The sequence below is a fragment of the Homo sapiens genome, chromosome 12 (genome assembly GCF_000001405.40).
Source record: "Homo sapiens chromosome 12, GRCh38.p14 Primary Assembly".
NCBI classification, from domain to species: domain Eukaryota; kingdom Metazoa; phylum Chordata; class Mammalia; order Primates; family Hominidae; genus Homo; species Homo sapiens.
The window spans coordinates 58,347,265-58,834,851 of NC_000012.12; the positions used below are offsets into that span (position 1 = coordinate 58,347,265).

At 37.8% G+C, this 487,587-nt stretch overlaps 5 long non-coding RNA genes and 1 pseudogene across 5 annotated transcripts, besides 9 other annotated features; 4 read left to right on the plus strand and 2 right to left on the minus strand.

The window, feature by feature from the left end:
* Nucleotides 1-47,350: 47,350 nt before the first annotated feature.
* Nucleotides 47,351-47,900, plus strand: LOC101060021 (ADP-ribosylation factor 1-like; annotated as a pseudogene).
* Nucleotides 77,818-78,765: an enhancer, noted in NCBI's record as "NANOG-H3K27ac hESC enhancer chr12:58818865-58819812 (GRCh37/hg19 assembly coordinates)". NCBI's record gives its function as "activates a minimal SCP1, AML or CMV promoter by ChIP-STARR-seq in naive and primed H9 embryonic stem cells {active_cell/tissue: H9 hESC(naive and primed)}" and the evidence as "EXISTENCE:reporter gene assay evidence [ECO:0000049][PMID:30033119]".
* Nucleotides 78,770-78,849: an enhancer, noted in NCBI's record as "active region_6568". NCBI's record gives its function as "activates an Ori minimal core promoter by ATAC-STARR-seq in GM12878 lymphoblastoid cells {active_cell/tissue: GM12878}" and the evidence as "EXISTENCE:reporter gene assay evidence [ECO:0000049][PMID:35858748]".
* Nucleotides 79,030-79,149: an enhancer, noted in NCBI's record as "active region_6569". NCBI's record gives its function as "activates an Ori minimal core promoter by ATAC-STARR-seq in GM12878 lymphoblastoid cells {active_cell/tissue: GM12878}" and the evidence as "EXISTENCE:reporter gene assay evidence [ECO:0000049][PMID:35858748]".
* Nucleotides 97,293-116,662, plus strand: LOC105369788 (uncharacterized). The gene is made up of 4 exons (XR_945006.2): nt 97,293-97,365; nt 114,663-114,801; nt 114,944-115,300; nt 115,924-116,662. It is a non-coding gene; the product is annotated as an uncharacterized LOC105369788 (long non-coding RNA).
* Nucleotides 114,738-115,937: an enhancer, noted in NCBI's record as "BRD4-independent group 4 enhancer chr12:58855785-58856984 (GRCh37/hg19 assembly coordinates)". NCBI's record gives its function as "activates an origin of replication core promoter dependent on BRD2, P300/CBP, MED14 and CDK7 cofactors, and independent of BRD4, by STARR-seq in HCT116 cells {active_cell/tissue: HCT116}" and the evidence as "EXISTENCE:reporter gene assay evidence [ECO:0000049][PMID:35650434]".
* Nucleotides 193,282-193,576: an enhancer, noted in NCBI's record as "tiled region #15392; HepG2 Activating DNase unmatched - State 12:CtcfO, and K562 Activating DNase unmatched - State 13:Ctcf". NCBI's record gives its function as "activates a minimal TATA promoter and a strong SV40 promoter by Sharpr-MPRA in HepG2 and K562 cells {active_cell/tissue: HepG2 | K562}" and the evidence as "EXISTENCE:reporter gene assay evidence [ECO:0000049][PMID:27701403]".
* Nucleotides 193,306-193,475: an enhancer, noted in NCBI's record as "experimental_30031 CRE fragment used in MPRA reporter constructs". NCBI's record gives its function as "activates a minimal promoter by MPRAs in K562 erythroleukemia cells, with activity observed for both the introgressed and non-introgressed 12:58934438 variant alleles {active_cell/tissue: K562}" and the evidence as "EXISTENCE:reporter gene assay evidence [ECO:0000049][PMID:34662402]".
* LOC105369789 (uncharacterized) lies at nt 203,825-210,063 on the minus strand. Its single transcript, XR_945007.3, has 3 exons — nt 209,471-210,063; nt 206,436-206,507; nt 203,825-203,898 (listed from the first exon to the last, which is right to left on the minus strand). It is a non-coding gene; the product is annotated as an uncharacterized LOC105369789 (long non-coding RNA).
* An 8,631-nt stretch (nt 210,064-218,694) lies between these two features.
* On the minus strand, nt 218,695-434,452 carry LINC02388 (long intergenic non-protein coding RNA 2388). Its single transcript, NR_120452.1, has 8 exons — nt 434,307-434,452; nt 269,671-269,864; nt 261,614-262,285; nt 224,064-224,168; nt 223,438-223,516; nt 222,011-222,104; nt 221,840-221,895; nt 218,695-219,324 (listed from the first exon to the last, which is right to left on the minus strand). It is a non-coding gene; the product is annotated as a long intergenic non-protein coding RNA 2388 (long non-coding RNA).
* Nucleotides 241,020-243,273, plus strand: LOC124902949 (uncharacterized). The gene is made up of 3 exons (XR_007063337.1): nt 241,020-241,224; nt 242,451-242,588; nt 242,756-243,273. It is a non-coding gene; the product is annotated as an uncharacterized LOC124902949 (long non-coding RNA).
* LOC100506869 (uncharacterized) lies at nt 244,438-465,405 on the plus strand. Its single transcript, NR_126341.1, has 2 exons — nt 244,438-244,604; nt 465,150-465,405. It is a non-coding gene; the product is annotated as an uncharacterized LOC100506869 (long non-coding RNA).
* Nucleotides 323,423-323,717: a silencer, noted in NCBI's record as "tiled region #8919; HepG2 Repressive non-DNase unmatched - State 24:Quies". NCBI's record gives its function as "represses a minimal TATA promoter and a strong SV40 promoter by Sharpr-MPRA in HepG2 cells {active_cell/tissue: HepG2}" and the evidence as "EXISTENCE:reporter gene assay evidence [ECO:0000049][PMID:27701403]".
* Nucleotides 371,453-371,622: an enhancer, noted in NCBI's record as "experimental_30091 CRE fragment used in MPRA reporter constructs". NCBI's record gives its function as "activates a minimal promoter by MPRAs in K562 erythroleukemia cells, with activity observed for both the introgressed and non-introgressed 12:59112584 variant alleles {active_cell/tissue: K562}" and the evidence as "EXISTENCE:reporter gene assay evidence [ECO:0000049][PMID:34662402]".
* Nucleotides 394,033-394,202: an enhancer, noted in NCBI's record as "experimental_30105 CRE fragment used in MPRA reporter constructs". NCBI's record gives its function as "activates a minimal promoter by MPRAs in K562 erythroleukemia cells, with activity observed for the introgressed 12:59135164 variant allele {active_cell/tissue: K562}" and the evidence as "EXISTENCE:reporter gene assay evidence [ECO:0000049][PMID:34662402]".
* Nucleotides 465,406-487,587: the final 22,182 nt, after the last annotated feature.

The window sequence follows — 487,587 nt, forward strand, 5'->3', positions numbered from 1 at the left end:
TGGCATTTTGGAAACCCACCGACCACTCCAGCAATCTACAATATGCTTTGAAAAATCTGCACAACTTTTGCTCCCGTCTTCTGACTAGAATGCACAGCTCCAGTTCCCTAAGTTTGCTGAACATGCTGAGGCCCAGGCTGTAAGCAGCAGATGAGGCTGACTGCAATGGGGCATCCTGCTGCAGTTTGAAGCCTTTCTTTTTCATTTCCTGCAAACCCAATCTCTGTTCTTGCTTTTGGAGGCAACTTTTACAACTGGGTATCTCTAAAGTGGAATAATTAATAATTGTCTTGATACAATTAACAAAAGATAACTGGCTGGCTATGACTTTTTTTTTGAAAAGCACTTTCTTTTTTTCCTTCAAAGGGTGTTTTCACCTTTCTGTCTTTAATCCAGAGTCCTCCAAGGCTATTTAGAAATATTATTTCCTTGGGGCTCTCTGCCGTTGTGGTTTCTATTACCTAGTCCAGTATTTCTCAAACTTGTAAATAATATACTTGGAAATGCATATTTTTGGCAGGGAAGGAAGTATGTCAGGGTGGTTTTGGAGTCAGAAAAACCTGCTTTTGAGCCTTACTTCTACAACTTACTAGCCATATGACTTTCAAGCTTTATAACCTCATTAAATTAATTTTGGGATCTTTTTTATTAAAATGAAGATACAAACAATGGTAAATAGGATAATGTGTATAAAATGAATAGTACCGTGTCTGACACATGATAAATACTCAACATGTGGTAGGGATTAATAGTAGTTCAGTTGAACCTTGAACAAAAGGGATTTGAACTGTCTTGAGTCCATTTATACATGGATATTTTTCAATAAATATATTGGAAAGTTTTTGGAGATTTGCAATGATTTGAAAAACCTTGCAGATGAGCTGTATAGCCTAGAAATATTGAAAAAAAATTAAGAAAAACTTAAGTATGTGATGAATGCATAGAATATATGTGGATACGAGAATATTTTATCATTTGCTACCATAAAGTACATACAATTTAGTCTATTATAAAAAGTTGAAATTTATCAAAACTTATGCATACAAACTTACAGACTGTACAAGGCACCATTCCAAGTCCAGAGAAATGTAAACAAACGTAAAGATGCAGCATTAAATCACAACTGCATAAAATTAACCATAGTACATACTTCAGAACTGTAATAATTTCGTAGCTCCCTCCTGTTGCTATTGCAGTGGGCTCAAGTGTTGCAAGTATCTGCTTAAAATACTGTGTGGCTAATCATCTCCAGTAAGTTGCATATCACAGTAAAGTGTGACCTGTTACAGTTCTTGTGTATTTTTCATCATGTTTAGTGCAACCTTGTAAACCTTAAGTCACATCGTGGGACCCACACAAAGTGCCACTAATGATGCTGGAGGTGCTCACAAGAAGCAGATAAAAGTTATGACGTTACAAGAAAAAGCTGGATTTCTTGATATGTACCACAGATTGAGGGCTGCAGCTGCAGTTGATGCTATTTCAAGATAAATGAATCTAGCATAACAATTATTGCAAAAAGTCAAAAAGAAAATTCCTGAAGCCATTACTGTGGCTATGCCAGCAGACACAAAAACCTTGTACATTTTTTGAAATACCTTATAATCTCCTATTAAAAATGGAGCTTTTATGTGGGTGTTAAGATTGCTATAAGAAAGACATACCTATAGAATCTAATGTGATTCGAGAAAAAGCAAAGTTATGTGACAAAGTAAAGGAAGGTGAAAGATCTAAAGATAGAGAATTTAATGCCAGCAAAGGATGGTTTGATAATTTTAGAAAGAGGCATGGCTTTAAAAATGTCAAGATAACAGGAGAAGCAGCTTCTGCCGACCAAGAGGCAACAGACAAGAGTTCCCAGACACGATTGAGAAAATCATTAAGGATAAAGGATAGCTGCCTGAACAGGCTTCTAATGCAGACAAAAGTGCCCTATTCTGGGGGGAAAAATGCCACAAAGAACACTTATTAGTAAGGAAGGGAAGTGAGTACCAAGGTTTAAGGCAGGAAGGAATAGGTTAACTTTATTGTTTGTGCAGATGCAGTTGGGTTTATGATAAGGACTACACTTATCTATAAAGCTGTTAACGTTTGAGCCTTGAAGGGAAAAATAAACACCAGCTGCTGGTCTTTTGGTTGCACAGCAAGAAGGCCTGGACAATGAGAAACCTTTTTCTGAATCGATTGCATCAATGCTTTGTCCCTGAAGTCAGGAAGTACCTTGCCAGTAAGGGCTGCCTTTTAAAGTTCTTTTGATATTGGATAATGCTCTTGGCCTCCCCAAATCCCATGAGTTCATCCCCAAAGGAGTCAAAGTGGTCTGATTGCCCCCAAACATAACGTCCTAATTCAGCCTCTAGATCAGGGGTCATAAGGACCTTTATGGCTCATTATATGGTACTCTATGGAAAGGAGTGTCAATGCAAGGAAGAGAACCCTGACAGAGAGAACATCATGCAAGTCTAGAAGGATTGTACATCATTGAAGATGCCATTGTCTTATAGAGAAAGCTGTGAAAATGATCAAGCCCCAAACAATAAATTCCTGCCAGAGAAAATTGTGTCCAGATGTTGTGCATGACTTCACAGGATTTGTGACAGAGGCAATCGAGGAACTAATGAACCAGATTGTGGGTATGGCAAAAAAAAGTAGTGGGTGGAAGCTTTCAAAATACGGATCTTGGAGAAATTCAAGAGCTAATAGACACCACACCAGAAGAGTGAACAGAAGATGACTTGATGAATATGAATGCTTCCAAATCAGCACCAAGAATATGCCTTTTATTTCCTTAAAAATTATTTTTCTTTGTTTTTTAATGGACACATAGGAATTGTACATATTCATGGGTTACAGTATGATATTTCAATACCTGTATACCTGTATACTGTGTGTAATAACCAAATCAGGGTAATTAGCATATCTATCACCTCAAACAATTATCTTTTCTTTCTGTTGAAAACTCTCAAAAATTCTCTTTGCCAGGTGCAGTGGGACACGCCTATAATCCCAGCTCTGTGGAAGACTGAGATGGGAGGATTGCTTGAGCTCAGGAGTTTGAGATCAGCCTGGGCAACATAGCAAGACCCTGTCTCAAAAAAATCCTCTCTTCTAGTCATTTGAAAATACAAATTAAATTGTTGTGAACTATAGTTACCCTACAGCGGTATCTAACACTATCTATCTAGCTGTAATTTTGTATCCATTAACCAATTTCTCTCTGTCCCCTACCTGCCACCCACTCCCCTTCTCAGCCTTTAGTTACCACTACTTTTCTCTCCACTTCTATGAAATCCACTTGTTTAGCTTCATGAGTGAGTTCATTGCAATATTTGTCTTTCTGTGCCTGGCTTATTTCACTTAATATGATGACTTCCAGGTTCACCTATATCATTGCAAATGACAGAATTTCATTATTTTTTATGGCCAAATAGAATTTCATTGTGCATATATACCACATTTTCTGTTTTCATTCATCTACTGACAGATACTTAGGTTGATTCCATATCCTGGCTATTGGGAATAGTATTGTAATAAACATGGGACTGCAGGTAGCTCTTCGACATACTGATTTCCTTTCCATTGGGAAAGGAATACTCAGTAGTGGGATAGTTCTATTTTTGGTTTTGTGAGACAACCCAACACTGTTTTCTAGTAGGTTGGTGCAAAAGTAATCGCAGTTTTTGCCATTACTTTAATGGCTGTATTACATACCCCCACCCCCTACTTTTTGTTTTTTAACCAGGATAAACTATATTCACATAAGAAGTAAAGAAACATATAATAAATGTCAGATGAGTATTATCAACAAAGGGAAGCAAGCACTTCTCACTGGGATGGTCAGTGGAGGTGGTTTCACAAAGGGGTGAAAGCAGAGGTGATTCTTGGAAAAAAGTTCCCTGGCCAGCCTGGGCTTAGAATGCAACAGAAGGAGTGAGCACAGGATTTTCATTATAGTGACTGGGGTGAGATTCCAGCTCTGTTATTTAGTAGTCTGATCTCAGTAATTTATTAATCAGGAGATTATCAGGGGGATTAAAGAAAATAGCATATGCAACTTAGTTAATATTAGCTAAAGTTGATTGCAGATTATGATGAGCTCACCTAATCCTCATAATGGCTCAGTGAGATAAGCATCCTCCTTAGCATCAGTGTGGTGGAGAGGAGAGGAGAGGATGGGTACGTGGCCTTTGGCATTGCGCCTCTCCTGTGAGAAGTGGTCAGCAAACGACGGCAATTATTTTCTTGCCAATATTTACTAAAAGTCAACCAGACATTAACATGCAAATGGTGTCTCAAGAAACTGACCAGCATTTTCCCTCCAGTGGTGCAGTGAAACTACAGCATAAATGTGAAATATCAACTTGTATGTGTGTAGGTAGGAATCAGTGGTGCAGGGGTTAAGTTTGAACTTCTGTTCCCTTAAATGTTTTGGTCACAGAATGCACAAGGAAATCCACCAAATCCACCTTTTCTGTGTTAGCCAATCTCATTTTTTTGACAACACAAAGAGTACATGATTGCAAAAGCTGATATTTATTACTTTTGTGTTATCAAGAAACTATTGGCTATTGGAAAATGGGTTACATCAAAATGAAGTGGATGTTCTGTTTTGGGAGAACATATAATAATTTTATTAGTCCCAAGGGCTAGTACACTGTTTTCAGACCTTAGACTCTACATTGGCCTTTGCAAACCCCACAGTTAGTCTTTGAAAAATGAGTTTTGTCACCTTATGAACAGGTGTTTGTTTAACTTCTAATTAATCAAAATAAAATAAAATAAAATAAAAACCTACTGGCTCCACGGGTCATAATTGCACTGGATCGAATATTCTGTTTATGCCTGGAGCAAAACAAAAATGGAGACGACCTATTTTGTTCTAGATGTAAATAATTTGACATATTAAACTTCCTTAAAAAGATGAAAATTGACCCAGTGATATTATAGACTAGAAAGTAGCATTCACATATTTAAGATTGAAAAATAAAACAAAACCTTAAATTAAACTTTGGATTTACCTCATTCCCTTTTAGGCTGTTCTCCTAGGATGTTAAGGGTTGGGTTTGATCTTTTCTTTCCTCTTAAGTGAACCATTTTAGAAATGACAGCTTTAGGTGTTAAGACATTATTGACCACTAACATCTGAACTTGTATATCAGCTTATCAGTTTTACAGTACAGAGAGCAGGAATAGAGGCACAGAACTAATGGGTTTGGATGGAGGAAACGTGGGAGCTGGTCAATGCTGAGAAGAGAGGGCCTTCCATGGAGATCTCTCAGCTGCTGGAGGCCAAGGACCAATTGCAGGTATTGAAGAAAGGGGCATGAACAAGGAGATAGCGAGTACTCAAGGCTTACCTTGCAGTTTGGCCACGTACTCATCATATCATCTTTTGCTCAGGGCAGGCCCCCCTCCATAACTGCAGAGTGAATGGGCTCATTTTCATCTCCCTCTGAGTTTTCTTTCCCCGTCCCCTCATGGTGCCCCCTTCCCACCATCATGATCTCATGAAGCTTGTTGCTCCATGATCAGGCACTCAATCTAGGTTCATGGCTTCAAAGATTCTTATGGGTTCTTACAAGCCACCTGGTCCAACCTCCTTATTTTCAGCATGTGATCAAAATAAGGCATCAGGGCCAGCGTCATGGGTGTGTGACCTGTGCAGAAGCACAGGGTCCTACATTTAGAAGTCCCCCACATTTGGTGTTGATGCTCTACTGTTGCTGTCTTTTAACAAAACCTTCACCAAAGTGGAAGAAGAGTAGGCATGGCAAAAAAAAAAAAAAAAAAAGTCTTTAGTTTTTGAACAATGGACTCCACATTTTCATTTTATACTGTACCCTACAAATTATGTTTCTGGTCCTATCTAAGTCATACTGATATGTTTGTGACTTAATGAACCACGTGAATATTTGATTTTAGAAAAATGTCTTCAGGACTGTTTTTCAGGAATATGGAAGTGATAATGGTAGAGGAGATTGAGGGCTGGCTAAAGGCAACAAGGGAATTTGGGGGAGGAGAGCAGGAGATTTCCAGGGACTCCAGGAAAACAGATGTACCATGAATTTGTCTCACTTGCAGTTATAGCAGCCCTGTCTTTAGGTAGTAATTTATTCCTTATCGCTGTTCTGAATTTCCACATTCCCTCTTAAAACTGATTCCCTTTTGTTCTTTTCTTCCTGCAGTTGCCGACAACTAGCCATTATCTCCTAGGTACTTAAAGACCATTATAGTTACCCCTCAACATTTTCCCAGGCTAAGAGATCCTAATTCTTTTATCCATCAGCTTGAATGCTTTTTTCTTTTAATTGATGCTTCCTCAAAGAAGAACAGCTAGCTAGTTCAGGTAGCATTGTTAAAATCAGGGCACAATTAATTTCACATCTAGCTACAATATTGCCAAGGAAAGAAACAGACAAAGACAGAGATGGCACCAATGAAAATCGCTTTTTGGAATTAAGCTAAAATTAGCTAAACATTTTGTAATTACAAAGTAATTTGAAAATCAAGCAGTTAGACTAAAACATTGATCAGGAAAAAGACGATGAGAAAGGAAAGGATGGAAAAATTCATTGAAAACAGCCTCCCCTGCAGACCAGAGGGAGTTTTTGAGAAAAAGTAGATTACTGCCTAGAGAAATACCGAAGCCCATTACTTTGGGCAAAGGTTTTGAGAACAGAAAATGTGTCCTTGCAAAGGTGAGAGGACTGAGTTCTACCCAGTAAAGGCTACGTCTCTGCCTGTGTGTGAACAATTTCCATACACATATCCACAAGGAGATGTAAAGAGACCTATTATAGTTTATGTTCCAATTATAGTGTTCAAATATTGAAACAAACAGGCAACATGATTGGATAAACAAAAGGTGTAAGAAAAAGAAAGCAGTCACAAAAGGAATGGGAGCTTGATTTTGTGTAATATCATGTATTCTTCCTGTAATTCACTTCAGAGAGGCAGTGACTTAATTTCCACAAAACAGCGGCCTGAATAGATTCAAGGCAGATGCTTCAGAAAGCTTTTATTTAGTGTTTTCTAAAAAAAAAGTTACATTTTTCTATGTCTCTGAGGTTGACAGTCCAGGGGGTGATTGAGCAGACTGAAGGTGCCTCACTTGAGGTGGACAGTGGGCCCCTGCCAGAGAGGCCAGGTGGGACACTTGTGTCAGTGGCGAGAGGGACTGTGACTGTGGTTTGGCTGAGCTGAGAGGTAGGAGGCCAAATCTTCATTGTCCACTCTTGGGCAGGTCATCTAACTTTTCTGTTTCTCAATTTTCTTGTGTACAAAAAGCACTAAAAACACTAACCTACCTGAATATTGTTATGAAAATAAAATGGAATAACAGATGGGAAAGTGCCTTGAAAAATTATAACAGATTGTTTTTATACATTGAAAATGGTCCGTTAATGTGAAAAGTTTTAAATATCAGCCACTTTATTGGGAGGATGGGCCTTCGCTGTGGCCGTGTGCACTCCTCTGTGGGAGATACAAACGTTTCCTCAGCACTGGCATTTGCCCCCAGAAAGCTTGCAGACTAGTTGAGGGAAACAAGTGCCTATATTTGCATAGCATTTTATATACCTGAAAATTGAACTGACAATACATATTCAAGGAGAGCATATCACAAGCTCTGAAGTTAGATGGCCTTGTTTGAATCCTAGTTTACAGATGAGAAAATTGAGGCTTATGGGTTGTTAAATAGTTCACTTCATGATAACGGTTAGGCTTTGTGTCCCCACCTAAACCTCATCTTGAATTATAATCCCCACGTGTCAAGGGAGAGACCAGGTGGAGGTAATTGGATCATGGGTGTGGTTTCCCCATGCTGTTCTCGTGATAGTGAGTGACTTCTCACGAAATCTGTTGGTTTTATAACTGTTTGGTAATTCCTCCTGCGTTCATTCTCCTTCCTGCAGCCTAGTGAAGAAGGTGCCTTGCTTCCCCTTTGCCTTCCACCGTGACTGTAAGTTTCCTGAGGCCTCCCTAGCCATGCGGAACTGTGAGTCAATTAAACCTCTTTCCTTTATAAATTACCTAGTCTTGGGTAGTTCTTTTAAGCAGTATGAAAACAGACTAGTCCACCTCAGTTTACTGTCTGTAGACTAGGATATGAAGAGTACCACAGGGGGTTGTTGTACAGATTAACTGGAACATCATACACAAAACTAGTGGTTGACCCATACCCTCAATGTGGTAACTATTATCGCTATATGTATGGATGCATATCTCCTAAATTTATTTGACCCCAGAAGATTTTTTGTTCTTTTTGTTTGTTTGTTTTGGTGAGGGGAAATCATAGAAGATGATTTTTCCCTGAAGCAGCCTTTGGGAATGAGTATATGGCTATAGGCAAGAGGTTCACTAGAAGATGGAGTTGGCACTTGGGACTGGGGTTATTAGGAATGTCTTCATAGGGGTGAGGGGTAAGGGGACTTGAACAGGTACCTAGCAAAGTGCAGGATTTGGCCAGACACTGTAATGGCAGAAGCCAGGGTCGGGGATATGAGGAGGAGAACATGCCAATGTGGGAAATAAAGCTGGAAAGACAGGATCTGATTTCCTCGACAGGGCACTTGAATTTTATTTTTTATTTAGTTTTTTTTTTTGAGACAGGGTCCCACACTGTGGCCCAGGCTGGAGTTCAGTGGTGCAGGCTGGAGTTCAGTGGCGCAATCCCAGGCTCAAGCAATCCTCCCACCTCAGCCTCTTGAGTAGCCAGGACTACCGGCACACATGGCTATGCCTGGCTAGTTTTTTAAATTTTTCACAGAAATGCTTTGTTGCCCAGGCTGGTCTTGAGCTCCTGGCCTCAAGCAGTCCTCCTCTCTCAGCCTCCCAAAGTGTTGGGATTATAGGCATGAGCCACCATGCCTGGCCTGGCACTTGGATTCTATCTCATGTGTAGAGGGAAGCCATTAGTGGAATTTTTCGAAAGAATACTCTGGTATTTTTATCCATAGTGAATTGACATTAAAATATGCTAAAAGTGTGTAGAGGGTGGAACACTGGCTGGGAATTTATCAAATGTGATTCAAGGCTCAGGGTGGATTGATGAGATGGTGATATAAACCAGGAGAGAGAAAGGGACAGGGGAGGAAGAAGCAAAATGAATTGGTGGCTGAATACGGGATTTGAGGGGAGGGGCAACGACTCAGGTTTTGCATTGTGGTGACTTGAGGATCACGTCCCTTAACATTGCTTTATTCTTTCAGTGATTTATTTACAAAATACTTTGAGTGCTTACAAGGGCAGGGCACTGTATAGGTGCTGAGATTGCTAAAAACAAAAATGCTGTTAAACTAGACTCATAAATTAAAGTAACAATGAGGAAAACTTTGAGTTAATGTAGAGTTAGAGTGTAGACAATGAATGCCCTAATGTAGACATGAAAAAAATGAATGAGGCTGGGCTGGGAAGGCCTGTTGGAGGAGGTAGCATTTGAGCAGCGTCTTGCCTATGGTTAGGGATTCCACAGGGAATGAGAAAGTGTCACTTTAGAAAGAAAGAAGGCAAGAAATTAAGTTGGTGGAGGTTGAGGAGGACATGAATTCTATTTTAGATGGACTAAGTACAAAGTGAGAATGGCACACCATGGTGGAAATGTCCAGCACATGGCTGGAAGATGGAACTGGGATTTTGCAGGACAGTCAGTGCTGGAGGTCAAGATTTGAGAATCATCGGCTTTGGGGAGAATTTCTGAACCTGGAAGAGCAGATGCGACTTTGAAGGGAGATGACTGAGTCACGTGGTCTTAAAGTTGGAAGGAACCCTCGAGGACCTCTGGTCTAACCTTCTCTCGTGAAAATCTTATTTACAACAGATCTTCCTGACCACTTCCTCTGCCAGAGCTCTCCTTACCTCACAACATATATAGTTCACTGTGTTGACAAACAGTTCCAATGTTCAAGTTTGAACCTTGTCCTTTAGTTGTTTGCAAGTTACTGGAAGTGTTCAAACAAGGGATAACTTGATTAAAAAGCTATTGATTAAAGAATTATTCTGTGACTCCTGTGCAGAATGATTCTGAGAAGAGAGAGCTGGCAGCTGGGAGGTCAGTACTAACAGTTTAATATTTTTTCTAATTCTACATTGACTCAAAGTTTTCCTCACTGTTACTTTTATTTATGAGTCTAGTCTAACCTAATGGGAGTAACACAGAGTATGTCTACTCTCTTTTCCATATGACAAGTTATACATTCTTTCCAGGTCTTTCCTTTTTAAAGAGAACCTTGCCCTGGTTCTTTATATGCACCAAGTGACACCATTCACAGACTTTTGTCATCCTGATCCATTCATTCAGGTATTATGTTTTGCATGCCTGGCTCTCCAGAAAGAAAAGCCAGAGCCAAAGCTTATGTATATGTTTTCTTTTTTATTGGAGAATATGATCTATGGAGCAGGAGTGAGGGATGTGGGGGCCAAGTGGAGAAAGAGGGAGAGGCAATAAAAGATGCATTTTCAGGTTGGCCACTGCTCAGGATGACAGAGTCCATTCATTGAATAGCAGGGCCAGAGGAGCTGTATGAAATGTATCTCAGAGCTGTCTTTCCAAGGGAAGAATTTATCCATTGGCTCCCATTTCCCATTGGTGAGAAGGTTGCATAGTGGGGTTGCACGTGCGTGAGCAGAAGAGTCCCCCACAACTTTACCACTTTCTCAGTGGAGAAGCCCTGGGGAGGAAGCAACAGGCAGAAGGCTGGGAGCTAAGAGAGGTGCTGACAGGTGTACCTGTAGGGAGCTGATCTGGTCCTATGGTAGTGGCTGAGATAAGAGACAGGTAGTCCTAAGAGAATCGGAAATGGGCACAGGAATTATCTGCGGCATCTGCTGTCCACAAGGCTCCCTGCTGGTCTCTGGATGTGTTGCGGTCTCTCCACATCCCTTTCAAGAGCTGGTACTCATAATTAAATAAGCTCTCCAAATAGCTTCTGTCCAGAGAAGATTTTAGGGCAGACAGGAAGGAAAGAGTGATGGCTGTGTTAAACAGATTTAAGATCAACCTATCACAAATATTGGCACATATGCTCTCCTGCATTCTTCAAACACACATTGCTACTAGTGAGGTTCAGCAGCAAGCACCCAGGATTTGGCAGATCCTGTGCTAGGTGCTGGAGGGCGGGGAGCATCCTGATGAATATGGGATAATCTTGACGTTAATGAGGGCTTAGTCTAGTTGGAGAGACTGAAAAAGTAGCCAAATAATTATAATAAAATGGTATGGGCTACAATAGAGATGGCTGGAGGATGAAGAAATGGTCCAGAGACGAATGTCAGGTGGAGAGGTCAGAGAAACCTTCAGAGAGGATGTGAAACTTACAGAGGATTCTGAGGTACCCTGACTCCTCCATATGTGTGCCTAGATGGAGAGGCAGAGCATATGAGGGATCCACTGTGCCCAGACTGAGGCACAACCTGAATTACCAGCAACATTTAACAGCCTGAGGATTCCTGACAAGTCAGCTATGAAACCACTAGATGCTCCTTATGTTGGAGGCTGCATTCAATGTGTTTTAGTTTAAACAAATATTCCTAGCTTAGAAATTGCAACCTTTTACATACATGTGTATTTGAGCAATTTAAGCCATTGTCACATCTCTTAGGAATCATATCTTTCCCATATGAATGACTGTTTTATATTTTACTCACATACTAAAAGATACCTTGATTGCAAAAGGTTAAATTGAAGATGAAGTATGGTATTTTATTCCTCTTCTTCCCTTGGCAAGAACACCGCAGAGCCTTTGTAAACAAAAGCCAGAATGCAGACAGTCTAGGAGAGGTTTCAGCTGAAAAAAGTATACTTTTTTTTTTTTTTTAACATGGTGAATTGAGGAATAGTTCAGGAAAATAAGGAGCAGGTAGCTGCCGCAGCCTGCAGGGCAGAAAGCCTGGTATAAAGGCAAAGAGTGCCTCCTAATCAGGCGCTCTCGGGCCGTCACGTGGTCCCGCCTATCACTTTAGCCCTTGGACAGGGGGAAGCTCTGAGCCTCTGTGTCCTCTGCACCCCCAGGCCTGGGCCTCCCGGACTAACATATGGGAAGAATTTAGAGACAAGGGAAAAGCCCAGAAATCAAATGTTGAGAGAAATTATGTGGCTAACAGCTGGAATTCATTAAGTTTTATATTAAGCGAAGAATTGATAACAAGAAATCCAAAACACCCTTTCCCAAAAGAAAGAAAAATTAATAGCTTGAGGACAAAAAAGGCTTCCCAAGCTTCTTGGCTTCTCTTTAAATATAACTGTAGTACTTATGTTTGTTTTTATAAGGGATAGCTATGGTTATATTTGTTATGAATCTGGAATTGTTGAATTTAAGGATGAATATATTGAGATGCCCTAAATGCCAAAAAATGAATCTAAAATTGGACTGCATGTCCATTTTAATTTCAAGTCATTATTGAGGTATGTTAATGCTACATAAAAATAATTTATGAAGATTTTTCACCTAAGTTCTCTGATTTCATCCTTTCCCTACACACTAATAAATAAGTATTTTATAACCTTCCTCTGCCTAGGAGAAAGTGGTTGCTCAAAGAGATTAATTTGCCCAAGATCACACTGTGGCAGATGAGAATTTAAACCCAAGTCTTCTGCTCCCAGCACCCATGGGCATATTCACTGCACTGGGGTTTGTAACCTGGATGAGCTTCCAAATTAGCCCTGGAGCTTTTAAATTGACCAATTCTTGGAGTGGGCTTTAGAATCTACATAATTAAGGAATATCTGAAGTGATTATGATGATCAACCTGGTTTAGGACCCACTGTGTTAAGGTAAACAGAATATCATTCTCTCACCAATCAGTACAAATTCTTCTTTACCCTGGGGATATAGGCAAGTGGGTATTTTGAAGGCCAGCAGAGCCACACCTGGGAAGCGTTAGAATCCACCTAACCACGCAGCCTGCCACAATGTGGGATTAGCTGGTTTGGCTTGATTACTAACTACTGTCTGGAACCGTGTTATGAGAAAAAGCTAGACCATAACAGCACAAAGCAAAGTTTCCCAACCTTTTCCTAGGCAATGATATACCTGTAAAAGTGTTGGGGCACATCAGGGGGCTGCCAGTGTCAAAGATGTAGAGGCACAGGTTAGGAGTCCCTGAACATACTTCCACCAGCAAATGGATCCAAACAAAATTGGAGGAACCAGGGAGACTACCACCAAAATATAATATGCTTCATCTTTCAGTTTCTGCATGGGTTGAGTGGTGTAGTAAAGAAGAAAAACAGCCACGTTCCTAACAGAGACCAGGTTAATTCTTCTTCGATATTTGTGAACACAGAAAGGTGATTTACATTCTTTGATATTTGATGGGCCTAATTTTGAATCCTGGCTGTATCACTTCGTGATCTTGGGTAAATCACTTACCTTCTTTGAGCATCAGTTTCCCTGTACCTGTGTGAAGGGTAGTGCTACTTTCATCATAGAGTATTAAAAGGCTTAAAATAAATAATATGTATAAAGTGGTTACTCCAGTGCCTGTAAATAGCAAGCACCATGTAAATTGCAGTGTTATTTCTGTCTCTTACATCCAAGTAATCTTGAAATTTAATCAGTAAAGGATATAAGAGCTTTAATGATATCTTAAACCAGATTTCAAATGCAGGAAAATTTATTTTAATAAAAAGCAAGGAAATTAGAGAATATATAAGATCCTGTTTTAATCGAGTCCTGCTCCAGCTTTTAGAAACTTGTGGGACAAGAAGCAGCTTGGGGCAGGGCAAGCATTTGAACATCAGAAACTGTTATCTCCACAGTGGGGTGAGAGGACAGCGAAGCCATGAATTTGAAAACAGGGAGAATAAAAGTTCCCTCTGCGCCTAGCAGGCTAGGACAAAGACATGAAAGTCACTTTTGAGAATAACTTTAAATGGAATCAGCAAAACTGGACTGTAACTTGATTAACTATATTAACATATCTAAAAGAAGAACTGATCGTTCAAAACTGCAGTTGGCCAGCAGTGGAAGAACAGAAAATGGAAAGTCAGAGGCAGATGTTGGCAAGTGTCCTCCTAGGACTATCCAGGGAGAAGGAGCCTTAGCTCAAGGACTTGGAATTTTCCTTACCCATTGGCAAGACCATCCATCGCTGTGAAATGTCTCTCTCAGGCCCTCTCAGCCCAATGTAATTATACATTCAAAGCTATAACAAATTCATTTTGTATGGATTCTATACATTTCATGAAATATTGTGATCATAATTTAGTTCCCCATATAATTTGCTTATAGAGAAAAAATATATACATCAGACTGAGAATCTTATATTAGATTCTCATCTTCCCTATCCCCTTAGAATTCTTAGGGGTTCCTTGAAGTCCCCTTAGAAGCCACTGGGGGAGTAGAGAAGGAGAAGAGGTAGGTATGAGGGGCTTAGCTCTCCTCCCTGAACTAACTCAACTGCTCCATTTTTACTCTGTGAGTAGAAGATTTTATCTAACTCAGTGATTCACATTGATTTGTATTTATATTAGAATATATTTGACCATAATTCTTCATAATTGGAATTTAGATTAATCTATTCTGAAGTTCAATAAAGAATTATCCATAGCCAATTATGAAAGCAGATGTGTACATGATCCCTGAAATATGTAATCCTAAAATAACAGGCATCTCACTGAATCCTTTTACATGCATATACACACACACACAGAGACATACACACACGCACAATTGACATGGGACAGAGAGGTGGATAAGGTTTTGCTCCATGTACATAAATTTAAGGTTGGGGTAAAAAAGCAACTTTCAGAGCCATTTCTTTAACAAAGAATTCATGGGCTGAAAAATGATTGAAAATATTCAGTCTAGATGATTTGTAAACCTCCTGGTTGGCTATAAAAGCTTATTTCTGGGATTCTACTTTTGAACCATTATTGAGCATCTTTTGAATATATGGAGACACAAACACATATTGGGTTACATCCATCCTTTGCTCTTTACCACAGTTGCCAGTTACCACTACGTTCATTCTTCACCCCAGTGATTCTTTTTTATTTATTTTTTGCTTTTATTTGAGATGGAGTCTTGCTCTGTGGCCAGGCTGAGTGTAGTAGTGCTATCTTGGCTCACTGCAACCTCTGTCTCCCGGGTTCAAGAGATTCTCCTCCCTCAGCCTCCTGAGTGGCTGGGACTACAGGTGTGCACTACCATGCCCAGCTAATTTTTGCATTTTTAGTAGAGACAGGGTTTCACCATGTTGGCCAGGATGATCTTAATCTCTTGACCTTGTGATCCACCTGCCTCGGCCTCCCAAAGTGCTGGGATTACAGGTGTGAGCCACTGTGCTTGGCTACCCCAGTGATTCTTAACCATTGGTGTGTCCTACAGTTATCTGTAGAGCTTATTGAAAACTCATAGGGTTGTCTATACCCCCGACCTCCTATCAGAGTCTTTGGAATTGGGACCCAGGCATGAGTATTTTGACAAAGTTCTACAGTTGATTTTGATGTTTACCAGCAGCTGAGAACCATAGTTCTATTCTTTTCTTTGCTTGTTAAGAATTGGAAAAAGGAAGAAAAGTATTCCTAATACTAAGAAAGTCTTGTGGACACACTGATTGAGCAGCAGTGCCCTAGACCCCACACAACAGGAGACAACAACAAAATGCTATTAGGTTACAGGTGAACACATTATACATTGTGCAATGGACTTTAGCTATGCTGACAGCTACAAGGAACAATTTGATAAACAGTAGACTTGTGTATTTGTGTTGCATGTCTAAGGTGTCATTATAATAAGGTGTCATTATCCTTAGGAATGAGAAAACCAAGATAATTCAAGCAAGTTCTCTACAGTCAAACAACTGGAAAATGGCAGAGGGAGAATTTGAATGCAGGACTGTCCGATACTAAAGCTCATGTCCTTTTCATATGGCATACGATGGGCCAAGATCAGGTAGATAAATGGCCTTTTAGTAGAGCACAAGCCCACAGACTAGTTATCCTAATCTTGTGGTAGTGTAATTGAGAAGCTGTGACTCCTAATTGGTATTTTATAACCTAGGGCGAGTGCAGTAATAAGACGCTGTGTGTTAGAGCAAGAAAGGTTACCTGGATCTCAGGTGTAGGTTGGGGAGATGTGGCTGGTGAGAAAGCAGTTTTGGTAGGCATATAAGGAGTTTCAAGGAGCAGCTGCAGGCATGGGCTTCCCAGGACATGTCAGGAGCTCCGTCACAAATAGGCTGACCAGTGCTGCAGTGTGGGGGAACTGCAAGAGACATGAGAAGCTGCCCACGGAGACTCCCTAACTGATGACCTTCTTGACATAGCTTTTCCAAAAATCATCTCAAACATGTGTCATTTCTTTGTGTTGGGAACATTCGACATCCTCCTTCTAGCTATTATTGTTAACTGTAGTCATCCTACAGTGATATAGAACATTATAGTCAAAGAAATTTACTTTCATTTAAAAAACAGTGTCATAAATACTTTGAGATTAACTTTTTGTTTAAGATTAATGATTTGACTATGTGTTGGTTTGGTACAAAGAGCATTAACCTGAAAATCAGGAGACCTGAATTCTAACCCTGATTCAATTACCAAGTGGCTGCATGAACTTGTGGAAAATACTTTACTTCCATGAATTGCTTTTGCTTCACTTGTAAAACAAGAGGGTAGAATTGCTGCTTAGAGAATCCCTAAATTTTCTTTTGGAGTCACAATTTTTAAATTCTTTTATCTGTTTTGTTTACTGCTATACCTCCAGCATCTAGAACCATGCCTGGAACCCTGGAACAGAGCAGGTGCATAATATATACTTGTAGAATGAAGGAATTAAAGCATATCTGAGACAGAATTGGAGTTGGAATCCAAGCCTCTCTGATTTCAAAATCCATGCTCTTTGCATGATTATCCTACTGGTTGTTTAATTAACTAAAGACATTTGGATCAGAATTCCCAAGACTCTGGAAACCACAATTCTGGCCAGTTAATCTAAAGTCATTATGCCTTTTCTAAACTTCATATGGCTTGCCCAATTCAATCCCTGACAAAGTGTGTTTGTCAGCCTTAAGTAATAATGAATCTCTGTTAATAGCATATGAAGAGGAACTGGGTAGTGGGCAGGAGGTTAGTACCACCTGGTAAACCACTAATACAAATGGATATGTGTAAAAAAGGAAATACTTGTAGGATGGAGAAGTGGTACAGAGAGGAGTATAATTTACTTTATGGCAAGTGGAAGGGTCAGACAAGCCTTCAGAGGTGTGGTAAGGCCTGGAAAGGATCCTGAGATGGTACACATTCCTCCCCATGTGTCTAAAATGGGGAGACAGAACACACAAGGGATCCACCTAGACTAAGTTAGAACCTGCATTTCAGGCAGAATTAGGCAGAGCTAAAATTCCTAGTTCCTAGTCACCCATGAAACCACTAGATATTCCCTTATGTTAGGAGCTTTATTTCAATGCATTCATTAAAAATACTTTAAGCTTAATTATTGCAGCCTTTTACTTATGTGTAAGTAAAGTATTATGTGTATTTGGGTATTAAAAGTCACTGTTCTCTTTCTTGGGAATTATATGTTTTCATAAATCATTTTTTGGTGTTGTCCTCCTAGTATGCTAAAGGAGACCTTGATTGTAAAAGGTTAAATTGAAGATGAAGTAGAATAAACCATCTAGGGTTTCTGCTGTGTAAACTTGGTGTAAGTGTTGAGTCAGCTGCCTTTACTGTTGAGTGGAATCTGCAGAGCCTGTTGCTCTGTAGCCTGAATTTGTTCCCAGTGTCTCTGGTTCCCTATTGGTTTATGGCCAATGACTAATGCTTTACCCACGAGTCATTAAACCCATTCTGCACTTTTCTGGTTCCCTAATCTTCTTGGAATTCATCCTTGTGTCCAGTGGTCCAATGCTCTAACTTGGTATTTGGATGACTGAGTGAACAGAAATGGCAATAAAAATGTATATGTGATATAACAGTTCAAAATGCAATTCCCTTTAGAGAAGTCTTATGAGCAAATAAAATTCCTCCCAAATCATTTCAAATCATTGGAAGTATTTGAAGCTTTTCAGTTTCCTTTGCACCTTCATGAGAGGTCAACACATACAGCAAGGGTATCTGCTAGCTCTGCACACACTTACTTTGCCAAAAAATTCAGACTTCCCGGGGCAACTCTACTTTTTAAGGCTCCTGATTAACTGCACTGATGTAAGAAGGCAGAAGCGTGGATAATCTAATATAGATAGCAGCTGATGAATATGCATGTATTTGATGTTCTAGAAAACTACTTTAAAAGAACAATGAAATACCACTGATGGCTAAACTTAGGATGAGACGAAAAGATGTCCACCTCCTGGACTACTACTCAATTCTCTGAAATCCATGTCACTCTAAGAGCTGCTATTTTCACAGAAAAGAGCTAGGAATGGTCCAGTAACTATGCCAGCAATGTGGCAGACTAAGTGGGAGAGAAATGGCGTAGAGTGGGGAAGAAAGTGGGTATAAATAAGGCATGGGAATGTTCAGCTCACAGGGGTGGGTGAGGAGTTGGGGAAGGGGGTATAGATTTAGCTGCTTGTGTTGACTGACATTTAGCTTTACCCATCCCAACACAAGATCCAAAGGCTAAAGCCTGGCAGGAAGGCCACCTCAAACTCAAGTAACTGATAAGTATCCCACAGGGAGGTGGAGCACAGAGAAGGAGGACCTGTCAGATGTGGTGTTTGGGAGTTGAGGCAGGCAATGTCCAATCATTCTCTTGTAGATGGACGATGTAGACAGGGGGCTAATCTGTATGGCTAGGGCTGACAATGACTAGGGTAGAGCGAGACAGTAGTAAGTCAGATAAGAGAGTCCAAATTGTCTACAAGTAAAAGTGCTTGATGCCGATATTGGGAACCTGAATGTGAAACCAGAGGAATCATAGCACCAAATATATGGAAGCAAGAAACCATGGGTCCAGACAGGAGGCTGACCCTGGTGTGTCCCTGAGACACAGAGTATGTGACCCAGCTGGATTCTTTGTTTTTTTTTTGTTTGTTTGTTTTTGTTTTGTTTTTTTTGAAATGGAGTCTTGCTCTGTTGCCAGGCTGGAGTGCAGTGGTATGATCTTGGCTCACGACAACCTCCGACTCCATGATTCAAGCGATTTTCCTGCCTCAGCCTCCCGAGTAGCTAGGATTACAGGCATGCACTACCATGCTCACCCAGCTGGATTTTATGTGCTCTCTTTGGAGTGACATCTGGGGTTTTCAGCCACACTTAAAGGGCAGGGGATATGGACAGGCAAGTGATTAATTGTCTCCAGCAAAATCTGTTTTCAGGTTCCAGGGCACTATCTAGAGCATCCAAATGCTGCTGCCTAAACTGAAGTCCCAGGTGCCCAGAAGGTACGTTCTCTGGGTGGATTTTTTCTGGTTGGCCTGGAGAGGTCATGGACTACTTCCTAAAATGGGCCACTAAAGAATTTAGCCTTCGTGAACCCGGGAGGCGGAGGTTGCAGTGAGCCGAGATAGTGCCACTGCACTCCGGCCTGGGCGAAAGAGCAAGACTCTGTCTCAAAAAAAAAAAAAAAAAAAAAAAAAAAAAGTAGCCTTCAATAGTTTTTGACACTTGAAACAATAATTACTGCATTTCTTGTATGGAATTTTATACCACCTTTATGTTTACTAAATGAAGCTCAGTCCTGAAATATTTTCTGCCCACTTTCTGAGGAGAAAATAATAGAGTTGTATCCTTTATAAGTCTATTTCAAAAAGGAGGCTGCAAGTTGCTCCTGGGGAGGCATGGCAAAGACAGGTTCTGTACCTTTGTGGCCACAGGGCCTAAATATTAGTGAGATCCATTTCCAGAGAATGCCAACATTAATACAAAAGAGTTTAAACACCATTTACTGATATCCACCATTGGGAGAAATTAGCCTCAGGGCTTAAATACAAAATGTGCTAGTGATGAAGGGGCACATAAACAAACAGAGTATATCTTTTGAGATTGGACTTGTCTGGATGACTGTAGTCCTGAGAATTTGAGGGTATGCTTAAGATCTTATGAGTTCAGGGGTGATGTGTTTCTTGCAGGACTTCAAAAAGTCAGGTCACTTCTGTTGAGTCGTGCTCAGTCATTTTGAGCTTCTACAACTAAATTGCAAAGGGAGCAGTGTTCACACATGGTGAAACCATCGATTCACTCTTTATCCAAAGTTCTCTTTATTTGTGATTTCTCACCAGCACGCTGATGGTCACTAATCTCCTGCTGTCAAGATCTAGTTTCACAAGTTCCCCAAGCGAATCAATTTCAGGTATTGATCATTTGGCAACTGCTAATTGCTGTAGCTAAGAATTTAATTCAATGGCGAAAAAAAGGTCTATTTGTTCTATCCTTGCTATATATATGTTTTTGTAAGAAGATGCTTGTTTTTGCTTTATTAGCTATCCATTCTTTAATGTAAAATCAGTAGGCAAAACCTTGTAAAAATGGTATGATTTGTTGGCATTAAAGCTGAGATTGCCTTCAGGCTGCATTAATTTATGTATCTTTAAACATAAGCAAACTTTTACTTAATTCTTCTGTTTCATTTTAATTTATCAGCTGTCTCTATATAAGACAGGAGGCCTATTCTTCAAATAAGATTACTTTCTTTGATATTAGGCAACCCATCTTATTCTCTCGAGCACATTTTCATAGAAATAGGAGGATATATTTTTCTTAAAAATCATCAGCTGTGTCTCCAATTTCATGATTACTAAGGAAGTATGCAAAGGTAAAGGACAGGAAACTGATTCGTTGATTCAAATTTTGATGAAAAAAAAATCCTTCCCTTGTTGGCTAATCTCTTACTAGCAGAAATCTGAAAATGTTTTCTTGGGTAGAAAAGAGTAATTTTTCTTGGAAACTTATGAGATCAGGCTTTGTTTGATGCCCAGTGAGACAAGGGACAACAGTTCAGTTCACTGGTTTGCTCCTGGGAGCAGAGGCAAATTTGTCATCAATTATTCACATGAACCCAGAGCTGTGGTAGGGAAGAGGGAGGTTTGCTCAGGAGAAGCCAATCTTGAATGTGTAAGAGCTGTGGATTTTAAAATACAGCTTTGTGGCCAGGTTTTTGACATCCTGAAATACAAGTTTTTTTTCTTTTTTTTTTTGGGCCTTAAGATGAAACCTACAATATGAGGGTAAACAGTGGCTATAGATTAAGACATCATCTCCTTTGCGAGATGAAATCATCCACAGTTTGGCTAAGTAGTAATGTCTTTAGAGTTCAAAGTTTATAACTCCTACAGCCATTAGGAAATATTTTCTTGTATACATACATATATGACATCTGGGTTTCACACTCTACTCAGCTTCTAAGGTATTGTTGAAGACTATGTTGTCCAGCGTCATGACCATTAGATACATGTGGCTACTGAGCACTTAAACTCTCTCTGGGCTAAATTCAGATATGCTGTAAGTATAAAATACACACTGTATTTCAAATGGAAATGAAATTTCAAAATGGAAATATATTAATATTTTTATAAAATGGAAATATATTAATATTTTAAACATTGAGTACATATTAAAATAGTGATATTTTTGCTGGCCAGGTGCAGTGGCTTACGCCTGTAATCCAGCACTTTGGGAGGCTGAGATGGGTGGATTACATGAGGTCAGGAGTTCGAGACCAGCCTGGTAAACATGGTGAAACCCTGTCTCACTAAAATACAAAAATTAGCCAGGCATGGTGGTGGGCACCTGTAATCCTAGCTACTTGGGAGGCTGAGGCAGGAGAATCTCTTGAACCCAGGAGGTGGAGGTTGCAGTGAGCCAAGATTGTGCCATTGCACTCTAGCTTGGGCAACAGAGTGAGACTCTGTCTTCAAATATATATATATATATATATATATATATATATATATATATATATATGTAGGATATATCAGGTTAAAGTTAATTTCATCTTTTTTTTTACTTATTTGATGTCTCTAGAAAATATATATGTATATATGTACATATTACACATATTTCTATTGGACAATGCTGGTTTAAGAATATTCATTGTGACAAATGATCCTTTGATATTCCATGGTGAGCTGTGAAAAGTTATTGGAACCCCAGTCACCAGGTCCTGACATTCAGGGATCCTATCCCAAGTGTCTCCTCTGAGCCATAACTCCTGGCAGTATCCACTCTCCTGTCTTTGCTCCATATTTGCTGTGCCCCTCTTAGCTATAGCTGCTGTTCCTGTCATTGCCTTGAGACAGGGCTTACTTTTGCTCCACTCCTATCGCTGGTAAATGGGAGAGGAAACAGGGTCCCTATCTGTTACAAGTGCCTTTATGTATTTATTTCTTTAAGGAACCAAATAATTTGACTCTGTTTGTTATAGTTTGCCTGATGCTAGACGTTGTTCATTAACCTTCCTCTTTAAGTTTGTTATTTTGATTAATTCTTGGGATAAATTCGCTTGGGGCAGGGTTGGAAAACAATACAAACATCCTCACACAGTGGACCATGCTTAGAGAGCTTCCTCTTTGCTTTGACTTGATTCACTGTTTGTGAATTTCTTACTCTACCACACGTTGCCAAGAAGATGAGACCCAACCACTGGGCTCCAAGGTTTAGTCATATCCTCTTCTCTAGGAGGGGACATGTCCTGACTTTCTGGAATATGCAGATGATATCCAGCTTGGGTTCTTATTTTGGGACTATTATTGCCTGTGATGTTTAAATAATTGATAATGGGTACCAGTTGTCAAATAGGGATTCAAGTACACTATCAGTTTTATACAAGGAAAGCTGACTTAGAGAATGGTGGCCTGGCCTCTTATATCCCAGCTGAAACTTGCCTGTAAGTCCTCAGCAGAGAAGCTAGAGAATGTTGGGTCTCCTGGTGGAGGCCCAGCTGTTTGCGGCAGGAGGCAGAGGTGGAGAGAGCACCCAGCATAAGAACAAATGAGTCAAGAGAGCAAGGAGCTTGGCTGTGTAAACTTTGATGTTGTGACCTTACTCTTGGTAAAGAAGGTCCCATGGATTTCAGGAGCTCCTTGCCTCACCCATTGGATAAGTTACTCCTTCTTCCCCTGGGAGGAGTGAGTAAGGGGATGGAGACAGGGAACCCAAATATTTGTTCCTGTACTCCCCTTCCTTGGAAGTAGAGAAGTTTCTTATGTTTCTGGAATGTGAGGGAGCAGAAGTAAGCAATCCTTATATCACACACTGTAGAAGTTAAATCATAGTATTATAGATGATCAGAGCTGGCAGGGACATGAAATGCTGTCTGGTCCAACACCATCATTATATATAAGAAAACAGCCCCACAAAAGTGCATTAACAGAGTCTGGGGGGAGCTCCCCTGTAAAGTCTGCTGCATATTAACACCTCTGAAAAAAAAACAGGAAGAAAAACAGGCTGCCAGTTTGATATAGCTTATGCCTCAGTAGAAAGTCTGTATGCATGTTTTTGTCTTTAAATATCTGCAAAATTTTTAAATACAATGAATAAGATTGCAAATCTGGCATATGAAAGAATTTACATTTTGGTTTGGCACGTTTGGTGTGGATTTACATGCAACAGCGGAACTAATCCAATTGAAATTAATATTTTCATTTCACTGCCATAAATTCACACAGACCTTGAGGAACAGATCCCCAAAAGTAGTGGTGTCTGGGACTCAGATTGTGCTGTTCATGGACAGAGAGAATTGGGTTTACAGAATATTTTCACCAAACTCTGTGTGTTGAGTAAGTGACCTGCTGTGAAAAATGTAAAAAGCACTAATACATAGGCCAGGTCTTGTTAGTGAAAAGTCTGACTTAAAGAATTAATAATAAATAAGTCTCTAAACATGAGTATTTCAACTTTAAAGATGGTATACACAGTGACTAGCAAGTAGAATGGTTAGAGGCATGCACCTCTGGACTTCTGCTTCCATTTATTTGTCTACTGTAACAGTTACCACACTGCATTGTAATTATTTGTTTACATGCTCTTCTACTCACTAAACACACATCAATCATCTGCCAGATGTCAGGCACCATGTTGGGCACTGGAGAAAATTAATGATCTGCATTTTGTCTATTGGCCTATATAAAGGATTTTAGTCAAGCTGATTGAAATATTTGCATCTTCTGCTTTGTCATCTGTAAAATACTGAGTGGGGATTAACATCCCATCAAGTCCTAAGATATGTATGAAATAGAGGTTTTTGAGGTTTTGAAGGATGCTTGAAAAGTTTATCCTGTCGTACAATCTGAGTCCTCCCTTTGCTTAAGACACTGTCCCAAATTGCAGTCAATGTATTTCTCTCCCATGCAAAGGAAGTGGGGAGGTAAGGAGATGAGGCTTAATGGCAGTTCCACAAGGTTATCAGGGTCCCTGGCTTGGTCATGCCCCCTCCCTAGCCATTTCTAACACAGAGCTGCTGCAGCAGAAATGCCCACCCCAAGGTGCAGGGAAGGCTGGAGCACCTAGTCTTTTAGCTGGGAGTATGGCTGCCCTCAGTAAAATTGGATTCTGAGAGTAAGAAAGAAGGAAATGATGAACAATGGGATAGCCAACTATTGTCTGTAAAAGAAAAATTGCACCAGGCCAGTTAAACAGACAAGGAAGACTTTATTCAAGACTACTGCAATAGGGGAGAAACTTGAGCTTATCTCTGCTATAAGAAAATGAGGGAAGATTCTTAAATGTAGCAGTGAGCTGGTGGAAAAGTACTGGAGGATGTTAGTGGGGATGTTGGTCAATGTGATTAAACCATCTGTGTTAGGCTCCTACTCTCCCACAGGTACTGGGATACAGAGGCTCCATCTTTCTTGGTGATTTCATTTCAGAAGGATGGCTCCCAGGTCTTTGAGAAAGATGTTCCATTCCTGGGTTACAGAATGCTTATATCTCAAGGGTAAGAGAAAGAATTTACAACTGCAAGTTTTCTAAAGTAAATGCTGTAAGAAAAGGGAGGTCAAGGTCTTATAGTCAGAAAGAAGCCTGTCTAAACTTTAGTCAACCTGGGGAGAATGCTAAGGCTTGGTTATGTCTCTGCCATGGAATTTGTTTATTTTTGCTGCAATTTTGTTTACAACACTAATATCTTATAAATCTTTTTTTCCCCATAGGTAAGATAAGCTTCAGCCCAAATTACTTTCTGAAGTGTCCAGAATTCTTTGCTCATGGAATCTGGGTAGAGGAAATTGTACACCATGTTGGATAGGGGAGGGTCAGGAATATAGCTCTTTGTAGGTTAACGACCACACGCTGCAATGTTATGAACAGTCTGTGGGACTTTATGACTGTCTAGAGTCAGGTGACAGAAAGTTTCAGGTTCTCAGAGCAATTATGCCACTCACATTATGCATGAAAAACCCCATCACTCTCCGAGCCTAAGAATAGGCTGCCAAGGGCTCCTCTTTCTGGTTATTCTCAATTGAAGATAAAGCAGTTCAGGTTGCTGCATGATTTGAGTCTGTTTTCTTCCCCCTAAAGGTGACAAGCTCTAATTTTATTTTATTCTTTGTAAACTTGAAAATGAAAGGTCCTGTGCGAGCTGTGTGGGAGATGCAGTGTGTGCCTTTGCATTCAAGGTGAGCAGCACATAAATGTTTTCTTAATGTGCTTCAGACACGTTCGGAGACATAAAGAAGGGAATAGACCTAGCAGGTTATTGAGTCTATGTCCCTTCTTTTGCATTGATTGAAACTGCCTCATTCGAGCATGCCTTTTGGAATTTTGAGCAAACTAATTTTCTATGTCCCCAGGAGCTGATACTTGTCACAATTCCATTTCAGAAAAATTTTTCTAACATGGGAGACCTCATTGTCGAGATATTTCTTTGCATCAGTTCTATCTTATATTTTCTTGGCTAGCAAGGCCAATCCATGAAGTCAGACCCCATCGTAGAGCTGAGGTAGGAGAAGAAAACCCAGAGGATAACTGGGTTACCTTAGGATTTTACTCTATCAAGTTATATTTCAAGAGATGTGATTTAACAGTTAATATGTCTCCAAATCCATGTAATAAGAAATTATATTTTTGACTGCATTTGCTACTAATATTTTTAATGTTTCATGTCTAGTATTTCCCCAATAGAATATCTTAAATATTTTGATTACTTTCTATTACACACTCTATTATTTGCTGCATTAAAAACCCAAACAATGTTAAGTCATTTCAATGTAATTTAATTAATATATATACATATATAAAGATACTTAGGTACCATGAGAATTCCTGCTTTCAAAGATTCAAAGAGTTGAGGATGGTAGAATATTCTAAGTTAACTTAATACAGCACAAAACAGGCAGAATAGATTACAGGATAAATTTTTACCAAAAGTTGAAAACACTCAAATGTCAGTACTGAAATTGTTATACAGTCAAACTTCTAGGAGGCTAAGTCATGGGGAGGGAATATTTTATGTGCTGTGGAAGAAATGATATGGTGGGTATATTTTCATCCAATAGGGGAATCTGTTTTCTGCTTAGAAAATTGATTTTCTGTCCAAAACACCTAAATATAAAACCCCATCTTTCTGCTATGCCATGGTACTGCACCATCATGAGAGAACGAGAAAGGAGTGAGGACAATACTATGACCATAGGCAGAGAAAAAAGCCATTCTCAGGGAAATAAAGAAAGGACATAGTTGCCATTTTCAATATTAATAGAATAATCTCTTTTTACAAGTGCCATCGACAAAGACTGCATTTATCGTACACATTGAGCAAGTGTGTAAGGAGGAACTGACATTTTTCTGTTATTGGTAACGTAGGCTCTGAAATACTATTTAATAAGAAGCAAGTATTTCTGACCAGAACAATGTGGGACATATTGAAAAGCGTCAGCAGAAACTGAGGAGAGAGAATAACTAAAAGGAAAACTGTATTTGCAGCGTCTTTGTTAGAAGACGCTACATATATAATATAAAAACTTATATTTTCCACCATTTCCATTGTAGGGTGCTAGAAATTAATTTAACACTACAGTAAACTATCCATTGTGTTCGGTTATAATTGTTTAACTGGAAGGTAAACTGTTTCTAAAGTTTTCATTGCGTGTTAATAAGTCATTCCCTTATTCACTTATTTCTTATTTTTATTGCTCATTCCTTCACTTGTTCATCCATCCATTCATTCATTTAATAGGTAAAAATTATAGTGTGCATCTAGTCATTATTTATTATTTCACTGTTTTCATAGAAACACAAGTATTTTTCTTTTTCTTATTTATCCATACTTGGCAGACCTTTCCTGATTGTTCTAGCAAAGACTCTGATTGTCAAAAGTTAGAAAACATGGAAGGCAACACCCCTTACAGAATTCTGGGTTAACAAATGGGTACTACAGGGGACACTGGCAAGGCTGCAAGTAAACGAACACTTCAAGTACTTTTATTTATTCATTTCCAATGATCATATCTACTGCTAATCAGAAACATGACAATAATGGCTGGATCTGAAAAGGAGTAAACAGACACTATAATTTTTAAAACTATCAGCCACCATAAACATAAGGCAAAGAAAGCTTGTGTTGTAAGGAATTAAATTCAATGTGCTATTATTTCTTCAATTCAAACAAGATAACGAGAAATTTACAACAGGCATAGGCCTGAAAAGTGTTTGCCTGAATGTAATAACAGTGTCACTCTTATCTATGGAGAGAGGATGCTCTCATTCACTCAGACAGATGTGAACACACTAGTCAACTTGGTAATTGTTTCAGTCACTCTATTTAAACAATTTTAACACAAAGTTCCTTAGTGAACCTTATTAGGCAGAACTCTAATAAATTAAGTAACCGTTCAATATGGAGTGAAAATCACATCCTCAGAATGTGCTAAAAATGAATCGACTCAGTCAATTCAGTAAATTACTTTTTATTTGATGTGGAGCAGATTATTTGATTAATAGAATCTTTCACTTTTCCACCATATTGTCATTTGGCGTTTTTGGCTGCTGGAGCAGAGATTGGCTAATGTTGCCTCTGGAAAAAGGAGAATTTGTTTTAAAGATACCTAAGGAGCTGTCAGCTGAGTAGCTCTGGCTGTCACTGCTGACTGACTTCTTCTCATCCTTCCCTTCCCACATATTCTAGAGAGGAAATCAAATTGCTCCAGCTCGTTTTTTCCCAGCAGACCATAAGCAAACCCATGGATCTGTTGACTTTGAGTATCCTGTCCAATCAACTCTGCCCGGGTGCTTGAGAGGGAGGGAAGACAGGACCACATTATGGGCAGAGCACTGGTTCTTTAGTAGAGATTGTAGATGGGCAGCTGGCCTTATAAGGGGCTTCTGATGTTTGTTCAGTGTAGCACCCAGCAGCATCTAGCTGACAGGGCAAGAATAGGCAAACTTACCATGTTTGTGTGTGTCAAAACAGTCCCCATTATCTAGTTAGTTTTTTTCTATATTTTATAACAATATTATTTTTATCATTATAAAATTGAAGTATCTTTATTGAAATACATTTGGAAACTAAAGAAAAGCACAAATAATAAACTCTTATTGGATTTTAAAATCACATCTTAAAGAAGTTTAATCCATTCATATTTATTGTCACAAATGATAGGCTTGTATCACTCTAATTTTATTTTACACTTTTTACATTTTATGCTTACTTTACATTTCTTTTTGCCATATGGAATATTTTTCTTTGCTCCCCTCAGTAATTTAAAAACTTTTAACCCTATTTTTATTCAGTATAGTTACTGCATATGTAGCCCAGTGTCTCTGGGTTTTGGGGTACGCACTGTGAAGAAGTACCCACCTGTAACTGTTGCTCCTTGAGTTCTCGTTTCAAAAAGTTCCAGGAAGGGTCTAGCGATGCCTGAGTTGGGGATGAACTTTGGCAAACTCTCTTCATTACCACACTAAAATCTCCATACAGAAGACTTTTTATAAATATATTCATCATTTTCTATACATGTGATGTATGTAGAAGCATAATCAATGCCTTCACTGCCTTTATGCCACCCCTACATACAACAACTCGGCTAATCAGCCCATTAAAAGGCCTGTTTCCACCTTTGTTCGAGGAGACACTGCTTTGAGAACCATTCCCATGTCCTCCTTACTTATTGCAAGAAATAAAATCCCTTTGTTAAATCCTCCTTGGTTGTGGGCATCAGACTGTCACCCAACAAGTGATGAAATCCATCCTCGTGTCTATAACATAGATGCCATTAATTATAATATATTGAAATCAGTTTTTCTCTCATTTAGTATTCTTTCATTTCCGTCTTCTTTCTACCATTATTTTCTAGGTTTTCTTGATATAATATGGTATATTAGATGCAGATTTTTATTTTACACTTTTATTTTGACATCATGGCTCTTTCATTTAAAGAAATATTTTTGAAAAATGTATTACATTTTATGATACTGTTATCTATTGTTATTTAGGTATAACTATATTAAATGGCCTGATTCAATTATATTTTTTTAAAATACCACAACACATCAATTTTTGAGATTTTTTTTTTTTCTTTGAGATGGAGCCTTGCTCTTGTCACCCAGGTTGGAGTGCAGTGGGACGACCTGAGCTCACTGCAACCTCTGCCTCCTGAGTTCAAGCGATTCTCCTGCCTCAGCCTCCTGAGTAGCTGGGATTATGGGCTCCCACCACCATGCCCAGCTAATTTTTGTATTTTTAATAGCGATGGGGTTTCACCATCTTGACCAGGCTGGTCTTGAACTCATGACCTCACCATCCACCCACCTCTGCCTCCCAAAGTGCTGGGATTACAGGCGTGAGCCACCATGCCTGGCACTTTTTGAGATTTTTCTTTTTCTTTTTGAAGCAATTATTTTTGGAAAGAGTACATGGATGTTATATAGTCTATGCTTTTTATTCTTATATTAATCAACTATTTGCATGTCTGCTGTCTATCACTCGATTGTAAGTTCCTTGGAGGGCGGGACTGTGTATTAGTCACTACTGTATCATTCCACTAGTGTTTAGCACAGTACTTTGCTAAATCTGAGTATTTAAATATTTGCCCAATAAATTAAAATAACTTGTTATATTGTTCCTGTTCTATTTTGCTTTCTTCTGTGTGTAGTGGACCTTTGCTTTTCCTCTTCTTGCCAGTACCCCTTTTTTATTTGGGTATCCACTTGGTATGGTTTGGATTTGTGTCCTCATGCAAATCTCATATCCGAACTGTAATCCTCAGTGTTGGAGGAGGGGCCTGGTGGGAGGTGATTGGATCATGGGGGCAGACTTTCCCCTTGCTGTTCTCATGATAGTGAGTGAATTCTCATGAGATCTGGTTGTTTAAAAGTGTGTAGCACCTCCCACTTTGCTCTCTTTTTCCTGCTCCTGCCATGTAAGACATGCCTGCTTCCCCTTCACCTTCTGCCATGGCTGTAAATTTCCTGAGGCCTCCCCAGCCATGTTTCCTGTACAGCCTGCTGAACTGTGAGTCAATTAAGCCTCTTTTCTTTGTAAATTAACCAAGTACTTCTTTATAGCAATACGAGAGCAAACTAACACACCAGCCTTCTGCTGGTGGCCTGCATGCATCTGGAGAAGGTGATCCTATCCTTGCTTCTGGATTAGGCCCTCACTGTTTTAGGCTAAGCATCACACTGTATAACCTGGCTACAATGTTTGGTTAAGGAACGAACAGGAGACCTAGCCTGGACCAACTGCAGTGAATCTCAGGATTATTCTTTGGAAATCTGAGACAGAGATGCCCTTTCTTTCAGGTAGGATATGGGCAACATGTGGAATTTGTTGGCAGTGATATTGCGACCACTGGGGGAGTAGCTTTCATCAGGGGGCAGATAGTCTGCACTTAGAAACATACCCTCTACATATTACAGAACAACCTAACAATTAATGTTGGTAATGATGACCCTAGATCAAGAATAAAATATTACACTATAACTTAATATTAACTGTGATTTCATATATTAATAAAATATTAAAACTGTGACTATGAGCATGAGGTAGACATTGCGAAAGGCAGCACAGAGACAGAGTTTGAATTTCCTCATGGACATTTTTGTGCTGCTGGCTCAAACCAAACCTCAAATCCGCTTTACCCTTAGATTATCCAGGGATGGGAACCAATACATTCCTTTATTGTTTTAGCTTGTTTGTGTTGGATTTCTTTCAACTGCACCCAAAATCCTTATAACTGATGCACTATATTTTCAGCCTATTTAATCATATAAGCATTTTGGCAGTCTGCTTCATTAATTTTTCTCCTTGCCTAATTCTTTACCCTGTTTCAGTTTAAATTGTTTCTTGGCTGGGTGTGGTGGCTCACGCCTGTAATCCCAGCACTTTGTGAGGCAGAGGTGGGTGGATCACGAGGTCAGGAGTTTGAGACCAGCCTGGCCAACACGGCAAAACCCTGTCTCTACTAAAAATACAAAAAAAAAAAAAATTAGCCTGGCATAATGGCAGGTGCCTGTAATCCCAGCTACTTGGGAGGCTGAGGCAGAAGAATTGCTTGAACCCAGGAGACGGACGTTGCAGTGAGGAGAGATTGTGCCATTGCACTCCAGCCTGGGTGACAAGAGCATGACTCCATCTCAAAAAAATTTTTTTTTCTCTTCAGCTTTCTAGTTTATATTTCAGCTTTCTAGTTTATATTTATATTATATTTATATTTATATTAGTGCTGATCAATTGTTTATAACTGCATAGGATCACGAAATGACCAGAGATCAGTTATTCCTGCTCCCTTATTTTTAGATAATAAAGGTAAACATAATGAGGCTAGATGATACAAGCTAGATTATGTAGTCATAGTTTTAATATTTTATTCATGACTTTGGGTCATCATTATCAACATTAAGTATTAGATTGTCCTGTAATGTGTATGGTAGATTATTAAATGCAGACTATTTGCCCCCACTAATGGAAGTGTTTTTCTAAATAGCTTTCCATCTGTCTTTTCCAGTTAGTTGTTGCTTTTTGCTGCTGCTTTTGGGAGTTCTTTGATCATTCTTGTTGCCTCTAATCTTCTGTCTACTGTATGATAGGAAAGGAATGAGAGTCACTAAGGTTAATCATGCTTTATAAGCTGATAACCTCAACTTTACACACAATACTAAATCCATTCACTAAGGGGTGAATTAATAGCTATAATGTGACATAGATGACCACTGAAGTTGTTTTCACCAATATTCTTTAGTCTTTTTTAATTTTCACTTGCCTCTGGTTTTTGGTCATATGGGTGTCTGCAGTTGTTGACGGTATAGAAAAGAGTAAGTTTTTTTAAAAAAAGAGAGGAAAGAGAAAGATTAGGAGTGTTAGTACTCTTATAATTTTTGAAGGGTAGTTGTATGTTAAATGTTACCAAACCTCATAAATAAAACAGGTAAACCTGAGTTAAATGATACATTTAGTACATTGTGGTTCTGGTTAATTGAATTTTACAGCTTACTGAAGTGGTATTCTGAAAATCCTTCATCTTCTTAAGATCTTTCCTTACTATAGCATCTGTTTAACTTTCATAATAGATATCACATATGAAAGAAAATATTTTTCCTCATAAATTTGCATCTTTCAAGGTCTTCTTCTGCATGGCACTAAGTGAAAACCTGGAGGGTGAGGGTTTTGAACTGTTTTGTAGTTTTGACACTGCTAGTTGGCACGTGTCAGACACTATTCCTGCCCACTGCTGTCTTATTCTACTCTCCTTTGGGGCACATAGAAAGATTCTACTTTCTGCCACCTTAAGATTAGGCATGGCTATGTGCAGTCTCTGAGGAAATAGAAACAGAAGTGATGTATGTTGCTCTAGATCAAAGCCTTTAATTGTCAGGCTTGAGTATTCCTTCTGTGGTAATCATAGAAGCATGTGTCAAGATGGAGACTCTGCAGCATGGGTGGATAAGGCATACACTTTTATTAAGCCACTGAGATTTTGAGATTTTTGATACCACAACATATCCCAGTCTTGGGAAGGCCCTGGGAGATCCATAGGGCAGAAGTGGCAGAGCTCTGGAATTAACTCCTTTCCCCTACCCTTCCCCTTAACTGGAATAGCTCCTCTTTGTTTTTTTTGTTTTTGTTTTTGTTTTTTTAATTTTATTTGACAAAACCCTTTTTATTGCTTAAAAAAAGATTAAAAACCACCCATGTAGGAGTTTGGCCTGAATGTTCTTTGGACCCTAGGATTTAATGGATTTTAAAACATTTGCTCCTTAAGTTTTCTTGTGATTGGCTTCTCTCATAAAAGTAGATTACAGCTGAAATTTAATTAATTGAGGGTTTCAATATATTGTGCTTTTCCCTAATGGTATACCCAAGCTGTGCTTATCAATTGACATGTCTGATGATTGTATGTGGTTTATGAAATGAGGTTCACTGGTTGATAATATATGTTATAAAGCACAGCAGTGAGACATATAAAATATATAATAGACAGTGGGAGTATTTTGTTAACAGTAGCTTATAATTTCATATTATTTTGTCATTTAAGACCTCAATCACTGTTCATACCGCCTTTCATTTAAGCCAAGCATTTAGTATACTTGTAGAATTTGGACTGAACAATATTATTAGAATTCATTATTGAAAAATACTTTTTGTGAGTCTTTTCTCTGTAGGACTTGAGCATAAAATTCCTGAAAATAGAACCCATTCATACGTTAATGTATATTTAAAAACACATAAGCTCATTGTCAGATGCAGACAATTTTGACTACTCAAATGAAGGGTAAAAGACACATGGATTATACCAAAAAATGGATAATTCTCAAATCATTTATAAAGTAACACAGTGATCGATAAGAAAGGAAAGTACTCTTGGTTAATTAAAATTTTTGCTTGACAAGAGGTTTAAAGAAACAGGTGTTTTTATTTTGAAAGTTTCAAAAATGCTTCTTGATTTAACAAGTAGAGTTTCATGACCAATATTGAATCTTTGAAGATTGAAAATCTTGCATCACTTTGGGTGTCATTAGTCTGTAGAGACAGGATCTTGCTATGTTGCCCAGGCTGGTCTTGAACTTCTGTACACAGGCAATCCTCCTACCTTGGCCTCTTAAAGAGCTGGGATTACAGGTGTGAGCCACCATGGCTGGCCTGGGTGTCAGTAATCTGAACATGAATAGTCAATGTAAAAACAGAGAATGTGGAGGAAATTGGGTTGACGTTACACAGTTTGAGAATGTACTCTCTAATGTATTATTTTAAAAAACTAAATTTCTCCTGTGAGTGTACTTACTGCTTTTGTGCTTAAAGCAATTGCTGGGGTAGACTGTGGGACTGGTAAGTGAAGGATCATCCAGTTGGGTTTTAGTTAAATGAAATTTTATATCATCTGCCTGTTATACAGATGCAAACATCCCTCCTTAGCTTTCCTCACTCCTAATCCTGAGCAGTGGTCAAGTTGCCCCTTATGTTGAGAGTTCGAGCTAGGCAGTGGTGGGGAGAGAAGTTAAGGGAGCAATTACTTGGAAATAAGCAATTTATGTTTTTAAATACACATGGTCTGCTTCCTAGTTGCAGCCCTCACAGGGTTAGGCAGTCTGACTGAGCTCCTCTAGCTGCAGCATAAGTGGTGATTTGGGAATCTTATTGGGAAGAGACTGCTTGTCTAGTGAATTTTCAGAGTAAGCATGTTGCCAGATCTCACGTTCCAGCTTCCCCAAGAGAAACTCGAAAGAAATGATGTAGCGAAGGATTCTAAAATAAACATTCAAATTAATGCTCATAGACTTGAGTTGTAATTCAGACTCGCTTCCATCATTATTATGTCTCCCAAGCATTTGGTTTTGAAGAACACCTGGCAAAGAGTTATCCTGAAGTCGTGTTGCCTTATTGAACCCAGCGTAGACTGAATCTGTACCCTTTCTGTCTGCTGGTTCTGTATCATCGTGACTATTGTCCAGCTTCTTGATCTTGTGTATTACTTGCACGTTTCTTTAGTGAATTCATTGGTTCTGACAGGATCCATATTTTTGATCTCTACATGTCCACATGGCATTAAATCTAACTGTGGGAAATGTTATCATCACACTACAGTTATTATATTGACAAGCACATTTCCCTGAGTAGTCAGTCATGGAAATGGAGAGATTACTCATTTTCTGAAATACATGATGGTTATGAAGAGGGCAGTATAGGCTAATGGAAAGAGCTCTAGATGGATGAACATGATTCTTTTTATGACAGAAAACCATTAATTAAATGCCTTTTTCCATGTATTACTGTGCTAATCTCCACACAGAGGGTCGTACTCAGAATTTATTTTTTCCTTTGTAAATTTGCAAACTACCATATAGTAATACAACACAAATATTTATAGATATCAAGAAAAATGTCATTACATTAACACATCGTACAAAAATATAATTGCATAAAGCTGAGGATTTATTTTGGGACTGGTGAGAAATGATGGGGTAGGAGTTGGGGGAGACAAGGTTGGAAAACATTTCAGAAGAGAACCCAGAAAAGTAGCCATCAGGACTCTGTCCCTACTAGGCTGGGGAAGCAGCCAGGCCTTTTCTGGAGAATGCAGAAGGCTTAGCTTTTTGAAATGAATGAAAATGGAGTAAGGGGTGTGTACAGAAACATGTACTTAGTACCTGTTTTATGACTTCGCTTTTGTTCTGTGTGCATTAGGTATTTATGTTGCTCTTCACTAGAAGACCCGATCTAAATTTATTGGAACAAATGAGGAAATGTATTCCAGTGATTCAGTGATTCAGGTCTTCATAGGTTGATGGGAGGTGAAGGGACCTGGAGTTAGAAGGAGGAACTCAAGCTCCCATTGAGAAGAGGTTGCTGTCTTTGGTTTGGAGCAGGCAGAAGGAGCAGAAGAGGAGAAAATGTGTTTTAAAATCGTCAATCAGCAAAGTGTCAATGCAGGAAGGGGTACCCTTCTAAGCAATGGCCAGCCACTTATTGTTAGATAATTAATGGAAGGTCTCCCCCTCCCCCACATGGCCTATGAGAAGGCATGGAGGAAGTCTGCATAGTTTTTCAGGAATAACCTCAGTGAACACAGAAGTGCCCCTACATTGAAGGGAGTCTGGAACCCGAGGACTTTGTTCTTCAGAAAAGAGAGAACCAAGATTGGATTAAGTTCCACAGTCATTAAAATCAATTTATATTTATATGCTAAGCATATGAGCTATACCTTTGTTATTTTGTTTCTTTAAACTTTAAGTGTTATGCTCTCATAATTGTACATAATTAGTTTTCTATCAATATAGATTTATCATTAGATAATGAATTATACCTAAATTAGTAATTACAGAAATGTCTTCTAGCTGATCCTGGTGCTCTGCAAATAGCTGTTTGGTCCTAGTTCTTACTAGTGGGGATGCAAGCTGGAGACTTGACCCAGGGTTTCCTAGAGGCACATGTCCCAGAGGGGAGAAGAGGAGAAGGAGACCTTCAGGCAGACAGTGCTGCTTGAGGCTCTTCTTTCTTAGAATGGTTGGAGAGAATGGAATGGTGGATACAGAGCCTCTTAGCTCAAATAAGAGAGTTAGACATAAATTTTGACACCTACCAGGGAAGGGGAAAAGCATTTCCTCCTTAGCTTTTAAAAAGTCTAGAATTTTTTTTTTAAAGTTCTTGTTTCCTGATCACCTTTCAAGCAAGTGTCATATGACGTTACGTCTGAAAAAATAGTTGTGTCCCTAGGAAAATGGAGTTTAAAAATATTGAAGAAAGATGACTCTTTTGGCCCATCTTTCTCAGGCATAGGAGACTTAAGATATGTCTCTGAATGAAATCTCATGCCATCTTTATGGCCATCCTGTCCTTTCCTATCCTTTGTGGCTGTCTTCACCATCCTCTGGGTCGTAGATGTCAGGGGTTTAATCTTACAGTCACTGCAAAGAAGAAATGTAGTTGGAAATCCTGCCAGGGTAGAATCTGCACAAGGCCAGTGCCTATTAGATGAATAAGGAGCTGAGGCTGCCACTGCCCACTTCCCATCTCCCCTGTGCCAGCCACACCCCCAGAGAGTCATTGGCCATTATTTCCCCAGACTAAATTCACAGTAAACTCTGGTGGGGGTTTGAGAAGGTTTCAAGTGTGTATTCCAGAGCAATATAGTGCCAGAAATTTGGGAATTGTTTTTCTTTAGCCAACATATTTCTTTGTCCAAGGAACAGGACAGAAACTCACATCTCCCTTGTGCCCTGGCTTTAGCAATTTTCTCCGTAATTGGTCCCATGTTTCCCAGCAAGCTTATCTTTCAGCCCACCCTTTCTTGGTATCTTTGTGCACCCTCCACTCCCACCCTATAAAATGCTTCCTTTCTCCAAATGATAACTGTCCTGCCCTTAGTTCCTTTTTCTGTCTTGTAAACTCTGTCTCCTTAGGCTTTGACTGAGTATAAATGGATTCATTTGATTATGCTTTTATTTTTGTTATAATTTTTGGGTTTTCTTGTTCCACAGAGGGACAGGGAGAAACTCTGGGCTTGTAGTTGAGCTGAATAAGAAGTAGTGCCTTAAGTCCAGTTAACTCCTTACCAGTGATATGGCAGGTCTTCATTCATCTACAGTTAAATACGTGATATGGTGAGAATTTATCTTCTTATGGACATTGCATAGTCTGGTCTATATAAGGGATGCATAGTTCCCCTGTGACTTTGAGCCTTCTCTCTAAATAATAAATCTGACTTTATTAAATTAAAGCACATTTTCACCTCCTGACCTGGCTTTCATTAGAAAGGCTTCCCATAGGTTTTACAGAAAATGTCCCAGCTAGAGCCATTTAGACAATAGTGCCCCATACTCCAGTGGTTTTTCTCTTACACCTTAGCTTCTCCTCTATTATCAGGGATGGGGATTTTTATTCCATCTCTCTATAAAGAAAAAGTCTGCAAGCCCTCAGTCTTGGGAGTGATCAGATCTTTCTGGCATACTGATATGTATCCCGATTGAGTGTTTAGGGTACATTTTTAGAACAGTTCTTCTTTTGTTGACAAAGAGAAATTGAGACTGAAGCAATGACATAAACTATCAGGACCAAAGGAGGAACATTGTATGAATTTTTTTGACTTGTCATTTCTTTGTGGCTGGATATATTTGATCTGGGAGGAAATATGCATGGTTGGATACTATATTAGGGTTATAAATTATGTAATTAATTTTACAGAGTGAGATTGATACTATGAATGTACATTCATCCAAAATATTAGGAAGTAAAAGACTAAAAAAAATGTGAACGTATTTTTAACTAGATCTTTAAACTAAAGGCCAGCTTTACAGCTTCCTTCCAGCTCTGTATCTCTCTCATGCATGTTTCTTTTCAAAGCTGGCATCTTGTTCAGATCAGCTCCACAGGATACAAGGAGCAAGAGCATGTACATGTGCAGGCGCACACACACACACACACACACACACACACACACACCCCACCATCACTGTAAAATAGTATAATAGTGAAATGTTTTTCTCTGTATCTGAACTGCTTTCTTCTCCTTGAATTTTTATTTTACACATTTCATCTTGCTTATATAATCCAAAGGGAAATAGTCTATAGCTTATTTCCTATGAACAAATGCTGAAATGATTAAAATCTGACTGACTTCACTAACATATGCAAAGTTATTTCTGATGACAACTGCAATAGAGGCCCTATTGATGGGACTAAATTGACTTTAATTTTTATGTGATGAATGAATACTATACTGGGCTATGTAGTCGATTTGGTTAAATTTTATTGCTTTAGTTAAATTTTCAAAAAGGAAAACTTAAGCATGCAGGTCAGTCAAGAGGCTTTGAATTGGTGTATACATTAGAGGGTAGGAATTTACTTCCCCCTGCTTCTATAAGGGGAAAGATAATCAATTACTCCTTGTGTATATTTATGAAATCAGAATGCTGGTTACCAGCCAAGGTTTTTCTTTTTCAAAAACTGCAGAGAAGGTTTGCGATGAAAGCCAAAACCTTTTGAAAAGAGGCATTGCATATGTCTCCTTCTATGAATAAGAATAAAAGAAGATTTCCCCCTAAGCCTGCATGACTAAAGATAACATATCTCATTCCAATAATAGTCTCTCCCTTTTTTTGGTACTATAAAAACAACAACAACAAATAATTTGGAGGAGCTTAACTTCAAATACAATTAACACCTTGAGCAAGTTGATTTTGGGAACAATGCTGAGCTCAAGGGTGGCTTCCTAGAGGAAATCTTGACCAGTTTCAGACCTGAGTGGTGAATGGGAGTCAACTAGTCCAAGGCAGGTGAAGCACAGTGCCTGGAGAGAAGCCAGTCAAGGCAGAAGGTAAGGGCTTAGCAGTGAGTACAGCTCCTCTTGCACAATGTCTTCCACGTATTAAGAATTCAGTAGACATTGAAATGACTGGGTCCTTTCAAAAAGTAAAACCAAGGCTGGTAGCTGTTGGGGATGGCGTTTGTTTCTTTGATATAAAGAGGTGATTGCTGAAAGGATGAAAGGAGGGTAGACAGGGAATAAAAGAAACTTACGATTTACTTCACTTACTTCACAGAATCTGGCAGAAACATAACCGAAGCTAATTCATAGCTTTGCATAAAGCTTACTCTAGAAGGAGTGATGAATAAGTGAATACGGTATTCATTTTTAAACATTATTTTGTGGCCCATTATCCACTAAACATAATTCCTATAAAAAAAGAGAGTAAAATTTATCTTTGGGATCTAGATTTGGATATACTAGGGCTATCTTTATGAAACTGTTGCCAAAAAGGAAGACAGGGAAGAAGATAGAAAATGCTAAAGCTAGAAGAGGAAAGAGTATAAGATATTTTAGGAAAGTAAAAAATGAGAAAGAAAAAAATTTAATGCCATACTGACAAACACAAACACCATACAAAAATTCTGCTTATTTAAAGAGTATATACTCTCAGAAGTGAAGAAGCACTAACTCTCAGATGACAAAGCTGTCTTGAATACACAATGCTAGCTATTTGGTATAATTGTTTTTAGTTAGCAGTTAAATGAATATTATAAAATGGATATTTAAAAAAATAATGCTATCTATTTTCTGAAGTTTCTGTATCTAAAAAAAGAAAAATATAGAAATAATGGATTTGGGAATACCTGTAAGGGAAGAGCAATTAAGAGAGTTTTTGTTACTACAGGACAAGGACAGTAACAAAGAACAGTCTCACACATTTGATGAAATATCTAGCCATGTGTTCCGCACTCAGGAACCATAAGCCATTAAACAATTCTATTATGCTCCCAAGAGCCACTTGCATTCTAGCCAATAAAATACCTTAAGCCAAAGCAAATTAGAACATCAAAGTAGCTTTTCTCACCAAATGACACAAAGACATTACTGTTTCTGAAATGAGAACAGAAAGGCTATGACATGACTTCTACTGAGTCACAAGGAAGAATTCTTGGAATCCCCACTTCCTTTGCCTTCTTTCCGCCAGGCATAGCAGGAATGACTGAATAATTGTTTGTAAGACTTAAAAATACAGTTGTATTTTTCTTACCTACTTAGGGAAGAAATCACCTTTATATGCATTATCCACCAGTGAGATAATTTTCACTTAAATTTGCATCCAGTACTTCACCAGCCACCTTTTCAATATTCTTCACAAAATGCACACACATATTGGTTATTTTTAATAATGAAAATATTTCTATACTCGTGAATTTTCAGTATCACCAATTTGCACAGTTGAATCATTTTTTCAATGAGTACAGCGTAAGAATGGAGAAGGAAATTTGTTGGATTTATTCCAGTTTGGGAATTTGGTAGATATTTGCTTTAGAACAGGTTGTTGGGGATATTGGCAAGAAAGTGGATGAGTGGGAGACCATGGAGTCTAAGTTGAATATGGAAGGTTGTACACACATTTATTACCTTACAATTTCTGTGGATCAGGAGTTGGACATGGCTTAGCTAAGCCTACTCCTTAGTGTCTCACGAAGTTGTAACAAATGTGTCAGTTGGACTGCCTTTTCATCTGGAGGCATAACTGGGGAAGTGATCACTTCCAAACTCACTCAGATTGTTGGCAGAATTCATTTCCTTGCAGTTTTAGGACTGAGGGCCCCAGCTTCTTGAAGGATGTCAGCTGGAGTCCATCTTTACTTCCTAAAGTTGGTGTATAGTTCCTAGAGGCTACTTATAGTTCCTAGAAGCTACCCGTCATCCCTAGTGGCAACTCATGGTTCCTGGATATCTTTCCCACCATGGGCTTTCCCAACGTGGTGAATTAGTTCATCAAGCCAGCAAGGAGTTTCTAGAGTGTGAGTCTGCTGGCAAGATGGAGTCTTATATAACTTAAAGTAACTAAGGAAGTAGCATCTCATAATCTTTACCATCTGTTGTTGGTTAGTAGAAAGGCACATAGTTCCTGCCCACACTCAAGGGGAGGTGACTACACAGAGGTATGAATACCAGGAGGTAGGGATCTTGGGTGGCCTTCTTAGAGACTGTTTGCCACAGTATGTAAATGCTAACGGATCAACTGATTTTTTTTTTTTGCCCTTGTTCAGAGGCAAAAACAATTGATCCTATGGGCTGGAGTATTGTGTTGATTGTTAATACATGGGGATTGGTAAGATTTGATATAGGAGGAGAATAGGGAGCTCTGGAGAGGAAGTGGGGACAGGAATGCTAGTGTTTTAGAAATCTGTTAGACATTGATGCTGCTGGAGTGGAGTTATTCTAACTAATTTCCTTTAAAAAAGAAGCATAAATTCATAAGTCCTTGACCCTATCTCTGACTTGCTATTTTAGCCAGGCTCCATTGTAAAACAAACAAAACCAGTGTGTGTGTGTCTGTGTGCACGCATGGGTGTGTGTGCAGTTTTCTCCTCTTTTACTGAGAGGATTAGTTAGAAAATTTGATGTGAAATAGAACATAAAATGTTTATTTTTATAATCTTGATTTTAACTGCATAATAAAATACATGAATAGTAATACGGCAGGCTTTTAGAATCTAACTCTATAAACTGTGAATTTTATGGTGGAAAAGAGTAATGCATATATGAAAAAACACAGAAGAAAGTTTCAAATGCAGGTCCTCTGTTCATCACATTCTTTTGTCCCTAAGGACTGACATACTCTCAGATCTATTTACAAGCTATAATATTTGCCCAAAACAGTGGTTGTCTCTAAGAAAAGTAGGCCACTTAGGCCGGGCACGGTGCCTCACGCCTGTAATCCCAGCACTTTGGGAGGCGGAGGTGGGTGGATCACGAGGTCAGGAGATCAAGACCATCCTGGCTAACACGGCGAAACCCCATCTCTACTAAAAATACAAAAAATTAGCCGGGCGTGGTGGTGGACGCCTGTAGTCCCAGCTACTCAGGAGGCTGAGGCAGTAAAATGGTGTGAACCCAGGAGGCGGAGCTTGCCGTGAGCCGAGATCGCACCACTGCACTCCAGCCTGGGCAACAGAGTGAGACTCTGTCTCAAAAAAAAAAAAAGAAAAGTAGGCCACTTAATTGTTAGCCGTCCCTTCTTTTTCATACTGTATTAACTCTCAACCTGGCATGGGTCTGCATGGCAGAATCTGAAAAACTGCTTTAATTCATATTAATATTTTTATTTAATATTTAAGGGAATTTGGTAATATTTCTCAAATTTAATTCCTCTGCTGGTTCCCTCTCTATTTCCAGAACATGATTTCCCCCACCTTGGGTGTAATTCTTGCTCCTTCTGGAATGAAAGAAGACACTGAATTATGGTTACAAGTGATGACTCTGGTCAGATCTACTGACTGGATGACTGACTCATGGGTTTGAGTCTTGACATCACTTACTATTAGCTAGATGACACTGAGCAAGCTACTTAGACTCTCTGGGTCTCAGGTTCCTCACCTGTAAAAAAGGTTGTTGTGAATATACAATGTGATTTAAACATTGATAAATTTGGGTATATAATAAATGTTCAATGATAGCTATTATAATCCTATCTTTGGGGTTAATTATTTTCTACCCTTTACTTGCCATCAGCTAATTTTCTGATCTTTCCCCTATATGAAGTAAAAACATTGGCACTTGGCTTATGTCTCTTGTTCATGTCTTGGAAGTATCTTTTATTATTTGTGTCCTATTTATAGCCAATTTAGTGGCATAGTCTCAGAAATTTTTACCCTTTCCAACTCTAGCAACCTCAAACATCGCCAAAGTTCAGGCACTGACACTGCGGCCATCTAGTAAACCTTGTTGGCACAAGAAATTTCTATCCTTCTAAAGTTCTTAAGTGTCAATATTCCATTTGCAGATTACAACCTCAACTTCTTCCAGCTTTCTTATATCCTCACTCCTAGTAAAACCACGATTTGACCTTAATCTTTGAATTCTTCTTTATCTTCACTTATTGATTTTTTTTCCAGTACTTAATCTGGATTCCATGCATCAGCCCAATAACTCTGTTACTAACATTCATCCTGTTACCTGCATTTTGAGTGTGGGGATTTGAGCTCAATGCCACAATTTACCTTCTCTGCTCCTTTAGCAGTGCTGCTCCATGCTGCTGAAGAAAATCTTACTGCCATGTGAACAGATATCTGGACACACACTTGTCTCCAGCCTCAGTAGGACCTTCATGCTTCATCATTTCCCTCTTCCATGTTTCTCCTCAGGCAATACAAATCATTTCTAAATGTTTCAAGTCATATATCTGCCCATATCTCCTAATTCTCTGCGGAGTATGCCTTTTGCTACTTTCACAAGAAAAGCAAGGTAATTAGTTGTGAAATAACTTGAACTCTCCACTCACCACTTACAGAATTACCCCATTTGTATCTATTTTTTCTTCTTTCTTTCAGTGTCATAGAGGATAGATGATGTGAGCCTCTCTCCATGTGTAGTCAGTACTCCCATCCCCTCCCACCCCAAGTGTAAGCTTGTGCATGCAGTGAGCCCCTGCATGCATGCACCGACTTGCTTTTAATTCTATCCCTTCCTTCTCCCCCAGAATGTTGCTGTATTATTTCCCTATTTCAAACTCTATATTTCTACTTTTTCCCATCTCATAATCCATCCCAAAAAATAGAATCTTCTAGGCATTTAAAAGCAGTGCAATGTAGTTAGAGTGACAGGCTGCATTGGAAGGCAAAAGGTCCAAGTCGGAAAAGCAATGCGAAGCTCAAGGGCAGAGGGTGAGGTGAATGGAATATAGGAGAACATGAGTTCTGAGGACAAAAGCCTGCAAGATAGGACAGATATGGGCCATAGCTGGGCTGACAGACCACCTCAAAAACTCATGCATGTGCAGACCATAAGAAGCTTATAGTTGCTATTGGCAACATGAAAAGTCACATCTTTCCTCCATCAGTGTTACAAGAATAGTGAAAAAAGCCACGGTATAACCAGGCTTTAGAGCTGTTTCTCCTGAGCACCCTTTGGCTCACGTAAGCCCAACCTCTAAGTTCAACCACGTGAGGGAAAACTGCTCAAATAGGTTTTATGCACAAAGTCATCCAAAGAATGATATCTAGGTGGCAATTAGTTGCAGAATATAAAATCTTAGCTCAACATTAGATAGCTACATAAGCTCTGTATTCTATATAGACACATGTAATAGTACAGTAGTGTATGGAGTCTAAATTGTGAACGGAGTGGGGGAGGCAAAATTATGGAGCGACTTGCTTATACACTTCAATATTCTGAACCTAATAATTTAACAAGTGTTTTCAAGAGCTTCAGGAATCATTTGTTATTTTCATACAAGCTTTCTTTAATCCCTAAGATCCTTATCCCCATGATAATTTGAAAGTGGAGTGCAAAGGAATAACAAGTAGATTGAGATTAAAGCTGTAAAAATGCCAGCTTATAAGAGGCCCTTTTTCTGTGATTGTAGGTGTGCTGTGAAGTGAAGCAGTGGTTCCTTAAGTGTGGTCCCTGGATGAGAAGTATCAGCATCACCTGGGAAAATTTTGGAACTGCAATTTGTTGTGTCTGACACCAGACCTATCAAATCAGGTTCTCTGGGAGTGCAGCCCTGCAAATCTGTATTTCAGCAAGTCCTCCAGGAGACTGATGCATCTCAAGTTTGAGAACCACTGGCTTTAGAAGATTGGAGCAGCACTGTACATGGATAAATTTGCAGCTACTTAAATGATTTATCAAAGGAATGCTAGAAAACGGTATTTGGTTTTATGAATAGGTACTTGGAAGAGAAATTTATCTAATCCTGATAAAATTTATAATATATTAATGGGGCTGAAATATATTCCAAATGATAGAATTGTGATATCTTAAAAGAAAATGGATCTTTATAGCCTGAAATTATAGATTAAATTTAACAAGCTGAGATTTGTTAAGGAATAGAGGCAAATTCCCATATTTAGCTACAAACCCCCAAATGAATATGTATCAGATGGGAGAAAAATGTCCTGAAACCTTTAGTTGACTACACATTCAATATGAATCAATGATATGATGTGGCTACAACAAATTATCATAGTATATTGTTCACTCATTTATTTGTTCATTTATTCATTAATTATTTATTGAGTGCCTACCATAAACCAGGTGCTGTACTGGTCACTAAGAACGCAAGGATGAGTAAAGCAGGCATGGTCTTCTCATTTAAAGGAACTTACATTCCCATGATTAGTAAAATAAAAACCAGCAAACAAATCTATAAAATACTTTTTAGTTACTCTTAAGTGTTAATAAGAACAGCAAGAGTGATGAAGACCATACTGTTCTTTGTTGTATCTATCACCCAACCCCATGCCTATAGAATTGTGCTCAGCTGAGGTGAGTCACACTTCTGGAGAATTAGACAGATGAGAGAAAGTTTAGCGCAATGGGTTTCAAACTTGAGCATGCATGAGGAACACCTGGAGGGCTTTTTAAAAGCCGGATTGCTGAATCCTAAGCCCCAGAGTTTCTCATTCAATTGGTTTGACTTGGGACCCCAAAACTTACATTTCTAACAAGTTCCCAAGGGTAATGTTGCTGTTGCTGGTTTGGGAGCCACTGGTTTAGACCAGGATAAGGCTAGGGAGGACCAGGACCTGGGCATGCTTTTCTCATAGAAGAGGAAACTTCAATAAGACATGATAGTTGTTTTGAAGTATTTGTAGGAATGATATGTATAAAAATAGATTAAGTTTATTCTATGTAGTCTGAGAAGTAGGATGTAGGTTATTTGGAAGAAGCAGGGAGACACAGTGTAGAAACATAAATAACTTTTCATCTTAGAGCCGATTTAAAATGAGATAGATACCTCAGAAGGGATGAATTCTACCAGAGGCAATGAAGTGTAGCACTGATGATGACTCACTGGGGATGCTATGTGAACAGAAGAGGCGGAGAAAGCCCATCTACAGAGTCTAGGGCAGTAGAGGGGAGTGGAGGCAGAGAGGAAAACCTGCCCAAATTGCCAGTAACTTTTCGCTTTTTGGTTCTAGCCTTTCTTGAAGCTCAGGCATTTTTGCCTTTGAGTCCTGTGGGGTCATTTCTATAATCCTAAAAAAAATTCTTTATTTCTGTTTAAGCTAATTTCTTGCTCTCATTTTCTAACAAGGAATCTAGTAATGAGAATATCTGTTGGAATTGGAAACATGGAGTTCCTTGGTCACATTTGCCAGTGTAATTTCAGGGCTGCTTTTGGAGTAGACATTAAATTACACTGAAGAGTGAATGAGAGGCGAAGAAGTAGAGGAATCAAGAGTGGTCTGGAAAGTGTGGCTCAAAGCAAGAGGGAATTTTGGAGTCCAAACACTTTTTGTTTTTTGTTTTTTTTTTGCAAAGATAGGAATGACTAGAGCAACTGTATACATTGAGGTAAAACAGACAATTGAATGGGAGAGAGAGAGCAGGTAATAATCGGAGTAAGTTGAGGTAGAAATAAAACAGAATGAGATTATAACCCAAAGAAAGAAGTTAGTTTTGAACTAGAGGAGGAACATCTCATCTTCTGAGGAGACAAAGCAAGAAAGGAAGCTTGGCCTTAAAGGGAGGTAGTGGTGAGACAGGGGGCAAGAAGTTGAAATTCACATGAAGTGTGAAGTGAGATAATTTCCTGAGGGAGGGCTGGGATTGCGGAGGGTAGAGTAGGAAGCCTAAGGAGACAATGAAGTTTGAAGCATCACTTCAGGAAGTGGAAAAGGGATTTGACCAAAGACAGAAGAAGGGGTTGTGGAGCAGGAAGGGGAGCCCAGATAAGACCCTTGATTTAGAGTGATAGCAATTGGAAAATTGTGTGATATTTGCCAATGTGATCAGAAGCTCAGGGAAAGTCTAGATGTGGAGACACATTCCAGGGAGTGTGAAGGGAAGATAGTGATGCAAGGAAGTTGAGAGAACTGTTTTTTTAAAAAGTTATTTGATGGAGGCCAGTCATGGTGGCCCATGCCTGTAATCCCAACACTTTGGGAGGCTGAGGTGGGTGGATCACTTGAGGCCAGGAGTTCGAGACCAGCCTGGCCAACATGGCAAAACCCCCATCTCTACTAAAAATATATACATTAGCCAGGCGTCATGGTGCTCATCTGTAGTACCAGCTACTTGGGAGGCTGAGGGTCCATGGGGATTATCTTTTACCAACTTCTTTAAGGTCGTTTTTGGCAAAAAAGAAACGCTTGTCCTCATGGTGGGCCTAGATGCTGCAGGCAAGATGATGATTCTGTATAAGCTGAAGCTGGTTGAGATTGTGACCACTGTTCCCATCACAGGCTTCAATGCAGATACATGGAGTCTAGGAACGTCAGCTTCACTGTGTGGGACATGGCAGGCCAGCACAAGATCTGGCCTCTGTGGTGCCACTACTTCCAGAACACATAAGGCCTGATCTTTATGGAGGACAGTAGTGACAGAGAGCACATGAACAAGGCCCATGAGGAGCTCATGAGGATGTTGGCTGAGGATGAGCTCTGGAATGCGGTCCCCCTGGTGTTCCCAACAAGTAGGCCCTTCTCAACACCATGAACACCACTGAGATCACAGACAAGCTGGGGCTGCATTCCCTGCTCCACAGGAACTGATACATTCAGGCCACCTGTGGCACCTGTGGTGACCAGCTCCATGAAGGACTGGACTGGCTGTCCAGTCAGCTCCAGAACTGGAAGTGAATGTGACACCCTTCTCCATCTCCCTCGTCCTCTTAAAACCTCTTCTTTACTCCCATGTGGCAAAAAGCTCTGTACTGTGAATGCCAGAAACTGCCTTTGTGGTTTGGCTTATTGTGTGCGTTGCACTGTGCTGTAAATGTGGCAGAAGCAGCCTGTGGCCAGGCTTTTCATTAAATGTAAATAGGTTTTGTTTCCAACAAGACAGTTTCTGGTAGTCACATGCAATATTACTCAGCTTTTTTTTTTAATTGTAAAAAATAAAATCAACTCACTGGTCAGTGCTGAGAGGGATTGTAGGCCCGTGGGCACCTGGCCTCTGGGATTGATCACTGTTTTGGGATTACTGGATGCACCCCTGGCTTTAGAGCTATGTTGAAATCCATTCTTGTGGTTGGTTTTAAGCCTGAACTCAGCCATTTTTAAAATGGTTAAAAATCCAAGTTGAGAACACTTGAACACACAGAAGGGAGACCCTGCCTAGTGTGGATTTGCAGTTATGGCCTGGATGCTAGTCATCAGCTTGGCTGTTCCCCTCAGGAATGTGAGGTGGTGGCCTGTCAGACCACATCAATTCTGCATGATTGCAATAGAGATCCCTGTGACTCACCTGTTCTTGGGTCACTTTGCATCCTATAGCCTTATGCTTGTCCCTGTGCTTCCATGGTTCCTAAGGGCTGGGCTAGGAACCCATTGCCAGCCCACTCTCCCCTAGGCTGGTCAGCTGCCCATCCACCTGCCCACAGCCAGCTCAGGGGACACAGGCCCCACCTGTCCCTTGGTAAGCATATGGCCAGAGTGGGCTCATTGCCTCCAGAACTGACACTCTCTCAGACATATTGGTGGGATGTCTTTGGCATCACCAGCAGGAGTGTGTGTGAGCCAGGCAGGCCATGCTTCTAAACCTACAGACCCTTGGAAGCACCCTATCTCCATGTATGACATAGCTTTCTCTCCCTTAGCTTGCAAGAGTCCAATTTGCTATCAAAAAAGATGACCTCTACTTTTTCTTTTGTATTTTGATGAATACTGCAGAAGCTGGAGCTGTTAAATTATCTTGGGTAAAACCTCAGAACCGGTCTGTTTGATGTCAGGGAATCTTACTTGTTTCAATACACAATTAATAAAAGAAAATGAAAATAATTGCTCTTCAAAATAGATTTCTCCTCTGTCATAGCAGATACACTGAAGCTGCAATTATGACACAGTTACCCTTTGCAAAATTGCGCATAAACTTACTTTCTCCTCATTGAAATATGGGAGTCTTCCTGGCTGACTATGCTGTCAGTGTAGTTTCTGAACAGCTGCTAGAAGCGGACTGGACATCTTGGACCCACTCAGGGCACCAGATGCCCTGCATTAGGGGACTGCTTAGGACTGTTTAAAGCATGGAATTGAGAGGAATTTTTAACTCAACAGCAGAGGAAGTTTTAGTGTGGGCAAAGAGGCCACTAAAAATACTTTGTAAGTACTAGTTTCCTGTGGCTTCTGTGACAAATTACTACAAGTGCAGGAGCTTAAAACAACACAGGATTTATTCTCTTAAAGTTTGGGAGGCCAGAAGTCGAAAACCAAGGTATTTTCAGGACGATGCTCCTTCTGCAGGCTTCAGGGCAGAATCTGTTTCCTTCCCTATTTCAGCTTCTAGAGGTCACCTGCATTGTTTGAGGATGGCCCCTTCCTTTCCTATTCCTTACCTCCAATCTTTCGCTTCTGTCCTCATATCTCCTTCTACTGAGTCTGATCTTTCTGCCTAGCTCTAATAAGGACCTTGTGATTCCATTAGTGATAACTGGATAATCTAGGATCATCTGTTTTCTTTCTTTTTTTTTTAATTTTAGGTCTAGGGGTACATGTGCAGGTTTGTTATATAGGTAAACTTGTGTCACAGGAGTTTGTTCTGTAAATGATTTCATCACCCAGGTACTATACCTAGTGCCCAACAGTTATTTTTTTCTGTTTCTCTCCCTTCTCCCAAACTCTACCCTCCAGTAGGCCCCTATGTTTGTTGTTCTCTTCTTCTCTTGGTGTCCATTTGATCTCATTATTTAGCTCCCACTTATAAGTCACAACATGTGGCATTTGGTTTTCTGTTTCTGCATTAGTTTGCTAAGGATTATGGCTTCCAGCTCTATCCATGTTCCTGCAAAGGACATGATCTTGATCTTTTTATGGCTGCATAGTATTCCATGGTATATATGTACCACATTTTCTTTAATATGTCATTAATGGGCATTTAGATTGATTCTATGTGTTTACTATTGTGAATAGTGCTGCAGTGAACATATGTGTGCATGTGTCTTTATGGTAGAACAATTTATACTCCTTTGGGTATACACCCAGTAATGGGATTGCTGGGCTGAATGGTAGTTCTGTTTTTAGCTCTTTGAGGAATCACCACACTGCTTTCCACAATGGCTGAACTAATTTACACTCTCACCAACAGTATATAAGTGTTCCCTTTTCTTCACAACCTCGCCAGCATCTGTTATGTTTTGACTTTTTAATAGTAGCCATTCTGACTGGTGTGAGATGGTATCTCATTGTGGTTTTGCTTTGCCTTTCTCTGATTATGAGCGATACTGAGCTTTTTTCCCCCCCATGTTTGTTGACTCTATTTATGTCTTCTTTTAAAAACTGTCTGTTCATGTCCTTTGCTCACTTTTTAATGGGGTTGTTGTTTTCTTGTAAATTTATTTAAATCCCTTATAGATGCTGGATATTAGATTTTTGCCAGATGCATAATTTGCAGATACTTTCTCCCAATCTGTAAGTTGTCTGTTTACTCTGTTAATAGTTTCTTTTGCTATGCAGAAGCTCTTAAATTTAATTAGATCCCATTTGTCAATTTTTGCTTTTGTTGCAATTGGTTTTGGGATCTTCCTCATGAAATCCTTGCCAGTTCCTATGGTATTGCCTAGGTTGTCTTCCAGGGTTTTTATAGTTTTGGGTTTTACATTTAAATCTTTAATCCATCTTGAGCTGATTTTTGTATATGGTGTAAGGAAGGGGTCCAGTTTCATCTTCTGAATATGGCTAGTCAATTATCCCAGCAACATTTATTGACTAGGCAGTCCTTTTCCCATTGGTTGTTTTTGTCAGCTTTGTCGAAGATTGGATGGTTGTAGGTGTGCAGCCTTATTTCTGGGCTCTCTATTCTGTTCCATTGGTCTATGTGTCTATTTTTGTACTAGTATTGTGCTGTTTGGATTACTGTAGCCCTGTAGTATGGAAATCAGGTAACATGATATCTCCAGCTCTGTTCTTTTGGCTTAGGATTGCCTTGGCTATTCAAGCTTTTTCTTTGGTTCCATATGAATTTTAAAATAGTTTTTTTCTAGTTTTGTGAAGAATGTCATTGGTAATTTGATTAGGAATAGGATCAAATCTGTAAACTGCTTTGGGTAGTACGGCTATTTTAACAATATCGATTATTTCCATCCATGAGCATGGAATGTTTTTCCATTTGTTTGTGTCATCTCTGATTTATTTGAGCAGCATTTTGTAATTCGCATTGTAGGGATCTTTCATCTCCCTGGTTAGCTGTATTCCTGGGTATTTTATTCTTTTTGTGGCAATTGTGAATGGGTTTGCATTCCTGATTTGGCTCTTGGTTTGGCTGTTGTTGGTGTATAGGAATGCTAGTGATTTTTGTACATGGGTTTTGTATCCTGAAACTTTACTGAGGTTGTTTAACAGTTGAAGGAGATTTTGGGCTATGACTCTGGGGTTTTCTAGATATAGACTCATGTTGTCCGCAAACAGGTATAGTTTGACTTCCTCTTTTCCTGTTTGGATGCCCTTTATTTCTTTCTCTTGCCTGATTTCTCTGGTCAGAACTTCCAATACTATGTTGAATGGAAGTGGTGAGAGAGGGCATCTTTGTTTTGTGCTGGTTTTCAAGGGGAATGCTTCTAGCTTTTGCTCATTCAGTGTTATGTTGGCGGTGGGTTTGTTATGGATGGCTCTTATTATTTTGGGGTATGTTCCTTCAATACCTAGTTTATTGAGAGTTTTTACATGAAGGGATGTGAATTTTATCAAAGGCCTTTTCTGCATCTATTGAGATCATGTGATTTTTCTCTTTCATTCTGTTTATATGATGAATCACATTCATTGATTTGCATATGTTGAACCAGCCTTGCATCCGAGGCATAAAGCCTACTTGACTGTGATGGATTAGTTTTTTGATGTGCTGCTGGATTTAGTTTGCAAGTATTTTGTTGAGGATCTTTATATCAATCTTTATCAAGGATATTGGCCTGAAGTTTTCATTTATTTTTGTGTCTCTGCCAGGTTTTGGTATCAGGGTGATGCTGGCCTCAAAGAATGAGTTGGGAAGGAGTCCTTCCTCTTCAATGTTTTGGAATAGTTTCAGTAGGAATGGTACCAGCTCTTCTTTTTACCTTTAGTAGAATTAAGCAATCCTAAGCAAAAAGAGCAAAGTTGGAGGCATCACATTACCTGATTTCAAATTTTACTACAAGGCTATTGTAATCCAAACAGCATAGTACTAGTGTAAAAATAGACACATAGATCAACAGAACAGAATAGAGAATAGAAATAAAGCCACATAGCTATAACCACCCGATCTTTGGCAAGTTGACAGAGATATACAATGGGGAAAGGACACCCTATTCAAAAAATGGTGCTGGGAAAATTGGATAGCTATATGCAGAAGAATAAAATTGGATTCCTATCTCTCAACATATATAAAAACTAACTCAAGATTGATTAAATACTTAAATATAAAACCTGAAACTATAAAAATTCTAGAAGAAAACTTAAGGAAACCTCTTCAGGACATTGGCCTATGCACAGAATAATTGACTAAGACCTTAAAAGCAAATGTGACAAACCCAAAAATAGACAAATGGGATTTAATTAAACTAAAAAGCTTCTGCACAGCAAAAGAAATGATCAATAAACATCCAACTTACACAATGGGAGAAAAAATTTGGAAACTGTGTTTCTGACAAAGGACTAAATATTCAGAATCTGCAACAAACTCAAACAACTCAACAAGAAAAAAAGAAATAACCTCATTAAAAAGTGGGCAAAGGACATGAACAGAAAATTCTCAACAGATAACAAACATGAAAAAATACTGAACATCATTTATTATCAGAGAAATGCAAACTAAAACCACAATAAGAGACCATCTCACACCAGTCACAATGGCTATTACTAAAAACTAAAGAAAAAAAACCCCAACAGATATTGAAAAGGATGCAGAGAAAAGAGAATGCTTATACACTGTTGATGGGAATGTAAATTAGCACAATCACCATGGAAAGCAGTATGGAAATTTCTCAAAGAACAAAAATAAAACTACCTTCTTATTCAGCAATCCCACTACAGGGCATCTATGAAAAGGGAAAGAAATTATTATATCAAAAAGATATTGGCACTTGTATGTTTATTGCAGCACAATTCACAATAGTAAAGATATGGAATCAACCTAAGTGTCCATCAATGGAGGACTGGATAAAGAAAATGTGGTATCTATATACCCTGGAATACTACTCAGCCATAAAAAAGAATAAAATCTTGTCTTTTCAGCAACATGGGTGGAGCTGGAGACTATTATCCTAAGTAAAATAACTCAGAAACAGAAAATCAAATACCACTTATAAGTGGGAACTAAACAATGGGTACACCTGGACATGGACATATAGATGGAAATAATAAATACTGGAGGCTCCAAAAAGGATGAGGGTCAGAAGAGGGTGAGAGTTGAAAAATTACATGTTGGATACAATGTTCTTTATTCATGTGATGAGTACACTAGAATCCCAAATTCCACCATACACAATATAACAATGTTCATTATTCATGTGATGAGTACATTAGAAGCCCAAACTCTGCCATACACAATATATCCATGTAACAAACCTGCACACATGTACCTTCTGAATCTATAAATTTTTAAAAATAAAACAATTTGCATAATTTCAGAGTATTCTGTTGTATGAATATGCATACTTTTATTTTATATTAATATTTTATTGAGTGATTGCTTGCTGGAGACAGGATCTCACTATTTTCACCAAGCTGGTCTCAAACTCCTGGCCTCAAGCAATGCTCCTGCCTCTGCCTATGAAAGTGCTGGGATTACCAGCATGAACCACCATGACCAACCCTAAAATTTTATCTATTAAAAAATATTCGTGGGCATCTTCAATACTGTTAAATGACTTTAAAAACTGGACAAAAATGTTTTAAAAAGGAGTGAATATTTTAAAGCACATATTAATAGTGTAAATAGTCATCTGGAAGCATTGAATGTGTTCATGCTTCTTCCATGGTTTATGAGAATGCCTGATTCCATATGTTCTCATGAGTATTGAATAATGTCATGCTTTTAAAAATCTTTTCCAATTAGATATTTAAAAATTGTCTTCTCGATGAAGCATATTTTGTCCCTGTTTTTTAGCCATCTGTATTTCTTCTCTGTTGCATTGTCTGCTTGGAGTGGCAAAACATTTGAAGTTTTGCTATATTAAAAGTATGCCCTTATGGTTTCTGTTTTTATCACTGCTTAAAAAAATGTATCCTAATATCAAATAAATCCTGATCTAGTTAATTCATGATTTTACTTTTTAAATTCAACTTATTTATTTATTTCAAGTTTATGTTTCTCTAATGTCCAAGGTGGGATCTAATTTCATTTTTCGTTTCTGAAAGGTAAACTAATTGTTCTAGAAAGAACTACTGACTTATCTATCTGTATCAGTTAGGAATTTCTTTAAATAGGATAATGAAGCTGACAATGATGAAGCTTTTCAGTTAAATGATAATCTCTAGCTTTTAATCAGAGTGGTGGACCATTTATATTTAATGTAATTATTAATATGGTTGAGTTTAAATCAACTTTCTCATATTTGTTTTCTATTTGTTACACTATTTATATTCCTCCTTAAAATCCTTGTTTTATATTAAGTAATTTTAAGTATTTTATTTCAACTATTGATTTATTTGCTATTCTTTTTGCTATTTTTCTTAGTGGTTGCTCTAGAGTTTAGAATACACATTTTAAAACTTATCAGAGCCTACTATGAAATACTATTACACTACTTCACATGAAATGCAGACTCTTACAGCAGCAAAATTTTAGTATCCCCTCCCTATTCTTTGGGCTTTCACTGTCATATATTTTATTTCTGCATATGTTCTAAACTTCACAATACATTATTGTTATTTTGCTTTAAGCATAAAACAAATGAACAAATGAGAAAAAATATTTTTATTTACTTACATATTTACCACCTCCAGCACACATTATTCCTTTCTGTAAATCTGAATTTTAATGTTATCATTTTCCTTCTACTTGTAGAACTTTCTTAACATTTATTGTAGTGCAAGTGTGGACTATATTTTATGAAATAAATACTGATTTAAATCAATCAATCAAATCAGTCAATATCTTCTATTTACAAAAGTCAATCATTTTAAGAGTCTACTCTTCTTTGTAGTCTTTAGAATATTTTTAATTTTTATTTCTCTGAAATTTCTTTCTATAGTTCCAAGTGTGAATTTTTCCTCTTTGTTTATTGTCAAAGTGAGATTTATTTAGTCTTGAGCTTCTCAAACGTACAGCGGCTGGATGTGGGTGGAAAGGCATAGTCTTTAATTGACCATTAACTTGGTAATATTCAAATCCCTTCATATCCATTTCCAAGTTCTTTCATGCGCACAGTTCCCATTTCAATTCTCATTATCCAGAAGGTATTCTTCTAGTAAAACTCTATTATACCAAGGAAGAAAAGAAATCTTTCTTATTTCCTAATATTCTTGTTACCTAATATTTTTAACTCCTTGATTTATGTAACACATGAAACATCACAATTCCCAATGTACACAGTCACCAAGGCTCCTCTCTGTTGGCTTCCACACACAAATCTTTACATGTGGAGGGTCTATACTTCCCAGAAACCATGTCTTATTGTAGGTTGTTTCTCTTACCTCTCAGCTACTTTTACAGGAATTATTGTCTCCAACTAAATGTTGGAAATTAGTTTTGGCTGAGAGTGAGGCAGTGATGTGTCTAACTCAATTGGACTGATGTAATGCTTCTGTAAGAAAAATGGGTACATTTTTATTAATATTGATGATTTGAAAACTATATTTCTAGATTTTACATATTCCCTCCTTGAAATGGGATACCATCATCCAAAACTAATCAATTGTTGGGGGGGGGGGTGGTCTTTAAATTGCTCTGTACTTCCATCCTGCTTATTATCTTGACTTCTATTTGTTTGAGAAATAAGCTCGAAATGTAATTATCTCAAATAAGGAGACTTCAAGTCTGGAATATAATGCTTAGAAAAGTAATTGGCTTTTAATGCTCTTACTCATGATCCCTAAGGCTCTATTTGGATGAAAATACCAGAGACACTTGGAAAACTGTCTCTAAAAAACTTTAATGATGATTGACTTGATTCAGAAAAATTATTCACTAACCCCCACCTCATTCTCTATGTTAAATATTGAAATATAAAGTTATTGACTCTTAGTCAAATAACGAACTTGGCCACGTATGCCTGTTTCAGCTGTGGTAGCTTACTTCTGCAGGGTCAAGTAGTTCCAAATGAAATTGAATAAACATGGGGGTATTCAGACACCATGGATTATATTTAAATCCTAGACATTAAAATTTACGTGGATTTGAGACAGCATTTGTTGAAAATAACATAGTAGGAAGGCTTTCTTCTTCAATATCCTCAAAGTTAATATTTTTGAATCTCATGATACAGGGCTGACTAGTTTCTGAAAAAAAAGAAAGAATAAACCTGTAGTAGTAATTTATCATTCTTGACATTTTTCTTTCAGTTTAATTACCGCTGAGCAGCAGAACTGACACTTAATAAAAGTAAGAAGCATTTAAAAATCCTCATAGAAAATCTCCACATTACAGGAGAATTGAAAAGCTATAAGATACACCTGACCACACCCATCATCTTATTTTATCGTTGAATTTCAAAGTACTCCATGTTAAAGCTTTAAAGACAATGGGACCCCAAAAGAGTAATGTGCTGATAGCCAGTAGGGCACCTGCTTCTGAGAGTCCATAATGTCTTTAATTTTTAAAGATTTTTAAAAAATCTTGCTCTCTTTTCTCCTCATTACAGTGGTATGGAACCCTGTGGCCAAAATTCAGAGGGAAGTTGCACTGTTTCCCAAGTGACTCATTTACTATCAAATATCCTGAAAAACCAATCTTTTTGTTCTCTTTTTGCTTGACTGTAAGAATGAGCCCAGAGGACAGGCCCTTAGATAAGGGCAGAAAGCATAGCCCAATACAATGTAGTTTGATGGGCCAGGAGGTACCTCTGGCCTCTGAATTCTCCCCTCTCACCTCTCCTGATGCCCAACATTCATATCTTTTGAACATTAATTTTTTTTCAGACTTTCAGAGTCTCCCATTAAAAGGACCCTATTAAAGTAGCATTAAGTAGTCTGACAATAAGACCTTTAGGATATAAAATAGAAATAGGAAGAAAGGAGCTACTTTAGGAAGATGATAAGAGAAGATAAACTCTTATTTAACCCCCTATTATGCAGTGGACATCTGTGACTTAGGTACAGATATGGAAACTAAAGCTCAGAGATATCCAGTGATTTGCCTAAGGTCACATGGCTAGTTAATAGCACGTAAGAGTTTTCAAAGACAAGCATAAGCAAGGTATCTTCCTTCCCACAGTGTAGTACTAAGGTCAGTTTTACATAGTGAATAGTTCCTAAATCATTGCAATAAATGGCAATGGCAACAATCACCTTTAGAGATCTGGAGCATTTAAATATTTGTTGAATGAGACAGTAATGATCTGACTTAGTTTTCTGCTGAAAAAAAAAACCGTGAAAATCCCATTGAAATGAACTGAGATATTATAGATTAATTACTCCTGGAAAGATAGCAAAGCAATATTCTTCAGGTATAAGAAATATAAGCATCATTTACAAACTTAACACCAGAAATGACTACATAACAAACCTATAAGCTTAGTAACATAGGATGTGGGTTAGATGTGGCAAGAAAATTACACTTAGAAGAAATAAATCAATTTCCATTAGCCAAATTTCATGGATTAAAAGAATAAGCACACTAGATAAAAGGTAAAAGTTAATGGGATTTTGAAGCAATTTCATAACTATTTAAAAATACTCAAGCTACACAGTGTCAAAACAGTCATAAGATATGGGGGGGAAATAATCAAAAGCATAATTACTAGAATTGAATGCTGTTGTTTTCATGGAATTAAACATCATTTAAAAAGTCAAAAATATTTAGTGAGCCCCAATTAAATGTTTAAAATTCCAATTCTCTTTGACATTCCCACCTCCAAAGAAGTATCAGGAGACCTACGCATACCATGTGCTGAATGGCTGGGTGTTATGTAGGACTCAAAGGTGGAAGGAAGTGGTCTCTCTTCCCCTCTAGGAGTTCACAACTGGTTGAAGCGACAGATACATATACTTATTATGTCTTCAAAGCCAAGTGGTGTGGTAACTGTTTTAAGAGAGTTTTAGATCTAGTGCTATGGAAGGCTTGTGAGTGCGACATTAACATTCACGGGTGCTGTTAGTGGTGTTATTTGAAGGAGAGAGAAAGATGTCCCCAAGTTACCTACAGCCTGATTCGGATAAGAAAACTAATACCCTGGAACATAGATTTTGATTCAGCCAGACTTGTTCTGCCTGTGGGGAGACAGCCTTGAATCGGAAGCAAAACAACTCATTTTATGCTTTTTCCCCATTCTTTTCTCCCGCTGGCTTGTTGAGATTCTCCCAACGTGATAGTATGTACTTCTATTTTAATGACAAAAGGCTGTCGTGATTTCTCTTGGACCACAGTGATTTTGGTATGCTTATCCGTTTTTAAAGTCATGTTGGTGGTTGAATTTATACAAAATGTTTAAAATTTCCTGGAACAAAACCAGCTGTAACTTATCAGAGGAAGAAAATAATACAGAAATACTTGCAAACAAAAGAAAAGACAAACAACCCTTCCCTCAAATCTACAAAGAAACTCACACAGACACATCAATTGCCAGCGTACAATATGATGCTTCTGACCTTTCACCTGTTGAGCTGTTAATGAGTTGTTTCCCTGGTTGTGGCGCTATACCATGAATTATCCACATTTTATTCCCTTCATTTGCATGTTCTTAGTATCAGGGTGAATCCAGGTATGTGACTGGGAGAAAATTCTGGCCAGCCAGCTCTGAGAGAGAACATGAGGCCACCTGTCTGTACCTGCACCTGCTTTTAGATACCCATTGATTCAGTAAACTTCTAATGAGTGCCTACTATGTAGCAGGCACAGTCACAGACATGGGGGATGCACCTGTGGACAAGGCTGACGCAGCTGCCGCCATCTTGGAATTTACTGTGGGGTCGAGAGGAAGGATGTTACCAACAGGCAAGTGTGAGTTGTATTATAGCTGTACATATGGCAAGTGCTTGCTAAGGGAAATGGCGGAAGCATAGAGGTGAGATCTTTAACCTGGAAGTGATGTCCACGTTGTGTCCTAAGGAACACATAGGAGTTAGCCAAGCGGAGGGCAGGAATGAGGTGGGGGAGTGTTCCAGGCAGGGGAGCAGCATGCATAAAAGCAGAGGCTAGAGGGAGCACGCTTGATGTGCACGCTGAATGCAGAGAAGGAGGAGGGGAGTTCAGGAGGGGAGGCCAGAGAGGTAAGTGGAACCAGGTCCCAAAAGGTCTGATTTTCTTCACTGAACTCATCTACTCTTCTTCTAGAACTCAGCCTGGTGAGATGGGCATTCAATGTTTGTTTTTCTGGTCTGTGATATTTTTCTCATTACCCCACTCCCCAACCTTCCCTTCCAGGGACACAGCTGGGAACAAGGCTCAAGGCCTCTAGGCTGTATTCACATTAGTATGTATAAAGTCACCATCTCCACTGCTCTTAAGAATCAGCTTGAGTTTTAGAAGGAGGGAGTGTGTGAACTGAGAGTGTGGTTTTGTGCCTGGTTCAATATATGAAAGGAGTAATTGTGCTTTTGGAGAGTAAAGGGCTCATAGGCTATGGGTTTGGAAATTTTCATTGAGTGTCTTCAGTGGAATTTCATTTAGTGGACTCATCGCCTAACTTTCCAGGAAGCTGAGATGCTTAGTGGGAGTTATATTTTGGTTTCCCACTGCAAGAGATGTATTGAGGCCTATGTTTTGGCTGTTTTGTTCTTGTGAGATTAGAGAGGCTGCTCTAGATACATTTCCAAACTCACCTGGGGATATTGGTGCTCTGTGAGCATTTAAATAATATATATAATTTAAATATATGTATATAATATATAATTTATATAACATGTATGTAATATATATTATATATAATTTAAATAGTTATATATATATATATAAGTTTAAGTTCAGGAGTACATGTGCAGGTTTGTTACATAAGTAAACGTGTGTCACGGCGATTTGTTGTACAGATTATTTCATCGCCCAGGTATTAAGCCTAGTACTTCTTAGTTATTTTTCCTGGTCCTCTCCCTCCTCCCACCCTCCACCCTGCTAAAGGCCCCAGTGTCTGTTGTTCCCCCTCTATGTGTAGGAGAATCTTTAACTGACTGGAAAGCAACGAGGATGTAGCGAAGCTTCCTTATACAGATTCCACTGTGCAGAAGGGCAAAGCTCTTTTGCCTTCTTGATATGTAAGGCAATGAAAAATATATTGATCCAGTTTATTCTATTGATTTGGAGATGCCTTTTTATGAGGGGAGAGAAGCAGCTTTTCTTGACCGGAGATGAGACTGACCCTACTGTTATATTAAAAGCATCTTTCTCCAAGGTGAATACCTGTCACTGACCTGGCAGCAGGGATAGCTCTCTAACTCAAGAGGATGACGGACAATTGAGCTTTAGGCAGTCATTGAAAGACTTGATATTTTTCAAATAGCTTGGTAGAGGGAGTAATTAAGAATGAAGATGTCCGTAAGAAACCCTGGCTGTCATTCATTCCAGTCTCAGGACATGTACAGTGCTAGGTCAGAGCGTGCTGTTTGATTACCCTGTATCCATTGCCCATCCTGCTTTACTCATTAATTTTTTTTAGGGCATCAATATGCCTAGCTGAAAACAACAACAACCTACATTCCCAAATCTCTCTTGACCTAGAGGAGGTCATGTGATAAAATTTTGGCCAATAATGCATAAACTACAGTGTTTGGTTTCTGAAAACAGTTGTTTTTCTGCTACAGATGCTGTGCTTTTTTGGCTTTTCCATTCTCTCCTTCATGCCTACAATGTGGACATGATATTTGGATGCTAGGGATAATGAGTAAAAGGCCACACAGAGACAGTGTCCCTGAAATCTTTGAGCTGCTGTGCTAGTGACAGCAGCTGCTATCCTCAGACTTTGTAATTTATAATAAACTTACATGTCTAAACCATGGAAAACAGATCTCTCTTACTTGCAGACAAACCCAATTCTTAACTGCCACAAATGCCTTCAGGGACGAAAGAGAAATCTGGCAGAAGATCCATCTTGGGCATGGGAGTCCCAGAGCATTCCTCCAGGACATGACTGTGCAGAGGTTTGTCTGCTGACCTTGGAAGCCTTTGCTCAGGAAGTACAGGAACAGTGAGAGTGCATTATGCAGGCCAACTGGCACAGTCTGTCCATGTGTTCACAATATGCCTTGAACATTGTCCCTTTCTCTATTTAAACCTAATTGTATGTCCCCCTGAGAACTAGTTTTGTTTAAATTATAGCTGACTGTTCTAGATCTATTAAATAGTGATATTATGTCTAATGGACCTTGACTTTACTCTTTTTCTTATTATATGCGAACAGGTGGGAGAGAAGGGATACTGAATACAATTATGCATTTCATTACTGTTTAATTGATTCATTCATCAAATAATTATTTAGTGCCCACTCTATACCAGGCACTGTGTTAAGTTTTGGGGATACAGTGATGAACATGATAGATGGTGTCTCTGTTGTATGGTCTAGACTTGGGATAATATTTTACCTTATTAATTGCTTGCTATGAGCTGGGTATTGTATTGGGTACGTTGTACACATTATCTGATACAATCTTCATGCCAAACCTATGAGATTAGTTATCATAGTCTTTTGAAGATTTAAAAATAAAAATGAATATCAGACTAATTTTATGAATATGTTACTATGGCTAGAAGGTGGGGGTGTTGGGATTCTACCCGACTTCAAGGTTATAATCTTAACTAATTTGGAAATCCCCAATGACTCTGTTTCTGTTAGGGAATATATGAACCCCACATGCCCTAACACTGGCTTAATGAGTGGTAGGAATAGAGGTGGAGATGGGCACTAAGGGGGAAGTGGGTGGAAAGAGGCTTCCTTTATAGAGAAGACATCATGAAGGAAGATATCAGGATATTCGAGTGGATGCTGTGTTCAAGTCATGGCAAAGTGAGAGACATGTTGTGAGCAATGTGATGTTTGCGTCTCTCTCTCTGTTGCCCAGGGCATAGCTTGGGTGTCTTTCTGCTATCCTGTTGGGTCAGTTGGAGCAAAGGGCCATTTTGTTCCTGTGATTTCTGCACATTTCTGCTGGAGATGTGAACCAACAGGCTACGGTTGATGGGGCACATGGTATCCTGGAGCCTAAGAGATAGGCGAAGATTGGGACAAAGTGTTGGGTAGTGCCAAAGCAAGAACAGGTCAGGAGGGCTAGTCATACGATGGATTGAGGCATTAGATACCAAGAAAAGATGTGTGTTCCAGACCAGCTCTGGCTTGGTAATCAGACAGAGGTCAGAAAAAGTCAGATGGCGGAATCTGGGTTAGTGTCCCATAGGGGCATAGAGCAGATTCTTACTGTCTTATATGGGACAGCACGAGTCATTCCCAGCCAGCCCCACTTCTGAGACATCTATTCTAGGCATTAAAGAATTAGACCTTTTAAGGCCTTGCTGCTCTTCTAGAATGGACCTTGCATTCTCTGTATTTTCTCAGAGACTCTCATTTTTCATTTCCTACAGCATATTTAAATCTTAGGGCAAATTGGAACTCAGCCATCTGGGTTGTCCTCTAGGCTGGGTAGAAACTCATTCACTGGAGTCCATGGATACATTTTTAAAAGAAATTTAGATATTCTCTCTCCCACCCTCAAGAATTGGGGATCTTGACCCAGATTCTGTAACCAATGACATTAATTTGTGAGCTGGATGACCACCACAGAGCAACCTCCTGTGGCTATAGCACAGTTTTTCTCTGAGCACAGCTCACTTCTCTGAATAGAGATGACACCTGTGGCTCTGATCCCAGGGGATACTACATTAATTGAGCTGATCTATTTAGCATGGGCACAACAGCTGAATCAAAGGTAAGGGTTAAAGAATGCTGCCAGCCATCTGGGCACAAATAGACTCTTTACCATCTTTATGATTGGCTCATCAGAGAGTGTTGATGTTTTTCCTTGACTTTTCTAGGAAAGAGCTCATCCACCATGATGTTTTGATGATTTGGGCCATCTGTAAGAAAAGCAGCTGTTTTACTCCAAAAAGGGTATTTGAAAGAGTGATTATATGTTCCCCGTGATCCTTTGAAAATGAGGAAGGGCATATTTTTTAATAGAGCTAAACTTTTAAAAACTCAAATTTGAAAAATCAACTGTAATATCTTTTCTCCCACAGAGAACATTCTCTTAGGAAATAGCCTGTTATGTCGTTATCAGTTTGTCATCTACCTTTTATTTTACAGATAATCTCTGTAGGTGACTGTGAAAAACCTCCCAGATTTTTCCTTTTATGTAGACTATCATTGAGATAATATTTCTTCTAGATTTTCATCCTATTTGGAAATGATTATCATTCATCTCCAGATGTTTTGAGATAATGTCTTCCCTTTTTCCATTTTCTATTATTTCAAGTATTTCCCCTTATTCTTGTATAATTTAACAAATTAAATCACATCTTTCCTATACTTCCTTTTTCTAGTTTAAGTCTTTGTTATCTCTTTTCAGAATCTCTTTTCAATGCTTTCTTAATGATATTGAAATTTTAGAGGTAATTCACAATTATGTTCTCTTACCACATTAAAGCATATGCATATATTTCAAGGACACAGGAAGTTCCTGTAGGCTATTTTTAAATATGCTTTAATTTTCCTGATTTCTATTAAAAACCTTTAAAATATAATCTTTCATTTCTCTAAAGTCTTAGAAAATATTGATTCAAAACGACTTAAATGTTTACTTTTCTTAGGAGTGAAACACTGAGTAATTTTTTTGAATTTTAAGGTATTGATCCACTCCTTATATTTTCAACCCAAATCTATTTGGTTGCTTATTGAAAAAAAAAGATTGCATTTCTAATCTGTGAATATAGTTTTTTCTGCAAGATGATAATAGTTTGGGTGGAAAATTTCTGAAGAAAGTCTTCTCAGGGAAAGTGTTATTAAATTCACCAAACATTTACTAAGCACGGACTGCTCTATGTTCCTAGCTTTTGGTAAGACAATCAAGATGAATAAGACTGTATTTTTTTCCTCAAGCTGCTTATAAGAGATACGTAAGCAGAGTCAGATACAAGCTATGGGAGAATATGGGATGAAGGTTAATTTTAACTGAAGAAATCACAGAAGGTGGCATTTGAAAGGCTGAGAGAACTACGATGGATAAGGAAGGAGAGAAAGGACATTCAGGCAGAGAGAGTAAGAGCATAAGGTGAGGGAATTATGCAAAAGACCAGGGAGTAAAACAGCCATATGTGCAGTAATGCTGGAGTGCAGGGCATGTTGGGAGATAAGTTCGGGAGAGCAGGTGGGCCAGATTCTGGGAGACCTTGAATCTCATGTTAAAGAGATTGCATTTCTTAAAATTAAACAAATTTAAAAATTTGTTTTAGAATAGAGATGGGGTCTTGCTGTGTTGCCTAGGCTGGTCTCAAACTCCTAGGTTCAAGCAATCCTCCCACCTCAGCCTCCCACAGTGCTGGGATTACAGGTGTGAGCTACCACACCCAGCCAAGAGACTGCATTTTAATCTGTATTCAGTAAGGAACTGCAGAAGGATTTGAGCAGAAAAATGATTTGGTCATTCTGATGTATTGTAGAAAATGGGTTAAATCATGCTGAGGTCAAAACCTGAGACATCAGATTTAAAAATGATTGCAAAGAGAAAGATGTAGAGAAGTAGCATTTATGACAGTCTCTACTGTGTTTCTAAAATGACAGTGAGTATGCCATAGTCTTCATTACAGGAGGGTACATACAAGGAGATAGTTTTTTTTTCCTCCATAAAGTGAAAGCAAGATTATTAAGAGAGTAAAGGAATAAAAGAATGGCTACTTCATAGCCAGAGCAGCAGCATGGGCTGCTTGACTAAGGATACTTTTTGTCACTTCTTGATTATATGCCAAACAAGGGGTGGATTTTTCATGAGTTTTCCAGGAAAGGGATGGGCAATTCCCCGAACTGAAGGTTTTCCTCCCTTTTTGACAGTATAGGGTAACTTCCTGATATTGCCATGGCATCTGTAAACTGTCACAGCACTGGTGGGAGTGTCTTTTAGCATGCTAATGCATTATAATTATTGCACAATGTGGAGTGAGGACAACCAGAGGTCACTCTGGTTTTGGTGGGTGTTGGCTGGCTTTTTTATTGCAACCTGTTTTTATCAGCAAGGTCTTTAAGACCTTTATCTTGTGCTGACCTCCTATCTCATCCTGTGACTTAGAGTATGTAAACTACTGGGAATGCAGCCCAGCAGGTCTCAGCCTTGTTTTACCCAGTCCCTATTCAAGATGGAGCTGCTCTGGTTCAAACACCTCTGACATATTCCCTCGCCTCCCTTTTATAAGAGAACCCTTAATCCTAAGGGTTGTAGGAGGATGAAGACCCACCTTCTATAAATTCTTCAGGCTGAATAGGAGTGATGATATTCCTGCCTAACTATTAGTGTCCTTTGTATTAAGGAGAGAGACAAGCTTAGTCAGAAAGCATCAGCATGGTAAGGACCATTCATAACTCTGACAAAAGGTAATATCTGGAGGATTAATAAGTGTTCAATTTAAGAAAACATTCAGTAAACTTATCCTGTATTCCTACACAAAGAGTACAACAGCAAATGTATTTCATAACAGTAAAGCAAAATAAGCAAAATTACCCCAAATAAACCAAATTAGAAGGCTTTCCATGAAGTGGGCAACTGTTGGAACCAAGCTGATATGGGGTTGCTAGCTGATTCCAATATGTGCCCAGAATTAGAATATTGATCCAGATTTTTTTACATTACCCATCCCTCTTGTTTCTTTTGAGCTATAGCCAGAGATCACTGGTTGGTTTACAGGAATAAGCAGGGTTAGTCTAAATTGCAGGAAACAAGCTTTAAAAAGCTTAAAAATGAGACTAGAATCTAACAATGAATGTACCATAGTTCTTGAAACATATTTTTTTTTTCTCCGTGCAGTTTCCCATTTTTACTAAAGACAAATCACGGTAAGATCAATTTGCTTTATTATACTTGGCCTGATTATTTGTATAAAGTGCAGCAAGAATAATAATTTTTTTACATAGGCTTTTAAAATTGGTTTTGATGGAACTTTGTTCCATAAGGAATCTCAGATAAGACTTTTTTTAAAGCCAAGCTCAGCCATGGGTTTGTACCCTTAAATACCTATGAACTGGGTAAATTCCTTTTCTCTTGAGGTCCCAAGGTTATGTGGGGCTCCTGGGACTGTAAGAAAGTGACATTCTGTACTTATCACAGGTCAGGAACCCTGTACAGGGACTGCGTAGGCAAAGTATGAAGCTAGTTTTCCCAAGGGGCTTTTATTGGCCCTATAAGTCAAGTTTGACTCCTTAAAGGAAAGCATGCCATTCCAGTCAAATCCTTGGTCAGATAAGCAGTTTCTAAGGGAGGTTGTTTGAACACAAACTTAGTCATGCTAAATGTGGCAGATATTACTAATGTTTACTAATTTCCTTTTCTTTCTGTGTTCAAAGAGCACTGGGCTTCCCAGGTCCTTGAAGTTAGGCATGGCTGTCATTTCCAGGTGGAAGCACATAAGAACTGGTGTATGTTTAACTGTTTTCTTCCCTGCCACTGCACTCATGGAAATATATGTGGATATAGAAGTGCCACAAAAACCAAATGGCCTATAATTCTGAGCTAGCACATGGAAGGTAGTACCTTAGAGTCATCCTGACCTGAAGTAAACTTTGGGTACACAGAAATAAACTTTTGCTGCATTAAACCTCTGAGATTTTGGTGGTGATTGTTCCTGAAGCAAAACTTAGTAGACCAGGCCTATCTAATAGAACTTTCTATAATGATTGGAGTGTTCTGTATCTGCACTGTCTGGTATGGTAGCCACTAGCCACATACAGCTATTGAGCACTTTAGGTGTGGCTGGTGTGACTCAGGAAAAGAATGTTTAATTTTATTTAGTCTCAATTCATTTAAATAAGCATTGTAAACCAAAAAGTGACTGAGTCAGGTCTCAATTGATTAGAGGTTTACTTAGCCAAAGTTGAGGACTCACCAGGGAAAAAACATGAATCACAGGAGCATCTGTCATCTATGCTTTTTCCAAAGGGGATTTTGTGAACTTTGGTATTTAAAGAAAAAAGAGCATGTAGAGTGGGTGGGGAGTGGGTGGGGGGGTGGGGAGGGAAGGAGGGTAGGCAGTGAGGCACGTGGTTACATTCTTGTGAGACTCTGATTAGCCTCAGTAAACCTACATTTTACATGTGAAAGTAGGGAGTAGGGGAAGCGAGGCTATGACATGGGTTGTGAAATTACAGCAATCTGGAAATAAAAGGAAAACAGTATGGGTGACAGTTTCCAAGCTTAACTTTCCTTTTGGCATACTGAGTTTGGGGTCCTGAGATTCTATTTATCTTTCACAGTATCCTGGCTGATACTTTAAAGGATTTCTTTAACACCTAGAGAAAATATTCCAAAACCCCTTGCAACTGAACAGAAAATACAGGAGATGAGGAAACCTTGAACCAAAGTGAACTAGTAGAAGGGAACTTTTAGTTATGAAGACGGTATGTCTTTCATCTAAATTCAGGATAATACTTCACTGAAAAAGCAATTGTGCAGTTTCAGAATCTGGTAGGTAAAAATGATACTAAAGAAAAAAATCTACTTAAAGAAAACTTGTATTGTGTTCCTACTATATAAAAGGCATAATGTTAGCTGCTTAAGTTTTATTGACTTATGTATTTGTTCACCAAATTTTTAATGAGTGCCTACTGTATACCAGGCATATGATAGAGTCCCCAGGCTCTGGCAGATACACTAGTGAACAAAACAGACAAAAATATCTGCCATTATGGAGCTTACTTTCTAAGCAGGTTGAAAGACTATAAGCAAACGTATTAAAATAATGCCAGAGTGTGATAAATGTCATGAATAACGACAGCTAGCACTTATTGATCACTTCCATATGCCAGGAACTAGTCTATTTTGCATATATTTATCCATTTAATCCTTCTAATAACCCTATGGGACAGGAATTATCATCATCACTATTTTTTGATAAGGAAACTGAGACCCAGGGAGATTAAGAACTATACAAAATGTTTGTCCCTTGGGAATTCCTATGTGAGGAGATAAACAATGATGCCATTCAGTTGGTAAATACTGTAGGCAAAATGTCCCAGATATGCTGGGGGACAAAATAAAGCAGGGTCAGCTCTGCTTGGGGGAAGTTGTAAAGAGGAGGTGGATGCAGCTAAACCCTAGAGGAAGAGTGGGTATTGTCAGGGAGACAAAGGAGGGGTGAGAGTAAGTGTTCCAATTAGAGGGCATGCCTGTGCAAACTGTGCTAAGACACAGTTCCATGTGGGAAGATGCTAGAGACCCAGGAAGCAGCCAGACTGTGGAGTGTGCTGTGCCTAAGACATCTGACTGTCAGGAAAACTCAGACTGTACAAAAGTGAGGAGAGACAGATCCAACCATTTTCCTACCAGATTAGTAGAGAGTTCTAACTGAAAGGTAGTCATTTCCTTCTAAGAAACAGCTTTTTCAAGTAAGGCTTCTGAAAATGAACTCTCTAACAAGGCTAGGAGAGATAGAAGGCAGACCCAGTGGGTTACTTGGGTCAGAAGACTCAGCAGGGTCAGATAGGCAGAAGCTGAGGTTGTCGGGGTAGAATTGCTACCTCTGAGGACATCAGATGCTGTCAGTGGGGAAACTGCTTGTTAGGTGAAGACTCAGCATGCATAAATATTTTGAATGTTACATCAGATGGTTATATTTTAAAAGTCTTTAAATGAATGTGGCTTACAAAGTTTTAACAGAAGGGGGCACTTTGGACATGGGAAAGATGCCCAGAAAGGAATCAAAGGCTGATGGTTCTGGGAGTCCCAGGGAAAAAGTCTGCCTAACCCGACTTGCTCACAGAGCAACTCTGCAGCTTTGGACAGGACCTCTCTGTGGTTTAAGACATAGATAAATCAGGCACTGTGGCTTATGACTGTGATCCCAGTAACTCCAGAGGATGAGGAGGGAGGATAGCTTGAGAGCAGGAGTTTGAAATCAGCCTGGGCAACATAGCAAGATCCTGTATCTACAACAAATTAAAAAACAATTAGTTGGGTGTGGTGGCATGCGTCTGTAATTCTAGCTACTTGGGAGGCTGAGGCAGGAGGATCACTTGAGCCCAGGAGTTCAAGGCTGCAGTAAGCTATGATCATGCCGAGGCAACAGAGCAACACCCTGTCTCTAAAAAAATATTAAACAACAAAAAAACATAGATAATAACAATACTGAACTCACTGAGCTGTCCTGATGGTTAAATATAAAAGCACTTTGTAAACTATTCAGAACCTTATTACATCATCCCATCTAGGGACAAAAGTAACTGACAGAACTAGTGAAGGCTGCTACATTAAATTTACCATGGTAGGCTAAATAATGGTTCCCAAAGATATCCATGTCCTAAACCCCAGAACTTAGGAATAATGGCAACAGGGTGAATATTACCTTACACGGCAAAATATGTGATTACATTAAGGATTTTGGAAGAGGGAAACTATCCTGGATTATCCATGTGGGCCCTAAAGTAATCACATGTCCTTTTAAGAGGGAGGCAGAGCTGGGTGTGGTGATGCACACCTGTAATCCCAGCACTTTGGGAGGCTGAGGTGGGTGGATCACCTGAGGTCAGAAGTTGGAGGTGAGCCTGGCTAACATGGTGAAACCCCATCTCTACTAAAAATACAAAAATTAGCTGGGTGTAGTGGTGTGTGCCTGTAATCCCAGCTACCCAGGAGGCTGAGGCAGGAGAATCTCTGGAACCCGGGAAGTGGAGGTTGCAGTGGGCCAGGATTACACCACTGCACTCCAGCCTGGGTGACAGAGCAATACTCTATTTCAAAAAAAAAATGGTAGGGAGGCAGTGGGAGATTTGAGGGAGATTTGATATGAAGGAGAAGGTGATGAGACAGGTGCAGAAAGCATTCTGAAGATGTTACTTGTTGATGGTGAAGTTGGAAGGAGTGGCCATGAGCTAAGGAATGCAACTCTAGACATTGAAAAAGGCAAGGAAATAGATTTTTCTCATAGAGTCTCCAGTGAGAGTGCAATCCTGTCAACACCTTGATTTTAGCTTAGTGAAAGTGATTTCAGACTTCTGGCCTCCTGAACTATAAGAGAATAAATTTGTGTTGTTTTAAGCTCTGAGTTTGTGGTATTATTATTATTATTATTTTTTGTTACAGCATCCCCAGGAAACTAATACACTCACTAAATACTTATTGAAGACCTACAGTGTTCAAGGGATTGTGTTGGTATGGCTGGGCCTATAATGATAAGTAAAAATGATTAGTATTTTCCTCTTTATTTATCCTTATATAGGAGGACATTAAAGCAAGAAATATCAATAAAGGCAAAATGTTAAAGCTGTAAGAGAAACAAGTATACATTATGCTTATTCAGTGGAAGGGGAGATTCTTGAGCTAGTTGGTAGTTGGTAGGATCAAGAGAGCCAAAGTGGAAGGAGGGACAATTAAAACAGAACTAAAAGGAAGTGAAAATAATGGAAGGTAGAAGTGGGACAGAAGAGGTTGTACCAGGTAGAAAAAAGTGAACAAAGATGAGAGAATGAAATGTATGTTTGAAGAATAAGGAATAGTCCATTTTTGCTGTAACGTAGGTACTTGGATTTGGTTAGAAGGGAGCATCAGGGCCCTACGGTGCGAAGTTGTAGCTGCCAGCCTAAAGGATTTATATTTTTCACTAAACAATGAAGCATCGTTAAAGGTATTTGCATTAAGGCATCTTTATTTTATATTTAAAATATCTGGTTAGTTAAAACGTTCTGGGGGAGATTGTAAATGTTGCATATTAAAACAATTGTGGCAACTAAAAGAATTTGTGGTCAATTTTTCTGCAGTGCAAAACTTGCTTATGCATTATGATGACTTTACTATATTTGACATTTTTAAAACATACTTCTGCAATAAGAAAACAAGACTGAAAACTAAATGAAGACAGCTTTTTATTGAATTAAAAAATGTTACTGTACTTCAAAGAGAGAGTCTGATGGAAAAGATGATGAGTGATAAACAACGTACTAGCTCATGGATTTGGTAGCTATTCTCAATATAAAAAATATAAAAAATATAAAAATTTCTAACGCCATAAAGATGTTAAAACTGATATAATAGAAGAAGGAGGAGACTAATAGATGTATAGATAAAATAGAAGGACTGATAGTGATAGAGGCAGGAGGCAGAGAAACTCTAGGCAGACAGGGGTGGGTCCCTGGCAAAACCCCACCTTCAAGCCAAAAAGCCTTAAACCCGCAGCTCAACGTGAGAACTTCCATCCCAGTGTGCTCGCTCTTTCCTGATTGGATCTTTCTGAATAGGGCCTTTTTACCAATCGAATGTTGCCTTTTGCAAAAGTGCCTATGGCCCACCTGCCAACCATCCTGTGCCTAAAAGACCCCAGACTCAGCCAGTAGAGAGGAGAAGCGGCTGGACGTTGGGAAGAGGCAACTTGACTTCAGGGGAAAGCGAACTGCCCTTCCTGTCCCCTTCCAGCTCCCCTCTCTGCTGAGAAATGCATTTACCACCCTTCAGTTCATCCACACGACCTCATTCTCGTTGAGCTCCAGGCAAGAATTCGGGATCTACCAAGTGCAGGTACCCAAAAAGGCTGTCACACTGGCCCTTTGCCCTCACTGGCAGAGGGCAGCCGCCCCATGTGACAATGGAAAGGGCCCACTGAGCTGATAACACACTGCTGTCCGTGGACGGTAGAGATAAGACAGCATTGTAACACACCCTCTGGGGCCTTGGGGTCGCAGGCACCCCGGTCTGTATGCTGCTATGGGGCCTGCATGAAGTTTGCTCCTGCTGGCACTAAAGCAGCCAACTGGTTCCTGCACTCACTTGCCTATGTGCTCCCTCCTGCAAGGGGTGGAGTGGGGCGCACCCAAGTGAATGGAGTTTTCTCCTGCCGGTGCCAAAGCAGCCGGCTGGTTCCTGCACTTGTTTACTCTCGCACACTCTCATGCGAGGGGTTGAGTGGGGTAGGCTGAGTAAATGGGGCACCCCTGTTGCAAATCCCATGAAGGAGTCAAGAAAATATCCTGCATCAATAGGAGGAAATAGAAGTAATTAAAGTGAAGAATGGGGAAGACTTTGCATAAATGATAGGATATTGAAGTATACTACTTAAGAAGATTTTACTTGTGTCTTCTTTAAGAAAATAAAAACCTCCACCATTTTTCTCATGTAATTTGTTGGCAATCAGCAACATTTAGCAAATATTTTAACATTTACCCAGTGTCAGGCACTAGACTATGTACAAGTGACTCCATAGTAAAGAGACATTCTTATACCTGGTGGAGGATGATCCTTTAAGCAGAAAAGGTGCTTTTATATGGCAACATTCTAGGTTATCTAAGTAATCTGGATATTTTTAAGGAAGCATTTCATTTACTGGCTCACTGAGTAAATGCTGGAGTTTCCCTAGTGAATCTTGCCAGCACATGTGGGGAAGAGCAGCTGAGATGTGCTGATCTATAGAGCATTAGACCAGGAGTGGACCTTTCCAACACTCAGTATTTTATTTCTCACATTATATAAAACAGGGCGTTTTGTAAGTTTGATTGTATAAAGAAGTAGGTTAAAATGGAAAAACACAAACAATCCACAATAAAATATGTTTGCTAGGCAAATAAGAGGATATTGTTCTGTAGATAGCTCTAATGGAAAATAGAAGAGGTGTTTTAAAAACATTCATTACAAAAATATGTATTGCCTTGGAAACCACATAAAAGAAATTAGTGACAAAAACCAAACTCAAATGTGGTAAAAAGAAGAAAATCATACAGTAAATCAAAATTTGAAAGATTCACCTTTAAGGCTGGAGTACAAGATAAAAGTAGAAGAAAAAAGCAGGTGAAAGAAAGAGCGATTAGTCCTTTTGCCCAGGGTAACCTCACATGTGAACATTTATCCAAAACAAACACTGAACATTCATTTGTGCTACTAAATGATTTTTAGAAAGAAAATCTTCCAGCAGGAGCCAAGTTCCTCCAACCTAGATTCATATCTGCCACGTATCATTCCCCGGGGCAGAATGTGGTCTAGTTCTCCCCTTTACTGTGGAAAACACCCTGTTGCTGATCCGTGCAACAGCTCTCAAAGATACTTTAATCATTTCCATCAAGGGCCAATGGTCCAGTTAAAAATTGGCTCAATATGTGCACAGTTGTAGCTGTCTTTTAACTGAGAGTTTCAGTTAGTATTCATAAATTTATGCATATACACATTAAAAATTCTTGGTTTCTGATTATCCAGTTATTCCCTTTCCTCTTCCCTAGGATGTTATTCAGAATGAGTTGTTACAGATACCGTTAGCCCAGGGAAGGACTGCAATTCTTTCAATGTCTAAATCCCCAAATCTAAGATTCATTTATGTATTATGAGCTTGCGGTTTAGCTTCATCTCTGCTGTAGGTGTACAGTACCTTCATTAACATAAATATTATAGCAGCATAAGCTCTATTGCCTTATTTAGTAGATGTTTTGTACGTTGTGTGTGCAGAATTGACATCATCCCAAATGCTATCAATGTCAAAATGACAGAAAAGGATGTAGAGCGTCCTAAAAATGGACACAATGAGTACCATTCGCTGTGTATTAGTTAGGTGTTGGTTGTAACAGAGACAAGATAGCAGTGGCTTAAATAAGACAGATATTTCTGTCCCATATAATCTTGGGGACAGGCTGGAGGCCGGGACTGACAGGTAGGACAATTAGCAGTCATTGCCACCATCTAAAATGGTCATTTATATTCCACTTAAAGGAGATGTTCATTCATTGTGCTGAATCAACACGAGTTAGTGTACAATGTATGGCCAGGTTTCCTGGTTCATGGTGGTGCAAGCTAAAATCACATAAAAAAATGAAAGCAAACAACAAATAAAACAACATATACCGGCATTAATAAGTTTGTTTGCTGCTGCTTATCTGTTTTCCTACCACACTAAATAAATTGTGAACTTATAAAATGCATGGTGATGAGTTAATTAATAAAGCTCAATAACACACAGGGCCAAATTAGCACTCTTAGGCTAAATGGGGCTCAAAGCAGTAATTACTAGAAATTTTTGAGTTGTGATAAAACCACTGACATATATAAACCTTTGAATTGTGTTATTAATCATATCATATGATAATTTTTAAAACCTACACATTCTATCATAAGTAGAATAAAACCTGTGAAAAGTTTTCAAGTGCAAAATTTAAATTTTGTTAATGATTTATTTAAAAAATACAAAATGTACATTTTAGGATTATTCTAGATGTAATTAAGGGTATAAACAGAATCTAAATATTTAAGATCAAATCTGTATAACAAATTAAACTAAGATTTTAAATCCCATCTATGACCAATGATTAGCAATGATCAGAATGATAGAGAATTTTAAAAAAGTGATTCACGGGCTCTACCCTTGGAGATTCTGATTTTGTGGATCTGGTGTAAGGCTTAGGAATGTAACTGCCCAGTGGGTTCACCTTGCCCGCTGCCCAGGCAGAGCCAATTTACCAAGACAGGGGAATTGCAATGGAGAAAGAGTAATTCATGCAAAGCCAGCTGTGTATGGGAGATCAGAGTTTTATCATTACTGCAGTCAGTCTCCCCAAGCATTGAGGATCAGAGTTTTTAAGGATAATTTGGCAGGTAGGGGCTCCGGAAGTGGGGAGTGCTGATTGGTTAGGTGGCAAATGGAATTATAGTGGGGTTGAAGTGAGTTTTTCTTGCTGTCTTCTGTTCCTGGGTGGGATCACAGAATTGGTTGAGCCAGATTATCAGTTTGGGTGGTGTCAGCTGATCCACTGAGCACAGGGTCTGCAAAATATCTCAAGCACTGATCTTAGGTTTTACAATAGTGATGTTATCCCCAGGAGCAATCTGGGGAGGTTCAGACCCTTGCTGCCTGGCCCCTAAACCGTAGTTTCCAATCTTGTAGCTAATTTGTTAGTCTTACAAAGGCAGACTGGTCCGCAGGCAAAACGGGGGTCTTTTTGGAAAAGGACTATTAACACTTTTGTTTCAGAGTCAAACTATAAACTAACTTCCTTCCCAAGGTTAATTTGGTGGACACCCAGGAATGAACAAGGACAGCTTAAAGCAAGATGGAGTTGGTTAGGTCTGACTTCTTTCACTGTCATAATATCCTCAGTTATAATTTTTGCAAAGTCAGTTTCAGGAGCTTGCATTTTTAAAAAGCTTTCCACATGATAGAAATCTCTGGTATAGGTAATTTATTCAGGAGCACAAATTTACATCAGAATAATGTCTGAGATATTTGAAATATTAGATGTTCTAGAAAGTGTTTTTAGATTCTTTCCATTAAAAAAACTCTGATATTGTTAGTATTTTGGCAAATAAAGTTCTTCTTGCTATTTAATGGCATTTATGAACCTGTGGCTAAAACAGATCACTTACAGATAGTAGATTCTTGTGTGGCTACTCCCACTATTTTTATTACATGGCTACAGAGCTATCTCATTATTCAATGCAATCAAACCTTATGTCAGTAAATGGAAATATGTGGATTTTAAAATAGAGGATTTTACTCCCCACACTCAGTCTAATGAAGCTAGCAGTTTAAAAATCCAAAAATTATAAAGTGAAATGCTCCTTCCTCTTCGGATGATATTCCTGAACTCCAATAGACAGTGTTGGGCCCAAGGTCGTTGTCCACCCAGTGGTTTGATGAAAAAATCACTGACATAAGGCAGATTGATTAGTTGGAGAAAAGACACACAAATTTATTTAATGTGTATGCATGGGAGCCTTCAGAATGAAGACCCAACCTCGCAATGAGGTACAGAAACTTGCAGAAAGAATGGGGGGTTGGATGGACAGAACAGGTTACAGGAAAGGGAGAAGAGGAATTCTACTAACCAGCAATAAATGATTACTAGGGAGAAGGACTGGATCCAGGGAAACAGAAATTAACTTGCAAATATTTCTGTTTGAAATTTAAATGATCCTTGGAGACAGTCATTATCTTATTGAAAAAAGGGGTTTGTTCAGGTGTAGTTTCATTCTTGGTCATCTTTTCTGTAATGGCCACAGAGGGGAACAAGAAAAATTGTTCTCCTTGGAGGTCTGGATCTTAGGCAGATAAAGGAACTTCAATGTCTAGGAGAGGTCATAGAGACCTTGAAGGTTTCTTCAGTGCAGCATGTCAAAAATGCCATATTTGGGGGTATTGTTTCTGAGCCCCAACAATAGCCTTTGTAGGAGAACAGAATATGCCACCCTAAAATATGCCTTTTTGGCATAAGGGTTATTTTGAACTAATTATTTTGAGAAATGGCAGACACATGAGAAACTCTGAAAACAGAGTTAAAGCTACCCTTTTTGCGAGGGAAATTAACATCTATACAAAAAATCTCAATTTGTAAAGCTATCTCTCTGTCTGTCTGTCTCTCTCTCTCTCTCTCTCTCTCTCTCCCTGCCCCCCAACCCCTAGCCAAGAAGAGATGTATGATTATAAATCATTTAAGACTCTTATCAATGGAGAAGGCACCCACTTAAATCTGCATAACAAACTTTTCTCTTATTTACTATGCTTTTCCCATACCATTCTTTCTTTCTTTCAGTGGTAGATTGTCTGTAAACCCAAGTCTAAACCATCTCTTTGAGATTTAGTGATTTCTCTAGATAGCTCCCATGTATACATGAGGTTACATGTTAATAAAATTGTGTGTTCTTTTCTTATCAATCTGTCTTTTGTTATAAGGGCCCATTCAACTAAAAACTATGAAAGTAAAGAGAAAATCCTTTTTCCTGTCCTACACCTTAAATAGGGAACATATGACTAAAAATATTCAGTCAAAAAGAATTTTTCTGAATTGATGCTGAGTTTCTGTCAAGAAAATTTGTGGATACCATACAAGGGAAAAAATGGGAACATAAAATTCTCACTTTCTGGTGCATAAAGCAGTGGGTTCATTTGTTAATATGGCTTTTAGTTTCATTATCAAAATTTGAACTTTTATGGTACATTAGCTGAGCTATTTCTAACATTCTTCTGAAAATGAGAAGATTCATGTCAAAAATTGGCTGTGACATATTTCTAATAAACAAATGGATAAGTGACTATCAGCTGCCTCTGCAATTCCTACTGACTTGAAAACTGCTTACTTTGAACCATTCAGGATAATTCTAGAAAGTTATAATGATTTTCTGGGAACATGCAAATAATGAAAGTCTGAGAAGTGATTACATTACCATAGTTTTACTCTGGAACTTGGCATAATGAAACTGAAACTTTTGTCAACAGTTAAAAATATTTGAGATTCGCTGAAGCAATCTAGTGCTAATGTCTGGAGTTGACTTTATAATTGAGACAATATGAGCCCTACTGAATGCAGTTATTGTGATAGAAAGCTAATCTAAAGAAAGTAGGAACACAATAGACTGCACACATTCTCAACCAGTTTCAATTTGGTATTTCAGTTTTAACAGTAAAGGTATCAGACTGCTGAATATTTTATTGTTGTGTAACCACCAAGGATACTGTGTAGACAGGTAAGATATTTTAATTTTCCCTCCTCTGGTGAATACAAGACCCATCAATGTCAGGAGTGGCACAGTGCAGCTATAAAGTAATATTTTCTTTTGCATTCCAACAGCAGAAAACATCTCTGGCTGCCAACAGTATCTGTATTTAAATTCTTCAGAATCACAGTTTCTTGTTCTTGCAAAGGACACACATTAGGGCCTGAATGGCCTTTGAAACTCATCTTATTTGTATTTGAGTGAGGGCTAAATTATATATCTTTTCCACACTAGGAAGAAAGAAAGTGGATTAAAGAAGAAAGATAGCTGTTTGAAATGCACAATGCCTTTACTAGGAACTAAAGGAATTGCATTCAATGGAAGCTGAATTTCAGACTAGTAAATGTGTTGGTAATCCTCTCTTTGTTTACTGAAAATGAATCACTTCTCAGTTTCTGAAAGGAAACAAAGAAATGTGCCCTGTGTTTGCAAAGGCTATAAATCCTCTAGTTGAGGCCATTTCAAGCTCACTGAGACTGCTGGTAAGGTTGAGTCATGCTTTCAAGAATGCATGGTGCAGTTTCAAAAAGAAAAAACAAAATGTGTTCCGAGTCAGCAGCGTTGCTGAGCAAACTGATGGTGAGTTTTCTGGAGAATCAGCCTTCAGCTCTGTGCCCACAGTCAGGTCACCCATTTATTCCTCAGAGTCAAATGGCAAATGTGTTCGTGCTGGTAAAGGTCAGTCAACACATTCAACTCTTACCCTTGGAGAGAAAGCTGGAAACCATCTTGGACACTTCTCATTGGCTTAGGAATGTCAGCTGAACTTGGAAACCTGCCCAGACTGTATTTTGCCATGACTGGCAGAGATAGGGTCTCCCACCAACTTCTCAGAACCACACTTGCAAAGATTAACTCTTTTGCACAGGAAACACCAACTTTCTATCTGGCCACATTGCTGCCTGAGACATGGCTTCTATTCTGAAGAGCTGCCAAGAGGGAGACTCTGTATGGCTGAATAGGAACAGCTCTGGTCTGCAGTTCCCAGTGAAATCAACACAGAAGGCCTGTGATTTCTGCATTTCCAACTGAGTGTAAACAAAGCTGCCAGGAAGTTCGAACTGGGCGGAGCCCACCGCAGCTCCACAAAGCCTCTGTAGCCACACTGCCTCTCTAGATTCCTCCTCTCTGGGCAGGGCATCTCTGAAAGAAAGGCAGCAGCCCCAGTCAGGGGCTTATAGATAAAACTCCCATCTCCCTGGGACAGAACACCTGGGGAAAGGGGCGGCTGTGGGCACAGCTTCAGCAGACTTAAACATTCCTGCCCATTGGCTCTAAAGAAAGCAGAGGATCTCTCAGCACAGCCCTTGAGCTCTGCTAAGGGACAGACTGCCTCCTCAAGTGGGTCCCTGACCCCCATGCCTCCTGACTGGGAGACATCTCCCAGCAGGGGTCGACAGACATCTCATACAGGAGAGCTCCAGCTGGCATCTTGTGGGTGCCCCTCTGGGGGACGAAGCTTCCAGAGGAAGGAACAGGCAGCAATCTTTGCTGTTTGGCAGCCTCTGCTAGTGATACCCAGGCAAACAGGGTCTGGAGTGGACCTCCAGCAAACTCCAGCAGACCTGTATCAGAGGGGCCTGTTAGAAGGAAAATTAACAAATAGAAAGGAATAGCATAAACATAAAGAAAAAGGACGTCCACACGGAAACCCCATCTGAAGGTCACTAACATGAAAAACCAAAGGTAGATAAAACCACGAAGATGAGGAAAAACCAGCACAAAAAGGGTGAAAATTCCAAAAAGCAGAACGCCTCTTCTCCTCCAAAGGATCACAACTCCTCACCAGCAAGGGGACAAAACTGGATGGAGAATGAGTCTGATGAATTGACAGAAGTAGGCTTCAGAAGGTGGGTAATAACAAATTCCTCCGAGCTAAAGGAGCATGTTCTAACCCAATGCAAAGAAGCTAAGAACCTTGAAAAAAGGTTAGAGGAATTGCTAACTAGAATAACCAGTTTAGAGAAAACATAAATGACCTGAAGGAGCTGAAAAACACAGCACAAGAACTTCGTGAAGCATACAAAGTATCAATAGCTGAATCAGTGAAGTGGGTGAAAGGATATCAGAGATTGAAGTTCAACTTAATGAAATAAAGTGTGAAGACAAGAATAGAGAAAAAAGAATAAAAAGGAATGAAGAAAGCCTCCAAGAAATATGGGACTTTGTGAAAAGACCAAACCTATGTTTGATTGGTGTACCTGAAAGTGACAAGGAGAATGGAACCAAGTTGGAAAGCACTCTTCAGGATATTATCCAGGAGAACTTCCCCAACCTAGGAAGACAGGCCAACATCCAAATTCAGGAAATACAGAGAACACCACAAGGATATTCCTTGAGAAGGGCAACCCAAAGACACATAATAGTCAGATTTGCCAAGTTTGAAATGAAGGAAAAAATATTAAGGGCAGCCAGAGAAAGGTCGGGTTACCACAAAAGGAAGCTCATCAGACTAACAGTGGATCTCTCTGCAGAAACCTAACAAGCTAGAAGAGAGTGGGGGCCAATATTCAACATTCTTATATAAAAGAATTTTTCAAGCCAGAATTTCATATCCAGCCAAACTAAGCTTCATAAGTGAAGGAGAAATGAAATCCTTTACAGACAGGCAAATGCTGAAAGATGTTGTCACCATCAGGCCTGCCTTACAAGAGCTCCTCTTGAAGGAAGCACTAAATATGCAAAGGAAAAACCCATACCAGCCACTGCAAAAACATACCAAATTGTAAAGATCATCAACACTATGAAGAAACTGCATCAACTAATGGGCAAAATAACCAGGTAGCATCATAATGACAGGATCAAATTCACACATAACAATATTACCCTTAAATGTGAATGGGCTAAATGCCCCAATTAAAAGACACAGACTGGCAAATTGGATAAAGAGTCAAGACCCATTGGTGTGCTGTATTCAGGAGACCCATCTCAAGTGCAAAGACACACATAGGATCAAAATAAAGGGATGGAGAAATATTTACCAAGCAAATGGAAAGCAAAAGAAAAAAAAACAGGAGTTTCAATCCTAGTCTCCGATAAGACAGACGTTAAATCAACAAAGATCAAAAAGACAAAGAAGGGCATTACATAATGGTAAAGGGATGAATTCAACAAGAAGAGCTAACTATCCTAAATATATATGTACCCAATACAGGAGCACCCAGATTTATAAAGCAAGTTCTTAGAGACCTACAAAGAGACTTAGACTCCCACACAATAATAGTGGGAGACTTTAACACCCCACTGTCAATAATAGAGCAACGAGACAGAAAATTAACAAGGATATTCAGGACTTGAACTCAGTTCTGGATCAAGCGGACCTGATAGACATCTATGGAACTCTCCACCCCAGATCAACAGAATATATATTCTTCTCAGTACAACATTGCACTTATTCTAAAATTGACCACATAAATGGAAATAAAACACTCCTCAGCAATGCAAAAGAATGTAAATAATAACAAACAGTCTCTCAGACCACAGTGCAATCAAATTAGAACTCAAGATTAAGAAACTCACTCAAAACCACACAACTACATGGAAACTGAATAACCTGCTCCTGAATGACTACTGGGTAAATAACAAAATTAAGGCAGAGATAAATAAGTTCTTTGAAACCAATGAGAACAAAGACACAACGTACCAGAATTTCTGGGACACATTTAAAGCAGTGTTTAGAAGGAAATTTATAGCACTAAATGCCCACAGGAGAAAGCAGGAAAGATCTAATTAAAAAAACTAGAGAAGCAAGAGCAAACAATTTCAAAATCTAGCAGAAGACAAGAAATAACTAAGATCAGAGCAGAACTGAAGGAGATAGAGATATGAAAAACCTTTCAAAAAATCAGTGAATCCAGGAGCTGATTTTTTGAAAAGATTAACAAAATAGATAGACCGCTAGCCAGACTAATAAAGAAGAAAAGAGAGAAGAATCAAATAGATGCAATAAAAAATGATACAGGGGAGATCATCTCTGATCCCACAGAAATACAAACTACCATCAGAGAATACTATAAACACCTATATGCAAATAAACTGAAAATCTAGAAGAAATGGATAAATTCCTGGACACAACACACCCTCCCAAGACTAAACCAGGAAGAAGTTAAATACCTGAATAGACCAATAACAAGTTCTGAAATAGAGGCAGTAATTAATAGCCTACCAACCAATAAAGCCTAGGACCAGACGGATTCACAGCCAACTTCTGCCAGAGGTACAAAGAGGAGCTGGTACCATTACTTCTGAAACTATTTCAAACAATAGAAAAAGAGGGACTCCTCCCTAACTCATTTTATGAGGCCAGCATCATCCTGATATCAAAACCTGGCAGAGACACAACAAAAAAAGAAAATTTCAGGCTGATATCCCTGATGAACATCAATGTGAAAATTCTCCATAAAATACTGGCAAACCAAATCCAGCAGCCTATCAAAAAGCTTATGCACCACGATCAAGTCGGCCTCATCCCTGGGATGCAAGGCTGGTACAGCATATGCAAATCAATAAACATAATCCATCACATAAACAGAACCAATAACGAAAACCACATGATTATCTCAATAGATGCAGAAGAGGCCTTCGATAAAATTCAACACCGCTTCATGCTAAAAACTCAATAAATTAGATATTGATGGAATGTATCTAAAAATAATAAGAGCCATTTATGACAAATCCACAGCCAATATAATAATGGGCAAAAGCTGGAAGCATTCCATTTGAAAACTGGCACAGGACAAGGATGCCCTCTCTCACCACTCCTATTCAACATGGTATTGGAAGTTCTGGCCAGGGCAATCAGGCAAGAGAAGAAATGAATGGTATTCAAATAGGAAGAGAGGAAGTCAAATTGTCTCTGTTTGCAGATGACATGATTGTATATTTAAAAAACCCCATTGTCTCAGCCCAAAATTTCCTTAAGCTGATAAGCAACTTCAGCAAAGTCTCAGGATACAAAATCAATGTACAAAAATCACAAGCAGTCCTATACACCAATAATAGACAAACAAAGGGCCAAATCATGAGTGAACTCCCATTCACAATTGCTACAATGAGAATAAAATACCTAGGAATCCAACTTACAAGGGATGTGAAGGACCTCTTCAAGGAGAACTGCAAACCACTACTCAAGGAAATAAGAGAGGACACAAATGGATAAACATTCCATGCTCATGGGTAGGAAGAATCAATATTGTGAAAATGGCCATACTTCCCAAAGTAATTTATAGATTCAGTGCTATCCTTATCAAGCTACCATTGATTTTCTCCACAGAATTAGAAAAAACTACGTTAAATTTCATATGGAACCAAAAAAGGGCCCGTATAGCCAAGACAATCCTAAGCAAAAAGAACAAAGCTGGAGGCATTACGCTACCTGACTTCGAACTATACTAAAAGGCTACAGTAACCAAAACACCATGGTACTGGTACCAAAACAGATATATAGACCAATGGAACAGAATAGAGGCCTCAAAAATAACACCACACATCTACAACCATCTGATCTTTGACAAACCTGACAAAAACAAACAATGGGGAAAGGATTCCCTATTTAATAAATGGTGTTAGGAATACTGGCTAGCCATATGCAGGAAACTGAAACTGGACCCCTTCCTTATGCCTTATACAAAAATTAACTCAAGATGGATTAAAGGCTTAAACCTAAGATCTAAAACTCTAAAAACCCTAGAAGAAACTCTGGGCAATACCATTCAGGACATAGGCACGGGCAAGGACTTCTTGACTAACACATCAAAAGCAATGGCAACAAAAGCCAAAATTGACAAATGGGATCAAATTAAGCTAAAGAGCTTCTGCACAGCAAAAGTAACTATCATCAGAGTGAACAGGCAACTTACAGAATGGGAGAAAATTTTGGCAATTTATCCATGTGACAAAAGGCTAATGTCCAGAATCTACAAGGAACTTAAACAAATTTACAGGAAAAAAACAACTCCATTAAAAAATCTGGAAACAACAGACGCTGGAGAGGATGTGGAGTAACAGGAACGCTTTTACCCTGTTGGTGGGAGTGTAAATTAGTTCAACTATTGTGGAAGTCAGTGTGGCAATTCCTCAAGGATCTAGAACCAGAAATACCATTTGACCCAGCAATCCCATTATTGGGTATATACCCAAAGGATTATAAATCATTCTACGATAAAGACACATGCACACGTATGTTTATTGTAGTACTGTTCACAATAGCAAAGACTTGGAACCAATGCAAATGGCCATCAATGATAGACTAGATAAAGAAAATGTGGCACGTATACACTATGCAGCCATTAAAAAGGGTGAGTTCATGTCCTTTGCAGGGACATGGATGAAGCTGGAAACCATCATTCTCAGCAAACTGTGAGTTTCCTGCACAGGAACAGAAAACCAAGCACCCCATATTCTCACTCATAAGTGGGAGTTGAACAATGAGAACACATGGACACAGGGAGGGGAACATCACACACAGGGACTTGTTGAGGGGTGGGGGAGCTACAGGAGGGATAGCATTAGGAGAAATACCTAATGTAGGTGACGGGTTGATGGGTGCAGCAAACCATCATGGCACGTGTATACCTATGTAACAAACCTGCACGTTCTTGCACATGTATCCCAGAACTTAAACTGTAATAAAAAAATAGTGTTAGACATACTTTTTTTTCCCCACCTAGCAAGGTCTCTTTGCTTTAAAAATAGGTACAAAATGAAGTGAGTTTAATTTCTCTATATTTAGTTAGAATTAGGTATCCTGACTTTCTTTTATCATGTTTAAAATTGCACACTTTGATGAATTTTTCCATCTCTCCTGCTTCCATATCTTAACCAGAGATGTGTTAGCATAAATATTTCAGTGTTGATGTTTTAACCATTAGCATTTCTTGAGTTTTTGTTAGCAAATTTAAAAATATTTTGAAGTTTTACTTGTTGTAGGGAAATGCTTTGATGATCTAGAGTTTGAGAGTCAAAATTGTTCTGATTTTTATAGTTCAAGTTTAACCCAATTTCCCAGACAACTTTTTCTATCATAGTTATTGTATTTCCCATGAAGTAAAATTACTACTCTAGTTCATTTAATAAATGTAAAAATTGAAAAACCTCAAAAAGAAACCTACTTACAGTTTTTTCTTTAATATAATTTAATACTAAAGTAGAGGCTATGTTTCCCAGTTTGTATAAAGACTAATTCAACTCAATTTTCATTGCATTTGGGAAAAGCCAGAAGTAGAACTGCATTTGGGGAAAGCAAGAATCTAAATGTTTTAACCCTGGTAATCATCTGTCATTTCTGCTAGTTAGAAAATATCATTTCATCTAGAACTCTCTAAAGGGAAACAGTTTGAATATATTCTTTGAACTATTTGGTCCCAAGTTCCTTCCCGGTTGTCAGCTCAGAAAAATGATGGCCCAAGTCTTAAAAGATAGCACAGTTCAATGAGTAGCAATGCCTAGTGTGGGTCATCCAGGACTCCAAGTAAATGGTGATAGGCTTGAAGTAGTGGGAGAAAGAAGTACAGTGTTTTTAATTTAAATGTAAAATAAATTTCAAAAATTATATTTTTGAATAATAGGAGAATTAATATAAGATACAAACATTAATATGATATAAGTTACAAACGTTAATACAATATGGTACAAGGGATTAATAATAAAATTATCACTGTCCTTTGATTTGCATATTATATTACAGTTTTCAATGCTTTATTACATATATAAGGATTCTCCAGTGTCTCCTAGACAATTTGGTGACATTTAGTATATTCACAATGTTGTGCAACTACCACCTATAGTAAGTTCTAAAACATTTTTGTCATTCCACAAGAAAACTCCATACCCATTAGTCAGTCACCCTCCACTTGCTCTTTCCCCCAGCCCCTGTCAACCATCAATCTGCTTTTTGTCTTGGTGGCCTGTTATACTTATTTCATATAATGGCATCATGCAATATGTGACTTTGTGTCTGGTTGATTTCACTTAGCATGTTTTTGAGGTTCATCCATGTTATAATGGGTAGCAGTACTTCATTCATTTTTAGGTCTGAATAATAGTCATATATGACTATATATATGAGACTATACTATATATATGAGACTATATATATGACTATATGTATGAGACTATGTATAGGACTGTATATATAGTCATATATATATAGGACTATATATATGAGACTATATATAGGACTATATATATATATAGTCCTATAGGACTATATATACATACAGTCATATAGGACTATATATACATACAGTCATATAGGACTATATATATGAGACTATATATAGGACTATATATATGTAGGACTATATATAGTCCTATATGACTATATATAAGACTATATATATAGTCATATATGACTATTATTCAGCCCTAAAAAAGAATGAAGTACTGCTACCCATTATAACATGGATGAACCTCAAAAACATGCTAAGTGAAATAAACCAGACCCAAAGTCACATATTGCATGATGCCATTATATGAAATAAGTATAACAGGCCACCAAGACAAAAAGCAGATTGATGGTTGACAGGGGCTGGGGGAAAGAGCAAGTGGAGGGTGACTGACTAATGGATATGGAGTTTTCTTGTGGAATGAAGAAGAATGTAGAATATATATATATATATATATATATATGAATGAAGAAGAATGTAGAATATATATATATATATATATATATATATATATATATATATATATGCTACATTTTGTTTATCTGTAACCACCCAGTGGGTTCACCTTGTCCACTTCCTAGACAGAGCCAATTTATCAATACAGGGAAACTGCAATAGAGAAGAAATAATTTATGTAGAGCCAGCTACACGGGAGACCAGAGTTTTATTATTACTGAAATCATTCACCTCAAGAATTCAGGATTTGGGGTTTTTAAGGACAATTTGGTGGATAGGGGCCAGTGAGTCAGTAGTGCTGATTGGCTGGGTCAGAGGTGAAATGATAGGGTGTTGAAGCTATCCTCTTGCACTGAGTCATTTCCTGGGTAGGGACTACAAGACCAGATGAGCCAGTTTATTGACCTGGGTGGTGCCAACTGATCCATCAATGCAAGGTCTGCAAAATATCTCTAGCACTGATGTTAGGTTTTACAATAGTGATGTTATACCCTCCAGGAGCAATCTGGGGAGGAGGATCAGAATTCTGTAGCCTCTAGCTGCATGACACCTAAACCGTAATTTCTAATCTTGTGGCTACTGTGTTAGTCCTACAAAGGAAGTCTAGTCCTCAGGCAGGACAGCTTGGAGAGTAGAAACAAGATGAAGTTGGTTAGGCCAGATCTCTCTCACTGTAATGATTTTCTCAGTTATAATTTTGTGATGGTGGTTTCATATTCATTCATCTGTTGGTGGACGTTTGGATTACTTCTAAATTTTGATTATTGTGAATAGTACTTCTATGAAATTACATGTACAAGTGTTTGTTTGCATACCTGTTTTCAATTCTTTGGGGTATATCCTTAGGAGTGGAATTGCTGGGTAATATGGTAATGCTATGTTCAACATTTGAGGAAATGTCAAGCTGTTTTCTACAGTAGCTGTACTATTTTACATTTCCAGTAACTATGTATAAGGATTACAATTTATTTTTTTTTCTGATTCTGTACTTCAATGGATGCAAAAGGAGTCCCAAAGACCACTTGTTATTTTTTATTTTTCAGTTATAGCCACCCTGGTAACTGTGAACTGGTATCTGCATTTTGCATTTCCCAAATGCAAATGATGTTGAACATCTGTTCCTGTGCTTGTTGGCCATTTGTATGTTTTCTCTGGAGACACATCCATTCAAAACCTTTGCCCATTTTTTATATTGAGCTGTTTGTCTTTTTGTTGTTGAATTGTAAGAGTTCTTTGTGTACTCTGGGTACTAGACCTTTATCAGAAACATGATATGCAAATATTTTCTCTCATTTTGTAGGTTGTTTTTTCACTTTCATGATAATATCTTTTGATGCACAAAACTTTTTAATGTTGATGAGGTCCAATTTATCTTTTTTTTTCCTCTGTTACTTATGCTTTTGGTGTCATACCTAAAAACCCATTGGTAAATTCAAGGTTATGAAGATTATGTTCTTTTCTATTTTCTTCTTTTTTAAAAAATGATTAAGTGTACTTTGTGCATTCAACTTTTTTCTCTCTTCTGGTTTGGAATTTTTAGTCTATTTCTATTCTTTTGTTAATTTAGCTTGAAATTTTAATGTGATATTTAACTCCAAGTTTAAGTCCTGCAAGTGGAAAATTTTCCAAAGAAAAGTAATCTTTAGGACAGTGTTGGATAATGGATTTTCCGTGGAAAAATAGCTCCAATAGGGGCAATCATTGTTTTTTCTCCATTCACAGGATCAGAATCTCCCTCTATATTGAAGAACCAGAAGAACTAGGCAGAGAAGAAAGAACACTGATATTCAGTATGTAGGACACAAGAAGGGACTGGAGAACTAAGAGTTGGTTACTTCTATAGACAGGGGTGAAGCTTCTCCTTTCATGGTCATCCATGGTCACAATTAGGACTTCTGATGTGAACTGCAGAGAAGTGAGGAGCAAATATCTGCAAACCATGATCAAAATAGAGAAAGTTTCTTGGGGTTCTGTTCCTCAGGGGAGCATCCTGTAAGACTGTAAAGACAGAAACCTACCACATGGTTTACATAAGTACAGTAGTGTACAGCCTCATGTGATGAGTATTGTGAGAGGAGAAATACAGAATGTGGTGGAAGTGACCAGAGACTCCCAGAAGGACTTGTTTAAGCTTAAGTCTTACGGTATAAAGAAGGGTTGTCTAGGTGAAGGTGATGGAGCTGCCGTAAGTGAAGAGAAAGTTCTAGGCACAGAGAAGAACACATTACAGCCTTAAAGGTGAAAGAGAATGTGGTATGTTTGACAGACTGAAAATTTAATGTAGACCATTGTGAACAGGGAAGGACGTGGCATGAGTTGAGTTTGAAAAGGCAGGAGGGAGCCAAATGTCCTCATAAACCATGTCGTAGATTTGGAATTTAATTCTATAGGCAATGAAAAGCCTTTAGAGTTTCTAATTTGCTTTGTTTTTACAAGTAATTGACATGATCTAGTCTGCATCTTTGAAAATGCATCCTGGCTGCTGTGTGAATTGGAAGGGGGTAGTGAGAGTGATTATGATGTCCATTGTAACATCCAAGAGAACAATGATGGTGACTTTGACAAGGATGTGGACAAAGGGAGATATGAACAGATTTGAGAGAAATTTAGAAGGTAGATAAACTAAGATTGGCAAGGACTAGATAATGGAAGAGAGAAAGAGGAGAGAGTCAAGAATCACTCTTAGATTGTTGGATTGATTAGCTTTGGTGCCATTTATTAAACCAGGGAACCTTGGAAGATGAACAAGTTTGTGGGATGGCATAGAGGAGAAACAATAAGACCAGTTTTATATTAGTTGAATTGACAACAGAGAGCCAAGTAGAAATTTCCAGGCATGCTCCCACCTCAGTACTTTTCCTGCTATTTTTACCTAGAGCACTCTACCCAGGGATATCTACATGGCTCACTTCGTCACCCTTGTTAGGCAACAGCTCAAATGTCCCTTTCTTAATGAGACTTTCCCTGACCACCTTATCTGAAAAAGTAGTAGCCCTCTCCCCCATTAACTCAACATTCTCTATCTTCTCTCTATGCTTTATTTTATTTCATAACATTTATTATTTTGGCTTTTCCTGTATCCCCTCTATCTGGAATATAGCCTCATCCTTCCAAAACAGCCATAAGGTTCAGTTCACATCTTAGCTCCTCTGGGAAGCCTTCCTTGAGATCTCCAGGCTGGGTTAGGAGTGCTCTTCCCAGGGGTTTCATTCCTTATCTTGAACATCTCCACCACATTACATTGTAATGTCTGCTGATTCAGGATGCTCTTTCACTGGCTTGTAAGCCCTGGTAGGTCAAGGACTATGTCTTTATATTAGATCCCTGACACTTAGCACAGTGCCTGGCACAGAGAACCTGCTCAGTAAGTATTTGTTGCATGAAAGAAATAATTCTGAGGAACTACCGTGGAGTGCATTAAAGAATGTCTTTCCTCTCATCTGCCATTGAATGGATGTTTAACCACTGGACTTTTGATCTATTTTTCTTCCCAGAATATGTTTCCCCTTCTAATAGTAGCACCTCCATTACCTTTGGATAATTAGTTTTTTCTATCGCATGCAATATAAGTTGGATTCTTAGTCAATATATCTGACCTTCTCATTCCAAGGGGTGAAAGAGTACATGCAATTTAAGACAAGCAATGTTTCTCACCTTAAAATTTGTATCTAGAATAGAGGAGACAAAATGGTTAGGACTGAATAATCATCTCAGTGTCTCCCTGACTATACCATTCTGTAGGTGTTTCTCTCCAGATCACTGAAAATTTCCTGGTTTCTGTCATTTCTAAAGCCTGGTTGTCAGGTTTTCTTTTGATTTGATGAGTAATCCATTTTCTTCTAATCAATTCATTTTTTGGACTTAAGTGGACAGAGTTGATCCCTGTTGCATATAACCAAAAAATATTAATGTAAACTGTGATTAGTACTGCTAGCTAGGAAGATGATCAAAAAGCCTGTCAATGTGGAGGATACCAGAAAATGACATGCATGTATCTTAATTTTATTTGATCACCATACACATGAATATTCACCTGCCATCTTTTGATGCAGGGTTAAGGCTATTTAGTATAGTTTTATTTTTTTGAAATAGCCATACCCAAAATATATGTCCTGCAATTTCCAGTTCCAATTTCTTTAAATTGGAGAACTTAAAGACATTCGTGAAACAGTTTGAGGGCAGAATTCTAGATTCTTACAAAATTTCCTTGATTATTTATAATTATCTCACTGGATTTAATTGAACAGAGATTTTTAAAAGATATTTATTGAGTGTCTTTAACTTTTTTATGTAAACAAAATTTTTTTTCTCATTCGTATTTTATAAATTTACCAAATGTTTAATTAAATTGTTCCATTATAATAATAACTGGCAAAAAAAGGATTTGGGAACAAATATATTATACTCTCGGTAAGCACACATCCCAATTGGAGGTGGGACTGCAAGGGGCCTATGACAGACAGCCTGCTAGATGAGAAAATTTAGCTTGCTTTTGTTATCTATGAGAGAATAAAGGACTTTAATTGATCCTGGATAAATGAATGCCATTAAAGACCGGTTTTATTAGACTCATATTTAACTTTAGAGCTTCTCAAGGAAAATACCATTTCTTTGCTTTCTTATTGTATAATACCTCTTCTTGATTTTCCCAATTAGAAGACAATGGATTATTTTGGAATGCAATAAGAATATTTCTTTCAGAAGCATTACTATCTACCATGCTGAGTGTTTCAGTCCATTTTGTGCTGCTATAACAGAATACCCGAGACTGGGTAATTTATAATGAAGAGAAATTTATTTTCTCAGTCCTGGAGGCTGAGAAGTCCAAGATCAAGGTGCTAGCATCTGTGAGGTCCTTCTTGCTGTGTCATCACCTGGCAGAAGTTTGAAGGGCAGTCCGGGTGCAGTGGCTAATGCCTGTAATCCCAGGAAGGGAGGCCAAAGCGGGCAGATTACCTGAGGTCAAGAGTTCGAGACCAGCCTGGCCAACATGGTGAAACCCCATCTCTACTAAAAATACAAAAATTAGCTGGGTGTAGTGGTGTGCACCTGTAGTCCCAGCTACTTGGGAGGCTGAGACAGAAGAATCACTTGAACCCGGGAGGCAGAGTTTGCAGTGAGCTGAGATTGTGCCACTGCACCCTAGCCTGGGCAACAGAGCAAGACTCTGTCAAAAAAAAAAAAAAAAAAAAAAAGAAGAAGAAGGTGGAAGTGGAAGGGCAAAGAGGCAAAGAAGGCCGGACTTGCCACTCATAACAGCATTAATCACACTGATGAGTGTGGAGCCCTCAATGGCCAGCTCACCTCTAAAAGACCCCACCTCTTAATACTGTTAAGATGGCAATTAGATTTCAACATACATTTTGGAGGGAACAGATATTTAAACCATACACTGAACAAGTGGTTAAAGGAATAGAACTGTGGTTCAACAGACATACAGTTAGCACTCTAACCTGATTGGCTCTATTGCTGGATGCAGGTGTACATAGTTGAATCAGAAGTGGTTTGAGGGTACATGAAATACAATATAGAAAGGGAAGTAGTTACTTCAGCACCCAAACATAATGTGACATTGGAAGACCAGACATAGCATGTGGTCCCGAGTTGCCCATGAGTTAGTTGTTTAAAGATAGGACAAGGACATATGAAAATAGGTAGGTCAGAATTCAAGATAGTCAGTGCTTCAGTGCCAGAGTGATGGCAGCAGCTAGCAGGTGCTCTAGCAAGAAGGGACCTGGGATACCTATTGCAGAAGGTCTCAGGATGTTGACCCTGAAGGACATACATTTATTCATTTATCATTTATCTAAGTTTTATTGTACACTACCCTGTGCCAGGCAGTGCTCCAGACATTAGGGTTATAAGAGTGAACAAGACAGATAAGTTTCCTCCTTCGGAGAGCTAAGTTGGGAGTGTGTGAATGTTTGCGGCAAGGTGAAGAGAACATGTGGTTCATGCATAGACATGTAAGTGAACAGACACATGTGCTACTAACAAGAAAAAAGAGGGTAATGAGTGGGAATAATGTTGGGAAAGGCTGCTCAATGGAGATAAAATCTGACCTGAATGGAGAAAGGGAGTCAGCCACATGAAGATTTGGGGGAAGATGTTTCAGGTAGATGAATCAGCTATTGCAAATGTCCCCAAACAGAACGAATCTTGTGATGTTTAGGGCAGAAATGGTGGGGTCACTTTCAAGACATGATTGGTTTCCATTTCTACAGAACTGACACAGAGAATTAACAGGCATCTCCTGCTGTGTGTAACTAGAGGACAACTGTGGCCTTTGGGAAACTCCAGATTCCTCGGTAGTCACATTACTTTGTGAAGCTGAACTTACCGCATTGGAGTTCAATTTAACAAGCTTCTGCGAGGCTGCACCGGGCAGGTATACTCTCTTGCATCCCCCATTCCTCAAGCTGCACTTTGATCCATGCCAGTCTTTAGAATAATATAGAGGAAACCGCAAACTCATATAGGAAACTTCAACTCTATCATTTTAGTTTTCTCTTTCATAGCTTTCCTTTTGCTCAGGCTCTGTTCTGACAAGCCAAGGCTTTTTGGCAATTTAGCTGAAAAGTAAATGTAAGCAAATACATATGATTCTAGGGATCCAGCCTACCAGAATAACTCTATTAGAGAACTTGTTTAGACAAAACCTATTTTCTCATTCCCGAAACTGACAAAACTGTAGGAAAATCACTCATGTTTGAAAGCAAAGTATAATAAAGTGCTATATTGTACCACTGTCTTCATCAAAGGGAAAACAAACAAACAAACAAATCATAAACCACAATGTATTGCCTGAAAATGAGAGGTCAGAGGCTTATTTTAAAAGGAGAAAATAAAAAAAAAACTAGACTGGTGGCTTGATTTCAAATGCATTAATAATTGTGAAATAACTTTATGAACAGTATGCCATGATTCTTGACTTTGTGATTGGGTTAATATATCAATAAACAATAGTTTGGGGGAAAAATAGCACATTGCTATCTCAGTGGAAGAAGTGAGAAGAATCTACCTGTTTTATTCATATGTTAATCTCTAACTAAAGGATTGATCGAGACATTAATGTTCTTCTTGTTAGCTTGGTTTGAAAACAAAGTAAGTTAAGAAAATAGTAATCAGAAGTTTTCTTTTAAGTCTGGAGCTAATGAACAGTGGATAGAGTTGACGATTTGGGGAGATTTATTTAATAGAAACTATATTCAGGGTGACCATATGTTGTGGAGTATTCAAGATAGTCCCACTTCACACCTGTTGTCCCAACATGATTTACAGCAGCTCCCTTTCTCTCTCAAAATTGTTCACTAGCTATAGTGGATCCTAAAAGTACCCTTTCTCCCCAGGATGAAATCAGTCTAGCAAATGTGTCTTCCACTCTCCAATTTCAGTATCTGCATCATTCATTCATTCACAGATATTTCTGAAAATTACAATACCGGATATTTTTCTCATCACTGAAATTATTTTTTTTTTAAATTATATCCCTTAAGGGGCTCATAAGGATCAGTGCAAGATGGACATAAATTGTTTTTCTTAATTCAATGCAATGTGCATTAATGAGAACGCACCATGTGTTTTAAGCACTGACTAGTTGTCAAGGGGATGGAGGAGTAAGCAAGAGAAAGTCTATACCTTTAAGGAGTCATTTTGGTTGATCTGCTTATCTCCATCTATTAATCTGATGATAAAAGTCTCCAATGGCTTCCCATTTCACTTGGAATAATCTGAGCTCCTTATTATGACCTCGAAAGCCAGATCTGGCCCCTGCCTACCCTGTGATCTTATTTCACACTACTTTTTTGGTTCACTAAGCTCCAGGCATACAGGCCTTCTTTCTGTTTCTGGGCTTGTGCCTGCCTCAGGGCCTTTGCACTTACCATTTCCTTTATACACAAACCTCTTCCCCCAGGGTGTCCTGTGGCTGTCTTCTTCTCTTCATTTGTGTCTAGGCTTAAAAGTGACTGCTTCTGGGACACTTTCCCAATCACATTATCCAAATTCGCCTTTCCTCTCTCTGTCTTGTTTTACTTGGGTTTATTTTCTTAGCTGTTATCAACCTCTAAAAGTAATAATTAAGTATGGGTTGCTTTTTTGGGCTATCTTCTCATGATGAAATGTAAGCAGACTCTTGCCTATCTTGGTCACCCCAACATCTCTGTATCTTGAGCAGCGGCTAGCACACAGTAGGTGATTAATATTTTTGAATAAATGATAAGTAAACTTTGTGACTGATTTATAGATTTACATTTATTTCTCACAATTTAATATGTATTCTTGAAAGCCTTTTCTTAGCCTTTTACCTTTCTCCTTTCGTATGATTCTTTTTACACTTTGAGTCCTTGAGTCTGTTATTGTCACTCCAATCTCTTGACAAAGGAGTTATCTTACATATCCTGCACCAATACGCTAATGTTGACTGTTGAAAATCACACAGGTACAGAATGAATCTGGTTGTTGTCTTCTGTGCCTCTCTCTCTAATAAACCCAAACTCGAGGATATTTTCAGTTATTTCTCTTGCCTCCTTTCATATCAAGGGTAACTCATACCAGTCCATTTCAGTCTGGAGGGGCCACTGAGAAATCTTTGGTTTGAGCCTGGTAGATTAAAAGATGGCATTATTAGTCAGTCCACTGTAGAAAGAAGATGAAATTTGAGTATTTATTTCTGTAATGGTGATGGTTTATCTGTTCCTTTTGGAAGTAGGCCTGTTGACACAGGTGAGACATGCCTTGTTTGTCCTCAGTTCAAAGTAAATTGGTCAATGAGGGGATCAAGTTTGCCACATTGGCTGCATTATCATCATATTCCAACTAAGGACAAGGGCCAGCCAGGATAACTTATTTGAAGTGTACGTAGGCTTTGTTATACCTCTACAGGGAATAACCTTAAATTTCCTATAAAATAAAAAATTCAGCTCCTCAATGAAATGATGTGGCTCTAACTAGGGATAAAAAGAGGTGCAACTATTCAAATGTGATAACAAACACAGGTGATGACGTGAATGCTAGTGATTTGCTTTTGATAATCCTGTGAGGCAGGCAATGTGGGATGAAGCCATTTCTGAGATGAGTTTAAAGAGTGAAGGCCATAGGGCTAGAAAAAGGCAAAGCAAGAGCTTGTCCCAGATCTTTTGAGGGCAGTCCTTTATAATTTCTATGACATTATACTCTCTCCCTCTTTCACACCTTATAATATATTTAACTTACGTATATCATTTTATTTTTAGTTACTTTTTTTTCTTGAATGGGACCAATGCAGCAATTTTTACTTTGTGTCTCATTTTATTCCTAACTTACACAGAATCTACTGGCAGCCAATCACATTTAAAATAAATACAAGGAGTGCCAGTTGCATCTTCAAAGTAGCAGATACCAACATGGAATGAAATATGCAAGAGATTTTATTGAGTGAAACACCTGTGAAGAATAAGAACTGGAAGGAGGAGGAGTAGGTAGAGAGCAGGAGTGGACAGGTCTGAAAGAAGTGAAAGGAGAGATGGAGGGAAAGACTGAGTAGGAAGAGCCTCAGATCATGCACAGTTCTGAGAAATGTTCTGCCAGGTCAAGGGGTAGTCCCTGAGCTCTTTCAAGCTAGGGTTGGCAAACTATTTGGCCCATGGGACAAATCTGGCCTGCTACCTGATTTTGTAATTAAAGTTTTATTGAGATGCAGTCATATCTATTCATATACATATTGCCTATGACTGATTTCATGCTTAACTGGCAGAGTTAAAGTGTTGCAACAGAGAACATGTGGATGGAAAAATATAAATATTAATTATCTGGATCTTTATAGAAAAGTTTCCACCCTTTGCTTTAGAGTAATCTCATGTTAGACAGAAATGGCCCACTGTAGTACCCCCAGCATATTCAGTTATGGGCTGAGAATAGCCCTAGGAGAATGTGGTTATGGGGCAAATGATGCCTCCTGGTGGACTGAAAAATGTGGCAGTTGGAGCCTCTTAATAAGCTATGTTCCTCACAGCAGGTTCTCCTAAAGGGAGATTTGAGTGAGACACACAGATAGTGTGTGGCTCTTTATTGAAAAAGTTTGCTAACCCTGCTCTAGATAGGAGTTAGTATTTATTCCACAAGGGACATGGTCATTTGTTATAAGTGAGCAAATTAATTGTCTGTTTTATAAAGCAATTTCCTATAATACTGCCTAGCAAGAATTATTTTCCTCGGACTCGACTTTGTCAGTTCTGCCTTAGATAAAGGTATGTTGTTGAGGGAGGCACAGGGTGGTGCTGGAAAGAACACTGAATGGCTGGAAGACCTGGGACCTTGTCCAGTACAGGCTGCTAAATATCTCCGTGGTCGCCATGTGTTACATCACCTCTCTGGACTTCAAGAGCCCTGTTTGTCAAACACGGGGTTTAGACTAGAGGACTGTTAATTCCTTTTAACCGCAACAAGAGTATCATACAGGACAGTACTAATCAACGGGTGGGCCTGAGCCAGCAGCTGGGGATTTGGTGGACTAAGTAGGAGAAAAATGACCCAGCGTAGATCAGAGATCTTCTCTAGCTGGTGTGCAAAAAACTGCGACAAGGAGAGACTTGTTCCAGTAACCCAAACTGTTCCCTTTTAATTACAGCATAAACATGAGTCTATTTATGTGGATGTTCAATGATACAATGACATGGCCTATCAAGTGGAAGCAACCAATAAAGCAGACAATGATGGTGCAGGCCAAGGAGCCTGTATGGTGCTCACAGGAGGGCCATTGTGCTGGGACATATAGAAGCAGCTTTTCTTCCTGCTTACAAGATCTACTCTGTCTTGTTGGAGGGGAAAATGAGGTGAACATTAGCTTATTACCTCTGTGTGTTATGTGTGTGTGTGTGTGTGTGTGTGTGTGTGTGTGTGTTTGTGTGTGTCTGTGTGGGTGAGTGGGAAGGGAGGAGTTAAACACCTAGACAGCTCCGGAAACATCCCTGTCTCTATGAAACCTGGACACTGAAGGTTTTATATGTGAGTAACATAGATTTTGTTTGTTTGAACTTCTAGTATAGCTCTGCGGTAACAAGATTAGTGTCAAAATCCTAGATATCCCCAGGAGGGAGGGGAAGGGTTCCTGGGAAAGGACAAGAGTCCTTCCAGTAATATTCCATGTACTTGCTGAACCTAGAAAACAAAACTACAGGATGCATATTTATGTAAGAATTTCAGATAAATAAAGAATAATTTTTTTAGTATAAGTATGTCCCATGCAATATTTGTGTTTTATTTGGTAACCCTATTGAATGAGAGCAATTTCCTCAAAAAGTTAATGAATAGAGTAGATTTTGGTGGAACATAAGAGTTACAAGAATCAGTGGACTCTAGAACAGGGGCACCAGGTCATTAAAATAATTGTTTTTAATTTTTGTGGTTATTGTATGGTCCTTTAAATACCTGTCTTTGCCATATTTTTCATCTTCCAGCAGCCAAATAGGGGATATATATTTTTTAAAAGTAAGAAATAAAGCTTTAACCTTACCCTTAGAATTATCAGTGTTTGTTTGCAGAACCTGCTAGAACTTTGAGTTTAGCTGTAATTACAGAACTGACCCAGACCATATCAGACATTGAGATAATTGAGTTTTTCAAGTCATAGTGAGAGGGAGATGGAAAGCTATATTGTGGCTGAGCTAAGAATCTATTCTATCATTTTATGGGGAAATAAGCTATGCTGGAAATATAAACACCTATTTTTGGACATTTTCTCAATCCTATTGAACTCACAAAATGTGAAACTTTTTAGTTGGTTCAAAGCAATGATGAAGAATTTTATCCCTAGACTGTCCTTTAGATAGCAAATAGACATAGAAAATATTGTCACTTAGAGGAGTTTGGGGTACTAGAATGTTCTTCTCTACTGTTAAAGAAGACCACTGTGAAAAAATTTTCAAAAAAACTTTCCCTCATGAGCAGTTTATAAACTTTCTTTTCCAACAGCTTTTTCTTTTATTGTTCATTGGAAGTGTGCTTATGCCAGCATAATTTTGACAAGTCTCAAAGTATTTGCTGCTATAATTGTAGAAGTCTTCCTTTAATAAAATGAAATTTGATTTTTATTTACCTGAAGTAGTAGAGAGTTGCTAGACTTAAAAAAAATCATTGTAAACACATTATCAAAAATAGACCAGTTTAACTGAATTTCATCACTTAATTTGCACAGATATTAACTAGGAAGTTAGTCTTCACAAGGTTAGAAGCTGCCAGCAGAGTTCCCAAACACTATGATATCTTTTGAGTCATTTAGCTCTTTTCCCTCATACTGTTTCTCCTTTTTATGCAATAATTCTTTTTTCAAGGCACACTTTTCATTTTCTAATTCCTCATCCCTTTATTGGCATGCCATTAAACTCATAATTGATCCATATTTTTCTTAACATGGGGAAATGTAATTTCTCATTTCTCATCATATGTTCCTTAAAAAATTTCATATTCTCAGCTCATCCTACCCTCTCCACAGCTTAAAATCTGCCTGGTATTCTTAGATTATGTTGAGGACATGTCCATTTTGTTGTGTTATTCTGCTGTGTTCCAGTCTGTTATGTGGTGTGTTTCAGTTATAGTTGCTGCATAGCAAACTACCCTAAAGCTGGTGGCATAAAACTGCACTATTTGTGTGTGCGTGTGTGTGTGTGTGTGTGTGTGTGCTGACTGATTCTGTGGATTACGAATTCATAGAGGAAGTAGTAGAGATGGGCTCGTCTCTTAGATGTCTGAGACTTAGCTTGGGAAAGCTCAAACAACTGAGTGTGGCTCTTTCCGGTAGCCCCATCAACTCCAAGCATGTGGCTCACATTTGTGTAATAGTACTGGTGCAACTGTATTGCCTATTGAATGCTAGTGTCAGTTGGCACCCACCGCATAATGGCTGTTAAATATTTTAATCTTCACCTCTAAGTATCAATTTGTCAAACTCTTGCCACATGTCCCTCTGCTGGGAACCCACTCTGCTTGCTCATTTGATGAAGCCCTTCTGTGTCCTTCAAGACTCAGCTCAAGCTCCTTCCTCAGGGTTCCTATACTACCCTTTGTTTCCTCTGTTACAGCACTGGCTGGACACATTGCATTGCAACAATTTTTTTATTTTTCTCCTTATGTTTTGAACTTCTTAAGTAGAGCTCCTTTTTTCTTGGTCGTCTCTGTACTGTGTGCCTGTCACATAGTAGTCTTCAAGGGATGATTGGGTTTTGAACATCAAGTAAGCTTCTCAATTAATTTTCTGCCCTTTGAAAATTGATTGTGCTTCTTGATAAATCAAACTGAGTTCAGTTTTTTCCTCTAATATCTGTGAACATTATAACATCTTTCTACATCAGAGAACAGATCATGAACTTATTTTTCTTTTTCTATTGCATATAATATTTAAAAATCCCTCCCCCATAAAAAATACAAACTATAAGCTCCATGAGGGCAAATATCCTTTTCCCAGAGTTCAGCATAGAGTGCAAAACTGTGCTCAATAAGTATTTATTAAATGTAATTATTCAGGCTAAATAACATTAAATATGCTATTGCTAATATTTATAGCAAGGCATATATGCAAAGTGTTTTATTTGCATTCTCTAATTTAATATTCTGAGTAAAATAATAGACACCTCCCATTATTTTCTTTAAAGAGGTTTTGTTATTTCAAACTGAGGCTTAGAGAGGTTAAGTAGGTTACCAACATCAGATGGCCAATGAGTAGTAGAGCCAGAATTTGGATCCAGATTACCCAGTGTCAGAAGCCGACATCTTAACCATCACATTTCAATACCACCTTAGGGAAAGGAATGTCAAAAAAATCTTGAAATCATTCTGGATTGTGGCCTTCTTAGTACCATTCATGGCATCTGTCTCTGCTTATTTACCCTGACTTCTAAATATTTTATCTGCAGGAATAAATTTGGTACGTTCAAGAAGTGACAAGAAGGCCAGTGTGGTTAGAGCATTGGGAAAAAGAAAAGAGACTAGTAGGAGATGGGGTTGGAGAGAAAAGTTGGGGCCAGAGCACACAGGGCTTTGAAGAAGTTTGGGTTTTATGTCAATGAAATTGAAGTCATTGGAGGGGTTTTGATTTGATCTAATTTAGTTTAAACACTTTGGCTGCTGTTGTAGATAATGCACTGAGAGGATGGGGTGGAGGCAATGGAGGCTTTTGTAGAAGTTGGAACTGAAAATTTCAACTACTGCAAAACAGGGAATTTAGACTTGTGTGGCCACAGCGGGCATGATGAAAAGTGGATGAATTTGGGATATTGTTGGAGGCAAGGGTCCTTAATAAATATTTATTGAATTAATGAGTATATAATAAGCATTAAACAATTAGCACAGTTATTGGTCCACAGCAAGTACCCACTAAGTGGTGGTTACTCTTACTGTCATCATCATTGTCTCTTCTACCTCCTGAGAGGTGAAATTACAGTATTAACACTCATAAATCATCAGCTTCCCACTCTGCACGTTATCCTCCATCCCTTCAGCTCTGTGTCTTACTCTACAGAGGCTACTCTCTTAAAGTGACCCCCAAGCTGTTGAATTCAGTGTAATTTTCTAATTTTTCATTCCCTGATGCCTGTCTGCCCCCTTTGACTTCCTACTCCTTGCAATGCCTTGACGCCTGAGATGATATACTCTCTTAACTCTTCCTGTACATCTCTTGGGGCTCCTTCGCTGTGGCTTCTTTTTCTCCTTTTGCCCTTTCAGTATAGAGGTTTCTGAAGAATCTGATCCTGAGACCCTCGTTCTAATAGGTCAGTTCCAGACGACCAAATCCTCATCTTATGACTATATTTTTAGCTTAGCCCTTCATTTCTGACATATCTTTTTCTTCCAAAGCCATGACTTAAAACTAGACGAGAGGTGAACTTTATCTGTGCCCCTAAGTCCTTCAGTTTCCTACCTAAGATTATAAAATATGTATCATTGGAAATCTTGGGCAGCACACAAAACATAATTTATCAGGAATGAGATTCTTATGGAGAACTAATTTTCTATTGAGGAAATTAAGAAGAGGTTTGAATTTGGGCTAAAATATCCATTTCTAAAATTAATCTTCATGTGCTCTTTTTTTTTTGCTAGCCTATATGATATTTATGTTTTACTTATTGAATAATTCATGTACCACTGACCAGCACAATAAAATATTTCACTTCAAGCATACATCTACATTTCTTAACTTAGCTCTCAATTGTAATTACTACACTCAATTTCTGTTTCTCGATGGAAAGAGGAATCCTACATAGAACTGAACACCAGCTAATGAACTCCATTAAACAGGGATGACTGAGTAGTGCTTACGGAGAAGATTTAAGTATAAATCGAATTTTCTTTCCTGAGTTTAAAGTTTCATAAACGATTAAATAGGCAAAAGTTTACTACAGAGTAGATAGCCTTTGGGGGTGGGATAATACCCTGCTGTCTTTTCTTCTTTCCTTTTTCTTAGTTCTTTAGGCTCAGGAGCGCTCTGGGATGCAGAAAGGAGAGAAAGACTCTTCCCTCCTGCTTGATTCTGACATATATCTGCTTTTTCAAACTATGTTTTTCTTCATCTAGGATGAGTTTAGGGAAGGGAGAAGAAAAAGGGCTGAAAAAGAAGTGGCTTCCTCATTCTCCAGTATCCTAGCACATGTTATTCCAGCACCATGGGAGAAAAAATTCTGCTGTGTTTAAGAAATCAGCAGATTCTCGGAGTATTTCTAAGAGCTTCATGGGAGACATATAATGCTGAACTGTGCTGAGAATAAGCAGGGATAAGGGAAGGTGTTTGCGGAGCGTACTCCTCAGATTTCTACTTTGGGCATAAGTTGCAGGGCCCAGGCTATGAGCCTTGCAGTGGGGGCCAGGCAGCTCTTGGATTTCTCTGTCAGTGTTGAGGCTTCACGAGGTAGCAGCCAAAAGAGGAGCATCCCACATAGACCTGAAGACATGTAAGGGACACTTAATAATGTTTGAGTAAATGAGAAAATGGCAAGAAAAGGCTCTTTTTACTTTGATTTTCAGAAACATCAAGGATGTCAAAGCTTACCAGTTCTGACTTGATTTGTATTACAGTCAATAACCTGAAAGTCGTTGAATTAAAAGAAACAAGACTGCTCTATTTCCTTCCATCTCACTGCCCTTTTTGACTAGATTTTCAGAATGTTCTCTTGTAAAAATTCCAAGCATACAGAGTTCTTTATAAAAACTAGCTCTTTTTATGAGAACAAGGAACTTTTTAATGTTGCTTGTTCGTTTTCATCCCGATTTCCTATTCCTATTTTACCCACTCTTCCATATGTGACCAAGTGCATGTTTGGTGTGATCCCTTTGCTTTTATATTTTGTAAAATGTGTGTCATATTTTGTGTGCATTATTTTTTAATTTACATTGTACTGCGACAGAGATCTTCTTCTTTCTACTAACATCATCTTTTTTTTCCTCTGTGCATAGTCTACTATGGGGTGCATCCATTTTATTTGATCTATCTACTCCTCAGTGTTGGACACTTGGATTGCCTTTGATATCCTGCTCCAAAAGTGGTGTTGTGGCAAACATCCTGGTACTTGTCCCTTTACAGAGGTGTACGATAATTTGGGGTAGCATATATATCCAGGATTAAAATTAATAGGTTAAAAGGGCAAAATTATACAGTTATTTTAATCAACTGCAGCCAATTCCTCACCAGAATGGCTTTCAAGTCTTCCTTCTCCCCAGCAGTGATGAGGGCTCCTCCATCCCTGTATTTCTGCCAGCACAGCATTATCCAGCTCTCTACTTTTTGCTTGTCCTATGGGTATAAAGTGATCTCCCATTATTGCTTTAATTTACATGTTTTTACTAATGCTTCTCTTTAGATATTGACTTTTCATGATGCATCTTCTGTAAATTAACTTTTCTTTGCCTATTCTCTATTGAGATTCCTGTCTTTTTCATGTTGATTGCTGGAGTCTCTTGTCAGTTTTAGATAATGCAAATATCTTTTCCAAATTTGTCATGACTCTGTTAACTTTGACCGTGACATCTTTTGTTGAGCAAAAATCTTTAATTTTTATAAAATCAAATTCATTTTTTGCCTTATATTTTATATCTCTGGGGTAAAGAGCTTTATTAAAGTAATATTTTTATGACAACATAATAGATGGAAAGATGTTTTTTGATAGTTTTATGTCAAACAACAAGCATCATTTCTACGGAGTTGAATATGAATCTCTTCTAATGGCTTTAGGCTTCTGCATTAGTATGAGTAGCTCTGCAGGTTTCTCTAGACCCAAGTGGAGAATGGGGTTTGTTTGTGGCATGCATACTAAAGAGCTTTTCACCTAAGGAAAGAAGGCCTTTTGAGGAAATAATCTTATTCCCAGGAAACTCTAGCTGTTTGGCTCACACTTTCCTGGCAAAGAAGCTTGGACCTGCCCAGGGCTGAAGGATTTAAATGTCATTGTGTCCTTCATTCAGCCTCCACTGAGTGACTTAATTTTTCTTATCAAGTACTGTTGAAGATAGATAATGAAAGAAATACTGTACTGTGAAAGCTCCCCTGGGGTTGTTCCAGGTCCATGGGACCCATGGGAGTGATTGCTAAGCATTTCTGAAGTTGCCTGTCCTCTCTGTGAGGAGCCTCCTTGTACAAAGTAATGTCCTGGGCTTTGGATGGCAGCCTGATGCTTCCTTTCTGTGACCCCGACTAAACATGTTTGTCTCTAATCTTTTGACTACTCTCTTTGCCTTCCTGGGGGGAGTGGCTAATCAATCAGTCTCTTAGGCATACAGTTTTCTTTTTTTTTTTTTGTCTTTTTATTTTTTAATTTTATTTCATATATATTTTTAATTTTAATTTAATTTTATTTTTCCATAAGTTATTGGGGTACAGGTGGTGTTTGGTTATGTAAGTTCTTTAGTGGTGATTTGTGAGATTTTGGTGCACCCATCACCCAAGCAGGATACATTCCATCATATTTGTAGTCTTTTATCCCTCATCTGCCTCCCACTCTTCCCTACAAGTCCCCAAAGCCCATTGTATCATTTTTATGCTTTTGTGTCCTCATAGCTTAGCTCCCACATATCAGTGAGAACATAACAATGTTTGGTTTTCCATTACTGAGTTACTTCACTTAGAACAGCAGTCTCCAATCTCATCCAGGTCTCTGCAAATGCTGTTAATTTATTCCTTTTTATGGCTGAGTAGTATTCCATCATATATATATCTAGAGATATATGATATATCTATCTAGAGATATATGATATATCTATCTAGATATATATGATATATCTATCTAGATATATATGATATATCTATCTAGATATATATGATATATCTATCTAGATATATATGATATATCTATCTAGATATATATGATATATCTAGATATATGATATCTATATCTATATCTATATATGATATATATATCTATCTCACAGTTTCTTTATCCACTCATTGATTAATGGGCATTTGGGTTGGTTCCATGATTTTGCAAATGTGAATTGTGCTGTTGTTTTTATTGCATTTGCTTTTGGGTTCTCAGTTACGAAATCCTTGCCTATTCCAATGTCTAGAAGGGTTTCTCCAGTGTTATCTTCTAGAATTTTTATAGTTTCAGGCCTTAGGTGTTTTTTTTTTTTAATTTCACTTTAAGTTCTGGGATACACGTGCAGATTGTACAGGTTTGTTACATAGGCATATATGTAGGCATACAGTTTCTATTGCTCATGTCACCTTCTTAGGTGCAGAGAGTGCACAGATTTCTAAGAGACAGCTGAGTCTTACAGATTTCCCGTCAAATCTTGAGGCCTGGTACTCTAGCATCTCTGATATCCTCTCTGTGATATTTGAATTTTCTCACTCTTAGAATCTGAACAGAATTTCTCAAGATTCTAAATTGTGACAAATGACTAGATACTTTAGGAATGTCTTCTTGGTTACCACTCGCAAGGGTATTCCTAACTCTCTGGCAAAGAGGCAAGTATCAGAAAAATATTGCTGTTACTGAGAGATGAGTGTGCCTAGAAGTAGAAACTACAGCATTCTGGCAGGGAAAGCAGATGTGACAATTTAATACATAGAAGGAGTGCAGAGAGATGGAGGTGTTATGTATGGTCTAGGAGAGGAAATTTAAAGAAGGGAGCAATGAACATTGAAGAAAATTATTTTATTACTGAAAGAAGAGTCTCAATTAAGAAAGTCTAGGTGGCACTGGCTGGTTTGGATTCCTCCAGGATTGAGTGAGCCCAAATCAATGGCTATTACAGGAATGCTCAGGCATGCAGCCTGTATCTCCTTCAAGGAGGCCATTCAGAGTCATGTTCCATCTCTGGAGAGTAGGGCTTAGGTCCAGCCATGGGTTGACCCACTGTTAGGTTCTTAAAGAAGCAGTGGGAGGAGGAGTTGATTGATTTGTGTTCTGAGGCATAGCAGAACTCACCCTCAGACCCCTCTGACCTATATGGTGGCAGTGGAGCTGAGGGGTAACCTTTGTCTAGTAACTGCATCTGTAGCAATCTATTATTTCAGAGTCAATTGACTCGATTGATTGAGATCACCAAACTCCTCAGCCTGGCATTTAAAGCGCTTTACAATTTGGCACTTCTTTTTCTTTTCATGCTTAATTCTCAGGATATGCCTCTATATACCCAACTTCAGTCACAATCATCCACTCACCATTTCCCAAATGTAGCCTTCAGTCAAGGGATGCTAAGCCATTGCTCAACCTGTTTTCTTTACTTAGAATGCCTTCTCATACTATGACTCCCAAAGTCCGACACATTCTTCATGTCTCAGCTGAAATCACCCTCCTTCCTCATAGATTCTCCCAGTAGAATTTAAGCTCCCCTTTCCATATTTGCAAAATCTTTTGAACATTTGTTATATAATGTATCATATTTTATCCTACAGTGAAATTATTTTATATATATAATATGTATGTTATATGTATATATTATATATACTTGTTTTCTTAAACAATTTGGAAGTCTCATTAAAAAAATGAAAACAATATAACCCTATTATACTTAGGTTAGTACTTTGGATATAGAGGTACTCAATAAAGCTTGTTGTATTCAACTCTGAAGTTGAGGCAAATCATAAATGTGATTGGATATTGAATATAGAAGATTGAATGGATTTTCAACATTTAAAATACCATCTGATCTTTTTTGGCATCTGGCACAACTTTCCATAAGTCTTCATTTCTTTTTGTTGGTTCTACTCTGCTTCCTCACCACAACTCTAGACCGTTAGCCCTTCCTCAGTCTCTGGGAAGGCCTGAAACATACCCTGCATGGATCCTGGTGGGGCTGTTGTGCTGGCAGCTGCCTGGCTCACCTCACCAGCCCTGGAGGGGCCCACACACCCTCCCCAGAGTGGCTCCTGGGAAGCCTGCACATTCTCCTGCCTTTTAGTGCTATTGGGCTTTTTCTTTTAAGATGATTCTTCTATGTCTATTCTCCTAATCAATGTACTCTAGAACACAGGAGTCAAGGTAGTATAACAGTTTAAAGTGTGGACTTTGGAGATCTGAGCTTGAATTCTAACTCTATTACCTACTAGGTATTATCTTGGGAAAGATGCTTAATATTATCAAAGCAACTCCCTCCCCTCCCCTCCCCTTCCCTCCCCTCCCCTTCCCTCCCCTTTCCTCCCCTTCCCTTCCATTCCCTCCCATTCCCTCCCCTTCCCTCCCCTTCCCTCCCCTTCCCTCCCCTTCCCTTCCCTTCCTTCCAGAAATGGGGTCTCTCTATGTTGCCTCGGCTGGTCTCTCAAACTTCTTGCCTCAAATGATCCTCTCACCTTGGCCTCCCAAAGTACTGGGATTATAGGCAGGAGTCACTGTCCCCAGCCAGTAAGTTTTTCAGTGGTGAAATAGAAATAATAACATATTAACTCATAGAGCTCTTGTGAAGATTAAATTATATAGATGCCAGCACTTAGCAGCTCCTAGCATGGGGTAATCAGATACTTTAACAAAATAGCGGTTGTGACTCTCATTCTTCATCTCTATTCCTACATATTTTGTTAAGAGTAATGTTTGGTACTCTTATTTGTATTATACTCTTTAAGTATAATTTACCTTATCCCTCTGCAATGTCCCCAGTCAGAGATACTTAGTATATATTTACAAGATAAAGGCAACACCATCTTCTGGGTGATCTCCATCTTTCTTCTTTCTTTTCTCAATATTGCTATTTTTTGAGGCCGCTTATTTATATTTTCATGTAGAAATGAATGTCCTTGCTGTGGAGCTATTTCTTCAATTTTACACTAACTTTTATGGAGATACATATATACTATTATTGTCTTCTCTAGTACAAAAGCAGAGATATAAACTAGACATCAAGAACATCCTGTTCCCAAAGCACACCAGAACAAACCAGAAAATCACAAACCTGTAGCAAACTTGGGTTAGTAAAAACAAGACTTCATACTTCAATTTTCTTTGTATTTAAAAACCTTCACAAATGTTAAGTTAGTAAGTCTCATAGCAGCTCTTTCAGATAAGCCCTTAGGTAAATGTTTTCTCTTGCAATTTTTGAATCTGAGTCAATACTGGAGACTAGCTGGCCAGCCTGTTGTCTGGCCACTGAATTATGCAACTCATCTCCAAATGAAGCCTGAAGTGATGCAGGAGGTAATCAATAGAAGGGCTTGATCGATGTTCAATAGAGGAAAGAAAGTCTAATGAACAAAATACAGGACTGGGAGCACAGCCAGGCCTGAATTCCAATCTTCTCCTGGCCTTGTAAGCAGAAGACTAACTTGGTAATTTCATTCCTGGAGTATATTCCTATAACTGCATCCTTCTCTCCATGGATCCTGCTCTGCTCTGAGCCTCTTGATCAAATGGGCAAATGGTTGAAGAGGTCACGAGAAAAAGACATGCAGCAGCAGCAGAAGCGACATGAGCCTGTGTTTTTCATCATTGTTTATCCCTGATGCCAGAGCATGTTTATGTGTGTGTGTGTGTGTGTGTGTGTGTGCATGTAGATACATACTCATGTGCATTCCTCTTCCTTGCTCTTTCTGCTTACTGACTCTGTCTCTGACCTCTATACTGTGACATTCATTCAGTCAGTGTCTATTTACTGAGCTCCACTCTCTGTGGGGAACTGTGGAGTTCCAGGGACTCAGTCATGGACAATACAAAAGAGGATCTTGCTCTCAATTCTTAAAGATCCATTAGACAAGAAAATTTGGCTTTGTTTTATTTTACTTTTTACTGTTTCATTATGAACACTTTCAAGCATGCAATAAATGGAGGAAATAGTAAGGCAAACCCCAATGTGCAAGTATCTACTACCCAACTTCAAAAATTATCAATGATCTTGTTTTATATTGGCCTTTATCTACTTGCCCATCCCTCACTACATGCACATACACTTGATGATTGTGAAGCAACTCCCAGCCTTCATGCCATTGCGGCAGGACAGTTTTGATTTCCTCAGATGGAGTCTGAAGAGAGAACTCCCATCTTGCCAATGCTCCTGTAAGACATGGCAAATGACTGCTGAGAGGACCTCAGTCACACCAGTCCCCTAGAAGAGCTCACTTACTCGTAACGCTTTTGTTTCCAGAGAGCTCCACGCTGTAAAAAATGATGGGAGCAGAAAGGCAATGGAGCTGGGTTTGGTGTGGAGTAGAACAGGGTGAATGAGTACCCTGGCCTATCATGCATCTGCCCGAGGAGACATCTTTGTATGGCCAGTTGTCTGTGGCTCTCAAACTCCTCCCAACACCGTCTAAGGCCCCTTGAGCCCAAACTTAACTAAAAGTCTTGAGTGCATCTTGATCTGAATTCTGGGCCATTGCCGGTTGTGAGCTTTTTTGTTTCTCTGTCACTGAAGGCTTGATGTTTGACCTGGGGGCCAGATTAGCAGGGAGGGATCTTGAGAAATGAGTAATAGATTAATAGTAGTAGTAATAATTATAATAATAATTAAAAAAACAAAAAGCTATTGAGTTTACTATGTGCAGTTGTATCAAATGAGTGTGCAGGTACCCATTTGATACAATTCTATGAGGTAGTAGTATTATTATCTCCATTTTATAGATGTAGAAACCATAGATAACTTGACCAAGGTCACAGGCAGTGAGAGGCGAGCTGGAATACAAACCCAGGCAGCCTAGTTGCAGAGCCCACCCTCTTAACCACTATGCTATATATCATATATTACATATTATATATTATAGTTTTTCTGGAGTCTCATGAGCCTTAGGGTCACTAGCCTTAGGGAGAAAAGACTCTGACAAGTATAAGGTAAGGCAAAGATGAATGAGAGAAAGTGATATAAAAAAATGAAAAATCTGGCAGAGTGTGGTGTCTCACGCCTGTAATCCTAGCACTTTGGGAGCCCAAGGCTGGAGGATCGCTTGAGCTTAGGAGTTTGAGACCAGCCTAGGCAACATGTGAGACCTCATTTCTATTTTTAAATACAAACAAAGAAAAAATAAAAATAGTAGGATCTACTTGTAACAAATGTACCATACTAATGTAAGATGTTAATAATGGAGACAAGTGTGTAGGGGAGTAGAGGACATACAGGAACTTCATTCTTTCTGTGCAATTTTCTTGCAAACCTTAAACTGCAAAATAAAAACTTTTAAAAAATAAAGACTTCCTAAGATGATACTGAGTGATAAGCTGGGACAATTTGACATAGCATGGCTGAAAACAGAGGCTAGAAAAACTGTCATGTTTAGTTATGATCGAGGAGGTTCCTAGGAAACCTGACTACTTATCACTTATAGTAAGTTGTGAAGATCAAATGAGATTCATAAATGGAAAAACAGTTCTGGAAAAGCATTTATGTTTCTGCTGATTTATATTGCCTTTCCTGTGAGCAGCTGGGACCACAGGTGCACACCACCATGCCCTGCTAATTTAATTTTTTTTTTGTAGGGACAGGGTCTCACTATGTTTCCCAGGCTAGTCTTGGCCTCAAGCAATCCTCCTGCCTTAGCCTTCCAAAGTTCTGGGATTACAGGTCTGAGCCACTGCACCTGGTCCCGTATTTTTGTTACCATCCTTATCCTGAGAGGATCAGGATACACCAGAACTTTGCCCAAAGTATCTCTGCCCCGGAGTGACTCTAAGAAAATATCTGTTCATTCTCATCATAGTCAATATTTGCATCTACTATTATCAGGGTTGGGGGGCACAGTGAGTGTGCATCTGGGTTAGTGTGTGAATAGTGCAGATTTCCAATCAGGTCCCCTCCACACACATTTTTGTGAGTGTGACTAGGTGAGTATGACTAGGTAGTCATGTGCTTCATAATTATTGACTTATACATTCCATGTTTCTTATAAAGAACATGGCTTATTGGGTAATAACTTCTGCTTCTGGTTTTTCCTTGGGGCTAATAGAATTAAGAACTGAGATATCTGAATTAGAGTGCTGTGAATAGTAACCCGGTTATTTTCCAAAGAAGCTATATGCTAATTTTGTTTATCTCCATGACCCAAGAGGAGGTCATGAATGACCTCAAGCAGTTACATCATGGTTTTCACTTTGTTAAATAGTTCACCTTTTATGAGTAGATTATAAAACCACAGGGCAGAGCTTTGACATCTTCATTCAGTTTTATAGCTCTGTGTAGTCAGTGCTTAATAAATAATAGGGGCAATACTGCTAAATTGATAAAAATAGATCTTACTGCACATAGAGCATTTGGGAACCATGAGGATTAAGCCACAGTCTATTCTGTGTATTGTAATTCAATCATACTTTAGAAGGTTTAGCTGTGGGAAATTGCTAGAACTACAAGATCAAGTCACCCCTTTTGCTTTTACCAGTTTTGAGGAATGTATAAAATAAGAATAAAAACAAGGGAAAATTAAGCTCACATGTTTGCTAAACAAACAAACAAACAAACAAGCAAACAAAAAAACCCAAGGGTGTAATTTAAAAAAAACTATGATGTTTGAGAGTATACAAATTTTGAGAATTGTTTCCAGGTGCTACAAGTGAGATTAAAAGCTATTTCTAGGCATTAACTCACATTCAAGATGTCTGGGTATGCACTCATCAGTGTGTGAATATGCAGTTGCTTCTTCATGAAAATCTGGAATATTCTGGAGTATATCTCGTCAGTGCTCTGTTTCTCACCAAGGGGCCAACGCTTCTTTAAAAATCTAAATATACGTCCTAGAAATGCAGATTATCCACCCATGGCTTCTCCCCAAATGATAGTTGAGATCACTTGGCCTCTGTCCTCTTCTATCCTCTTTGCTTTCAATCTGTGAATTTTACTTTGCTACCTACTCAAAACAGAACTCCATCTAGGTGCTCTGAGACATCTAGTCATGGCTGCAGTTCCTGGCTTTACCTCCACCTGCCTCCCCTTTCTTTCTTGTCATTGCTGCAGTTACAGATTTTACATTTTCTTAGACCCTTCATGTGTCTTTGTTCAGCATGTGTCTTTTAATGGAAAATCCAATTTTTATCAGTGGCTGTTACACTCTCTGGCCATTTCAAATATATAGGTTACATTTGCACATTTGCATGTGACTTTGATGTCATATAAATAAAAATAAGCAAAAAAAAAAAATTAAACTCACACACAGACACACAAAATTAGGCAATACCAGGAAGTCTCCAGAAGATGGGTGTGCAGCTGCTTCTCTTGCCCTATGACTCCTCAGCTGTATCTGGCTCAGTAATGTGAATACTTATTTATAAACTAATCAAGGCATAAGATCCCACTTTTGCTTTAGAAAGTATTATTTTTTCCAATATAAACATATATGGGACCTGAATGAGTGATTTTGGATGTTTGGCTATTTCAAAGAATAGAGGAAAGAAAAGAGGGACATTCATCTTTATTCTAAGTCAGGATACTCTAAATGAAGAAAGCTTTTTTACTGGAGGAATTTTGGCTTGAAAAGATGGGGAAATCTTATGTCTAAGCTCTTTATTCCTCCCAATTCTTTTCTAGCCTTTGCAAATGCTTGTGCAATTTTATTTATTAATGAACTTGGATTTAAGGCTATAAGCATCCTTTAATAACATGGAAATAAACTATCACATTCCATGCTGATATTATTTCCCCAATTTTTTCTTTCCTTTAATGAAACTTTCCAAGCTATCTATTTCATACACTAATATTTGCAGATAACTGCTTTACGTTGCAATGTATTGAGTCATTTTGTTCCATGCCTCTCATTCTATTATCTTGATTTTAGTCCCAGCATTCTCTTTCTGCAGAGATCCAGTTTATTGATCACAACTTCTGCCAAGGTCATTTACTCCTAGAAGTTCAAATGGGCACCAGCACCAGACTGAAGACTTTTATCTTGACTCCTGAACTAACACACCATATATTTTTTCCCATTACATCTACAGCAAGCATGTGCTGCCTTTTTAAAAAATATTTTGTTTTGCTCTTTATCTTATTGCTGGAGAAATTCCAACATGTTTCTTAAGTCTTCTGATCAATTTATGAGAATTATTTCCTTTTCCTCTCCTCTCCACATGATGCATGCACTCATCTCAATTCTTATAACCATATCCAGTCATTTATTTTCATTTTATGACTACACGTCCAGTAATGTCAGGTAGAAAAATTTTATAAGAGCTTGTTTTTCTAATTTCACATGAGCCCCTGAAGATTCAAGTTTATTTTTAACTCTTCAGAACATAAAATTTCCCTGTTTATGTTGAGAGCAAACAGGTTTTGAACAGTGGTTTAAATTTTTTTTTTCCAAATCAGAAATAGTTGAAATCCACTTCAAAATGAAAACAAGGTGGTTTTCCATTGTCCCAACTCTTTGTGCTTTTGTCCTTAACAATATTTTAGGCTACAAATGGTATCAAACATGTCTTTGAACACTCCCACTCCAATCTCAAATCAACTATGTTTAGTACCACATCATTACATTTTACAGTCAATACCACCATTACAGACTTGATTAAATGAACTCCACTGGGTTCTATAACATTAATTATAGCTGCACAACTCCTGCAGCCATCAGAGAACATTCATTATGTATGACTCCATCCACAGAAGGAGAAATTGCTGACTATTTGGGTGATGTCTTTTCAGAGGAGATCTGTAGTGACTGTTGATCTCCACAAATATAACTTATTTGAGGAAGACTCTAAAAATGTAAAACTTTGTAGGGTTATTTTATCCCTCAAAGATGAGACAGCAAAAGCAGCATGTTCTAATGCTAGTGAGCTCAATTTAGGTTTTGCATCCTACTTCAACTTGGCCCAATTCTACGATAAACAGGGTTCCCCCCAACAATTAACCATTATTCGATAAATGTTTATTAAACAGCAATTACATTCCTACTTTGCAACATAAAAGATGCAAAGATAATGTCTCGATCTCAGTTTATATAGGCAACAATATCAACTGTGTGTAAAAATTATAAGGTTTATATGTATCTGATGAAGCAAAAAAGTGTAGGCCCAGGAATAAGAAAGTTTACTTAAAGTCTAATGTTATCTTTTGCCTTCTGTTACTTCCCATATAGGAATAGTTCATGTTTACATCCACTTCTGGGTGGGTTCATGGAACAAGTGGCCTGGATGTCCAAGACCACCTGGACTCCACAATAGTCATCCCCACATGATTAGCTAATTCCTCCTCCCTGATTTGAGTTTTTCTGCTTGTAGAAATAGTCTCAAATAGAAGAGACACTAGAAGCAAATAAATTAGTTAAAAAGAATCAATACATTATGAAGAAAAGAAATACAGTTATCCCTCAGTATCCATGGGAGATGGGTTCCAGGACCTCTGTGGATACCAAAATCTGTGATGCTCAAATTCCTTACGTAAACTGGTATAGTGGTTGCATATAACCTGAACATCTTCCTGTATACTTTAAATCATCTATGGGTTATATGTAATGCCTAATACGATGTAAATGCTGTATAAATAGCTGTTGCACTATATTATTTAGGGAATAATGACAAGGAAAAAAGTCTGTACATGTTTGGTATAGATGAAACTATGCTGGGCCCAGCTCCATTACACTCTGTGGTTTGTTGAATCTGCAGATGTGGAACCTGCAGATATGGAACCTGCAGATATGGAGGGCTGACTGTATGTAGTTAGAAAACAGTTAATTTAAAACATATTTGTGTTCGCACAGTTATTTATACCTGGATTCTGTAGGTGTGTTTCTTGGTTTACTCAACAGTGCATCCTCACTGGGGGTTTATAATCTCCCTCCAACTAAGGACACCTGGAACCAGAGAGTTGCTCCTCCTTTTGATTCTTCACATCTTTGATGCCATCCTCTTCTCTCCTGAACAAGATGTCCTCTTCTTGAATCAAAGGTGGCCTCTCTTCACTGACTATGAGAGCTTAGACTCTGAATTTACTTAATGGATTCTTAACTGCAAAAATGCCGTTACTACTACAAACATTATTTATCTTTTACTATAGTAATTATTATTTTTCTTTTAATCTTCTTTCTAGATGTAATGCCAAAATTCTGACTCTATGCGGGAGATCATTTTGTTTTCATGAGAAGAAAGCAAAACATTTTCCTCTTCTTTCTGTAGGAGAAGCCATATTTATATAAGTCATGATTTTAAAAGACTTATGGTTTCCAAACCCAAGCAGGCACTATCTCTCTATTTTTTACCTGAACAATCTTCTGACATGCCAAGAAATTGACTGCACTGGGCTGCAGCTCTTGTCTTCAGGCCAGCAGAAAAACATTAACACTTTCCTGCTTGTCATACAAGGATCACACTAACTCATAGAACTGACTTCTAGTGCTGATGGCAACTTGAGCCACAACATTCAAGGAGTTCAAGGAAGAATTTATAGGTAAGATGAAAAGAGCTGTTTCCTCTTTTCAATATGCTGGCCAAAGGGCAAAGGCAGTGCCCTCTACTCATCTCAGGCTCAGTTGAACAAGTCACAAAGAAGAGTTTCAGACACACTCTACTTTTGCCCCTCATTTAGGCATACGACTTTTATATGACTTTTTCCCCAAAGATATTTCTCTCTTTCTTTCTTTCTTTTTTTTTTTTTTTTTTTTGAGACAGAGTCTTGCTCTGTCACCCCAGCTGGAGTGCAGTGGCGTGATCTCTACTCGCTGCAAGCTCCGCCTCCCGGGTTCATGCCATTCTCCTGCCTCAGCCTCCCCAGTAGCTGGGACTACAGGCGACTGCCACCACACCCGGCTAATTTTTTGTATATTTAGTAGAGACGGGGTTTCACCGTGTCAGACAGGATGGTCTCGATCTCCTGACCTCGTGATCCGCCCTCCTCGGCCTCCCAAAGTTCTGGGATTACAGGCGTGAGCCACCACACCTGGCCAGATATTTCTTACACATTAAACACAAAGCTATTTTAAACAAATGTGTCAGAAAAGTCAGTCTCTTCAAAGGAGAACATCTGCTTATTCTGCATTTTTCCCAACTGCAAAGTCTATCATCTCTCTGCAGCCTCACTGTGAAGAGCTCTTTAGAAGTGCCCTTTCTAGAACGAACTTCTGGTGAGTCATCATCAATACCTCATCCTTGTGTCAGACCTCATCAGGTGTACTTGTCAATGGAAAATGTTCCTAAGCCAGTACTTCAAGGAGAGTGTGCATCTACCTTCTGAGATTTACTGAATTACAGCGACCACAAATATCCCTCGAGTCAAGTGGGCTAGAGGGTCTGAAATACAGGCAGGTATACCTGCAGCAGGGCAGCACAATGGATCCAGATCCTACTGACAATCAGGGCTGCTTCCGTGGACTTTTGCAGAAGGTCTTTTTATTCAAGAATGTGCCTTCCTTTAGTGACGTCTAATTATATGTGAATTTAGTCAAGAAAAATGGCAACCGTATTATAATAAGCTAGAAAGTCTTTAGGCCTAGTGTTTTTCAAATTTTCCTGGTAAGAAGCTTATTAGGGGGAGCCCATTAAGAATACAGAATTCCAAGCCAAACCTGAGATCCACTGAATCAGAATCTACAAGAGTTAGATAATTGGTATTTTTTATTGAAAGTCTCAAGTAAGTCTTGAGTTCAAGCAAGAATAAGAAATACTGTTTAAGCCAATAAGGAGGAAGTCCAATAAGAATACATCAGTCCAAGGTCCCCTTAGCCCAGCATTCAAGGTCTGACAGTAGCCTACTATCTATCTGCACTTATCTGAAAGGGAAAGGCAGTTGTGGTATAATAGAATGAGCATTGGAGTCAGAGCCATACCTCAAAAATTCAGTCTCTGAGTTTATCTAGTTTGTGACTTGGAATAAATTACTTAAACCCACTGAATTTTCATTTTGTTGTCTATATTATGATAATAATAATTCTTACCTCAAACTATTGTTTTGAGAATTGAATTTTATAACATTAAAGCAATATTTATTAAGTACTTAGTATCCATCAAATTCTATGCTAGGTGCTCTTTCTTCTGGTATCTTATGTGCCAAATTCATCATAGTCATTCAATAATTATGGATGGAATAAATGAAATATAATAGTTGAATAAACAGTAGTCAGTATAAGCTGCATAAAAATAACATTAAGCTATCATATGACACTTTATGGTATTTAAAATAGTTCTGCTTCATTAAAACTATATTTTAAAGTGTTTATGGTAGAAAAGAAAGTTTGATGGAGGGGATGATTGTGAGGTCTGTTGGTGTAGAATGGTGCCTTCATTCTTGCACTGTGTCAATGCACACAAGAAATCATCATTTACGAATAGGCCAGTCAGTGCTGGCCTAGCTTCTGAGCACAGAGAACAAACCCTCACAAGGATACAGGGTAACCTGATCAGGGAACAACAGGAGAAAGAATTCCCCTGTGGGGTATTTTACAAGTGAAGTGTTTTATTTCATTCCAGGTACAACATATTAAGAGTTACTCTACAGACTAGAGGATGATGAGGATGTAATTCATTAACAAATGGTACTACTAAATGGTACTACTGGACTGGCTCTTTGAAAGTACAGAGTTTTTATTGCATTTTATTTATTTTCCCAAAATGCTTAATACTCAGTTACCTCAAGAAACTCAAGGTCAGTGAGGGAGAAAAGCAGGTAAGCAGACAATTACAATGCCGTGCCATTCTCTACATTGTCCTCTCAACAAAGGAACTCTGTCCCTCCCCGCAGGATGGAGAAGTCCTGCTTTGGTTGGTCAGGTCTGGGGGACAATGTTTCCTAAGCAACAGAGCTTTAAGATATAGGTAGAGCCCCATGAATTCTTTATCTTCTTCTTCTGCCCAAGCAAGCAGACACAACAGTAAACTAGGAAATTGACCAAGGGCAGATCAACCCATTATTTCTTTCTTTGGACACTGTCTTTTCCCCATGTGCTGCCAGGCTGCAGACATTAATCAGTCTTGGACTCAGCTCAGCATGGAACTTTGGAGGCAAATTTGCTATCTTTTTATGTGCCTTGTTCCTTGGCACTGGTGGGTGGGTGTTGAACAGACACTTCCTTTCCCACTAGTGTTCACATCCAAGGTAGAGAATCTAGTGGAGTAGACCTTATGGCCCACTTTAGTTTGAAGTTATTCAGGCATAATTAGCCTAGAAAAAGGAGTTTTGTATTTGGTCTAATCTATTTAAGTTATTCATTGGAGTTTAGAGCCAAAGTATTAAAGAGGTCTGTAGAAGGAGGAAAGCACAGGGAAGGGGTACCCAGTCCTAGCTCGTAGGCAAGGAAGAAGCCATAGGGGAAGACTTCAAGAAGAGAAGCAACCAGCCAAGCAAAGAAGCTCCTCAGGATGTTCATGAAAAGTGAGCACCATGTGCCAACCCTCGGAGGTGTCATAGAAAACTTAAAGAATTGTGTCTAAAGTGAGGAATTTAGAAAGAACACTCCAAATGAAATATTTGGATGAAATGAGAATGACTCATCTTTTTATGAGAAAGCTTTTATAGAAGCATTCTTATCTTTTAAGAGTATCCTGTGGATAATGTATTGAGCTTGCTCTCATTTTTCCAGAGGATCTAATTAGCAGCAAAAAGGAAATTGCCAGGCAGTGGACTCTGCTCAGTATAAAAAAGTCTCTCCTACAAGACCGAACAATGAGGGATTGGCTGTCCCTAGACTCATATAGGAGAAACCAGAGAAACACGTATGGATGTATTGAAAAGGACATTCATGTGTCAGGTAGAAGCCCAGCCTATGTGACCTCCCAACCCTTTCCAACTCCTGATTCTATCACCAGCCAATTCTTTCAGATTCCCATGCTGCAATGAGGACACCCACTTTCTCTCCCTCTCCCCCCATCTCATTTAAAGGGCAGAAAGACAAATACTGCATTCAAATACTGCAAACCTTTACTTATCCTGGTAAGAACATGGTTTAAGGGGAATTATCATAATTTCAAATAACAAAATACACTTGAGATAAATAAAACACTTTGTATTAGTCCATTCTCTCACTGCTATAAAGAACTACCTGACACTGGGTAATTTTAAAGAAAAGAGGTTTAATTGACTTACAGTTCCACAGACTGTGTAGGAGGCATGGCAGAGGAGGCTTCAGGGAACTTACAATCATGGTGGAAGGGTGAAAGGGAAGCAAGCATGTCTTCACTTGGTGGCAGAAAAGAGAGAGCAAAGGGGGAAGTGCTACATACTTTTAAACAACCAGATCTCATGAGAATCCACTCACTATCACGAGAACACTCACTATTGTGAGAACAGCAAGAGGGAAATCCACCCCTGTGATCCAATCACCTCTCACCAGGTTCCTCCTCCAACAATGAAGATCGTAATTCAACATGAGTCTTGGGTGGGGACACCGAGCCAAACCATATCATTCTGCCTCTGGCTCTGCCCATGTCTTATGTCCTTGTCACATTTGAAAACTAATCATACATTCCTAATAGTCCTCCAGAATCTTAATTCATTCCAGCGTTAACTCAAAAGTCCAAGTCTAAAGTCTCATCTGAGACAAGGCAAGTCTCTTCCAACTATGAGCCTGTAAAATAAAAAACAAGTTAGTTACTTCCAAGATACAATGGGGATACAGGAATTGGGTAAATTATCCAATTCCAAAAGACATAAATTGGCCAAAACATAGGGGCTACAGGCCCCATGCAAGTCCAAAACCCAGCAGAGCAGTCATTAAATCATAAAGCTCCAATATAATCTCCTTTGACTCCATGTCCCACATCCAAGCCACATTGATGCAAGATGTGGGCTCTCAAGGCCTTGGACAGCTCTTTCCTGTGGCTCTGCAGAGTACAGCCCCTGTGGATGCATTCACAGGCTGGTGTTGAGTGCCTGTGGCTTTTCCAGGTGCACAGTGCAAACTGCTTGTAGGGGTCTGGAGGATGGTGGCCCTTTTCTCACAGCTCCACCAGGCAGTACCCAAGGGAGACTCTGTGTGGGAGCTCCAACCCCACATTGCCCCTTTGCACTTCCCTAGTAGAGGTTCACCATGAGGGCTCTGCCCCTGCAGCAGACTTCTGCCTGGATACGCAGGTGTTTCCATACATCCTCTGAAATCTAGGCAGAGGCTCCCAAACTTCAACTCTTGCCTTCTGTACACCTGTAGGTCCAACACCACGTGAAAACTGCCAAGGCTTGTGGTTTATACCCTCTGAAGCAATGGCTCAAGCTGTACTTTTAGCCACAGCTGAAGCTGGAGTGGCTGGGTTGCAGAGTGCCACGTCCCAAGGCTGCGAAGAGCAGCAGAGCCCTGGGACTGGCCCACAAAACCATTTTTACCTCCTAGGTCTCCAGGTCTATGATGAGAAGGGCTGTCACAAAGGTGGCTGAAATGCTCTGGAGGCATTTTCCCCATTGTCTTGGCTATTAACATTCGTCTCTTTTTTACTTATGCAAGTTTCTGTATCCAGCTTGAATTCCTTCCCAGAAAATGGGTTTTTCTTTTCTACCACATGGTCAGACTGCAAGTTCTTCAAACTCTTATGCTCTGCTTCCTTTTTAAATATAAGTTCTAGTTTCAGGCCATTTCTTTGTTTATGCAAATGAGTGTAGGCTTTTAGAAGCAGCCAGGCCACATCTTGAACACTTTGCTGGTTTGAAATTTCTTCCACCAGAGGCTGAGTGTGGTGGCTCACGCATGTAATCCCAGCACTTTGGGAGGCTGAGGTGGGTGGATCACCTGAGGTCAGGAGTTTGAGACCAGCCTGGCCAACATGGCAAAACTCTGTCTCTACTAAAAATACAAAAATTAGCCAGGCATGGTGGCATGTGCCTGTAGTCTCAGCTACACGGGAGGCTGAGTCATGAGAATCGCTTGAACCCAAGAGGAAGAGGTTACAGTGAGCTGAGATCATGCCATTACACTCCAGCCTGGGTGACAGAGTGAGACTCCGTCTCAAAAAAAAAAAAAAAAGAAATTTCTTCCACCAGACACCCTAAATCATCTCTTTCAAGTTCAAAGTTCCACAGATCTCTAGAGCAGGGGCACAATACTGCCAGTCTCTTTGCTAAAGTGTAGCAAGAGTGACCTTTACTCCAGTTCCCACTAAGTTCCTCATCTCCATCTGAGACCACCTCAGCCTGGACTTCACTGCCCATATCACTATCACCATTTTTGTCATAAACATTCAACAAGTCTCTAGAAAGTTCCAAGCCTTTCCTCATTTTCCTGTCTTGTGATTCCTCCAAACTGTTCCAACCTCTGCCCATTACCCAGTTCCAAAGTTGCTTTCACATTTTCAGGTATCTTTATAGCAATGCCTCCACTTCTCTGGTATCAATTTTCTGTACAAGTCTGTTCTCACACTGCTATAAATAACTACCTGAGACTGGGTAATTTTAAAGAAAAGAGGTTTAATTTACTCACAGTTCCACAGGCTGTACAGAAGGCATGGCTGAGGCCTCAGGAAACTTACAGTCATGGCAGAAGTGCAACGGGGAAGCAAGCATGTCTTCACATGTTGGAAGGAGAGAGTGAGTAAAGAGTGAAGTGCTACATACTTTTAAACAACCAGATCTCATGAGGACTCACTCACTCTAATTAGAATAAATGGGGGAAATACAAGTCCATGATCCAATCACCTCTCACAAGGCCCTTCCTCCAAAACTGAAGATCATAATTCAACATGAGATTTGGATGGGGACAGAGAGCCAAACCATATCACACTTCTAAAAATAAATTTTATAGTTCATCAAAATTGAGAAGGCACTTCCAAACCTTGCAGGGCCTTGCATATGTATATAAATACAATATAGCACCATTCTCTACACTGTCCTCTCAACAAAGGAACCCTGTCCCTCCTCCCAGGATGGAGAAGTCCTGCTCCAGTTGGTCAGATTTTGGGGACAATGTTTCCTAAGGAATACAACTGTCAAAAATGAGTAGAGTCCCATGAATGCTTCATCTTCCTCTTCTACCTAAGCAGATATAGCAGTAAATTGGTAAATTTACCATATATATATATACACACACACACATACATATATGTTATATATATGTTACTATATATATATATATAAAAGCATCTGCAGCATTGTATTATAATTTATCTGTTCACTTTTCTTTCCAAATAAGCCACAAAATCCTTTAAAGCAAGGACTTCTATTTATCTCATTCAATTACATTGCCTGGCACACTGGAGGTTCACAGTGAATTAATGAATCAATCTCTTGATTATCACAAATCTTTTGAATTGCATTCTTAGTGCTTTTGCTACAAAACAAGATAACAGAGTTCAATGCAATAGTGTTGACACAAGTATTCATTTTTTAGATCTCTACAACCTAGTTTTTATTTTTCTTTCTATCATGAGTCAAAGAATGAGCCCTCCCACCCCACCATTGAAATCTCAAGTTTATGATCCAATCCTTGCCACTCTTGTGTTTTATTATTGTTGGTAGTTTCTAAAGTTGGCTTTTTTTTGTTTAGGTTTTCCTTGTTATCTGTCAGGTGGAGTGAAATTACTAGCTCAGTTAAGTGTGGGTACATGTAAGTGACTGTGCTGGGCCTGCATAAAAGCTTCAACAACCTTTCCCTGGCACTCTGATAAGTTCTCTGAGGGATGATCAGCTCTGTTCATTTGGTGATGCTATCTGATATTTGATTGGCTAGGTCATTTACACTCTTATCTGGTTTTGTTTGTTTGCATATTCTGCAAGCTTAGCCAGGATCAAACTCTGTGTCAAACCCCTTTAATAATTTAGAATGTTCAATTTACTTCCAGCTTACTATTTGTTTGGGAGTTTTGTGTTTTTCCCCCTAATGACATAATGTAGTTTTCACAGGGGCTGAATGGTCACAGGCTTCCTTCACATCTCTGCAGTCACATATCTTATTGATCCTCATTAGTCATAAACAGGAGGAGATATAGCACTGCAAATTTTCTAAATACATTTGCTTCTGTTTCCTTGTGGGTAGGTGCTGGGATTTGCCATATTACATTTGAGGTTTGGCTCTTTTTCTAGGGGAAACTTTGTTAGCACCTTATACATTGAAATATTATTAGTAATATTAGGTTATCTCTATGTGCTGAGCATGGTGCCCAGTGATGGAATGATAAATGGCAGCAACTATAAATTTTTATGCCCCAAAAGCACTAAACGAGACCCACAAAATTACTCACATAGAATAAAAAATTTAGAGGCAAACCAAGCCAGATTTAATAAGTTAAACAGCCCTCTCTGTGTGTCAGAAAACCTCCTGAGTTTACCAAAAAAGCTTTCTGATAGAAGCAGGCACAACCAGATGAAGGAAAGCACAGAACATCAGAAGATGTGAAACACAGTGACCACTAAGTGACAAAAGAGTAAAATCCCCAAGTCATCATTGCTAGAGAGATGGCTGGTGCTGGTAGGTGAACCACCTATGAAAGAGCTCATTATCAAACCACAGGAAGAGGCACTTTGTGATAGAAGATAAATTTTTACAACAGTGTGAGGAAAGATGGCTATAGACATAGTCAAAAGGGCAGGGTCCACCCTAGGAACACCCCTCCCTCTTTTAGCCATATGCTGAAGGCTTAATACATGGCAAGCCCTAAGCTAAGCAGTCATACATTATGTGATTTAACACATACAAAAACCCTTTGGGGAAGATATTGACGTTGCCATTTTATTGATGAAGAAAAAGAGAAGCTGAGAGGTGAGGTAACTCCCCACAAAGTCCCCATATTAGTAAGTGGTAATGCCAGCCTATAAATCTGAATTTCTCCTTGCAAAATCCACACTCTTCAGTACTATGCCATGCTTCTAGACAAGTAAAGCAAGGAGTTGGCATTCTACAGAGCATATTTGAGAAAACCCCCTAGAACCCAATTTATAGGTATTTTGGATGAACTTTGAGCCTTTAAGATGCAATGAAAAAGAACTTAGCAATTAGAGAATGGAAGTAAGATAGGGAAAGAGAGTCCTGAGCAGCATAAGGCTGAATTCTGTTGATTACTATCAAGGGTCTCATGCCCAGAATTGCAAAATCCAAGTAAGCAAAGGGGCACATTTTCTTAATGCCATCTTCAGAAAGTTTATTTCTGCCTGCAGGGCTAAGCATGATAGAAACACACTTTCTCCCAGCACACAATATTCACACTGCATTAAAAATGGACTGATTCTGAGGAAGCGGGGCTGAGCAGCCTCTGCTGTGCCTCATTCTGCCCCATACAGAGATCCTGCTTTATGACATGGGCTTTAATTTCCCTTTACTCTTATGATGTTTGCTATGACTTTTTTTTTTTTCCAGAGTGATTGCATCATTTATTTTATTTTATTGTATTATTATTATACTTTAAGTTTTAGGGTACATGTGTACAATGTGCAGATTAGTTACATATGTATACATGTGCCATGCTGGTGTGCTGCACCCATTAACTCGTCATTTAGCATTAGGTATATCTCCTAAAGCTATCCCTCCCGCCTCCCCCCACCCCACAACAGTCCCCAGAGTGTGATGTTCCCCTTCCGGTGTCCATGTGTTCTCATTGTTCAATTCCCACCTATAAGTGAGAATATGTGGTGTTTGGTTTTTTGTCCTTGTGATAGTTTACTGAGAATGATGATTTCCAATTTCATTCATGTCCCTACAAAGGACATAAACTCATCATTTTTTATGGCTGCTTAGTATTCTGTGGTGTATATGTGCCACATTTTCTTAATCCAGTCTATCATTGTTGGACATTTGGGTTGGTTCCAAATCTTTGCTATTGTGAATAGTGCCACAATAAACATACGTGTGCATGTGTCTTTATAGCAGCATGATTTATAGTCCTTCGGGTATATACCCAGTAAAGGGATGGCTGGGTCAAATGGTATTTCTAGTTCTGGATCCCTGAGGAATCGCCACACTGACTTCCACAATGGTTGAACTAGTTTACAGTCCCACCAACAGTGTAAAAATGTTCCTATTTCTCCACATCCTCTCCAGCACCTGTTGTTTCCTGACTTTTTAATGATTGCCATTCTAACTGGTGTGAGATGGTATCTCATTGTGGTTTTGATTTGCATTTCTCTGATGGCCAGTGATGATGAGCATTCTTTCATGTGTTTTTTGGCTGCATAAATGTCTTCTTTTGAGAATTGTCTGTTCATGTCCTTCACCCACTTTTTGATGGGGATGTTTGTTTTTTTCTTGTAAATTTGTTTGAGTTCATTGTAGATTCTGGATATATTATCCCTTTGTCAGATGAGAAGGTTGCGAAAATTTTCTCCCATTTTGTAGGTTGCCTGTTCACTCTGATGGTAGTTTCTTTTGCTGTGCAGAAGCTCTTTAGTTTAGTTAGATCCCATTTGTCAATTTTGTCTTTTGTTGCCATTGCTTTTGGTGTTTTAGACATGAAGTCCTTGCCCATGCCTATGTCCTGAATGGTAATGCCTAGGTTTTCTTCTAGGGTTTTTATGGTTTTAGGTCTAACGTTTAAGTCTTCAATCCATCTTGAATTAATTTTTGTATGAGTTGTAAGGAAGGGATCCAGTTTCAGCTTTCTACATATGGCTAGCCAGTTTTCCCAGCACCATTTATTACATGGGGAATCCTTTCCCCATTGCTTGTTTTTCTCAGGTTTGTCAAAGATCAGATAGTTGTAGATATGCGGCGTTATTTCTGAGGGCTCTGTTCTGTTCCATTGATCTATATCTCTGTTTTGGTACCAGTACCATGCTGTTTTGGTGACTGTAGCCTTGTAGTATAGTTTGAAGTCAGGTAGCATGATGCCTCCAGCTTTGTTCTTTTGGCTTAGGATTGACTTGGCGATGCGGGCTCTTTTTTGGTTCCATATGAACTTTAAAGTAGTTTTTTCCAATTCTGTGAAAAAGTCATTGGTAGCTTGATGGGGATGGCATTGAATCTATAAATTACCTTGGGCAGTATGGCCATTTTCATGATATTGATTCTTCCTACCCATGAGCATGGAATGTTCTTCCATTTGTTTGTATACTCTTTTATTTCATTGAGCAGTGGTTTGTAGTTCTCCTTGAAGAGGTCCTTCACTTCCCTTATAAGTTGGATACCTAGGTATTTTATTCTCTTTGAAGCAATTGTGAATGGGAGTTCACTCATGATTTGGCTCTCTCTTTGTCTGTTATTGGTGTATAAGAATGCTTGTGATTTTTGTACATTGATTTTTTATCCTGAGACTTTGCTGAAGTTGCCTATCAGCTTAAGGAGATTTTGGGCTGAGACAATGGGGTTTTCTAGATATACAATCATGTTATCTGCAAACAGGGACAATTTGACTTCCTCTTTTCCTAATTGAATACCCTTTATTTCCTTCTCCTGCCTAATTGCCCTGGACAGAACTTCCAACACTATGTTGAATAGGAGTGGTGAGAGAGGGCATCCCTGTCTTGTGCCAGTTTTCAAAGGGAATGCTTCCAGTTTTTGCCCATTCAGTATGATATTGGCTGTGGGTTTGTCATAGATAGCTCTTATTATTTTGAGATACGTCCCATCAGTACCTAATTTATTGAGAATTTTTAGCATGAAGTGTTGTTGAATTTTGTCAAAGGCCTTTTCTGCATTGATTGAGATAATCATGTGGTTTTTGTCTTTGGTTCTGTTTATATGCTGGACTACATTTGTTGATTTGCGTATATTGAACCAGCCTTGCATCCCAGGGATGAAGCCCACTTGATCATGGTCGATAAGCTTTTTGATGTGCTGCTGGATTCAGTTTGCCAGTATTTTATTGAGGATTTTTGCATCAATGTTCATCAAGGATATTGGTCTAAAATTATTTTTTAGTTGTGTCTCTGCCTGGCTTTGGTATCAGGATGATGCTGGCCTCATAAAATGAGTTAGGGAGGATTCCTTCTTTTTGTATTGATTGGAATAGTTTCAGAAGGAATGGTACCAGTTCCTCCTTGTACTTCTGGTAGAATTCGGCTGTGAATCCATCTGGTCCTGGACTCTTTTTGGTTGGTAAGCTATTGATTATTGCCACAATTTCAGATCCTGTTATTGGTCTATTCAGAGACTCCACTTCTTCCTGGTTTAGTCTTGGGAGGGTGTATGTGTTGGGGAATTTATCCATTTCTTGTAGATTTTCTAGTTTATTTGCGTACAGGTGTTTGTGGCATTCTCTGATGGTAGTTTGTATTTCTGTGGGATAGGTGGTGATATCCCCTTTATCATTTTTTATTGCGTCTATTTGATTCTTCTCTCTTTTCTTCTTTATTAGTCTTGCTAGCGGTCTATCAATTTTGTTGATCCTTTCAAAAAACCAGCTCCTGGATTCATTAATTTTTTCAAGGGTTTTTTGTGTCTCTATTTCCTTCAGTTCTGCTCTGATTTTAGTTATTTCTTGCCTTCTGCTAGCTTTTGAATGTGTTTGCTCTTGCTTTTCTAGTTCTTTTAATTGTGATGTTAGGGTGTCAGTTTTGGATCTTTCCTGCTTTCTCTTGTGGGCATTTAGTGCTATAAATTTCCCTCTACACACTGCTTTGAATGTGTCCCAGAGATTCTGGTATGTTGTGTCTTTGTTCTTGTCGGTTTCAAAGAACATCTTTATCTCTGCCTTCATTTCGTTATGTATCCAGTAGTCATTCAGGAGCAGATTGTTCAGTTTCCATATAGTTGAGCGGTTTTGAGTGAGTTTCTTAATTCTGAGTTCTAGTTTGATTGCACTGTGGTGTGAGAGACAGTTTGTTATAATTTCTGTTCTTTTACATTTGCTGAGGAGAGCTTTACTTCCATCTATGTGGTCAATTTTGGAATAGGTGTGGTGTGGCACTGAAAAAAATGTATATTGTGTTGATTTGGGGTGGAGAGTTCTGTAGATGTCTATTAGGTCTGCTTGGTGCAGAGCTGAGTTCAATTCCTGGGTATCCTTGTTAACTTTCTGTCTTGTTGATCTGTCTAATGTTGACAGTGGGGTGTTAAAGTCTCCCATTATTATTGTGTGGGAGTCTAAGTCTCTTTGTAGGTCACTCAGGACTTGCTTTATGAATCTGGGTGCTCCTGTATTGGGTGCATATATATTTAGGATAGTTAGCTCTTCTTGTTGAATTGATCCCTTTACCATTATGTAATGCCTTCTTTGTCTCTTTTGATCTTTGTTGGTGTAAAGTCTGTTTATCAGAGACTAGGATTGCAACCCCTGCCTTTTTTTGTTTTCCATTTGCGTGGTAGATCTTCCTCCATCCTTTTATTTTGAGCCTATGTGTGTCTCTGCACGTGAGACGAGTTTCCTGAATACAGCACACTGATGGGTCTTGACTCTTTATCCAATTTGCCAGTCTGTGTCTTTTAATTGAAGCATTTAGTCCATTTACATTTAAAGTTAATATTGTTATGTGTGAATTTGATCCTGTCATTATGATGTTAGCTGGTTATTTTGCTCGGTAGTTGATGCAGTTTCTTCCTAGCTTTGATGGTCTTTACAATTTGGCATTATTTTGCAGTGGCTGGTACCGGTTGTTCCTTTCCATGTTTACTGCTTCCTTCAGGAGCTCTTGTAGGGCAGGCCTGGTGGTGACAAAATCTCTCAGCATTTGCTTGTCTGTAAAGTATTTTATTTCTCCTTCACTTTTGAAGCTTAGTTTGGCTGGATATGAAATTCTGGGTTGAAAATTCTTTTCTTTAAGAATGTTGAATATTGGCCCCCACTCTCTTCTGGTTTGTAGAGTTTCTGCGGAGAGATCAGCTGTTAGTCTGATGGGCTTTCCTTTGAGGGTAACCCGACCTTTCTCTCTGGCTGCCCTTAACATTTTTTCCTCATTTCAACTTTGGTGAATCTGACAATTATGTTTCTTGGAGTTGCTCTTCTGGAGGAGTATCTTTGTGGCGTTCTCTGTATTTCCTGAATCTGAATGTTGGCCTGCCTTGCTAGATTGGGGAAGTTCTCCTGGATAATATCCTGCAGAGTGTTTTCCAACTCGGTTCCATTCTCCCCGTCACTTTCAGGTACACCAATCAGAAGTAGATTTGGTCTTTTCACATAGTCCCATATTTCTTGGAAGCTTTGTTTGTTTCTTTTTATTCTTTTTTCTCTAAACTTCCCTTCTCGCTTCATTTCATTCATTTCATCTTCCATCACTGATACCCTTTCTTCCAGTTGATAGCATCGGCTCCTGAGGCTTCTGCATTCTTCATGTAGTTCTCGAGCCTTGGCTTTCAGCTCCATCAGCTCCTTTAAGCACTTCTCTGTATTGGTTATTCTAGTTATACATTCGTCTAAATTTTTTTCAAAGTTTTCAACTTCTTTGCCTTTGGTTTGAATTTCCTCCTGTAGCTTGGAGTAGTTTGAACGTCTGAAGCCTTCTTCTCTCAACTCGTCAAAGTCATTCTCTGTCCAGCTTTGTTCCATTGCTGGTGAGGAGCTGCATTCCTTTGGAGGAGGAGAGGCACTCTGCTTTTTAGAGTTTCCAGTTTTTCTGCTCTGTTTTTTCCCCATCTTTGTGGTTTTATCTACTTTTGGTCTTTGATGATGGTGATGTACAGATGGGTTTTTGGTGTGGATGTCCTTTCTGTTTGTTAGTTTTCCTTCTAACAGACAGGACCCTCAGCTGCAGGTCTGTTGGAGTTTGCTACAGGTCCACTCCAGACCCCGTTTGCCTGGGTACCAGCAGCGGTGGCTGCAGAACAGTGGATTTTCGTGAACCGCAAATGCTGCTGCCTGATCGTTCCTCTGGAAGTTTTGTCTCAGAGGAGTACTCGGCCGTGTGAGGTGTCAGTCTGCCCCTACTGGGGGGTGCCTCCCAGTTAGGCTGCTTGGGGGTCAGGGGTCAGGGACCCACTTGAGGAGGCAGTCTGCCCGTTCTCAGATCTCCAGCTGCATGCTGGGAGAACCACTGCTCTCTTCAATGCTGTCAGAGAGGGACATTTAAGTCTGCAGAGGTTACTGCTGTCTTTTTGTTTGTCTGTGCCCTGCCCCCAGAGGTGGAGCCTACAGAGGCAGGCAGGCCTCCTTGAGCTGTGGTGGGCTCCACCCAGTTTGAGCTTCCCGGCTGCTTTGTTTACCTAAGCAAGCCTGGGCAATGGCAGGCGCCCCTCCCTCAGCCTCACTGCCGCCTTGCAGTTTGATCTCAGACTGCTGAGCTAGCAATCAGCAAGACTCCGTGGGTGTAGGACCCTCCGAGCCATGTGCAGGATATAATCTCCTAGTGCACCATTTTTTAAGCCGTGGGAAAAGCGCAGTATTGGGGTGGGAGTGACCCGATTTTCCAGATGCCCTCTGTCACCCCTTTCTTTGACTAGTAAAGGGAACTCCCTGACCCCTTGCGCTTCCCGTGTGAGGCAATGCCTCGCCCTGCTTCGGCTGGCGCATGGTGTGCTGCACCCACTGTCCTGCACCCACTGTCTGGCACTCCCTAGTGAGATGAACCTGGTACCTCAGATGGAAATGCAGAAATCACCCGTCTTCTGCGTCGCTCACGCTGGGAGCTGTAGACCGGAGCCATTCCTATTCAGCCATCTTGGCTCCAGCCTCATCTGCTATGACTTTTTTAATTTGAGATTTCTAATGATATCTTGACCACTTTTGCTCTAGAAGGATTTTATTTTTCATTTTAGCATCTTTCTCCTAAGAGGGGGTGATACCTCTGTGTAGAAATTTGATTCAAGTTACCAGGCATTTCCATAAGCACAGTTGATTATGAGAGCACACGTTTGACCCATTTTTGTAAAAATTAGTGCTTCTTCAAAATAGTTTTGAAATATTGTTTTAAAAGATACATAGTGTTTTTGAAGCCAAAGTCCTACCCAAACATAGAGGGATAATTTAGTCCTTCTTTCACAGAGCATAAACTATTATTGACTACTGACTTTCACTTTATTCATGTCTCAGACTTTATGCAGATCCTGTCTTACCTCCCCAGTGCCTGCCTTAGGCCATCACTCCTCATAAGGGATATGTGGGGTTCTAGAGCTCCAGGTCAACTCTGCGGCAAAGATCTTTGCAAGCACTTTGTGAAAGCTAAGATCAACCTGATGACTACCTTTTTCCAAAATATATCCGTGAAAATTTCCCAACAACTTTTGATTTTCTTCTCTTTGTGGCAGAAATCCCAAATGTGAACCCCTTACCTAAAACATAATGGGAGGAATGCTTCCTGTCCTGTTATTGATATTTCTGTTCTCCGACTCAACTACAGAATTGTGGCTATCCATTCATTCAAAAACATCCATTTATTCAGCTCCTGCCATGTGGGGACACTGTCCTTGGTTTTCAAAATACAACTGAGAACAAAACCAAGTCCCTGCCCTTGAAGAGCTTACACTCTAATAAAGGGATTTAGAAGCAAACATACTCTGTGTCAGATGATGATATGCACTATGAAGAAAAAATAAAAGAGGGTAAGGAAGCTAGGTGGGGTGCAGGGAGTGCTGTTTTAAAAGGCTGGTCAAGAAAGTCTTCACAGATAATGTGACCTTCGAGCAGAGGTCTGAAGGGAGGAGAGAGAACCTTCCACATAGAAGCTTTGGGGCAAAAGCATGCCCGGTGAGTTAGGGGAAAAGCAGGGAGACCAGTGAAGCCAAGGTAAATTGAACCAGGAATGATATGGCAGCAGGAGAGGTCTGAGAGGATGTGGGGCTCTTGTCAGTCCTCTAGGATCTTATAAATATTTAAAGGAGGGCAGTAGGAATTTTGCTGATTTTTAAATTTAATTTGAATTGTGAGTTTGATAATTAAATTTTGATGACCAAGCTATGAGGAAGAAAAGGCCTTAAACTGTCTCAGAGTAAAGTAGTGAAGAGCTAGATGGTACATGTAGAAATAAACAGGTAATAAAGAACTAGGTTAATAGCCATTAACTGAGTACTACTTGGTTATCAGGGTTTGTGCCAACTGCCAGAAATCCAGAACATACCATACTACCTTCTTATAGAGTTTAGAACTTCCTATCTAGAAAGCATAAACTTCCTCTTAATGAATTGCTGTGGGTGTGTAGGAGATGATGTTTATAATGGGCTGTATGGTGTAATGAATGATGTTTTTATTTTGAAATAATAAATTTGGTTTTAAACCCTAGCTCTGAGATAAGTAAATAAACTACCCAGTAACTGACAGTCAGACATATAATAGATTCTTAACACATTATAGTGTTTTTTATTACTGTTTTTAAAAAGAATAAAACATGCTTACAGTTCCAAATGGTTTTCAGCACCAGGTACATTAAACTTGAAATATGCACACAAAAACTTTTACTAACCATCTCTTGAAAATTTTCACAATTCGCAAATTAACTCAGAAGAAAACATTGTTTCAGGTGTCTATTACTGCAAAATTAAATACTCTAAAATTTAGTGTCTCAAAACAATAATTTTTTATCATCTCCCAACTTCTGCATGTTGACTGGGCTCAACTGGGACAATTCTTACTTGGAATCTCTCATGCAGTTGCAGTCAGATGGCAGCTGAGACTGGAGTCATCTGAAGACTTGACTGAGCTGGATGTCCAAGATGTCATTCACAAGCCTGGCAGCTGCTGCTGGCTATTGGGTTGGAGCTTAGCCAGAGCTGTCAACTGAAGCTCCTCTATGTGGCCTCTGCATGTGGGTTCTTAGAGAGAGTGCTCCAATAGTGAGTATTCTTAAAGGCCTGGGCAGAAATGAAAAGCCTTCTTATGAGTGAGTTTCAGCAATCCCAGTCACTTCTGCTACATTCTTCTGATCCAGAAGATCACTAAGGGCAGCTCACACTCAAAGGGAGGGGAACTGGACACCATGCCATGATGTGTGAAACACAATGCACATACAGAGAGGAAAGGAAGTAACAGCAGCCGTCTTGGAGGCTAGTCCCACAGCACAATACTCAGGAATTACAGTCAGAACTGCTGTCCATTATCACGGAACGTTCTTAACACCTTTAAATGAAACTTTTTTTTTTTAAATGACAGAGAACTTAGAATTTGTGTGTGATTTCTTTTGTCCAGAGTGCCCTATAGATGGTAAACACTTAATAATGTTACTAACTTATTAACCAAGTCCCCACTCCTCATTCCCTGCTATTGTGAATCTACAAGGAAATTTTGGATGGGTAGAGTCCTTGTGTTCTCACATTGAGTTGAGAACCTTGTCCAGCCACGTTGTACCTCTCAGTATGGAGGCAGCAGAAAAGAATAAAAACAATATTGGTCATTTGTCAATCGCCTTACTCTTCAGAAAGCAAATTTATATTCATCAATTCATTTGATTTTCACAGCTACTCACATGAAGTAAACAGGAAAAGCAATATTACCAATATGTTTGGCATAGAGATGAAATTCCAGACAACTTAATATCTTGCCTAACACATAGCCAGTAAACAGAAGGGCTAAAGCTTGAAAACTTCAGAAGCCAAATCCAACTTTCTTGCTACTAAATCACAGCATCTTTCCAGCAGATCTCTTGGGAGAGTTCTTGGTTATTTTCCATGGCATCAATAGGAGTACCAGGTAACATTTGTTGAACATTTGTGTGCCAGGCACAGCACTAAGCACTTTGTGTATCTGACTCATCTATCCCCACAACTGTTCCACGAGAGTGGGCATTGCTTTATTCCTGTCTTGCAATCTGAGTAAAGTTCACACCACTAGAAAATGACAGAGCCTTCATTTTAATGCGTGCAGTCTGGGTTAGTGCCTGCTTTTTGTTTAAGTATTGTTGCAATAACTCAAAACATGTCTAACATGTTCTATACTCACTATGAAGCTGATATTCAAGAATTATTTGAACCCTTCTTAAATCTTTATTTTCAATTTGTACCATCTCTTTTAATAAGGTTTACTGAAAGTTTGATCCTGCTTATGAAAACTTGGTTTTATTCCCTTGTGGGTGGAACATTTGTTTTGTTTCATGGCCATATGTGCTCTTGACTCTGAATAGCTATGTAATAATGTGGGTCTGCGTTCACAAGGAAAAGTTTTAAAGGACAACGGAGAGGTCAACAACACGGTTCTACCTCTGCCAGTCACTTAGCACCTCTGAGGCTCATTATATTCATAGAAAACTTTGAAGTTGGACAAGATGCCCTCAGAGGTCTCTTCCAACTTTAGGGTCTGTGATTATGCCCCATAGTGCCACAAAGCACATGTTTTCCTGATGGCAGATCATGAAGACACCTACAATCATGAAGTATATTAACATTTTTGCTAGCATTGTTTCATATCAGTCCTCTAACACTGATTACAAATATATTTGTGGTCAAAGAAAACTGAGAAAAATAGCTGTTTTGGATGATATTCTGGGGAAGTTTTCTCTTCCATGGTTTAGACTTAGAGGATGTGTGTTATAAAGAGAACATGGAGCTGACAGTCAAAAGCTCTCTGTCAGGGCTCTGTCACTAAAGCTTGTAACCTTGGGAGGGTCACTCTCAAGTTTCTTTCTTCATCTGTAAAATAAGAAGCCTGGGGTGAGGTGATCTTACAGTCCCATTCAGTTTCAAATTCCACATTTAAACTTGTGCTGATAGTCAGAATTTGAAGATAAGAATATAAATGAGAAAGCACACTATTTCCTTTGTAATTTGTATGCTATTTTGTGCTGCAGAGTTGTGAATACATTTGACATAAGGTGAAATGAATGGATATTAGTGTTACTACATAAAAAGTCTTTCATATTTCCTAGGAATTGGGAAGGTGGGGAAAAGCACAAATCAAAACATCTTCTAGCCTGTCACTTTAAAAGCCTCTGACCTTTTGTTTAAAAAAAAAGACATAAAAAGAGGCAGCAATATGTACTCTAAAAATGAGCTGGCTGTACCAATTCTTGGTTTAGAACATATTTTGGTTTTATCCTACTTGTTTGGTAGATGAGATACAGTCCAACAACGTTGTAATTCTAAGTAACTTATTAAAATATGGCATCTTGGATGAAGTTTTACAATCTGTCCCTGCAGTGATAAAGAGTCATTTCCTGACTGAAAATGATGAGTTCATTTTCATTGTCATTATTCATGACGGGTGCACCAGTGGTGTGCAGTGAAACGAGCAGGGCCAACAGATGCCTCCTATGGAGTCAATACCAGATTTCCCTTGAGGTCCCCTTGTATCTTGCTGACATATTTCAATCTTTCTTTAATTCTCCCTTAGGGTCAAAAAATTAAGTTATTGCTGAGATCCTTGACAATATTCTTCTACTTCTTAACTTTTGGAATTACAACGACATCATTTTCCTGACCAGGAAACCTCATGTTCTATAACATCCTTTGATTTTTGCTTCTTACTCAAAGCTCTTAACCCTAACCTCCTTGGGTCTCACCTGGAGGTTATCATACAGTCATAAGTGGTATCTCATATCTCCCTGTTATAAGTATGTAATAAAAGTTATGTAACAAGATGAGAATTATTAAAGCAACTCTGTAATATATATGGTTCTTGATCTTATATCTATGTGTTAGTTACTCTCATGCCTAAGACAATCATAAAAATCCCAAGTTTGAAAAGCAAATGAGTTAACTAACTCACTAGTTGAAATTCTAAAAATCAGCTGTAAGCACTTTATATACAGTTTAATCATTACCCTCCCAAAAGTCTAAAATAAAAATTGGTGGTTCAATTTTCTGACTACATGCAAGGGGATGAAAAAAGGTGTTAACTTGTCCTCATGAAAGAGAAATCCTGAGTAGCAGACATCCAAATTCTGTACTAGATATATGATTTAAATCTTATATTTCATTTTTAGTTTATCATTTACCTACCCTGTAACTTGTATTTCCAAATAAAATATAAGCTCTTTGAAGGTAGAAAACATGTCATAATTTTAAGAATTCTATCAAATTTAAAGCATCTAGAACAACTTTTTCCTACTAGGAACTTAGCAAATATCTATTAATTAGAGGACAAGAACTCTGCTTTAAATAAGCTATTATGAAGTGAGGACTTCCTTCATGGCTGGTTTATTTTTATTTTTATTTTGAGATGGAGTTTCACTCTTGTTGCCCAGGCTGGAGTGCAACGGCACGATCTTGGCTCACTGCAACCTCCGCCTCCCAGTTCAAGCGATTCTCCTGCTTCAGCCTCCCGAGTAGCTGGGATTACAGGTGCCCGCCATCATACCCGGCTAATTTTTGTATTTTTAGTAGAGACAGGGTTTCACCATGTTGGCCAGGCTGGTCTGGAACTCCTGACCTTAGGTGATCCACCCGCCTCAGCCTCCCAAAGTGCTAGGCTTACAGGCATAAGCCACCGTGCCCGGCCCATGGCTGGTTTTAATATGAATAAAAGTTTGGCACTGTTCCTTCTCTATGCCATATTATAGTTTATCAACTTGTACACAATATAAGTCAAGATAGCACTTGTCAAAGCACTTACATTAACAATTCTTAGAAGGTAATCTTACTTAGGGGAAAAATATAGTTTTGAGATCCTCGTTTAAGAATATGTCAGTAAAAAGGAATATTATATATTTTTCTTTGTGTTTTTAAAATATTGTAAAATATTTCCTTGTATTCCCCACTCAGGACTTTAGAACTCATCTTCCTCCACAATTATAATCTTCTGTATACTCTAAGAACTGGGTAGGGAGGAGGGAGTAGAGTCAACTGTGCAGTTATGGGCCAAAGCAAGGGGTGAAGACAGATACAGAAAGCAAGATCCAAGAAGTAAATCCTGGAATGAGAAAGTTTCTGATGAAAGAGGAATCCGAGCACAGAAACTGGAAAGCCAGAGGGAGTCACACCAAGAGTGGACCATTATGGTGGCAGCAAATAAAAATGACCAGGTCAAAACAAAGGAATGTTGAAAGCCATAAAGGGTAAAAATTGGGGGACACCCCTGAGCCCTCACAGAATTCTGATAGATAACTCACTGCAGCCTCAGTTGTTATTTATTTCCTTCATAGGTAGTTTCTAGCTATGAACTGTTTTATACATATCAAAATATTTTTTTACAATATCAGAAAATAGCCATGGACAGTTACTGTGTTTTCCTCTGTTATCTATTTTGCCACTTTCATAGGCACATTTCTTATGGTGAGATCAGATCTTTTGCATGCATAATAGTAATAAATTATGTGGCTGTTTAAGTACTGAGTAAATGTTAAGAAAATAGACATGATGATACCTTAAAATTGGCAACCATCTCACAAAAATACCAGCTCCCTGTCATTGTGTTTATTCACCAAGGAGTCTGCTATGTCTTTGTGTAAGCAGCTTCTGGTTTTGAGATTTAAAAATAAAATAGAGTTTCTTTTCAGGTACTCTTGTCCTTTCAAGGATGGTGTTAGCTCAAAAATCAATCCCCAAAAGTCTAAGGTGTACAGGAAGGTTTTTTCACTTCTCCATGAACTCATTTATTTAAATGCCCTACCTAACTTCCATGATAACACAAGAACTTTTACAAAGTTTTGACACCTAATTTATCAGAAAAATGTTCCATCATTAGGAAAATGGGTCTCTAAAGCTGTCTTTACACATTAGCAATTAGGGAACTTAAGATTTATGAACCAAAGCTAAAGAAGTTGTGAGATATGAATCAATGATTTGACCTGTACCAGCCCAGAAATCCAGAGTAAGGTTTGGTGGCTAAATTAGGAAACGCTCACCTTTTACTCACTGATTTAAAAAAAATCACCACGAATACAACTTCTTTTAATTTAAGCTCCTGAGTTATGTAACTTGACTGGTTGACCAGCATGTTTGTATATCATTGTTTAAAAAGGAAAAAAAAAGCTTTTCTGAAACCATTCTGAATAGCATCCCATGTAGTAAAATGAATTCAACTCAAGCAGTTAATATTTTCCATATATTTCTTAGTCTTTTTTATTAAACTTACAAATTTAAAAGGAACTTGTTTGGGGTGTGTGTCTTAGGGGTTGTCTACTATGTATAAGCAAACAATATAAAATTTTATATATATTTATGATGAATAATTTTGTTGGCAAGAATTTTACTTTGGTAGAAACACCAGTTCAAACATTATTTGCTATTTTAGATTTGAGAACTTTGCATCATCAATCTGAAACAAAAAAACCTAAGGGGAAGTATAGAACCACCTTCATCTTTCAAAAGTACTGCATTGTATATGGATAGAACTAATTTAATGAAAATTTAGTTAGCAGAATTCTCACTTAAGCAATTTATTTATTTATATTTATATTTATTTATATATTTTTTGAGACAGAGTCTTGCTCTGTCACCCAGGCTGGAATGCAGTGACGCCATCTTGGCTCATCTTGGCTCCATCTCTTGAGTTCAAGCGATTCTCCTGCCTCAGCCTCCTGAGTAACTGGGATTACAGGCGCCCACCATCACACCTGGCTAATTTTTGCAGTTTTAGTAGAAACGGAGTTTCACCATGTTGGCCAGGCTGGTCTTGAACTCCTGACCTCAGGTGATCTGCCAGCCTCAGCCTCCCAAAGTGCCGGGATTACAGGTGTGAGCCACTGCACCCAGCCTAGCTTAAGAAATTTAAAAAGCAGTTGTATATCCTTGAACAGCTTCCACAATGGTAAAGATGAAGTGGTTAAGAAGGTAGACTGAATCTCTGAGATTTGAGTGGGATGCAAGAAAGACTTGATGACTTTACAGTGGAAGTGTCCTGGCATATCTCTGCCAATGGGTGATTCCATTTCATCTCAGACCTTAAATAAGAAGTTACTCTTCTCATCAAATAATGCAGAATAAAACTTCCCAAGGAACAGAGCCCAGGGGCAGCCAACATATGAAACACAAGATGGCAGAACCCTCTTATTCTCCAGAGTATAAGCAGAGTGCATCATCATACAAATGTCCAGCAAGCCAATCTCTGGGAAATAAAAGTCCAATGGAAATAATATTGCATCCACTATAGGAGGGAAATGAAACCCCCTTAGCAATACCATGAATAGGGTCAGTACTAGGCACAGGCAAGAGCCCGTGTAAAGAACCCAAGTGTGGAGAATTCAAATTGATCACTGATTAACTGGAATGTGGAATTAACTGCATCACAGAGACTGAGATTTTTTTCTGTGTATCCTCCATGATACTTACAGATATCTATAGGAGATGTTCAATGTGGGCATAATTTTTTTCAGTCGGATTGCTTTTGTTGTCAATTATCTTTTTCCAAGTGAATGCAATTATTTCAGTTATTATGTTTCAACATATTCTAGGATTTTCTTGTCAACTTGGTAGGCAACAACAGCAATCCAACTGAAAAAATTACACCCACATTTAATATCTTCTATAGAAAAAACAACAACCAGATTTCAGGTGCAGGCTGTCGTTTGTGTGGGTGTCAATTCCTGGGCTAACATAATCAACTCTAACTTCAGTACAGTGGACCTGTTAACATTTCCACTTTCAACTTCATTATTGGCTCATTAACTTATCTTCTTATTAATGCTAATACACTCTATACTATTCATTAATTAAGGAAAAATGATAATGTTTAATTATATCCATTTTTTTCCCTCCAGGAATCATTATAACAATTGTACTATTCTTTGATATGCTACTAATAGTTAATAAGGAAAAGAAAGTGTCCTTCACTGTATTAAATGGGGCCAGTCTCTTGTTTGGCATATCTTTTTCAGTTCACAGACTATGCACTACCATAAAACCATGTAAAAAGTTGGTTGTGTTTGTGTGTGTATACACAGAAGAGTGTGTATACACTCTTTTCCATACAACAGAAAATGTAATTCTACATTTCCAAATGCAAATCACACACACAAAAGAAACATTTTTATTGGGAACGATGAAGCAGATATATCAGTTGTAATATTTGACATGATGTGCAATCGATCAATGACTTAGAAGCTTGCTAGATCCCTAAGAGTTGTGTGAAATGTGATAGTTCATAAATAATGCATGAATAGAAAAATTTGGATACTTGAATGCAAGTAATCTCACGACCCAGAAAATCTACTCTGAAAATTCATTCTCCACACCTGGAGAATTCAACCAGCTGCTTGCAGCTCACAGAGAAAGAGTCGGAGCATTCCGCTCATCATCTTTTTTGCTTTGTGTTTCCCAAAGAGGCTATTAATCGATGTAAACCTAGATTGTGATACTAAAGTCTCTTCTAAGGAAAGTTTCTCTTCTCTTGGATGAATGCCAGTGGGTTTGTTGAAGGAATGATTAATTATATGTTTTTTTTTTTTAATGACTGTAGTCTAATGCTGCTGCTACCTGCTTTGGCTTTGAACTTTTCACGAGAGAACTGACACAAAAAGTTATTAGAAGTTTTCTTCAGAAGTTCAAAATTTGTCATACAAATGAAGAAATAGGCAAGTGCCTAAATTCAATATTAATCAAAGATGCTAACCCTTTAAAGCTGATTTTTATGTGGCTTTCATGAATCCATTCATCAAGAATGTTAAAGAAAAGTGCAACGAGAGAGATGGTCTGGTTTCAGATTTCAAAGATTCAAATGTATTTATTTTTAGAACAATGAGACCATCTGTAACCTTTGAAACTGTTGTAAATCAAAGAGAGGGGCTCTGGAATTTCTATAAAGGAGGGCCTCAGGCAGCAAGCTGTTGGAATGGAGTGCTAGAAGGTCTTTTGATGATACATGTCATGGCAAGCACATTCTTTTTCCTTGTATTGCATACCTATTTAGTATAGGTTGGAATAGGCAGAGATTGATAGAGATCATGAGAAACTCAAAGCTCCCTCTCCTTGGCATCTCCATGAAGCATCCTGGTTCACTGTCTAAAGCTGAGGTGCAGACTATCAGTGCATGTCATTTTCTATCTGAGCCTCACATACTTTGTTCTCACATTACTGCATAGGCCACATCAACCACATCAGAGACAGGATGTGTAGGAGTCAATGGCATGGTCTCTAGTCTTGGACAATCTAGTTTGAATCATGACCCCAGCAGTTACTGGCTCTGTGATTTTGGGCAAGTTAAGCAACTATCTTCTCATTCAATTTTCTCATGTATGAAATGGGAAAATTTATAGCATTTTTCTCCTCACTGGATTGTTGTGAGGATTAAATGAATGCCCAATAAACAATAAGCACCATATAAATGTTAGCTATTATTGTTGTTCGTGATGGAGGAAGTCCAGGGCTGAGACTCATATTCCCAACATAACAAAACCCAGGGGGATCAGGATGGTGCAATGTGAGAAGCATTTTTTTCTTGATATCATGGTTCTTCATTTTTATCATTCCAAAAAGAGGAAATAAACCAAGAAACTCTTCATAAAACACAGCCTAAATTCCAATGTCCACTGTATGTGATGAGAAGACAAAATACATCTTGTCTAATCCTATAAACCTAATACACAATGAAAATTATTTATATAGGGTTGGGTATACAAAAGCAATGGAGCAATTTATTTTTGTACCCTGTATACTCACAAACATGCTGTTTTTCTCCCCAAACCCTTAAACAAATGGGCCAGGATGTGAGAAAGGCATTGCCCTGCACTTCTCCCTTCCCCCTTCCTAACCTCCACCCCCCCCCCCCTTTGATGCTCATGCCATCAGATTATATTAGCCACTATTCCTTTGGCTGTTGTCATCTACTGACCCTGGTGTCAGTTTCCCTCATATCCAGACAATGTTCTGGCACTGGCACACTGTCACTTTCTTTGTTGTTACTGTTGTCTCAATTCTTGGTTGCAGGGATAGCTACATAATTTGTAGGGCTCACTGCAAAATGTTAAAAATTATTAAGAATTTCAGGACAGCAGCAACAGAGTGTTAAACCAAGCAGAGGGCCTTCTGAGCATGGAGTCCCAAATGACTACATAGGTTGCATGCCCATGAAGCTGGCCCTGCTTGGTTGAAAACCATTATTCACATTCTTTCTGATTCTCACGGATAAAGGAGCTTCTGACCCCTCCCTGTGAGTGGGGAGTATTGAAGTAAATGCTTTCTGCCTCTTTCTCCACCCATGGCACATTGTTCCTGGGAAGAGAGGAGCAGCGATACTAACTAGTAAGAGTCTAATCCACTGGACCACATTTCATCAGTGGGAATGGTTAATGTGCTAAAGGCAACTGCTCTTGCCTCTTCCTTGTTGTTTCTTATGGCTAGGCTCAGGAAATCACCTCTCACTTTGTTTTCATACAATGAACTAGGTGTATGCTCCTTGTCCCAACATTTCGGGCCAATAGTTTGGGCCCAACATCCTCCATTCATTGGGGAAGGTTTATGATACCCGACCTTTGTCCTCAGGTTCAAGCCCTGATTGCCAGCACAGTTTACCCAACCATCCTGTGTATTGACAGCTATTGGGTATTACTCACCTAGTCTATAAATAAGTGGACACTTTGATCTCCATGTGGCTCCTACTTCTTTGCACCTATTTCTGTTACTTAATAGAACACACAAGCCTGCAATACCACACTTCCAATTTGGGTTTCTTAATGATGAATTATTGTTCTGAAACATGGCCAGATGGTTCCCCAATTTCTGTTTCCCTTCTGGCTAAAATCATTTTCCTTTAAGACTTGAATTAAAAAAAAAAAACATGTCTGCTCACATTTATAGTTTTAGACCTTCTTCCTATCTATGACTGGCAGGGAAAACAATTTTGGCAGAGGTGACCATGAATTGACCCCCTTTGTTTCTGACAACCTCAGGGAAGGAAAAACATGACTGATAATAAGAGGTGGTTGCTGCAGGGCCAGCCCAGATGACAGTCTCAGTCAAGCAATGACTTCGGTCTCAGGGTCTTTTATGACAAGTAATGTTATCTGAGTAAGCAGGAAGGACAACAGCAGCAGTTTGTAGTTTTAGAAATGAAGACATTTTCTGTGTTATCATTCCCTAATGCCCCAGCATATTTCCTCTGCCTAGATTGAGGGACTTTAAGGAATCTGTCCTGCGTTTAGTCTCGGGATATTGTTTAGGTGGTGGTTCATGATATCACATAGAGTCTTCTATGTGGATGTAGGTGAGAGATTTCTTTCTGGTATTAAAACAATAGTAACTATGCTCCTTACACATGCCATGTTTGTTTTTATATTCTGGACACTGAGAATCTCTTTATATTGGTCACAAGAAAACAAAGCTTTAAAATCTGTGTCCCACCTCTGGCAAATGTAAGAGTCCCACACTGTGTAAGTGAATTTAATTCTGTCTTTATCCTTCTTTTTTTCCTTATTATTCCCCTTTTCTAATCTTGTACTTCTTACTTTAGATTTTATACCATGTGGTATCATTTCAAAAACAAGTCACTTTAAATTCTTACTAGCATAGGGAAGAGAAAGATATGTATAAATAAAGAGAAAAGGAATTATGAAACACAGCACATGATCATTTGATCTTTATACGTAGTATAGCCAAGAAATTTAAATCAAATTTAAAATCATGTAGATATGGTATGAGGCACTGGAAATTCAAATTTTTAATCCCAGGATCCATCACTTGTCATTTCTGTGTGGCCTTGTAAATGTCTCATAAATACAGATTTCTGCTCTGAAAAAAATTTAGGAACTTGACCCGATGTTCAGAGGCAATTTGTGAGGACTAATTTGTTCATGTGAGGCATAAATTTTAAAACTTGGATTCATGGAAAGGAAATTAGTAATGTTAACTACATCTTTGGGAGACAGGCAGGCTGGTGCTCCATGCAGAACCATAAGGTGAATATTAAATCTGCCCCAGTATGGGTCCCCCAACTGTGATACATGTCATTTACCTCCAGCTAAAGCCATGTTGGAATTACTAGTCGCGCCAGTGCTGGGGCTTTTTTGACTTACAAATTTACAATGAGTTTCACTAAAGTATTTTGTTTTAATTTTTAGCTCTACTCCAAAGGTATCATTTCACAACATAACAATGCACCCCCTGATTCTAACCACTCTACTTAAATAGACAGGGGATGTTCACCCACATTTTGTCTGAAACCACTGCTTTTCCATTAGCTGTCAACAAGAGACGATCTCTGTTCCAAGTAAAATGAAGTCATTATCGTTGATGCTCCAGCTTTTCTTTCATCTTATGGCCTCCAGGGCATTAAGATAATGATTCTGCTTCCTTCTTTCCAGAAGAGTAGTGATGCCCACTCTGTTTCACTTGCCATTTAAATTTTTGGCTGCATCAACTTTAACCTGTTTAACTTTTTGTATCTTAGCTCAGCAAGGGTAATATAGTTCTGTTTAAAATATAACATGCAGAAACCAGAACAGTAGATGTCATACATACAGCAGGTTCTTTTTCTTGATAGCAAACTTACCCATCTACTCATGTGAATTCTTTGTGTATTAATTAAATTCCTAGAAAGTGAATTAAGGACTATGCTATGGACTGAACGTTTGGGTACCCCTGCAAAACTGGAATGCTTGAGCATTGAAATGCTCAAGCCTGAATCTTCAACATGATGGAATTTGAAGGCGGGGCCTTTTGGAGGTAATTAGAGTTAGATTAGGTCATGAGGGTGGAGTCCTCATGAAGTGATTAATGTTCTCATACAAAGAAGAAACACAAGATCTCAATTTCTTGTTCTCTCTCTCCCACTCCTCCGTCCACCACAGGCATGCAGCAAGAGGCCATCTGCAATCATGAGAAATTAATGTTTGTTCTTTAAGCCACATAGTATACGATATTTTGTTGTAGCAACATAGACCAGATTTGCTTATTTAAGACTTATGTAAGGATCAGGGAATCCTGGAAGGGTCAAATATGGTAACTCTATTTGCTCATGTATGCAGAACTCCACCAACTGAAGGCAGTCTAATCTGGATCATTTGGTTTCCTGTGACAGCATCATGTAAACAGTGGTCTTTAACATATGGGCTTTAGGATATTTAGGAAACCAGAACGACGAAATATGTATACCCTCATTATTTCTCAAAAAATCTTTAGCACTCTAGTAATAAATATAATATCTTGGTCTTCATTTTTACAAGGACTGAAATAAATTTCCATAAGTTAGTATTCTATTAATGATTTATTAAATCACAACAATGAGTACAATTTTTTCCAGTGATGTTCTCACCAAGTTTCTTATAGTATACTCTGGTGTGCTGCTTCATTTGGATTAAATATGTTTTGATTATTTCACTCATCTTCTGCATATGATCTCAATTAATATGTGTTTCAATGAGTTTAGAGTAAATATGCAGATTGGGAGGAGTAAAGTAAATATTAGGAGGCAACTTAACTGACTTGTTAACTTCATAGCTCTGTTGACTTTGGACAAGCATCTTTCTTTATAGATTGATTTTTTTTAACCCACAAAACATAGATAATCATCCTTATACTCCAAATCCATGGTAAGTTTAAGGGAGATGATCTATGTAAAACATATAACACAGCATTTGGGGTATCATATGGACTCAATATTTGGTAATAATTATTAATCATCTTAGTGTAATAAAGAAAAACAATGTTCTATAAACTGATAACTCCATTACAAGTTCTGCATACCACTTAAATGATATGTTTGTATCATTGCCTAAAAACTTTATTGCTTTATCTTTTATACTTAGATCTACAACTCATATGGAATGGTATGGTGTGCAGTAAGAGGTCAAGAGTCAAGTTTTCCTTGTATGGATTCAAGGTTTTCTCGTACAATTGACATACTAACATTTATTTAAATACCTATCCTTTCTCCACTGATATGCATTACTACATATTTTTTATAAATATTCATATGTATGTTGGTCTGTTCCTTGGCTCTTTATTCTGTTCTGTGTAGCTTTCTACAGACAGTATGACACGGTCTTCTTGTAGCTTTATTATAGCTCTTTGTTTTTTTTGTTTTTTTTTTTGAGATGGAGTTTCGCTCTTGTTGCCCATGCTGGAGTGAAATGGTGTGATCTAGGCTCATTGCAACCTCTGCCTCCCGGTTTCAAGCACTTCTCCTGCCTCAGCCTCCCAAGTAGCTGAGATTACAGGGCCATGCCACCACACCTGGCTAATTTTTAGTAGGGATGGGGTTTCACCATGTTGGTCAGGCTGGTCTCGATCTTCTGACCTCAGGTGATTCACTTGCCTTGGCCTCCCAAAGTGCCAGGATTACAGGTGTGAGCCACTGTGCCCAGCCCCTATTATAATTCTTGATATCTGGGAGTGTAAATTTCCAACTTCATTTTTCTTCTTCAAGAAAAAATATAACTTCGGTATTTCTGGCCTATGGTATTTTCATATAAAGTTTAAAACCAACTAGTAGATTTCCACAAAAATATCTGCTAGAATTTTAATTTGGATAGCATTGAATCTATACGTAAATTTGAGGAGAATTATGATGACAATATTGAGTATTCCCACTCATATAATATATCCCTGTATTTATTTAGGTCTCCTATAGTTTTCCTAATAATTTTACATAGTTATTTATATAAAGGTTTTGCACATTTATTGTTACATTTATTTATAGGTATTTGATACTATTGTAAGTTATATTATTTTAAAAAATTTTAATATTTGTCACATTTATGTAGAAATACAATTGACTTTTATATATTGACTTAGTTTCTAGTGAGCTTATTACATTCATTTATTAAATTAATAGTATATATATTTTTTCTGAGATGGAGTCTCACTGTCACCCAGGCTGGAGTGCAGTGGCATGATCTTGGCTCACCATAACGTCTGCTTCCCAGGTTCAAGTGATACTCCTGCCTTAGCCTCCCTAGTAGCTGGGACTACAGGTGCATCCCACCATGCCCAGCTAATTTTTGTATTTTTAGCAGAGCTGGAGTTTCACCATGTTGGCCAGGCTAGTCTTGAACTCCTGACCTCAGGTGATCCACCCACATCAGCCTTCCAAATTGCTGGGATTTCAGGCATGAGCAATAGTGTATTTTAATATTCTTTTGAATTTTCTGTACATATAATCATGTTTTCTGTAAATAATGGCAGTTATATTTTTTCCCTTTTAGTTCTTAATTCTTTTTCCTTGTCTTAATTTACTTGCTACAACCTCCACTGCAGATAAATAGAAGTGGTTATAGCAGTCAACTTTGTCTCATTCTTCTACAAACTTTCTATATGTCACCATTAAATATGACATTTGCTTTAAGATTTTTGTAGCTACTCTTAAAGATATTCTATTCTTAATTTGCTGGTTTTTTTTAAAAACACGAATAGATATTTTTTTCTTTCTTTTTTTTAAATTATACTTTAAGTTTTAGGGTACATGTGCACATTGTGCAGGTTAGTTACATATGTATACATGTGCCATGCCGGTGCGCTGCACCCACCAACCCGTCATCTAGCATTAGGTATATCTCCCGATGCTATCCCTCTCCCCTCCCCCCACCCCACCACAGTCCCCAGAGTGTGATATTCCCCTTCCTGTGTCCATGTGATCTCATTGTTCAATTCCCACCTATGAGTGAGAATATGCAGTGTTTGGTTTTTTGTTCTTGCGATAGTTTACTGAGAATGATGATTTCCAATTTCATCCATGTCCCTACAAAGGACATGAACTCATCATTTTTTATGGCTGCATAGTATTCCATGGTGTATATGTGCCACATTTTCTTAATCCATTCTATCATTGTTGGACATTTGGGTTGGTTCCAAGTCTTTGCTATTGTGAATAATGCAGCAATAAACATACGTGTGCATGTGTTTTTATAGCAGCATGATTTATAGTCCTTTGGGTATATACCCAGTAATGGGATGGCTGGGTCAAATGGTATTTCCAGTTCTAGAAACACGAATAGATATTAAATTTTGTGAAATGCTTTCTCTGCATATGTGAAGATAATAATCACATGATTTTTCTCCTATATTCTGTTATTCTGTTGAATTACACTGATTGGTTGCCTAATATAAAACTCAGCATTTCACTCTTAGAGTAAGTCCAACTGGGTAATGATGTATTATCATTTTTATTTATTGCTAGACTCGTTTTGCTAACATTTTGTTTTAGGATTTTTACATTTTGGCTGACAAGAGAATATAACTTCTACCTTGCTTTCTTGTATATTCTTGTTGGGTTTTGGTGTCAGAGTTCTTCTAAATTCAAAATATGAGTTGGGAAGTATTTTCATTTCTTATGATCTGAAAAATTCATGAAGATTGGTGTTATTTTATCTTAAATGCTTGGAAAAATTAGTTGACTCTGGGACTTCATGAATGTATTCATTTTTTAGAATTAGGATATAGAATTTAGGATATAGCATTTCCTCATTTGATTTTATTTTTGACACAGATTTATTATTAATCAAACAAAGCAGAGGATTTATAAACATAGATATAGAATGTTTAAGGTGAAAATGAGTGGGGATATTTCTAGAACTTGCTTAGGAATACATATGTATGTGTATGGAAACTTATTCATAAATTTATTAATTTATTCAATCAAAATTAGAGGGCCTGCTATGGATCCAGGATCTGAAGACTCATTGGTGATTTTTGATCAAGGATATGAAATGTACTGAGGTATTGGTGGTAACAGTGGTTAGCATAGCTGCCTTCCAAGGATGTGAAGTGCTAAAATGATAGTTGATGCAGGTTAACTTAATGGTAGTATGCCCAAAGAATTGGGAGGGACAGAAACTAGAGGCAGGAGGACCAGTGGGAGGCTATTGCCATAACTTAGTCATAAAGTACAGAGTACTCGACTTCAGATAAAAATTGTAGAAATAATTAGGCAGAGAGAAAGTTGGTAAAGGAAGAAGCAATAAGATTTGTTGACTGATTGAAAGTCAAGGATGAGAAAGGAAAAGATTACAACCTGACAAGAAGTTTTAAGTCTGGATGATAAGAAACCAAGAAGGTAAAAGGGAGTATCCAAGAGATGATAGAAATCTCTTTAATGGGGACATATATTTCTCAATTCTCATAAAGTAGAAGGTTCTTATCAAACCCCAATCTCTGCATTTCCTTGCTGTGTATTTGTTTCAGGGCCTTGGTATCAGAGTTGCAATTTCAGTCTCCGAACCTGGGTCATTGTAACAACATCCAGCAGGGAAACTGTGCATTTTAATAAAAAACAGGTGGGCAAGACTGTGTTAGAAGGCAATTACCCTTTCCACTGTCATCTACTCTACTCTGCCGGTATTTAATTCTGAGCTTCACAAGCAGAAATCATTAGTAGCTTATCTCCCTCACATGTCTGTGCAAAGGAAGAAAAACTGATAAAAATTTAAAATTGTGTGGGCTTATAGTAACTATCTTTGGAATAGATAATTAAAATTCACATAACAGAACGAACATATTAAAATGTAATTGTGAATGGGGATAAATGTGTTGAAAATAAATCTATTCATCTGGAACATAGTATTATCATGAGAGAAAATAATAAAGAGTAACAGATTTAGGCTATATTCAATATCTAAATTTGTTCACTTGAGGCATAAATATTGACCAATGATAAATTCATGTCAATATTTAGTGTGCTGTATATTTTGATATCAGTTGTTTAAAAAGTAATTTACTGCATTGGATATCACATCTTTTTGAAGGTGTCATACCAATATGTAAAGAGAAAAGCTGCAAAAATTTGGTCTACAATGAATTCACCACTTATACAGTAATGAACATTTTCTAATCCACAAGACACTGTGGTGTCCACCCCACTTCACAGGAAGTTTGCATAAACTAGTTCGATTGAAAATAATAAGAGCTTCTGTTTATTCAGTGTTTACTACCGTACCTAGTACTCTCCATGGTCACTTCATTTAATCCTCATAGATATCTGATTTGTCATTTAAGGAAGCAGAGACTTGGCAAGCCTCCACAACTTTCCCGTGGTCTCATATTGGAATGTAGGAGAGAAAAGATAAAAACTGAAGTCTTCTAGACTTTAGAGCCTACATTCTCACTACTGTCACTTGCATGCCATAGCCATCTCTCTATTTGGTCATTTTTTAAAATTAACATTTATTTTTCTTGTCTTCATAATAAGGCTATAGACTTCCTGAAGGTGGGAACATGTCTTCTTCATCTATGTTGAGGTGTTGATTTTGGGTATTAGAAAGTTATGGCCCAATCTGTGTATCTTCTGTGAATTCATAAATGTCTGACATTCTTAGAGGAATAAGGGAGTAGGCCATTACTCACTGGAAGATGTCTATGACCACGAGTGGCCAAGACTCTTGGGAAGGTTCTCATTCTATGGGAAAGAAGAAGCTTTTGCAAGCTTGGCCCAAAGGCAATGATAGTGGAGAGACTATTTTGAGTATGTCAAGGGCTGTGTTACTTAGATTGTTCCTGACTCAGCACTGGTCAGGGCCACCTACTCTTTCCAGAAAGCTTTGGATGAAGAAAGTTGTAAGAAATCTGAGTGTTTCTTTTTGAATTCCTGAGAAACATGAAAGTATAGCTTAAAAATGATAATAATAATAACGGTATTAGTTATTAGTAGTAATTCATTTTCCTACCTTGTAAAACAGGGATAACAATATCTCATAGTTTTGATTATAATTAAGTATAAGTAAATGTCTATCACGTAACTTGGTATTTAATAAGTATTGAAATGTTAGCTATGATTATTTACTAAGTATATTCAACTTGGCAAATATTTTACATATTTACTATGGACTGAATGTTTGTGTCCTCTCCCAATTCATATATTAAAATTAATGTGATCATATTAGGAGATGGGGCCTTTGGGAGACAATTAGTTCATGAGGGTGGAGCCTTTATGAAGAGCATTTGTGCCTTTATGAGAAGAGACACAAGAGCTTGTTCTCTCTCTGCTCTGGGCCCTGTGAGAATATGACGAGAAGACAGCCATTTGCAAAGCAGAAGGCAGGCCCTCACCAGACACTGGATTTGCATACACCTTCATCTTGGATTTTGCTCCCTCCAGAACTGTGAGAAATAAAAATTTAACTCACAGCAAGTGACTTAATGATATTTTGAAATATCAGTCTATGATATTTTGTTATAGCAGCCTGAACCTACTGAGCTAATATATTATCTCACTTAATTCTCAAAACCACCCTGCAGAATACATGTCTTTGTTTTTGTGTTCCTGCTTATGCAGGAAACTGAGGTGGAGAGTGGTTAATTTATTAGAGTCCCACAATCACCAATTGGCAGATGATTCCGTGGCTCTTGGCTATTTTCCCTCTATTTTTCTTAGTGCTGCTTTATGACTCTGGAGTGCAGCACGTGTGAGAGCGAGGAGTATTTTCTCCTCTCTGGAGAGTGGAATGAGGGAGAAACCACTTCCTATGGATGGCAGTGGATGTTGTAGCTTCACCCTGGTGCTTTTTCAATTTTGGGCCTGTGTTGGGAATAGCAAAGCTGCCGCCCTGCTGTCTTGTGGTTACTACTGGTCATGGGGAGAAAAAGTTGCCAGTGGTAAATGGAAGGTGACATTGGCGGCACATGTAAGACAACCCCTGGAGCTCTCCTGAATTACAAGGGATTTGAAAGGGGCCAGGACTTCCTAGAATTCTGCAGCTGAGATTGCTCTCAAGGGAATATTGTTATTATGTACTATTGTGCATTTGCATTTGTAGCTGTGAACCTCATCCTGAGTCTAGGATACCCAAGGAGCTCAGGAAAAAGTTTGTTGAAAGGGCAATTGAATGGCACTTGAAAGAGGATCCAGCTTACATGTTGTGATCTGAAGCCTTATCCATCACATTCAGAACAGAAACAGAAGCCCCTTTAAATATTTTAAGTAGAGTATTCACTTTAATGGATAAGGGTCTTTCAAAATTGTTGGAAGGGCTGAACGAGTATGTTATAGACTGGCCTCTAGTTCTGATTCCTAGAACAAAACACAACTGACCTATTGTGGGAGATAATAGGAGCTGCTACCTCAGAGGCCACCCCTAGAACCATGCAGAATCAAGACCTTGATGCCGCTGTTTGCTGTCTAGCTTCAAGTGCCTCTCATGCACAGGAGGTTGAAGGGTGGACATCATCCCTGTGATCCAGGGCTTCGGAAGCCAGATCAGAAAGTGTTACTATTACTACTAGCTCCAAAATTGCTTCTGAACACTCAGAAACCTGGAGAATGGACATTGGAATGCTGCTACAAAGATACATCATATTTCCACAGCCATACTGACCAGCAGAAACAAGGAGGCAGAAATATGGCCTCCATCTCACTTCCGCCTTTCAGTCTCGATGCGATGTGCATTTGACACAAATTGCAAGAGAGTCTGAAAAATGTGGCTTTCAGTTTTCCAGTATCTCCAAATAGAAGGAGGGGCAAATGGAGGTTGAGCAACAAACTCATACTATCTAGGCCAAAGAGCCAGCCACTGAACTTTTCAGGCCCAATTTGTTCATCTAAAAATGAGGATAATAAGAATAGCACCTGTCACCAAAAGTTGTGATAAAGCAAGCTAAGAAAAAAGACTTATAAATTATAAAATATATCAAATTAGATAGTGCTTATTCAGCTATGATCTGTGAATCATTTATCAATAAATACTTATATTTCAAGCATGGTTCTAGGTATATGGGATGGATCAGTAAACAAAACAGACAAAATCCTTGCCCTGAAGAGCTTAACTTCTGGTGGGGAAAGAGCCATAACAAAACTAGTGATATTAAGAAAATTATATAGTATTTTAGAAAAATAAATGTTATAGGGGGTGGGGAGGAAGAGCACATATGTGGAGGGCCAGGAGTCGGGGAGGCCGACTGCTGAGTTAAATAGGGTGGCAGGCAGGCCTCACTGGGAAGTAGAGCTCTAAGCAAAGGCTTGGAGAGGTGCAGGACTGAGGCACGGGAATGCTGGGTGGATAGAGGGAAGAATTCTAGCAAAGTGCCCAATGAGGCAGCATACCTGGCATGTTAAAAAAAATACATAGCATCAAGGAAGTCACATTAGGGAGAGCAAAAAGGAGAGCATACTAGGAGATGGAGCCAGAGGGTTCCCTGGAGCTGAGTCGCGCCAGGGCTTGTAGGCCACTGCAAGGACTTGAGTGCTTACTCTCAGTGAGGTGTGAAGTGCTTGGAGAGTTCTGTTCAGAAAGTACATGATCCCATTTATGTATTAAAGGTCCACCCTAGTTGTTGAGTTTGGAATAGAGAGACACTCACATACACACAGATACAGCTTATGTGCATCGTCATTAATGCATAATTTGTTCAACAAATATTTAAGAACCTGTATGTGCCAGACATGGTGCTGTGTGCTGGGGTACCATAGTCAGCAAGATTGATGCCAGCTCCACGAGCAAGATTTAATTTATGGCAGGAACACAGGGTCCTGAGGGTGGGGGACATAGGGCCTGGAGCCACCACAGGGTTTGAGGATGTGCAGGGAGCATTGGGAAAGGGTGAAGACTGCTTCAGTAAAACTCTATAGCAGTAAGTCAAATACAGTCCCAGAGCTATTAAAATTTTCTGAAAAAAAGTATCCTATATATACGAATATGTTAAGCATACTTAAACCAAGTGACACATTTTGAATAGTGTCAAATTTGAATAATAGCTACACTTAGCAAATCACTGATGTTCAATGGTGTGAACTGGAAAACTTATGGACTTCTCGCATGATTGTCATGAGGCTATGATGACATACGATTAACTGAAGAATAGAAATGAAATATTATATTTGTATCCCATCAGGTGGTACAGAAGCACTCCTATAGCATTACCCATCTGCTATTATCACCATTCAGGTTTACTCTGCAATTGCCTAATTGTGTGATTTCTACTCTTTCAGTAATCTTATCTTATAAGATTTTATCATGCACATTTACCCTGCTTTAGCCATTGAGATAATTATTATGTCTCAATATACTTGAGTAACAGCCGACTCATCATCAACCCTCTCCTCTGTTTTTGGAGTTGCTTCGCAGGCATGTTCTTTTATTCTCTTTCCTACAACAATCTTTATTTTTAATGAAAAGCATAAAGAGCTTTATTAACTATTTTGTGTTTTACATCTTGGCACCAAATCACCCTCTTTCCACAGAAAACTTAATTTAGAACATCTAGATATAAGTAGCTTTTAAGGTATAAAGAACATAATGGATGATTATAAGACATTGCATATCAAATGACTGGGGTCATGGATGTTTAAAAGTTTATTTTTTTTTGTCCCATTTCCCTAATGTGAACTCCTCTGATTGGGCTAGATGAGGGTAGGCATGATTTTATTGTGGGAGCAGGTATCAGAACTAGAGGTTGTCACCTCTAGGCTTGAATAAAACAGTAAATATTTAGAGTACTGCTCATCAATGTATAGGCTCTGTTGAAGCACTCAAATCCTTATACATATTAGGGCCAGGACTAGGGTGAGGCAAGTGAGGTTCTTATAGTGCAAAATTTAAGGAGGCGTTCACTCTCAGGCTCCTGCAAGTGAGTGTCATTAGTGAAGGATTCAGGTGGATGCTGCACTTGCAGTGCCTCCTTAAATATTGTGCCCTAGGTAACTTGCTTGCTTCATCCTTGTCTTGGGTTTTGACTGTCAACTAATCATGTTGTATCAAGGATAGAAAACCTTCAAATTTTTGTTTATACTCCTTGTTCTAGAGAAGTTCTCTGTGCCTATATGTACCCCAAGTATTTACACATTACGATGGTTAATACTGAGTGTCAACTTGATTGGATTGAAGGATGCAAAGTATTGTTCCTGGGCGTGTCTGTGAGGGTATTGCCAAAGGAGATTAACATTTGATTCAGTGGACTGGGAAAGGCAGACTCACCCTCAATCTGGGTGGGCACAATCTAATTGGCTGCCAGCACAGCCAGAATAAAAGCACGCAGAAGAACATGAGAAGACTAGACTGGCTTAGTCTTCTGGCTTCCATCTTTCTCCTGTGCTGGATGCTTCCTGCTCTTGAACATTGGAGTTCAAGTTCTTCAGCTTTTGGACTCTTGGAACTTCGACCACAGATTGAAGGCTGTTGGCTTCCCTACTTTTAAGTTTTGGGATTCAGACTGGCTTCCTGGCTCCTCAGCTTGCAGATGGCATATTGCAGGACCTCACCTTGTGATAGTGTGAGCCAGTGCTCCTTCATAAACTCCTCTTTATATATACATCTTTCCTACTAGCTCCGCCCCTCTAGAGAACACTGACTAATACACACATGTATTTTCTTTCCAAGCCTCTGCTTATGGGTGTCTTCCTGAATGCCCATTCCCCGACATATGTCCCCACAGAAATCTGTGGAGAGACCTGTTTGTTTGATGCTCACCTCCCTTCAAACTTCAAAGTCTTTGAGAAGGCACGATTTCAGATTTGTGTTTGTGTCCCTAGCACCTAGCCACAAAGTCCTGTACATAGAGTTCCAATAAATGTTTAGTGAATAAGTGAAAAAGCATTGCCATCAAAAAGCACTCTGTGCCTAAAAGCAGTCATTCTGAACTCAGCCACATTTAAAAAAGCAAATCTTCCAGATGCAAATGAATCCTAATTGTGTTCCACAGAGGGACGATTTGCCATTCCTGTCTATTGACTGTGTAAGTGAAATAAAATAAAAAAAAATGATTTCTAGAAAAGAGATACCTAAAATGTCAGGCACATTATTATCTAAAGCTTAGCCAGCTGCCAGCTAATTTCCTTAGCCACAGGTTCTAAAGTAAACACAGATGTGGCAGGAGTAATTACCCCCAGAAAGCAAAAGCACTTCTGTTGCAGACTAGATGACAGCCTTGGCTGGCTCTTTGTGAGGGGACAAAGGCAGGCTGGAAAGAGCCCAGAGCCTGAGTGGACAGTGAGGGACCCAGGAGCCTTGCTGACAGGATGAAAAGAGCCACACTCTAAGAAAGAATTGTTTGATGGAAAAAGTGGTGGATCATAGTAGCCTCACTCCATATTTGAAGGGCTATAAAAGGGGATTTAGAGTTGTTCTAGGTTATTGCAGAGACCACTACCAGCAGTTTTAAAACAAAAACAAAATTAAGCACTTTCTGAACATCAGTATGTTGTCTGTATAATTGTGTACTTCTTAGAACAGCCCCTGCCCAAGTCAGGCACTGTAACCCCAATCGTACAAATGAGGAGACTGAGGGTGACAGGAGTTCTATTACTTGTCCGAGGATACACTAGGAGTAAATGGAAGAATGGGATTCAAATTGTTTGTGGCAGAGTCTGTGCTCCATCCTCTGTGTTACTCTGGAGATCTTTAGTTTGTGGAAAATGGAGCTCTCAGTCCACACTTGCACTGGTGGAGTTCCTGACAGCTTACAAGCACTTTTTACATATTACAGCAATAAACCTCTGACACGGGCATACAAAGGAACTAAATTCTTTTATAAGGAGTGACTTGTTCAGTCACACGACCAAGTATCAGCTGAGCTGGGACTTTGGCTTTAAGTGATCTCAGCTCCACGGGGGCACTTCTCAGAGGGACTTTCACAGGGTATTGAAGAGGCTATTCCTATACCAAAGGAGAAGCTGGATTTGATGGCCAGTAAACACCACCAAAATTCTGTGACCCTTATATTGCTTATAAGGTTCCCCTTTTTATAGCACCCATCACAAACAATGGGAGAATAAAGGAAGGGTTATTTTAGTGAGTGAGGCCACAGCATAATAACATTGAGTACAGGTTTGTGTTGAGATGAAACCATTGTATGCAGGCAGCAGCAGTGAGTCAAGAACAAGGAGAGAGGGCACAGATAATATAAATTTGTATAAAATAATAAACAACAAAAAATCCTTTAAAATTATGTGAATAATGATGTCTCTGCAAAATGGGATGTGAAATAATTCTAGATGTTAGGGTGTACTTTTCAATGAATTTTAAGACCATGAAATTTTATGGTGGGAGGAATGTTATCTAATATTAATGAATTTTTAATTAATGGGCACCCAAAGTCAAATACACACACACACACACACACATACACACACACACACAGATACACATTTTCAGATCTCTTTTCTATTGCATTTAATTTTTGCAAATAAAACTTAATCGAGATTTTTTTCTGGATTTGGTAAGAGGGCATATTTGTTAGATATATAGATTTCAATACAGCTAAAAGATGTCAAGAGGGAGATTGGCTATTAAAGCTTTGTACCACTGGGCTGCACTGACTTGAGATCAAAACAGTCCAGGAGAGGCTGGCAGATTCCTGTCCACAAATGCACTGATTGGTTAACTTGGAGGTAGCAGACACTGGAGGACAGATGAGTAACCACCAAATACTTGAAACTAACTGGTAAGTCCCTTTACTAATGAACAGAGAAAACCAGAATGGAATATCTATGTAAATGTTAATGCATCCCTACTTCATTAAAGAAACGACAAACAAACATATGTTCAGAAGATTGTTTGGTATGGAATTCAAGCAATGGGAGTGGAATGGTCTCACTCATCATTATTTGTAATTACATATTTTATTGTGTGATTATTTGTTTAATTTTTACTTCTCCATTTAGACATTTTACTTGCTACTGTCTATCCAGTGTCTAGCATGTAGACTTACATGTGGTAGGCATTTGATAAACATTTGTCGGAAGAATGAATGGATAGTTTCATTACACAATGATGGCGTGATGCAATCATACATCTTGGGGACTGCAATTTTCCTGAGCACTCATCAACACACTCTCCACTCTGGGCAATATATGAGACAGATGAGATATATGATCTCTGCTTTCTTTTTTACTACAATTGTCATTACCTCATGTCTGGCAAATTATTATTAGACAGCTATTATTATACAATTGAGTAAATTACAGGTGTTGTCACATCAATTACTTTGTAGATCTCTGAGATCCCTGAGGGTAGGGGCAGTGTGTTCATGATCTACAAGAATATGTCTTTTGGTGCTTAGCAACAATGCCAGATGCATGATAAATATTTGTTGAGCGAGTAAATGATTACTTTATTGAGAATACAACCTAGTTCAAGGATAGAAGATAAATTTGCTGCGACTGCTACCTCTTATGTTGTGGCAGATGTCTCTAATTGATCATGGAACTCTTTCCCACAGAAGTTAGATGAGGTCATGGCCTCCTTACCCTCCAGGCTGTGGGAAGCATGAGTAATACTGGAGTTGATCGGTTGAAATCTGTTTTCTATCCCTATCTTATTTTCTTAGTTGGGCCTGAAGGATTACTCATTCAAGGATGTTATATTGGTTATAATTCAACAATAAATATTTATCTGTTGCTTACTATTCATTGTGCTACATGTTGGGACATGAAGATGTATAACATAGAATATGCTCCCCACCCTTTAAAAGTTCACTCTCCAGTGGGGAAGAAACATCCAAAAACCTAAAATGATAATGTAATATAATATTTGCTACAATAGAAGCATACATACAAGTTATGGGAACATAGGGAGGGAGAAATCTATTACCTGAGGAAAAGTGTGTGTGCATGTGTATTTCGTGGAGGCACATAAAGGAAATTGAAGGAAATATGTGGAGTGGAAGTAACATTTGAGCTGGCTTTCAACAACAAGACAAACCATGTGAAGAAGAGTATTTAAGGTAGCAGAGAAGGAATAAGGACATTTTAAATATGGATACACATCCGTGCCATCACAGCACATTTGCACTGTTGGACGTATGTGGAGTGGTGCTGTTTGGACCAAATAATGGTTCTGGAATTTCAGCCTATGCTGAAGATATTTGAAAGTATACTCCCTTCCTGATGTATCTGAGATCATACCACCTAAGATCATCTACACAACTGGCTGGCTGTGACTGACAGATCCTGGAAGTAGCTTTGTGGCTTTTGGACAAAATAGGTTTGCACACACAATGGCAAAGCCATCATTCTGCTCAGGCAATTTAAAATATCCAAACTAATAACCAGTTAAAACAACCTGCTATTTGACACTGTGTAGATCAGGTACTTGGAGTCACTGAAGGTTCCACGTTTCCACGTGGTTTTAGTATGAGGACCAGGGCTTCCACATCCCTCTCACCACACTGTCATCGTGCCCTGATTCGGTTCACATTCCCCACCTTCCCAAAGCTCTCTTGTCAAGAGAGTAAAGGTGAACAGTCAGGGGAGGGGAGAGAAAAAACAGCTTTTAAGATGAGAGCAGTTTAATTAAATACTGAAAGAAATTCTGGAGGGCCGCTTGTAAAACTGGATAGATTCAGAGGTGAACTCCTTTTCTTTGGAAGCAAAACTGCTCCTCCTCCATTTCCTATGCCCTGCCCCTCTTCTGTCTGGCCTCCACCCTGGTGACCTTGGGGATGTCCTTCACTTTGTCTCCCTTAACCTCACAGGCCACATCTACTTAAGTAATTAGTCCTGTTTATTCTACTTCAAAATGCACCCCAAATCTTATCTATTTTCTGACCCCATTATTGGCTTATTTAAGCCTCTCATCTTCTTCTTATTATTATTATTTATCTTATTTATCTTTGCCACAGCCCTCTAAGTGGTGTCCCTGCTCCCATAAAACCCTCAGCATCCCTTCCAGAGTTATGATAGAATAAAATTGTGATCTAGTAAAGTCATAGAGTTATGATCCAGTAAAGTCTAGCAAGCCATTCCGATATAGCATCAAGTTCACACGTCCTCTCACAGCATACATGGATGATAAGCTCCCTGAGCTGGGGCGTGTGACTATCTTGTTCATCTGGGGTAGAGCACACATGGTAGGCCATCTCTAAATATTTTCTGAATCAGACCAGGGGCTGTGGCTCACGCCTATAATCCCGGCACTTTGGGAGGCTGAGGCAGGTGGAACACCTGAGGTCAGGAGTTGAAGACCAGACTGACCAACATGGAGAAACCCTGTCTCTACTAAAAATACAAAATTAGCCGGGCATGGTGGTACATGCCTGTAATCCCAGCTACTCAGGAGGCTGAGGCAGGAGAATTGACTGAACCCCAGAGGCAGAGGTTGCGGTGAGCCGAGATCACACCATTGTACTCCAGCCTGGGCGACAGAGCGAGAGTCCATCTCAAAAAACAAAAAAATATTTTCTGAACGAATGGATGTGTATAAAGTCTTTAGCAAACTAGTCAGAATATACCTTATTAGAATCTCCCCCACTCCCTACTCTATCTGTACCCTAAACTCTAGCCATTCCCAATTTCTCATCTTTCTCTGAACATGCTATGTCCTTCCATGGTCCCATGTCTTCCCTCTGACTAATTTCCTTTCATTTCTTCTCCATCAAAAAAAATAGTACTGATTCTTAAAGGTAGAGCACAAATCCCTCAATAGAATAAAATGGTAAGGCTGCTGTACTCAGACTACCCTGTGGCTCTCTGTCATGGACAGCTTTCCCTTCTATTTTAAGAAAAACCTTTAAAGGTTTGCCACCCATGCCTTCTGTTACTCGGTCCTTTCTATTTCATATTGTCTGAATATTTTTTGAAAGTGAGGAATTTTAAAAAGCTGTTTACCTAACAAATTCTAGAGGAGACAAAAAACCCAGCAGAGGAAAGTATGGAGAAAATAATTATACCAAAGCCAATCATCATGTGTCTATATAGGTTCTGGAGCTGAGCAAATGTGAGCAAACCACTCAAAAAGACCTGTATGTATTAATTACTGTGGGAGACACATTTGCAGTGCGAAAGCCTAAATAAGAATGAGTGGAGGGTGCAGGCCCTCTCCCCCGCCGTGTGCCTTTACCATCCATTTCACTCTTCTATTTTCTGTGAGAAATTTTACTGTTAACACTCCTAAATCTGGGTTATCATCAATTTTCACCTACTTTCCTCTCATTTTTTTTCTTTCTCAAATATTTGAAACAGAGCAGTCAACTGTCAATGATGAAAAATAAATACTGAATGCCAGATTAGGAGGTATAATGAACAAATAACACTCATAGAAGGTAAAACCACCTCCACTAATGCCAAGCCTATTGTACATAATAGAAAATACAAGACAAGATATATTGCCATGGGCATTAGAGGAACATTAAGATTTTAAAAGATTCATAAATGTACAGTTAACTATAAGACGATGAACTCAGCTGGCGGGGCAGATATGAGCAAACCTTATGAGCTAAGCTTTACTGAAAGAGGGCAGTGACTCTGCCTAATATATTTCTATTCAGTCAATACATGATAGGCAAAGAAAAAACAAAAGAAAAGAGACAATGATTTTGTGTCTCTGGAGTTAATGTGTATTCAGGAATTATTTAGAAGGCTTAAGAGCACTATGGCCATGTCTCTAATTGTTAGTAAATTTTCTATAACTTGCTGCTTTCTTTCTGTGGCACCTCTAGTTTTCTTTGCAGCTGTGCTTAGTGCCAGGTAAGGCTATTCTCAAAAGCAGAGAGTAAGACACTAGGAGGCAGGGACCATTGGGAGAAGAAAGTAAATACAATGCATTATGATTTAATAGAATGCTTCACACACTGTACTAGGCCAAACCCTGTACTAGGTAGGCATCAGGAGTAAGAAAAAGAAAGAAAGAAAAAAAATGTGCACAATCTTGTTTAAAAGACAAGAATGACATAGTTGAAATATTTGTAAGTTAAAATGAACATTGTGTGTGTGTGTGTGTGTGTGTATATATAAATATATACACTTGAGATGCTACATTATAAGTGTAGCTGGAATATAGATAAGGGAGATGTTAGTGCTAGCTGGAAGGGTAGAATAAAAGCATCAGGAAAGAAGTGAAGATAGACAGTAGATAGAAAAAAAGGAAAATGTAGAATTGCACAGAAAATGAAAAATCAATTAAATAAGTCTTAATGTAGAATGAATAGATGAGTAAAGGAAAGGAAAAAAATAAAACTGAGTTGACAAAGAAAGAACAAATTTTTAATCTTGGGGAAACAATGACAGATAATTAATTATTCTAATGCAGAGTTTATTTAGAATTCATTGTGCTTTTAACTTATGCTTGAGCTTTGTAAACAAAAAAATTGAAAGTACTAACCATCATTTATATTTTCCCTTGAAACTAATACACAACTGAAAAAAAAGGAGTAAGGTTAAAGCGGGTTTCAAGGTACTTTTGAAGTTTCCACTATTGTGGCAGAGAAATATGTTCACCAAATATTGAGCAACAATTTAACAATTTTGTCACTTGTGCTCAGGGTGATGTTCACATGAGGAAAATATTTTAAAATATTAAAATTGTGTTATTCCTATAGATACACACATAAATATTTTGACTTTAAAAATACATGGCCAATAAATTATGAATATAACATACTGTAAGCGAACAAAAATTCATGGACAAAAATTTCATGATAATGACAATATAAATTTTACATGTCTGAGTTGTCTATTGCTATCTAACAAATTACCCCCAAACTCAGCAGCTGAAAAAAATATTTATTATCTCACAGTGTTTTGTGGATCAGGAATGTGGGAGAGACTTAGAAGGTTCTGATTCAGGGTCTTTCCTGTTATAGTCAGCTGTCGTGAAAATCTCAGCAGAGACTGCAGTCATCTGAAGGCCTGACTGAGGCTGGAAGATCTACTTCCAAGATGGCGTATTCTCACATGGCTGTTGGCAGGAGGCCTTAGCTCCTTTCTGGATGTTAAGTTTTACTCACCACGTGACCTCTCCATAGATTCTCATGATAAAGTAGCTGGCTTCTCTCAGAGAGACACATCCAAGGAAAAAGAAGACAGAAAGGATGCTATCCTTTATAACCTAATCTCAGACATTGTACGTCATCATTTCTGACACATACTATTTGTAGGAAGTGAGTCACTAAGTCTAGCCCACACTCAAGGGATGGGGGAATTAAGATCTACCTCTTAAAGGGAGAAGTAACAAAGAATTTATTGTTGGTATATTTTAAAACCACCACCCACACTATCTTAAATATATATCTCTTTGTATGAATTTACTCAAGAAATAAGTGACAAGCTTCTAATTTCCACATGCATTAAACATTCATGGGGGTAGTAGAATAAATGCATTTCTACATTCGTATGATTCAGACAGACCTTAGTCTTTCACATCCTGTAGACAACAAATTACAACTGAGTTTCACCATATATTGAGTTAGGTGACTTAAATGTTTAAATAAACTCTGAACTTAGACTTATGATTAATCATGTTATTTATATTTGTGAGTTTTGCTCTTGTAATTTAGAGAATAAGAAAGAATAATTTAAATATCTGGTTGCAGACATTGAATAGAGCCAGTCATTATTATTGAGGATTTTATTAAATGCAAATTGACTTCACCATTGAACCGGTAACCTTTTAATAGATAAACAAAAGCACAGCTGCTTATTTTATGCTTTAATAATAATAATGGCATTTTGTGAATATTTGAATTGCTTTTAACCTTTAAGTGTAAAAATCAGTCCCTAACAGGTATGTAAACTAGTAGAATACTATCCCCAACTTGGGTGATGTGTTGGCTAATTGTCAACTCGACTAAGCCACAAGATGTCCAGATACTTGGTTAACTGTAATTTGAGTGTGCCTGTGAGGCTGATTCTGGATGATATTTACATTAAAATTGATAGACTGAGTAAAGCAGATTGCCCTGCCTGATGTGGGTGGGGCCTCATCTAATCAGTTGAAGTTCTGAATAAAATAAAAAGGCTGACCCTCCCTCAAGAAAGAGAATTCCTTCTTCCTGACTACTTTTGAACTGGGATGTTACATTTCTTCCTTGCCTTTAGACTTGAACTGAACATAGGCTCTTCCTGGGACATGAGCCTCCTGGCCTTTGAATTGGAAACCACTGTCAGGTCTCCTGGGTCTCCAGCTTGCTGATTCTTTCACACTGTAGATCTTGGGAATTCTCAGACTCCATGATAGTAATTCCTTATGACAAACCAATGTCTTTCTCTCTCCCACCCTTGAATTGCTTCTGTTTCTCTGGAGAACCCAGAATAACACAACGATTATATATATACATATATATTTATGTACATATATATTTTAAAGTTCTGTCTTAGTTAAGCCCATGCTTGGTCTCAAGACATTTATGATTTAGTTCTTGCTCTAACTCAGAGAAGTAGGTGACTCCATGCCTGTGTCTTCATGGTATGGAATTGAATGCTTGTGTCCCTGCAAAATTCATATGTTGAAGTCTAACTCCCATTGTGATAGTGTTTGGAGATGTGGACTTTTTGAGGTGATTTGGTCATGAGGGGGGAGCCTTCAGGAATGGGATTAGTCCTCTTATAAGAGGAAGTACAGGAGAGCGTGCTTCTTTTCTGGTCACTGCCACATGAACACTCATAAGAAGATGACCATCTGAAAACCAGGAGACCAGACACCAAATATGCTGGTGATATGGTTTGGCTGTGTCCCCACCCAAATCTCATCCTGGAGGTAATTGAATCATGGGGGCAGAGCTTTCCTGTACTATTCTCATGATAGTGAATAAGTCTCATGAGATCTAATGGTTTTAAAAAGGGGAGTTTCCCTGCACAAGCTCTCTTCTCTTGTCTGCCACCATGTGAGATGTGCCTTTCACCTTCTGCCATGATTGTGAGTCCTCCCCAGCCACATGGAACTGTAAATCCATTAAACCTCTTTCTTTTGTAAATTTGCCCAGTCTCGGGTATGTCTTTATCAGCAGCGTGAAAATGGACAAATATAGCTGGTATCTAGATCTTGAACTTCCATCTCCAGAACTGTGAGAAATAAATTTCTATTGTTTAAGTCATCTGGTCTATGGCATTCTGCTGTAGCAGCTAGAACTGACTAAGACTTTCTAACACTTTCTAACAAATAAAAGATGTGGATTAGATGATCTCTAAGTTTCCTTCCAGATCTGAAATCCAACATGCCATAACTCTCAAAAGACATCCTCCTCAATCTGACTCTTACTTTTCACTATCACCCAAGTAAAGATGACCTCAGCATGAAGATCTGTTGTTCTGCATTTGGTGCTTATTCAAAAGGCCAATGAAAGAGGAATTATCAAAGAAGTGAGAAGGATATTTATGGTCTTTGAATTAGTATGTGTGACAGCTTTATGAAAGGACAAACCTCAGAGTGCCCAGTTTCTCTCATTTATGCTCAGGGGATTTGTTCTTATAAGTACTATTAAGTAGGTAAATCCTCTGTGTATCTGAGAGAGCACAGACTAACAAACATCAATTTACTTGCTACTGTTTGCATGCTATATTCTTGGTAGATGCTTACCTAATTCTTCTAGAAAATGTATCCACTGAAGCTCAAATTTAAATGCCATCTTTAATTTGTTTGGTTTAAATAAACTGCACACAACAGCTTCTTCAGAGGATAGATTGCGAGGATATGAATATGAGCTTGAAAAATATCTCTGGTATGGCTAAAAAAATATAAGCTGCAGCTCTTTATTCAGTGAACTACATTAGTTTATCACACTTCTACCAGACTTATATGTATATGAAGAGAAGAATTACAGACAACCAAAATAGAATTAAGATCAACCCCACATTTAGAGATGCACAGCACATGGAATTTGAGGTCATGGAGAACTGGCCTTAAATCTCAGCTTTATTAGGAGCTTGGGCTCAATACTTAATCTCTCTTCAAGCCTCAGTTTCCTCAGCTGTGAAAAAGAAGAGGAAAGTCGGGACAATAAGAGCTACCTCATAGATGAGAGGGCATAGGAATTCCTTAATAAATGGTAGCTGTTATGATTACAAATCAACATTTGGAAGGAGAATAAATCCTCCCCATATAGTCTTGAGAGTTAAATGAAAAATTCTCTCTATCCTATAGTTTTATCAGCTTTATTTCTTTTATTAATTTCAAGAGGTGTTTCTTATGCAAAAATATAGCTGTGCGTGTTGCACATTTTTATTCACAGTTGCTAGGGATACACAGTCTTTTGATTTGAGCTGGGGATATCTGTTGAAAGTGAAATATTCACATGTGGCTGGAGAAGGGCAAATGAGGCTGCATCCCTCCCTTTTCTCTCAAGGGAAGCCCAGGAATTTCCTAGGAAGAGTCATTAACAGGGCCCAGGAAGACCTCTCAGGTAAGACGTTATAATCTATGCATACATCCAATCTCCTGGGACCTAAGCCATTGGGATGCTTTGCAAAGTTGAGATTCTCCATCATGCTGCAAACCTTGCCTTGGAGACAACAGACATTATTTTCTATTACTTTATGTGCACTTATGCTATTTTCATGGAGTCCCACATCTATATATAATGTTTTAGAAGTAATGAGCATGTCCCATTTCATGGGTGTTCTTGATTCAAAATCATTTAACTTAAGAACACTTAATACTAGAACTAAAGCCATAACTTCATTTTATAACTTCTAGGCATTGTAAATTTCAATTTTCTTTAAGCTCTAAACTAATCTTCTACTGTTTGTTGAAATATTACTTATACCAGTTTATCGGTACTTGGAAGACTTAATTTCCCTGAGAATCCGTCTCTGCAGGCTCCGTTTCACACGGGCACTAGAGTAGGTTAAGACGCTGCTTGTCTAGCACTTATAACGAGCAAGTATATTGAAAAGAAGCCCCGTTGTTCCTCATACCAACCTGACTGTGGCTGCCATATAAAACCTACTGAGCCATATATTTTACTCATCTTAATAAGCGCATTATAAAATGGCACTGAATTTCTTCCTCTCAGAGACAAGGAATGCTCAGGGTATTAAGAACATCAAAAGCAGAAAAAGTTAAGTAGTTGCAACAGGTACAGATCTAAGGCAAAGAACTACATCTATCGTGGAATCTCAGATCAAATATGCCTGCTTTTTCCTTTCGCCCTTTGGGGTCGTTCCTCTGATAAATAATTCACAGACTGCAGTGCAAAGTAGTTTGCATACTGACAAGATTAAAAAGAATGCTTTGTCTGGGTTAAATTTACAATCTGAAACCTTCCTTTAAAATGTCAAGAAGGTAATTAATTTAAGAAGGTTTGCCAAGCAGAGTCTCCGACCCTGTCAGAAAAATTTCATTTCCTGAGGGTGAAGGGGATGTTGCATTTATCTTTCCCAAATGCCTGTTTTGGTTTCCATTTTAAGACCATTTTCTCCCTTCCTAATATGCCTTATAGCCCTTTTCTTTTTAGGCAAAAATTAACCCAGTATTCTTTCTTGGTGGATTTTTTTTTAAGATTATCTAACACAGTCTGCAAATTACCTGTGAGTGGGGACTAAAGCACAGGTCAGACCTTTTGACACAAACAGAAGGGCATTTTCCACAGAGAGCACTCTCCCCGGCCTGAACATTCAGACAAGCATTTTGAGTAGCAGCGGGAAATGCATAAATTCAACAGCATGAAAATTTGCTTTTGGCTTAGCAAAATGCCCTGCCCCACATATGCACAGTAGTATGCATTCTTATGAATGAATGCTTATGACAATCAGTAGGGTTTTTACAGCAATTCTTCAAGCCAAGTTTACTGGTGTAAAATGTTATTAGCAATTGTGTCCCCTAACTAATCCCTGGAGGCATCACAGAAGAGATTAAACAATGCATTGCTGTTTGGAAACCTCATCCAAAAGCCCTGTATCATGTATGCGTGCACACACATACACACAGCAGAAAAAGAAAGCTGTTAATCGGCCCACTAGAAGTACATTTCAGTTCCTCTTAAAAATAGAGTTTGCCAGAGTAGCAGGGCTAAATGATGTCATCTCATTGATACTAACCGGGAAGAAATAATTTCATCTCAAATTTACTTCAAGAAACAAAGGTCAACTGAAATGTGCCAAAATGCTAAATGTGAAGAAAAATAGTTCAAAATGTATGAAGTCTGAAATAAGAATCTCACGGTTTTAAGGTGAGTCTAAATCGAGATGTGTTTAATAGAGATGCTTTTGGATGCTTAGCTGTCCTCCCTAGGTACCAACTCTTGACCCTGGTGAATGACTTGTTTGTGTGGCTACAATTCAGTTTCCTGGGATTTTCCTTCTACATCTTGTGTCATTTTGGTGGGGTCAGGATGTGTGATATCAGTTTGAGAGCTGTGTTCTCTGAGGCTTTAGAAAAACAGTCACTAGACTTTGTCACTTTGCAAATCCCTCACTCACCACCATCACACCTTGGGAAATGGCATGTGTTGTGTTTATTTTGCATGGAGTCTATACTACTAATATGTCAGTACTCAACATTAGTCTCTAATCATTTTTGATGGAGTATTTAATTGTTCTTCTTTTTAGAAAATATTGTAGTTGCTTTCAAATATTTTGGGAAGTTGTGGTAGTACAAACTAAAAATAAATATTTTCTAGTGTGTTGGTGAAAAGGCAAACACATAGCTAAAAAAGCAATTTAAGAAAACCTATATTTCTGATTAAAGATGATTTTGGAAAATTTCATGTAATTCTTCTAGTCTTTTCGAAGCAAAAGGTGAACAAGTTCCTCAGAAACTGATTTTGGAGGAATGTTTAATTTGAAGGTGATAATATTTGAATGTAGAAGGAAGTCTGTGTTGGGGAGAGGTGTTAGTTTGTTCCACAGGACACTATTAGGGAGTTGTCATGTGTTTTAATTTTCAAGCAAGAGTAGGCTGCACTTGCTCTAGTCAAAAGCATCCAGAATAGCCTTGGTTGGTATCCTTGGGTTTCAGCAAGATTGGCATTCCCTGTGTGTTAATGGAAAGCTTCAGGTGCTGTGCTGAAACCATCATTGAAGGACACAGAATAAAGGCTTCACTATATATTAATACTACGATTTCCCCTACCCTTCTTACTTCTAGGACTTCTCATTCATTACAATTTCCTCATCATCCTGTAGTGAGAGAAAAACTCAATCAGCAACCCACTGAAGAGCATAATGATTGATCTCAGCCAAATTTCTACTTCAGTATACAAAAATATATATAATTATCACTTTAGACTAACTAGCTATTGAATAATTTTGCAGGAAATAATTGATGGGAGGCACATGAGAGTTAGCAGAAGCAAGAATAAAAATTAAATGCATAGAGAATATCCAGGCCCTAAGAAAATTTATCAAGAAGCTTTGAGTTGCCTACAGAATATTTGAATGAGAAAAATCATAGTCATAATAGAAAAAAATTAAAATACTCTGTTTCAGACATGCTCAGTTTATGGGAGTCTGTATAGATGAATGGTGGGAGCTACCAGCTAACATTGGAAGCAGGGAAGGTGAGTTGATTTCCTACTCTGTGGCTTTATAGCCAGGCTTAATTCATTAGTAAAGAATTTAGTTGATACTTGTAATTGCGTCTAATTGTTGCTGTACCAAATTACCAACAATTTAGTGGCTTAAATTAACATAAGTTTATTTTATAGTTCTGGAAGTCAGAAATCTGAAATGGGTCTCAGTGGGCTAAAATCAAGGTGTTGGAAGGGCTGCATCCCTTTCTGAAGGTTTTACGGAATAACTTGTTTTCTTGCTTTTTCCAGCCGCTAAAGGCTGCTTGCATTCATTGACTGTGGTCCCCTTCCATCTTTGAAGCCAGCCAGTCAAGATTTTTCACATTGCATCACTCTGACTCTGACTCTTCAGCCTGTCTCTTCACCATTTAAGGACCCTTGAGACTGCATTAAGCTCCCCTGGATAATTCAGGATAATGTTACCGTCTTATGGTCAGCTGATCAGCAACCTGAGTTTCATCTGCTACTTTAATTCCCCTTTGCCATGTAACATGATTTGTTCACAGGCTCTAGGGATTAAGATGTAGAAATCTTTGGAGGACCAATTATTTTGCCTACCATAGTACTTAACAAATATTTCTTGAATGAATGTCTGATTAATTGACTACAAAAAGAAGAATACATTTTGAGAGGGAAGAGGTGGTGAACAGTATCAAATTATCTTGAAGTCAAGAAGGATGAAGACTGAGAAATATACTTGGACTTTATAACTTGGAGGACACTAGCAGTTTTTGAAAAGAATCAGCATCTTGGGGGCTCTGAAAATCAGATTTCAGGAGATTGTTTAGTGAGCTGGGCTCACAAAATGAAGACAGGGATTTAAATTGTGTTTTGAACTAAGAATAAGAAGAGCTCCAGACAAAAAGACTCAGGAGGATAGCAGAATTCCTTAGATAATATAATTACACTTATGGATCAAGGGAAAGAAGCCAATATATAGAGATATATATTTCACCTATTTCTTGAATATTTTTAATTGATAGTTTGATATATTGAGAGAAGTAAGAGGGGTTAGAACCAATATTTAAGATGAAAACCATGCCTGTGGATAAAAGGGAAGCAGGACAATCCTTTCTCTGATACAAGAGGAAGAAAGGATTATTGAAGAACTAAGGACAAATAGAAAGGGAAGAAAGATTTGAGAGCATTTAAATTAGATTATATCTATTTTATTAGTAAGTAACAGACATAGGTTCCTAAAGTCAGTGTGGAAGCTTGGGACATGGGGAGAACAGAAGAGGTTTAAATTAGATTCTGGAGGGTGGAAGGGATAATCCTCCATGGAGATTTGAAATACTTGACCAGCAGCACAGGTGACAAAGTGAGAGCAAGTTCCGTTAAAGGGATCCTGCCATATTTTTAATTTTCCCAACAATACTCAGCCATTTATGAGGTGGATCAGAGAAAGCAGAAAGTGGGGTTTCCTAGGGTGGGAAAGACATAGCTTTGTGGTAGAGAAAGAAGGTGAGGGTACATAGCCTATTCCTGAGGGCATTGCATGAGTGGCTGATCATGCCCACCCAGTTTGGGTGTAGAAGGAAGTGATCCAGGATGGGGGTAATGAACTGAGAGGACATGGGGACTTGAAAGTGATAATAATGAAATCCTGGCTCAGGAGGAGTGAATAAGTAAGATGACAAGTGAAGAATGACAAGGAAGTGTGGAGGCAGAAAGTGCCAAGGTGTGGCTAGGCTTGTGGTGGTGGGGGCTACAATATAATGGAGATGACAGTAATCTGAGTATCCAAGCCCAATGAATTGTGGTATTAGAGTACTGGAAGATCATCACACAAACGTCAAAGAAGGGTAAGACTATAAAGAAAATGTTAAAAATTTGATGAGGCAGGAAAAGGCTTATAGAAAATGGAAAACTGGATAGCAGTAGATGGCATGGACTTTTACAAAAGAGATATAATGGAAAGATAGCTATCAAAAAAATGGTCTGGAAGCGATTGTGGGGGACGAAAAGGTATCAGCCCTTTTCTCATCCCAGAGAGTTTTAAAGAAGTAACATTCATCTAATAAGTATTTAAGCAGCCAATATATAACAGACACTGGATTAGGGAGTGAACTTATAATGAACAGACAATCCTTATGTGCTTCACAATCTAGTGGGAAAAACAGACAATAAATTCAAATATATATAATCATAAATCATGGTAAGATCTATGAGGAAAACAAGCATAATGCTCAAAACAAGCATTATTTGGTTACATTTGTACTCTGATATCAGGAGTAAGGAACATTGACTCAGTCTGAACAAAAATTTAAAAACATAAACATAAGATCATTTTCTTTTTTTCTTTAAACTCTTCTTCTGTTACTCTTGGACAAACTCCAGACTCCCTAGCAGGGTCTAAAATGATTCTGAGACTGGTAGAATTGTCCAATAGAATTCATGTTTATGGTTTTTTTGAATAAACATAGAAATTGACCATCCTGATCTAAAGCTAGAAATTTGCGTTTGTCTTATCTGAGTTCCTTTCTCAAGAAACTGACCCTCAGGCCTCCAAGACAGTATTAAGTAATTGAAACTCACAAGATCACTGCATCTAGACAGTGAAACACCAGACTCTTTATTTGTCACGATTTTCTCTTTACCCCTCCCTAATTCCTGTTTTCCCTACATGTAGCTACATTCCTTCCCAGCTATTAACTCCCAATTTTAGTTGGTTGAGGAGATGTACTTGAGACTGATCTTCCATCTTCTCTGCTGATATCACCCCATTAAAGCCTTTCTTTCCTGGCAATACTTGTTGTATCAGTGATTGGCTTTCTGTGCAGTGAGAAATGAGATACAGATGGAACTCCTGGTGTTTTGGTAACAAGCTTTTAAACCTCTCCAAACTTGTTTTTCCATCACTGCCCCCCTCCCCACCGCCCGACTTCAACCTGCTTTCTTTTTGCTCCTCAATGATTTCAATCTCTTTCCCACTGCAGGGCCTGAACATTGGACCTCCTCCAACCCTCATGAACTCACACCTTTGCCTTCTCTTAGCCTCCACTCTTCTTTTCAGAGAGGCCCCCATGATTTCTCTCACTATCTTATCTTTGATTTTTCTGTCTCACTTTCTGAATCTCATTCATCAGTGAGAATTGTCATTTCAGACTTTTAAACATATCCTCTCAAATCTATGCCTCCTTTGCTATCTTTACCACTACGATATATCACTTTAACCCATCACCATTTCTCATCTGTAACAATGATTTCCAGTATTATCATAAAAGACTGGTGGAAGGTCAGCTGTCCTTTTTAAAGGAAAAATTTAGAACAGAGATCTACCAACTTGTGCTCAGACAGGGGCAGACCTGTCCTTAACTCTCACCTCCCCAGCAGAGAGAGAGAACAGGGATTACAGAATACATATGCCCCATAGGGATAGTTAAATTTGTTAGGTTTTAGCATACTTAATTGTCTAGTTGCTGTGGTTCGAATGTGTCCTCCCCAAGAAAACTTAATCCGCAACGCAACAGTGTTGGGAGGTAGGGTAGGGCCTGATGAGAGGTGATTAGGCCATGAGGGCAGAGTGAATCGATTAATGCTGATATAATGAGAGTAGGTTCCTTATCCTGGGAATGAGTTTGTTATAAAAGGGGGAGTTCAGCTCTCTTTTATACTCTCTCACACAGACACACACACACACACACACACACACCCTCTCTTGCCTTTCTCCCTTCGACCATGGGATGATGCAGCAAGAAAACTTTCATTAGATTCTGGTCCCTCCATCTTGGCCTATGTAGTCTCCAGAACTGTGAGAAATAAATTTCTATTCTTTATAAATTATCCAGTCTCAGGTATTCTCTTATAACCGCACAAATGGACCAAGATACCATTGGAGAGATTGTTCTAGGACTTTTGTTTCAAATATTCTCTGGATTCAAAATGTAGCTTTGCCGTATACAAATTATGTGGACTTTGACTAGTGGTTTAGATTCCTTGTGTCTCATTGTTCTCATAAAGTGGGAACAATGCCTGTTTTGAAATGCTGTTATGAGGATAGTGTAAGTGCCAAACAGAGTGCCTGGTTTATTCTTGATGCTCAATTAATGCTAATTCTTTCTATTTTGTTTTTCCCAGATCTTGACTAGGAGACAGGGAGGTAAATCTCTGGGATTGATCCCAGGCATATTAAACCATGACAGTCACTGGCCCAAGGACTGCCCTGTGCAGTAATTCCAAATCCAATCCACACACCCTGTAAAAGATGGGGAAACTGTGTTTGGTAGTTCTCAAAAATTGAAGAACATTACACATGTGGTTACTTGTTTATACTATTGCATCATTTTTATTTCTACATTTCAAAAAATTGTATTATTTCAGAGCTGGAAGAACCTTTACAGGTAATTTTGTGGTACAGAGAAAAAAATACTGCTTAGAAACGGGGATAAGGATTCTAGTCCCAGATTTGCAGCAAACTAGCCATGTGTCTCCTGGTGTCCACCCTACCTACTCCATTAAGTTGTTATTCCTTTGGCAGGATGAATCAAGGCTCCCATGGGGAAGCACGAGGGGAATAGGTGGTTATTATATTGACCAACTGTTAGTTTTGTTTGGTTTAATGTTTTTAGATCTGCTCATTTTTTTTAATAGTGAGGGCAGATTTGAGTGTGAGAGATGAGGAGGTAAGTCTGGAGAAGCCAAGGGGTTTGAGGAAGAAAGATAGTGTATTATGGGGGCCATGTGATATAACCACTTCCCTTGGTCTTCTCAAGAAACTTCAATGAAGCTACATACCCTATGATAATTTTGGAAATTGATTTGTTTACTTTTAGATGTCAGGATAGGTAAAGTTGGCTTCCAGGATAGTTTCCAGTAAATTCAGGGCTGTTCCTAGGAAATGATATAGTAAGCAGGTAACTGGAATGGCAAATTAAATAGTATATATGAAAGCACCTTAAAAGAGTATGTGGCAATGAGCTGTGTATTGTTATTCTTTGCTTCAACACTTTGACTTTGCAGATGAAAAATCTGAAGCCTAGAAAGTTCATGTGATTTGGATAGTGGGATTTAACTTACTTTATGGAGATTTTATGAAGGCTAAGATAATACACATTCAACAAATGTTACCAATTATTATTATTGTTGTAATTCTGCTTCTGCTGTTGATGCTGCTGGTGGTGGTTGAAGACTATGTGGGAAGGCTCTCTCTACTACGCCTTCCTTTTCCAATTGCCATGTAATTTTCACTTGAAGAGCAGTTGTTGACCTCATTTTATCACAAGTTCTGGAAAGGTAAATTTGATAGAATACAGTATGGAAAAATAGGTCTGAAGGAAGATGATGCAATTTTTAAAAAGAGGAAAGAAACACTTTGATTTAATGAAAGTTATTATCTCAACAACAGTGAGAATTGTCATTTAGAATTTTCAAATGAGATATTCATTTGAATATTCATCAAACTCTGTTACTTTTACGGTCCCAACTATTCCAGGCCCTAAATTAGGCATACAGTTAGAATTTGGTCAGTGTTTGTTCATGTTCATTCATTCTTCACTTGGAAAATCTTTATTGGTTATTTTTTATGTGACAGGCACAGTGCTAGCTAACATTATTTGAGTACTTCTTTTGTTTAGAACTATGTTATGAGATCATGGAGAAGGAAGCCTCCCAGAAGAGAAGACACAGTGTTGTTTACAAAGCGTACATATGAAAGACCATGCAAACAACAATAAAATATCCTCTTAATAAGAGAAAAGTGAGAGATATTGGAATGAAACAGAGTCCAGGACTATTTAGAATTGTCTATAGTTAATCCCCAAAGTCTTCCAGGAGGAGGACTCTATATAAGGGTATTGTGCAGGGGTAATGAGCATGAAACGGGGAAGGTGGGACTTACAGGACAGGGTATTGCAAGGCATGGTAGACTATCAGCTGTATGTCCACTAGTTTTCTTTGTTTCCTGAACTACAGGGATCTTTGTCTTATATCCCTGGCCTCAGAAACATATCAACCATTTTTGCACATTTCCACCTTTTCCCTAATATCTATGTGTCTAGGACAAAGCTCCCCAAGGCCTACTAAAGAGAAACTCCCTGCTGCCTTCAACTTTGGCCAGTGCTAACACACTATTCATGAACCATTCAGGGCCTTAAGGGAATGTTACTTCTGAGACTAGCTCCCTTGGAACTGGGCCCTGATCACTGTCATTTCATTTGCCCTACTCTGTGAATCATTCAAATCATAAATGGTGGGCTCTTTGGCCTCGTATTAGTCAGGATTTTACAGAGAAATAGAAACAATAATATTTATTTACTTATCTTAAGCTATTGACTCACACAATTTTGGAGGCTGAGAAGACCCATGATCTGCTCTCTGCAAACTGAAGACCCAGGAAGCTCTCTCTCCAGAGAGCTGGAGAACCAATGGTGTAATCCCAGTCTGAGTCTGAAAGCCTGAGAATAAGGACAGGAGATTGATGTCCCAGCTCAAACAGTCAGACAGAGAAAACAAATTCTCCATTCCTCTACTTTTTTGTTCTATTTAGCTCTCAATCATTGGGATGCCCACATTGGAGAGAGCAATCCTCTTTATCTGCAGATTCAGATGCTTATCTCTTCCAGAAACACCCCTGCAGACACATCCCCAAATAATATTTAACCAGATATCTGGGCATCTTCACCGGGATCCAGTGAAGTTGATATAAACAATTAACTGTCACAGCTACATGGGGTAAAAATATCCACGTAGAATCTATATTCAAGTAGGCCTATATAAAATAGTAGAATTCCAGAGGATAATTGTTATTATATCAGGATCTTAGCGTTCACAGTCTTTCTCACATCTTTTTACCTAATACAACAACACAGTGTGTAGGTGTTGATTTCATAATCTAGATGAGGAATTTGAAATTTAGAAAGTTAAGTGATTTACCCAGAATAGCATGGATAGAAAATGATGGAGCCAGAACCTGAAACCCCTCATTGTGACTCACCATACCAGATGGCCAAACTGGATCTTTTTGAAAATGTATTTTTATTGAAATATAAACTACATTAAAACTCATATCTCAAGTGCACACCTTAATAAATGTTCATATATGAAAAAACCCATGCAAGCACCACTTAAATAAAGATATAAGGGTTCCCTTATATGCGTTCTCAATACCCCCTTCCCCTCAAAGGGGACCACCACTTTCTGAATTCTCCTACCACAGGTTAGAGTTGCCTATTCTTAAAGTGTGATGAATAGAATCATGCACTACAGACGTTTTGTGTCTGGCTTTGTTGTTGTTGTTCAACAGAAGATATTTGAGATTCATCCGTGCTGGTGAGCATAGCAATAGTTTTTTTCATTGTTGTACGGTATTTCATTATATAAACATTCCACCATTGATCTATTCATTCAATTAGATGGATCTTAGATGTTGATGGACATGTAGGTTGTTTTTAGGTTTGTTCTATTATGAACTAAATTATTACAGACATTGTTGCTCATGTCTTTTAGTTGATAGATACACATGTCTCTGGGCATATACCTGAGTGGTATTGCTGGGTCATAGGATAAGCATATTTTAGCATTTGTAAATACTTCCAAGTAGTTTTCCAAAAAGGCTGTACTAATTTATATTCCTACTAAAGTACTGTATGGAAGATCCACTTACTTAATATCTCTGTGAACACTTGGTATTGCCAACATTTTTACCTTTAGATATTCTGGTGAGTGTGTAGTGGCAAACCAGATCTTGAGACAGACACTCAGTTTCATTGCACAGCACAGCCTGACACTACCTTTTTATTCTCACTCATTTTATCCACAGGAAAATTTCTCTTGGTCCTAGGCCTGGTTGAAGAGTGGGGGTTGGTGGTGGCAGGGCAGAGCTAGATCCTTCTGTCTGATTTGGCTACAACCCCTGAGCTGGATTCTAGCTCCTATATTTTAATCTTTATTGTGTAAATTTGGCAGTTCACTGAGAGAATACAGAGCTCTGTTTTCTCACTTATAAGATGGAAAGCTTGGAATAGCCAGTGTAAGTTCTTTCTAGAACTTCAGATCTGTGATTTCTCTCATACCACTTTCATATATGCCCGTAAGTCATTTTGAAATCCTGGTTGGATTTTGAAATAAGGACCTTCTAAATTCTTTGCCTTCTTTCTTCAGTTATAATGCTTAGTTACTTTTCCCAAACCTACTAACATTTTCCTTATTTATTTTTTTATTTATTTATTTAGAGACAGAGTCTTGCTCTGTCACCCAGGCTGGAGTGCAGTGGCATCATCTCGGCTCCCTGCAACCTCTGCCTCCTGGGTTCAAGAGATTCTCCTGCCTCAGCCTCCTGAGTAGCTGGGATTACAGGCACGCAACACCATGCCTGGCTAATTTTTATATTTTTAGTAGAAAGGGGGTTTTACCATGTTGGCCAGGCTGGTCTTGAACTCCTGACCTCAGGTGATCCACCTACCTCTGCCTGCCAAAGTGCTGGGATTACAGGCATGAGCTACTGCGCCTGGCCACATTTTCCTTATTTTTGATTCAACTCTGTCCTTTTTAAGTTATATAAGTTCTTAAAACTTACTCTTTTCTTCCATATTTTTGATCCAAGTGTCTCGCCTTTTCTCAATTACATCAGGCACTTTCTCCACAATGTTACTGAGCTCTTTTCTCATTGGTGACTGGTGTTTATACTGGTAACTCTAATGCCCTCTTTTAAGTACTGCTTCTATATGACATCCCTGCAACATTGGCACCATTCCGTCTTTTAGAGTCCACAAAAAGGTTGCTTTTCCTCCTTCCTTCCCTCCTGCTCTTCTTTCTTTTTGTTTTGTGCTAGTTTGTTACAACAAACTAGACTAATATCTTCCTAGTCCCTTTCCAAACTCTCCTTTGCAACTCAGAGTAGAGGCAGTAAAATTAAATCTTCTAGATTTTCTCTTTCTGCAGAGTTCTGAGTTAGATTCTGCCAAAGAGAAGCATGGCACTAGATTTGGAAGATAGAAGAAAGGTGAAGCCATTTTTTTCTGGTGGCAGCTGCAGGCAGACATGTGAGCAGTCAGCAGATGTGAGATTTACAGCAGCTTCTAGGAGAGCTCCTGCAAATCACCTGCTTTGGTGCTGCAGTCAAGGGAGATTATCAACAGGCACTTCCAATGATTCCTATTCATCCAAATTTCCTGTAGGCCAGCTGTGGTTTTTCTTTCACCTATGTACCCTAGCTGTTCAAATGGTTGTGTGAAACCCTAATTATTAACATTATACTGTATCTTGAAATAAAAATTCCTGAATTCATCGGGTTAGGCTACTCTTATAATAAATCTCAGTGGCTTAACACAGTAAGTTCATTTTTTGACTATGCCTTACTTTAGCGAAGGGGGTGGTGGTAAAAGTGGGGATGGAGATGAAGAACTGAAGCTGTTGGAGTCCCTGCCATATGCAGTATGGCTTCAGGTAGCCTTGGGGATTGGGATCCAGTTAACAGTCAAGCAAAATGATTTCATGCTCAGGCCTAGGTTGGCACACACCATTTCCTCCCATATTCCACTAGCTAATTACAAGAGCCAGCCTTGTGGCTAAAGGGGGCTCATTTTACCACAGTTCCTTTTGCTGTGTCCAAGCTTTAGATGTAGGTGTCCCTCGTTCTCTTCTTTTTTCATTCTGCCCATTCACCTCAAAGAGTTCTTACCTATTCTCATTACTCCAGCTCCTGTCTCTGCTTCTGGTTTCCCCTCCACCTGCAATGGCCTTTCATCTATTGTCCTGTTGAATGCCCTTTGTGTTAGTCCATTTTGCACTGCTCTAAGGGAATACTGGAAGCTGGATAATTTATAAAGAAAATAAGTTTGTTTGGCTTATGGTTCTGCAGGCTGTACAAGAAGTGTGGCACCAGCATCTGCTTCTGGTGAGGGCTTTGGGAAGCTTTCAATCATAGCAGAAGGTGAAGGGGGAGCTGGTGTGTCACATGATGAGAGAGGGAGCAAGAGAGAGAGGGAAGGGATTCCAGGCTCTTTTTAATAATCTCCATGGTTTAGTAATATCCATGGCTAGCATTTAATACATATTTGCAGAAGGAATAGATTAAAAGTACTTAATGCTTTAAATAAAGAATTTGTGTCCATATTCTAAAATAATCATCTCATGATTTTTTCTACAGTTTGCAAGATTCCTGTAGGTATTTTTTTTTTTGTGCAGTTGGCTTTCATTAGTATAGGTCATTGACAAGATAAACATTCAATGCAGGTCCTCTTGACTCATAGATCTCCTGCCATATTCATATGCGCTCACTTAGATTTCATCCTCTCATTTTCTATTCTCCTCTTTCTTCTTCCAAAGGTCCCTCCATCATCTCCCCTCTCCTAGTTTATCACCATCTTTATTGAGTCTGCAAGGTTGTGATGGCAAGAAGAGAGAAAGGAAGAGGGAGAAATTCATGGAGGAACACGTATTTTTCCTCCATACATTGCAGTTCTTGAGCCCTCCTCTCCAACCCAGTCTGTGATTTTTAGCAGATTTTTATAAGCACTGGGTCTATTTGAACAAGCTATCACCAAGAAATATAGTTGTAGACACAAACAATGTCTAATTTGTCTAGGGGCTATTACCTTTTCTCTGAATTAATACTAAATCAATACTCTAGTAAGTTGTCAGGGGCGTTGCATTGAAGTGATGTCTTTATAGACAAATAAACTAACATTTTATCCGGTTTCACTGAGTACTCTGGTTGGCAATAGGAGAGGGGGCATGCAGAGAGATAAGGGCAAGTTGTTGTTTGCAATAATTTATAATCTACATATGAATTTGAAGTGTTGATAATTTATGCTTATGAAAAAATTGATAGAACTTTGTTTACAAAATTCTAAAATTCTGCTTTGGGTTAATTCCAGATCAAATATTTTCTGTTCATCTTCATTACTTCTCAGGCTATAATTGCATCTCATCATTAGATGTTTTTTGTTCCTATGCTTATATTTGCACATCTATTCATTCATTCTACAAATATTTAATAGGCACCTACTATTTGTGGGTCATTATAGCTTTTAGGCACACAGCAAAAGACAAAGTCCTTGCCCTCAAAACCCTTGTGTTTCAGTAAGAGAGAGGCAGTAGACAAACAAACATAATATAAGCAATAAGTGCTGCAAGAAAAAATAAAGTGGGTTAAAGTGATAAAGGGCCAGGGAGATTATCTCTGAGAAGGTGACATTTGAGTAGACATGACTAAAGTAGAAATTAGTCATGAAGGAATCCAACAAATGGCATTCTAGGCAGATGGAGAGGCAAGCACAAAGGACTTGGGCAGGAATGAACTTAATGGAACAGATAGAAGGCCTGTGTGGTGAGAGCTGAGTTACATTCACTAACTTACATGTGTATAACTTTTTAGTTTATGTAATCTTTTCACACCCATTATATTATTTGCACTTCACAAGATAGTTATTATTGCATCCATTTTACAGATGAGGAAACTGAAGCTCAAACTTAACCAATGACTTTTCCAAAGAGATGGAACTTGGCTTTGAATCCTAATCTCCAGACTCCACATCAAGTACTTTTCCCTTACTTCAGAAAGTGCTATTTTAAATGCTTTTATGGCTCTGGGCTGCCTTTAGAATACTAGAAATCCTGTAGGATCACTTGCATGGGAAAGAGGGCAGAGAAGGATCAGTAGCCATGATGATCTGTCATGCCTGAATCATAGATGAGATTTGGGGACTGGGTATAGGTCTCTGCCTCCTTACCAGAGTTTCCCTGGGCAGTGGGATAATCTCTAGGACAGTATCCTGTCAGAGGAAGAAGCTTCCAAAGGACTAGGACAGATCGTCCAAGTAGGGTTAGGCACTCTCATTGGCACTCTGTGTGCATCCAGCCTGGAAAGGAAGCTCAGTGAAAACATATTAACTGGGATGCAGACAGACCCTGATGCCCACATGTTGCTCAGAGGACTTTAGCACAGAGTGAGTTCTTAGAAATAAATAGATTTGTACTCCCTCCCCACTTCTTTGTTAATTAATAAAGCCAAAAATGTAGGTGATATGGTATAGATAGAAGCAGACCTGGCATGTGATTGGGTTCATTTCTTCATGAAGCATTTATTGAGCACCTAGCATCCTTTCATCAAGGAAGGTTGGGATCTAGAGGAAAACCAAACATATTAACAAATAATTATCACATAGTAAAACTGTCATGGAAGAGGCATCTATGGAACACTACAGAAGAAAAACAAAGAAGAAATTTGCCACCCACCCACCTCTTCTGTGGTGTCTTGTTGAGAGAGTCTTCCACCCCTATTTCTGGTGAAGAAAGTACCCATTTGATGGAAATTTTCTCTCTTGGCCTTTCTCAGTGACCTACTGGAAGTTGAATAATTTCTGGAGTCTTTTGGACAGCCATTGATGTGTCATAAAAATGGCAAAAGCAAATTCATGGAATTGGGACTTACTGTGATAAAACACAGAAATGAGGTATAGGTGGATAGTTAAAAGTTTCCACTTTGGGTAATATTTAGGTATAAAATAGACACATATCTGTGCAGAGTGGTTGGGAAGCTGAGGGCTGGGCAGATAATTTTGAGATGTTTATTTTAGCTGTATGATTTGTTTTATTGTCTGGTAAGTGGTTACTTCAGAAACACTGTACAGATTGTATTTCCTAAAGTCACACAGTTGAGAATCTATTAAGCTTGAGCAAAACTTGATGCTTATTAAATAAACATTCTAAACATTCTCTTCAATTTTGCATGATTCTTTCTAAATAACTTTCCCTACCATGGGACTGTCATACCTAACACCTCAGAGAGTGGAAATTCCAGCACTGTTGCTGTTTGTGGTCTAAATGCAGATGCACACACTGAAGCTCCTTGAAAGCTTGTCTTCCTGCTGTATATCCTTTCAGCTTCTCTCATATTTCACCTTCCCTTTCCTCTTCCAGCTTGACCCTCCGTGGGGCCATCTGTGTGACTCCTTGGAATCTCCTGTGATAAGATGTGGGTTCTCTGTCAACAGCCTTTGGACCTGGTCTAGAACTTCTAAGCCAGGAGCTGCCCCCACAGTGAGAGGTGGACAGTCCAGCCAGATTCTTTTCACCCCTATCAGGTCAGACAGTTTCAAATCTTGCTGTAACACCAAATTCACCCATGGGAACCTATAAAACAAAGGGAAATGAGGAAGGTAACTTTTATTATAAGACTGTTTGGAGTCTGCAGAAATAGAATGAAGACTACAGTGGAACAGAGATCTCACAGTAACTGAGCAGGCTTTCCTGACTCTGTCCTAACAACTGGCCACTATTTTGAGGTGAAAAATGGTCTCGAGCAGAGAGATGTCTCAGATGACTATGTATATAGTTGATTCCCATTATTTGAGAAATTGGTATTTGTAAGTTTTCCTACTTGCTAAAATTTATTCATAACCCCAAGATCAACACTATTAGTGCTTTCATGGCCATTCAAGGACATGTGCAGAGCAGGAAGAATTTGAGTCATCTGAAGCACATGTTCCCAGCTGAGGTCAAGCAAGGCAATGCTCTGTCTTCTTGTTTATCTTTTATATTGTAAACAAGAGTCCTTTTCTCAGTCTATTGAGTGCCATTTTTTCACATTTGTGCTTACTTGTCGGTGATTTCAGTGTTTAAAATTGTCCCCAAGTGTAGTGCAGAAGTGTTGTCTATTGTTCCTCAGTGGAAGAAGACTGTAATGTGCCTTACAGAGAAAATACATGTGTTAAATAAATTTCATTCAGGCATGAGTCATGGTGCTGGTGGCTGAGTTCAATGTTAATGAGTCAACACTATATATTAAATAAGATGTATTTAAACAGAGACACATGAAACAAGGTTCACAAAAGTGTGACTAGAGGCTTGCAGGAACCTAACACTGTACTTCCCCTAGGAGCAATGGTTTAGTATTTGCTTATTCAGCATTTGTGGTGACTTTATAGAAAACAACAAGAATGAATAATGAGAACTGAGTTGTTTTTTTTGTTTTGTTTTTTAAAAGCAGTCATTTGTAAATCTATTCATATCACATTAAGCACAGTCTGGAAAGAAAATGGTGGTATTTATACAATCTCTAATGAATACAATAAACAAATGTAATTCTTCATAAGACAAAATAATTGTTTACAACTAATTAAAGCCTACTTACCTTCATCGAGATTTAATTTCTCTGTTTGCAAACAATATTAAATTTCAAGGCAAAGAAACAAAGGAAGGCCACCTCTTAATCCACCCCTGCATTTGTGGAGAACAAGGCTATTCCATTTACCATAGAGCTTTGTGAAACATTCATAATTCATAGAAGGGGCCATCTGAAAGCATTTCCCAGAATTGTCACAAAATTCTGCCAGCTCCTGCAGTGATGAAAACGTACAGTCTTGTGAATATGATTAAGGTGCATTGGAATCTAAGGAAACCATCCAATAGCCACTTTGCTCTCTTCACGCTCTTGGAATGTAGTCTCTGGAAGAAAGTCAGTTCTGACAGATGATTTCATGGTGTTTTACTCAGTGTGGGATGTACTTTAGAAGCAGTATATCAAAACCTTGACCTTTATTTCATTTTTTTCTTTATTGTTGATTTAGAAGATTAAAGGCATTCCAAAATCTTTTTCTAAATGTCTTCTCATATATGCAACAAAAAGGATTCAGAAAGGATTTGACACACAATGTAGAAGCATAAATCAGCCAAGGGGAGGATATTTGCAAATTGCTCTCCCCGTTATAATTTCATCTCATTAGGGAAGAAGGGACAGGTGGGTGTGCTAGCAGTTACAGATCAGGAATTGCATTTTCTTTCTAGATTGGTGAGGGATCGTATGGTATGAAACCCCCTTCTGAGAAAGCTATGCAGGTTTTTTATTACACATAAAAATCCTCCTCTGGTGGATTTTTGCAGTTTACAGAAAATGTGTAAACCGAAATTAGAAACTGCTTAGCTTTTACATTTTACTGACTTCTTGGGTTTAGTGTAAAAAAAGAAAGTGAAGGGATTCATGGTACAATTTTTATTTCCTTGATGGATTAAGATGAACATACGGTCTAAAGTAAATTTGTAAAATATATGTATTTAGTCACTGATGTCTAGAATATTTGATAGACCAAGGATGAAGGCATGTGGTCTAGGAGCTGTAAGACCTAATGAGTAATATTTGTGGTCACATTTGTATAACTCTATTGCTAACAAAGCCTGCTTTCTAAATACAGATGTCTTATGTTCAACTCTGAGGTTTTCTGACAATGAACAGGGTAAGTATAATAATCTCAGAATATGCAAGAATATGACAATGAGTATGTGCAGTCATTTAATATTATCGTTTCATCATTTTAATAGCCCTGTGGAGATATCAGTAAACAAGTATTTATTCAGTGCCGCCTTTAAACAATTTTATTTTTTTTATTGTGACAAAACATGCATAACATTTTAACCATTTTAAAGTGTACAGTTCTATGGCATTAAGAGCACTCAAAATGTTGTGCAACCTTCACCATTATCCAGTTCTAGAACTGTTTCATCTTTCCAAATGGAAACTCAGAACCCATTAAACAATAACTCCCCATTTCCCTCTCCTCCAAGACCCTAGTAACCTTTATGCTGCTTTCTGTCTCTATGACTTTGCCCACTCTGGATACCTCATATTAGTGGAATCATACAATATTTATCTCTTTGTAACTGGCTTATTTCACTTGGCATGATGTTTCCAAGGTATATCCGTGTTGTAGCCTGTATCAGAACTTCATTCCTTGTTAAAGCTGAATGAACAATTAAATTTTCCAGGATCCACTAGTGTTTCAGACACTATTCTAGACCTGAGTTTCTTACTGGGAAATCTTTCTGTTTATATTTTTCCCCATGGTGTCCACACTCTGGGAACATGATCACTTTATCCTGACTCCTGGCTTCTAGACAGGACAATGTCTTTTTCTTTCTCAGGTCCAAATTCAAATGACTACTCTTTGAATAAGACTATAAATATGTAATTATCAATAATCTATACTAATCACTACAAAGTAGCATACCCAACAATGCTGTGAAATGCAATCATAGTGATGTCTTTAAACCAGTGCTTCCAAGGGGCATGTTTAATGGCATGGCAAAGGAAGTGCCACGGTACTGCATGCAGGAGACAGCTACTTTCAATTTATACCATCAGGTAGTGACTTTTTCTACTAAGTGCAATAAATCAAACTTCTCTCTCTTTCTAGGAAGAGACAGAGAGGAGCAAAGCAAACCAAAAAGATTATTCCCATGATTAAAAAAGCAGACAACCAATATTTCTCCGAGTATATTGGAAGGAGGAATCTCCATGGAATCCAAATAATAAAGATGACATATTTCAACAAATTTATAAGCAGACATTAAAGCCTGAGACCAGATACAAAGATGCAACCATCCTTATACAAAACATCGTGGAAAACACAAGAGTAGAAGCCTAACTGGGACTATGTAAAGACAAAAAATGTTCCAGCAGGCCCAGAAGAGGATTCTCTTGACCTTAATGGCTAAGTTTTCATTTAAGTTCCTAGAATGTAGAAACTAGAATTTGATTGCAGAGCACTATAATAATATTTGAAGTCTGTTGTATTATTCCAGGCTTTATTAACAATAGAGCAAGTGTATTTTAATTACATACTATTGGCCTAGTAACTCTTCATGCATGTTTGTTGTATTCAGAAAGTCCCAAGTTAATTAATTCCTCTGGGTCAGTGTCTCTCAAACTTTAGTACATATTAGAATCACTTGGAGGGCTTGTTAAAACATAGATTTCTGGGATCCATCCCCAGAATTTCTGAATCATTGTGTGGAGTGGAGCCTGAGATTGGCATTTCTGAACAGTTCCCAGGTGATGCCAAGGCTGCCTGCCTGGGGGCCATATTTTAAGAACTGTTAGGTATATTTAGGTATATGTTAGATACCTGGATTGGATGAGTTGAACTTCAGTTAAGATTGTGATAAGCAGACTACATTTCAAATCTTCTCATCTTTTCCATCTGTGTTTTTACTTACCATTACTATCCAATCCTCCATCAGTTTCGCCTGAAGTACAAGAGCCTCCAAACTGGTCTCCAACATCCTTTCTTGCCTTCCTCCAATTTATCCTCTACAGAGCAGCCAGGATTATATTTTTAAAGCCTAAATCAGATCATTTTACTCTCTTGCTTAAAGCTCTTTGAACACTTTTAGTAGCACGAACTCCATAACACCCAGTCTTTGACCCGTGGCTCTCCAGGGCTTGCGTGATTTGGTCCCTGCCCATCTTTCTATCTTCATCTCCATCTCCTGCCTTCCTCCCTGTGATTCACTAAGCTTTTGTCACACTGACATGCTTTCAGCTCCTTCAAACACACCAACATTTTCTCCCTTGAGATTTTTAACCCCCACCCCCTGGCATGCCCTTTGCTGCCATAACCTCTCTTCATCTACTCTATGTCTGGCTAGATCTTCCTTTTCTTTCAGATGTCAGCTTAAATATTATCTACACAAAAACATCTTTTTTGATCATACACAATTAAAGTATGTCCCTCCTTTTATCCTGTTTCTTATTAGACTTTATTATATTCTTTTATTGCCTTTACCACAGTTGTTTACTTTTCTCATTAGGCTCTAACTTGCTTGAGAATGGGACCATGTCAACACAGTGCCCGAGAGACACTAAGTATTTGATTTGTTGAATCACTGAAGACATAAGAGCAAACAAGCTGTTACTGAGTAATATTTATTCCCTGGGTTCAACTAGAGTAAGGATCCTGTCACTTGGGATGTTGAAACTTCAATTAATGCTACTGATGACTTTGCTCTGAGTTCTACCCATCTTTCCATCCCTGACTTGTGAAATTTTTGGTGGCCACCTTCAGCATGATTAGTATTAAGTCACAAGGCTTCACACCATTGCTTCAGTTCTACCTCATGCTATTCCAAAGAGCCTCCTGAGAGGGCTTCCCTAAGAGCTGAGAAAATTGAGAGGCTTTGATTAAATCAGAGTGTGTCCAGAACTAGAGAAGAAATTATCCTTTGGCAGTTTAGACTACATCAAAGACCACATTAGGATATTGTATTTAGTTTGGTATAAAGAAAAGTTGGAGCCTATTCAATAGAAGGAAGCCAGTACAGTCCAGAATTTGCGAAGTCTGTCACAGGAAGAGCAGTGAATAACTGGGAGAAACCTGGGAAGGAAGAAGCTGTCATCTTGGGAAAGAATGAAGCTTGTACTAACTTGTCCTAGAGGGGATGGCATATATTAGACAGAAGTTATAGGGAAGTGGATTTTGAGTCAACATAAGAAGGCATTTTCAACAAGTAGAGTTGTTGATAAATAGAATGAATTTACCTTGTGAGTGAAATTCTCTCATAACTGGAAGTGTTCAGACAGAAACAGTGAAAAAGGTGAGAGGAAGAAGGGAATTAACATTTACTGTGAACCAGTTATTTTACCTATATAGTTATATGGAGGAAATCTTATTTTCCTGGCAGAAGACTTTTCCAAATCTGTACTATCTTCCTGGTGGAGGTGATATTTCGAGATGCCTCTTGGATTGGGTGTGGTGGGTGAGATGCTCACAGAACATGTTCGAGGCAGAGTAGATGATCGTGGCTCAGTTGACCAACAAGCTTTTATTTTGCTGAATTTTATTTGTAAACTGAAGAGATAACTCAATATTTCAAAATAATCAAAGAAGGGTGAGGAAGATTTTTAGGGAGATTAATTTAGGGAAGAAAACAATGTGAGACGGGGTAGCTGCCAGAGGAGAGAAATTCTGAGGGAACAACAGAGATACTTGATGGGAATTTGATGATGTTTCTGCTGTGGGTCTACAATATAAAATCATTTTTCCCCCCATCTCCCCATATAATTTCTGCAAAATATATATTTCTTTGTTAATGAACTGTGGCTTTGGCTACATTTTGTAGAAATCAATAAATACTAAATTTAGCCCTAAAACTGGTTCACAGCAACCACGGTGGACCATGGAAAAACACACCTGTGTCACACATCTCAATTCTCATAGCAACAGGATGCAGCGAGCAATTGTGTCTTCATATACAGATGAAGAAAATGAGGTCCAGGGAAATCGAAATCAGTAGGTTATTTATCTTATTTATTCTGTAACAGAGGCAACTTGAAAGAAATTCATTCCTTGGATGTAAGTGCACTGAAATGGCTTCCGGGATGTGAGAATGGACACACATTGGTGTGTATTGAATCAAATCTGCCAGATTATCTTCAATATCTTTTATTTCTTAAAATTTCATGGAGCAGGAAAGAGTGTCCAAGAGTGATCTCTCTGATAATACATGAACAAAGAGTTGTAGTAGTGATGCAAATAGAGATTACGAGGTAGTGACTTCGTAGGACTGGATGCTATAGACAGGGCTGGCTTTGTGTGTGAGTCCAGTTCAGTCATACAAAACCCATGCTTATAAGAAGCCTACACTTGATTTAGTGCTCTGCTGTTGCTATCTTGAAATTCTTAATAATTTTAAATTTTTAATAATTTTTGAATAAGGAGTCTTGCATTTTTATTTGCACTGAGCCCACAAATTATATAGCTGATCCTGGCTACAGTCAAAGAAGTTTTATACCTGGTACTGGCATATTATCCAAGGAGCCTGACAATGTTTTAGAGGCCGCAGAATCTTGATCTTAGAAGGGAACTTGGCCTAGCACCCAATTTAGTAGTTTTCACTACTCTCTATTTAGCAGAATCACCTAAAGAACTTTTGAAAAATATGTATATCTGTGTCCCAAACCCCAAAATCCCAGATTTAATTGGTGTGGGTGGGACATCATCTTTTTTTAAAAGCTCTCCAGCTTATTCTGAAAACTACTGACCTAATTCATTGGTACCTACTATTGGTACCTACTATATAGTTATGCCTGATTTGTTAAACTTCATTTACTCATTCACCAAATGTTGACTAAGTTTCTACTATGTGTAGAACATTGTAATAAGTTTTATAGGGCATAGGTAGATGAATAAACAAAGGTCATTGCCATCAAGAATCTAATAATATAACACATTTTCTAAGTGCTTTGACCTCCCAGTCCATCTCTCTGGTTCTCTTGCTTCCTTCCTCTCTCTTTCCAGACTGAGTCTTTAGCATCATTATACAACTTCTTTTCCCTGAAAGGTCCAAAAGCTTTAAATAATGTAACTTTTTTTCTCATCAAAATGTTTGGGCTCCCAATGTAATCCACATCCCTGCCTCTAGGTACTACTATACTCCTAGAGAACTGGCGTATACATTTATAAAGGCCCATTGTTAGAAGAAATTTACTTTGACAATAAGCAGCCCCAATCTTTATAGGCATGTTTCAGAGCAAAGCTCACTCATTTTGTCTCCTACAAGAGCTCCTCATCATCACCACCTGGGTTGTAATTGAAAGTTTAGGTGTGTTTTGCAGTCATTTTCCTTGGCATGAAGCCAGCAGGGAATGTCCTCCAATAATATAAATGCAACGTGGGTGTGGCACAGCCCATATTTTTAATCTCAAAAGGAGTGTTTATTGTTAACATTTGGGAGGATGGAGGATAGGGAATTAATTCTTTGTGTTTCTCTTTCTTGGGTATTTTCTTAGCTACAGGAGCCATGAAAGGCTCTTGCTGTGACCAAAAACCAATTATAAATCTGTTTAGGAATTCATTTTTCATCTATTCCTAGCCCCACATTCCCTGAATCCCCACACTAGTTTAGGATTCATGACCATCCCTTTCTGAGGACCTCCTGCCTCGGCCACAAGTACTATGGGGAACACTCACAGCTTCTTCATGAAGGATTATTTAGAGCTCTAATGCCTGTGAAAGGAATAGTTTTACTTAATTCTTGGTCATGCAGGGAGTGGGCCTATAGTTTTAGGGCTTTGAAGAAGAGTCTACTGGGTGAATGTCCTCTCTCCTCAATCACCACCTTCTTTACACATATCTTTTTATACGGCCTGCAGTCAAATACTTCAAACCCTCACCTGGGAAACTCAACTATATTCAACAGTAGGAGAAAGTCCACTGGCCTGCCTACCTCCAGCCATGGTTGTTTGCCTCTCCTAAATCAGTGCTAATTCCAGAAAGAGGGGTGGGGCTCTGCCTCCCTGAGAGAGCCAAGGGCATATCCAGCTTTTGTGTGGTCAGGAGTATATACAGTTTTGAGGCTCCCTCTTTGTTCTAGAAAAAGAAGACAAAATTATGAATTAAAAATTAGGTAAATGATTGAACGATAAAAGAATTCTCAATTAATTACTAGAGTCTTGGTGGCCCAGCAATTCTTTAGATCTTTTTAAAGCAATTTACCAAAATGCTTACATCAAAATGCTCTCTGATTGCCACCTGGCTTCTCCTTACCACCTAGAATGCTTCACACTTCCTAGCACCTCACAGCCCTCATGAGACTCTGAGCAGGTGCAGGGACCTGAGGCAGAAGCTTCCTTAACTTTAGGGTGAAATATTCCAATTGTTTCCTGTTCTCATCAGCCAGGGGCAAGAGGCTGATTCATGCTGGTTTATTTACAAGGTGGTACCTCTAGCTGAAGTGAGGACTTCTTTCTGTTAGAGATACATGGCCTTCTCTCATATGAAGAAAGACTATTTCTGTTCTTAACAGAACTCTGATTTTTACCACTTCTTAGTTATAAGTCTCCGCATTATCCTGTTCCTCCCTGGTTCTGGCTTAGATTACAAGAGCTTGTATTTATTTTAAATGTCTTCCACTGCCACACAGATGGAGAAACATCAACTCTTGGTTCCAAATTTACCCCTTAAAAGAAGAATGTTCCAGTTCTTCCTGCCATATGTGTGCCGCTGACTCAGAGAGCAAGAATGTGGTGGGAAAACAGACTGTGTTTACAGATGTCTTCTGCATGGCCTGTGCATCTCATAGACACACTGGCAACACATACCAGCACACACATGCCGTCTACGTGCTCTGAAATGACTTCCAGGGTGTGAGAATGGACACACATTGGTGTGTATTGAATGCAGTGGGACTTTATCCTGGCCGAGGAAATTCTGTAAACACCTAATGGTGGAAAACACCGACTTTAAAATAGTTTAAAACTATAATTGTTTGTAAACCCTGGTAAAGCTAGAGCTGGTTCTCTTTAAATGAGGCAAGAGTGTAACATCCAAGATTCATTCCACGCCAAAATTCTCTGGAGCATGAGTGATGGTAAGAAAGGCTATTAGGTTAACAAGAACATCAAATGGATAGAATAATCTTATTTCTCTCTCTCAGTGGAGGTTCTGTTTTGAATCTGCTGGAGTCTAATAATTAGTTGGTGTTGCTCTGAATTGTATCTGACATGTCTCTTCATGTTAGCTTTGCTGCATCTTATGCTTTAGGCTTTTGCAAGCTTCTCTGGATTAACGGATGGGGAGGGAGAATAAAAGGGTACTACCCATGGTGCCCAGAAGCAAAAGGAAAGCAAGTGAGAAGAAGGTGCATGTGGATGGAATTCCGAGAAGGGCCCACGCCATTCAGACTTAAGAACTGCTAAGTCCCAAAGGAGATACTTCTAGCATCTAGCAGGCATCTGGTAACCTAACCTCTCTGTATCGCACATCCACCCAACCCACCTTTCCACTGGGAGTGTCAAAGTATGTAATGAAGCTCCCTGTCTTCCGTAAAGAAGTATCCTGCTTAGTATATGTAAACACAACACCTTGATCTTTTTTGTTTTGGAAAATAAAAACAAAACAAAATATCCAAAATAAACCAGAGATTTCTTTAAAAAGAAACGCACGCAAATAAAAACAACAACAAAAGACACTTTGAGTTTGTACTCCTGATGGAAAAATCATTACTGTGGACAAAGTTATGAGAAGTCAAAGTATAGTTTGTTTTTAATAAGAGCTATCATTACATTCATGCTCAGGATGTGGCACTCAGAGTACTACGTATGTGTCACCACAGCTAAGATAGGTACTGTTACTCCAGGTAAGTAGAGTTCCCCCAAAATTCATGCCTACCTGGTACCTCAGAATGTGACCTTATTTGGAAGTAGGGTCTTTGCAGGTGTAATCCAGTTAAGATGAGGTCATACTGGATTAGGGTGGACCCTAATCCAAGGATAAATGTCCTTCTAAGAAGAAGGTAGTGGGATACAGACACAGAGAGAAAACATCACGTGAAGACAGAGACATAGAAGAGAAGGCCATGTGATGGTGAAGGCGGAGATGGGAGTGATGCATCTGCAGGTTAAGGAAGGCCAAGAATTGCTGGCATTTCCAGAAGCTAGAGGAGGCCAGGAAGGATCCTCTCCCAGAGGCTTTAGAGAGAGCATGACCCTGAGAACACCTTCGTTTTAGACTTCTGGCTTCCGGAACTGTGACAGAATAAATTTCTATTGTTATAAGTCACTGGGTATGTGGTAATTGGTTATGGTAGCCCCGAAGAAGTAACATACAGATGAAGAATCTGTGCTTCTGATGGTCTTGCTGAAGCTCCTTGTGCAGGGGACGTGGTGAGCTGGCTACACACACAGCCTTCCACCTCGGCAGGGAAACTGCACAGTGAGGAGCACAGGGGCAGTCACAGCCAGTTCCTGGGCTCATAATCGACGACATTGGTCTTGTCCATTTGGACAGATCCACAGGATTCTAGAGAGAGGTTAAGAATGAAAGTGTAATGGTGATCATAAACCGCAGGAACAAAATGTATATACCTATTTATTTTTATTCTCACTTCATCCTAAAAAGGATTTAAAGTTCCTTTCATAGATGAAAATAATAGGACAAAATAAAATAAATTTAAACATAAGAAAGATGAAACAAAGGGAAGAAAAACAATGGTGGAATGCAGCAGTAATAAACCTACATGACGTCACAGCCCTTCCTTCACCTCCCCAGCCCCAGCTAAGAAGATGGACCCTCATGGTATGGGCAAGAAATTTCAGGATGAGATAATGCCAAGTCTGATTTTTCTCCAATTTGTGTAAATTCAACGGAAATTTCAGGCTGCTGCTTCGAGTAGAAATAAGCTCTAATTATCCTTTTGATTTTCATATCATTTTCAATAAGTCAGCAGTGCTATTGCGGTCAATCAACCGGAAATCAGGGAAAGAAATCTCACATTTTCTGTGCCTTCCTTATTGTTTTAAGCGTGCTTCTGAAATGCTTTAAAATCATTGTCTTCAGAGTGTTTGTTAGTGCAGAGAAAAAAGGAGAGGATCTGGAATGGTTAAGCATACTGTTGTCTGTGATTTATCAAACCACACACGCAGACTTACTATTGAAGGAGAGACAATACCATCTAAACCAGCATGGGAGTTATTGTTTGATTTGATACTGAGCTTTTCTGTGTTTATTGGTCATCTTTGGTCTCATGAAAAATTTATTCTATGTCTAAGGGAGCTCCAATATAAATAAACACTAGAAATACATTTGTAGGAGGCTGTTCTCTAGAATAACTCAGTATTGCTCTCTGCATGGGGCATCACCTGCTGAATAAACCCAAAACCATCATCTGGGGAGTCGCTCTAGGTAAACTTCCTTGAGGTAAGCTGTGCTGTAGAGATAGGAACCTCTAATCATGTTTCAAATACTAAACATACCAGTGTGCTTTTCTTTTAAAAAGAGGAATCCTATTCACTTGACTTTATTTGTTTTTGAAAAAAAAAATGAACCCTTTATTTGGAGAATATTTTAGAAATTTAGGGCAAGGAAAATATTCTGCTCCTAGATGAGTGCTTTTGCTTGTATGATCCTGCACTGACAGTGAACAATACAGTAGATGAATTACTGATTTATTTATTTAAAAGCGAATGCACTGGATTTAAAAACAGCTTGCCTACAACAAAGAAATATGCCCCTTAAGGTTATTTAGTCCATTTATTGCTGATACTAATTAAACAATGACCTAGGCTTTTCACAGAGTGATTACTCTTAATGAAAAATTAACTATGGTCTCCTAATAAAGATAGCACACAAAACAAGTTGTACAGAGTGGTGTGACCTGACCTAGGATATCGCGTGTAAGTGCGACAGCTCCTGTAGATGGCAGTGGAGCACTTCCGCAAATGCTTTGGCCTGGCGTTCTGGGCCTGGGGTTGAGGGATGCAAAGGATAAAAGCTGCAGCAAGAGCAGGCGTGCCCTCCAGCCAGCAAGTTAACTAAGCTGCTGGTTCACTACTGCACTTCATAGTTGCCCTCTAAATGATTTTTTTCTGAACTCAGCAAAAGTACAAAGTGTTCCTGCCTGCACCCCAAATTGTCCTTTTAGTGAGGTAGGTTTTTATGTTTTATGCTTTCTATTTTTTGAATTTCAGAGTTATTTTGGAGATCTGACCTAAACATTCCTCTTCTTGAATTGCAAAAGCAATTAGCTTAGCTGCTCACACTCTTAAAGAGAGAATAAAAATCTCCTAAATGGAGACAATCGTAAACTACATCTGTCATACAAGTCAATGCAGCACAATCCAAAATAAAGATCTGTCAGCATAAACTATAACCAGATTTCATAGTCCTTAACTTTTTCTCTTGCTTGGATTGTTTTCCTTCTTTCCTTTTCTCTTAAGCCTTTTATTAAAAACTGTCCTCCGCTATGCTCACAGGAGCTACATGACTGAAATTGGAAAAGCAATCTAGCAATCACAGATTTAGGTAATTTTTAATGAAATTAAGATATTATATCGATTATTTTTGTCATTGTTTTGGCCTTTGAAGCTCAATCAGCGTTATATTCTATTATAGAGGAATGGTTGTTCTGAAAGAATTTGTGGAGTTGTGCCTGTCATTTCAGGATGAATTTCCTCGCTCAGCTCCCCCAAATTTCCCATTCTTTCAGCAGCAAGAGGGAACACTGCATGCACAGTGTTAACTTCACACATTCCTGACATACTTGCTACATTAACAGAGCTATGTTCCAGGGAATTGAAATATCTATTGTAACTGTAGGAAGGGCTTTCTTCCCATAACTTTTACCTTGTACCCAGAAAATGTATGTCAAGAATCAAGAAATGGCAAGTTTAGATATGGATGATGCATAGGAATCTGTTGTTGATATAGTTGGTATGGAAATTGTATAGGCAGAATTCTGCACACAGTAGGAATCATTTTGTTGAATAAATGAAAGCTAAAATGGAAGTAAAAATTAGAATAAACCCAGGGCAGAAGAAACAGTGACTAGTTTTCTGAAAGCTCAGGAAAATATCAAAAATATTTGAAAAAAAATGGAAATTTAAACCTTAGGAGGCCAAAAAGGTCCTGGGCTTATGCTCTTAGGTATAGGAAGAGGGCTAAAGAGGTGAGCAAAGAACATGAGAAGATATTGGCAAGTGCTATGGCTCATGCCTGTAATCCTAGTGACTCAGGAGACTGAGGCTGGAGGATCACTTGAGACCAGGAGTTTGAGACCACCCTGGACAGCATAGTGAGACCCCACCTCTAAAATAATAATAATAATAATAACAATAATAATAATAATAATAATAATAATAATAAAAGTAGCCATGTGTGGCTGATTCCTGTAATTCCAGACACTGGCCTCTAGCCTGGACAAAGAATGTGATTCTCTCACAAAAAGAAAAAAAAAAAAGATATGTTTGAAAAGATGAAGGGAAGGGCATGTCAATATGCATCAGAGGAGATTAGCAAAGAGCTAATGACCTGGTGCTACACTGAGTGGTTAAAAGAAGATTAGGGAAGGGAATCTGGAAATTATGGAAGACAGGATGCAATTACACAACCAAAAATGAGGCCCAGAGGAGAGAAGGATCAAGAGATACAAGGGTGGGGAATGGTGTGTAACTTCATCAATTAGGTATCATAGCAGGTCTTCTATCGTAAAGCCAATGCTTTCTTTTCAAGACTTCAGATGAAGGTGCATTTGTGTGGAGTAAGGGCTCATAAAAGGGAATAGTGCATTCTTTATTTTATGATAAAGAAACAAAAACCAAAACGAAATCATCCTCAATTGCTCTGATGTTCTAAAATAGATGATACTTTCTGTAAGCCAAAGGCCTGATTAAATTTGTACCAGTTTAGAATTGCTGACCAATAGGAAGCCAATTAAAAATTGCCAGGACCTCCCCCAAACCAGGTACAAGATTAAATTTCTTGTCTTCTTTGATCATTTTGTTGGTCATTGATGATGAAAACATTACTAATGTTGGTCATTGTCCTTATTGGTCATTGATGGTGAAAACATGAACCCAGTAGAAAGCAAGAGCCCTCAGTAACAGGTACATGACAATTGGACATAGCCCATTTAATGCTACCATTTTGAAGGGTACAGCTTTTGATGCCATGACAGTTTTATATAGTATTTTTTAGACACTCCTTAACATTAAAAATTTTAAACTACTAAATATTGAGGTCACTTGGCATTCTAACCCCAACTGACCATCTCACTCAATATTTACCTAAGGCCCAAAGACAAGATGAGGCCTCAGAATGGAGTAAGCCTCAGGCATTGGGTAGACCCGTTATGGAGTGAGAGGTAGGGCAAAGAGGGAGTTAGAAGTAGGGTGGGAGAAAGAATTGATTGATGAAGGGGTGGCCTGACCCTCCACACCTGTGGGCTTTTCTCATCGGGTGGGATGAGAGACTGAGAAAAGAAAGAGACACAAGAGACAAAGTGTAGAGAAAGAAAAGTGGGCCCAGGGGACCGCGCTCAGCATACGGAGGACTCGGGCCAGCACCGGTCTCTGAGTTCCCTCAGTATTTATTGATCATTATCTCTACCATCTCGGAGAAGGGGATGTGGCAGGACAATAGGGTAATAGTGGGGAGAGGGTCAGTAGGAAAACATGTGAACAAATGTCTCTGTATCATAAACAAGGTTAGAAAATGTGCTGTGCTTTGATGTGCACATACATAAACATATCTGGTGCATTAAAGAGCAGTATTGCTGCCAGCATGTTTCACCTCCAGCCTTAAGGCAGTTTTCTCCTATCTCAGTAGATGGAACATACAATCGGGTTTTACACCGAGACATTCCATTGCTCAGGGACAGGCAGGAGACAGATGCCTTCCTCTTATCTCAACTGCAAAGAGGCCTTCCTCTTTTACTAATTCTCCTCAGCTCAGACCCTTTACGGGTGTCGGGCTGGGGGACAGTCAGGTCTTTCCCTTCCCACGAGGCCATATTTCAGACTATCACATGGGGAGAAACCTTGGACAATACCTGGCTTTCCTAGGCAGAGGTCCCTGCTGCTTTGCGTTTTGTGTACCTGGGTACTTGAGATTAGGGAGTGGTGATGACTTTTAACAAGCATGCTGCCTTCAAGCATTTGTTTAACAAAGCACATCCTGCATAGCCCTAAATCCATTAAACCTTGAGTCGACACAGCACATGTTTCTGCGAGCACAGGGTTGGGGGTAGGGTTACAGATTAGCAGCATCACAAAGCACAATAATTTTTCTTAGTACAGAACAAAATGGAGTCTCTTATGTCTACTTCTTTCTACATAGACAGTAACAGTCTGATCTCTCTTTCTTTTCCCCACAGATTGAGCCTCGGGATGGAATAACTGTGAGATGTGTTTGTTGCATTCACATATACAGGTATGTCAAATGACTGACTAAAAAAGATCAGTCTAAATGTCCTGCTTTGTTCTAGGATATTTTAGGTTGACCTCAGTGGGATAATTCATGTTGTGCCAGGCCATTTTATGCTTGAGTTTAAACTAACTTTCATGATGGATAACTTAAGTTTGCATTTTTTTTTAGCATTCTACGTTTTCCTCCTCCCCTCTTTTCTTCTTTCTTTCCTTTGTCTTCCTTCATGCTTCCCTTTTTTCCATCTCTTACTTCCTTTTAAATGATTTCCTTCCCTTCTTCCTTTCTCCTCTCTGTCTCCTTTCATTCTTTCCTCCTTCCTTCCCTCATTAAGTCCCTTCTTCCCTTTCTTCTCTCTTCCCTCCTTCTCTCTTTCTTTCTCTCCTGTTTTCTTCTTAATTTTCTTCTTTTCTCTCTCCCTCATTCCTCTTAATTTCTTTCCTTACTACTTTCTTTTCTTCCTCAGTTTCTTCTTTCCTTCTTTCCTCCCTCATTCTCTCTCCCTCTTCCTCTCTTCCTTTCATTCAACTTTTATTAATTGCACACTGTGTGTTAGGCACTTTGCTAAGCACTCAAGAAAAATTTACATCCTTGGAGAAATATTAAAAGGTGGAGTGATGGGCAGATTGAATTTTTTAGATGAGTCAAAGAATTTCTTTCCAATCCATCACACCCTATTTATTCCGCACATTTAAGAAAAGTCATTTAAAAGATAATCATCATTTAGGATCTCCACAAAAGTTTTTCCACTTACAGTAATGGAACAAATGCTATTTATATTTAGAGTTATAATTACACACAGGGATTAAAGTTATTGTCTTGTGATCTCTCATTTTTGTGTTCCCAAGGTTTCAGTGGAGGTGAGAAAGTCTAAAATAGGAAGTCATAAGCCAAAAAAAAAAAAAAAAAATCCTTGAGGAGCCTTTGTGCTTAAACTGGTGGCTTAATGTAGGGTGATAGGCTTTTAGGAGTACAGATTTGCTCAAAAGTTAATTTAAAAGAAAAAAGTCAAGCCCGTTACCATTCTGGAAGCCTAGCCTCTATGCAATCTGAAAATCACAAAGCCCAAACATTACATTTAATCCTCAGACATTTCATGACTATTAAAATATTTACAAAGAAATATCTGATTAGTTCTTACTTTAAAACTTTTGTACTCCTATCATTTTTACCAGCCATCCTAATTGCCTGGGTTATTTTTCAGTGAAAGGCTTGGAGCTGGGTACAACAGGTCTATTCTGTCATGCCACCAACCCAATCAAGTTGCTATTACACTACTTCTAAGTAGCATTGATAGCAACCACTGTTCATATCATGGCATGTGAAGCCCTTTCACATATATTAATTCACTTAATACCTAAAGAAGTCCTGTGGGGTGGGTATTACTACAGATAATTTTATAGAGTATGTAGCTAACCTAAGCTCACATAGGTCAACAGAGGTGCTGGACCTTGACCACAGATCTACTCTAAGTCAGTGTGGTATTTTCAAATGGGATTCCTGCCCCTCATTGGTTTGATTATTGACAACTCCAGGATGAACGTTACTGTGGCATGTCATTTAAGTCCATTAAACACATTATAAATGCACTCATAGGTCTATGTGGTGTTCTCTTTGCTGCCATCCTGTTTCTGGGCCCATCCTGGGAGCCATAACCTGTCCAGAGTCTTAGGCTTCCTGCCTGCTCCCTGGGCCAGCACCTTCAGAGTCCTTCTCAGTTTTGGTCTCTGAGTTCCAGCATCATTTTACTAGCTGCCTTAAAACATGAAGACTTTAAGACCTGCCTGTTTTATACACATGGTGAGTATCATCATCCATATATCCTTAAGATGATCCAGAAGAATGGAAACTAAGTCTAAGAGACCAGCAGAGTATTGGGAGGCAAGGGTCAAAATTTGAAGACTTGATGTTGAAATGTTCTGATTTATTCTCCTAGTGGCCATTTAGTGTTTCTTTTGGTGGTTACACAAAACCATATGAGACTTGCTTAATTTAGCTACCTTCCATTAAGATGATTCCATACATACTGAGATGATACCAAGGCCAAGGAATTATTTTAGTTACTTTCACAATACACTAATTAATCATTTTGCCTGGAAAAAGCTCCTTATTCTAAAGCATAATCATACAATAGCTTTTTCAGCAAAATTTAATGAAAACTTTTGTCTAGAGGCTTTGGTACCCATGGGTACCCATATCTATTAAGGATCAGTTTATTCCTGAATATAATAATGAATGAATATTAAAATTAATTTCTCCCTAATGTGACATATTTTACTTCTGCAGATAGACCATAAAGTAAATTTTGCTATGTAGCTCCAATCATTTGCTCATTTATTAAAGATTTATTGTGCACTTGCTAGGTTCAGGGTTTTAGGCTATGCCCTGGAGATATGAAGATGAACCAAACCATCTCTTCCTTCTAGGAGTTCATAGTCTAACTGGTAGGAGATGGATTATCAGGGAATAAACACAGATGTGCTGTCACTCACTAGTATGTGACCTGGAACAGACTTTGATGGGATGCTTTATAGTAACCTTCATGTTGGGGGACAATTCTCTATGGATCTCTCTCTCTGCATGTCTTGTTAGCAGAAGCAATGACAACCTTTTGCTCTGAATTATCTTTTCAAGGATGTTTTTTGGAGGGAGAACAGCCTTGGAAGATAGGCATAGTGTTTTTCTATGGAGCAGAGAGCAGATTTGCTTATTTTCCATAATAATAATGTGTCCTTTTGGGGCAAAGTTCAGGGTAGGTTTGCTGGCAGTACATTACAAAATAATTGGATTCCTAAGCCCAGGATTCCTCAGCTGTGTAACACAAACTCACTGCACACTCAGCATCTACCTCAACTGCTCCACATTAGCTCCATGCAGCTGGAGGGCTGGGATAGAGAGGGTGACTGGCGTGAACATGAAGCTCATGATGCTTGCCATGCTATGAGTTATGAGTTATACACTTTGTCACCAACCCAAGAGTCTCGATTTGTCTGCCCCAGGGTCTATGAAACTGTAGCTGGTTAACTTCTTAACTTATACATAGGGAAAAACCTCAGACCTTTAACATTTCTTGACATTTCAATCTCTGAATTTGGAATACATTCAAATATCATAATTTTTCTAAGAGAACCTGCTGGAGAACTATATTGTCTAACTTTCCATTTGTGCCTCATTTTTAGTCTTGAGTGACTGTGTCTTCATCTTTGCCCATGTGAAATGAAAGTCTGGGCTGCTGAACTTATCTAAATGGACTCTGCTCTTTCCTGAAGAGCTGGGCTGTAACACAAACATTTGGAAAGGGAAATTAAATCACATTGTAGTAAAATAACTGCAATGTTCTCATTTGTTAATGGTCAGAGTCATTTGTAATTTAGTCTATAGTATCATAAGAAATATCTGCCTTTATTCTACTCAGAGGTACAGAATGACAAATTAAATATATAAAATGTGAGTGCGTTAAAACAAAGGAGTAAAAAAAATAACAAAACATTGCTTTCACCTTATTATTAATGCACAACTCAGGAAAATAAAATTGATTTTTAAAAATCAAGTGTAATAGAACAATATCAGATTTTGCAAATCAGTGGTCATTTGCAACTCACCAAGAATATTGGGCTTTATTTCTTTATTTGAGCCAACACGACAGTATGGGTCAAGTTTCAGATATCCTCATGTAGAACATATGAAAAATCTTGCATTTTCATAAAAATTACAGTCTTTTTAGGTATTTTAGGTAAAAAATGTGGCTCTGACCAGTGCACAGAAAAGATATGCTGATCAGGATAGACAGACCAGTCATATCATTTATTTAATTACCAAAGAAAGCAACATAATGCATACACTTTAGTAAACTAAATGACTCCAGGAGTCCAAGAAGAAGAAATAAAGAAATAGTGGTGAAGCAGAGGGCACTGACATTGGTTGCTAATTGTTGTATGTCCTATGGAGATAAATAGAGATGGCCCCAATCTCTGCATTTTCAACCAGCACTGCTGATATTGTGGCTTTTCTGAAGAAGCTCTACAATCAGTTTCAGCTGGGGAATTGGCCCCACTATTTCTGTAGTTTCCTATGATAGAGATTTTGTTTCCAAACGCAGTGAACTGGAACTAATGAAAGGGGAGCCTCAGTGACTCCCTTTGTGCATCTAGCCCAAGACCCTTGACCAGGAACAGGCCAAGGGACTCTTTTGACTTCTTTCGCCAGGGCCAAACCTTCATCTTCGGCAGGAGTTTTATTATCTTTTGTGTGGTCCAAAAGATTAATCCAAGGGAAAGAAAGTTCTGCTTGCAGCCTTCAACAAAGTAGACTCCAGTCACCTATTCTAAGCTTCTTTTTCTCTGTTCTCCCTTGAGTTCTTGGGACTTGGGGAACAGAAGGAAGAATATTTTTCTTCCTGGAGAATCTGTACAGTTGGCTCATAGTCCACCTGCTCCAAGGGAAGAGGTAAAATAGAGAAAAAGCAATAGGAAGTAAACCAAAAGGAAGAAGTAAGGATCCAAGATAGAGAAAAATGAAGCCAGAGAGAGAGAGACAAAGGCAGGGAGGGAGGATGAGAGAAAGGAGTTTGGGGGAGAGAGAGAGAGAGACAGAGAGAGAGAAACACACACACGTGCCTACACACACACACAGAGACACAGAGACAGAGAGAGACAAAGAGAGACACACACACACATGTGCATACACACACACACACACACACAGAGAAACAGAAACTGCTTATTTCATTGAAAACTCCACTCCCTAGTATTATGATCCAATTGGATGTCCTCGATTTGTGCTAGACAATCTGCCTTTTGTGTGCCATATCTGAATCTTGAGCTCCTCCTGCAGAAAACTGCTTAATCCAATGACTTATCTGAGAGGTTACTGTTCCCCTTAAAGGACAAGGTAATCACAGGGTGAGATGTCTTGTATATGCCTTTGAAAAAGCACTGCTACGTCGTCATCATTGCTTTTGTATATCTTCTAGACCTAGGTAGTGAGCAGTTCATATTTCCAAGTCACTTCATAAATATCTTTTAATTATTTTCTTCAGAAGCCTCCAAAACATAACAGAATATTCTTTTAATTAAACGTAACCCAGGACAAGATACTGCCTTTATTATATAATCAGGCAAACTCCTCGGCTCCTCATATCCCATTATTAAGTTAATCCTTTGTTCTCATGGAGAAATCAACCCCTTCCCTCAAAAATGAATCTCTTCTTGTTCCCCCAAAGAAATTAGTGTACTCAAGGATGTAAGAAAGTAATTCAAAATAATTGCTTTTCAATTTTCCTTTTTCTTATTTTTCTCAATATCCATGAAAGGGGCTTCTCTCAGCAGCCTGGTTGGAATCTCATTCTCATCTTTGGCACTTTCTGCCTGGGGCACCCATGGGTGCATCTGTAGTTCCTTCTGAATCTCTGAAAGTAGATTAATTTTACTCCAACTCTTTCATATACTTCGCTTTTCCAAAGTTCCACAGGGGCAACAAGATGCAGAGGACCTCCTCAATGCAAAGTCCATACCTGCAACATTTGGGAAACTCAAGCACATTTCCTAAAAACACGTGGCAATGCACTAATTTACAATATAGGCCTGAATCCCCATAAATCAAAGCTTTTCCCAGGCAAAGGTAATTTTTCCAGGATCCATTACGTGTTACATTCTAATCTGTGGTTCTCAACCCTGGCCATACATTGAAATTATGTGGGGGGTTTCTAAAAAATATTGCTTTCCAGGCCTCACCTCAAAGCAGCTAGATATATGGGAGTGGGACCCAGATATTGATACTTTTTAAAGTTTGGAGAAGTCACTGATGGAAGCACAACCTTAATCTATTTCTAGCTGTAAATTATAACAGATTAAATTATCTGGGAAAAAGGGATAGGCTGAAAAAGGAGAGGGAGAAGTAGGGAACTCATGATTTCAACTCTTCTAGGGTCCGCTGAATCCATGACAGTTACCCAGGATCCACTGCCTGCAAACTTAGAAATTAAAACTTATTTTGGATAAGCTTCCAATGAAGAGGTTCCTTGTACACTAAGCTTCTTATATTCCCAAAGGGAAAACAAGCCTTGAAGAGCCCCATGTTGCTAGGGAGTCCAGTGCAGTGAAGGCCAGGTCTGGCTGAGCAGTCAGGTCCCTGGGCTTCTCCCCTTATTATATTATTTTTCAGAGAAGGAGAAAAGAAAACAAAAAATAAAACTAAGTGTGGTGGGATTTATTAATAATGAAATGTGTTAATAAAAGATATTTGTCAGAGGAAGAAAATAGTAAAATCTTTCCTTCCTTAAAAGTTTGCATTTAAAGTTGAAATGGTTTCCATGCTTAATGAAAACTGTCTTATCTTTCTTAGCTATGTTTTTTTTTTTTTTGCGACAGAGTCTGGCTCTGTCACCCGGGCTGCAGTGCAGTGAAACAATCTTTGTTCACTGCAGCCTCCAACTCCTGGGCTTAAGTGATCCTCCAATCTCAGCCTCCTGAGTAGCTGGGACTACAGGCATATGCCACCATGCTTGGCTAATTTATTTATTTATTTATTTATTTATATTTTTTGTAGAGATGGGGCCTTGCCATGTTGTCCAGGCTGGTCTTAAACTCTTGGACTCCAGCAATCTGCCTGCCTCAGCCTCCCAAAGTGCTGGGATTGCAGGTGTGAGCCACTGTGCCTGGCTTGTCTTATTGTCTTATACATCAAAACAAATAATGCACAAACATACAAAAATATTCACCTTTGAATCCCATGCCTTCCCAAGATTACTGGCAATATTATCCATTCTTTTATGTTAGTTCAGAAACAGGACTTTGTGCTCTTTCTTACTGACAGAGAACTACACTAGTGGGGTTCACTTGCCTCATGTGCTGGGAGAAGAAACGTAGAAGGCCCTCCTCAAAATGTCTCAGGTCCTCTGTGCGGGGCCATGTTCATCACAGAGTTTACATGTGGATTCCAAACGTCTTACTGTGACTGTCAATAACACCCTTTCATGAGTTGGAAACTTCCTATTATTGCAGAAAAGATGAGGCAAAACAACCATTTCTCACCCTTTCCTTTCAAGAGAAATGGCTCAGCAGTTGCAAAATTCATTCCTGCACAACTATGGGCCTGTAATAACCTTGATTGGTTTGGTAGATTTATCTGCTGACAGACCATAATTGAGGAAAACATTGATTAATTGATCTCTGACTGGCTTGTGAGGTGCTATATAGCAATAAGGAATATGTGGTATGTAGATCAGCTTTTAATTATTTTTGTTTAGGTTCCTGTCAGATTAAATAAGTGACTAGGCAGTATTATCATTGATCTGTGGCACTGGAAGAAATAGTTCACAGTACATGCTGAAGATTTAGAAATGGTTCATCCTACAAGTTTAGAATGCATCTTTGCCTTATAAAGCTTTGACCTATGTAAAATCCAGATTATGCTAACAAGTTCAATTTGTGCAAAGCTTTGCAGCTTACAAATCATTTTCTCATGCATCATCCTACTTGACCCTCATGACAAATCTGAGAGGTAGGGTGGGCAGGTGTTACTATTCCTCCTTTACAAGCAAAGACAGTAAGGCTAAGAGATTTCCCCCATCCCCACCCCAAGTAATAACACCTTATTTTAATTTGCAGAGTATGGAAAGCAAAGGAAAATTAGAAATTATTTAGCAAATTCTAGCTGGTTAAGCATGTGGAAGGCATTAATCACCACCCCAAACAACACCATACTCATCAATATTGTTTCTTACCATTAAATGTGCTGAAATAGAAATTGCTATTTTGACAATGTGAAGTATTATTACAAGGATTTGAGTTTGCTAAAAGGCCTTATCTCCTTCAATTTGATACTGTGTACAGGAAAAGCTCAAGATAATAACCCATTAACCACAGTTATTAAAGGTTTTCCCGCTGTATTTACAAAACTCATGAAAAAAAAATCGTTATTGACAGAACTAGCCAAAAATTAGTACAGATCCTTGACACTCAGGGAAACAGAGGTCAAATATAGAATATTAATATTGAACAACATGTGTACTATACAATCAAAGAAGAATTACTGAGCATTTTCATGCCCAGAAGTATGCTGAGTGCTGTGGGAATTTAAAACAAGCTCCTCACCCAGACAGTTTACAATCTAGTTAGGTGTTTACCATTGAATAATCTATGCAGATCCCATTCTTTAATGAGGAGCAAAGAGCCAGGAGCATATGGAACAATAAATGTTCTGGTAATATTAAAGACAATAACAAGCAGAAGTAAAGACAGTTTTTTCCTGCCCTGTTTTCCTGGGCTAATTTGTCAGAGCATCGTAGTCTGAACAAAAGCTGTGCCAATAGGAATCTGTACTAAGAAAGCAATATTTTCATCCTTTTTAATGTCAGTCTGCAAGCAAAAGTGACAAGTGGTATCATTCAATGAAAGGTCAGGGGGACAAAAGCATGCAGCTGAATTTGTTTAGGGCTTACCTTATCTTTCTTTGATAAACAAAACAATTGACCTAAGTCTCATAACCTGAAGCTCTTCACATCTTACTAAACTGCAATCATGAAGTTGAAGATGATTATAATGATTATTTTTTCTTCATACCCTTCTCTCTGAAGTAGCTGCAGAGTTTTCAAAGACAAGCATGATTTCCAAAAGAGGATCAGTTTCCTTTTCATTAGAAAATGCATAGTTTTGCCTTTTTGCAGAAATTGAAAAAGATTAATAATAGGGGTGGTTCAGAAATAAGAATTACCACCTTGGAAGGAAAAAGAGACAAAGGAATCCATAGTAGGGAAGGGAGATTTGACATGACTGTGATGTCCAAGCTACCCACAGAATCAAGGGTTGCTAGAAGGGTAATTACAGTTTTGGTTCCCTTGGCAATAATTAAAGGATTAGTGGTCCCAGGGAGGGCAAAAGAGACAGTGTCAATAGAGTAAAAAACGCTTTCTTCGATACCAACAGACATTGACAAATAGCTCTTGTCTAGAAAGCAAGATTTTGTTCTGAGTCCTGGTATCCCTGGCCCCAGTACCTCCATTCTGCCCACCCATTTGCATCAGATGTGGCTGAGATCCCTGCTCCTCCTTCCTACCCTTCATTGGATCCTCCAACTTTCTTCAGGATGTTTATGGATACTTACTGCTTTTGCTTCTGTCCCCATTGTACTGAATAAGTCTTGAGGGAAGCATAATGGTAGACAGAAACTAGATGGCCAGCAAGGAGCTCAACGGTGCCATGGTGTGGTTGAGTGCATTAGGGATAGAGCTGGGGAGACCTTGACATTTTCTAGAGATAGGGAAATAATAAAAACCTGCAGGGACAACAGAGGATGGTGCCTAGCTCACCCACCTGATAGGAAACACCAAGTAGGGCTGATAGGAGCAGTCAGCACAGACCCAAAATTCAGTGTTGAAAACCAGTGGAAAGGCAAGACTCTCAGTCATGGTCAAATAGCTTGTATTAAACTAACCCATTATAGATGATGGAGAGAGACCACAAGCTAGCAAGAACTGAAGGGGATTTAACCCTGCAAGAAGCAACCACACTGGGTGAAATTCACATACATAAGGCTCCTTCTCTGAAGGTGCTTCTTCCTGTCCTCAGGAAGCTTTTGAGAAAGTCACAGTCTTGTTGATCTGAAAAAATAGAGGGCAAAGTTTAGAACTGTGGGGTGGCTGGAAATTGAGGCAAAATATCTCTGAAAGGAAGGAGCCAAACAATCTGGAAAACTTATCCTATTATCGATTTCAGAACTTTTTATTAAGCTACAACAATTAAGACAGGAGGGTAGTAGCAGCATAAGGACAGAACAAGAAAGAAATGGAGCAGAATAGAGAGGATAGAAATACATCCATATATGCATATAGTCAACTGATTTGTTAAACCATGGACCAAAGTAATTTAGTTTAATGGGAAAAAGATAGTTATTTTTAAAAAATGTATTGGAACAGCTGAATAAACATATGAAAAAAATGAATCTCAATCTTTACTTCATATTATACACAGAAAACAAATTTGAAGTGGATGGAAGATTTAATTAATTTCTAAAAGTTTAAAGGTTTTAGGAGAAAATGTGGAATATTTTTGTAACCTCAGGAAAAGACAAAGATCAATTCTTTATCAATACGGACTCTTGGCTCTTTATCTTACTCAATGATATAGAATTCATTAAGCCAATATTCAATTTGATGTTCAATTATCATATTTGACCAGAAGGAACCCCTAAAACAGAATTCCATATGTTTTTGACATACCCCCATTTTTCTTTGAGTGCTTCTGCATTTTCTGACACAACAAAATATTCCAGACTTGTTTTCTACTTTCCTTCCCTAAGCTCTAGAATCAGCTATTTCTTTAAGAACCTCTGGCTCCTTTTAGCAAAGGAATGGTATAAAAACGAGATCTGGGTCCTTACTCTGCCCAAATAAACAGCTGTTGTATTTGATTTCATGGTTGGTGGGACAAGGGATATGGATTTCCACTGGAGGATGTCCACTGGAGAACATTTGCCCTTCTCACATGAAAGCCATGGTGTGAGCAAAGACTGGCAGGAATGTAGTTTCCTCTGGAGACAGTGAGGATATCAGATTGGTGGGTGAGTGGCGGAGAAGGCTGGACAGGGTGAAGGGAATAGTTCTAACTGAAAGACATGAGGATTTCCTGTTAAGCAGCCAGCTCCCCTTGCCTTCACCTGGACACAAGACTGACCACAGAAGAGGGGCTGGCTGCCCATTCATTTTTAGCAGAGTCAGTTGTTCAGCTAGAGTTCTGAGGCATGCTGAGAACAGAAAACTCTCAACTTGATATCCTTCCAAAGACAACTCCATAGTTTCGAGGTTAGGAACAGAATGCTCAGAATTGGGCATTCATTTTCTCGAGGTCAGTAACATATCTTCAAATTCTCATTTGACGGTCTCCATGGTACTCCAAATCAAGTTAGAATTAATTTGAAACTCATTTCTCTTTCAGGTCTAGGTCTGATAATTTTCATTCATTTCTTTCATGGACATGGTGACTCTTTTCTTGCCATCCTTAAGGAGAAAAGCCATGGACACTACAAAATCTTTGAGGTTTGAAGTGGGAACTAGGAGATTCAGGCTTGAAGATGAACTAGAATTGGAGACAGGGTAGGGGAAATATGAAAGGCCCTCTTATTGCAAGTTTTAGGAGCCACTAAAGCATAGGCTTTAGATTCTTTTGATAGTGATGTCACTATTGACATGCAAACCAAGAATTAACTCGTAACAGGACCCACTAGAATGAGCACTTATTGAACATTGCATGCACTGCTCATTATGCTAAATGTTTTACATGTGGTCTTTCATTTACTCTTCCTAGCAACCTTGTAAAGTAGGTGTTGCTATATGAGTTTTATACTTGCAGAAACCAAGGCCTATGAGGTTGTTTTAGGTTCAATTCTGCTGGGAATATATTCCGTGATTTGTGTGCAGAAGATTCGTTGAGTAGTGCTGAGCAGCATTTGTAAAGGAGAGAGGAAAGCATGGCTGAGCAGAGGAACAAGTTGAATTGAGGTGATGCGACTGAGGCCTCAGCATCTCCCAAGGAGAGCTGGTGGTAGGATGACCTCTCAGAGTTCTGCCATGTCAAGGCAAGGGTGCTGGCCCTTCGAAACCTCTCTTCATTAGTCTTTGGATATCAGCTGACCCTGAAGAGGGGCAGCTTAATTTAGATGAGGGCAATTCCTAAATCTGTCATCAGCATGCATTCTCAGAAGCTAGGGGAATGAGTGCTTCAGTCTTAAAGGAAGGGGTCTAGATGGGACATCACACCATCTGCCACAGTTTGTTATTTGGATCCATTGGTTTTATATACTAAGATCCCCACATCTGAAAACAACTACTTCCCCCAAATTCTGATTGTTTTTGTTTCCCTATGAAAGTTAAAGGAGGAAGGTTTGTGGGACCAACTCAGCCTCTTGCCACAGTAGCTTCTGAAACTCACTACTGATACTCTTCTTCTTCCTCTAGTACTTATTTTAGATTCTCCTTGTCCGTGGTTAATACTACTGCAATTTAACGTGGCTTACTTGGCAGGATGACCCATATCCTCATCCTTCAGGGCTCTGAGCCCTTGGTTCTCATAGCTTTCTCAGGCTATGGGTGCTATATACATCTCTGTTTTCCATTGAAATTGGGTAGGTAAGTACCAAGAAATGCCCAGTGGATTATTTGGGTTCCAATCATATTATTCCTTGTCCTCATTGTATAAAAGCAGTCCTGTGCCTCCTCCTTATAATCGGTTAGTTACTCTTGCCCATTTAATGACCCTTTTCCTTGCCTACTGGTCTCTTGGCACTGAAGACTCAAAGAAACTGTGTGACAGCTGCAGCTTAATGTTAAATAGGGCTCTACCCAAGTCTCCTGATAGAATCATTCCCATTCTGGGAACCAGTACTTCTAGATGCACACAGCCTAAAGCTGCAGTGTTTGAAAGTACAAATTTTTCAGGCATATCACCTAGAATAATTGTATGAGGGCTCTCTACTACCTCCCGGCCATGCTTCCTGGACCTATGGGACTACAAAACCATATAACGGTGATTGTTTTAAGGTAGGTACTACATCCTGGAAGATGCTCACCCTTCTCACTGAGCATCATCTCCAAGGTGGTGCCTCAGCAGTGCCTCCCCAAGGCTGCTCCGTTGCTCTATCAGGCCTGCAGCTGCTGTAAAGTGGGTCCTTTGTTCCGAAGGGATGTCCTGCAGTATCCCCTGTCAGAGGAACAAATACATATAAGCCTTCAGATAGTCTGCTTGGCAAGGTCCTGTGGTTCAAAAGGGCAAATCCATACTCCAAAACAGGACACCCTATCTGGGAGCATAGAAGGGAATTTTTCCCACTCATTGAGGGCAGTGACATTTTGATGGAAGGAAGGATAATGGGGTGGCAAGTTGAGTCCCAGAAACAGCAATAATAAGTCTTGAGAAGAAATCTAGGGTAGATGCTGTGGAAGCAGGAGCCGTCCAGGGATGGCATCATGTTAGGTCTTTAGATGGCAGACAGCAAGGCTCCTGCAGCAAGGGAAGGTTGGGGGCTCCACAGAGAATGCATGGTTGGAGTAGGGATTTGAGTTAACCTGCCTTGGAAAGAGAGAAGACCCAGCCATTCCCCTCCAGTCAGAGATGAAGCCTATTTTTGTTAGCATTGTTAGTGATATTAGTCACATCCCTTGATTGTTTGCCTCTACTTCTTCAGGGCTTCAGAATCACGAGTTACACAAGTTTTATTACTTAAGTACAGTCTTAATAGTGTTGGTGGTGGGGTCAGGGTTAAAGAAAGAGTCAGATCCTTCGTGTGGCTATGGGTCTGTGGTGAAGATTCAGAGAAACTTTGCCCATTTTACTTGTACTTCAGTTTCCAGAGTTTGAAAAATCACAGGGAAATCAATCAGATGCGATTTGGTATGTTGAAAGGTCTGATTCTAACACAAATATTTTCAGAAGGAACATGGGAAAGGTCAAAAATTGTCAGCTCGGTGAATATCTTTTGGTGATAATACTTTCCAGCAGTAAATTTCCACTGGTTCTCTCTCTTTTTGTCAGTTGAACAAAGCACTTGCATGCTTTGCTGGTTTCTAACTAATGAGTTAGCTTTGCTCTTTTAAAAAAGTAATATATAATAGAGAGTATCCACTGAGTCAATAAACCTTTAATCGGAAGTGTCTTAATGACAAACAGCAGAGAATCACATGAAATAAGGTTAAAGGCTCTTAAATTGAATCATAGTTCTGGTGTTGAACATTTCCACAGGGATACAAAAATAATAAAAGGGATCATGTCATATTTGTTGTGCCTAAGGAAGTACAAAGATATTTGTTCCATATGTCCTCCTCTTTAGAATTTTAAAGTCAAATGACTTAAAAATCCTCTTTTAAATAAAGGCATTTAACTATACAATTTTTTTTTTTTTTTTTTTTTTTTTTGAGACAGAGTCTTGCTCTGTCGCCCAGGTTGGAGTGCAGTAGCGCAATCTTGGCTCACTGCAAGCTCCGCCTCCAAGGTTCACGCCATTCTCCTGCCTCAGCCTCCAGAGTAGCTGGGACTACAGGCGCCCGCCACCACGCCTGGCTAATTTTTTTGTATTTTTAGTACAGACAGGTTTTCACTGTGGTCTCAATCTCCTGACCTCGTGATCTGCCTGCCTCGGCCTCCCAAAGTGCTGGGATTACAGGCGTGAGCCACCGCACCCAGCCTTAATTATACAGTTTTTAATACTGGAAATGGTGGGGTTGAAATGCAATTTTTTTTAAAAAAGCTCTAATTACTAAACTAATTTCTGAGTACCTATATGGTTTTTTTGATAGTTATTTTAATATTTTTGTAATAAGCACACTGGTATCTTGCCTAAGAGAGTTTTATTTAGAAAATACATTTAAAAATTTTTTCTCAAATATTTGGTAATCTTAAAGCAAAATATCCTGTCCTTTCCAGTCTGTCTTCATTCTGTCGGTACATATAGGCTTTAAAAAACTTGCTGGATCTGGCCGGGCGTGGTGGCTCACGCCTGTAATCCCAGCACTTTGGGAGGCCGAGGCGGGCAGATCACGAGGTCAGGACATCGAGACCAACCTGGCTAACACGGTGAAACCCCAGTCTCTACTAACAATATAAAAAATGAGCTGGGCGCCGTGGCGGGCACCTATAGTCCCAGCTACTCGGGAGGCTGAGGCGGGAGAATGGCGTGAACCTGGGAGGCGGAGCTTGCAGTGAGCCGAGATAGCACCACTGCACCCCGGCCTGGGCGAAAGAGCGAGACTCCATCTCAAAAAAAAACAAACAAACAAACAAACAAAAAAAACTTGTTGGATCTAATGGTATTCTACCATTTCAAGGCTCCTAGAGATTTTATACCTTGCATGTTAATTAGTTCAAGCATCAATATCAAAACTCTGTGTTGTCATTTCTCCCCTGTTGGCACTCTGGTTAGTCTCTTTAAGACAGACATTTTTCTGACAGTCTGTACCTGTCTAAACTGCTCATTGACACATTTCCTTGAAATGTGGGAAAATTGGCCAAGTCACAGTAGCACATTAGTTAAGACAAATATAGGTTTTATAACTGCTTCCTCCTCTCTAATACTCCCCAAGTTCAAAGACTTTCTTTTAATCTCAAAACCACCTACTGACCAGTCTCCTTGCTAATCTCTCTTATTCTTTATTCTCTGTACTCTCTAACATAAGAACTAGCTTTCCAAAGCACAAGTCGAAACCAAAATCTCTAAAGCCTCTGAGAGAAGTATTTTGATATTGCTGTATTTTCAAATGCATTTGATATTGTTTGCATGATACTTTCCTGGGAAAAGGCTAATTGGAACACCAGAAATGAGTAGAGGATGCTGCCTGAGCATTTTATAGCTCAGCATGTTCTAGTTCATTCTGTTCTCCTACTGAGGTAAAATCCCAGAAATTCAGGGGCATGTTCAATGCTTCACAAGCTTTCAAAAGAGAATTTATGCCAATTGTTCACGAGTGAGTTAGAGAAGATCTGCAATAGGAGGCCCCGTAAGAAACTGGGTCCAAGTGCTGTCCTAGATCATCTGAAGAGCCGAACCTCTTTTGAAAGATGGGACTAAGGTCAGGGAAGTTGATCTCTAGCTCCTAAACCATTTCTTCATCTCTAGTAGGGATGAAAGAGAAACCTATAAGGTTAGTGTCAGGTAGGCTGATGGTAAACAGCCTGCCTGTCCTTGAAGATTGAATAAAAGTGCCTCAGCCAAGTGGTTAAGGGCAAGAGGACTGAGTGGGCTACTGTCATTGAAGAGCTGAAGCATAACTTCATATTGAGTCTTAGGGTAAAACCTGAGGGAGTTGAGGCAATTCCTGTCAGATACTGAGATCTCCAGAAATGTGACCTTATTTGGAAATAGGGTTTTTGCAGATATAATTAATTAAGACGGGGTCATACTAGATTAGGGTGGGCCCTAAATCCAGTGACTGGTATATTTATAGAAGGCCACATGAACATACAGAGACAGAGACCCACAAGAAAGGAGACCATGTGACAACAGAGTGGGAGATTGGAGTGATGTATCTACAAGCCAAGTGACTGCCAGCACCAGAAGCTCAGAAGAGAACAGGAAGGACACTTCCCTTGAGCCTTCAGAGAGCGGATGGTCCTCATGACATTTTGATTTTGGGCTTCTGGTCTCTCAAACTGTGAAAGAATAAATTTCCGCCATTTATTTATTTTTTTTAAAGAAATCATGGTACAAAACACTGAACATTAGATTTATCTTCTTAACAAATTTTTAGGTGTATGGTTCAGTATTATTAACTATAAGCACAATGTTGTTCAGCAGACTTCTAGAATTTTTTCATCTTGTGTGATTGCATCGCTATACCCATTGAAGAGCAATTCAAATTTTCCCCTCTGCCTCAGTCCCCGGCAACTACCATTGCCACGTGATGGTAGAACTAACATTCTACCTACCATTTTAAAGCAGTAAAACTTCCATGAGTTTTACTACTTTAGATACCTCATATAAGTGGAATCATGCAGTATTTGTTTTTCTGTGATTGGCATATTTCACTCAGCATACTGTCCTCCAGCTTTACTCATGTTGTAGCATGTGGCAGCATTTCCTTTTATAAGGTTGAATAATATGCCATTGTAAGTATACCATATTTTCTTCACTCATTCATTCACTGATGGACATTTAGGTTGTTTCTCGCTATTGGCTATTGTGAATAATGCTGCAATGAACATGGGAGTGTAAATAGCTCTTCAAGATCCTGATTTCAATTCTTTTGGATAGATACCTAGAAGTGAGGTTTCTGGATAAGATAGTGATTCTGCTTTTAATTTTTTGAAGGGCCTATATAGTGTTTTCTAAAGTGGCCATACTGTTTTACGTCTTCACAAGGATTCAAATTTTTTTCACATCCTCACCAACTCTTGTTATTTTCTGTTTTTTGATAATGACATTCTAACTGGTGTGAGGTGATACTTCATTGTGGTTTTGAGTTTCATTTTCCTGATGATTAGTGATGTTGAATGTCTTTTTATTGATTATTGAGAAATATGTATTGAAGTCCTTTGCCCATTTGTAACTGGGTTATTTATTTGTTTTTCGCTATTGGGTTGTAGGAGTTCCTTATGTACTTTAGGTATTAAACCCCTTATCAGATATATATGGTTTGTAAATATTTTCTCATGTTCCATGGGTTGCCAGTCTCTGTTGTTTTAAGCCCTCCAGTTTGTGGTAATTTGAAGTATAGAACATAATCCCAATTATGCTTAAGGCTCTCTCTATGTTCTATAGAAAAGACGCACGCAGAAATGGATCAAAATGTTAATAATACTTATCTCTGAGTATGGGAATAAAGGTTATTTTTGTTTTCTCCTTTATAATCTTTTATATCTTTCAAGTCATCTCAAATGAGAATTCATTGTTTTAAAACATAAATAAAATTAAAGGTAAAACTTGAGCAACAACATTAAAAGATATCCTGAAAGTCTGTAATTAAGTGAATAATTATTGAGTATCTACTATGTTCTTGGTACTGTTTTAAGCACTGGGAGTATGAAAGAGTTCTTACATTTCAGTTGTTTACTGTTATGTCTGAGAAAATAGACAATATGCAGATAAATAAATAAATAAAATAACTTCCTAGACATGTGAGAGCTAAGTAAACAGAAGATAAAATGAGACAATGTAAATAGAGAGCACCTGGGATGGTCAAGGAAGCCCTCTGTGAGACAGTGATGATTTTATTGAGACCTCAGTGGTGAGAGGGAGGCAGCAATAAGAAGTTTTGGAGAAACTTTGAAGCTAAAGGAACAGCAAGCACAAAGGCCCTGGGGTGGGAAGGATCCTGGTATATGGCTGGAATGGAGTGATGGGCAGGGCAGATCACGTGGGGACACAAGCCACCCAGAGGTCCCTATGATTGAACCAGACCAGGACCCACAGTCCTAGAGAGGAGTGTGAGCTGTAGTGTTGTTGCAGGGGGAAGTCCATTGGAGGTATTGATGTTTGCATCAGAAATCTCACTCTGGCTATTGTGTGGTGGATGCACCTTGTGTGTTTCTCTGTGTGACGATGTTCAAAGAATAAAGGTCAGTCTAGGCAGTTTAAACAGAAAAGGAATGTAGTGAGGAATCTTAGGACACTTAAAGAAATTTTGAGAGTGAAATAGGAAAACTTCCCTCATCTCCCTTGCAGGGTATGCGGCAGGGTTCGCTTCTTCAATGTCCTTCTGCTCAAACCCCTAGGGGACATGCAGATGGGCAGGTTGTAGGGAGCTTTTTGGGCTCCGACCCCACGGCAGCGTCTAGGGGTGAGTGTTTAGAGCTCCCGAAGCCCCAGTGGCCATGTTACAATGTGCTCTTTCAGTTTTGCCATCTGCAGGTAGCTTGTGTTAATCAGTTCAGTTAGACCCTATGCCTTATCACAAGGACAGAAGGCTTTCTGTATCACGGGTTCTTCCCTAGTGGACCGGAAAAAATGAATCCCACGTAGGCTTGGAGGATGGGTGCAAGGTTTTTTATTGACTGGTGGTAGCTATCAGTGAGGTAGATGGAGAGGTCAGAAGGGTCATAGAGGGGGAAGGTGGTCTTCCATGGAGTTGGGCGGCCCAGCGGCAGCCGGACTCTTCTCCAACCGCCCCCCTCCACCGCCGAATTCCACATCTTTCTGCTGTCAATGGCCTGCTGATGTCTGCTCCTCTTCTGCTCTCGATGTCCAGTTGCTTGTGTGTGTGCCCACTAGGGTCTCAGGTTTTTTTTTTTCATAGGCACAGGATGGGGACACGGGGAGGGCCAGAGTGGTCTTGGAAAATGCAACATTTGGGTGGGAAAACAGGAGTGCCTGTCCTCACTTAGGTCCATGGGCACAGGCCGAAGGGTGGAACCCTCATCAGGGACCCTGCCCTTGTCTACCCAGCATTTCCCTGCCCTCCTCTCATATCAAGAGGACTAGAGAATTAGACTTGGAGATTGCACAGACAGACCACTGTCCAGTGACATTGCTGGTTACTCCAGGGGTTCCCTACTAGACCTCAGTGAACACGGGCCCCACAGCCTGCACCTGAATGCTGGGCCCAGAACTTAGGAAGATATATGTAACTCTGCACTTTACAATTAATACAGCATGTAGATCCTGATCTGAGTGAAAGAATTGTTAGAAGATTTCTTGTGTTAGCTGAGAAACCTAGGAGTAACCTTGCTGATTTTTTTCTTATTGGTAAAAGATGGCTTCAATGAGTTCTTTCCAGTTTCCTTCTATTATTTTCCCAAATCATTGTAGATTTTTGTATTTATAATCAACATTAATTTTTAAATATTTGTCATTTTTTAGACTGCCTGTCTTCTATCTGAATGACATTTAAGTAAACAAGGTGTATATTTTTTCTTTAAATTTTTTCTTCTTAGCAGAAATTGTTAGACAAAACTTAACTTTGATTTTAAGAAGCTTCTACAAATAATCTGATTTAGCTATTAATAACCAGGTTAATAAGTCTGTCATTCCAGAGTGGGGCAAGTGCTACATTTTCCAAAATACATAGCTAAGATATCAACTAATACAACTGTATATCCAGAGTAGGAAGGCAGAGGTTTTGTTTATCCTATGCAGAAATGTTCTGACCTGTTTTTTTCTCTCTCTTTCTCTTTCTCTGACTCTCTCTCTCTCTTTCTCTCTCTCTCACACACACACACATCACTCAGAATTCCATGCTTAGTGAAGTAGAAAAGACTGTAGGGTTTAGAAGCTGGTTCCAGTGCTCACTCTATCACCCACACCTCTAGACTGATTTTGAGTAGATGACTGCACCTTTCTAAACTTGTGCTCTGTTACCTATTGCTCTCAACTTCAACTGATGAGTAAAAGGTAAGATATATCATGAATTTAGAGGTGCTTTTAAGCTGTCGTGTCTCTCCCTGTTAAACTTTGAGTTCTTGGTACTCTTATTTTCCTCAACATCTCCAGTGTCTACCCACAAGCGTAGGAGTCATGCCAGGTACCTATAGTGCTATTGCTCTTCTGCACATAATCACCATTCCTGTGAGTCCTGAAACTGCTGGAGACATCTTAATGTGCCCTGAATTCTCTCATCATTTTAAGGTGTCCATGTTCCATTTGTTGAGTGGGCTGTGCTGATCATGAAACTTTTTTCATGTTTGAGATGATAACAGGTAACTTATTGTCCACTCTGCCATTCCTATCATTCCACACTGATGGGCTGGTGAGGGATCATTTATTTGCAGGGCTCAATTAGAAGCAGTCTAGCAGGCCAGGAAAAAGCATTTACTCTTGGGAGAGATTCTCAGGGACAACTGGTGGGAGAGTGAAAAGAACAAAGTTGGAAGCAGTAGTTAGTTTTTACTATTCACTCTGAAGTTGCCCAAATTAGCTGGGTGGGTGAATATTTAATGTCACCACATCACATATGTAATTTGTACTGTCTGCTTTTAATCTTCACACCAGTTTTATAATTTTAATAAAATTTTAATTAAAAATAAATGAACCGAACACTTCAACAGAACATTTTAAATGCAGACTATCAGGCTGGAAGCCCATGCTCAGCTGGAGATACAAACAAAACTAAGATATTCTAAAAATACATAGCTGAGATATTTCTCCCTTTCTGCTCAGAAAGCATGGTTTTTCAGAGACCAAGATATCCTAAAAATACTACAAGCAGGTCCCAACTCCCAAGCAGACAATCCAGACCCCCCTTTGTGATTCGGTGCCTTGAGCATACAGACTAGGATACTCCCATCTCTCTTGGGTCATTACTCTCCCAGTGTTTACCTCCTTACAGTAATTTCTTTCTGTCCTAGCAGCCCTCTGAGGGAGCTGACTCAGACTTGTACTTTTCCTGGATATCTACTAAATGCCCAAATCATATGCCCCTATTTGGCCAAACTCATAATAATATATAAATAAGTAATGCTACATTTACATTTTAAAATGCTGGGTTTTTAAAAATGTGTAATGGAATTTCAAACAGTATTATAAAGTACATAATTTAAATAGTGTGGGCAGAAATATTTCTGGACTCATGGCCAAATTTTTTAGATTTTCTAGGGGGCAGTTTTGATTTTGAAAAGGTCATGACATTGTCCATAGAATATTTTAGTATTTGTTTGAAATACAAAACCATTCAGCCACAATATATGCCATAGTCTTTAACAACTGCATTTTAAAATCACACTATTATAAGTTATAATTTTTATAGTTTTGGTCTATAGTTTTAGAGAAAGCAACACTTATAACTTCAGAATCTCATTGACTGTGGGGTTGGGATTTATGTATGTATGTATGTATGTATGTATTTACTTATTTATTATACTTTAAGTTCTGGGATACACGTGCAGAACATGCAGGTTTGTTACATAGGTATAGACGTGTCACGGTGGTTTGCTGCACCCATCAACCCGTCATCTACACTAGGTATTTCTCCTAATGCTATCTCTTCCCTAGCCCCCACTACTCAACAGGCCCTGGTGTGTGATGTACCCCTCCCTGTGTCCATGTATTCTCATTGTTCCCCTCCCACTTTTGAGTGAGAACATGTGGTGTTTGGTTTTCTGTTCCTGTGTTAGTTTGCTGAGGATGATGGTTTCCAGCTTCATCCATGTCCCTGCAAAAAACATGAACTCATCCTTTTTATGGCTGTATAGTATTCCATGGTGTATATGTGCCACATTTTCTTTATCCAGTCTATCATTGTTGGGCATTTGGGTTGGTTTCAAGTCTTTGCAATTGTGAATAGTGCTTTATTAATAGTCTGCTTATCCATTATATCTCTGGATTCTGACTCTATTAAAATTGTTGAGCACTAAGAAACAAAGACCACCAAATCAATGTCCAAAACAATGCCAAATTTATTGCTGGCCTGGCAAGGAAAAGTTCTGACAGTCAGCTACAAGGTCAGTGGGTCTCTCCAAGCAGAAGTTAAAAGGGTATAAAAGGAGGGATCACATCAAATATATCAGACAGAAATTTGAGTTCAGGGCTATGATTGCACCACATGGTAGAGATGCCACTTCTTGATGACTGGTGACTTTCAGATTACCAGGGCTAATCCTGAGAGACTTGATTCCCAACACGTTCAGGATGAGTTATGCGAGATTCCAGTGGGTCTAGCGTCATCAGGTGTGCTCACATGCTTTTATTTGAAGCTTAGCATGGTTGCTTTCTCCTTTTTCTTAATGAAATAGATAATGCATTTTGGGAAGAGATAATGCATTTTGGGAGGATGAGGCGGTGGATTACCTGAGGTCAGGAGTTCGAGACCAGCCTGGCCAACATGGAGAAACCCCGTCTCTGCTAAAAATACAAAAAATTAGCTGGGTACAGTGCACGTGCTTGTAGTTCTAGCTACTCGGGAGGCTGAGGCAGGAGAATGGCTTGAACCTGGGAGGGGGAGGTTGCAGTGAGCCAAGATTGCACTATTGTACTCTAGCCTGGGCAATAGAGTGAGACGCCATCTAAAAAGAAAAAAAGAAAAGAAAAGAAGAAGAAGTCATTATGATAGTGGACACTAAAAACTGGAGTTTTTAGGCATTGGGTTAGACAGTATTAGAGTGGTATTCTCTTTCACTTACTCATTTATTTACTCATTCATTCCTTTTTTGCAAGTATTCGTGGAGTCACTGCTATGTGAATAACACTGCTGTATGCTAGGGATAACAAATATAACCCAGATGTCACATAAGATCAGATTTCCTATCGCGCAACCTCTGAAAAACTAATGTCTTCTCTGGGGTTTACAGCTGCTGACTCAGAACTGAAACCTGTACCTTAACTGTCTTTAATTGCATGGATTTACTGTTATACTCAAAACTCTGCATTAACCTGACTTCATTTTTCCAGGGAATTCTTTCTCAGGAGGATGTTTGTCTCATGAACTTTCTGAAGTCTATTTATTCCAACCGTAGACTAGCCAAGTAGCCTACATCAAGGCACATATCTTCCTTCTCAGAACAATAAATTATTCAACTGGGTTTCTCAAGGGACTGTTTTTCAAGGCTTCCTTCAAATCCCCCCCCCTTTTTTTTTCACTGTGTTTGCTAATTCTAAACTCTTATGTAACAAACTCTGCCCAATTCTAATCAGGCCCCTACATTGAAAGACCCACCTTAAACCATACTCTTATAAGTATTTTTCTTTTGTACTCTATCATTCAAGTTGCTACTATGGTTCTGTCAAGTTAGTTATCTCCCTTATTACAAAGGTAATACACTTGATTTGCTTAATCTGTGTCTTTTGGTGGAATTTTTGGGGAGTCAGCAATCTACAGAGATTACATTCTCAAAGTCGCTCTGGCTTCAGTCCCTTGATCTTACTGAGTTTTTGTGTATTGTCATCTACTCCCTTCTCTTGTCTCTGTTCTGTGTTGACCAAGACATAAAACTAACTCCCTTTCTTGTTTTTTAAACTCCCTAATCCCCAGCAACAACCACAACAAAGTCCAGTCTCACAAAGCATTTGCATGTCAAACAAACTTTAAAAATTTAGTAACATAAGGATTCATATAGATTAGCAATAACAACTTACATTTGAATATTAGATATCCTTGTTCTTGTGAGTCCTTCAACCTCCCCACTCTCTAGACCGGTATTACTCAGAGTGTGGCATTATCAGTATATCACAAAGTTAGTACAGAAATTGAGAATAAGCATTTACAAGCATTTGATCAGTGATGATTGGAAATTAAACAACAACTTCCCCCCAAACAAACAACAAAAACCTGGTTCTTCACCACAGATAATTTAAGAGCCATTCACCAAACTCTCAGGTTTTCAATTTGGTGTGAACCCCATCCTTTAGCACCCCAATGAAATGCAATCTTCTTCACTGTACTATGCAAAGCAACTAAGATTTTCTACTCCTCTTCTCTGAGTACACCTCTCAATATGTGGAAATACACACTTAAGGCATTCTGCTAAACAATGGCGTGTGGGAACTCTAGTTCCCACCATGTTGCAGAACAAAAGAATTGGAAGAGGTCTTGCAATTTCAGTCTTTTTTTATCTCTCTCTTATTAAAGTCTCTGGGAGGGTAAAAGAGCACATCAAATGTCATTTTTGCCTAATAGAATAATGGCATTTTTCCTAATGGGTAAGAAGATGGTACAATCAGCTTTGTCCTTAAATAATATTTTTTGTCCTATTACTTCATAATGAGTTAGATACTGTCCCTGACCTGAAAGAACTCCTTATCATTTGAGAAGAAGTCACCATGTAAATACGTCATGGCAACACTGCAGGGTAAGTGCAGAGAGGGAGGGAGTTCCCAATAGTCAGAGGAACCCTGAAGGTAGAGGGCAAAGTGTGCCCAGGGATTCAGGGGATCTGTTGCTTTCTACCACTGAATCAATTTTGAATGAATGAAATATAGTGGATAAAATTTAGAACGTAGATAAGTCATGGCATTTATAGTAAGAATCATGCTATTTCCCTTCTAGATAGTTGTAATTTACCCTTCAGTGGTGTCAACACACAGTAGAGTTAATACTGAGAATGAAGTGGTAGCAGGAGGTTTGTGGTTACATAAACTAAACAGCATTTAATTGAATTTCTAACAGATGGAGAACAATGAAATCATTCATAATCTTTTCACAGTGAGTTAACTCAGAGGTAAACCAGAAATGATCAAATAGTTTTATCCAGTCTTCTGCTGCAGATTTAATATTTTCATCTGCATCAACTCTGTTATTTCCCGGCTCAATTTAATGACTAACATGGCATAAAAGTAACAATTTCTTGATTATTAAAATTCTATTTGTGGCAGATTACAAATAAAATCTATTTTAAAGTCATTACTAAATAAATATCCTGTAATAATAAACTAACATTGAACAACCATCTTATAAAATCTTGATGATAAGCGTATTAGAGAATTTTAATTCAAAGCATTATCACAAAAATAAACAGACACAGCTACCAATTTTTTCTCATTAAAACAACTTTTCAATGTTAAATAATACATCAAATAACTCACTTTTTCTATGACAGTGTGTGGCATTTCCTCCTAAATCCCACAAGCAAAGTGGGCACCTGTGAAAAGAGCAACAAAGAGACCTAACCATGGTTGTCCTGAAATGGTTTAGCCAGGGTGTCAGTTAAAATCATCAACATCTTCCCAATGTCCAATGGCAGGGAAGACCCTTACCTCCGTTTCTGAACAGTAGCACTCATTTCTGAGGGTAAATGTGAAACATTTAACCATGAGTCGGTATCTTCAAACTATTTCCAGAAAACTGGCCCTTAGAAGCAACATATAGGGAGTGATATTCCAATGACACCAATATTCACAATTACACATTTAAATATTTATTTGTAAAATTATTGATTTTATTGTAGAAAGAGCAAGAACCCAGAGAAGCAAAAACAAAACAAAACAAAAACAAAAACAAAAACACTCCAAATCAATTATGTCACCATTCAGAGATGGCCACAGTCAATATTTTGGTATGCAGCCTTTCTAACCTATTTATAATCTCTGTGTTTATGACATACTATATATGTAAATGACAAGAAAAGAATGTGGATATTTAGACATACTGTCCTGTAATGTGTCTTTTTTCCAGGTGGCAAAATATTATTAACTTATTTTGAGGGGACTGAAAATGCTGTATTATTACTGGTGGAGTTGGATTGAAAAACATACCTTGATCCTATAGTCAAAAAGTCTTCCTGCTAATTTTTTTTTCCCAGAAGTAAATTGTCCCAAGGGTTTAGACCACATCTCACATAAAGAAGAAAAAAAGCTTATCATGAGCTTGTTATTTAATCAACATGTCTCAGCATCACGATTTTACATGCTTATAATGATATCATTTTAGGATTATTTTAGCGAAAACCTTTTGATATCAAGAAACAGACTTGGCCAGGCACCTGTAATCCCAGCACTTTGGGATGCCAAGGCAGGCGGATCACGTGAGGTCAGGAGTTCGAGACCAGCCTGGCTAACATGGTGAAACCCCCATCTCTACTAAAAATTCAAAAATTAGCTGGGCCTGGTGGCAGGCACCTGTAATCCCGGCTACTCAGGAGGCTGAGGCAGAAGAATTGTTTGAACCCAGAAGGCAGAGGTTGCAGTGAGCTAAGATCATGCTGTTGCACTCCAGCCTGGGCTATAAGAGTGAGACTCTGTCTCAAAAAAATGAAAAGAAAAGAAAAAAAAAAAAAAGAGAAGAAACAGACACATTTGAGGTTTCTCAGTGAAAAGGTGTTGTGTTGTAATAACATATGGGGCTGGAACTGGAACTAGAAAGCTACTGGAGTCTGAGGCAGCCCTAGGTGAGGAGAGCTGCTTCTCTTTGCACATCTGTCTCATTCCCTTGTTTCTACTAAGAGTCTTCCTCTTGTTCTTCATAATTCCTGATTCTCGCATATGGTATGTGATGGCTTTCCCTGTCTCTATTAATACATTATGGTAATCCTTAATATATCCTTTTGGCTCCTGTCTCTGTAACCAACAGCTCTCATCTCTTGGTTTCTCAATCCCTCATTCCCAATAAAGCAATCCTGTTGTTCCTGCTCATTATTCTACATCTGACCAGTCAGCCCTCTTTCTAGACTCTATGGATTACTCACTTTTAGGGTAGCTCAATTCTTGGTCCATTCAATTCTGACAGGATGAGGTCAGGGTTATCTGGTAGAAAAGTTGGCCTTGCTTTCAGGAAGGATTATAGGTAGACAGAAGGGAGCATGGTCAAGGCATGCAATAATCAACACTTGTACAAATATCTTTGAAGTTGTCTGATAAATTCCCAGAAATAAAATTTCTGATTCAAAAAGTATACACATTTGAAAAGTTTTGATGTATATTGCAAAGTTCATCTCTAGCAATGTGGTATTACTTTACATCCTTACCAGCAGAATCAGCGTCACCTTTCCCTGCTCCTGCATCAACACTGCATATTTTACTGTCACCATTTCTATCCCACAATTGTTCTTTTTGATCAATCAAGAGATAAATTTATAGGTAGATAGTTACAAGGCACAGCCTAAATTTTATTTTACTAGTGTAGGACACTCCCTTTAAAATGGAAAAGAGGCTGGGAGCAGTGGCTCACGCCTGTAATCCCAGCACTTTGGGAGGCCGAGGCCGGCAGATCAGGAGGTCAGGAGTTCAAGACCAGCCTGGCCAATATGGTGAAACCCCGTCTCTACTAAAAATACAAAAAAAAAAAAAATTAGCTGGGCGGGATGGTACTCACCTGTAGTTCCAGCTATTTGGGAGGCTGAGGCAGAAGGCAGAAGAATCATTTGAACTGGGGAGGCAGAGTTTGCAGTGAGCCGAGATCATGCCACCGCACTCCAGCCTGGGTAATAGAGTGAGAGTCTGACTCAAAAAAAAAAAAAAAAAAAAGAAAGGAAAATAAACTTTTTTGGGTTCACTAAGGAATGCATTTCCCTCTCTACTAGTGAAACAGAGACTCATTTATATGTTGATGGACCATTTTATTTTTTTTCTTCTGTGATATATTTGTTCATATCTTTTTCCTAATGACTTGTTATAATGGTATTTTTCCAATTGATTCATAATTCTGCCTGGTTTGTGTTTTGGAAAGCAGATTGATAACTGCTTTAAAAGTTAGGTTGAAAATGCACATACCTTCAAGAGCAATTCTACTCTGAGGTGTATACCTCAGAGTGTGTAACTGGAGGTATGCATGTTAATGTTCAAAAGCAGCATTTTTTTAAACAGCAACAAAATAGGAATGATCCAAATGTCTATCAGGAAAAGAATGGACTTTAAAAGAGAATGACATTATTCAACGGAGTACTAGACAGCAGTGAAAATAAATGAATTGCAACTATGTCTTAGCTATGTAGTTGTGCAACAAACTACACCAAAACTTAGTGACTTAAAGCAACCCGTTATTTTTCTAGTATTCTTTGGGTGGGCTGGGCTGTTCATCTGCTATTATGTCTGGGCTCACTCATGAGGCTACATGTGGCTGTCAGGTCAGTGGGGACTGAATTCAGCTGCCATAGCTGGTATGGCTGGACCTCTCTTCCCACATGCTTAGGTTTCTTCACAGCATAGTGGCCTTAGGGTGATGTTAAGAGGATGAAAGCATAAAATACAAGCCCTGAAAGTTGTACCATGTCACTTCTGCTGCATTCTATTAGCCAAACAAGTCATGAGACCACCCCAGCTTCAGGGGATGGGGAAAGGGGCTTCATCTTTGGATGGGAGGCAATAACAACCTGACATAGCAAATCGGAATGGCCCAAAGGAGCCATGATTCATTGGGGGCCATCATTTTAACAATGCATTATAATAATCTGAGTACTCTATAATCATACTGATCTTACTCTCATCTCTGTTCATATTTTTGTTAATCACCAGATATAGCTGTCCCAAAATTTGAGGGATTTTTAATATGAAATCTCTATCTGAGTTTTAGGAGGGTGCTTTCCAATAATTTCCTAGATCCTGGTGCTCTGAGAAAATTAGTATAATCTGTACTTTGTATCTGCCTGACTTGTTTTCTAAGATCTCAATATTCTCTGTGGTGGTTAATTTTATGTGTCAGTTTGACTTGGCTATGGTACTCAGATATTTGGTCAAACACTTCTGAATGTTGCTGTGGAGATATAAAATGAGATTAACATTTATATTAGTAGACTATGCGTAAAGCAGATTACTTTCTATAATGTGGGTAAGCCTCATTCAATCAGTTAAGGCCTTAAGAAAAAAAAAAACAAAAAACCTCACCTCACCAAAAGACATAATTCTTCCAGAAAACTATCTTTGAACTCAAACCACAGCTTAATGCTTCCCTGGGTCTTCAGATTACGGGTGTACCCTGCAGATTTTAGACTTGGTAGCTTCCATAATCAATTGTGCCAATTTCTTCTCTCTCTCTCTCTCTCTGTGCATACACACACACACACACACACACACACACACACACACAGACATACACCCTATTCCTATTGGTTCTGTTTCTCTGAAGAACCCTGGCTAATACATTCCCCTTAGAGAAACTACTTTCTTCCTCTAGTTTAATCTACTTGTTTTCTTTATTCTGTTTTCATTCCTTCCTTGTTCCTGTTCTGATAGTATGAGTAATGCACGTTTTCCAACACTTCCAATTCCCTCTTGTGTCTCTGAGCAAATTTGATTTTTACAGTTTCTAGGCACATGCCCATTTAATTTCCTTTTTAGCCTTTGGGCCTATAATAATTATATGAGGTTTTTTCTTTCTTTATAGCAACCACAAAAGACAGCCTATTCTTTTTATAATAAGAGATCTCATTCTTTTTATTTGTTTATTAATAAATTGACCATTTTATGTGGGGGAAGCCACAGTTTGAATCTTGAATTAGAAATATATCATCAGAGATTGTGTAATTATCAAATCCAGAGCCACTCTGAGACCAGGCAGGGGTAATGTGAACAACGAATCAATTTTAATCCACCTATCCAGATGTGGCACCAGCAATTTTAGGGTAGAAATTCACTAAAGCTTTTTGGCATATGTGACTCTTGAGTGTCTTTGCAGTTTGAAGTCACAGCTGAGAAATATAGTAAACCAACAAAAAATGTCACTGAACCTTAATCTATATCATGAAGAGCCTTCACTGCATCATTTACAACCCTGTTCCCGCTTTCTCTTGTTTTGTTCTCCTAAAGGTTAAAAATCTAAAACTCACTTTTAAAAATTCCCTTTTGTCTGAGGACAGCAATGGGACAAAATTCTGGCAAATAAAATGAATGCAAAAATTAGCTAAAAAATGCTTATTTTCCTGAATTATCTGATAAGATCTCATGAGGAGGTCTGCCTGGAAAGTGGATGCAATCCTAGAGATGAAGCAACTAATAGTATGATCATGAGGGAAAAGAGCAAATTCTGAGGTTGCTGTGGCAGAAGATTGAATGAACTTGAATCTTTAATTATACTGTTGAGCCTAGGACTTCCTACCATCATATTTTTTTGTTATTTTGCAAAAACAAGAATTTCCCAGTTAAGACACTTTGGTTTGGGTTTTCTGTGGCATACAGTCTAATAAAATTTTAGCTGATATAAAAGGTGCTTCAGAATCTAGTAAAACAGACAAAGGAACAAAACAACAATCTAAACCAAACCTTTCAGTGGTATTCTTAACATTTAAATTTTTGAATCCCTTTTGATTATTCATTCACAAGGTTTCATGTCTATTATCTCTTTTGATTTTTGTAATAGTCCTGGGAAGAAAAATAGATTTTATTATCTTTAGTATACAGATGAGGAATATGAGGTCAGGAAAATAATGTTTTATAATTTTTTTTTATCCTGGAGGAGACCAGAACCCTGTCCTCTCCACGATGTGTTTCACTACTGCCCCTAGCACATGGTAGATGTTCAATACATAAATGAGTAAATGGTGCATGTAAAACATTTGTTCAGAACTTTGCATACATTTTGTTAAATAAATGGAAGCTAATAACAATAATAACAACATGTTAGCTTCTTGCCTTAGCACCTATAGAATCCTGTGAATTCAGATTTTCTTTGGTATATACCTAAAGTTAGCCTCTGATACAGAAATGGTAATACAAAGACATCCTGGCCTGGGCCAATGGCTCATGTCTGTAATCCCAGTGCTTTTGGAGGCCGAGAAGGGAGAATCACTTGAGGCCAGGAGTTTGAGATCAGCCTGGGCAACATAGCAAGACCCCATCTTTATTAAAAATAATGGCCTTAGCTACTCTGGAGACTGAGGCAGGAGGATCCCTTGAGCCCCAGGAGTTGTAGGTTGCAGTGAGCCATGATCACACCGCTGCACTCCAGTAGCCTGGGTGACAGAGCAAGACCCTGTTTCTTACAAAAAATAATTAAATAAATAAAAGACATCCTTTGCTGAGTAGTAAGAGACATGAATTTATTCATTATTCTAAAAGAGAGTAGCAAACAAATGCACAAAACTGGGATAAAAAATGTTAAAGGTAGTTTTCTTTAAGGTCATTAATGAAAAGTGTTTATTTCATTAATTTAATAACCCTCTTATGTGTTTCAGAAATGATTGTTAGAATGTAGAATGGAACTGACTATAGCTGACTTGGCTCAGCTGATGGGAGTTCTGTGTTAAATGACAAAGATTCTGGATGTGATTTTTTTCTGTAGTAATGCCTCTTATAAGCAACTGTCATTTATTGTGTAAACCACTCTGCATATGCTATTTTATAAACAGTTATACTAATTCCATAAGGCAGCTGTTGATATACTCTTTTGATAGATAAGGAAACTTAGAGAGCATGATGACAGGAACAACTTCTGCTCTGACCAAGTGATCACCAGGGTAACAGAAAGAGGAAATTGGCTCGGTGAGAATTCACCCCTGATCCTGTACAAGTAGTTCATGTGTCATGCTCTGTTCTGCTGATGACTCTGCAGCTGTGGTGTCTCAGCACAGAAAACATGAGGCTATTGTAGCATCTGCCCGAAAAAGTACGGATCGCAGAACAGATCATGTGCAAACTCAGTTCATACACTGAAAGCATTAAGAAGACGTTGTAACAATTTTAAGCACAGAACATGTGTGCAGATATTTCAGTCAAATTCCTCTACTAGTTGGCATTCAAAACTGTGACTTTTCTCTAACTTTGCCATTAACTTCAGCTATACCTTAAATGGTAAAGAAGCAGGAAATAATGCAATTACTTAGGAAAATCTAACTAATAAATTACATAGGAAATTATAACTCTATAGCCTTCCCTCCAGAGTTTTCCATAATATCACCACCACCACCTTACATTTGTATAATGTTTTACAATAGACCTTGTAACTTTTTCATGAGAAGGTGGATATATAATGAGAAAAACCATAAATAAAGTATTGGGACTGACACAGATCTAGGTTCCAAATATAGCTCTTCCTTGATTTGCTGAGTTATTTCAGGTTAATGAGTTAAGTTATAGATTTCCTTATCTATAAAATAATACTCATACAATATTAATACAATATTTCATTCAGCTGTTAGGATGCCAAAAACAGACATCATGTGGGCAAACCTTTCCTAAGTTATAAAATGTGCCAAATTGTTCATGATTATCATTTTGTTTTATCCTCACGGCAACTCTGTAAGTCAGTTAGGATTTCCAGCCTAGCAGTACTCAGCCACACAGCTGTAACAAATCCATTCACATACTCAGGGAAATAAGGATATAAAGAGTGCCAGAGGCACTCACATGATACAGAAACTCTCAGTCGTGGTAGCACAGACTCATATGATTATAGTACCATGACATGGCCGGTAACAGTGACATGGGCAACCGTTTCTCGAAATTGACACAGCACTCCATTCACAGTGTCACAGATAAGATGCACATCTGCACACATGTACTTGTTTTACAAGTGAGGGAATTAAGAGTTAGATAATTCAAATGGTTCACCTAAGGCCATCATAAGTGTAAGATCCAGGATACGAGATAAGGGCTTCTACTCCAAAGAACTGAGCATTTATCGCATCACCAGCCCGGTTTCAGAAAAGGGACACATCACAAATCCCAATACCCACCACTGTTCTCTTGCATTACGTACCCATGCTTTTTGTTGACCAGCAGTTTCAATGTAAGCTTTTGCCATAGGTACTCTACTCTCTGAAATACTTTGGACAGTACAGTCTGATAATTACAAAACATCAAAGCTTAGAGGCGATCTTTATAACTCCCTTATATTAGAGAAAAATTCAGAGGGGTTAAGTAACTTTCCCCAGGCTGCACAGCTGGTCTGTGTCAGAGAGAGGCCAGATCTAAGTTTTGGACACATCATCTGAACTCCTTTTACTCCCTCTTCGCAGCTGTGAACCATCCTTAGAATGTCAACCGAGGTGCACAATGTGGCGGCCATGTCCTTGATGGCATGACAGGGGAGGGGTGAGTTGATACCTCTGCAGCATGCTTCACACACTGAATGACAGGTAGAAAAAAGGGACCATTATTTAGACCCCAGAGGCATGACATAAGTGTCCACCATGAAGTATTGGTTTGGCTTTCCTGTAATAATGAGAGAAGAAATAAAAAGAGCCAAGAGGAAAACCCATTTTGTTGCCAAGCTAATAACTCACATCATCCAACATATAAACGATTAATGCGATATTTAAAAGAGAAGTTGTAGCCTTGCATGAGGTGATCTATTGGCTAAATAGTTTCTGTGACATTTTGAAAAAGCAAAAAATAGTAATTGTCATACAAGACGTTTTTAATGGGAGCCCAGAAGGCAGCAGGCAAACCCAGAGAGAAAAGCAACATTAGTAAGCTCAACACTTGTTACTAAGCAAGATAGACCAGGACATTTTATTTCCTTCTGCTGTGTCCTCAGATCCAAGCTCACTTCCTTAGACTCACTTCAGATTTTAGGTGTGGCCCACGTAAGAGGTTACTGTGTGTCCAACATAACATAGCTGAGCCGCTTCAGAAAACTCACCCTTCTGAGAAGATCCTGACTTTCCAGTTGGTCTTTTTAACTTAGAGTTACACTCATGGTTCTATTTATCTGGGCAAAATTCAAGAGGCCACTTTCCCTTCCCTTCAAGAGGAAAGAGAAAGGCTAGGACATGGCCAAAAGGAGAGGGCAATATTTATCATTAGGACACAGGATGAGGGCAACAAGGAGAAGAAGCTTGCTCTTGGGTAGGACATTGTTTAGGGAAGGGCGTGTGTGGAGGAGAAGGTGAGCTGAGCTCCTGACACAAGGATGACTATGTGTGTGCAAAAGGCAGCTAGGGAAAATAAATGACTGCTTTCATTGGGAAAGTGTTATTTATAACATCCTAGAACTTTAGACTGAAATGGAACACAAATCCTGTATTTCATGGGGGAGGAAATCAAGGTTCGGGGAAGAGAACTTATCCAGATTCTGGGTGGTTAGGGGCATACCATGGGAGCCCAGATGTCTTGCCTCCCCGCCCAGGGCTTTTATACAACTCCATACAAAGAAATGTGAGTTATTAAGGGAAGAAATTTTTATCTTCATTTAATCTCTTCTGCCTCCCTTCCCTCTTTTCTCCGTCTTATTTATTTATATATTTTTTTAAGTTCTGGGATACATGGGCAGGATATATGGGTTTGCTACATAGGTAAACATGTGCCATGGTGATTTGCTGCACCCATCAATCCGTTACTGAGTTATTAAGCCCAGTATGCATTAGCTGTTTATCCTGACGCTCTCCCTACCCTCACCCCCCAACAGGCCCCAGTGTGTGTTGTTCTCCTCCCTGTGTCTATGTGTTCACATTGTTCAGCTCCCTCTTATAAGTGATAACATGCAGTGTTTGGTTTTCTGTTCCTGCATTAGTTTGCTGAGAATAATGGCTTCCAGCTCCATCTATGCACCTGCAAAGGACATGATCTCATTCTTTTTAAAGGCTGTATGGTATTCCATACATATATGTTATATATGTACCATATTTTCTTTATCCAGTCTATACTTGGTGGGCATTTGGGTTGATTCCATGTCTTTGCTATTGTGAATAGTGCTCAGAACATAGGTGTGCATGTATCTTTATAATAGAATGATTTATATTCCTTTGGGTATATACCCAGTAGTGGGCTTGCTGGGTCAAATGGTGTTTCTAGTTTTAGGTCTTTGAGGAATCACCACACTCTCTTCCACAATGGTTGAACTAATTTACATTCCCACCAACAGTGTAAAACCATTCCTATTCCTCTGCAGCCTTACCAGCATCTGTTGTTTCTTGATTTTTAAATAATTGCCCTTCTGACTAATATGAGATGGTATCTCATTGTGATTTTGATTTGCATTTCTCTAATTATTAGTGATGTTGAGCTTTTTTTTCATATGTTTGTTGGCTGTGTAAATGTCTTCTTCTTCTTTTTTTTTTTTTTTTTTTTGAGATAGAGTCTCGCTCTGTCACCTGGGCTGGAGTGCAGTGGTGCAATCTCGGCTCACTGCAACCTCCACCTCCCAGGTTCAAGCGATTCTCCTGCCTCAGCCTCCCAAGTAGCTGGGACCACAGATGTGTTCCACCATGCCCAGCTAATTTTTGTACTTTTAGTAGAGACAGGGTTTCACTATGTTGGCTAGGATGATCTCGATCTCTTGACCTTGTGATCAACCTGCCTCGGCCTCCCAAAGTGCTGGGATTACAGGCAGTAAATGTCTTCTTTTGAGAAGTGTGTGTTTGTGTCCTTTGCCCAATTTTTTATAGGGGTTTTTTTTTCTTCTGAATATGTTTAAGTTTCTTGTAGATTCTGGATATTAGACCTTTTGTCAGATGGATAGATCACAAAAATTTTCTCCCATTGTGGAGATGGTTCATTCTCTCTGATAATAGTTTCTTTTGCTGTGCAGAAACTCTTTAGTTTAATTAGTTCCTGTTTGTAAATTTTTGCTCTTATTGCAATTGCTTTTGACATTTTTGTCATGAAATCTTTGCCCATGCCTATGTCCTGAATGATATTGCCTAGATTTTCTCCTACGGTTTTTATAGTTTTGCATTTTACATTTAAGTCTTTAATCCATCTTGAGTTAATTTTTGTATAAGGTGTAATGAAGGGGTCCAGTTTCAGTTTTCGGCATATGGCTAGCCAGTGGTTCCAGCTTCTTTTATTTCTTCAGTATTTATTGAGCATCTGCTATGTGCCAGGCCCTGTTCTAAGACCCAAAGACAATGTGCTTGATGGAAAATTGTTTTGTTTTTACTCTTCACCTTCATATTCCCAGTACCTATCATCTGATAACTGCCTGTAAATGCTGATTGAAAAATAAGGCTCATATAAAAGAATGGAAAAGTTAATCATTTCTTTGGAATTAGCCAATAAAATTTTGTCCAGCCCAAGTTAAGTTCTTCTGGACACAAAATTGGATTGAACTAAATTGCTATAGGTAATCTGCGTTCAAAGTAATACAGACAGTAACATTGTATTTACCATTCTGAGAAAATCTGACTATGTAAATCTAGAGAAAATGATTTACTTTTCTAAAGTTTTTAAAGATGTAGTATTACAGCCTGGTAAAGTATCTGTGTTTCTAATAGGGCTTAAAGGAGGGAATTGGTTGTTGAACATATTTTAAATAAACTAGTGTCACAATAAGAAAGGCAACTGGTTTACAACTTTGAAACCATTTAACCCACAATAATAGATGATGCTTGCTGCATTTATCCCGTAACTCCACAGTACAGAGGCTTTTAACAAGAGAAGGCACAGGGTCTGTCTAAAATTTCAGGACAGATGACTCATGGAGATCAACTCATAATTTGAAGTAGGGCAATATGATCACCAGCAGTATCCACAGCCAAGGTGGATGACTTTGGTTTGGAAATGTCTCACTCGAATATACAATGTAAACCCAAGGCTTTACTGCGAGCACTATTTTCATATTTCAGATTAATATAATTTGGCATTTTTAGAAGAATATGATATTTGATTCTTCAAGTTACTAATCACTTGGATACTCTTTACTGCCTCCCAGTGCCATCACACCTGGCTCTTTCATTTTCTGTCTTAAGTTAGCAGGAAGTTTTTAACATTCTCATCAGAGACACATTTCCCAGTACTAATCTTAACTTTGATGAAAAACCATGTGTTGAAATGAATAACCAAATATCTTTCTCACTGAATCAGGCTCAGTTTAAATGATTTGGTTGAGGCAATTTAATCGGGGAAAAATAATCCAGACAACACCTGGCAAAAATAATAGGTCAAAAGTAAACACTCGAACTCATACGTTGATTTTCCCGCTACCTATCAACAATATTGATTTATTATAGTTGAGGTTTTTTGACACTTTGTGCATCTTTAAACAATTTTGTACATTTTTAGATTTAAAATATTTTAATGTTCTCATATTTTGCTGCTAATTCATTTTCCAGCAATTATGCCTACTTTGCAGTATTTCCCAAAAGGTGGAAAAAACCTAAATGTAAAACTGGTTAAATAAAATTATGGCTTGTTGATAAAATGAAATACTATGTGGTCATTGAAAAGCATGTTTCACCTGTAATCCCAGCACTTTGGGAGGCCGAGGCGGGCGGATCATGAGGTCAGGAGATTGAGACCATCCTGGCCAACATGGTGAAACCCCGTCTCTACTAAAAATACAAAAATCAGTTGGCCATGGTGGTGCGTGCCTGTAATCCCAGCTACTTGGGAGGCTGAGGCAGGAGAATAGCTTGAACCAGGGATTTGCAGGTTGCAGTGAGCTGCAATTGCGCCACTTCACTCCAGCGTGGCAACAGAGTGAGACTCAGTCTCAAAAACAAAAAAAAAGAAAAAAAGGAAAAAGAAAAGTATGGTTCAGAAATACGTATCTTGCCATGAAATATTCATAATATGTTGTCAGGCTTAATAAGCAGGTTGCAAAGTAGTTTTTACATTTGATTCTATTGAGAATAGCATATAATATGAGTGTTATACATATAACATATAACATAGAGCAGGATCTATGAGTTAGTAAGGAATTAATGATATAGTCTTCCAGGATTATGGATATATATGTTCTTCTGCTTGTCTGTATTTCTGATTTTTTAAAATGAGCAATAATTGTTTTGTAATGACAAAAATAAATATTTAAAAAGTTGAAAGAAAAGCATACATTTTTAGAGATTTTTTCTTCTTTAAAATTTCTACTTTTCAAGCAATTTTATATGTTTTGTTTAATTGCTTGTATTTTCAAAACTTGAAAATTATTTTTTAAAACCAGTTTAGATTTAATAATTTCTCTGCACTGAGTAAATGGTATTAACTGGGGCATGGTAATTTTACTGGTAATAGGAATTTAGTTTGCTTCCAGCATTTATTTTTCTAAAAAATTACACATGATTCAGAAGAGACACAAAATAAATGAGAACTTTTTTAGAGCAAAAAGCTTAGGGAAAATTTCTGAAAAAGTGGGCAATTAAAGAACGTATAAAAATTTGTCAGGACTGCCCCATAGCATACCAAAAGTAACAGCAAAACAGTGATTCAGAAGATTCACTTTCAACCAAATGGTTGCATTGGCCAATTTATTTTTGACCAGTCTGTTTCTATCTACTTCCATCTGAGCATTCAAGGAGTCCACTCATTTCATCATCCACATAGGGTAGAACACTCCACAGCTGAGGGACATCTCATCTACTCACTGTGTTGCTTGGCTCTATGAGACCCATTGACTTGGAATACCCTAGCAAATTATATAGAGGTTTAAATGCTTAAACCTCTACATAAACATAAATACCAAAAGAAGAATTGATAAAGTCCATGACTGACATAAATCTTTAAAGGTATGCTTGGAAAGTCTGAAACATAATGTTTGAGATGGGCCCTGATTTTATGTGTGAGAGAGATATTTATGCACACATAAACTATACAACTAGCTGGACTCCACACATACTAGCTTTGGACATGTGGCTCAATCTCTCTGAGCCTATTTTCTTACTAGCAATATGAAGGCAATTATATACAGAGCTCATAGAGTTGCAGGGACTAAATGATGTGTGGCAGGCAGAATAATGGCCCCTAAAGATGTTCACATCTTAATCCCTGGAAGCTGTGAATGTATGATATGGTATGATATGATATGATATGATATGATATGATATGATATATGCCAAAAGGAAATTTATGTTGCAGCTAGAATTAAAGTTGCTAACCAGCTGACATTGAAATAAAGGGATTAAGCTAGATTACCTGGGTGGGTGCAATGTAATCATGAGGGACCTCAAACGGGGAAGAAGAGAAGAGTCAATCACAATGTACAATGTGAGAAAGACTTGATTGGCTACTGCTAGCTTCAAAAATGGAAGGGACCTGTAAGCCAAGGGACACAGCAGCCTCTAGAAGCTGGAAAAGGCAAGAAAACAGATTTGACCCTAGAACCTCCAGAAAGAAGCACAGCCCTCCCCAAACCTTGATTTTAGCTCAGTGAGACCTCCTTTAGACTTCTGAAGTCTAAAATTGGAAGACAACAAACTAGTATTATTTTAAGCCCCTATATGTGTGCAAATTTGTTAGAGCAGCCAAAGGTTTTAGTACCTAAAGGTGTAGTGTTGCTGTAACAAATTCTTAAAAATTGTGGATGAGGCTTTGTAATTACTCAGTGGGCAGAGGCTGGAAAAAAAGCCTGGAATGCCATCAAGGTAATGTGAATAGAAATATAGATATTAATGACTCTGCTAATATAGACTCAGCAGGAAGTAAGAGGAGAGAAAACCCAAGTCATTTTTTAGAATACCTAAATTGTCATCAACAGACTATTAAATATGGAAGCTAAATGCCCTGCCAATGAGGAATCAAATGGAAATGAAGAGCAAGTTTTTGGAAGCTGGAGGGAGGGGAGTTGTTCTTTCACAGTGGCAGAAAGTGTACTTGAAGTGTGTCCCGTAGTTACGTGGAAAGCAACACCTGTAACAGAAAAACTTGGATATTTAGCTGAGGAGGTTTTTTAGCAAAGTGTCGAAGGCACAGCCTGTTGCTGCTTTTAAACAATGTGAGAGAACAGTTTTTAAAATTTTTACTCATGGTCAAATGTGAGTGGAAGAAAATTTGAGGGAAGAACTGTTAGGCAAAAAGAAACCAGGACTTGATGACTTGGGAAATTCTCAGCCTATCCATGTTGCAACGATGCTAAAATGAGAAGATTCACTGGTAGGAAAGTATGCTCTTGAGAGAAAGCCAAGGGTGTGGCTGGACGACCTTTTGCAGTGCCACAAAAGGATCAGAAGGTCAGAGTATTTAGCCACACAGAAGGCTCTTTGAAGAGATTAAGCCTGTGATTCATGGATCCCCTTAGCCACTCAGCAGAAGCCAGAAATAGGGATGGGATTATCCTGGAAAGAGAGGTGGAGGAGCCTCTTGTCAAATGGAGTGAATCCTCCATGACATATCTAGATGACCCAGACAAGGGCCCCAGCTTTGACTGAAAGTAACAGAGGGTATAATATGAAAAAAAGATTGTAGGACCTCCAAAGTTCTGCAAGCAAGAAACAGGATGATAAAACTACTCAGCTGCAAACTTATGCTACCTTTCATGACAAAGGAAGGATGACTCTGAGGTGGAGTCTTATGATTCCGGAGGGTGGGGCCTCAAGCCACAGAAAATTATTCCTAGGCCTTGAACCAAATGGAGTTTGCTTGGCTAGATTTCAAAATGTCTTGGGACTGGTGACTTATTTTTTCCTTCCATTTTCTCTCCTTTGAGGCCAGACTATCTATAATTAGTATCCTATGTCTGTCTTTTTGTTGTATTTTTGGAGCAAGAAATTTGTTTCTTGATTTTACAGTCTCATAGATGGAGCACAATTGTGCCCCTGGATAGACTATACCTAGAATTTTACCATGATTTAATAAGTAAACTGGCTCATAGCAAGTGCTCAATAATCTTGCTATTTATTAGTGCTGCTCTTGTTGTTAAGTCACTTCTGATCATAAGAGGATCTTGGTTCGGGCTCTAATGTCTGAACCAAGATGAAGTCATGGAGTCATGCTGTCTCTCCCCTGGCATATCCATCGGTATACAGAAAGCAAATACTGCTCTGCGTGAACTGGGAAGGGCCTTCCGTCCTTATATCTGTTTCACCTATGAATTTACATAGCAGCAAAGGAAAGTGTGCAAGCCGAGTGATAAAGATTCTAACCCCTTCTCTTTGAGGTTTATACTATTAAAATATGACTAAAGATCCAACATAGTACTGACCCAGAGCTAAATTGGCCCTTTATTTATATTGCTTCACCAGGTCTCCATGTAATACTTCATATCCCAGTTTTAAAGCTATTTCTTCATGTGTTTCCAGAAGGATTTAGGACTCTACTATTATACTTCTCTTAATTCCCTTTAGAATTGCAGCTTCAGCCCATAGTTACTTTCCCCTCATATGTTGTCCCTGGGGGATAATTTTTTGCATTACATCGAATGACAGAAGGTACCACCTGCACGCACAGTCTATAGCACTAGAAGCTGCCACAGCTGCTTGGTATTCAATATTACATTCCTCTTTCCATCACATCAGCAAGCATTGATATTCCCCAGAGACATCTGTTTCTGACTGTAGTCCAAATTTGTCCAATGATGAAATAATGGACTTTTCTGTCTATGTTAGCTTTTCCAAGAGTTTATGCCTATTTTGGTGTGCTATGATCCTGGGTTGGGGCTAAGTTTCCAAGTTTATTTCTCAGGGATCTATAGCAGGTGTTAGAGACTCTGTCTGTCCAAACAGCCACAGAAGGAGGGCTTTTTGGGAGATTTTGTGAATTTACTGTCAGCTTTCTTGCATTTGGGTGGACACCCTCTCCTCCTGACTGTGCCGAAATAGAATGATGATGCACTGTGGATAACTGAAGAGGATACCTTGGAGAAGTGGGGAGTAAACCCAAGCCAGAAGACAGCCAGTGGATATATGTTTTGCTTCAGACAACAGAGATGGTGATAAGAGCTGAATAATAATAATTATGATAGCAATGATAAAACAACTACACTAGTATTTATGAAGTGATTTCTAGTACTTTACTTGTATTATTTCATTTACCCCGCTTCAGGGACTCTATAAGTAGGTACAGGTTTAATGTCCCTTATCTGAAAGTCTAGTACCAGGAGTATTTTGGATTATGGATTTTTTTCAGATTTTGGAATATTTGCATTGTACAGTGAGCCTTTGAATAACACAGGTTTGAACTGCATGAGTCCACTTACATGTGGATCTTTTTCAACCAAGGGCAGGTGGAAAATAAGGTATTGGGAGATTTAAAAACTGCCCATACAGAGGGCTGAATTTCTATGTACATGAGTTCCACACGGCCAACTGCAGGATGTGAGTGTGTGTGGATTTTGGTATATGTGGTGATCCTGGAGTCAATGCCACACTGATACGAAGGGATGTCTATATACTTACAACATCCCCAAAAACAGTAATTCTGAAATCTGCAAAGCTCCAATGAGCATTTCTTTGGAATTTCATGTCAGTGCTCAAAAGGTTTCAGATTTTGGAGCATTTGAGGTTTTGAATTTTCAGATTAGGGATGGTTAACCTATATTAGTATGAATCCCATTTTGAAGATGAGGAAATCAAAGCCCAGAGAATTTGTAAAATTTTCCCCAGGTTCCTCAGTTAGTAAGTACTGGAGACAGGATTCGAATCCAGCCAGGCTGACTCTGCAGCCTGCTCTGTGAATCATTATACACAGGGCTTCCTCCTACTTGATAGGACTGTGTCACACTTAGGTGAAATTTTATTCTTTTCCTGATGCAGTTGCAAAGTAGTCATTTGGAATTGCAAAAAAGATCAACTGCTCTGGCTACAGAATAGTAGATTCTAGCCTTGTGATTTCCAACGTGTCTGTAGGCACAAACCAGAATGGAGGCCTTCAGGTCTCAGGGGGCACAAATGAATGGGAACACCAGGGACAAGTAGTGGTGGTTCCACAGCCAGGAACCTAAGCCAGACCTGAGCTGGACTTGCCAAGAGTAGTAACTGAGTTGTTTCTAATACTTAAGGAGACAGAAGACATCTTGGGGTTTTCTACCAACTGCTCATGTTCCCTGTATGGGGAAAGTGATAAGCATCTTCTAACAGGACTAAAACAGTTGTTGCCTGCTGCTATAGTTTGGGTGTTAGTCCCTACCAAACCTTATGTTGAAATTTGGCCCCCAGTGTTGAAGGTGGGGTCTAATGGGAAGCGCTTGGGTCATGGGGATGAATCCCTCATGAATGGATTAGTGCCTTCCCCATGTTGTGGGGTGAGTGAGTTCTTACTTTCTTCATTCCTGTGATAACTGGCTGTTAAAAAAGAACCTAGAATCTCTCCCTCTTTCACTTGCTCCTCTCTTTCATGTGACCTCTGCACATGCCAGCTCCCTTTTGCCTTCTGCTATAAATGGAAGCAGCCTGAGGCCCTCACCAGACGCTGAGAAAATGCTGACATCATGCTTTTTGTACAGCCAGTAGAACCATGAGCCGAATACACTCGTTCCCTTTATAAATTATCCAGCCTCAGGTATTCACTTAGAGCAACACAAAATGGCCTAGGACACCTATATTCTAGTAGGAGTAAGAGAATCATGATTAGGTAGAGGCTCCCAAATCTTTTAAGAATCTGATGAAATATATAGATTTCTCCCCAGAAATACGCATGTGTGGTCATACCAATTTCACATATAAGTCTGGGTGGTTTAGGCCAGTCCATGGCCTGGGGCTGATACCAGTCCATGGCCTGGGGATTGGGGACCCCTGGCCTAAACCCCTGGTTCCTGTTAGGAATGAGGCCACATAGCAGGAGGTAAATGGTGAGCAAGTGAGCAAATCTTCATATGTATTTACAGCTATTCCGCATTGCTCACATTACCTCTTGAGCTCTGCCTCCTGTCAGGTTAGCAGCAGCATTAGATTCTCATAGGAATGCAAACCCTATTGTGAACTGCACATGTGAGGAATCTAGGTTGCACACTCCTTATGATAATCTCATGCCTGATGATGTGTCGCTGTCTCCCATCACCCTCAGATGGGGCTGTCTAGTTGTAGGAAAACAAGCCCGGGGCTCCCATTCATTCTACATTATGATGAGTTGTAGAATTATTTCATTATATATTATAAGGTAATAATAATACAAATGAAGTGCATAATAAATGTAATGCACCTGAATCATCCCAAAACCATCCACCATGTCCCACTATCCATGGAAAAATTGTCTTCCACAAAACCAATCCCTGGTGCCAAAAAGTTTTGGACTACTGGTTTAGGCTATGGATATTAAAGTATAAAGATCTTAATTAGGAGTTGTGTTCACTCTAAATAAAAATAGTGTATCTGGATCTTTAAGTTCTCAGTACTGAACAGCAGCATTTCTTAAGGAAGAAAAGAGGCATCATTCTTTACTTTGGACGGATGCCACCATGTTATAGTAGAGAGATTTCTGATTGGCTACCAAAGTTCTTGATGCCTGATGTACACACACTTCCTTCCATTTATTCCATCAAACATTAATCTAAAGACTAATATGAAGGGATTTTGCAAATGTAATGAAGGTCCTACAGCAATTGATCCTAAAATAGAAAGATAATCTGGGTGGGGATGACTTAATCACACGATCCCTTTAAAGGACAGAGTTTTCTCTAACTGGCCAGAGAAGAGAAAGTCAGACTCTGGCAGTAATAGAAGGATTTGAGGCATCATTGCAGCTCTGACAATGGAGAAGGTCACAGAGCACGGAATGTGGGTGGCTCATAGACACTGGGAGTGGCCTTCAGCTGACAGCCATCAAGAAAACAAGGATTTCAGCCCTATGGTTGCAAGGAGCTGAATTCTGCCAACAACAAGAATGAGTTTGAAAGCAGATTTTCTCTTTGTTGTCTCCAGCTGAGCACTTAGCCTGGTCAACACCTTAATTTCAGCTTTGTGGTACCTTGCACAGAGAACACATCAAGACGTGAAAGACTTCTGTTCTACAAAATTGTGAGCTAATAAATGGTGTTATTTGAAGCTCCTAAGTTTATGGTGATATGCTATGCACCAATAGAAAATTAATACACCACGTTCCCAAGATGTTCACAGGAACTCTAGAGAGGACAAAATTTTCCCATTGTAGCAACTGTCCAAAGAAGTTGCCTTGCATATATACATGCTAGGTATTGCCTTGCATATATACATGCTAGGTATAATCTTCAGAAGTTTTTTTCTTTCCTAAGCTTGAAAAACTAGGTTTAAAATAGCTAGCTTGAATCCAACAACTATACAGGGAGAGTCTTGCTCTGAGGACTCTTGGAATAAAATGCAATGTATGAACATTGATTTTATCCATTCCCCTTATAAGATATATAGTAAAGCTAACTTTTCATTCTAAACATGCACTCTAGCTTCCCTCTTGCCTCTTTTACAAAAATTCTCAAGCTAAGCCTTATGGTACTCATGGCGCAATCTTCAGTATTACTCACCAGGTACTAGGGATTCCATTGCCATACCCAAGGCTTGGAAGTGACACACAGGCCTAGATTATAGTTCACTTTCTGCTTCGATTTACCATGGGTAAGTTACTTAACCTTTTTGGCTTCATGTAGACACATGGCAAGCGAGGGGTTTAATTATTTGATCCCTGGCATCCCATTGCTATGATTTGAATGTGTGTGTCCCTCAAAAATTCCTATGTTGAAACTTAATCGCCAAGGTGATAGTATTAGAAGGTGGGCCTTTGGGAGGTGATTCGGTCATAAGGCCTTCACCCTTATGAATAGCATTAATGTCCTTATAAAAGAGGTTTCAGAGAGTGCTCATCCCCTTTTTCTCTTCCACATCCCCCCATGTGAGAATACAGCAACAAGGTATGATCTTTGAAGCAGAGGCAGCCAGCCCTCACTAGACACTGAATCCACTGTTGCCTTGACCTTGGACTTCCCAGATTCCAGAACTCTGAGAAGTAAACGTCTGTTGTTTATAAATTACCTGGTCCAAGAAATTTTGATATAGCAGAAGGAATAGACCAAGGCACTCATTTAGAGCTAACAGTCAAAGATTATAGACTTCTAGGACAGGCAGTCCCCTGGCTCTAAAAACCAGTGACGTTAGATGAGTACATGACTAGTGGACGTCCATCCTTCAGTGTCTCAGATTCTTCTAACTTGTCCACCCAGGAGCTTTTCATTCTTGCTAGCACTTAGGATTTATCTCTTCTCCCTTTTCTCTAGGCCCTCTGTCAGAGGAAGACTCAGTGAATTTATTTTCCACCTGGTCACATTTCATAGACTGTGACAGCCAGTGGCTGCTATGACCACAGCCCACAAATCCATTCTGAAAATATGTGGTGGACACTTTTCAAGTAATAGGTAAAAAGCTATGTTCTCTTGGTAGAGATATTTTAGGGGAGACTCTGCCTTCTACTTCAATCCCTTTCCATGTCAAATTTAATAGCAAATTAGAATCAATATATAGCTTAATTACAATATTAAGTTTCCTTGTTATCTTGAGATTATCATACCTTTATTCCCTCCAGGTGCCTGGAATGTATGCAGATATGTTTCACAGAAATGCTAAGTCCTTAATCAATACAACAAAATATTTCCAGCTTCCCCAGCGTGATAAATCTAGCAATCAATTACTCTGCCATAGTATACGCCTGGTACAAGCAGGATGAAAAATATTATTGAAAAATTCTACCTCTTGATTAACTACTGATGAAAGTTCTCAGAATTAAAATGATATTTCTTAATTTACTCTTTTTCAAAATTGGAAACCAAATACACCAAACTATTATATTCTATAGATCATATTCCACAAGGTCATGAAACCTTCCAAGCATAAAAAGGAAAATCATCAGCCACCAGAAACAAAACAAAAAAAATAGGTAAATAAAACCACCTTCAATTTCTATTCCTAAGAATTCCAAGCTGTTTTCATATAGAAAATTATGTTATTTTGAAAGCAGTAATGAATTTGAAAACATCTCATGCTCCAGAAGCCTAATTTTAGATCTATTATGGAATTCTGCATTCTACAAACAACGCCCTATTAATCCCCCTATCGACTTGCTTCTTGTGGTCCTTGTCTGGAGCTGGTTTTAGTGCACAATGAAGCATTGAAATATTTTGTATAAATAAATAAAGGAGGATTGGGTAGCGAGTAACATCAAAGAACTTCACTAATTGGCAGTGCTAAATGTCTGCGACAGCTTGGTTAGCCACTGAAAAATCGCTCTAATGATATACTCACTGGAAATGTCCCCCGTTGCCTTAGAAAAAGTAAGATCCAACTAGGAAAAACTTAGTGTCCAGCTCCATCATGAAAACAGAATCTTCAACTGAAAGAGGTACATAGGACTGTGTGAAGAATATTTCTGCTGAAATGTTCGGGTGTGACAAGTGCTTTGAGTGGCAGAGAAGATAGAGGTAGAGAAAGGCAGCCACTGCTTCAAGGAGGAAGCAGAAATATGAGTTTGTATTTATTCCTTTACTCCACAAACATGCCAGGTACTACTATCTAGCAGGCACTGCACTAGGACAAGGTTTACATAGTGAATACAACGCACCCTTAGTAACTTTGGCACTGGAATGTTAGAAGAAACCCCAGGTTGGGGTGGGTAAGAGAAAATAGAATGGAAGAGAACTTAAACCAGAATTTGGGTCCTACTGAGGGAATACAAGGATGGGTGCCAGTTTTGCAAAGATCTCACTGTGGGACACAGTTTAAAAGTTGTGCACTATATAGAAAAATGAAACAGAAAACACCTGGTCTGATGGCATTTCATTGAGAATTTTTTGCCTTAGGATAGTGTATGAAAAGATGTGTGGATGAAGCTCGGGGGTGAGAAAAGACCATGCTGGGCTGTGCACAGGCAGGATAATGAAGAGGGTGAGTTGAGTAGTGTGATGGATTTTTTTTTTTTCCTCCAGCTTCTAGATCTTCATGGAGATAAAAAGTTTTGTCAAGATCTGATTTTTAAGTCCTCATATACTGGACTCTGACAGCTGAGCCATGGGTGGCAACTACTTAAACTAAGTCACTTTAAGCAACCATTCAAAGTACTTATGCAATCAGGTTGAAACTATTTTTAATGAGGAGAAGAAAGCTCCTGGGAGGCACTGACAGCTCTTGAACCCTGATAGCACACTTTGCACAGAGATTCCCCAGAAGGTGGCTCTGAGCAAGTCTTCACATTTGCCATTTGATTAATTAAAGATAAATGGCGGAGACTTTTCCCTAAATGGGTTACTTGATTTAAGAGCTGCTGGCTAATTTTGGTCGGATAATTTAATAGAAGAGGGAAGAGGAAAGGAAAGAAAGGGGCTTGAAGAAAGAGGAAGAGAAAAGAAACACAAGGATGGAGAACAAGGAGAGACCATTTGGTAACAAATTTATTTCTTGATTTTAACACTTGATTCCTAGGTCTTCCACCTTGAGACTATTTTGATTTGGTTTATGTCGTTCTTATGCCGTCTTCAACCAAACAAGGGACTTCATTTAATCGTTGATAGGATTTTTGTTTGTTTGTTTTCTTAAATGCTGGTTTCTCTGATAAACTCGGCAAATCTCAACAGGCCACCTCTTATGTATGACATTGATGTGGTTTGGTTTAGTGACATGGCTTAAAGGAGGCATGAAACTTTCATCTAGCTTTGGCACTAATAAAATGATTGTGAGACTTTGGTTGGGCAAGCTCCTTTACCTGTCTGAGCCCAGGTTTTCTAACAGGACTAGCTTTAGTGACCACTCACAGCTCTAGAATTGTAGGATTTTCATTTCTAGGTATCTGAGCATCACTGATATCCTTTGTCTTTTATATCAATTATGAGCCTTTGTTTGGGTGCGGTCATTTCTTACAGCTCCTAACAATCTATTTTGTTGCCACAATACAACACTGAAAAAAACACACAATTCGTGGCAGATTTGGAGTATTTATTTAACATAAAGCTATTTTTGATCTATTACCTGGTTTAGGCCTATAAGTTTTACTTGGCCAAAATGGATTTAGAGGATTGTGGGGAAGTATTTTTCCTACTGTTTGCACAGGTATGCTTTGATATCACCCATCCATCTCCCCTGAACTGACATCTCCTTTGTTCAAAATTTGTACCACTTGTCGTCTCATATACTAAACCCCCAAACAAAAGCAAGGCTAGAAGGCATGCTCGAGCAAAGGACTTGAGACTGTGTGAGCAGGAATGTGAGGAACAGCATGCCAAGGACAAATTCAAATGTAAGCATTTGGAAGATTAGCATCCAGGGAAACTTTTTTTATATTCATTTTTGACTAGTCAAAATAAATCTTTAAAATCACATTAGGGCTAGGAATTCTTTTTTTTTTCTTTAGAGAAAAGCAGAGAGAAAAATCAAAAGCATACTGAGGCAGATCTGTAGCTACAGTGACAGTTATGAATAGGTAGCATGCAATATCCTTCAGGGTGGATTCCAGGAACTGAGCACAGTTCAGGAAGATCCTGAGCTTGCAATTAATTATTTAGAAAATGCTCTCCTTGCTGCTAAGTAAGCACATGATGTTCTCTGGCACAGAAATTAGTTTGAATTCTCAGCCCTGTAGCAAAGCTGTCAGGCAGGGCTGCTTGCGTGCGTTTCTAACTGCAAAATGATGAGGCTCCTAAAAGAGGTGCCCCTGGCTTTGCAGCATGACCCTGCTCAAGGATTTTAGCCTAAGGAACAGGAAGATGCTTGGGTCTTTGAGGTTGATGGGAAAAGTGGTGATTAAAAAGAGCTGATTAGCAACCTTAAGTGAGGGGAAGATGGGGGATGTAAACATGACACATTAACCAAAATTTCTCGCTTTTACTCAAAGGAGAGTCATTATAAGGATGAACAGTGTTGGGCATTTGAGGACCAGGTTGCAAAAGGAAGCCAGGCCTGCCGGGAGGTGATGATGGGGGCTTGCTGAGCCTGGTGGCCATTTGGGCAATAACAGAAATGATAGGACAGTTATGTCCTATTATATGCTCAGTCAGTACAATACAGTAGCAGGTCGAGAGCCATGTAGTTACATGATTAAATGTCTCTACCATATGTACACTGAGAACTATGGTGAAAGATAATGTGATGGAACAATGAAAAAAGAATAAAGTGTGAATTGGCCATAGAATAGAAAGATGTTATTTTATTTTGGAGGAACCAAGGGCAACTTCCTGAAAAATGTAACATCTGAAGGAAGAGGAGAGGTGTTTAGAAGGAAGAGGAGAGGTGTTTAGAAGGCAGAGGAGGAAGCAATGCATTCCAGGTGAGGGCACCATAGGGACAAAAGCATCAAGGAATCAAGTTTCAGTAATGAGTGATTTGGTGCAGCTAACACACAGCACATGAGAAGGGAAAGATAGACAGTTAAGTGGGAGAGGGTATCTGGTGCCAGATTGTTCTAGGTGCAAAGATTTTGAACTTTATTCTGGAATCAATGAAAGGCTGTCAGTGCCTCTGAACAGGAAAGGAACACAATTGGAACTGTGGAAATGTGGAAGATGAACTGGAGGGCAGGAAGGGGCTGAAAACTGCTATGAGGCAACAGTATAAGTCAGAGTTAATGTTGACCACAACAGAGGGATTAAAAGAAAGGGTGGGGACGAGGAACATCATGGAGCGAAATGACATTGAAGTTGATGGCTCATGGCATATCTGGAGTAAAGAATAGGAATGAGTAACTGAATGGGTGGAGGTTTCACATCTGCGATGCCAGGAGCAGAGGAGAGAACACACAGGATTAGCAGGGGGATAGTAGAAGATAAAAGACCCGAGGATAAGAAATTCTATTTTGAGCTGGGCGTGGTGACTCACGCCTGTAATCCCAGCACTTTGGGAGGCTGAGGCGGGCAAATAATGAGGTCAGGAGTTTGAGATCAGCCTGGCTAACATGGTGAAACCCCATCTCTACTAAAAATACAAAAAATTAGCTGGGCGTAGTGGTGGGCACCTATAATCCCAGCTACTTGGGAGGCTGAGGCAGGAGAATCGCTTGAACCTGAGAGGTGGAGGTTGTAGTGAGCCCAGATCATGCCACTGCACTCCAGCCCAGGCGACAGAGTGAGACTCCGTCTCAAACAAACAAAAAAAACAAAAAAGAAAAATTTTATTTTGGACATGCTATGCATGTGAGAACAGTGAAATGTGTCCATGAAAATGTCCTGCTTGTATACATGCAGGTCTAGAATCCCAGAGGTCTTATCTGGAGAAAAAACTAGAGGCATCCCTCATAAAGGTGATAAATGAAGTCATGATTATAAACAACAATGAGGACAACAACAGGTTAACCAAGGTGGAAGGGGCAAGAAATGAGGATTACAATCTGGGGCCTGACAATATGCAGGGAGCAAAGGGAGAGGAAGGTATCCATGCAGAAAGACAGGGACAAAGGGATAGGAGAAGACAAAGAACAAAAAATCTAACCTTCTGAAAGCCAAGGAAGGAGAGAGTTAAGAACTGATGATTTTTAGGACAAATACCTAATGCATGCAGGGCTTAAAACCTAGATGACAGTGTAGCAAACCACCATGGCACATGTATACCTATGTAACAAACCTGCACATTCTGCACATGTATCCCGGAACTTAAAATAAAAATAAAAATAAAAAATAAAAAACTGATGCTTTTAACCAAGGCTCAAGGGCTGCCAAGAAGCCAAGGAGGGTAAGACAGAATTCAGGTACTAAAGTGACAAGAGTGATCTTCAGAAGAGTGGTGTCCACTATGGGAACAAGAGGTTGAAGAGCAGGTAAGCATTTAGAAGTGGAAACAGCAAGGATAGTGATTGAAGTATACAGCTATCTTCTTTATATTACAGGAAAAATAGATTTGGAACTGAGAATTTTGAGCATTGAAATGTCATGGTGATAGACAAGGACTTGAAAAAGGCAAACATTTATTTAAAATGGTATATTTGTATTTTTATTTCAAACCTTGAAATCCACTTACTCACATATCCTAAAGTAAATGAAACCAATAAACAAAGCATAAATTTAATTAAGCATGTGTTAGAGGTTCATTCAGCACCTGTGTAAAGCCAAATATACCTACAGAGGTGCAGCATTTCCGTGGCTAATGTGTTGAATTTTACGGGTTACCATTAGTAATTAGAGTCATATGTGGAGTTAATATTCTGTAAATATTACTTGAGTGCTTACTACACTCCTGGATGATGGTGGGGACGAGTCCTCTCTGTCTTTGTAGATCTCACATGGTTTCCATAGCTACAGTGTGACTCCCATAACTTTAAATACTCAGAACCCCTCTCCACACGTGATACTGTACTGCAGAGTTGAGATGTGAAGGAACAGTTGCCCGCCTTGAAGCCTGAGGCCCTGAGTTCAGGTTCTAGCTCTAATATTGCCAGACTGAGAGTGCCGCTGACTTGGGATTAGTCACCCAGTCTCAACTCTTTCTTTCTCTTTTTCTATGAATGGAGGTTTTAGTGCCTGCCAGGCACCTTTTCAAGGCCTTCTACAAAATTTCACTTATCCTTCCCAATAAACCTAGAGAGGAAGGCAAATAATCCTGGTTTCACAGATGAAAATCTAAGTTAATTGGAAGTAAATCCAAATAAGATATATGGGATTATCTCTCCTCGGCTGCCTATCTAAAAATACAGACTTCTTATGACAATATTTTTCTACATAGCATTTATCAATGTACACTTTACTTTATGGTTTATAGTCCATCTTCCCACTGGATGTAAGTTTCCTTAGGACATGAACTTTTGCTGTTTCGTATACACTGTATTCTCTTTCTCTTGGACTTAAACACAGACCTGGACAATTGAAACGATAGCAATTTAAGCAATTTAAATGAATGAGGGTCCCACTGTAAACTGAATTCAGATCTGACATTGAAATATTTTGAGTTAAATTTGAGAGTTTGAGAGTCTGTCTTCTCTCCAGAGTAAGTAGGTCTCTTGGGTACCAGCGAGTACACTAAGGCGAAAGTGTATCTATCAAATGCCCCCTTCCCCCATTACAGGTATTCATGAAGCTTCGCAAAGCTCTCTCATATTACTCCCAAGGATCAGCCAAATCCTTGGAGGCTCTGGGTCAATGTGTCATTCTGCCAACTTGAGGCAGTAAGACCATCAGTCGTGGGAAGGGCATTTTCTGTGAGTCAGCATCACACCTTCCTGAATACTGAGCTTTCAATATTGACATGTGGTCCCAAAAGAGGCCTTTAGGAAAAGTCGATTTGATGACACCACTGAAATGCTGGTAACTAGAGGCCTGAGGTGAAAATGCAAATTTATTAATATAGGCTGCAAAGTCCACTAAACAATCTCAAGTTAGAAGAGCTGAAATCTACTTAATTGCTTATTATCTCAAGTCTTGAGTACAACCTTCACTTAACCTGCTGCTGCTTCCTGCTACTGAGCTCCTGTCTCCGTTCACAGCCAAACTCTTGGAGAATTGACCTGCATGTGTTCCCTCTCTTTCTTTAGAACATTGTTTCTTGTCCTCATTTAATTTGACTTCTGCTGCTATTATTTTTTTTGCAAACTTCATCTTATAAAATGCTGCTTTTAGCTTAGGCCAGTGCTTTGCACACAGTAGGGGTTTAATATTTTAATTCACCAGAGGTTTTTGGTGGATTTGTTATATCATTGGAAGCCACTCCTGACCTCCTAGTCAATACATTTTTTCTTATCCTGCTCTCTGAGAGATGCTATTACCTCTCCTCACTTTCTTGAAACCATCTTTGCCTCTATGGGATACAACACAGACCACTAGATTTTGAAGCCAAATGACATTAATTGAATCCTTGACCCACCATGTAAAATCTGTGTGTGACTTTGATGAACTTATAATCTTTATATTTTCATTTCTTTCCTCTATAAATCTGCTTCTACCTGAAAAAATTTGGGTGAGGACAAAATGAAGTCATGTTAAAGTACTTTGCAAATGAATTAGTGCGTAATATATTCACGTATAAATGTGTACACATACATTTTAGGTCTAATTGACCGTTTCTCACTGTGCCTTCCTTACTATGTTGTGGGGAAGATAAAATTAATGATATATGTATGTGAAAGTACCTAGCACAGCAGACGCCCGCATGATGAGACCAGTTATACATTCATGGGGAAGAATGCTTGAAGCAGGGGGCACAGTTAGTGCAGCAATACTATGGAAGGAAAGAGTCTGAATGGAGGAGGAGGAACAAAAGGATGGACAAATATGGTTTGTGTATAGGAAACAAGGGCAAGAGTGACACAAGTTGATGCTAGACATTCCCTCTTCTTGATATATATCCAAAGGAAATGAAATCAGCATCTCATAAAGATATCCACAGTCCTGTGCTCATTTTAGCATTATTCACGATAGCCAAATTATGAAAGCAAGATTCATTGACAGATGAATGGATAAAGCATATGTGGTATATATATACACACACATATATATATATATATATATACACACATATATATATATATACACACATATATATATATATATACACATATATATATATATATACACACACACACACACACACATATATATATATATATACACACAATGGAATATTATTCAACCCTGAAAAAAGGAGATCCTGGCATTTGCTACAACAGAGACACTTATTTCATATTAAGTGAAATAAGCCAGACAGAAAAATATTATATGATCTCACCTATATGTACAATATATTTTGGGGAAGAGCTCAAATACACAGAGATAGAGAATAAAACAGTGGTTGCCATTCACAGAGATAGAGAATAAAACAGTTGTGGGGAGAAGAAATGGGGAGTTTTAGGTAAAAGGATACAAAATAGCAGACATGTAGGATGAACAGGCCTAGAGATCTGATGTACAATAGGAGAACTAAACTTAATAAAATTGTATTGCATTAGGAATTTTGTTAAATAATTAGATTTTAGCTGGTCTTGTCACACAAAAAAGTAACTACGTGAGATGATAGATGTGTCAATCTGCTATGGTAACCATTTTACTATTGATACATAGCCCATAACACCATGCTGTAAACTTGGAATATACACAATAAAATTTATTTTTTTTAAAAAGATGACACTGGAAAGATAAGTAGAGATTGGATCACATGGAAACTGGTAGAAATGTGGATTTTATTCTAAGTTCAATGGGGTGCCATATGAAGGTTTTGTGCAAGGGTGGGAGTGATCCCACTGAAGTTTTAAAAATATCACAAGGATACTGTGTAGGTGGTAGTGGGACCGGCATGGAAGGAGAGAGATAAATTAGGAGATGGTGCAGCCATCCAGAGACTAACTGGTAGGGGATTCTCTTAGGGAGGCAAGCACGAAGATGGAAACAGTGGGCAAATAGGAATATGTTGTTGAGAAAGAGTCAACAATCAAATATAAATGCTTTTACTGACATCTAATACTCTTTATAATTTGGCTATAAACCCTCTATCCTAACTTGAACTTACATGTCACTGCTCCATGTCTCTTGTGCCAGCCAAGGTAGGGTACAGTTATGTCCCTTCGTGCACTCCTGCCTTCATTCCTTGCTCATGTCTCCTCATTAAAGTATCCTCTCTCTATAAGTGGCCTCCAAACTTTTTGACTGTGGACATGCCTCTATAATATGTGCATGTTTATTATAAGAATTGTATATATGTATATTATTAGTTCATATGGTAAATATTAGTAAAGTCTAATTTTTAAAAAAACGTAAAAAGTGACTATAAATGAAAATGCTAATTGTTTCTTTCTCCACCCAGTAGATGTCTTGTGGTCCACATCTCCCTTGAAGTAAGCACATGTCACTTGGTGAACACAGGTTATTGATTTTTACCAATTCTTTAAAATTTAAATCAGGCTACTTTTCCTATGAAATTGTTCTTAACATCCTTTGGCTTTGAAGTCCTATAGACACTTGAATTCTACCATCAAAATTAAATTTAGCATTTTTCTTTCACCATTTGTAGTACCTCACTCTGTCATGTCCTTTCTTCATCTAATCTATAGGCTCCTTGAGGGCACTGATTAATATGTTAAATTTGTTTTCATCCACATTAACATTTGTTGACTGAAAAAAGAATCTAATAATTTTTTTTTTAAATCCTGTTTAGTCATGGACATCAAGGGTTATTCATCAATTCAACAAAAATTATCCACTGAGTGTCTACCATGGATTAAGTGTTCAAGTTGTTGGGTATCAAGAAATGACAGGACTAGCAAGGTCTCTTCTCTCATAGAGCTGACATTCAAGAGGGAGTGTGACAGGAAATAAATAAATGATGGACCAAGATAATTCAAAATGATGAATGACAAGTTTTATGGAGAAAACCATGTAGTAGGGATGTTGGTTGGGATGAATGTGATGAATGAAGGCCTCTAAGGAAATGCCATTGGATCTCTCTATCCTATATGATGGGAAGACACAAAGAATTAAGCTTATCAGAGTTGAGTTATAAATACTTGCCATTCCAGGCATATGGTTTTCTTATTCCCATTGATTTAGCTCTATTCTAACGTCCGTGGTCATTAAGATTATTTAAAATTTCTTTGTCATAGTGACCAATTCTCATTTTTAAAGGCTAGCCACTAACTTACAAGTCAGTAGAGTAAGTCAGTAAGGCTAATGTTAGCTGCCATAACAAACAAGTCTCCAGATATCAGTGGCTTCACACAATAGAAATTGATTTCTTATTTATGTGACAGTTCAATATGGGTGTTCTTTGTTGGCAGGTTACCTTTTGAGATCCAGATTCTTCCATCTTCTGGTCTCATTTTCATCTAGGATCTGAGAGTTCTCCACATTTAGCCAGAGGATACAAAAAGAAAGGAAAATATTACATGTGGGAGGATTTTGTGGACCTGTAATGAAAGTGGTGATTTGCATATTCCAGAACAAGGAGGCTATGTCTCATTGCAAAGGTGGCTGGGATATGTAATTTCACTGTGTCACTGGAACAAACAAAAGCGGGTGTTATGAGACTGGCCAGTCTCTTGTCACAGTTTGCTGCTCTAGAATTCTTTTTTCTACAGTTTGAAATGTATTTAAATTTGATGACCACCATAAAGTAAGAAAAAGGTGAGTGTGATAAAATGCACCTTTATCTGAGAGAATTCAAATTCATCTCCAGTGATTTTTTTCACTGATTTTAACTTCCTGCAGTTAATTTCATGCATCCCACTTATCCCCACAAACTGTCCAATTTTCATAAATCTAAACAATAAATCAAGATTCAATCCTGAATTACAAAGGTAGTACTTCAATGCAAAAGTTCTTGTCACAAGTAAAAATTTACAGCATATACTTTCTAGCTCATTAAACTCAATGCCAGAAAATGACCCAAAGCAGCATTTCTTCTTCAGATAATGAAGTGGTTGGCTACACTAGACACTAGAATTACTAACAATAAAATGTGTAAATTTATTCGATCATAAGCTCCTTGTCTTATGGTAATGCTATAATTATCTTTGTTGTTCTCTTTATTTGTTACATGTAGTTTTTAAGAATCAGGCTTAATTATTTTAACTTGTTAATGCACATAATTCTTTACTAATCACTTATTTTAATTGCGGGAGTAAGTGGTTAGTAGCTCAGGAGCTTAGATGCTTTGACCTTTTATTTACTCTGTCCTTTGGGCTAATTGTCATCATGGCTCTTGAATATTAGGCGCTATTTATAATTCTTGGAAGCTCTGAAAATACATTATGATGCATTCAATTTACCATTCTCCCTGAGTTGAAGGAAAGAGTCAATTATTGTATTAATTTTATTAGGGTTAAATAGGACACCAAGGAAGTTTAGGCAAAAGTATGTACAAACTTGTTCAGTTCTTACTTATGGGGCTGGGTATGACACAGCCTGAAAAGGGCAGCCAGAAATGGGTTCTGAGGATTGAACTCAGCCAGAGGCAGATTTGAATGAGGTCACCTAAATCAGGGAGCTGGGGCAGCCAGAGAAATGAGGCTAGGCATGAAATTCAAAGAACAGGAGAAATGATCAATAGTGTAGAAGGCACAAGAAAGGGAGTCCATCTCTTGTAAAGACAGGTTGAGGAGAGTATTCAAGAGTTAATTCTTCCTTTACTTCTCACCTTCTCTCCTTCCCAACCTCTCTCCACAGCCTTGAGTGCCCCATAAAATGCTGCTTTCTTTATAATTCTGAGCCAGGGAGCTCTTGTCCATTGCCTTATTTCACTTCTTTGCCTGGAATCCATGTCCATGCTGGATTTCCACATGCATCAATTGCTCCATTTGTTTAAAGAATTGTGTCTGTGTCTTTAAACTGCAGCAAATGCTGACTCAGCCACTTTGAGGATGGAGACTGGAATAGCTGGTACCATAGGCCTTTTAATAATCAGCACACTGACCATCTTTGGCTTATTCCTACTCGAAGTTTTGAGTCTCTGATGCACAATGAGAGTGCAGTGGTACACAGTAGATATTTCCTTTCCCATTGTTTTCTGTCAAGTTCAAAATAGGACTACTTTTTATTACTTATGCACACTTAATTTAATAAAATGTCTGTTTATAGCCATGCTACCTAATTTAATCAATTATTCATTATATAAATCTCTATTTTGTATCTTCTATCTGTCAGGCCCAAGTATATAAAAATGAAATAATACAAAGACCTTGGCATCAAGGGGCTTAAAATCTAGTGGGGAAAGACAAGCAGTTAAATAAACAAGTAAAACATAATTCAACAACTCTGATTTAAGATATCTAACTAAGAAAACTCATTTGCTGTTTCTCCTTCCATGATTCTACTGAAATGATGGAAGAAATATAAAAATAAGGATAAATCTACAGTGGAATTAGAAATCCAAGAAGGGCAAAGCCACTGCATACTATTGGGCAGTAAAATAAAACAAGCTATTTGTGGCAACCCCTTAAAGGATACCATCAGCAGGCCAGATATGCTAAAGAATTTCTGAAAGACACAGAGCAGATGGACTCGGATTCCTAGAGGAGTGCCTGTGACTCACAGAAGTGAAAATGAGTACCATTCAAGAGTGAATTTTTATCTCAGCACTTTGGGAGGCCGAGGTGGGCGGATCATGAGGTCAGGAGATCAAGACCATCCTCGCTAACACAGTGAAACTCCGTCTCTACTAAAAATACAAATAATTAGCTGGGCGTGTTGGTGAGCACCTGTAGTTCCAGCTACTCCGGAGGCTGAGACAGGAGAATGGCATGAACCCGGGAGGCGGACTTGCAGTGAGCTGAGACGCACCACTGCACTCCAGCCTGGGCGACAGAGTGAGACCCCGTCTCAAAAAAAAAAAAAAAAAAAAAAAAAAAAAAAAAAAAAAAGTGAATTTTTTTAGCTGAATTCAGAAAGAAGTCCCAGATCAGAGACTCAAAACTTCAAGTAGGAATAAGCCAAAGATGGTCAGTGTGCTGATTATTAAAAGGCCTATAGTACCAGCCACTCCAGTCTCCATTGTTAAAGTGGCTGAGTCAGCATTTGCTGCAGTTTAAAAACATAGACACAATTCTTTAAACAAATGGAGCAATCGATGCATGTGGAAATCCAGCAAGGGCATTGATTCCAGGAAAATAAGTAGAATAAGGGAATGGGCAAAAGCTCCCTGGCTCAGAAGGCAAACTTTCCTTTTGCTCACATTCTCTCATCCCTGGCAGGGAGGGCTTCTGTGAGGAGTGCCTCCTTCTGAGCTGAGGGAGAAAATGGCTGCCCCTTTGGTTGAAATATGGAGGATGTGTCTGAGGTACCTAATGTCTGTCTAACATCAGTAAAAGTAGGAGAGAAGAGAGAGGATAAGTGAGCAAGGAAAAGAAATAGAAGTAAAATCTTCCAATATTAATAAATAGTTGACAGAGAAGGAAGAAAATTAAAACAAAGAAGAAGATACACACCTAAGGACATTTTTGTCAAGCTTCTGAGCAAAAGTAAACAGAAAATCCTATAAAAGAGAGAAAAAGTTACAAAAAGCAAGAATCAGACTATGGCAGAATGCAAAAAGTTAATGAGACAATATAAAATTCTGAAGGAAAATGGTTTCAGACTGAGAGCTCTATATTCCTACTAACTTGTCATTCAAGTGCTAAGGCAAAATGAGAGTCCTCAAAATTTATCACTGATTTCTTTTTTGAAAAATTTACGGGGCCAGTCGTGGTGGCTCACGCCCGTAATCCCAGCACTTTGGGAGTCCGAGGCGGGCGGATCATGAGGTCAGGAGATAGAGACCATCCTGGCTAACAAGGTGAAACCCCGTTTCTACTAAAAATACAAAAAATTAGCCGAGCGAGGTGGCGGGCGCCTGTAGTCCCAGCTAATCGGGAGGCTGAGGCAGGAGAATGGTGTGAACCCGGGAAGTGGAGTTTGCAGTGAGCTGAGATTGTGCCACTGCACTCCAGCCTGGGCAACAGAGCGAGACTCCATCTCAAAAAAAAAAAGAAAAAAAAAAAGAAAAAAGAAAAATTTACTTAATGATCTATTACAGAAAAATGAAAAACCAACAGAAAAATGGAATAGCCTGGGGTACAAGGGAAAAGTGGTGAATAAATAAGCCAGCAAAGCTTATAGTTAATTCTAAATAATTAAAAACGTGATCTGTAAGTTAATACATAGATTAAATTCCACTTTATTACACCAAAACCTGAAAGTAGGAAAATTTTAAACAAAGGTGGATATTGTTAAATTTCTGACCTACATGCAAAAATACCTTTCAAGTAAATTTATAACAATTTTGACAATAATATTGGTAGGATTGAAATTAGAGGTACAACTCTTATTTTACTAGAGTGGAAAGTAAGGCAATAGTGAGGAATGGAAGAAGAAGGAGAAAGAGTAGCAACAACATGGGGAACAGAAAACAAATGCTGATGGCGGAATCAGACTGAACATCTTCAGGCAAAATATTAAAGAATGGGTTAAATTTCTCTATTAAAATATAAATGTCATCAGATAGAGCTTAAAAAAAGGTAAGACCCAAAATGACAAAGAAAATGAAAACAGGATATAAAGCAAATGCTCACGGAAAATTTAATTGACATTAATATCAAATTAGATAGAATTTAAGGTAAAAAGTATTAAGACAATGTACTCTACTTCTAATAATATAAGGTCGAATTCTTGAAGAAGATATAACCATAATGAACCTTTATGTTCATAAAAAATAGAAATGAAACATGCAAAGCAAACCTGTTATAAATAAAAGGAAAGTAAATAAAGCTGGTAGATGTATAACATATATTGCTCATAAATAATCGAGCAAATAAAACCAAAGTAAACATAAGGATTTCTAAGATAGATATATATAAAATTTTGTGGACAAAAAATGAAAACATATTTTTTAGCCCAAGGCCTCATGGAATCAATTATGTACTACCTCACAAAGAAATCACAACCAACCCAAATGCACATCAATGATAGACTGGATAAAGAAAATGTGGCACATATACACCAGGGAATACTATGCAGCCATATAAAGGGATGAGTTCATGTCCTTTTCAGGGACATGGATGAAGCTGGAAACCATCATTCTCAGCAAAGTAACAAGAGAACAGAAAACCAAACACCTCATGTTCTCACTCATAAGTGGGAGTTGAACAATAAGAACACATGGACACAGGGAGGGGTACATAACACACCAGGGCCTGTCGGGGGGTGGGGGGGGGTAGGGGAGGGATAGCATTAGGAGAAATACCTAGTGTAGATGACGGGTTGATGGGTGCAACAAACCACCACGGCACTGTATACCTATGTAACAAACCTGCATGTTCTGCACATGTATCCCAGAACTTAAAGTATTATAAAAAATAAAGAAATCACAATAATTTCTAAAAGTAGATTTAAATGGGACACACTTTCCAAAAATAAAAAAACTGGTATTAAAATAATGATGTATACAAAGCCTATGTATTTTAAAACTATAAAGTTCTTATGGATATCTCTATGGATCAAGAGAAAATTAAAACTATAACTATAAAGAATTCTGAAATAAATGAAATGCTAACATCACATATCAAAATGAGTGAGATACGGAGAAAGAAAAGTTTAGGCTTAAATATAATGGTATTTATTGACAAAAAATAACTAATAATGAACTCAAGAAGCTTACAAATAAGCAAACAATAAACAAAGAACATATGAGAAAAAAATTTTTATATGTAAGCAGAGAGAAATGGAATGGAGATCAAAACAAATAGCAGAATTCAAACAAAGCAAGGGTAAAGAGAAGGGATGTAACAGCAGATTCAGATGGGATTAAAAAGTTCTAAGACTATCATGAAATGTGGAGGTCAGATATTTCAACTCGACAAAACAATGTGTGGTTTCCCTATCCTATCCCTCCCTCCCTCCCTCCTTTCCTTCCTTCCTTCTTTCCTTCCTTCCTTTATTCCTTTTCTTCTTTCCTCCCTTCCTTCTTTCATTTCTCCTTTACTTCTTTGTTCCTTTCTTTCTGCCTTCCTTCCTTTTTTTCTTCTCTCCCTCCCTCCTTCTCACCCATCCATTCATCCATCCATCTCAATGAAAATGTCAAAAATATGAAGTGTTTTTGTTTGGGTGGACATATTGCAGGATATTTAAATTTTTTGTTTACTTTTCTGTGCTTTCTTTTCTCTCTTTTTTTCCTAACAACTCTTACTACTTCTGCTGCTACTTCTATTACTAGTCAACTACCAATTATGAAATATATTTTGAGCCAGGTTCTGGTCTATACCCTTTATGTATATCTCAAATGATCTTTCTGTGACCCTGTAAGGAAAATAAAAAAGTATATTATTGATAAAGCTAATTTAGTAATAATTCATAATTTAACCCCCTATTTAACACCAAGATCCTTTCTATAGTACTCTTCTTGCTGCCTCATCTCTTAAAAGATGGAGAATGCAATGATTCATCAAGCAACTCATTCCTTGGGTGGAATTTTTAAGATAATTTTTGTTATATTGTGCTTCCTTTCAGTTTGTTCCTGATTCTGTCCTGTAGTAAATCATAGAACATATCAACTTTGTGTTCACCTGTGCCATTTCATGGTGATGAAGATCATGTTGATACTGATTTTCAGATTTATGAGAGAGTTTGGTGAAATGAACCTAACATGGGACTAAAAGAAGAAGGTGTTTTAACATTCTGTAGAATAAAAGTAATGGATAGTTCAGGTGGAGCTATTTCACACAAAGAGAGTAATAAACATGAATGAGTTACCAGGGAAGGGAATTAGAGGAAAAGATTGTAAATGAGTTTGTGTGCCTTAGATTTATTTTTCAAGGAAAGTGTAGGATTACTGGGAGCAGAAAATGGTAAAATTGAGGTCAAATGAAAAGATGAGGCCAGCGATATGACACCTCTGCTTTGAATTTCAGGTCTGGGCCAAGCCTTGGATGGATTGAACCCCTCGGTAAACTTTAACAATATCCATGCATGTCAGAAGAAGAGATGAGGGAAATTAATAGGTTTAGGAAAACATCTGCATTTAATCCAGCCAGAAATGTCAATGGCAAATTGTATGAAGCGCAGCATTTATGAATAAAGAGTAAATACTCTTTTTTTTTTTTGTCAGGGGAGATATATTTTTATTTATTTATTTATTTTTACTTTTCCATGCAGGTAAATTTGCCAGTAAATGCTTTCCAGATAAAATATGCTGTTGGGACTCTTAATCTATAGCAATTTATAGCAGCACCAACTTTACATTTGAGAGTTTTAAAATCTATAGCATAGCTTTAAGGAGATATGAACAAAGTGCACTGCCATATTTTCTGTTCTTCCAAGAAAAATGTGCCCAAATCTGCCTTATCTGACATCATCCAGCTCAGTTAAATGTAACTCGCCCTTCCTGTTGCTCAGGCCAAAAACTTAGGAGTTAACACTGCTTTCTCTTTTCCTCTTACACTCTACCTTCAAGCTATGGGCAAAGGCTACTGGGTCTGCCTTTTAATCCATCCTAAATCTGACCTACGGGCATTACCTCAACTGCTTTCACGCTGGCCCAGGCCCCCAGCATCTCTAGCTTGTCACACTGCAGTAGCCTCCTCATTGGTCTGTGTCCATCGTCATTACTCTGTGGTGTATTCTCAACACAGCAGCCAGAGTGAGGTCAGAGCATGTCACTCCTCCACTCAGAACCCTGCAACGCCTTCTCTCTTTAAAGCTGGAATGTCCTTCCATGGCCTACCTGGCCATGATCGGCCCCTATCACTCTTGTTCATTCTACTCAGGCCACTGAACCTGGAGTTCCATGAACATGCCATGCCAGCTCAGGGCCTTTCCATTAAGCATCTCTTCTGCTGTAACAGCGCTCCTGCAGATAAATACATGGCTTGCTCCCCTTCTTCCTTCAAGTCATTACTTAAGTGTTACCTTCCAATCATCTTGTTTAAAATAACAACCTTAGCCCAGCCCTCCGTTCCTTAACATGCTTTATTTCTCTCCACAGTTCTTATCACCTTCTAATACATTATATAATTTGCTTTATTTATTTTTTATCTTCCCCAACTAAAATATAAGCTTTCCTCTTTGTTTGGTTTTGGTCTTTTTGTTTACAGCTTTATACTCTTAGAAGAAGTCCTGGCATGTAGTAGTTGGACCAAAAAATTCTTTTAGAATAAATGTTGTTTATGAAAAGCACATGTTCCAAAATGATCTGACATTTTGCAAAGCCAACAACATTGTTTCTTTGGTCTTGTTTGGCAGCAAAATGGGTGCATTATATGATAGGATGGTAAGATTTGTCACAGTGCTCAGGATCATAAATAATAGTTGTCTTTTCCATTAATGAAATCCTGGAGGAACATCACTGAGTATTAAAAAATAAAGCTTTAGACCGGGCGTGGTGGCTCATGCCTGTAATCCCAGCACTTTGGGAGGCTGAGGCAGGTAGATGATATGGTCAAGAGATTGAGACGATCCTGGCCAACATGGTGAAACCCCGTCTCTACTAAAAATACAGAAATTAGCTGGGCGTGGTGGTGTGTGCCTGTAGTCCCAGCTACTCGGGAGGCTGAGGCAGGAGAATCGCTTGAACCCGGGAGGCGGAGGTTGCAATGAGCCAAGATCGTGCCACTGCACTCCAGCCTGGTGACAGAGCAAGGCTCTGTCAAAAAAGAAAGAAAAAAGGAAGGAAGGAAGGAAGGAAGGAAGGAAGGAAGGAAGGAAGGAAGGAAGGAAGGAAGGAAGGAAGGAAGGGCTTTATTTGCTCACTGTCTAAAAAAATTCTAACTATTTCAAAAATATGTTTCTTGAAACCACAAAGTTAACTGAAATGAACTTTATATGACCTAGAAAAAGTCCATGATGGCTTATATTCTTCTGTAAATATTTTCTAAATTGCATTTTGATTTTCAAATAAGTATCACCATTTTAAATACGTGTGAACATGAAAAGTGAGGGTATGAGGAAACTGGCATGGGAAGAATTTCAAGAGATGTGAACCTTCAGTTCAAAGTAAAAAAAAAATTTCTTGGCTTTACTCTGACCTTTTCTGGACTACTCTTTGGCTAGTCTGAAAGTTGGGATTCCAAGCATTTAAGAGGTTTTTGTTCAGGGAACTCCATGGTCTGCAGATGTGGACTTAGGTTTCTCTTGACTGTGTCAGCTGGAGCAAGCAGGTAGAGTATCAGGCATTTATTTGGTGAGAATTCAGGAGGCTTCCTTTTTTCTAGAAAAATTCAGTGGAGCTTGCCTTTAGAAGAGCAGTTTCTGGAGTAATCTGTAAAATGCTTGCTTAATTTCTAATTCTTATTTAAAATGTACGACAGAAAATGGCTAAATAGTAGTAGAGTTTTCCTCATGTCCATTATTTTTATCTTTCTTCTCTCACTTCATAGGTCATACTCCTATTGATTTTGCAGGTCTTAGGGTAGTTGTCTCATCTTCCAGGAAGCATTTCTCATTTCTTCAAAATCTGGGTTAGGTACCCTTTCTCTGGGCTTCCATAGTATCATGTACTTCCCACATCAGAGCACATGAATTCCAATTGCTCTTTCGTTAAATCTGTTTCCCATGGGTGGATGTAAGTGGCAATGAAGGCAGGATCAGGTTGTTACTGCTTTTGGGGGATCCTTGGTACCTGGCACAACTGTCTAGCAGAGGTGCCACATACGTTCCATATGTTAATGAATGAATGTGTTTCTGTGGTTGTCAGCACACTGCGGTGGAATAAAAAAAAATGTTTGTCTGAATAATAGTTAGAAATGTGAAAAGAATACCCTAAAATATTAAGCAACAAACCATTTAAAATTCTTAAAGTGATATTTTAAAAAACAGCTTTTTCTGTAACTAGGACTGGAACAATACTTATACTTCCATTTCCTTGCCCCTAACATCAGAACCAATTCTAAAAGGAATATAAAGCAAAAGGAAAATCTTTGATATGTAAGCTTCTGGCTTTATATTATTAGGCACAAAATGCAATTAAATTTATTTGTTTTGGCATTCCTTGGTTATCACTGCTGCCTATTGCTGATAAGAAATACATATCAGATGTTGTTGAGAATTTGATTTCACCTACAGATATTCTTTCCTGAATGCCTTAAAGTTGTTCTCTTTTTTCCCCTTTTAGCTTTGTGCTTTTAGTTTTCAGTGACTTAAATTAACTTTTATGCAATAGCAGAAAAAATAGCAAGAATTCAAAGAAATGTGTCCCTGGTGTGCAATTGATTCTCAGCGTTTGTTATTAAATTTTTAAATAATTAAATACAAGAGAAAACATTAAAGCAACACTAAAAAGCCTAACCATATGTTGAAAATATAAATGGGAAGGAGGGACGGGCTTGGAGATGGCCCTAGAATTAAAACTTTTCTTCTTCATTAACCGTGCCCGGTAGTACCTGTGCTGATCATTGCCATGCATGGTCAGCATGCAGAATTGTGTGCTGCAGGTGGGCTGAGCTTTGAGGAGGAGAGACATTCTTTCTTGGAAAGAGTTTGCCAAGAGGAAAGGTCAGCAGGTTAGAAGACACAAGCAAAGACAGTTTGAGTGGAGATGTGATGAGGCGGTCATCAAACAGTCCTTCAAATAAGTTGTTTTGTTGGTTTTTTACAATCTGCAGTGTTCCCAAGGTGGCACATTTCATTCCTTTCCAGAGCAAAAGGCCCGCAAGTCAGCAGTGGTAAGAATACGGAGAGCTGCCATACATTACCTGTGAGTGTGGGCTGATTAAATACTAGTTTGAAAACTGAATGTGTAATACAAAGAAGAGGAGAGCAGGAGAAAGTCAAGGTCCTCGACACGAAAATCATGCAGAATGGCAGGGCATGGGCGTGTTGTGGGTTTGTGTTCCCCCAACATTTATGTGTTGAAATCCTAGGCCCCAGGACCGCAAAATGTGACCGTATTTGAAAATAGGCTTGTTGCAGATGTAATTAGTTAAGATGAGGTCATAGTGGAGTAGGGTGGGCTCCTTATTCAATATGACTGATGTGCTTATAACAAATAGGAAATTTGGACAAGATATACACACAGAAAGAACACAATATGAAGATGAAGGCAAAGATGCTTTTAAAATCCGAGGAATGCCATAGGTTACCAGCAAAACACTAGAAACTAGGTGAGAGGCATGAAACATACTCTGTCTCACAACCCCTAGAAGGAACAAACTTTGCTGACACTTGATCTTGGACTTCTAGCCTCCAGAACTGGGAGATGATAACTTTCTGTTGTTTAAGCCACCTAGTTTGTGGCACTGTGTTATGGCAGCCCTTCCAAACTAATACAGTGAGAAAGAGCACAGCTGTGAGGTCCTCATCATTCTTCACCACCTTTACAATTCAGGCAGCATTCCACCCCATACTGTGTTGCTGCGGGTCAGTCAGCAAATGTTCCTGTAATGTACTGCTGCATGCCAATTAACAAAGAGTCTCATGCCCCATTGCTGCCTATCAAGTAGCAAACGCATCTGCCACTCCTGCTAGAACTCAGCACAGCATCAGGCACTCAGAGAATGTGAAGGATATAAAAATGATTCTCGCTGTTGAGTAGTTTGTGGCAGAGACCAGATATCTCTGTGAAAAGAATACACTGAATAGTAAGAGTCCCAATGAGTGTGGCAGATATGTCATGCACATAGGGGACCCTTACAGAGGAGGGAACAACAGCAGCAACCAATTATTGAGAGTTATGTGTTTAATATAGTATCACCCGTGCATCATCTTCAACAAAAGCCCCATGAGCTAGATGGCATTATCATCCAGGGTTTACAGAAGAGGGAACTAAGCATTGAGCACATAAGGAACTTGCTCAAGGTCACACGGTTAATAAGTAATGGAGCCATGATTTGAACCCAGGTCTATCAAACTAAATTGGGTTAGGAAACATAACGTTTTGTGTTATATTATTGTGGCTACTATGGTCAATTGGTTCTCAACTGCACAATTACAGCAGCTTGGGTATTTTAACCCACAGCCTAAATGAATTACCTGGAGGTAATTTCATTAAATAACACCACTGCTTTATTTTTTCCTTGAAAAATTGTTACAAATTTTTTAAACAGAGAGATTTCAAATTAATTCTCAGTTAAATATTGTTTAACTTTTCCCACTCTTCATTTGAGTTTTGCTTACCCGTATGATTGTGAGTTCTTCCAAGGTCAGGAATTATGTCAAATATATTAGGAGCTGAGTTTGATCTCTTTGATTCCCCCTCTCCCCATTCCCCCCCCAAAATAAAACCTGCTCTTTACTTGAAATCATTCCTTACTCATTTTATTCTCTGCACTTTACTCCAGATACATCAGTAATCCTACTGGCTCTACCTTAAAAATATATTCAGAATATATAATATATTAAAAATAATTCAGAATCACTGCCTCCACCAACTCCCCAATTATAAATTCTTGCTGGCATTACTGCAAAATGCTTCTAACTGGTCTCTCTGCTTCTATCTCTTCCTTTCTATGATCAACCCTTCAGTTGAGGGTTTCTTTTTAAAAGAAATTCAGTCACGCCTGTAATCCCAGCACTTTGGGAGGCCAAGGCGGGCGGATCACGAGGTCAGGAGATTGAGACCATCCTGGCTAACACGGTGAAACCCCGTTTCTACTGAAAAATAGAAAAAATTAGCTGGGAATGGTGGCAGGCGCCTGTAGTCTCAGCTACTCAGGAGGCTGAGGCAGGAGAATGGCGTGAACCCGGGAGGCAGAGTTGGCAGTGAGCCGAGATCGCGCCACTGCACTCCAGCCTGGGCGACAGAGCGAAATTCCGTCACAAAAAAAAAAAAAAAGAAATTCAGGAGGTGTTTCTCCCTCTTTAAAGGTCTCCAGTACTTTTTCATCACACCCAGAACAATTCCAGAGCCCAATTCCTGGTTCTCTACCACCACTCAGACTATTTCCCCAACCACTCTGACCCTCCCCCACTGGGCTCCTGCCATACCAACCTCCTGCTTGTACCTTGAAGGCCTTGAGCACACTCCCTTCCTGGGGCCTTTACATGTAAAATGATGCTTATTCAGATATTTTCCTGGCTCTATCCTTTGTTTTCTTCAGGGGTCTGCCCAAATGTTGCTGTATCAGAGAACCCTTCCCTGCCCACCCTATGGGTAATGTGATGCTTTCCCACCCAAATCATGTTCTGTTCCCAGTACTGCTTTATTTTGCTTCATAGCACTTATTGTCTTCCCACTAGCATGTAAACTTCATGAGAAAAAGGGCTTTGTTTTGTTTACTTCTACATCCTCAATACCAAGAACACTGCCTGGCACATGAGAGACATTCAACATACATTTGTTGATTAAGTGAATGAATGAATGAATTGAAAGAGTTCAGCTGTTAGGGGACTATTTGCTTTATCTCTGTGAATATCAGAGTATAATCATTGCCTTACAATTGGTTAGCATTTCAAAGCATTTTCATATACATTAACCCATAAAATCCTCAGAAGATACAGGGGAATTTGTAGTACACATGTTCACTCTGAAGAAAGTGGGTTAGACACAGGTAAATTAACTAGCCCTAGGTCATATAGTTGTTTGTTTTTTTGTTTTGTTTTGTTTTGTTTTTCAGACAGAGTCTCACTCTGTCACCCAGGCTGGAGTGCAGTGGCATGATCTCAGCTCACTGCAACCTCCGCCTCCTGGGTTCAAGTGATTCTCCTGCCTCAGTCTCTCGAGTAGCTGGAACTACAGGCGCACACCACCACACCCGGCTAATTTTTGCATTTTTAGTAGAGACGGGAGTTTCACCATGTTAGCCAGGTTGGTCTCAAACTTCTTATCTCAAGTGATGCATCTGCCTTGGCCTCCCAAAGTGCTGGGAGTACAGGCGTGATCCACCATGCCCGGCCCCCTAGGTCATATAGTCAATAAATGATTTGTCAGAGCTGAAACCCAAGCATGGTCTTTCCGTTAATCCAAAGGTCTTTTCACAAAGTGACACTAACCTTGCTAAGCCTTCATAAATTTGGAGAGCCATTTCCCTAACTTGATGCATGATGCATATTTAATATATCATCTCATTAGGTAAGAGTTGAGTGTCGGTTGAGAAAATAGACCCCTTTGAGGTTTTGTCTTGGGATACCAGTTTCAAGTAGGGAGTTCTTCAGGTTTGAGTGAAAGGTTTGTATTCTTGCTGACAATCAAACAGTAGAATGTACTTGGGACTATCTCAAAGAGACATCTGTTCTCAGAGAGTGTTATGTGACTTTGAATGTCATTGAGCATTCCAACCCTGAAGGAATCATTTGAATATTCTCAGATTCAGACTTCTCTTTGACTGAAACATGAAGTCTTTGAAAAGAAATTAAAACTTTCCCTGTTAGTTATTTTAAAGGGTAAATAAGGTGGAAAAAGGTGTTCTTCTATGCTTTCAAGAAACATTAGAGAAGCCAGCCCGAAACAGCATTATCATGCAGGAAGAGGACCCAGTACCATGGAAGAGAAAGCCTATTATGAGGAGAGAGGGAAAGGATGCTCATGTGTGTTTAGTTTCTATTATCCATTGAGCATGGTTTCCACACTTTATCTGTGATCAAGTCGATGTGTAAACCTGTACAGGAGAAGGAGGAGGAGAAGAAAGTGGGAAAAGGAACAGAAGCAGCAGCCTTGTTCCAGGGCCCCATTGGAGGCCCAAGCCTCTTGAGGTTTGTGGGTTTGCCATGGGATTGACATCAAAGATTCCTCTTGCCTCTGTGCTTCCCACTCCTAATTAGCCAAGAAGCATAGAATAAGCATGCTCAGAAGTTCATAGGGGCTATGGAGGACACACAAGATGTATAAGTTGTATACCCTGCCCTAGAGACACTATTGCTAGAATGATAGAGTCTTTTTAAAAAGATTAGAGAAGCAACGTTGGCGATATATATTGGCACATGTTCCTCCTGACTTCTTTGGAAGCTCCGTCACTTGGATACTCCTATGGACAAGCTCCAGAAGTTTATAAAGTAGCCTTTCAGCATCTGACACAGCCTCTGTACATTCCAGCAGTAAGAAGCTAGGATTCATTCAACATCCCCCTGTCAGCAAGTATTTATTGGGCATCTACTATTTGCCCAACACAATGCTGGGCACAGAAGCACCATGTAGGCAGAGCCCTCTGTAGAGCAGAGGCGTTCCCTCGGGTTTTCCCTGCCCTCCATTCCCTGCTTGTTGCTGGGAACTTTGCCTTTTTGCCTTTTAGCAAAGCCAGGGGACCAATCACTAGATGCCCATGGAATGACATTTCATGTTCCTTGGAGGTACAACTGCTTGACAATCAGCCTGGGAGCCTAGAAACAGACCTGTCCAGCAGCCTACATATGGTAGAGAAATTTATTACTATTTCCTATTTCCTCCACAGGAAAAAAAGAACTATAGCCTGTATTTTGACATTTTAAAAAGACTTACGGGAGTTGTGCCACATCAAATGAGCTGACGTTATGATATGCTGACACTAATGTTCAACAAAGCACATTTATTGCAGAATTTAGAGGCCAGTCACATACTTCCAAGGTTTTTTATTGCTATTATTTCTTCTTGGGCTTGCCTATCTTGAGGTTTTCAAGAAAGAAAACTCTTGAGCTTTTTTTCCTGAGAAATCAGCTGACATGGTGCACCTTGGGCATATTCTCTTATCTCAGTTCACCAATGTGGCTGATAAATCATACAAGGGTTTGTAATTATTTCAGTACCTTCCTCTGAAGTGTAATTCAAAGTATTCTAGTTTCAAATCCTAATTTTAAGGACACTTTGAGGAAAACACATTTATTTTTGGAAATTTAGCAATATTTTGCTTGTTTTGTTCTGCTTTGGTATCCATAAAACATATTTTCTATTGCAGAGAACAATCTGCAGTAGTTGAAGTGCCTAATGTCAACCAATGTTGAGCATCTACTCTGTGTTCATCCCTGTGGAAGAATTCAATTCAGTCCAATAACCCTTTGATGAGGACCAGTCATGTGTATAACCCCAAGGCAGATGCTGCAGGGCACATAGAGATGAACTTAGAGTCTGGGAGAGAATACAGGACATGCACACAAATAACTATTATACAAGGTTGGCATTGTAAGAAAGGCACAAACCAAGTGCTATAAGGCTTTAAAGGCATATATCTGCTAGACTGTAAGCTACATGAAATCTCAGTTTTATGAGACACTGTATCATCAGTGCTTTCATCATCACCGGGCATATGGTTGCTTCTCAATAAATACTTTTTGACTGAATAAATAAACTTTCTATTTGGGGGTAAAGGTGAGGGATCAAGGTTAGACAAGACTCCAATGCAGAGTCTGAATTGACTCTTAAAAGATGGGGAGAGTTTTCAACAGCTGCTGGAGGTAGGAGGAGGGTGTTCCAGGTGGAAGGCAAGGCATCTGTTAAGTCCTGGAGGCTGGCAAGCCTCTGGAATGCTTTGGGCAGTATTTGGCTCGAGTTTATGGTACATATGTACAGGGGAGTAATGGGAAGAAAGGCAAACAGCATTTGTTGAGGCCAAGTTATGGTGACCCTACATACCAAGTTGGAACTTTGATTTTAATTTGTACACATTGAGGAAATAAAGTATTTTGAGAAGGAACTTGGCATTTTCTGAACCATGATTTAGGAAAACTTATATGGTAATTATATGTAAAATATAGATTCCAAACTTGAGTCTACACCAGGATTAACTGGGAAGCTTTTTAATTATACAGATTTCTATATCCCCCAAGACCTAATGAATTGGGATATTCATTGTCTGTATTTCTACCAAGTTCTCAAGGTGATAGCCAACCTCAAAGTGCACAGAATTCAAGATTACACGTATCTGGGGCTAGTTCTTCTGGGATCTTGGCATGGGAAGAGAGAAGAGGGAACAAGATTGCAGATTCATAGGGTTATCTGTGAGAAAAGGCCAAAGAGAGAGAAAGAGACTTCTGAGGTCAGAGTCTACAGAGCCCTGCAGCAGAAGGATAACAATCATGCTTGAGTCATGAGCCAAGGAAATAATGATTGAGAAGAGAATAGAATCTAAGGGATCTGCAGGTGGGAGTCTAGCCACACGAGCAGAGATGAGAATGAGCAAGCAGAGGCATGAGGCATGGCTGCTGGGAGCACAGGTACATCAACATTTTCCTCTCCACCTACCTGGCAAGCCTCAGGGAAGCACATCCCAGCAAGCAATTGAGTACATCAACCATTATTTCCCCATTTCAGAACTTTCATTTGTGTTTAGTGGAGATCTGTGTGATAACTCATATGCACTCAGATAAAGTGTCAATAAGAAGTTGTGGTAAGGGTCCTCTAATCCACTGATTTTTTTTTTTTCTGATTTGAGAAGCCTGCAATAAAAATGCGAGAAGACTTAAACTTATTTCAAGGGCAGTTCAAGAACTGCAGAATTCACAGCATCACTGTTCTGCAGTCATAGTATAATTTTCTGTATGTAATAAAAGACACATGAAATACAACTTGAAAAATAAAAGGCTTCAAAGATTTATTAACTCTTTGAAATGTTATCCTAAGTAGTATGTTAAAAAGTCCATTGTAAAGAAAGCTATGAAAATTGGAAGGTATTACACCATAACTTTATTTCTTTTAAAACAGCAAAGATTTATTTAGGCACTAATGGCCAAATAGTTCAGTTTTGAAAAGTGGGGCCTGAATGATATAAAATAGTGGAAAGAACTACGCACAGGAGACAAAAAGAACTAAATGATAATACTAACAACAATAACAGCAACAATGCTACACTTAATTTTGTGAATTCCTATGTACTAGCTACTGCGCTAAATGCTTCACATGCACCCGCCTGTGTAAATCCTCACAGTAACTCTGTGATGTTGGTATGACTATCATCCCAATTTCACAGGGGACATATTGCAGTTCAGCGATGGTAGACAACTTTCTTATGCTCAAAAACCTTCTGAATGGTAGTGGTAGCACAAGCTGAATCTAAACGCATGCCCCTAACCAACATTTTCTGACTTTACTAATAACCAGCTGTGTTTTCCTGCTCTACATAAATCACTCCTTGAATCCTCGCAACAACTCTAGGAGTCAGGTACTATTATTACTTTATTCGCGTTTTATTGTCTTTTCATTTTATAGGTGACATCACCGGGGCATAGGGAACTTAATGAACATTCCCCACATTATGCAATTAACAAATGGAGAGGCTAGAATTGGAACCAGATATGTTAACTCAAAGTCTGTCTCTTAGTTTAGTGACACGTATACAACAACAACAACAACAACAAAAGATAGGGTATTTTCTAGTGTTTGCCACTAGGTTCTACTCTAATTACTACTCTGTTCAATATTGTTACCAATATTGATGTCACAATGCTGTAGAATTGTAGTAATTAAATTGAATGATTGACTTGGGATTCAAATAAAGTCTAAGAGACAGACGAAAAAAATGGAATCTAACAAAAGGATATGTAAGTGAGATGAATATCAGATCTTACTCATGAACCTAAAAGCATGACTACCCCGTTTAGCAAGATGGAGCCAAGAAAGAGATGAGGATCTTTTCGTAGATGATAATAGGGGAGTTTTAGGTGACATTAAGCACAATATGAGTCAAAGGTGGTTAAAAGCAACTTGCTCCAACTCCTCAGCATCAACAAACCAAATGTCAACTTAGGGCAGTGATAGAACCCTTCTGCCTCCCTGACTGAGACTAATTGGAAGAAATCTGGAGTGCTGCATTTTGGTCAAAGCATAGAAGTGTAGCATGCTAGGAAGATGAAAGGACTTAAAACCATGTTACCGAAGAGTGGTTGAAGAAACTGAGGATATTTAGCCAAGAGGAGAAAAGACATAGAGGGAGAGCTAATAGCTCCTGTCATGTGTCTGAAGGACCTCAGAAAAAAACAAAAACAAACAAACAAACAAAAAAGATTATTTGATTATCTTTCTCCCCTTGGGGCCAAAATAAATAAATAAATAAATAAATAGATAAATTTAGCTTAATAACAGAAAGATCTTTCTGGAAGTTGAATCTTCAAAAAGATGGAAATGATTGACTCAGGAATTTTTGCACAACCCAGCTGCTTATTACAGTCATCTATGGGACTTTCTAACACTGTAGATACCAAGGCCCCAACTCCAAGGAGATGTGGAGAGATAATTTTGTATTTTTTTAAAGTTCCACAGGTGATTATGATGTTCAGTTAGAATTTAAAAACACTCCTTTGATGGATAATGGTAATAATAACTATTTATGATGATAACTATGCACCAGGGATTGCACTACATGCTTTATATATATAAAATTTCATTTCATTCTCATCTCCAAAGTTTAATGTAGTAATGATGATCTCATTTTACTGGTGGATGAACTGAACCAAATTAAAGTACTTGCCCAAGGTTTCCAAGGATGGTAGAGGTGATAAGGAAAATACATCCACCTGGTTAGCAGGGGAGGTTGGAGGTTTCTGGCAGGTGGAGATCCAGGCTCAAACCCAGGACAGATGAATATGAGAGTGAATCACTCCATGTGCTTTGAGATTTAAATGACAGGATGAAGTCAGTCAAATTTAAGGGAGATTCCAAAATGAAAAATTTGTAATTCTGTCACTGAGAGCTCCAACAGGCAACAGGTCTTCAGGTTAAAGTTTATAAAAATAATCGAGTTTATAGAGATATTTCTATGGCATCAGAAATACCCATATCCTGGTAAGATTAAGGATAACTAGGCCAGATTATGATGAGAATAGATGTATGCAAAGGCAAATACTGCACATCAAAGAGTTCTAGGAAACGGGAAACAATATTTGAGAGACAAAACTGAAGGAAAAAATTCAGAAAACAGTAGACAAATCTTGGGAGTCTTCACTACTTTAATCAGGTAAAAATGATTCCCTGAAGTGAAGTTCTGAGAAGACCTGTTGGCTCAAGAGACAAATACAGTCTCTCAGTCTCTCTCTCTCTCTCTCTCTCTCTCTCTCTCTCCCTGTCTTATCTCTGCGGTAAGCCTCAGTTTTTCCTATTTAATGTAAGGATTTGCCATATAGCATGAAACATGATGGCATGAAGCATAGCTGCCAGCAACCTCAGATTTGCACGCCTCTAGCACTGTTTCTTGAGAGGCTAGAGAGAATTTCCCCTGCAAGGTCCAGCTGAAAAATTCTGTGGAAGCTTTTTTGTTAGGTGGGCTTGAGTCATGTGCTCATCTAGACAGTAAGATTGACTGCAAATGGGGTCATATTCCCAGAAACGTAATCAGGGGTCAGGATACCAAAAAGTCTGGAAAGATGTTGAGGGGGCTGTGAGACAGACAAAGAGAGTAGCCATTTGAAATAGCAAACGTTATACTTAGCAGTGAGCCATTAGGAACTGTCCAATTAGAGTTAAGAAAAAGGCACAGATATTTCTTGTTAGCACTATTACTTAATATGGTTCTGGAAGTTCTACCTTATTAGCTAAGGTAAACAACACCAAAGAGTACTGAAGTACAAGTATTGAAAAAGTAGAGACAAATATATTTTTAAAACATATTTTTGTAATAGTCTCGCAAGTTCTGAGGGGTTTATCAGGGGTTTCCACCTTTGCTTCTTCCTCATTTCTTTCTTGCTGCCACCATGTAAGAAGTGCCTTTTGCCCTCTGCCATGATTATGAGAGACTTCCCCAGCCATGTGGAACTGTGCATCAAATTAAACCTCCTTTTCTTTCCAGTCTTGGGTATGTCTATCAGCAGCGTAAAAACAGACTAATACGTGGGTGGATCCTTCACGAACAGATTACTGCCTTCCCTGGATGAATTCTTGCTCTATTAGTTCCCATAAGAGTAGGTTGTTAAAAGGAGCCTGACACCTCCTCCCCTCTCTCTCTTGCTTCCTCTCTTGCCATGTGGTCTCTGCACATGCCATCTCCCCTTCACTTTCTGCCACCAGTGGAAGCAGCCTGAGCTCCTTACCAGATGCACATGCTCATGCCATGCTTCTTGCACAGCTTGAAGAAGTGTGAGCCAAATAAACCTCTCTCTAAAATAAATCACCAAATTACCCAGCCTCGGGTATTCCTTTATAGCAACACAAATGGACTTAGACAGTATGATTCTTTGAGAATAATTTAGCGATGCTTGTCAACATTTAAAATGTGGTTACTCTTTCCCTTCCCCATGGGAAGACAAGGCCCATGTCTGATGTCAAGGCCATGTGAGCCCAGTCCCACAGCACTGTCTGATCTCTGCTTTGCAGCTCATACCCCCACAATCACTCCTGAGACCCCTGGCCTCTGGCTTCAGCCTTCCAGCCTCTGTTCCTCTAGTAAGGGCCTTCTGTGTCCACCTCTAACCCAGGCCCCAGGGACCCAGACCCAGGGTGGAGATGGATGTCCCAGCTGGCATGGCTGGGAGCTGCAGACCTATCCTCCTGGTGGGCCCAGAGGCCCCTTGAGCTTGTGGAGCCCCACCTTGGGGTGCTGCCTGCCCATTTCTCTCCCAGGGAGCCCCAGCCCCTGTTGGGCCCAGGGACACTGGCTGGGCTCTGTGCTGACCCTCCCGTTCCACTCAGCCCTGGCCTCAGCAGCGCCACTCCTGCCTCCACCCTCTGAGCTTTGCATGTTCCACTAACCCGGGCAGGTGGCAGGTGGAGGTGTCAGGCTGCCAGCACCTCTGCAAGGGCAGAACACTAACCTGACCATGGGCGGGGCTTGCGGCATCCACCCCCAATAAAAGCAATTCCAACCTTAAATAAATAAATAAATAAAATTAAATTAAATTAAATAAAATGTGCTTACTCTTTAATCTAGCAATTCCACTTTAGGAATCTATATTATATATGTAAAGGTTAAAAAAACATGTTTAGAATTTTCCTAGAACAAACACCTAGAGAGAATGTAAATGTTCATAAATAGGGAATTGATAAAAATAATTATGGTACCTCCATATTATTGATTACTCTAAAGATTTTTAAAGGAATAAAGTACATTTTATTGACTAGTATGGACAGTTTTTGGTTATATATTTTTTAGTAATAAGACAATTTATAGAATATATGGGATATAATCCAATATTTGTTTAAAAATGGAAAACATGCCTGTATATATAGATAGATGTTTATGCACATATCATAGGCCTTGTTAAATGCACAGGAAGCTTTAATGGTGTTTTCTTCTAGAGAATGAGAGTAAGGTATGATTTTATTTATTTTTTTCAATGTGCACATAAGTATTTTTTGAAAAAAAATAAAGCCAGTAATTTTTCTAAATTTAAAAGTTTGACAAGTACAATTAATTTTCAAGTTTTGACTACTTTCTTTGATGTTATAATGCTTTATATTGAGAACTTTACATGTATGTAGTATTTTCACATGCATTAAAAATATTGAAATGTATGCTTTGAGGATATAACAGAAAGGAAAGGTTTGAGGCACAGAACTTTATCAGAATATAGAATTGCTTTTTAAAAATTCTTACTGAAACTGGTGGAAATATTTAGCTCCATGAGCAGAAAAGAATTCATGGAACCATTATATTCTAACCTGCTCTATCCACTAGAGACTGTCATGTAAATGTCTGACAGAGCTATGCATATGAGAAGTTACACAACATCAGTATTCATTAAGAGGGGTCATTCAGTACAAAGTGAGCTCATTTTTACCAATATAAATGTGCAGAGATCGAATGAAGGAAAATCAAAGATAAAGGAAAATCCAAAGTGTGACCTTGAGCCATTGCCTGTGGATATAGTCTTGTTTCATCAATGTCAAGAAAAGCAAAGATAACTTTTAAGTTATCTTGGAGCATCAGAGCATGCCAATTACCTTATGATTCTACCCGCGATGAGAAATCAAACTAATACATACCTGCCTATTTCATAAAGAAGCATAATCACTTCACGCAAATGACAGGAAGAACCAATGTGGGTTACAGAATTTTGAGTTTAGAAAGCATTCAAAACAAAATGACAAACAAGAGTCAACCACAATTCATGACAGGGTTGTGCTAATTGATCTGGACAGAATTCTTCAGAATATGTTACTTACAGACACCAAGGTGTCATAGAGAAAAGGAGAATAGTCAGTGGCATGTGAATAAAGTGTGGTGATTTGCACTTTATCCATGCCCCATCTAAATACTTTAGCCTCCCTGTTTGCTGAGGTTAATAATGTTAATAATGAAATTTCTCCAAGTGGCAGGCAAGGCAGGTAAGGAAAAATGAAATATGTATCAGATTACAAATACGAAATTTTCCTGGAGTCTTCTTATTTCATGTAAGCCTGTATCAATATCAGTGCCCCATTTAGAAGTCTTGACTCTTCGTTTTTTCCTTCTCCTATTTTTCTTCATTTTTTCTTCTCCTCCTTCACTCTTAAAAAAAATTTCTTTTTCCTTTCCATCCTTCTTTTTTCCTTTTTCAAAAATACACTACCTCTTGTTTCCAATAGGCAGCACCTGTATCTTTTTTTGGTGAACTCTCCTCATGCTGCCACAGAGCACATTGCCTACATCCCTAGAGAGCCAAGAGTACTTAGAAAATTCCATGAGCCTTCAGGTGGTCCTAATTCAGTGGGTGCTGAGATATGAAAGCCCACCTCCCTTATTTTTGTCAGAACAACTTTGAGGCATAACTCACACTCTATAAATCCCTTGGATCAGTCTGAACACCCTTGAGGGACCTTGAGATTGCACCCTCACTTGCCTTCTTCCCCTTCATTGTTCTGTTTCCCCTATTCCCCTTCCATGGTGTTCCTGGGGAACTTCCTTAATTAATCACTTGAGCACACATTTTTATTTTGGAGTTGCTTCACTTAGAAAATAATTTCTTCCGTCAAAAAAGTTAAATTGGCAGATATCTGAAAAATGTAATTTTTTAAATCTTCTAAAAATGTTTCCTTTAAATATATTTTTATTCATCAAAACATCTGTGTTTTGATAAATATACACACCTGTTTTGATGAATATATATACTCATAAATATATATGTCTACTGTGTACCCACGAAAATTAAAAAAAATACAATATAAACAGTAGATTGAAAAAAATTGTTTTGTCAGTTGGTATATCCAGATTTTTAGTCGAGAAAAATGTGCCCATCATAGCTATAGGTAAAGCTTAAAAGAATTGATGTGACAGATAATACTATTATGAATCTAACCAGGATGGAGTTTAATGATGGAAATCTCCCTCCCATCTCACCTCTCACTTTAGATTTGCAGAAATCCAATTCTCCATGTTGTATTTTTTCCTTGTTCACTTAGCTTTTACATACACACAAATAGGATTTTATTAGTGACTTACTCATGAACTCAACTTATTTTTCTTGAGGCCACTGACCCAATGTTCTTTGTGCGTTTTTGGTACTTCCCAGGAGTAACTGAAGTGCAAAAACGGGAACAAATGTTAAGATCTCTACCTACTAACAAAAGGTTTAGGAATCTGTGGTATACTTCATTCTAAAAGAGAAGTAAACTTGTATTTTCCAACTAAAAATGGTGAAACAAAGGAATTTCCAGGTAACTCTCTCTCATGGACAATTTGAGCATTCTGGTTAAACAAGGTGCTTTTTCTTTATACTGCTGCATACATCTTTTACAAAAAGGTTAGTGTCTAGTCCTGACATCTGTTGCATACATTTTTTTTTCCAGAGGGTGAGATTTGATAGTTCTGTTTCGATCAACATTAGGTTTCTCAGTTTTTGAGCAATACCCGCCAAATGAAGGGATGTAAATATGATGTCTCACTTGGAGGGGCATTTAATTACTCTGATATTTGGAACACAAATGTCTAGTTTACTTAGAGTCCTTTTCAGATAGGCACTTATAGGACTACATTTCTATTCAAGTATGAACAGAGAAAGCTTGATTTTTTCTAAGAAAGTGGCTAGTGGGAAGTAATACATCTGAGGCAACGGATGAAATACTAGTGAAAATGTGTCCACTTTTGAAAACTCTCATGCTGCTTCACTACTTCCTGTCTCTCGCTATGGAAAGACTTTCTCCTCTCTTTAACCTAGCAAACTGCTACTTATCCCTTTTCTCTGTGATGCTTTTCTTGATGCCCCTTGACAGAGATAGCTTTTCTGACTTCTGGTTCTCTTATTGTTTTCTATATAATACCCTTATTATAAAGCAACTATCATATATGTAATTTAATATTGTATGAATTTGTTTACCTATTAAAATGTATAATCTTTGAAAACAAATGCTGATTCTTGATTTATGAATCTCCACATTTTAGCACAATGACTGACAAATATTTATTAAAAGATGAATGGATAGGTGAATAAATGAACAAATGATCAGAAAATGAAGTTATTAATAGAGAGGGAAAGTAAAAGATAAAGAAGTGCATGGGCAGAAAATATGTGCTCTAAGAGATTGATTAAAGAACTATGTCTTTTAGGCTGGGGTGATTAGAGACAGTTCCATAAAGGAGGTTGGATTTAAATTAGGACTCAAAGGATAAGTAAAGTTTTGCTAGTCCAGTGATCAATGATATTATTTATCAAGGTGCTTTCAGAGGCATTAGAAAATGCCATAAGCTGTGTTTCAGCCCATTTTGTATTGCTATAACAGAATACCTGCGTCTGGGTAATTTATTTTTTTAAAAAAGAGATTTAGTTGGCTGATGATTCTGGTGTCTGGGAAGTCCAAGAGCTTGGCACCAGCATCTGCTCAACTTCTGGTGAGGGCCTTGTGCTGCATCATAACATGGCAAAGAAATGGAAGGGGAACCAAGCATGTAAAAGGCGGGCAATACAGGAAGGGTGTTCTCATTTATAACAACTTGCTTTCACAGGTACGAATCCATTGCAGTGAGAACTAATCATGTGTCACAAGAGTAAGAATTCACTCACAACTTCAAGAATGGCACTAAGCCACCCATGAAGGTGGATCTTCCATGACACAAATGCCTCCCATTAGGCCCCACGACTTAAAGGTTCCACCTCCCAACATTGCTGCATTGGGAATTAAGATTCCAATATGAGTTTTGGTCGGGACACTCAAAGAATAACAAGCTACAAAGACTACATTAAAACTTATTATAATATATTGATTATACTGAACTGCTTGTAATTTATACTCCAGAAAATATTTACAATGAAAAGAAAAAAAGAAGGAAAGAAAGGGAAGGAAGGAAGGAAGGAAGACTCAAAACAGTAGCAGAAGTAAATGAAAAATTTAGGTGGATGATGATAAATCTTCCTAAAGTATATTTTTAATATTAATAAACTTAAATACTCATAAATATTTTCAGGGAGAAAAAGAAATTCTAAATGTTTTTTAAATTTTATTTTTGGTCAAGGCAATCATTTGATTTGCAATTTTTGAATGTAATAATACTGGCCTCATGGTCCACTCAGGGAGTAATTTTAAGTTACATGGCTTGAATCAACACAACTATTCATTTATATGATTAGAATCTAAAAAACTTGATACCTCCAAATGGCACATGGTCATCATCTCTTTTAGTTCTTTTATTTGCAAAATTACTTTATAATTCTTTATTTACAAAATTCAGAATTATGCTATAGGTTCTGGAGAGAAAAAAAGGCACACCACTTGCAGTAATGCCATTTTGTTTATTTATTTTGAGCAATCCTATTTATTCTAATCGCTATTTCTAAGTGCATACTTAGAAAAATGTCAGAAACAAACAGAATCAGACATAAAGTCTAGGTTCAGATTAGAGAAATTGTCCAGTTAGTTTCATATTTATCTGGAGGATTGGCTTCCAAATCTCAAAGCTGTCAGACTGAATTAACAGTTATTTTATTAATGTTTTCAAGTTCAAGTTCATTTGCATATATAATACAGCTGTTGTGTGGCTGGCTTTCGAACCAACTGATCTAAACAAGTAGGGTTGGTGTGGCATTAGTGGCAGTCTTGGAGGACTGCACCCTCCCAAGTCAATTTTTAAATGTAATTCCTAAGTGTGCATACTATTAATCTGGCTTCAGCTGGGTAATTCGTTTTCTGATTTCCATAAGTGAAGCAAGTAGTCCTGAAGGTTAGCTTCCACCATATTTAAACAATTCTATTACCAAAAAATTTTGTAGTGAGCCTTATGATAGAACTGACTCTCCCATTAAGTGGGGGAAACTAGGTTAGCTTATCCAGTCTCTGACTTTTGGTGTAAGGTTTGAAATGCCATTTAGGAAGGACATCTTACATTTTACTATACTGTCTAAAGTTTACTGGGCAGATCAAGGGGAAAAATGAGGGACATTTTAAAAATTGGAAACTTTACTATTATATGTATTCTGCCATAGGTGTGGGTGTTACTCAAAGCAAAGCAGTCACATCATTTCAGCCTTGTTATGGTAGAGAGACACATCAAAGAGATTGTCTGAATGATGCCACTCAATTACCCGAGTCATGGTTTTTTTTTCTTTAAAGATACTAATTGTTGCTCAGTAACTGTGTCTTAAGTGCTGTGCTATGTGTTTTGTATAGATTGTGTCATTTAATTCACTCTATGACTTTATGAGACAAATTCAAATAGAATTCCCATTTGATAGGTGAATAAACCCAGGCTTAAGTAACCTCTCCAGGGCCACACAGATGCTAAGTGGGAATACTGGGATATGTGCTCAGGCAGTTTGGTTCTAGAATATGTACTCTCTTGAACTTTGTATTTATTTAACCTTTAGGAACATTACCAAAATTAACCACCCTGATGGTGTAGTTATATGGCTTAGTGGAATGTTGGCTGGGACACCTGGAGTTCAAAGATAAGTCCTGGATTTATAGGCTTAGCAACTAATTCAAATCAGCCAACCTCAAAAGAGCTGAGCTTATCACACAGAAAGACCATTTAATAGTTTCCAGTGGGTGGTCTTTTCCTTTCCTGTGACTGGAATGAGCAGTGGTTAATAGTATGGGCATTAGCCTGTATTATTTTAGCCCTAGATTTGAATTAAGATCTACCACTTACTAGCTCTGTAACCTTGGCCAATATATTTATCCTCAGTTTCCCCATGTATAAAATGAAGGTAATAGTCCCATTTCATTAAATTGTCATGACTTAACTCATATAAAATGCTTATTATGGGGCTAGAATCATAGGTGACCTTTAATAAGTAGTTATTAATTAAAGATCATGGGAACACAATCTGTTTCTGTTATCCTGGTATCTGGAAAATCACATAAATAATCAATAGATAGAAAGTCATATCTGATAAAAAAGAGTTGCTATTCTTATGGAACATTTTATTCAAGCTTGGCTAAGTATTCTTCCTTCTTTCATCACTGTGTCTACCACATTAGGTACTAAAATACTCATGTCTTCCAGCATCAGTTTCTTTCCTTTAACCAGTGCTGGATAAACATGAATACATTCCTAAGCTTTAACTCTACTTTTACAAAATTTATATTATTACAAATTTCTTCATGAAAGGAATACTGTATGCCCTCAATTTGTAGATGCCATCTATAGTTAAATAGATGGATTTAAAAATCCATTAAAAAATAGTATGGATTAAAAAATATTTTTAGGAGAAAAAAGAGTTGATTCGTTATGCATTCATCATTTTAAAAAAACTAACAAAAACTAGCTTACATTGATCTATACTACTACATATTACTTTCTTCTTAAATATCACGAATTATAAGCCATAACTTTTACATTCAGAATATAAAATTTCATCTAAATCTGTAATCCCAGCACTTTGGGAGGCTGAGGAGGGTGGATCACAAGGTCAAGAGATAGAGACCATTCTGGCCAACATGGTGAAACCTCGTCTCCACTAAAAATACGAAAATTAGCCAGATGTGGTGGCGCATTCCTATAGTCCCAGCTACTCGGGAGGCTGAGGCAGGAGAATTGCTTGAACCCAGGAGGCAGAGGTTGCAGTGAGCCGAGATCGAGCCACTGCACTCCAGCCTGGCTACAGAGTGAGACTCCGTCTCAAAAAAATAAAAGAAAATAAATTTCATCTAAATCACTTTTTGCCATCAGCACTTAGGCATAACCTCATGGTGGCACACTGTTTCTTTGTAACACTCACTCATGATCTTTAACTCTTTAGAACTTTAAGAATTTACAGTGTAATTTTAAGTCATATTTAAAGTATGCAAGGACTTATTCTGTATTTTCTATTTGGTTTAGCTCATAGTTTCATGTTTTTCATTATGTAAATTAATTGCTACTAAAGCAAGTTAGTGTCTTATGGAAGTCAGCTGAAAGTTTTTGAACAAAAGGTATTGAATTCTCTAGGTTGCATAAATTTGTTATATAAAACTCGCCTGAATTTGGAAATTTCATGATCCGGTACAGAGATTAACAAACTATAACCTGCAGGCTGAATCTGACTCACTAACTATTTTTATAAATAAAGTTTTATTGAAATATAGTTATGTCCATTTGTTATTTTAGGGACTGTGGCTGCTTTCACACTATAATAGCAGAGCTGAGATGTCACAGAGCCTATATGGCTTACAAAATTTAAAATATTTACTGTCTAGCTCTTTACAGAAAAAAATTGTGGGCTCCTTAATCTAGTCCAAGAGATTTAGTAATTTCTAAAGCCGACTACACAGTAATTTTCTTTCATTATCTCCTCCTTATCATTATTATTAACAACGTATCTAAGAGGTATAACTATGTGTCCCAACATGAATTATTTTATTTAATACTTATGTAAAACCCCTTATTTTTTGGATGAGGTAGTTGAGGCTTAGGAGGTTAATTATCCAGGTACATAAAGGTATCTAAGAGGTAATGCTAGAATATATAGCATTATAAGCTGATGAGACAGAAGTAAATTAGCAAGGAAATGTGCATGACTTATGATTTGGAACAGTTGGCCAATCAAGGGTAGAAGTGGGAGGGCTACAAAAAGATTGAGCAATGTTTCAAGGCAAGATGAGTTGAAAGGAGTAACATGAGAACATGTACCAGAAAATAAACTATTTTCCATAAGTGATTCCCAGTTTCTTTACACTTTCTAGTTACATTATACAACTTCACTAAAGTGTAAGCTCTGCGAGAGCCAGAACTTTTTTTTTCACTGTTTTATCCTCTGTGCCTAGAGTAGTATGCATTTAATAAAGAATTGCTGAATAAATGAATATGTTATTTGACCACAAAAACTGGGAAAAGGCAGCTAATGGGACAAGCTAAAAAGACACAAACACCAAAGACATTATCTCTGGTGAAACACCCTTTGTCTATTTGGAAATATTGACAACTGAAACTTATCAGGTAAGTGGCGGGGAAAGAATAATAAGTTGTGGTTTCCATAGCATCAGGTTTTATCATAATTCTTGGTCTGAAAGCAGATGTTGAATTTTTTTCTGCTTGTATTATTCAAGGACTCTGGGCTACAAGTAAAAAAAGAAAAAAAAGTACAAATTTGCTTATGTAGAAAGCAATTTGCTAGTAACATTTGGACAAGGTTTCTGTTCATCTCTGTCTTCAGTTTGTTTCTGGATGTTGGGGCTATTATCTTCTACCATAGACTAGCTTCTTTTCAGGTAAGAAGACACAGATGACCAGAAATCTGGAACTAACATATTAACCTTCCATAGCCGGAGAATCAAAGTTTCTTTCCTCCATAGGAAGAGAATTTCATCTAATCAAGTCTCTACCCATTACCACTGGAACTACCATTTCTTTTACTTTAGGCTTTATCATTTTCTATCTGAACTATACCTACTGCTTTCTTCATCCATTCTCAACTTCCGTTTTAACTCATTAGTACAAGTTCTATTAGGTCATTCCTTTGCTAAAAATCTGTAGGGATTTCTCATTTCCTTCACATCAACACTCAAGCTCTTTGTATAACACATACAAGCCTCTTTGATTTTATCCTACTTAATTCTTCATGTTCATCTTTCAGTATCTCTACCCCCTGCCCCTATTAAATATTGAACTCTAGATGCACTGTTTTATTTACTTGAAGTTCCCCAGTAATGGCTTTTCTCCAGCTGGAATGCCTTTCCCACAATTATTTGCTTCATCAACTCCTACCCATCCTTAAAGACAGAGCTCAGGCATCACTACTACTCTCTGGAAGTCTCTGTCTTTCCAATCTGCCATAGGTATCCTTCTTATGTGCTCCCATAGAATTTCATTTTATTCTATAATATCACTTAGAGTATTTTATTATTTGGAATTTTTGCCTCACATATTAGACTGTAACTTGAAGGAAATAACTGTGTTTTGTATTTTTGTTACCAATATTTAGTATATATTCTCAACAAATAATTTTTGTGTGAGTAAATGATTGCATGCATATGTGGCTCAACAGAGTTACATAAACAAATGAAAGAAACTTCTCCTCTATTACATAAACTATAAACGTCAACTTTTTCATAATTACATACAACGTGGAAAAATATATTTACATGTCTTAGAGTCTTAGAAGTCTCATTCCTAAAAACTAAGCCTGAGAAACAGTCGAATGTAATGATCAACAGTGTGCATATGAAAGTCTGACCACCTAGGTTTAGATCCCACTACTTCCACCTATCAGTTGCGTGACCTTAGGCAAGTTACTTTATCTCCCTGTGTCTAAGTTTTTTCAGCTGTTTAACATTTTATTAATAAATCAGTGATATCAGCAAGATGGTGGAATAGGAGGTTACCCCCTTGTATCCCCCCAGGGCAACATGAATTCTGCACCCATCTACAAACAAAAGTCTCTTTGTGGGAGATTTGGGATTCATGTACGGGGTTGTAAAACTTCTCTTTTGAGCCAAAGATCTAAGAGGATTGGTTTGAGAGTGCAGATCTGCACCTAGGTGGCAGGCCCTCCAGTTATGCTCCCAATTTTGGACCCAGAAACAACCTCATTTTCCAAAGAGTTTGGCTACAGCCCCATTTGGCCTTGAGACAACTACCAAAACCATCTGCTAAGGGATCTGGGAAGAATCACACACGCTAGTTCCTTGAGAGACAGGCCTGTCTTCTTGCTGACATCTGTCTCTGCAGTGGACCTGAAAGTTACCCTGTAAATAGGCTACAGCCCTCCTGAGCTGTGGTCCCAGCTTTGTACTGCTTGCGCATAGACCAAGAAGGAGATTTGCCTACCTGATGCACCAGGACGGGCTTGCTGGCCTCTGTCCTATAGTAGATCCTGAAATGACCCTCTCTTGGCCCCAGCCACCCTGCCACATCCCCAGAGTTAATTTTCTTATGCAGGGACTACTATCCTGGCCAGGCTTGCCAGCCTGTCCCAGAGCAGTTCCTGAAGAGGCCTTGAATCTCAGCTCTGGCCCCTCTGAGCTGAGGTCTGGGAGTAACTCTGTCCTTATGCTGGAAGTCTCACACATTGGTGTCACTGAGTCAGGCTTGCCAACATCGATCCCATAGCAGATTCTGAAATAACTCAGAAGCTTGATTGTAGCCCCTCCTGGCTGTGTTCTGGAAACAGCTCTTCCAAGTACAGCTCCCTCTGGGAGACAAGCCCCTCTGAATCCCTGTGACAGGTTTGCCAATTTCTTTCCCAGAGTAGATCCTCAAATGATCCTGGATTTCATTTCTGGCCCTTTCTGTCTTGAAGATAAGAGTAGTTCCATTTGCCTGGAGAACCAGAAGGAAGCACACCCTGTAGGGCCCCTGCATAGTGACACCCTGAACTTGGTCTCACTGTAGATCTTGAAATAACCCTATAAATTGACTCCAGTCCTCCTCAGCTGCAGTCTAAGAACTGGCCTGCTCACCCAGAAAATCACTGGGAGACATACCAATTCATGACCCTGGAGACAGGCCTAAAGATTTGGTATTGATGGTGGACCCTGAAATAACCTTGTATCTCAGTTCAGAACATCTTAACTATGGAACCCATCCAGTGATCCAGTGAGATCTCTCCTATTTGAAGGGAAGCCACACCCCTCAGTACATATGGTAACAGACCTGGCATCTGCAAACCCTAAAGTTGACCTTTATCTCAATGCCAGCCACACAGACCAGGTCCTGAAGACAATTCAGTCTACTCAGGGACATAGAGGCCCATGCCCACTAGAATCCCTGGTAACAGGCTTTCCAATGAAGACTCAGCATCAGTCATGAGACCTGATCCAATCCCACTCAATGGCAATCCCAGAGGTAATCTTATCAGCTGGGAGACCTAACAGGAGAAGATTTTAACTTGCTAAAACCAGTCTGTAAAGATTGAAAAGGGGACTTGCCCCTTCAAGTGCACTGGTACTAATGGAAGGCTTTGCAGATAATAAAGAATTGGGCAAGCATGACACCACCAAGGGAAACTAATACAGTTTCAATAATCAGCTCCAAAGAAATGGAGATATAAAATTTACCTGAAAAAGAATTCAAAATAATAATTTTAAAGAAGCTCAATGAGAAGCAACAAAATACAGACAGAAAAACAATACCTGAGCAAAATAAGTTTAATAAAGGAAAAGAAAGCATAAAAAAGACCCAAACAGAAATCCTGGACAATGCAATGACAGGACTAAAAGATTCAATAGAAAATTTTAACAGCAGGCTTGATCATGCAGAAAAAATAATTAGTGAACTTGAAGACAATTCAGTTGAAATTAGACAATTAAAGAAACTAAAAGAAAAAAACTGAAAAAGAGTGAAGAAAACATAAGGGACATACAGGACATCATCAAACATACAAATATATAAATTATGGAGGTACCAGAAGGGGAAGAGAAAGAGAAAGGAGCAGAAAGATTATTTAAATAATTACTCTCTGCAAGCTTTCCAAATATTGGGAGGGATACAGACATACAGATTCAGGAAGTTGAAAAGATCTCAAGTAAGATCAAGAGAAAAAGGAATATTCCAATATATGTTATAATCTAATTGTCAAAGTCAAAATCAAAAAGAGAATCTTGAAAGCCACAAGAGAGAAGAAACTCATCACATGTAAAGAATCTCTGTAAGGCCATAAATGAATATCTCAACAGAAATCTTGCAAGTCAGGAAGGAGTGGGATGACTTATTCAAAAAGCTATCCTTCAGAAAGGAAGGAGAGATAAAGACATTGCAGGAACAAACAAAAGCTGAAAGAATTCATTACCACAAGATTGGCCTTACAAAAAATGCTAAAGGGAGTTCTTTGAGTTGAAATGAAAGGATAATAAAAAACAATATGAAAACATGAAAGTATAAAGCTAACTGCTAAAAGTAAATACATGGTCAACTTCACAACACCCTCATACTGTAAAGCTAATGGGTAAATCCCTCTTAAGTCTAGTATAAAAGTTAAAAGACAAATGTTTTAAAAACAACTATAGCTATAAAAAATTGGTTAACAGATGCAAAACATAAATAAATGTAGAGTATGATATCAATAGCATAAAATGTGAAGCGAGGGAGAAGTATGGAATCTCTGTATGTGATAGAAGTTAAGGTACTATTAGCTTAAATAAGAATATTATAACAGTAAGATTTCTAATATAAATCTCATGGTAACCATAAAGGAGAAACCTCTAGTATATAGAAAAAGATAAATGAATCAAAGTATACTACCACAAAACTGCAACAAATCACAAAGAGCAAGAAAGGGAAAAAGGAACAAAGAACTACAAAACATTTGGGAAAAGAATAACGATTCTAGTAGTAATTTCTTATATTTCAATAATTATATTAAATGAATTAAAATCTCCAGTCAAAACCACAAAACAGCTGAGTGGATTAAAAAATGCAAAACAAGATCCAATGATATGCAGCCTATAAGAAATTTAGCCTTAAGAACACACATAGATTGAGAGTGAAGGGATGGAAATAGATATTCCAGACAAATGGTAACCAAAAGAGCAGGGATGAGTATACGTATATCAGACAAAATAGACTTTAAGAAAAAAATGGTAAAAAAAAAAAAAAAAAAAGACAAAGAAGGTCATCATTTAATGATAAAGAAGTACATTTATCAAGAGACTATAACAATTTTAAATATATATATGCAACCAACAGTGGAATGCTTAAATATATAAAGCAAATATAAATAGATCCAAAGGGTAGGATAAGGTACAATATAACAATAGTAGAGTACTTTAATATTGCACTTTAAGAAATTGATTGATTATTCAGACAGAAAATCAATAGGGCAAGAGTAGATTTGAATAAGATTTTAGACCAAATGGATCTAACAGGCATATATAGAACATTCCCATTCAATAGAAACAGAATATACATTCTTCTCAAAAACACACAGAATATTCTCTATGATAAATAATCTCTTTGGCCACAGAACAAATCTTAACAAATTTAAGAAGATTGAAATAATATCAAGTATTTTTTCTGACCATAATGGAATAAAACTATAAATCAATAGCATGAGAAAGTTTGTAAAGTTTACAAATATATGGAAATTAAACTATATGTTCCCAAACAACCAATGGGCAGTGGGTTAAAGAAGAAATTAAAAATATCCTAAGACAAATGAAAATGAAAACATAACATGCAAAAACTTACGGAATGCAGCAAAAGTAGTTTTAAGAGAGAAGGCTATAGCAATAAATGACTACATTGAAAAAATAAAAAAGAAAGATCTCAAATAAACAATTTATTACACCTCAAGGAACTAGAAAAGAAAGAACAAACTAAGCCCAAAGTTAGTTGAAGGAAGTAAAATATGAATAATAAAAATCAGATCAGAGATATTTAGTAAATAATATATATATAATAAAGATATAAACAAATAAAGATAAAAATAAATGAAATACACTAGACAGACAATAGAAAAAATCAATAAAACTATGAGTTAGTTTTTTGAAAAGATAAACAAAATCAACAAATCTTTAGCCAGACTAAGAAAAAAAGAGAAGACTCAAATATGTAAAATCAGAACTAAAAGTGGAGCCATTACAACTGATACCACAAGAATACAATGGATCATAAGAGTCTAGCATGAGCAATTATGTGCTTATAAATTGGACAACCTAGAATAAATTGGTTAATTCCTAGAAACATACAAACTCCAAGACTGAATAAAGGAGAAACAGAAAATCTGAACAGATGAATAAGTAAGAAAATTGCATCAAAAATGTAAAATCTTGCATCTAAGAAAAGCCCAGGACCTGATGTCTTTACTGTTGAATTCTGACATTTAAAGAGGAACTAATACCAATCCTTCTCAAGCTCTTCCAAAAAATTAAAGAGAGGACACATCCAAAGTCATTTTATGAAGCCAGCATTACCTTAATACCAATGCCACACAAGGGCATGACAACAAAAGAAAATTACAGGCCAGTATCTATGATGAACAAAATACTAGCAAATCAAATTCAACAGCACATTCAAAGGATCATTCACTATTATCAAGTGGGATTTATCCCTGGGATGCAAGGATGGTTCAATATATGCAGATAAATAAATGTGATATTCAATATTAACAGAATGAAGGACAGAAAATATATGATTACCTCATTACATACATAAAAAGCATTTGACAAAATTTAACATTCTTTCATGACAAAAACCCTTAACAAATTAGGAATGGAATAAATGTACCTCAATATAATAAAGGCTATATATGATAAGCCCATAGCTAACATTATGCTCAACAATGAAATATTGTAACCTTTTCCTTTAAGATCTGGAATAGACAAGGATGCCCACTCGCACTACATCTATTCAACATAGTATTGGAAGGCATTGCCAGAGAAATTAGGCAAAAGAAAGAAATTAAAGGCATCCAAATGGAAAAAACAAAGATGCAAAATTGTCTTTGTTTGCTGACAACATGATCTTACATACAGAAAATCCTAAAGATGCCACCAAAAAAAATAATAATAATGGTTAGAACTAATAGACAAATGCAGTAAAGTTTCAGGATACAAAATCAACAAACAAAGTAAATAATGTTTCTTTACACTAACAACAAGCTATCTGAAGAAGAAATTAAGAAATCAAGGAATCAATCCCATTCACAGTAGCATAAAAAACCTAAAATAAAATGCTTAGGATTAAATTTAACCAAGAAGGTGGAAGATCTCTATACTAAAAACTATATAACATTGATGAATGAAATTGTAGATGACATGAATAAATGGAAAAGTTTTGTGTTCATGGATTAAAAGAGTTAATATTGTTAAATGTCTATACTAACTCAAAGCATCTACAGATTTAATCCAATTCCTATTGAAATTCCAATGTCATTTTTCACAGAAATAAAAAAAATTGTGACAACATGGATAAACCTGAGGATATTATGCCAAGTAAAATAAACCAGGCACAGAAACACAAATACTGTATGATCTCACTCACAGTATTAATTAGTATTAGTTAAACTAATAAAAGTGGGGAGTAGAATGGTGGTTACCAGGTGGTGTGGGAGGTGTGGATGGGAAGAGGAAGATATTGATCAAAGGGTTCAAAATTTCACTTAGACAGGAGGAATAAGCTTTAGTGATCATTTGCACAGAATGGTGACTACAATAAATAATAATGCATTCTATATTCCAAAGTTGCTGAAAGAGTAGATCTTAAATGTTTTCACAACAAAAAATAGGTATGTGAGGTTACATATTTGTTACTTAACTTGATTTATACATTCCACAATGTAAACATATGTAAAAACATCATATTTTACATCATTAATATATAATACATAAAATTGTTATTTTTCAGTTAAAATACATTTTAAAAACTAAAAATAAAAAATTAATAATAGTGCCTAGTTTATAGGGTTGTTGTGAGAATTAAATGAGATAGATTGTGGAAGGAACTTAAAAATGATGCTAGGTACATAGCAAGTGCTCGATAAATGATAACTGTATAATAAATTCATTTGTTACCTAACTGAATATTATGGCATAACAAAAGCCTGTACAAATGAGAAACTAGTATCTTTTACAGACATAGACATGTTCATGTCTGCATTTTAAAGTCAATCAAACAAACAAAAAACCCAGAGCTGGCCGGGCACGGTGGCTCACGCCTGCAGTCCTAGCACTTTGGGAGGCCGAGGCGGGTGGATCACGAGGTCAGGAGATCGAGACCATCCTGGCTAACACGATGAAACCCCGTCTCTACTAAAAATACAAAAAATTAGCCGGGTGTGGAGGCGGGCGCCTGTGGTACCAGCTGCTCGGGAGGCTGAGGCAGGAGAAAGGCATGAACCCAGGAGACAGAGCTTTCAGTGAGCGGAGATCGCGCCACTGCACTCCAGCCTGGGCGACAGAGCGAGACTCTGTCTCAAAACACACACACACACACACACACACACACACACACACACACACACACCCAGAGTTACAACTTCAAAGTTATGTTTGTAAGAAGTGAAATGTCTACAGGTGTGGCAGAGGAAAATTTATTCTGAGATTGGCAGAAAAGTTAAGTAAACCTAGCTGTCCTAGATAACATGCTGATGGTTTCTTATTGACAAAATGTGGTAATGCAGCAAATTTGAGTGGTTTTATTGCTTTTTAGAGTAAATTAGTTTAAAGTATATTTCAAAATTTGAATTAGAAGCTTGCAGAACTTTGCAGAGTTCTTGAATAATTTGGAGATTAAAGATTATGGTCAAAACTATTGTTCTAGATGAGAATAAGCTTTCAATCAAGTGTCTTTGTTTAACTTTGGGCTTTCAGTAGCATGTGTGTGCATATTATGTGTATTTGGTCATAATTATTTCTGGGTAAGATTGTTTGGCTCATAGTGCTCTTAATGGCACTATATTGTTTGCAGGGGCAGTTACTGAAGGCCAAGCATTGCCTTTAAGGTACTGAAGACAGAAAGAAAGAAGTCTTGAGATGACTGATTTAATCTACTGAGGCTGGTGATAGCCTTGCATTCCTGGTGATAGAGGTTGAGGTAGCAGGAAGCATTGGAATAGTACATCTTCCCTGCAGATCTATTTATTTGGCATGGGCTGAAGATAAAGGGATCCTATTAAGAATTATGGTTGGTTAGCCCAGGATTTGAACTAATAGTCTTGGCACTAAATAATCCTTAGAAGAGGATAGACTAATCTACCTAAAATCAAAATGGAGCTTTCCACATTAATGAAACCTAATTTATAAAAATCAGTTAAAAATTTTGCCTACAAATTTATATTATAAAACCCAAAGTTATTTAAGAGAAGTATAGACATTGCTTCTGGATGAGTTATTAGAAAACATACGCAATGCATTGTCAATTAAGAGTTAAAATTTGAAGCTATTTTATTTTAAATTAATACAACCAATTATTAAACTCAAAGCATTGTCTTCATTTTGCATTGTAGCATGTGGGTTAGAGAACAAACATAACCATAGGTAGTTAAAGCTATAGGTACTTTTTATTTTCAGAGTAAAAGAAAATAGTTTTTAAAATAAGATATATACATACATATGCATTATATAAATAAAATGCTTACTGACTATGTGTGAAAAGATGGAGCACTTGTTTAATAAGACTGAAAATGCACAATGGGTGATGTAAAATGCATATAAAATTAAACCAAGCAGGTACATTAATCACTGCCACCAGGACAAATGGATTCAAGCAGCAAACATTTATTTAAATAACCTACGGCAGGATGGAGGAGAATAGCAGAAGATAAAAAGCACTAGAAAAATTTTATAGGTTTTTCACTCACCAAATACCTCAGGGGTTAACGGAGAAAAAATAGGAAATGACCAGACTTATTTGGCCTTTTCTTTTTTGACAGAGATGGAGAAAAGGTGATAGTGGGTGGCCATCTTCTTAATGACCTAATTGTAAACCCATTTGTTTTAGATGGCTAATCTGTTTTTATTGTGTCAGTATAGATGACTTGGATAATTGCTGGCCCTGTGGCTCTGAAGCGATCAGATGGCACATTATAAATTGGAAAGTAGCCAGGTCTTGCCCAATATAGAGCTGGTTAAAACCTTTGATGACACAAGTGTCTAATAAATAAAATACACCTCATCAGTTAAAGCTTAGCTTGATAATTACACTGGAGAGCAGTTTGTTTCATGTCTGAAATCCTACAAGCTCTTAGATACTCAGAGTTGACTCAAACTCAAGAACATATTCCACTAAGTGTGGGTAAAGTCTAGTTAGTCCTTCACATTCAAAGCATCACCGTTTAAAGTGACTTAACAAAACAGCCTGTAGCCTGCCTGTTATCTGAGGATTATCAGAAAAATGTGGCTTTGATAAATTAAGTGTAAATGAGTCATAAATGCATCATAAATTGTGAGATAGTTTTCTCTTAGACGACATACGGATACCAAAATTGAAAATGAAAAAAGAAATTTGGCAATTGTTCCTGTCTTAAGGTTTCTAAAATAGTTTTATGAGTCTGTGTGTACCTCTCCATCTCTCTCTTTTTATAAGACCTGCATAAACTAAGTGTTATGATGTTCTAGTAGGACTGTAAAATGACAGATACCCTATTTAAATCATTATTAAAGAAGAAAACAATGAATTATCAGTTTTCATCTTCCTTAAATAGCATATAAAATTCTCAGAAGTTAATTCCCTCCTCCTCTGTAAGCTCTTTACATTGTTCCTGAATGGGATTGTTAAAGTGAGAAAAAATAACCCTAAAAGTGAAATATGAATTATATTAGTATGGATGGTGCCTCTCACAACCACAGGCATGTTTACTTGGTGCTTTTATATTTAGGTTGACCTCTCAAATCCTGATGTTTATTGTCTATTGAGAAAGAATTCCTGAACAGGTAGGGATTTCCTGGGGAAAGAGACAGCAAGATTGGTGGTCAATAGTTTTTGACTCTTCTTCCGATAAGCATGTAACCTCAGCAATCTATAGTGTCTTTAGGGGTTTCACTTCATGTAGTTATCTACAAAACCCTGCTGACTCACTGTTTGATATTACTGGGCTCTCACATAGTTGCTTCACCAGCACATACAGGGGTCTGGGTGAAGTTGGAAGCAGCAGAATGTATACTTCTGAAGTGCATTATTCACCTTGTGGTCTCATTTGTCCCATGCACATTCCATACCTAGGATTGCTTATCTCACCAGGACCTCAAAAATGAGATGCATGGATCCATAACAGATTCCTGCTGTGTTATGCCAGTTGGTCCTCAGGGCTACATGACCATCATACATGCCTCATGCCACTGTTAGAAACTGTGAGTGACATTTTGCTAAAGCCTTAATCCCACCTCCACTACCTGACTCTTAGTAGATTAATCTCCTTTCTATTTACAGCTTTTTCAGTTGTGGTCCTTCAAAGCGTTCCTTTGTATCTTCTCACTTTCTCCTTTCCTCCCCTCATCTACTTTTTCTTCCCCATATCCTCATATTATTTACTCCATCACTGTTATCTTCCTTCTATCTGTTTTTAGTGTTTCTATCTGTTTATTGGAGCTTTTTAAAGCTCCAATAGGAGGAGCTTTGTGAATATTACTTAGATAGGGGGCTTTTGGAGAAAGGGACCAAGTATATCTTTTTGCCAACCTCTAAGAGTTCTGTGACCTATCACTTGGCCCGTATAGCTTTAGTATTGGGCTCCCTTAGTCTCAGAAGACCTCATCAACTCAACAAAGCCTAACTACATAACTATATATTCTTTTAAGTAAAGTATTTCAGAAGCAAAAAAAAAAAAAATCTTCATATTACCATGGAAACATAGAGATCTGCTCCCCTGTTCCATAGTGACAGAATGAAGAATAATAATGCCACGTCAACAATAAAGGGATTTTCATTGGCAAGAAAATAAGTAGCAACAGGAGTTGTACTAAGGGAGAGCACATTTTGACAGGTCAAGGACATTTCAAGGGAGAATCACAGAAACATGAGGACTGGTGAGAGGCCTGAGAGCTTCTACCTGGCTGCAACTTCTATTGCAGGGACAGTGACTGATGTTTGTAACCTGTCTATGGTACATCTTCTCAGTAAGGCAAGGCCCTGAGTGAAAAGCTCTGAAGTCTTATTTAGGTGGTTTCATGTTTAGATTGACTTCCTGAGTCCTGGCATTTACTGTCTATCAGTGGAGAATTCCTGAACAGATAAGGACTGTCTAGAGGAAGAGAGCAAGATTGGTGGCCAGTGGTTCTTGACTCCTCTTCTGATGTTTTCTACATCCCATAAGCCAACAGTTCTCTTAAATTCTATTTCTACCAGCCCTTCCTGTTTAGCCTCATGGAATTTCCTCCTGCCTGGTCCCCTAGGCTGGAGTCTCTCCATTATGTTGAATGCACACCAGTCACCAGTTGGTGTTCTTTAATTGGTGGGTCACATCTATCTACAGATATTGGAGTCCTCAGGCAACTTGGCCTCATTCTACATTTTCTATTAATACTTTGGTGTATAGTGCTTCACTATTCGAACAGTCTGCTCTGGAAAATGAGAAATTTTTAACTTTGCATATATGTACACAACATGAAACTGAGAAACTTGAAAATAAGAAATATATTTATCATTTTTTCAGCATTATATTGACATCTTTACTATTCATCCTTTGCAAGTGCATTGCAATTTTTTGTTGACAATATACAGAAAACTTCTCTTTTTATTAAGTTAATCAATTAGAGCTATGGGAAATGGATTGTCCCACTCCTCCCTAACCTGCGTGAACGAGGAGAATCAAGCATTCTTAACACTAGGCACTTAAGTGAGGAAAAGAGGGCTTTTGCTTGGGTGTGATGGGCAAAGGAGAAGAATATGATACCATCCTGCCAACTTGTAGTTATCTCCCCCGCCTAGCTGAACAAACTGGATGCCTTCAAGGTTAAGGCATTTCCTTTTGGGAAAGACACAGTTGACTATGGAAAAGAACTAATGACTCTTCTTGATAATGATTTGAATGTGACTAGGTATGGTTCTTTGGTTGCTCATTTGAAGGGTGGAACTGAATTGAGCCTCACAGCATTTGCTGCACAAATAAGATGTATACTGCAGCAATTATACTCCTTGTCAGGGGCTTTGCCCTTTTTTTCTTCCCAACCCTACTTCTCACTAAACTACTGCCCTCACTATTGCACCAGAACCTGGAGTTTAAATCTCGCTGGCTTAATTATTATTTAATCAACTATTCTGTCTGCTTATTGTGATCGACTTTATAAATATTTAGTGCCCCTCCATGCAGAAGAATGAACTCAGGCTGCCATGTGGCTTGTTTTGGTCAATGAATTGTGAGCAGCAGGGGCATGTGTCAGTTCCAGGCAGAAGCTTCATGAGACAGCATGGGGCTTGTCATATTCTGTCTTCCCTGATTCTTCAATCATGGAAGCCCATGTCAAGGTAGAGCCTTCATCAGCCCAAATTCCTGAATGACTACCATGAACACGGCCCTTTTGTCAAATACAATGCACATACAGCATGGACAAAAACAAACAACAAAAAAACTTTGTTGTTTTTAAGCTTCTGAGATTTAGGAATTGTTGCTGTAGGATAACTTATCCTTAACTTAGCCCAATCTGTTTGATACAATTATGGAGCAAAGATTAGAAATTGCAAAAGCCAAAATTTTTGTATTTTAATCTCAGTGATAAGTATAGTGTTAGGTCTAATTAATATACTCAGAACAATACATTTAAAAGATAAAAACATATTCAATATAATATTTACTTCTTCTAAAGTAGGATATTCATAAACCATATTCTTTAGGAGATTCCCATAAACAATAAGTATGCTTCTGTTCTTTCCTTTTTTGAGGTGAGATAATTGTAAAAAAATGCTTTAAGAAAGCTCAGCAACATTCCTTTACCAGCTCCTTAAGAAATGAGTCCATATCATATTGTATTGCTGTATTCCCAGTGCAGTTCCTGACATGTAATAGAAAATTAATAAATGTACATTCAGTTAATGAATCATTATAGCAAAGATACAACTCTTTACCCATAGCAGGTGCTAAATAAATATTTGCTGAATTTAATTGAACTGCATTAACTGTAATTCTAAAATCCGTTGAAAATTTATCTTGTACTTCTGTCATCAGTCCAACTCATATCAGATTATCCTTTTCTTCTCCATCAAAATTTATAAATGCATTATTCAGTATTTATACATATTTGTATGTTATCTGTTGAAAATTATTAAAATGAAGTTTATTAAAATTAACTGCAATTCCATATTATTTAAACCTACCTCATTTCTAAGTGGTGTAGCAAAGGTTCTCAAATTTTTTAGTGGTTATTTCTCACCTGGGGAACTTTATATAATTGCATATTCCTGGATCTGGTACTCAGAAATTATGATTTCATAGGTCTTAGCTGAATCTGAATTTTTAACCAGAGCCCCCAGGTGATCCCATGCAGGTTATCTCTATACCATTTTGCAAAATGTTCTACAAGAGCAGTGTTTAAGAAACTTTAATGTGCACCCTGATGACCTGAGGTCCTTTTTAAAATGCAGATTCTCATCAGGTAGTTCCAAGGCTAGGCCTGAGAATCCGCATTTCAACAAGCTTTCTGTTGATGCTGGTACGGTAGATCCTCAGACCACATTTTGGGCAGTAAGGAAATAAAGAGAAATATACTTCATGTTTTCCTAAGTTTGTGGATAGAGACTTATACCTGCTACTTAATGATTTTGGTTTTTTGTACATGTTAGTTAACTCCTAAACTAGATGTCACACTGCCTGAGGCCAGGAGGCAGACAAATTATACTTTTTCTCTATCCCCCCATAGCTCCCACCTAAATGCCCAGCACCTTCCTAGCAGGCACTCAATAAGTGTTGTTGATTGACTGATGAAACTACTGGAGAACAGCTGTAGAGCAACATGAAGTACATAATTATATGCAGTAAAATATCATTTTTGCAGAATGGGTTTGGATCAATGTCAAAATGAATTTTCAGGAAACATGAAATTGACAACATACATTAAAAATTTTTTAAATATACCTTATATTCAATTAACTATTGTGATGAAACATGCCAATAAATCTCTATTTTCCCCCTTTATGAATACGGTCACAGAAACTCAATACGAAGTTATAATTAAAAGTATGCTGGGACTTTCATGTCACTGGAAATTGGTGTTTTTGTTACAATAGTGTGGTATAAAAACTAGAAACTCATTATGGTATAAACAGTATATGCCTGATGAGGGCATACAGTATAAGAAAGTGATCTTAGTTGTAGATCCTAGCCTTAGACATAATTTAGTCGAGATGAGAAATAATCCTGGAGAAATGAAACAAAATAGGTTTCATATTCTTGTAGCTAAGCTGTGCACTTTGCAGCTCAGGAGGGTGCTTCTAGACCATACACTCATTCATTCTCTCAGGGACATTTATTTGCACACTTGCTATGCTGGTGCTGTGTCAGTGATATATGCTGCCATCTCTGAGCCAACAGTCTAGTGCAAGATACAAGGGGACCGGCAATTAGAATACTGTTCACAATAGCTGACATAGGAGAGATACAGGCTTACTGAGGAGGGACCTGAAGCATCAGGAAAGGTTCCAGGAGGATGTGACATCCAAACTGAAATCTGAAATGGATTACACAGAATCCATTTCACCCAAGTTCACGGTTGGGGAACCTTTGTACCTAGGTGATAACATTCAGGCAGCTCTTACATTCTTGATATTTATGGATGGGTCTATCTCCCCAATTAGACAGCGACCTCCTATAAAGCAGGATTGTGTCTACTTCAACTTGATATTAATCATAGAGCATGACATATACCAATAACAAATTGAATAAAGAACTTTGCTTAAAATGAAGGTTATTTTTGTTGTTGTTGTTGTTGTTGTTGTTTTGAGATGGAGTCTTGCTCTGTCATCCAGGCTGGAGTGCAGTGGCGTGATCTCAGTTCACTGCAACATTCGCCTCTTGGGTTCAAGTGATTCTCCTGCCTCAGCCTCCTGAGTAACTGGGACTACAGGCATGTGCCACCAGGCCTAGCAATTTTTTTGATATTTTTAGTAGAGATAAAGTCTCACCATATTGGCCAGGCTGGTCTCAAACTCCTGACCTCAAATGATTCACCCTCCTGGGCCTCCCAAAGTGCTGTGATTACAGGTGTAAGCCACCCTGCCTAGCCAAAATGAAGGTTTTTTAGCAAAGGGACACTATCTCCCATTACATCTATGTGGGTAAAGAGAAAATAAGACTGGGGTTAGAAAACAGTAACAGGTTTTTCCTATAGCTACAGGATGAAAAAATGTTGTTTAAGCCATTCTCTCTTGGGGGTGGCGGGGGTCGGGGGTGGAGACTCATACTTGAGTCTGTGTAAACAATCTAAAGTAATTATGGTACAGCCAACCCAAAACAATGTCACACCCATCCTGCAAATCTAACTCAATTTCTCCTTTTGTCTGGGCTAGCAGGAAATTAACCAGACAAGTAGCTGGGATTTGTTATAATAATACTTAGCATTTATATAGTTCTATCTGGTTTCAATGGACTTTATACACATTAATTACTTAATCACAAAAGCCATTGTGACATGGGGAAACAAATACAGTTATTCCCATTTCACAGATAAAGGAATTGAAAATGCAAAGAGTGGCTTGCTACAGATTGGTCTGCCAGTTAGCAGTAAACTCAGGATTAACTCCCAGAGGGCCAGTACACAGTTCCTTAGCCCAAACTGCCTCAAGGCAAAAACTCGTCCTGTAGTCCTAACAGAGAAAGGGTTCTGCATTACCATAAGAGAAAGCAAATAAAGTAGCCCAAATCGTTCCCTTGTTTCTCCTTTTCCCCTCTGAACACAGAAACAACTCCATGGATCCTTGAGACAATATATTAACCTTGGTGCTGGATCCTGTGCACAAGTAACCTGTTCCCCAAGTATAAATAAACTTCTTTTTGCAGGTGCCTTCATTTCTTGAGGACACCAGGGTACAATTTCGCAGATTCTTGCTTCTGAGCTCTAAATAGTACCCTTGTGGCTTAGAAACTTGCCCACTGATAGGATCTTGCCCCAGGGATTATTTCTGTAACCAGTGGGACCCCTGGGTGTTGGAAACTAGAAGTTGCCCCTTCGCCCCTTTTAGGTCATTTGTTAACTGGGAATCGCCTGCTCTATGATGTAGTGTTTGTTTCATAGTGGGCTTTGGGAGAAAAGCTCATTCTGGGCTCAGCTTACTGGCAAGCTTGGAGCAACTAGTTGGATACATTGGTATATATCACATATACAGCTACAGCTTTCAAATGCCTGGAAAACAACCAGGAGTTAAAAAGGCACTCCCAAATGGTGAGTTGCAAAAAGATGTACATTATAGATACCTGATAGGCAAGCTGGAAATATTAACTGCACTTTAGCCTCTTTAAGCCCTGGAGTATGGCCTAATTAAGCTTAGAGAACACACAGAGTTGTAGCCAGGCACTTTTCTTGGTGTTCTTGGGCACTGCTAATTGAATACTTAACATTTTCTATCCCCTTGGGTCATGGGAAGTCATCAGGAAATTCCCAGAAATTCACTAGACCACTTTAATTATTCTGGATAGAAAGCTATTAAAATATTTCTGAAGTATTTTCTTTTTGGTTATTTATTATGAGATTTCCTTACCTACAAATACTTTTCTATTAGAAGCACTTTCTCAGAATCTTCCCCCACCCTCACCATTTCATAGCTCCACTGTTTTCTTCAAGCCCCTTTTGCCTCTAATTTGGAAAGACAGTTGGGAATGAGAAAAATGTCAGAAGCAAGATTAGGCTGAGAAGTGGGCCCAACCCCTGAAGGACACGGCACAGAAGAAATTTTGGCAAAGAAATGAAAATATCCCTGCCTCCTTGGAATAGATGAGAATATTAAAAGCTACCATTTATTGGGTATCAGGCATTTTTATGTCTTTACACACATTATCTTATTTAATTATACCCATCATTCAAAAAGGAGAAGACAAAATAGAGAATTTTGCATTTTTTCAAAATAGATGTCTTCCATAAATGAAAAATATGCAACTGTCTGGCTAGAACACATAGCATTCTAGCGTTGGAAAGAACCTTAGAAATCATGCAGTCTAACCCCCCGTCATTTCAAATATGGGGAGATGGAGGCTTAGAAAGGTCATAATGTCGGTGGAAAGCTAAGATCACATTTTCTCAATCCCAGTCCAGATAGTGGAGTGGAAAAAAACAATGGACTTGGATTCAGTATGCTGAGTACTTTTCTAGTTTTGCTATCTGCCAGTGCTGAGGGAAATTGCTCAACCTTGCAAGGCTGTCCCTGTGCAGGAAGGGATTAAACTACATGCTTTCTGAAGTCACCTGCAGCTCTGAAGACTTTATACTATCTCTACTATACTGCCTCTGATAATAGCAATCATTATGCTTAAAATTATAACGAAAACTAGAAAAACAATGGATTATGCACCTACCTGCACAAGTTTTTGCTTTCTCCAACCCCACCAATGCTTTCAAATTCTTACTCGCAATGAAAGTCCTATTTAAAAAAAAGATTATGCATAAAACATGTTATCCCAGAAGTTAAAACTACAGAATTCTCATAAAAAATGGTCGTGTATCTTTGATGTACAGCTCGTGTAAAATAAAAAGTTTTAAAGTATGGGAAACTGATTTTTGGCTTTAATAATAAATACCAAGAATTCTTGGTGAAATAGGAAACTCTAGTTCCGAACTATACAGAGACTGAAACTGTAGTTCCAAGCAGCACAATCAGGTTTTTCTGAGAAACTCTCAGGGCTGTTTTGGAAAGCAGAGGATCCTCAGGAGAAGCTTGGGCATGTCCCAGGCAAAGTCTGTTGGTTGTTGTCCTGGGTTCACCACAGTGCCCTCCACGTCGCTCTGTAGCTGTGGTGTGGCTTCTCACTCCAGCACAAGGATGTCCGTGGGTCTGAAGACAGTGGCAAAGCCTGAACTTCAACTAAATGCAGTCCACCATCAACAATCCCATCTATGCCATTTGAGGAATTACATGAGGTCATTTGTTTTCATTGCCACCACAATTTCAGACATTAATAAAATATGCAGCCATCTTCCGTTTATTGCCAGTAACTTAAAAAATCCAGTGTATATACTTGGCACTATACTAAATTAATGATTTAAACTCAAATGCCACACTGAATAAAACCACATGATTAGTGGTTTAAACTGCCTAAGTTGAGAATTTTTTTCAAAAGATGTATTTGGTATTAGAGAGACATGAGATAAATACCACCATGTCAGAAAGGGTGGTTCATTGGTGAACATATATGTGTTTGTTATGTTGAGAGTGGCATGTTCTTTGATAATTTTTACTATGAAGTATTTCAGGCAGTTTTAAAGGGTGGCACTAAAAATAAAGTAGTGGGCACTGAACAGATGGGTTGAATTAAGAACAGGTTTAATGCCAAGTTCAGTCATGTCTGAACGGTGAAAAGAGGTATTCATTTAAAGGCTTGTTATTATTTTTTAGAAAAAAATCAGCAAATTTTTTCCTCCTTCTTCTTTCCTTTTTGACAACAAAAGCCATTTAAATAACTGTGATATACAAAGTCTAAAGGATTCTTAGAAAATGTAAAAGGAAATAGCTTTATCTATAAGCAAATAGGGAGTTGAAAATAAATGTAAAAGGAGGAAAAGTTTGTTTTAGTAAAAATGAACAATTTTGTTAAGCTTGAAATCTAATAGAATGTTATGAAGTTTTGAGCCCTAAATGATGATTTTTAGTGGTAAATTTAATTTTAATGAACAATGGCATCTACTTTTAGGAGAAACTGTACTGAAGCCAAAATGATGTATTTAAGCATCAAATAAGTATTGCAAATAAAAGTTTGAGTTAATTGTAATGAATCAGAAACATATGTGTTAGCTCTCCCTTAAATATAACAGCTCTGTAAAGTTTAAAAAATGTTCTTCATAAATATGATTTGTATCAGGACAAACCTCAAGTATTTGAAAGTAATTAAAGCTGTTTGACAAACTTAGAATTGACTGGACAAACTGAAAGTTAGAATATATATTGGAAAGGAGAAGAGGCATTTTTGTATCTGTTTGCATAGGAAGAAAAAAAGTGTTAAAAAGGTGCATTGCTGTTTAATCAGAAGATTTTGGTTCTGATATTGATTGTCCAAACAAGTCACAATCTCTGTGGGTCTTACTTCTGCTCATCTGTACACCTGGTGGGTGAAACGATATCCTGATCTCTTTCAGATGGAAATTTCTGAAATACAGCCGAACAAATGAGATAACATATATGGAAACAATTTATAGAACATATAACATGAGACACATTAAAAACACATTAAAAACACATATGTTTCTCGGTAACATAATTTCCTTAAGCATAGAAATCATTTAGTTATGTACTTAATAGTACTTAGTACAGTGGAAGTCAACAAACAGCTAATTAATAAAGGTTACTCAATGAATAAGTGTATTTCCTTCAAAATCAAAAAATAAATGGATAACTATGTAGTCATATATAAATATTAAATATGTATAACAGCAGCTTTTGCATTTGAAATGACTTCTACAGCTATTATTTCTGTAGGTGAATAAGCAAATGGAGTGGGGACCACGCCAGCATCTTAAAAGACATATGTACCTTCTTAGCTGTCTTGCTTTTGTAAGACAAAACATGAGGGATTGACTTTGTGCTGCCCTGGAAAGAGTATTAAGGTATGAGTTTGATTCATTCTTTTCCTGTGCAGACTAGATGAGAAGCTTAGCTTCTTCATGTTTCTCCTTGTATCATAGACTGTGTCACTCCAGAGGGCACCACATGCTCATCAGCCTAGAAAATCTCTGAAAGACTTTCCCAGGCCAATCGATACCATTTTTAAGCATAATTGGTTGCTTATGAAGCTGCTCATCCACAAGCTATTAGTGTCAGAGACGTTCTACTCTGTTTGTATCTTCATGCCATCAAAAACAGAACCTTTTACTAAACTATAATTTTGAGCTCATGTCTGCCCACTTTCTGAGATTATCAGATAACTTTGGCAGAAAGGAGAGAGACTTCCTGCTTCAGACAAAATTTGCCATACAAAAAGCTACTTTTTTACTTGCTGGTATCCTTCCCTGGCATCAATACCCATGAACTGGATTTCAGTGTTTGCTATCTCAGGATTTTCAACCATGTAGCCTGAGTAGACTAGTTCCTCATGCCACATGCTTTTAGCTTGAACTCTTTTTTTGAGAACCAGTGCTAACTTACTCCAGCTTCCTCTTGATCCCAAGGCCACACACTGATCAACAATGCTCTACATATATGTCCTGAGTGTTACACACTCTGTAAATAGATGCATCACTGCATAAACTACGGCAATACATACATCAAGAAACTGGATCATGCAGATACAATCCTTTTAAAAATTTCACAGACATTTAGAATTATTATAAATAAAACTGTCCCTAAATAAGGTAGATACCTAATTTTTAAACCAATTGGGGTTTAAATATTTCTTGTCATTTCCATTTGGGGACATACATAAAGTTCCAGACAAAGAGGAAAACTAGATGCTCAGCAAGTGAGTGGGTGAAACTTAATTTATAATGATGGGAATGGCAGAAAGAACGCTTGAAAATATTAAAAGTAGAACCAGTTTCAAGGGATATGTTTCTTCTTAGTGTGCATTACAGCATTGCTTGTAGTAACAAAATACTTGGACATAACAAATGTCCAACAGTACGAGGCTGCTTAAGTAAATTAAAATAAGATTATACAATGGAATATCATGTGCTACTAAACCTGAAGCAGCTGAAGAACAATATCATGGAAAGATAATCGCAAAGTTTTGGTGAGTCAGACTAAAATCAGGTTGTGAAAAAGTATATTTTTATGCTTTATACTTCATATTATATATTTTAAAATTGATCCCACACACATACATTGAAAAGAGACTGGAAGGATATTAACCAAAATACTAATGGGGTTTATCTGAGGTTGTGAAGATTTTTATATCCTCCTTTTTGCACTTTTGCATTTTTAATTTTTTAACAAAAAAATGTATCTCATGATTTTTAAAAAAAGGAGTGAAAGAATATTTTTTCTTCTGATTTTGGAGAGGGGTGATAAGAAGGGTTTAATTCGCTTCATAGTCGTATAATACTGTCTTCACAATTCTGCCATGCTTATTTAATAGCCAGTCAAATCTAGTATTTGGCTTTACAGATAACTATGAAAGTCTTGAGTCGAGTTAGGTATAAACTGTCAGTGCAAGTTTCATATTAAACTAGCTGTGCCTATTAGACATAAAAACCTCTTCCCCTGACACATATAAGCACACTCCAGTTCTGCTTTGGATACCTGGCTGTGGTTTTCCTGTTGAGGATTGCACACATTTAGCAAATATAATCCATAAACCATTCTTGGCTTCCAATGTGTTCATCTCTCTTTGTAAGTCTTGATACTCCAGGGAGGTCTCCATTGAGATGGTCTGTATCTCTGCATACTGGCCACTCGTTAATCCAGCTCTTGTTATCTGACACAGTTGTGAATTTAGACCCAACTGTAAATGTCAAGTGCATTCATTATCTCTAGTGCCCCAATGTACCTAAAGTACCAGCTGGAAGTCCTGCCTTCTGTGCCAGACTCTAGCTGCAAGAGGGACCACATGAAATAAGGTCAAAACTGTGAAGCCCTGATATGTGTTTGGCAGGGACACGCTCTTCTAGGAATAACTTACGATCACTTTGATACTGGGCCACAGTATTCACAGCCTAACTGGGGCTACCTTTGGGTGACATATAAGCTCATATTAGATGGATATAAATGAACACTAACATATTGTACCATATAATTTATCCAATACATTTACAACCCCCACTATTATCCTCCACCTTCTATGCCCTGATACACACAAATGGCAAATTTTTAACCGATTGTGATGTCCACTTAGTAAGCCAAAAGAAAACACAATGTGGCATCTCCAAGGATGAATATAAAATTACTGTAAAAGTTGTGAAAGAGAAAATAATTATAAAAATGGTTGCAGCACAGAGTAGTTAAACCAGATACTTATGGGTCATAAACCTGTAAACATTTTAACACTGTCCTTAAAAATATGACTTAAATCTTGATGGCTCTGGAAAGGGTATTGTGTGCCAAAGCATATTTGTGCATGCACTAGTTAAAAATCATAATGTAAAAGCGAGGCACCTAAAATCTTCAATTGTTAAACTTTTACGTCTATTGAATAAAGAGATTAAAAAAAACCACTCAGTAGTTACTCATCAGAATTCCCAGGCACTTTGGTTCCCTGTAAAGTCTTTACACTAATTTTTATCATGGTGTAAAATTTACTTTGGCTACAAGTGAGTATACACCTAGAGATGCTGTTGGATGAATGTGAGATTGAGAGGCTCTTATGTCCAGGCATAGGGGAGACACATCAGTGGGGTTGCAAGTAAGAGGTTCAACATGTGGGCTAACCAGAGCCAGACTTATAAGACTTGTTTATTAGAACATGCGAGAAGAGAACTCAGCTTCTCAAGTACATAAGAGTGAGGTCAAGTCAAGAAATAATTCCACTTTTGCAGGACATCACAGCAGTGCTGATGGCCCATCACACTCAGTGATGTGATAGCTTGGTATATTAGTTCATTTTCACACTGCTGATAAAGACACACTCAAAACTGGGAACCAAAAGAGGTTTAATTGCACTTACAGTTCCACATGGCTGGGGAGGTGTCAGAATCATGGCAGGAGGTGAAAGGCACTTTTTATATGGTGGTGGCAAGAGAAAAATGAGGAAGAAGCAAAAGCGGAAACCCCTGATAAACCCATTAGATCTCGTGAGACTTATTCACTATCACAAGAATAGCATGGGAAGGCCTGGCCCCCATGATTCAATTACCTCCCCCTGGACCCCTCCCACAACATGTGGGAATTCTGGGAGATAAAATTCAAGTTGAGATTTGGGTGGGGACACAGCCAAACCACATCATTCTGCCCCTGGCCCCTCCAAATCTCGTGTCCTCACTTTTCAAAACTAATCATGCCTTCCCAACAGTCCCCCAAAATCTTAACTCATTTCAGCATTAACCCAAAAATCCAGTCAAAAGTCTCATCTGAGACAAGGCAAGTCCCTTCTACCTATGAGCCTGTAAAATCAAAAGAAAGCTAGTTACTTCCTAGATACAATGGAAGTACAGGTATTGGGTAAATACAGCCATTCCGAAAGAGAGATAGGCCAAAACAAAGGGGTTATAGGGCCCATGCAAGTCTGAAGTTCAGTGAGGCAGTCAAATTTTAAAGCTCCAAAATGATCTCCTTTGACTCCAGGTCTCACAGCCACATCACACTGATGCAAGAGATGGGTTCCCATGGTCTTGGGCAGCTCTGCCCCTATGGCTTTGTAGGATTCAGCCCTCACCCAGCTGCTTTCACAGGCTGGCATTGAGTGTCTGCAGCTTTTCCAGCAACACAGTGCAAGCTGTCAGTGGATCTACCATTCTGGGGTCTGAAAGATGGTGGCCCTCTTCTCATAGCTGCACTAGGCAGTGCCCACTAGGAACTCTGTGTGGGGGCTCCAAACCCACATTTTCCTTCCTTCCAGTTTGCTCTAGCAAAGGTTCTCCATGAGGGCCCTGCCCCTGCAGCAAACTTTTGCCTGGGCATCCATACATTTTCTGAAATCCAGTTGGAGTTTCCCAAACCTCAATTCTTGACTTCTGTGCAACCTAAGGCTCAACACCACGTGGAAGCTGTCAAGGTTTGGGGCTTCCACCCTCTGAAGCCATGGCCTGAGCTCTACATTGGCCCCTTCAGCCACGGCTGGAATGGCTGGGACACAGGGCACCAAGTCCTAAGGCTGCACACAGCACAAGGACCCTGGACCTGGCCCATGAAACCACTTTTTCCTCCTGGGCCTCTGGGCCTATGGTGGGAGGGGCTGCCATGAAGGTCTCTGACATGGCCTGGAGACATTTTCCCTATGGTCTTGAGGATTAACATTGGGCTCCTTGCTACTCAAGCAAATTTCTGCAGCTGGCTTGAATTTCTCCTGAAAAAAAAAAAAAAAAAAAAGGTTTTTCTCTTCTGCTGCATTGTTAGGCTGCAAAGTTTCTGAACTTTTATGCTCTGTTTCCCTTTAAAAACAGAATGCTTTTAACAGCACCCAAGTCACCTTTTGAATGCTTTGCTGCTTAGAAATTTCTTCTGCCAGATACCCTAAATCATCTCTCTCAAGTTCAAAGTTCCACAACTCTCTAGGGCAGGGCAAAATGCCACCAGTCTCTTTGCTAAAACATAACAACAGTCACCTTTTCTCCAGTTCCCAATAAGTTCCTCATCTCCATTGGACACCACCTAAGTCTGGACCTCATTGTTCATATCAACATTTTTGTCAAAGCCATTCAACAAGTCTCTAAGATGTTCCAAGCTTTCCCAAGATGTTCCCAAGCTTTCCCAAGTCTCTAAGACGTTCCAAGCTTTCTGGTGGCAGCAAGGGTAAAATGAAGAAGAAGCAAAAGTGGAAACCCCTGATAAACCCATCAGAGCTCATGAGACTTATTCACTATCATGGGACTAGCTTGGGAAATACTGGCCCCCATGATTCAATTACCTCCCCCTGGGCCCTTCCCACAACATGGGGGAATTCTGGGAGATACAATTCAAGTTGAGATTTGGGTGGAGACACAGCCAAATCATATTACTTGGCATGCTTTACTAGATGATGTGAATCACTGTTATACTATAATAATTATTTTGTTATCATTAGTGACTTTTTGATGCTGTCTTGAATTTTTCTTAATTCTTTTGAATATGTTTCCAGAAATTCTAGCTTTGACAATGTGCTACAAAGCGCAGCAGGCTGAAGTCAGTGGAAGCTGGGCAGTGAAGCTTACCTCCCATAGCCTCTGGCCTCGTGATGTCACAGAATCCTTAGGGTATTGCTTTTCCAGCCAGAAACCTCTGTGGCTAGCAGCACCTTTGCCCAAGTTTTGCTCCGGCCCACTGGCCTTGTTCTGCCCACTTGGGCTGGAAGGCTGTGCTCAGAAGTGCTAATGGCCTGGATCCCACTCCTGCCAAGGGTGAGCTAGGCGCAGAGCCATGAGGGATGTGTAAGCAAGCATGGGGTCTGGCCACTGTGCACAGCCAGGCATGCCAGCTGCGGCAGGGTGGGCAGCTCCAGGCATCAGCACAGGCACCGTCTCTATGTGAGGCTGCGGCTGGACCAGGTATACTGCAAGCAGCTTCCACTGCAGGCACTGGGGAAGCTTGGAGACACCAGGAACTGCAGAGCCCCAGAGATGGTGTCACAGCCCTGGCTTGGGGATCCGCTAGGTCTGGGTTCCCCAAGGGGCCACAGCTCTTCTCTCCTCATCACCCATAATGTGGTGAGCAGGGGCCATGTTTCAGCCCTGTCTGTGTTACAGCTCTTTCAATCCTGCCATTCGGTGGGCCCTAAGTTCTTGTCCCATGTCCAGGAAGAATGAGGTATGTGGACAGCTGGAGGGTGAGCAAGGTAGAGAGGAGCTTCATTGAGCAACAGAGCAGCTCTCAGGAGACCTGAAGTGGGTAGCTCCTTTCCGCAGGCGGGTCGTCCCAATGAGTGTCCAGCTCTCAGCAGAGAGGAGACCCATAGTGGTTAGCTCCTTTCTGCAGGCAGGTTGTCCCCACAAGTGGGGGTTACCCTAAGTGGGTAGCTCCTTCCTGCAGCTGATAGCCCTGACATCTGTGTGAGCCTGGATGAGTCTGGGTTTTTCTTGTGCTCAGAAGGGAGGGAGTGTGTGTTGATTGGTTCACAGGTGGCCATGGGCAGCCCAGAAAAAGCACCATAAGCTCTTACTCTGGCCTTAGACTCCATCTGGAACTGGCAGCCTGGCCCTCAGGCTTCAGGCAGTCAGTGGCTTGAAGGTGGGGTTTCACCAGGGAACCACCCCTTTCCATCCAGGAACCTGTCTGCCTCCCACTGTCAACATGTGGTCCATGGTGCCGTGGCTATTTGTGCTGAGGGGCACCTGCAGACCCACTGCTGAGCTGCCCTCACCCCCCACCTGGCCTACCTCCCACACTCATGGATGCCCAGAGGTGGCCAAGATGGCAGTGGGTATGTGGGGGGCGGGGTAGTGTGTCAGTGCTGCCCCAAGTGTTTACACACCCACCAGGTTGTGACAGCACCCAGGCTTGGCCATAACTTTGCTCCAAAATCAGATCAGGCACCAGGAGAAGCCAGGGAGCAGGAGCAGGCCCTTCTAAGCCTGAAGAGGGCAGGATGGCTTTCTGGGCTTCTGAGTGCACAGGGATGCCCAGATCTGGTGCCATGGCTAGGAGGCTGCAACTGCACCTGAGAGTGCAGGGATCCTGCCCTGCCATTTTGGTGGGGGATGGGGCTCCCATCTGTTCCCAGCTCCCACCAGCCCTGTGGAGCGTAACCCCAGCTGTGGCTTCCCAGCTGTACCTGGCATCTTTTCAGGGGCCACTCCAGATGGGCTGCTGCTGCCATCAGTGAGTATGTTGTCAAGGCACATGTTGCCATGCCTTTCAGAGGCTTCTTGGTAACAAGCACACTGCTGCTTAAACATAAGTCTTTCACCCAGATAAAGACATGCACAAGCACTTTCTGCCATTTGTCATCTCTTCTCTGCAACAGTCCTCCCTGCCGACTCTCTCTCTCTCTGTGTCTCTCTCTCCAAATTGAAGAATCTCTATATTTTTTTCTGCAAAAAGCTTTAAAAATTCACTTGTAAGAACTCCTTTATTAGGCTACATAAATTACTAAAACAAAAGACTAGCTTTTGAATTTAATTTCTCTGTTCTTCATTCTAAATGGGTTTAAACAGGGGTGACAGAACTCTTGAAATAACACCTGCAAAATATAGTCTTCAATATGTCACTGACCAACATGGCCCACGAACACATTTTCAAAGACTTCTTTACAGTATTCAGGGCCCAAATATCTGTACTTAGTATACTCATTCCTTATTCAGAAATGGAATTTTAGCAATGTCTCCTCACAAACCAAAATTGAATACTTTTAATCCCTTTCTCTTGAAGTAGAATTACAAATAAAGACCTTAAAGAATGTGTCAAGAATAGCTTGAAATTTATGTCATTGAAATTTAAACATCTATACTTTCAGATTATTTTTGTTTCCCAACCCATCATGTCATCATTTTTCCCCTTCTTCACACAAATAGCCTTTAATCTTTGCCCCAAATTCAGTCCCTGGCTGTCTTTTTTTTCCCCACTTATACTGAAGCTATTGCTTAGAAAGCATTGAATATATCTGACATTTAAACTCCTCCAATATACTGCCGTATATGTTTCCTCCACCAGGAGCCTAGAGGTTTGTGTTAAAATACAGCTTGAGGTGTAGAAATTATTGTAAAGAAAAGAAAGTCATTTCTCTTTTTCTGCAAGAAACAGTTGATCTAGATGAAAAAAGACTATGCAAGCTATTTTCTTTTCTTCTCTATAATTTTTGAACCTGTTTAACGTAAAGGACCCTCAGAGGAGATGACCCATTAGGCTGTTTTGCTAAGACAAAGGCCATTGCTTTGATAGCCCAGATAGTTGATGATTTTCACCCATATCAAATTCAGGTCTGTTTGAATAGACTTCATTTGGGCAAGTTTTAAGAGTCCCTTAAGTGGGTTCAGGATTATACAGCTTTATAAAAATCCTGTAGCAAAGAGGGAACTTAGAGATTACCTAGCATGCTTGATTTTAGAAGTGAGGAAAGGAAAATACAGAAAAGGTAAAGGGACAGCTTAAGATCATAAAGCTATTTTGGGTAGAGCAAGAACTAAAATCCAGGCAATTTCACCCCTAGTTTAGAGTTTATTTCATATAATGAGTTCATTCCACATAGCTAGATCTGCACCCTTAGTCTTAAGCTAACTAGCTCTGCAAAATAAAATGCCAAGAGAAGTGGGAAATGGAGAAGCAAAAGTGGAGGCAGAACTTTTAGAGAGCTGGAAAGAAAGAAATAAAATTTTCCAGATTCCTCTGTGAAACATACAGATCATGAGTTAGTAATTGTTTTTTGTAAATTGCTAGATAGAAAATATTTTTGGCTTTGTGGGCCATATGGTCTCCACCACAATGACTTTTTTTTTATGCAAAAGCATCTCTAGATGATACACACATAAATGGGTGTGATTATTTTCTAATCACTTTATTTACTAAAACAGTCAGTAAATCAGAATTTGCCAACCTTCAAAATACGTCCTTGTGGCTCCAATGATGAGAGAGGGAGGAAACAAAAAAAAGGCAAGGAACTTAAAAGGAAGTCAAGTTATGCTTACCTCAAAGAGTTGTTCTGAGGATTAAATGAGTTAACACATGTAAAACACTCAGAGCAATCCTTGGCATCTAATAAGTGATAAAATGATGGCTGTTAGTTTTATTGCTTTTGTCAATTTGGGGTGGTGGTGGCTACACCCACACAAATGTCTATGGGATTGTCTGACATTTTCCAGGATAAAATAGAAAAGGGAAGAAGCTACCAGGGCCCACATTCTCCTTACACCCATTACTAGAACTATTTCACATTCAAAATTATCAGGCCCCCTCCGTCATTCTATTTTATTTCAACATCAATAACATTTTCCCTGTTGGCAGAGGTAATAAATTGAAGCTTTCTGAAAGGAAGGAGGAATTTATCAGTACATAGATCCGACTGGCAAAAATTTTGCTTATTTGTTGTGTTAATTCTGAAATATTTACCAAGTTGACATGTTAAGTACTAAATGGAAATGCATTCACTTAGAAAAGTCTATTCTGTCAACAGACAGTTATTCTCTGTATTCTTAACTTATTCAATATAAGAAATAGATTAATCATCTAATTGACTAGGTCTTAGTATATTTAAAAGTACAACCTGAAAGTTCATTTATTCAACAAACATATTGAATGTTCTCCATATGCCTGATGCTGTTCTAGATGCTGGAGAGAAAACAGTAAAAAAGAAATCTCTGACTCACAAAATTTACATTATGACCATATCAAAAATAATAATAGGCTCCATTAAATACCTTAGTGAATATCCACTCAACGCAAATTAAAGATTAACAGAAGGGAAAGAATAAAAGTAAATGGACAACTCTTGCTTTTCAAATCTCTTTTCCTCTTTTATTCTCTCTTCTTTCTTCTTTTCTTCCTTTCTTCCTACACTTGCCCTTCCACTCCTCCTTTCCACTTCATCTCCTCCTCTTCTTCATCCTTCTCCTCTTTCCTCTTCATCTTATCTTTTTTTGTTCCTTTTTTTCTTTCTTTTTTCTTGAACTACTGCCATTTTTTCAGTCAGCAGTCACATTGGCATGAACATTTTAATTTAAATAGCATTTTCTAAGTTTTCTAATTTCTTATCAATGAAACTATTTTTTAATGAAGCATTTCAAAAACACTACTTTCTTACGCTGTTTTCAAGATTAAATAGCAAATGTATTCTAAGACCTTCTGTCTTATTTTCTAATTGTAGACTTTTCTTCCAAAAAAGTTCCTTTCTTCTCTTCAAGTGAAATTGCTAAGATCAAAGTTCACTTTTAGATCAAAGCTAAAAGACTGATTGAATTAGTTTTCCTTGTATGTATGAGCCTACTTAAAGTCAGAATCTTAGACTTGAAATTTTAAATATTACCCTTTACTGGCTAATTCTATTGACTGAAAATTCAAATACAGTAGAAATTAATATTTTGGGCCATCTTAAGGATGAATGGGTAGTTTAATTAGGTGATCTTTAAGTTAAGGTGGGGTTATATTTTTTTTAATTTTCATTTTATTTTATTATATTTTAAGTTCTGAGGTACATGTGCAGAACGTGCAGGTTTGTTACATAGGTATACATGTGCCATGGTGGTTTGCTGCACCCATCAACCCATCATCTACATTAGGTATTTCTCCTAATGCTATCCCTCCTGTAGCCCCCCCACCCCCTGACAGGCCCTGGTGTGTGGGATGATATGTTTTAATAGTGGAATTCATAACAGTTTCTTTAGAAGGTAATTAGTTTTTGTCAGACAACTTGTCAGACATTTGGTTTCACATCCTAGACATTTGTCAGACAACTTGGTTTCACATCCCACATCCAACTTTTACAAGTGCATGACATTGAGCCATTCAATTAAACTCTTGGAACCTCAATTCTCTCATCTGTAAACCAGTTATGACAATACCTAACCTATAGATTTGTTGAGAAATAAGTGTATATATGTGTATTAGTCTGTTTTCATGATGCTGATAAAGACATACCTGAGACTGGAAAGAAAAAGAGGTTTAATGGACTTACAGTTCCACGTGGCTGGGGAGGCCTCACAATCATGGTGGAAGGCAAGGAGGAGCAAGTCACGTCTTACATGGATGGTAGCAGGCCGAGAGAGAGCTTGTGCAGAGTAACTCCTCTTTATAAAGCCATCTGATCATGTGAAATTTATTCACTATCACAAGAACAGCACGAGAAAGACCCACCCCCATGATTCAATTACCTCCCACTGGGTTCCTCCCACGACACACAGGAATTGTGGGAGTTACAATTCAAGATGAGATTTAGGGGAGACACAGCCAAACCATATCAGTCTGATACTTTGTTCTGTATAGGATACAAATATTCAGTAAATGAAAATCTGTATTAATTGTAGTATTTATACTGTGTTCCTTTCATAATGCCTAAGACAATCTCACATGAAAGGCTCTCAATAAAAGAATGGATATACTGTAATGAACTGGTTCAAAAGTGCTGATGTTGTCTTAATGTCTTTTTTTTTCATTATTCTGAATATTTTCCTTTTCAGTCATTTTAAAAGTAAACATTATTTTTAAAAAATAAAATGAAACAAAACAAACATTTCAAACATACTCACTTATAGGACTAACAGTAAGATGTCACCAAGAATGTATATTTGCAAGAGGTAGGAGCTAAAATCTCTTATTAAGTCAACCCTTTAGGCATCATTTGTTATTTTAGTATTTATTTCAGAGATTGATTCCCAAATAGAAAGGATATATAATAATCCAAATTATATATAGCTGTATACTTTTATCCAAAAAATCATATCTCCTGATGTGGTTTAGATATTTGTCCCCTCCAAATCTCATGTTGAAATGTGACCCCCAACATTGGAGGTGGGCCCTAGTGGGAGGTGTCTGGGTAATAAGTCGGATCCCTCATGAATAATTTGGTGCTCTCCCAACAGTAATGAGTGAGTTCTCACTCTATTAGTTTACACAAGAGCTGTTTGTTGAAAAGAGTCTGATGCCGCCCTCTCTCCCTCTTGCTCCCTCTTTTGCCAGATTATATGCCTGCTCCCCCTTTATCTTCCACTATGTGTAAAATCTTACTGAGACCTCACCAGAAGCATATGCAGGCACCATGCGTCTTGTATAGCATGCAGAACTGTGAGTCAATTGAACATATTTTCTTGTTTTCTTTTTTGAGACGGAGTCGCTCTTGTTGCCCAGGCTGGAGTGCAATGGCGCAATCTCGGCTCACTGCAACCTCCACCTCCTGAGTTCAAGCGATTCTCCTGCCTCAGCCTCCCAAGTAGCTGGGATTACAGGCATGAGACACCACGCCTGGCTAATTTTGTATTTTTAGTAGAGACGGGGTTTCTCCATGTTGGTCAGTCTGGTCTCAAACTCCTGACCTCAGGTGATCCACCCGCCTCGGCCTCCCAAGGTGCTGGGATTACAGGTGTGAGCCATGGTGCCCAGCCAACATATTTTCTTTATTAATTAACCAGCCTCAGGTATTTCTTTATAGTAACGTAAAACAGACTCATGCATCTCCAAAAACAATCTTTTGGTTGAAAAGTCAAATTTCCTTTTCACAGTTAAAGAGTAGAGATCCTGACTCCTTTATCCAATCTTACTGGAAAGAACTGGCAGGTTAGACATCATGAATGAGTTAAATTTTACAGTCCACCACATAGAACAAATGTTTGGGTTGCCTCAGAATTAATATTAACATGCCCTAATAAGCCCTAGACAAATTCCTGGTATTTTCATAGATTAAGAAGACCTTAGAAACAATGGACTGAATTTACAGACAACTGAGACCTGAATAACAATCGAGAAGACATATAAAATAGTTCTATTTTCTTCTTTCTTAAATTTCCAGATGAATATGCTAAAAAGCAAGGGCAGTTCTGAGCAGGACTAAAGAAACCACATTTTTATTTTTTAACAAAAGAAGTAATACTTCATGGCCAAAAAGAATCCTCCTCTAGAAGTTTAATTACCATGTCTGCATTGGCAGAGAATAACATGTTTGGGAAACTGTCAATATTGCAACGGAAAGCAAATAATCATACTTCAGAAAATTCAACATCTATGAAAATCTGCCTGTCATTACCAACGACAACCTAACCAGACTTCAGTTTGTTTGAAAATCTCTAACAACTATTTTGCATTTTGGGTGATGAGAGGGAATTTAGAAAGTTTTTTCTTTTTTTTTGAGACGGAGTCTCGCTCTGTTGCCAGGCTGGAGTGCAGCGGCGAGATCTCGGCTCACTGCAACCTGCACCTCCCGGGTTCAAGCGATTCTCCTTCCTCATCCTCCTGAGTAGCTGGGACTACAGGCGCGTGCCACCACGCCCAGCTAATTTTCGTATTTTTACTAGAGATGGGGTTTCACCACATTGGCCAGGATTGTCTCCATCTCGACCTCGTGTTCCGCCCGCCTCGGCCTCCCAAAGTGCTGGGATTATAGGCGTGAGCCACCGCACCTGGGCAGAAATATTTTTTATAGCTGACAAAGAGCAGGTTGATGTGGAAAATAAAAATAAACATAGTTCCTGGTCATATGCAACTGTAATTGACACGCATTATGTTTGGCATGGTGTCTTGGAGAAGTCCCTTCATTTATAGATGTTAACTGATTCCCAGAGAGGGAAACTAACCTGTTAGAGGTCATTATTGATAGTTCGTAGCATCAGGATGGAATTCTGAACATTTCTTATTAACTATTATCATTGTTAAATTATGTTTTAAAAAACTTATTTCATAAAGAGAGAGCCTAAACATACAAATATTATTTTTTTGATATTTGCTTCTTAGAGAAACACTCTCAGCACTTACTTTTACCCTAATCAATGGATAATTCATTGAATAAAAGAGGAAATAGAACATTAAAACCCTGATTAGAATTTGCACAAGCAAGATATTTCATTTTCCTTATTTTTTTTGTAAACCAGAATTATAATGAAAAAAAAATGAAAACCTGAGATAATCATACCAGCTGATCAATACATTCTCTTCCTGAAGGCCGAATCCACATAGAAAGACAAAGAAGTTGTTTGGTAAGCATGGATTCAAAGTGAGGAAAGTAAACTGAGAGATTTAGAGTCTGAGGTTAGTAACTAATGGTAACCTCAGACATGCCTTTGAATGGGCCAGATATTAGCAGTTTCTCCTCTGAACAATATAAGAAAAATCCCTGAAAATAAGATAACTTGTTTTGATCAAAATAGATACCAATAGATACCAAGAACTCTTTCAGAATTCTTTACTGGGTATTGCTACTACTGCTTACTACTAGTTATTACCACTACTACTGCTGTCACACGATGACTAGCTACCAATTTTTTTTAAGCAGACAATACATCAGATGCTGCACATCTATTATTACATTCAATCTATATGACAGTTGTAGGGAAGGGTATTATCCTCCAGGGGTTAAGTAAAATAGTGGAAATTTGGAGTAAGAGGATAGCATAGTCCTTAATTTACCATCTGGAAAGGAGACCAAATTGACTCAAGTACAAGAAACCCAAGTGTCCTTTAACTCAAGAGTCAGGCACACAGTTTTAGTGCAATTACTGAGGGAGGTGCAGATCATAAAGACTATCACCTTGGAAGTTGATTGTTAACAGTATCATACTATCATTAGCAGTAAAGGAGCAATTATCACAGTTAATAAAACCACATTAAAATATGTGACAGATAAAGAAAGCACAATAGGATAAATTTAATGGGCTATATTTCTTGCCAAATTTTATATTGGGTGTTAGATTATTTATAGGACACATGTTCTAGGAAAACAAATGTTTAAAGTGGAAATGAGCAAATCTAAAGACATTTGCTTCTTTTTTTTTTTTTTTTTTTTTTTTTTGAGACGGAGTCTCGCTCTGTCGCCCAGGCTGGAGTGCAGTGGCGGGATCTCGGCTCACTGCAAGCTCCGCCTCCCGGGTTCACGCCATTCTCCTGCCTCAGCCTCCCAAGTAGCTGGGACTACAGGCGCCCGCCACTACGCCCGGCTAATATTTTGTATTTTTAGTAGAGACGGGGTTTCACCGTTTTAGCCGGGATGGTCTCGATCTCCTGACCTCGTGATCCGCCCGCCTCGGCCTCCCAAAGTGCTGGGATTACAGGCGTGAGCCACCGCGCCCGGCCTGACATTTGCTTCTTTGAAGCACTGTGATTTTACATTATTCCGGTAATTTATAGTTCCTAGAAAATATGTTTTTTTTTCTCTTAAAGCATATATGACCTTCTAAGTATATTTTTACATAGCACTATTTTAATTTACAAATATAAATTTCCATTGTAATTTAAAATAAACTACTTTTGTACTATTAGTGAAAAGTTTAAGTTTGTTCCACAGTATCTCTCTCTGCCCCGCAGAACCCCACTCTCTCTTCTTTCATATCTCCCTCTGATAACCAGCCCTCACTTTCTAGACCATATTCCTTCTACAGGATGCTCTGTTATTTGCAGCCCCATGCCACTTCAGCTGTTGCATCTGTGAGTTTGATGCTGTTATTGATTCATCTTTCCCTACCCTTTGCTCTTACCATTTCCATTCTTATATACTATACTGGGGAATCCAAGTGATACTGTGATTTTAATGTGAGTTTTGAAGTTGAGTTTATCTAAATGAAAATCTCAGGTTGAAAGCCCTGCTTAATTACTTATCAAGTATATGACATTCAGCTGTGAACTTTTCTGAACCTTGAGTTTCTCATATATAAAATAAGGATAATAATAGCTGTTATGTAGGACTGTTGTGAGGATCAAATTAGAGTCTACAATGTACCAGGTGCCCTGCCTGATACAGAGCAGGTGCTCCAAAATAAGTAGCTAATAAGGGTGCTGGAGGAGAAGCCCCTTGATCTGGGAGGCAGGAGAAGTGTTGCCTCTTACCGAGAGCCCCTGGTACTCTATACTGGTCTAGGCTGGCAGCTTTCTCTGTTCTCCTTCCTGGGTTATTCTTACTTAACTGTATCAGAAGTCTCCAGCCCCCTGGTGTTTCTCCAACTTAAGTATGCATACCTTAACTCACAAGCTTGGTGAAAAGTATAGAATTGTGTCTCTCCCAGCCCCTAAGAAGAGATTCTGATTTCATTGCTTCTGAGGTAGGGTCCAGAAAGCCGTATTTTTATCATAGTGTTTCTAGTTTCAAGCCAGGATTAGGGACCACTGTATTAAAAGCACTACCGTGACCACAGGGTCACTGACGTCTCTGGTCACTCTCCACATTGGTCTTAAAGTTACAACAGGCCTAGGCTTAAGGCTGGTTTCTTTCCAGTCCTTTTTGGGTCCCTCTTCTTTCTCTTGCTTCTGGACCTAGCACCCTAGAAAGGGGCTATTTACATTGTCATTTTGGTTTTTGATAGGATAAAAGAGATGCTGGGTATAAATGCCTCTTTTAAGCTTTTCCCTGGTATCAAAATCCCTCTTTCTCTAGGACCATGGTTCTCAAAGTGTGGGCCTAACCAGCAGTATTGGCATCAGCTGGAGATTTTTCAGAAATGCGGATTATCATGTTTGTTGGCCGCATAAATGTCTTCTTTTGAGAAGTGTCTGTTCCTATTTTTTGCCCAAGCCATCATTCTCAGCAAACTAACACAGGAACAGAAAACCAAACCCCGCATGTTCTCACTCATAAGTGGGAATTGAACAATGAGAACACATGGACACAGGGAGGGGAACATCACACACCGGGGCCTGTCAGGGATCGGGGGAAAGGGGAGGGAGAGCATTAGGACAAATACCTAATGCATGCGGGGCTTAAAACCTAGATGACGGGTTGATGGGTGCAGCAAACCACCATGGCACATGTATACCTATGTAACAAACCTGCGTGTTCTGCACATGTATCTCAGAACTTAAATTATAATTAAAATAAATAAAGCACATTTTTGAAACTGAAAAAAAAACAAATGCAGATTATCTGGTACTACCTTAGACTTACTGAATCAAAAACTCTGAAGGTGGGACCTAGCAATTTGATTTTTTTTTTTTTTTTTTTTTTTGAGACAGAGTCTCGCTCTGCCACCTAGGCTGGAGTGCAGTGGCGTGATCTCCACTCACTGCAAGCTCTGCCCCCCGGGTTCATTTCATTCTCCTGCCTCAGCCTCCCGAGTAACTAGGACTACAGGCGCCTGCCATCACGCCTGGCTAATTTTTTGTGTTTTTAGTAGAGATGGGGTTTCACCGTGTTCGCCAGGCTGGTCTCGAACTCCTGACCTCAGATTATCCACCCGCCTTGGCCTCCCAAAGTGCTGGGATTACAGGTGTGAGCCAGCACGCCCAGCCTCACTTTTAGTCCTTTTCCTTTCCCTGTATATAAAAGAATTATCTTAGGCATTGTCTATGCACTTAGAGTCACCTCTATAACACAGACAGTGTTACAATTTTTGCTTCAAGCAGCAAACATAATTTAGAAATCTCAAGATGACAAGAAGTCTATTGTGTTTATTCATACTTTGGCTTACCATGTTTTTTCTTCCTTTCTGATGTTCCAAGGTTTCTTCTTTTATTATTTGCTTTTTTAGAGAACTTCCTTTAGTCATTCTTTGTAGTCTGTTAGAACTAAATTCTCTTAGTTTGTCTTCATCTGAGAATGTCTGGATTTTCTCCTTCATTCCTGACAGATATCTTCTCTGGGCACAGGATTCTGGGTTTACATTCCTTTTATTTTCAACACCTGGAAAACATTGTGCCACTTCCTTCTGAACTCCATGGTTTCTGATGAGCAATCTGCAGTTATTTGAATTACTCTTTCCTCTAGGTAGGTGTTTTTCTCTGGCTGTTATCAAGATAGTTGTCTTTTGCTTTTATAAGTTTAATTATAATGTATTTTGGTATGAATTTCTTTGGGTTTATCTTGTTTGAGATTCTTACCAAATTTGGGGAGTTTCCAGGTATTATTTCTTTGAGTACCATTTCAGTTCCACCCTCTTTTTTTCTCTCCTCTAGGACTCCGATAATCGAAAAGTTAGATCTTTTGTTATAGTTTCATGGTTTCTGAGGTTCTGTTTTTTTTTTTTATTTTTAGATTTCTTTCTGTTGTTCGGATTGGGTTATTTCGCTTGTTCTTTCAGTTCACTGACTCTTTCCTCTGCCTCCTACATCTGCTGTTGATCCCATCCATTGAGATTTTCTATTTGAGTTACTATATTTTTCATTTCTAAAATTTCCATTTGTTTTTTTCTTTATTCCTTTATTATTTTGCTGAGAGTTTCTATGTTTTTTTTTCTGAGAGTTTCTATTTTCTTGCTGAGGCTTTCTATTTTTTCATTTTCTATTTCTTCAAGCATATTCTTAATTGCTCATGGAAACATTTTTATGATGGTTTCTTTAAAATCTTTCTAATATGTCAGTCATATTGATGTTAGCATCTACTGGTTGTCTTTTTCTTCATTCAGTTGGAAATCTTCCCGATTCTTGATATGATGAGTGATTTTCAATTGAAACTTGAACTTTTAAAAAATTGTGTTATGAGACTCCAGATCTTATTTAAAATTCTGGTTTAGTTGGCTTTCTCTGATACTGCTCTGGCAGGGGAATAAGGAGGTGGTGTATCACCTTGTTTCTACAAAGTGGAAATAGAAGACCAGATTCTCCACCTGGCCTGCATTCAAAGAAGAGGGTTCCTTAGCACCGTGTAGGGGTGGGAGACTATGTGATCTCCACTATACTGTGGTGAGGATGGCCTTATTACTGCTGGGTAATAGGTGAAAGTCCTGACTGTACACTAGGCCTCCTCTGATACCACCTCAGGCAGGAAAGGGAAGGGTGCCTCATTATTATAGCCAGGTGTTGGGGGAAGTCCAGGATTCCCATGTGATCTCCATTAACATGGGATGAGGACTCATTACTGATTGGAGGGTAAGAAAGTCCTGGCTCCCTACTAGGTCTTCTTTTACATCACCCGGCAGTGGGGTTGGGATGTCTCCTGACAGCCTCACTAGGATGGATGTCTAGGCTCCTCGCTCCAACTTTGCTGGCCAGTGAAGGTGAGGCTACCATTTGTTTCTGTGGTGCTTAGCTGGAGTGAAGTTTGTATTTTCAGAAAGTTTTCTGCCTTGCTAGGCTGCCGCTTTCCTGGTCCTTTGGTTGGTGGTTTTTTTTTTTTGGTTTTTTTTTTTTTTTTTTTTTGTCTGAGACCATTGGCATTTCCTGGTTGCTGTTTTCTTCCATTCCATGTCTGGGATATATGAGGCAAAAAGAAAACCTAGGGAACTCACTATCTTGAGTGGTTCCTCAGGTCTCAAGGCTTTTGTCCATCTGACTTTTTCTCTTGACCTTTCAGAGTTGTCTTATGTGATTGATAGATAGACATAAATGTCCAAGGCTTTTAGTTTACTACTCAGTGGGAGAAAGAGTGAAAAGCATTTCCGTTCCATCTTTCCAGAAGTGGAATTCACCCAGTCTGCATTTTAATAAGCCCTCCAGGTCATTCTGATGCTTACTAAATTCTCAAGAATCTTTGCTTTTATGTTTTTGTAACCACCTCCCTTCTACCACAGCTGTGGGGCAAATGAATGAGCATCTGTGTGTTAACATGAAAAGTTTTGGGTCACTGTTACTATCTTAGCAGAAAAGCCTTTTCCTTATTTGTCAATCCTTTCATAAATCCCCTACTATAGTCATGTCTTATATCACTTTAATCTAAAGGTTTGAGATAGTTGCAGAAGGTGAATAGGACCACGATGTCTATGTCAGGGCTCAAGTTTAGACAGAGATCACAGTCAAGAGTGGCTTTTGAGTGTAGTGCCCTAGACAGGAGTTTCTGGTTCATACTGAACATGAGAAAACAGGTTAAAAAAATGTTGTTGTAATGTAGAAATTGTTCAGAAATGTGGCTGAGCCTTCTCAAGAACACAAAGATGATGTGACAGTCATTTCCACTGTGAGCAGGTTTGCTTCATAATCCTTTCCTTCCCAGTAAGAGAAGATTGGGATTTAGCAGCAGCTGGGAGTCCCCTGGGAACTGTCGAGTCCCCTGTCTAGTTTGAACAATGTTCCAGAAGGTAAAAATGACTAACGTTAAATTGCCTTAATCCAGTCATTTAAAGAAGTTATTTATCAATATTATTAGATCAATAAGATTGCCCTAACAGCAACATGTTTTTACAGGTTATAGTGCAACAGTTATTGTTGGAATCTTCTAAAGTAATACTGTGTATGAATATAGTCCCTTTATTTATTTATTTATTTATTTATTTATTTATTTATTTATTGTTGGAGACACAGTCTCACTCTGTCGCCCAGGCTGGAGTACAGTGGCATGATCTCATCTCACTGCAACCTCTGCTTCCCAAGTTTAAGTGATTCCTGTGCCTCAGCCTCCTGAGTAGCTGGGATTACAGGTGTGCACCACTACACCCAGCTAATTTTTTGTATCTTTAGTAGAATCAGGGTTTCTCCATGTTGCCCAGGCTGGTCTTGAACTCCTGACCTCAAGTGATCTGCCCGCCTCAGCCTCCCAAAGTGCTGGGATTATAGGTGTGAACCACCACACCCAGGTAGCCCCTTTATTTTTCTTTTTAAGTCAACATTAATAGTCAAGTTATTCATTTGCTGTTGGCATACTGTGATCATATACCTCTTAACCAATGAAGAAACTGAAGAAGTGAGGTGAGGAGATTTTGTTCTCAACAGTTGTTTCTTAAAGATTATTAAAGATAATAGGCAGCTAAGCACTTATTGTGCAGAGTGCTGTTCATAGGACTTATATGTACATACATTGTTGGGTCTTTTAATCCTTCTGACAACCTACTATTACAATCATCCTGAATTTTCAATGTCTCATTTGTACCCATCGGATTTTAATTTATGGAGGTGACTGAGTGATTGACATAGGTCAATGCCATAAAAAATCTATATATATTACTTACATTTCTCAAGAGAAGGGGGCATGCCTCACTACACAGGGCCACAGGAGAAGAGCCAGACTGGATGAGGAGGCAGAGGCAGGAGTGAGGAGAAAGCCTACCAGAGTCTTAACTGGGTTTCTGCAAGAAAGGCAAGGCAGGGCAGAGTCAAGAGTGTAAGCTTGGTTAGTTTGAATAATTCTGGTGGGTTCTGGGCTGTAGGAGTAATTTTTTGCTGCCTAGTATCTGGCCCTGGGATGATTTAGCACAGGAGGAATATTGGCTTAGTGTCTGGGAGTTAGATGAAGAGAGTGGGTGGGGAGGCAGACTCTGCGTTAGTTGCTTTGCATGTGAAAGGTGTGCTCCCAAGTGAGTTGTTTACTATTTTTAGGGATTAACTAGCCCTGGTAGGGGCCATCTCTCCCACATCTGTAAGTCCTGCCCTATCCCCACCTCAAGATGTCAAAACATCATAAGATAAAGAAAATAGACAGTATGATTAATATAAATGAGGACACTGAGATATGAAAAGTTTAGAGAACTGGCCCAGAATCACACAGATAGGATGTAGCAGAGCCTGGACATGAACCAGCTCAAGCTGCCTCTGAAAATCCTGTATGGCTTTGACTTTTAGACAGCCGCCTGGTTTTTGCCCTTATACCACATGACCTTTAATGATCTTAGGCACAAATAGATGATGAAATATGAAAGCAGAAATGCCTTTAATGAGTGCAAAGAGGAGAACAAAACCCTTGGAACTAGACTTTGGGAGCTTAAACTATTGGAACTGGGATCATTTAGTCTGGTGAAGGGGAAGATTAGGTGCAAGCTTGAGTGGTGAAAGACAATGACCCTGGGCTCTGAAGCACTGGGGTTTACCCTTATCTCCAGATGAAGGACGCAGGACAGAAATGAAAACGTTCCTAGGAATGTACCAGCCAGGTCTGAGTCCATTCTGAGTAATCAATCACTGTGACACAGGTTTTACAAAAGAGAAAAGTTTTATTCGCAAGGCTGCCAAGTGAGGAGGTGGGAGAACAACTCTCATGTCCACCTCTCCAAATATAAGTCTTACAGATATTTATGGGTTAGGGAAGTGGAGTGGTCTAAGGTATGGGGAAAGGTGACTGGCAGTGAGGAACAGTGAAATAACAGGTCCCTTCTGTGCAGGCACAATCAGGGTTCATGGCATTCCATAAAATACATGTACAGAAAATGGCAGCATTAGCATGATCTGAGGGTGGAGTTTTTGGCTCTCTGATGTCAAAAGCCCCCTTCTTGGGCACTTGTTCAGGCCCATTTGAAGAGTTAGTGGTCTCAACAGGTTTGAACCGGACAGGAGTTGGGTCCAGTTCCTGAAAAACTACTGAAATGACCATTACCATGATGACACATGAATGTTATCTATAAAGTAGCCAGTGAAGGTTAAGTTTCAGTGTTTAGCAGTAGCCTTCAGCTACCAGGACCTTCGTCTTCATGGAAAAAGGAAAAAAGTTAAGTGACCAAAAGCAAGCAGGGCAGGTGGACCTGATCAAATTAACCCCTTGATTTCAGGAACACTGATTGTAATATAGTGCTGGGTTGCCAATTAAAGACATAAATCTATGTTTCAGGAATCAGTTCTTTTCCCTTCCCCCCACCAAAGTCTGTGCTTTTCTACTGCTCTTATCTTCTAATACATATTATAATAAAGTACAGAGTGATCTGGAATTATATCTTCAAGACCCTTTCTTTTATATTATTCTACCTTAAATAACGTGGCATCTTACATTTGCAAAGGGTTTACATTTTACTTCGTTACTTGCCAATGCAAGATATATTACATTATCATTCTATATCATTTTAAAACAGATTCCAAATCTCCATTCTTGAGGGAAATTTATTACCCATCATAGAATATGGAGCTGAGAAGGGGATGGTCAAGGCCCTGTACTTCCGAGGTCACATGAGAGAATAGGGGTCTATATAGTCTCTGAAAGATTAGAGTTTCTTGTCTTCAATATGATCACAGAGTTTATTACTCAAATGTTTATGATCATTATGAAAACAGATGACTCACCTTATCAATGGTCCCTTTCTTTTTTCTTTTTTCTTTTTTTCACCTCAAAATGTCTACTTTTAGTTGATGGCCCCATAGATCTAGGTGGTGTGGCTATACCTGTACCAAACCTAGGGGCAGAGTGAGGGTCTTGATGGTTGGTACAGTCTTTCAAGATGCATGACACAGCTTGCAAATGAGCCAGGGTCAATCTTGCTACTCCATCAAGTACCACCTTCCTTTCCCCAGGCTTGCAGAATTTGCCTTATTAAAGATATGGAATTGTTCTTCCTGCTGTTCAACCCCAAAGACCTTCTTTCTCCTTTCCTCCTCTCATTGGCCTATTACCTCCTTAATCAATTCAGGCTTTCAAAACCAAAAGTTGATAAGAGGCATTATCTTTGAACACATCTTTCTTCGGCTTTGGAACTCAAATACACTGAACCCAAAAGCTTTTACTATTTTAATGAGGGAAGAAAAAAATACAGTGAGATCAAAATGCAAATTAGTATCTCAATAAACCACCCTACCATCCTGCTTATAGACTCAGAGAAAGGTTGTACTATATTCCACATCAACAAGATGCTACAAATCTATTCTTAGTGAGACTTCAACCTAAAATTGCCATCTGCCATCATCCTGCTGCCTCCAATAAAGGTTTTTATAATTGCTAGAGACCAGCTGGTCATTTCTCTCATTATTCAATGCAAATATGTTATATAAAGAGAGTATAACATGAAATAACATTTCAAAATATAATGTCACATTAGAAAAAATACCAACAGAATGCATTTTTTGGCCATGGGACTAAAAACAGCTTGTTGGAACTCATTTTGTTTGTTATAACTAAGCCACTCTGGAATAATTTCTTCTTTTCCAATGTGTAATGGTTCATTTCATGCATGGAACAACTGTAATGAAAACAGCTCTTTACTAAGTCTTTGCCTTTTGGCTTTAAATTGCAATTAAAATAACATTACTTAGATCTTAGTTGTCCTCCATCTCTACCTCTGATGCTTAGGTTGTGGTATCTATCTAAAATTCTTTGCCTCATATAGAAATATGTGAGAAGCTGAGAAAATCAATTTTAATGAAAGACAGGATAGGAGAAAAACAGATAGGATTTTAAAAACTCAGCGATTGCAAAAAAGCTTTTAAGGAGAAGCAACAACCATCATGAAATGCTTCAATAAAGGAATTAAAGACTTGGGAGGCAGCCAAAACATATAGTTGCAGGCAACTGACTAAAGGGTGTTAATAAATTTACATCCCATTATGGGGACAGTCAAGGTTAGGTGTTATGGCCAAACAGGAGGTGTTTGAAAATAAAACAGGCAGCTTTTACAGTATTTAAAGTGGGGGTAATGGATAATTCTGTTTTGTGGACTCTGGGACCACACAGAAATATTCAGGAGGAGGGAAGAGCTACCTCTCCACTCCCTATCTCCACCCGCTTTTGAGATTTTTCTTCTCCTGCTCATGAAAGCCAAGCCACTAAAGCCATGGCTTTTTAATGTCCAGAAATGCAAATCTGCTACCATTGTGATCAAACCTGGCTCTCAAATGTATTCTTTCCCATTCTCTTATTTCTCCACTGCACTATCCTTACTTAGGTCACCATCATCTGTCAATTATGTCACTGTAACAGCTCTCGATATCCTCTCCCTAACTTCAATTTACTCCCACTACTGCAAAACTCATCTATCTAAAATGCAAATCTGAACATGTCGATTCTCCTTATTACTATTAGTTGCCCACAAAATAAAATTCAAATTCCTTAGAATATTCTATTCTTATTAATTTTTGTCTTGTTTATTTATATCTACATCTGATCTATTTTATTTTGGGAAATTCACCAGTAAATGCTACCAGTGGGATACAATGCACTGCCTCCCTCTGATAGTCTTCCAAAAAATCTTTTGTGTAATCCAGGTTCTTTTCTGTTGCTTTCCAGCAAATGCTCTGATCTACAGGGACAAGTCCCTTCATGATCTGTTACTTGCGTTTTCTCTTGAGGCTCGTTTCCTGGCACCCCCAACTCCCTCTCTATGTTTAGACCTGTCTTTCCAATCTACTTGGAGCCCACTGAATGCCTTATGTTCTCTGTTCTCCAGGTATATGAACATGCTCTTTCTTCCTCCCAGAATACCCCTTGTCTTGGCTTCTTCTTTTTTTTTTTTTTTATTTTTTTGAGACAGAGTCTCGCTCTGTCACCAAGGCTGGAGTGCAGTGGCACAATCTCGGCTCACTGTAAGCTCTGCCTCCAGGATTCATGCCATTCTCCTGCCTCAGCCTCCTGAGTAGCCGGGACTATAGGCTCCTGCTACCATGCCCGGCTAATTTTTTTTTTGTATTTTTAGTGGAGAGGGGGTTTCACTGTGTTAGCCAGGATGGTCTTGATCTCCTGACCTCCTGATCCACCCGCCTGGGCCTCCCAAAGTGCTGGGATTACAGGCGTGAGCCACCTCGCCCGGCCTGTCTTGGCTTATTCTTTTTTTTTTTTTTTTTTTGAGATGGAGTCTTGCTGTGTTGCCCAGGCTGGAGTGCAGTGGCGCGATCTTGGCTCACTGCAAGCTTCACATCATTCTCCTGCCTCAGCCTCCTGAGTAGCTGGGACTACAGGCGCCCGCCACCACGCCTGGCTAATTTTGTGTATTTTTAGTAGAGACAGGGTTTCACCGTGTTAGCCAGGATGGTCTCGATCTCCTGACCTCGTGATCCGCCTGCCTTGGCCTCCTAAAGTGCTGGGATTAAGGCGTGAGCCACCATGCCTGGCCTTGGCTTATTCTTATACATCCTTCAGTTTAGATGTTGGCTCCTTTAGGAAGCTTTGGCTAGTACTTAAAGAATGCGTTACCTCCCCTAATATGACCATGTTTTTACTTCTCTATTGACTCACAAATCACCTACTCATCTTCTTGAAGTTTTCTTTTGACTGAAAGTTTGATAAGGATATAGACTATGCACTTTTCACTATTATTTCTCTAGTACCTAGCCCTCAAGGTGAAACATAGGAGAAACAGTAATTATTCCTCTATAAACAAATTGTCTAATTAATTTAATTGTAAGTGAGCTTGAAACATGTATATTTCCTTTTTGAGGGATAGTAATACAATCTTGAATATTGTTTAACAGGATGAGTATTTCAGTTATTCACATACCACCTTTATAACCTTAGTCTGCTCTAAATAATGGCTGTGCTGTTATCTAAGAATTTTCTTTAGATAAACATTTTTAGGAAAATAAATTTAATTTAAATAGTTTTTTATTTGTGCATATTTACAGGGTACATGGGAAATTTTTTACATGTATATAATGTGTAATAATCAAATCAGGGTATTCAGGGTGTCCATCACTTGAGCATAATGCATTTTTTTTAACTATAGTCATCCTACTCTGCTATCTAGCATTGGATTTATTTTTTCTATCATATTACACATTTATACCCTTTAACCTACTTCTCTTCATTCTTCCCTGTCCCCTCACTCACCCTTCCCAGTCTCTGTTATTTATCTTTCCACCTTCTACCTCCATGTGTCCAAACTTTTTAGCTTCCTCATATAAGCGAGAATATGTGATATCTTTTTGTGCCTGGCTTATTTTACTTAAGATAATGACCTCTACTTCCATCCATGTTACTTTAAATGACATGATTTCATTCTTTTATATGCCTGAAAAGTATTTCACTGTGTACACATGCTACATTTTCTTTATCCATTCATCAGTTGATGAACATTTAAGTTGATTCAATATTTTTGCTATTCTGAATAGTGCTGCAATAAACATGTGAGTACAAATATCTCTATGATATATTGATTTTTCTGTGGGTAGATACATGGTAGTGGCATTGCTAGATTGAAGAGTAATTCTATTTTTAGTTTTTTTGAGCAACCTCCATACAGTTTTCTATGATGGCTATACTAGTTTACATTCCCACCAGCAGTATACGAGAGTTATCTTTGCTCCTCTTCCTCACCAACATCTTTTTGTTTTGCCTATTTATTTATTTATTTTTGTATTTTTTATTTTTTACTTTAAGTTCTGGGATACATGTTCTATGTGCTGGTGATAAGAATGTATCATCTGCAGCTGTTGGATAGAATGTGCTGTAAATGTCCGTTAGGTCCATTTGGTCTAAAATTCAGTGTTTTTTTTTATTATTTAATTTTCTTCTAGATGCACTGTCAAATGCAGAGAGTGAAGTATTAAAGTCCCTCACTATTATTGTATTGAAGTCTATCTCTCTTTTTAGATCTAATAACATTTGTGTATGAATCTGAATGTTGCAGTGTTGGTGCATATATATTTAGAATTGTTATACCCTCTTTCTGGATTGATCACTTTTTATTATGTAATGACCTTCTTTGTCTTTTTTTTATTGTTCTTGACTTAGTCTGTATTACCTGATATAAGTATACCTACTTCTGTTCACTTTTGATTTCCATTTGCATGTAATATCTTTCATTTGCCTGTAATATCTTTCTATTCCTTTACCTTCAGTCTATATGTGTCTTTACAGATGAGATGAGTTTCTTGTAAGTAGCATATTTTTGGATCACAATTTTCAATGCATTCAGCCATTCCATATGTTTTAAATGGAGAATATAATCCCTTTACATTTAAGGTCATTATTGATATATGAGGTTTTATTCCTGTCATATTGTTAATTGTTTTATGTATTCTTTGTTGCTTTCTTTTTCTTCTTTTTAAAATTTTATTATTATTATACTTTAAGTTTTGGGGTACATGTGCACAATGTGCAGGTTTGTTACATATGTATACATGTGCCATGTTGTTGTGCTGCACCCATTAACTCGTCATTTAGCATTAGGTATATCTCCTAATGCTATCCCTCCCCCCTCCCCCCACCCCACAACAGTCCCTGGTGTGTGATATTCCCCTTCCTGTGTCCATGTGTTCTCATTGTTCAATTCCCACCTATGAGTGAGAACATGCAGTGTTTGGTTTTTTGTCCTTGCGATAGTTTGCTGAGAATGATGGTTTCCAGCTTCATCCATGTCCCTACAAAGGACATGAACTCTTCATTTTTTATGGCTGCATAGTATTCCATGGTGTATATGTGCCACATTTTCTTAATCCAGTCTATCATTGTTGGCCATTTGGGTTGGTTCCAAGTCTTTGCTATTGTGAATAATGCCACAATAAACATACGTGTGCATGCGTCTTTATAGCAGCATGATTTATAATCCTTTGGGTATATACCCAGTAATAGGATGGCTGGGTCAAATGGTATTTCTAGTTCTAGATCCCTGAGGAATTGCCACACTGACTTCCACTAGAGTTGAACTAGTTTACAGTCCCACCAACAGTGTAAAAGTGTTCCTATTTCTCCACATCCTCTCCAACACCTGTTGTTTCCTGACTTTTTAATGATCGCCATTCTAACTGGTGTGAGATGGTATCTCATTGTGGTTTTGATTTGCATTTCTCTGATGGCCAGTGATGATGAGCATTTTTTCATGTGTTTTTTGGCTGCATCAATGTCTTCTTTTGAGAAGTGTCTGTTCACATCCTTCGCCCACTTGTTGATGGGGTTGGTTGTTTTTTTCTTGTGAATTTGTTTGAGTTCATTGTAGATTCTGGATATTAGCCCTTTGTCAGATAAGTAGGTTGCAAAAATTTTCTCCCATTCTTTTTCTTTTATTGTTTGTCGTTGTGGTTTGGTGAATTTCTATATTGGTACCATTTGAGTCCTTTGTCTTCCTCTTTTTTTGTGATTGATTTACCAGTGAGTCTTATAATTTCATGTGTTTTCATGTGGTAAATAGTGTCCTTTTGTTTCCAGTTTAGGATTCCTCAAGCATTTCTTTTAGGTCTGGTCTAGTGTTAACAAATTCATTCAGCATTTTCTTGTCTGGGAATGGCTTTATTTCTCCTTAATTTATGAAGGATAATTTTGCTGGATATAGTGTTCTTGGGTGGCACTTTTTTTTTTCTTTCAGCACTTTGAATATATTATCCCGTTCTCTTCTGGCCTGTAAGGTTTCTGCTGAAAAATCTACTGTTAGTTTGATGGGGTTTCCTTTATAGGTAGCTACATGCTTTTTTCTTGCTATTTTTAGGATTCACTCTTATCTTTGACTTTAGAGAGTCTGATTATAATGCCTTGTTGAGAAGACCTTTTTTGCACTGTATCTTCCTAGGGATCATTGTGTCTCCTATATCTGAATGTCTCTATGTCTTGCTAGATCTTGAGAGTTTTCATCATTACTTTGTTAAATAGGTTTTCTAATCCTTTCTTTGTGCTTGGGGATACCAATAATTTGTAAATTCAGCCACTTTATGTTTTCCCTAATGTTGTGAAGGCTTTTCTCTTTTTTAAAATTATTTTTTCTTTATTTCTTGTCTGACTGGATTATTTCAAAAGACCTGTGTTGAATTCTGAGACTCCTTTTTGCTGCCTGATCTCGTTTACTGTTGAAGCTTTCAAACGTATTTTGTGTTTCCTTCAGTGAATTATTCAGTTCCAGAATTTCTATTTGGTTCTTTTTAAAAATATCATATCTCTTTGGTAAATTTCCCATTTGTGTCCTGAATTATTTTTCTGACTTCTTTGAATCCTTTTTTTTTTTCTTTTTAGAATTTTCTTGTATCTCACTGAGCTTCTTTAAAATCAATATTTTGAATGTTTATCTGGGCTTTCAAAAATTTCTTTTTGATTAAGATCTATTGAAGGAGAATTATTGTGTTCCTTTGGAGGTATCTTTTTTTGTTTTTCATGCTTCCTGTATCTTTATGTTGATATTTCCACATCAGGTGTAACATTCACTTCTTCTCATTTTTGAATTTACTTTTGTGTGTATGTTGTGGGGGTGGGGCTTTTTCCTGAAATTGTATCTATGGTTTTGGATGGGTAGGGGGCTTTGCCTTTGATTTTGAGTGCTTGTAGTAGTGTAGTCTCTGTATGATTTATTTGGCCGTAAACTGTGTTAGTGGTATCCATGATTCCCTTGATGGGTTAGGGTGAGTTTATTAGTGGAAACGGTGCTAAAATTGTGTTGGGGACTGGTATGCCAGCTAGGCCAGTCTTCAGACCCCAGTGGTGGCAGCAGTGGGCTACGTATGCCCAGGGTAATATATTCTGACACCTGTGTTGGTGGTTATTATAAGGCCAATTAATGGACTTCCAGTTGGCTTGCCCAGATGCCAGTAGTGGCAGCAGTGGAACTGGCAGGTGGGCAAGTTCTCAGGCCCCTGGGAAGTCAGTATGGGCAATGGCAGAAGCAGTGGCAGGATGATTCTTTGGGTCCTGAGCAGTGTTCATTGATATTGACAGTGGCTACAATGGGCTAAGTGGGTCAGTCTCCAGGCCCATTGGTGGTGTTTATAGGTAGATGCTAGCTAAAATAGTAGCAGCCAGGAGTTTAGGTCCAATCTCAGGCCCTCAGAATGAGGGCTCAGGTATTCAAGGTGGTGAACTGAGTTGGACAATCCACAGAACCCTGGGCTATGTGCTCTGTTTTAGAGGTGGGATATAAGCCAAACTGAATGGGCTTCTTTTTAGGCCCCCAGTGGTGAGAGCAGGCACCAGCCGTGGTGAGTGGGGGCACAACAATCCTTAGACCCTAGGTAGAGTGCTCAGGTGAGAGTCAGTAGCAGCCACACCAAGACTGTGTCACCGGAGAGAGTGGGGTCATCTTTGGTGGCCACAACTTGGGCTGACAGGTAAGCAATGTCATCCTTTTCATACCCCGGTACTGACAGGGTGTTCTCCCTTGCTCTGGTAGCAGTAGCTGGTGTCTAGCTCACACCCTGCCCTGATTGCAGGAGCCCTCACCCAGCTCCTGACTAAGTCCCATTGACAACTCATGTGTTATTCACATTTGTGTCTCAAATCCCAGCAGCACTTACTTCCCAATACTGGCCTCTACAGACCATGCCTCCCTTGTTTCTTAGGCTCAGCTGTGGGAATGCTCCTAGCTCACTTCTCTGTCCCAGAAGCAACAGCCTGAGTATCCACAATGCCTTGTCCTGGCAACACTGTGCCCCATGACAGTGTGCTGTTTACCAGAGCGTAGGCTTGAAAATACCATCTTGTTGTAGCTGCTTAGGTCTCAGAAAGCGCGTGGGACCCAGTGCGAGATCCCTCCCTGGAGCAGTTCCATCCCATGGTCTCCTGGAAGCTCCCTATGTTACTTTCAGGGCTTGGAAGGGTTGAGGGACTCTCCCATGGGCAGGATTGCATGATTTCATGGTAGGAATGTGGGCCATTGAAATTCTCTCATTCACACTTCCCCTACATCGGGAGATTACTCCTGGCTCCCAGCCACTCCCTGTCAGGGAGGCTGCCGTTTTCCCTTCTCCTTCTATACTTTGGTGTTTCCTGTCACTTCTATGTTGAAATCCAGTGTCGTCTCTGGGACAATGTATTTGAAGTGTGACTGTCTATACACTATTCTGGTTCTCCTAAGTGGAGAAGGCAGGCATGGAATTCTTCTAGTTAGACATCTTGCATCGCCCTCCCTAAAATAAGTTTATTTTTAAAGGCAACTTTATGCCATTATTATAAGTGAAAAAAGCATTATTTGCCACAAATAGTAGGTACAGATTAATGCAAATTAAAAGCAATATACAGCTATTAAAAATGTATGCATGAACATAAATAATAAACAGTGTGTTCATACTTGAAAATTTGTCTTGTGTTCAATCATTGGTGTACGTGCCACATTTTGGAATCATTGTTTTATATTGTAAGAATCATCTATACTCATGTTTTGAACTAATCTTTGCTCTCCATTCTTCACAGGGTTGTTATGATAAATATGGGAGATAAAATTAAACTCTTCTTATAAACTGTAAAGCTCTACACAAGGGTAATGTTCATTAGTTTTATGCTACTTCTACTGGGGCAGGTAAGTGGCTGAAAGAGTAAGACCAGGAAGACGTCTAGAGGGTCATATTTCACTTATACAGTTGTTTGTGAATAACTCAGTTTTACTCTTAGACTTTTCAGAATCCACCAAAATTCAATGTTATTCCAGGAGTTATTTTCATGTCACTTACTCATTATCAAAGTGATTTTTCAGATTGAAGGACTGAAAATGTTTTCTCATAAACTAAGTCCCAATTTAAGTCTCAGGGAGTATGTTAGTTGGAAACAAAAAAGTTATTAGCACATTAAACTCTACCACCAATATAAACATTTAAAAGTAGAGTAAATATGTACACAAAGTAAAAGCTTACAAAGATACCATACTTATATTAACCAAATCCTACATGATTCTACCACAAAGAAGTTTCATTCCCATCTTTCTTATTCGTGTGTTCATTTTGAATGTCCTTATTTTAATAATGTGATGAACACCCACAGACCTATTACCCAGACCAAGAGCTAGAACACTAACAAGGACTCATGTTTACTTATGTCCTTCCCTTCTTCCTTCCCCAGAGGTCACTGCCAGCTTGAATTTTATGCTTAGCATTGTCTTGCTTTCCACCCCTGTACTTTTATGACATATATATGTCTAAACGATATATTATTTAGCTTTATTTGTTTTAGAAAATTATAAAAAGGGCTTAAGGCTATATGTAGTCTTCTGGGAATTGTTTTTTACACTTGATACTGTTTTATGTTACTAAGATTAATCTGTATTTGTAGATATAGTTGCAGTCAATTATTATTTTTGTGTATGTGTGTATGTGTGTCTATAATATAAAGCACAATTTTTCTGTGGGTGGGCATCTGAATTTTTTCCAATTTTTTTTCTACTCTAACTATTTTGATGTTATTGAGAAAACAAGGGTGAATCACCTACAAGCAGGCCCAATGGCCTTTCCCAGACAACATTGAGAAAACTTGTGGTGACAGCAGCAGTGGCAACCTGAAGACCCTCACAGCTGCCCTTTGGTGTTGCCACTACCTGTGATCATTAATATGAAGTCAGTAGGTCCTTGTTACAATATGTAGCCCCTGTATTAAGAAGGTAAAGTTAGTGAAATCTAGGCTACCCTTCAGAAGAAAAAAAAATGAATATGACACTTTATTTCTACAATCTTTACTATAAGTTAATTATTCAAAATAACAAGTTCTATATTCATTTTATTTTGGAGATCGTTTATCTCTACACAAAGGCTGGAGAAGCTATAAACCAGTAGTTGTTAATCTTTGTTGCATATTAGAATCACTTGGGGGATATTTAAGAACCTTGATGTTTGTGCCACTTTATAGAACAATTAAAGCAGATTCTCTAGGGGTGGGACCTGGGCATCAATATTATTTTTAAAGTTCCTTATGGATCCAACATACAGCCAACATTGAGAACCAGTGCTCTAAGCCACAGGATATAACATTTGTGCTAATCATTCATACTTCAACTGAGCAAATGCAGGCTGGCTACTTTAAATCTGAGGCAAGGAAGATGTATTTGGAAAACAATATCAAACATTTTTAAAAAACATAAAGTAAAAATTTAAAATCTATAACTACTTATAAAACAGGAGTCCACAAAACAGAATAGTTTACCAGAAATCATTATGATTTTCAAAGCAGCTGCTTCTACTAGAAACTTCGTTTATTTCTCTCTCTTTCTTTAATGTATATTTTGAAGTTATGCTCCTCACTCTACCACTCTAACCTTCACTGAAAAACTCTGGAAAGAACTGAAAAATGAATGACATCTAGAATTAGGATTTTCCATTGCATCTCACTTTCTTATCTTCTCAGGCTATTTTCTGCTGTCCCACAATGTCACATAAAAAATTCTTGGAGCTAGAGCAAGATGTTTGCCCTTCCTTCAGGAAAGTTTAATCTACAATATTTTATTATTCCATGTTTATTTAGTAAACATTTGTTGAGCAGGTGCTATGTGCTATGCATTGGTCTAAGCAATGAGACTATGAAAATGAAGAAGGCATAGTATATAATTTAGTGAGGAAAATGGATTTCCATGCAAATAATTTTTTAAAAAATTAATTAGTTACTTAAATTTCAAAACAATGATACATTTGTTTTAAAAACCAAAAAGTATAAAAGAAGTCTCTTTTTCACCATTGTTCAGTTCATAAACAGGACCCTCCAAGATGCAGTATTATTAATTTTACATGTAACCTTCTAGATATTTTAGAATATATACAAATGAAAATATAAATATATATTATCACCTTCCCCTTTTTTCACAAATAGTAGATTATTTAACACAGTGTTTTGCACTTTAATGTTTTTCACCTTACAATATATCTTGTAGACCTTTCTATTTCAATACCTCCAGATTTTATTATTTCACATAGGTGGCTGGTTTTCATTGTACTAATATTCTGTAATTCATCTTTCCAACTCCTAGAGACAAACATTCTATTTTTTTTCCAATCTTTTTCTATAACAAGTAATGCTGCAATGAAGAGTTCTGTGTCCATGCCATTTCATCATCTCATATCTGTAAAATCTAGAATAAATTCCTAGTCCTGGAATTATTTAGTCAATGACCTTGTACTTTTGATAGATCTTGACAATTTGTCATGCACTGAAGGCTGGTTTCCACACTTCTCAGCAACGTATAGACGTGCCTGTGTCTTCACATTATTGTGAACACAATATATTCATTAAAATTTGCTTTTTGTTGATTTGATGGGTGGAAAATGGTGTGGTATTAATTTGCATAACCCTGATTATGAGTGAAACTAAACAGCTTTTTATAATTTCGGTGTTAAGTGAGGTAAAGGAGGTACTTGAACTAAGTAACAATAGAAACAGTGGAGAAGGACGATTTATTATCTTTACCCCTGAAAACAAAAACTCAACTTAAGTACAAGGAGCCTCAGCAGTTTGCTTTAGATTTTTTCTCGAAATGCATCACCAGCTTACCAAGTAATGGTGAATGCAGGACAAGAACATGGTTTCCCATTGTTTTTTCTCCTCTAACTGTTCTACCTGATCTTTTAAAATGCATTGCAACCTCAGCTTCTGGGTTGCTGCCTATGTTTTCTGTAAGTCTGGTTTTCCTTCAGTTTGAGTTCATGCTTGTCATCATTCAAATATTTTGGTGACATTTTTACTACTGCTTTTTAAATATTACTCTTAAAATTTGAATATGCCATCGCATGTTTGTCCTACAACTATAACTAAAAAAATTCTACCTTGTGTAACATTTTAGTTTGCAACGTACTTTGTGTTATAGTATCTCATTTAAAGGTTTCAACTCCATAATTTACTTTTGAGAAATTGCCTCCATTTAAACACATAGAAATTTGCAGGCAGTTACTTGCTGCCAGCCTCACAGATAACCCAACCTGGGGCATGTTGAAATCCACACTCTGAAATTCTAACTTCAAAGCCAGTAAGTACATTTTCTAACTAGATTGGAGATGGTTGACTGTGACAAAATACTCTTTCATTCTCCTTTGCCTCTGCCTGTCTCTGCCTCTGTATCTGCAGAGATGCTATTAGCAGCCTGGTGAGCAAAGTTACTAAATGTCTCTCATCTGCCTGATTTCCCTCTCCAGACCTTGCGCACATTGACTTTTCTCTGGGTTTAACTATCAGCACTCATATTCCAGTTAGTTACTTAAGAGACTTACTTTGTAGGCAAGTTGGTGAACAATTGATTAAAAATTTCTTCCAGCCTCCTCCTGACCTGGTCTTTATACAAGGTTTGTTACTACAATCAGACAGATAGAATCACCTGCCTTCTCTATTGGGATATTTGTTCTTTGGTCTAAAATAAATTAACACAGCCCTGAAAGAAACCTTTTATCCCTTGGTATCCCTCATCATCACCCTTTGAAGTGTTTTTGAAAGGAGCAGTTAAATCAGAACCTTTCATGAAATTGTCAGTCTGATTCCTTGGAGGTCCAGACCTAAACAGCAGAAGCACACAAGCTGGCACACATTATTTTCCTCTGCCCAAGAGTCTTTCCTCTTAAGCATAAAAAGCTGTGTGTGGTTTCCTTCTTTGTACAAGGGCACTCTATTTTGGTCTTATCCTCCACGGCATGAACCGATAAATTCAAAAAAGACTCTGATTCAATTGAATGAAGAAACATTGGACTACATCAGGTGCAGGGAGTGTGACCTCCCCATTATTTTTTTTTTTTTTGCCTTTTAAACTGTTCCTGTCTGGTAATATTTGGTGATTTAAAATGAATTATCTTGGTCATCTCTCTGCAGATGCTTAAGAAACAAATCTGGCTGAGTTAACAAGTCCTGCCTTGTGACAAGTGAACCGCTCTTTGTAAGGCCAAGAAGAAAACACTTCGGATTAATTCACTCTTTTAGGGGTAACAAGCTGACTTCAGACTTGACAGCCATAGAATATGATAAAAACATACACATGATTTCAGGGAAAGCTTATAAATAAAGCACAATTCAGGAGATTAATCTGGAAAATTCGATTAAATCCAATGCCTCCCCAAAGTTAATTCACTTCAGTTTAATAACAAATTCCATTTTTACCACCTCCAGTTTCTCTGTTTTTTACCGTTTCCTTCACAAACATATTTACTTTTTTCCCACCTGAATCTCAGTTCATTCTGTATTTTCAGAAATGCATACATAGTCAATAAACATTTGTTGAGTTAATGATTAAATGGCTCTAAGGACAATAATACATCCTTATCTATGCTCTGGTTCCTCTCCTACCTTTCTCATTTGAGCATCTTCTTCCTCTCCTATCCTTTCTACCTTTCTGTTTCTGCTATTTTGGCTCTTCCCTTTCAGCTTTTAAAATTATTTGTCTCTCTCATCTTGAAAAACGAAACAAAACAAAACAAAACCAGAAAGAGCTTTTGTCGATCTAATGCCTCTTGCAGCTATCACACTAGCATTCTACACCCTTTACAGTCAAACTTCATGAAATGTCTGTCTACACTAACTGCCCTCCTTTTCTCATTTCTGCATTTTCCAACTCACTATATTCCGTTCCTTACAGTGCCGCACTGAACTGAACTGGCCACTTCCCAGTGCTTATTGGACTTATTCCTTTAGTAGCATTTAACACTGTTGGCCACTCACTCTTTCTTGAAACATCCCTTTCTGTTGGCTTCATGATCCAGCATTTTCTTCCATCTTCTTTTCCTTCCCCTCTGAATGCTCCCTGCCTTCTTCCCTAGGAAGCTTCTTTCCTCTACCTGTCTCTTAGGCACTGGTGTCACTTAGGGACACCCTACCTACTCTCCCCAGGTATCTCTTTCACTCCTGGTTTCTATCATCTCCCTTCCAGACCTACTTAAAGCATGGAATAGAAGTACTATTGAAATCTTCACCCAGATGCCTTCTAACACCTCACCTTCAAAATGGTACAAACTCACATCAACTCTTCCAAAATTCCATTTTTTTTCTTATTTTCCAATTTCAGTGAATGGTGCTCTCATCCTTCCACTTGTCCGGGCCAACTAGAAACACAAGTGTCATTTATAACCTCTCCCTCATTCTTACTGTGCTGTCAAATCACAAGATTCTTTCATTTAAACATTTAAAATATTTTTTATTTCTGTCCCCACTGGCTCTGCCCTAGCACGGGCCCACATCACCTTTCACCTTTATTCCTGAGACATTCTCCCAAGTGTCCTGCCCACCTTCATGCTTGCAGGTTTTCAGCTCATTCCCATACACAGCCAGTTTGATCTTTCCATAATGCAAATATGATCACATCCCTTTTGACTTAAAGTCTTCCATTTCTCTTTTCATTAAATCAGAATGCTGTAGCATCTCATGAAATTTTACAAAAGTCTCATACATTTCTACCATGCCTCTCATTCTCTGTGCTTCAGACATGCTCATCCTCAGTGCCTGGCTCTGCTGCCACTTCCTCCAGAATGTCTTGTTGGCCAGAGGCTGAATTCAGAGTTCTTATTGTGTTTTTCCATAGCATACCATCAACACGTTTTTTTAGCACATTGTAACTGAATTTTTATTCATAAATTAGCTGAAGATCCTTGAGTGCACAGGGCACATTTACCTCGCTCATCATTATATTCCAAGATTATTTTCTGGCATATACTAGATACTGATTTAATATTTATAATACAAAAAGACTACCTAAATTATTTGACATAGGCCCTACTATTAAATAAAATGTCAGAATTCAGTGATTATATAAAATGTTCAAGGTAGTCCTCCAATAAATATTATTTCTTTTCCCTTTCTCATTTGTTTCCTAGGAAAATTTACTTAGGATATGGAATGAGTGAACATAGTCTTAAAGTGATTTCAATTTTTACACAAAAACCTATTGCTATTTAGTGCTGTTAGAAGTATAGAACTTTATGGCGACAATAATCTTATATATAGTGTAATGTCCCATAAAACTATTGGAATCATATTTCTAGAATAAATTAAAGTGAAGTTTATTGAGAATGAACAGAATATACTAGTCATGGTAGCCATTCCATAGAAAGACACTTGGGTTTGCTCTTGGATTTCCCAGTTGGAAATTCAATTATCAGATGACTTCACAAAAGAAAATAATAAGGTTTGTTAGCAATGATAAAAATATCTCATGGATGGATGCATTTATGCTGTTTGCTAAACACATGAGTACACATGTACAGTCAATTAGTATTTACTGAGAACCAGAGACCCAGTGTCAGATAGTGCATCTATACAAACCATAGCAAAGGGTATAGAAAAAGGCTGTTGTAAATAATACTTTTCTTCTTTTTTCCTGCTTTAACATTTTTAAATTGATGACAAAAGGATGCATATCTAATACAAAAGATTAACATTTTAAAAAGCCCTTTTTAATTATTTTATTTGATCCTTATAACCCAGAAAGGATTGAGCAGATATTTCACTTTATGAAGAAACTGAGGGAAAGTATTCACTTCTTTATATTTTTCTTTCTACTGAGCATGTCCTATGTACTACAGAGCTTTGTACACCTGAGACGTGTGAGACCCTTCCTTGATTGTTTATGTTATAGAGCTCTTGGGGGGTGGTGGGGAGGGGAGAGAGGGGCAGAGAGAGTAAGAGAGAGAGAGAGAGAAAGAGAGAGAGAGAGAAAACATACGTATACAGCGCTCTTGGGAAACAGAGCATCCTAAGGTTACTCACTGACTCCCTTTCTAGTTTTCCAGTTTTTATCTGAATATGTCCAGCTACATTTTCATGCCACAAGGCTCTGTACATCTTTATATACTCCTTCACTGACTCCATACTCTCCAGGCTAGGTATGGTTAATATACCTCTAGGTATATTAACAGTGTGGTGCTAGGATGGAGAAACAGTGTGGTGCTGGGATGGAGGTCAAACCGTGAGTCCCTGTCTGGTCACTGCCTTCATAGGTGTCGAGAAGCAGTTGAAGTATTAGTGAAATATTTCTGATCCCTGGATCAAAGCTCTAGCTTCATATTCATGCACGTAATGTTGCCAGTAGCAGTCTCCTCATTACAGCTCCTCTAGCCCTTTTAATGATTATAGAGGTGTTTAATTCCTGTATTAAGTCCCTTTCTGTTTAAAATACCTATAGAGGTTTCTGTTTCCTCTACAGAACTATGAATCATACATACTCTTTTACTTAAATTAATGTGAAGAATTTTTGTGTTTCCAACCAAATTTTCCCCGAGATAGAGAAGTTACCAAGAATATACTATACAAACACAGAATTTTCTCAAACTATATTCTAGTGACTAGTTTGGGCTCATGAAGCTTATAATATTGAAACCTGGGATTGAATCTAGGTTTTCTGACTTGGGATTCCAAAGTCTTTTGCTTATATCACACTGTCGGTTTTCCAACGTAGTAAGAATATCACTTTAGTACTTGGCAAAAAGTAGAAAATCAGTTTATGTTTTTCAAATTTAGTTGAATTTTCAGCATTTCACAGGATATATTTTAAACATCAACACAGGGATCACTATATAAAAATAATTTTATTCCTTTTGGAAGCAAGTGAAGAAAATCTATTATATTTGGGAAAGTAGAGTAGAAGTGAGAAGAAAGTAGAGGAATAAAAATTTAAATATTAAAGATTAATAGTAATTTTTATTACAGTGAAAAATGTGTTTTGTGAAATAATCTAATTTTCAAAGATTTAAAATTCATGGACATGTCATTGATGAAATTTATTTCTGACTCTTAGTTTTTATTTAGATTCCTTCTTGTATGAGAGTCAAATTGATGAATTATTGAATTCAAATTCAAATTGTTGAATTGTTGAACAAAACTTCCATTAATTTAGACCAATATGGCTTACTAGTTAAGATAGGCCTAGTGAGTGTTGCCTGAGGTCACTGCAGTAACCGCTGATCTGCTAGAATTATTTAGGGTTGCTTCAATGTACCCATTTAACTTACACAATTCCAACTGTATTTTGTTGATATTTTTATGTAAACTGAGAGCCCTAAATATAAGATCTATGATAAATTTTATATAACACCTCTGTACTGTGTATTATAATTTAATTAAGTCTGTTTAAAGTGACATGACATGGATATGTACAAGTAACTGAATGAAGAAATGACTGATTTTACCCATAGGAGACAAAGAAGGCATCTGTTCCAAGTTTCAAAAATAAGTAGTGGTGTGCTAGACCTGGAGGGTGGGAGGAAAGAGGATGCTAGTTAGAAATAATGGAACAGCACTGGTAACAATCATTGTGTACTAGCAAGTGTGACACAAGGAGATCATGTTTGTGTTGCTATAGTGTAAGGTGCAAGGTATAGAACAGACTGAAGCAAAGTTGTGGGTGTATAGAGGCTATACTTTTATGCTGTAGGTAATAGGTTGCCACAGAAACATTAATGAGTGGAGTGCCATATTCAGACTTATAGCCAGAAGCAAATCTGGTGGCATAATTAAATATAGGCAAAAAGTTTTAAAAGGTGCTTTGTGCAAAGTGTCTTATTAATGTTGATGAAAACAATGGATCTGAAAGAAGGGACTAAAATCTGAGAGAAATTTTGAAATAGAATTGACCAAATTTCACAAATAATTAGATGTGGGGGGCATTCACTAATATACTGCTATTAGATCGATTTTTATATCATCAATATCAATCCGAAAATATACCTTAGAATACTGAAACCCATCAAATATTGTTCATCCATTACAGAGGTGAATATTATTTGAATTCATTGTTTAGTCAGAGTTTTATAATAAAGCCTATGCCACAAAAACCCTTTAAAGTCTAAAGCTTTGCAATGTTTGCTGTCACTTAATGGATCTGTGTTTGCAAATTTAGCTGGGGAAAAACACACCTATTATTTCCTAGGTATATTGTAACTGCAATTTGAATACCCAGATAAGTTTTTACTAGAGAGTGAATGTTAGGCCTGCCTCTGATGGCACTGAATGTATGATTATCTAGCTAAATATTATCAAAATAAATCAAGGGCTGGGAGCAGTGGCTCATGCCTATAATCCCAGCAATTTGGCAGGCCAAGGTGGGCAGATCACGAGGTCAGAAGTTCAAGAGCAGCCTGGCCAATATGGCGAAACCCCGTCTCTGTTAAAAATATAAAAATTAGCTGGGTGTGGTGGTGCGAACCTGTAGTCCCAGCTACTTGGAAGCCTGAGGCAGGAGAATCGCTTGAACCTGAGAGGTGGAGGTTGCAGTGAGCTGAGATCGCGCCACTGCACTCCAGCCTGGGGCCGACAGAGTGAGGCTCCGTCTCAAAAACAAAACAAAACAAAACAAAACCAAGAATATAGCTAAGTGTATGAGTGTGAGTGAGATGGTTGATGGACAACGGGGATAAGATGAAAGTTAGCATATTGAGCAGTGGGATCACCCCAACCATGTTCCTCACCAGAATCATGGCAACCAGCCTTATGTTCCTGCCTCCACATTTGTGCCTTAGCAAGAGACATGTGTATCCTTCTCTGATAAACTTATCTTTCTCAAAGAAAAGTACTACAGATACTGACATTTGGGGTTCGCCAACCCAAATTCAATCGTCCGATCAGTCTAGTGTGAGACCTACCGGTTAACAGGCTATATATTGAGGCAGACATATTTTCTAATTAGCTTTTCAGTATGGCATCATTAAGGATAAATGGGCAGGCCAGTGGTGGTGGCTCACGCCTGTAATTCCACCACTTTGGGAGGCCAAGGCAGGCAGATCACTTGAGGTCAAGAATTCAAGATCAGCCTGGTCACATGGCAAAACCTCGTATCTACTAAAAATATAAAAATCAGCCAGGCATGGTGGCGGGCACCTGTAATGCCAACTACTTGGGAGGCTAGGCATGAGAATCGCTTGAACCTGGGTGGCCGAGTTTGCAGTGGCCTGAGATCACCCCACTGCACTACAGCCTGGGTAATGGAGTGAAACTCTATCTCAAAATAAATAAATAAATAAATGGGCAAAGATCACCTATTATTTGAGGAAAAACTCTGATATTATAAAAGGAGACTCAACACAGTAAGAGTGAACTCAGAAAAAAACATTTAAAATGTATGAAACTTAAGCAAATTTCAGAGAAACTATAATCATGACATTCAGAAAGATTGTATAAGATATAATAATTATACAAGAAAGTATCTAAATTGTAAAATTTCAAACCACTAGCCATAAAGATACTAAGCCTTTCCTCCCCACCCCACCCCCCCCAAAAATATACAGGTAACCCACAAAGGATTAAAAATAAGCCTGACATCACCTTTTTCCCACATTGGAAGCTACAAAACAATGGCACAATGGTTTTAATTATAAGTAAAATTTTACTCATCTAGAATTCTGTATGCAGCCAAACTCAATCTCCTGTGAGGATAGAATAAAGATATTTTCAGATAATGTCTCAAAAAATTCTCTCATGTACTTTTTCTCAGAAAACTTCTGAAGGATGTGTTCCACCAAAATAAGGAAGCAAGGAACAAAAAAGATACACTATACAAGACACAGGAGAGGAGAAAGGCAAGGGGAATTCTCAGGATGACAACTGTTAATTATGCCAAAGGGCAAGTAGAGTGAAAAATAGAACGCAAGGATGGAGCGTTTCAGTATGAGTTCTTCCAGAAAAAGGAAAGAAAAATGACAGATCATCTGATAGGTTTCATTAGGTGGAGATACTATGTTGTGAGTATTAAAAGAAAAATTGTAGACCAATTAAATGTAACAGAGTTTGAGCAAAGAATGATTTGCAAATGGGGCAGCCTCAGGAACTAGAATAGGTTCAAAGAGGCTCAGTGCCACCACATGGGCAAAAGAGACTATGGACAGAAAAAGGAAAGTGACATACAGAAAATGAAAGTGAGGTACAGAAACAGCTGGGTTGGTTACAGCATGGAGTTTACCATTTTTAAAAATGATTTGAACAGTTGCCCGCCTTGAATTGACTGAAACTCAGTGATTGGTACAAGAGTAGAGTTTAGCCTGTTTAGACATCCAGTTAGGTTACAGCTCATTGTGTAGGGAGAAACCTTTAGGCTGAACTTAAAATACATAAGGAGGCAACTTTAGGCTAAACTTAATTTAACAAGAGGCATTTACACAGTTATTATATGGTGTGAAAAAACATAGCTGTAAGTTCAAATAAAACCAAGCAAATTTTAAAAATTAGGCAATTTTAACTCTAGCAAAAACAAAACATTGTTCAAGTAAGAAAACGAAATACTCGGGCCAGGAGCGGTGGCTCACGCCTGTAATCCCGCACTTTGGGAGACTGAGGTGGGTGGATCACCTGAGGTCAGGAGTTCGAGACCAGCTTGATCAACATGGTGAAGCCCCATCTCTACTAAAAATACAAAAATTAGCTAGGTGTAGTGGCATGCACCTGTAATCCCAGCTACTCAGGAGGCTAAGGCAGGAGAATCGCTTGAACCTGGGAGGTGGAGGTTGTAGTGAGCCGAGATCGTGCCATTGCACTCCAGCCTGGGCAACAGACCAAGAATCCATTTCCAAAAAAAAAAAAAAAAAAAAAAAAAAAAAAAAAAAGAAGAGAGAGAAAACAAAATACTCTGACACAACATTGAACAATATTCATATAGTCATATTATTAAAGTCCAGAAGGTAATTTTAAGGGTTTATTATTAAGGAAAATGTCAAACACACAAAGTTAGAAAGAATAGTGTATAATTACTTTACACTCAACTTCAACAATTCTAAACCCCTTTAAAATGATCACTCCTTTAAAAAATGACCACATTCCCATAATTCTAGTCCCCAAAGCAACAATAATATCATTAGCTATCATTTAATGTTCAAATTTCTTCAATATTCTTGTGAATGTTGAATCAAGATTTAAAAAGCTATTCATTGCAATGCATTAACATGTCTTTTAACATTTTCTTAACTCCACAGGTTTCCCTTCCATTTCTTTTTTTTGTTTGTTTTCTAAACATTTTTTTTTTTAAATAGAAAACATTATTTCTCCTGTTGGGTTCTCGGAGTTTTACTGCTTAAATAAATCAGAGATGACACAAACAAATGAAAAAACATTCCATGCTCATGGATAGGAAGAATCAGTATCATTAAAATGGCCATATTACCCAAAGCAGTTAACATAGTCAGTTATTCCTGTTAAACTACCACTCACATTCTTCACAGAATTAGGAACAACTATTTAAAAATTTACACAGAACCAAAAAAGAGCCCCAATAGCCAAGGCAATTCTAAACAAAAAGAGCAAAGCTGGAGGGCTGGAGGCATCACGTTACCCAACTTCAAATTATACTGCAGGGCTACAGGAACCAAACAGCATGGCACTGGTACAAAAACAGACACATAGACTGATGGAATAGAATACAGAGCCCAGAAATAATGCTACACAACTATAACTACTATCTAATGTTCAACAAAGCTGACAAAAACAAGCAATGAGGAAAGGACTCCCTATTTAATAAATGGTGCTGGGATAACTGGCTAGCCATATGCAGAAGATTGAAACTGGACCTCTACCTTAAACCACAAACAAAAATCAGCTCAAGATGGATTAAAGACTTAAATGTGAAACCTAAAACTATAAAAACCCTGGCAAATAATCTAGGAGATACTCTTCTGGACATAGGACTTGGCAAAGATTTCATGATGAAGACCCCAAAAGCAATTGTAACAAAACCAAAAATTGACAAATGGGATCTAATTAAACTAAAGAGCTTCTGTACAGCAAAAGAAACTTTGAGTAAATAGACATCCTACAGAATGGGAGAAAATATTTGCAAACATGCATCTGACAAAGGTCTAATATCCAGAATGTATAAGGAACTCAAACAAATTTACAAACAAAAATCAATCAGCCCTATTAAAAAGGAGGCAAGGGACATAAGCAGACACTTTTCAGAAGAAGACATGATACAGCAAACAAGCATATGAAAAACTTCTCAACATTACTCATCATTAGAGAAATGCAAATCAAAATCACAAAGAGATGTCATTGCACACCAATCAGAGTGGTTATTACTAAAAGGTCAAAAAGTAAAAGATGCTGGTGAGGTTGTGGAGAAACACTTATACACTGCTGGTGGGAGTGTAAATTAGTTCAGTGTTGCGGGAAGTCAGGGACCCCAAATGGAGGGACCTGCTGGAGCCAAGGCAGAAGAACACAAATTGTGAAGATTTCATGGACATTTATCAGTTCCCCAAATTAATACTTTTATAATTTCTTACACCTGTCTTTACTGCAATCTCTGAACATAAATTGTGAAGATTTCATGGACATTTATCACTTCCCTTATAATACTCTTATAATTTCTTATGCCTGTCTTTACTTTAATCTCTTAATCACATTATCTCATAAGCTGAGAATGTACATCACTTCAGGACCACTATTGTACAAGTTGATTGTAAAACATGTGTGTTTGAACAATATGAAATTAGTGCACCTTAAAAAAGAACAGAATAGCAGTGATTTTCAGGGAACAAGGGAAGATAACCATAAGGTTTGACTGCCTGCGAGGTTGGGCAGAATAAAGCCATATTTTTCTTCTTGCAGAAAGCGTATAAACAGATGTGTGAGTAGGAGAGATATCGTTGAATTCTTTTCCCAGCAAGAAATAACCCTGGGGAAGGAATGCATTCCTGCGGGGAGGTCTATAGATGGCCACTCTGGGAGTGTCCGTCTTACGCGGTTGAGATAAGGACTGAAATACGCCCTGGTCTCCTGCAGTACCCTCAGGCTTACTACGATTGGGAAATTCCAGCCTGGTAAATTCTAGTCAGACTGCTTTTCTGCTCTCGAACCCTATTTCCTGTTAAGGTGTTTATAAAGACAATATGTGCACAGTGGGACATAGACCCTCAACGATAATTCTAATTTTGCCTTTGCCTTGCGATCTTAATTGCCCTTTGAAGCATGTGATCCTTGTGACCTACTCCCTGTTTGTACACCCCCTCCCCTTTTAAAATCCCTAATAAAAACTTGCTGGTTTTGTGGTTCAAGGTTGTCATCACAGTCCTACCAATATATGATGTCACCCCCAGAGACCCAGCTGTAAAATTTCTCTCTTTGTACTTTTTCTCTTTATTTCTCACGCTGGCTGACACTTAGGGAAAATAGAAAAGAACCTATGTTGAAATATTGGGGGCTGGTTCCCCCGATAGTTTGGCCCTTGTGGAAAGCAGAGTAGCAATTCCTCAAAGAACTTAAAACAGAATTACCATTCAACCCTGCAATATTATTATTGGGTACATGCCTGATACAGTTTGGCTCTGTGTCCCCACCCAAATCTCATTTTGAATTGTAATCCCCATGTGTTGAGGGAAAGGTGATTGGATCATGGGGTTGGCTTACTCCATGCTGTTCTCATGATAGTGAGTGAGTGAATTCTCATCAGATCTGATGGTTTTGTAAGCATCTGGCTTTTCCCCTGCTTGCACTTCTCTCTCCTGCCACCATGTGAGGAAGGTGCTTGCTTCCACTTCACCTTCCACTATGATTGCAAGTTTCCTGAGGCCTCCCCAGCCATGTGGAACTTTGAGTCAATTAAAACTCTCTCCTTTATAAATTATCCAGTCTCTTGCATTTCTTTATAGCAATGTGAAAATGGACTAATACAATACCCAAAGGAATATAAATCACTGTATTATAAAGACACATGAACATATATGTTCATCACAGTACTATTCACAATAGCAAAGACATGGAATCATCCTAAATGCCCATCAACAGTAGACTGGATAAAGAAAATGTGGTACATATATACCATGGAATACTATGCAGCCATAAAAAAGAATGAGATCATATCTTTCGCAGGAACATGGATGGAGCTGGGGGCCACTAACCTTAAAAAACTAATGCAGGAACAGAAAAGCAAGTACTGCAGGTTCCTACTTATAGGTGGAGCTAAACAATGAGAACATATGGACACAAAGAGGGGAATAACAGACACTGGCACCTATTTGAGGATGGAGTGTGAGAGGAAGAAAATGTTCAGAAAAAAATACCTAGTGGGTACTATGCTTATTACCTGGATGATGAAATGATTTGTACAAAAAACCCCTATGACATGCAGTTTACCTATAGAACAATATTGCACATGTACTCCTGAACCTAAAATAAAAGTTAAAAATAAAAACTATTTTGTGAAACTCTAAAAAAAAGTTTCTCAGAGTTTGAATTTGCTGATTGCATCCGATGGCATTCTTGAACATAACTGAAATACATCAAAGACAATTAAGTCTATGCATTCATGATGATAACACAAAATACTTTATTATTACCTTTGGAGGAAAAAAAGGAAATCAACTAGCTAAATTGAAGGCTGGCAAATGCAGGGAAATAATTAGCATTTATCTTGAATTTTCAATTCAAACTATACCTTAGAAAAACAAAGCAAAACAGTTTATGAGGGTAAGTTTATCTTTATAAATGTGTTTGAGCTAATAAATGAAGAAATGAGATAATTAGAATATTACCATTTTGCAATCGTTTATGAATTAATGGTTTCTAACATACCAAAAAGAGAGCCAACCAGAATTATGTACTTCCTGGTAGAAGTACCTACAAAGTAATCTTTCTATTTTTAAAAAGTCAAACTTGAATCTGATTGAGCCTTTAAAATGAACTTATAAATACCTATGGTAATATACAAAGCACACAAAGTAGACTAAAATTTTAATTCGCAAAATATGACAAAAATCATGTATGGAGAATAGAGAAAACATATGAAAGAATGAAAAGTCCTCAACTTCTCTGATTAAAGGCCATAGATATCAAACTACAAACCATGACTCATTTATCATTTAGAAGCATTGAGAGAAACATTATCCACTAAATGAGTTTAAAGAGCTTGCCCATGTGATGAGGTAAAGCATGAAGAGCTAAGAGTATTGGGGAGTTTTTGTTTGTTTTTTGTTTCTGTTATTTGGCTTTATAGCACTATTTTTTTTTGGAGCATGTATTACTTGAAAACATTTTTTCTTTATTTTTGATTTTACGGGTACATAATAGTTGTCCATACTGTGGGGTACATGTGATATTTTGAAACAAGCATACAATGTGTAATTACCAAATCTGGGTAATTGGGATATCCATCACCTCAAACATTTATCATTGCTTTGTGTTGGAAACATTCCAAATCTTCTTTTAGCTATTTTGAAATATACAAATAAATTATTGCTTACTATAGTCGTGCTATTGAACACTGGATCTTATTTCTTCTACCTAATTGTGGTTTTGTACCCATTAACCAAGTCTTTCCATCTCTTCCTCTCCACTACCCTTCCCAGCCTCTGGTAATGAACATTCTACTCACTACCTCTGTGAGATCGTGTATTTTAGCTCCAACATATGAGTGCAAACATGATCATTGTCTGTGACTGGCTTATTCTACTTAATAAAATGTCTTCCACTTCCATTCATGTTGTAAGTATCAGGACTTAATTCTTTTTTATGGCTGAATAATATTTCATTGTGTATATATGCCATATTTATTTTCTTTATTCATATATCCACTGATGAACACTTAGGTTGATTGCATGTCTTGGCTATCATAAATAATGCTGCAATAAACATGGGAGTGCAGAAATCTCTTCAATATACTGTTTTTCTTTCTTTGGAATAAGTCCCAGTAGTGGAATTTCTGGATCATATGGTAGTCCTATTTTTAATCTTTTGAGGAACCTCCATACTGTTTTCCAAAGTGGCTGTACTAATTTACATTTTCATCAACATTGATGAACATTCCCCTTTCTATACATTTTTGCCAAATTTTGTTTTTTGTTTGTTTGTTTACTTGATAGTAGCTCTTTTAATTGTGGTGAGGCGATATCTTGTTATAATTTTTATTTGCATATTACTAATGAGTAGTGATGTTGAGCATTTTTTCATATACCTGTTGGTCATTTGTATGTCTTATTTTGAAAAATGTCTATTCAGATCTTTTGCCTATTTTTAAAATCAAATTGTTTTTCTGCTGTTGAGTTGTTTGAGATCCTCAAATATTCTGGTTATTCTCTTGTCAGATGAATAGTTTGCAAATATTTTCTCCCATTCTGTAGCTTGTCTCTTCACTTTGTTTATTTTTTCCTTTTGCTGTGCAGAAGCTTTTTAGCTTGATGTAATCCCATTTGTCCATTTCTGCTTTGGTTGCTTGTGCTTTGAGTTCTTACTCAAGAAATCTTTGCCCAGGACAGTGACCTGAAGCATTTCTCCAATGTTTTCTTCTAGTAGTTTTATAGTTTCAGGTCTTACATTTAAGTCTTTAATACATTTGATTTTTTTTTATAAGTGAGAGAGTGGGGACTAGTTTTATTTTTCTGCATATGGATATCGAGTTTTCCCAGCACTATTTATTGAAGAGACACAGGATAGAGAACTCAGAAATAAATCCATGCATTTACAGCCAACTTATTTTCAACAAATGTGCCAAGAACGTTGGGAAAATGCAGTCTCTTCAATACATGAAAACAAATTAAAATTTTTTAAAAAATCTAAATTGCATGTCTTCTCTCAACTGAGTCAACAGCTATTACTTACTATTTATTCTACATAGATTTTATATGTATTGTTGTTGTTATTTGATAGAAATACTCTTTATGTTTTTGGACGTTTCCAACCATTTGCCTGTAGGGAAATTCATCTCCCCACGGTGTTCTATCACTCAGCAGCCCCCTTCACTATCAAGAGTGTGTTGGCTTGGACAATGAATTTTAGAACCATTCTATAAATAGCTACCACATTTTTTGCAACTTGAAAATTTTCCAAACTTCTCCATCCCTCAGACATTTCAGACATTTCAGAAAAGAATTGAAAGAAAGCTCTTGACCATCAGTTATTGGAGAGAGTTCATAAGTTATTGAAGAGAAGGTATCTCCATTAAGCTTTTAACTCAAACTGATTAGCATGGAGGTGGTAGAGTGAGAAGGTTTCTCTAAGCAAAGGTCATATTTCCTATCTGATCTTCCCAAGCTAGCAGAAAAGCAAACTGGTCATGAAGGTATAAACTATATATTTATATCTTTCCCTGTTACTTCCTCATAAGTGTCTGCTTTGTAATTAGCAGAAACTCTTGGAAATCAAGTTATTATTTCACATCAATTCCTTTTCAATTGACTTTTTTTTCTTTTTTCTTTGAGACGGAGTCTCGCTCTGTCGCCCAGGCTGGAGTGCAGTGGCATGACCTTGGCTCACTGCAAGCTCTGCCTCCCGGGTTCATGCCATTCTCCTGCCTCAGCCTCCTGAGTAGCTGGGACTACAGGAACCTGCCACCACACCCGGCTAATTTTTGTACTTTTAGTAGAGACGGGGTTTCACTGTGTTAGCCAGGAAGGTCTCGATCTCCTTACCTTGTGATTCACCCGCCTCAGCCTCCCAAAGTGCTGGGATTACAGGTGTGAGCCACCGCGCCCAGCCTTCAATTGACTTTTGAATCTCAGAATTACAGTAAACATTTATCTACATAAAGCCGAAATGAATACTCACTTAATAACAAAGCAACTAACAACTCCCTTCATTTTTCTTTTTTTTTGAGACAGAGTCTTGCTCTGTCACCCAGGCTGGAGTACAGTGGTACCATCTCAGCTCACTGTGACCTCTGCCTCCCAGGTACAAGTGATTCTCCTGCCTCAGCCTCCTGAGTAGTTAGGATTACAGGCACATGCCACCACGCCCAGCTAATTTTTGTATTTTTAGTAGAGATGGGGTTTCACCATGTTGGTCAGGCTGGTCTTAAACTCTTGACCTCATGATCCACCTGCCTCGGCCTCCCAAAGTGCTGGGATTACAGGCCTGAACCACTGCACCCAGCAACCATTTTTCTTACAGTGATTCCCCTTTTTCCTTTCTAAGCTATAAGACAATAGAACAGTCCCTTTTACTCCCCTAAAAATAGACAATTCTATCAAATAAGAACATGTATAAAAGGTCTTCTGAAACTTGGGAGGCTGTAGAGAAATGTTATTATTTCTTTATTCTAGAAATGTTATTATTGTATTATTTCTTCTCAAGCATGTATAGTAGATGAGAAGAGAAAAGGCTGATAATTCATTATACATGTGCCATGACCTACACCAAAGGGTTGTAGAAAATTCAGGGAAATCTGTGTACTGAAACATTTATTAAAGATTAGACAATATTTAATCATTTGCTGATATTAATTTTATATTACTTATATAATTTTATATTTTTGATATATTTGAAAAAAACAGTAGAAAAAGATCATTGTCCAAAATTGGGAAAGAAAATATATGTTAATCATAGGCAATATCATAAATTAATGAGTTAACTTAGTGGAAGTTTGATAAACAGCAGGGTTTTTAGTAGACTATGATTTCTAGAGCATTATTATGATCAAATAGTCAATAATAGTAGTGATAAATAGATGGAATGCTTTTACTTGAGTTTCTCTCTTTCTCCCCTCACCCCCACCTGTCTTTATCTCTACCGCCACTCCTTTTGTTGTCATCATGCATATTTCAATTTATTTTTATATACTTGGTTTCTACTTACCAGTCACTTAAGAAGCTGAGGGGTAGATTCCGTTCCAAGATGGCCGAATAGGAACAGCTCCGGTCTGCAGCTCCCAGCATGATCGATGCAGAAGATGGGTGATTTCTGCATTTCCAACTGAGATACCTGGTTCATCTCATTGGGACTGGTTGGACAGTAGGTGCTGCCCACAGAGGGTGAGCCAAAGCAGGGTGGGGCATTGCCTCACCCAGGAAGCACAAGGGGTCGAGGCATTTCCCTTTCCTAGCCAAGGGAAGCCATGACAGACTGTACCTGGAAAAATGGTACATTTCCACCCAAATACTGCACTTTTCCAACAATCTTAGCAAATGGCACACCAGGAGATTGTATCCTGCTACTCGCTTGGTGGGTCCCAGACCTTCGGAGCCTTGCTCACTGCTAGTACAGCAGTCTGAGATCGATCCGTGAGGCAGCAGGCAGGGGGAGGGGCATCAACCATTGCTGAGGCTTGAGTACTAAACAAAGCAGCCAGGGAAGCTCGAACTGGGCAGAGCCCACTGCAGCTCAGCAAGGCCTGCTGCCTCTGTAGATTCCACCTCCGGGGGCAGGGCATAGCTGAACAAAAGACAGCAGAAACTTGTGCGGACTTAAACATTCCTGTATGACGGCTCTGAAGAGAGCAGTAGTTCTCCTAGCATGGCGTTTGAGCTCTGAGAGTGGACAGACTGCCTCCTCAAGTGGGTCCCTGACCCCCGTGTATCCTAACTGGGAGACACCTCCCAGTAGGGGCCAACTGACACCTTATACAGGCAGGAGCCCCTCTGGGACTGAAGCTTCCAGAGGAAGGATCAGGCAGCAATATTTGCTGTTCTGCAGCCTCCACTGGTGATACCCAGGCAAACAGGGTCTGGAGTGGACCTACAGCAAACTCCAACAGACCTGCAGCTGAGGGACCTGACTGTTAGAAGGAAAACTAACAAACAGAAAGGAATAGTGTGAACATCAACAAAAAGGACATCCACACCAAAACCCCATCTGTAGGTCACCATCATCAAAGACCAAAGGTAGATACAACCACAAAGATGGGGAGAAACCAGAGCAGAAAGCTGAAAACTCTAAAAACCAGAGGACTCTTCTCCTCCAAAGGATTGCAGCTCTGCACCAGCAATGGAACAAAGCAGGATGGAGAATGACTTTGATGAGCTGACAGAAGTAGGCTTCAGAGGGTCGGTAATAACAAACTTCTCCGAGCTAAAGGAAGATGTTTGAACCCATCACAAGGAAGTTAAAAACCTTGAAAAAACATTAGGTGAATGGCTAACTAGAATAAACAGTGTAGAGAAGATCTTAAATGACCTGATGGAGCTGAAAACCATGGCACGAGAACTATGTGATGCATGCACAAGCTTCAATAGCCGATTCGATCAAGTGGAAGAAAGGGTATCAGTGATTGAAGATCAAATTAATGAAATCAAGCAGAAAGACAAGTTTAGAGAAAAAAGAGTAAAAAGAAACAAAGAAAGCCTCCAAGAAATATGGGACTATGTGAAAAGACCAAATCTACATTTGATTGATGTACCTGAAAGTGACGGGGAGAATAGAACCAAGTTGGAAAACACTCTTCAGGATATTATCCATAAGAACTTCCCCAACCTAGCAAGGCAGGCTAACATTCAAATTCAGGAAATACAGAGATCACCACGAAGACACTCCTCGAGAAGAGCAACCCCAAGACACATAATTGTCAGATTCACCAAGGTTGAAATGAAGGAAAAAATGCTAAGGGCAGCCAGAGAGAAAGGTTGGGTTATCCTGTAGCTCTACATAGTTACAAATTATTAATTTCTTTGTATTACATTAATATGTTTAATATTTTATAATGTGGAATATATGTTACACATATATTAGAAGTTTATGTTCTCCCTGGGAGCAATCCTGGAATATACATAATCACACCCCTATATGCATATTAAAAATACATTTGATTTTCAGACTTTTTTCACCCATCTTGAGAACTTAAACAGGATGCAAAAATTTGACATAGAAAGAATAGACAAAATATGTCTTCATAGTCTGAAGTCAACCACATAATTCTATATTTTTATAATCCCATGGGCATGAAAAACTCAGCAGCTGTGCATTAGGAAGTTCAAACATCATAGTTTCAGGTTTTAATCTTGTAGTGTCTATAAAAACACAATATGTGGCCAGTGGAAGTTGTTTATTAAAAAATTCTCAACAGTAATACTTAAAATATTTTTAAATATGCTTTTTAAACTGAAATTTGTTTATATTTATAGACAATAAAATTCACTGATCTGAAGTAAAATACACTTTGAAGTGGCAGAGTCTGAGATACTGATATGTTTAAGCAAATGTCCTAATAGAAACTATTAGGAAATAACATTTTTTTTTCTCTCTAGCAAGATTCTTCATTCCTCCAATTCTTGCTTCCACTCTTTTTCCTTTTTCTTCTTCCCTCTCATAGAATGTTTTTTTTTCTTATTTTTGCTCCATCTTTAACATTTATTTCTTTGCCTCCTCTTCTTTTTTTCCTCCTTGCCATTTCTTCTCTTCTTTGTGCTTCAGGGGTTTGCTTACTTCCCTAACCTTCTTTTCTGGCTGTTTCTCTCTTTCCTTCGGTTACATTAAAACTCCTTTTGGCAAAATCTCTCCTTCAGATACATCAGGGCCCTTGAATGAAATGCCTGGAAAATTAATTCCATGTACATTTTATGAAATCTTGCTCACAGCTGCATTTTTCCATTAGAGATGGTTTCAAAAGGCTGCATTTAAAACACACGCACACACACACACACACACACACAGCCAAATGAGGCAAAGTTTAAGTGAGAAAACATGTGTGGAGCATTAAGCCAAGTGACAGGAGGAGGGTTGCATTTTCAGAGAAGCAGGGAAGTTCTATAAATGCCTTTCAAATAAAACAAGAACACTTTTGAACTTTAAAAATAAAAATCAGATTGCCATCACGGAATTGACTAAAATAAAATTCACATTTAGATTGAAAGACAATTACAGCTCAGCTTGTTTTTTTAATTTTTAATTTTTAGTTTTATTTTTTTAATTGTACGTTAAGTTCTAGGGCACATGTACACAACGTGTAGGTTTGTTACATAAGTATACATGTGCCATGTTGGTTTGCTGCACCCATTAACTCGTCATTTACATTAGGTATTTCTCCCAATGCTATCCCTCTGCCATTGCCCCACCCCATGACAAGCCCCGGTATGTGATGTTTCCCACCCTGTGTCCAAGTGTTCTCATTGTTCAGTTCCCACCTATAAGTGAGAACATGCGGTGTTTGGTTTTCTGTCCTTGCGATAGTTTGCTCAGAATTATGGTTTCCAGCTTCATCCATGTTGCTACAAAGGACATGAACTCTTCCTTTTTTATGGCTGCATAGTATTTCATAGTGTATATGTGCCACATTTTCTTAATCCATTCTATCATTGATGGACATTTGGGTTGGTTCCAAGTCTGCTATTGTGAATAGTGCTGCAATAAACATACATGTGCATGTGTCTTTATAGTAGAATGATTTATAATCATCTGGGTATTTACCCAGTAATGGTATGGCTGGGTCAAATGGTACTTCTAATTCTAGATCCTTGAGGAATCACCACACTGTCTTCCACAAAGGTTGAACTACTTTATATTCCCACCAACAGTGTAAAAGCATTTCTGTTACTCCACATCCTCTCCAGCACCTGTTGTTTCCTGACTTTTAAAGATTGCCATTCTAACTGTGTGAGATGGTATCTCATTGTGGTTTTGATTTGCATTTCTCTGATAACCAGTGATGATGAGCATTTTTTCATGTGTCTGTTGGCTGTATAAATGTCTTCTTTTGAAAAGTGTCTGTTCAAATCCTTTGCCCACTTTTTGATGGGGTTGTTTGATTTTTTTCTTGTGAATTTTTTAAGTTCTTTGTAGATTCTGGATATCAGCCCTTTGTCAGATGGGTAGATTGCAAAAATTTTCTCCCATTCTGTAAGTCGCCTGTTTACTCTGACGGTAGTTTCTTTTTCTGTGTAGAAGCTCTTTAGTTTAATTAGATCCCATTTGTCTATTTAGGCTTTTGTTACCATTGCTTTTGGTGTTTTAGTCCTGAAGTCCTTACCCATGCCTATGGCCTGAATGGTATTGCCTAGGTTTTCTTCTAGGGTTTTTATGGTTTTAGGTCTAACATTTAAGTCTTTAATCCATCTTGAATTAATTTTTGTATAAGGTGTAAGGAAGGGATCCAGTTTCATCTTTCTACATATGGCTAGCCAGTTTTCCCAGCACCATTTATTAAATAGGGAATCCTTTCCCCATTTCTTGTTTTTGTCAGGTTTGTCAAAGATCAGATAGTTGTAGATGTGTGGTGTTATTTCTGAGGGCTCTGTTCTGTTCCATTGGTCTAGTTCTCTGTTTTGGTACCAGTACCATGCTGTTTTGGTTACTGTCGCCTTGTAGTATAGTTTGAAGTCAGGTAGCGTGATGCCTCCAGCTTTGTTCTTTTGGCTTATGATTATCTTGGCAATGCAGGCTTTTTTTGTGGTGCCATATGAACTTTAAAGTAGCTTTTTTTCCAATTCTGTGAAGAAAGTCATTGGGAGCTTAATGGGGATGGCATTGAATCTATAAATTACCTTGGGCAGTATGGCCATTTTCACGATATTGATTCTTCCTATCCATGAGCATGGAATGTTCTTCCATTTGTTTGTGTCCTCTTTTATTTTGTTGACCAGTGGTTTGTAGTTCTCCTTGAAGAGGTCCTTCACATCCCTTGTAAGTTGTATTCCTAGGTATTTTGTTCTCTTTGTAGCAGTTGTGAATGGGAGTTCACTCATGATTTGGCTCTCTGTTTGTCTGTTATTGGTGTATAAGAATGCTTGAGATTTTTGCACATTGATTTTATATCCTGAGACTTTGCTGAAGTTGCTTATCAGCTTAAGGAGATTTTGGGCTGATACGATGGGGTTTTCTAAATATACAATCATGTCATCTGCAAACAGGGACAATTTGACTTCCCCTTTTCCTAATTGAATATCCTTTATTTCTTTCTCTTGCTTGATTGCCCTGGCCAGAACTTCCAACACTATGTTGAATAGGAGTGGTGAGAGAGGGCATCCCTGTCTTGTGCCAGTTTTTGAAGAGAATCCTTCCTGTTTTTGCCCATTCAGTATGATGCTGGCTGTGGGTTTGTCAAAGATAGCTCTTATTATTTTGAGATATGTTCCATCAATACCTAGTTTTTTGAGAGTTTTTAACATGATGGGCTGTTGAATTTTGTTGAAGGCCTTTTCTGAGAGATAATCCTGTGGTTTTTGTCGTTGGTTCTGTTTATGTGATGGATTACGTTTACTGATTTGCGTATGTTGAACTAGCTTTGCATCGCAGGGTAAAGCTGACTTGATCTTGGTGGATAAGCTTTTTGATGTGTTGCTGGATTCGGTTCGCCAGCATTTTATTGAGGATTTTCACATAGATGTTCATCAAGGATATTGGTCTAAAATTCTCTTTTTTTGTTGTGTCTCTGTTAGGCTTTGGTATCAGGATGATGCGGGCCTCATAAAATGAGTTAGGGAGGATTCCCTCTTCTTATATTGATTGGAATAGTTTCAGAAGGAATGGTACCAGCTCCTGTTTGTACCTCTGGTAGAATTTGGCTGTGAATCCGTCTGGTCCTGGACTTTTTTTGGTTGGTAGGCTATTAATTATTGCCTCAATTTCAGAGCCTGTTATTGGTCTATTCAGAGATTCAACTTCTTCCTGGTTTAGTCTTGGGAGGGTGTATGTATCCAGGAATTTATCCATTTCTTCTAGATTTTCTAGTTTATTTGCATAGAGGTGTTTATAGTATTCTCTGATGGTAGTTTGTATTTCTGTGGGATCAGTGGTGATATCCCCTTTATCATTTTTTATTGCATCTATTTGATTCTTCTCTCTTTTCTTCTTTATTAGTCTTGCCAGCGGTCTATCAATTTTGTTGACCATTTCAAAAAACCAACTCCTGGATTCATTGATGTTTTGAAGGGTTTTTTGTGTCTCTATCTCCTTCAGTTCTGCTCTGATCTTAATTATTTCTTGCCTTCTGCTAGCTTTTGAATTTGTTTCTTCTTGCTTCTCTAGTTCTTTTAATTGTGATGTTAGGGTGTTGATTTTAGATCTTTCCTACTTTCTCTTATGGGCGTTTAGTGCTATAAATTTCCCTCTACACACTGCTTTAAATGTGTCGGAGAGATTCTGGTACGTTCTGTCTTTGTTCTCATTGGTTTCAAAGAACATCTTTCTGCCTTCATTTTGTTATGTACCCAGTAGTCATTCAGGAGCACGTTGTTCAGTTTCCTTGTAGTTGTGCGGTTTTGAGTGAGTTTCTTAATCTTGAGTTCTAATTTGATTGCACTGTGGTCTGAGAGACAGTTTGTTATGATTTCTATTCTTTTCCATTTGCTGAGGAGTGCTTTACTTCTAACTATGTGGTCAATTTTGGAATAAGTGTGATGTAGTGCTGAGAAGAATGTATTTTCTGTTGATTTGGGGTGGAGAGTTCTGTAGATGTCTATTAGGTCTGCTTGGTGCAGAGCTGAGTTCAAGTCCTGGATATCCTTGTTAACCTTCTGTCTCATTGATCTGTCTAATATTGATAGTGGGGTGTTAAAATCTCCCATTATTATTGTGTGGGAGTCTAAGTCTCTTTGTATGTCTCTCAGGACTTGCTTTATGAATCTGGGTGCTCCTGTATTGGGTGCAAATATATTTAGTATAGTTAGCTCTTCTTGTTGAATTGATCCCTTTACTGTTATGTAATGGTCTTCTTTGTCTCTTTTGATCTTTGTTGGTTTGAAGTCTATTTTATCAGAGAGGAGGATGGCAACCCCTGCTTTTTTTTTTTTTTTTTTTTTTTTTTTTTTTTTTTGCTTTCCATTTGCTTGGTAGATCTTCCTCCATCCCTTTATTTTGAGCCTATGTGTGTCTCTGCAAGTGAGATGGGTCTCCTGAATACAGCACACCGATGGGTCTTGATTCTTTATCCAATTTGCCAGTCTGTGTCTTTTAATTAGGGCATTTAGCCCATTTACATTTAAGGTTAATATTGTTATATGTGAAGTTGATCCTGTTATTATGACGTTAGCTGGTTATTTTGCCCATTAGTTGATGCAGTTTCTTCTTAGCCTTGATGGTCTTTACAATTTGGCATGTTTTTGCAGTGGCTGGTACCAGTTGTTCCTTTCCATGTTTAGTGCTTCCTTCAGGAGCTCTTGTAAGGCAGGCCTGGTGGTGACAAAATCTCTCAGCATTAGCTTGTCTGTAAAGGATTTTATTTCTCCTTCACTTATGAAGCTTAGTTTGGCTGGATATGAAATTCTGGGTTGAAAATTCTTTTCTTAAAGCATGTTGAATACTGGCCCCCAATCTATTCTGGCTTGTAGGGTTTCTGCCGAGAGATCCACTGTTAGTCTGATGGGATTCCCTTTGTGGGTAACCTAACCTTTCTCTCTGGCTGCCCTTAGCATTTTTTCCTTCATTTCAACCTTGGTGAATCTGACAATTATGTGTCTTGGGGTTGCTTTTCTCGGGGAGTATCTTTGTGGTGATCTCTGTATTTCCTGAATTTGAATATTGGCCTGCCTTGCTAGGTTGGAGAAGGTGTCCTGGATAATATCCTGAAGAGTGTTTTCCAACTTGGTTCCATTCTCCCCGTCACTTTCAGATACACCAATCAGATGTAGATTTTTTCTTTTCACATATTCCCATATTTCTTGGAGGCTTTGTTCATTTCTTTTCACTCTTTTTTCTCTAAATTTTTCTTCTCACTTCATTTCATTAATTTGATCTTCAATCACTGATACCCTTTCTTCCACTTGATCGAATTGGCTACTGAAGCTTGTGCATGCATCACATAGTTCTCTTGCCATGGTTTTCAGCTCCATCATGTCATTTAAGGTCTTCTCTACACTGCTTATTCTAGTTAGCTGTTCATCTAATCTTTTTTCAAGGTTTTTAGCCTCCTTGTGATGGGTTGGAACATCTTCCTTTAGCTCAGAGAAGTTTATTACCGACTTTCTGAGACCTACTTCTGTCAACTCATCAAAGTCATTCTCTGTCCTGCTTTGTTCCATTGCTGGCAAGGAGCTGCGATCCTTTGGAGGAGAAGGGGCATTCTGGTTTTTAGAGTTTTCAGCTTTCTGCTCTGGTTTCTCCCCATCTTTGTGGTTGTATCTACCTTTGGACTTTGATGATTGTGACCTACAGGTGGCGTTTGTTGTGGATATCCTTTTTGTTGATGTTGATACTATTCCTTTCTGTTTGTTAGTTTTCCTTCTAACAGTCAGGTCCCTCAGCTGCAGGTCTGTTGGAGTTTGCTGGAGGTCCACTCTAGACCCTGTTTGCCTGGGTATCATCAGCAGAAGCTGTAAAACAGCAAATATTGCAGAACAGCAAATATTACTGCCTGATCCTTCCTCTGGAAGCTTTGTCTCACAGGGACACCTGGCTATATGGGGTGTCAGTTGGCCCCTACTGTGAGGTGCCTCCAAGTTAGGCTACACGGGGGTCAGGGACCCACTTGAGGAGGCAGTCTGTCCATTCTCAGAGCTCAAACAGCATGCTGGGAGAACTGCTGCTCTCTTCAGAGCTGTCACACAGGGATGTTTAAGTCTGCAGAAGTTTCTGCTGCCTTTTGTTCAGCTATGCCCTATCCCCAGAGGTGGAGACTACAGAGGTAGGTGGGCCTCATTGAGCTGTGGTGGGCTCCTCCCAATTTGAGATTCCCTGGCTGCTTTGTTTACCTACTCAAGCCTCAGCAATGGCAGACAGCCCTCCCCCAGCCAGTCTTGCTGCCTTGCAGTTTGATCTCAGACTAGCAGTGTGAAAGGCTCCATGGGCATGGGACCTGCTGAGCCAGGCATGGGATATAATCTCCTGGTGTGCCATTTGCTAAGACTGTTGGAAAACTGCAGTGTTTAGGTGGCAGTGTCCCGATTTTCCCGGTACAGTCTGTCATGGCTTCCCTTGGCTAGGAAAGGGAAATCCCCCAACCCCTTGCACTTTCCAGGTGAGGCAATGCCCCGCCCTGCTTTGGCTCACCCTCCATGGGCTGCACCCACCTTCCGACCAGTCTCAATGAGATGAACCATGTACCTCAGTTGGAAATGCAGAAATCAACTGTCTTCTGCATCTATCAAGCTTGGAGCTACAGACCGGAACTGTTCCTATTTGGCCATCTTGGGAAAGCAATCAATACAGCAGTATATTCATGTCAAATGTAAAACTATGGTTCTATTATATATGCATGGCAGGTTCAATGTATCTTTAATAAATCTAATATAATTAAATTACCATAAAGTGTTATATCCCATCACTACATACAGTTTGAAAAAATTTAGAGATTCTGAAATCAGTTTGATGATTTCATGTAAAACAATAGGCTGAAATATAACTTTTCCTCTACTTTCTCTCTTCTGGTTTGCTACCTATCATGTGCTTGAAACTTAACTCTGTTTTCATTTATTTCTTTTGTCTGTGGTTCCTGCTTTTGTTTGTTAGTTTTATTTGGTTATTTGTTTAGAAAACTGTAGTTTTTCTATGGCAAAGGAATCTATATAATTTTATCAAAATGTGTGAAATATTCATGGATGTGACTGAACTTTCTGCAGAATAATATCTGATACTACTGGAACAATTTGTACTGGAGCCTTAGAAAACATGGATGCACTGCAGACTATGTATGGTTAAAAAAATATTTTTACTTGGTACAGAGTGTCAGTGTTAGGGTAGTCATTTCACCACTGTTCTTTATGGCCCTTGGAATCATAAAACTGATTTGTCAGACATTCTGGATATCTTCAGACAATATGAGATAATGGAAGAAACTCTTGGCTCAAAGACAGAAGATAAGGCTTTTATCCTACTTCTGCCATGTTAGTTAGTTATTTGTAAGCAAACCAAGAATAGGAGGAGTTGATTACCTTTAAAAATAGTGCACTTATTAAGAAAAAAGAAAACAGAAGAAGTGCTGCTCTTATTAGAATCATATTTAATTTTCACTAGCCATTGGCAAGATGGATGATGGTAAAATGCACTTTTTAATTGCAAAAAGATAATATCTAATATTAAAACAATATTTGAATGCTGACTATAAGCTCTCCTCTGAGCACCATCTGAATTTCTTTATGTAGTACTTACCACAAGACATGGTAGAAACTTCATTTGTTAACTCATTCAATCATTAACACATTCTCTCATTTAATTTAAAGTCCTTACATTGGCCTATGAGGTTACACATGACCTGTCCCTTATCTCTTCTGCTTCTCTCTCCCTTGTTCACTCTGATCCAGGCCCAGGAGGTTATTTGCTGTCACTCAGATGTGCCAGGCACACTCCTGACTTACTTCTTTTGTGCTAGTTGTTTTCTCTTCCTGGGGTTTTTCTCCCCCAGGTGTCTTTTAGGCTGACTTCCTTACCTTCTTTGAGTCCTTGCTCAAATGTCACCTTCTCAAGGACACCTATTCTGGCACCTCAATTAATACTGCTGATTTCCTTCTTTCATCACCCACCTTCTTGATTTTCCCTATTTTCCCTTACCCTGCTCTACTTTTATCCCCTGTAGCATATCAGCCTTTAGCACACTGTGCAGTTTATTTCATTATTATGTTTAGATTGTCTTTCCCTCTCTCTTCCAAACTTCGTGGAACATGGAGATTTTTGTCTATTTTCTTCCTTGATACAAGCGCCTAGGATAATGTCTGATCCATAGAAGACACTCACATATTTGTAAAATGATTCAATTTAGCAAATAGGTATTAAGTGTCTGCTCTGTTTCAGGATTTGTGCTTACTACTGGGAATAAAATGAAGAACAAGACACAATCTCTAACCCACAAAAGTTTATGTGGTATAATTCCCAGGACACTCACCACAGATTCTGATTCATTTGATCTTGGATGGAATCTAGTCGTTTGCAACTCTGCCAGACACACCAGAGGTTTCAGATGTACCCTGTCCTCACCACGTCCTCCCAGCAAGCAGGGGAGCTGTCTTGTCATGGGATCTTTGACACTTAATACGAAGCCTGAAACATACTGGGCATTGAATAAATAAAATGGATTGAAGGTACTTTCTATCTTCCAGAAACACATAAAAACATTGACCAAATTTGTACCAGACAATTATTTATTTATTTTTCTAAAAGCACTTCTAACATAATAGAAATGAATTTTCTATACATAGAACAGTTAACTGAGAAAAGAAAGACATGTGCATATGGAGATTCAGAGGAGGGAACAAACCTCCAAAATATTCCACTAAGATTTCCACTGCTCTGATCTTGAAAGCTATATCTTGAGAGTAATATCAATGTTATCTTTAGGTATTACTTAAAATTCAATAAATGTAATGATTAGTACACGTGGAAAAAAGGATGGCTTTTTTGGTAGCATTTCACATTTATGAGGGGGCTGGGGCAGTGCTGGTGATACTGGATTTGCAAGTGATCAATGGGCAGTGCTGGTGATACTGGATTTGCAAGTGGTCAATGGGCAGGCTATTGTTATGAAATTCACAGAATACATACGTGTCACGACCAGATTCACATCTCTCCAAGATAAATCTGCATATGAAACTCACATGGATTGACTGACAGTGAATGCTTAAATTATCAAAAGCTGAGTACTCAAAATTTTCTCCTTGTCATTTGATACCTGGGCCAGGAATTGCATTGATTGGCTCCAAAGGGACTTGGACTATAGTTTGGAAAGGGAAAGGTTTCATGCATCACAATAAAGTTTGAGCATAACACAACTTGTCATAGGATGTAATTCAGAATAAAGCCTGTGTTTATTATTGGGAGTAGCAGAAAAGCCTTGTCATAGAGTGCAGAGTCTTTTATAATATGGTTGATAAACATAGTATGCTGCCTGCTAAAGGCCAAGATTCCAGAAGAATGATATTATAAGCCAGACTCTGAGACATATAACCATTCTCAAATAGAGAGTTGAAATAAGTAAAGCTTATTTTTTTGGACCCGACTCTTTTCTTTTTCTATATATATCCTCCTCTATTTATTCTTTTCATACCTCAGCCATCCAGTACTCTCATTTCACTCTCCTTTCACTCTCCTTTTCTTTTAATAAATCCTTATTTTCTGGAAAGAGGTTTATATCAATAAATTATGCCTGAGAATAAGTTTGTTAATGGTTGCTTATCCCAAGCATAATCTACCTCAAGTGCATTTGACTTGTACTTATCTCTAATTGTGAAATCAGTGTTTTCAAACAAAAATTTCAAGATCAGGGGTTGAGAATGTTGTGTTTTGAAGAGTATGGAAGAGTCGATTATTTAATACCTATCATGTGTCAGGCCTTGTGCTAGATATTTGGTCTTCATTATCCAATTTAATTATCTTGAAGAATTCTATGAGGTGGGTAGGGTAATATGCTTTTTTCTTTTTTTTTTTTTTTTAACAGATGAGGAAACTGAGAGTTAAGGAGGTCAATGTACTTACCAAAGTTCATGGGTTTTAACCCATGAACTGATTTCAGAGACTTCTGAGCTCCTGCCTTTCTATATTCCACACCGCTACAGAGACACAAATATGTGGGTAGCATATATTGATAAGACTTGGAAAAGAAAGCAAGAATTAAAGAGGAAAGTAAACACAAGGAAAGGTGTTACTCAACTGTACCCATCTTTAGCTAAAGTTATGAAGTCAGTTTTTAGATCATTTGAAAACATTTACTCTCCATAACACAGTCAAAAGGGTGTCTAGAATTTATGGTGGGAAAATAAATATTTATCATGTATTAAGTGCCAACTCTAAATATTTACCATGTATTAAGTATATGATAGAGCCTGAGTTGGCCCTATAATATACTATCTCTAATCCTGATAACAAGAATTACATTATTATCTCCATTTTGTCTTTCCAACTCACTGATTCCTTCTTCAGCTATATCCATCTTAGTCTTTACCCCACCTATTGTGGACTTTATTTCAACCATTATATGTGGGATAACTAACATTTCCTCTTTGTTCATTTTTATAGTCACTTGTTTTTCTCATATCGCTAATACTTTCTTTTATTTCTTTCAATACACTTGTTTTTGTTGTTTTAAAGTTTTGGTTGGTTTGTTCCAATACTTGTGTTTCAGATAGTATATGCTATTGAGCTGTTGGATTTCTTTCAGGTAATTTTCTGCCTTAGGTGTCATTTACTTTAGTTTATTCCTTAGGTTTTTCTGCTTCAGCTGTTGAGTTATTATTTAATTCCTTAGGCAAAAATGCATAAAAATACCTGAGGTTCTCAGTTATTGTAGCAGGTAAGGTGTATTAGGGAAGGGCCAAGATTAAGTTCCAAGTTAAGAGTCTCAGTCACTTTTGGTAACTCATATGTACAGTGATAGTTGTTATAGAAAAACTTTTGATTAAAACAAAAGCTACCACTACAAAGATATAGTTCCTAAAATTAAAACACAAAGCAAAACAAAAATATGACAATACCAAGTGCTGGTAAAAATGCAGAGAATAGGAAATTTTCATAGATTCCTGGATGAAATAAAAGTGGGATAGCCACTTTGTAAAATAGTTTGGCAGTATCTTATCGAGTTAAACATACACTTAACATATGACCTAACAATCTTACTTTTAGGAATTTACCCAAGAGAACTGAAAATGTATTTCACACAAAAATCTGTGTGCAAGTAGTTATAGGAGCTTTCTTAATAATTTTCACCAAGCTAGAAATAACCCAGATAACTTTCAACTAGAAAATGGATAAACAAACTGTGTATGTGAATACAAGGGAATGCTACTAAACAGTACAAAGGAATATACTACTGACACAACATGGACAAACCACAAATAAATTATACCATGTGAAAGAAGCTATACACAAAAGCTACATACTATGTCATTGCATGTATATTTCATTTTTTTTTAAAAAAAGGTTAAAGTATGGTGGTTTCCAGGGGTTGAAGGAGGGAGAAGTGGTGGACTACAAAGGTCAACCTGAGAGAGACGCCAGGTTGATGAAACTGCTCTGGATCTTATCTGTGTTGATAAATACATGAATCTTTGCATTTTTAAGTTTGTAGAAATATATATCAAAAAGAGTGAATTTTTCTGTATATAAGTTAAAAATATAATTTCTTAAAAAAGTAAAATCTAACCTTTTTGATTCTTTTTTATGCTCACTTTTGAGACAAAAAGTGTGGTTTAAAAATATCTTGAAATAGTTTGTGTTTTAAATTTAAGAAACAGTCTTGTGGTTCAGTCACAAAGTCACACCTGAACTAGTTTCCTTTTTTTTTAAAATTATACTTTAAGTTTACGGTACAAGTGCACAACGTGCAGGTTTGTTACATATATATACATGTGCCATGTTGGTGTGCTGCACCCATCAACTTGTCATTTACATTAGGTATATCTCCTAATGCTATCCCTCCCCCATGCCCCCCACCCCACAACAGGACCTGAACTATTTTCATTAGATTTATTTAAAATATTTAATAAGCAGTGGAGTTTGAAGAAAAATGTTTCCAGCTTTATTATTTTTATGTTGTGCCAAACTTTGCTTCCACCTGGGTGTGTATATGTGTTTTAAGATCACTTTGTTTTCTTAACAAGGTCTTTTGGAGGAGAAAAATTTTTAGTTCCATTAATGGATTGCCCCCTTCTCTTAGCTTATTAAACTTGATGAAGATAAATGATTTCAAATGCAGGTGGCCACCCAAAAAAAAAGAAAAAAAAACACCCCACTAAATTGTGAGGTCAATTCCCACCCAGGGTTGACAGGCCCTTTATTCTAAATTATAAGTGGAAAATGCTAAGGTGATCTCATGCTCATAAAGTTGGACCAGTGTTCCCTAACAGGTGTTAAAAAAGAATTGAGACTATTGGAGAACTGTTTAGTATGCACAGATGTTTGAAACTATATTGAGACTCTCAGGCCTCCTTTGCAATAACTTGCTTGAAATGATGGATGTACAAACCAGATTTAGAATTTTGAGTTCTAATAAACATGTTGGAGTGGCCACTCAAATGCACAAAGCTGATCCCTCCCTCATCTCTGTTGTCCTGGTACTTGCATAGCTGTTGATAATTATTAGGTGTCAGTAAATAACTGAGAAGCAAATAAAGCTCTTTGGGTCTAATAAATATGTGACTTTTCATGACTTTTTTGTGCATCTGCTGTAGTATAGATATAATACCTTACATTCCTGTTATATCACAGAACATTGAGAGTAAAAAATAAATTAGTTGTCAATATAAAAATGCAATGAAACAATATGGAAGTTTTATAATACTGAATCTGTAGTGAGAACTCTAACATTATAACTGACTCAGTTCTGGGTTGTCTCATTCTCTGAGTCTTCCATTTTACTTAAATGTATTTTCATAGGTTTGCATAAAGGTGTCCTTACTTTGGATTTCAATGCATCCCACAGGAAAATTGTACAGGATCTGTTTGCAGAGCCATATTGTTTTTCAAAGAAAATGAAATAAAGCATCATCAGATTCGGGGCGCTTTATTTCATAATACTCAAACTTTGCTTGGCAATAGAATCCTTATTTCAACTTGGGTGGGAGGTAAAGAGAGAGAAAACTGTTAAACTTAGGAGAATAATTATTTAGAAATGTCTAAGTCAAAGCATTTCTCCTTGTGGTGACTATTTCTCAACATCCTGATCCACCCAGTGTCTATCCACTATTTGATTTTTCCTTTTGAGGGTAAATTAGCTTATTGCTTCAAATATCCCTAATGCTACAGGCTTAAAAATAAAAATTAAAACAGCAACCAGGGTGTACCTTTGGATGAATCCACTTCAGAGCAAGATGGCTGCCATGCCCACAAGACGTGGTTTGTCATGACTTTGTCCTAGGCTAGTATAGATTGTTGGGTGGCAGTGATGGAAGGAGCTGCTACTTATTATTTACAACCTTCATTAGTCATTAGTAAATGCTGTTGCAGTTCTCTTGTTTGCATAATCTTACCTGGAAAATTAGAAAACCAAGAATTTCTAGATTCAGCTGGGAATAATTGGGACTGGCAATTGGAATATTGTCCTTCTTGAAGGTGATGACAATGACAAAGATGATGATGAAGATGATAGTAATAATTGTCATAGCTTTCTTGAATACTTATTATATGCCAGGCATTTGCTATTGTAATCTATACACTAGATAATTTACATCCCAAATCTGTGCGAGTCAGGTATTAGAATAATTCTCTCCAAACTCCGTAATGCTAGCTTTAGCCAGATCACAGTCACCATCACCATGGCAGCTATAGGCATTTTTCTCCCCAACTCCACTGCACCCATCCAACCTATCCAAATTTAATGTGACAAGGAACCTATAGCCTCAAAAACTGAAGCAAACTGGCACAGGAGCCTTCTTTGGAGAGTCATTCATGCTACAGAGACCATGGAAGTATCCAGGTGGTGCTTAGACACTATAGTTATCTAAAATAATTCTGAAAGATTTGCCAAATAAACCACCTGAACCCCTCTATGCTTCACTCCTCCTGATTCCTCCAGCTCTCTCCTTCCAGACAGGGGAAGTTCTGGAAAGGAGCCTGATGGAGCCACAGGTTTGTCATTCAATACATACGCTATGTTCTACTTCCTCCGTGTCCTCACTAGGTACACATCAGCAGTGGGGGTACTTATTATTATACAAGGCAGGTGCTGACCCTCATGTCAGATCTCTCTAACCCCATAGCAGCCTGTTTTTTCAATCCCCTCTTTTGATGTGAAGCCTAAAGAGACTAAAAGAATACCCAGAATAGGAGAAGGGTTAGGAACTTAGGAAAGAAAAACAGTGATCATGTTCAAAGTCATTATATTTCTTTAAAACAGTGTTCTCTAAAGTAGGAATTCTTACTCTTTTTTATTCTTAGTGTCCAATGAACAGTAAGGACCTTATTACGTGTTTGTTGAATAAAAGGTGCCAGCTCTAAATTAATGGGCCAATTCTGAAGGTTGTGGGTTTTCTGGATATTGACTTTTTTAAGTTGCCAACTTATAGTTATTGTTCCATTATTTAGTGTCGCTCATTGAGTCAAAAAAAAAAAAGTATGAATCCAGCTGGTTTAGGAAATTAATAAAAAATATATTTTCCTACATTATTTGTCTACTTTGTATTTTGAGGGAAAGAATACACAAATAATTCAGAATTTTTGCTTCGAGTTTCCATTTTCAGAAATACTACCTTATGTTTGGTCCAAAAAACATGTTTTTAAGTCAGTGCTTAATGTCATGGTCTGGCAAACAAAGATGAATAAGCCATGGTTCCACCTTCTGTAGGGGTAACTAATCTGATATTTAGTGGGCACCAGTTTGACAGCCGTTTCTGCCCATCTGCCATATTTATACATTTCCTATTCCCTCTTTTAACAAGATGAAAACATGTTGGCCAGGCTGGTTTTGAACTCCTGGCCTCATGATCCGCCCCCATCAGCCTCCCAAAGTGCTGGGATTACAGGCATGAGCCATCACACCTGGCCCCAAATTGGGATTATTAACTGGCCTTTCTACCTTTAATTTTGAAGCCAGAGTAATTTTTCTAAAGCAAAAAATAATTTTATTTTGTCTTAGTTAAAACTTTTCAAGTCTTAACTACCATCCTTCAAATCTCTAAGCCTTCAGGGTAAATGTTCTAATAGATTCTCTCTAGTCCCTTAAGGAACCTCTGTCTTGGCATCTACCGAAATTTATTATTTATTTGTTTGCCTTTCTGTGCAGATAATACCTTATTGAAGGAAGGAATTACACTTTTTATCTTTGTATTCTCAGCACCTTACTGGCATTTAGAAAGTATTTAATATATGTTTGTTGAATGAGAGATGGAATTAATTAAAAAAAAAACATAACATTGTGGACTATGAAAAGTCAGCCAAAGTAGAATACTATTGATATGAGCAGACAATATTGATATATATAAGTGGTAATAGATAAGTCCAGAGTATTTTTGTTTTGACAAGCTTTTCGGAAAATATTTGCTAGGATGTAGGATAGTTTGTGAAGACTGTCTTACACACTGAGTTGAAATATCAGTCATCAGGGAATAGACAAATAGTCTGTGGTTAGACTGAGTATATTCATAGGCTATTCAAAATGCATTGTAAGGCACATGTTGTGCTTATTTTCCTTGAAATAAATTCTAGCATTTTTGAGGCAAGAGTATTGATGGCAAGAGTATTGCTGGCAAATCCTAAGTAGGTTATATCAATTGTGTGGAAAGTTTTAGCTCATAAACTATTTTACCAAATTTTAAATATATCTTTAAAATAGAACGTATTTTTAAAATTTTTCAATTGTTTTAAAACTAATGAACAAATCAAGAGAATAGAATGTTACATAAATAGTATGACTTAGTAGTTGCTTAAATTGTGACTTTTCAAATGTTTGATTTTATAAAAATTTACTTATCTGTTACTAGACAATATTCACACAACTATTATTATTTCAATGTAATCAAAAGCTCAAAGTTCAAATTTAAAAGGATACAAAGAATGTTGAATAAACATTTATTTATTTATTTATTTTTTAGTCTTGCAGAAACTTGGTGAAAATCTGTAGTTGTTTGCAAGGTAGTTGTAAAACCAGCAGCTGGTTCAAAGTTATTTTGAATTTTTTAAAGAGGCTTGGATTAGGGTACTTTTACCATTGAAAAACAACATCAATATACTAAAGCTTACAAAACAAAAAAATCTAATGAAAAGAGTCATGTTTCAATGCCCAATTTGTGTCACTAAGAATCAGACACTGGTTCTAAAGTAATGGGTCAAATCATGTCAGTTTGCTATATTTCAACCATTTTCTCTGATTTATCCAAATGAAATACTCCAGAAGATTTTACTAACTGTAACATAAATTTATGGAGAATTTTCTGGTGAAGATATTTAGTGGAATTTTTCAACTCTGGAAACATTCAAAAGCTGCTAAAAGAAACACAGTATCAAAGTTTCTGAAATTTATAGTGAATCAGAATTTTTATGAATCCCTGCCAAATTTATTATTTCCCATCCATCACTGTCCATTGGTCTCTCTTATCAGTTCAGATCCAATCTTCCCAGAAATAAAAAAGAAGCCCAAGAAAGATTCTTTTATTTTAACTTTATCATCTTCAATATTGACATAACTTTTTATTTTGCACATTTGTTCAGTGTGAAACATTCAGAATGTTACTAGGAGGAAGGAATTTCAGAAGCTGGCTTGAATTGGAAGAAGGCATGCCTCCTGGGGCAAGAAAAAAAGACAAGTCTATGGTCCTCCTCACTTGGACCTCACTTGGTAAATAAGCTAATGATATTCACTAGGAAAAAGAGTTCCTATCAGCAGGATGTCTCTGGCTAAAAGATGACTTATGATAAATAAACCCCATGTGGATTTAATCCATGAGGCATGACTCCCTAGAGAATTTCACCTAAGCTATATAACACATTCTGGGGTATAACATGGAAATATTTTATAAGTTAAATGGTCTTTGCAGTGTGAGGAATCCTACCAAACCTCTTGGGGACCTCATCTGTTGTGCTTGTGTCCATTGTGGAAAAGCCGGACCCATGGAGACCATAAGAGGTTGCGCCCCTCTCTTCTCCAACTGAGCCTCTTGATTGTCTGTATCCTTAAGGCTGTAAAGGTCGATGCTGAGTAAGATCTCTGACTCTTGAGAGTAGAATTTGAAAATTCAATCCCATGCATAAGCTGAGCTGTCAAATAATTCCAACATATTTTGCTTTTTAAATATCCATTACTATTTTTTCTTTGATGTCATTTTTCCGGAAAATGAGTTTTGGAGATAAATATGCAATTAATTCCCCTTCAAAAGGAATAACATATTAAATTTTAACAAACTGTTCCTTCAGAATTGGGTTACAATTTGAGAGTGATTCCAGCAACTCCAAAAATTTTCTGTGTTTGTTGATGGCATATTCTCTCTGTGACCACAGAAGAAAAGGTTTCATGTAACTAAAAACATAATTATGTCAAAAAGATGATGTAAAATGTCTCCCCATTTTCCCGCTCTTTATTCATTTCCACATGCTACATTTTATCAACAATTTTTATTGGAGTTTTAGTACCATTGCTGATGTCTTCCATTTTTCTAAGTAGGAAAAATGTTCAGATGTCTCATGTTCAGAGATTTGAGGATTTAATTTTCACTATGTTTTAAAGCTAGTTATAAAGCTGGCCGTTTCACTTTTTGTCTCATTATCTGCAAATGGTCTGCAGCAGAAAGCAAAGCAAACACGTTTTTGATTTTGAAGAAAGCAATTTCTTAACTTTTTGTCTCCTTTTATTTTTGGTAAAGACTTATAAAACCACAACGTTGTCACATGTTGACTATCTCCTCTGCTATATTTTTCCTTCTCATTGAACTGTAGTGTAGAAAGGTTCACCTTTAATCTGAAGAGGTTTATATCTTCTCTTAATCCAATTAACTCTCAAATCATCTGGAACCAGTACTGGCCATGAAGCAATATCAGAATAAATGAAAAATAACATTGTCTCTTCTGCTTCAAATTCTTGGTCTCAGTCTTTATTATTCCTGTCTATCTATCTATCTATCTACCTACCTATCAATCAATCTATCCTCATTATCTATCATTATCTATCTTCATCATTATCATCTGTCTATCATCTATCTATCCTGTTAATGTTGATTTTTACCAGCATTTTCTTTCTCTTCATTACTGTCAGTGCTTATAGATGATGTTTCAACATTTTCTTTCACTCCTGTGCTATCTGAATTTTGTGTTGTTTCTAGTATAGGTACTTGCATTTTTTCTAGTATAGATACCCATACACATTTGCATTTCTAAAGAATGGTTGTTTACTATACTGTATTAGTCAGGGTTCTGCAGAGGGACAGAACTAATAGGATAGATGTATATGTGAAAGAGTTTATTAAGGAGAACTGACTCCCATGATCACAAGGTGAAGTCCCATGATAGGCTGTCTGCAAGCTGAGGAGCAAGGAAGCCAATGTGGCTTAGTCTGAGTCCTGAAATCTCAAAAGTAGGGAAGCCAATAGCACAGTCTTCAGTCTATGGCCAAAGGCCCGAATGCCCCTGATAAATCACTGGTGTTAAGTCCAAGAGTCCGAAAGCAGAAGAACCTGGAGTCCGATGTTAACCGGCAAGAAGCATCTAGCATGGGAGAAAGATGAAGGCTGGAAGACTCAGCAAGGCAGCTTATTCCACACTCATCCACCTGCTTTTTCTAGCCATGCTGGCAGCTGATTGGATGGTGCCCACCCAGACTGAAGGTGGGTCTGCCTCTCCCAGTCCACTGACTCAAATGTTAATATCCTTTGGCAACACCCTCACAGTCACATCCAGAAACAATACTTTGCAACCTTCAATCCAATCATGTTGACACTTAATATTAACCATCACATATACACAATGTTGAAGGATATAATTATGTTGCAACTACGGTCAGAAGTCTCATTGGCTTTTAGAAAAATAATAAACAATTCCAAGTTCTTATTTTATTTTATAAATAATCATTCTCTAAATCTCTTCAGAAGTCATTCTACTGGAAACATTTCTTCAGGTGTATCATTTTTTAGAACTTTAAGGAAAAATTATTTATTCTTTTTAGGCTCACCTCATTCACCGGAAAATGCTGCAGAATGAAGACATAAGAGTGGAAAGACTTTCCCAGACAAGCTAAAATGCTCATCAGAGAGCTGTGCATGCAGTACAGACACATTTTAAAAGTTAATACCAACTTTGGAAATACTGTGTGATCTAATAGGAAATATGGATTCAAAAAGATCAGCTTATGTATTACTCTCTGATGAATAGGATTTTTCTTTTCTGAGTCCTCTTTTTTATTGTTTGAAATTTTAGATGAAGTTAATCAATCACAAACATCCAGGATCAGACTTGGACAATACACAATGAAATGCCAAGCTTTAGCGTGATTTCTTAAAGATCAGCACCTGGACATTGGGAAGTCAACGATGCAATAAGCAAATGTAAGAAAATGAATGTTTAAATAGAAAAATGAAATCAAATGTGAAAAACAATGCCAGGAAGAATGACAAAAGAGAATGGTCTTTCTTTGTCAGAAGAAATCAAAAGAGCAGCATTTGAATGCCTCAATTGTTTTCACTAAGAATTGGACACTCATTTCTAAAGCAATAATCACATAATGTGAATGTTCATATCTTTTAACTATTTTCTCTAGTTTTTACAGAAAAAAATTGTGGAAATAAAACTTCAGAAGATTTTACTAAATATCGTAGAAATTTATGACAAATGTGGTCATGAAGATAATTAGCAGGAATTTTTTGAGTGTGGAGATATTTGAAAGCTGGTAGGTAGAACTGAAACTTCTGAAGTATACAGTGAAATGGGATTTTTATGGATTGATGCCAAAGTTATCACTACGCTTCAGGCTTTTCCTGAGTCTTAATTGGAAATAAATTTTTAAATTTTGGAATTAATAAAAAGTCTTCTTTGACCACCTATGAGCAAAGAAAGATTGGCAAATCTGGCTATGCTTTCTATTAAAAATGAAAATATGATGAGAACTAATGTTGATGAAGTTCTTAACAAATGTGCAGAAATCAAGTCTCTAAAACACAAAAAAAGAAAACATAACATTCCTATAATGGACCAATATTGAGACATAAGATTCCCCCCCCCCATTTAAAAGAAATCTATCAGTGTAGTTAAGGAGTATTAATCCATTACTTTTCTGTTTCTTGCAATGTTATTTTTACTTTGTGTTTTTTATTTTATTTCACTAGCATAATAATATATATGAAATTCAACAAAATAAAATTTTCACTATCTGCCTTTTCTGGCCATTAGTTTTCTTTATTTTATTTCATGATTGATTATTATTACTAAAGTTAGGTTTATCAAGTAGAGAGTTAAATAATGTTAAAATAGAATCTGTTCCAAATATCAAATACACTAAGTACGACACTGATTTTTAGTTCTTGATCTATTTGAAATTAGACGACACTGTGTGAAGGAAGTGTTGAGATAAGGGTAAGTAAATTTCATCTGATACGAACATAAAGAAAAAAATAATAAACTCCCCAAAGTGAAGAACTTTGTTGTTGCTGAGTTTTTTCTCCCTTGTATCCCCACGGTCTATACCAATTTCAGACATGATTTGTAAGTATTTGTTGAATGAAGAAACATGCTAGAGTATAGTAAATAATTTTAGAGAGAAGTAGCCCAGCTAAAATAGATAATCATGAGATTTTATGCCATGGTGAAAAGTTTGGGATTTGTTCAGAATATTATTGTGCATGAGAGTGTATATACTGTAAGCTTATAAAATCAGACGATATCAAATTTGCATTTTAGGGAGCTCACTCTGGTCATGATGTGGTGAAGGAAGTCGATATTAGAGGCAGGTTGCCCAATTAGTAGACCACTAAAATAGCCAGGTAGTAGAGGGTATATATAAAAGAAGGGAGGGAATGGATCTGAGAAATATAGGGGAGCCAGACTCAACGGAACTTAGATGTGGAAAATGAAGGAAGGATCTCTGACAACTCCTACTTCTGACTTGGATGCCCGAATGAATCTTAGACTCATTGTTTTAATTGGGTACTGAGTATGCAAGAAAGTCAAAGGAGCTACTTGGCCTGTGAGGCTTTTCAGTGGAGTAGTACTCTAGGCAGATAGACCTAAAGTCCTGGAACTTAGGAGAGAGGACCAGGGTATTGTTCTGGATAGTGGATCATTGTTGAAAAGAGGTATCTGAAGCTATAAAAATGTATGAATTATTGAGCAGTGAGAAGAACTGGGACATGTGTGAGACCTGAGGAAGGACAACATTTATGGGCTGAGAGGAGTAAGCCATGCAAATAAAGAAGATGTTGAATCAAACACCAAAGGAGGAAGTGATCAAAACTGATCAGGTGTCATAGGCAGGACAGAGAAGGTCACTGGGAAAGTAAATGGGAGATGAGGAAGTAGGGACATAAAGTGGTCACCACTCTTTCAAGAGCTTAGCTTCAAAAAGAGAGAATAATAATTAGGAAGAAACAGAGATTTGGTCAAGGGTAGGTTTGAATTTTTTTAATAAAAATAACTTTATCCTATTTATTTACTGATTATAAAAGAAAATGTTTATTTTAAGTAATCCCAAAGTGCCTACATTAAAATGTGAAAGCCACGGATCAACACCTAGTAAAAAATGTTACAAGGACTATAAACCACATGTGTCCTCTTAGTTTTCGTTTCTAGTAGCTCTTTGAGATAGCTAGGGTAGCTTAATAAGGAGGCAGAAACAAATTTGTTCAAGAGAAGACTTTAACATGGCATCTGTTATATCAGATCTCACGCAGCCTGACTCAAGAGAGGAGAACTTTACAAAGCTTTGCATGCCACTTCTCCATAACTGCTTCCTTCTATCACCCTAAAATTAATAAGTGGGGCAATAGAAAACATTGTCCAGCAGTCTGGTCTCACCCTTTGGATATTCAAAACTTAAGTATGGATTTGTATTGGAATTTGTTTCTACTTGAAAGATGTAAGAAATTATAATAGAAACCTCAAAACCTCTTTTGTTAGGGCAAAAAGCACACGAAGCCAACGAACAGAAACTAAGGGAACTTCCAATGCAACACAACCTGAATTTAATTATGAGGAAACATCAAACCCATATTGAGAAACATTCTACAAAATAACTGAGCAGTACCCTTCAAAAATGTCCATGTCAGCAAAGATTCTGGAACTGTTTAAAATAAAAGAGGCTAAAGGTACATGCCATCTAACTCATAGTGCCATGCAAGATTTTCTTAGGTGTTAAAGAACATGACTGGGACAAATAGGGACATCTGGTTTGTAGATTAAACAATAAATAGCGTACCAATGTTCGTTTTCTGATTTTGATAATTATACTGTGTTTATGTAGGAGGTTCTATTTATGGTTTGCTGTGACCACTCTGCAGGTGCAAAATGTACCCTCACCTAGAATTTGGTTCCCATGTTGAGATTTATGATGCCACACACACCTGAAGAGGGTATGAAAATATGTATTGCTTACATAATTGATGCATCTTGGGTAATCCCAGTACATATATTACCGGGATGTCTATTATAACATTGCTTATAGTAGCAAGGGAAAAATGAAAAAGCATAGACATAATCTAAATGTCCTTACAAGAGAAATATAATGAGTTTCTCTGTCTGCATATGAGCTACTAGAAAGTAGGGATTGCAATTAAAATACGTGTACATTTTTAGAATACAGCATGAACTGAGGTGCTCAGTACCTACTTTAGAGGAAGTGAACTGTCTCTCTCTCACACACACATGCACACGCTTACTTTTTAGAGCACATTCGTCCAATACAATGGTACCTTAAGAAGAACATCTATCTGTTTTCTTTCCTAGATCACTGAGGAGCTTTTCATTTTGACTTAAAAAAAAAAAACAGACTGGGTCATCATTTTTCCTTTGATTTTGTGAGATACCCCATGCTATTTAATAATTCATGTATTTATGTTTTTATTTCTGCTTAGTCACTGTCCATTCCTGTGGATTGCAAACAAAGAAAGCTAACTGGCACAGATAACAAATGAGTGAATGAATGAGAACAAACACACCAAAGAGGGGCACAGCTAAATGATTAAAAAGTATGTGATATATTCCAATGTAGTCATAGAGGCAAGCTAAAAGACTAGATAGAGAAAAAAGTGAATTCAGAAATAATAATTTCTAGCCGATAACATTTTTTTCCCCAATCTCTTGACTTGATGAAGTGCTTTTAAAGTTCTTTGGGTTTTATGGAGTTAGAATGAGATTTTTCTGGCAGAAGCTCATTTGCCAATTTAATTAGTAATTAGTGAATCCCAAAGGTTAATGTAGAGTTCCTATCAATTTTATTTTAAGCTTAATACTCTTATCTAAAGGACAAAGCCAATGAATATATTCAGAGAGCAACCATTAGCTTAATATTCTGGCCAAGTGAAATATTAAATAACTATAGCATTTTAAAACTTGAAATAATATTTAGATTCTCACATTTATATTATTCTATTCATATTTTATTTCCTCTAAGCAATATGAAATACCCATTTTAAAGATGACTAAATTTCCTGTAGTCACTAGATTTCCACAAGTGCAATTAAAGCACAATATTTGATGTTCAGAGGAAGAATTGCAAAAACCAAGCAATTGCAATTGAGGTCCACTCTCATCAATGGGACTTCTTTTGCACACTGCGAGTGGCCTATTTTCCTATTTTTTTAATGGTTTGAGGGTAGAGAATCTTCATTGAAAGACTTACATTATATCCTGGTTTACATTAGAATCACAACTTTAAAGAATGTCAGAGCAAAGCGTTTAGAGATAAAATGTATAGGCCAAACACATTCGTGGTGAGCAAATTACTAGTTGGATGTGTGGGCAGAGTAATGGTATCTAACATGCAACATCCTCTAATTATTACGTAATTCCTGGTTGAAAGTGTATGGGAAAAGAGGTCCAGATTCAATTGAAGAGACTTGTCATGAGCTGTAATGAGTGATGAAGGAAAAGACCAGTGTGGCACACTGTCCTGTGGGCACCTTCCGAAAATGAATAGCAACTTGTTCTTGTCTTCTCTTCGTGGCATGTCAGCAGAGGAGTCTACGTTTTCACAGTCATTTTTTACTACACTGGCTGCATTTCAACAAGCCCTAGAAAAACAATCCAAGAGTCAAATATCTTGCCTCTTGTAGCTTTGGGCTTCCACTGAGAATTTTCCTAGGAACAAAGTCATTTATTCAGAAGATCAAAATATATTTTGGTGACTACATTCTGCTACCTAATATATTTCAGTTATCACAAAAGCCCAAACTCTTGACTGAAAAAGAATATATACATTTTCTTATTGCTTTGGAATAAGTAAACTTAGTTTTTCAGTCTCAAATGATCTTGGATGGCCATATTTATAGTGTGAGCTATGAGGTAGATTTTGAAGAAGGCATTGTCAATGTAATGTGGAAAAAGGCTTTTGTAAGTTCAATTTTAAAAGGTGACTTTCTTGTATTTGGCCTCATTAGTTCTGGTCATAATTTAATTCTTATCAGCCATGGTAAGTGTCTATCTGTTTACCAGATGATTGTGTGAGTGGTGCATGCATGTAATACCATAAGCAGAATACAGATTGGAGAAATTGCCTGATTTTCATTAAAAATACCTATGGCTATAATTTATTGAATCTTGCTGAGAATATGCTATCTAATTTGATACTCATTTGATATTTACTTTCGTCCTGCCCTCTGAGACTTGAGACTGGCACATTTGAGATTCCATGGATTTGTTCTATGATTAGAAAGCTCTATGACTCACTCCAAATATGCTGCTGTCTCTCTATAGACTCCTGACTATCCCTCATAGTCATGATTCTTTGAGTGTAACATTAAGGGATGAAGAAAAAAATCTTAGCAGTATACCAACCCCTTCAAAATTCATCTGGCTGGGATTTTCAAAGTTCTGTTCATATTTTCCTATATTCCAAGAAGTTAAGGAGAAATTATGACTCCCATAAACTTGTAGTTTTTTAAAAAAATTAAATAAAAAATTAGCACCTTCTCATACTACTAATCTATATATCTTTTAATTAACTGCCTGTATTCACCAATGCCATCTTAACACTTACCTATATATATTCACTATTCATTTTCATCTCATATCATTTATTCTTGCATTGAACAAATATTTACTGAGTGCCTACTATGTTTCTAGCACTGCTCTGGATGGAGGGAATTTTTCAGTGAAAAACCAACAGGTGAAAAATGATTGTCTTTATGTAGTTTTCAAGTGTTGCTTGCCACTTAGATGAAGAATGCCTAGAAAAGTAAATTTTAATTAAGACCATTCTTAAAGATGTAGTTGGTCTGCAAGTGATAAACAAGTCATTAAGTATATTATGAAAGTTTATCTTTAGATGATAATCAGAATTCATTTTCCCACAAGTGATATTCCCAGATGCATGCCTACACAAACATGTACATACACAATGTAAAATAATAAAAGATGATTCTATTACAATATAATCTATTAAATTGGAAATGGTAAGAAAATTTAATAAGAAAATGTATTTTTCATATACGCATATATTGGATGAAGACATTCACAAAGTAGGTAAAAAGAGTTACCATCAGGCTGGGAGTGGTGGCTCACACTTGTAATCCCAGTGCTTTGGGAGGATGAGGTGGGAGGATTGCTTGACCCAGGAGTTTGAGACCAGCCTGAGCAATATAGTGAGACTACATCTCTACAAAAAATGAAATAACTAGCCAGGTGTGGTGGCATGTGCCTGTAGTCTTAGCTACTTGGGAGGCTATGGAGAGAGGATCACTTGAGCCCAGGAAGTCAAGGCTGCAGTGAGCCATGTTCATAGCACTGCCCTCCAACAGAGTGAGACCTTGTCTCAAACGACAACAAAAAAGAGCTACCATCTCATCCCTGTCAGAATGGCTATTTATTAAAAAGTCAAAAAATATCAGATATTGGCAAGGATGTGGAGAAATGGGAACACTTATACAGTGTTGGTGGGAATGTAAAGTAATACAACCTTTATAGAAAACAGTATGGAGATTTCTGAAGGAACTAAAAATAGAACTACCATTCAATCCAGCAATCCCACTACTGGGTATATAACCAAAGGAAAATGACACCTGCACTTGTATATTTAAGGCAGCATTATTCACAATAAGAAAGATATAGAACCAACTTAAATGTCCATCAACAGAGGATGAAATACAGAAAATACACACACACACACACACATATATATACACACACATACCTATATATAAACATACACCTATATATATATACACACACCTATATATAAATGTATCTATATATTATATATATTATACAGATGAAAGATATAGATGCACACATCCACACACACCATGAAATACTACTCAGCCATGAAAAATAAAATCATGTCTTTTGCAGCAACATGGATGGAACTGGAGGCCATTATTGTAAGTTAAATAACTCAGCAATAGAAAGTCAAAGATCACATATCCTCACTTATAAGTGGGAGCTAAATAATGGGTACACATGGGCATACAGAGTGGAATAATAGACATTTGACAGTACAAAAGTTGGGAGGGTGGGAGACAAGTGAGGGTTGAAAAATTTCCTACTGGGGGCAATGTTCACTATTTGGGTGATGGGTACACTAAAAGCCCAGATTTCACTGCCACATGATATATGTATGTAAGAAATCTACACATATATTCCCTAAATATATAAAAATTTTAAAAAAATTAGAAGTGAGTTAAAGGAATCAAAAGGCAGATGACAGTATTTTAATGATTTGAACAAGACTTAGATGCTTATAAGCATGAAAGGCCAAGGAAGCTGGTTTTTCATCATATCCAAGTTCAGTTTAAAACATATGTCTCTCTCTTCTTTAGTACTTAAATTGGTTAAGTGACTTTTATCTCACTTCTGGAAAGAGAGAAAGACAAATGAAGGTGGGAAGTAATAAATCATGATAGATAAAAAACCGATTGGGAGAGGAGATGAAGAAATGCATACATAATGATCCAGAGGGAATGGAAAATGAGATGATTCATTAAGTTTTGCACAACACCAGCGAAAGGTAAGCATTATTGGCCAAAAACCCAGGGGCAGGTTATTGTAGTGGGACAGGATTAAGCAGCCTAGAACAGTACCTGAAACATAGTGGGTCCTCGATAAATATTTGTTGAATATGCAAATGAATGAATTAATTTTTCACTTATTTATTTATTAAATATTTATTGAACACCTAGTATGTGCCAAACACCCTTCTAGACACTAGAGGTATTGAACAAAACAAACAAAAATTCCTGACTTCACAGGGCTTACATCTAGTAAAGAGAAATAGACAATAAAATTTAATCTTAAAGGATATTAGATGGTTATAAGTTAAGGAAGTTTTATGGGGAGGGTTTGCAATTTTAAGAAGGTCAAGAAAGGTTCATCAGAAAAACTTCAAGGAAGCCAGAGTGGCTAAAGCTGAGTGAATCATAGCAAGAGATGAAGTGGGAGATGAAGTTGGAGAGAAACCAGATCATGGGGCCCTTAAGCCATTAAATTGACTTTTACTGAGTGAGCTAGGATGCCATGGGGGGGTCTGAGCATGAATCTTACACTTATGTGTAACAGGATTATTCTGATTGCTGCATTGGGAATAAACACAAAGGGCTAGAAAAGGTGGAAGTAAGAACAGCAGCAATAAGGAGGCTTGTCAGAGTGATAGCAGAAGAGGTAGTAAGAAGGTGTTAAGTCCTGGTTATATTTTTGAAGCAGAGATCAGAGTATTTGCTGACCTATTGAATATGAAATATGAGAAAAGAATAACTCCAGATTTTTGGTCTGTAAGAATAGGGATGAGTTGCCATTTACTGAATAGGTTTGGTTGGTTAGAAATCGGGGGTTTTGTTCTGGGCATCATAGGTTGAAGATGCTCGTTAGACATCTAAGTGGAAATGAACAGTAGGCGGTTGGATATAAATAACTGGGGTTTTGAGGAGAGGTTTGGGCTGAAATTACACATTTGTGAGTCTTTAGTAGCATGTAAAGCCACAAGACACTGATTGAGATCCTCAAAGACTTGAGTATTAATAGGAGAGAAGAGATCTAAGTAAGGACTGAGTCTTGGGACATTTGAAACAAGAAATCTGGATGATGAAGTGGAATGAGCAAAGGCGAAAGAGAAGGGACAGCCAATGAGGTAGGAAAAACCCCGAGAGACTGTGGTGTCCTGAATGCCAAGTAAAACTCTGTGATTTTTATTCACTCGTTGGGTGTTTGTAGGAATTGTAAACTTGGAATTTATTCATTCCTCCAACAAACAATTATAAGTAGTTATTTTGGCCAGGCACTGTGCTCGGCACTGGGGATACAGAAAAAATAAGACTTGATCCCCGGTCCCCAGTCAATGAGGAAAAATAAAAATCAACAGTTACAGTGTATGTAAAAAGTCCTGTGCTAGAAAAATGCATAGACTGTTTTCGGAAATTAGAGGAGGGAAATCTAAATCATATGGGGTGGAACTGAGGCCTTGACTCAAGAGAAAATATCAGGTGAATGAACAAAGTAGAAACAGAAGTTTCTAAACTAAGCACCCCCACTCCCATTATCTTTCTCTCATTTGTTTCTCACTTGAATATACGTTATTTTACTGGGATTATTTTCTTTTCTTTAATTTGTGATGATTTTCTTCTCCAAAATTTAATGTTTGGCTTTTATTTTGATTATTCTGTTCAAACTTCTTACGCCATTTTTTTTATTTCATAACTATGACACGTTCTTTATTTTCACCAAGTTTTATACCTAAAAAATATTTTTGTGTTCTCTTTCCAAACTCACTTTTTTGAATTACTTCTTCCTCAGAAGCTCCCTTATAATGTACTCCATTTCAATGGCACAAATAAAAGATAATTCTAAGGTTAAAACTTTTAGGTAATCCCAAGAAATGTGAATATGTTAAGGAACCAAATTATAAAACTTTGGAAATAAAAGCAATGCCAGTGGAGAAAATATCAAATATAGCAGTGTTCTCTTGTCATATTTATTTTCTTAAAATCAACCAGAATCCACTTGCTAGATCTGTAGTGCAGATAAATGAATCAGTTCTATATTTGGTGACTATGTCTCACTCAATCCTAAATTGCTCCGTGATTTTGTTTATTTGTTTTTGCTTTTTTAAATATACACTTTGCAAAGAAACCTCCCACAAATAGGTGGCATTTGTGTTCTAGAAAAAAACAAATACAACTTGACCCAGGAAACAGTACGCTGAGTCTTTGAATTTCCACATTTTAATGGAAACTGCCAAGACATTATCTAATATATGACTGTTGCTGCTACTGTTTTTCTTATCAGTCTGGTATGCATTAACATATTTTGCAACAAGAATAAAAAAGGATGCGGTAAATATTGTTTTATCAGCTCCTTCTACTAATAACTAACTTATTCACAATCCTTTTCTAAACAATGTCATTCTCAACAGGTAGCTGGAAAAGAATGACCTAACATTTAGAATTAAAAATTTAAAAAAAAGCTATTTGAATATGATCTAGGGTGAAGCAATTGAGATTGAAGAGATCTTCTACTCAACTATAAAAAAGAATAGAGCACTCTAAAAAGCCTAAAGTTATTGTATGACCAATTTTGCTCATATATTGAAATTCTCGCCAAAAATAGATAATAACTTTTTTGTGAAGTTATCTGTGTTTTATCAGTATTAAAGAAAAATAATGGTATTACAGAGAGTTACAACACTGGTATTTAGAAATGACTGGGATAACTAAAGAAGATAAATGCAACTGAGAGTGGCAGTTCATATGGGTATAAATTAGGTTAGTAAATCAATACTGCACTAGTGTTCTTTAAGCAATGCAACCATAAAAATATAAATTTACTCACTATAACATTTTGCAGGGGACAACAAAATAGTAATGGTTAGCCAATCGAACTGTTTCTTCGATTTGTTTTTGTTTGTTTAACAGAAATATTTTACTGCTTGGAAAAGACCGTTGATTTATTGTAAAATTATTGAATAAATTGAGGAGTAGATTTTAAGCAACCTCCTTCCACACACTAACATGTTGCTCTGAGTTAATTTACCAACATCCATGTAAACTAAGTGTTTGGAGATGCTTTTGGGGTGACAAATCATCTCTGGCCTTTGACAGGAGAGATTCCAATTCATTTCGCTTTTCCTGTGGGGAAGGCTGGTCACAAAAAGACTTAACTATATTACCTTTTTATATTGTATTATTATCATTACTGAATGTAATATACTGTTTCATAGTTTACAGACTGTTATAAAACATTAATAGTTGGAGGTAGAATTCACTAATAGAACAGGCAACCTTGACATGAGTTTAGATCAGTTTGTGTCCCCAGAATATAACTCTTCCGTATTAGCGAGGCCTCCTTTGGTTGCCTATAATGAAGATAACTCTAGGTCATTTAATTCAAAGAAAAATTGATTAGAATCAGCACTTATCTGAACTCTACATGCCATACAAATATGGATATGTCTGTTTTATTTTCTAATTAAGCTTTCAGTCCACCTGCTTTTCATGTTAATAGGAAATCCAATCTCTCCTTGAAAGAGTTCTCTACTTCATGAATTGGGCTTCCTCCATCCGAAGGGATCAGACCTGTTTCCAAATCCACCACCATCTATCATAAAGGTCCTAGTTATCTTAAACCTGAAAAGGGAAGAGATTGTAATCAACCTCTCTCTCATGAGGTGCCTTGCCCCTCAGCCTGCTTCTAGATAGCACTTACCTCTGCATATTAGGATATTAGGAGACAGCCTCCAGGAGGGACAGCATTAATTGGACCACAGGATGCTCTGTACCCTTCTCTAGGGCCTTGGGTGTCTTGTCAATTTTATATTTTCATAACTTAGAAGCAGTACTCAAGTGTTTTGAAAAAAATCAGAAAAAAACTGCTCCTGAGTGACTTTCTGTGTCTACTAGACAAAGGAGTGGTGGCTGGCAGTTTTTCTTATTTAAAAACAAAAAAGTGTATGTGTTTGCACACATGTGCACGTGTGTGTATGTCTATCTGTTTCTCCAGGTACCCCTCTACCAATGAATGGAAGGTTGGCCTATGAGACCCAGAGTCAGAGATGCAGCCAGGCCCCCAGTATGGCCTGGAACTAGGCACTAGGATGACATCAGACTCTTCACATTTTCCCCACACTCTGCTGTGCAGGCTTTTTTGTTTCCTCTTTTTATTCATTCTGTGAAACATGGTAACTGACATCTGGTTTTTAATGTTTCTGGTTCACCTACCCCAAAAGAAAATTCTGTCTTGGTCCTAACGTTACATTTCTATGTGAGGGGCTGTGATTAGCCTGCCTCAGGTCAGTTGCCCATCTGAGTTCCAATCAATTTTGTTCAAGTGGGCAAGAACACATTATATAAAATTTTTCCCTGTTGTTTGCAACTTTTAATTAAGGGGCAGATTCCAATTCATAGAGCCGTTATGTTCAATCGTATAGGTTGCGCACTACACCAGAAAGTCACATCAGATCACTGTTCACATCACAGATATCTTCTTCATACTGTAACATGTCAGTATTTTTACTATACCTGTTGACTTCAAAGGTGAACTATTTACAATTTATGTTGACAATTTTCTGATAGTGAGGGAGTCTTATTCTAGAAAAATGAACATATTATGGGAATTTTCTGACTAATGGTGGTAAAGTATGTTATCTAAGACACATATTATATATATATATACATATATATACACACATGCGCACACACACGCATAAAATTCCATACCACATTAACTTATGAAAGAGGAGCAAGTTTGATAATTGAGAAACCTTGTTGATCTGATCATATCTAAAATACACTTTGCCTCCAAATAAGATGCTGTTTTTATGGCTGATATACTTAGTGATTAGTAAATATTTATGGTTTTAATTTCATATTAATATTAGTACATGGGTAAATTAGACATTCTATATTTTAGTTCATTTCATCTGCCATTTGTTTACTGTACTGAATAGTATTTCTGAATTATTAATTTAAGTGTACAAATATTTTATTATGATATGAATCACTATGCAAAAACCAATATCTATAAGTCATTGCTAATCTCCAAAGTACTGCATACATATAAATTATAGATTATCATGTAATAATCCACAAATTAAATAACTATTGTTTATTTGTTGTTACAAAAAGATTGCCAATTGTTAATACAAAAGTTAATTTCTAATAAAATTTAGCAATATATTACATGAATATATTTAAATTTGTTTTAAATGATAAAATACTAAACAAGTTAAAGATATCAAAAAAGGTTTTTTTCAATTGGTTGCTGTCAGAAAACAATTTTAAAAGAAAATACAGCTCTTGTAATCACTGAATAAAGTTTCAGAGAAAATAGATACAAAGTTAGAAAAAATTAGAAGTACTTTGGACATCCAAGCACAGGTAGAATGTAATCACAGTTACAGTTCAGATGAAGCATGGGTAAATTAACTGTAAATCTACATGAAAACCACTATTATAGAATTAAAAAAAAAGAAACAAGAAAATCACAAAGGACTTATATCAAGCATATTGTCTGCTGATTTAAGTACATAGCCTGGATAAGTAAAAAAATTTAGTTTTTCAAATGACAATACTAATATAAAATTTTCAGAAATTTATTTAACATAAATTATTCAAAATAATGAATAATTATAAACCCATTATATACTGGTCAGTTTATTTTCTCCAGTGCTTTTGTACTTTTTTATTTTGCAAACTCTTGAGGGATTAAAAATCAACTGAAGATGGAAAGTGAGTGTACAAATGGAAGCAGTTATAGCATTTTAGCAAAAAGAACAAAGTGAAATACTCATTAACAGTAGTATTGTTTATAAACTAAAAAATTTTATAGATGTAATTAGAAATGTTAAAACATTATACAATAGTGATAAAAATATTGACATACTGTTTTTGAACTTATAATACGTGATTCAGCTTTTGGCAAGTTGAAGTCTACCATCCAGAAAGTCATCCAAGAAGCTTTATGTCTGTGATAATGGACATTTAGAAGAAAACCAAAGCCAAATTTGAGAGCACTGTGGCAGAACTTGTATGAAAAATACAAACATTGAAAATAAGTAATATTGCAATACTGCACATTATTTAGGGAATGAAATGCAAAGCAAAATCCTGAGGAAGGATTATGTATATATTGGTTGGTTTATAAAACTATATATAAATAACAAATCTATACCAAAAAAAGTTTTGAAGCCTGGAATCCCAAGGTATCCGAATTTGAAAACATGGAAAACATAATGATTGCTACAAAAGATTCTTGAAAAATATTTGAAGGCATTCTAAATTTCTTGTTCTATATATTCTTTAAACTTGGTACCAAAAAATGAAGCATAAATCTCTTCTACTATCAGTTTTTCTTTTCTGAAATTATTGAAATGCTATATAATTACTACTCATTGGCTTCAATGAAATATTGAAATGTTTTGAAAACATATTTACTAAATGCAAATTTGAACCATTACAGAATACACAATGAGAAAGTCCAGTCATTGCCATTATGCCATTAAAACTCAATTAGATGCAGTGTGTGCTCCTATAGAAACTGTTTGTGATATTAATAAAGATGAAAATTACAGAATACAAGCCAAAAGTATTTCAAAGCTGTATTTATTGAAATGTATTTTCTAAGTTCTAATGGGCCTCAATGTTTTAAGTGAAATGATGTGTTAATCAAAATTCTCTACAGATAATGTCCTTGAAAGCAGCAAAATAATTCAGAATATTAAAAAGATAGACATGATAATATTTATGAAGTCTATATCGTTGATGCCAAAAATCTTGTATTTTTACAATTATGTGAATTTCTCCAACATAGAAAATGTTAGAAAAGGGAAGACATTTTGACATCAAACCCCATTATTTACAATTTAAAACTAAATTTTAAAATAATTTTTTTGTACACAACAATATCATCTTAAATAAACAGGTGTATGATCATAAAAAATGTGTGGCCTTTTTAATATCCTTGATGACATTTAATTTAAGAATTATGATTAAACTCTACCAGTAAAACATAATGACTTGGAGACTGAACAAGTGCTTTGCCATGGTTTCTGTCTAAGAGGACAGAGAAAATCTGATTTAACTCAGAGAGGGCAGGTCTGCAGGAAGATGTGTTTGGATTAACTGTTAAAGAATAACTCCAAACTTAGAAATTACTTTAAAACATTGAGGGTTTATTTATGCAGAAGAAAACACAAAGACAAGGGTAGAACTCACAAGAGCAAAACTCAGAAATTTTCACAAGGAAAAATGATTGGTTGGTTAAACGAAATCTTTACATGTGAGTTCAGAATTGGTTGGTTTTAGTGGAGCTTCATGAAGGCCAATTATTGAACCCCAAATCTCTTTGTATGTTTTGCAAGAAGAATGCCATGAAAGAAGACCTTTAAATGAAATATTTTTTACTGTACATAAAGAGCACAAGTCAACATTGAAGCAGTCATAAAGAATTTTGTTTATTCTTTATGAAAGAATATGAAAGTGAGAGTTATAACTATTTTATCATATATCTTGTAATTCTGAGTTCCTAATTATTGTGACTAAAATTTTCATTATGTGAAAATTTTGTGATTTTATGTTTACTATTTTGATTTGTATAATTTGAAAATTTACAAAAATGATTTTATATTTATTTTACTTCTTATAGATATATTAAAAATATACTAACTTTAAAAACTCTTAAGTTTGAGAAAGCCTTCTCCAATTCACATTTAAAGCTTATTTGGGCCTGATGCTATATCCTCCATAGAAAACAGACTGCATATTTAAAATAGCCAAACTTATCCTCAGAGAGTAAAACGGTGTTGGCCAGGGGCAGGGCAAGTGGGAAATGGGAAGTAGCTGTTCAATGGGAGTTTCAATTATGTCTTAATGGAATAAAGGATAAAAATCAAACAATTATCTCAAAAGATGCAAAAAATGCATTTGGCAAAACTCAACACCCTTTCAATACAGACAAGTTACATATAGAAGGAACTTATTTCAACACAATAAAGGCTGTATTTAAAAAGCCCACAGTTAACAAGTGAATTGTGTTAATTGTGTTAATTTAGTGAAAATCTAAAATCTTTTCCTCTAAGATCTGGAACAAGGTAAGGATGTTCACTTTTGACACTTCTGTTAAATATTGTACTGGAAGTCCTAGCTAGAGCAATTAAGAAAGAAGAAATAAATAAATGTCATCTAAATAAAAACAGAAGAATAAAATTATCTCTGTTTGCAGATGACATGATCTCATATATAGAAAACCCTAAATATTTTACAAAAAAAGGTTAGAAATAATAAACAAATTCAGTAAAGTTGCAGGATACAAAATCAACATACAAAAATCAGTTACATTTCTAGACACAGCACACTATCCAAAAAGGAAATTAAGAAACTTTACCTTTTACAATAGCATCAAAAATCATAAAAATCTTAGGAATAAGCTTACTCAGTGAGGTGCACTGAAAACTTGTACATTGAAAGCTATACAGTACTGATGAAAGAAATTAAAGCAGATACAAATAAATGGAAATAAATCAATGTTCATAGATTAGAAGAATTAATGTTGTTAAAATGTTTATATTACCCAACGTGATTTGCAGATTCAGTGCAATCCCTATTAAAAGTTGAATGGCATTTTTAAAAATTTATATTTTTTATTAATTTTAATTTGAAGTTCCAGAGTATATGTGCAGGATGTGCAGGTTTGTTACATAGGTAAACATGTGCCGTGGTGGTTTGCTCCACCTATCAACCTATCACCTAGGTATTGAGCCCAGCATGCATTAGCTATTTTTCCCAATGCTCTCCCTCCCCCGACCCCACTCTCCAAGAGGTCCCAGTGTATGTTGTTCCCCTCCCTGTGCCGTCTACGTGTTCTCATTGTTCAGCTCCCACTTGTAAGTGAGAACACGTGGTGTTTGGTTTTCTGTTCCTGCATTAGCTTGCTGAGGATAATTGCTTCCAGCTCTATCCATGTGCCTGCAAAGGACATGATCTCCTTTTTATGGCTGCATAGTATTCCATGGTGTATATGTACATTTTCTTTTTTCAGTCTACCATTGATGAGCATTTGGGTTGATTCCATTTCTTTGCTATTGTGAATAGTGTGCTGCAATGAACAGATGTGTGCATGAATCTTTGTAGTAGAATTATTTATATTCCTTAGGGTATATACTCTAAGGTATATAATGATGAGGTATATACCCTAAGGTATATAATAATGAGATTGCTGGGTCAAATGGTACTTCTGGTTCTAGATCTTTGAGGAATTGCCACACTGTCTTCCACAATGGTTGAACTAATTTACATTCCCACCCACCAACAGTGTAAAAGCGTTCCTATTTCTACTCAACCTCACCAGCATCTGCTGTTTCTTGACTTTTTAATAATCGCCATTCTGACTGACATGAGATGGTATCTCATTGTGGTTTTGATTTGCATTTCTCTAATGTTCAGTGATGTTGAGCTTCTTTTCATGTTTGTTGGCCACATGAACATCTTTTGAGAAGTGTCTGTTCTTATCTTTTGCCCACTTTTTAATGAGGTTGCATGTTTTTATCTTGTAAATTTGTTTAAGTTCCTTGTAGATTCTGGATATTACACCTTTGTCAGATAGGTAGATTGCAAAAATTTTCTTCTGTTCTGTAGGTTGCCTGTTCATTCTGATGATAGTTTCTTTTGCTGCGCAGAAGCTCCTCAGTTTAATTAGATACCATTTGTCAATTTTTATTTTTGTTGCAATTGCTTTTGGCAATTTCATCATGAAATCTTTGTCTGTGCCTGTGTCGTGAATGGTATCACCTAGATTTTCTTCCAGGGTTTTTATAGCTTTGAGTTTTACCTTTAAATCTTTAATCTGTCTTGAGTTAATTTTTGTACAAGGTGTAAGGAAGGGGTCCAGTTTCAATTTTCTGCATATGGCTAGCCAGTTCTCCCAGCACCATTTATTATATGGGAATCTAAAATTTATGTGGAACCACAAAAGACCCTGAATCACCAAAGCAATTTTGAGCAAGAAGAAATCTGGAGGCCAGGCTCCATGTCTCAGGCCTATAATCCCAGCAATTTTTGAGGCTGAGATGGTATAATTGCTTGAGTCCAGGAGTTCACAACCAGCCTGGGCAAAATAATGAGGTCCTGTCTCTACAAAAATAAAACATAAAAAATGTGCTGGGTGTGGTGGTACACACCTATAGTCCCAGCTGAGGTGGGAGGATCACTTGAGCTCACTGGTGGAGGCTGCAGTGAGCTAAGATCATGCCACTCTACTCCAGCCTGGGTGACAGAGCAGGACTCTGTTTCTAAAAGAAAAAAAATCTGGAGACAGTATGTTTGCTTATATAAAAATACGTTACAAAGCTAGACTAATCAAAACAGTATGTGATACGGTTTGGTTGTGTCCCAACCCAAATCTCATCTTGAATTGTTCCCATAATCCCCATATATCACGGGAGAGACCTGGTGGGAGGTAACTTAATCATGGGTGCAGTTACCCTTATGCTGTTCTCATGATAGTGAGTGAGTTATCATGAGATCTGATGGTTTTATAAGGGACATTCCCCCCGCTTCTTCTGCACTTCTCTTTGCTGCCACCATGTGAATAAGGACATATTTGCATCCCCTTCTGCTATGATTTTAAGTTTGCTGAGGCCTTCCAGCCCTGCAGAACTGTGAGTCAATTAAACATCTTTCCTTTATAAATTATGCAGTCTTGGGTATTTCTTCACAGCAGCATGAGAACAGACTAATACAGTGAATTGCTACCACAGAGAGTGGGGCACTGCCATAAAGCTACCCAAAAATATGGAAGGGACTTTGGAACTGGGTAACAGGCAGAGGCTGGAACAGTTTGGAGAGCTCAGAAGAATACAGGAAAATGTGGGAAAGTTTGGAACATCCTAGATACCTGTTGAATTGCTTTGGCCAAAATGCTGATAGTGATATGGACAATAAAGTCTAGGCTGAGGTGATATCAGATGGAGATGAGGAACTTGTTGGAAACTGGAATAAAGGTGATTCTTGCTATGTTTTAGCAAAGAGGGGCAGCATTTTGTCCCTGCCCTAGAGATCTGTGGAACTTTGAACTTGAGAGAGATGATTTAGCATATCTGGTGGAAGAAATTTCTAAGTGGCAAAGCATTCAAGAGGGAGAAAACATGAAAGTTTGGAAAATTTGCAGACTGATGATGTGATAAAGAAAACCTGGTTTTCTGGGAAGAAATTCAAGCCGGCTACAAAAATTTGCATAAGTAACAAGGAGCCAAATGCTAATCATTAAGACAATGGGAAAAATGTTCCCAGGGTATGTCAGAGACCTTCATGGCAGCCCCTCCCATCACAGACCCGGAGGCCTAGGAGAGAAAAATGGTTTCATGGGCTGGGCTCAGGTCTCCCTGCTCTGTGCAGCCTTGGGACATGGTGCCCTGTGTCCCTGCTGTGGCTAAAAGGGGTCAATGTACAGCTCAGCCTGTTGCTTCAGAGGGTGCAAGCCACAAGCCTTGGTGGCTTACATGTGGTGTTGAGCTTGTAGGTGCACAGAAGTCAAGAACTGAGGTTTGGGAACCTCTCCCTAGATTTCAGAGGATGTATGGAAATGCCTGGACATCCGGGCAGAAGTTGCTGCAGGGGGCAGAGTCCTGATGGAGAACCTCTTCTAGGGTAGCATGGAAGGGAAATGTGGGGTCAGAGCCCCCACACAAAGACCCCACTGGGGGACTGCCTAGTAGAGCTGTGAGAAGAGGGCCACTGTCCTCCAGACCCCAGAAAGGTAGATCCACTGACAGCTTGCACCATGTGCCTGGAAAAGTTGCTGACATTCAACACTAGCCTGTGAAAGAAGCCAGGAGCAGGGCTGTACCCTGCAAGCCACAGGGACAGAGCTGCCCAAGGCCAGGGGAGCCTGCCTCTTGCATCAGTGTGCCCTGCATATGAGACACAGAGTCAAAGGAGATAATTTTGGAACTTTAAAATTTAATGACTGCCCTATTAAATTTTAGACGTGCATAGGCCCTGTAGTCCCATTGTTTTGGCCAGTTTCTGTCATTCGGAACAAGTGTGTTACCCAATGCCTGTACCCCCATTGTATCTAGGAAGTAACTAACTTGCTTTTGATTTTACAGGCTCATAGGCAGAAGGGACTTGCTTTGTCTTGGATGAGGCTTTGGACTTGGACTTTTGAGTTAATACTGAAATGAGTTAAGACTTTGGAGGACTGTTGGAAGGGCGTAATTGTGTTTTGAAATGTAAGGACAACAAGATTTGGGAGGGGCTGGGTCAGAAGGATATGGTTTTGCTGTGACCCCACCCAAATCTCATCTTGAATTATAGTTCCCATAATCCCCACATGTTGTGGGAGAGACCTGGTGGGAGACAGTTTAATCATGGGTGTGGTTGCCCTCATGCTGTTCTCGTGATAGTGAGTAAGTTATCATGAGATCTAATCATTTTATAAGGGGCTTTTCTCCCTCTTCACTCTGCCCTTCTTCTTTCTGCTGCCATGTGAAGAAGGATGTGTTTGCTTCCCCTTCTGCCATGAATGTAAGTTTTCTGAGGCCTCCCCAGTCCCACAGAACTATGAGTTAATTAAACTCTTTCCTTTACAAATTACCCTGTCTTGGGTATTTCTTCATAGCAGCATGAGAATGGATTAATACAGTATGGTACTGGCATAAAAACAGACATATAGACCAATGAAACAGAATAAAGAGCCCAGGAATAAATCCATTCATATATAATCAAACCTTGTATATTGTTGGTGGGTGTGTAAGTTTGTGCAGCTCTTATGGAGGGCAGTATGGAACTTCCTCAAAAAATTAAAAGTGAAACTGCAATATGATCCAGGCATCCCATTTTTAGGTGTATATCCAAAGGCATCAAAATCAGAATCTCAAAGAGATATCTGCACTTCCATGTTCACCTTCATGTATCATCTTCATTCATCTGCACCTTCATGCAGCATTATTCATAATAATGAAAGCATAGTAGCAATGTAAATATTCATCAGTGGATGAAATGATAAAGAAAACATGGTGTATACATACAATGAAATATTATTCAGTCTTAAGAAAAGGGAAATTCTGCCATTTGCTACAACATGGTGCACCTGGAAGAATTATACTAACTAAAATAAGCCAGATACAGAAGGACAAATACCACATGATACCACTTATATCAAGAATCAAAAATAGACAAACTCATAGAAGCAGAGAGCAGGATGGTGATTACCAAGGCTTGAGAGAAGATGAAATGGGGGGATTAGTCAAAGTGTGCAAGATTTCAGTTATGCAAGTCCTAGAGATCTCCTGCCCAGCATAGTGCCTATAGTTAACAATGCTGTATTGTACACATAAAAATTTGCTAAGAGGGTAGATCTTAAGTGTGCACACACATGAATAATAATAATAATTAACAAAAAGGGTGGGAGGAAAATTTTGGAGGTTAGGGATATGTTTATGGCATATATCGTTGGGATAATGTCATGGGTGTATATGTATCTGCAAACTCATCAAGTTGTGTACATTAACTATGTACACGTTTCTGAATGTTAATCATGCCTAAAGTGGTTTAAGAAAAAGAAGTTCATAAGAGCAAGTTTACAATAAAACATTTTAACTCTTAAATTTTATTTCGCTTAAAAATAGTGCATTAAACGAGTCGCAATAGCATTTTAAACATCTTGACGTGAATAATAATAGATACTATGAAATTAATTTCCAATTGCTTTTAATCCTAAGACACTACTGTTGCCTTAATTACTGTGGTGGTCATAAAGATGAGAAGAGAAAAAAATGCCAAAGGCCCATGGATTGTCATAGAGAGAAGTCTTGGTCCCTTTCATGTGTGTGTTCTATTAGGCTTATTGCCTACAAAGCTCATTCGAATGTCTTTTCACAGTGCTTTGAGTTGTATTGGAATTATTTTCTCTACCCTTTTTGTTAAAGAAAAACAAAACAAAAATATAAATGATTTTGGTCAAAGTCTGACTGCATGTCTTCCTAATATTGTAGCAAATCATCTAGCAACTAACAGCCTTGTGCCTAGCACAGGGTAGGTACTCAATAAATATTTGTTGCATAAATTCAACAATAAAATTTTATTCATGGAGCGAGATCAGTATTTACTGTGACATCCTTAAGTTTCAAAGGTTAGACCAAGAACATTGTTGCTTGAAACAAAAAATATTCGTTTCATGTTTGCAAATATTTTGATGATACTTTTCTGCTTTGTTGGAAGATGCAATTGAGTCCTTGAGATTAACTTGCCTCGTGTCCAAAAGATAAAACCTAGTGTCTGAAAATGTCAGTTACTCAATGTCATTTACGTCTTCATTCAAACATTTTGTGACATTAGAAACTTTTTTTCATCTGTGAGGATAAAATCTGAAAAATCAGGTGGAATGAAAAGTCATTCCAAAGTTTTAATGAGACATATCAAGGGTGAATTATTTCATTTCTTCTATTCACTTTTATTCCTGTTAACATGCAAGTAATTTTGCAGGTATTCTGTGTTTTCTTTGATGCAAGTTGGGACTGAGTTTGCATCTGGGGTGGTAGCCCTAGAATGCTGGGGTGCATTCTGGGAACAGCTGCGTTAAGCACAGGTACGTGGGGACAGTTCTGGTTCTACTTCCCTGCTGGGCTATGTCACCTGTGACAAACGCTCCTGTGGGCAAGTCTTCTTTGCTACTTGTCCCTGCAACTGCCCCAACAAAGGGCTGCTCTCCATCTCCCATCCCTCCTCTGCCAGATGTGGCTGCTTCAGCCCTTTGCCAACCCAGGGCTTCTTTTAGCCCTAATCAGAGTACCTGGAGTTCACAGCTTCTGATTTGGAGGAGATCTCATGTGACACTAATCATTGCTGAAACCACCATGTCTGCTTCCAATACTTTATTCTTCAAAAGCAAAGTGAGAGAGAAAAAAAGAGAAAAGGAAAGGGAGGGAGATGAAAGAAAGGAAGAAGGAGAAGAAAGAGTGAGATTCGTCTCTTCACTTTCTAGCTAAAGCAGAGAAACAGCATAAGCTCCATCAAACCTAGTGAAAAACAACAGGAGTGACTCACTAAATCTCAGTGTGCTTAACTTTTGTACAGGGAGAATTCATCATGGGGGAAGGATTACTCTAGGTCTTTGTGATTGCTATGGCTCTAACACAATGGTTCCCACATAGCAATTGTCAAATATTTGTGGATTAGCCAGCAGGCAGGTAGAGCAGCTCTCCTCCAAATCAGCATTCATAAGAATTGCAGTTCCATTTGCACTTCTCATGTTTACTAAATACACATTTCAATAGAGTATTGTACTCATAGCTGATTTTATAGTGTGGTTTTCAGACAATTTTAATCTTTTTTGATTCAGGATACTAAAATGCATACCCAGAAAGCAATGTTGGAAAATATGGGAGATAAATTCGTGAGTATGAAGTGAGAGGAGGGGAAGGTGGGTGCACCTGGAAAATACTGTTGGATCTCATTGCAAGAAGAAGTCTAATTCTAGCTGTCAGTGTCATGTTCATGTTCACCCATCACCAATTTCAATAGCTTAGAAAAATTAAGCCTCTTTAAATGAGCAGTCTGAAAAAATCACTTTGAAAGGAAATGGCAAAAATTTTTGATAAACTTTTTTTGTCATATGAAAGTTTGATTCTCCTATGTAAATTCTCAAAGGCAGGTGGTAGTTTATCAAAATGCAGGAGTTAATTTATATTGTCCAAGATAATCTGCTTTATCATTTCTTTATCTAAAGGAAAGGATAGTGATTTAAGTTTTGCTTTTAAGTCATCAGTGTTGGCAAAAGCCTTGTAAGATACAGATCTAACCCCTTTTCTCCTTGCTTCCACCCCACACACATATCCCCAGGTTCTGCCAAATTCTTTTGGCAGAAGCAGTCTGGAAACTCTATCTAGAAATTCAATTCTAAGGTCTAAAGCATTCCAACTAACTAGAACACACACACACACACACACACACACACACACACACACACACAGAGTCTAAATTAGAGGTCTGCATTTGTATCTAAAGTGTTTTAAGTGTTAGAAAAATGGAAAAATACTGCTCTTTCTACATCTCTGAAGTTATCAAAGAATTAATTCTTGCAGTTTCCTTGATTACTTGAGAACACTGTCCCTGCCTTAGGGTTCTGTTCGATAGTGACTCATTCATTCATTCACTCATTCATTGCCTTGGTCTTTTCTCTCAGTTCTTCCAGAAAGCAGAGACCAAGATAAGAATTTATGTGCAGAAATGTTGTTTGGAAAGTCAGTTCAGGAAACAGAACAGGAAGACCAGGAAGGAGGCAAAGCCAATACGAGAGTGTCTTCTCAGACGTTTCACCACTGTGGGAAACTGGACTCAATCCCACAGGGTCCTTCTGATGAGCCACATAGAGTGCACCCCAGAATTGTCCACTGGAGAAAGGGATCACTTATTTACCAGCTCCGTCTTTCATTGGTCCAGGGCTGTCCTTTTGAGTACTGACTGTCCTGTGCTTTCATATTGTTCATAAGTGAATAGAAGACAGAGTCCTGCATCACAGTATTATAGAAGCCCAGAGGCTGATATCAAGAGACACATGATATAACAGAAGCAAGTTGCTGCCAGGTTATACCTGTGCAAAAATGGCTGCCACAGAAATGGCCAGAGTAAATGGTGAGCTGACAGATGTGCAATACATTCATTTAGTATCTATTGAGAGTGACACTACAAAGAAACTATGGGGAAACTAAACACAAGTAGATCATTCCAATGATAAGTAATGTGTTAGGGACACAACAGGGATAAGAGAGGAAACAACCTTCGGCATACGATTGTGTCTGCCATGTATGCTCTTGGACCTTGGCTGTAAATTACCAGGGTAATGATGGAATGGAATTAGAGAGGAACACAAACTAGTGGGAAGAATGTTTGCTGACAGCAAATAGAGTACCCAGTGGAGAAGCCTGGAATAGATCTGCAAAGAGGGATGGTGAGACCACAGCAGCAGGGCTGGGTTTGAATCACTGATGGGAGTCAGGAGAGGAAATTAGAAGCAGTCCACATTTATAGGAGATATTAAAGAAAAACATGGGGAAAAGGGATTTTAAGAGATTCTGCTGTATATGAATTGAAATCACATTTGGTGTTTTCAAGAAACCATGGTAGAGATACCATTTGGGTTTTTTTTTTCAATTTTAATTTCACAACTTTTTTTGGAGTGATTTTTTTATTATACTTTAAGTTCTGGGGTTCATGTGCACAACGTGCAGGTTTGTTACATAGGCATACATGTGCCATGTTGGTTTGCTGCACCCATCAACTCGTCGTTTACATTAAGTATTTATCCTAATGCTATCCCTCCCCCAGCCCCCACCCCCTGACAGGCCCCTCCCTGTGTCCATGTGTTCTCATTGTTCAACTCCCACTTATGAGTGAGAACATGCAGTGTTTGGTTTTCTGTTCCTGTGTATGTTTGCTGAGAATGATGGTTTCCAGCTTCATCCATGTCCCTGCAAAGGACATGAACTCATCCTTTTTTATGGCTCAGAGTATTCCATGGTGTATATGTGCCATATTTTCTTTATCCAGTCTATTATTGGTGGGCATTTGGGTTGGTTCCAAGTCTTTGCTGTTGTGAATAGTGCCACAATAAACATACATGTGCAAGTGTCTTTATAGTAGCATGATTTATAATCCTCTGGGTATATACACAGTAATGGGATTGCTGGGTCAAATGGTATTTCTAGTTCTAGATTCTTGAGGAATCGCCACACTGTCTTCCACAATGGTTGAACTAATTTACACTCCCACCAACCGTGTAAAAGCGTTCCTATTTCTCCATATCCTCTCCAGCATGTTTCCTGACTTTTTAAGGATCGCCATTCTAACTGGTGTGAGATGGTATCTCATTGTAGTTTTGATTTGCATTTCTCTAATGACCAGTGATGATGAGCATTTTTTCTATGCCTGTTGGCTGCATAAATGTCTTCTTTTGAGAAGTGTCTGTTCATATTCTTTGCCCACTTTTTGATGGGGTTGTTTGTTTTTTTCTTGTAAATTTGTTTAAGTTCTTTGTAGATTCTGGATATTAGCCCTTTGTCAGATGGGTAGATTGCAAAAATTTTCTCCCATTCCATAGGTTGCCTGTTTACTCTGCTGATAGTTTCTTTTGCTCTGCAGAAGCTTTTTTGTATAAATTTCTTTTTCCTATAATAACGCTGTACAAGGAAGAGTCTTGAATTAAGGATAGAAAGAATGGGTGTGAAATAATTAGACTAGACCTTAAGTCACCATTGTCATATTCTACATTTGTCTCCTTTAAAAGTATTGTATTGACAACTGCAGTGGATGCTGTGCTGTGCTGTCCAAATCCTCCTCTAGAAATGGAGCTTTTATTCCCCTAGGTGCCTGGATTGCTGTCAGAAGGTGGACCTCAGCTCTCAGCTCCTTCTAGGGACTGGCTTGGCTCAGGGAGCCACCTCACACAGTCACACATCATGGTCACAATGGCCTACATCCAGTGATTTTCAATGTGGGGTATAAAGTCCCAGGCCCATCACCCAACTAGGAACAATTCTCAAGGGTCATCCAGCTTCCAAACTCTGTAGGATTGGCTGAGTCCTCAGAGGAGATGGCATCACAACTCAACTTCTTCCACTGTTCATAACATCATAATTTGCTATTTGTCATACTAATGCATAAAATACATATTAATTTTACCTTAAAAATATTTTTTGATATTCTGCCTCAATGTGCTAAAATAAATGTTCATTTTTCGTAAAAGAAATAAAACTTTCTTCCTGTCTATCTTCCTTTCTATTTAGAATCACTTCATAGCTGAATGGATCTTCATTTGCTTTCAAAAGGAGGCCCTACTTCAACCAGTCTTCCACCTCACTGCCTCACATGCAGGCCACGCTCACCGCTGCTTTCAAACTCTTGTCCACTCAGTGTCTTTCCTTCAACCCAAATTTCATTCTCAGTTTATTGAAATTCTGTTCATTCTTTATGGCTCACTTCATTTTCATCCCCCTTTGTAATTCCTTTTCTGACATCTATTTTCTTTGCTCTTTCTCTTCTCTGAAATTATAAGTAGCCATTTCCTATGGTGTGCAATAACACTTCCTCAACGTGTTTTTGGATTTTACTTTCTTATGTGTATATCGGCCTATTCAAATAGATGGCAAAGTCTTAGAGCAGAAGCCAAGGTGGGTTCTTCTTTGTACTCACTATGGTATGCCACCATAGTACTGGGTAGTAACTATCATCTATCATTTATTAAGCATTTAGTTTTTGCCAGATACAGTGCTTAGCACTTTCCACATATTAACCCATTTAATTTTTACAAATACCTAGTGAGACTTATGCTACTATTATCCTTGTTTGGCAGTTGAGAAAACTGAGTCTTAGAGAGATAAAGAAATTGTTTAAGATGACAGAGATGGAAATGGCAGAGATTGGTCTATCTCACTGCCAAGCCATAGTTCTGAATTACTCTACCACATGCTCCCTATGCATTCAACAAGGTGTCATGAATCAACTGATCTAAACCTAAATCACAAAGCATGGGATTTGTTTGTGAGGGTCTAAAGAATAAGATAAACCTTTAGTCCCATGGGGTATATCATTTATTTTTTCAATGTTTAGTAGCACCAGTGAGAAATCAGCTGTGAACAGCATAATAGACTTCTTGCTATTGCTTCTTTGTACTAAAGTTGGCATCAAGTCATTCATTTACTCCCCAGATGTAATTTGGCATCACTACGTAGAGTTTAGTCATCATGGAGACATCAAAATATTAGTCATGTCCCCCAAGAAGCTCACATTATAAATAAAGACACGATGGAGCTCACAGACATCTGTGCGCTGCAGAGCTAAGATTTCCTAGGAGAGACATGATACTGAAATCATGACTCATGCATTTAGAAATCACAAATGTAATTACATTCATCAGCACTCTTTCACATTTGCTGTTTTTGAGTATCAAACAGAGCTTACCAGAGAAGAAAATACAACAATCTGAAAAGAGAATTCAGAAACACATCATGCTCAAATTATCATACTTCAGTGGATCACATGTGATCATGGGATTTGTGTCACTTCAGCCTATAAAACAGATCTTGCCCAGCTCTAAAATATAGCTTAAAGTAGCCATGGCCAGAAAAGATCGAGACCTCCATTTTACCATAAACATTTATGTGAATTTGGTTCTCTCTGCATATTTTATTTTTAAAAAATTTAAATTATTACCAAAACCAAATAAATAGTCCCTAAAGTGAAATCATGCTCATGTCATTGTCTAATGGGTAATTTATTGTACTAAAGGTTTGGAGGGGAAAAACAGCGACAACGACAACTAAAGAATTGAAGACAGCTCATGTAGCTTATCAGGTTCAATGTCCATGCAAATATTCTCTTACCATGATGTCACAATATTTTTAAATACATATAGATATAAGTAGCAACATGCTTTCTGGTTTCTAAAACAATTTTTCTTCTTGTTATCCTAGGGTTTCACAAATAAGTGGTAAGATACAATACATAGGACTACTCTGTGGAACTTTTGAAAATTGTGTCTGTTTGCTAGAAGGTCACATGTCTTGTCCAAATCAAGAATTGAAAGAATATCTGGTCTACTGATCCATCTTTTGCTATATCGGGGAAATATTCTTTAAATAACTACTTTAGTGAAGAAAGATGTCTGATATTTTTGTCCTTCATTTTAACTCTAACACTGTAATTTTCATCACAAGTAAATGAATTGAGAATTTCAAATAACTTATAGCTTCCACAATCAAGTCTTTTCAACTGACTCACTTGTATCATTTACCTCACCATGATCCTTTCATTACTGTGAAAACATTTTCAATTTTGCCTTCCAGTTGTTGATTGAGAGTGTTACTTCTTGGGGGAAAAATGCCACATAATACAACTTTGTGAACTAATCTTTATCATTAGCATAAGCAATATATTCACACATCCAGATTTTTGGCCCTTTTCTTGTTGTCATATCATGGAGAAGACTAGGATAGTTCTCTCAGCTAATGTAGTAAACATCTCTACTCTGGAGTAAACTTCCAAAATCATTTCTGTTTTAGTTTACATTTATCACAGGAGATATAGACAACTGTTTGATTGTTTTATGTTACCTTCTTCCCATTAATTTACCATTTACCAACCTATTTAATGCAAGAGCTCAGACTTGGCTGATGCAAATCAATGACTTTTTAAAAACTTTGTCCCTCTGGTGTTTTGTGTGTAATGGAGTAGGGGTATTAGGATACTTCCATATTGCAGAATCAAAAACTATATTACCTTTCTAATCAAATAAAAGAAAAGTGTACTTTTAGAATAAAAAATAGTTAACTTTTTTTAAAGAACGAAAGAAAAAATGCATACTGGCACCCTATTTAATGTTTATCCCCAACAGAATTGCCTTCACAGACAGGTATTTTGATGCTTCGAGACAGTCTTGTTACTGGAAGCTGACTCTACCAAAAAGGCATGTATTTGACATTATGGAAGACTCACCCAGATTAAAAAGACTAAAGAATCAGATTTGGAGAAGTTCCAAAAGGCCTTGATAGCAGCAATTGATAAACTGATTAGCACTCTCAGACACTGCAGTGAATTAGCTCTAACCATTTTTTGGTTGTGTTATCACCATGCATGCTTCAGAGAGGGAGAGTCTAATTGGTTTATCTTAGGTTAACTTGCGTTCACCCCCTTGATGAGGCAGAGGGTAAAAACTTTCCCCAAACTTGTATTTTGTCTTTCTTCCTTTCTAAAACAGAACTCCAGAGATTTAGCTGTATACAGGCTCTGCACCTAGAGACTTTATTTCCTTTGCAACCAGGTGTGAGCATGTGACTTAGTTCTAGTCAATAGGATGTGAACAAAAAAATGTTCACAACTGTCAGGTTCTCATAAAGATAAAGTCACCTTCCCAGGCCTTGTTTTTCTCTGTCCCACATACAGAAACATGAACATGTGGAACAGGTTAGCGGTGTCCAGTGTTGTTACAGTAAGCGAAACAGTAGCCTGGGGATGGCGGAGCAACAATATGGAAGGATCAGGATCCTAGAATGACTTTCTGTAGCAAAGCTGATCTGCCAACTTGAAATGGCAAGTATTATGAGAGAGAGAAATGAACTCCTACCTCATTTACTTTGAAGTTTCTTTGTTATATCTGGTTACCTTAACTACTATACCCCACATAAGGAGGATAAGGACACCAGATTTGCTGACTGTTCTTAAAAGGAGACAATCATTTCTTCAAAAGAATTAGAAACCAAGAACCACTCCCTAAAATGGAATTCATTTTGGGCAACTGAAACAATGAATCCAGTACAGCTTTCACAATATATAATAAATATATTGTGCAGCTTTCATAGAAATAGGCAAGTCAAACCGATTACTGTGTTTGCCTGAAGATTATTTTGAGGACTTTATCCATGACATCACTCACTTTTCCCTAAAGTGACCCTTACAACATTTTGTTTACAATGAAATGCTCAGAGAAGTTTTTATTCCCCTGAGAAAGTGATCTGATTTTGATTTTGACCAAAAAACTACGTGCATGAAAATGTTTCCCTGTTCATTCTGTACCAAGAAATTTAGAGTTGAATTTACAGTTCAGGTACCTCTTATACTGCTTCTTATGGTATGCAAAGTAGTGTCCTTTTTAAGTTTTAGCCTTGGATTCTTAACCTAAGTTTTATTATTCTGGATTTTGACTTTTAAACTTTTATATTTTAGCATTTTATTTTATATGCTTTTATTGCCCCCAGATTCAACTACTAAAAAAGATTGGTGGACTATAAATAAATGAGAAAATAATTCAAAAAACAGAATATTCATAATTTTAAAAGATATACATTCAACTTTTTCTAATTTTTCAGGGAACTTATGTATATTTTATTAATCACTACCAAGTTCCCATTCTCTTTCCGAAGTTTCTATATGTTTTCTTGATTCTCTTCTCCCTCAATCTTTAATTACAGTCATTTAGCCTTATGTTAGGAGCAAAGTGGGATCCAGGTTTTGTGGGGCCTAAAGCTTATACAACGTTGGAGACTCTACTAAATGCACAACTAGGACTAAGTGAATATTTATGTAGAACGAGATATGAAATAATAACCACAAATAAGTTAAAAAGAAATTAAAAAGAAACCGCAGCCACAAGCACAATGAAATCTGCAGAAAATATTATTAAACTGCCTACACTATGTTCATGCAAGTATATTTTCAAACTGTTGATAGCTGTAAACAATATTGTGCTTGTTTTTTTCTCATTTAATACTCCATCATTATTTTCCTATGACATTTAGGATTTATTTTTAAGTAGAAATAATTTACTCTTAAAAGATTTGAAATAAAAACCCCCAAAACAAAACAGATGCTTGCAAGGATAAGGGGAAAAGAAAACGCTTGTACATTGTTGGTGGGAATGTAAATCAGTATGACCTCTATGGAAAACGGTATGAAAAGCTTTCAAAGAACTAAAAATAGAGCTATCATAGGATGCAGCAATCCCACTACTGGGTATCTATTCAAAGAAAAAGAAATCAATATATCAAAGGAATACCTGCATTCACATGTTTATTGCAGCATTATTCACAATAGCAAAGATATGGAATTAAGTGCCCAGCAACAGACTAATAGATAAAGAAAATGTGGTACATATACAAAATGGAATACTATTTGGTCATAAAAAAGAATAAAATCATGTTATTTGCAGCAATGTGGATGAAACTGGAAGCCATTATGTTAAGTGAAATAAGCCAGCCACAGAAAGACAAATACCTCATGTTCTCATAAGTGGGAGCGAAAAAACTTGATCTCAGGGACATAAAGAAAGAACAATAGATAACAAAGACTGAGAAGCATGGATGCATGGGAGTGGGAACTGAAAAGATGCTGGTCATGGGTACAAACATACAGTTAAATAGAAGAAATAAGTTCTAATGTTTGATATCAGACTAGGGCACCTATAGTTAGCAACAATATTATGTATATTTCTCAAAGCAACTAAAAAAGAGCACTTTGAAATGATGCCAACATATAAAAATGATAAATACTCAAGTTGATGGATGCCCCAATTACCCAATTACATGCAAGGAATGTGTGATTGACTATCAGACACTCACATGCATTCCATAAATATGTAAATTCTTATATGCCAATAAAAGAAAAAAGATTCAAAAATAAAATATAATTTTTATGTGTTTAAAAATGAAATTCAATTTAAAAACTCGTTAAAATTGAAAACAAACTGAAATGAATACATCTGTGGATCAAATTTGTGATATAACTACACGCTAAAGACAAGTAGAGCTATTGCAATCCCTACTAAATGGAACCAGAATTCCTTGAGAAAATGGCTAATTCTAGTTCTGGGGCAGAAAACATACAACATGAGTCTAGGATGTGCCTCAAAAGAGAAAAGTTTCAAGGACTGATGGAGTTGTATCAATTGGTCATGGAAGCAAACATAAAGGATCTCCATTGATCAACGATGAGAAAAATTGAATAAAAATTAATGGAAGTAATTGAAAGCAATTAAATAAAGCAAATTTTCTATGTTCATAATGACGGAGAGAGGAAGAGAGAGATGGAGAGGGAGAAAGGTCAAAATTTAAAACTCAGTAAACATCATTGGAAATAACTAGAGTACCAAGTACTAGTTACAGAATGGATAATTTAACATAAAGAACTGAATATTTATTTTGCCATGAATATAAACTATATTTCAAGAAAAATAGTCATAGTTGATGAAAGAATGATATTCTTTATAAAGTAATTCCATCTAAAAAAATTTAAGAAGCATAATAGAATTAGAAAATTACCCCCAATGAAGAAATTAAATCAGGAAACTATCATAAAGGACTGTAGACATCATATCAAAGATTGATACAAAATATTAAAATAGAAGGACCAGATTGTCACCACCTGAAATCACTGATCAATCTCAGCATCACTAAATTGGGAACAACCAAATATTTCAGGCCTTTGATGTGATACCAGTTGAAGCATACAACACCACCTCTAAACATTCTTGGCAAAAATGTTGAGCCTAAATCTAATAAAAACTCTGGAAGTAATTTCCATTTTGAGAAAATATGGGAGGTGGAGGCACATGTTAACTCCATGAGGAATCAAGCAGACAAATTCAGAGTGTGGAACATTCTACAGGGCAACTATTTTGTTTCTGTAACAAGTAAATTGTACAAAAGAGGAAAAAAGAGATGAGTGGAAAGTGGGCTAAATTTAAGTTGGTGTAAGGGCTGCGTCAAATGTAATATGTGATCTTATTTGGATACTGTTTCAAGCAAACTAACTGTTAAAAAGGCACTTTTTATAATTGAGAAAATTTACTTACGGACATTATATTACCTCAAATAATTATTTTTACTTTCCTATTTTACTTTCCTATAAATGATCATTGCATTGTCATTGTATAAAAATGCAATGTTTTTTACTTGTATAATGGAGGATGTAGGGATAAAAGAACATGATGTATAGAATTCACTTTTAAATACTTCAGTAGAGAAGAAAAGGAGACTAGATGAAGCAAATTAATTGTTAAATTTGTTGATAAGTATATGAAAGTTCATTGATTATATATGAAAAATTTATATTTTATAAGTCTGGCTTAAAATGCCATGAGACCAAATGTTTTAAAATAAATGGTTATTTTGGTATTCAAACAATACATTTTTACTGTATATAATATTAAAGTAAAAATAAAATTAAAATCATCTGAAATCTGTTCGTGGAGAAATTACTATTGTTGACAACTGGATTTCATATTTACATAAATAAAATATTACAAAATAAAAATAAAATGAAGTTTTTAACTTGCTAGTATCCATTAAATCAATACCATCGTATATATACAATATGAAATTATCACCCCATAAAGAACTATTAAGAAAAAGCTTATTTAAAATGCTGAATTACCATTACATATACATTATGTTATGATAATTTCTATTGTTATGGTTTCTTTCTAATTGGTCTTGAGGCCTAGAGAGGCCTAAAGCCAAGATAAACATTTGCTAGGAGAGCCCTGATAGGGGAAAGTTAAGTTCAAGTGTGTGTTTCAGGTGACACACAATGAAGAAGTAAAACCAAAATGCATGAAACAGATCAAATTTATTACTCACTGGCCCCAGAGTGATTCAGTGTGCCAACAAGAGGCTGACTGGGAGATGTGGAGGTGGCAGGGAGCTGGAGCTGTGGAGTAGAGGAAGACATGTTGAGAGAGAGAGAGAGACCTGGAAACTATGCCTTTATTAAGGTCCAGGGTGTTATCCCTTAGGCTTTCCCATGGGAATTGCGGATTGGCTAGTTTAAGGAAAATATTTATTTATTTATTTTAGAGATAGCATCTCGCTCTGTCACCCAGGCTGGAGTGCAGTGGCGCGACCTCAGTTCACTGAAACCTCCGTCTCCCGAGTTCAAGCAATTATCCTACCTCAACCTCCCGAGTAGCTGGGATTACAAGCACGTGCCACCTCACCCCGCTAATTTTTGTATTTTTAGTAGAGTCAGGGTTTCACCATGTTGGCCAGGCTGGTCTTGAAGTCCTGACCTCAGATGATCCGCCTGCCTCAGCTTCCCAAAGTGTTGGGATCACAGACGTGAGCCACTGCGTGTGGCCGGGGAGAACTTACTGGCATGACTCTAGAGTTGACCATTAGGTTTTCTCGTGGTCGGGAGCTGTGAAATATTTTCGGCTTTGGATCACTGAGATGAGGAACAATGGGCTATATCACAAACAGCTGCACAGGAAGGAAGAAATTTTAACTAAGCCAAAGGCGACAGGGCACAACTGGGTTCAAACAACTTAGGTCAGCCCTAAAAATAGATACTGAGGCAGCAAGTATAGGAAACACCAAATCTATGACACATCACTTAGTGGTTAATAGAATAAACCTCTCTGCAATGTCTGTTTTTGAATTTATCTTTAGCATATACTTTAGTTTGCCTTACTCATATGTCCTTGATTATTTTTCTTTTGTAACTTTTGATAGAAATGGCTTTCAAATAAAAATGAATTCAATAAACATTTATTGAACGCTTACTGTGTGCCAGGTATGAGGGTGGCAGGATGCACTGATAAATTAGATATGGTTGCAGTCCACAAGGAGTGAGAGTCTATTAAAGCATGTGGATATAATGAATTTAAACTCTACGATAAAATATGACATGAGCTCTAGCAGATGTTTACCGAAGGTGATACAGGGCATAGAAGAGGGAGCAATTGACTTTCCCTGGCAAAGTAAAACAAAAACAAAATCCTTCAATTTGTAGGGATGTCTTATGCTGAATTTTAAAAGATGATTGAGGTTTGGGGTGGGGATCATAGTGAACGTTGCCCGAATCAAAGTGAAGACGGTAGAGGCAACAAAGGCAGGTTGACATAAAGTCAAGTTGCAAGGTAAGCACAGCGCCAGGCAGTTCATGATGACAGTAGGGTAGTGAAGGGAATGAGGGGAGTGGGCATGGAAAAGGAGGTTATGGGACATTCATAGAGGCAAGACTAGCAGATAGGCACAGCCAGATCTAGAGTAGAACACAAAGGTTAGACTAAAACTTTTTATTGTTACAAATTTACACATGATAGAAAGACACAAAAAGGCTAACTAGGAAGTATTTTCTCAGGCTCTTCATGTATATTTTATTTTTTCCCATCTTTAAAATTTAGACACTAGAGGATTTTACTTTCAATCCTCAGTAAGAAGGCAGTAATAGATTTAAAAAGACATTCAAGTAAAGGGAGTCAATTTGGACAACCCAGTAAATGCATGCATGAGATTGCCTGTATGAACATGTAATGAGAGTTCTGGAGGCTTTCAGGGCTGTGTCTGTTGGCAGCAACTAAGGAAATGGCAGCACTGTTACAGGCAAAGCAAGCTTGAAGGAACTCACTTCTAAGTCTCATGACGGTTTTGGACATGTTGATTTTGATATAAAACTGAACAGTTTTATTACTTTTTCAAAATATTTTTAAGTTCAGGGGTACATGTGGAGGTTTGCTATATAGGTAAATTTCAGGTCATGGGTAAATTGCATGTCATGTTTAGTGTACAGATTATTTTGTCACCCAGGTAATAAGCATAATATCTGACAGGCAGTTTTTCCATCCTCCCCCTCCCCCCACCTGCCACCCTCAATTAGGCCCCAGTGTCTGTTTTTCCCTTCTTTATGTCCGTGTGTACCCATTGTGTAGCTCCCACTTATAAGAGAGAACAAGCAATATTTGATATTCTTTTTCTGCATAATTTCACTTGGGATAGTGGCCCTCAGCTCCATCCATGGTGCTACAAAGAATATAATTTTATTTTTTTTATGGCTGGCTGCTTAGTATTCTGTGGACAGACACACGCACACACACGCCATGGAATATATATGTGTGTGTGTGTGTATATATATATATATATATATATATATATATATATACACACACACATATATTCTAATTGGTCTTGAGGTGTCTCTATTGAAGACTAAAGCCAAGATAAACATACACACACACACACACACACAAACACACACACCACAGAATACTAAGCAGCCGTAATATGTGGCTTTATTTTCTTTATCCAACCAATTGTTGATGGCCACTAGGTTGTTTCTATGACTTTGTTATTATGAATAACGCTGCCCTAAACATACTAGTGCAGATGTCTTTTTGATAGAATAATCTCTATTTTTAGTGGGGGTAAATACCCAGTAGTGAGGCTGCTGGGGTGAAGGGTAGTTCTATTTTTAGTTCTTTGAGAAATCTCCATACTGTTTTCCATGCGGTTTGAACTAATTTATATTCCCACCAACACTGTATAAGCATTCCCTTTTCTCTGCCACCTTGCTAGCATCTGTATATTTTGACTTTTTAATAATAGCCATTCTGACTGGTGGGAGTTGGTATCTCATTGTGGTTTTTATTTGCATTTCTCTAATGATCAGTGATGTTGAGCTTTTTTGCATATGCTTGTTGACCATGTGTATGTCTTCGAGAAGTGTCTGTTCATGTCCTTTGCCCACTTTTTAATGGGGTTGTTTGCTTTTGCTTGTAAATTTGTTTAAACTCCTTATAGATTCTGGATGTTAGACCTTTGTCAGATGCATAGTTTGCAAATATTTGCTCCCATTCTGTAGGTTGTCTATTTACTCTGTTGATAGTTTCTTTTGCTGTGCAGAAGCTCTTTAGCTTAATTAGGTCCCAATTGTCAATTTTTGTTTTTGTAAAACTGTTACTCTAACAGTCTAAAATCAGTTATTTGAAGAAAGAATTAGAGTACATCAAAAGGTATAATTCACTTGACAGGTCCAAAATTACAAAATGTTTGCCTTTTATTTTATTGTTTATTGTTTCTACACTGTTTTCTTCTTTGAAAAGTGAGATGGTCTATGTTAACTTGGTAAAGCATTCCAAAGGCTCAAAGATGCACACTGGGCATAGATCAACTTCAGTTTCTCTTTATGTTTCTAAAAGGTCAATTTCTTAGTCTCATAACAAATCACCTCAGTGAATCCTGGCATTTTCTCTACGTCCGTTTTTGGAATTAGGGATGGTATGTTAAACTTGTAGAAGTTTTGTTTATTTAGCACGTAATTTTTTACAGTTTCAACTTTATAGAATATTTTCTCTCACTTTTTGAAAGAAGAAATATTTTTGTTCCAAGTTAATAAAATGTTAGCTCTAACTTTTTCCTTTGTTTCAGCTTATGAAAAATATCAAACAAATTTCATAGGTCATCCATTTTGATGACATATAGATGTCTCATTGCTAGGCCTCAAATACTTAGAAGTATAGCTTTACATTGGAACTGCTCCATGCTTTTAGATGGGTATGATTATGCTGTCACATAAACAATCCATATGGATTCTTTTGTACCAGCAATTGCAAAATAAATTGTCAAATATTTTCATATGCCCTCTTAATATGAAAAATAATCAGAGATCACGTATTTCTGAAATGGTAACATTGGAGAAGGTAAACTATGTGAAGGAAAACAAGTGGAAAAATATACTACAAATCAATTTTCATAGAGCAAAGTCTTCAACTATATCCAGTTATATATATGAGTGAAATTTGTCCCTTATAGAAGTTTCGTAGGAGTTTCCAAAGTTCTAGAACTTTAAGTATAGAAAATGCCTTTTTTAACCTTTAAAGACAGTTGAATCGGCAGGCAAGACAGTGAACATTATGGAAAAAACCAAGGACAATTGAGATTTTTACACTATCCTTTTGTGAACCCGGCACTCAGAAAATAGAGAAATTTGTCAAACTTTCAGCACACTATTTGAAGAGGCACCTATACAACAATTAGAAATAAACACAAGAATGAGTGGCAGCTGTGACAGACATTCTGAAACTTTGTCTCACAAAATATATCTCAAAGTCTGAGTACAGCATCTATCTGGAAAATCATAACATTTTAAATAAAGACAAAGATATTGATGCTGTGTCCTTTGTGACATGCCCATGTTCATGTGTACACATGCCTGTGTGCACACACACGTAAAGATGTTCTCCTTACCATTTGTCATGCTGCTTTTCTGTACCAGCCAAAGTGAGCTTGGCTCAACATTATGGGAAGCATTCCAAAGGAAAACTCTAAGAACTGATGCATGAAAAGGAAAACCCACCTGTTACTAGGATACCAAAGTCCTTTATCTTCTGACATTCAATAGTAAATTGGAGCAAGTCAAAGACTACTCATAATGCAAGAAAGCAGCCTGAAAGACAAGCTGCTTCCATAGACATTTTATTACACACTGGCTTAAAGAACACTGCCCACATTTAATGCATTGGTAGACCTTGCCATAGAGTAAGAGAGTCACTAAGACCTGGATTAGAAACAATAGAGAAATTTAATTTGAAAGAACTGCATAAGGATTGTGTCATACTGGCAAAGCAAAATAGATCTGTGCCTGCACTTTCACGGTGCAAGGCTTAAGCTGAGTTAAATGAGAAAAATATTTGAATATGTTCAAAAGCTTGGAAGTGATTTTCATACTTTACATGTGCACTGTTACTGTACCTATCAGGAGGAGACATACTATAGGAATATAGTTATTAAATTACCCTTCAGACTTGTCTTCCCTGTCCTAAATAATACTATTTCCTTTAACATTCCCACAGTTCTCATTCTCCCCCATTTCTGAACACTTTATTTTTATTTCCTAGACTTTTCCATCTTCTCTACCTCGACTTGCTGCATTGAAATAATTTGGTCAAATGGCTTTGTAACATAGCAATTGGTATTTAAATTTGTGGAAGTTGCACAGATCTGTCATACCAATTTTCATATAATGATGTATTGACATATACATAAATTTTAATATTTTCTACTGATGGTAGCATTTACGTGAGGCATCTAGGGAATTTCTACATGATTAATTAGAGCCTCAGTACAGTATTATTTGAGATTCATTGAGACTTAGATTTAGTCGTTGTCTTGTTACTGTAGTAAGGTGTTATAATGTGTAAGAGCAATTTAAATATACATTTTCTTCAATACTTCAAAGATAGTTATCACATGCACTGAAACTGAATCACTTAGTGTTCTTTTCTTTTCAGAGAAATAAGAAAATCCACTGTGGGTGATTTTAGCCATAAGAGTACATTCAGTTATCTTTGCACAGCAGTTTTCTCTGTTCCCAGCCTCATGCTCTAAGCAGTATAGTACCAACAGACTGACATTTAAAAGAACTCTTGAGACTAGGTCATTTATGCCGGCAGGGTATTTTGTGAAATTAATACATTGTGTTCATCAAAGGGCCATTGTAATAGAAATCTGTTCTTCTGCAGTTGACTCCAGAGACCACAGATCATTTGGCCTACCTGGATACATGTTTTTAAGAAAGAAGCCAAGAGATGATTTTAGGTTGTTAGGGGGGTGACATTGCTGACAGAGACAAGCTAAAATATATGAAACAGAACCATAGTCAAACTTACCTTACTTCTAAAATGTGACAGCTACAATCATTAAAAAGAGACTGTGATAAAAGGAATTTTTAAAAAAATCCTCTAAGATCTTGACTTTTTCATACTCTTTACCTTAGAACATTTTGAAAAATAAGCCATAGGACTTTGGATCTTACTGGAAGAATCTTTTGGTGCCTGGGGTCTCTTCCAGCAGCTATGATGCAGTGTTATGAAAAGAGCCCTTTTCCAGGAGACCTATGTTTGAGTCCAGCTGGGCCACTAGTTGACCTTGTAACCACTTGGCCACTTAATCATTACAGGTTTCAAGTTCTTTATTTGTAAAATGAAGGGATTAGACCAATATTTCCAACATACCATAAGAAATCTGTTTTGTTACATAATTTGCTGGTTTCTACTCATTATTGTTAGAATGTATTTAGATTAGTTCAAGAGAATAAAAAGGTACACATCTCACATCCTGTGAGACAAAATAGGGAGTTGCCCACGCATCTGAGAGATTCCCCATATCACAGGTCTTGTATAAACTTCATGAGCACCTTCCCAACCTGATTCAAGAATGTGACACCCTGGACTGTTAACAAGTGAGCAAGTGATCCTGCTTTATTTCCACAAACTCAGTTTGTAAAAACTCTAAAAATTAAATGTATTTTCCATTACTTGTAGAGGGAGAGGTAATATTTTGAGGCATATTTCATCAACAACCCTCTGTGAATTGGCCATTATTATGTCTGTATTTAGGAAAAATAAGCATATTTAACATATCAGGTAAAATATAGACAACATTATCAGGCAAGAGTAGACACTGCAATCTGCAATCTTATGAATTTACATCACTGAGTGATGGTCAGCTTAGGTGGATAAAAAGGAATTCAACTATGCTTTGCCCTCACACAATCTACACACAGCATTGCTTGTTCCCATTATTGCCAGTTATCAGACCTCGTAAGTGAAGGAATAATTGATGTTGTAATTTATAAGCAATATAGATTAATTATGAGAAGTCAATTGTTGTTATTAACTAATAATAATGTTAGGCTTACTCAAAAGTTGTCTATGAACAGCAGATAGTTTGAATTGGGTTGTGCAAAAAGGCACATGTGGATAATTTTGGAAGACTACAATTTGTCTCTTACAAAGGTAGCTTTTACGTAGGGCTTTACCCCCTTTATTCCTGTCTCTGCTTAATCATTATCCCAGGATAACAACCAAAGGACAATTGCCAGCTTATTTTAGTCTATTCACCTAGGCAGCTTAATCTATTTTTCTTACTATAAATTAGTATCTTATTTTTCTGATTATTAATACATTCCTATAAAACAGTCAAATAATGTAGAAATGAATAAAACATCAGTTGTAAGTCTCCATTAATTGGCAGAAAGGTTAGGATGAGTTGAAATTCAGGGATGTCTGTTGCATGCATATTACTTATACTACGTCCAACAAAAGAATGAAGCATTTTGTTAAAAAGAAAATTGAAACTAGGAGGAAGAGTTTGTACGGTGTCTATTTTCCATATATGGTCATTCAAACAGTAAAGAAGCATTTCTGAAATACAAAGACAACCATGAAAAGAATGAGCCATAGTACATCAAATATTTTGTGAATGATCCTAGTTTTCCATTTCATTTTGTAACAGAACACAATATTTAACCTGTCCTTTCGTGGTCAAAACAGTAGAATGCAACACAGCAAGACAGTCTGTCTAGTACTCTGAAACCAGATTTAATAATCAATAGAAGCAACAGAACATGAATCAAGCATGCATGTGAATAAAATGAAGACATAACAAAAGACTGATTTTTCTTTGGGAGGCAAAGGTGGGAGGATAGCCTGAGGCCAGGAGGTCAAGACCAGCCTGGTCAGTGTAGCAAGATCCTGTCTCTACAAAAGAAAAAAAAGATTAGCCAGGCATGGCACAGAACTGTAGTCTCAGGTACTCAGGAGGCTGAGGTGGAAGAGTCCCTTGAGCCCAGGAAGTTGAAGCTGCAGTGAACCATGATCACACCGCTGCACTCCAGCTTGGGTAACAGAGCGAGACCCTGTCACACACACACACAAAGACAGACTTTTTAGTACTTTTACATGAAAGAAGTGTGAATAATTGATGACAACAATGTCTTTTCTTTCTTCTAAAATAAATGATCTTATAAGCAGAGAATGAAAAGCTGAAGTAAATATCATAATTAACCACGAAACACTAGAGGCATTATTATTGCAATCTCTTAAATAATAAAACAAAGATTAGGCTGCAGAATTTGAAGTAAGGATATAAAGTAAACACTAAATTCATGTTAATCCTGGCTTCTTTTATCTTCATTCAGTAACAATCAACATTTAAGAAATATTTATTAGGCTCCATTGATGTGCCAGGAAATTGGTGAGGCCTTGAGAATTTTAGTGATGAGTAAGCACGGTTGTTATATTTAGGGAGTTCCTATTCTAGAGGGGATATAGATAAATAGACAAGCAAAATTAGATGGTTATGACACCTACGGTGATAAAGGTAAAGAACTGGTTGCTAGGGAACCATTTAAGAAGGGAACACACTGCAAGAAGGAGTGGCCTCTCTACTAAATCTTAACAAGCTAGTAGGAATCACACAGGAGAGTAGATTGAAGAGGAGGTGCAGCCTATAAATAAAAGGAGAGGGATATGTAAAACATTGGCATACAAGGCAGCACAATATATTTAAAGAACTGCAAATATTTAGGGTAATTTTCAAGAAAGTAATTTCAACAGTTCCTAATAAGTCAAGTTCCACTAACTTTTGGATTTTTATATATTTTGAAAATCAAAATATTATATTATTGAATCTCCTACAGATATGAGTTGGCATTAATTATTATTGCAGGAAAGCCTTTCTCTATCACTAATTTGACTTGATTCCTAATTGTAGGAGAGACTTCATATATGCCAATTCGTGAATTGTTCATTGCTTTTATAATTCATTTACTCAAACATCAACGTCTAATCTCTGAGTTTATATTTAATATCTGCCCCAAGAAAGTCCATAATATTCCCAGGTTTCTCAATACCATGGGACTAGCCACATAGGATTGTATTGGGAAACCTTAGACAATTCATTATTTGTAGAAGTACTTGTTTAGGTCATGACTGGAAGCCAGATAAGACTCACAGCAATCTGGAAATTATCTTCATAAAGTTGTACTTTTTTCCCACATTTTTACATCTTTCAAGTCTTTAAAACTCTTGGGAATTTTCTATGTGTTCTGCTGAGATGAAACCTTGTGTCTATAAATAAGTTCTCACATTTCATTTCGGAAAGATATCTTTGTTGACCTTTGAAATGAGCTTCATCTTTTGTTTGCAGTTTGAAATCCATTTTGAGTGAGAGTAGAGTTTCCATTGCAGCTGGAAAGCTTGCAATCTTTGTCTATTGACTTTAGCAACTAACCCCTGTAGCCTGGCAACTATGTCTAGGACACATTGAGCAGTCAATAAATACACACTGAGTAAATAAAGGAATGTTCATGGATCTGCATTCACACTACTGACTAGGTAGTCTTTAAGGGCCATTTTAGCTCTAAATTTTTAGGATTCTATAGAAAAAGAACAATATGTAAGGAAGAACATGTCTTCTTAGAAATGTTCAGAAGAGGAAGAAGAAGAAAGAGGAGGTGGCAGAGGCAGGGAAAGAGAAGATGGGCAGGTGGGGAGGACGAGAGAAAACATGCAGGTAGGAAATATAACACAGAGTGTGGAGTCTTTTCAGATGGTCTGGAGGGTCCATGTCATGCAGATTCAGTCAGCACTGTTCAAATCATCTGCTCCCTCAGGCAGGAATTCGATCCATAACAAGTAGAGTAATGTTAAAGTCTGTTTAATCCATTTGGAGTACACATCCCAGGGAATACAAGTATCTTGAGCAGCCAAAAAGAGGTTTTGAAAATTCCAAAGCTGCTTTATTTAGTTGAGCAACGGTACATACCATTGGAAGAAGCAGCTTGGGAAATTCATTAAAAGGTAAAGATTTCTTTTAATGAAATACAGTAGCTTGGCAGTTAAACAAAAATTGATATACGCCTTGGGAACTTTTACTTCCTTGGTATGCCCTTCATAGCACATGCACAGAGAATAGTGATGCTAGTTTTCCAAGAAACATCATAAAACTTAGATCATGCCTATATGTAAACACAGTTGCTATTGTTCCACTGAGGTTGTATTCAAAGTTTAGGTGGGTGACATAATGAAGGATGCAATAGTTAAAGCCCTAAATTGATAGACCCAGAGGAAATGTCTAATGGCATTATACTGGTGAGAGAAAGGCACTCATGGTTTCCAAATTAAGGTGGCTTTTTTTTGTCCTTAGGAACCAATTTGAAATGACTTACCCCTCTGAAAACATTGCATGATAAAACCATACTCTCCATATTACAGTAGAACAGAGGCAAAAAATAAGAACATCTAATTAATAAAATAATTCTTAGATTAGAGAAGGGAGGGGAGAGAGGAGAGGAAAAGAAAGAAGGAACAAGACAACTCCATTCATTCATTCATTCATGTCAAGTATTTGGGTGCTTACTATGTGCCAAGTGCTGTTCTAGGCCCTTAGAATAGAGCAGTGGGTGAGACAGACAAAATTTCCCTGCCCACTTTGATTTTACATTCTAGTAGAAGATAGTAAAAATAAGTAAAAAGACATATGAACCAAACAAACTGTCAGAACATGATAAATGTTATATGTAAATTAATCAGAAAAGAAAAGATTGGAATTGGAGAGTTGGAAGAAAAGGGCAGATGTTACAATTTTAAATGGCCAGGTTTGGAAAGGGCTCCCTGAGATTAATTTAAGCAAAATCTGAAGCAGGTGCAAGAAAGCAGCCATTAAGGATAACTGGGGAAGAAATGCTGGCAGATGAAGAACCTCTTTTCTATGTAACAAGAAATTGGCTTCAATATTTAATTTAGCATATTGAAGAAAAGCCAATGTTCCTTAGAAATATACATGGTGAGGACTCTCAGGCCTAAACTCTGAGCAGTTTCAGAAACAACTGGTTGAGAAAGACTACCATGAACTTAGAGGAGCGTGGAGCCCATGCATCATGCAGGCAGGTTCTTGTAAAAGGTGACGTGGAATGAATTCCTTTAGTTGCAGCTGGCTCAGAGCTCATCCTGCTTTTGTGGAGGGATTGTTAGTTAATATCAAAAAGACCTGCTAAAGAATTTGTAGTTGGGACTAATATTTACTGAATGTTCCTTATGTGTCATTCAATATACAACACACATTCCAAGCAGTTTCTCATGTAATCCTCACAATAATCTTAAATGATAGGTAGGATTATTATCCTTATTTTATAAACAAATAAAATTAAAGTTTAGAGTGGTTAAATAATTTGGCCACACAGCTAGTAAGTTGTGGAGCCAAAACTTGAATCCAGGCAATTTGTTTTCTAAGTTAACTAGATAAAAATGTATTTATGTTTAACTATATAAAAATAATACATGATTTTCATTCTTTCTGTTGCTTTTAATTACATATTTTTAAAAATTTTTTTAAATTTAAATGATTAAACAATTGTTTAAAGAAACACATGAAGAAAAATAATTTAAGGTGTCTTCAGACATTAGTACAAATATAGATAAACAGGGTGGAAGCCCCAACTATCATCTGCTATGAAGATAAACATCCTCCTCCCCATAGGAAGCTGTCCCTGAACACAGCATATTCTTGCATGTGCTTCCCAGTACATTTGAATGTGGATGCTTAACCCTGACTAAGAAAACTGAGTGAGGAAGGGGAAGCTGCGGGATGGCAACATACAAAGTAATTGCATATAAAACAAATAAGATTAATGACCTCTGAAGAAGGGGCAGTAGGCTTTGGTTAACTTACCGTGAATTTTCAGGAAGCAAGTTGCTCTTTTCTGTTTTCCATTTGCTTGGTCGATTTTTCTCCATCCCTTTATTTTGAGCCTACAAGCAGATGCTGCAATCCTAGTTTGTGACCAAACAGGCTTCAAATCAACAAAGATCCAAAAAGGCAAAAAAGGACATTACATAATAGTAAAGGGTTCAATTCAACAAGCAGAGAGAACTTTTCTAAATATATATGTACCCAACACTGTTGTACCCAGATTCATAAAGCAAGTTCTTACAGAGGTTGAAAGAAACTTAGACTCCCACACAATAATAGTGGGAGACTTTAACACTCCACTGACAATATTAGAAAGATCATCAAGTCAGAAAATTAACAAAGATATTCAGGACCTGAATTCAGCACTGGAGCAAATGGACCTGATAGATATCTACAGAACTCTCCACCCCAAAAAACAGAATGTACATTCTTATCGCTACACAGCACATATTCTAAAATCAATCATAAAATCAGAAGTAAAACACTCCTCAACAAATGCAAAAAACCTGAAATCAAACAAAGAGTCTCTTGAACCACAGCACAATCAAATTCGAAATCAAGACTAAAAAATTTACTCAAACCCTACAATTACATAAAAATGAAATAATCTGCTCCTGAATGTCTTGTGGGTAAATAATGAAATTGAGGCAGAAATCAAGACGTTCTTTGAAACTAATGAGAACAATGATATAACATACCAGAATCTCTGGAACACAGCTAAGGCAGTGTTAAGAGGGAAATTCATAGCACTAAATGCTCACATAAAAAAGTTAGAAAGATCTCAAGTTAGCAATCTAACATCACAACTAAAAGAACTAGAGAACCAAGAGCAAAGAAATCCCAAAGCTATCAGAAGACAAAAAAATAACCAAAATTGGAGCTGAATTGAAGGAAATTCACACACACACACACAAACACACACACACACAAATTCAAAAGATCAACGAAACCAGGAGCTGGTTTTTTTTTTTTTAATTAATAAAATAGATAGACCACTAGCTAGAGTAATAAAGAAGAAAAGAGAGAAGATTCAAGTAAACCCAAGTGGAAATGACAAACCACTGACCCCATAGAAATACAAACACTATTAAAGAATATTATGAACGCCTCTATGCAGATAAATAGAAAATCTAGAAGAAATGGATAAATTCCTGGACACATAAAACCTCTCAAGACCGAACAGGGAAGAAACTGAATTCCTGAACAGACCAATAATGAGCTCTGAAATTGAGGCAGTAATAGCCTACCAACCCAAAAAACCCCAGGACCAGACAGATTCACAGCTGAATTCTATGAGATGTACAAAGAAAAGCTGGTACCATTCCTACTGAAACTGTTCCAAAAAATTGAGGAGGAGGAATTCCTCCCTAACTGATTCTATCAAGCCAGCATAATCCTGATACCACAACCAGGCAGAGATATAACAAAAAAGAAAACTTTAGGCCAATATCCTTGATCAACATTAATGCAAAAATCTTCAACAAAATACTGGCAAACTGAATCCAGCAACATATCAAAAAGCTTATCCACTATGTCAAGTAGACTTTATCTCTGGGATGTAAGGTTGGTTTGACATATGTAAATCAATAAATGTGATTCATCACATAAACAGAACTAAAGACAAAACCAAAAGGCTTTCGATAAAATTCAACATCTATTTATGTTAAAAACTCTCAATAAACTAGATATTGAAGGAACATACCTCAAAATATAAGAGCTGTTTATGACAAACCCACAGCCAACATCATACTGAATGAGAAAAAGCTGGAAGCATTCCCCTTGAAGACTGACACAAGACAAGGATGCCCTCTCTCAGCACTTCTATTCAACACAGTATTTGAAGTCTTAGGGCAGTCATGCAAGAAAAAGAAAAAAGGGCATCCAAATAGGAAGAGAGGAAGTCAAACTATCCCTGTTTGCAGGTGACATGATCCTATATCTAGAAAACCCTACAGCCTCAGCCCAATAGCTTCTTAAACTGGTAATCCTCAGCAGTCTCAGGATACAAAATTAATGGGAAAAATCGTGACCATTTCTATACACCAAAAACAGTTAAGCAGAGGGCCAAATCAGAAGCAAACTCCCATTTGCAATTGCAACAATAACAAAAATACCTAGGAATACTAGGGAGGTGAAAGATCTCTACAAAGAGAACTACAAACCACTGCTCAAAGAAATAGAGATGACACAAACAAATGGAAAAACATTCCATGCTCATGGATAGGGAGAATGAATATTAAAATGGCCATACTGCTCAAAGCAGTTTGTTGAAATAATCTGTACAACAAACCCCCATGAAACAAACATTGAATAAATTCAATACTATTTCTGACCATTGGCATTCTTCACAGAATTAGAAAAAACTATTTTAAAATTCATATAGAACCAAAAAAAAGCCCAAATAGCCAAGACAATCCTCAGCAAAAAGAACAAAGCTGGAGGCATCACCTCACCAGACTTCAAACTATGCCACGGGGTACAGTAACCAAAATAGCATGGTACTGGCACAAAAACAGACACATAGACCAACAGAACAGAATAGAGAGCCCAGAAATAAGACCACACACCTACGACTATCTGGTTTTCAAGAGACCTGACAGAACAACTCCATTAAAAAGTGGACAAAGGACATGAACAGACACTTTTCGAAAGAAGGCATACATGTGGCCAACAATCATATGAAAAAAAATTCAAAATCACTGATTGTTAGAGAAACGCAAATCAAAACAACAATGGGTTACCAACTCACACCAGTCAAAATGACTATTATTAAAATTAAAAAGTCAAAAAATGATGCTGGTGAGGTTGCAGAGAAAAATGAACGCTTACACACTGTTGGTGGGGGTGTAAATTAGTTCAGCCATTGTGGAAGATGGTGTGGCAATTGCTCAAAGACCAAAAGACAGAATTACTATTCAACCCAGCAATCCCATTACAGGGTATATACCCAAAGGAATATAAATTGGTCTATTATAAAGACACATGAACATGTATGTTTATTGCAGCACTATTCACAATAGCAAAGACATATAATCATCAATCTAAATGCCCATCAGTGATAGACTGGATAAAGAAAATGTGATATCTATCTATCTAGCTATCATCTATCACCTATCTATATAAAGGAAACGTTCTATGCATACAGACACACACACACACCATGGAATACTATGCAGCTATAAAAAAGAACGAGATCATGTCCTTTGCAGGGACGTGAATGGAGCTGGAGGCCATTATCTTTACCAAACTAAAGCAGAAACAGCAAACCAAATACCACATGTTCTCACTTACAAGTGGAAGCTAAATGATGAGAACACATGGACACATAGAAAGGAACAACACACACTGGGGTCTTTTGGAGGGTTGAGGGTGGGAGGAAGGAGAGGATCAGGAAAAATAGCTAATGGGTATGAGGCTTAACACTTGGGTGATGAAATAATCTGTACAACAAACTCTCATGACACAAGTTTACCTATGTAACAAACCTGCACATGTACTCCTGTACTTAAAATAAAAGGTTTTTTTTTTTTTTAAAGAAAGAGCATGCAAACACGGCTATTTACCAGTGCCATACTACTTTAACAAGCTTCATCTGATTTTTCTTCCCACCTTTATCCTCTTTGATGCACCATTGTTTTCAGAAAAACATCTGAATAAAATCTGGAAACAAAGCTGAGACTTTGAAAGAATAAAAACAATTTTCTCATCTCACTGAAAGTCTAACAAAAGTGCTTTCTTTTCAAAAGAGATATAAATGGTAAAAATAACTTTTTTAGAAACTATTTTTAAAGTATTAATATAAGATCATTAGACTATTTGCTAGGAAAATCTTTATATAAAGGTCATTTTGTTATTAACAAAACAAATAATAAAATTAATGTCATTATTTTTGTCTTTGTATTTCTTCCAAAGCTGTCATAATGCACTTTTTAAACTAATTCACCATGTACATGTTTTCTCCTGAATTACCTTGTCAGTTGCCTCTAATTTTTATCTTAATCTACAAAATAAAGGTTTGGTACTTTAGTTACTTCAGTATGTACACATTTATTAAAGCTACTAATTGTTTGATTTTGTTTATTGTTTTTATACTTAATTAGTGAATCTTAGTTATTTAGGTCAACTAACTAGGTATTTTCTCATAGGCATAATATCTATATCTATATCTATGAATCTTAACTGGCAGTTGTCTCAGCAAAAATCATAGTTTTGAAATGGCTTTAATATTTCCATCCCTTACCATTTCCAGGAAGCTAACACTTCTGGGTAAGAGAATACCAAAGAGAAAAAGATCCAGCATTTTCAGGCTAAAGCTTACCTCTCTTTAGTGACAGAATAAAATCACTAAGGTACACAAATGCTATGATATGAATGTCCCCTTTAAAACTCATGTTGAAATTTAATTGCCATTGTAATAGTATTAAGAGCTGGCACCATTAAGAGGTGATTATGCCATGAAGGCTTTGCCTTTGTGAATGAATTAATGCAAAGTGAACTAGTTATCATGGGAGTGGACTCCTGATAGAAAGAATGAGTTTCACTCAATTTTCTTTCCTCGTCTTGTGTGCTCTCTTGCCATGTGATGCCTTCTGCCATGTTATAACACAGCAAGCAGGCCCTTACCAGATACAACCTTTTCGATCTTCCCAGCCTCCAGAACTCCAGGAAATAAATCTCTTTTATTAAGTTACTCAGTCTGTGGTATTCTGTTATAGCAGCAGAAAACAGACTAAAACAAGAACCTTCAATTCCTTACTCAAGTTGACTCTTTCAAATGACTCAAGTGTATCAACCTCTGGTTCTTCAGAATCATCACTGATTTTATGGAAAATAACATGAAAGCTGGTATATAAAAGGGTTATAAAGATGTCGCCTTATAGATGGAGCTCTGTCTTTTTTCAGAATGAGAAGCTACACGCAGTTGCCCTTCTTAACACACCATATTATGAGATTTCATTTTTGTACCATAATTATATAATTTAGACTGGTCCCTCTGATGAACTGTTTTAACAGCATATTTTTATGTTCCTGAGGCATGTGTCAATGGTTCTTTGTATTTACTGGAATACTGAGTGATGACCTAGTATTCAGTTTCTAAGTATATTTGTTTGCATAGCAGTTTTCCAGCTATAATATTCAGAAATTCAAACGTCCCAAGTTCACCATTACAATTATATTGTTAGTAATCTTTTCTTTTATGATGAAAAGGTGCATTTGACTGATGACAAAAGAGCTTATTAATTTTTCTGCATGTGAAAGCTTTGACTTCCTATTAGAAAGCTTAATATCGTGGCTCTTCCAAACTTGTTGGTAGTCATCATCCTTCTTTAGGCTTATTTTTGGAGTTGGATAAGATATGCTTCATTACAAACTGTAGCAGTGGTGTCTGCCTTTTAACTTCAAGAAAATTGCAACCAACATGATTCCAACAGTTAAAACCCAAACTTATCTTTTTGCTGTTTGTTTAACTTTGTTGTTGAAGGCAACATTTGCTCAAATTGGCAGGAATTCTGTTCAACTCATTTTTCTTGGCCAAATATGTCAGCAGTTCTCCATTTTGTCCTTCAATTATTCCCCATACTTGAAAGACATAAAGCCAACTGGCAGTTGTGTGTCTGGTTATTTTCCCATTGCAAGGCTTAGTAGTCTCTCACAAAAATAGAAACCCAGACAGCAACTTTTAACATCTCATTCATATGTCAGTATGGAAACTGAAGGTTTTACCTTAAACTCCCAGAAAGCAAGCACTATGGTTATATTTACAAATGTAATACTCAAACACCAAGTTGATTTTTGAAGATTTGATCAACTAGTCAGTTATTTAGTTCATACCCTGTCAGACAGATAACCATTACAAATGTTATTTATCCAACTAATTGAACTCTAAATTGACTACATAGACAGGTTCTTTTCATAATATAGATAGCCAGAATATTATATTAAACTGACAATAGAATACTACAATGTAAGAATAGTAAAGATAGGCTAACTGATATAAAAAACAATTCCAAAATCTCAGTGACTTAGCACAGTGAAAATATTTCACTCAGTCACATTTCAATGAGAGTGGATTGTTGGAGAAAGGCGAGTCACGTGTCACTCCATTCAGTTATTGGGGGACCTGGGCTCCTTTCCTCTTGGGCCCTCCCTTTTTCTGGATCCATGGAGCCCTCTCTCTTAAGCTAAAGATAGGAAAAAAGCTCAAGAGTTATAAAGGGGAGTATTTTTAGGTTCGGATCTGAATTGCATTACATCACTTTCACACACATTCTATTGTTCAGAATTCGGCCACATGGATCTCCTAATTGCCAGGCAAGCTGGAAACTGTGGTTTCAGCTATGTGCCCAAGAAGAATGGAAACTAGTTTGGTAAATGCTTAGCACTGTTTGCCACAAATGGCACCATACAAAGATGGGACTTTCTTACATATTATTTGTTTACATTGTTGGGATGGTGGTAGAAATAATGATTGTGAAAATGACCAGTGCCAAGAAAGTCTATCAGGTTGGAATATGAAGAAAATGATACCCACACTTCAGATTCACTGACAAACTATTGAGAAAAGTGTATTAAATAAATTAATTTATTTGGCTTATAATACATTCTCATCTGTCTGGAATCTTGTTCTCTAAGTTTTTAGCATAGTTGCTAGAAACCTTATTTCTCCTTCTCAGCTTTTAATGCATTTCTTTCCTTTGTAGCACAAACGAGTATTATCTACAATATATTATCTGCAATAATGCTTCATGTGTATATAGCACTTTAACCTTCACATTTTCTAAAATCTATATAAAATTTGGGAAATAGATATCATTATCCTTGTTTAAAGGAAGATTCAATCATAGATCAGCATCACAGAATCTAACAGAGTAGGAAGACAAGCTTGGAACTCACTAAGGTACAGTTTCTAGAATTCAGTTTGTCTTTTTTTTTTTTTAAATATGGCTCCTCTTATCAGCGTTTACACTGTAAGAACAGGGAAATAAAAGGAAGTAAACATCAAATTCACTAGTCCATTATACCTCTATTTTCTAGATCTAGTAAGTAAACATGAAGAATTTTTATTGGCTAAATTAAGATTGGAGGCTTATTTGTATTTTTTTCCTTCTATAAACAGTCTTATAGTGGTAGTGATACAGTGATTATAAGATGACACTGTTCCCCTCAAAATCTTCTTGTTCATATGCAAAAAGAAGGTAATTTTCCAGAAGCATCAAGGAAAAAATCATTTTAAATATTTTGTTCAATTCAGTCTTTAAGACCCCCAAAACCTAAGTAAATAGTTTGGATCAGCATTTACATTTAATATTCCACTTTACTCCTTTGAGGATCACCTATTTATGGTTTGGAAGAGAACACACAAGGAGCATTCAAATTTAATACTGCAAGAAACATTTTCTGAAAGTAAGTCTACTCACCAGATCTCTCACTGAAACGTAACATTTTTGTAGATGTAAAAGTATTTATCATTTTAATTTTGGGGGGAACACATTCTCATCTTGCAACAAAAGACTTGCAAATTGATTCTTACTTGGGTGGAAATAAAGATGCTTACCATCAATAGGGGAATTAGATTAAAAAGGATATAGGGAGAAATTGTCTTCAGGCCTACTCAATGTGAGATGGGTTTCAGCTGCACCCAACAGCAGTAGTCTAAAACAAACATGATAAGAAACAGAAAAAGGAAGGAAAACTTGGACTACATTACTGCCCACACACAGAACTGCAATGGAAAGAATCACCAGACTCATTGGCATCTGACAGCTGGGAATCAGCAAGTGCTTTCTTGTTCATGTTTTCTTTAAAGACTGTTTTTCTTATCCCACATTCTAAAATTATGAACATATTAATCAAAAGAATTTGTGTTATTTGCATTCATAAAGAGATAGTATGGAAAGAAATAAAAGCAGTAAATAAACATTAGAAGGAAGGTTACATTTCTTTTGTCATTGTTATTAAAAATTATGTACAGTATATTATAAAATAAAAGCTATAATGCAGGAAATCTTTTTTTATCAATTAGTAATATGTCATATATGTTTCTTCTTTAAGTAAAAAGGGAATCTGATATATTCACTTATCTGTAATAATAAATTTTATATGTTTAAATATTAGTGACTGATAACTATAGTGTTTAATAATGTAATGGAATTTTTTGTATTAAATTGCAAATATAGGTTTTTTCTGCTTTGTATTTCTCCCAGAAAATAGCATTGAACATTTCACATAGCAAAACTCAATACATAGTTGTTATAATCAATAATAATCAACATAAGAATAATAACAGTGACTGTGCCTTGGACAGTCATTCTCTTTTCAATCTAATGGTTTCAAGGCCAATTCATCATTTGGAGACTTGTATAGATCAAGATGTTATATCTAAAAGTTTTAAAACTCATTTGGATTCTATTAACATGTCAAAAGCTTTGTTTTTAGGAAGTTTTTAATTTCAACAAATATTTGTCTTAGAAAAAAATAAACAAATAAAAATACAATTTTATTATAAAAATATTTGTTATGTTAATATATACTACTGACTATAACTTGTTTCCGTCAAAAACCCCTGGAGAACAAGAAGAATGCCATCTCAAGAAATGCTGCTACATGTCATTGAGAATGGCAAAGTAAGGACATACAAAAACATCTCCTTCATAAAAGCAACAAGAACTCTGACAAAAACAGTTGAATTTTACTCTTTCAGAACTCTAGAAATTAACCAAAGGCTTCCAACAATCTCAAGATCATTTACTCAAGTAAAACAGCTAAATCTCAGTAAGAACAGTGAACTCTGTGGTGTGTATTTTGTCCTAGTCCCATCCCAGTTCCCCAGTCCTTTGAGAGCCTTAAAAACCAAGCCCCATGCAGTCATGGTGAAAGCCCGCAGCCTCGCAGACATGGGACAGTAAAAAAAAAAAAAAAAAAAAAAGGGCTGGAAGGTGTTCTTCTTCCCAGAAAACTGTCATTTCATCTATTGGTAGTCCCCTGAATAATCCCACTCAAAATCTTGTCTTTTTTTGTCCTTTTATATAATTAATGCACGAGCATGGAAATATTCAAAAGTCTTATCTTTATTTGACCCAACTCAGAACTCTACCAGTGTGAACAGCCTTTTTCCTACGGCATTTGTCAAAAACAATCAGTAGCAGTAGTTTAACATTATAACTGCTTGAAGTTTTGATAACACATGGTGCAAAACAAGTGGAACAAAACATCCAAAAAGAACTTGGGGAATGAAATGTCCATGGGAGGTTTTAAAAAGTTCTGAAATATTTCCCAGAATCCAGAGAGCCACTTATAAACTGGTTTATGTACATGCCCAGGAAAGACCTAAGAAGACCCTATGTTCTCACTTCTGGGTGAGTTTGAGGCCTTGTGTAATCAGGAAGTTGGAACTAAGAGAGTTGTAAACTGCCTGCCTGACATTGAAGGCAAGCCCCACCACACACACTGACTCCCTTAGCAAAGCCTAGGAGACTTATTGGTTTCAGGTATTTAAGTAAATCTCCATCTAATTATTAGCTGATCACTAATGAGTAAAGATTTTAGTGGCCACACATGACAAAGAATACAGATATTACAGAATTAGTTCAGAAATGAATTAAACAAATGAAACATAGAACAACAGCAACAGAAACGAACCCTAGGGATAGGAGAAATCTGATTTCCAGAGATTCCACATTGTACCAACTCAAATGTCCAGTTCTCAATAATTATTACAGGACATGCTGAGAAACAAGAAAATATAGGCTATATACAAGAGTGAAATGATAGGATAGAAACTCTATGTGAAGAATATCAGATGTTGGATATACTAGAAAAGATGTTGTCTATAAATAGCTATTTTAAATATTTTCAGAATGCTACCTGACATAAACAATGTCTCATCAAATAGAAATTATCAATACAGAGATAGGATTGTTTAAAAAGAAACAGAAGGTTCTGAGTTGGAAAGTACAATAACTGAAATGAAAACTTTAGTAGGGGGACTCAGTAGAAGGTTCAACTGGCAGAAGGATCAGTAAACTTGAAGGTAGATTAATCAAGATTATCCAGCCTGAAGAACAGGAAGAAAGAAGAGTGAAGAAAAATTAATAGAGCTTCAGAGTCCTATGGGACACTATCAAGTATATCAATATATGTACAATGAGAGTCAAAACAGAGAGGTGGTAGAGAAAAGACATAAATAAAATTTGAAAAATTAAGCCAAATCTTCCAAATCTGATGGCAAACATTAGTCTACACATCCAAGAAGCACACGTAAATCAAAGTAGAATAAACTCCAAGAGATCTATACTTAAAAATCTCAGAAGCAAACTGCGAAAAGCCAAAGCCAAAGCAATAACCATGAAAGCATCAAGAGAGAAGAAGCTCAACACATACAAAGAATCCTCAATAGTATTGCTATGATTTGAATATTTGCATCCCCTCCAAAATTCATGCTCAAACTTAATCTCCAGTGCAACAGTATTAAAAGGTGAAGTAAAAGCTGGAGTCTTTTAGGAGGTGATATTGGCCATTAAGGCTTTGTCCTCATTATGGAATTAGTGCCTTATGTAAAAACTGGAGGGAACTAGTTTGTCCTTTTTTGCCCTTTCATTTTTTTCACCATGTGAGGATGTGGCAACAAGGCCCTCACCAGACATCAAATGCCAGTACATTGATCTTGGACTTCTCAGCCTCCAGAGCTGTGAGAAATACATTTCTATTTTTTACAAATTATCCAATATCAGATATCTTGTTACAGCAGCATTAGCAGACTAAGCCAAGATAATTAAATGAGAAACTAAGTTAATTTCTGATTAAAAAAATCATGGAGGCCTAAAGGTATTGAAATGACATTCTCAAAGTGAATAAAGAAAAAACTGTCAACCAAGTATTCTCCATATGGTAATACTGTCCTTCAAAAAAAGAGGGAAGAATTAAGACATTCCCATATAATCAAACACTGAGAGACTTTGTCATTAGAAGACCTACCCTATAAGAGATACTAAAGGTAGTTCTTTTTTTTTGTTTTTATATACTTTAAGTTCTGAGGTACATGTGCAGAATGTGCAGTTTTGTTACATAGGTATACACATGCTATGGTGGTTTGCTGCACCCATCAACCCATCACCTACATTAGGAATTTCTCCTAATGCTATCCCTCCCCTAGCCCCCAAGCTTCCCACAGGCCCAGTGTGTGATGTTCCCCTCCCTGTGTCCATGTGTTCTCATTGTTCAACTCCCACTTGTGAGTGAGAACATATGGTGTTTGGTTTTCTGTTATTGTGTTAGTTTGCTGAGAATGATGGTTTCCAGCTTCATCTATGTCCCTGCAAAGGACATGAACTTATCCTTTTTTGTGGCTGCATAGTATTCCATGGTGTATGTGTGCCACATTTTCTTTATCCTGTCTATCAATGCTTTTACACTGTTGGTGGGAGTGTAAATTAGTTCAACCATTGTGGAAGACAGTGTGGCAATTCCTCAAGGATCTAGAATTAGAAATACCATTTGACCCAGCAACCCCATTACAGGGTATATATCCAAAGGAATATAAATAATTCTACTATAAAGACACATGCACATGTATGTTTATTGCAGCACTATTCACAATAGCAAAGACTTGGAACTAACCTAAAGGTAGTTCTTAAGGCTAAAATGAAATTATTCTAAACAGTAACTCATATCCATATGCAGAGATAAAGAGAACCAAACAGATTGCATAAGTAGATATAAAAGACAGTATAGATGAATTTTTTGTTTCTAATATTTTTCCTGTTTGATTTAAAAGACAATGGTATAAAAAAAGCAATAATTATAAATCCGTGCTGATGGGCATACTGTGTATAAAGATACAATTTGCACAGCAACAATAGATAAATAAAAGAAGAGGAAATGGGACTGTATAAGAGCAAAGTTTTTACAAAATATTGAGATTAAGTAGACATTAAACTAGGTTATTATAAATTTAGTATTAATAATCCTACAAAAATAGATAGCAAAAGAAACTACACAGGAATTAAAATAGTACATTAGAAAAATCCTATTTAACACAAAAGAAAGCAGTAATAGAGTAATGAACAGAAATTACATAAGACATATATAAAAAAATTAAAACATAGCAGCCATATATCCTACTTTATCAGTTATTACATTAAGTTTAAATAGATTAAACCTCTACTTAAAAGCAGAGACCATTAGAATGAATAGAAAACATAATTCAACTACATGCTGACTACAACAGACGTATTTTAAAATTCAAAGACAGAATTAGATTGAAAGTAAAAGGATAGAAAAAGATATATCATACAAGCAGTAACTAAAAGAGAACTGGAATAACATACTACTATCAGATAAAATAGACTTAAAACTATTATTTTAAAAAGGATTAATTAAATAATTATAATTTAACTTTAATAATTAAAAATTATTTACAAAAAGGATATTTTATGAAAAAAGGGTCAATCCATAAAGAAGATATGATTATTATAAATATGTATGCAATCATAATGATCAAGAGCCTCAAAATACATGAAGCAAAACTGATAGAACTGAAGGAGAAATATACAATTCAACAATAATAGGTGAAGACTCCAATACCTCACTTTCAATAATGAATAGAACAACTAGACACAATATTAACGAAACAGAAGACTTGAACAACACTATAAATCAGATGGACCTAAATTATATTTATAGAACACTCCACAGAACAACAGCAGAATATACATTCTTCACAAGTCCTTTGGACCAGGTTCACCATGAGCCATTTACTAATTCCAGAGGAGAACTCCTACTACATGGAGAATAACAAAGATCATCGCAATGCCAACCACCAGAACTAAAAGTTGAAACACTTCTGTACACTACATCTTGGGCTGTAATTTTTATCACTTGCAGAAGTCCAGTGAGACAGAACACTCATACAAATTAAGAAAAGCAATTCAGTTACTCACAGGTATGTAGCAAGGGACAGCAGAAGCTATGAATTACGGCAAGCCAGTCCCTACGTCTCGGAAAAGCTGCCCAGGGTGGTGAAAGCTGCCCAGGGTGGTGGACTGAGTCTCTGCAAGTGCCTCACATCTCACTGCAACTGAGGAACCCCAAAAACACTCTGCTCTGTTTTTTATACTACAGAGACAACTTAGATTACTGTGCTAAAACATTGTAGGACATCCTGTTCTAGGAGGAACAGAAATAGAGCCCAGATTGTTCCAAACAGTTTCTCCTTATCTCAGGATGCTGTGTTCTCGGCACATTCTATAGCTATTCCGAAAATTACAAGTGAGATGGCGGAAAGAGCTGGGCCAGCCAAGGTTAGCCAGAGCCCTGTCCTGCAAATCAACATGAGGCATTCTCCAGGACAGACTACATATTAGTCCACAAAACCAATCTCAATAACTTTAAAATAACTGAAATTAAACAAAGTATGTTTTATGACCACAATGGAATGAAATTAGAAATTAATAGTAGAAGGAAAGTGAGCAAATTCATTAATAAGCAAAAGTGAAACAACGTAATCCTAAACAACCAATTGATCAGAGAAGACACCACAAGGGAAATTAGAATGTACATTGAGATTAAAAACTAGTACAGACACAAAACACTAAAGTGTATGGAATGCAAACAAAGCAGTGTTTAGAAGGAAATTTATAGTTCTAGATCCTTGAGGAATTGCCACACTGTCTTCCACAATGGTTGAACTAGTTTACAGTCCCACCAACAGTGTAAAAGTGTTCCTATTTCTCCACATCCTCTCCAGCACCTGTTGTTTCCTGACTTTTTAATGATCGCCATTCTAACTGGTGTGAGATGGTATCTCATTGTGGTTTTGATTTGCATTTATCCGATGACCAGTGATGTAAGAACTTAAAGTATAATAAAAAAAGAAGGAAATTTATAGCTATAAACATATATTTTTAAAATATAAACCCCCAAATTAACAATCTATTAACATATGCAAGTCAATAAACGTGATACACTACATAAACAGAATTAAAAACAAAAAATCACATGATCATCTCAATAGACACAGAAAAAGCATTTGACAAAATCCAGGATCCCTTTATGATTAAAACCCTCAGCAAAATTGGCATAGAAGGTGTGATGGTTAATACTGAATGTCAACTTGATGGGATTGAAGGATGCAAAGTATTGTTCCTGGGTGTGTCTGTGAGAGTGTTGCCAAAGGAGATTAACATTTGAGTCAGTGGACTGGGAGAGACAGGTCTACCCACAACCTGGGTGGGCACCATCTAATCAGCTGCCAGCGCAGCTAGAATAAGGCAGGCAGAAGGATGTGGAAGGACTAGACTTGCTGAGTCTTCCAGTCTTCATCTTTCTCCCTTGCTGGATGCTCCCTGCCCTCAAACATAAGACTCCAAGTTCTTTGGCTTTTGGACTCATGGACTTACACCAGTGGCTGGCCAGGGACTCTCGGGCCTGTGGCCACAGACTGAAGGCTGAACTGTCAACTTCTCTACTTTTGACGTTTTGGGACTCGGACTGATCCACCACTAGCTTCCTTGCTCCTCATCTTGCAGATGGCCTATCGTGGGACTTCACCTTGTGATTGTGTGAGTCAATTCTCCTTAATAAACTCCCTTTCATATATACATATATCCTATTAGTTCTGTCCTTCCAGAGAAACCTGATTAATACAGAAGGGACATACCTTAATGAAATAAAAGCCATCTATGACAAACCAACAGCCAACATAATACCGAAAGGAAAAGAATTGAAAGCATTCCCCTTGAGAACTGGAACAAGACAAGGCTTCCCACTCTTACCACTCGTCTTCAACACGGTACTGGAAATTCTAGCCATAGCAATTTGACAAGAGAAAGAAATAAAGGACATTCAAATCGGTAAAGAAGAAGTCAAACCATCATTGTTTGCTGATGATATAATTGTACAACTAGAAAACCCTAAAAACTCCTCCAAAAAGCTCCTAGAACTGATAAATGAATTCAGCAAAGTTTCAGGATACAAAATTAATGTACACAAATCAGTAGCTCTGCTATACACCAACAGCGACCAAGCAGAGAATCAAATCAAGAACTCAAATCCTTTTACAATAGCTGCAAAAAAAATAAAATACTTAGGAATATACCCAACCAAGGATGTGAAAGACCTCTACAAGGAAAACTACAAAACACTGCTGAAAGAAATCATGGATGACACAAACAAATGGAAACAGATCCCATGCTCATGGATGGGTAGAATCAACATTGTGAAAATGGCCTTACTGCCAAGAGAAATCTACAAATTCAATGCCATTCTTATCAAAATACCACTATCATTCTTCACTAAACTAGAAAAAAAATCCTAAAATTCATACGGAACCAAAAAAGAGCCCTTATAGCCAAAGCGAGACTAAGCAAAGAGAACAAATCTGGAGGCATCACATTGTCTGATTTCAAGCTATACTATACGGCCATAGTCAGCAAAACAGCATTGTACTGGTACAAAAATAGGCACATAGACCAATGTAACAGAATAGAGAACCCAGAAATAAATCCAAATACTTACAGCCAACTGATCTTCAACAAAGCAAACAAAAACATAAAGTAGGAAAAGGACACTCTATTTAACAAATGGTGCTTGGATAATTGGCAAGCCACATGTAGAAAAATTAAACTGGATCCTCATCTCTCACCTTACACAAAAATCAACTCAAGATGGATCAAAGACTTAAATCTAAGACCTGAATCCATAAAAATTCTAGAAGATAACATCAGAAAAACCCTTCTAGACATTGGCTTAGGCAAAGACTTCATGACCAAGAACCCAAAAGCAAATGCAACAAAAACAAAGATAAATAGATGGGACTTAATTAAACTTAAAGGCTTCTGCACAGCAAAAGAAACAATCAGCAGAGTAAACAGACAACCCACAGAGTGGGAGGAAATCTTCACAATCTATACATCTGACAAACAACTTATATCTAGAATCTACAAGGAACTCAAACAAATTAGCAAGAAAAAACCGAACAATCCCATCAAAAAGTGGGCTAAGAACATGAACAGACAATTCTCAAAAGAAATACAAATGTCCAACAAACATATGAAACAATGCTCAACATCATTAATGATCAGGGAAATGCGAATCAAAACTATAATGAAATATCACCGTACTCCTGCAAAAATGGCCATAATAAAAAAAATCACAAAATAATAGATGTTGTCAGGGATGTGGTGAAAAGGAACACTTTTACACTGCTGGTGGGAATGTAAACTAGTACAACCACTATGGAAAAGTGTAAAGATTCCTTAAAGAACTAAAAGTAGAACTGCATCTGATCCAGCAATCCCACTATTTTCCAAGAGGAAAAGAAATCATTATATAAAAAAGATACTTGCGCATGCAAGTTTATAACAGCACAATTCGCAATTGCAAAAATATGGAAACAGCCCAAATGCCCATCAATCAACAAGTGGATAAATATAATTTCTTTATCCACCAGCGGGAAGGGAGGAAGGGGGACAAGGATTGGAAAACTACCTATTGAGTACCATGTTCACTACTTGAGGGATGTGTTTACTAGAAACTCAAATTCCAGCATTAAGCAATAGATCAATGTAATAAACATGCACATGTAAAAAAAAAACAACATAACCTTCCACCTTAAGAAAATGGAAAAAGAAAAACAAAGTAAACTCAAAGCAAGCAGAAAAAGATAAGAGCAGAAATGAATGAAATAAAGAATAGAAAGATAATAGAGAAGATCGAGAAAACGAGTTAGTTCTTTGAAAGTGAGAAGTCGGGGTAATAGCCAAAAACCTTTGTATCATTTTTGAAGGCAGACACCACAGGGAAAGGCTTTTACTGGCAGGCCTAAAGGGAGAAAGCTGCCCCCTTGCCTCCCCAGATTTTGTGCACAGTTGGTGCATTGCCATCTCTGATGAGAGTTACAGTCAAGAACTAAGACCTCGCTGACCTGTCATGCTCTTACATATGTCAGCATTCCTGGACTAGGCCCCCATTCAGAGGTCTCTTTATTTGGAGCCATAGCAGAGGCCTTCTTTGGGTACCTCTGCAGAGATTCCTTATTGGGGAAAGGAGGAAGGAAACACTAAAGATACTTTTTTTCACTCTGACTGAATACTCAATACTTTTCCACTCCAAGTCCTTTTCCCTTGCTTTCACCTGGCTCCTGGGTCCATAAAACTGAAAGAAGCTTTTGTTCCGGGTTCTCTCAATATTGAGATCATCTTGACATCTGTGCAGATCCATCTGACAACTGACCAGTGCCATTCAGTGGGAGGAAATAAACTGGGGCTGGGTAAGGGGGTCAGGAATCAGTGCTTTCTCTGGTTTAGTGTCTTGATCAATACTATTGCAGTAAGTGATTAAAGGCTTAACTATTAATATTACATTTATTTTGCTTAATGTCTTAACTGGCTACTCTAGCAGCTCACTTCTCCGCAGCTCATCTCAGTTCCTAAGAAAAAGCACATCAAAACTGAAAACCCTTTAGCTAGACTGACCAAGAAAAAAAAGAGAGTACTCAGTTTATTAAAATCAGGTATGAAAGAGGGAGCATTACTACTGACATTATAAAATTTTTTTAAAAAGGATTATAGGAGAATACAATCAATAATTGTATATCAACAAATTGGATAACCTAGGTGAAATGGACAAATTCCTGGAAAGGTACAAGCTACTAAAAATGACTCAAGAAGAAATTAAAAATATGAATAGAACTATAACAAATAAGACATTAAATCCACAATAAAAAAATTTCCCACAAAGAAAAGCCCAGAATCAGAAGGCTTCACCAGTGAACTCTACCTAATGTTTAAAGGACAATTAACAGCAATATTTCTCAAAATCTTCTAAAAAATGTAAGAGGAAAGAACACTTTCCAACTCCTTTCACAAGGCCCGTATTAAACTGATATCAAAAACAAAGACATCACAAGAAAAGCAAACTGCAGACAACATTCTTTATGGATATAGACGCAAACTCTCAACAAAATAATAGAAAACGAATCTACCAACACACGAAAAGGATTATGCAATATGACTAAGTAGGATTTATCCCAGGAATGCAAGTTTGGTTCAACATATGAAAATCAATCAATGTAATATACCAATTAGTAGATTGTTATAATCATAATATATACCTTAAAAAGCATTTGACAAAATTCAACTCCAATTTATAATAAAAAACACTCAACACACTAGAAACAGAAGGAAATTTTCTCAATCTGATAAAGAAATTGTATAAACCTATAGCAAAATGTCATATTTAATGGTGAAATACTGAATACTTTCTCCTAGGATTAAAAACAAGGCAAAGATATCCACTGTCACCACTTCCATTTAGTATTTTACTGGAAGTTTTAGCCAGGGTAATTAATCAAGAAAAAGGAAAGGAAGTCTCCCATAGTGGAAAGGAAGAAGTAAAAGTACAGATTGGGCATCTCTAAGGCAAAAATCCAAAATCCAAATGTACTAAAATCCAAAACTTTTTCAGTAGCAACATGATGCCACAAGTGGAAGTATTCACACCTCATCTCCTGTGATGGATCACAGTCAAAATGCAGGCACATAACACACAGTTTATTTAGCATCCCCAAGGGACGCTCCCAGCCCTCTTCCCTTGTAATATGTCTTTTACAGGCTTGTTCAGATTTCCTCATGCAAGCACACCCACAGAGGGTAATACGATAGCAGGAGTGTCGGTTAGAAGTACCAACAGTAGGTTCCTCATAATGGCCCGAGTGGAGCTAAAACCTACATACATTAATCACTGTGTTTCTGTTGTTGTTGTTTTGCTTATTCTCTGCTCTGTGGTGAAAAGATAATGCTGAAAATGTCAAAAAGGCCTGTCAATACCCATATGGGTAACAATAATAAGAAAAAGAGAAAGTCCCATTTGTCTATGTTTGTTTTTGTTGCATTTTCTTTTGAGGTCTTAGTCATAAATTATTTGCATAGGCCAATGTCCAAAAGTTTGTCCTAGGTTTTCTTCTAGGACTTTAATAGTTTCATGTCTTACATTTTAAGTCTGTAGTCCATTTTGAGTTAATTTTTGTATATGGTGAAACATGAGTCCAGTTTCATTCTTCTGCATATGGTTAGCTAGTTTTCCCAGCACCATTTAATTAAACTAAAGAGTTTCTGCATAGCAAAAGAAATAATCAACAGAGCAAAAAGACAAACCTATAGAAAGAGAGAAAGTATTTGCAAACTATGCATCTGACAAAGGTCTAATATCCAGAATCTATAAAGAACTTAAACAAATCAACAAGAAAAAAACAAAGAACCTCATTAAAATGTGGGCAAAGGACATAGGCACTCCTTAAAAGAAGACATAGAAGCAACCAACAAACATGAAAAAATGTTCAACATCACTAATTATCAGAGAAATGCAAATTAAAACCACAATTAAATACCATCTCACACCAGTCAGAAAGGCTATTACTAGAGTCAAAAAATAACAGATGTTGCCAAGGGAGAAAAGGGAATGCTTCCACACTGTTGGTGGAAATATTAAATTAGTTCAAACCCTATGGAAAACAGTATGAAGATTTCTCAAAGAACGAAAAATAGAACTACCATTCAACGTGGCAATTCCGCTACTGGGTACCTAGCCAAAGGAAAAGAAATCATTCTATCAAGAAGATACCTGCACTGGTATGTTCGCTCTGTCGCCCAGGTTGGAGTGCAGTGGCGTGATCTCGGCTCACTGCAAGCTCCGCCTCCTGGGTTCACGCCATTCTCCTGACTTAGCCTCCTGAGTAGCTGGGACTACAGGTGCCCACCACCACACCCGGCTAATTTTTTGTATTTTTAGTAGAGACAGGGTGCACTGGTATGTTTAAGGCAGAATTATTCACAATAGCAAAGTCATGGAATCAACCTAAATGTCAATCAACAGTTGACACTTAGGTTGATTCCATGGTACATATGAATATACCGCGTTTTTAATACAAACAACTGTTACGGATTTCATTCCATGGTATATGTGTGCATACATATTGGTATATGTTGATTGACACTTAGGTTGATTCCATGGTATATATACCTACCGCATTTTTAATCCAATCACCTGTTATGGACTGTATTTCATGCTATGTGCATTTATCATGGAACACTACACAGCCATAAAAAAGAATGAGATTATGTCCTTTGCAGCAACATGGATGGAGCTGGAGGGCAGTATCCTAAGTGACATTACTCACAGAAAAAAATCAAATATTGCTTGTTCTCACTTATACGTAAGAGCTACACAATGGATACACATGGACATAAACATGAAAATAGCTGCTGAAGATTCCAAATGTGGGGAGGGTGCAAGGGAGATGAGGGTTAAAAATTACCTATCAGATACAATGTTTACTATTTGGGTGATGGCTTCACTAGAAGCCCAAACCTCACCATTATGCAATATATCTGTCCAACAAACTTGCACATGTACTCCGTGAGTCTACAGTAAAATAAAATAACGAAAAAGGAAAAGTCCAAATCAGTGTATGTATTGATCTTAATGTTACAATAATAAGTCCCTATTGACTGATTTATATAAACTTGACTAGTAACATCCAGAAATTTTTTTTTTTAAAGAGAGCGAGAAAGCATTTTTGTATATAGCACAGAAAATCAGGCTATTGGTGAAACTGAGCAGTGGTGTAAATGTGAAATGCCTTATAGAAGTATGGTGTCACAATGACCACCATATATGACCTGAAGAAACAGAAGGATAAACTGTCAAAATTCTATGCTGAAAGGGATGAACAGAAGAAAAATAGGAAAACACTGCATAAAGCTAAAAATGAAGATTTCGTTTACGTACTGAAGGGGTGGATCTATCAGCATTTCAGTGAACACATGACACTCAATAGTATGTTGATGAGGAAACTAAGATCTATCACAATGAACTGAAAATTGAAGGGTATTGTAAATGTTCAACAGGCTAGTTGCAGAACATTAAGAAAAGTCACAGCATTAAATTTTTAAACTTTTATGGTGATAAAGCATCTGCTGATCATGAAGCAGCCAAGAAATTCAGTGACAAGTTTGCCAAGGTCATTGCTTGTGCAAATCTGATGCCAGAATAAATGACTTCAGAAAGACACTGATTACAATTTCCCATAAGTTTGGTATGTGGTGTGTCTATTTTTGTTTGTTTCTAAGAAATTTTTAAATTTCTCTTTATATTTCTTCTTTTAATCATTGGTTGTGCAGAAGTGTGTTATTTAATTTCCATGTACTTGTGAATTTCTCAATGTTCCTCCTGTTATAAATTTCTACTTTCATACCTTTATGATTGGAAAAATACTTGATATGATTTCAGTCTTCTCAAATTTGTTAAGATTTTTTTTGTGGCCTAACATATGATCTGTCCTGGAGAATGTTCCATTTGCACTGGAGAAGAATGTGTATTCTGCTGCTGGGTAGTATGTTCTGTGTATGCCTATTAGGTCTATATGGTCTATAGTTTTGTTTGAACCCACTATTTCCTTAAAGATTTTCTGTCTGTATCTCCATTATTGAGAGTGGAGCAATAAAGTTCCACCATTATTGCTATTTATTTCTCCTTTCAGTTCTGTTAGTATTTGCTCTATATGCTTAGATATTCATGTGTGGTATATAAATATTTACAATTGTTCTATCTTCTTGATTTATTGACCCCTTTATCATTAAATAATAACCTTCATTGTCTCTTGTGATTATTTTAGACTTAAAGTCTATTGTTCTAATATAAGTACAATCTACCAAGACTGAATTATGAAGAAATAAAAATCTGAACAGAAAAATATTCAGCAAGAAGATTGAATCAGTAATCAAAAACTTCCCAGCAAAGAAAAGCCCAGGTGCAGATGCCTTTACTGGTGACTTCTTTCAAATATTTAATGAATTAACACCAATCCTTCTCAAGTGTTTCAAAAAAATTGAAAAAGTGAGAACACTTGCTTCCAAATTTATTTTGTGAAGCCATCTTCACCCTGACACCAAAGCCAGATAAGAACACTCTGAGAAAAGAAAATTACAAGCCAATATCCCTGATGAACTTAGATACAAAATTTCTCAAAAAAATGCTAGCAAACCAAATTCAACAGCACATTAAAAGTATTATACATGATGATTCAGTAGGATATATCCTTAGGCTGCAAAGATGGTTCAATGTACACGAATCAATAAATGTCATACACTGCAGCAACAGAAAGAATGATAAAAATCATATGATCATCTCGATTAATGCAAAAAGTTGACAAAATCCAACATCATTTCATGATAAAAACTCTCAACAATGTGACTATAAAAGAAATGTACCTCAACATAATAAAGGCCTTATATTACAAGCCCAAAGCTAACACCATACTAAATGGTGAAAAGTTGAAAGCTTTTCTTCTTAAGATTAGGACAAGACAAGGATGTTTACTCTCAATGCTTCTCTTAAACATAGTACTGAAAATCTTGGCCAGGGTGATTAGGCATAAAAATAAATAATAGGCGCCAGAATTAGAAAGAAAGAAGCAAAATTGTTCCTGTTTGCAGACATGATGTTACATGTAGAAAACCCTAAAGACTCTACCATAAAACTGTTAGAATAAAGAAATTCATTAAAGTTGAAGGATACAAAAGCAACATACAAAATTCAATTTTGTTTCTCTACACTAATAATGAACTATCTGAAAAAGAAATCAAGAAAACAATTCCATTTACAATAGCATTAACAACAATAAAATACTTAGGAATGAAGTTAATCTAAAAGGGTAAAAAATCTGTATGCTAGAAAACGATACTGCATTAATGAAAAAAAATTGAAGACACGAAAAATGGAAAGATATCCTGTGTTCATGGACTGATATAATTAATATTGTTAAAATGTTCATACTACCCAAAGTGATCTATAGATTCAATGCAATCCCTATTAAAATCACAATGGCATCTCTAACACGAAAAAAAAATTCTTTAAATTAATCTCTAATAGCCAAAGCATCTTGTGGAAGAAGAAAGAAGCTGAAGGTATCACACTTCCTGATTTTAAACAATATTACAAAGTTATAATAATAAAAATAGTGTGGTATTAGCATGAAAACAGACACTAGACCAATTGAACAGAATAGAGAGTTCAGAAATAAAACCCATGCATATATAGCTGAATAATCTTTTACAAGGGCGTCAAGAATACACAATGAGGAAAGGTCTATGTAATAAATAGTGTTGGGCACATTGAATGTTCACATCTGCAGGAATAAAGCTAGACCCCTACCTTATACCGTGTACAAAAATTAACTCAAATAAATAAAACTGAGAGCTTAAATTATACAACTCTTAAAGGAAACATAGGCACAAATCTTTGTCTTACATATCACGTCAAAAGCATAATCAGTAAAAGAAAAATTAAAACTTTCTATTGAAATTTAAAACTTTTATGCTTGAAAGGGCACTATCAGGAAAGTGAAACGATAACCCACACAATGAGATAAATGTTTTCAAATAATATATCTGATAAGGGGCTTTTATCCAAAATATATAAAGTATTCTTACATTTTAATAATTTTAGAAAGCCCAAATAATCCAATTAAAAAATTTGAAGATATACAAATTGCCAATGAGCACATAAAAAGATGTTAAACATTATTGATAGTTAGGGAAATGTAAAATAAAATCACAATAAGGTATTCCTTCACATCTGTTAGGATGATTATAATTTAAAAGAAAAACAGAAAATAACAAGGATTTTCAAGGATGTGGAGAGATTGGGATCCTCCTACATTGCTAGTAGAAATGCAAAATGGTACAGAAACTGTGGAAAACAATTTGGTAGTTTCTCAAAAATGTAAACACAGAATTACCATGTGACCCAGCAATTTTACCCCTAGATATATATTCAAAAAAATTAAAAGGATATGTCCCACAAAAACTTGTACATGAATGTGCATAGTAACATTATTCACAATAGTCAAAAAGTAGAAACATTCTAAATGTTTATCAAATTATGAATGGATAAAACAACATATATCCATACAATGAAACAGTATTTGGCCATAAAAATGAATAAATTTCTATAACATGCTACAACATGCAGTAACCTTGAAATATTATGCTAAGTGCAAGAATACAGACATGCAAAGGTTATATATTATATGATTCTATTGAAGTGAAATGCTCATATAGGTAAAAGAGACAGAAAGTAGACAAGTGGCTACCAAAGGCTGAAGGAAGGGAGAAATGGGAAATGACAGCTTATAGGCATAGGGGTTATTTTGTGGATGATAAAAATGTTTTGAAATTAGATGATGGTAATGGTTGTACAATTTTGTGAGTATACTGAAAACCACTGAATTGTTCACTTTAAAAGGAAAAATTTTTTATGTGTAAATTATATCTCAATAAAAAAAGAATTAGTGCTGGTTTTTCATAATGTTGCCAGAGTGTATTTGAGATACAGCTAATGAATTCTTTATTTTATATAATTTGCATAGTAGTCATATTTCCCATGCTCTGTCTTTTGCTTTTTATAAGAAAACATACTTCATGTAATCATTGGCATCATTATTCTATAATTGTCTACATAAAAGAGATATAAGAAAACTACTGACTATCATAAACAGACAAAATTGATTTACAAGGTAAATAAAACAAGGTAGAATAGCTAATTGGAAATTCTCAAAGATATAAAGCAAAAACATTTACAGGTTTGGTAGTATTTTTGTGTAGGACTCTATATGTCTATATATTTATGTGTGTGCATGTGTCAGGGAATAGTAATAAGTAAAAGGTATGTTTCTCATTAATGTGAAAGCTGTATGCATCCAGAGATCTAAAGTGTCAGTAGCATGGTAACTGGTAGATTACTTACAAAGTGAAAGTGTGCTGATGGTGTTAAAAAAAAAAAAATCTACTGTGATCAATGAGTTTCCCATTATGTGCCACAGTCATAAAGAGTCCTGGGCTCGCCAAAAATGAAAGATAAAGAGTAATAACTGCTATAATTTTCTGTTGAATCACCTAGTTGTATAAGGGAAATATTTTTTTCATTTTGCTTGATGGATTTGTCTCCAGCAGTGCAGAATTAATATATTCATTTATTTCTATACCTTTCTACCCGTTTTTTAAAAATCAAGTAACTTTAGTTAAGATTTTTTCACTTTAATAATCACAGTTTTAATTTGAGCATTAAAACTTAAAGAAATAGGACTCATTCTTACAGTAATTTTATTTCTAAAATATTTATCAGTTAAAGTAAAATTTCAATGCTGTCACAAAGATTTCTGAATAATTTATTATTAAAAAATTTTAAACTTTTTTCCTATTAGACTCAAATTATATATTATGCTCCATTCTTAATTAAGTTATTTCTACATATTTATGTTAAAACTTTGGTAGTAAGTTTTTTGAGTTTCTAATTTGTGGAGATTTTTAAAATTGTTATATTCTTATACATGATTCAACCATGTGATTATTTCAGCTGTTGTCTCTTTTGAAAGCCATGTTTTTCTATTTCAATGCTCTGGGATGCCTACATTTGTTCTTCTTAAGAGTTTTCTGTTTAAAACTATTATAGTACATTATTTTTCTCAGAGAAGAAATGAACTGTAAGTTGCATAATTGACTTTAGTTATTGCCCATGTTACTATTTTTTTACTTTTTTTATTATATTATACTTGCCTTTGATTCCTACATTCTTTGTGATTAGGTATGATATTAATGAGAAATAAATGACCATTATTTGGAGACAGAAAAGCAGGGGAAAAGAAACAGTAGATAAGTTAGTTAAGGAGGTAAAAAGAGAAAGGGCAATTGAGAGTCTAACTAGGTTTTACTTACATTCATTTAAAAAAAAATAAAAAACTCTTAATCGTAGCTTTGTTTTAAAAATAAAAAATTTTACGCAGGACATGGAATATATTAATGTATTCTTATGATATTACCACACATCCCTGGTAGCTCAAAAGAATTCTCTCTGCCCAAGATTTTCACCAGAATATGTAAAGATGAGGCTGGGTCAGCATGGGTTGGTTGCATAAACTTTTTCAGGTTATTTGACCAAGATTTTGAGGTCTTGAATTATGGACATTTAACTTCATATTTTTATAATTGTACAACAGTTAAAGTCTTCAAAAGTAAAAGACAATTCACACTGAAAACAAATTTTTGCTGTAAGTTGTTTTTTAATAGAAAAACATACAAATCAACTGTGTCATTAATTAGCTCAATATTTACCCAATAGTCTATATATGCATGTCTGTTTTGCAATCTCTACAAAATCATAAAGTTGTTATAGATTGGCAGCGCCAAAGGCAAGTTTTTTCAAATATATGTTGGTTATCTTTTGCTGCATAACAAATTATCCCAAACTTAGCAAGTTAAAATGGCAAACAGCTTAGCTGGGTCAAAGTCTCTAATAAGGTAGCTGTCAAGCTGTCAGCTGGGGCTGTAGTCATCTCAAACCATAACTGGGCTGAAGAATTCACTTTCAACCTCACTCACATGGTTGTTGGCAGGGTGTGGTTCCTCACATGCCATCTGCAACTGAAACCTTTGGTTTCTTGGGATGTGAGCCTCTCTATGGGTTTTCTGAATGACCTCATGATATGGAAGCTTGCTTCTCTCGGTATACTTGGTGAGAGAAAGAGAACGCGCATGTACGAGAGAGTGCACACACCCGAGATGGAGGCCAGTCTTTTTAAAACTTAATCTGGAAGTGGTATCACATTACTTCTGTCACATTCCATTTGTTGCAAGTGAATCACTAAGTGTAATCTATGCTTAAGGGAAGAGGATTCACAATGAACATCAGGTGGCAGAATCACTGACGGCCATCTTAGAGGCTAGCTAACACTATATACCAAAGTTTCCCTCAGTTGCTAGAAAATCGGCCACACAGAACTGTACTCTTTTCTGTAGACAAAATAATGACTTCTGAATTTTCATTTTGGGCAACCAGGTAAATAGTAACACCATTTATTAAGAGAGCACTTGTGGAAGGCTGGGTTTGAGGAAGGAGGTCATGAGTTCAGGTACACACATATTAAATGTGTTAGGTTTGTAGTTTTTCTAAGATTTCCAGTTGGAGATTTTATGTAGGCAATTTGCTACTTGAGTCTGGAGCTCAGAGGAAAACTTTGGAATGAAGATACTCACTTGAAAGTATTCATAATATAGATGGTAATTAATAATATGGGCATGGATAAAATCATGAAGTTGAGAATACAGAGTAAGAAGAGGAAGAGACCAGTGACAAAACCTCTAAGAACTCAAGATCAAAAACCAGATAAAGGAAAGTGATCTAGCAAGAAAATCTGAGAATTAGTCCTAGAAGTAAATGAAAATGAGGGAATTTGGTGATAAGGAGGCTAGTGTTGAGATTGTGTCAAGAAGACATAGTACTCTACACTCTCGAATGATGCTGAGAGAGTCAAACAGCAGAAGTCTGTCTAGAAAAATGCTGACTGGCTTAGTTTGATTGTTGCAGGAACCATGTGCATGAAGCGGTGGGAGAGGGCCACAGCCTGGAGTGAGTTGAGGACTAAGTGGCTGGTTAGTGAATCGGTGAGCTTGGGTGACTTTCTCAAAGCTTTGTAAAAGAGAGAAAATATACAGTAACAGTAGGAAAGGGAAGTAGAGTCCAAAGATGGTATTTTCTTTAAAATATGAAAATGAATTGCATATGTTTAAATGATGGGAAGAGTGCAACAGAAAGAAGTTAAAAGAACAAGAAAGAAAGTTGTAATGAATAATGTGAGTTTCTGTGGAAAGTTGGGATGTGGGTCCTATAACACAGATGGAGGATTATCTCCAGAACTATAATAAGATGGAAAGAAAACAGAAGATGTGGGAAATAAGGATGCAGGCAGGTTTCTAGGTTTGATGGCAGAAAAGTGAAGGCATTTTTTTCTGATGGTTTCATTTTCTCTGTGAAGTAGGAGAAGAGGTCATGTGCATATTAATGCTGTTATTATTACCCATGCTGTATTTCTGCTAATTAAAGAAACTTTCTCTGAAATAATGGTATATAAGTAACCACCTATTAGGTGAGGAAACAATTTACTCATTCATTAAACAAATGCTTCCGAGTACCTGTCTGCCTGCCCAAACTCACAGTCAACTTGAGAGGGCAGGAATGCACATATTCACAACGCAATGTGCCAAGTGTGACACTAGAGATAAAAACAACATTCTGTGAGCGCATAGAGGAAGACAAACTAGGAGAATTATAGGAAACTTGACAAAGATGGAAAGCTGAAGATGGGTTTTGAAGAATGAGTAAGAGTTTGCTAGAAACAAAAGTTAGCAACAGTGTGGACATAGGACCCTTAATCAAGAAAAATTATACTTATACAATTTTAAATCCTCCAGGGTTTGGGGGACTTCAGGCTAGGAGTAAATACCTCATAAATATTGCTTCAGATCTAGAAATTGGACTGGTAGCCTGGGAAATGGTTGTGCAATGAAAGAAACTCATTTTAGCAGGAAATAATGGACAAATATGTTAGCTTGAAATTAAGTGCAGAGATATGGAAAGACACATGAAAATCCAGTTTTGACTTCATGAGTTACCAACAAGCAAAACAAAATTATTTCATACAAACGTGTTTATCACGGTAGAGTTATGAGGATAATACACGAGTACACATAAAGAACATCAAAGTCAGCTCTGGCAAAGGCTGTTTGATGCCCTCAGTCTCTCCTCTTCTATATAATAAAATTCTCAATTTTAGTTAAGTAGATTACCTGAATACAGACTATACATCTCAATTTTTTCTGCTACTAGTTGTGGTAAAATGACTAAGTTCTGATAATAAGTGTAGGAAAGTGGTGTGGAAATTTCTGAAATGTGTCCTTAAAGGGGAAGTGTATTTCCTTCTTATTTTTGCTTCTTGGATGCATATGAGATTGCTGAAGCTCTATCTGGAACTCTAAGGCCCCTGATAGCTCACTTTAAGGGTGGTGGAATGCAAAGCTGGAAACAGCCTGGGCTCCCAAGGATTGCAGTGCAACAGGGCCAATTCCTAATTGCCTATATCCACAAAATTAAATTATATTTTATTTTGTTGTATTACTTAAGCAACTGCTTTGTTAAAAAAATATATTGTCACCAAACCTCTTATACACTCGTAACCAGACACATCAACTAGCCAACAAAACTACTTCTTTTGCAAAGTTTTAGACCTGTCGTATGTTTCTCTGTTCTTATTTCTACTCAAAGGGGTATCTTTGTTAGCTGGTGGATTTTTTTCCCTTCTAAAGGACACAGTGGTAATTATTTTCTGAAAACAAATAAATAGAAAGAGAGCCTATTTGGAATCCACATGAAAAATTAAATATGTGTTTCCTACCAGGGACCTCTCAAAAAAGTGTAATGACTTCCCTGGCTATACTCACTCTGATCCTTCCAGTATGTGGGTTAAGTACTTCCCATGGATTAACACATTCAATCCTCCCAACACCCCTATGAAGTAGTTACTATTTTCAGCCCTATTTTCTTATCATATTTAACACTTTATTTTGTTTTATTTTTAATTTTTACTTTACATTAAGTTCTGGGACACATGTGTAGAATGTGGAGGTTTGTTACATAGGTATACATGTGCCATGGTGGTTTTCTGCACCTATCAACCCATCATCTAGGTTTTAAGCCCTGCATGCATTATATATTTGTCCTAATGCTCTGCCTACCTTTGTCCCCCAACCTGCAACAGGCCCAAGTGTGTGATGTTCCCTTCCCTGTGTCCATGCGTTCTCATTGTTCAGCTCCTACTTATGAATGAGAACATGTGGTGTTTGTTTTCTGTTCCTGTGTTAGTTTGCTGAGAAAGATGGCTTCCAGCTTCATCCATGTCCCTGCAGAGGACATGATCTCATTCTTTTTCATGGCTGCATAGTATTCTATGGTGCATATGTGCCACAATTTCTTTATCCAGTCTATCATTGATGGGCATTTGGGTTGATTCCAAGTCTTTGCTATTGTGAATAGTGCCACCATAAACATACATGTGCATGTGTCTTTATAGTAGATTGATTTATAATCCTTTGGGTATATACCCAGTAATGGGATTGCTGGGTCAAATGGTATTTCTGGTTCTAGATCCTGAGCAATCACCACACCATCTTCCACAAAATTTACACTCCCACCAACAGAGTAAAAGTGTTCCTATTTCTCCATAGCCTCACCAGCATCTATTGTTTCCTGACTTTTTAATAATCGCCATTCTAACTGACATGAGATGCTATCTCATTGTGGTTTTGATTTGCATTTCTCTAATGACCAGTGATGATGAGCTGTTTTTCATATGCTTTTTTTTTTTGGCTGCATAAATGTATTCTTTTGAGAAGTGTCTGTTCATATCTTTTGCCCACTTTTTGATGGGGGTGTTTGTTTTTTTCTTGTAAATTTGTTTAAGTTCCTTGTAGATTCTGGATATTAGACCATTGTCAGATGGGTAGATTGCAAAAATTTTCTCCCATTCTGTAGGTTGCCTGTTCACTCTGATGGTAGTTTCTTTTGCTGTACAGAAGCTCTTTAGTTTAATTAAATCCCATTTGTCAGTTTTGGCTTTTGTGGCAACCACTTTTGGTGTTCTAGTCATGAAGTCTTTGCCCATACCAATGTCCTGAATGGTATTGTCTAGGTTTTCTTCTAGAGTTTTTACAGTTTTGGGTTTTACATTTAAGTCTTTAATCCATCTTGAATTAATTTTTGTATAAGGTGTAAGGAAGGGGTCCAGCTCAGTTTTCTGCATATGATTAGCCAGTTTTCCCAGTATCATTTATTAAATAGGGAATCCTTTCCCCATTGCTTGTTTTTGTCAGATTTGTCAAAGATAAGATGATTGTAGATGAGTGGTGTTATTTCTGAGGTCTTTGTTCTGTTCCATTGGTCTATGTATCTGTTTTGGTAGCAGTACCATGCTGTTTTGGTTACTGTAGCCTTATAGTATAGTTTGAAGTCAGGTAGTGTGATGCTTCCAGCTTTGTTCTTTTTGCTTAGGATTGTCTTGGCTATATGGGGTCTTTTTGGTTCCATATGAAATTTAAAGTAGTTTTTTTTCTAATTCTGCAAAGAAACTCAGTGGTATCTTGATGGGAAGAACATTGAATCTATAAATTACTTTGGACAGTATGGCCATTTTCACAATATTCATTCTTCCTATCCATGAGGATGGAGTGTTTTTCCATTTGTTTGTGTCCTCTCTTGTTTCTTTGGGCAGTGGTTTATACCTCTCCTTGAAGAGGTCCTTCACATCCCTTGTAAGTTTTATACCTAGGTATTTTATTCTCTTTGTAGCAATTGTGAATGGGAGTTTATTCATGATTTGGCTGTCTGCTCATCCATTGTTGGTGTATAGAAATGCTTGTGATTTTTGCACATTGATTTTGTATCCTGAGACTTTGTTGAAGTTGCTTATCAGCTTAAGGAGTTTTTGGGCTGAGACTATGGGGTTTTCTAAATATAGAATCATGTCATCTGCAAAGAGACAATTTGACTTCCTGTCTTCCTAACTGAATACGTTTTATTTATTTCTCTTGCCTGATTGCCCTGGCCAGAACTTCTAACACTATAGGAGTGGTGAGAGAGGGCATCCTTGTCTTGTGCCAGTTTTCAAAGGGAATGCTTCCAGCTTTTGCTTATTCAGTATGATATTGACTGTGGGTTTGTCATAAATAGCTCTTATTATTTTGAGATATGTTCCATCAACCCTTGAATTTTTGAGAGTTTTTAACATGAAGGGATGTTGAATTTTATTGAAGACTTTTCTGCATCTATCTATTGAGATAACCATGTGGTTTTTGTCACAGGTTCTGTTGATGTGATGGAATACGTTTACTGATTTGTGTATGTTGAACCAGCCTTGCATCCCAGGGATGAAGCCAACTCGATCATGGTGGATAAACTTTTTGATGTGCTACTGGATTCGGTTTGCCAGTATTTTATTGGGGATTTTTGCTTCAATGTTCATCAGGGATATTGGCCTGAATTTTTCTTTTTTTGTTTTGTCTCTGCCAGGTTTTGGTATCAGGATGATGCTGGCCTCATAAAATGAGTCAGGGAAGAGTCCCTCTTTTTCTGATTGTTTGGAATAGTTTCAGAAGGAATGGTACCAGCTCCTCTTTGTACCTCTGGTGCAATTCTTGCAGCCCTATTTTACAGCTCACAGAAATTAATTAATTGAACAGTGCTTCTGATCTGGAAAGTGATGGACTCAGGCTTATAGCATAGGCAGCCTGACTCCACAGCTCAACTATTAAACACTACTCTCATCACCCCACAGGTATGGATAGGCTTTCTTGAAAATTGTTGACTAGGACTCGTCCATGGCCATATATATATACATATATGTGTATATGTATATGTGTATATATTATATATGTGTATATATTATTATATTATATATGTGTATATATTATACATGTTATATGTATTATACATATACATATAATACATACATATACATATACATAATACATATGATATATATATTACATATAATATACATATATCATATGTATATATTATAAATATATGTATATACATATGGCCATGGACAAGTCCTAGTTTATCATATACATATAATATATATGTGTATATATATGTAAGTAAATGACTTGGTATGAGACATTCTTGTTGATCCATCTTACTTGTTCCTAAGATACTTACCAACTGGTTTTCCATTTTGTCCTCAGGGCCTGAATTTTCTGCTCCTGAATTCAAAGTAAGTTTCCATAACCCTGATCTGCATAGTCAGGCATCTGGGACCTGAACATGGTTGGGACAATTTGCTGTCCATCATTATCTTTCTCTTTCAATTCTCCTTGAGCTGCTGTACCATTTTCAGTCCTAACTCCATATTTGTGTTCTCCCCAACACCCCCCACCCCCACCACTTTGGAAAAGCCAAATTTGAATCTTTGTTCAAATTCCATACTTAGCCTGCTGCCTTTTAGATATTATTCTTCTTGGCCTTATTTCCTACCTCAAGTTTTGAACATTTAGGACTGAGAGCATTGAATTCAGCGGATAGTTTGATTCTATAATAAAAGTATGATTAACTTTGGCATTGTTGGTCACAATCTAGACATCCATTGGATGGATTCATTCCCTCTTTTATTCTTCAAATATGTATTAAGCACCTGTCAGGTGCTAGGCATTGTGCTGTGTGCAGAGATAAGCCCATGAACAAGTTATTTCCTGCCCTTGCAGAATAGTTACAATAGTAAACAGTAGTTATAACAGTAAATAATAGATACAATAATAAACAAAAAGTTACAAAATGTACATTGAGGATTAAAACAGCGAAGTAACCAACAAGGCCAATGGAGCTTGAACAGAGTTTTGAAAGCTATATGGTTCATCATGTTGACTAGGAAGGCAGGATACTACAACCAAGGGAGTGGAATGTTGAAAGGTATATAACAGCATGGCCCAGCATAACCTAAAGCTTAGGATAGGACAAAGGGAATAGTCAGATGATGTAGGAGAGGGGTTTGGGGTTACATCAGGAAATGCTTCATATGCCATGCAAAGGAATTTGGGCTTTGAAGGGATTTAGGCCAGCCTATAAAATGATGAGATTTACCAGATTTACCCAGTCCTTTAAGCTTCTGCATGTCAACGTGCCACCAGGCTAGTGAACACACAGAAGTGATTAATGAGCTCTGTGACCACCCAGAAAACATTCCTGGCAGCTGCAAGCCCCAAGATACATCAGGAGTCTGCTTCTCTGGCAACATTTAGGTCAGAAATAAGTCTATTTTTGAGAGTTCTGCTGCTGCCTTAGTTGCTTGTCTCTTCATCTGCCCCACTACTGTAGTATATACAGGTGATTTTTTTTCCTATGGATTATTTTCAAGGGTTGATACAAACATTAACTGATTGAAAGAAGGTTTTTATTTACTCAGTTTTGAAGTAAGCTGAGATTAATTGTGCAAAAGCAAAAATAATTTGGTAGAACACACCAATTCTTACTAGCAAGAAGTATAGGAACTGATTATTCCCTGTGAAATAACAGTACTTTTGAAAATGGAAAGTGACAATATGTATTTGAGAAGGGCAGGCTGATAGCCTCCTCATTGCTTCAGCCCAGTCCTTACTTTATGATGATGCCAACAAGAGACATTTGTAGGGAGGTCCTGTAGTTACCCTCCCTGACTCCAAACCTCAGAAAGTTGACGGATAAAGTTGAACACACTCAATAAACCCAACAGCTCTGTTTCCATGAGTATTTAACTGTCATTTTGTATCTTCTGACAGCATTAAAATGTGTGGTATATCAGTACTGGGATTTATGAGGACAATGTGGTTAATTTAAATGCCTTTTGGAGCAAATAGGACGTATCTTATTCCAATTTTTTGAAGATAGAGAAAGTGCGTGGTCCTGAACACAACAGGTAATTGTCTAATATTCTGTTCATTTGGGGCTTTCTAACCTGGCCTATGGGAGCTGCTTCATATTTTCATGGTTTTTAACATGAGAACAACATTTTCCTCCAATTTTACAGTGATTGAAATTTCCAATACCTCACTTAGCCAAATAAAAAAAGTACAGGCAAGAAAATACTGTCCCAGGGATAGCATGCACATTTTTGTTTATGCAGTAATAGCAAGAATTGAGTATGAAGACAAGAGTCATTTGCCTGGATTTTTTTTTTCCTTTTTAATAAATGCAGAGGTGGTTACAAGAAGAAATAAAATGTTGGCTGGCAGAAGCAGCAGGGAAGATTTCATATTGAAGACTAACTAGTTCTGAGACGTTTTGGATGTCTTCTTGCAAACAAGTAATTGAAAATTAAATATTCTCTGTATAAAAAATAGGCACCTGCTTGCAAGCTTTGTGTTCTATTATTTCTGCTTTTCTCCCTTGGTGCCAGATTTCCATGTGCTTGGAATAATTCATGAGAATTACTTTAAAATTTCAGGAAAAGGCAGTGGATAGAAGCTTTCTACCTAGAAAAATACTATATAGTTGATATCTGAGTTTAAAAATAAATAGGAATCTTTCCCTTTGCACTATCTACCATAAACTTGGTGCCATAAAAAAGCAATAATTTTAGACCGAGGAGCCCAGGGCACAAGACCCCACTTCCATTGATAACTAACTGTATCCTTGGGCAAATGCATTCATCTTCTTGAAACCCAGTTATATGGTCTGTAAAGTGATGCAGGTGGGGGTGCAGGGTATGCTCAATAATCATTAAGGACTCTATAGCTTTAATGTTCTATCGTCATTTATTATATTTTAGGTTAAACACCAATGAATTGTGAAAAACAAAGGCAGAAATGTAGGGCACTGTCATTAATGCAATTGGGGGTAAATTGAGTTGCTCTTTTCTCACACCCTAGGCTGAAATAAACAAGCACACATTTAAAAGTGAAACTTGGGAATATAGCAAAGCAAATACATAGGATTGACCAAACCAAAGCTTTGCAGGCAGTGGAGGTTCTGATACGAGCTGTACCCTGCAGTTCATGCATATCACTTGAAGAGTGAGGTTATGACTCACAAGTGGGACTCTTGCCTCATCCCTCAAACCTCAGTTCTCACAAATATTCCAGATCAGTGGGAGTCTGCTTTGTCTGCCTTGGAGAGCCAAGTCATTTTGGGCTGGGAAGTAATAGGTATCTAAAATGAATGCTTGAGCAATGAGAGAAAAATAGATCCTCCAATGTCCTGGAACACAAACCTCCTTCGAGGTCCAAGGATAGAATCAGAGTTGTTCTAAATGAATTTTCTTTCATTTTGTTTTATCACACTAAAAACTATCTTTCGGACGATTTTTTCTGTCAAATGAATAACTTATTAAGGCAACTATACGGTAGCTTGAGGCATTTCTTTAGATAATTAAGTTATATATCCTTACCATTGTTGTCATGTTATGATGTCTAGAATAATTTTTCTTTGATAAACGTTAGGAATAATGTATTCCACCCTATGACTGTAAATATCTCATTAAAGATTGCTCATTTAAGGCACAGATTGAGTTAGCTTAAGCATCAAAAACAAATTATACCATGATACCAGATTCTCCCTTGGAACCTAAGGATTTAACTGGACTCCAGAAAGAAACTGCAACAAGAGAGATTAACACTAAACTCATTTTATTTTACTGGGCTCATTTCTGTCCATCTACTTCATTCCATTGTCTCTGCAAATCAACTTCCAACATTTTTCTGGTCTATGGACTATATAATAGAAAATACAGCCCCCAACAATTCCAGGTTTTTCATAATATGAATAAATTTAGCCACCCAGAAAGAACCTGATTTCTCTTACAGTACCAGCTTGAAAATTCCCAGGCAGGGATTTGATTAACTCAGCTTGGGGAAGGTGTGTACCCACAGTGGGATTAACTGTGTCCAGGGTTTGGGGAACAGTAGCTGTTCCTGCTGCCTCCAATGGATGAATGAGGTAATGCAAGTTCTTAGAAAGACATTGTCATTACCGGGTATTAATGTATAGAAATGTACAGTCCACCCTTGGTCCCCCAGTAAACATGTATATAACATTCTTTTCATACATGCAACTCCAAAACGTCCTGCTTAAAATTCCCCAACTTTCCCAGGTGAAACCCCAAACAGTAGTTTTCTGGCCTAAAATCATACTTGCCCTGCATTCTGTGATATAATGACCTAAGCAATATTTCTCTGTGACTAGGCTTTCTGAGGACTATCTATTCCTATTCCACTCAAGTTCAATAATATATTTATATGGTTCCTTACAATATGTAATACATCTAATAAACAATAATAGAGAAAAATCAATATAATTAAAATAAAACTTATTTTTTGTTAAAAAATGAAAAATGCTGTGGTATAATTTGGTCACTGGTTCAGAGAATATCCTGATTATTAAATTATAAGATGAAAAAACATCTTGGGCCTCCATTTGTTAACTCCCTTTGAAAGTGAAGTAAAGTTTTTGGTTAATGCATTTATTGATTGGGAGGGTTTCCTGTAATACGTGTTCTTCAGGAGCAACATTTGAGCCTGGGATTTTGGAGGATTTCTCTATAGGAGGCTAAGCCAACTTTGTAGTTCATTTCTTATCAGTGTCTGTATCAGTGTCTTGCCTTCCTGTGTTTTCTGGAGATACAACTGCTACAAAAGATTGGTCAGTTGTCTGTCAATTTCATTTGAGAAAATTCTATTTTTAAATAACCTGTGAAAGAAATACTGAGCTGTATTCTTTGAATCCCTATCCTGACCTGGGTCTTGTTGAATGTACTTTACGAAAGGGCCATTGTATGGGGTCATCAATGTGTCTACCCCCGCCGTATTGGTGCTTCAGAGGGGCACCTTAAGTTTCCTGGGACCCCACAGATATTCTCATTCTGATTTGTAAAATCCAATTTATATGTTCTAATTTCAGAATAGAATGCAACTGAAGAAATGGCTGGTGCAATTCAGCAAGGTAAAAGATTATCTTACCCCCAGCTGGTTAAAGGCAGAAGCTATGAATTTGTGCTATTGTCTGTGGGCTCCTTTCAGGTGAGCCATCTTGAACTGAAGATTATTCCTTTCATAAAAAACTCATAATGAAGCCTGAATAAATCAGTCAACATACTAAAATATTTTGACATTTTGCCACCAAGTCTCCTAAAAATCTTGGGTACTAGATGTAACAGAAGATAAATAACCAACTGTTCTGCTACCACAGGCATAATCCTCCTCCTGGTCCCAAATAAAGAATTCTTGCTGTCCTCACCCCACCTTCATTCAACTAGTGTGCAAATTCTGCATTCAAAATTCTTTCTAGGATAAACAAGTTGCATACATTCATACAATGGAATTTTACTCATCTATAAAAAGAAAGCAACTTAATGAGGTCTTGATTCAGTGATACAAAAATATGGATGTCAAAAACATGCTGAATCAAAGATGTAAGACATGAAAACACATATGGTATAATTTTGTTTATATTAAACAAAATCAGAAAAAAACTATTCTACAGTAATAGAAGTCAGAAGGTGATTGCCTCTGCGTCAGGGATTGGAGGACTGTCTGGAAAGGGACACAAGTAAATATCCTGGAGTAATGAAAGTGTTCAACCTCTTGCTTTGGGTAGTTGTTACATAGATGCTTAAAATTGTGAAAACATCAAATTGAACATTTAAGATTTGCGAATTTTGTGTTTAAATTATATCTTAATTAAACATACAACTATTTTTTATCACTAAAGATTACAGAAATCTTACTCAAATTAGCTTCAGAAAAAAAAAGCAATAGATTATGGGGATTTGAGATTATCTCATGGAAGGCAAGAGGGATGCATATGGGCCTAAGCAGTGAACTAGAGCCAGGGATTTGAATGTGTTTGGGACTCTCGTTCTCCCACTAAAGCTAATATTAGCATATCTGCTTTGTTTTCCTTGCCTCTCTATATCTTCCTTTACTTCTCAGTTCCAAATGATGGAAAACAAAGATAAAAAACAAAGATGATGACAGTTCCTGAGTATGGTATACTATAGGATTATTTGATTCTTCACCAATTCAGCAAATATTTGTTGGTATTAATTGCTGATTGCCACAGCATGCCAGGTATTCTTCCAGGTCTTGAGGCTATATCAGTGAACTAGTCAGGCAAATTAATTAGAAGGGCATATTCTAATTTAGGGAAAAGAGATAAGTAAACAAATACACCAAAATATGATTTTAGGTAATAATTAGGATGTTAGAAAAGGGAGAATGCCACATTGGGAGGCCAAGGCGGGTGGACCGCCAGAGGTCAGGAGTTCGAGACCAGCCTCACCAACATAGTGAAACCCTGTATCTACTAAAAATACAAAAAATTAGCCAGGCTTGGTGGCGGGGGCCTGTAATCCCAGCTATTCGGGAGGCTGAGGTAGGAGAATCGCTTGAACCTGGGAGGCAGAAGTTGCAGTGAGCCAAGATAGCGCCATTGCACCCTAGCCTGGGCAACAAGAGCAAAACTCCATCTCAAATAAATAAATAAATAAAAGGGAAAATTCAAATCAAAGGGACTTGAGGAGAGAGTACTTTAAATGAGGTCATGAAGGAAGGCTGCAACTTGGATGATGAGGAGGAGCCTGTCATAGGAAAATTAGAGGACATTAATTTTAATTTTTAGGAAGAGCAAATGTAAGGTCTTTGAGTCTGGAATGAGTTTGCCATATATAAAAAATAGGAATATTAGTGAGGCTGAATGAGGGGTAGAGTGATAAAAAGTAAAGTCAAAAAGGTAGGCAGAAGCTGTCCTGTAGTACAGTGCAGATATAGAGACAGAGTTGATCTTTATCTTAAGAATAATGGACAACCATTGTGTGATTTTAATCAGGGGAGAAATCAAATCTGATTTATATTTTTAAACCTAAGATATTAGACTCTTATCAGGTGGCTCTGATATTCCTTTCTTAACTTTAGCCTCTTAAAAAAAAGTTCTTAATAGTAGAACCAAATTCTCCAGAGAAAAGATGTATTTGTCCCATCTGGGTCAGGTGTCCAATGCTTAATTCAATGGCTGTGGCCACTGAATGGATCATTTTACAGAAACATGGTAGCTCCTATCCAACTATACATTTGGAAGAAAGATGAGTTTTCAGAAAATGTGAAATAGATAGACAAACCTGAAAATGCTCACTTGAAATTCAATGCAAAAACTGGTTTTCTGTGAATTTTTTTTACTGCACTGCCAAATAGAAGGTATGACACAAATTGGAGAGCCTTCAAGGATCCACATGCTTTAGAAATAGGAGAAGTGGTTTCTGGCTTGGTTTGTAGTTTGTGCCTCTGTCTACATCATCTACTCCAGAAATGCTGATATTCGCTTAATATTTTGAAGCAAGTCTTAGAGCAATTGGCAGATGTGCCATTTTCCTTCAGCATAAACTAGATGGAATTGCTGATATCTCCAAGTGCAGTTAGTTACAGTTACTAGCTTTCTTCCTTCACAGCTTGCTAGTGGGCATGGGACTAGGTCTATATTGTTTACTCCTGCATCTACAGTGAGTGAATAAGTAAATCATTATGCTATCAGAAATACCCTTATATTTTATGTCTGTTCTGGAAACTTTAAGAAAATTAGTATCTTCAGATTTTTAAGAAGAAAAACGTACTATATTTGATTGGAAGAAAAATTGGGACAAAAAATTGGGACATTATGGTTAGGTAGAGCATTTGAAGTGTTTGGCAGAACATCTGGGGTTTTTTTGTTGGCTGAAGATAGAAGCCATCATGGCTTATTGGCAGTTAATTATCTTTCCTGTTTCCTGCTGTATCCCTCACGCCTAATAAAGGTCCTGATATATAGTTGGTGCTTCATAAATATTTGCTAGATTAAGTATTATAAATACATCAGAATGTATTGAGATCAAAGACTTTTGCCAATTACCTTGAAATAAGTCTTGTCTACTGCTGTGAAATCATCACCTTCATGAAAAAGAGGGTTTCTTCAAAAAGTTTCTAAGAAATGGAAAGAGAATATAAGTTTCTTCTCCACTGTGTAGAAAAATCTTTTAGAAGATAAGTTGACTTTTGGAAGACAAGTTTCAAAGGCCTGGATTGAACCTGAGGAATAATCCCCTTTTCACTTTTATTGAGGGTTAAAGAAAGCCCATTCTGAGCAGTTTGACAAGGAGGGGCTCACTACCAGTCTGAATTGGTGAATAATTTTAGCCATGCTAATCAGGCAGCTTTCTGTTTCAATGTTCTGCAGTAACCAACAAGGTTTTACTGAAGGCCTGTAATCTCTTGGTGGAGCTGCTCCACTAAAAGAAGAAAACGGAGGCAGTGTGCTCTGTGAGCTATCTCACGGCAAAATAAATGCTTCTGTAAAGTGCATGTGCTGAAGCAACAACATAAACAGTGGCAAAATGTTCTGTACATGAGTCTTACACATTTCAGGGGAGGCCACCCACAGCTTTCAAAGGATTCTCAATGAGCCTTTGACTTCAGAATGTTAAGAACCACTGTTACCTCAACATTTAATTCACAGATGAAACCACACCGAGGTTAAAAAGCACTCTGATAGCTTCGGTTGATAGTGGTCATTTTTCTGTCATGTGAGAGGATTTAATGAGGTTAAAAGGTGAAGAAAAGTAGACAGGCCAGTCAGGTCCCCTTCTCGAACAGCTGATTCAGACTATACCCCAACCATCTGTCTTAAACTCCCATACTCCAGGCCACTCTGTACCAGCCCTAATCGTCCTGGGGCCAGGTACCAGACAACCTGGACAGGTTCCAGGAACAGACCTATTCCCTGACGCCTGAAAAGTTATTCTACAGCCAATCTATGGAAAGTCTGTGAAACCTAGCTAACCCTGTCGCACTTCCCATCCATGAGTTGGCCGCTACAGCTCCAGCTTGCTGTTATCTTGTCCCCAGCACAACTCCCTGTGCTCTCTTTGGGAGCAGAAAGTTAAATAGAGTTCTGCCTTTCACCTATCCAAATGTCACTGCATGTGTCCCACCATCAAAAGAATCTTTAAATCTTATAGCACATCTTTGTGGTAATTCCATGAAATAAACTGAATGATTGCAGATGAGGAAACTGAACCTCAAAGGGGTTAGTAAAGTGGCCGAAATTTAACAATCTGTTAATTGTAGAGCTGGTATTACAACCTACATCTATTAAATATGCACTGAGTACCAGTTTTAAGTTTATAAATTTAAGGAACTTTTAAATAGTATATATAATCCAATGACTGTCCTCAGTCTTTAAACACAAATGAGACACAGAGAAACATTACATAATATTTGGTTAAGATAAGTGACTGGGCCAGTCGTGTTGGCTCATGCCTGTAATCTCAGCACTTTGGGAGGCTGAGGTGGGTGGATCAGCTGAGGTCAGGAATTCAAGACCACCCTGGCCAACATGGCAAAACCCCATCTCTACTAAAAATACAAAAATTTGCTGGGCGTGGTGGCGGCACCTGTAATTCCAGCTACTCGGGAGGCTGAGGTGGGAGAATTGCTTGAACTTGGGAGGCAGAGGTTTCAGTGAGCTGAGATCGCACCACTGCACTCTAGCCTGGGTTACAGAGTGACACTCTGTCTAAAAAAAAAAAAAAAGATAAGTGACTGAAAAATATATAAATATTAATGATCATCACAGAAGTAATGACTGCTCACTAACAATGAAATAAGCTTCATTCATCCCTCCAGTATTTATTATTAGTAAATAATTTTTCATGCAATTTTCTATTTATGGAGTCAAAAACAGAGAAATAAAAAATATGACAAAGGTTTAGCTTCAAGAATATACACTCTAGCCATGTAGAAATATGCTGGAGACAACACTTACAAACTTGTAAGCTATTGTTTAACTTTTAGAAAATTTTCAAGCTGGTTGTTAAACATTTGGAAACTTAGAATTGGTCCTGGTGAAAATCCTTGCACCACAGAAATTATCAATATTATGGACTAGGGCTTTCTTTTTTAACCAGAGAGAAATATCAGCATATCACTGCTGCCATGTACATATTGGCAGAAAAAATATTAATACCTAAGAATTAGAAATTGCTTTAACAAAATAATATAAATAAAATATTTAATAAATTAAAGTACATTTATATAACAAAAATATTTTAACCTTAATATCATACTATAGGGAATATCAATATGGGGTAATGTATGATATATATACACACACACATATATGTAGCATATATATATATAGAGAGAGAGAGAGCTAATTTTAAGCTGTAGTTTGCAAAGTAGAAGTTCAATGTAGTCTCTTTTGGTGAAATAATAATAATAAAGATGCAAGGAAAAAAGACTGGGAGGATATATATGTAAATCTTAAAACTGGTTATATTTGGCTGATGGAATTATGGGTGAGTTTTGTTGTCTCTCTAGATTTTCTAGACTTTCTGCATTTGACATAAATTACTTTTGCGAAACTTCTTTCTGAACTTCTTTCTAAATGTAGGGTCTTGATGTGAACTTGATTGTTTTTGTCCTGTCAGTGATCTTGGATTGCCTTGCAGCTGTCAAACACATTTAGAGATGACAGGTGAAGAGAAATGTGTTGTCATGTAGCCATAGAACTCATAATAGACTGGAAACCAGAAGGCCTGGGTCTGAGTCCCAACATTGTTCATTGTTAGTTGGGTAACATTAGGCAAGACTTGAACTTCCCCGTAAAACCAGGAGGGTCATACTTCCCCTTATTACCCCTGCAGGCTCATTGTGAGGACAAAGTAACCTAATGGATGAGAAACATTATAAATACAAAAAAAAAAAGGCATTGTTATGAGGCATTTTAAAGAGTTCCTTATGTGATTATAGACTAATTCATCTCTTAGGTATCTGTTTTCCAATTTGAAAACATTACCTCCTCTGTCCTATCATCTTAATTGCTTAATTTCTCATCACTTATTTACTCTTTTTCAGCTTTCTGTTTTTCTCATGCATGAGAAAAATGCATTTCAGCTGAAAACAGTATTATGAAGGAGAAGTACTTCAAAATAAAACACTTTACTCAACCCAAAAGACTCACTATAAGGTGCATTAATTTATTGCTGTGATTACAATTCACATTTTAATTTGTAATTTCTCACTTAATGTCTAAGTTTCTTGCGATAGACTGTAAGCTTTCTGATATCAGGCAGCGAGTTTCCCCACAGCCTGTGTCACCTCATGCAGTGACACATTGTAGCCATTCAATAAATACCTCTTAACTGAAGGAAGGAATGCATACTCGACAGCTCAGAAAGGATTCATAGATATATAGAAATGAATAAATGTATAATGTCCCTCACAATAGTGAGCACATAACTGCTGTTTCCTTTCAAAGAGGGAAGGGATAAGGTTTGACCTGGAACAGGAGGGATTAATGGACATAGTACATGCCTGATTAACTTGGCAAATGTTTATTTATTGCAGTTCTCAAACAGTAGCTGCCACTTCTAGCTGGGAGAGAAATGAGAGCTCTGCTCATGGTGATCCAGTATCTCCAGAATCCATCACCACTGCTGACCTCCCACTCCATGTCTCCAAGTGCTCTGCTATACCTGCCACCAGCAGCTGCCACCTCCAGACTTTGGAAGGTTATAATAAAACCTCTGTTCTACGATCTGCCTTCTGCTTCAACATCCTCACTCCCCACAAACAATTCTAATAAACAGCAATTAATCTGAAAGTGTTTTTGCAATTTTAATGTATGAGATATGGTTTCTCTCAAAAGCTACACTGCTCTTGTGTCCTTACAAGGTATTTTCTTAGCAAGAATAATCTGTTTGCATGGGTGTTAATGACTAAATCCCTTTCTTGTAAAGTTATGCCCATCTGTCACACAAGAAGAATAGTACCCTTTAGAGAGCGCTGAAATGTAGGGAAATGTAGGGAAAATGAGCAGCTATTCAAAAAGGTAAAATGCTGCCACAGAGCCTGATAAGAGCAATTAATTAAACATTAAGTGTAGAATAGGGAATATATGGCATGGGATAAATTATAGTCACAATTCATGTTTCTTTTGTCTCCAGAAGTTCACACACAAAAACCCATGCCTTTACAAAACAATAAATTCAGCACTGTCAATGATGCTTGTTTCCTCATGAATGTTGCAGAGGTCTCTCCAAGTGACTCAGTTGCATGGAAAAAGTTGTGTCACAAAGAACCAAGGTGAGCTGAAGCAGAAAGTGGGAGAAATGAGGTGCAAGGGTGTAGAGGAATAGGATTTGGACAACTGAGAGTGAAGAAAGGAGGTTATACATTTAAAGCAACCTTGTCTTGCTTCTCTAAAGCACCTCAAAGTTTATCAGCAAAAACTATCTCTCTGCCTTCTCTTTCACATAGCAATTATAGCAATTTCTTAATCTCAGGAGGATGCTACTATCTTCTAAGGCAATAAAACCTGTTCTAGAATTATGTTACTAGCTTGCAAAATGCTTTTGCTAAGGCTTCCTAACAATGCCATCTAAAGAAGTTCCCTTTTTAGAGATGATATCATATCCCACATATTTGAAATATTTAAGGAGAGCAGAGATTTAAAGTACAATTTATTTCTGGTGAAGACAAAATGGAAAGTGTGTTACATACTGATTGAAAGGCAGCCACGAAAATAGGCTTATTTCAGTACTTTCTATTGTTATTAGAATCCATAAAGCTCTGAAAAAAAGATGTTTGATCTTAAATCTGAGTGTAATAGAACCAATCTGATGGTTTTCTCTAAGCAAGAGGTGAGGAGATGGCATAGAAACCTGTTTTGTGTGATGGCGGTGAGATAGATCATACCATTTTAATTGGTATCAAGATTGAAATGGTTGCACAAAATTATCCCTCTGGGATTGTTTTACTGCTGAGGTATTATAGATTTACACTCAGCTTGGTAAAACTTCTTAGAAAAGGTAATTTCTATCCTGAATACAAAGTCTAAACAGAGTTAGGAGAAAAAGAATACATGCAAACTTACAATTGTCAGTTTAAAAACCACATCTACAATTACAGAGTATAAAGTGGCCCTGGCTAATCAGATACAAATTCAGTAAATCTCTCATGCATGAATCCCATCTCAATTAACTACTAAAATGCAAGAGTATATTTAAAAACACACACACAGAGAAAAGAGATCTTAAAGGAATTGCATTCTCTCAGATAGTTTGATGAGTCTCTGAAGGTAAACCAGGTCTGTTGCTATGCAGAAGATCAGCAGAATCTAGGGAAGGAATGTGAAAGATCCATGACATTGTAATTCAGCATTACAGGGTTTGCCAACCACATTTCATTCTCACCCACTAAATTAGGAATGTAAGGCACTGCCAGCAAGCAACAAGACAATGCAAAAGGAGATAAAAGCCCAAGCAATGCTACTTGTTCACTAATCACCCAAAAAAGAAACCTGTCACTGCACAGCTCGATACAAACATTGGAATGAGATACTTTGCAAAAGAGCCCTAAAATGAGTTAGGACACAAAACATTTTTATGAAGCACTATTTCACATAGAAACTGCAGAGATGTTTTCTTTAATCATGTACAGAACAGCTACAACAGTCCAATCTGCATAGAAGTGTTCTTTCTACACAGAGAAACAGTTAATCACCAATTCTTTATCTCATTTCACCCCCACAGTAGCCTTCCGAGGTATGAATTATTTGCCCTCAACTAAAAGACGAGAACATGAAGTCTCCAAGAGTTAAATGACTTACACACAGTCCTCAGTCAGTTTGGTGGGGAGGTCGATCCCAAGTCCTCTTGAGGTCCAGGGTCCCTGTAACAGGTGCTCTAAAGCAGTGCTTCTCAGACTCTCTATGGTGAAGGACTTCTTAAAATTACAATTTGTCACTTTTGTAATGATGCTTAAAAAAGAAAGATTTACTCGCAAAATAAAATTTTAAAAAACAAGAAGAGATACTGACTCAGATATTTCAAGAATATGTTTGAAACATATAAAATTACACTTTGAAATTGCTATAAAAATAAATGCTTACCTTCAATTACCACCACAGACTGGTAACAAATGATTCCTGGGCAAACATCAGTTTATATTCCACACTTTGAGCAACTTTGTGTTGATCTACTGGTTCAATGAATATGTATTTGATGGTCCCCAAACCACACACACACAAATGAAAAACTCTTCCTGGCTTCAAAGTAAGCAGAATGACTAGCTGAGCCACTCTCGGTCACCCGGTCTTTCCCTGGACCATCCTCCAAAGAACATTTTCAGAAAACATCAACACTTGGCCCCTACATTTTTGGTGTAGAAGAATGATCTAAGTCTACCCTTGCTCTCCAGACAACTGTTCTGCCTATGTGTGGATTCCGTTCTTGCACTGGGGTGAAATGAAGCTTGACAAGGAGTGGGGAACAGAGGGCAGATGGGTTTGCATTGTTCTCCTTGGATCTTTCTCACCTTTATTTTTACCTAGGATGGCTCAAAGCTCTGTCTAGGGCTGCACGGCAGATCCTGTGTTAGAGCTGTGTTTGCACTGCAAACAATGGCTTTTACCCAGCTTATTCGTTAGAGATCAATAAAAGCAGTGGTTTTTCTGAAGCTGTTTTTACTTACTTACACTTTACATAAAATTATAAAAATTATCTGTATCAAAATTTTATATCCTCACTTTTAGTTAGGCTGGCTTGAGAGAACTGAGGGAGATGGGCTACAAGCGGTGGCTCACGCCTGTAATCCCAGCACTTTGGGAGGCCAAGGCGGGTGGATCACCTGAGGTTGGGAGTTTGAGACCAGCCTGACCAACATGGAGAAACCCCGTCTCTACTAAAATTAAAAAAAAAAAAAAAAAATTAGCCGGGTGTGGTGTGGTGGTGCATGCATGTAATTCCAGCTACTCGGGAGGCTGAGGTAGGAGAATGGCTTGAACCTGGGATGTGGAGGTTGCGGTGAGCTGAGATCACTCCATTGCACTCCATCCTGGGCAACAAGAGCAAAACTCCATCTCAAAAAAAAAAAAAAAAAGAGGAGAGAACTAAGGGAGATGACTAGGAGTGGAGTCTCTAAGTAAAAACATATGTTCCTTCAACTTTCTTCCTTTCCTTGCTACCATCCTGTTTACCGTTCCTCGTCAAAGTCACATTTTTTTGAAAGAAATACTTATACTGTGGAAGCACCATTACTATGATTCTTATTCCTACTATGGTTTTCTGTCGTACTTGAGATAGGCTGTTTTAATTACCTGGCTTTACTTAGGAAAGAAGAAATATTAAGGTTTAAAGTCTGTAATGATCAATGGCTCATAATTCATTAAATCTTTTCATACAAGGAAAATAACAACAAAAAAAGAAATACTGCCTATCACCTTCCATTACTCCCAAACTTACTAGATTTTCTGGTTTTTTTTTTTTTAAATAAAAATCATATTTCTGAAATGGCTATGGCTAAAATTGCCAATTACCTTCTTACAATAAATACAGTGGATACATCTTAGACATTCTCTTATTTAATATATCTGAAGTAGTTAACATTGTTGACCAGCATCACTTTAAAAAAAAATGTATGGAATAGAAAGAACTTGAATGAAAGCAAAAGCCTTGACCTACCTCCCATAAACCATTTCTCTCTTTAGTTCTTCTTATAGTTACCACCAAATCTAATTTACAAACACTTTTGAAGTGTTTATAAATGTAAGACAATGCTCTGAGTACTTTACAAATGTTAATTTATTTAGTGGCCTCAGTAACCTAATGACCTTATAAAGTAGGTACTATTATTAGAGTCATCTGCGGTTGAAGAAGTTGAGGCTGAAGGACAATTATTTTTTTCTATGGAAACTTTTTTTTTTTCCTAGCTCCAATCTAGACCGATTATCTAGACCTGCCAAGCAGCTTCCATCCCAGAATTCTCTACCCTGCTTTCCCATGTTGAATCTACTCTATACAGAATCTGGTGTTATCCTCTTTCTTGATTTTTTAAATCTCCTTTAACTGTTTTTTATATGATAGTGGTTTTATAGAAATAAAGTGGATAATACATAATGTTTCATCTAATTTCAGATAATTAGTTTATATTCACATTGAGAATAAAGTGACATTTGTTCTTACACAAAAAGTTTATTTTTTAACTTTTATTTTTAAATTCAGGGATACATGTGCAGATTTCTTACATAGGTAAACTGTGTCAAGGGGATTGGTGTAAAGCTTATTTAGTCCCCAGGTATCAAACCTAATGCCCACTAGTTAGTTATTTTTCCTGATCTTCTCAAGAAAGGGTGCATAGTATTATCGTCTGAATGTGCCTCCCCTAAAATTCATATGTTAAAATCCTAACCGACAAGATGATGGTATGAAAAGTTGGGGCCTTTAGCAGGTGATTATGTCATGATAGCACAGCCCTCATGAATGGGATGACTGCCTTTATAAAAGAGACTGCAGAGAGCTTGCTCTCCCCTTCTACCGTGTGAGCACATGGCAAGAAGGTGCCATCTATGAACCAGGAAAGGGTCCTCACCAGATACAAAACCTTCTAACACCTTCATCTTGGACTTTCCAGCTTCCAGAGCTGTGAGAAATAAATTTCTGTTGTTTATAAACCACCCATTTTATGCTATTTTATTATAGAAGCCCAAATGGACTAAGACACATGGGAAATAAAAGTTTTATGACTCCTTGCATATCTAAAAATACCTGCACTCTGCTCATGTACTTAAGTGATAATTTGGATAGAAATAGAATTCTGCATTGAAAAAAAGATTTACCTTGGAAAGTTAAAAGTATTGTTTTACTGTGTTCCAATAGCCATTGTTACTGGTGAAATAAGTCTAATACTAGTCAATTGTAATTACGTAGTATATGGAATGTGATATGCTGATATGATTTTTCTACTTTAGAATCTTTTTAACCCCTTGATGTTTTGAAATTTTGTATGTAAGCTCTAGCTGTAGGTGTGTGGTAGACAGAATTCTAAGATGTTTCCCAGGATTTTCCATTCCTCCAGTCTATCACATGTTATACACATTCCCAGGGTCTGTGAATGTGATAGGTTTTACTCCTAGGACTAGGTTATGGTTATGGCACAACTGACCTTAAAATAGGAAGATTATCAGTGAGTCTGAACTAGTTGCAAAAGCCCTTTAAAAAAACCAGTGTTTTTGGCTGGCTGCAGAAAAGGAAGTCAGACATTGGAAGCACAAAAATGATTTAACATGTCACTCCTGGCTTGAAGATGGACAGAGTCACATGGTAAGAAATGTAAGTGGCCCCTCAATGCTGAGATGAATCTCACTGGTGTAATTGCTGGCAGAGTAAAAGAGATTATTTTGAGCAGAGAGCTTTTCTTGAAAGGAACTCTCAAATATACTTTTCTTACTAGTCCTGGGAAAGAAGGGGCAAATGAGTATTTGACTTTTCGAGTACCTCTTTTTAGTGAACAAAAACAGAAAAAAATTAGGTTGAGCAGAAGGCTCAGATATCACCAAAAATCTCTAAATTATTAATCTAAGGATCTTGGACATGACCCTGGAATAAAAGAAGAGAAACATTTTTGTACCCTGATAGGTTTTGCATGTGTTTCAGCACCCGAGTACCCACTAGTTATTTTTCCTGATCCTCTCAAGAAAGGGTGCATGGTATTATGGTCTGAATGTGCCTCCCCTAAAAGTCATATGTTGAAATCCTGTAAAAGATAAATCCCAATTCGTCTAAAGAAGAAGTCACCAAACTATGGCCCATAGGCTGAATCTGTACTCCCAACTTTTGGAATAAAATGTAGTTGGAACACAGCCATGCTCATTTGTTTATGCACCATGGTATGTGGCTACTTTTGCACTACAACAGCAAAAGTGAGTCATTGTGACTGAGACAGTATGGCCAATAAAGCCTAACATTTACTACCTGGCTCCTAAAAGGGAAAGATTGCCTACCCATGGTCTAAGGCAAAAAGGGTAATCCCATTCCCCTTGTCAATAACTGGTTTAGGAAAGGGCATATTGATAGAGACAGGAGGCAGAGAAACTCTAGGCAGACAGAGGCAGGTCCCTGATGAAGCCCCACCTTCAAGCCGAAAAGCCTGAAACCCATGGTTCAAAGTGAGAACTTCTATCCCTATTTGCCCACTCTCTCCCAATTGGTTCTTTCTAAATAATGTCTTTTTACCAATTGAATATTGCCTTTTCCAAAACTGCCTATGGTCTACCCCAACCCCAGCCTGTGCCTATAAAGACCCCAGACTCAGCTGGTAGAAGGGAGAAGTGGCTGGACACTGAGGAGAGGCGACTTGACTTCAGAGACAATGGCTGGACAGCAGAGAGAGGCAGAGGCGCGACTTGACTTCAAGGGAAAGTGACCTGCCTTTCTCATCCTCTTTCCAGCTTCTCTCTCAGCCAACAGCCACTTTCATCGCTCAATAAAATTCTCTGCATCCACTATCTTTCAATTCATCCACGTGACCTCATTCTTCTGGGACATTGAACAAGAATTCAGGACCCACCAAGTGCAGGTACACAAAAATGCTGTCACACTGGCCCTTTGCCCTCACTGGTAGAGGACAGCCACCCCACGTGATGAGGCAAAGGGCCCACTGAGCTGATAACACACTGCTGTCTGCGGATGGCAGAGTTAAGAGAGCATTGTAACATGCCTTCTGGGGCCTTGAGGTCAGGCACCCCCACCTGGAGGCTGCCGCAGGGCCTGCACGGAGTTTGCTTCTACGGGTGCCAAAGCAGCCGGCTGGTTCCTACACTAGCTCGCTTACATACTCCCTCCCACGAGGGATTGAGCATTGTGGGCTAAGTAAACAGGGCACCCCTGTCACAGTCCCATGAAGGGGTCAAGAAAATACCCTTCATCAGTAGGATTCATAATTGCCTGTGACATATGAAAGGAAGATAGCTGTGGAGCTTTGGAGAAAGGTTTCCACACTTTTAAGGAAACATGCTATTTTTCTTCTGCTGTGTGTTGGGTCTGGAGGTGAGAATGACAGAAAGGAAGTATGGAAAGGGCCTGCTTCCTAGACAGTGTGTTTGAGCATTAAATTAATCCAATGTAGGAGCTGCTTTTCCTCAGAACTTCTAATGTTGTGAGATAATAAATGCCCATTGTTATTTAAATCATTTTGAGATGAGTTTTTCTTGTATACTGCTGAAAGTTTCCTACTTGTAACACAACCCCGCTTCTAACACAAAGCTCTTCAGGAGAAGAGGTAATAAAAACTAGGCCTCTGTTTTCATTTTCTGCCACACTGTCTTGAGGACTGTGCTGCCCTGGTTACAGCTCAACCTCTTAAGGAAGGAGGCCAATTCTGTGAATCAAATGTTCCTTTGAACTGAAAAATCATGTTTATTCCAACTTCTGTTTGGGGCCTTCTGTCTGCTGGAGGCTTCTAGAACATTTGTGTCATGGAGGAAAATTCTCATTTTAGAAGTAAAAAATTTGTCTGTCTGGATTTTTTTTAAAGGTGCATCTAAATTGCTTTCTTTACTTGAAGATTTTTTAAAGACAGTATTTAAATGTGAATATCAAATTTATTAGATTTTCAAACTTCCATAAATTTTTAACACAGTTAGATTTCAATTCATATATATATATATGTATCTTCACAGGTTTTAAATATTTTACTTTTTTCTCCAGGTGATGGTATGAAATCATGATAGTTTCTAGAAGCATAAAGTGATTATTTCATTTTGTCTTACTAATAAATACTTTCTGAGTAAAGCATTTTATGTGATATCCCAAAGTAGTACCTTAAATTGAATTTAGTAAATCCAGTAACTTAAACTCCTTTGATTTCATCACCTAATCTACATAAGTCAAGGTTCCTCAGAGAACTAATTGAAGCTATTTTCCCATTTGTAGTTGAAACAAGTATTTTTGCAATGCAGCCCCATTTCATAATAAAATTCTCGCTGGCAAATTCTGTTCTAGTATGTAATTGTGATAGTCCTAAAGGCACTTTTAATTCTGTTAGAGGCAAATTGTTCATGCTACTAGGTGCAAACCTATAAAATAAAGGGGAAATTCCCAATATACACAGAAAAAGTTGGATCTCATTATTTATATCTCCGTATTTTGTCTGTTTAATCTTTTATAAAGTTTCTTTTTGCTTCAAGGGAAAAAACAGTGACACACTTTTAAGAGAGGATTTTGAAGCACATAGTAAATGCAAGTTAATAAGCATTTTTAGAAATATGTTCTTACTTGAAAATATTCTTTTTTGCATCATTTCACTTAATACTAATTTTATCTATTCCTCAGTCTGATTTTGGCACTAAAAAGTAAGTTACAATAATACGATATTATAATCTCTCCCTGAGATTAAATACATAAGTTCATTTAAACTTGATAATAAGACATTACATTATATCACTATTATCTTGCAGGAAAAGACACTGTAGAGTAAGTTGACCAAGGTAACCCACTTCGTAAGAGGTAGAATTATCCTACAAAGTCTGGTCTGGTTGATCAGAGAGCTACCCTGAAATATTCACAAATCATTCAAGTTAAACAAACAAACAAAATCATTGATAAAAATGTGTTGTCAGGAAGAATTGTTGTAATAAGCAATAATTTTGTCATAAATATGTCTATAAAATGTGTAGATAAGTCAGTCTCAAGAGAGACTGTAGTTACTGGTTGACAGAGTTCCCACCCAATCCTCTTGTTTTTTAATTAAAAATAAGAATAATAGTGAAACAATGGCATATATTTATTTAGACCATCATAATAAACTCAGCTCTTTGACCTCCATAAACTCAGCTTCTCCAGAAGGGATTCCTAGATATTCCCCATCAAGACAGTCTGTGCTCTCCATCTCATGGAAACGAGTACGGTGACAAATCCAGAAACATAAGCTATTAGTGTGATGGGAAAAAAACTCTCTCTTTTCTTCCCCTTAATACTCCCAGTAAGAATGGCTTTAATTGGTTCATTAAATCTCCATTAATCTAAACTATTTCTTTTTTTTCTTCTCTTTTTTTTTTTTTTGAGACAGAGTCTCGCTCTGTCACCAGTTGGAGTGCAGTGGTCAGATCTCAGCTCACTGCAATCTCTGCCTCCCAGGTTCAAACGATTCTCCTGCCTCAGCCTCCCAAGTAGCTGGGACTACAGGTGCGCACCATCACGCCCAGCTAATTTTTGTATATTTAGTAGATACAGGGTTTCACCATGTTGACCAGGATGGTCTTGATCTCTTGACCTCATGATTCACTCACCTCGGCCTCCCAAACTGCTGGGATTACAGGCATGGGTCACCGCGCCCAGCCTAAACTATTTCTTATCTCTATGGTATACAAACCATTCTCCCCAAATCTACCCTTCTACTCCTGAGCCCACATATACTTTTATACTTTTTATGCTTTTTTCCTTCCTAATCTAAACTGCACAGTACAGCCAAGGGATTATTTTAACATATAAGCTGGACTTTCTCACTGTCCAGCGTGAAACTACTTGATGCTTTGCATTGCTCTTATGATCAAGACAAAAATCCCCAGCAAGACCAATGAGGCCTGCATCGCTTGATTTATGCCTTCATTCAGCCTTGCCTCAAGTCACTTTCTCTTACTCTAGGTTCTCCAGTTGCAATGACCTTCTTCAGTTTCCTCAAAAATTATGAAGCTCTTTCCTGCATTTATAGATGCATATTTCAGCACACTTGTAGATGTTCTACCTTTGCCTGTAATTTTTTATGAACTTTTCCTACCCCAGCCCCATGGTCTAATTTCTACTCACCTTTCAGGCTTCACATCAATATCACTATGAAGACTCATTTTCTGACCCAATTACACTAGAGCTGGTCTCATTGCTATATCCTCACTTAACACTGTACATTTTTATACCATGTATGATAACTTAAATCATTATTTCATTCATATGTGTTGTACCTACTGGTTTGTAAGTTGTATTAAGATAAATATCTATTCTTTTTAAAGTGATTTTCCCAATTCAAAACAGGTAATCTATATGTGTTGGATAAATGGATAGATCGATAGATAGATGAATAGACGGATGGATGGATGGATCCATGAATAAAAGAGAAAAATTAGGCCAGGCATGGTGGCTCAAGCCTGTAATCCCAGCCCTTTGGGAGGAGAGGTGGGCAGATCACGAGCTCAGGAGTTTGAGACCAATGTGGCCAACATGGTGAAACCCTGTCTCTACTAAAAATACAAAAATTAGCCAGGCACCTGTAATCCCAGCTACTCGGGAGGCTGAGACAGGAGAATCGCTTGAGCCCGGGAGGTGGAGGTTGCAGTGAGCCGAGATCACGCCATCGCACTCCAGCCTGGGGGATAAGAGCAAGACTTCATTTCAAAAAAAGAAAGAAAAATTAATAGAATGACCAAGTCAGACTCATCCCCAGGAAGAGAAACAGGCCACATATAAAGGAAATCAGGCTATAGGGAAATATAGAATTATTCAAAAAATTAAAAACATGACCCATTTTACAGTTCTCCTCATGCTATAAATACACATTGCCTCCTCATACCTCTGTCATATGCAAAGATCAAGCCAAGTTGAACCACTTAGGGCTAGGCACATTAAAAAAAAACCCTTTTTTAAAGGTAGGAATTACACAAGTTAAACTAACTCCAGTATATAATAAGAATAAATCAGGTATAAGATATTAAGTAAAGTTACTATACCTGGTATATTTTTTATCATTCAGTTTAATTTCACTGGAGTTTAAAGATGACACGATTCTTAATCTTGTAATGTGAATGTGGCATATGTAATTTATATAGAGATGCTTTACTTACCACTCATTCATTCTTTCATCTTTCCTGGAAAATAAAATAATGAGAGCATTATTTGGTTACTTCTTCCTTGCTAAAACTTTCATGATTCTCTTTCTCTCTCTCACACACACACATACACACACACACACACACACACAGAGAGAGAGAGAGAGAGAGAGAGAGTCAGCTTTCCTGAGCAGCGATTCAGAAAAAAAGGATGTTTCTGATGAACAAGTTTAAGAATAGCATTTTAATTCTTCAGCCATTTTTTGTTGAAGTGTTACACATACATAAAAGTGTGCAAATCATAAGTACACAGTTCAGTGAAATTTCACTATGTGAATATCTCTGTAATCAGTACCTTCTATTTAGTGCTATTCAATATAGCCAGATGTGACTATTTAAATTTTAATTAATTGAAATTAAATACAGTTAAAAATTCCACGTTTTATTTTCAGACGAGATGAAGTAACAGGCACCAGATTTATTATTTTAATGGGAACAACTAAAAAACTATAAAAATGTATGAAATAAATGGTTTTAGTGATACTGAACCTCAGGCAACAAAAGAGAAAAACCAATAAGGTGAGCTGTACTATTGCCTTAGCTTACTGCTTGGAGGAGATGTTTAGGAAGCAACAAGCAAAGTGAGAGGAAACTCAAGCAGAGCCTGTCTCCTTGAGTTGATGAGATGGACGTGGGTTTTCTCAGAATTCAAGGCTGAGTAGAGTTCACAGGGCAAAATATCAGAGAAGAGAGATCTGCGCAGAGAAAGAACCCTGGAAATTTACAGAGGGTCTTTCTCAGAGTATTCTGTTGAGTATTTATCCATACTTATGTGTGAGAAAATTACCTAAGGCCAGAGAAAGAACCACTTGAAAGAATTAGAGGGAAACATGGTCAACACTCTCCTAGGAATAGTGCTGGCCTTTAACAGCTAGACTAGAAACACTATATCTGATAGGGAATGGGTTAGAGTAGTAAGAAATGTACTGATTCAATATTGGGAAAAAATTGTCTGTACTTAAAAGAGAATGTCACCAAATGATAATGCAAGCAAAAATGTAAAAGCAGTCCTTCAAGCAGAAGAAAAATGATTTCAGATAGACACTCGAACCTCCACAGAGGAATAAAGAGTGTCATAAGTAATAACTACATAGGTTAATATAATGTATTTTATTCTTATTATTTAAACCTATATAAAAGATAGTCAACTGTTTAAAAAAATAGTAACAGTGTAATGTGGGGTTATACCATATGTAGCAGCAAAATGAATGAATAACACAAGGTTAGGAAGCAGAGAAATGGAAGTTTCTATTGTATGCTACACATGAAGTAAAGACTTACTTGAAGGGAGACTGGTAAGTCAAAAATACATATTATAAACTCCAAAGCAACCACTGAAGTAACATAACAAAGTGTTATAACTAATAATCCAACAATAAAGATAAAATGGGATCATAAAAAAGAAAAAGAAGAAAAATAACATAAACAAATGTGACAACGAGAAAATAAAGAAAAAGATGGCAGGTTTAAACACAACCATATACATATTCACCTTAAATGATAATGGTCTAAATACCTAAAAAGTAGAATTTTTAACATTGAATAAGAAAGGAAGGCCCTACAACATGCCACTTACAAGGAACTCACCTTAAGTATAAAGATATATATAGGTTAAAATAAAATGATGTTTAAAATGAAACTCACCTTAAGTATAAAGATACAAATAGGTTAAAAGTAAAATGATGTTAAAATATACTATTGACAGTAAACAGAAGATAGCTAGAATGGGTTTATTAATATCAAAAAAAGTAAATTTCAGACAAGTAAATTACCGGGGGAAGAAAGGTAATTTCCTAATAATAAACTGGTTCATTCATCAAGAGAGCATAACAGTTCTCAATGTTTTGCACCATATAAATGAGTTCAAAAATATATGAAGCAAAACCAACAGAAATGAAAAGAGATATAAACAAACACAAAAGTATATTTGGAGATTTCAACACTCTTTCCCAGTTATTGGTAGAACAAGTAACAAAATATAGAAGACCTGAACAATACAAATTATCACCTTGATCTAATAGACAAGTATAAAACATTCCACCCCAAAACATGAGAACATACATCTTTTTAAGTGCCCACACTGCATTTTCAAGTGAGACCATATTCTGACCCAGAAAACTAGTCTCAAATAGAAAACCTGAACAGACCAATATCAAGTAATGAGGTTAAATCAATAATAAAAAGTCTCCCAAAAAAGAAAAGCCCAGAATTAGATGGCTTTACTGACAAATTCCACCAGATTTACAAAGAAGATCTCACATCAATTCTCCTCAACCTATTCCAAAAAATTGAAGAGGATGGAATTTTCCCTAACTCATCCTATGAGGCAAGCATTACCATGATACCAAAACCAGGCAAGATGAAACAAATAAACAAGCAAAAACTGCAGAACAATATCCCTGCTAAACATAGATGCAAACATCCTCAACAAAATAGTAGAAAACTGGGTCCAACAACACATCCAAAGGATAACACACCATAATCAAGGGAGATATATCCAAAGCAGCAAGGATGTTCAACATATGCAAATCAATAAACGTGATATCTTACATTAACCCAATGCAGGAAAAACTACAATTATCTCAATAGATGCAGAAAAAACATTTGATAAAATTCAGCACCCCTTCATAATAAAAACTCTCAACATAGTGGGCATAGAGGGAACATACCTCAACATTATAATGGCTATATATGACAAACCCACAGCTAACACCATACTAAATGAGAAAAACCTGAAAGCCTTTGCTCTGAAAACTAAAACAAGACACGAGGAACTCCACTTTTACCACTCCTATTCATCATAGTACTTGAAGTGCTAGCCAGAGCAATCAGGAAAGAGAAAGAAATAAAAGGCATTGAAATTGGAAAAGAGGAAGTCAAAATGGCCCTTTTTGAATATAATCTTATATCTAGAAAAATGTAAACACTTTACCAAAAACTCTTAGATCTAATAAATAAATTTAGTAAAGTTTCAGAATACAAAATCCCATTTGTAATAGCCACAAAAAGTACCTAGTAATAAATGTAACCAAGGAGGTGAAAGACCTCTGCAAGGAAAACTACAAGGCACTGATGAAAGAAATTGAAGACAACACAAAAAAATGGAAGGACATTCCATGCTCATGAACCAAAATAATTAATATTGTTAAAATGACCATACTCCCCAAGGCAATTTACAGATTCAATGCAATCCCTGTCAAAATACCAATGTCATTTTTTTACAGAAATGGAAAAACAATCCTAAAACTTACATGAAACCAAAAAAGAGCCTGACTAACCAAAGCAATCCTAGCCAAAACGAGAAAGCTGGAGGCATCACACTACCTGACTTCAAAATATATTGCAAGTCTAGAGCAACCAAACAGCAAGGTATTGGTATAATAACAGAAATATAGACCAAAGGGACAGGATAGAAACGCAGAAATAAATCCAACTGTTTACAGCCAATTGATTTTCAACAAAGTTGACAGGAACATACATTGGGGAAAGGACACCTTCTTCGATAAATGGTGCTGGGAAAACTGGATGTCAATATGCAGAAGACTGAAACTGGATCCCTATCTCAGCAAATACAAAAAATCAACTCAAGATGGATTAAAGACTTAACAGTAAGAGCAAAAACTATAAAACTACTAGAATAAAACATAAACACTTCAGAACATTGGTCTAGGCAAAGATTTTATGGCCGAGACTTCAAATGCACAGGCAAAGTCAAACAATGATAAATAAATGGGACTGTAGCAAACTATAAACCTTCTGCATAGTGGAGAAGACAATCAACAGAGTGAAGAGACAACCTGTTAAATGGGATAAAATATTTGTAAACTAATTATCTGGCATTGGACTGATCTCAAATATTTAAGGGAGTCAATTCAATAGTAATAATAATAATTAATAATAACAATAATAATAATAATAATCTGATTTAAAACTGGGCAAAGGACATGAATAGACATTCCCCAAAAGAAGACATACAAATGGCCAATGGGTATATGAAAAATGCTCAATATCACCAGTCATCAGGGGAATGCAAATAAAAACCACAATAAGATGTCATTTTACCAATGTTAAAATGATTACTATTAAAAGGACAAAAAATGAGATTCTGATGAAGATATGGAGAAAAGGGAACTCTCATACACTTATGGTGAGAATGGTAACCAGTACAGCCAGTATGGAAAACAGTATGGGGATTTGTCAAAAAACTAAGAACAGAAATACCACATGATTCTGCAATCCCATTACTGGATATTTATCCAAAGGAAATGAATCATTATATTGAGAGACATCTGTACCCCCATATTTATTACAGCAGTATTCACAATAGCAATGATATGGAATCAACCTAAATATCCATCAACATATGAATAGATTTTTTTAATGTGGTATAATTTGACCCAGCAATCCCACTACTAGATATATACCCAAAGGAATATAAATAGCTCTATTATAAAGACACATGCAACTGTATGTGCATTGCAGCACTATTCACAATAGCATAGACATGGAATCAACCTAAATGCCCATCAATGATAGATTGGTTAAATAAAGTGTGGTACATATATCCCATGGAATACTATGTAGCCATTCAAAAGAATAAGATTATGTCCTTTGCAGGAACATGGATGGAGCTGGAGGTCATTATCCTTAGCAAACTATTGCAGGAACAGAAAACCAAATACTGCATGTTCTCACTTATAAGAAGGAGCTAAATCATGAGAATACATGGACACATAGAGGAGAACAACACACACTGGGGTCTATTGGAGGGTGGAAGGCAGAAAGAGGAAGAGGATCAGGTAAAATAACTAATGGATAGTAGGCTTAATACCTGGGTGATGAAATAATTGGTACAACAAACCCCCATGATACATATTTACCTATGTAACAAACCTGCACAATACTGCACATGTATTCCTGAACTCAAAATAAAAGTTAAAAAATAAAAAATTAAAAAATTATAATGTGCTACATATACACAATGGAATACAATTCAGCCACAATAAAGAATGAAATCCTGTCACTTTGCTGCAACATAGATGGAAGAGGAGGTCATTATGTTAAGTGAAATAAACCAGGTACAGAAAGACAAATATCACATGTTTTCACTTCCATGTGGGAGCTTAAAAAGTTAATCTCATGGAGGTAGAGAGTAAAATGATAGATACCAGAGACTGGCAAGGATGTGGGCAACGAGGCAGGGGGTGGTTGGTTAGTAGGTACAGATATACAGTTAGATAGAAGGAAAAAGTTCTAATCTTCGAATAAGGTGACTATAGTTAACAACAATGTACTATTTATTTCAAAATGGCAAGAAGAGAGGATTTGAAATGTTTCCAATACATAGAAATGACAAATACTTGAGGTAATGAATTAATGAATATCCTAAATACCCTGATTTGATTATTACACATTCCATGCATGTAACAAAATATAACATGTACCCCATAAATATGTACAAGTATTATGTATCAATAAAAATTTTTTAAATAATAAAATGGATAATTTAATACCCCTATAGTTATTCAAATAATTAAATTTGTACTTTAAAAACTTCTCACAAAACAAACAAATAAACCAAAACTCCAGGCCTGTATGACTTCAGTGGTGAATTCTACCAAACATTTAAGTGAGAAATAGTGCTGATTCTACACAAACACTTCCAGAAATTTGAAGACAGACTTCCTAACTCATTCTATCAGGTCAGCATCACTCCCATATCAAAATCAGAGAAGGTCACTGCAAGAATAAGACTATGAACTTATATCCCTTATGTTCATATATGCAAAAATTCTAAAATAAATTTTTAGCAAGGTGAATCCAACAATATATTAAAGTGATTATACATAATGACCAAATGAGGTTTATTTTAGGAATGCAACTTTGATTCAACATTTGAAAATAAAACAATACAATTTATTGTATTAACAGACCAGAAACATCAGAAATACTAGAAAAAAAGCAACACAAAAACAACAACAACATGATCATCTCAATAGATAAAAAAAATCATTTGGCAAATGCAAACTCTATTCCTGATTTAAGAAAAAAAACTGAAAATAAGGACTAGAAAGGAGCTTATTCAATCTGATAAAGGGCACCTATAAAAAATCTACAACTAATATCATTATTAGTAAAAGACTGAGTTACTGTATTTTCCTCTAAGATCAGAACATGCAAGGATGCTTGCTCTCAACACTTCTATTCAACATGCACTGGAGGTTCTAATCAGTGTAATAAGGCAATAAAAAGAAATCAAAACATCATTCCCATCTTGGAAAGGAAGAAGTAAAACTGTTTTATTTGCAGATGATATCATTGGCTGCATAGGAAATTTTTTGTAATCTAAAAAAGAATGCTCCTACAACTAATAAGTTAGTTTATCAAGGTTGCAGGATTAAAGATCAATATTTTAAAAACCCACTGTATTTCTGTATACTAGCAATGAATAATCAAAAATTGAATATCTAAAACACAAAACCATTTTAATATTATCAAAACATAAAATACTTATGAATACATCTGATAAAGATGTACAAGAACTATATGCTGAAAACCGCAAAAACATTGCTAACTTAAGTTCTGAAAAACCTTAAAAAATGGACAGAGATACCATACAGGTGGACTGAAGGACTCACTATTGTTAAGGTGCTAACTATTCTAAAATTGATCTGTACATTCAAAGCAATCTCAATCAAAGTTCCTGCCATTTTTGTAGATATTGGCATGGTATTTCCAAAATTCATAAGGAAATATAAAGTAGCATACATACAATGGTGAGAGAAAAACATAGTTGGAGGATGTCTTAGTTTTGGGTGGCTGTCATGATGTTACAACAAACTGAGTGGCTTAAAACAACAGAAATTTATTCTCTCACAGTTCTGGAGACCAGAATTCTGAAATCATGTGTCAATAGGGTCATGCTCTTTTGTAGGCTATAAAAGAAAATCCATTTCTTGCCTATTTTATCTTCTGGAAGTTGTCAGTATCCCTTGACCTGTGGCCACAACATTCCAGTCTCTGCCTCTGTGGTTACATCACCACCTCCTCTGTGTCTGTGTTTTTTTGTGTGTCTCTTTTATGGACACTTAAAAGAATTTAGGGTCCATTCAGATAATCTCATTCTCTGAAACTCTTACATTTAATTACATCTACAAAGACCCCTATACCCAAATAAGGTAATATTCACAGGTTCCAGGGATTAGGACATAGACATTTGTGGAGGACCACTATTCAGCCCACTACAGAGGATTTATGCTATCTGGTTTCAAGGTTTATTATACAACTACTACTGTCAAGACTATGTGGTATTGGAGAGTAACAGAGAGATCAGTGGAACCTAAATAGAGTCCAGAAATAGGCCCACACATATAGGATCAATTGATTTTCAATTGCAAAAGCATTCAGTGGAGAAAGGATAATCCCTTTAACAAATGGTGCTGAACTTTTGGACAGCCATATTTGAAAAAAATAAGAAAATTCGTATACCATGTCTATTTGTATTTTTATATCATATATAAAAATTAACTAAAACTGGATCATAGAGCTAAATGTAAAATTTAAACTTTAAAATTTAGAGAAAAAAATATAGGAGAATATCTTTGCAACTCTGGGTGAAGCAAATGTTTCTTAGGTACAACACCAAAAGCATGATTATGCAAGAAAAATTCTGATATTAGACTTCATCAAAATTTTAAAACATTGGCTTTTTCATGAACACACCACTAAAAGATTAAAAAGTTAAGCCACAGACTCCAAAAAATTATTTGCAAATCACTGATAAAGAACTTATATTCAGAATATATATAGAATTTTGAAAGTCTATAATATAAAAGCAAATATTCCAATATAAAGTAGTCAAGAGATGAACAGACATTTCATCGAAGAAAATATATGGATGGTAAACACTCACGTGGAAAAATTTCTCAACATCATTCATCATTAGAGAAATGCAAATTAAAACTTCAGTGAGATACTACTACACACCTATTAGAATTCTAAAATTATAATGACTGATAATATCAAGTATGATGAAGAAGTAGAGCAATGGAAACTTTCAACTACTACTATTGGGAATGTAAAATGGTACACTCACTTTGGAAATAGTTTAAAAGTTTTTTTAAAAATGTTAGACATAACACCTACCAGCCATTCCACTTCATGATATTTACAAAAGAAACATAAAAATCTATGTTAACAAAAATACTTGTATTTGATTGTTTACTGAAATCTTATTTATAAGAGCCAAAATCTTGGAAGAATCTAATCCATCAACTGGTCAATTGATAAACGGTGTTTTATTCATATAAGGAATACCACTTAGCAATAAAAATGAATGAACTATCAAAACATGCAAGCAACACAGCTGAATCTCAAGTGAAAGAAGCTAGATACAAAAGACAGTATACTGTATTAATTTCATCGGTAAGAAATTTTAGAAACAAAACAAAATTATAGCAACAGAAAGAAGATCAATGGTTTTGGGGGGCTAGGAGGTATAGGAAAGAAAATGGTTACAAAAGCACATGTTAGAACTTTTTGGGGTGATAAAAATGTATGTCATGATTATGGTGATGATTACATTACTGTATACATTTGTAAAACATCAAATTATACACATAGAGTTGATGAATTTTATCATATGTAAATGATGCATATAACAAAGCTGACCAAAAGGAAACAAAATTGGCAAATATCTTGAGTTGACCAGATACGTGCTTCCTTGAATTTTTCCTCACAAATTTACCATCATTAGTTTTCCTTTTTCCCTACTTTTCTCAGGCTCAGAGGATAAGATGTCCTTCTCATTTTAAAGACCCAACTATCGTTACTAGATTCTATTTTTTCCACTATAAAGTCTCTCTTCATCTCCCTCTAGTATACTGTTTCTCTTCATTTACTACACTCTTGGATCTTTACTGGCTCCTCCTTTTCAGTTTTTAAACATCCTTGAGAGAAAAGGAAACATCCATTGACCATAGTTTCAGCTCTTTCTCTCCTTCCCTTCTCAGCCAATCCTTATATAGTAGATTATTCTCTGTGCCTGGGCTCATGCTATTCTCTTGCCTAGAATTACTTTTCTTGTCCCTTCACTTTGCCCCCTCCTCTATTTTCATCTGATTAACACATAAACATTCTATGTTATCAGTTCCTCTGGCAATTATTCCACTATATCTTTTATAACTTTGGGCCTAAATCCTCCTTTTTATGTTCTCCAGTTTTCTCATCCCACATTGTTTTGAAATCAACTCATTTTGAGACTGTCTTGAGGGTATGGACTTTATGCCACAACATATAGTGCATCTAGGACATAGTAAGTATTTTGTGTTGTGTGACTAATATAACTTTATAATTTATAAAACATATAAATTAGAGTATTTTAAATGCTGATGTGAGCACTTTATGGAAATTTAAACTATCTTTGGACAAACTTTTTAAAAAACTCCAAAGATGGTTATATTCTTTAGAAATACCAATCTCTAACACAGTTTCCAATATAGACTGTGTAGTATTTAAAGGGATAATCAGCTTGTAAAAGTTATGTCATACAGATGAACTGCTTCCTCTAGAATTCCGAATAGACATGGCTTTCACTGTATTCATCACATCTTGTAGTAGTACTCAACACATTTCAAAATGCTTTCATGCACATGTTACCAATGGATCTGTTCAACAACACTATAACAAAGCTAAGACAGGTTGTACCATGTTATGTTGTAGCTGCCTCAAAAAAGAGTGAAATTTCTGTCATTGGAGGTATTGAAGTTGAGGCTGGATGACAGATTATCCCCACTGGGCCATTCTCCATCTTCAAGAAAATATTAATACAAATTGACTACATACAAGTCAGTGTCAGCATGGCTGTTGACAATGACCTTTTAGGAGAAGTTATTTTTACATAGGTCACATGTAACATAAAACTTAAAGCTTTCTTTTTCTTCTTTAAAATTAGATAACTATAATTTTATACAAAGAAGTCAAATTTCACCAGGCATGCTTAAAGGAATTATTTCTTCAGAAGTCATGGTTTTCTTCAGGAATTTAAAAAGTTGTGGCTTAGTTGTGTTTTCACATAGCCCTTCTCCAATCTTCAGTGACTTGCTGTTTAAACAGGCATGGATTAAAATACAGCTACTGCTGAATGTGTGAACTGCCAATAAGCTTTACAACCAAACAGGGCTGAAATTAGATATCCAATGCGACAAAGGGCCGACAAGTACCACTTTGTGTTAGACATGCTATTATTTATAGCTTATATTGTTGACACAGGCATGAATCGATGCAGAAATTAAAAACAGAAAACACCAACAAGTATCTTCTGAACAATAGATGTCACTCTTCCTCCTGAAAATGGACCATATTTGCTTTGGAAGAACTAAGGAGTTTAGTTTTACCATTCACTGTTTGTAGATATTGTCTTCATAAGTCAAGTCTTTTATTAGCATAAATAGAAAATAGTGTCTCCCTTGTCACTTATAGATAATAATCACCCACTTTACAAATTGCTGATTGAAAAGATCATGGCCATTAACATTTGTTGAACAGCCCCTGAATACAATGGGCTACAAGAAGAAGAGAATGGAGAAATAAATGATAAAGTGAAGGGCAGATTCCAGAGAGTTTTTAAGCTGCCTATCGAGACAAGCAAATATATTAGACATACTATGTGTGCTAGGAAGGCAATTTAACTTAGCAACTATTTATTTAGCATTAACCGAGGCACTGACATAGTTTCAAAGATGGTTTAAAAAGGCACAGACTTGTAACCCCATCAAAGAATTAATGCTCTGAGCTATACAAGTGGAATATAAATATGTAAAAAGTAACCAACAATATCATTCAATAAATTAAGTTCAAATGGGTAATGAAAACTGTAACAGCTATGAATATGGACAGCTATATAAGGAAGTATGTGTGACTTCTCAGAAGAAATATATTTTTAAATGGTTCTTTAAAAATGGGAGGTATTTGAAGCATAGAGAGAGAGAGAGGCTGTACAGAGTCTGTGAGACTAGAACTTCCATTCATGAGGTCTGTGCCAAAGAGAATGTAGAAGCTGTTGCAGAATAATGAGAGGCAACCACTAGAAGATAGTTTGGGGTATGAATGTAGAAACCCTTAAAAATAATA